Source organism: Opisthocomus hoazin, chromosome 12 (genome assembly GCF_030867145.1).
Source record: "Opisthocomus hoazin isolate bOpiHoa1 chromosome 12, bOpiHoa1.hap1, whole genome shotgun sequence".
Taxonomy (NCBI): domain Eukaryota; kingdom Metazoa; phylum Chordata; class Aves; order Opisthocomiformes; family Opisthocomidae; genus Opisthocomus; species Opisthocomus hoazin.
In genome coordinates this window covers 5477322-5986252 of record NC_134425.1, presented here as the reverse complement: position 1 = coordinate 5986252, position 508931 = coordinate 5477322, and the positions used below count along the sequence as shown (strand labels likewise).

At 44.6% G+C, this 508931-nt stretch overlaps 5 protein-coding genes, 2 long non-coding RNA genes and 1 other non-coding gene across 14 annotated transcripts; 4 read left to right on the top strand and 4 right to left on the bottom strand.

The window, feature by feature from the left end:
- Nucleotides 1–3005: 3005 nt before the first annotated feature.
- On the top strand, nucleotides 3006–3079 carry TRNAT-AGU (transfer RNA threonine (anticodon AGU)). Its single transcript has one exon. It is a non-coding gene; the product is annotated as a tRNA-Thr (tRNA).
- A 27955-nt stretch (nucleotides 3080–31034) lies between these two features.
- On the top strand, nucleotides 31035–62180 carry LRP3 (LDL receptor related protein 3). Of its 3 annotated transcripts, XM_075433472.1 has the most exons (8): nucleotides 31035–31152; nucleotides 36215–36262; nucleotides 43949–44087; nucleotides 45791–45910; nucleotides 54029–54237; nucleotides 54524–55610; nucleotides 56802–56934; nucleotides 57856–62180. In XM_075433472.1, the coding sequence occupies exons 1-8, from the start codon at nucleotides 31086–31088 to the stop codon at nucleotides 58666–58668; spliced, it is 2616 nt and encodes an 871-aa protein (XP_075289587.1). In that variant the 5' UTR covers nucleotides 31035–31085; the 3' UTR covers nucleotides 58669–62180. The 3 variants fall into 3 exon arrangements, with proteins under 3 accessions (XP_075289587.1, XP_075289588.1, XP_075289589.1); XM_075433473.1 differs by lacking the exon at nucleotides 45791–45910; XM_075433474.1 differs by lacking the exons at nucleotides 31035–31152; nucleotides 36215–36262; nucleotides 43949–44087 and having other exon boundaries at nucleotides 45850–45928.
- Nucleotides 62181–67438: 5258 nt separating this feature from the next.
- Nucleotides 67439–112765, bottom strand: SLC7A10 (solute carrier family 7 member 10). 2 transcript variants are annotated; one of them, XM_075433504.1, is made up of 11 exons: nucleotides 112668–112765; nucleotides 83723–83927; nucleotides 77816–77967; nucleotides 76907–77032; nucleotides 75702–75855; nucleotides 74004–74127; nucleotides 73805–73908; nucleotides 72606–72702; nucleotides 69194–69343; nucleotides 68666–68843; nucleotides 67439–67682 (listed from the first exon to the last, which is right to left on the bottom strand). In XM_075433504.1, the coding sequence occupies exons 1-11, from the start codon at nucleotides 112753–112755 to the stop codon at nucleotides 67552–67554; spliced, it is 1509 nt and encodes a 502-aa protein (XP_075289619.1). In that variant the 5' UTR covers nucleotides 112756–112765; the 3' UTR covers nucleotides 67439–67551. The 2 variants fall into 2 exon arrangements, with proteins under 2 accessions (XP_075289619.1, XP_075289618.1); XM_075433503.1 differs by lacking the exon at nucleotides 67439–67682 and having other exon boundaries at nucleotides 68227–68843.
- A 120-nt stretch (nucleotides 112766–112885) lies between these two features.
- LOC142362791 (uncharacterized) lies at nucleotides 112886–278487 on the top strand. Its single transcript, XR_012765291.1, has 3 exons — nucleotides 112886–112972; nucleotides 113487–113549; nucleotides 278399–278487. It is a non-coding gene; the product is annotated as an uncharacterized LOC142362791 (long non-coding RNA).
- Nucleotides 275523–306501, bottom strand: LOC142362790 (uncharacterized). Of its 3 annotated transcripts, none has more exons than XR_012765288.1 (4): nucleotides 305348–306501; nucleotides 302934–303063; nucleotides 291469–291645; nucleotides 275523–285824 (listed from the first exon to the last, which is right to left on the bottom strand). It is a non-coding gene; the product is annotated as an uncharacterized LOC142362790 (long non-coding RNA). The 3 variants fall into 3 exon arrangements; XR_012765290.1 differs by having other exon boundaries at nucleotides 275523–281821; XR_012765289.1 differs by lacking the exons at nucleotides 302934–303063; nucleotides 305348–306501 and adding an exon at nucleotides 293331–293716.
- Nucleotides 306502–307275: 774 nt separating this feature from the next.
- Nucleotides 307276–309274, bottom strand: CEBPA (CCAAT enhancer binding protein alpha). The gene has a single exon (XM_075434103.1). It carries the CDS (start codon nucleotides 309095–309097, stop codon nucleotides 308114–308116), a length of 984 nt encoding a protein of 327 aa, XP_075290218.1. The 5' UTR covers nucleotides 309098–309274; the 3' UTR covers nucleotides 307276–308113.
- A 17931-nt stretch (nucleotides 309275–327205) lies between these two features.
- CEBPG (CCAAT enhancer binding protein gamma) lies at nucleotides 327206–333903 on the top strand. The gene is made up of 2 exons (XM_075433869.1): nucleotides 327206–327337; nucleotides 331712–333903. Exon 2 carries the CDS (start codon nucleotides 331822–331824, stop codon nucleotides 332272–332274), a length of 453 nt encoding a protein of 150 aa, XP_075289984.1. The 5' UTR covers nucleotides 327206–327337; nucleotides 331712–331821; the 3' UTR covers nucleotides 332275–333903.
- Nucleotides 333904–337366: 3463 nt separating this feature from the next.
- Nucleotides 337367–476911, bottom strand: PEPD (peptidase D). Of its 2 annotated transcripts, XM_075434164.1 has the most exons (15): nucleotides 476828–476911; nucleotides 471407–471590; nucleotides 470043–470170; nucleotides 454731–454794; nucleotides 452610–452657; nucleotides 450869–450930; nucleotides 444076–444120; nucleotides 437036–437111; nucleotides 435569–435615; nucleotides 399831–399899; nucleotides 393079–393156; nucleotides 374646–374794; nucleotides 355935–356119; nucleotides 346086–346277; nucleotides 337367–338055 (listed from the first exon to the last, which is right to left on the bottom strand). In XM_075434164.1, the coding sequence occupies exons 1-15, from the start codon at nucleotides 476842–476844 to the stop codon at nucleotides 337906–337908; spliced, it is 1494 nt and encodes a 497-aa protein (XP_075290279.1). In that variant the 5' UTR covers nucleotides 476845–476911; the 3' UTR covers nucleotides 337367–337905. The 2 variants fall into 2 exon arrangements, with proteins under 2 accessions (XP_075290279.1, XP_075290280.1); XM_075434165.1 differs by lacking the exons at nucleotides 435569–435615; nucleotides 437036–437111.
- Nucleotides 476912–508931: the final 32020 nt, after the last annotated feature.

Below are 508931 nucleotides of genomic sequence, written 5' to 3'. Positions count from 1 at the left end.
AGCATCTTTGCTGTCAGTGGACATCAGAAAGAGTTTTGTGTAAAACCACGAGTAAGACCATGAATTTTTTTCTGGCTTGTTGCCATACCCCTTACAAAAATTTTGTAAAGAAGCTTTCAGGCATTGAGAGTAAGTTGTAGTTGATGTCTGACATGATGCAGCACAAATTAATTCTGTGTAATAAAGGCTCCCTCCAACAAGGAATGTGATATTTTTTCCACCCTTTCTTAGGAGCAACCCTGAGAGAATTGTATCTATTCAGTGTATGTGAGAATGTCAATTAATAAAAGATTCATTGTTTGAAAATGTTTGGGAGCCTTATTCCTAAAAACAGTGTTTTCAACCTTTTCAGCATTTCTTTCTAAAAGGAACTTAAATTGGGGAAAATAGTTGGTACTGGGCATGTGACAGCTTGGAATACAGTTAAGCTGTGGCGTACAAAGAAATATAAGTAGGTAGATTTTTTTTTTTTCCCTTGTTTAAATTATGTGATTTGTGGGGCGGCAATTACGCTTGAAACCAAGACTAAATGAAAACTATTTCTAGAGAATATGTGCAGATTTATGACTTTGAATAAGTATTAGGTGATAAATTGTGTCATTTTCTGGCATTCTTTTCGCCTCTTTACTCCTTAATTAAATATTATTGTTTTGTTACAGAGGCTGAAAGAAAATGCTGTGTCTATGCTTTTTTTTTTTAAATCCATAAAATGTGCAGATCTTATACCTGAATTAATTTGGCTTTAATGTAGTTAGTAATACTTAGTAATACTGAACTAATTTCTGTATGTTAGAAAGGATTAGTCGTAGAATAATTAATGTTATATTGGAATTGAAAGTGTTCTTTGTTTCTTTACCCTTTTCAGCTGGAAAAATCGAAGTTCAATTTTTTTCTGCTGAAACAGGAAAAAAAGCAGTTGCTGTATAGAGGCCTGGTTCATTTTGCATTAGTAATGTGAAGAGATTGGAAATTTTCTTTCAATTAATCCTCTTTCTATTCCCTAAAATGAGAAAAATAAGGAAAAATGAGTTCTTACATTCTGGTTTTAATAAAAACAGTAAGTTTTATTACTTATTTCGGTTTTCTGTCTGTTACCACCACCTGATTAGTGCTTGGGTGCCACTGAGTCACCTTATCCTCAGCCCTGAACTGATCTCACCTGCAGCAGTGGACTTGTGTTTGTGTGCAGCATAGGTTTTGTGGAGAATGTGATGGTGATGAACAATTCGTAAACTGGAAATTCATCTGGATTTTTTCTGGCTCTTGCACCCTGTCATTTGACTAATTCACTCAGTCCCCATTCTTCCCTAATGAGGAAGTTGTGCGACTTTTTCATAGAATCACAGAATCACAGAATGGTCGGGGTTGGAAGGGGCCTCTGTGGGTCATCTAGTCCAACCCTCCTGCCGAAGCAGGGTCACCTACAGCAGGCTGCACAGGACCTTGTCCAGGTGGGTCTTGAATATCTCCAGAGAAGGAGACTCCACAACCTCCCTGGGCAGCCTGGGCCAGGGCTCCGTCACCCTCAGAGGGAAGAAGTTCTTCCTCATGTTCAGATGGAACTTCCTGTGCCTCAGTTTGTGCCCATTGCCCCTTGTCCTGTCACTGGGCACCACTGAAAAGAGTCTGGCCCCATCCTCGTGACATCCACCCTTGAGATATTTATAAACATTTCTAAGGTCTCCTCTCAGCCTTCTCTTCTTCAGGCTAAACAAGCCCAGCTTCCTCAGCCTTTCCTTGTAGGAGAGATGCTCCAGTCCCCTCATCATCCTCATAGCCCTCCGCTGGACTCTTTCCAGTAGCTCCTCATGTTTCTTGAACTGGGGAGCCCAGTTTCAGATGAAGTCAGTGTGGTTGCCCTCCTGTGGGAGTTACTTGAGGAATGACATCTGTAATTTGGCTGTGAATATGTCTTTAATGCCTGTTAAATTGCCAAAGCAATCTCTGTGCTTTGCAGATTCTGATTACGCTCCAGGCGTGCAGTGAGGTCTGTTCATGGAGATGATCCGTTCCTGGTGATCTGGGGCTGTGGGCCAGGCTCCGTGTTCATTCGTGGCTCCTTCCTGAGCGGTGACACCCTCCGTTTCCTGCCCTGTGTGGGGACCAGGCCGGGGGGCTGGGGCCCTGCGGGAAGGCGCGGTGCTGGTGGCAGCGTCCGTTCTGTGTGACGAGGTCCGGTTAGCTCTGTGGAGAATCATAGAAAGTTTTGGGTTGGAAGGGACCCCTAGAGGTCATCTAGTCCAACCCCCCTGCAGCGAGCAGGGACACCGCTAACTAGATCAGGTTGCTCAGAGCCCTGTCCAACCTGGTCTGGAATGTTTCCAGGGATGGGGCCTCCACCACCTCTCTGGGCAACCCGTTCCAGTGTTTCACCACCCTCATTGTAAAGAATTTCTTCCTTATATCTAGCCTAAACCTACCCTGTTTTAGTTTAAAACCATTACCCCTCATCCTGTCACTGCTGTCTCTACTAAAAAGATTGTCCCCATTTTTCCTATAGGCATGTGCGTGTTTGGTCACGCACTCTGGTGTTAGGTGTGTGCACAGCCCATTAAGCACATAAGCAGTGTGTGCATATGCATATCGTGGTTTAATTTTTGCATCGTTGTAGATGATGGCGGTGTGTAGTCGAGGCCCCGTTTTCCCTTGGTGTCTTCTGCTGCGAGCCGTGGGCGATGGAGACGCGGTGGGGTAGGGCAGGGCTGGAGCCTGGCCGCCAGCACTCTCGCCTGCCTGCCTTTGGCAGCGCTGACGAGGGGGTGTTTGCTCCGGTCTTTACGTGCGTTGGGCCAGGTCCAGCGCTGACGGCTGCGCCGCCGCTGCTGTCGGAGCCTCGGCGGGCGCCGAGCCGGCGGAGGGACGGGGCGCGCTGCCTGGCCCGCCGGCCTGCGGGGCCCCGCCGGTGGCGGCGGCGGAGCGGGCGGGGCGCTGGGCTGGGCCGCGTGGGGGCGGCGGGCCGCTGCCGCCGATGGATTGGGGCTGCGCGGAGGCTGAGGCCACCGGCTGGCGCCGTGGCTTAGTTGGTTAAAGCGCCTGTCTAGTAAACAGGAGATCCTGGGTTCGAATCCCAGCGGTGCCTACGCGGGGCAGCGCTCGCATTTTGCTGGCGGGCATGGGCCTGCGGCGCTGCGGCGGGGCCGCACGAGGGGGAAGAGAGACCCGTTGTCTGTCTGTCTGTCTGTGTGCTGCCTGCCGCGTCCCGGCCCAGAGCACGCCTCATGAGTTTCTTTATTTCTTGGCTCCAAATCGCCAGTAGTCTCTCAGTGCGGTGAATGAAGCTGTTCGTCTCTTTTTATTCCTCTGACAGTGCGTGTTGGGTAGGTGCGTGGTGCTGAGGCTTTTGTTACCCAGCGGCACCGAGACCTGCCTGTCACCTCTGCTCGCGTGCTCGTGTTACGCGAAGCCTGGCTTTTCCGAGCAGAAGTTGTGACAAGTGCTCTGTGCTGTCCGCCGTGGAATCGGTGACACAGCAGAGGGGCAGAAGGTTTTCCTAGACATCTTTAAAAATCAAAGCCCAAACCCTGCCCTGTTTGGCTTCTGCATTAGGTTCAGTGAAATTATTCCAACTTTGTGTTACGGTAAACGAGGGCAGACTCCGTCCTCAGAGCTAAACACAAGAGGCTTAAAAGCCATCAGTGCAGGTCCCAACCTAGCAGCCGTATCCTTGGGCATTTTTCTGGGGCTCAGACAGCAGTGATGGGAGTAAATGGATTCACAGGCATATTTGCAGGGTCAGGTTTTCAGGACTCAGATCTGTGGCCAAATCACAGCTGCCAGTAGGCCCAGCTGCAATGTGTAAGTCCAGGATGAGCATCTTTGGTTATAATCCTGGAGGAATCTTTCTTTGAGTAGTATTTACTGTAAAAATGCAACATAGATGGTATTTGATATGTGATAAATATAAAAAAAACACAATTGGAAGTTGCAATAGTTGTTTTAAAAATAAAGAGTGTCTTGGGATTAACCTCCGATAGATTGGCATTGTCAAAAGAAAACAAAAAGAACTAGAGTTTAAGATAACTGGAAAGTGTAAATTAAAGAAGATTTGGGGAAAAGCAGCAGCAGTGAATGCCAGCCGGGTCCCCTGCTGTTCCTTGACCAGCAGCAGTTTGGATCCTGCAGGAAACAAGAATTTTGAAAACAAAGATCTAGTGAGGATGCTTATGTTCCTCTGAGCTTTGTAGCTGATACAAAATCATGTGGCTTCTCAGCGCTGATTTTGAGCCACAGATGAGATGCAGAGTCCGTGGACTTGTGACATTTTAGTATCAAGAAATCCCAGCAGCTTTGTGTCAGAGAAATCCTGCAGTGGTGAACAGTGACAGCATGGGGCCAAACTCCCCTCTGGAGCAAGGGGGGGCTGGGGTGCCTGGGGCTGCGCTGGTGGTGTGGAGGGAGATGCCATGTCCGTGCCCTCCCTGCTCCGCACACAGACCCCACATCCTCTCTGGATTGGGCTGCTGCGACGGTGCTTGTTGGACACTGCTTTCTTTCCTGTTAGGGCCCTGCTTCCTCCGCTTGGCAGCTTTTTTGTGCATTTGGAGAACAGTGCCTGAGATGGAGAACAAGAAGACAAATACTCTGCTAGTTTTTGCACACGTTGTTTGTAACCAAACGGACTTGCGCTCAGCTCTTGCACAGTAGAGAGGGATGACTTAGGGGTTCTTTATTCTGGGTATTTGTATGTGCTGTTACTCTGCTAGTTTCCATCTAGTTTCTGTTCTTTAGCTTGTAGATCAGAACCACCAATGTTAAGGAGTATCCAGGTGTTTGTATCAAAATCGCTGGCACTCTTTTTTGATGCATCAGCAGGAATGGCACGATGAGCCGGCAAGGATGGCACCAGAGCGGGCTGGTCACTGTGTACTTCAGCATGGGCTGAAAGAAGCCTCAAAACATTTGAGGAAGGAGGACAAAATCGGAATCTGGATTGGTTCATGAGCACAGACCCAGTTTATCTGGATTCTGTAAGAGCAACTCTGTATTTTTATATATTAGTCACAGACATGGAGCCCTGGCTTCTGTAACAGATTTCTAGGATGATCTGCATACTTACGTGGGAAGTAAAATTTAAACCAATATTTAAGCAAATTGAGTGAACTGTGGCATATTTTTTTTGCATAGATTTAATGATATACAAATACATCATATAGATCGCTTGTTTTGGCTCTTAATTGCATGTTTTAAATATGTATTCAGGAGACCCCTTCATCTAAGCACCGAGCCTTCACTGACTGCCCAGAGGGTATAGGTCTTGAAGGGCTTGCTGTGCTGGACAATTTGCTATATTTCTCATCCAAGTAACAATATTAAGAAGAAATTCAACAACATGGAAGTCACTTAGATGTTCTGTTACTGTTCTGCTGACAGTAACAATATCTCAGTGTTCAGTTATTTCCAAGATTTGCCACCAGCCTTTTCCTTGCAGAGGGGCTTCGGATACTTTCAGACTGTAATATGTCAGCCTAAAAGGGTCCAAGTTCATCTGCTTTCCTCATTAACTTTTTCCAACGTTTTGCACTCCCTTTTGTCCTTTGTATACAATTTCAGGGAGAAAGGGTAAGTGCTGCCTACAGAGTGTGCAAAATGCAAGTGTCTCAAAAAAGATTGAGTGTTTTGAGTGTCCCAAAACAGGAAATATGGGTACTTTCTGGTTCACAAGTGGAAGCGGTGTCTGTGCCTATTGAAATTTGTCTCGGTTTTGGCTGAGCGCTGCATCGCCTCACTCTTTCCTTGCAGTAGTCACCTGGAATATTCAGTCAGTCCAGCCAACGTCAGTGAACTATTCCCATATAAAAGCTTTTGCAGGATGAAGGCCTTTAGCTGTTCTTCTTCTGTTAGAGGTAATATTTAGTTCCTAAGTTGAGAGCTAGAGCGAGAAACCCAAGAAACATGCTCATCAGTGGGATTGTGTGAAGTGTTTTAATGCATGTGATAAAAAACCAAACCTCTGTTAAAATGTCAGAATACTGGTCACGCCAAAAAGATTCTGTATGATTTATCAGACGAGATTCTACAAAGATAGGTTTCAAAGGTAGTTTAAAACTACTGAACAAATGCTAACACAAAGTTAAATGTGCACGTTGATTGTGTATGGGGTTTTTTTTGTTTTCTCTTTCACATTTACGTGTGGGAATAGGCCAGATGAAGGCCACTTAAATCTAAAGTAAGATTGTAGTTCCAGATTTGTCAGTAGTGTTGAAACTGCACTAAAGCTTATACATGGTTTGCCAGGTAGCAGGTAGTAACAGCTGTCTTTGCATAAATATTTGCATTTTTATTTTTAATGTGATCTGAATAAGCTTCCTTTTCCCACTCCTTACGCAAATGTTACGCTGTCCCATCAATAACTAGTGAAGTAAAGCAGTTGTAGTCTGTATATAATGATGTCATCACCTGCTCTAAAATACAGCAAGTGGTGCTCATGGACTCCCTGGCCCTTACGTATGCTACTGGTATTTGCAATTTTGTATTTGAAAATACACATATAATCAAGCGTGATCTGTTTAATTCCCAACAAGCCAGAGAGAGCCTGGCCATGCTGGCCTTGTGCATCAGGAGACCTGCCCTTTGCTCCTCAGCTGCCTTTTGGCTCTGGACACACTGCTCTTAACTTTTGATCTCTTCTGGCATCTGCAAAATTATAATAATACTTACTGATCTCACAGAGTTGCTGGGAGAGTTAATTAATGTTGTATGAAGCACTTTGAGCTTTTGGATAAAATCGATGTTATTAAAGCCATGTTTTTATTTTTCTTCTCAGTACGTTCAGTCTTGCTGCAGTTAGGTCATGCTGGTATTAAGCCTCTTCAGTAATGCTGGCAGCATTCACAGATGCATTTGGACTGTTTCTGGGAAAAGGGGCCTGACTGACTTCACCTTATTGATGGGGTAGAAAATCAACTTGCAAATAAAACTTTTGAAGGGTTTAAGTAAAGGTGCTCCTTGAAAATTTAGTATGTAGGACTGTTTTAGTCTTTTTGTTGAAGGTGCTTCCTAGCTACTCAGATTATTTTATGCTTACCTACAGAAATATATGTAATACATGTTTTTACAGGCCAGTGTTTTTCTGTCAGGGTACTCGTCCTTTTTTAATCTCTCAAAATGCTGCAACATTTTACATGAAGGCATGTGATTATTATGTCAATATATGATTGCTACTGCCTGAGAAGAGGGAAGTGTAATAGGAAGGTTACGAGAAGTATTTAGAAAATACCCTTAAATCTTTCTAATAGTAAAAAATGCTATTTTTTGATGACAAACCCAACCAAATGGCCGCAATCTGTAAGAAAGAAGGATGCATACCATATTTCTTATGACACGTTCCCATAAGGACTGCCAACCTCAAATGGAACAAATTAACACCTGGTAAAGACAGAGAATCCGTGCCAGTTGACTATGACAAGCTGTAACCTTTTGTAAAAGCATATTATAGGAGCTCACGTACGACTCTGACCAATTCGTGTGATAGAAATCCCTAGAATTAACTGTGCTCTGGTCCGTTTATGCATGGAGCATACAGTGTTGAACATCTTTAGAGCTGTAATGGATCTCTGAAATCATATTAAGGTGGAACCAAAGAATAATTTAATTGCCAATCGCAAGTATACTGTTTTATTGTTTAAGCTGAAAGAGCAAATCCACCTACCTTTGAAAATTCGGGATGAAGTAAACAGTATAAGTTCTTGAGCAGTAACTGGGTCTGCTCTGTGGACATTACACACAGGTTTATCACATTTAACCTTGGGTTTCTCTAATGGTTCCTAAAATGCACTGTGTCTTCTTAATCATTACTCATGCTTACCTTAATTTTCTAGCTTGTGTGGGCAAAGACAAAATAGGTGAGACGTGGATTCACGAACAGGTTGGGAGGCTCTGGATTGTTCACGTGTAGTATGCAACCAAAGCCCCATGTAAGTAGTACAGTGCAGTCTCAATCTTGGCAAAAAGATTTTCAGTTTAGAAAGGCAGATTTTTTATAATTAAATATGTTGCCTCTGTATATTTAGTGGCTGTTTATATGACACCTGCCTTTGACTTGCTCTTGTATGGTTTAAATACTAAACATGCAAAATACATGCCAAAAGAACTTGGTCAGGAGCTCTGTCTTGAACCTGCTGAGTGGTTTTCATGTGACATTCTCATGTGTTACGAGTTGAAAGTGAAGCCTTGTCTTGAATTAGTCTAATAAAATACTTTGCATGTGGAATAGAAAAGACGTAGTTCTGGGCTTTTATCAAAGCCTTAGAAATTAACTTTGGATACATAAATGAAATATCTTTTTTTGTGTGTAATTGGAAGATAATTTTGTGTTCTAGCAGCTTTTCATGCTTTATCCCAGCGGTGGCAAATTTAATAAGGTGAAAAGAGAGAAACAAGGAAACTGGCTGCCTGTATATTCACAAGTAAAGTATGTTTCCTTTTGCTTCCTAACAGCAGCTGTGTCACTGGAAAATGTGCTGTAATGAGAATATTTATGTTTTAAATAGGAGACTAAACTATTGAAATAACACTGCTTTACAGAACTCTGGATTGGGCCAAGAGACTTTTAAAGCCCAGGAGCTACGTTTTGAGAGGTGTCAGCTTAGCTTCTAGCTTTGTTCTCAGATGCTGCTGCTGCAGGTGTCCCTTTTGGTGTCTAACTGACATAATTTGAGCACTTAATATTTGACTTGCACGTGTAAGGTGTACGCTGGTGGTGGAAACAGGTGATAGATTGTCATACTGTATTTGACTGAAGTACAGCATGTGCAGTACCTCCAAGGAGCTGTAGGGTAATAAATTTAAGTTATCCTAGTAAGTATATTTTTAATAATCTTTTACCTTACACAGTTGGCAAAACCTCCATAATTTGTACCCATTAGTGATTTACAGCTGAATTAGGAGCACAAAACTAACCTGTTTTTGAGAATCAGCTGCTGAGATTCTGTCAAGGTGCTATGGAAGAATAACACGTGAAGTAATATCTCAACAGCTTAGCATTTATGTAAAAATAATGTGAAATGGTGAAATAAAAAGCCAGTGTCTGACATTTTAAAGAATTCTCAAAGTGGCAGGAACTGCCCCAGAAGATCTTTAACTCCTGTGCTCTTGTAACTAGTAATTTTCCTGGGAGTTTCATAACCAGCTTGTTCTGTGAAGTTGTATCCAGAACTTGGCACAGTCATGGTGACTCCATGCTATGGACTCAATGAAGTTGAGTATGTTAAGTATCACCTAACATAAGGAAATAACTATACTCAAATTGAAGCAGACCAAAGGTGCATCTAGCCCTGTGTCCTCGCTAAAACTATGGCCAATAGCACGTGTCTAGGGCTGTGTCCTCGCTAAAACTGTGGCCAATAGCACATGTCTAGGGCAGAACATAAGCACAGGGCAAACACACAGCGATGTTTTGCCAGAATACCTTAGCAGCCTCTGGTGATTTCCAGCTCAGTGTCTTGAACTCTCACATACAGACGTGATCAAATTTAATTTTTCATTTCTCCATGTCTGTGAATAGGAAAAAACAAAGTGACTTTTGCAGGCAGATGTGCATATTGGAGACATCTTTATCATAGGGACAGTTGCCTAAAGAAGGAAGATAGTAGACGCAGTCAAATGCTTAGTGGCTGTTTATTGCGGCAGTGACTGTAGGCTTAGGGGAAGGTATTTTCCAGCTTGCCTGTCAGCTGGCATGGCCTGCACATTATGCACAAAGATTTGGGCAAAAATGTTTGATGAAAACATCGAGTGAAGCCACATTGCCCATTAACCCCTGTTTGTAGGACTGCCCTTTCGTATTTCCTGACACGCTGTTCTGTGATGTGTCATGGCCAGTTACAGGGTGTCACGCCTGTATGATGTGATGTGATGTATGTGTCATGAAAGGATTTGCCAGAGTGTAGTATGTCAGCTCTGAACTTTGGACACACACACAGGACTGCTGGGGATACTGTAGTCTGCATATTGGAAAAGAAAGGCATTTTCCAGTTATTGCTTTGCTGCTTGTAGAAAGTATTAGGATGGATGGTTTAATTTGTAAGTAATTTGCAGAAATGATACTTGTTACTTATATGCTTGTTGTAAGGTTTTCATTGCCCGTTCTTATGAAATAAGACACTTTAATGTCATTGCTTATTGAGAAGAAAGTGACCTGAGCCCATCACCCAGCAATCCCTCATGTATTCTGCTGTTGGTATTTACAGTCCAGACCTTCATGGAGGTAAAACTGGCCTGTGAACGTAGAGACAGCTATCCCATAGAGTGTCACTTAAAAGGGGGAAACACAACAAAGGAGAGCATCAGAGAGAGTAAGAGACAGGCACTAGAGCAATGTAGATTCTTCCCCTTTAGGACCTGTATTGCTCCATTCTCCAGTCAACCCAGCTCATAAGTGTATCTGAATAGAAGAAAAAATTTAAAAAATTTTTTTTAAAAGCTTGGCTGCATTTTGGTTCAGAGTCAAAACCAAGATTCTTCAAGCAGGGAGAAAGGTTAGCTAGAAAATTGCAAGTTGTGTGCCTTCCGGCAGCAAAGCGGAGCATTTTTCATCCAAAAGGCTGAAATCCATGGCCACAAAATGTGGGATTCTGTGGGACTGGTGGGAGAAGTGAGGCAGTTTTGGAGATGTTCTTTGACCACTCTGAAAAATGTTATTTTATAATCTACGCTTGACTCACGTTCAGAAGTTTACTTTCATGAAGGTGTTTTCACTTCTCATGTTTTAAATGAACATTGCCTATCTTGAAAATTTGGATTTGTTTTATTACATGGTGAAGCCATTACAATTCAGCTTATTTTCAGCTTAACCTTCTATTTCTATTCCAGTAGGATATAAATAGATTAACAAATGTGTATACATCAGAATTAGTTTTTATATCTTGTTTTTGTGTAGGAGTAGTATAGATTTGAAAGCTATACAGCCTGACATCAGAGAAGACCTATGCCCTAAGTGTGATCCAGGTGGTGTGAAGATGGACTTTGGAGTAAGAAGTACATGCCTGCAAAAATGTTGCCTAAAACTCTTTTACATGTATATAGCCTTGTTGTTCATTTCAAGAACTACTTTAAAAACAATTACCTTGAGCAAGTGCAAGGTGTTAGCACCTATGAAATAAAACCTACAAAGTTAAGACCTCCTACCTGTAACATTCCTTTTTGGCCAGAGAGGCATTCAATCCTCAAAAGAGTTAAAATTTAGTATATTGTGAAGGTATTTGTTAATGGCTGTGATCTCTGCTCAGTCTCTGTCCATCTCTTTCGTTATGGTTAAAGTAGTGAGGTGCAGACATTGCAGGTGGACCTGTGGAACCTGCAGTGTGATCCCTGCAGGCGAGTGCTTCGCTCTGGGTTCATCTGCATGAGCCTTGTTCCAGGACATTGCCTTCCTAATCTGGAGATGTAAGATTGCACAGAGTGCATGGGCACACGTATACTACTAATGTGGCTGTGGGAACTTCTGTTTCATGCACTGGAAGAGCCAGCACGCAAGTTATAATGCATTCAGCAACAACAGAAAAGCCAGCCACTTACCTCTGTCTGAAGTCATCTGAAAGAGAACGCCTGAGGTATTATGATACAGGGAAGCACCTGTCTTTCTTTTTTGCAACAGGTCTTTTTTCTTTCCTTCAAAAAACTGTAGTTAAGCTATGAGTAAGGTTTAAATATACAAGGATATTTTTAGTATTAGTTGGTGAGATAATCAAGAATTGACCTCACTGACGTCAATGGCAGAACTCCCACTAACTGTGCTGTAGTCAGGTTTTCATTCAATAAAAAGATAATCAAGACTCTGATTCATAGTGAAAAGAGGAAAAGATGAATCAGCCCAAGCTGTGTGGGTAGTTTTTCCTGTGTTATTAACTGTGCAGTGCCATCAAAACAACAAGGTCTGTCCTTATCTGCTGTAGTATTTATGATTATTCTTTACTTACATATGACTAAACACACTCAGCCTTCACGCTATTCCTGCCAAAGCGTGTGTTGAGCTCTTGTTGTTGTCAATGGACACTGTTCAGTGCTGAGTTTTTCTGAAAATCTCTTGATAACATTTTAATGCAAGGAGCATTTTGAAATTGTCATGTGAATTACAGCTCTTTCATGACATAAAGGTTGATCAGGTATTGTGTCTGGATGATTTTTTTAAACAAATGTCCTTTTTAGCATGTATACTAGATACATTAAAAATATTTCTCTCTTTTTCTCCTGTGATAGCAAAATGTAATGGTCGAAACTATTGTACCAGCAGATAATATGACCATTTATATGTATAATTTCATTTTATGTATCTCACTGAATGAATATACTAGAATGTCATAGCCCAGTAATATTTTATTACAGTGTCCCTAATTATTATGTATTTGGGTTAATATTTGGAAAAATGAAGGATACAAACTATTCAGTTAGCTTTGTGTGTTTATTTCTGATGAATTGAATTATATATAGTGCTTTTCTGTTACAATAAGTATTTACTGTCAGTAACAGAAATTGTCAAATAACATGTTAAGTCAGTTCTGTTTGGCCAGCCCTAAGTGGCTATAATTTTCAGTACTAGACTTTTTTTTTAAATTAACATTTTAATTTGCATGTCATTTTCAGGTATAACAGAATCACTCCGTTTTTTTCTCTGGTATGGGTTATGGTCTTTTATTCAGTGCTTCTCATGACCATTTGGGTGTTCTTTATGTAGTAAATATGCATTGATGCATTATCTTAATTGAGCAGGGTACCAATACCCTATTATTTCCCTACCTTTAAAGCAACCCAAATCCAATCCTTGCACAGTATTACCTATATTAGCTGAGTTCTAAAGTTTGTTCTTTTGTTTTATAATAGAATGTCCTTTAAAGTGTAAGAGTTGTGTGTCCTTAATCACTGTAACTGTGCGCACGTGATGAGAATTGGGATTATGCAGACTTTTGCCTGAGAAAATGTACCCGGGGTATTTCTAGGAAATTCCTTAAAAGAAACTAGAGTATGTAAGGCTTGATACTGAATTAAAAAAAAACCCTCAATATTTTTACTTCTCAGCTCATCGTCTGAAAAGATATACAGGTCTCTTGTGTCCTGCAGTTCTTTGACTACCCAGAAAAAGAGACCATTCAGTGAATAGCTAACTTGGGGCAATTGGTCAACATGAGTTCGCTGCCATGACCAAAATCTGCCCCTGTTCTAAGACAGCAAGAACAGGGTGAACTTCATGTGCTCCTTTCATATTTTTTCCTGAGAAGGCAATTGCCATTTCTTCTGGCAGTCTCTCTGGCTGCGGTCTGTGGAAACAGAACCTGGGAGATTAGGGGAGATATGATGAATTGGTAGCTGCAAACACAAATTTGGAATTATTAGAGGCCAAGGCTGCTATGAGTTAGCCCGTCTCTTAAAAAGGTGCTAGTAAGACCCATAACACTGTAGTTTAGATGCAGTGGTCCAAATTCGGCGTTGCATGACTAGAAAGAAGAGAGGGCTTTAGTCACTTCTTTTGATACTATCTTGTTGAATCTCTGACTTAATAATTTCCAAATTATTTCACATAAATTGATTATGCAGCTGCTGCTGGTTTCTGTATTTCAGCAACTCTGAGCACAGGCCCTCAGGAGAGCATAAAAATAGATTTGGGGCTGCCTTGGCACCACTGGCTTGGGGCCTGCCTGACACTGATCATACTAATTTGGCTCCAGAGCTCTTGGTTGGTACTGTACAATCCGAAACGGATCCAGATCTTTGCTCTGTGCCTGTGCTTCCCTGTGAAGAACTTCAGGAAGAATATTCAGTAATGACCATTGGAGTGAAAATAATCCATAAGGAAGAGAGCATACTTTATTCAGTAAATATTTCTGAAACAAAGTTCTATTCTGGTAATATTAAAATCGTGAATTCTTGCACATCAAGATTTCTGTATTGCTAATGTTTTTTGCATTAACTGTTTGTCCCCTGAACTCTGGATGTTACAGAGCTTTGCAGAAATCCTAATGAGCCCTTGTGTGCTGGAATGCAGCCAGTAAATTGCCCACAGACACAGCTAGATTTGCGCCGAGCTAAATGTGGGCACTGCAGTGAGTAATTGTAATTGTTTCCAACTGGGATTACTGTGCTTTCAATAAATCTATAGACATGGGATGAAATATTTAAAATTGCTTGGCAGTTAAATATTTATTTTGCTAAATAGGAAACCTTTGTGATTCATACCTCTGTATCATAGCAGTCAATGGGCACTTCTTTGCCATCCAGTTCAGTGAGTGTAGGATTGAGAACAAATGAACTAAGCAGAGTACAAAAGTTCTTTGCAGTAGGGCAGACAAGAAGAACTGAATCTGTGATGGCTACACCTGTGGCTGCGGAAATGAATCAATGCCATGTTGGCTACTGAAACAATAGTATTAAACATTATCTCTTTGGATCACTGGGGTTTTTTCAAGCTAGTACAATGCCATTTTTATGGACATAACTACCACTATTTTTTTGTAGTTAAAGCAGAAGAACATTGCATAAGTAAGATAAAAAATGAGAATTATAATTACTTTCACTTGTGAAAGTTGACAAGTAACCATAGAGAATAATGTTTTAAAATGCATAGGTTTTCCTAAGTTGCATGAATATTATCTGTGAGCTGCCATATTTTTAGTACTCAACAACATGAATGCATTAAAATATTTTCGTTCCTTTGTTCCAAGATGGTCTGTGAATGATGATAGATTCATAAGAGCTAATTACAGTGAACTCCCAAAGCAACTGGTTGGTTGAGTTAGTAAATGAAAAATCAGTAGAACCCATCTATAAATGATTCTGACAAAGTGAATACAAATTTAAGTATAAATAAATACTTATTCTTTTATTCAAATAGGTTTTAAAACTGGTTTAAACTTCACAGCACCTCCCCAGCCAGGGACAAACCAAAGAATATACTACCATGGGAAAAAGTGCTATAATGAAGGATATTTGAACACCGATAGCTGTAAATGCATATGCCAGTCTGGGTATCATGGGAATTTCTGCGGTATGTATATTGCATTACCCTGAACTCCTCTCTGATCTGTACAAGATCAAAGTACTTTTCTGCTAGCTACTATTAATTTAAAATTTGTGACCCTGCTGGTTCTGTCTACCAGCTTGACTCTGTTCTGTTTAAGAGAATTCATAAGCATGTAATGCAGAAATATAGAGAAACCCATGTATAAATTGGTTTTTGTTATTGTTGCCTGTTGCAGTATCCTCCTGTCCTCCCCCCTCCTTTGGAACATCTGTTTACTTTTGAGATTTCCCAAACTGAGAACTCTGTACAGAAATAATATGTTTAAGAAAGGTAAAATTACCTTCACATAATTCTGATTTTATCTAGGTATCATTTTGTAACATTCCCGCTCATCTGCTCGCTACCCCAGACGCCAGTGGTGGGTATAATCCTAAGTTGTTATATTGCAACTTTTTTCAATTTTATTTCTCTATTTCTGTTAAAATAATATTTTTCATTAATTTAGTTGGCATCTCTGCCTGGCACCTTCATCTCCCACTCAATTAAGGGAATAACTGGAATGTTTTGACAGCCACGTAAATATTCTGGGAAGGGATGACATCTTGGGGCAGTAGCGCATGCGACCACGCATGTTGCCCTCAAGGATAAATAAACAAATGTCAGCTCAGGGGAGTACCACTGATCACGTATGAGAGGTTGATGCATATGAAAGAGGATCTTGGATGACTCTATCTTCAGAAAAAAAGGAATTGCAAGGGCAGGAATTTTCTCACATTTTTCTTGACTTTGTCTTTCAATTTTTGACAAATATTTTACTGCCTCTGTTTGGCATCATATTTACATATAACGTTGTATTATAATAGTGTGTACACTTACATAGTCCAGGTCTTAAACTGTGTGAAGGATTTCTCAAAAATATCTTGAAAGCTTTGTGAAAACAAGTACCTATGCTCTCTTAAAACAGTTTTGATCCTCTAAATCACAAAGTATCTTCGTACTCTTGACTTTTTTTTAAATTTTTTTTTTGTCCTCTCCAGACACACTTACAGACTATGTGTGTATGAATCCACAGTGTTGCTGTCTTGTTCATTCGGCTACTTTCTTATGATGCGGTTCTTATACAGTTGTTGGAATGATTTTCCCTTCACATTCTTCAGCCCATTTACCACAGGCTCCTTTTTATTTACATGCTTTGGTCAGAATGTACAGCTGGCATCCATAGCTCTGCTGCACAGACTGAGTTATAGTTAAAGGGTATATTGGATTATGGGGTTTTCTTTATGCAAAAGAAAATCTGACTTTTCATGGTTTTAAGCTCCACTGAAGATTGAAGCAGCCTTGATTCGTCTGCAAATCTCTAACATTAGTTTTATTCCATGGTTTATGCTTATTCTCTTTTTTTGTTTTTTTTTGTTTCTCTTTCAGTTATGTTGTCTGAATTAGCATGCTCACTTGTCAGAATGTTACTCAGTTTGATATTAATCAGATAGAGTTCACTTGCATACTTCAGATGGCTTTTACTTTTTAGAGATTTTGTACACTGTTCAATACTAAAAAATAGCCTAAGCAGCAAGGAACAGAGATGAAATCATTGCACATTCAGGGCAGCTGTGATTTCCTGTCTGTAGCTGCTAGCCCACCATCCGTGATGACATGCTTCCAGTTTTTGCTTGGGACGCTGCGTGCTTGTACAGTAAATACCTGTTCTTGCTCTTGCTGCTAACAGTTGGTAGAACCAGTGAGGTGTGCCAGAGAGACAGTGTTTGTTTATTCAGTGTGACACAGCAAAGAGAGCAGAGCATTTTGTGTCGTGGAAACATACCTCATGACTTAGCAGTGATGGACTCGACATGTCCTGTAGCCCTTTCAAGGTAAGTATTGGCAGACTGTCTGCAGGGCGATCTGACATTCACAGGTGAGCACATGTTGGTGTTTCTGTTTCCTGGTGCGTTAAAGTTGCTTTGACTTTTCGTGAAATTAGCTGAAAAGATTATTGTCCTGATGAGCCAATACACTGTCATCCTCATGTCCTCATTAACGCAGTACTGTGCGTCTCGCTGTATTGTCCCTGTGAAAAATTGGGAGGATTTTCTAGGTGAGCTGATGCGTTCCTTTCCATCCCTTCTCATTCTTCCTGTGGAACAGCCTCACTGACGCATAGTTCCAAATTTTTGCTGAGTTTTCTGTGTGTGCATGTTAAGAAGAGCTTTGCAATCATTTGGGAAATAAGCTATAATTCGCTCTTTTATGAACCCAAAAATGAACACTGTGCTATGAATATGTATTGAGAACTTAGAGGAAAAAATGTGGAAGAATTGTTAGTAATAATTATTTTAGCTGATTCCAAGGACACTCAGACTGTAAAATCATTAGGACTTTTAAAACTGTGTGTGGTATTGCAGGGAATAAGAAGTGCAATGCTTTGTGCAGAATGGGTGTACCAGAAATTTATACTCAAAATCATGCCACTGGACCTTTATAACTATATTAGACAAATAAGGGAAATGAAGCCATAAAGCTGTGTGAGCGACAACCCCTGGCAGGGTGTGACACAAGTTACATTCTCTAGGACCAAATAAAGCCTCTGAGGAAGTGTCTGGGCCAAATTTTAGTGAAAAAGAGTAGCCATAGCAGCTACCTTTTAGGTATTAGTAACACAGTGAGTAGTGATAGAGAGGATTGTAAGAAATGTGAAACTACAACAAAAAGGCCTTAATATTCTCTAGTTTTTAGTAGTCTTTAGTATTGTAACTTGTATTTCTGCATGCATAGTGATCTAACAATATAACTGTTACACTAATCCCTGTTTTCTCATTAAGGAATGTAGTGGAAGGACATGGGCACAAGCTATCACTTAGTCGTTAGACAAAATAATTAAGTGAAACAAAAGTGGTCTTGATTTTCAGCAAATAATTGGGATAATTGTGGGATAAAAGAGACTCCTAAATAACTCTACTCCAGACAGCTCAGCCTTGGGAGGGCAAATGCGCTAAGCTACAGAGATAAGGAGGCACCAAGAGAGCAACAAGACTGGAGCAAAACAACCTGAAGGACATGATATACGTAATGCTAGAACTGAGTTTGCGCAGAAAACAAATGTCAATCAGTGAACAGCGTGATGAAGAGGATGGGCCTTCATCTTGGGACCCCCGAAGACCACCCAAAGATACTAGCAGACATGCGTGAAAGATATTTACATATGCTAATTAGTTCCTAGAAATATAATGAATAATTACCTGTGTGATTGTATTTAACCTGAAACAACAGGGTGTCTGGCGCGCACGTTTGGAGGAGAAATCCCCCGTGTGCCCGGCGCCGCAATAAAGAATACCTGCTTAACAGTATACATTGTACTGTTAGGTTTTTCTTACCGGATCTTCGAATCAATTTGGCACCCCAGATGGGACTCACTCTGTTCGGCTGCGGGACCCGGTAAGAACAGGACCCCCTTGGGCCCTCGGGAGCCTTTTCCCGAAGGGGCTCCTCGCCTTATCTGGATCACCGCGGGAACAGACAAGGACCATCCATGAGTAAAGGTATTCTTTTACTACTTTTTACTAAGCAACGGGGTTCGAGTCCCCTAAGTCGTAATTTAATTACGCAGGGAGAGTATACCGGGCTGCTAGCACCTTAGAGGTATATAGGGGTTTGAGTCCCCACTGTGGGGGGTTTGAGTCCCCACTGTAGGGGTTTGAGTCCCCACTGGACACGGTCTTGACTGATACATGGATCATTATTCTGGAAATTGACTACGGTTCTGGCAAACGGTTCGGATTGCAGTAACTCCGGGTGAAAATTGTGTGACTGTGTGTGAGGCCTCTGTGTGAATGAGACATAGAAACAAGGGTGAGTGTGGAGTTTTGACCTGCGGTTCTGTTCTCCCGCGAGGGAAGCGACCGGTAAAGAACAAAGCGTAAGAAAACAGTGAATGTTTATTTTAAAGTAATTATCCCATTGTTGTTATCGACGGAATACTACTAGTGATAATTGTAATAGTTGTTTTAAGTGTCGTATAACGTTCTGGTGTAAAATCGCGGTTCAGTAACTATTTCTCTTAGCTTAAAGTATAGAATTTTGGTTAAGTAATTAGAGCTATCGGCGTTAGAAGGATTTGTTTAGGTTTGTTTGTTAGGGTTTGCTGTACATTGATTGGGGAACAAAGAGGTGGATGTGCTGCATAATGGGAACTTCACAGAGCAAAGAGATTCTGAAGAAGAGCCCCTTGGGCTGTATTTTGCAACACTGGAAGGAGATAGGGGGACCCCCAGGAGGTATTGTGAATAAAAGGACGTTAGTTAAGTATTGTAATCAATGGTGGCCGTTGTACAAGTTAAATGAGGAGGCAAAGTGGCCTGAGAATGGGACCCTGGATTATAATACTTTGCTACAGCTAATGTTGTTCTTGAGAAGAGAAGGAAAATGGGATGAGGTCTCATATGCCGATATGTTTTTCACTTTGCGAAATCACCCCGAGTGGCAAAAAGAAAGTGGTATAAATCTAGCCCCGCAGGATCCCCTTGTGTTGGCATTGGAAAGGGATAGAAAGAAAGAGCCGGGAAGACTTTAGCGGTGTTGTTCTGCGTGCAGCATAGGGCAAAGGTGTCTAAAAACAAAAGGGAATCGGAAGAAATTAGAAGAGCGTATGGAGGATTTTGTGTCACCCCCCCTCTCCCTGATGCTGGGTCGGCTGCGGGAACCCCCGCCCGCGCAGACGGGGACGAGGCCTCTGATGAGGGCGGAGCGCCACCTAGCGGGTCAAGTCCCATCACTGCTCGGACTCGTAGTAAGGTGGGACCCATCATCCAAGCCCCTTTAAGACAGGCGATGGGGCCGGGGGGGCCAACCCTGATAAGAACACCCTTCCAGATGGAAGATATAGACAAATGGAGAGAAACTGTAAGGGAATACAGGGAAGATCCTAGCAGGGTAGCCAAGAAATTTGAATGGATAGTTAAGAATTTGAATCCGGATTGGAAAGATGTGGATTTGATGTTAGAGGCAATGACAGAGACTGAGAAAGGAATTGTGTTAAAAACAGCAAGGGATCATGTGAGGGCACAAATTACTGCAGGTACTTTACAAGGGACCGAGGAACAACATGTTCCACTTAGAGACCCGGGGTGGGACCCTAATGATCAAACCCAGTATCGACTGTTACAGCAATACCGTATTTGGATTCAGTATGGGCTGGAACACGGGATCCCGAAAGCAGTAAACTGGTCAGCCTTATATGAAGTAAAACAAGGTCCGACAGAAACTCTGACAGAATTCTTAGATAGATTACGAACAGCAGTGCGGAAATACACTGCCATGGATCCAGCATCAGATGCAGCTAGACAGCAGCTAATATCTCTATTTATAGGACAGGCTGCTAACGATATTAGAAAGAAGCTGCAGAGACTTAAAGAACCAGATGTAAGGAATTTAGAGAAACTAGTGGAAGAGGCGTGGCGAGTGTATCGTAACAGGGATGAGAACAGTAAGAGGAATTACGATTAAAGGAGACTAAAAAGCAATCAGTGTGCTCGTTGTAAAGGATTCGGACATTGGCAGAGGGAATGTCCACAGAAGAAAAAAGGCACCCTGCCCCAGAATAGTTGCTGACCTACAGGATACTGAATGACGGGAACCTGGGGAATCCACCCTAGCGGATCCACTGGTTAACATAAAGCTAGGGAAACAGAATGTGGAATTTTTGGTAGACACTGGTGCGTCGTTTTCTGTTTTAAATCAACAACTGATGCCTTTGGATAAGGATTTTATAACCGTTGTGGGTGCTACAGGCCAATCGGAAAAGGCATATTTTCTAAAACCATTAAAGTACAAATTAGGTAAACACATTGGAATACACAGATTTTTGTACCTGCCTGGGGCCCCTAAGTCCCTTCTAGGACGAGACCTATTGGAGCTCGACCAGTTAAGATCAAACAATACCCCCTTAAGCTAGAGGACCGAAGAGGAATTAAGAAAATAATTGATAGTTTTATAAATTTTGGATTGTTAATAGAATGTGAATCTGAATACAACACCCCCATTTTGCCAGTGAAAAAGTCGAATGGGAAAAGTTACAGGTTAGTACAAGATTTGAGGGCAATTAATAAAATCGTGGAAGATCTCTACCCAGTAATAGCTAATCCCTATACCTTGTTGAATAAACTGGAAGATAGCCAGGGATGGTTTACTGTACTGGATTTAAAAGATGCCTTTTTCTGTTTACCTCTGGCCTCAAACAGTCAGAACCTATTCGCTTTTGAATGGGAAAATCCAGATTCTGGACGAAAAACCCAGTTAACCTGGACAGTGTTACCCCAAGGTTTCAAAAATAGCCCTACCATCTTTGGAAATCAGCTAGCTCGGGATCTCGAAAAGTGGAATCCTCCGACACAAAAGGGGACTTGGTTACAATCTGTCGATGATCTCCTCATCGCTGCAGAAACAGAGGGGGATTGCAGAAAATGGACAGTGAGTCTTCTTAATTTTCTGGGACTTAATGGTTATCGAGTTTCTCAACAGAAAGCTCAGATGATTCAACAACAAGTGACTTACCTCGGACTCAAAATCTCAAGAGGACAACGAGAACTGGGAAGAGAGAGGAAAGAAGCAATCTGCCGGACTCCAGAACCACAAACGGTAAAAGAATTAAGAACCTTTTTAGGAATGACAGGATGGTGTAGACTATGGATATATAATTATGGACTAATGGTAAAGCCCTTATATGAACTGTTGAAAAATAATGCCAGATACCTAATTTGGACCGGAGATGCAAAAAGGGCTTTTGAACAGTTAAAAAAGGAACTTGTGAGAGCCCCGGCTCTTGGACTTCCAAATGTTCTAAAACCCTTTTGGCTGTTTTCTCACGAGAGACAAGGCATTGCCCTGGGAGTGCTCGCTCAACAGCTGGGGCCGCACAAGAGAGCAGTGGCATATTTCTCCAAACAATTGCATGAGGTAAGCAAAGGATGGCCTGGGTGTCTGCGAGCTGTGGCAGCAGTTGTCCTTAACATTCAACAAGCTCGTAAGTTCACTATGGGCCAGAAAATGACAGTCATAGTCTCACACACAGTTTCTGCAGTATTGGAACAAAAAGAGGACCATTGGCTCTCACCATCCCGATTCCTAAAGTACCAGGCTATTTTGGTGGAACAAGATGATGTTAATATTGTGACAGCTAACATTGTAAATCCAGCATCTTTTCTTAGTAAAGATTCCGCCACTATGGAACCCCTAACGCACGACTGCTTGGAGACTATTGAAACAGTCTATTCCAGCAGACCTGATTTAAAGGAGGAACCGTTGGAAAGCACAGAGGACTCCTGGTTCACCGATGGAAGCAGCTTCATAAAAGACGGAACTCGTAAAGCAGGGTATGCAGTAACCACCGCACACAAGGTAATCGAGGCAGAACCTTTACCTGCAGGTACGTCTGCTCAAAAGGCAGAGATAATCACTTTAACCAGAGCCTTAGAATTGGCGAAAGGAAAGAAAATAAATATTTGGACAGACTCCAAATACGCCTTCGGGGTCGTCCATGCTCATGGAGCATTGTGGAAAGAACGAGGACTGCTCACAGCTCAAGGTAAACAGATCAAACATGCAAAAGAAATCTTACAGCTTTTGGATGCTATAAATCTACCAGAACAAGTGGCAATAATGCATTGCAGAGGACATCAAAAAGGTAACACTGAACAGGAACTGGGAAATAAACTAGCAGATCAAGAGGCTAAAAGGGCAGCAGAAAGAAGTTTTGTAAAAACCTTGGCACTGGTACCAGACGGTAAACTCGTAGATACAGAAATGGAATTTAAATATTCAAAAGAAGATATGAAATTAATAAAAGATTTGGGAGCAAGTGAACAAGGTAAGATTTATTTAACACCAGAATATTACACGAAGTAGTTAAAGATGATACTTCCTACGGATTTGAGGAAATGTGGAATAAACTCACCTCATGGCTACCAAATTTATCCTGGTTAAAGAACCTATTTTTCCTAGCTCTTGTGATAGTAGGTGTATGTGTTTTGGCCTGCATAATGATTCAGTGCTGCAAGTGCTGTAATCAATTATGCTGGCAATGTAAGAATAGACTGATCTAATGATTACTAAGACTTTTTGATCTAAAAGAAGCAAAAGTCTTAAAAGAAAAGGGGGGAATGATAGAGAGGATTGTAAGAAATGTGAAACTACAACAAAAAGGCCTTAATATTCTCTAGTTTTTAGTAGTCTTTAGTATTGTAACTTGTATTTCTGCATGCATAGTGATCTAACAATATAACTGTTACACTAATCCCTGTTTTCTCATTAAGGAATGTAGTGGAAGGACATGGGCACAAGCTATCACTTAGTCGTTAGACAAAATAATTAAGTGAAACAAAAGTGGTCTTGATTTTCAGCAAATAATTGGGATAATTGTGGGATAAAAGAGACTCCTAAATAACTCTACTCCAGACAGCTCAGCCTTGGGAGGGCAAATGCGCTAAGCTACAGAGATAAGGAGGCACCAAGAGAGCAACAAGACTGGAGCAAAACAACCTGAAGGACATGATATACGTAATGCTAGAACTGAGTTTGCGCAGAAAACAAATGTCAATCAGTGAACAGCGTGATGAAGAGGATGGGCCTTCATCTTGGGACCCCCGAAGACCACCCAAAGATACTAGCAGACATGCGTGAAAGATATTTACATATGCTAATTAGTTCCTAGAAATATAATGAATAATTACCTGTGTGATTGTATTTAACCTGAAGCAACAGGGTGTCTGGCGCGCACGTTTGGAGGAGAAATCCCCCGTGTGCCCGGCGCCGCAATAAAGAATACCTGCTTAACAGTATACATTGTACTGTTAGGTTTTTCTTACCGGATCTTCGAATCAGTAGTAGGAAAAAAAAATATGCAAAATTATTTGTCAGTGAAACATGAGAACCCTGGTTATCCTTACCCTGTGTTGTGCTTTTCCTGCTGAACTGGTAATTGGATGCAAGTAAAATGGCAGTCTGTAATAAGTATACTGGATAGTAAAGACTATAACTATGTTTGGTTTACAGTGGAATTGCTGCAGTGCTCAGAGTCCAGCTCAGAACTGTGCTGTGGGTGTTGCGGTGGTTTTTACCCCAGTGCTTGCCGGTGGCGCTGGCAGAGCACCAGCTCTGGGCTACTTGCCGCACCATTCCTCAAACGTCAGCTTGCCAAACGTCATGCTCTGGCTAATTTGTTTCAGTCTTAAGTCTTTGCACAAGTTTCCCAGTCATGAGAATGGATGGAAGACAGCTCTAAAAATTATTAGTGTTCCCAAGCAATGGGTAACGCTATACCAGAAAGCATTTTCTATGCTGATAGTGGGAACACCACAGGGTAGCGTGACAGGGGAGCTGCTCTGCAGCCTCTCCATCCGCGTTGCAGCTGTGGCCAGCCCTTCTCCACACAGTACAAAAGCCAGTCACTGAACTCATTTGAAGGTGCCAGTTCAGTCCTAACTGTTTGTTTTGCTTTTCCATGCACGCTCAATTTGAGATAGGCCTGATTGCATACAACACCTTATTTAATTTCTTTTTTTTTTTTTAAGCAGACTTGGAGGCTGGAAGCACATTGCTGAGCAACCTTGTGGCTATTTTCACGTGCTCTGATAACAATATGCATACTGAGCATAGAAAGTATTTGTTCTCTCCCTAGGAGGTAGTTTTTATGCACATTCACTGTGTTAATTCTGTGACTTAGAGAAGCTTTCATGTTTCTAATTCCAATCTGTTCGATCTCTTAAATTCTAAAGTAAATCTGTAGTAATTCATGCAGCTAGTGTATGTTTGGCTACGAATGTATTGATAGGTTGTTTCATCTTCCTCTGTAGGAAAGAAGTAAAGTAATAAAGAGAACTTCAGGCCTTACTGAGCCCATTATTTCCCTGAATTTCTGTATGTGAAGGGGAATCTGAAATCACATTCATACACCCGAAATGTGATTCAGCCTTGTTTTGGCATTGCTCTTCTATCATTTACAAGCAGAAGAGACTCACTTCTGAGTTACTTCAGCCCTTGTTTACCAAAGATTTTGTATGTCAAGGAGAACAGTAAATCTTCTAATGTTTCCAGTTACCAGAGAAAGCCCCTAACATAACCAAAGCATAAAAGGATTTATCATAAACTAAATTAAATGGTCCAAACCCAGTTCATCAATAGATATGAAGGAACAGGCAGAAAAGAGAAATCAATTTAGCATCTTAGTAGATCAGAGGACTCACTATTCTCTTGCAGTGCTTTTCCAGTACGCGGATAATGAAAACTAGCATCACCGCAGTTTAAATCAATCCAAATAGAGTTATTAAATGATAAAGTCACCGGGAGGTTGGAGATGTGGTGTTGAAATAGCCTTTTACTGTGGAGTCACAAGTGAAATAAATTTGTAGGAACTCATTGTACGTATGAGAGCTGCAGAAGCACTGTGCAATGTAGCGGGACTGGGAAGGTGCTCAGCGGATCCCGGGGAGCAGAGCTGGGGAGCCTGCTGCAGGCGACGAGGGGTGCGTGTTGGCAGCTGACAGACGAGAGCCTCGCGAAACAGCTGACACAATTGCTGGCATGAAACAGTGCCATGAGATTGTACTTCCAAAACTGAATCACGCTGAAAATATTTAAGGGCAAAAAGAAGAGAGAAGTGAAACGGTACTGGTCTTGGCCTGGCTTTTTTTCTTTCAGGTGTCCAGAACAACTTGCTGTCCAGTGGAGCTTAGGGATAAAGTGCAGCTTAACAATTTTGATAAGGAACCCTGGTAAACTGCCTCAAATTATGTCTGTAAGGATTAGAAAGACAATTCTAATCCTCTTCTGTAATTATGCTGCACGTTCCAAAACACTGATCTCAATAACACTTAAATACAAATGAGACCTAATTTACTTAATGGAGTGGGTTATGTAGACCTTCAGTTTTGTTAAGAGAGCTAAGTTATAAGTATAAAAAAAATTAAGACACAATTAATGCTGCCTTGATAGTAGCTACAAACACAACTGAACCCTTTCAAGAGAGAATGATTTTATTTTATTTTTCAAGCAATTACCCTAATGTAATTGCTACTCATAATCTGGTCTGCTTGATACAAATTCAGAATTTCATTGAACATTCAGAGTGTCACAAAGGAGTATCACAGTTCTGCACTCTTTTTGGAAAAATGCCTATACATTGATGATCTTCTTACAGTATTTCTCCATCAAACAATTTGGATTCGCTTTCCTGTAATACCAAGTTGCTTATATTTATTCCCATCACATTCTATAAAATGAATGTGAATTACAAAGGGGTTTTTTTCCAGCTCTTCGTAGAATACGTGAATAACAAATTCCTAAAAAAGAGTATGGAAAATAGTTCACTGTGAAGTTTAGTAATGATCTATAATGCATCAAGACAAGAGCAGCATTAAAGTCAGTGCAGCAAAGTACCCTTGAGAATGTTCTTCTCTTGCAGGGAGAGTGTAGTTGTCACTAAATGTAAAACTTATTCAGTCCACCCAGATAGTGTTGTATGGTGGTGCAGTATGAACCCTTGTAAAAATAAAAGTAGTGGCAAACTATGTGAGATTGAGACAAATAATGCGTGTTACCACACCTAATGTTTTCTCACCAATTATTCCTTAATGCCAGGTTTCAAAAGAGAACAGCGTAGGCTTGCTTATCTACACAACTCTGTACGTGCTACCTTTGCATTGAAACCGATTTATTTATGGTGAAAAAGAGACAAATGCATAGAAAGAACTTGTGGAACAGGTAAAATTATAGCCTTCGTTTAAAGAAATCTCAACCAAATTAATCCAAGGAAAGACATGCTTATGAAAGAAGCATAAGCTTTAATGAGTTACAAAAATTAGATACAGAGGGAACTGATGTGGAAAATGTTGTAAAATTACATGTAGTCAAACTAAGACAGATTACACACATGGACAGGATAAGGTTCCAAGTTATTTTAACGTTTTTAGTACTAATATTGATGAAACCCATGATCTCTTTCTCAACATTGCTGTATCATTTTATGATGTCTTCATCTTTTCACTGCATATTTTAAAAAATAACTCGTAATATCCTTTGATTACACTTGGTAAAACTTTATCAGAACTTTATTTTGGCTGACTTTTTTCTGATCCAATTCTGTCAAAAGCATTAAAATGAATGAACGTGCCCATAGCGCCAGCATACATCATGTATAGCGTCTAGTAATGAAATTTCCTAGAGCCATCTCCATACCACATGTTCTGAAATGGGATATGAAGGCTTGACACGATGGTTTAGGTTGATGCAACTCTTTTAAATTAATTTCAAAATGATCTGCAAATCATCCTGAAGTAGAGCACCTAGAATGGGTGCTGCTGGTTATGTTTTCAAGGTGTTTGGATGTTGTAATATGATCATGAATTCCCCTGTGCCAGTAGATGCTGGAGCATATGTGTATGTAATTTCATATGTAATCTTCTAATTTGTATATATATTTCTGTGAACATAAAAGCATGCGACTGAAAATCGTGTCTCTGAATTTGAAGTTAGTCTTACATGAACACTGAAGCATAAGCATAATTCTTAAACTGAGTGGGTTTTATGTTAACAACAAGTTAGTGGCATGGATAGCGTCTGCTAAAAAAGAATGTGCGTATGTCGCTTTGCTTTCAGTCCTATATAGTCTATGGTTTCAGTGAGATGCAACGGAAATTAGAGATGCACTTGTAATTATCATAAAAAGGGTTAATGCGGAATGTAGAGGTAACCAGATAGATTATTTTATTGCACTAATAGACTCACAGAGGAAAAACTCTTTTATGACACATTCCATTATTGCTGTTACAGACCCATAATTTGAAGATTGCTGCTCAAAAACCCAGACAAAATGATTTTACAATCATGGGCCCATTAAAGGTTTAAGAATTGTCTGGTTAGATTAGGAAGAATTTAGTTGTGGAAAATGTAGTGTGATTTATGCTGCTACTTAAAAAGCGCGCAGACACGTGCGCTTGTAGAGCAGGCAGCATCTGCAGAACAGCCAGGTCTCCTCCCTGCTGTGTGCGGGGCCGTCTCACCTACAGGTAAACTTTGTTTGTATTGATCTGCTTATTATTCCTGCATCTTTAGCATAGTAGATGTATTTATTTTAACATGCAGTTCTCTCATCCCAAGTAGACAAGATGTGATACTATTGATCCTCAGACCAATAATCTATTAGGCATCCATTAAGATCCAGACTGATAGACAAATGTGAGTTACAATTATTAATTCCATCGAAGGGCTGCTAAGATAAGGCACAAGTCTGTAGCTCTGTGAGGATAAGGATCACCTGAACCCCCAAGATATCACTGTAGCCACACTTTATGCTGTTGAAATAAAAAGGCCTAAAGCAGTATCTCAGTGTGCTGAGAGATGTCCTTTGGTGAACTGCAGTGCTTCCGGGCATTAAAGCCCTTAGCCTTCCGTTTCACCACTCTGCCAGAGTTTTTCACTATCAAGTAAGAATCAGCAAAAGGAAACCTCAGTCCGTGCTTTGACTTTAATGTGCTTTCTACATCCAACATGATCTTCCCGTAGACGCTCCAGAAAGCATCTGTCATTGCCCTTACAGTAGTTTCAGCCTGGCCTGGCATTTTCTCATCCATTTCTGCCTTTTCTTTCTCATCTGGAGTTTCCTTCCACATGTTATAATTTGGTCTTTTTGTCTATTTCCCTGGCCAAATCTGACTCTGAAACTTTCTGCTGAGTGGATTAATTTTAAACAAGATACGGTGCCAGGAGAGTAGCTCTGTGGAACGGCTTTATTGTAGGCATGCTTGAAAGTATTTGTTTAACTGGGCTGTGTGTTTAAAATTACAGTCAGGAGCTTATGGGCAAATGAGGATCATAGTTCTAATATTTTCAAACTGCATGGCACCACAGGTAAATCAAGTATGCTTTTCTCTCATATTTTAACCATATAAACAGACGTTTAGAATTGCGCAGCTGTTTTCCTTGATGGGGCACGCACAATTAACAAATACATGAAACGCCCTGTCCGAATGTGTTCTGGGGTCTGCATCAAACGGCCCTTTGGTGTGAGAGACCTGACAATGCACAGAGCCAGGCAAGTCACCTGTCATGGGCTCGGGAAACCCGGCTCCCCCGCAGCCACGTGCTTGCCTCCCCACAGCCACTTTTTTTATTACACAAGGTTACTAGCATTTTTGTGCGGGCTTATTTTTAACCTGTTTTTGGGCAGCACTTGATCTAAACGTGACTTTTAAGATGACAAGTCAGGAGTCTGAAACAGCACAAAGCTTTCATATAGCATAGCAACTGTAGTTTATGTTGTTGCATCTCTCTAGTGAGAATCCTACGGTGTGCGCGCTGCTAAAAGCTGATACTCACTGTTAGCAAACACCTCGGCTGTACCAGTTCCTCTTACTACTGTCTCCTGCTCTTCTTCCCCAGGAATGTTGCCGCCTCGATACGATCACCCCACCAGGTCTAGTTAGAGCAAAGAGCGGAACCCGGGCCTGTCGATGACAGAATAACTGAGTCGCTGTTGCTGTAACTGAATTGCCCCTACCGCAACTCGCCCTGGAGTGCAAGCCCGCCCGCCCCGGGAGTTCCTCTGTGTGTCGTTAGCACAGCTAGACCTTAATGTTGGATGGAAATCCCTTAAATAGGAGTTTTACTTGGGAACCGCATCCCTTTCTGGGAAGCTGGGTACAGCAACGTATGTTATTGATTGCTTTGTGATGTTGATTTTACCAGTCGATATTTAATTTAGCGATCGGATCATTTCTGTTGTAAATACCCACAGACTGCGCGTCTGGCACCTCTCTTGTGCTACAGCCACAGAATGCAAAGATGCAATTTTTTTAACGCATGCAGGGAAATTTTTCGGTGTTAATAGTGAAAGGCAGCAAGACCTCGCTTTGCCCTGGAGGATTAAACCGTGCCCGGCAGCACAGCCCTCGTTTCTGCAGTCTAAGAACTGGTGCCGTCGCGGAGCTGTTTGCTGTCGGCGGTGCCTGCTGCTGCGCGGCCGGAGCGGCAGCGCTGGGGGGGCTTTGCCCCCCGGGAGAGCGAAGCTGTGCCCCCCGCAGAGCAGCGGGTGCTGGTTTGCCGGGGGAGGAGGTGAGCACCTGCAGGCGGGAGAGCAGGGAGGAGAAGCCCAGGTGAGGCAGAGCCGGTCCATTCCAGTCACCCGGACAAGGGCGTCTGGCATCCTTCGCCGCTCTGCTCGCCGGGCTCCCGGGTGACTGTGTCGTCTTGGACGCGTGGCGCTTGGTCCGTTTCGGGCCGAACAGGGTGGGCTGAGGTCGCGCACGCTGACCCGGGCCGCGCTGACCGGCTCTGGCCACGAACGACACGTCGGTACGGCCGGAGCAGCAGGGCTTCGCGCGGCCTGCTCGGGTCGGGGCCCGTCCCTTCGGACGAGCGGCGTGCGGGAAGGGAGCGGCGAGCTGCGGGGGAGGCTCTTCGCCCGGGGCGCGTAACAGACCGCATCTGATCCGACACCGGCGACGCCTCCACTTCCGCCAGCCACGGCGGCCCCGCCAGCCCCTGCCCGCGGCCCCGCCGCACGGCGTCAGAGGGAGCGCTGGCAGCAAGGGCCGCACCGGCGCGTCCGGGCTCAGGCAGCTCCCCCGCGCCGCGGGGCCGCTTCCCCGGCACCGGGTGGCCCGCGGGGCGCCGCACCGCTGCCCCCGGCCCGGCCATGGCGGAGCGGCGCGCCCCGTGCCTAACAGGAAGCCCGGCGGCGCAGCGCGGGCGGGCTCGGCCCCCGCCTTCCCTTCCGCCCCGGGCCGGGCTCCGCCCGCGCCGGCTGGCGGCGGCCCCTCAGGTGTGCGCGGCGCGGCGGAGCGGGGCGGCGCTGCCCCGCGCTCCCCTCCCCTCGCCCCTCCGGCCCGGCCGCCGCAGCTGCACGGCGGGCCCGTCACGTGGGGCGGCGGCGCTGCGGTCCGTCCTCCTCCACCTGCCCCGGAGCGGGGAGCGCCGGCCGGCCATGGGGCTGCGGCGGCGGCCGGCGCCACTCCCGGCCCCCCGGCCTGCGGGGGCACCGCGGGCGGGCCGCGCCGCCGGCTCCCGCGGCTCGGCGTAGAGGCGAGGCGGGCGCGGCGCGGCCGCGGTTCCCCCTCCCGCGCTGAAGGGCGGGCGGCGGCGGCGACCCGCCATGGAGAAGGCGGCGGCCGCGGAGCTCCGGCAGGGCGCGCTGGCGCCGCTCACCGCCATCTGCCTGGGTGAGTGCCGGCCCGGCGCGGGGCGCGTCCGGGCGGGGGGGCGCGGGCACCTGCGGCGGGGCTGCCGGGGCCCCGAGCCCGCTGCGGGATGGTACGGGGGCGGGCGGGAGCGGAGCGGGGCGACGGCACGCCAGGCCGGGCCGACGGATCCCCCTCCCCTCCAGCTCTCTGACGGGGCGGGGGCGTCGCGGGCGCGGGTCCCTCGGGGCGCCCGGACGGGTCGCCGAGCCGGGCCGCTCCCCGGCGGCGGGGGGGCCGAGCGGAGTTCTGCCCGGTCCCGCGGGAGCCGGCCTCCTGCCCTTGGCTTTGAAAGCGCTGCGGTAACCCCGCATAGCGCCTGGGGGGGGAAGCAAAGTTTAGTTTAGACGCCGTGGGTGCCCTCTGCGGAGCTTTCGGCCTCGGGGGCGCGGTGCGGGCAGCGGCTGCCGGCAGTCACGGGGCGGCCCGCGGTGCCCCTCGCCCGCCTGTCAATGCCCGCAGGGGCCGGGCCGAAAAGCGCTTCCCGGGCCGTTCCTCCGCCGCGTCCCGCTCTCCTCCCGCCCCGCCCCTCGAAGCGCTTTGCTCTCGCTCGGCTTCGCAGCGGGTGTGAAGTTACGGCAAGGTGATGGAGCGTGTTGCCGGTTCCCAGTCTGTCAGCCCTTCCTGCCAGGGGAGGTGGTTTTTGTTAGGGAGAAGCGTTGATGCCTGTGACTGGAAGGAGCGAGCGAAAGGCCCCGCGCATTTAACAGGGCTGCGCAGAAACTGGGGAGTTATTAAAGCTGAGGGCTGCGTTGCGTGCGATGCCGGTGCAGCGGCGTTGTTGGAAGCGCTGCCGGGGCTGCGCTGGGCTCTCCTGACGGTCAGTTGTCAGCTGTCACATCTCCTCCGACTAGTGTGCGCTGAAACCACGGCTGCTTGCTAATCAAGTGGATTAGAGGTCATTTTTAATAATCCCACATGACAGTTAGTGTTCGTTACATAAATGATCAGAAATGGGTATATGCGTGGCCAGACTGCTCGTTCTATTTTTGTAAAAGTTTTTTTTTTAACATCAGTGTTTGCCTAGAAAAATGTAGGAAGTTAAAAAGCTCCTCTGGTTACTTCAAATGTATCTGTTTTAATTAACGGAAGTGCAAAGCTATCGAAACTACAAGACAGTTTGAACATCCGTTCTAGCTAGTACAACTGCTTTTTGCAGGGACTTAAAGGGATGTCGGAGATGTGCACAGCACGAGGATATCATCTGCTGCGTTGTTTGCTTAAAGTTAGAGAAAGATACAAGTTTCTGCCATATCTCTGAATTTCTTGGATTTTTTTGTTTGTTTTTTATGGCCTGGTCAGATCTTTGTTAAAGCTTTTGTTATTTAACTTAAATAGCATGGTAATTATTAAAACGGCTAGTAAGATAATAAAAGATTATGTAAATTCCAAAGTTTCTAAGTGAGAACACTTCTTGTATTTAACTGTGGGTAATGCCAGGTTGAAAGTTTAGTAGATTTCTGCTTTCTATGACTTCTAGAATTTCACTGTCTGGCTCTTCTTTTCAGCTGGAATGTTTTATTCCTATTCCTTGCACAACTGACAGTAGTGGAAGTTGAGAAACACGAGAGGTGGGAAGCTTGTAAGGTATTCTGCTTCAGTGAACCCCTAAGAATATAATGCTGCTGCTTTAACTATTTTTGTACCTTACTTCCTGCTTGTCTGTCCTTTCCTTTCGTCTTTATTTTTGGTTCTTGCTTCTTGCCATTCTCTTCTTTTACTTTTTGTTTCCCGTAGGCTGTATGTGCTGTTTGGTGTCTGTATCAATGCACTGCCACTGACCATTGGTGTATGTGACCTCGTCTGTAAACTGCTGCTCCAAAGACTGGAACTGGGTTTGTTGCAACTGTTCTTTCATGAGGCCGTTTTGCTTCTCATTCTCGAGAAATTCTGGAGGACATAGAAAGTTATCAGATAGGAAATAATGAAACCAACAAAGCTGATGTCTGTCCTTCTGGCTGTGGGAAAACCCTGGTAGCTGTCATTCGGTTTGGAGGTGCCGAGATGTAAATTTCCCTTTTGATCCAAATAACCTCTTTCCCAGCTGAAAACCTCACCCTGAGAATTATTTAGCAATCCAGACGAATGGCACAGTAAGTTTCCTATGTGGAGTTCAAGCCAACTGAAGCACTTCTGTTTTTTCTGGCTTTCCCGGAACTCTGCCCAACAGTTAAGAAAGAGAGCATCTCGAAAACTTTCTAATACACCCTCAGTCTCTCACTGGTTTTTATTTTGACAAGATTGTGTTTTGACAAGAGACAAGAAGACCAGCAGGGAATGGCTGTTCTTTCTTTTGGGCCTCTGACATTTTGGAGAGCTGAGTAGTACAGAAAATGTTGGTTTGCAGCGCTCTTGTGGTTTGATTTGATGGTCTTGAGTGAGACCAAGAGTGAGGAAAACAGATACTGGAAACTGTAAGCTTACTCAGTCACTGTGGAAAGTACCTTAGACTTTATTTTAAAGAACTGTTCTTGACTGCTGACTTCTTAGTCTGAAAGAGTTTGAAAACAAGAGCAAAGAACTTGCAATGGCAGCCAATGTATGTTTTGCAGAGATAAAAGAGCATTTTGAGGGTTGTCTTCCTTAGGTGTCTGCCAGGCCTGGCATGCAAATCTGCCTGTAACTGTCCTGGTAGCAAACTAGGGCTGTCTGTTTAACAGTCCTCGGAAGAAAGTAACCTGGCTCTGAGTCAGCTAATTCCACTCCATCATGCCCCTTGTCTTCATGCTACTTATTTCCATTTAGAGGCCATAGTGTCCCCTCATCAGCCATGCCAGGGAACCTCTGCTTGGGAGCTCGTGTTCTGCTATAGCCATCGGGAAAATTTGGGTAGGAAACATGAAAAGAGATTGTAGAATAGTACTACAGACCCAGATGTTTCCATACAATGCATCTTCAAACACTCCTTTCAGTTGTGGTAATAATAGTTATGCAGAGATTATTCATGTACTTTCTTTGGAGCAAAACAAAAATATTTTAATTTTCATGAAATTAAATTTGTGACTTAATCACTGGTTGATTTCTTCTCAGTCTTTATGACTATATTACTGTGGTTACAGGAATAGCGGCGCTTTAATACCATGTGAGAAAATGTGTCGCTGTTGTTGCTGTGATCCAAGGTTTGTCACAAACGGGCGTGCTGCTCTGTCACAGAGCAAGAGCTGACAGAGCCGAGCTGTTTCCTGGTACAGGATGGTAGTGTTGCTCCAAGGTACGCTTACTGACCTATCGGAGCAAGCTGGCGCCGCGAAACAAAGGAAATAATTACATGGCACACGTTATTATTGAATAAGAAATGTTACTGTACATTAATTATGTAATAAAATCAGTGCTGTTAAGGTCATTTGAACACTGTGTTAGTGCTTATTAACACAAATCCGCAGCTCAGGCCTGTTTCTTCTCGAGCCACAGCATACGTATGCTGCCGTTTAGTTGCCCTGCTTCCCTTGTGCGTTACTGAAAGCTCAATCCTGCAGCCTCTTGGAAGGAGTGAGACGTCTCTGCCCTTGCCCTTGTGGCAGTCCCCTGGTGCGCTCTGCACCAGGTGACAACACTGGGAGCGGTCATCCTTGCAGGTGTGGGGTCCATCGCGGTCCGTGTGCCTGCTGAAATTGCTGCCCACGTCCAGCTCCTGGAGCTCTGGCTTCAGGAAGGAGAATCCAAACTGTGGGCATGCAGACAGAATCGGGGAAGGACTGCTGTAGGCACCTGGGCTCCTGCAATTTGGTGGTAGTTCAGGTCCACCACTGACTGAAAACTGTGACTGGGCTCGAACCGGTGAGCTAAGGGATGGTCTTTCGCTTTTCTGTTTCTGCCCCTGTAGTGTTAGGTACTTTTTTCCTCTGGTGCTGGTTTAAGTTATACCAGAAGGTGGTCAAGGCGAGGGTCAATGTTTTGTGATGTGTTTGGATGGTGTTGAAAACAATGGGGGCCCGCGCTTGTGCATGCTACGCAGAGACATAAATAGTGTTAATTGTCAGCAGCTTCCTACGTGGCTGTTGGGAACAGGGACGGTTTCTCTTCCTCCCTGCTATTGTTCATTTTTTAATGATGTTTTTTACTAAATGCTGGCTAACAGATCGACTATAAAAAGATTTAGGACTTAACACATGCAAAATAAAGCCAAAATGAGCGTTTGGACTGGAATGTTGTAAATTAAGTTTTGGTAACCTTTTAAACCTTTCTAACGCTTTTAAACACTTGTCATTTTATTAATAGGCTGTCTTTGTAGGTTATAGAATACTGCTAAAATGAGAGCAGTTAATGAAATATGCTGTAATTGTTAGAGAAGTGCTTTAAAGAATGTAGGGGGAAACTGGTATGAAACTACGTGTTAACACTGACTGACTTCTGGAGCAACAATGACACAGAAGAAATTTTTTGGGGCAATAACTACTCTTACCAGATCACTCTAATAGTGTATAGTCTGAGAGGAGACTTCTGAGAAAGTGACGAGTATCTGTAAACTAATTTGCAAGTCAGATGTGTGTTGCAAGCACCACCTCATCCTGTTTTGGTTTTACCAGTGGACCTTTCTGAAAACTTCATAGCCTTTGATTAGTTAAGGTAATCATTTTGGCTCTAGCAGTTTATCTTCAAGGTGACATTTACCTGAGTGGAGGCAACTTTACTTTATTCAGAGGAGAGGTATTTAAAGATAGTAATCTCATTAGTTATTTTCCAGCATTTAAGCAGGTAAAGTGACTAGCTGTGACGATGAGTGTTTTAGTGTAATTGTTCTTCTGTCTTCCCCAATTAAAAAAAAATCCTGCAGAAGACAACTTAGACTAGATTGGCAGTTGTTTCTTTTGGTAGCTTATTTGACAGATAGCAAACTAACACTGTGTGTCGACTTTTTTTATAGCTACTGTGAAGGATAATAGTGGATTACCTGACTTGCCTGTGTAAATAAGCAAAGTTCTTGTTGGAAGACTGCAATGCATTTATATTAACACCCCAGCAAACATCTAGAAATGGTTAACTGCTGACTGCCACGCTGTGACACTGCAACCTGTCTGAACATTATTTTTCTGTCTTTACACAGTGAATCTGTTCCTGACTGGAAAAATAGAAAGTGCTGTTACCTCATTAGGTAAGACATACTTTTCTTATTTCTATTTACTGTTATTTTGAGTTGTTACTGTTTCTTCCCTGCACAAAGAGATCTTTTAATAAAACAGTTTGACCTTTGTTTGAGAGAGAGAATAACAATGACGTTTTAGGAAGTTTAGGACTTTTAAGTCTTGCTGGGGTTATAGACTCCATCAGTGTCACTGTGCTAGAAAAAAATCACAAGCTTGAGGTTAAGGTCATAGTATGTGCTGATATGTTCAGGGGAAAACTCGATGTTTAGGAAATGTGCCTGGGAATATCAAGCCAGGGACGGTGGCCCATTCCCAGGGGAGCTAAAACAAGAATGTTAAAAATGTCTCATGAATGTCAAAGTGGAAATTCAACCAGAATCGAAGCACTTTGTGTAATTTCCTGCTCTGTAGCAGTACTGTGACTTACTGACATTATGATTGCAATCAGGGTCCTCTTGGTGATAAGGGCCCTCTTGTGCCTGTCAATCCACAGTCACTTTGATAGGCATACTTTATGCCCAGAGAGGTTGCAACTTAAGTTAAAACAGAGAAACCAAATAAGGGAAATGGGAGGAAAGGATATGGGAAAATAAGAAAATAGTTCTGAGACAGTGGGTTGATGTGGGAGCTTGAGTGTTCAAGTCAACGTAGGGATTTGAAAGAAGGTTTAAATCAAGAAAAGGTAGTAACTTTGTCATTAGGCACGTTCCTTAAATTTAGCGTAGCGGAATTGTGGATGAACCATGTAGGACATGTGTTGTTTGCAACACAGTGTTTCCGTTCTTTCACTGGAAAAACATCCACAATGTCATCTATGTGCTAGTCTGTTCTGCCTGGATGGCTCTTTGGCTTTTGATGGAGTTTGGCTTCCATTGACTGTATGGTATACAAGTTTATAAAGTGTACAACAAGTAATTATACAGTGTCTGACCTAGGCTGGTGATACTGCCTCAGCCTGAAATATATAATGCTTCATTCAGTTGGCTCTGCTGCTATCTAATGCTGTTACTTTGCTAGAAACAGCGAATTGTAACATTTGGCTTTTATTCTTTCAAGTGTGCTGAAAAACTCAGAGTACTGCAGCCTTTGTATTTTCTTGTCTTAATACAGTTTTGAGTTACTTTGTTTCCTGACAGTGTAGCTGCAGCGAGGGAGAAAAATGATCGTAAAAGGTCATTGCAGAAGTGTGATCATAGAATAGTTTGGGTTGGAAGGGACCTTTAAAGGCCATCTAATCCAACCCCTCTGCAATGAGCAGGGACATCTTCAACCAGATCAGGAGATCAGGTTGCTCAGAGGCCTGTCCAACCTGACCCTGAATCTTTCCGGGGGGGTCTCCACTACACCTCTGGGCAACCTGTGCCAGGGTTACACCACTCTCATTGTAAGAAAAGTTCTTCCTTGTATCCAGTCTAAATCTCCCCTCTTTTAGTTTAAAACTGTTACCCCTTGTCTTATGACAACAGGCCCTGCTAAAAAGTTTGTTCCCATCTTTCTCACAAGCCCCCTTTAAGCACTGGAAGGCCGCAATCAGGTCTCCCTGGAGCCTTCTCTTCCCCAGGCTGAACAGCCCCAGCTCTCCCAGCCTTTCCTCCCAGCAGAGGGGTTCCAGCCCTCGGATCATTGCTGGGGCCTCCTCTGGCCCCGCTCCCACAGCTCCAGGTCTGTCCTGTGCTGAGGGCTCCAGAGCTGGATGCAGGACTCCCGGGGGGTCTCAGCAGAGTGGGGCAGAGGGGCAGAATCCCCCCTTGTCCTGCTGCCCACGCTGCTGGGGATGCAGCCCAGGGGATGGTTGGCCTGCTGGGCTGCCAGCGCACACTTCCGGGTCATGTCCAGCTTTTCATCCATCAGTTCCCCCAAGTCCTCCTGAGCAGGGCTGTTCTCAATTCCTCAATCCCTCAGCCTGTATTAATATTGGGGGTTGCCCGGACCCAGGTGCAGGACCTTGCCCTTGGCCTTGTTGAACCTCATGTGTAGCTTCTCTTAGCTGCGTGTTGGAGGATAACAGGTTAGGATAGTGCAATCGTAAGGCAGATGACCCTGCCAGGAATCATCTCACAGGAGACGTTCCTTAGGAGCCCTGATAAAAGTTGGGAGGAATGCTTGCTGTCCTAAACACGTCCTAACAAAGCAGCTTATTACAGAGTTGATCTCTGTGATAAGGTACAGAGTGGTTTCTTTTCAGAAAGCAAGTAATAGCAGAAATAATTTAAGCAACTGATGTCATCTACCTGGACTTGAGCAAACCATTTGACACTGTCCCACATGACATCCTTGTCTCAAAATTGGAGAGACAGGGATTTGATGGATGGATCACTCGGTGGATAAGGAATTGGCTGGATGGTCGCACTCAGAGAGTTGTGGTCAATAGCTTGATGTCCAAGTGGAGACCAGCGATGAGTGGCGTTCCTCAGGGATTGGTATTGGGACTGGCGCTGTTTGACATCTTTGCTGGCGACATGGACAGTGGGACTGAGTGCACCCTCAGCAAGTTTGCCAACGACATCAAGCTGTGTGGTGTGGTTGACATGCCGAAGGGAAGGGATGCCATCTGGAGGGACCTGGATGGGCTTGAGAGGTGAGCCTGTGTAAACCTCATGAAGTTCAACAATGCCAAGTGCAAGGTCCTGCACATGGGTCAGGGCAATCCCAAGCACACATATAGACTAGGCAGGGAATGGATTGAGAACAGCCCTGCTCAGGAGGACTTGGGGGAACTGATGGATGAAAAGCTGGACATGACCCGGAAGTGTGCGCTGGCAGCCCAGAAGGCCAACTGTGCCCTGGGCTGCATCCCCAGCAGCGTGGGCAGCAGGACAAGGGGGGATTCTGCCCCTCTGCCCCACTCTGCTGAGACCCCCCGGGAGTCCTGCATCCAGCTCTGGAGCCCTCAGCACAGGACAGACCTGGAGCTGTGGGAGCGGGGCCAGAGGAGGCCCCAGCAATGATCCGAGGGCTGGAACCCCTCAGCTGGGAGGAGAGGCTGGGAGAGCTGGGGCTGTTCAGCCTGGGGAAGAGAAGGCTGTGGGGAGACCTTAGAGCAGCTGCCAGTGCCTGGAGGGGCCTACAAGAAAGCTGGAGAGGCACTTTTGACAGGGGCATGGAGTGACAGAAGAAGGGGTAAAGGCTTTAAGCTGAAAGAAGGTGGATTTAGATTGGATATGAGAAAGAAATTCTTTACTCTGAAGGTGGTGTAACCCTGGCACAGGTTTCCCAGAGGAGCTGTGGCTGCCCCCTCCCTGGCAGTGTTCAAGGCCAGGTTGGATGGGGCTTGGAGCACCCTGGGCTGGTGGACGGGGTCCCTACCCACGGCAGGGGTGTTGGAACTAAATGATCTACAAGGTCCCTTCCAACCTAGATAATTCTATGACAATGAGTTCTGGAGAATGCAGGGCGAGCCACCATCTTGGATATGTTTGTGTAATGACTTTAAGCCATAAAAGCTGCTGCTGCTGACAGGGAGCAGTTCTCCCACTGAGCCCTGCTTCCCCGGGCTCACGGTAAGCCAAGTCAGCCTGTTGATCCAGCGGAGCACGAGCTCAGATTTTGGAAGATCAGCGTGTTGAACCCTTGGGCTGTGCCTTTGCTGCTTCTGATATCGGGGGCAGAAGCAGCCTGCTGGAGACTGGATGGAGTGAAGGGGAGCCTGAAGTCTTTTTTCCTCCACATGCGTAAGGGGTCTGCATTAAGCAATGTCTGCAAGCTCTCCTTGAAGGGGGCATTTGGAGAACTTGGGGAGAGTTTCCTTCTGACCCTGACATAGCTACTGAGGAAGTGTATGTTGCCACGCATTTGGTTTTGACAGAGGGTTCCTTGTGGCAGGTACAAACCATCCTTTATCCTGGAGCAGATGGTTGGGGATGTGTCCCCTGGGACTGGGACAGACCCTGGGGCATCACAGAAGGGTGTGAAATTGCAAGATTTATTTTCTGCTGGGATTATCTGGAAATTTATCCCTGCACAGCTTAGTGCCCCCAGCGCTGTCCTCTGGTGGAGGTCGAAGTCTGTTCTGTTGCAGTCGCTTTTGCAAAGATAGGAGTAATATTGTTCATGTAAAGTTCTGGAAACTTTCTTGCAAGTACTTGTGGCATATTTAACTGGCAGGGGAAATCTGCTGCTGTTTACAGTAGAAGAAATCCATTTGATTGTTACAGAAAGAGCCTCATTAAAATTTATGCCTGCTTGACAGAAACCTTCTCAACTCAAACCTCTTCTGGAATTTGTTTAAAGTTTTCTTTTTTTAAATCTATAAAAGATAAATTGTTGTCTGTCTTCAGAATTTATTTCTTTTTAAAGCACCATTGCAGTAAGATTTTTGTGGGGTTGGTTGGCCAATCCAGGGGTTGGTATTCTCTTAAGTTTCTTCAATAATCCTAAATGTGGAAAATGTGAGCCGTTGGAGGCTTTTAGTACACTGGGTTTTCAATAACCTTCTGGGTTTGTGCAGAAAGGTTGCGGAAAAAGTGTTACAGAACAACTGCTGAAAAAAAGTTATCACTGCTCGTCCTTGCGTGTGTCGCTGATGATAAGGCCCTCAGAATCCAGGACTGTACCTTTCTATTTAGAGACTTCCATTTCCTTTAGATGTTTTGGCAATTTGGAAAGGCTTTTGTTTGTTTTCCTTAAGGAATCACGCTGTCACGCCAAAGCCCAGCTGAATACCCCAGTGCTTAACGCCTGTATGTGATTCTGTGAGCTTCCCGGCGGAGCTGAGGACGGGTGTGGGGCCCCCTGATTGACACTGAAACCCCAACAGCACGAAATTGTGCCCTCGTGTGGTGAGCACTGTTTTGTTGCCAGCACTGAAGGCTTTGTTTAGTGCAGGTTTTTCTTTCAAAATTTCTGTAGGTGAAAGGACAGCTGCTGAAAGCAGTGCTCAGATACTTCACCTTGTCTGCCACACAGCAGCCAGTGCACAAGGAGTAGAGAGGCAGACAACTGGTTAGGAAGGAGATCTATTGATTTATTGCAAGTACCGTAGTAATGAGCAGTGTTGGGAAATGAAAGGCATCAGAAGCATAAGGCAATTACGTGAGGTTTGGGTAGACGCAACAGTAGTTCTTTGGGAGGCGGTGGGGTGGTGTCCAGTTTGTCCCAATAAGAGACTGTGGATATATCCTTAAAATATTGTAATTATGTTTTGGCAATGAGAATTCAGATTAGTGGTCTATTCAAATCAGGAGCCTTTGTAAGAGCAAAGCAGTTGTCCTTTTAATTTTGAATAGGACAAGTCTGAAATGCTGGTTGTGTGTCAGAGGGGTAAAGCCATGGGCAGGTATTGGGCAGCAATGACCATTGCCAGATGAACTGCCCAAAACGGCATATAGTGTCAGTGCAGCCCTTACCTTGCTTATGTCCTTAGATTTTCACAGCTACAGTTCTTCTGTTACAGCAGAAAATCTTTTTCTTTTGTCTGTTATTTCCATGTCCCATGTTCGTAGCAGATGTGCAGTGTTAATAAGAAAAAGCATTTCTCACTGAGAACCTGGGCAGTTGTGTTACATCAGGTCCACCGCTTACAAATTAGGGGACTGTACGCTATCGCAAAAGAGGAATACTAGTGATGTTACTCAAAAAAGGCTGGGATACTTCAAATAACTATTGCTCAGGATCTTTGTCAATACTTCACAAAACCAAGAAACAACTATTTGGGAGAATAATAGCTCTGTTTAACTGCACTGATGAATGTGCAAGTGGAAGTGCTCGTGTGGAGTCACCAGCCTGTCAATGGGACTTCCTCAGAACGGAAACTGAAATAAGCTTTGTGAAATTATGATTCTGTCCTCTGTTCTAATGCATATACTGTGAATAAGGGATATTAATCCAGAACAGTATTTGGTACACGCGGAACAGAAATATTTGCAGAGCTGTTGCTGGAAGCCTCTGGGCGGTGCTGTCTGGTGTATTTGCTCTTTCTGCTTTGTGCATTCTATTTACTTCCCATTGAGAAGTTTTAGTAATTTGGCAGTTCCGAAATGCAGATTTCCAGTTCCTTTTATGTGGTTGCTAGCTCTAGGTCCTATTACGCTGCTGTGATAAGTTGATGCAGTGACAAGTGTGTGGAGGCACACATTTAAAGACATAAACAAACTGAGAACTGGGGTTGAAAAGTCCTGTGGATCTTACATTTGCTTTTATAATCCTATAATTGCATCTGCTTCTTGGTATTTTGCCAGCATCTAGTGTACAGCCTCTCTGTTTTTTTGAAATGTGATGACAAAAGTGTTGTTGTTTTTCATAACTGCTTTACTGCAAAATACTTGCGTGGAAAATAGGTATTTTTCTAGTGTTTATGTAATCTGTATGCTTTTGTGGCCTTTGAAACTAGTAGGAATTACATGCATGTGTTTCAGTGGAATGCCCTGCTTGGAGAGTAAAAATACTGGCTTTTTATATGTTTTGCCTCAGGTAAGTTACTCGCCTCATGCTTTCTATATTCTTGTGGCTCTTGCTTCGAAAGTGCTTACTGTGAACAAACGGAATAGTGCCAGGCACAGGCTTACTGGTGGGGGGATACTGCAGCCTGGCCCTGGCCCCAGCCAGAGCTCCGCAGGCAGCCCTGCCGCCTGACCTGATGGCAGCTGGGCAGCTTTGCTGGCGCTTCGTCACCCCATCCCTCCAGCGCAGCTCAATCCGAGCCTGACTGTGAATTGGAAAGGATGTGTTCATGTGGCTGAATTTCAAGCAATACTGTAAATCTGTGATTTCTGGTGCAATGTAGTTGGATGCGTATGTGTATAAGGAAACGAGGTATAGAAAACCTTTTTTTTTCCTTGCCACCTTTTTAAGCTGCGAGACAGTAAACTTCTGTCAAAAATTAGAATATTCAGCAGCAATCCACCAATCATGGTCTAGATATTAATTTGTTTTAAAAATGGTTTCAAAAATATTTTTGGAGAATATTCGGAACAGCTATTGCATTACACAGAATTTCCCCTCTCATAGTCCGCTGAGAGTACGTTTTCGCATCAGAACAGCTTTCCCACTTGTCCTTGGAACATTTAACTTTCATTTTTGAATTGCTTAATTACAAATTATGAGTACTTGATGTAGCCTTAATTGGCCTACTGTTTTCCATAGGAAGAACTGGAAGTGCTTTGAAAATACTGAGCTTTATTTAGCCCTGTTTGCTCCCTTCCCTGTCTGGAAAATTTCTCCTATATATGGGAGTTCAGAAGGAATTTAGAGTACTTAGTAATGTTCAGTGAAGACATTTGACGTTGGAGTCCAGTTTACTTTTTTGTTGGGGATTTTTTTTAACCATTACAAACTTTTCAGGTCTGTCATAAGGTTAGGAGAATAAGAACATGTCCAGGAACATGTACTAGGTACTTTACACTTAATATGCATCTTCTTCAGTTGCTGTGTGACATACCCAGGCTTAGGGAAGCTGGTAAGAAGGATTTTTATATTATGTCCTCTTGGCAGATCCATGCAGTAATATTGATTGTAGCCTTTGGTAGATTCATACGAGGTTATTGATTTATCCTGCATTGAAATGCAGGTTATGCTTACCTACACTTAGAGTGGGTGTCTTAATTAAAAAACGAGGCAGGGAAGAAAGCAGTAAGAGGACAGAACTGTTGATTTTCATTTGTCTGCAATCCCCAGAAACTGATGAAAGCTCTTGTAGCTAATGTGAATTGTTGATTAGGCAAAGCATTAACGATAATATTTTTCCCCCTTATTAACAGCTGCTTGCAGTGGAGGACTGGAACAGCACACAGAGAGACGGGGAGTCATCTATAGTCCTTCTTGGCCGTTGAACTATCCTCCAGCTGTAAACTGCAGCTGGTACATTAAAGGAGATCGTGGAGATATGATAACAATTAGGTATGGTTTGATATTCCGTGGAGATAAAGAATTGCTTTGCTGAAATTCAACAAAATGTGAGTTCTTATCTGATATAGCAGTATGAGGCTGTTTGTCAGAGCTACGAGATGATCGAAGGAAGCTGAAGCTGGTTACACTGGAGCACGGTAGCAGGTTGGGCACCTCTCTCGTTTTAGAAATGTTCCACTGTGTCTTGTTTCTGTAGGCTATTTCTGACATCCGTTATTACATATGCAAGATACTTGTAGTCTTTTAATGTATTTATCTTCACAATACCTGTGTGAGATTTCATCCACCTCTGATAGATGAGGAGGTAGGAAAGAGTGATATATTTACTCACATTAAATAGTCCCCTTCCTCTTCATTGCTTATGAATAGGAATAGGTGAAGGCTGTAAAACCTGGAACAGCCTCAATGGGGTACGTAAAACTCTTAGAGAAAAAATGGCTTTTTCTGTCATGTCTTGGAATGGTGCTATGTTTAATTGACAGTTGAAGATAATCATTGCTTATTGTTACTTGTTAACCAAAGGACACATGCTTTTCTGCTTAATATTTATTTCCAACAGAATTAAATAATAAATGGCATTTGTGGCACAATTTCAGCTGATTCTATAAAAAGACTGTTCAGAAAAGACAAGAATATATTACAGATGGTTTGTTAATAATGTTTAGGCTATAATATCAGCATACTGCAAATTTGCTTCATTTCTCTGGGCTAATCATAGTATCCTTCTCAAACCAAGAATTTCTTATTTAAAAAATGAAAAAAAAAAAGCAAACCAAGGAAAGGGTTTTTTGTTTGGTTTTTAGTACTGTTGTATTTGACACCATCTGCTCATTCTTTGCTCAGCTGCTTAAAAGGACTGCAAACCTCTTCAGCTGCAGATGCTCAGCAATTAAGAACAAATCTGCTACAGATGGAGTAATAGGAGGGCTCCACCATCCGTAGTTCAAAATAGGAACTACTTGTCAAAAGTAAGGAAGTAGATACCTGCCAGCATTTGAGATCCATAAATAGAAACATGCTTTTAGACCCCATTAAATTGTATTGAACTTGGGGAATTTGTTTCAAGGCAAAGATTGTTGCAAACTCTGAGGAAGCATGCAAATGAGAGACAGGACTTGGCTCTGGAGAATAGCACTGCAGTTTATGCTATGAAAACATCTCAGAACTCCCAGTTAGAATTAGGGTTCTCTTCTGCAAGTATGAGAGTAACAGAGGCTAAAGAAGTAAAGGAAAGTGAGATGAAGAGACTGCTAATAATGTGTGTATACAGTTTAGGTGTGTGCACAGCAATAAGATTCAAAAGATTTCATCTTAATGGGATTGTTTTCTATCCCTGGATACACAGCCATATCCTGCCCTCCTATGCACATGCAAACAACGGGAACTATGTGTTTACATCCTAGGAGCAGTGTTGTGGTGTTACATTTCTGACTATAAATGTATTTGGAATGACTCACGCCGGTGGGTGAAATGCAAAATGTTACAGCATCTGAGGATTTCTTTAGGAGGTTGTAGCCCTCGTAATGCCAAGGACGTAAAAGAAGCAGCTGACTTGCCTAGGCTAGCATGTTAGAGGCAAACTGGGAAAGAGGGTTCAAATACAAACAGCTTTACCTCTTAACAGTTGGGTGTGCTTCTTCTCCTAACAGTGTGCGGAGAAGGGCATAAAAGAGTAGCATTTTTATTTTTCTTAGGAAAATCAAACACAGTTCTTGTGATACCATCTGGATTTTGAAAGGTTTAAAAAATACCCCACCTCCTTCGTGTGATGTTACACTGAATGCTTTTCCTTTGATCTTGATTTCTCATGGACGGTAAGACAGCAACGTTATGTAAGTATCATATTTGAGATACAGCAGGCATCATGAAGGGATAAAAATGCAACTGAAAGTAGTTTTAATCTCTGAAACATTTGCAGTTGGTGGTCGTTTTTTATAAACCTATTATTCAGCAGCTTTCAATAGAACAGTGCCCAGATCTACATGTGGATGTAAGATGCTGGCTGCTGCGGGCACGTCCTTTAGAAGCTTTGTCTTAATACCTACTTTTCATGTGTGTGTGTTGATTTTCTTCATATCCGCACATTTCCATGCTTACTGTTTTGCTTTATAGTTTACTTTTTTAGAAATCCTTGGGGGAGACTTCACAAGAACAGGGAAATATATGTTCTTTCTGCTTATACCTCTTTGTTAATTATGCACATTTCAATACTTTCTTCCAAGTTTGTGTGGTTGGTGGAATGGTGCTGTTGAGACCTGGGAACAAGTATGTAGCTACTCTTTATCAGGACTATATTGTGTCACTTTAGATTCAAGTAATCAGTCTGTTAGTTATTGTTTTGGAAACTACTTGATTTTTCCTCCCATTTTCTCTGTTTTTATGCCTGTTTTTACAGAGGACTACATAAAAATCCTGTAAGACCAGATAAAGATGTCATATGCAGTAACTATCTTAGTACTGTCCTTTACAGGCTTTGTATGTGTATGTTTCCTCATATCAGAGAAAAAGCTCAAAATAATTTTTGTTTAGCAGTTGCAGTTACCTGGTGGTTGAACTAACCCGACGAGGACAGAGTATGAATTAATTGCGTTTTATTATAAGAATTTATGGGGCTGACAGTAAAACGTTCTCCATGTTCAGAGTTCAAGATAAGAGTGTTGAAAAGTGATCTAATTAGCGACCTGATCAAGCTGTCTCCTATTAATTGAGGCAAGGGAGGGAGGATCACCTTCATTGGCTTTCACTTCAGTGACTGATGTCACTGGCTTTGAAAAAAGAAATTTTTGGATACCATCGGAGTTTCAATTTCTGAGTAAAACTGAGGCCTGTTCGTGTAAAGGCTTGCTGGTCTGTAATTGTACGAAGGATTAAAGGGACTGCTTCATATTATATTTACAAAACTCGCAGTGTTTCAGAACTTGACATTAATTGGAAAAAACTCATAATAGCCATTTATTTAATTGTTGCGTGTGCTCAGCTTCTGAAAACACAGCCCCTGTGCCTCTTGCCTGAGGTTACACAGTTAGCTGGTGCTTGGGAGCTGGGAGTAGACTGGAGCTTTCCTGACTTCCAGGTCCTTGTTCTTCAGTGGTTAAGCAGAAGTTTTTAATGAGCCAATTAAGTCATCAGTTGTTCACAGTCTGCACTTGCTGTGAGAGGTTGGCAAATAGAAGTAACTTTTCTTGCTTAATTGGCTGGTCTGTTTTATTTTTGGACTGTGGTCTACTGATCTACCCGTAATATTTATTCTCCAATTTTTTAATGAGTTTATAGGGCCAAATTGGACATGTATTTTTTTATTTATTTAATAATTACTTTCATTCAGGTTTTACATCTGCTGGGCCTCCAACAGTTTACCCTTTTTTGTTTGTTTTACTGATAATCCCATGTTTGTCCTTTTCCAGTTATTAAGAATGGGGGTTTTTTTGCTTTAATTTGTAGTTGCTCATGCTTAAATTACTGAAAGGGTTGTAGGGAATTCCCGACATTATTTATGGAAGTACTTTTTTTATTTTTTCCTAGCTGCTACTGCTCCTTTCAGGGCAGAAGGCAAAAAGCTTAGCTCTGCTAAGCAGCAGTTTTGCAGGTAGCACTTTTTTTTTTTAATTTTCAGGGTATAAATGAGTATTTATGATAAACTGGTTTAAAGAAGTTCTTTCTAGCAACGTAAAAATACTTGACAGTTAATAGGAAAATATAATTGTAGGCTACTGTTGCTTCACTTGAGTAATTTTACAGGGAAGATCTGATATATGTTGATCCTGTAATTTTCTGTAAGCTCCTGGAGTCCTGCTCAGTGTTGGAGGTAACCTTGTTTCAGTATCATACCACTGAAAGAAAAATCAGATGATTTTTCCTATTTCTGCAGAATTCTGTAAAAACAGATTTAGTGCTGCATTTTTCAGTTCACATTGAGTTCTTCTGATCCTCAGAGTTTGAATGCTTCCAGTGCTTGATAGACTATTCTTGTACTAAATTAGGGGATTTTTTTTTTTTTTAATAAGAAATTAGCTGCGGAAGAAGCGTTCCAAAAGCAAGATAACTGGAGTTACTGCTTTTGAATAGCATCTTTCAGAAGAAACGAAACCTGCAAAATTTGGTCCGATAACTTTGATCTTTTGCACCAGTCTCCTCCTCTATTCTTGTATTGTGTTGGAGATCACAGGTAACAGTGACAACAGCCTAAGGGACAAAGCATTTTAAGGGATGTTCTGCGTGTTAGTGATGGGTTCTGTACTTTGTTAACATTGCAGTTCTAAGTGCTGGAAACACCAGCGTCTGGCTCCTACAGTATTGTGCCTGAATGCTCCTCCTCTCCCTGCCCTCTGAATTAGGGCTGTTTGCTCTGGTCGTGGAGAGAAATAAAAGCCTGGAGGAAAGCTGGGTTCTCCTTCCCTTCATCATCGAGCACTGAGATGCCAGAGCGGAGGAGTATTGCCCTATAAGCAAAGCATCCCATGGAGCAGATGCGGTGCCGTGGGGAGGGCTGTAGTTGAGGGCGCAAGGACCGGAGTTTAGTGCCACTGTGCACTGCAGCTTGCATCCTTGGTAGGATGGATCTCTGGATCCACATCCCACTCCTTGAGACACATGTTTTGCTGGAGGGGGTTAGTGACTGAACTGACCCTGCTTTTGCTTTTCCACCCAAACTCTGTGCTTCCCTGCCCAAGATGTTTAAAAATACCACAGTACTGTCTGGTGCTGTGTGAGATATGGATGACATTATCCATTAGTACTCTCGGTTTCGGTACCACTTGATTCTGTTTCTTGTTTTAGTCACAGAAAGTGACATGGGTTTTGGATACAGAGGCCCTGAGACCTCTCTCAAGAACCGTAGCTACAGAATTCATTGAGTAGTTTTCCAAAGACTGTAAGATGTTTGTACAGTCCGACAAAACAGTAGGAGCACAAGACTTTGTCCCTTATTTCCACTGCATACCCTCAGTCATTCAACCACTGGGCAAATTCTTTTGCATTCTAGTTTGAGAAAGTTCAGTGGAATAAGTAAATATCCCTGCGCTGTATTTTGTGGGTAGCAGGATTAAATTGTTCTTCAGAAGACTGTAACAACAGCAGCGCTAGATCTAATTACAGATGATGAAAGAAGCGAAGTAGCGGAGGCTGAACGCACTGTTCAGGATTCTTAGGTAAAACAGATCAGTGGGCTATTTTATGCCAGATTAGCCTGGCGGAAACTTCTTACACAAAACCTTGTTGTTCCAAATGCATTATAAAATGAAAACCAATTTTATATATATATATATATATATGTACGTGCACACATACATATGCATCTTGTTTTGTGTTTCTTTACAAAGGAGTATTCTTTGTGGTACGGTTGGTTGATGGCTCATTCAAGTATGTCATGCTTTTGGTCTTGAGTGAAAATTGCGATCAGTTTAAATGGGGCAAAATTTGATTCTGTTGGAGATGGTAAAACTGGAAAGGGTGCTGGAGTGGAATGACAATGCATTAACTGAAGCAAAACTTGTTCAAAATATGTCTGTTGATCAGTTTGCATGAGGTAGAACACAATTGCTTTGATTTTGCTTTTGCCCTTGGAAGAATAAATTTTGTAACTGCTATGGTATCTATTATATATAAAACCTTACATCAGAACTAGAACATCTGTATTTCAGAAAAGTTGTGTTTATTCAATGGTGTTTGAAACTTCTAGGCACCTGTGGGATTTTTTAAAAAGAGTTCATTCTTGTGAATATTCTGTATTACCCTTTTTTTGAATACTAAGGCATTTGTTTCGGTAGCTCCTGCATCCCTGAGAGGCATGGTGTTTTCAGGGTGGCTGTTAAATATGATACTTCCTTGCAAGTCTGTTCTGCCTCATCACACTTGTACTCAGTCATTCCTGTGGCTAAAGCTTGGATTCCGTAGTGGAGAAGTGTGGGATTCTGCTCTGCATCTATTTCAGATCCACAGCTGACACTCAGGAAAATCATTTATCCTCTGTATGCCTGTGCTTCCACTTTGGAAGGTGAGACTAAAGCTTCTTCCTCCTCCACACCCTTTATAATAAACCAAAAAACTGCTCTTTATTAGCAGTGTATGATACTACATTCAGAAGGTGCAAGTAGAAGGTATTGTTCATTATACCCAGTGTGGGCTTTCCAGAGGTATTGCTGTCATCTGCAGAGAAGTTTGTAAATAAGCCGTGTGCGTGTAGCTGACTTTTCTGTACTTTTCCTTTGTGTGAATCTTAAAAGTATTAAACCTTTTCTTTATAATGAAATGCATTTTCATGTAAGGTGCAGACAACTTATTACATAGGCAAATTCTCCCCTGCGTACGTGCAGTCTGTGTAACAACACTACAGGTGAATTATTTACCTGATAGACAAAAACAGCTCTTTTCAGCAAAATGGGGAAAAAAGGGTGGCTGTGGGACTTGGCTGGAGTGCTAGGAGCTGGGTAGGATAGCAGAACAAATTGTTTAGCTCTTTAAGGTTGGTCCTGGTACATCTAAAATAACTACAGAAGTAAGAGGAAAACTGGAAAAAGGGAAACATTGTGCCCCTTTTCAGAAAGGGTGGAAAGGAGGACCCTGGAACTACCAACCTGTCAGCCTCACCTCTGTGCCTGGGAAGATCATGGAACAGATCCTCCTAGAAGATATGCTAAGGCACATGGAGGCCAGGGAGGTGATTTGAGACAGGCAGCATGGCTTCACCAAGGGCAAGTCCTGCCTGACCAACCTAGTGGCTTTCTATGATGGTGTAACAACAAGGGTGGACAAGGGAAAACCAATGGACGTCATCTATCTGGATTTTTGTAAAGCCTTTGACGTGGTCCCCTACAACATCCTTCTCTCCAAATTGGAGAGCCATGGATTTCATGGGTGGACTGTTCGGTGGATAAGGAATTGGTTGGATGGTCGCAGCCAAAGGGTAGTGGTCAACGGCTCAATGTCCAGATGGAGACCAGTGATGAGTGGAGTCCCTCAGGGGTCCATACTGGGACCGGTGCTGTTCAATATATTTATCAATGACATGGACAGCGACATCGAGTGTACCCTCAGCAAGTTTGCAGATGACACCAAGCTGAGTGGTACGGTTGAGACACCAGAAGGACGGGATGCCATCCAGAGGGACCTGGACAAGCTGGAGAGGTGGGCCCATGTGAACATCATGAGGTTCAACAAGGCCAAGTGCAAGGTCCTACACCTGGGTCGGGGTAATCCCCGGTATCAATACAGTCTGGGGGATGAAAGGATCGAGAGCAGCTCTGCTGAGAGGGACTTGGGGGTACAAAAGGCTGGACATGAGCCGGCAATGTGCACTGGCAGCCCAGAGGGCCAACCGTGTCCTGGGCTGCATCAAGAGAAGCGTGGCCAGCAGGTCAAGAGAGGTGATTCTGCCCCTCTACTCTGCTCTGGTGAGACTTCACCTGGAGTACTGCGTTCAGCTCTGGAGCCCTCAGCACAAGAAGGACATGGAACTGTTGGAGCGGGTCCAAAGGAGGGCTACAAAAATGATCCAAGGGCTGGAGCACCTCTCCTATGAGGGCAGGCTGAGAGAGTTGGGCTTGTTCAGCCTGGAGAAGAGAAGGCTGTGGGGAGACCTGATTGCAGCCTTTCAGTACTTAAAGGGAGCCTGTAGGAAAGATGGGGACAATCTTTTTAGTAGAGACAGCAGTGCCAGGACGAGGGGTAATGGTTTTAAACTAAAACAGGGTAGGTTTAGGCTAGATATAAGGAAGAAATTCTTTACAATGAGGGTGGTGAAACACTGGAACGGGTTGCCCAGAGAGGTGGTGGAGGCCTCATCCCTGGAAACATTCCAGACCAGGTTGGACAGGGCTCTGAGCAACCTGATCTAGTTAGCGGTGTCCCTGCTCGCTGCAGGGGGGTTGGACTAGATGACCTCTAGGGGTCCATTCTGACCCAAAACTTTCTATGATTCTATGATTCTAAGAGATCAAAAGATTTAGTAATTTGTTTGTCATTCCACGCCACCCGTTCCCAGTTCCGAGTTTCCATTTCTTGATTTAGTGACTGTTCTTTTTTTCTTAAAAATTTTTGTTGTTGGACAGATAGGTATTTCTAATACTTATCCAAAAAGTCTTTATGATAAGAAATCCCTGCAGACAAGCCTTCAAGTAGATGATAGAAACCCTTGTTGATACCTGGTGCCAAAATGAGTTAGAGAGCAAAACCAAGGTGGTAGCTCAGTAATGCTGTCTCACGTCTCTTGCAGCATTGATGTGGGTGCCCGTAGTTTCACTTATGCTTTGTACAATTCCTTTTCATGCTGTAGTGCCTGTTCATACATTTTCTTGGTCATTAAAGTTTTTTGCAGAACACCTGGGACAGATACTCTTCAGTTTACCTTTGCATGGCTGAATACTTAAATATTTTCATTCTGACTGCACAGTCATGTGAAATTCCTTGCAAAATATACTGGTTCCAGAAGCTTGATGAGACTGCTTATAGCAAAAAATTAGGTGCTGTGGGAGTATTTCTTCCCAACTGGGAAGACACACAGAGCCGGGTGAGACAAAAAGAGTTCGAAAAGCGGAAGGACATACTGCTGTTTGGATTGTCCTTGCTTGCACATACATTGTTGGACATCTGTTAATTTCTATTTTAACTTCACACTTTCAGTGCTCTCTTACTTCTCATTCTCTTGCTGGTAATTTTTTTTGAGAGTAACTAAGCTGATATGTTTGGCAGAACCTACAGGTGTGTGTAGGCTGGATCTCCTGCTTAAATGAATTGGCTAGTTTTTGTAGTTATTGTTCTTTCCCTTTCAACTTCAAACAGCAAGATCTGGCAGGCATTGACAGCCTTTGGTAAATATACAGCGATAGCAGAAAATTATCTTTCTGCCTGTATTTTTCAAAGAATTAATCTTTTGTGTTTGTGAAAAGTCCTTTGTGGAAGGAGGTTTGTATTTTGTAGCAGCTTTTCAGCTTTTCTGAAACTTCTGTCATTAGGTATTTGCACAGCATATGCGCAAACTTCTACCAAGCTAATTTTGTGTTGTTGAGTTATATGAAAGAGGACCAAAATTAATTTGGAGTATTCTGAACAATGTGCCCTTTCCTAAGGAGTGTGCTTCTCTATACAATGCGATTGTCATTGCAGATTACTGAATGCTAATGTAATCTGTTTCATCAGACAACAAATACCCTCTATGGTTCCTGAGCTACAGGTTAGGGCATATTATCTGGTGGTGTTCAGCATTCTGCAAACAACTGGGGCACCTCTTTGCACAAGGTAAGCTACTATTGAATGATCACTGGGCTTGGGTCAGCGGAAGGCCTGGAGGTTCGACTGTAAAAGATTGCAGACTTGTTTGCATTACCAGAAAGGGAATATTTTAGTCTTTGAATTAAAAAAAACATAGCATTAGACTTTAGGTTCCATTTCCGACCCTTGCAGTCCTGTTCTCTTCTTGCCTTCTACCTGCCTATCCATAGCTTGAAGAGTTGATTTTTGTCTGTTGTATTTATCCCTTTAGGGTTCTTTGTACTGCTGCCTATTGTTCTTTTTTCCAGGACAGTAGTGTCTCCTCTCATCCCATAGTTTGATAGGTTTTAAGGTTGGAAAAGGCTGCTGAAATTAATCTACCTTCTGTATGATGTATTCTGGAATTGTGCTTTCACTCATATCTGTATTTTAGTAAGCAGTTTCGTTTAAGGACTCTAGGTAGAAGAGGAATCCTTTCAGCTTTTGGAGCTACTTGGCGTGCTGTTTACGCCTGTGAGATGGGTGCTTTTCCAAAATGGGGGAATTTGAGTGCTCTGTTTATATGTACTGAAGATACTATAGGTGTTTCATTATCTTTGAATGGGATCTCTTTATGTCAGCACTGCTTGGTGCAGAAAGTCAGCCGTTACAGTCTGGTTTTCCTCTGCTTGGCTTTGTTCCAGATACACGTCCTCTTTGTAACTTGTGTTTTATTTTGTTCCTAACAGTTTTAAGAACTTTGATTTGGAAGACTCTCAGAAGTGCGCAGTAGACTGGTTGATGATTGGCCCGTCTTCCAAGAGGGAGGAGTACAAAGTGTGTGGATCTTCCATACCTCCGTCTTTCATCTCTGCCAGGGACCATGTCTGGATATTTTTTCACTCAGATCCATCAAGCTCAGGACAGGCTCAGGGGTTTCGCCTTTCTTACATTAGAGGTAAAACCTTACAGTTTTGTTGGCTTCACTGATACTCTCTCTGGCAAAGCTTCAGAATGGTAGTATTTTTGTTTGTTGACAGGAGTCTTGGGCCAGTCTTGATGACTGTAAGGTATTAACATGGTAACAGTGGTATTATTTCCACTTGGCTGTTTAAGAGTATTCCTGAAGTGTACTGGCCTGACCAACTGACTTGTGACATGCAGGGTAGTAGACATTAAATAGTGACATCAGATGGTTCAAGAAGTTTTGATACTGACTCTTTTCCCCTTGCCCTCTTTCACAGGAAAGATAGGTCAGGCTGTATGCCAGTCAGATGAATTCCGTTGTGCAAATGGAAAGTGTATTCCTAGTACATGGAAGTGTAATTCCATGGATGAGTGTGGTGATAAGTCGGACGAGAGAAACTGCACTGTCCCTCCCACAGAGCCTCCGTCCAGCATCTGTCCCTCAGGAATGTTCCAGTGCAGTGCAGCCCACTCCACCAAGTGCTTGATGAACGAGCTGAGATGTAATTCAGTTAAGGACTGCAGTGATGGTTCAGACGAAGATAATTGTCCTGATCTTTCCTGTGGCAAAAAGCTGGGTAATTTTTATGGATCTTTTGCTTCCCCAGACTTATTCCGTGCCGATCACAGCAGATCAGACCTTCGCTGCACATGGTACGTGGATACACAAGATAATCGACATGTTCTGTTGCAGCTTGATTTGCAGTTAGGCTACAATGACTACGTAAAGGTGTATGATGGCATTGGAGAGAGAGGTGATAAATTAATGCAAACATTTTCTTACCACAACAATAGACGTTCGGTGAGTGTGGAGTCATCAAAGGGCCAGCTCACTGTGTCATATCATGCCCGCTCCAAGAGCACTGGCCATGGGTTCAATGCAACCTATCAGGTGAAAGGCTATTGCCTTCCTTGGGAACACCCTTGTGGGAGCGATGAGGAGTGTTTCACAGATAAGCAGCATTGTGATGGCTGGTGGCACTGCCCAAATGGCAAGGACGAGGAGAACTGTCCTGCTTGCCAGAAGAACGAATACCCATGTGAAGGAAACAGTGGGATTTGTTACTCAATACTTGACCGCTGTAATAACCAAAAGAACTGTCCAGATGGCTCGGATGAAAAAAACTGCTTCACTTGCCAGCCAGGAAACTTCCATTGTGGTACAAATCTGTGTATCTTTGAGACTTGGCGCTGTGACGGCCAAGAAGACTGCCAGGATGGAAGTGATGAACATAACTGCTTGGTGATCGTTCCTAGGAAGGTCATCACAGCTGCTCTGATCGGGAGTCTCGTGTGTGGCTTGCTGCTGGTGATAGCACTGGGTTGTGCATTTAAATTATATTCTCTGAGGACCAGGGAATACAGGTAAGCATCTTGTTTTTATGATGCTTGACTAGCTGTGGAGTTTTTTTCCTTTTTGTTTAAAGGAATAGAAGTTGATTGTTAACCAGAGAATTTGTAAAATACTGTGAAATCAATCAAAGGAATTGATGACAATTAAATAGCAGTCACAGCATTAGGCTTAGAGGAGAGTAGTTAAGTTTTTCGGAGGCATTGAGGGGAGTGTCACTCTTCTGTGATCTATGAGAAATATACATTTATTGTGCAGCCTGGAAGAACCTGTATCTAGCTTAAATCAAAATTATTTTGAGCAGTTTCCTCTTCCACCTCCTCCTCGTGCAACCCCTTGCACTGCCAAAAATTGAATGCTGAACTGTTACAGTGAAGTCTTTGCTGAATCTGAGCTGAGTAACTCTCCTCCTGCCCAAATACTCAGGTTCTCGGTTCTACTAAAAGCAGTGTCCTGCAATGGTGGGGCCTGTTCTGAGCAGGAGTTGTTGACCTCCACTGTTTCCGTCAGTGTGAGCTGTGCCCCTTTCCCCTGGTCCTGTGTGCCTTGCTGTGTGGATAGCGTGTGTCTTTCCGTGCCTGTGTTCGTGCAAGCCTGGTTCTGCCTTTCGGAAAAGAGTCATAAGGGACTTTCTGGAGCCCATCTCTTGTCGAGTGCACCAGCTCTGTGCCGTGCTGCTGACACCGTTTGTGTTTTCAGCACAGTGTGCTTTACATTCTCTGCTGATCAAATCTGCATGATTAAGGAGCTGGAAGCCAGCCACTGTGCTATATTGGGAACCTCGTTGTCTCAGTTCTGGTAGGACAGCCAAAGTGCTCTGCAGCTGCGAGCTGCCCCTGTTGTTTGATTGTTTCCAGTTCTTAATGTTGTCTTTTCCAAAAATAACCTTTGGGCCCTAGCTGAATAAGTTACCACTGTTGTTAGTGTATGCTGGCTGACTGAAAAAACTTTAGTTGCCACAAAGTCCAACCTGGGATTGCACCAAAGCATCTACTGATTTGACTCGCTGATGCTTATGCGCTCTACTCTTACTCCTTCTATTTTTTGTAACATCCTGATAAGATTTTCACAGAGCCTAGCTGAGAGTTTGGGGGTTTGCTGCTAGCGTAAAGCCCTTTGTACTGCTTTTATACATCAGTGTGAGGGAGGCAGGACAAACTGGCTGTTACTTCTCTTCCATGTTTTCCCTCTGGTTCTGTTTCCAGAGCATTTGAGACCCAGATGACGCGACTTGAGGCTGAGTTTGTGCGGCGGGAAGCCCCACCTTCCTACGGGCAGCTGATTGCACAAGGACTTATACCCCCCGTCGAAGACTTCCCTGTGTACAATGCATCACAAGTATGGAGACAGGGGTGCCAATGAACCTATCAGCAGCCAAACTATTATAAATTAGATAGAATCAGTCTGGAACTGTATTCTTTTGGTAGCTTGCTAATTATGTGGCAGTCATGTAAAATGTGTATGTTTTACTTGGAGCCAAAGAACCACAGTTAACGCATCTTGGTGCTGCTGGTAATTTTGAACACATTAAATGTGTTTGCTGGGGAACAGCAGTGAGACAAGCCCGTGCTGTTTTGCCGCGCATCAAGATAGAATGAACAGAGACAGAGAGGAAGGTCAGAAAGTAAAGAGAAAAAATGCTGTTTAAGCTGAAGCTGTAAATGTGCCTGAAACGATAAGAAAGTAAGGTATCTAGCAGTATTTTTTGGAAATTCTGGGATTAGTTTTCGTTTACAAATACATTACACTGGGAAGCCGTTAAGTCATTCTTCTGTTTCATTGCTGAGTTCTCAAAAATCTCCTGTGCCCCGTCAAAAGTGTCCAGCCGTGAAACAGTTCCTGGTGTGATAAAGCTCTTGTGGTTTGTTACTCAAGTGGAGAAGTAGTTTGCCTTGGCCTTTCTTCTCTGCTGTTGTCATCAGCTTTTGAGGGTCCTCTGCTGTTGCTGATGATAGAGGACTCGGTGGTCTGCAGTCTGTTTCTTTAGTGGAGACCTGATTGCACGAGTGGAGCATCTTCCTGGCAGACAAGTAGAGCTTAAACTCATAAAGGAAACACTTTCAGGGACAGTCTTTTGGTACAGGCAGAAATGTCTTTGGTATTCTTAAGTAGTTTGTTAGAAAATGCACATTTAACAAGGAAGTGTAGGGATCAAGCCTGAGAATTCTGGTGAAATGGAGATACTAGTGGAAAGAATAGGGTTTAGGAGAAGTCTTTTGAGTATGTGTGAAATCATAGTTTGTTACATCTGTGTTGCAGGCTTCTGTGCTGCAGAACATTCGAACCGCTATGAGGAGGCAGATGAGACGACACTCATCAAGACGCAGCTCGTCTCGGCGGCGCTTGGGCAGGCTCTGGAACAGACTCTTCCACAGACCTCGGGTGAGAGGCCAGATCCCGCTCCTGACGCCTGCCCGCACTTCACAGACTACACTGGGTGATGGAATCATCAACCCTGCTGAGGGGGCTATTCGCAGTCCTCCACCTTCTCCCGAAGGACCTAGTTCAGAGGCAGATGCCCATGGCCAAGCCAGGGGCCTACAAGAAGCTGGATGTAGCAGCTTGCAGCCAGAGATGGAAATCATAGAGCCATCACCTTCAAATGTCTTACCGAATACTTGCACAGCTGCACACCCAGAGCCTGAGGCTGGACACACTGATAAATCTTTAGGTGCTGAGACTTCTGGCAGTGAGCTTAAACAGTCCAGTAAAGTGGATTCAGGAAAGGCTTTCAGGGATCCTTTGTCTGAAGGTGTTACAGAAGCGATCCATGGAGGGTCAGCATCCAGGAGGACTCTCCCAGAGGGCAGTAGTTTAAGTAGCAGTCATCCGCTGAGGGAAGAGCCATGTAGGTTACCCTTGAAAAAGTGGGAGTCTGCTTATTCAGACAGTTCTGTGAATGTTCATATCCAAGTGGATGGACAAAACCGATGTTGCCCTAACTCATACCGGGAGGAGCCTTTGGGTGTTCATGCGGCTTGTTGCCATTCTGTGGAAGTGCCAATGTTAGAGTCATCTACGTCCCTCTCTGAAATCAATACCAGTGATGATGAATCCTTACTTGTTTGCTAATAAAAGGTTTTGGTTTGGCCCTGTACATTTTGTACCTTCATTGTTTATACGACAGTGCACTTTGATGATAGGTGGTATGTCTGTGCTCTCAACTTTGTCTCTTAAAACCAGTGTGCTTTAGTCCCCTGGGGAGTACAGTACAAGACTAAATGGGACAAGTTTTTGTCTTCATTGCTATTCGTGAAACTCCAGTGGGGCCGAAGTAGGCCAGTATGCAATGTCAGGGGCTAGGAGAGCAAGAATGTGTCAACTGCAGTTTGGAGCCATCTCCATCCTCTGGTATTTCTTCTGTGCATTTATTTACTCTGCATTCAGGGAATTGGTGTTTCCTTGCTTTTCAAGTGGTCTTACTGAAACTAGAGAGAACTGTTGGAACCTGGGGCAGGCACCAGTCATTGTAACTATGAGTACTAAACTAGAAATAACGTTGTCTTTTCAGACGTCATAATTTAATTAAAATTTAGTGATTTTAATAACAAATACTTGGAAGGAAATAAAATCCTTTCTAGCTTTCTCTTCATAGAAATTGTTCACTTCTTTTGCTTCTTTCAGAAATGTGTTGATGGTCATATGTACCGTGAGGCACCCACTAAAACCAAAGTTTCTTTATAGATTACTCGGAACGATACCAGGTGTCTTACCTGCTACAGCTTTGTGGTAAGAGATTGGCAGTGTTCAGTGTAAGCAGAGTGCAGTGAACCCCAGCTGCAGCAGTATTGCTTTTTTCTGTTGTCATATGTTACATTCTCTTCATAGTGGTGGTGTTAAGGTTGAAGATTTGTTTGCTTTCTCCCTCTCCTCTCTTTCCCCTCCTCCCTTCTGTTTCAGGAACTTTTATGATTATGCCCCTTTGGGTGTGCCCTGAAGGACACTGAGGCTTCGCAGCTCCCTTTGGCTGCAATAGAAAGCACTGAGCCCTTAGCAGCTGTCAGGATCATACTTCTATTTTATTTTGAAATACTTCTATTTTATTTTGAAATGAAATCTGCCTCACAAGTTTGCTTGTAAATCTGCTACCTAGGTGCAGATGTATAAATATTTTTTTATTTTTAGACATTTTTGTTTGCTTTTTTATTTGAATAACTGAAACAGATCAGTACCATTTTCAAAGCTGACACTGTGTGGATTGTACAACACGTAAACATAAACTGGTGCCTTTCTGTTTTTTAGAATGTAATTAAAAGCAAGCAATTTACTTACCTAGAAGAAGGGTGGCATTGCTTAACAAGGAGTGACTTGGTGCAGAATGACAGAACATTGCTGTGTGATAGCTTGGCCCTGTTGTGGTGGATGGGGTGTTGACCAGGCTCCCCCATGCTCTAACAAGAGCTCTGCTGCAGTGCCCCCGTGACAGTGCGACAAACTCAACTGCTTTATGTAGGAATGAACAAGGAAGTTGATGCTGCTGCTCTGTAAATACCCAAGTGCTCTGAAGCCTGTTTATTGCTTTAGGAATTCAAGTTGCCCAAAGTTATTAACTGAACTTGTACAACTGAGGTGGACCTGGGCTCTGCTGTCTGCTGGACGCTGCTGGCTGTAAAGGCAAACAGGCTTTTGCAGTGAACAGTTAAGTTTACATCAAAATGTCGTAGACTTTTCTCCTTTAAATGGGCTATATTTTGCCCTGGATCTTTTACTAGGACTCCCTTTGGGGGAGTGCCTTAAGAAGAACAAGGAATAGTACTTTGGTTTTAATGAAATTTAACATGGAAGGACTGAAGTAATTTTTTTCTCTTGAGTTGCATACTGGTTTCATACTATGCATTCCAGAGGCAGAAGATGCAAACTCGTTAAGGGCATTAATAGCAGGAAGGGCTTGTCGCAAAATGCAAGGAAATGTAGTTTTGAAAGATATCTTGCTTTCATAGCATTTGTAAACGTTTTGGGTACATTCCACCTTTGCAAGGCCATGTACTGTAGTCATTACACTGTCAGGGTTGTTATTTGCATCTAAGGCTACAAATTTTAGTGTCATCTTTTTTTTTTTTTGTCTAAATGTAATTTAAAATACATAGAATTGTATGTGTAAAGTAGTTAATTATAATTGGGAGGAAGATCATATTTTGAGGTTATTACTGTGCAGATATGAAGGATCTTAGAAATAAGTGTATATTTAATTCTGTTAGAAATGTATTTCTGTAATAAAGTAATGTTGATCATGCTATGCCTTAAACTAGCACCGCTGTAAGGCGCTTAAAGTTGAAATACATGTACTTCAGAATATTGCTATATTTTTGGGAACAACCCTGAACAGCTAACACTGTGTTTTATTTTAAGATGTGTAACTTCACGTAATTTCTTACGTATATCATATGTATTTTGTGTACTGAGCCGTCTGGTAACTCAATGAAATTTCCACCGAGAAGGTTTTATTTTTAGAAACTTTAAAAAATCCAGGTTAATGAAAATCTGATGCTTGAAGTGTACAGAAATGATCGAGCCCTCACTACTGGAATCTGTAGCCTTGCATTGAGAGATACAAGCCTGGTGCTCTTTCTAAGCACCTAACTTTTGTATTCTGCGAGACAGCATTCTCTCCCGGCTCCACTAGCTCATTTCTTGGAGGGAAGAGTCACACATTTACTGTTAATTTTGCAGACAGTGTCTCTCTGTCTGGTGTGAGCACAGACAGGTGTGTTGTGGTGTCCTGGAATACCGATACCGGAAGGAACCGCAAAGCCTGCCTCAGTGTGTGTCTGCCCTCCCTCCTGCTCTTGGGAGCATTTAGCAGTGCATCAACTGTCCTCGAAGAGACCTAAGTTCTGTTTTGTGTAAGCTGCCTCCTTGTATTCAGAGCTTCTTAAAGAGTGAAAAACTGCAGCTCTGCCAGACATGTGCAGGAAGAGCTCATTGTTACATTTCTTTGCTCAGTGGAAAGTATCACACTTTAATGACTATACAACCCAACATTAATCAGCTAATAAACTTCTTAAAATTTTTGTGATTTTAATAATGCTTTTCTGCACACTTTAAAGATTTTCGTAGACAGAAGGGAAAGTGTTTAAGATAGCTTTCTTTTTTTTTTTCTTTTAAGATACAAAACTCCCCTGTCCAAGCAGCCAAAAATCCCTCCCTAAAAAAAAAAATCTCTGAATGGAGAAGAATGCCTACACTGGTTTCAGAAGAATGAAAGCTCACAGGCAGCATTAAGGAAAAGTGATCCCCTTATGTTTTCTCTTACTGCTATTAAAACACGGGGAATGTTCCTGTTTGAAATTGTGGCACCATCCAGCTTGTGTATGACTTTGTAATGTCCCTTAAATGTACTTGTTTTCTTTTTCTGTTCTCTGCTTTGGGTTTTTTTTTTAATTTACATGTTGTATATATTCATTTAGATACGACATTTTACCATAACATATGTACAGGTGTATGGTTCGGGTATGGCATCATGGTTGCCGGTGTCTGCTGGTTCCTGGACAATGATACTAAGCAAGTAAGACACTGGATCCCATCATACTTTGCTCATGCTTTGGATCTCTTATTTTTTAATAAAATTTCACGTGCCCAGAGAATGTGGGTTTCTGACTGTCACTCACCTGAATTGTACTCCCACAGCTTTTGTTTGACTCGGACTCTGCCTGTGCCAACCCATGGCTCAGTGTGTTGATATGAATATGTCACATAGGAGTTTTTTGTTTTGCTTTTGGTTTGGGTGGTTTTGGTTGTTTGGTTTTTTTATTGTTACTTGCTTTTTCTGGTAGCTGAAGCTGTGGAGGTGCATCACTTTTTTACATGGTACATGTGATTTCTTACCCCTAGCAATTCACTTGTACACAGCTGCCTTTAAAATGCATGTGTGCATGTAGCCCAAATAACCAAAAGAAGCCCTGAAGTGTATGACCCTCTAAGTGGTTTAAAAAAAAAATAAATTTCTGAAGTACAGCCTCTTATTTCCATCACTCAGGGCAGTGCTTGTTTTGCTGATGCTTTTCCCTTCCCAGTCTGTGCTTTGGAGGGTACCACTGGCCCTGTCCTGCTGTTTTTCAGCAGAAGGCAGAGGGTTGAGTTATTTTGCGTTGACAGACATTTACTGTACAGACTTGGAAACCTTTATCTGTATTGAAGAGAATTGGACAGACATTATGGTCATCCAGATTGACCCGTAGCCGTGAAGGATGGGAGGACACAGCTTGATGCAGAGGGATGATTCCTCCTAACCTGGCAGAAAGAGTGTTTGCTTTGCTTCACCACGAAGCGCTGACTCAGCTGCAATGACAGTGGCACAAGCAGTAACACTACAAACCATATCCTGACGTTAGCGAGGCTGAAATGAATACAGCACATAAAATGGAAATGGAGTAATAAACGATACCTGTGTGTTTGCAGCAGAGTTTGTTGACAGCCTGTGTAGTGCAATAGATTTGTCTTACGACAAACCAAGGAGCTAACTCAAAAAGCCGTGAGGGAATTACGTATTTTTTAATCAGACCTTTCTCTGAGAGGAAGAAGAGCTGCTTTTGCTTAAGATTTTGGTCTTTGCAGGAAACTGAGTTTTAATGTCCCAGGCAGGCATTAGGATTTAAAATCCAGTACAAGTGGCTGTCTGCCCACGACCTGAACCTCTCGGGCAGCAAACCTCATCTCCTGTCTCTTGTCAGTCTGTTACCCCAGCAGTCTCCGTTCAGCAGGCCATCCTCCCCTTTTCAGGTGCCGGCTCTTGTGTTCTTGGCTGCAGCGACGAAGTGCTGACCAAGGCTGCTGTGAGTGGTAGAGGTTTACATTTTATTCCCTCTTCATTCTTTCTTTCCTGCCTTATGATGCCGTCTAGGTCTCCCTCCCTGCTATTGCTATCTCTTACTTTAGGACTTTGAAACATGTTTCTTTTAGGCCTCTCAGCATCTCTTGGTCACTTTCTAATCCTTTTCCTTGGATTTTCCTTTTTCATTTGTCCAAGTGCAGAGGTTTCTTGTTGAAGTTAGAGCACTGGTGAGAAGTGTCAAGGAATGAAGAGGGGAGGTTTAAAAAGCCAAGGATGCTGTGCCTGTGCACACAACCAGAGTTGGAGGTAGGCATGGGGCATGCCCAGCTGAGCTCTAAAGCTTTAGGAAAAGACAAAACCAACTTCGATATCTTTCACAAGACTCCTCAGCGACTGAATAATTGCTCACTTCTTGTCATTTGGTGCTTGGTACGAAGGGGCTGGAAAGCAAATGTGTTTCGTTTTCAAGGTTTCAAGAACTCACAAGAGAGTGAAACATGAGCAATACCTTGACAAAGGCCTCTGGAAATGAAGCGTGGGACAGCAGGTTTGCTGCAGGTGGGTTGTTTGTTTGTTTGTTTGCTTTCCCTTCAAAGATGAGTCATTTTATTTAGCTTTGGCTCTTCGTCATGGAGAGGCCCATTTGCTTTCACAGCATTAGCTCGTTCACAGAAACGCCATGGCAGCGCGCTCTGTCCTGGGCTTCCTAACCCACCGGAGCTCCTCACCAGGCGACAGGGATGCTCTTCTGGGCCCCCAGCTCTATTCCCATGGTCGAAGGCTGAGTCAGGGTTGTGCTTTCAGAAGTGACTGAGCATGGCTAATGAAATCTTGCCTGCAGATTTTTGGGTGTGTTTTTTTGTAAAGATGCTTCCAACTCAAATGTAGTACTAAATACACAGCGACTCATCAGTCCTTTCTGAGCTGGATGAAAGCTCTGACCGGATACGAGTCTCTTACCTTGACCCTTCTGAGATCATACTCTTCTGATTTATGTACGAGTGTGAACTGAAAACAAGCAGTTGCTTTATCAAGTTGATGAAAATGCTTGAAAGCACCTGGGCCAGCAGCAGCACCTCTGCCTGGTTCTCCCTGGGCTTCCCACCAGTGCCCACCCAGCTCCTATATCCTACTGAATATTGTCCTAGCCAGGAGAGGGACTGTCTGCCCAGCCTCCGTGTTGCACAGCGTGTAGCACAGTGATGTCGTGACCTAGTGCTGCTGCTCTCCACACTGTGATAATGCAGAGAAGAATAATGCAATGCATCTTTTACTGACTTTGCAGGCTGTAAAGCGGACTTACAGGTGATACTCTTGTTAGTACTTGCATTATCTCATTTTCCCTCGGAAATTCTCTGAATGCTGTATTATTGCCAGTGCCAAAAGAATAAACAGCACAGAGTATTTTTCTTCATTATAGCCTCCAATATTTTATGCTACATAAATATAATAGCATATAATATATAGTCTTATATGGTATTTCATTGCTTTTAAAACTTTATTTAAACTCCTTTCGTTTGGAAACAACTTCCTTTTCTGTATCAAGTATCACAATGTTCTTGATGTGCTTGTAGCGTCAGCTGTCCCGGGGTTTTGCTTTCGTTCAGTGGGTTTTACAATACTGGCGATTGTGTCTCCTTTGGGCCTTTAGCTTCATCTTTCGGAAAAATCAGACTTAGACGGGGTTGAGCATGCTGCTAATTTCATTCTGCATATGAGTTTATCTTTCTAGTTCTGTATATTGATTTCTATGGCTAGAAATTGTACACATTAGGAACTAACTTTTGCAAAGTCTTTAATTTATGTGATGTTGGGAGCACAGATGAAGCTGTTCCTAAAAATGAAATAAGACACCATAGAACATCTTTTGGGGATTGGTATGTAATTTGAAGATAAGCTCTACTAAATCATCCTGTTCCAAATTCAGCCTTCTGATTTAAGGCCAAACGCTGATTGTTTTAAAGCATGGCACTATAATCAGGGCAAATGAGAGCCAAACACAGTTAACAACTGTGAGACAGTTGGTCCTTTAATTTTTCTTTTGATTTCCTTAAAGAGTAGCCAAGGAAAGCCTTGGTAGCAGTTACAGCACATGATGATTATAATTACTATTATGATTGTTGTTGTTGTTATTATTATCATCATCGCTACTACTACCTTTCTCATTGCCATACAGACTTGTTGTCTCAAGAGCTGCAAAGTTTCTGTGCTGGCTGATTTCCATACCTTAATTATTTCAACAAACAAAAGTAAAACCACACCAGAACTTAGCAGTTCTGAAAGCAATCATTGTTGCTGGTGCTATAATACATCTAATTTTCCCACTGGATAATGAGGTTATTGAAAAAAATTAATCTGTTGGAAATTATACCACAGAAAGTGAATTTTGAACTATGGAAAATAAGATTTGGCCATGAAAGCCTCTGACAAGGGTTAAGTGCTCAGGTGCTGCTTGGCCAGTAGAAATAGGGGGGTGCATGCTGTGAATTAATAAAAAAAGCAAGCTTAATAAGTATGATTTTCAATAGCAAATTTTATATACTCATAACATTATTTAAAATGTGGAATCTCTCTTTATATGTGTGCATATGTACACACAAAACCACACCTTTTTCTTTAGCTAAATAAATATTTTAATCTCTTATGATTAACAGCTTTATTCAAAGAGACGGCTGTAAGTTGTGTTTCTTTTTAGTGTCCACCATCCCAAAGTTCAGAGAGAGATGGATAGATTTTTAAAAAGAAAAATACTTCTGAGTAATGAATTGTGTTTGGAAAAATACATTCTTTGAACTTGCTCCTTATTTTGAGTCTAGTCTTAAATCTTTGTAGAGTGTGTGGTACTTGACAAACTATGAAATTAATGAATCCTTCATTTTTGTACCAGGGCCTGTAACACATAAAAAGATAATTTAAAAATTAAATTCACATGACTGTTACCAAGGCTACTGAATGTGACAGTCTGTGTTTTCAAAAGTTGCAAAAGAACAGTAGCAATTCAAAATATTGCTCAGAGCTCTTCTCGCGTTTCGCATTTTCAAAGACTCTTTGGTGTGAAAGCAGCCATATTGCTACAGAGGCAAAACTCTATATATTAATTAAATATGTGAACTAGATTTTTTCTAGTGTTTGTCACAAATGAAATATGCAGAACACTTTCTAAAGAGCTTCTGATGTGAGAATGATTTAGGCTTGTTACTTGGCTGAGCGTAGCTGAAATTGGGAATTTGTCTCTGAAGCAACGTGGCATCACCTGACACTTCAGTAAAAATGAGAAAAGCTGGGCTTCGTTCCTGTGTCTCCCTTGAATTCCCACTGCTGAGCCCACTGCAAACCCCTCCACATCTCCGTCCTCCCCTGTGGGCACCTGGATCGTGCTGAGCTTCACGCAGGAGTTCCCGGGTGGTGCCATGGTCTCCATCCCCATCCCGGATACAGGAGCCCAGCTCCGCCTTTGCAAAAATGATTCAGAATTGAGATCCTTGAGCTTTTATCGCTACTTCTGTATGTTTTTTTTCTCTGTGTCACCAAATGACGTCTGAACAGCCAAGCAGACTGTTGGTTTGGCGCCCTTCGCTCTGAGGTGTGCCCAGGCTGGTTAGTGTTCAGCGCTATGACCCTGCCCCGCGCTGCCGCTCGGACAGATGCGCTCTGCTTTTGCAGGTGTGTGGAGGGGTGGTCTTTGGGACTGTAAATTAGACATCTGACGTGTTACATGCAGATTCACCCCACCCAGGGACAGCAACAGGAATTTTCCTGTTCATGTCCCAGGGTCTCCTCGCTTTCTCTGGATTTCTCCACGTTGATTTTGCGTCAGGAGCTGCCCTACTTTTGAAACGCCCAAATTTGTATGTCTCTGATGGATTCTTATGGCTGCTAAAATCAGTATTCCAGAGCTGTATCTGTGCTGCCTTCCCCTGCTGAGCAAGTACGCTGCCAGAAAAAAACAACCAGCGCCTTATTTTATATTTTATTTATTTTCTTTTTTTTCTCTCTCTTTTTTTTCTTTTTTTTTTTTTTTAGGGAAAAAACTAACAGCTACAGATGCCGTAAAGGATGTAGTTCATTTTATGGGCTTCACTATTGGCACTCTAAAAACAATTTTTTTTTTTTCTTTCCAGAAAAACTTTTTGCAAAAATCAGCATGTAAACAAGAAGCCACTTCAGCCTCGGAGGCTGTGTCGTTATTTCCTCACGGCCGTCTCGCTTGCCGGTCGCCGAGAGCGGGCTGAGGGTGCCTCCTCCTCCTCCTCGGCAAATCGCCTCTGAGGGTAGACCACAAAACACAGCTTCTGTCCCCAGCACGTCACGGACTCTGTGAAGAGCAAACGTGCGGGTGGTTAACGGGGATGCTCAGGCTCTTCTAAACAAAAGCGCGATGCTGGGGTGATGCAGTGTGTGAAGAATGCACATCTTCCCAGCCAGGGCTGCTTGACCCTGCAGCACAGCTGATCTCCCCCTCCAACCCTTTTCACCTCCAGCTCAGCCCCAGAACAGTGTTTGCAAAGCAGGGGCAGGTTCCCACCGGGTGGCTTCAGGGATGCCCATCCCTGGCCCCTCGCAGAGCTGCCCGGCGCTGCGCATGGCAGGCTGGCCAGGCCGGCTGCCAGCCCTCCTACCATGGCGTCGGCCCTGCGGCAGCGGTGGGGACCACCGGTCTCAAGGAGATGCTGGCTGTGGAGCCCCACCACAGCCAGTGGAAACCCTCTGGTCAGAGCAAAGGGCTGCAGAGTGCTTGTTTGAACATCCTTGCCTTGGAGCAACACAATGAAAAGCCAAACGCAATTGAAACATAAAAGACTTATGAGAAGTTTTAATTTTACATGAATGATAAAGTCAGTCTTTCCTATCTTTTGAGTATGAAATAATTTGTCATGCCGTGCGGGACTTGGGCAGCAGCACATGTTGGAGGAAAGCAGGGCAAAGGGGAGGCAAAGCTCTGAGCCATTTATTTGTCCTTTTGTGGCAGCTCGTTTAGCCTTTATGTACTTCGTTACACTCCTGTGTATCTGCTCCGGGACAGGCTGCTGTGGGCGAGCTGAGTGGATGGGGAGTTGCACAGGGGCATGAAAGGAGGCAAGCGTGCCCAGGAGCCAGCAAAGCAGTTGCCCAAAGGCAAGCGCTGTCTGGCCACTTTGTGCCTAGGGGCTGCCTGTGCCCGAGAGCGGTAGTCGGGCTTGTGCAGGCAGTTCCCTGGCTGTTTTAGTGCTGATGCAGCAGAGGTTAGGCAGGTCCCTGCAGACCTGAGTGCAACCAGCAGCCCCGGGAGCGCAGCGAGGCACCATGGCGCTGGCTTACCTATTAGCCTATTTACACACTTTGGTTTATTTCTCCAGTAGACTCCAAGAAAAAACACTGGCACTCCAGTTAAAATGATAATGAGTCCAACTCCACAGACAACCGGCTCAGAGTACAAGCTGAAGATCAGCAGAAATGCCCAAAACGCCAGGTAAGTGATGGGGACGAGGAGGTTCACCTGCCAGGAGAGAGCAGAGCAGAGCACAACTGTGCAGAGCAACAGCAGTGGCCGACCGGTGGCGGGGGGCTGCGGGCAGCCCTGTGGCTTCAGGACCCCCGTGGGCTGTGCCTCCCTTCCCTCTGTCATGGTTGTCCTCTCTGCCCATCCCGGCAAGTTCACAAGGGATCTGCCTTTGTATCCTGTTTTTACACTAATGGCAGTTTGTGGCATGGTTTGGGACCTTAAAGCATTATCAGGACATCCAAAAATAAACTGTTTTTCAAAATGGGAGAATGGAGGGCTCGGTGTGCCCGTCCCGCCCTTTGCATCGCTATTGCAGCCAAGAGATTTAGCCTAAACATTGTCACCTTGATAGGTCTGAAGATTTTGGGTTTCTTCCAGCGTAACACGATCAGGCCTATAATTGTCACTCCGTAGCAGAGGTAGTTAATAAATGACACGTAGTTGATTAGCGTGTATGTGTCTCCAACGAGCATGATGATAAGAGTGGCCAAACACTGCAAAGAAAGAAGCGTGATCTTACTTGGGACATTACTAGAAAAGGTAGCTTAAAAACAATGTAACCAAGCAAAAAAAAAAGCCAAAAAAGCAGTTAAACTCTGTTTAACTGTTCTTAAAGCAGTTTTGTTTATGGCCCCCACTGGGCGTCTTGCTCCCTTCTGCACTTCGATGCCTTGTCCCCAAGCTGTGCCTCCAAGGCTGGGGCCAAATGGGGATTCGGGGTTATCTGGAGCATGCCTAAGCCTGCGCCCAGCAGGTCTGTTTATAAACACCCCAGGGTGCTGTCTGAGGTGGCTTTGCTGCCCGTGGCCAGGCAGGCAGAGCTGGGAGGACTGGCAGAGCTCCCCGTGGCCCAAATCACCCGTTTCTGTTGCATGTTTTAAAAGCTATTGAACCCTATGGTGAGGGCTTCTAGGGAAAGGAGTTCTTGCAGACTAACACGTTGCAGACGGTGCACTATGTTGTTGGAGGTGCCCTGTATATTAGAAAGGTCAAGAGCTTTGCACTTTCCCCCTCGCTGCCTTGAGCTGCAGATGTCCGGCATCATTAATCTTTTGACCATTACTCTTGTTCGGAAACTGGCAGATGGCTGGTGGAAGTTTCATGCCTACACTTGCTTGTTTGCACTGTATTTCTGCAAAACTCTGTAAAGCCAGGAGAGCTGGCATGGGGACCAGAGGGCTGGTCCTTGGGCCCCGCACTCCTGCCCGTCGGAACTGCAGGAGCTGAGCTGGGCCCTGCCTGCACCACATACTGGTCCTACAAACGTTGTCTGCTGCTGGCCAGAGCCCGAGGGAAGCTAAATATCCAAATCCCTCTGGAGAGCGCTCAGGCTTTGGGGCTGTGTCACTCCAGCCTCTCTTTTTGCATATGTCCCTTTTTCTTAATTGGCTGTTTCAGTAGCAAAGGCCTCTCGGGAGAGAGGGCTTCAGCACCGCTGGCACCAGGAGTTGTGCTTCACCGCAACCCAGTGACCCTTTGGTCCCTGCATTCCCCTGTTCAGAGCCTTGCAGGCTTGGCGGCGCAGAGGGTTTCAACACATTGAGCAGTCTCACCACAAAATGGATTTCAGATAGGACAGTGTTTTGTGTCGGAACAGAGAGCATGTTCCGTGCTTTCCTCTGGCAGGTGTGTGGTGTTGCACGCGCAGACGACCCTCTCCTGTCACTAGCGCGTTTCGCAGCGACGCCGCTCGGCGCGGCTGCTTGGCGCGGTGAGGTTTCGTGCGTAGGTGACACTGATGTGTCAGACCTGCTGACGGCGTGGGCGCGATCCCCGAGTGATACGAGGCTGCAGAGGGGCGGTGGGTGGGTGAGCCAGCCGATCCCCACGGTCTTGCCAAAAAGCCCCCAGTCTCTTTATTTTACATGTAGCTTGGCCCCTTGATTTTTGAAAGGATTAGTAAAAGTAGTAAAAATACAGGTCTGGCTGGTGACATTAAAAAGGTCTTTCTCCATGTACAAAGAAACCTTTCTCCATGCAAAGAGCTAGGTGTGATTCATTGGAAGAGAAAAAGGAACCTGATGTATTAATTAGGTTTGCCTGAAGTCTGACCCAGTTCGCTGTTGTAGAAATAGAAATATTTTTATATTTCTAATTTTTATATATATATATAATATATTTTTATATTTCTATTTATTTTATATTTCTATTTGTTAAGAAATTATTAATTCCTAGCAACATTTGATACACCCTGAGCTGTGTTAAAAGACCTTCAAATGATGAGGGGATATGCAGTGTTGGTTCTGTGATTCGGTTTGAGCAGAGCAAGGGGCTGGCGGATGCCTGATGGATCAGCCAGCTCAGCTCAGGCAGCCTGCTCGTGTCCGGGCTGTTTCACAGCGAAACAACCTCTGAAACTCAGCATGTTATTTCAGCCAAGGTATTTTTAAGGACAAAGGACTTGTGCTTCCTCGGCACCAGCGGCGGGCAGCTGCCTGGTGGGAGCCAGTGATGGGGCCAGCGCTCTCTGGCTGCCCGGGGCAGGGCAGACTGTGGGCACTTTACCCCGAAACCCTGCATGGGCAACAACCAAGATGTTCGTGGTGGGGCACTAAGCCCTGGGAATACTGTAAAGCCTCAGCTAGATGTGTATTTTGTCATAAAAGTGGAACATGCAGGAGGCTTATTTGGTGAAATTTGGTTTGGATGCATTGTGCCAGAATTGCTGTTAGAGCCGGGAGACCCATAAATGTGCACCTTCCTAGTGCATCTGTGGTTAAATCCTCACTGTTTTGATATCAGTGGCAAATCTGCAGTTGGCAGCAGCTGCTGTAGCAGAGATTTCAAGCAAATGCCCTTCGGGGAATTCCCTTGCTTGAGCCACGTAGCTGTAGATGGCAGCACCAGGAATCATTTCCCTCTATAACATCTTCTACACCACGGTAAAACCCATCACATATCCTAGCTTCGCTACTGGTAAAAGTGTATAAAGCTCTTTGGTTCAAATAGCAACTTCTGGAAGTCATTAGTATCAAGGACATTTATGGGGTGTAAAAAGTTAGAGAAATCTTCTTCCTGCTGGAGCACACTGCCAATCTGACCAGCCCCAGACCCTCCCAACACTCGGCCCATTGGTTTCTGATCTTTGCAGGTGACTTCTTGTCTGCCTGACGTGCCATTCAGCAGATGCTTTATTCAGGGCCACTGTAATCATTGTCCCTACTTAATTGTTTGGCCCACAGAAAAGAAATACCCCTGGTCCTCTGAGCAGTGCCCAGTCATCCCTCACAAGATGTCTTGCTCACTGAGAGTAAGTAACTTCAGGAGCACTTTGTCCTCTCCCTGGGACCCGCCATGTCTCTGGCTTTGATGGTGGGATCTAAACCAGCCCTGCTTGAGTGAGATTAGCAGTGACCACGGGGGGTTTCCAAATGTTTGTGGAAAGCAGGCAAAATTGGTCAAAAGAGCTCATCTTTTCATAAATGAAGTATCTCCATTTCAAAAGCCAGTCTGTATCTCTGCTGTGGGTAGGACAAGTGGTAATGGGCTCAAATTGCAGCTCAAGCCAGGCATGAGGGAAACCCTCCAGGTGTCAAGGGTTGGGCGTAGGATGTATTATTTCTGAGGCTGAAGGCTGCTCCTCTCTGGGGCAATGGGAGCTGCTCAGCCAGCACCCACCAGCAGCACTCCAGGCCGACTCATTTCCCTCCTCTGGGGTAAAATGGGCTCTCAAGGATTTCCCCAGCTCTCCTCTCCATGAGTCAGTATTTCTAAAAGCAGGTTACATGGCGACAGAGTAGGGACAGTAAAACTTACGCAGACGAGCAGCGCGGGGATGGGTGTGCAGTGCTTGACATGGATCATGGCAAGCAAAGTTGGCAAATGGCCTTCTCGGGCGCCGGAGAAACATAACCTGGAAAGAAGACAGCAACGATGAATCCACTGGGTGTACAACAGCCTCTGCAATATCCAGCCATTTCAAGTCTCTCCTCTCAACTGCCTGCATCGGCCTTGGCGCGGAAGGGAACTGCGGCCAGTGGGTGCTGGGGTGCGACTGGGGAGACGGCTGGAGACTACCTGTGTCACCTGGCAAAAGTTATTTCAACTAGCCCCTTCAGTGTAGGCGGCCTTTAATGGCTAATGTCACCTGCGAAACGGACTGCTCTGAGGTGCCAAGTTACCTCTGAGGAGGAGGACTGAAATCTCTCCAGTCCCTGTCTGCTGGCCAGCACTGCCTCTTCCCCCAGGTAGGATGAAAGCTGTGAAGGCTGTGAGGTGGTCAGCCACACATAGCCAAGGCATGAAAAAATCTCATAGATAATATTTCCAGTGTCAGTAGGGTTTTGAATAAGGTTTAACATGCCTTAAGATTTCATTTTTAAATGCCTGACCTGTTACATATGCACTCAGATTTGTTGCATCTCATGGTACGCGTGAAAGTGCTGAGATAAATAACTTTCCCAAGGTACTTCAGACTTGGGTTGTTTCCTCAAAAAAAATTTATAACTTTTTAATAAAGTTCAGACAGGATGATTAATGTAAGTAATCTTTACAGATCCTGGTCCCACTATCAGCAGTGTGCATGCAAAGTATCTTGGCAGAAAGGAGTGTTTTCCAGCACGGGAATGAAAATGCCTGTAACTGGGAACAGCACCAGGTGCTAAAAATCCTCTTTGAGAGGAGCACAGTTTAGCTTGTAGCTACTGGAGCTTTACTGATGTAAAATTACTTTGGTTCCATGCTAAAGCTGTTTTTGACTCTTACTGTGAGTTATTCCACATCTGCAGACACTTTCTGTAGCTTGTAAGGATTATTTTGCAAGAGATTGCACGATTCAATTATGCATTTGTTGATATAAACCAGAACAATTCATAACTGAATGTATACAACATGCCCAACAATGACTTCATACTCTACAACATTCCAAATGTCTAGCTAGCATTTCTTTAGCAAATAAAATTAAAACAGCCCCTCCCCAAATTAGATAACGTTCATAAAATTGTACTCCATCTAACCTTGATGAGGTAAAAAGGTATCCATTTATTCCTCCAAATGTAGATAGGGCCACTGAGACGGGCATAACCCAGGAAAAATAGCCCAGTAACTTTTCACCAAATGTCTAAAGCAACAGAAGGCAGAGAAACTGAAATACACTGCAAAGCACAGCACCGAAATCAACGTGTATTTTAGACATCCAGGGAATGGTTTACTTACTACCGCCACAGCGTTGGAGGACAAGAGCTCTTGGGGTGACATGGCAGTGAAATATGCAATGTTGGTGAACGTATACACAAATGTCACCAATGGGATGGATATGAATATGGCACGAGGTAGATTCCTAATAAAAGAATTAGGAGGGTAGATAAGAAATTAGAGTCATGCACGGCAAGACCACAACAACCGTGTACGGCCCGGGGGAGGTCACCCAGCTGGGTGGGTTCATCGGCTGTTTCTCTGGAGGGGAGCCGTGCTTCCATCGCTCTTTGACCTGCGGCAGACTGGATAAGGCTAAAAGTGCTGTGAAACACCATGTCTGCAGAGGGGAGCTCCCTGGGACAAAACCAACACGTGCTCCCTTTGGGCTGTTGTCTGGGAATGAGGCAGTGTGCTGCTGAAAAACGAAACAGCCATCTCGCAAGAGCCCTAGGTACAGGCACCAGTGGTGGCATCAAATGCCTTGTTTTGCTTTGCCTTCACCTGCTCTGGAAAGGAACGGGATCCAGAGACCTCCTCAGAGACGGACACCTGAGCTGTTCTGTATCTAACGCAAGAACACTTTTTTCTCTGTGTGTCAGATTTAGAAAAGTTTTTTTAAAAAAGTATTTAACCTTTGTGATTTTGAACAGATTTAGTAAAAATGGGAAGCTTTTTTGGTTATCCAATTATTTCTTTATATTTTAGCTTTCCCTCAGAGGCGGCGAAAATAATAAAGAAAAGTCCATCCTGTTTATTTTTCAAGTGAGGCCATACTTGCCTTATTTAAGTCATAACTTTTCATTATTTAGCTGTGAAATTGTGGTGGTCCATTAAAATATTGGTGTTTTACTGAGGGAACACATTACCACGCTTTATTCCTGCCAAGATACCTGGGCATTCACTTTACCGCTCCCCAGAGCGAAGGCGTGTGCAGAGCTGCTCGTGAGGCTCCAGCTTTCGTTCCTTTCCACCCAGGCTGGGTAACAGCTCAGACTTCTCTTTGTTGAATTGCTGTGTGCATTGAATGCCCAGAAAGAACTAACGCTCCGAGAGCTGCTCTTGGCATTCGCCATTCCACTTCATCAGCTCGGAAATGTCGAAAATTTTGAGCTTTGCTTTACTAAACTAAAATTCACTTTCCCTCTAGCTTTGCCAGCCTGCTCATGATAAATAGTTTCCAAGCCCCTTCTCGTGCCCAGGCGCGGCAGCGGCCCGATGTCAGTCGTCCCGGCGGGCAGGTGCCCGCAGCCGCTCCGGGGCAGGGAGCGCTGCCCTCGCCACGCAATGACTTTCTAATCATCTCTTTCAGATGCCTGTGGAAGATCCCCTTTGGGTGAAAAAGCCAAGCGATGACCCGTGTAATTCAGCATTTTTCTAATAGCAGTGATTCTCCCTATGGATTCTTGTGTGGCATCTCATCAATGGCTGATTTTCTGCTATAGAAACACTGTATGATTGGATAGTGCCATAAAGATCGTGCTTTGTCGATAGGCTTGTTTGGTTCAGTTTGCCTTGTGCAGTATGTTCTTAAGGGCACCATTTCTTTAACTTGCCTGCTGTCTGTTCTAAACAAAAAATCTCTCACTCCTTTAGAAAGACTGGTCCCATAGACATGGAATGACATTGCTGCAGCTTATTAAATGAATAACATTACCAGATGGCTCCAATATATCAGCACTTCAAGAAAATGTGGATGGCATGGAAATGGATACTTGCCTGCGGGGATCAACCAGTTCTTCTGTTACATAGTTCAGGAAGTTCCAGCCACTGAACGCAAATGACCCTTGAAGAAAAGCTAACGCTAAATGCCCCACTGACGGAGTCATCCAAAAATTGAACGCGTTACTTGGTGTCAGCTCTTCGTAGTTTCCTGCACAGAAAGTGCAAGCAAGAGGTTAAGGCACCCCACGAGAACTGCTGCCTCCCAGAGACACCAGAAAAGAGGTAAACTTTGGGGTTTTATTCCTTATTTTTATTCTTTATTGGAAACAGGACTTCATGCTCTTCATGTTCTAGAGGTCCGCACAGGCTGGCATTGCACTCGCAGTGCTGCCTGCGGGATGGCGTTCCGGGGAGGCAGCTGGGGCCATAGGCACAGCCAACCCTCGCTGCCCTGTGCACCACCACGCCAGTGCCACCACCATGCTGATGCCACCACCGCAACTCATGGGACCAGCCTACGCGCCCTGAGGGTGGCTCCTTGGCGGGGTCCATTCCTACCTGCTCTTGATGCAGTTTTCTTTTACGAGTTTGGTGGTGTTTAGTAGAAATACTGGAAAGTAAAATGTCTGTGGGGCCGGAAGATTTGTCAAGATTGTGGGACTATTTCCACTGGGAGAAAACAAAACAAAACAAAACAAAACAAAACAAAAAAACCCAAGAAAACAAGTTGTCTTCTCTCTGTAAATGTCATATTTCATCTCCCTTTATATGACTCACCATATACATGATAAAAACATTGTGAGCCTTTTGTGTTTTCTGCTTTCCATTAAGCTGGTGAATCAGTGAGACTTGTTGTGGCTTACTTTTAGTCTTATAGGTGACTTTTTGTAGGAAATTGGACTAGTGCCTGCAATGAAACAGGTGTCTTCCTGCCCTGAGCCCAGCATTGCTTATCCGTTTTACACCCATAGCACTTCAAATTTAAGGAACATGCAACAGATTAAAAAATTTCAGTAGCTATTCCAAAACATCTTCAGCTGCCCTCCTTTATCCTACCAAAATTGAAAAGGCGGGCTGCAAAGGGACTGATTTCTCTGTCGTGCCATCCTTTCCACAGTGGCATGAGTATACAGGCTCGCTTCTTGGCTAAACCCAGTGCCCTTTTGGGTCGGTTTGTAAGGAGGAAACAGTGCAGTAAGTGGGAAAAATCACGTCTATCAACAGTACCATACCCGTGTTAGAGCTGTCTCACAGAGTACCTTTAAAGATCTGTATGAAGCCCACAGTTATGATAAGGGCCAGGGCTAAGAGTTTTCCTGCTGTAAATATATCCTGAATGCGCGTTGCCCATCGAACGCTGGAGCTGTTCACCCAGGTCAGGAGGACTGGAGAGCAAAAGACTGAATTGAGCGAAATGAAATCATGTTTATTTAAGAACATACAGTCAAAACATTGAAAAACACGGAGTGACACGCATGTTCCTGCAGGGAGCTGTGGCGTGGCCAGGAGCGAGGGTGAGGAGTGTTGCCTTGCCCTGGGAGACTCCCAGCTGCAGGGGCATCCCTGGCAGCCAGCAGCATTCCCCCTGGGCGCTGCCGGCAGGGTCTCCACCCAGCTCGGGTAACTGTGCCCGAGTAGTGCTCAATGTGCAGGGATCGCTGCCTCCTCACGGAAATGGTGAACGTCTTCAGTCCCCGTAGCTCTGACTTGCTTTTCCCTCCTCCCCAAGTAAGCAATGCAGAGCCGGTGGCGTGCTGCGCTTCCTACACACTCGCATTTGTGAAAGCAAAAGACGGCTAGGAAGGGCTCGAGTGGTGGTGGGTCACCTGTGCCAGTGGGCACCCCGTGCCGGTGAGTCGCCCATGCTGGGTGCCCACGGCTCTGTGGGGAGCACGGCGCTGCCCCATTCCACCAGCTCACCTGCAGCCACTTTCCCCTGGACCCGCAGGGATTCGGGCACCCTTGCGCCCCGCTCCAGCGCACTGTGCTTGCTGTGGGCAAGTGGGAAGGGACTGAATATCCCATACCGGTCATGGTGCCTGTCCTGGGACCTCCCTGTTTGCCTTTTGGGTTGTGGCCGTGACCCCAGCCTGACTGAAGTGGCCCGTTGAGTGGTCCCATGTAAAACCAAGGCAAGCTTTGTGTGTGCGCAAGAAGCAAATACTCACGTAAACACACCATGGAGAGGATCCTGGTGGCATTATAGGGGGGGATACAGTTAGGGAAGACAGGCTGCAGGACATAGTTTGAGAAGGTCAGCGCAATGACGGCCAGACTGGTCGGGTACATGATAAGCACCGCACTCCAGAGCAGCAGAAACCTGAAAGGACAAGAAAAAACACAAGAAGCAGTGCTGGGCATGTGCTAGAGGAGGTAATGCATGCTTGGCTGTGCTGCGCTTCAGGATGGCTCCCGAGGCATTGGGACCAAGCTCCTTCATCCCGGTCACACCTAATAGTCACCTACTTGTGCCTCTCCTCATCCCTCTTCCTGCATTCCCAGCGCAATCTGCATTTTAAAGTGAACACTTTAAAGCAAATCACAGTTCAGGGATGTATGGAAGAGTGAGGATTACGCCCAGTGGGGACATAAGGATTTAGCTCTTTATGGCAAAGTGAAAGTGTCTCTGCTGCTCCTGGGCTGACGTGTTACCGCAGCAGACAGCCGTCTGTGCATTGCAGGCATTTTCCGTCTGAACATGAGGAAGAACTTCTTCCCTCTGAGGGTGACGGAGCACTGGAACAGGCTGCCCAGAGAGGTTGTGGAGTCTCCTTCTCTGGAGATATTCAAGACCCGCCTGGACAAGGTCCTGTGCAGCCTGCTGTAGGTGACCCTGCTTCGGCAGGGGGGTTGGACTAGATGACCCACAGAGGTCCCTTCCAACCCCTACTATTCTGTGATTCTGTGATCCCTGATGCGTTTCAGCAGGGCCCCCAGCTGCAGGCCAGGGCAGCTGTTGGGGCTGCTACTGGCTCCCCAACCATCACTGGGGGGTTTCTCATCACCATGCAGGTTGGCTCTGTGGCCTGGGCCAGGGCAGCTTAGTGCTGCAGGATTCTGCCATAGCCCAGCCGGGGCTCCAGCTGCAGGGGATTGCACCGAATGAGGTACCTTTGCAAATGCAACGTGTGACCTATTTTGCTTTCTCACTCTGGGAAAAGGAAAAAAGTAACGATCTTATAAAAGCAGCAGTGGATCTGGTTAGGGTTTTTAAATATTTGAGGGATTATTATTTCTGTAGTGAGAAGCAGTCATTGCAAGAAAGTGAAATCCTGCTTGCCATGTACATACACACACAGACACATATATGTTAATTCCTTCACATACACGCACAAATGTAATGCGCAGGGATGCCCAGCACAAACGAGGATTGGAAGTGACATCTCCAGATAAGCTAGTACAATTTCTAGATTACATGGGCTTCTCTTTTAAAGGCTGCTCCCTCCCAGCATGCTGCCTGCTGCCAGCCCCTTAAATCTGGCAGAGGTGGGGAGGTCCCACCTGGGCCTGTTAACTGGGAGGGAGGGAGGGAGCGAGCGAGTGTGCGTGCGTGCGTGCGTGCGTGCGTGCGTTTTCTTCTGTGTTCCTCGGGCTGAGATGGTGAGTACTTGGTTCCATCCTTTACTTTGCCTTGTTGTTTCTGACAAGTATGGGGCAAGTTGGTGCTTTTCTTACTAACTAGCTGAGAGTTAATTTGGTAAACTGGTATTATATAAGAGCTGGTTACTTTCCCAAATGGCACTACTGTTTTTAAAACCCTTGGCTTTTCTTTTTGTCCTTTCTCTTTATTTTGTTGTGTGACTCCCTTTTTCTTTCTATTCTTTTACGTTTTCATTGTGGTTCGGAGCAGTTTTCTTCAGTAACTGCTTTGTGCTGTTTGGTGCTGAGGGTGGCATACCCAGTTTGGGGCAGCTCTGCAAGCAGGAGCCTGAGCGCTGGACAAGTTAAGCCTCCAGCACATGGACCCCTTGGGTTAAATCACTGAAGGCTAAATATGACTTAAAGACTGCAATAATAATTTGCTGACAGGGTTTCAATGCTGGTGGTGCTGAGTGAGGCCAAGTTCAGCCCCCGCTGTGTGAGCCCGCAGGCAGGGGGCTGCTGGGCAGAGGCCACCAGCTCTTCCCACCACGTTTACCTGAGCCCATGTGCTGTCTGTGGGCAGAGAACTGTATTCAGCTAAAAATGTTCAGTGGGGAGAGTGAGTCTGAAAACTGCATTTCAGGCAAAATGGGCCCTTGCTTCTATGCTGCAATGTGGAGCGCATTACAGTTGGTGTTGGGCACAGTGCAGTTTAATGGGAATGTGAATAATTTAATAGATTCCTGACAGTTGATTTGCTTCATGCTGAATTGAAATACCCATAGGACTGGTAACAGCAATTAAAGTAAAAGCAGAATTTTAGCAGGGGGTGACAAAGTTGCACTGTCAAATAGGAAGCTCCAATGTAAGACGACTTTACAACAAGAAAGCAGCTTGCCTAAGATGTAGACCCGCTTCTACCCTGTTCTTCTAGGCAAGTTTTAACTATAGCCTGGTTGTGAGAAAAAGGCACCAGCGCTGGTCACTCAGATCACGTTTGTGTCCCCGAGCATCTGGGGGCTGGGGCTGCACCACTGATCGCTTGCCTTGTCTCGTGGTGCTGTCAGCAGCTGCCCGGGGCAGGGTTGGGACCTGGAGGCCCAGCCGGCTGGGGGATGGCTGCTCTGGAGCCAAATTGCTTGTGGGGAGGTGGCATTAGCTGGGGCTGGAAGGTGGGAATCAATCCTGGTACAATTATTACCCAATACTCCGAGTCTTCTAGGAAGTCTTTGCTTTTGCAGCACAACCTTTTATCATCTGTGGTGTAGGGTAAGTAAAGAGTACAATTTTCTCAGCAAAGAACAACTGTTCCACATTAGCTATGATTAATTGAAGTGGCAAGGGCTGAAATTTCCCGCAGATGTATCTGAGTTTCAGATGTCCTCGCTATCGTGGTGCGCACCATTCGACAAGCCAAGGTGCACGCTGCGGGGCTGGAGGCCGCTTTCTGCCCGGCAGCCAGCGCCAGGAGCACAGGGAACCCAGCCCGACGTGGGGAAGGGTCCTCATGGCAAGCGCGGGGTTGCTTTGCCTGGTTCTTCAAATGGCAGGCGGGGGGGAACTACTGCTCAGAGGGCTGAGCTGTGGCCCTGGGGGAGGCGGGGGCTGCACCCTGCTTGATGAGCTTCCACAGCTACTCGGTAATGTACAGCACTGCAACAACCGGAGACGTTGCATCTTCTCTCGTTTCCAACCAAGCAGCAATCAGACCTTTAGAAAAAGGTGAGAGATAGCTGAATGTAGAGGAAAAAAAAAAAATGCACCTGTGTTTGTGATTTAAAAAAATTTTTTTTTTCTTTTCTGACCATTGGACTTTGTGCGGGAAATCCAAACTCCTGCATGTGCTAATGGCAAAAGGGACAGTGAAATAACCTTACTGACTGAGGTTCTTCTGAGCAACCCGTGGTCATGTGTAATGAGTGTCAATGGCTGCTAGCCAGAAGGCCTCTGCTGTGTTTAATGTTGCCAAGTCTGATCCAAAGTCTGCTGAAGTTAATGGCTGTCCTCCCATCAATGTGCATGTGCGTTAGCTAATGTCTCCAATTAGATTATTTTTCCCCATTTTAGAAACGCTCTGGAAGAAGTGACAATCTGTGGTGGGACATGCTGCATTTGGGAAGGTGTGGCACTTGTGTGGAAGTGCCAGTCATCCCTGGACAAAACCTACATTTTTTGCAGATATCTCTGCATACTAATTTCTTCACCTGTGGAAAGAAATGAACAGCATGGCTTGATCTGGATCTCTATTAGTCTAGTTGACTTGGTGAAACTGGTTCTCAGACATGTATTTGGGATGTGCCTGTACTCCCAAGAGGACTTCACGTTAGATACAAAGGATCACAGAGTCAAAGCAGCCTGTGAAAATACAAAATTAAACTAGAGTGTACCATACTTGTGCATCATTAAGAAAAGAAAACAATTTGAAATAGATGCTGTAGTACAGATCACCTTATCATGGGAAAAGCTGAAGTGGTTTAAGGAAGTTTGAACTCGTTTGAATATGACTAATGCTATCCTACATGGCTGAAAGAAATACCGCCTTTGGAAACTTTAGATTTTTGCAACAAGAACAGCAAAAAGGAAATATAAAAGTGTACTTGAAGCATGTTTTACTTGCAGTTTGGAGTGACACTTATCAAAGCTCTGACTAGGAGCTCTCTGACGATTTCAGTTCTATTGATTTTTAGTAAGGACATCTGTCCAGTCGTCAGTCACTGCTGGTGAAGCAACTACATTAACTGCAATGTTATTGCTGAGCATTCAGAAGTTGTATTTATCAGAAATGCACTAGTGGGGTTTTTGTGAAACTGAATTTATTTATTTTCTTCTGCAAAGATACATATTAAGCCTATTGTTTACTATTTGGGTAATGTTCTTTTTATGACCTGTATAGACATGTTCCCGTGTGCACGCAGATGAGCTGTGCTCAGATGGCTCCAGCAGCATGGGATGTGACGCACTCCCTGCAGTTAACGCGCTCATGCGCAAGTGCTATTTAAAACCAAGATGACTTCTAAATGAGGATGAAGGCGGGAAGTCTGCTCGCTGGTACCAGACCAGAGCCCAGTGTGACAGGGGCCCTCCCTTGCCTCCTCCTTCTGCCCTGGCTGGAGCTGCCTGGAGGCGTCCCTTCTGCGGGGTCATCTCCAGCCGAGTTCTGCCATCACCCCCTGCTTTCAGCAGCATTTTGTGCTCTGGCCTTCAGCTGTACTCAGACGCAGAGCGGCTGCCAGCTCAGGAGATAGCCCTGTCCTGCCTCCCTCTCTGTTATTCCACTCACCTTCTTACATCACACCTAGCAGTGTTACTATATATATATATATATTTTTTTTTTTTTATTTACGCAACCAACTATCAGTACTGCCAGGCACAGAAGCTGGGGCATGTAGTGCTCCAGTGGCCGTTACCATCAAACACTACTTCTTTGTTCCTTATACCTATGCAGGAAAACATAGTAAATGGGGATGATTTTGGGAGCGAGGGACAAGACAACAGAAGTGAAGAGGAAATGTCTGGCTGGGTATGGCATGTGCTCCTCTAATTAACATCTTTGTGTGAATAGACCAAACCATCCGTATTTGCCACTGGGAAAAATCCTTTGGCAGATGCACTAAACCTTTGTGTGCTGAATTTGATATTCTTTGCTGTAGAAGGATTAAATCAGAACGGAGAATTGAAGTTTTGGAGAAGTGGTGTTTCCCTCCTCGGGGGAGGCACGGTGCAGGCTCCCGTCTCAGCTCGGAGCCCCACACGCGAGTTCCAGCAGGGGAATGGGCGCTTCCAAAGTGGAAAACTGGAGGTCCTCGTCAGGGTTTCCCAAAGCTGCAGGCTTTAAGTGGTGGCTCAGCAAAGTGCAGCAGGGTGCAATTCCAGCCCTGCTTTACTGGAAAACCTGACCTTTTTATACCAAAACCTACCTGGAGGCCTCTTGCCTAAGATAACCCTTTGTCATACTTCTGACAGGGTTTATTTTTGTGGGACAAAAGGTAAAGTCTCTTTGCAAAGCAAGAACGGGAGCACTGCTCCCCTTCGGGTGACAAGGTTGGGCTTTTTTGACATGGCTTGTGCATTGCAAGCCTGGACAGCAAGTGAGCTGCTGCCGCAGCCGAGAGCTCCCCGCTTCGGGAGGTGAGACCACGGCTCTGTCTCCAGGTAAGCTCCAGGTAGCGTGGCTTCCCTGGCGCGTGGAGCTCTCAGTGTGAGGTACTGACCACTTCTGGGTGTCATGCAGGAGCGTCACTTGGAGACAGTGTCATTTACAGTGTCATTCTTTCCTTTTATGGACTTCATTGAGTCAGAGAGGGAAGTGAAAGCATCCACAGCTCTGCGCAGGGGTGATCTGGTATTTCTAATGAGAGCAGAAAGAATGACTTTGCAAAAGCATTTTATTGACAAATGTTCCCTGTCTCTTCCAAGTCAGATTATCTTTTCCACACTTAATATAGTTAGTATAAACATATTTTGAAATTACTTTACAGAGATAGGGTACTTACCCAGCTAACCCACCAAAAATCTCTGTGACGTAGGAATAATCCCCTCCTGATTTGGGGATAGTGACTCCCAGTTCAGCGTAACATAGCGAGCCAAGGGCAGCCACCCCACCGCCAAGCACCCAAATAATGAGAGCCAGTCCCACTGAGCCGGTGTGCTCCAGAACTCCTTTTGGCGAAATAAAGATCCCAGAACCAATGATGTTACCTGGAAAGGACAAAAGGTTTTCAGTGAGCTAAAAGAAAGTGAGAAATGCACTTTTATTTTTTTTATTAAAAAAAAAAAAAAAGGCAAACAAACCCACAGCTGCCACCCAACCAAACAAGAACCCCCCACCAAACCCTCTCTTCCAGATTTTGCATGACTTTATTTTATCTGATTACACCCTGGGGAAAGTGTTGCCATTTATCAGCAATCAAGGATGGTAAGGGCATGCTCAGCTCTGCTGAAGCACAGTAAGACTCCAGCGAGCATTCGTGTTTGCAACCGGCTGTTCTGTGGCACAAACTCAGCTTGCACAACTGTCTGCTGTCACCTGCCATGCCCAAGTATTTTACTGAAAGGAGTCAGAAGTGTCTTTGTAATGAAGATTTTCATGTCCTCCTGAAAGGAACCCAAACAAGTTAGGGCCCATCTTTGGGGGGCTGGGATGTCAAAAAAGATTATGTAACATTATCTATAATGTAGAGGCCAAGAGGTGCTCTTGCCACCAGGACAGATTTAATACCGTGCTTGAAAAAGTCATCGCAAAGTCTGAAACACTAGAAATCCATTAATACTTTGTTTTCAATATCTGTGCTGTTTTGTCATTGCCCATAGCTTTTTAAAGGGATATTGTGGGGTGACTGAAATATCAGAAAATGTGGACTTCGTCCTACTAATTTTGTTTAATTAGCGCGTGAGCTGAGGTAGTGCTAGGTGTAGAAAGTGAGTGCTGGATGTCGCAGATGCTCTTTGTTCGTGTGGGGCCAGGGCATGGTTGCCCCCCCAGGCCAGCACAAACTCCTCTGCAAGAGGTGCTTCAGAACTGCTCAGGATCTGGAAGCAGAGATTTATTTTTGTCAGTCTTGGGGAATTTTTGAGCAATACCTGAATAGCGCTCTTTTCCCAAAAGGATCTGAAGACCCTGCTGTTGCAGGATTCTGCTGAGTGCTTTCTTCTTTTATGAGTTAGTGTTGAAATCTCCAATGACAGAGTTGAGTTTCAGCCTATGCTGTTGAACAGCATTTCTTATCAGTGTAGGCATGAAAATAAAATATGCGATACTGGCCGTTAATGAGGTATTGTCACATAAACCAGCTTGACAGCCTTTGAACCTGTGTGGCATCAAACCTAGGCTCTCTTCCTCCCATCTGCTTTATAAATGCTTTTCAGCTTGCAGTGTATAGCAAGCTCCCTAAACATGTCCAGCTATGCCAGATTTTGCTGCACTTGGCTTCCATTCTGTCCTTGTGTTTCTAAATCAGCTTCTGGAATTGCAGCTCATCCAGCCGGTCTGCCCTGGTTGTGCTTGCGTGTAGCCGTGTGTTTGCAGCATGTGTGTTGAAGCAGATACTCTATCTGTGGTTTGAAATGGAATTCAGGTGGAAAATGGACAACGCTGGCAAGAGCGGGAGGGTGGGAGGCCATGGAGGCAGCGCTGCTGCTGCTGCTGGTGAATCTCTGCCGGATTGTCCAGGGGGTTTCAGGCTTCCTGGAGCAAGGGGCTACTTGTGGCACGATGGTCTTGCTACAGGTGAAGCTATTCCCTGAATATTAAAGCGTTAGTACAGCACTGCAATGGCAAACCAGTGAATCTGATAAATAGAATAATTTCATAATGCAATAAAGATACCTTCTTGGGATGGGGTGGTGGGATGTGTGCTGTGCCTTTCCTGTTTGCTGGCATGTCAGCCTGTGAAAGGGCACTGCTGCCTGCGAGGGCTGCATCGGTGTAAAAGATGGCTTTTCAATGTTCTGCTGAACCACGTTATGAAGTGCCCCCAGGCAGCTCAGTCTGTGGTGCGGTGGCTTCAAGGAAGGCTGGCCGAGGGCAACAGTAAGGTGACTAGTACAGATTAAAGAAACTGATGCAGACCTCCCACGAGTTGTGAAATCGGTTTAAAAGGGCATGACACTAGAAAAAAAAATTTCAAGATCTCATTTTAATTTATAAGGTTTGCAGCTGGCCACGTTCCCCTGTGTGAGGGCCCTTTCATGGGCACAGGCAGGCCAGAGCCATGTTGTTTTTAGACATAAGCTGAGAGCCACAGCTGCCTTTTTAGAAAATACACTGAATAGCACCAAAATTTTGATAATGCCTTTAAAGCAACATTATTAAATTTTATATCATCCCTGAAAGCCATGTAAAAAGAAAAAAAGGTTACTAGTGTACTGTTAAAGGGCTCAGCAAGTGACTTCTGTAGCTGGCTGGTCTGGCTCTGTGACAGTGCTCAACGTGCTCTTGTGTGCTCTCCACAGAGGACACATTTTGGAGCAAGAGCCACAGGGTACCTCTGCGCCAGCGATGTGGGGGACCCTCGCTCTATGTCTGGCACCATCCTCTGCGGATGGATGCAGTGCTGGGCAAAGGCAGAGGTCATCTTGACGGGTCTCATGGGAAAAAGTGGCAAAATGCCAGGCAGGGGAGCATTTCTGTTTGGGAGTGAGCAAGGAAACCAATTACAGGTCGACATGAAGGCATGGAGGACAGCCATAAAAATCCCCTTCCTCCACCCCAAAATGGGAGCCAGGGTGCAGGGACACCCCTTTGGCACCATGGCTCACATACGGAGAAACAGGAAGGTGGAAGATGGGTGGGAGCAGGGAGATTAGCAAGGGAAAGCAAACCCAGCCATGCCTGCTCACGCTCTTCCCTCCTTCCCCTCTGGAGCCAGAGGTGGTGGCCAGATTGGGCTCAGCGGCTCCCAGTCCAGAAACTGTAAACTATGATGTGAGGGATCATAGAATCATAGAATAGTTTAGGTTGGAAGGGACATTTAAAGGCCATCTGGTCCAACCCCCAGGCAATGAGCAGGGACATCTTTAACCAGATCAGGAGATCAGGTTGCTCAGAGCCCTGTCCAACCTGATCCTGAATCTTTCCGGGGATGGGGCATCTCCCACCTCTCTGGGCAATCTGTGCCAGGCTTTCACCACCCTCACTGTAAAAAATTTCTTCCCTATAGCTAGTCTGTCTACCCTCTTTTAGTTTAAAACCGTTACCCCTTGTCCTATCATAACAGGCCTTGCTAAAAAGTCTGTCTTTATCTTTCTTACAGGCCTCCTTTAAGTAGTTAGAGTCCACAATGAGGTCTTCCCATAGCCTTCTCTTCTCCAGGCTGAATAGCCCCAGCTCTCCCAGCCTCTCCTCCCAGCAGAGGGGTTCCAGCCCTCAGATCATTGCTGGGGCTTCCTCTGGCCCTGCTCCCACAGCTCCAGGTCTGTCCTGTGCTGAGGGCTCCAGAGCTGGGCGCAGAACTCCTGGGGGGTCTCAGCAGAGTGGGGCAGAATCGCCTCTCTCGCCCTGTGCCCACACTGCTGGGGATGCAGCCCATGGCACAGCTGGCCTTCTGGTCTGAGTGCACACTGCCGGGTCATGTCCAGCTTTTCATCCATCAGTACCCCCAAGTCCTCCTGGGCAGGGCTACTCTCAATCCCTTCATCCCCCAGCCTGTATTGATACTGGGGGTTGCCCCAGCCCAAGTGCAGGACCTTGCCCTTGGCCTTGTTGAACCTCATGAAGTTCACACGGGCCCACTTCTTGAGCTTGCCCAGGTCCTTCTGGATCGCATCCCTTCCCTCAGGTGTGTTGACCACACCACTCAGGCTGGTGTCATCTGCAAACTTGCTGAGGGTGCACTCAATCTTGCTATGTCGCTGATGAAGATATTAAACAGTTCTGGTCCCAGTACTGACCCCTGAGGGACACCACGTGTCACCAGTCTCCATCTGGACATTGAGCTGTTGGCCACTACATTGTGGATGTGACCACCCAGCCAATTTCTCATCCACAGAACAGTCCACCCATTAACTCTGTGTCTCTCCAATTTAGAGAGAAGGATGTTGTGGGGAACCGTGTCAAAGACCATATGGAAGTCCAGATGGGCAATATTCATAGCTCTTCCCTGATCCACTGATGTAGTCACTCCATCATAGAAGACCACTAGGTTGGTGAGGCAGTACGTGCCCTTGGTGAAGCCATGCTGCCTGTCTCAAATCACCTCCCTGTCCTCTATGTGTCTTAGCATAGCTTCTAGGAGGATCTGTTCCATGATCTTCCCAGGCACAGAGGTGAGGCTGACAGGTCGGTAGTTCCCAGGGTCCTCCTTTCCACCCTTTTTAAAAATGGCAGCAATATTTCTCTTCTTCTAGTGACCAGGGACTTCACCTGACTGCTGTGACTTTTCAAATATTGCGGAGAGTGGCTTGGCAACTACATCAGCCAATTCCCTCAGGACTCTGGGATGCATCTCGTCAGGTCCTGTAGACTTATGTATGTTCAGGTTCCTCAGGTGGTCGCAAACCTGATCTTCTCTTACAGTGGGAGGGACTTTGCTCCCCCAGTCCTCATCTTGTGGTCCCTCCACTTGAGAGGTGTGGGAAGAGAGGTTGCCGGTGAAGACTGAGGCAAAACAGTTGTTGAGTACCTCAGCCTTCTCATCTGTTGCTACCAGTCTTCCAGTCTTGCTCATGAGGGTGGTACACTTTCTTTGACCTTCTTCTGGCTGATATGCCTGTAGAAGCCCTCATTATTATTCTTTGCATCCCTTGCCAAGTTCAGCTCCAGCTGCGCCTTGGCCTTCCTGACCCCATCTCCACACAACTGGGCAGCGTCCCTGTGGTCTTCCCAGAATACCTGTCCCTGCTTCCACTGCCTGTGCATTTTCTTCCCCTTTAGTTTGACCAGCAGGTCTTGACACAGCCATGCTGGTCTCTTGCCTTCCTTTCCTGAGTTCTTACACCTGGAAACTGGGAGCTCTTGTGCTCTGTGGAAAGCATCCTTAAAGATCTGCCAGCTCTGTTCTGCTTCCCTGTCCCTGAGGACAGTTTCCCGGTGGGTCCCAGGGGAAGAATGGGGTCTTACTCTGGAGAGGAGCTGTACAAGAGAAGAAAAGTCTGCAAATATACAGACAATATTTGTAAGGAATATGTTTTTGTGTGCATAGGCTGCTTTTTTCAAATGTCTGTGATGCACAGATAAGAGCAAGGCAGAAATAACTGGCTTAAATGTTGATGGAGGAGATTGAGGGCAGAGCTCAGGCAAGTCTTGGCATTGTTGAGGTCTTTAGCCATGAAGCGAATCCCCAGGGAAGACCAAGGTGTCTCCCACCTGCAACCTCCTGCTGCAGGTGGGACAGACAGCCTCCAGGACCAGAAGTGCTTTCTATGCATTTAAAAAAAAAAAAAATTAGATGAGGAATGTAGATGTTAGCAAAACTAGATCATACTAGAATAACAGTAAAATTAAATATAGATATCCCTTAGCTGAACTGGCGCAAGGAGCCCTAAGCACTGCTACAGCATTAATCACGGCAGCTGGTGCTGAAGGAATGGGTTTTGATGCGAATGAGTTGCACAGAATTATTCACAGTGCTAACAGATTTGTTCTGGGACTTCCCTACTGGGAAGCTACATGGCTGGAGTGGTGAAATCTTTCAATAAGATAGATGAGGAGTTAATGTATTGCTAAAGCATACATAATACTTGGTAAAATTTATGAGGCTTTTTGGTCATAGGTTCTCCTGAGCCTGAAGTGTTGCAATATATTTAAAACAAACAAGCTTTTCTAGAAGACTGGTTGTGCCCTATTCAGGAACTGTAACAAATTTTGAATTTAAACTGAAAAAGAAATACCTGCTTTAGGAATTTACAGACTGTCTTGACAAAATCTCTGGCACTGCTGTGTGCTGCAGTTGTAACAGCTACACTCGTGCATAGGGAGGAATGCCTTAAGTTATAAGGGACCTTTAAAAATGATCCTCTACCTGCCAGCATAGGTATCTGTGTGTATCTATTTCACACAGATCAATGCAACTCAAAATACTGCAGTTTTGGGAGAAGCCAGGGGTATTCTGGGGACCATACTGAACTTAGGACATATTGCTTTTCACCACAATAGATCTGTAGGTTTTAATTGCCTCATTACTGTTCTCGCAAACCCAGTACTGAACAAACAGGAATCACCCGAAGACAGAATAACCCATAAATCATAGACTCATAGAATGGGTTGGGTTGGAAGGGACCTTAAAGATCATCTGGTTCCAACCCCTCTGCCATGGGCAGGGACCCCTTCCACCAGCCCAGGGTGCTCCCAGCCCTGTTCAACCCAGCCTTGAGCACTGCCAGGGAGGGGGGAGACACAGCTTCTCTGGGCAGCCTGGGACAGGGCCCCACCACCCTCAGAGTGAAGAATTTCTTTCTTCTGTCTAATCTACATCTACCCTCTGGCTCCTCTCACACCATCTCTTCCTGCTCAGTGCTCTCTTCTAACTTAGCTCAGGTTTGCTGCTATTTCTGGCAGCAAACGCAAATTCCCATCCTTCAGGCAGCTCTTGGCAACAGCTTGCACACCCATACTCTTGTCACCTTTTCATTGTGTCAGTACGCGGAGAATGGATAAAATCCAAATGCAGTGTGGCACCTCACAAACTGGTAATGGTCACAAAACCTAGCAGACCTCTGAGTTGCCACATGGTGTTGCAGCTGGTGCCTCCACACCCTGTGCTGCGTGCGGTTGACCCCCCACGCTGCTGCAGCCTTCATGCAGTCACAGAATCACAGAATGGTCGGGGTTGGAAGGGACCTCTGTGGGTCATCTAGTCCAACCCCCCTGCCGAAGCAGGGTCACCTACAGCAAGCTGCACAGGACCTTGTCCAGGTGGGTCTTGAATATCTCCAGAGAAGGAGACTCCACAACCTCCCTGGGCAGCCTGGGCCAGGGCTCCGTCACCCTCAGAGGGAAGAAGTTCTTCCTCATGTTCAGATGGAACTTCCTCTGCTTCAGTTTATGCCCGTTGGCCCTTGTCCTGTCGCTGGGCACCACTGAAAAGAGCTTGGCCCCATCCTCCTGACACCCACCCTTAAGATATTTATAGGCATTTATAAGGTCCCCTCTCAGCCTTCTCTTCTTCAGGCTGAACAAGCCCAGCTTCCTCGGCCTTTCCTCGTAGGAGAGATGCTCCAGTCCCCTCATCATCCTCGTAGCCCTCCGCTGGACTCTCTCCAGTAGCTCCTCATCTTTCTTGAAGTGGGGAGCCCAGAACTGGACAGAGTACTCCAGATGGGGCCTCACTAGGGCAGAGTAGAGGGGGAGGAGAACCTCCCTTGACCTGCTGGCCACACTCCTCTTAATGCATCCCAGGATCTCATTGGCCTTCTTGGCAGCCAGGGCACACTGCTGGCTCATGGTCAACCTGTTGTCCACCCAGGTCGAGGGGCTGCGAGCCGGCTGCGACGGGCAGATTCATGGCGGGCTGAGGAGGGTGGGCAACAGGGAGACCCATGGCAGCCATGCCGTGGGGAGCAGCATGGTCAGACCGGGCCGCAATGGGCCCGGTGAAGAGAGAGGCACATTGCAGTGCGGCACAACCACAGAGATAAGGTGGCGGCTGTCGTCTGGCACCGTGGTGATAACGTGCAGCCACAATGCATAGACGGAAAGTATATGGTGTGCTTTTTAAACACCTGCATTTGGCTTGTCAAAGCCCTGAATCTCTCTGTGCTTCGTGTTTCTGCTACTAGGAAAGAGCATCGCTCGTCCCCAGCGGCTGGGCAGCGAGGGGCATCGGTCACGGGGCCATTACTCAGACCCAAATTTCTGTGGGGTGGAGGTGCCCGTGGCTTAGGGTGACACCATCCTGGTATAGCAAGACTGCCAAAGCAGTCCTCCTCCTGTGCAAGCCTGTGTTGAGCTGGAAACAGCTAGTACTTCTGTTCTTTAAGGATAATGCTTTCTGGGTGCAGCTATCTGAAGGAGCAGGACAAGAAGGAACAGGCAGCCATCGAGATGGTCCTTACATACAAACATGCACAGGATTTTTTGGTTAAATTAAGTAGATAATAATATTTGAAAAAATCTGATGTACTTCATGAATGAATATATGACAAGGCAAAATCATCTTCCAACCTCATTACGGATTTCCTATTATTTTGCTCCAGCATCATGTGCAAAAGCTGTATCAGCAGGAGTGGAAGTGCTATGCCCCTTCCAACAACAAAATGTTCGTATGGAAACCTGCCGCGAATGTGGTAAATGTGCCTGCGAAATACCTTCGCTTCACTCAGCGTAGGACATGTTTAAAAACAGATATGGTGGAGATGCTGAAATGCTCCAAGAAAATGATACATCAGAAAGTGCCTGATGAGAAGCAGAGTTTTCAGGAGGTTTTATGTTCCTTAGCAGAAGTTCTTAGGCCAGAAGACTTAAGCAGTGACTTTTTGTTCTTAACTCGGAGAAGCTGGCCCATAAAATTGCTCAGAAGCCACTCATTGGTGTGAAAAGATGACCCCGGCAGGACTGCCGGAGCCAGACCTTGGGTGATCTGCTCCCACACTGCTAGTTGCAGACATTCACTAAGGCCCTGGGGCTTTCTTGCTCAGCTGTGCAGCGCTGCTGGGATGTGTTACTTGACTGGTGAGGTGAAAAGACACAGCCATTTCTTCTTTTTTGTTTTTTTGTCTCCTTTCCCATTTTTCTAGGATATGAAAATCACTCTCATTGTCTGAAAAGTCATGACACTGAAGAAGATCTTAAAAGTGGTATATTTCAGGCAGTTTTAGTTGTCTTCTGTGTTTTGTAATTTTTTTTTTAAGGCTTCATGGTTGAGATTTTGCAATTTTTCTGAAAAACTCGTGAGGATTAAGAACATACTCCTTAAACGAAAGCTGAGGGTCTTGTGGAAAAGCACCACTTCAAGAGTTACTGTGCGTGGGGACCGCAACAAACACCTAAAAGATGATAAAATGATGTGCTGTATATGGGAAAGAGTGCATATTGCAGTAACTGGCCATAGGGAGACAAGAAGATACAAATAAAGAAAAATTCCTATGATACAGGAATTTATGCCTTTTTAATTTAATTTTATTTTTTAATATTGAACTAATCTTTTCCCAGCTGCACTCTGTGTGTGGCCCTGTAACCTGCTGCTGGGGGTGGTTCACCCGGGACTGGCACTGAGCCTGTCCCCGTGAGCTGCACTTGCAGCCCCCACGGCCGGGGCAGCTGTGACCCAGGGTGCTGGCTGGTGCCACCGAGCTGCTGGCGGCTGGGCAAACCCAGACCAGACACTGCAACGTGGCAGCGAACTCGCGTGAAGCGAGGCCGGTTCCTGCTGTCAGCCACGCTCCCTCTCCACCCACTTTGTGGAAGTGGGTCCCACACGAGTTTTTTTGCCAAAGAGAATGCCCAAACCCCCGTCCTTTCAAATTTTCAGTCCTGTACCTAGCTACATTTGGGATCTCTTGAGCTTGTAACTCTGACGTCGAGACCTGGCCCTGGGGATGGGTTTCCCAGACCAGTCTCTCGCACATGCAGTGTGCAGTTTTGCTCGTAGGTCAGCATCTCGGGTAGATCTAAACCACAAAGGAAACATAGTGCCAACTTAAAAATTAAGGCGTGGGGCTTTACTGAAAAATCCAGTGTCTTCAGTTGGCCTCTGGCTTTTGAACTATAAGACTGCATTTGGGGTCGGGTTTTGATGTTTTTCAATGCATCTATGGGAGTTGGAACTCATCTTTTAAACAAAAGCTGAATTCTCACTGAAACACTTCAAGAACTGTGCTTTCAAGGAAAAAACTAAGTATCACGGTGCTTGTGAGAAACTAAAGGGACCTGGTAATACTTTGCATACTCACTTAGCATGCAAAGTCCTTAGGGCATCTTTTATTTATCTGCAGCACACAATCCATGCGGACTGTAAAAATAATGGATCTTGCAGCCTGTTGAAAGTATTCAGCAGTTCTTTCGGAACAGCCTTACTGACTGTACTTAGAAACCACACTTCTGATAAAACTAAGCAATTTCCTGTGGGGTTAGCAATGAAAAATAACACGCATGCCTTTTTACTGCTTGTGCATTTTATTAAAGATCTATATTATATATACAAAATTCTGAATGGGTCTGTAAAACAGACTAGAAATTTGTCTAAGCAGCTCTTTCCCCTACAAAGTGAAATATTAACAACAAAGAAATTCTGCACCTTTTTTTTTTTTTGGCTGCGGTCAGGTATATCACTTTGTGACTAGTTGCTCGGTGAGGGGTTACAGCGGGCAACACTCCTGAAAAACTGTGTATGGTTCATCAGCATGAGTCCTGCCAGGCTCCTGCTTTCCTCGAGTGCTGTTGATTGTCCTTGGGAGATGGTACTCCAAAGCTCGAGGCAGTCACCCAGCACTCGGTGGCACGCCGTGGGGAGAGGCGATGCTCAAAGGCAGGCTCTGGCAGAGGGAAAGCCTGCGTTACCTGGGCACCCTGCTTCCTGCAGCATCGCTGCCGAGGTGCGTCCCGCGTTTAGGTGCTGTCCCCCAGTCAGAGTAGGAATTAGGAAGACAGTAGTCAGCACCATCAAGGATTGTATCCCCGGCTGTATACTGGGTGTTTCACTGGTACAGTTGTAACAGATGGTCTAGGTATCTTGGCCGTGAAGGGCAAGGCCAGCATCCTTTCTCAGTGCTCATGTGGGGAATGTAAGCCATTACTCGTTACTTTTGTTATGAAGCTGTAGAAAATGATTTTTTTTTTTTTTTTTTTAATTTAAATGAAATGCTTGAAACTAGCCTCGGTTTAGTTGTAGGCTTTATTTTGATATATTGGCATACTGCATCCTCAACAGTAGACAGAGACAGTTTTCACTGATAGCTGTGAATAGAAGAATAACCAAAAGTCTACCCATCCTCTCGGGACTCCCACATCTAAGTAGACATTGTTCAGGCTAACATGATGACAGTCTGTATCATTGCTTAAAATAGCTCTCTTGTACAAAAGTGCTGAAGCTTTGCATCCTGCCTGAGAGTTAATAAATACATATATCTTATCTGAGTATGAAATATTGTAAAGATCTGAGATGAAGCTTTTTTTTTGTTGTTAAAGAGTGATCAAGAGCAATCGTGCTTTACAAATTGTTTAAATCCAAATTAAATAGGAGGTGGATTACATCAATAATAGCGATGATGGATGTTTATTTATATATTGATTTAGCAGAAAACTGCTAAACTAAGCAGCCTCCAGTCCAGCTAATTGTCAGTTACTAACTCGCTGCCAGGAGTTAAGCACTCCTAACTGAGAATGCTAGTGACCAGTTTTGATTGTCAGTGCCTGTTTGTGAACTCAGGGCATGACACACCTACAAAACCAGCCAAGAAGTAACATGTAGCTCGTAATTTTGGTGCTAACCGGAGATCTCGTGGCAGCACAGGCAGTCCCACCAGCTCTATGTCCAGTACATACTGGCCAAGGCACGGGCACTGCTGGGAGCGTGATGGATGCCGTGCACTGAAGCTGTGCCGCAGCACGTAATGGGATAGACGGTAACGAGGTGCTGCTCCGCCTTTATCCTGCTCCTCTCCAGCTTATTAACAGAAGTGTAGCATTTAATACAAGAGATTTTAAGTACCCACCCACCTTTAAAATACAAAGGGTAAATGAAGCTCTGAACCAAAAAGCTGTCGGGCTTAAAAAATTACTACAACAACAACAACAACAAATATAGGGACTCTGCTAAATTACAACCAGCAAACACTCCAAGTGCGTTTTCTTAACCTCTAGACAAGCATGAATTTAGGCTATGTGGCAGTGTTTTAGATATTTCTTGTAATGTCCCTGAACTTCATTGCTTTTAAAAAGCATTCGGAAAACTCTTATTGAATGGATGAAGAACAAAAGAATCTATAGAGCTTGGCATTAAAGTAACAGCCATTTAACGTCATATGTTGAGTGAAAATATAACTACCGTATTAGTGGAAAATTAATTATCGCTCCTCTGGTGATATGCTTGCTAAAGAAAAACTAAAAAATGACTATAAAAATGACTGTGATAATTTAATGTCTGTGGTGATTGGTATTTAACAAAACTGAATGATCTTAAAATCTGACTTCAGTTCAAATATTTGTTAAAATTCCTAGCAAGTAAGAACATGTCCAGTCATTACAAACTGTAATTCCAGCATTCCAAGCGGATTTTACTGGGTTAAGAATTTATAATCTGATTATGCTACACCAACTTTAAATATTTAAAAAATTCGGCTACTTAAAATATTGACAAGTGTTTTCTTTGACTCGTCATAGATTTATAAAGAAGACTTTTGAGCACTAAAATACAGGTGTAGTCCACAAGGACCTGAAGAACCAGGTTTTTCTACCATTGAAGGCGTGGTAAGAACAGAAAACTGAGTCAAAGGAAGTATTTCAGGCACAACCTCACTAATGATAACTGCTGCAGCCTTACAGTCCGTTCTAGTCCTAGGGTTAGACTTTGCTATTGCATAAGACACTATGGAGATTTGCTAACCATTTTAATACTTCTATATTCAGATGTGTTGTCGCTATATTAAAGTGAGCAGCATCCTCCTCAGCAGGATGCCTGCCATTTATCGTATGGCCTTCTACCGACAGAACATTTAATGTGAGACCCAGTTTCCTGCAGAACTGTTCCACTTCAGAAAAACAAACACCCAAAACTGCCTCAACGAATGTAAAAGCCCAAAGAAATGCGGGTGGACTTTTTCACCCCTTCCACTTTCTCCGGAAAGCGGGGTGCAGCAGCACGGGGGCAGGAAGGGCTGCCAGGCCCCACCCTTCCAGGTCCCTCCCCCAGCCCTGCCCTGCCTGGTCCCCATGGCGGGGACGGCGAGGCCAGGCCAGGCCATGCCATCAGCCGGGACGCGTCAGGGACTGAGCAGCCTGGGCCCCTCGGGGAGCCGCAGCGCGGGTGGGATACCGCTGCTCGCCAGAGCTCCGGGGACTGTTCCTGCGGCTGGCACGTTTGTGGGTGGCTGATTTCCCCAGGGTCACTGTAACCACCCCGTTTGCAGGACGATGTCGTGTCTCCTTCCCTTAAGACAGAAGAACCTCTGTCTTCTCTTTGGTATTTTAAGAAAACATAAGACTGATTAAATTGCAAAGAGCACTGGTGAACAGAAGTAGCAAGTGGATCCTGCTTCTCCACGATGGCTGCATCGTGGTGATTCTGGGGATGTGTTGGGCAGCTGTGTTGCAATTAGATGAAAAATTCACAATCTAGAGAAGAACAATCAAGCAAATTTGTGAGAACTGCTAACCTTGGTCTTCCTGGGACCTTTAATACATCTGGGGCCATTTGAAGAGTTCTTTAAAAGAAGTAAGCTGCACATTTGACACCGGCTTAAGGTGTATAAACTACTTAATAATGACTGTTAGTTTGGAATCACTTTCCACTAGCAGTGGAAGGCAGCCTCAGAGGAAAGCAGTACTTGCAAAACCTGCAAGGTGCATTTATGGGACTGCAGTACTTTGCTGTTCAGCTGAAGCCTGCTCCTTACTGTACGAGGCTGACCGTGCTCAGACTGCTTGTTGCCCGACCTCTGCCAAGGTAGCCAGTAGCTTAAAAAGAGAAAATGTGGCAGCTTAAAATTTCCACCTTTCTGAAAGGGGATGCTCTTTCACCTTCTCTTTGTAAAATTAGTGATAATTTGTCAGTTGCTTGTATTCTACAGAAGAAGGCTAAACAAGAGAAACTACATCAAGAAAGCTTTTAAGCCTGTTTTGGTAACATGATTGTCACAAAAGAATCTGCTGCTTGAATAGCATTCAAAGGAGGTCACACTGGCAGGTGATGACTGTACTAGCAGGAAGGGCACATCTGTACTATAAAGACCTCACTGCAAAAGATATGATGTGGGATATTATCACTACAGTACTTAGAGCCAAATGCAAATGCTCTCTTAACCAAAAACAGCACTGGAAACTCTGATCCCATTCTCTGGCTTGCAAGCATTGTGCTCATCGTGCCCTCCTGAGCATGCACGTGGGCATACACTAGGCGGGACAGATTAATTTACAAATCTGCCTGTTCAAAATTGCAGGGGCCAACTGGGGACCTGGAAGGAGACATGGTTGTCCCCCTCAGTCAGTGCTGGTGTCCACCTGCGTAATGCCTCCCTGCACTGGAGACCAAACATTTAGATGATGGGTGTAGAGGACAGATGAAGTAGATGAATGGTCAGGGCATGCTGGGGATCAGGCCTCTTAGAAGCATGTGAAATAATAAAAGAGAAGACGGATGTCTGCTAGGGCATGTTTTTATTCTGTTTTATTTGAGTAATGCTGCTGCAATGTGTTTATATCAAAGGAGAAGTTAAAGCCTGTATGATAGGATTTGTGGTGTTGTTCTAAATCGAGAAGTCCTTTTATTCTGCTAATCCTTTCACCAGCTGCAGGCTCTGTCTGCTCTTTTCAGGCACACAGTCCACTGCTTTATTTCCTGCTCCTCTGTTCTGACTCTTGTACTTGGTCTGATTTCTCTACTTCCTTAACTTCTGACTTGTTCTCCTCTTCTCTTGCCAGTGTTGGGATATGCGGGCTGCATTTCATTACCACGGAAAGCAAAACTCAGCCTCCCATGCCCTTCTTTCTACACTGCGACGATAAGGCAGAAATATTGGGAAAACCTTCTCCTAGGGACTAGGTGGCATTTTCCTTGGGATATTCTCGAAGGAGTGGCACCAAGCAAGCTCCAGCACGCTGCCGCACTGACAGCAGCCTATGCAGTAGGGCTGTGTGTCCAGGCAGGGATTAGCACCAGCCACTTCTGCTAAGCTGCATGTTGCACCTTCCTTTCCTGCCTTCTTCCCTGAGATCAGGGACCTTGAGCAGGGTTTATGGCAGGGCAGTGCTGCCAGGTGAGGATGAGGCGGTCCCAAGAGAGGTGCGGTCCTTTTTGGTGGTTCCCACTGCATTGCCACTGCCAACGGTGCAGGGGGCTGCGGGGAACAGGGGCTCAAACTACCCCCTTGACTGTGGGACTTCAGCACATAAAGGAGCATTACTGTGACCCTTGAAACCAAGCACTCCTCTGGCGTTAGGGAAGGCTTCAACCCTTCCACTAGATTCCAACGACAAACTGAATGCTAGACCTATGTGGACGCTGTAAGAGGGATATAGATAACACCCCTCTAATGGTTCCTAAAGTCCCTGGGTTGCGCTGGTAAGAAGGTGAGCACTGCGCACTGCTCTCTGTAAACAGTGCAGCGTTATGCTGCATTAGCCCTTGTTATCTATCTGACATCTGTCTTCTGTGCTCTCTGGACCTCAATATCCTCCTGACTTGGAGTGTTACCTGCAAACTGCAGGAACGTCATTAAATCCCCAGATGGAGAAATGGGTGGTTCCTAATGTCCTGCCCTGCATCCATGCTGGACAAGGTGGGGGTTTTCTCTAGGACACTGTGCGACTGACTACTACCAGATAAATCCTGATTTTTAGAAAAGCAACTGATAGTGGAGCAAGGTCCCCCTGCAATGGCTTAAGAAGCAGCCCATGCAGCTGATATAATGTTTGTCCATTGGCTGAGAAATTCCCCAAGTGCCAGCTGCGCCTCTGGGGTGGCTCTCACAGTGCCCTCTGCACCTGCAATGATTTTCAGTATTTATTAAGAAGAAAAGCAATTACAAAATGCTGATCTAAAGCTCCCCAACTTAGCTTTAATAACAGCCAAATTGTTCAGCTGTGTCGGAGTGCTGTGGGTCAGGCAAGGACAGTACGGCAGACACAGCTTTTTGCCAGCTTAGACTCTTCAGCCCTACTCATTCCAAGGGCAGGGACCCTCACACCGTTTTTTAAGCATAATTTGTTTCATGGAAAATGATGTGGGTTTTGGTTTTTGTTTTGTTTCCCCCCCTCTTTTTCTTCTCCTAGCTCTATTCTTCTTTCTCATTGTGACTGAGCACAGTAAATGGATTACTTGAACTGTCTGGAAAATTTATCAGCAACTGCAGCCCACTGTGAAAGCCTCCTCCTGTCCATTCCTGAAAGCCATCAGTCCTCATTGAAGTATCCTAATTTGCCTAATTAGAAAGGTGCAATAAAATGGCTGTATGCAATTTCAAAAGTCACACAGTACACTAATACAAGGTCACAGAAGGATCTTTTTTGTTACGTGAGTCTAGGTTCTAGTGGAAGAAACCAGCCTGGAAGCTGGCACCCTCTCCCCGAGCCCCACGCTGCTCCACAGCCCCAGCAGCACCTCCCTGCTTACCTTGCAGAGCATCACTCTGCAGCTTTTTGCTGGAAAACATGCTCCTCCTTTAATACGTATACATTCAGCAAAGTGAACGCTGAGAATTAAAACTATCTCTGCATGCACTGGGGCCCTTTCCACCCTCAGCTATGGCTACCAAGAACCCACGCATGAACCATGTTTGACCCAGGGCTCCACAGCAGCAAAGGGGCACGGAGGGGCTCACGGGGCAGCATTACAGAAATGAGCAAGTCTGGAGAAAAGACACAGCTTGAATTGGTTTGCTCAACTGTAAATAAGGCAAAACTTAATGCCCACTCTCACCCCTAGTTTTGTCTCAGATTATCAGGTTTTATGCCTTCTGCTCTGACCCCACAGAGATGAGCCCTGCAGAAATGTGCTCAGACTGAGGCCAGTTGGTCGATTTTTGGACTGTGCTTATGTAGCTTCTGCAAACCTGTGACATTATAAACAGATGTGTTAAGAAGAGCACCTCTAAACCAGACATCACTTGATCCTTAATCTCTGAAGGGGTATCATGAAAATTTAAGCATGTTAAGCTTTAAGGTCAAGCTTAGTCTTCAATATTGTCCTGAACAGTAAAGGAGTTAAATGCTGACAGCGCCTTCCTGAATCGAAAGGCAATACGTATTTAAAACGAAGCAATATGAATATAGCAGTAACAAGCCATCCAAACTCACCAACTGTTGTGTTATAGCTTAGGTTACATGATTGGGAAGAAAGACTGATGAATAATCTCCTATGAGCTCTACTGCTACTGCCTGGGATCTTACAGAAAACTTATTTTGGATGCAGATGTAACCCAGACATGAGGTCTTTAGCAAAGCTGCTGCTTTTGCAGGTTTCGCAGCTCCTTGATCAGAAATCATTCAGGCTCTCAAGTTTACATTCTTCTGGCTGTAAATCTGTGTTAGCAAATTCTGGTGTAGTTAGTTCTACCTCTATCAACATGGTATCATTAAATCTCTACATAGCTTTGTCTCCGTTTTAGCAAAGAATACAAAGATACGCTTATGTTTCACTATGGCCAATGATCTGAGGTGGAATTTAAAAGCGAAAAAAGGTATTTACGGTTCCTGGGGTGTGCACAACTATTGCACAATAATATTTGACTTAAATCTCACACCTAATTTTAAGTGCACTTTAATAAGTATCTCAACCTGACTTTAAATGAGATTTACAAATATATATCAGCTTAGTGTACACTTCTACAGGCGTCACTTACAATGCCATGTTGCTGTCCTCATGTATTTAGAAATTGGTGCTGACTTTAATCTTGACTTTATTTTAAAATCTTTTATTTTTTTTAAAGAATACATTTATATAATTTTACCAACAAGAACTAGAAACTTCTTGATTTCTAAAAGAAATGGCAGCTTTTCTTGAAGCTGTTAAATATCTATGATGTGAGAATTTAAGGAAAATGCCAGAGCTGTTGTAATATGATTTCAAGAGCTGGCAATATTACTATGTAATTTTCTTTTGTGCATATGAATCCTGTATTAGCAAATAGCACAACTATCTCTTGATATTAAGTATCTTCAGAATTAGTAGACTTCATGTTGGTCACTGATGGCTTAATATATCAAGATGGTCTAAGCAGGTGATCAGCTGTATAAAAATTTCATCCAACAACAAGTGTCACTCCTTCCCCCGGATGGAAAACCATGTTTATAGAATGTTTTGAGTACACAGAAACATGGAATTAAATTAGCTAATCCTCCAAAATACAGATTAACACAGACCTGAACACCCCTGCCATTGCAATGTATAGGGCCCTGGTTACGATATACTTTCTGTTCTAGTTCTGCCATGGATCAGAGCTGTTTGACTTGCTTTAGGTAACTAGGAAAGAAGAAAAACAAGGCAATACACCTCTACTTGAAGTAGGTTCTTGATAAATGTCACTTTACAGAAGTTTTGTCATTGGTTTGGGTTTTTTTCAGTTCTGGTGCTTTTGAGACGCTAAATCTCAGCCAAGAAGCCAGAAAGCCACAAAGGGAAACGCAGGGATTTCAATGGACGGTGTTTTCAGTGACCTGTCTTCAGGGAGGTCCTGCATGTTGGTGGCTGGGAGTGAATTTACTTCTCTTGGCCTCTGCGTGCCATTTCCCCGTCTCTAAATCAAGACAATGATCCCTACCTGCTGCAAAGGGCAGCTGGGCTGCCTGAGCAGCTTCTGTGCCCTGACCGTGTTTGGTCAACGCCAAGCATTTTTATTATTAGATTTGTGGTAAAAGGAGTGTGCGAGACCTGTCTCCTATAACTTCCATTAACAAGAACAGATTACACTTGTCCCCATTGATGTGCACTGTGCTGTGCAACCCAAACACAGCACAGCCCATTCACACTGGACTTCCCTGTGGTACGACTGCCAGCCTCACTCTGTTTTGTGGATAATAACGGACTAATGTGCTGTGTACCTAGCTGCCTTAATTTAATTTAGGGCCTGATCCTATGAGGCAGTGAAGTCCTTGGGTCTCGTTGACTTCAGCAGGATTTTAGGAACTCAGGACCTGTTAAGAAAACGGTCTTTAATCTTCCGTTGGGAGCCTGAGCGTGCGAAGGAGAGCCATTCCTTCTGCATGCACTCCTAGTATGTGCAGGATTTGGGTACCTTTTGTAATAGTCTGCTTAAATCTTGACACGTTGCTAGGAAACTGGCCATGTCCACAACCAACAAACATGTAGACATTGTGTCCTATTGGTCTCTGGCAGAGTTTACTGTAAGAAATGGCTTTATTGTAACAATATCTACTAGCAGTAGTACAAAAAAGTAGTTAGCTTTTTTTTTTAATTACAAATATTTTAATTCTATCATACAAATAGAAATCCCTTCCCAGCTGAAGGCTAGGTATGTGAGGGCACCACCCAGAATCAAACACTACTTTCTCTTATTCTTTAAAATATTGACTCAGCTATTTTTTAATTTACTTGAGTCTAAGTACAGTGTTTGGAAGCTTAACAAGCTTTGATGCTTTCCATTCTCTTGTACTAACTAATGCTATTACTATTTGCAAGAGAATTATAAAAAGAGCTGATTATTTATGTTTCCAAAGTGTATGGTTTTCAAGTTTTCAGACTGCATTTAAGAATATCGGAAACAATGAAACTTTTGTGTTTATGGAGTCCTAGAATGCCATTTCTGAAATGGTTTCATCTCGCTTTCATGGACATCAGAACTGTCTGCATTGTTTTAAATTAGTGATAAAACAAGGCCTGAAACCCCAACTACCAAAGAAATAAGTCTGCTGTTAAAACAAGGCGAAATCTGGGCAGGAAAAAATCATAGGGAAACGGAAATGAAATACAGTCTGAGATGACCTCCCTAAAAACAAGACAGCAAGCCCTGTTCTGTTAAGCTCCCAGGAGAGCTGCGAAAGAATTTTGAAATAATGCAGAAAAGGAACTCAACCCCTCATTTTCATTCTTCTCGGTTCATTCCTTGCAACTCCCTAAGAAAAACTGATCCCTTGGGTGTTTTGTACAAAAGGATGAATTTTTATGATAAAAAACCACACAGCTTAAAGCTGTAAGTCCTTATATTCCTTGGCAGCCATTACCTTCAGGTTTATGGAGAAGCACATACTGATACTTTCCAAAGCATGGGTTGGCAGGGAGGCAAGGAATGCTCTTCTGGATTCATCAGCCTTCACTGTGGGGCCTGAGCAGGAGCAACCTCACAGCACTACATGGGACTATTAAAAACCCATCATATATGACACGTGCTAATAGCTTTTTCTCCTTGTTTCATGGTGGTTGCATGAGGTAACAGCAAAAAGTCGGAAGACACTTAAGAACTACAAGAGACTAGTCAACTACTGATGCTTTTTCTTGTCGAGACCTGCAGCTTACTATGTCATGCACATGAATTCAAGTACAATGACCTTTCCGCAAAACTGATTAAGTTACACAGAAGGTGTTTCAGTATTCAGAGCTCAACTTCCGTCCTCCACTGTCCGAATGCATCTCTATACTGAGAGCAACTTTTTCTAGCCTGACTGCTCATCCCTGTGTGATTAACAACCCCATGCAACGCTACAGGCTTGGGGAGGAGTGGCTGGAAAGCTGCCTGGCGGAAAAGGACCTTGGGGTGTTGGTCGACAGCCGGCTGAACATGAGCCAGCAGTGTGCCCAGGTGGCCAAGGAGGCCACCAGCATCCTGGCTGATATCAGGAATGGTGTGGCCAGCAGGAGCAGTGAGGTGATTGTGCTCCTGTACTCGGCACTGGTGAGGCCACACCTGGAGTACTGTGTCCAGTTTTGGGCCCCTCACTACAAGAAAGACACTGAGTTGCTGAAGTGTGTCCAGAGAAGGGCAACAAGGCTGGTGAGGGGTCTAGAGAACAAGGCTTCTGAGGAGTGGCTGACGGAGCTGGGGCTGTTTAGTCTGGGGAAGAGGAAGCTGAGAGGGGACCTTATCGCTCTCTACAACTACTTGAAAGGAGGTTGTAGTGAGGCAGGTGTTGGTCTCTTCTCCCAGGCAACTAGTGATAGGATGAGAGGCAATGGCCTCAAGTTACGTCAGGGGACGTTTAGATTAGATTTAGTGGTTGGACATTGGAATAGGCTGCCCAGGGAGGTGGTTGAGTCACCATCCCTGGAGGGGTTCAAAAAATGTGTAGATATGGCACTTCGGGATATAGGCATGGTGGTGTTGGGTGGATGGTTGGACTTGATGATCTTAGAGGTCTTTTCCAACCGATGATTCTAAGCTTATCTGGCCCAGAGTTAATGTAGCATAATTAACACGTCTGTGAGTTGTCCAGTGTCACAGGTTGAGCTAGATGTTTTGTGATGGGCAGCCTTGTGACATTCATTGTCATAGATCCTATAATATTGTGGATTTTAGTTCCCTGAAGCAGTGTATTCAATAGAATGAGATTCTTCCTTACCTTGATTTTTCTTGGCTTTTGTGACTCTAAGATCCTTATATTGTTCAAACATAATTTTTGTGGTATATTAAGATGTTTGCCCTGATCTAGATTATGCTGCTTCATGTAACTGATGAAAGATCTCTTGTTTTTCACAGCAGAAAAACTGCCATTCATCCAGATCACTGACCTATTTCTTGGAGTCAGATGTAATGTTTCTGAAGTTGTACTGATTTTTAACACTATTTACACTATTGATCTTGAAGCCCCATGTTTGAGGGTGATTACACCAGCATTTAAGGATCAGATAAAAAATTCCAACTTAATTTGCTGATGCGGAACTATTTTATTTTTCCTTAAGTTTTGGTACTATTCTAAAGAAAGCATTAAATGAATCGAAGCAATTCAGCCATGGGGGTTATTCCATTATTCAGTGATACAGAAATTCCTCAGGCTTAAACATCACCAGTACATTCCTCTCCACCTTTCTTTCTCTGACATCCAGTGGAATTTGTCTCTGTTTTCTGAAAGAGATCATGAATCTTGTCCAGGAGCAAGAATTTAATCGGCTCACCCTAACACTAGATCGGGCTATTCATTACCCTGAAATCAGAGGAAGAGAATCTACAAGTTCCCGGAGATGGGAACAATTTGTAGACAGCCACCCCTCTAATCTTGCTTTTCAGCCCTGACTGGCAGAGGCCAGTGCCAGAAGAACACATCAGGAGAATAAACTAATACCGCATAAAGAGATTTTGTGGAGGCTGGCATGTGAACAAATGTGTTTACCATTATATATGGCTTTCCTCTGCAGAGGAACAGGGCTAGCATATTCTCTACGCTTTTTCTCTATAGAGCGAGGGATACAGGCCTTTAAAAAGGAATTAGGATGCAGAGATGCTCAGTCCATTCTGGATTGCTGGCTCCCTCCTCTTCATCATGGAACATCTGCTAAAGAACTCTTTGGGAGACTTCTGGGTTTTTCAGGACTAGCAGAAAAAACAACACTGTTAGGATGTTTTATATTTGGGGCACTTTGGTACTGACAAATGCCTTCTAATTTCATCATGCTGCAATCAAGATGACAAAAAAGTGTGGCAACTAGTAGAAACTCCCCTCACAGCCCAACAAAAAACAGGGTCTTGAAAGGGAAAGTTTGGCACAGAAAAAGCTCCAAACACAAAAAAGCTAAACCCCTACCAAACCGTTTCTGCTTGTTGTGAGTCTGCCAAAGCAGAACAGACTTTCTCAACAGAAAAGGCTACATTATGCTAGAAGGAAATGAGCTGCAAGGCACAGGAAAAGGGAACACGAGTGGAGATTTATGGCACTGCTGAAAGCAGGCACTGTACTGCCAGATCAGGAGTAAGATACTACCAAATGATGCTACCTTGGTTTTTTCATCTATCAAGGAAGAAGGAGAGTTTCTGTTGCAGGGTATCTAAACTACTGACGTCCACTGCAGAAAGCCCATCGCTTCAGCCTTCTGCTATGTCCCAATCAGCACTGCCTCCTTTTTTAGAAGGAAAAAAATAAACAACTAGCAAAGCCCACCCAAACCAAAACCACCGGTCAATGAATACCTGGCAGTTAGTAAACTGGCAACAGACTTGTGTTACAAATGTTGCAAGTTTTGATCAAGTATCACTGACTTCATAAAGGTTTTTTGCAAAAGATCTTCATTATGCCCTACTGCTATTCCCGAAGATCATATCGGAAGGATTTGTTCATGTTGGCATTTTTTACTTTTTTTTTTTTCCTGCTGTTTTGGTTCTTGCTCTTCATATTGTACATGAGGGACTTCACATGCTGAATTCTTGTGGATACAGACTGCAGTAGAAAGGCACATCTATGAACAAACAAAACTGTTTTCTACGTCCAGAAAGACTCAATTATGAAAAAGTATGAAGTTAAGGCTTTCGTCTGTTGTTTTTTTTTTTTCTTCCCCCTGCCCCCGCCAGGAATTTCTAGTCAGAGCTCCTTTTCACCTCCCTTTGTAAATTCAGTCTCAGATGTAAGATGCTAGCCCAGAGAAGCTGCAGGATCTCCCTGGAATTTTACCAAGATTTATTTGAACTTTGCCACGGTTTTTACTTGCAAGTGAAACTGCAGCTTGTTTTCAGCTCCCTAAACACAGGTGACAGGCTACCCCAAACGATTCTGACGGATAACTGTATGTTGGAACAGCCTCAAAGAACACAAGAACATGGTATCATGTCTAAAACACATCACACCATAAATGTAACTTGCATGATAAATTTCGAATGGGCATCCACAGAATCACAGAATGGTAGGGCTTGGAAGGGACCTCTGTGGATCATCTGGTCCAATCCCCCTGCCGAAGCAGGGTCACCTACAGCAGGCTGCACAGGACTCTGTCCAGGCGGGTCTTGAATATCTCCAGAGAAGAAGACTCCACCACCTCCCTGGGCAGCCTGTTCCAGTGCTCCGTCACCCTCAGAGGGAAGAAATTCTTCCTCATGTTCAGACGGAACTTCCTCTGCTTCAGTTTGTGCCCATTGCCCCTTGTCCAGTCACTGGGCACCACCGAAAAGAGTTTGGCCCCATCCTCCTGACACCCACCCTTAAGATATTTATAAACATTTATAAGGTCCCCTCTCCTTCTCTTCTTCAAGCCCAGCTCCCTCTGCCTTTTCTCATAGGAGAGATGCTCCAGTCTCCTCATCATCCTCGTAGCCCTCCACTGGACTCTCTCCAGTAGCTCCATCCCTTGGTTTCTTTCTTTCAAAATGTAGGGTCTGATCTTTCTCAGTAGTATGCACCTCTTTTTCATACTGGGTATCATCCCAAATTATGGACATCTATCAGCTTTAATGTACATATGGAACCTGGACATATAATTTTCAGTAGTTTTGAATCTGAGCTTAAGCCTCTGGACTGTATGGAAAAAAATCTTCACAAGTGCCTCGAAAATGTCTTTGTGGTTTCTCACCGGTAATGAAGATGTGCCATTTATCGTGAACAAAACCTGACTGCTGCCTTTATTTAACCATAATTTGCATTTATAAGAGGACAAGATGTTGAATTACATTTTTTTACAGTCCAGAGCTAGACCCTGAACTACTGTCCCCCAAAAAAGTCAGTCATATATGTGTAAATACTTAGTGTGTTATGTCAGCAAGTGCTATGTGGAACCAAATGCTCAAAATATTAGTTAGCAAGGTGTGTAACAGAGATAAGGAAGACTCTTTCTTTTTAGAAACTCAGTTTTTTGAGAGAGAGAACCATTGAAGTAATCTGTATTACTCTCACAAGTCTGCAAACAAAAGTCTGTCCTGAAACTTCAGCTAGCTATAAAAGTGAAATGCCCTCTCACAGATTCAGAGAGGGAGAAGATTCTTGCTGCCACATCACCATTTTACCAGCGTAGGATCACAGAAATCAGAAGAAACCACCTGGAGATGTGGGTGTGTTTCTTCCGTCTTTCTCATACATTGTTTCTTTCTGCTGCAGTCATGCAACTTGGGTACCAAGTCCATAGGGCCTGGCTAGGAATGATCTCCTAACGATTTGATATGTTACTTGATAAAGAGATGGATCTGATGGGTGCCGATTGATTCAATGACCAATAACTAGTCTTCTCAAGCAACGGTGGCGTACAAAATGAGATCGGAGAGGATTCATCAAGTAGCTGACATTAACACCTATTATTTTCACTTAAATTCTTGTATGTTATGAAAAAGACGAGTATGAAGGCTATTTCCATTTCCATGTGTTCTCCTTCCCCAGCATTAAGCCAGCAGCTTGCTGAATCCTCTACTAGGCTTCTGTCTATAAAGACTGTCTGTGGGATTTAGGGCTTGTTAGAATGGCAAGAGACATAGAGGCAAGCAGAGTGCGAATTGACATGCAGGAAGGCTGGTAAATAGTTTTCTGTTAATGGCAAGGAGGAAAAACCACATCTAGTGCAATTATACCTCTGAACTCAGTGCTATCTTGGAGTGCTGCCCTTGGAAGTGATATTTATGCAAATGAAAACTTCCCTGTAGATGCATATGCAATTGCTAGTGAATAACTACAGTGCGAGGCAGATATAATAACAATGAAGGAAACTTATTTGGTCATTGCCTCGATGGATTATCATGATGTGCACAGCACTTTGCACTACATACTAGGACAACCCTGACATAAGGAAGCACCTCCAACCCAAGAGGGCTTTTCAGCTTGTACGCAGTCTGCCGAGACCATCCCTAAGGCGGCTGACTGACATCACCCGTGGAAGAAAGCGAGAGTGTGCTGTTTTCTGGGTGATGTGGACAGATAAATTCCAGAAAGCTACTCCCAGAAGTAGCAATGACTGAACATATTGCTCACTGGCCAGCTGAACACGGTTTCAATATTATCAATGCACTTGAACTGGGAACCAGTTTATAAAGGATCTTATACCAAGCTTGTGTGTGAGTACAATAAGCACTGCAAGCATTTTTTTAAGCACCGCCAAGTCAGCTGATGCAGATAACTTCAGCACTTGCTCAGCAAAATAAGGAGATGTATTTAGTTTTAGCTGGCATATTTTATTGTGGCTCAATTTGTAGGTCTTCTAATGGGTCTTACACAGCCTGACATAAAACCATTCACGTGTATACAGCAGACTTCATCGTAATGTGAGTACAACCCTATGGCCACTTTCATGCAGTTTTACAAGCCACATAAACAAATGCTTTAAGAGATGTTTAACTGTTTTATATAAAGCTACTTGCTCTGTATTAAACAGTCAAACATCTCTTGTTAAATGTCTTATACGTGCAATTTGTGTATACAGTTAAATGTACATTTCTAGTGAATTTTGTTATTCAGACCAAAAGAAACAGGCTAGTATCAGACGTTAATCAGGCTGCTGTTTCTAATTCTTGTACTTTTCTAAAGAACAGTGGAATGTGGTAGAAACTATACAGAGCCAAGCCATGGAGCTTCTTACTTAGTTTTTCATCTACATAGGCAAAACTCTCATTGAAGGCAGTGAATAAGAGTTTCTCTGTATAGCTTATATGCCTGTGCGCATAGAAAAGATGCATGTGAAATAATCTTAATTACACATATAGCTCCACAAAAGAGATATAAAACCAGCTATGTGGAAAGTGCATAAAATAACTGTTGAATTGAATACAGAATAGATTTCTGTGCCTACTAAATAAACACTGTCAGTTTTCAAGCAATTAGATAGTACCTGCAAGTTATTATTTAGTAGACAATAAAGCACATATGTTACTACTTTTTAAGCTGTATCACTTCATTTGAGTACTGGCAAGCTTAATTGCAGTGTAACTGAGTACATCAGAAGATTATTAATAGCTGTAGCCCGTGAGAGATTTGTTTTCACTGTACATAGCCATGTTGAAGAGTGGTTTGGGTATTCCTACAGCAAGTCTCAGGCACTTTCCAAAATTCTGTGGCAGAGATGAATTGCGAGAAAGATTTGTTACTACTACTAAACACTGTGTTCAGTTTTACAGTCATTAAGTATCAGTCTCATTTTAGCATTAAACCAAGAAGTTTTTGTACTTAGTACCTGCATTTACATTAGGATACTCCAAAGAGGTGTCTTCTGCTTCAACAGGAAACAACCTTTGGAAACAGCTTTTTTCTCCAATTAGGCTTGTTTGTATGCAAATTAAAAAATATAAATAATGAAGTAATGAAGGATAGTCTTATGTGATGTGAGAAAGCTAGAAACATTTTGAGAAAACATTTAAAGAAAAATAGAGAGCGTAATTCTCTTTTAGCTCTATACAGAACAAGGAGAGGCTTTTTTCAAAGTGATTTCTTTCTTCATGGTGTTCTCATGCAGTATGACTTTGCCACGGGACACATCAGAGTTTGATGTCTAAACCCTTGAAGGTAAAAGGGTTTCCCTCCCCCACTCAGAAATGGGAAATCCATGATGCTGGCTGACATAAGAGTCCTGGTTTTTAGTCTGTCATGAGTCTGATGATGAGGCTGTCATGTTTTATGTAGTGACATCTACAAATCTATACTATACTCTTACTACATATCACTGTTATTGAAGATTGTGATACATGATGTGATTTCATACACCTGCACACAAACAAATCCAACTCGAAAACAGGATCCCAAGGTTATTTTTCAACTTCTTTTATCAAAATATGGGGAATTTGCAGCAGAATTTTTAGGCTTTATTTGGCAATGCAGATAACCTTTTCTAATACTTGAACTGCTTCACAGTACTAGACTTTATTATAAATGTCAATGTTTTTCCCTACTCAAATGTCTTTGATTAGATGAGAGGCTGTTTCACGAGATTTATTTTGTAGAAGAGCATATTCTGCTTGCAACGTGTTGCAAATGAGTCAGGTTGATGAAAGGTTGACTGGGAAGGGATCTGAGAGAGCAGGGTATCAGTCCTGAGATACAATTATCTAACACCTGAACGAACAAATGACATAGATGCCACAAATTTTCCCTATAGCCAGCAGCAACTCGGGCAATACCTAACCCTGGAAGTGCCGTACTTGCCGGTTACCCAGTGCACAGCACTGTGCCCTGCTGAATACCCACAAGCAGCCCACTCTCACGCAAGGTCATCTGTGCTCCACCAAGATCCAGAAACTAGACTTCCCCCCTTAAATTTGCCAAGAGATTAAATCTAAAGGTATGTCTGTATACCCAGAACACATCTTCCTGCAAACTGCAGTTAGAGCTGACCACTAGATCTCAGTATTTCACAACGGGAATGGAATGAAACATTTTCCTTCTATATAATAGCCTCACTCTCGATGCAAGATTCTGTTCAATGGCATTAAAAATTCTTTCTCTTTATTTTTTTTTGGCAAGACCCTATCCACCTAAATATGGGTCAGAAAGGGATACAGGGCTAACAGCATAAAATCGCACTAGGATAGTGTGACAACCTGTAGGAAGTATGCAGTAAAGTCCTCTTCCTCAAGCTTGGGGACGTCACGCAGACACAGCGGGGCGTCCCAGCCAATTCTGCTACTGCACAGCACATTCCCGCAGGGGCAGCAGCTCCCGTCATGCCCACTGCCATCTCCCCGTGCTGCTACGGACCGTGCCACAACCGCCACTGCAAGTCCTTCCAACAGCCCATGGTGGAGAAGGCAATGGCTGGGTCTTCCCACGGGGTTTTGAGGCTCACTGGGTTTGCACAGGCTGGAAAACTGCTCCTTCCGCAGGCTCACCCCACTTCTCTGGCCCAAAGGCCGTGGGGATAGCGCGTGCCGAGGGAAGGTGCTGAGCACAGCCCGCCCCAGTTTCTCGGGTTAGACCCCTACAGGAGAAGCGCGAGGGGCAGGCCGAGGCCCGCCGGCGGGCAGCTCGGGCACGCAGACCACAAGGTTTTCGGCCGAGGCTCCGAGCGGCAGTGGCTGCGCCGGCGATCAGCGGGCGCGGGAAGAGGGAGAGCGCATCGCTGCCGACGGCCGTGCCGCCAGCTCCCGCACAGCCACCGCGGGTCCCGTCGTGTTCGGTGGCTTTCTGAAAACCCGAGCTGCCGCCTTCACCTTGAAGAACCCGAACCTCACAGAAAAGAACCGACTTTTGGTGCAGCCTTAGAAATGAGAACCGCGTAAGCCTCAGCAGCCATTGGGAACGCACTTTGTAAACCCCACGATCTCGGGTTCGGCGGGGGCAGGGGGTTCCGGCACCTCGACCAGGATCGGGTGTTACAGGCGGCAACGACACGCCGACCCTCCCACCCCGCTCGCCGCTGCCCGGCCGCCCTGCCGGTGCCGGTGGCGAGGGAGCCGGCGTCCCGGCACACCTGCCCGCGGGTGCCGCTGCCCGCCGCGCCGGCCCCGAGCCCCGCGGGTCGGGCTGCGGGGTCGGCCGGCGGCGCTGCCCGCGGGCCCCGGCGCGGCCCTTACCGATGATGATGGCACAGGCGCTGACCAGCCCGATTTCCTTCTTCAGCGCCACCCGCCCGGGGCCGCCGCGCCGCTCCCCGCCGGCCATCGCTGCCCGCCACCGCTCTGCCCCGCCGCGCCGCCGCGCGCATGCGCCGCCCCCCGCCCCGGGGGCCGGGGTCCGAGGCGGCGGCGGGCGCGTGGCGGCGGCGGGCAGGTGGCGGGGTGGGGCCGCCGCCTCTCTGAGGGGAGGGCGGGTGACGGAGCCCGGGAGGGCCGGGGTCGCCTGAGGCGGCGGGCGCCAGAGCCGCCGTGCCCCCGGTCTGGTAAGTGCCGGTCGCTCGTTCTGCCGGCAGCGGGGTCTGCCCCGGCGCCCGGGGCGCCTGGCTGCTCGCGGCTGGCTCTGGACAGGGCTGGCTGCCGCCGCGCTGCCCCCGCCTGAGCCCCTCTCGGCGGTAGTCCGTCTGCCGTCGGGCTTTACTGGTAGTGGCAGTGCAGTGAGTTATAGGAAAAAGCATTTTATGGCTTGTAACCAGTGCTGGCAGCGCGTGGCCAAGCGAGCGTAGTTAAAGCCAACAAGGTTTTCAGCCCAAGTGCCGACTGCTTGCTTTCTGCCTTTACTTGTCCCGCTGGTGTGTGCTGTCCTCCTCCCTGCTGGGTCTCAGGCGCTGAAGCCCCGGGCTGTGCGCGGACCCGCTCCCTGCGCAGCGCTGGGTGCTGGGAGCCCGCGGCTGAGGCATCTGCGGGGCCTGGCTGGGCAGCAGGCCGGCCGTAGGCTGCGGCTGGGGTGGTCTGTTGGCAGGCTTCGGGGAATCGTAAACGTTTGCTTTCCTCACACAGGGGATGGAGCATAAACGTTGGGATACTTCATGGCATCAAGAACAGAGGAATACCAAGGGAGACGTAAGTAAATGATGTCACGTCGTAATTCATAAATCTTTAGCTCTGTGAACAAACTGCCGTTATGAGAGTGTCAATGGACAATGTCTCCTCTGCGCTCAGATGGAATCAGAAAGTTAAATTGTAGCTTGGGAACCTGGGCTCTCCCCTCAAGCTGTACGAGCCAGAGGTTTGTTGATGGAGATGTCTGGTTCATTCGTTGTTTGTAAGTGGAGGTGAACGCCTTCCTGAGAGCAGCTCTGTGTGCAGAGAGGATCCCCACATGGGTGACCTATTCTGAAAGTGCATAGATTATAAAATTTTCAGAAGTTATCTGGTAGCTGGGAGGTGTGGGAAGAAGACAGTGTGCATCACTGGGGCAACCAACGCTGCGGTGGAAATTGGACATAGTATCCATGGGAGGAGGAAGGTCTGGTTCTTCGCCTCAGTGAAGGAAGTTGGGAAGTTTCTGTGGTGACGTCAGTCAGATTTTGTTTGAGCTTAGAATGAAAGGTATGACCTCAAACTCTCTAGTCGTTTGAGGAAGTCGGTGGGCTGTTCTTACAAAGCTGATAATCATAAGTGATTTTACTTTATAAAGCTGCTTTATACTGCTGCTGTTACAGAAAGGCTTATTGATTTTCAGAGGCTGAGACTTGTTTCCTAAATAGATCTATCACTGTGGAATTGTTGTTTCTAAATGAACTGCCTCACTAACTACTTCTAAAATGTTCTTTTGTTGAATTACTATGTGCTTTTTATAAGGAAGCATTTGACAAGAAGAATTACTTTCTGAACTATGCAAACAGTACTACTGTTTTCCTTTCAAAGACAGGGAAATGTGAAGACTCGAAGTTTCAGATGTTCAGAAGTAACCTGATGTTTTAGGTATTTCTTCTGGGTGGTTTAAATGATTGTTTCAGAGCTACGTTTTCTACTAGTAGCAACTCAAGCTATTTCTAGTACCTCTGAAAGTCTCTACATGCTAGTATTATATGGACATTATGATTAACTCCATGAAAGTTGTCTATGACTGTCTATTTCTGTTGTAAGAGCTGAAAAAATAAATTGAACTTCACCCAAAAAGTACAAAAATCAAGAAATATGTGAATGAATGGTGTTGCTAGCTGTGTTGCTGAGTTCTAAGAGCCTAATGAAGTTTAGGATCAATTAACCTTTACAGAACAACCACAGGATCTGTTAAATGAATGACCACTTAGAAGGATAATGCTGCGCTTGGTTTCTTTTGCTGCGGTAGAAGTGTTGGTTTGCTCCAAAATATGTGTATAATCCTTGTGGTATGGTGTGGAAGATAAAAATCCCAGTCAACTCTCTTATACTGATTAGTGAGGAACAGTGCATGCTGGCTGTGGGATGATGCAAATGAATACTAGATTTCTATTAACTCTAATAATCCTCTTCAACTCAACTGTGCAGTAGCTGCAGGACTTTTTTTTTTTTTTCTTTTTTAAACATTCTGGCCAGTTTAGGGGGCTTTGCCAGGGAAAATGCTCAGTATTCATACACGTGTGCACTCTGCCTGCTGATATAAATACTTTGTTCTGTAATTTTCTTGTTGCTGAAAGCCAGGAGGCACAACTGTGTGACTTTACTTACATGTTTTCAAGAATTTTACTGGTGATAAGAAGCAGAAAACCTAACAGAAAAGCACCAGAAAACTTTGCTTAGGAGAGGTAGCCAACAAACCATTAAAAGTGAGAAAAGCAGAGGAACCTTAAGAGTGTTCTGTCTTCCTATCCAGTTCCACATTGGGTGCATTTTGAATGAGGCTAAAAGAACAGAGCTGGCACAAGAGAACCATGGGGTTGAAATCTCAGCTTTGTCCCAAGAAAACCTTTTGCAGCAGGAACGTTAATGAACTGGCACATCTGATTGTGGCTCAGCAAGGCCAGGATGTTGCCTATTACACCTCACAGTTTCAGCAGCAGATCCGTTTTGTGAGTTTCATCCCTGAGGGCAGCGTGTGTGCCCTTAACTTTGCACGGGGCTGTTCCTCGAAGAAACAGGCAGCGTGTGCTCCCTGGGCTGCGGTGGAGGTCTCCGACAGGGGAGACCCAACCCCTCGGCTGCCCACCCAAGCAGGGATTTTACAGGTGTCCCTTTGAAGGGACCTGTACCCTCGCCCTGGGAGATGAAGATAAGGGTATATGATTGTCTTTTTCTCAAGATGCGTAGCACTATCTTGGTAGATGCTTGTTTGTGGTGTCTCTGCTAGAATGTGCTTCCTAGTGCAGGCGATAATTTTGTAAGAAGTTTAGTCTAGTTACCAGGCAGTGTGGGTAATATGCAAGGTGGGCAGACAGGGTTGGGTGCAGCTGTGCTTGGGGGTCAAGGAGGATGGTGGCTGTGCAGCAGCAGCGCAGTCTCTCCCTGCCATGTGGGACTGAGTACATGGCGTATGGGACAATGGTTGTGGGCGAGGCAGAGCAGCCAGGAAATCTGTGCTGGTAACCTAATGTAGGGTTGTAGTCCTGGGCCCCTGTAGGGTACTTCATTTTTCTCATTTGTCCTTGGAAAGAGGATAAATTCTTTACCTAAATCCATATAAAGAACATTGTTTTACTGATTCTTTTCCCAGTGTGTGCATAACAAATGACTTCTCTCCCTTTTTGAAATTATAAGTGTTTACTGTTGCTGAAGGAGCAAGCAGGTGGCTGTTTACAACATGAGCTTTCGATATGCCTGCATCCATAGGAAAACATAGGAGTGTAAAACAGCAGTGGGCCAGCAACCTGTTGGAAAAGGCAGCAGTGACAAAAGTTGTCCACATTTAACTGCCAAAAAATGCTCTTTTTTTTTTTTTTTTGGTCTGAGTGCCTGCCCACTTCACTGTGTTTTTTGCATGAGGCTAAAGAGAGGACTTTTCTCTTTTTGCGGTAGTGTTGGCTGCTTATTTAGGTTGTGTATTCTGTCCTGTTGTTAATATAGTTCCAAAATGAGCAAGTCAGAGGGTATGTACATTCTAATTAGCGGTTATCTGAGGCAGCTCTCAGAGCAAAGATTCTTTTAAATTGTTTTGGATCTGAACATACTGTATCTACTCGAATGATGAAATGTTAGTAAGCAAAAAAGCCAAAGTTCTTTGTAGGAAGGCAATTGCTGCATAGCAACTGCACAGAGAGGATGCAATGAAGCTTGTATGTGTTCTCTTTTGTTGCTATTTTTGTCCTCATTTTCTCCATGTTCTGAAATGTACAGAAATTATTAAAGTTGTTGGAACCAGTTATTTCATTCATTGCTACTTATGGTCTAAAAAAAAAGCAGCAAACAATGCAATTTAGTTTTTATATTTCGGGAAGAAATAGCAAAGGGAATTTAATATGCCATTTACAAAGGGATGCTGTGACTGAGTTTTCAAATGAATATGGTCTTTAATGTGTGAAGTGTATGGGAAGAGCACAAGTTAAAAGAAATACAAAGACTCTTCATGATAGCAGATGTTCTTTCCAGTCTCGCTCCAGTTTTGTATCCTTCTAAACAGATTTCTGTTGCCTTAAAAGATAACCAACCATACAAAACTGAAACATACCCATGTTGTTAAAACATAATTCAAATTTGAATTTAGTGGGGTCACCATAACCAACAGCTGGTAAATAGTTACTTGGAAGGATAAACTGTCTTGTAGTGTACCTTTAAATAAAGCCATGGGCTGACTGGTTTAGCAAAAGGAAATCTGGGGAGTAGTGGGATTGTAAAGTGATTCTTAGTTGCCAATAAACTTGAGTAAGGTTTGTCATGCTGAATAACGTCTGTGGAAAGCCTGTTACATCCATACAAAAAATGTGAGACTCTGGTCTGAACCATCCTTGTGGATATGCCCTGTGCCAAGGCCATGTTAGTGGGATTTGGTCAGCCCCACAGCTGACAGCTGACTGCAGTAGGATTGCCATTATTCTGTGCTTCATCACCTTTCTGAAGTAGTACAGAAACTTACAGGGCATTAGGATTAAGAGCAAGCATACAAGCGGGAAGAAGGCCCATGTACTGGGAGGTGACATCAGTGGGAGGGAACCATATGATGCCTTTCTACTTTAATGTGAATGAGTCCCAACAGGCAACCCTAAATGTAGCCAGGTGCAGGTGGATCAATTATTTGTTGAAAGCATCCCATTCTCCACCAGCTTGCTCTATCTTGTTCAGTCTCTATATGATAAAGCTGGAAAAAATGGTGTTCTGTGTATTTCTAGGAATGTGATATTGTACCTCTGTGTTTTCAGAAAGCTGTAGTAGAGGAAGCTGCATTAGTGTGTGACTCTCCACTACCTAAACAAATAAATGGAGGATGAACATTTTAAAAGGGAAGGCAGAATCTTTTCCTCTAGTCCAATAAAGGAGGAAGTTGTCCAGAGTGGCTTTTTTGGGGGGTAGCTACTCTTCTCTGCAATAATGGCAACAGGAAAGAGATTACTCCAAGTGTAGAACAGTTCTGGAATAGATCAAAGAGGCTAATAAGCTCATGCAAACTAGCTAAGCATCTGAACGAGGTAAAAGTAATTCATATGATTAAATGTAATCCTAATAATTTGTTGCTTATGTTTCTGTCATCCTCCTTTATTAGTACAAATTTAATTCACAACAAATATTATTTCTAAACAATGTCCTTTTACATTTGTACCTTGCCACATGGTAACGCAAGTGCTGAGTAACCAGAACGTGTGAGCTGTTCTCTAGCAACAGGTATGAAGATCCTTCATGCCCTCCACTGACTTGCCTTAGCAAAGCGCTGGTCTCCAGGACAGTTTAAACATGGTGTGTGCCAAGGGGTAAGTGGAGTTCTTCATGGATCCATAAGGGTTAGCGAAGGTGCTGGGAACGCAGGGCGATACATGGAAATCAAGCAGCCATCTTTAACCAAAAATGTCCTGTGGCATGCAGTAAGGCAGAGGGAAGTCTGTGTTTATAACAAAACGTTCGACTGTCTCTTCCTCTTTTTTCAAGTTTTTGGGAAGACTCCCTTTCACATCAGTAAGGGTCAGGGATGTAACCAAGAGCTGGAGTTAGCAAATACATGATCTTGTGGCTTCTGAGTGGGTTGGGCTTTAAGAGTATGTTCCAGGCTTGCTGAATGGGGACCTGGATGAGATAATTGGAAAAGCAGGGTGAGAATCATGCCTTCTGTGAAGTTCTCTGATCTGAGTTACTTCTGACAATGAAGTATATCTTCTGAATTCTGTAATGTATTGCATTTGTTGAGCATTGGGAAAAGCCTTAGTAGGGAAGGGTGACTGTTTGGGCTGACTGATGCCATGCTTTCATGGTCATCTGCAAGATCTGGGAAATTTAATCCCATGATTTAGGAAGCTCAGGAGATTCCTCAGGCAGTATCACTGTGTTTCGAGCTCCTCTAGGAGGAATATGGGTCTTGTACACCGCAGAGGCTTGCTTAGTGCTAATAACTCCCTCCGCAGCCTCTGTAAAGGCAGTATTTTGACAATGTAGGGAAAAGTCAGGGCCAGATACTTCACTGCACTTACAACTCCCTTTGAGCAGCAGGCTTTTATCCATAGATTCTGGTGACCAGAATGTTTGCTGTCTTTTAGGTAAATTATTCATCAAGTATGAACTGTTCAGTACATAGGTATCTGTGTAAAAACTCTAAATTTCTAAAATTCCAGCTGTATGAAGTGGGCCATTGTATGCTCAAATTGTGTCACCCCTTCAAAAATATTTCATGACAGCTCATAAGTAGATGAATGTAAGTAGATTATGTGAAGAGCTATTTGTAGGTTGTTGATGAATGAGGTTTCTAGAGCCAGGGTTATTGAAAGAACCTAGTTTCAGTTAAGCAGTGGTACAACTGGTGTGTTATCAGAGTACGCTGAAATGCCGTGGTGACTGGGACCTGAAAAGCTGATCAATTTCAGAACAAGCATTTGTTTTATGCATTTTTTTTAAAGATCTTTGACAACACTGTAGTATTTCAACATTTCACCACTGTAACAACTAAAAAGCTTCTCTTAAATCACCAATCTGAATTTTGTTGTGATTAGCATAATTCTATCTTTTCTTTCTCAGTGGTCACTGGGAAACTGTCTCTCTTTCTTTCTTTTAGTCCTCTCTTTTATAGATTGCAAAGACTTCTTGATCCCTCCCTTTTCCCTCAAAGGACACGCTCTATAAACCCTGTTCTTATTGCAGGACTGGCTTCAATTTCTGAAGATGATGTCTTAAGCTGGACATAGTACTGAAGCTAATGCATGGCAACTGCTAACTGGGTTGGAATAGTCACCTTCGTTTCTTACAGCTGACATTTCTCCCAGATTGGGACTTTTTTTTGTGTGCCACTGTTGTGTTGGTGACTTAGGTTTTTAGCTTGAGGTTCGCCGTAACCTGTTTCACATCCTTTTCAGAAGGAAAAGTACCAACACGTCCTTTTCTCTCCACATTGCTACCTACCCTGTCCTTCCCTATTCTGCGTCTGCGTGCTAGATCCCTTCTTTCTGCTTGCACCACTTGTTCAGCTGAATATTAGCATCCTGGCTTTACACCATTTCACCAGCCGGCTGAGATCATCCTGATTTTTATTCCTCACTTCTTCATTTGCAATTGCTCTCAGCTTGGTGCACCCATGAATTCTTAGTCTCAGTTTTGTCACTCAAAATTAATAATATCAGTCCCTGGATAGATTCTAGGGGACGCACCTTGAAATTTCTTTTCTGGTTTGTCAATGCATTATGAATAATTACCTTGAGGGATACCGATTTTCTTTTTTTTTAAACCGGTGCACAGACAACATGACAATTGTCACTTGGTTCTTATTTTGTATTATCTTGTTTATGAACATGACACGCTGGGCAGAGTTAAAAGCTCTAGCTTAAAGGAAATTAGTTCATATCTACCACTTCCCCTTTATGTACTGAAACAAGTTCCCTATCGGAAACGAAAGCCACAACTCGAATCATCCCTCCGTTCTGTGAGCTGTTGTCACCCTCTGAGAAGCCCAGCAGATGGCACTCTGGACCTGTAACTCAGCGTTTTGAACTCAGCGTGGTTACGATTGCTTCCTGTGCCGATTATCTCAAGTACTTGTTTCTCAGAGTTTCGCATTTAAGTTTAAGATTAAAATTACTGTAGTAGTAAAAGTCTTGTTGAAGTGGGTTTGGGTTCACGTTGTCATAAAAAAAATAATGCTAATAATCCTTCAGTGTGTATTTGCAAAGCGCAATGTTATATAGTATGCCATTGAGGGAGCCATCTCTGTCAGGGTGGCTGGCACATGTTCCAGCGCTGGCCATGCGACACATTTGTGTATCCATGCCTGATGCACGAAGAAGCAAAGTAGGAAGAGCAGAGGACCAGGTATTGTTATGTTGTGTGTTCTCCCAGTCTGAGTATGGCCCAGTTGTAATTTAGATGAAGTAATGGAGGTTGTTCTCGGATCAGGGCAACCGTTGTCACCGTGATCCATAAATCATAGAAAAGACGTAGTCTGTTTTAAAGACTTCAAGTAACATTAGTTCTGCTAATGACATTAGCTCTGGAATTCTGTTTCTGATTGTGTTTAAGTTGCCTGAAACCATACTTACTGCTTCATTTTCATAGCATCATGTGGCCACATTTGGGATCTGCTGGCTTTGCTCTTGCTGAGTGCTCTGTAGGCTCATGCAGTGGTTTGGGGAGCAGAGCCTGGACCCTGCTTTCTCTGGGGGCCCAAGGTGTGGCTGTGTGGCTGTGTCAGTGTGCTGTGGGCCTGCACTCAAGCTGCTGGCGCAGAGCAGCTCTCTGCTTTTAGCAGGTAAGTCAGCAGCCAGAGGAAATCTCCAGGCTGCTAGTCCAGAGATTTACCACTGAGACACAATGAAGCAGACTGCTGCCTCCAGCGTTTTTGAATACTATCTTCCTGATAATTGATTGTGTCAAGGCAAAATCAGTGGTGCTTAACCTAACCTGTCTTGGGTTTGCATCTGAAGGGACTAATGCTTAGGATGCCGGTTAGCTCCACTCATCCAGGATTTTGGAGCTCCCTCTCAACTCTTTCTGACCTGTGAGTACTTTTAAGCCTTCCAGGACAAAATAAAACAAGTTGGCTGAGCCACCTGGCAGTGGTTTGAGCCGACTTGTTTGACTTTGCCCTAGAACTGACTAGAAGTGCTTACACAGCTAGTTACTGGGTCTCAGCTGGAAGGTATTAACTAACAGCTGAGAAACAGAAAGGAACAGCTTTCAAAATGGCCTGCGAACTGTATGCCCTAGGTGAGAGGCTTTACATTAGCCTGTTGGCTTCCGCTGGGAGAGACATGTGCTCCTATGGCCTGTTCCAGTGGAGGGGTGCTGTAAGAAGCTGTCACGTCTCAGCTGCTAGCTAGTGTCTTTTCCTGCAAAAGTGTGTTCCTGCCTGTGCAGCACAGATGGGATTGCTGTGCCTGAAGGTGTCCAGCGGAGCCACACAATGTGCTTCGCAGGGGTGCTGCAGGTGGCCTGGGGTGGAGACTCCATTGTAGAACCTTATTTTGTTGTGTACTTCAGGGAATGGGGAAGCCAGTTTGGCACACCATGTTGTCTAACAGTCTTTGAAATACCAAAAAAGCTTTTTTTTCCCTTTCCTGTTAGTAAGCTGGCATATCTATTGTATCATGGAGTAGTAAGGAAATGATAATATTTCTTATCTGTACAATATTATCATTTTTGAGAAGAATAATAAAGTTGGAACATGCATCATGCTCTTCACTTAATGTATTGGTGAATTTGCACAGAGAACCACAAATAAAATAGATTATACTGTTATCCGGGTGCTTATCTATATGCAAGGTGAAGAGCTGTCTTACAGACAGAAATGTATATTTGGTTTAAGTGCATTGTGCTTAGAGTTCATACACATCCCCTCCAGTACTTACCTATTAAAAGAGTTCACAGAAACTACACTGTGAACCCGCTGGAATAATTTTTGTGGAATAATTTTCTCTGGTAAACAGGGAAAACAGAGCTGCAAGGAGGTTAAAATCTGGGCTTGGCTTCCCCACTAATGACAAACTCAGGCCCCAAAATTTGCTGAGACAGAGATGACAGGCTCTCGCAAGTACATCGGGTCATCCACCCACCCCTCCTTTCTGGTTGCTGCAGGGTACAGGTGCACTCAGACAGAAAGGACTGGGTTGATTTCGAGCTTTGCTCGCACACAAGGCAGAGCAAGAGGGAGGTGTAGATAGTGTATATACCTGTCCCACTTGAATGCACTAGACCAGCACCACCAAACCTTTATCTCCTCACACTGCTTGAAGAATATGGACTGTAAGACTATTGCAGCACTATTGGTGGCTTTCTTTCAGTTCTACGTGGCCATTTATAACCTGCCAGCCTTGGATGGTTCCCAATCAAAGCAATTTGTATTTAAAGAAAAGCTGCATGGGAGGAGGGATGCTATGGGTAGGTAGGCTTGCTGGTGAGCCCACTCCCATCCGCTGTGTGCCCCAGTCCAGGAAACAGTGAATGATGCTCAGACACAGGCACCCAATGTGATCTTGGACAAATTTCTTACCTCTCTGGACTTGGTTGCCTATCTCTGAAACAGATGTTTCCTTCCCATTGCAATCTGCCTGGAGACTTGTAGTCTTATGTATTGTATTATCCTTTGGTATTATCACTGGTGGGCTTTTCCAGGAGGAGGAGGCACAGAATGCCTTTCCATTATGTTAGGCTTTGACAGTATCATCACAAGGGTAGGGGATTTGCTGCGCAGTGCATCATCCCAAACGTTTTTGATGATAGCATCAGATTTTTCTCTTACTCGCCCTTTTCCCTAGAAAGGGGTTAGGCTCTTTGGGTGTTGCCTGACAAAATTCAGGAGGTGGGTGGGTGCGGTGAGATTTTCTGGCTGCACCTCTCTGTAGGGTTATTGAGAGTGCAAAGGGCCCTCAATCCAAACAGGGAGCAGCCTGCACAAATGCAAGTAGAAGCAGAAGATTCTCCAAGGCAGCATGTTTCTTCTGTCTGGAGCAACTTGCCAATAGAGAAGGAGATTATGTTGGAAAGCAGCTGGGCTATTCTGTGTGTGTGTGCATTTGGCCAGTCATCCTTCATGTGAACAAATCAACCTCTTGGAAAGATGCAGTTTAAGCCAGGTGTTGGTATTCACTTGCTGTCTGCACATCACAATAAGGAAATGCAAGGGGAATTTGTAAGATAGTGAAAAGCTGTGTGTCTAACAGAGAGGAGGATCAGAATCTAGAGCTCATTCTTTGCTTGTAATCTCACTGGTTTCTCTTTCGGTGGTATTCTGTCTGTTCACACAAGAAATGTTGCTGTAGGATGCCTTCATGTCCTGCAGCTTACCCTAACTTCAGTGGCTTCTTTCTGCCTCCCTTCAGAACTCTGCCTAATGTCCTTTCTTCATGCTCTGCATATGTGCTTGTGTGCCTCCTGACCGTCTTCATCCTCCTTGCAAACCTGGAAGATGTGAACAGACAGGCATACCTACAGCATGACTGCAAACCCTCATTTTCTTTGGTAATCTTGCTCAAAAGAGCAAAGTGTCCAACTGCAGCCAGTTCTAAATCACTGAGGTGCAGAAGTCCAGCACTACATGGTGTGTAGTGTTGAAAATAGTGATACTCTAGACCTTGTATCACATGTGGAACTATAGGACAGCGAACTGTTTGGCAAGTCCTCTTTATGAAATGTCCTGAAGTGCTGTGTTGAACTGGAACCACACTCAGTCTGTGGCACATGGAATATTTTCAGCTGAAAAGTCTCAAATTGTTGAGTCTAGTCCTGTAGTGCTTCAGGAATAGCTCAGGGAGCTGCTGACAGCTCAGACAAATTGGTGTTTTTCTACCTGAGCTATTGGCCAATCAAGCTGAGCTCAAAGCAAATCTTTGGGGCTTTGGGGAAGCCAGTGACAAATCAAAGAATCTTGTTTAACTTGACGATGGCTGAATGTTGCTCTTCTTTGTGTGGCTTGGTATACTCCTCTGATTCACAATGTCTGCTTCTCTTCACTGACAATTCCTGAGATGACCTCTTGAAGAAAAGGGAACAAGCATAATTTTCTAAAATGGTGGTGATTCTCAATGGAGCAATTGCAGGTGTGTGCAGAAGGCCAAAGCCAAGTGTGCTGGATGGACACCTGCATGCTGCCATGGCTGAATACACCTGCTGTACCTATTTCTCTTTGCTTACCCAGCACTTATTGCTGATGGCACCATGGGGTGCTCAGCCTCCTGAAGTCTAAAGGGCATGGTTAAATACTCTGCAAGGACTAAGAACCAATGTGTATCTGGGTATTCTTTTTGGTACCTGGTGTTAAGTACTACCAATACTTAGCATCTAAAGGCTAGCGCTTTCACTTCTGCTGTTCCCTAGTCACAGTATTTTCTGTTGTCTTATACACATCTCCTATCTGTTACTCCCATGCCTCATGCACATTTTACCTTATGTGGACAAAGCATACGTGGACCTGGGTAGTAGTTTTGTTTGACTAGGGGCTTCCTGTAAATGGCAATGAGAGGACCTAGCCCACCCCCATGGCACAAGCTTTTAAAGTCCTATTATTGCTCTGAATCACACCTTTGTCTCTACACCCTGAGTCATATATTAAAATAAAACTGTGGGAAATAATAAAACCCAGTTATATGAATGTGTTTTTTATTATAAGAGTTCTTAAATTTTTTTTTATTACTGCTTTGAGGCCAACTCATCGTCTTTTGTTATGTTCATTACAAAAGGCTTTGTTCCAATTCCTGTTAACTTGAAGGGAAAGGAACACAGTGCGCAGGGAGAGGAGCAGTTCCTAGCTGGCATCCATTCCCTTGTCCTCAGCATGCCTCACAGTCTTTACCACAGCTGCTCTACAAGAGCCCTCTGGGGTAGGTGGTGTTACAGGGGAGGTTGACCAGGCAAGTTTGCAGAAGATGACTCACAGAACAGGGGGTCAGATCGAGTTCTCTTGAAGTCTCATACCTAGCACTCTAGCTCATGGCCTCTATTGTTCTAGGTACCCCTGATAGTAGCTACTGTCCTTTGTCAAGCAAATATGAAATAGTTTTCAGCTTCACCAATGTTGTGTTTGCTTTATCCTCAGAAGAGTGAGAAGTCTTTCTCAGTCACAAAGAGGTAGAAGATGAGATGGGGTGGGGGGAAGTAGGAGGCAGAAGACTTGTTTATGTTTCCTAGAAAAAGTAGAAAAGTAGATTATTCCTATTTAAATGGGAACAATCTGCAAGACCATGTTTTTGTTAAGTATTTAGGCTCTGTAGGTTGGGAAATGGGACGAGCCCTTTTCTTCCTGCAGCTTTGTAAATTAAAGTGTTTGCATCTTGACTGGAGCTTGGGAAATTCCTTTTCATCTTCAGTTTTAGATTATACTTGTTGACCACACTGGTATCAGGACTCCTTAGTCAAAAACCAGCACATCATCCATGCCGTTTTCTCTTACCCTAAAAAGTAGCTGAATATACAGAAACTGAGTCCTGGATCAGTGCTCCACTGGAGGCTGGCGTCATACCAGAATAAAATAATTCCTCTGTGCAGAGCTGGCTTCAGTTTCCAAATCCTTTTTTTCTTTCTTTTCATGTGTCTCTGCTTTCTCAGATAGTAGCACAAGCCTTAGCCTGTGCTCTAGGAATAGTCTGATATTCAAGATGTCCCTCTATTGCAGGGCATACTGCTTTCTGCCATTCCTGTCACACACTTTTCTAGGTCATCTGAATTTCTTTTAGCTTTTAGAAGAGCAGGTGCTTCTGAGGCTGTAGTCTGATGGAGCAGGTGAGTCAGAAGCCGGCTTCCTAGTTACTCTGTGGGGAGAGGGTGCTAAAGTCTTCATTATAGATTTGCTGTAGCTTTTTTTTGAAGATTCTTATTGAGGGACTACTCAAAAAGATGTTATTTTATGATGTGGGCTTCTGATCATCTAAAATTCTGCCGCCACCAACCTTGCAGTTCACAGGGCACCTGACAACTGTCTAGTGTTGAGGACTTGTGATGAATGACTTCCCGGTAGTCTTTTTATATATCTACTTCTGTCTGCTTATGGACATGTATTAAATAATTCTCCATCATCGGAAATGGATTAAATGTTCCCTGACTGACCATCCACAAATCATTTAAATAGCATTCTTCTGGTTTATTGAACGTCTTTTGTGACATGTATTATTCTCTGCTTAATAAACCATACAGGATCTAAAATTGTGTCAAGTCCACTTGATCTCTGAGGATAGCATGTATTTTAAAATTATTTTTGCTTGTAGACTCATTAAATCATGAGGCATTTTCTGCTTCACTGCTAAGTAATACATAGAAGTTCCTATCAGGTAATCAAAAACCCAACGGACCAAGAAACTGGCTCTTGAAAGACACAATAGATCAACAGCATAGCCCCGTGTGGACCAAATGCCTGGAAAGTGGGCATCATCTGAAAATAATGTATACAATGGTTGAAACCTCTGGGCAAAGCTGTGGAATCCCTGCAGATATTTTATTCCCTGTTCTTCAGTAATTCAAGTGACTTTTGTAAGGCTAGTTCCTGGAGAGCTCCCATGGAAACCAGAACTAATGACAGATAGAAACGGAGCTGGGGAGAAGCATGTTACAAAGGCTTAACAAAAGCTTCTAATCCATGAGATCTAGCATATACTATTGAGGATACTGAATAATGGTTTTTCTCACTGTACAAATACAAAGCTCATTACAGGCACCTTTCACTAATTGTGGCATTCTGAAACTGTTTATCCAGGCTCTAATGTCCATCCTTTTTGGTATTGAGTTGTTGTACTAGGATATATTATCAAACTGAAATACTGGCTGCTTCACTCTTTCTGTTTCTGTGGTTTGTCAGAGCTTCTGCATTTCTGAAAAGAAGTGTATTTTTAAGGGAAGAAAACGATAGCTTTGAACCTGAGTGTTTCCCCAGGGTAGCTGTTCATAGTCCTTTTGGTTTTGTGAGTAATCGGTCTGGTCCTGGGCACTCAGTATCTAACATTTTGCATACAGTGAGTGGGTGAATGACTTATATCCATGGTAGCGGTGCCTGCAGATAGGTAGAACAACTGGGAAATTCAGTTCTTATAAATCTATAAAAATAGCTAAGAGGTGTAATGTACTGTAAAGTTGTCACATTAACACTCACTGGGCTGTCTTTTCATTGTTTTGCTATGCAGCAACAGTTTTATGGCTGTCTTAGGTGTTATAAAGTTCTGTTTCAACATGGATAATATTTCAAATCCAAATTTTGGTTCAATTTTATGTGGTTTGAGAAAACTAAAATTAACTGGAGTGCATTTGCATTTACCCTGCTTGTCACAATTACAAGGCAGGTGCAGAAATAATGGGAGTTGGTTTCATTTAGGAGCAGAGATTCAGCAATGTTTGTCCTACCCAATTGTCTATTTTGTTTTCCTTGTAAATGAATTGAGAAGCAGAGCTTGAGATGCACAATCACTAGCTTCGGTTGCTTGGCCTTTCTTTGCCTCTCTTTCCCCATGTCTCCACGGGGTCTCTCGGAAGAGCTAGTATAAGTCAACTAATGCGGAGAAGCACACACACAAAGGCATGTTGATCCCCAAAGCAAACTACAGCACACACCTGGCCATCTTGCTCCAAGGTGATGAACACCAGTGCTGCTTTACTTATGAGGCAGCACCCCAAGAAGCATTTGACAGTCAGTGATGTCTGTGCTCTGACTCTGTGTTTGCTGTGCCTTTTCTTCCCTGCAAACAAGCTTTTGGACTACTCCTTCCACCCCCAGGCTGCCTTTCCCTTCCTCCTCTTCCATCTCATTCACTGGAAGGGACTCTAGTTGATTTTGTGACTTACTGTCATTCTTTTCATGCTTTCTATCCTCTTCCTGACGAGGAGAGGAGGAGGAGGAGGTGGAAAAACCATGAGGGGACTGAAGCCGTGATAAACTGAGGTTCAGCGTGAAAGAGATGCATAGCTTTTCCCCTTCTAATGGGCACAGTAGGACAACTGTTGGGGCCTTTCTTGTGTTACTCCGCTATCCTCTTGTAGAGCAACGAGTATTTTTTTGCAACAGTTCCCAGGGAAGAGGTAGCTCAGAACCCAGCAGAGCAGCTCTGTCATGTGACAGGCTCTTACTTGGACCTGGTGCCCATCTGCATGATGCCTAGACTAGAGGGCAAAGGAGCCCTAAAAGGGGGGCAAGAGAAGAACAACACCCACCGTAATAATGACTTAATATACTGTGTTTTCTGTCTGAAAGCTGAAAGAGCTTTGAGTGATAAACTTGCTCCGTGGTGTTCCCCTGACAAAGCATTGTGATCAATCCTCCTGTATGTTTTTTGGCAATGCGTGTGTTCTGCTGTGGTCAGAAGAATTTTCTTGGCAACTTTCTTGGTTTTGTGCTAATTTCATATGAAGTTGCTCAGCATAGGCTGACTTGTTGCCTATCTCCATATTAGCATCTGTCTGCTATCCTCAGCATGTCACAAGTGGTATTACTTGAAGAAATGGGATTTCCAGGGTGGGGCCTCAGTCATTCCCTGAATTTTCAGTTATTTGGTTCACATCAGCAAAGAAGGGTTTTGGTTAATTTTAGTCTCTATAACTGAGAACTGATGAGCAGATACAGCTCATGCTCTTTATGAAGGAGTAGAAGTTCAGGCAGCACAGCTATAAGGAATATTACCAGATAGAATTCTTGCTATCCGTTCCAGAAATATCATACACATATCTTTCCTCGGTGGTTTAGGCTTGTGACTGTCCAGCTGATGCTGGCTGATCCTGTCCTGGGGCTCAGACCTGCAAAGCACTGAACATTCATGTTACCGTTAAGAACTCAGACTCCCTAACATGGAGGTTAAGAAAATAGAGTCTCCAACAGACAGTTGGCTTAACGTTATGTGTATATTTCCTGCCTTCATTTACTCTGTTTATTACCAAACATATTTCTGGTGCTTAAAATAATACTAAGTTTATCTTTCAGGTAGGAAATGCCTCTGATGTACAGTTTTCATATGACTGAGGTTGTATGAGAACCAAATAAATTCAATGTCCAAAGCAAATCATGCTCAGTGTTTTAGTTCCAAAGATGGCAAACGTTTACCTGTATTTAGCCTCTACTTTACCTTGTTAGAGAAATCACAGAATCACAGAATCACAGAATAGTAGGGGTTGGAAGGGACCTCTGTGGGTCATCTAGTCCAACCCCCCTGCCGAAGCAGGGTCACCTACAGCAGGCCGCACAGGACCCCGTCCAGGCGGGTCTTGAATATCTCCAGAGAAGGAGACTCCACAACCTCCCTGGGCAGCCTGGGCCAGTGCTCCGTCACCCTCAGAGGGAAGAAGTTCTTCCTCATGTTCAGACGGAACTTCCTGTGCCTCAGTTTGTGCCCATTGCCCCTTGTCCTGTCACTGGGCACCACTGAAAAGAGCTTGTCCCCATCCTCCTGACACCCACCTTTCAGATATTTGTAGGCATTTATAAGGTCCCCTCGCAGCCTTCTCTTCTTCAGGCTGAACAAGCCCAGTTCCCTCAACCTCTCCTCGTAGGGGAGATGCTCCAGTCTCCTCACCATCCTCGTAGCCCTCCGCTGGACTCTCTCAAGTAGCTCTTCATCTTTCTTGAACTGGGGAGCCCAGAACTGGACAGAGTACTCCAGATGAGGCCTCACCAGGGCAGTGTAGAGGGGAAGGAGAACCTCCCTCCTCCTGCTAGCCACACTCTTCTTGATGCACCCCAGGATCCCATTGGCTTTCTTGGCAGCCAGGGCACACTGCTGGCTCATGGTTAACCTGTCGTCCACCAGGACACCCAGGTCCCTCTCCACAGAGCTGCTCTCCAGCAGGTCCACCCCAAGCCTGTACTGGTGCATGAGGTTGTTCCTCCCCAGGTGCAGGACCCTGCACTTGCCCTTGTTGAACCTCATCAGGTTCCTCTCTGCCCAGCTTTCCAGCCTATCCAGGTCACGCTGAATGGCAGCACAGCCTTCTGGTGTATCTACCACACCTTCCAGTTTGGTGTCGTCAGCAAACTTGCTGAGGGTACATTCTAACTCTTCATCCAGGTCGTTGATGAAGAAGTTAAACAAGACTGGGCCCAGTACTGACCCCTGGGGGACACCACTTGTCACCAGCCTCCAACTAGACTCAGCGTCGCTGATGACAACCCTCTGAGTTCTGCCATTCAGCCAGTTCTCTATCCACTTCACCGACCACTCATCCAGCCCACACTTCCTCAGCTTCCCTAGGAGGATATCATGGGAGACTGTGTCGAAAGCCTTGCTGAAGTCAAGGTAGACAATAAATAAAACTGAGGCGGTTTGGATCTACAAACCAGCGAGTTTGTAGGCTGGCTGTTAAAGGCAATTGCTCTAATGGTAGTAATGGTATTCAGGAACTTTGCCCGATTTCTGTTCGTCATCTTTCTGGTCACTGGAAATCTGCTCAGCTGTCTTTCTTGGCATTAAAATGGGGCTCATACTATGCCCTTCTTTTCTTGTGGGCAATACGACATCTGTGCCAAGGTGATTCTGGAAAGATAGCTGAAAATGAGCAAACCACCTTGGAAATTACCACCTGCAGGTGATGCAGTCAGATGTGATGTCAGTAATGGCTATTTTGTGCATCTGCACTGTAAGAGCTTGTTACAGGAGAAAATATCAAACAAAATACTTCTGGAATTGACAGAGAAGACAGTATAATCTCATACTTTTTAACTATCTCTGCTTTATGTTGGTACAGTGTACATATAGCTGATAATTTTGCTTTTACACTATACCAGCAGACTGCAACTCTGCCTGAGAAGTATCATCAAGACAGTGTTGATGTGGAGATGAGGGGTGGTTTCTGAGCAGAGATTTTAAGTGATGGGCATTAGAAATTAGTTTTACTTTCTTCTACAATATAGTTAGTCCTAATTAATAACTGCATTTCAATTTTAGTGGTAATAACAAATAGATCACCCTGATTATCTTGAGTGATAATGCACAAATAGCCATATTTTGCCAGAACTCTGGAACTGTGAGGACAGGGACCATAAAAGTAATTTTGTAGGGGGACTGAATTTGAGTCTGTGTGCTGGGTTCTGCTCCTTACGATGCTTCCCCCTGGGATGGTGAGAGGAGGGCTGGCCTATTCTTCTCTTCTGGCTGCCTGTACCACAGACTGGGGGAAAACTGGTAGGAGAGGCAGCAGAGACATTGCACACATACACATATTTTTTCCTCTACTCAGAAGAGAGCTAAGGCCAGTGCTTTGCTCTGTGAGACAGCTTGCATTCTTTTCCTGCACACTTCCAAGGATGTCTTTAAGACAAACAAAACCCAAACAAAAAACCAACCCTCCCCTCAAAAAAAAAACCATCCACATTTGCCTAAAGCAAGCATATTTCTGTTTTCTTTGTGTATGAAAACAGTGCTTTTATTGTTGATAATGCAGCTGAATAAAGTCTATGTGAGGGTAATAAAGTATTTATTCCTTCCTGGTAAACCAAAATCCTAGTGGGATTTCATCTGCTTTTGCACCACTCTTCACCAGAATCAGCCTCTCTCCAGTCTTTCCCTTGGAGAGGCGATAATACAGGGAAAGCACATTTAATGTTAGTATTTTCTGTCTTTTTTTCTTCAGACGTTGTTTTTAGTCTGGTTCTTATACAGGAGCATACAGTAGTCAGAAAATCTGCTTTGCTTGGAAGGCAAATGCAGATGAAGTTTGCTTATAGGAAAACCATTTTAAGTCTTCTAGTACTGGCCTACTGCAAGATTAGCAGAGGAGAATATAGGCATTTCAGTGTCTTAATTTTTCAAAGCTTTAGTGTTGTAAATGTTGCAAAAATTATCTGCTCCCATTGTTTGCTTGAATTTACTTTCACTTTGGGGATTTCTCGGTGGAACACATGTACTCATGAAGGTTTTTGGTTTTGGTTTTTGCTTGTCAGCAGTACCTCTGAAGGAAAGTTTAGCATATAAAAGTTTTAAATGCTAGAAGAAACTGCAATAAAGAATTGGTAGGTGAATGTAAACATGATGGAAGAGTTATTGCCAAGGATTTTGAAGTATGAAAAAACCCTCCATATGATTAACTTGAAACTGAGACCAATGAATGCTAGTGAAGGATCTGATTCAGTAAATGGTGCTTAATGCCATGAGATGCTGGCAAACTAAGCATTAAACTCAGTGAGATGTAGTGGAGGACTGGGCACCAAATGTGATTCTCTGGTTTCGTCTTGAGCTGTGCGTGAGTAGGTGTAGGCTGTAAGACAGCAAGGTTGCTGTAGTAATTATTCATTAGCTTTAAATAACAGGGTAATTATGAAGGTAAAATTCATATACCCCAACACACCCTTTTTTTGCTAGCTTTTCAATTTCTGAAGAATGCCTACAGCCCTCTGCTTTGTGTTGTAAAACAGGGCACTGCCTCTAGTTGTATGTGGTTGTTTCTATGCATTTTGCATGCTGCTTACAAGAACGTGAACTGGGGTGAAAAGGTAACATGAATCAGGGACGCAGGCTCTCGTAGAGAATAAAAAGTCAGTTTCTGCTATGCCTCCAAGGATAATGAAGGTCACTCTGGTGCCCATAAACACATGTATACTGCACACAGGACTGGTTTCTCCCTGAAAATTCTTGATTTCTCTGTGTTTTCAATTTCCGTTCACTTCTGGGGCAAAAAGCAGCCAGCAGAACAGAGATGAAGAGGACAAGTAGCAATATTTTGGGAGGACAGGACCCAGTCTGGTAATCTGTATCCTGGATATTTAACTATCAGGTGCTTTTGGGTGGCATGGCACAACCAGTGAACTTGTGTTACATAGGCAGAATAGGCAGAGTTTGAATGCTTCTGGATAAAATTTCAGATGCAGGAATCAGTTTCTCTCACATGCATTGAACCCAATTCATCATATTCAGAGTCTCAGAATTAAGTCTGCAAAAATGATTCTGTCCTTCTACCTGTAAGTGGGGACTATTGCACACGATATGCTGTGGTTATGCTCCACTTGTTCTGCATAGCAGCTCTGATTTATTGCATTCGTGAAGGGCTTCTACAGGGAGCCTGGCGCACTTCAAGGAAGTTGTGCGGTTTTGCTGTCCTTCACCCAGCTGAGTGCTGTAACCATTGGCTAAGGGTTTGTTTTCTGTTTCTTGCACTATGAGCATCATACTGTGAATGCCCAGTGCAATGTAATAGAGCTTATGCCTAGAAAGGCATACATAGTTCTGGCCCTCACACAGGATATGATACATATGCCAGATGTCTTGCATTGCAGGTAAATTCTCAGTGCACTGTGCTGTTGGGATAGAAGGGTCACCAACAGTACCATACTTGTCTTTCTTCAGATGTGCCTTCTTCAAGGTCCGATCTGGTAGGTGTACTCCAGGATCTAAGAGTGAGCTTTCTGAACGAGATCAGCAAGAGGATGCCGAGTTTGTGATCCCAGGTGTTAGACTAAGCCTAATGTGCTCTTGCAAATGAGATGTTTTTTCACCATCTAATAATATTCACAGCTCAGTAGCAGTGGTGAGGAGCAAAGTACTAATAATGAGTAAGTGGTAATAAATTTTGAGCCAGTCACCTGATATGTTAGTCAAGAACAGAAGATCTTGTGTGGAAACTATCATATTTTTTGGTTCTAGTGGAGAGGATGTGAGCAAAGACTGTAGTCTAAAAAGACTCATGTGGACCATGATTCTGGTGTGTTCTGAACTCGAGTGTTGAGACAGTTCTAGTGTGGTAACAGGCTGGTGCAATTTCCATAGCAGTTGAAATGCTGAGGAGACTGGAGAGATGGACAGACTTGTGGTAAGGGAAGAAATAAATTGTCAGAGACTTGAACTTTTGGAAGAAAACTGTCTCTGTCTTGAGGAGTATGGAGTATAGATCTGTGAGACCAGCTGTTTGAAAACAAAATGGTTATTAGAGAGCTAATTCTTGGAATCTAAAGGAGGCTTTTCAACAGTGAGCTGGTTTGTTGCTGTCGTGTCTGGATGCTCTAGGAGCCTGTTTTATTATTCTGAGATATCCTATTATGTTGTGAAATCAGAAAGATTTTAAGAAAAGTTTTTAAGAAAAAGCTGAAAAAGAAAGGGTGATATGTATGCTGTTGGATATCTTTGTGGGCAAAAAATGATCTTCATGTTAAAAAAACAAACAAACAAAAGAAATCCACTACCCCCCCCCACCATCCCAACAAAAAGTCGCTTTGCATTCTCACCAAATTAAAAAATTAACAGTAAGAGTCTAGGCCTGTAAGGAAAGGGAGATCTCCTATCCAAGCAGCTTGGACAGGGTGACTCTTTTTTCAAATCCTGAGCATTTCGTTAGTAGAGCCCTATCTTTGCCTGCTTCTGTACCTGCTCTTGCTCTTTGTCCTCAAAGCAGCACTGTTATTTTTAAACATCCTGGCAGCTTGGGAGAAAATCTTATTAGGCTCTTCTAGTAACTATCCCACTCTGCCCACCTTCTCCACTGTGCCCTCCAGCAGAAACAGAGCATGTTCAGCCATGCAGTGTGATGTGTAGCTGTGTGGAGGGCTGAGCAATGACTCAGTGTTTGATATTACAAGAGTATTTGAGAACTTACTGAAAAAAGATTGGGGTCTCTGTAGAAATACACTAAATAAACAATGCTTTACACAGTAGGAAAATGAAAACTGATACAGAAGTAATTAGTAACAGATAATCTGTGGTGGTGTAGTTGTTTGCATTAGACTAAATATAGTAGCCAAGCTGTACACAAAATGTTATGAAGGAAAATAGAAGGTCAAAACCACATACACCCTTTTATTGCACAATACTGTAAGCTGTATGCATTTGTGAGATATATACATAAAAATATATATACATTGTTTTCTTATGCATATTCCTTGAACTTCACACTGTATCATTTCATAAACAAAATCTGTAAGTGCCTATTGTATTGAGCCTTTGGTTATTTTTATTTCAGAACATGAACATGTGGTGGTTTTTTTTCAGTACTATTCATCTGAGAACATCGGAGAGCTGAGCGGCTCTTTAAGGGAAGTATGTTTACCTGTATGAGTAGAGTACTTAGCCAGTGGCCTCTGGTCCCATTGCAAATTTTGCATCCTAGCATCACAGAAACACGAAATCATTTTGAGAGGCACGTAAACACTTCACACACAACTTTTCAGTCCTAGAGACTGAGGCCTTTACATTTGCAAAGTAAATCTTCAAAATTTGAATGCCTAGCTTTGGATGCTGATGACCGTGGTGGACAATTGCAAATGCAGTCTTCTTCACAGGGGCTATTAGTGCTCAGCATCTCTGAAAGACTGAGAGAGGTTAGGTGTCTAGAGCAGGATACCGTGAACTAACACTTCTGTGGATCTTAGCGTCACAGTGATCAAATTTAGCTCTGATTCTTACAGACTGTTGATGTATCAGGCAGGAACAGCACCTCTTCTTGTTGCCTTCCATTGCTCTGTGTTAACCACAAAGTCATTCTTCTTCTTGTGTTACTCTAACGAAATGGTTGACACGTCAATCCGTTACTTCAGAGGTTAATGGCCACATGGAAAGTAATATAGCAGGCCCTTGTGGCGAAGCAGAAACCCTGTCACACTATTTCCTTTTTGATCCCCTCAGTTTTGACAACTGTCGTGGGGAAAAAAAGAAAAGTTTTTTGTCTCTTGATTTCTCTCAGTGACATTGGTCAGTGAACATTGGATTATTACAGTGGGGTGAATCCAACTTTTTTGTTCCTTTTCTGTTTTCCTTGTCTCTTTGTTTTAAAAAAACAATAATTGTGTGTAAGTTTGAATTATTTTGTAGATGGAAGTCAATAAAAATTGGATTACAGACTCGGAGAAAACTAGGATTGTAAAAGCAGGACTCCAATAAAATGAATGTCTGCTTATTAGACAGGATTAACTCTGTCATACAAGTGTTCAGGTGTAGCAAGCACAAGAAGAAAACAAGCATTTTTCTCACATTTAGTATCCTGTCCTATTCCTTATGGTGTCCTGTACCAGCATAACATTACAGTTTCAGTTAAAAGCTCTACACTTAAAAATAAAAAAATAAACCGTGGCAGCACCCTCCCCCCCCGCCCCGCCTGGTAGGGACTGAACAAAATTGCTAAATATTCTAAACAGGAAAAGCTGCTGCTAGAGTAAAAAAAAGAGGAAGGTTTTATTGCTAAATTAGGAAGTAGAAGTTCGTATGAAAGTAATTTTCCTCAGGAAAAGTTTGGTAAATGTGAGGCAAGGTGATCTGCTATTGCAGTATAGCAGCCCTCAGCACGCTGGCTCTCTGTAACATACAGTTCGTCCAGTATCACGTTTTATCTGTGTACATCATGTACCTGGTACCCAGACAATAATAGCAAATGAGGTTCTACATGATGGTCTGGGTAGTAAGTGAGGATTCTGCAGCAGCTGTGTATTTGGCATTAGTGGCAGCTAAGAATTGTCGGCTCATTTTAGCTCGATGGTTTTTTTTTTTTTTTTGGTCTCCTTAGGGCACCAGGAGTAACATACAGGAATCTGTATCACATTTTGCAGTCAAGATGTGTTCTATGCAGATGATAATTCGTTGTGAATAGATAAGTGGTCATTCAAAATCTTTTTCTGGAACATTTTAGTGGTAAACAGCAATGGTATAAAATCATATAATTTCCTATTCTGCTTCTTTATCATTTCACAGGAGTGACTTAGAGTTATTAAAGCATGTTTCCCCAAATCAGGACTTACATATTTATCACAAAGCTTAACAGCTTGTTGCTACAGTAGTTTGTCATCTGTTTTTTGTACATTAGTTTACTTATTCGTTTCAGAATGCGTGCTAAGGTTTTTCTGTTGATGATGCCAGCTACTCACTTTAATTAATTACAGTTTGCTCAAAACCCACATGAAATAGCTGGTCTCCAACCCAAAAAAACTTAGGAAGAAAGAAAAAACCAAACAGCCTCATGTTTGTGGGTTATATGGGTGAGATCCAGGAGTTCAGATAGCAAATGCTGAAAGACCATTCTTTCTTCTTGGAGGCACGCAACAAAGGGACAAGGTCAGTGGTCACATGTTGCAACACGAGACATTTCGACTAGATTTGAGGATAATCTTTTTTTTTGCCAGGAGGGTGGTCCAACTCTGAAACATGTTGCCCAAAGAGAGCGCAGAGTCTCCATTCCTGGGGATGTTCAAAAGCTGACCTTTCACCAACCTGCTGTAGTTGGGCCTCTGCTGAGCATGGAAGTTGGACTTAGGGGCCTCCAAAGGTCCCTTCCAATCTCAGCTAGTCTGTGATCTATATGTGCTTCTGTATCATTTAGTTCTATAAATGAATTCTTATTGGCCAGATTTTTCAATACTGTGACACAAAAGTAAGAGATGTGTTTTCTGTTCACTAGGGTAGGTAATTTCTCTCTGAAAAAATGGGTGAATTCAGCCTATATGCGTTTAAATGGACTCAATCCTCTGTGCGTTATGTATTTCAATTATTTTAAGCATAATGATTTGTCCTGTCTATTATGATTCCATTGATCTTGTCCTTTTATGGATGGTTACAGATTTATAATCTGCTGTCCTGTTTTCCTTCATATAGGAAGGACCAAGAGTGTAAAACTGTATTTAAACACTCTCAATTTCAGTCATTTGGCCAGTGGGAGCTATGTATGGTATAGGACTATCAAATTTGAATTTTTTGTAAATTGGTAATAGTTTTCTTCCGATTTCCCAAATGTCCACATCTATGTATCAAATTCTTGATGAAAATCAATTACATTTTGAATGACGTTGTTGAACCTGGGGTGTCAGAATTCAGAATGGTTGGTTCTTGTAGATTATTTCTTCTCCTTGACGAACTGCAAATTATTGCTGTCATTATTATGTTTGATAATAATTTTCAAATTATAGATCTGAGGCACTTACAACAAGTTTCACTGTCTGAAAAAAGCTTTTTCCTACATTATAATTATTTAATAAGCTAAGAAAAAAAGACTGAAAAAAATCTGCTCTTTTGCAGATGTTGCCTCTCTTGTAATGTGAAATGTTATTCTAAAGCTTTAGAAAGTGTTTATCTTTTGTCTAAGCAACTATCTGATTGGAACCTTCTTTCTTTTTTATCCCCCACTATCTGTTCTCTTGTCTAGCTTCTTCAGTTTCCCTCCTTCTTTCCTGAGAACTGAATAATAATTAAAAAGAAAAAGTCTCATTAAAATACAGTTAGTTAAATGTGTCTGTTTTAACAATTATTTCTAATGAAGAACTCTACTTGTGATGGCTGCTGCTATTATATGTATTTTGAAATAATTCTAGATTTGGAAAATGCATCTTGTGTGGACACACAAAACCTTTCCCTTCCAGAGGTAATTTCTGTCCTGATGGTGCTTGATTCAACATGCTTAGACTACGTATGAGATGGAGAACTGGGGAATGGAGAAGCGTATGTAGAGCCTGAAGAAAATAGTTATTAAAACAATTTAGCTTGCCATTAAATCTCACAATTTTTGAATATGAATAGGTTGCTCTTCCTCATCAGTCATTTTACTATAGCAGAAAATCTGGTGCTGAACAAAATAGGCAGGGTAGCCTAGCAGTTCAAACAGGACTAGAAGCCAGGATCTTGATTTTTGGTCTGACTCCACCAATGACAAGCTGTATCATCCCGTGCAACCTACCAAACCTCTGAGTCTTGCTTACCACTCTGTAAATGTCATATAACTACATAGTATGCTGGGAGGTTTAATTAGAATTAATTTTAGTCTTTCAAGTACTTTGTGTTTCTCAGATGAAACGTGCTGTGCAAGTGTGAAGGATAATTATTATGTTGCGTCTGTGTTTTTCTGATACATTATTACTATTCTTTTATTAACCATGTTTTGAAAAAAAACCCACTGTACTTACTGGTTTTCAGTTTTGTTTGTATGGTTTAAAGTTAGTCCCTATGAGCACAGTAAGTAATTAAACTAATACTGGCATTGAGATGTGGGTTTTTTAATTTGAGAATGTTAATGGCTATTAGTAGATTGTCACAAAACGTCTGGCTGCTTTGGTACTTTCGGCACCTTGAATCACGCGCTTAAGTGTAAGATGGGTCATACTGCTTTTAAATGTAGTGAAGTAGCTAAGCAATAACAGCCTGCAGAGTTGCTGTTGATAGCTTCCTTGTAGCTGGTCAGGCTTGACCCAGACGACATTACAGAGCAATCATTCAGAAAATTGTCCTAGCAATCAGTGCCTAGTGCCTCCTTGCCAGTCTTGTCAGTAGCTGAGCATACCTTATGCAACAGGCCACCGCCTGTTCCTCTGTTTTTTTTCGACTGAAACACTGAAGTTCAGGGAAAGCCAAGATACCGGGGGATGACACGTAGCACATGGAAGCACGCTGTCTTGTTGGATAGGAGGTAACTGTGTTGTTTCCAGATGGAATTGCTGCTACACGAGAAATAAAAATAACTGATTGTAGCAGAAACTCCGTGTCCCAAGGACTTAATAATTCAGAAAGTGTTGAGTTATAAACTGTGCTTGTACTTTAACATGGATTTGAGCATGTGATTTGGCTTTTCTGGTAGCTGAGTATTCATGAGCATTAAATAGAAAGGCAGTATTACCAAATAAGATCAGATCATTTTCGGATAATGAACTTCTTTCAATAAGGTTATTGTGTTATAGGCAGGTCACACTCTTTTTGTCCTCACTTGCCATGTACTATAAAGTGTGACCATACAATTATTCTAACACATAGGACTCCTGTGTTAATTGGAATGAGATAAATGTGTCTGGAGACACAGTCTTTTCCAGTCAAGGCCGCAGAAGTGATGAAGCTGACTTACCTTGTTGTTAGACATACTGTCTGGAAAACTGCTTGAGCTGCTTTGGTGCCTTCGTATTCTAAAGTAGGTTAGAGCATAAAAATAAAAAGGAGATGAATGCGTTTATGCCATTCTCACACTTTAAAGGTACGGCACGCGGATGATTGTAGGTGTACCATAACGCTACCTAAGCAAAACACAGACCCACCTTATCCACTGAAGCTGCATTTTTGTCCTGCTCTAGTAAAACCACTCTTGAGAAAAGTCCTTAACAGTGGCAGTCGTACTGGAGTAGTTGTCTCCGCTGTCTCTATCCGAAGTATTAGGTACCATTTGATGATCCTGACATATGTGGGATAGGGTTGGCCAGTGTGACCTTTGTCAACTTAATGCAATAGACTTCTTCTCAAGCATAATCCGGATACTAACTTCAAGATTCCAAACTTACACGAAAAGTATTTGTTAAATACTACTCTGGCCCTGATTAAGGTCCATTAACATGGGAACTCAAGGCTGGTCGCACAGTGCTACGCGCTAGTTGGGTGTTCTTTTGCAAGTAGGCGTCTTGTCTGTGGCTTATCTGGCAACTTGTGTGTTTGTAGGGTAGGATGCTAAATAAAAGGGCACACACATTCTGTAAGTCTTGTTAGCTAAAAAATGTTATTTGGCAAACTTTGCTTTGTTGGAAGGAGTGTTGTGGTACTGGGATGTTCTCAGAGCAGAGAATAGGCATAGATGCATTTGGTGACCCCAACAGTTCCTTGTTTCTCCCTTATTCTCTGTGTCAGCCTGTGATGCCTACATTAATGCATAGGATTTGAGGTCTGAAGTGATGTCACAAACTAAACGTTGATTGTGCTGTAATGTCCGATGACCACTCGGATGCCTGAGGTTGGATGGTTCTGGCATGATACTGGGCAGACAGCAGTTTGCTCTCTGGCACATCTCTGTTGCCCTTTGAGAAATAACTGATCATGCATATGAATCTAGCTGAGCCATAAACAAAGAGACTACCAGGTCTATGAAGGGACTGACAGGCTGAAAGGGAATGCAGATGGGTACAACACATTTGCAAGTGTTTATTATTTAAAGTCTGTGACTGGGAAATATATAGAATGAAAGGGTCAGAGAAAGACAGTGTGCCTTGCATGCTTTGCCTTTCAGATTTTAGGATCAAAAAGAAAGAAGGAGGAATATGTCACATTGCAGGTAATTAAGGATTCATCAGGAAATAAGGAACACTTGGTCCCTCTCATAACTTTGAGGACAAAAGGTGAAGAGTATCTGGTATAATATCTTCCATATGTGGCATGCTAATTGGAAGGGTAGAAATGAGGTATCTGGAAAGCTGAATCTAAGCTCTTATAAATGGAAATTGTTTTTGCTTAATGAGTTTGCTGGTAGGCTCAGTGCTTTACACTTGGAAAATAAAAAATGATCTTTGATGATGTGTTTGTAAATTAGGGCTAGCCTACTTGTCAAGTTAGCCCTAAGAGTTAATAACCTATAAGAGAAGAATTGTGTTTTTTCCCTCACTATAAATATTTCGGATTTGAATGATGATTCCTAAGCATTGTAGTATCTTCTCGTTACCAATGCCTGAGAGTTGCTGTAAATATAGTCTAGGCTGTTGGCATTTTAGCCCAAGTCTTTCCAGAGTTTTGAAAACCTCACATTGGGAATGGCATACAGAAATGGTTTGTTTCTCAGACCTTAGGAAAGTGTGGGGCTTATTCTGGTTAGGTGTAGCTTTGTTTTTGAGGACAAAAAGGCATCACCACCACTTGGTTTTGATGAATACCCCCTGGACCATACAAAATGGGTCACTGTGTCTGGGTGAGCCAAGCCAGAACAGACATCTTCTGGGAAGTTATGTCCTGCAAATTTACAAGTTTGTCTGGGACGGAGAAGACAGGCTTTCTCTGTGAAGGGCTGTAACGTGAGACATGTTGAGAGATGGGGTTGCGCGTTATTCCCGCTAGATGGCAATTAAAACACATCGGATAAATATGGCTGGTCAAGCTCGCCAAACTTTCTGCTCTTGTAGCTTACTTCGAAGTGTTAAAAGCTGGGCTTTTGAATAAGACTTTGGGATATCTGTGTTTTCCTTGGAGTAGAGCATGCAATAATTTCCATATGACAAAGGAAATATTGTTAAAGCTGAACCAAATTTTGGATTGCACATTTGGATTCATATACATCTTGGCAGTTTTGGAAAGGATGTATTTGGTTTCTGTGCTGTAGAACCCCCACCTCCTTGGGGAGGGGGAGTAGGAGATTCAGCAGCAAGTAGGAGAGGTCTTGGCAGGGTGGCCTCTTGGAAATTTGCTGCCAGGAAGCCAGAAGAGCCCTAATTAGGCAGGCAAGTAGAGCCTGATCCAAAGCCTGCTGAAGTTAGTGGGAGTATCCTGGGTTTGTGTATTTTTTCCTATTTCCAGGTAAATTTACCAAATGAACCTGTCCTCTTCAGCATTCTGCTTTATATGCGTTACATCATCTACTGCAATTGCTAGCGTACTAGGTATAAATGCATGTCTGTATTATTTGTAATGAAGATACGGCATTCACGTGCTCTATATGAATAACTTACAGGAATACATGTGACTTAATTGAATTGTTTTTTCTGTTTTTTTCCTAATTAGAGTTTGAAACAATATAATTTTCTCACATGTGTGTTGGAGAGTATAATTTGTTTTGAATGAAGGGGAGGAGCACCTTTTATCCTGACTTTTGTCTCAATATATTTCAGTTAAAGTTCTAATTAAATGCAGAATGTCACATGTTGGGCTGCCCTTACATACACCCAGGGACTTTAAGTCCAGAACCGGCTGTTATTACAAAACGTCATAGCTAGCAGAATTCAGGCAAAAGCTACTACAGAGTTAGTCCTGCTTCTCTATTTAAAGTTGCTCCAGTACTGGCAATACTCATCTCTGAGATAACGAATGTAAGATACTGGAAATGACTCTGTGGTCTATAATCAGGAAAAAAATCCCCATAGATTCAATGGGAATTCTGCCTGGGTAAACCCACAGGTATTGTGTGCGTTGTGAGATTGCATGCAAAGGAACATTATCCCTATAAACTAACTTTATGGTCTGATTTAAAAAAAAAAATCTAAATAAAGATTAATGGAAATAACTTCTCTGATTACACCAATACTTTATGCTTATTTGAGCAACTTTAAAAAGATAAGGAAATATGAGTTTCAATCTGTGCCTGGTGCCCCAGAGTAATTGAAACTCCCCTTTGTTGCAGAAGTGCTGGCTGTAACCACTGTAAAGCAGTAAAACATCGTCAGATATTCTTGCAGAGTTCTGGTTTTGTCTGTCAAAGTTTATTCTCCCTATTCACACAATGTTAGTGTAATTTTTATACTTACTTTATTCTCCCTATTCACACAATGTTAGTGTAATTTTTATACTTATTTTAAAAGATACACTTAATCCTCTCATTACAGAAACACAGAATATGAAAAATGGAAGTTTAGCACTTTTGGGGTTTTCATATTGTTAAGTCACAGTTGGATTCAGATAGCTTTACAGTAGGTTTTGTACAGTGCTAAGACATTTGTGAATGCAAAAGGACACTAGTTTCCCAATGGCTGACAATGACTGCTACACATTGTGCATAGAGAAAGGTTTTCATGTTTTTCAGTTTTGTTGAGTTGATGTTGCATCTCTGAAAGGCTCAGTTTACAAGATGTTGCGCTACAACTCTGAGGAAGTAAAGAAGTTCCTTGTTTATATGGCTGGGTGATGTAGCTGTCTTCTACCATAAAGACAGATGAGTTTGTCCGTCCCCATCTCCACTCATCCAACTCTTGATATGCTCCAGGCAGACACGTTCATATTCTAGGCTTGGGCTCCTCCCTTACCCTTTCAGTTCTCTCATCCTAAGATCGAACTGCTGCCGCACCACATTTTTCAGCATAGTGGACAGGATCAAGGAATTGAGCAGTCCAAAAGGGATCATAGCTGGATTAGTTTGGGAGGGAGATGCAAGACTTGGTGTTCATGTGGGTATGTAGTGAGTTAGGGAAAACTGTTGATTTGAGTCCTTTGACAAGAGCTTTCAGACTTGGAGGGTAGATTCAGGCAGGGATGTAGTCTTAGGCCGTGATGGCTTAATGCTCTATGTGGAGCAGTGCAGGACTGTACGGTGGTACCAAGGCAACTGCTGAACAAGCTAGTCTGGATATGGGAAACAGTGTAATTGTGTTGAGTGCGTTGTTCCTGTGGGGCAGCCTGCCATTCTTCTGAAGAGAATAAACCAGCCTAGGCAGAGCGTGAAGTTAACGTATTTATATCATGTCTGGTACCTGAGCTCAGTCACTGAGCTTGTTCCTGTCTCTCCAAGTGGCTTTACACCCTGTCTTGTTAGGGGTATCTATCCTCCAATGTGTGGCCTGTGAAGAGAGCAGCGCCCTGTATCAGCTCCATGTGGACGGTAGTGGGTCTCCAGCGGTGATATGTAGGCGGGTGGTTCAGTGGGCCCGTATAGAGCAGGAGCTGTGGTTTCATAGCATAAACCACCTTCCTGAGGGCTAGGTGCTGGCTCCTGTTCTTTCAAAGAATTAAGTAGAAATAATTTGTTTTAAAAGGTGATTTTACCCACTTTTGTATATAATAGTCCAGGATTTTAATGCGGAAGCCAATCTTCACAGCCTCCTCAGGTAGGAGAGTCTCTAGCCTGTGTCGTCTTCTTCCCAGAAGAGCTGTGTCAGCTGCCTGTAAGAAGTAGTACAAGACTGTATGGGAGAGACTGAGTACAAGGGAGGGAATGAATCTGTCAGTAAAGAATTCACCGGAGATCAGGGTCCAGTCCCAATTCCAAACAGTTCCCAGGTGAGCTCTCTGAGCACCTGGCTAGGGAGGCAGGTTCATGCTGGCTTCTCTCTTTTTTCTGGTCCAGTGAATTCTGAATTCCTTTCTGCACATGAGCACTTCAACAGGGCGTGCATTGCTCTCTGACTGCATTTTGAAAGAGCGGGGTCTTCTGATTGCTGTCAGGCATGGCTGAGACTGTCTGGTAAGTCAAGAGGCTTTGATGGGCAGACACTGAATTCTTGCATCTTGATCGAGGCTAGCAGTCGTATATATGCTGAGCAGAACTCAAGGAACAAGATGATATGGTAAAAATTAAGGGTTCCTCTGGAATTAGGGCCTGTCCAGATGAGGTATCAGGTTTTATATCACAGTTTTGTACTAAGTACCTGCCTTTCTCCTACATGATACTGTAAAATGCCTGCATTTTTCATGAGAGTTAATCTTTGGATCGCTACACGTTTTTATAAATTAAAGTGCCCTGCTATTCGGAACGCTTGTATCTACTGCTTTGATTTATTTCCGTTGTATTAGAATATGAACAGAATACAAAATACCTTATACTTTCAACTTAGTTATTGCAAAGCTTTGAGTGACAGGCTATTGGTAGAGTTGTCCCATGTCAAAAAGGAAGTGTGAAAAAATACAAGATGATGACAGTGCAGTCCCTGAACATTGGCTATCAGAATCCTGAGAGAATCATATGTTTGATTACTGTACATGACAGCATGTTAACTCTGTTCCACTGGTGCTTAAGGATAAATTTTATGGGATTTCTTGTAGTGTCTGAACTGATTTGAGACTCTACAGAACTGAAATATGCAAAGTAAGTTAGTGCGAGACTTCTTTACCCTGAATGAGGTGCTATGACAGATCCTACAAATAAAACAAGGCAGGTTTCATTTTGCTGGCAATGGGAGATCTGAGCAGAGCAAAGGCTTTACAGAATAGTGCAATAACGGCTGGAGAATCCTTGGTCAGAGAGGACCGATGTGCTGATTCATGCTTTGGCACTCGGAGTGGTTGTGCTGTTTGTTGGGAATCACTTCATTGTATCAGTGGAACTGAGGTGGAAAAAGTCTAGGAATTCATTTTGTCTCTTCATTAGACTTCTTGGCTCCTGGCTGTATTTTACATTGTGGTATCTTTCTGCTGCCAGAGAAGGTTTGAAAGAACCATGTGGCAATGTTCCCTGCCACGAGTGAGTCTGATGTTAGATTGCTGGTGGGCTTCTATCCCATCTCCTCAAAAATACAGATGACCTTCAGTTCCCCTTTCTTTAGTGATTCCAGGCAAGTTAATGATTGTTACTGGAGGTTAATTAAAAGGTGGAAAGATGCCCAGAGAATGGAAGGAATGTAGTCTCGGTGAATAAGTCATGGAACAGGAAATGTGAGAAGACCTGGGTTCCAGTACCAGCTCTTCTGCAGTGTTGGTATCTGTTTGCTGTCTGTCTTTTTGCTTGTGTATGAAATAAAGCTAAAAGTTTTGCCTCTGCTTTGGAGTATTTGATGTTTTTGCATGAGAACGTCTACATAGCTGCTAAGCAAATCTTGTAAATTGCTTTTTATTTATTATGGGACCATCACACTTCAGCTATAAGCTCTGAAGGTCCACCAAAAAAATCTTCACTGTTCAGGTGAAATTATTTGGGAATGAGTAGCAGGATTTCAGATGCAATGAAGGTACAACAATATTACAATGCTGTAGTGTTTCAGTTCTTCAATCATTGTACGAAGAGAGAACTTAATTTTGAAAATTGCCAGGGGTTGCTAGACAGCAGAAACAAACAAAAACATTATTACAATTAATGGAGGTAACATTATTAAAAGTAATGGGCAATATGATTGTACAACTAGTACTTATATATTTATCCCAAGTTGTGTCTTTTTTGCTGAGGGGTGATGAGGGAAGGTGTAATGGCTCAGCAGCTAGTTAGAAAGGTGTTTTTCTGAGAGTTTTGTCTGACAGTGGAAGCAAAAGCCACATATAACACCCACAGTGTGAGAGGATGAGTTCCAAGCTGGCCTGCTGTATTGCTGTGGTCCAGCAGCAGTTTTAATGGATATCTGCTATAGTTCTGCTAGGAAAGAGTTCCAGCTCTGCTCAAATTATATACCTAGCATGAAGATGTATTTTAGTAAGTTCATCTTTTGTTTGTTTAAGCACAAAGATACAGGTTACTTTTGCTTGACAGTCAGCTGTTAGCTATCTTATCCTATTTGAGAGGTTTGGGTTTTTTCCATTGTTTAGTTTGTTTAGCTTTAAAATCTTTTATGCTCAAGTTACCTTAAGGAAAGCCTTAAGACAGCAAGTAAATAAATCCCAAATGCTATGAATTCTGTGATGCGTCCTCCAAATCCCAGATAGGAATGTTTTAGGAAGAAAGAGATCAACCATGAGTGTTTGTATATAAGCATTCAAACATACAGAGTCATGTCTCTTTCCTGTTGTCTTTGTTGTCTTCCAGTTCAAGGTTTTTTGGTTAGTATCCTGGAGCAGATAAAGGGCTAAGTATGACAAGGAAAGCAGGCAATTCCTTCTCCACAGCTTGGAGCTGCTGTGTCACATCAGTCCTGTGACTGCTGGTGTCAAGGTGGAGGTTCTTGAGCTCTGGTGCTAGCATGTCCCATACCGTCTGAGCGCTGGTTTATCTTTCCCTCTCTGTAAAGATTTTCCATCACTTCTGACAGGGCACGAACCTGTTGAAGTTCCTGTGGAGAGCCAATGTGAGACAAACATCCTCTGAGAACCACACTACTAGATCCCTGTCGATCGCAACCTCTGCTGCTGATTTTCCTCTGCCCCAATGAAAAGAATCCACACCAAGTCAGTATGGCTTGTCTTGAAAAAGGTTTCCTAGGGCAGCTGCAATTTAGTATTACTTCTTGGCATCCTTCACCTCCAGCTCGTAAGGAGTACGTCTCACTGTTTAGAGATTTTTTTTTTTTTAAGCTTTTCATACTTGCCTAGATTGAAAGGTGATAATAACTGAGTGTTGCTAAGGCAATTTCTATTGTTTTAAATACTCATTTTCTTCTTTCACAGTAAATCCGTGGAAGTTCATCTTGACATTACAATGAAGAAATACATTAAAAATTCAGTAGTTTAATAGTACATGCAATAAATAAAGCCGATATACCTCTGAATTTCTTATGCAAACATTGTGTGACAGTGTACGAACTGGGTACCGTACATATCTTTGTGTACCTGTCTATGCAAGTACCTTTATGGTACCTGTCCCTGCAAGTAATCTTATCCGTATGCAGTATTTGTGTATACCAATTTGTTCTTTTCACAGAAGGCGTTCTTCACTGTCTGGAAATTTTGCCCAGATTGTACTCTCACTTTTAATGTTTTCATTGAAGATTGCAGAATAGTGAAAAGTAAAGAATTGCTCTAGGAATTTGTATTCAGAAAATGCATTAAGACACAGACAAAACTTGAATTTTTGTGGATGTGTTAGGAGAAAAAAAAATCCCAAGTGTGAAAGTCTGAAGGCAAAAGAAGCGTATGCGTTCAGGAGGATAATGCTGGTCTGCTGTGGAAGATACGCATCTAGCCAGCTGGAGAGTGAAACTAGCCAGTGCTAGCAGTGTGAGGACAGGGGACAGACCTCAGCTAGCAGAGCTGTACTGTTGCAACATGTTCAGCGTGTCTGCACCTCCTCCAGTAACACAGCACTTGCCTTTGCTGGCTTCCTTCTCAGTTTATAGGATACCCTCCAGGCCGGTCCCTGACAGGCATACAGCCAGACTGAACTGAACTGGACAGTCAGCTGCAGAAAGCTTCAACAAGAAGGATCTGATTCTACAGAGCAGACAAGAGCAATTGTGATGTTGCAGAAGGTGACCCAGATGTGTTTCATGACTTCTGTGCTCATGAGATTTACCTGCTCTTATTTAAAAATCACTAGTGATAAAATCCCAAAAGGGAGGATGACAAAAATCAGATTAACTGGTGTTCTTGTATGGGTGATGTATGGCCTGATCTGCTTGTTTATATCATGTATTGATTATGCCAGCATGATGACTAATTTCAGTGGTACCAGAAAGAAGGGTTAATGTCACCCTTTGGCAATGGTAGGATTCTTAAATCCCACATAAGGTCCATTTAGAGAATTTCGGTGAGACTTCAGCGTTGTGTAAGACTTGCCAAGAGTTTTTGTGCTGGAGGAGTATGGGTTGGCAGGATCAGCCCTAACATGTTAAGTGCTGTTTATGATATTATTATTGCTTTGTGAATTTGTTTCCCGCAGAGACAGACTGGAGATGCAGTGTTCAGATTCAAACTTCCTCTGTGCTCTGGGGTGTCAGCTCCATGGTTGAGATTTGGGCCTATGTCAAACTTCTAGTTCTTAACAGCAATACTCAGTATTGTGTTTATAGATTATACTCTAAACTGTATGTAGAATGCAAACAGTTGATTTTCATGAAAAGGCTAGGAAGATGTTATTTTCAAGAATAAAGGCAACATAATCACCCTTCATAGGTAAGATATGTTATTTACACTGTGGGGATTCATGTCAGTACATTTTAAGTAAGTTGCTTGGCTGAACTTGTTATCTAGCTGCCAAGAACAGAAGTGAGAGAGAAGAGCCAGTGAGAATTATTGGACTCTACAATCCAAACTTACATCATGTAAACATTTATAACATGACTTTTATTTTCAGCATTGACCATTCTGGTGGGAGCCTCTTTGCTGCGTTATTGCTGGCAGGCTGCTTTTGATGGCACTTTTTGGCTAATTTGTGAGGATGCAGCAAGCCAACAGACCTGGAACTATATGATATTTGCAACATGTACAGTGAAAACTTCTAGTCATCCCTTTCTCTCTCCAGGTTCCCAGCCACAGCCAGCTGCTTGGGTTTAAGCACTTCCTTATGCCCCTGCTGTTAATGCTGACTTGCAGTGACTGATGGTCCCACCCTGCTTTCTCAGCATATAGTGGTGAAATCAATAATCATGCATGAGAGAAAGAGGCTGACTTTTCCATTTCTCCTTCATCTCACAGTTACAAAAAAGAATATGAATTCTAAGTGTGTTGTTTTCCATTGAAGAATAGCAACAGATAACAATTTGCAGTATACCTGGTGACATATACCTGGGGACAGGAAACAGTCTTTCATTATAGTCCAGCCTTCCTGCTGGTATCACTAGTGCTTTTCCATTTCATGGTATCAAGATGTGTTCTTCCCAAATCACTCAAGTTCATGTTGAGAATGAAATGCATAATTCAGACAAATTAATTGTTTCTTTCAGATGCATGTTGTCTGTAAAACAGCACAGAGCAATGCAGAGCAGTGGGGAAGAGAAGAATAATTCGGGTTTCTTCCTTCACTCAGTTTTCAGTTTTCTGATGATGCTAGAAATATCTGACCCAGTGCAATTATGTGGGTGAACATCAGAAGTTTTTCTTAGCATTTGTTGCAGTTCATCAGTTTATACCATTCAGGCTGTAGCCACAGCTCAGTTTGTACATGAGTTTTGTTTGTTGTTGTTCTTTTCAGAGCCCCTTAATGCTCCTCACTGACCCTTTTATAAGCTACAACTTTTGCTAACACTCCATAAGTCAGGGAGTCTTTAGTAAAAGAGCCTATCAAGAAAAAAATCTGGGATGCTTTCCAGGGAAAGGCATGTATAATAGAGAATTCTGGCAGTTTTTCATCTGGCACTAATTTATTATTTCAAGCTGGCTTGCTTTTTAGACTATAATAAACAGTATTTTACATCTAACAAATCACTTTTAATATCTCTGACCTTGACAATGGGTATCTAGTATGGGTTTAAAAGGAAAAACTAACTCAGAAATACAGTGGGTCACAAACTGATGTAATCATGGTTCTTTAAGTTTCAGCATTTCTAGTGAAAAGAAAGACGTGGAAGAATAGGTTGTTTTAGAAGAGATGTCTACTATCTCCAGCTATGCCATATATGCTAAGTTTTGGAGAGTACGGTCTTTATGTTTAGTCTAAAAGGATTTAAGTGACGTAATCATGGAAGAAGATACTGGATTCAGTGAAGTGAAGGCAGCATTTTGCTGAAGTCAGGAGGCTGCTGTTTGTGTACCCTTAATAATTCAAAGAAAGATTGTGTCAACACACTTAAACTGTGTTTAGATGGAAGTTGCATTCATTCTTAAGTTCCTTATTATCTCAGAGAGAAAAGGATTGTTCTTCCTTTTATTAGAAAGCACACATAACCCCCCAAAAGAGAACAATGTCAAAGGGTTCTCTGTGCCACTGGGACGTGCTATCTTTCTGTTTTAAGAAAAGTGGGAGCTAAGGAGTTGCTTGTCAGGTCCCTGGACGGGAGAAAGGATGAGAAGTTGAAATACATCTTGATTAAAGAGTAGCAGAAGGCTGCTTGCTTCATGATCCAAGAAACAGTTTGACACTTCGACTCCTTCCCGTTCCTTACTATTAAGCGTACCCCTCGAATACTTGAAACATGATGCTGGTTTTTCATTTTTTTCTGGTTTACATCATCTGTATTTTAAAGTTCTAAATCCATTAGGGTAAATGTAACACAGGTAGATAATGTGCATAATTTACAAGCAGTTGCTACACATGCACACATACATACACAAAGTGTGTCACTTTACATTGCGATTTGGATTGTCTTAATAACTTCATTGATAAAAGAAAGCTGTAAGCCCTAGCTAGTTATGACCATTCAAGTCATAAAGAAATGACTGCTTATTTGTGTAATACTATTAGTAAACCTGCTCCCAGGAATACTAACCCACTGTTTCTCTTAATAGTCTGCACCTGACTTCAAAGCTCACTGAAATTAAGCTCATTAGTTCTAGTCATGTTGTTATTATGCAGACACCTGTTCAATGATAGTTCTTGTACTCTCTCTCTCTTTTTTTTTTCTTCCTTCCCTTCTCCAACCCTTAAGGTGAAACTTGGCTCTGCTGTGAACTCTTTTTGTTTCAAAAGTTAGGAATTGCTACTTCTGTTTCTATCCTGCACCGCTGGTATTTTTGTAGGGCATGAAGATGGGAAATGGTTCCCAAAATAAATGGTAAATGTTTATTGCAGAATATTAGTCAGCCCTTTCTATGATGCTAAAGCTTTAGTGATTAGATTAGTGTGGTATTGCTTCTCCTTAGCATTTCCTTCTAGCAACTTAAATGTGTGTGTGTGCGTGTGTATTTAAAATAGATGTTTGCAAAGATGTTTTTGCTACAAACCTGGAATGACGTCAGAAGGTATCCTTGGTTTGGTATTCTGGAAGGTAAATAGAGTTTTCTACCAATGTAAATTTAAAGTTGTCTGGATGTGCTGTTACGAGATTTTAAGAAGACAAGAACAGAGAAGTTGCAACACTAGGCTATTACCTAGTGTTTCACAGCTTTCCAACTATTAACCATTTTCTACTTTACCTGTGTAACAAAGGGGAACTAGCTGACCTTTTCAAGCTCTGATCATAGGGGCCCCAAAAGTTTTTCTTCAGTAACTCTGTAGTCGGGGATGTGTGCACAATATGAACAAACTCGAAGAATTTAAAGAGCAATCTATTACAATTTTTTAATGGGGATGTCAGATAAATGCTGTGTGTCTCATTCATGCACACACTCCTTCGAAGCCAGGAGATTGATTGTATGAGCAGAAGTTGGTTTGAATGTATACAAAATATTGTGTAAATTTACAGTGCTAAATAGAGGGATTAGAATAACTGTAGAATATGCAGACATCCAGTCCTGTTTGGTAGCCCCAGTCAGGTCATTGCAGCAAAGAAATTAGTTTTCTGTCTCAGCTGTGGAGCTAAAGTTAGTCAAACACTTGTAGTATGTGAATGCACAGCAAAAAAATAGCTTTTTGAAGAAACAGTTTAGCTAAAAATGTGCCAGATGTTCAGACTAAAATACCAGTTATCCAATTTTCTTGTGAAAAGTTAATCTCCTCTTACATTTAAACCATGCTGTTTTATGTGAGGTTATGCTGGAGTACAATGTGAAGGGATGGAGCATGCCATATTGTCAGCATTACAATGGAATAGCTTATATTTGAATGGAGAAACACATTTTCAGATTTGTTGCCAGGAAGGTTTGCACATTTTATGTTTCATTGGGAAAGTCGACCAGATTTCACAAGCCCTGCTGTTGAAGAACAAATTAACATTGACTGGGGCCAATGCCATAATATCTTTCCTCAAAGTACAGCCTACATATTAATTAACATTTGTAAAGCACTTTGAGGTGTTGGATGAAAGGCAGCATAGAGTACAAAGTTGTTGCTACGATTAATTAGTTATCACATTGGGCATGTGAAATGCTATATTAAGATTGTTGCAGACTATTATTTATTACTGGTTGCTCTTGCCTGTGGCCTTCTTTGTTCCATCCTTTACCTACTGTGTCACTGCCATTACTAATCATGTTCTTTGGGCTGGCAAGGAATACTTTGGCCTGGATGGCAAAGGCCATAGGCCTTCATCAAGCAATACCTGCAGGAAGCCAGTGTCTTCTAGTTAGGTACCAAGACATCTGACCTTGATGTAAAGACTTCAGTACCACATCCCTAACAACTTGGTTAATCACTTGTACTATTAAAAATGCATGGCATGTATTTTGCCTGTCTAAAACTTCTGCTTCCTTTGCGTCCTGTTCTGTGTTTGTCTGTAGTTCTTCTGTAATATCCAGTTTAAATATCAGAAGCAAATTTTCTAGTTTTACAAGTGGGTCTCCGTGTGAATGCACCTGGTCATCAAGGGGGTAATAATCTACTTTGTGGGTATGAGATTGGATCTCATATTGCTAAGAACAGGGAGCATATTTGTTGAAATACAGCCCTTTCCCATGACCTTTGATCTCCACACTAGAAAGCCTCTCAGTAGCTCAGTTCAGCGTGGTTTTTTGGCTTTTCAGGAAACTAGATTATGGATAGAAAAGCCCAGTCTATGCTCCCATTAGGCTTATAGCTTTTCTGAAATGGGCTTTGGCAGAAACCAGATCTAGAGTTTGGCTTGGTGTTTTCAGGGCTTTTGAAGCAAATACTGGTTCTTGTTTTGCCTGGTGTGCCTGGAAGCTGGGAGCAGGTACTTGCTTCTCTTTCTCTTATTTCTGTGGTTGGAACAACAGAAATAGAAAACCTGTATGCACTGTCTAAGATCATTAATCAAAAACAAAAAAAAAATTGGGATGGAAAGGTCCTTTTGTTGCTGTTCCTCCTCCGAGATAACGTCAGATTTGCCTAAAACTTTCAAACAGAGACTTCTGTAAATGGTCTCAAAGGAGCTCCAGTGCCCTCAGGTCACTCTGTTCCCTTGCTACTCTGTGTTAGAGAGGACTATCTAATAGTGAGCTGCAACACTGCTTGATAGGTGTCCAAGCAGAAACCTTTTACATATTTGAAAACTACTTACCTAGTACTTGATTTTTTTGTTAGGAGACAGGTGTAATTCTTCCATTTTGTCTGCACAAATCATGATTTCTAGGTCCCTAAGCGTTCCAGTTGTTGAATTTCCCCCTTGCTCCACATCTGAGCGGAAGCTCTAGCTGAGGCTACCAGTAGCCCAAGAGGAGCAATTAACTTTGTCTTCTATGCGTAATGCTGCTTCTTACTTCTCAACCTGATGACTGCTCACTCTGCAACAGCAGAGCGCTGTTTGGAGTCACCTTCAGCCTGCAGTTCACCAGGCTTGCTCTTCTGTGTCTAACAGTCATTGTCACATCAGCTGTCTTGCCCTTCTGGAGTTCGTGACAATTGCGAAATATTGATTGAAGATACTGTGTGACAGTAAGCCTCTCTTTTGAATAACAGCTTCATTTGCTAATGTTTTTGCCCAGCGCAAACCTAGATAGAAAAAAGTTCCATGTGGTAGTGGGTGCTTGGCAGACTGTGGCAACAAGGGGTGTAAAATCTTAAATTTACACAGTGTTTTTTTGTCTTCAGAAATTCATTATTACTGTATTGGGTCATTTGACTTCTAGATTTATTTGGAGTTAAAAAGAGCAATTTTAACAGTGATATTTTTATAAAAAGATGATCCATAAATGAGATTTTCTGTAAGAATGGCCATCTCGTTGCCTTTGATTATGCCAGTTGCTGACAGTTGACAAAAAAGGCACGGTTTTATTTTTCTTCCATTGAGAAATTAGTATTATCACTTTGCTTGGGAGTTCACAGTAAATATACATTCCTAGTAAACAGATGAGTAAAGACTACTCCTGAGTTCTGTTGTGGACATATTTCATTATAGATACACACTAAAATTAATAATGGCTGAATTATTTGTTCAGTATGGGTTGTTTTTTTTTAATAGTTTACACTTTCAATTTATCTTAAGAATAACTCGTATGCGAAATAATTGTAATACTACCTAGTGTAGCTTGAGCTGAAAAGAGGAAAGCTTAATGAAGTAATGTTAATTTGTATTATTTGAAATAAATTCAATAAAATGAAAACACTGCACAAGCAAAAATCCATTAGTGTCAATGGTATTAAAAAACCTTACATTTTGATAAAGATTTTTATGATGTTGTCACAAAAACTTGTTTCTTGAAAGAAGAGATTTTCTATTTTTTTAAGCTCAGTTAAGGTTAAAATTCCATTGGAAGAAAACAACACAAATTCAGTACTGCAGAAATGCCACTTTCAAATTGTCTAAATGGATTGCAGCTGACAGCCAAAGGAGTCCATGTGCCTACTGTGGCCACTACATCAGTGCCAGATATGAAGTATGTGGGCTGTAGCAAACTTGCCTTTCTGGGTTTTCTTAACTCTTTACCACACTAAGGGCAGGCTTCCATTGCCCAGTTGTTCCTTACCTGTTCCTATCCACTCTTTGGCCCACCAAAGAGACCTTAATGTAATTGAGAAATTATTTATGATTGGTGTCTGATAGGCCTCTATCAATATTTATTCCTTTGAGAAGTGCGTCCTTGATTACGTGTCATGACGTTACATGTCATGTGTGCATACTCAAAACTGAAGGACTGATGGACCTTTAGGACCACTGAGACCCTTCTATACAGACCCCTCACTGTATGATCCTCTTTGTAGAGGTACTGGAGGTCATCAAATCAGTTACCTTTTTTCGCCTTCTCTGATTAGAAGGCTTTTCCAAAGTCTGATTGCTCTGATAATTAGAAACGGTCTTTCAAAATCAAGCTGACGTTATTCCAGGCCAGTTTATGTTCATTTGTCAGTGATCAAACACCGTTTCTGTGTTTAAATGGGTTTTCCTTCTTTAGTGCTTACTCCTGTGGCTGTACTCATAAACAATGATTTGTCCCCTCTTGGCTTTTGCCGACCAAGGCAGCTATTTTGGTTTCCTTTCTGTGAGGCTTTCTCTTTGCCCCTTTTATCCTTGTAACCTTCTTTGCACACACATCCCAGTTTCCAGTGACATATTGAACAAGAGGGACTGGAAACTTTTTTACATGTTTTTTACATGGTACCAATGTTTTCCTAACTGCTGGAAGAGCCTTTTCTGACCCATTCTGGAAGTACAGTTGCCTTTTTAATTTTGGCATTGTGCCATTGCTTCATAATCATTCCATGGGCCAGGGCCTAATGTTTGTTGTTGCAAACTGATGAACTCCTAATTTATTGCAGTTCTTTGTTATTAACCCAGTACCGCACAGCTAGGCCTTTTGTGACTTCTAGGCACAAGATTTTTAGAGTAGCTACTCCGTGAATTGAGAAAGCAAAATGGGAAAATAGAATATACCAACTTTCAAAGAAGAGTTATCTGAGGCATGAACACCATGTCAGTTCTTCTGCTCCGTGTTCATAGAAATGACCATAACACATTACGATGTTGTTGTCTCGCATATGGTAGGCAGTTAATACACTATCCTAGACTGAATATTTCAAAATATTTTCTTTACAAGTAATTTTTTTTGTTTGCAAATTACCATGACCTTTTTTGAATATGTTGCCCTTCATAGGTGAAAGCTGCTTACCCAACCTACAAGTTTTCGACAAGCTATGCCTGTGCTTAGTGTGTGTATAAACCAATGGAAGAGATCCATAAAGAATACAGATTTATATGCAGAGTATCTTTAGAGAGAAAACAAGGTGGAGAGGAGTCGTACAAAGATTTTTACAGGCATCTACTCGAGACCCTTGGTATTACTCACTCTTCACCGTTTATGAGACGGTGTGGCGCTCCCAAGCTCATGCCGATAAAGCAGTCACCTTCCCATAGTATCTGGTAATTACTGTGTCTACACCAGGCATTATATATACAGACAGAGAAGAGAAGAGAAAAAACAATGCAGTGCTAGAAGATTAAACAATGGCATAATTAATTAGTTGCAGTTGATGAATTTGATCATGCCTACAAACACCTCTAATTCCTTAAAAGCTGTTACACAAACAGATGTAAAAGCTCAACCTGTGGAAATGAAGAAAATTCTTGGATTGTCTCACCCTTGCATATATCTTCAAAAGCTATTTCTAATCTTGCACAGGCTGTTAATGTGGAGATAGTAGCAGTTGTGAAACCTGGGCTAGATTCCAGATATGTTGTATCAAAGTGTAGAATGAAAAGGAAATCAATAGTCACTCTTCAAGGAAAGTTATGCGAGAATTGTCCAGTATGGTTCAGATTAATCAAATCCGTAACAGCTTTTTTTCATTAGTAGAACATTAACAAGTAAACAACATTCCTGTTTTGTTATTTAGTTATACTAACCTTTTTCAACAGCTAGGCCTAGTGATAAGTTTGGATTTTCTCTGTTTATAGAAAACTGGTACATCAGCAGATAATAGTACAACTCAGTATTTATGGAGTGCTGGCTTTCTGGAAACGGAGGAAACTGGGAGTTATTACTAGAGGAGTTCATTAAAATGTAAACAGGAGTGAGGAGACAACACTGACAATATTTATATATTTATTTATTTTTGCTATTGTCTGGTTATACAACAATGTCATGGCTATGGTGTGAAAGTGGGAGTTGTTTTGGGCAGAAGCTTTCCTGCTGACCCCCTGAAAGGAGTTGAATGCCAGCAGTGTGTAACATCTCTGATTCAGTGATACATTTGTGTGCTGGTGTGCATAACACATCACAGCGCCTGTTTGAGCAGGACCTGTTTTCTGATTATGGTATATATCTGTATTAAAATTAGAACTGTTCTATTCTTGTGGTATCGTGGCGTTTTAAAGAAGTTATGACAATGGAGAGGCTGAATGATGTGTTTTGTAAATGACTGGGAGAGTTCCTGTCAAGTTGAACACTTTAAGGTTGCTTTGATTTAATTGACCAATAGCTGGTGTTTTCTGAATACCAAATAAAGAGGTATATTTTAGCTGCAATGTAAGCCAAACAATGCATGATGACAAACTACTTGGCCCATAAGAGTGGAGGCGGGGGGGGCAGGGGGAAGGAATAATACTTCTTCTACAGAGTTTATTATCTGGATAAGTGAGAGAGATTTTATTCACAATTACATAGTGAACCATATGTATTTTAGCTATTGTTTTAAGAATTAAGTTCCTCTTCAAGTTGTGTTGCTCAAGGCTTTGTGAGGAAGGATTTGAATGAGCAGAAGATGGCAGAACAGCACAGATAACCAAGAAGAGGGAAAATAAAACTGTTCTTAGCATAAGGAGGCAGCATGAAAGTGGCAAGGCAAAGACTGGAAAAGGTGTGTAGGTCATTTAATTGATTCAGAAGTTTGTGTGTTCTTAAACAGAATTGAAGCATGAAATGTGACGCCTGGCATTCCGTATTAAAACACTCGTAAGATATCTCAAGATTATGTTCTTCCAAGTAAGACAAATGCAAAAGTTTCAGCTTGCTCCATGTTTAAGTAGAGATCCTCTCTGCTTTTGTAAGAATTTCAAAAGTCCTGTGGTGCTTTCCATTTGTCGCAGGGTTTGCCTTGGTGTGAGTGGCCGAGAGCCTTTACCACCATCTGGTCAGTGCTTCCTGGGACAGGGAGTTCTTGTCCCAGGATTCTAGAGCTTGCAGCATTTCTCTGGTATTCTTTGCATACAGCTTTCAAAGTGCTTTTGGATGAAACTTACTATGTAAATAAAAAAGATTAATAATTAAGATTGTATTAATGTGTAGTAATTGTGCATAATGCTGTGCACCACAGCAGTGCCTCTTTTGGGCTGTCTAGCTTGTCTATCTTTTTTATAACGATACAGGTTAATTATGAGATTCATAACCATAACTGTGCAATTATCACAGGATAGGCAATGCTATTGACATGCATAAAAATGATTTAATGAATCACAATGCCTTTTGGCATATTTAACCTATCATGAAAACTCGACACGAATCTCATGTTTCGTAAGTTTGTCCTTCCCATGGGTCACCCTAGGAGTAACATGAATATAGTGTACTACAAAGGGCTCAAACCATTCCTCAGCTGTGTGGTTGTTACTGATGATGCTAATAACGTCCTGTTAGACCACTCTGTGATATGTTTCAAGAGAGGACATTAAAACACATGAAGGATAAACAGCTGAAGAAATCCCAATTTTCTACTGGTGGTGTAAAAGAAGCAGGAGATGATTTAAACCAATACATGAGCTGTATATTTTATATTTGCTATATTCTATACACAACTGACTTGAAGTCCTGAAGACACTATTATGTTTACTTTGCACACAGAAGCTTCACTGTGTTAAAGATGTAAAGATCCATAATGTCACACAGCTGGTCCTCTTGAACTACCTGAGCTGCTCATGTGCACAAGGCTGAACGGGCTTGGGTCCTCAGCATGTTCCTCTGTCCCTTAGTTGAAGAGCTGTTGATTATTAGATAGAGAACTGTACTTGCAGACTGAGAATCATGACTGGCTCGACATAACCTTTGAGTACTTTTCAGGTAAACTAAAGAGTATTAAAAAAAAAAAAATCAAAAGAACTCCTGTAAGTCAGTGTGGCTCAGGATTGAACTACGTTAGAAAGATTAGGCGTGTTTTTTTTAATCCACATTAGGAACTGAAAAAGGGAGCCAAAAAACTGTAAGGAAGATCCTGAAGTTAACCAGCTAAAGTCTTTTCTGAGTATATAGTTCACTGCAAAGTCTCTGAATGGTTTTATTATTACAATTACTTAGACTGAATGATTTTGAACTTACGTATGGATAAAGAATGACGTGAGTGAATGAATGAATGAAATCATGCTTGAATCTCGCTAACTAGTTTTGTTTTATTTTCTGAAAGAGGACTACATGTTTTTATACACACTTGTGAGGGAATAACTGAGCAGTGCTGAAGAACCTGCTTAACCTAAGGGTGTGCTCACAGCTTGAACAGTGTTTATGCAGATATCTTCAGATCTGGTTCAGGATCAAAGCAAACCCTGGTAACCCTAGCGCATTCAGACTGAAATGAGGGAGGGACAGGACAATGTTGCCAAGAGAGAAAAAAATCTGAATTCTGGCAATTCTGAATCGTAAATGTAGGTGGAAGATGGTAGATAAGAAGAAGGCGTGGTAGAAATCCAGTGAGTCCTCCTACTCCTGTAATACAGTGGAAGAAATCATGTGTCATGTACTCTGGATGCCTGTGGTGCCAGAAAGAATAGGGTGGGGTTAGCTCTTCCGCTTTGTATCTTATTTTTCCTTTTTCAGCTTTCTTGCCGTTGATTTTGGCTGCTTTTTGCAGCTTCCCCACTGCTGATGCCCAAATTCTCCTGAAGCTTCCTGTGTCTCACAGCCAAAAGACCACTGTTTCTGTTTCTGGCTCTTTTTTGAATTTGTACAAGAAATCAATTTTTGGCTTGGTCACCAAGCTAAACCATATTGCTACTAATAATAATGATAGTGATGGTGGTAATAATAAAAAAAATTCTTGCAAACCATTAAATTACAATTGTTCTTTACCAAACTGAGAACCACATGAATGCTGTTGGTTGGGTGAAATTCTCCTTTTGTTCCAAACATTTCAAACAGGTTTTTTGTAAGCTTGTTTTATCCAGTTGCCCAGCAGTTAAAGAAGTTGCTCTGGATCGCAGATATTTCGTTCCCATTCTGCCTGAGATAGTTGGAAGCAACATCTGCTGAGAGAACATGCAGCTGCCCTCACTGGGATGTAGTCTGGGCTCCCTTGATTGTTCTCAATCTGTCCTTTGGTCGCTGTTCCACTTTGCAGAAATTCTTAAATACCCACTATTGAGCAACTGCAACCTTTTCATCCATCTTGTCAACAGCCAGGTAATGGAGTAATTTTATCCTTGCTCCTTCATCCTTCACACATGCTGAATAGAAGTATTTCATACAGAGTGAAATAGCATTAACATGAGAGACTGCTCCATCCCTTGCTCCCTCCCTGTGCAGTACACCCCTCTGAATACCCTCGGGCAAAGCACTTCCAGAAATGTTGGTTCAGATGCCATCAGCCAAAAAAGGCAACTGATCCCACACAACCTGAGTGAGCGTGCTGACAGCCAAGCTTTTGGTGATAGGGGATTGACACTACCACTTCCTCAGGCAGTTTTGTGAATCTGCTCCCCTCTGGCCCTGTTAATTCTCTCCAGATGAAACCAGTTGACCACTTAACAGTTTCGGGATGACTAAAGCAGCATTTCCCAGCAAATTCACCCTCCTCCACTCTACTGCTGACCTTGCTCCTTTGTGGCATTCTTGTTTCTTGAGCATGTCTCTTCATTCTTTCTTCCTTCTCTTTACAGTCTCTATTCCTAGCTACGTTCTTCCCCATTTGTGTGTTCTTTTGAGTTGCCTGTCCACCCCTTCTTTCCAGTGTGACTCTCCTGTTTTCTTTGAAGTTTCCGCTTCCATGGCCTAAGTCACAGCTTTTCAGGGTTGGGCCATAATGCTCGAGAGGTCTCCGAATGAACACCTGTTTTGATAGGAAACATTCTGTGTAGGCCACTTAGTGGTTAAATTCACCTGGGAAGAGCATTTTCCTGTCATGACTGTGCTGGTTTGCATCTAGCTAACATCACATCTGACTGGCTTTGTGATGGTAGTGTAGTAATAGTACCGTCAGTGGCTCTACGGTGTACATAGACATGGATTCTGTGTGGAAGATGCAGCTTGACCTCTTAATTCCTTCCATTGTGTTCTCCAGAGTGGTTCATGAGGAATACTGTCAAACAATTTCAGTATATTGATAAGAACAAACCATGGTACCACAAGGTCATCTTCCTTTTCAACACTGGGTGTTCAGGTTGCCCAGACCTATCTCTGCTTCGTGTATTATAGTGAAAAGTGATCCTCATGCAGTGAAAGCAACAGATATGAATACACTCTCCCACAGTAACTACTTCTTAGATTCAGCTTGAGCAGGGAAACAGCTAACACCATAGTCTGAGTTTACTCTGGTGCTGAGCTGTTGCAGCCTCTGGGTTATCTAAGGTCATGCTGGTGTACGCAGAGCATCTTGTGACATTGCAGTGAATAAAGGATGCATGTATTTGGCCTAAAGTAGTTTGAAGGATATGTTCCCTCTTCTCCCTGCTCATTCTCTACACACGCTGAGGTCTAACGCAGCAGTCACTCTGCATTTCAATGTGTTCAGGTGCTGCGCTTGTAAATGACGAGGTACTTAACACCAGTTGGCAATATGAAGTTGGCAAAAAAATATCTGAGACTTCCCAATTCTTTTCTGAATTGTCTTTAAAATGTTGTTTTAATAGTGGTGCTAGATTTGGGTTTGGAGATCAAAGGTAAAACATCTATTTTAAGCTCATAGTTACTATGTGGTTTTGGAAAACAAAACAAAAGCAAAGGATCTGTTTGAAAATGTTCTGCTTTAATCTGTGCCAGCAGTAAGGCATCAAGACCAAGTTGCACCAAGCAGGAAGAACAAATATGTTGCTACTGATGTATATGCTGATCTTGCAGTGATACCCTCCTGTCTGCAGCTCATGTTGTAGATGTTAAAGGCGAACAAGCAGAGCTCCAGTCTGCTACAATTATTCTATCCATTTCATTAAATAACTCCTGTAGGCTGGAATTATTTTTCTCTTGTATTTGAACAGAGCCCAAAACAATAGGGTCTATTTCATAATATGTACTATCAGAATACAGTCATGAATGAATAGAATTAAGAAATTTTTTTACTTTCTTAGCTTTCTAGGTACCCTAACCACCAACCTATTTTAAAGGACATTACCAAGATTGAGGTGAGAATTTTACTGAATAATACAGACTTCCTTTTCTTCCATTGGTGTAAGTGTCTGGGCTTTCTCAGTCTTACAGATTTGAAAGTTTAAGTTTTACTGGCTAGCAGAATACCATTAGATTTAACACATTTTACAGAGCCTCACTTCTATATGGCATTGAGAGGACTAAAATCTTAAAACTGATATATAAATGAGCACAGTTTCTGGGGAAAGCAGATTTGGGATGCTCTTTTGTTCTGGCAAAAGTATGCCTGTCCTCTTTTCACACACACCACACATAAATAATAGATTTATCTTAAATAGGTAAAAAAAGGACATATTTTAAATACAAGAACAAAACACACAGAAGGAGCTTTAGACTTCATGTGCTATTTCCCTTAGTTGTTGCACAACTAAAATAATGACATGAAATTATTTAGCAGTCTGTGATTACTACAAACAATGGAAGGAGATTGTTTATCTGCTTGTTTCTACAATGAAATGTGGATGCTATGCAGCAGTATGATTTTTAACAACTACTGCTGTCCCTGAAGATCCTGCCTCAGCCCCTTTCCTCAGCTCCCTCTTCCCTGTGCCTGTCTCTGTCAACATCCAGAAGCAGATGCTGAGGGAAGAGAGAAAATGCAGGCAAACACAGGTGCCACCCCACAGATCCCCTCCCACCTCCGGCTGTTTGCAGCTCAGCCGTTTCCACCATTCTGCCCCTGGGAGCGATCCTGCAGAATTAGTGATGCACACTGCAATCTCTATCCCTCTCTTTCAACTCAGTCACCTATGAGTTCTGATATATATAAATTGAAAGCCATAACTGGGCAATTTTGACATGTTAGTGACCCCGAAGGAGACAAGTGTAATTTTAATGAGCTTGAGTTTGGTAGCACTCATGGAATTACTCCTGGGATGTTTATACAGTCAACTGATGTGTGTGATACTTCAGAGCGGGAGTTGCAGTCTGGGCAGAAGATGAGGGGAGCTCTTTGTAAGACTGTCTTTGTTACACCCAGATTTTGAGCTGCTGCAGCTGTCAGTGTACGTAGATCTGAGGCACACTGAGGCCCAGAATCTGCACAGAAACTTGTAACTTGCAGATATGATCTTATGTTCACTGCCATGGGATTTGCAAGGGAAGTAGCAGAGGGTGTCTTAGTCTCATCTTGTACTAAGTATGTGCTGCCAAGGGAAGAATGGAAGACAAGCATCTCACTTTTTAAGCCAAGAGATTATGGCCTGTCTATCTGCATTTAATCAAAGTTCAGCATTGCTTGAAATGGAAAAAGACCCTTCTTGCCAGGGTGATGGTGTCACATCGCCTGGTACCTATCTAATCCTACTGCTAGGTCCCTTGGTTTATGTTTCAAATTGTTAATGAAATCAAAGCATATCCTGGGCCTATCCAGGGAGTGGCTTAGTTTGTGTAGCTGAAGAACAATCACAAGACAATTTTCTAAAAACAATAGGAGATGAAAGAGGAAGTTTAAACCACTTCCCAGTTGAGAAAACACAATTCTGCTGATTCACATCTGTGCAGAATGATAGGTTTTTTTCTTTTACCCAGTTGTTCTCAGCTTGCCAAGATTATATTAATATGAGAGTGCAATAGGACGCTTCCAGATGTAAAGCCCAGTAATCAAACACAAATTCTCGAACTATAATTATCTCTTCAAGTTTCATCTTAGGTTTCAGTATTTAGCTTCCCTTCCTGCCATATTCTTTATATAAATACCCTGGTGTTATTCAAGGATGCTTAGACAGAAAAACCACATCTACTGATGTATCACAGATTCTGAAAGGGTGTATCAACAATAGCACGGATACCATTCATAGTTCAGAAATTCACCCTGTGCAGGATATGAATGTTTAACTGAAATAGCCTATTAGCTAGGTAAATTGAACACTGCCACTGTGAACAAGCAGAGAGATGTTACAGCCTTTATGACTTAGCTCTTGAGTCCTTCATAAAAGCAACTGTTGGCCAAGCCTTGCCCTTTTAACCTAGGGAGACAGGTCACAAAAAGAGAGTTCAAGATGTAATGAAAGCAGCACTTTCTGTACAAGATATACCCTCCATAAAAGAGGAACTTCAGACATTTTCCCTGTCCAGCTTCAGAATACTGAAGAAGATGAGAAAAAGAAACTTCAAATACATCTGACCTGTATAAAGGAACTGAGATGGTATATAAGCTTTTAAGCTTATAACATTAATTAATAAATAAAATAAATTAATAAATAAAATAACATTAATTGACCACTTAGGATTCATGTGTATAGCTTGGAAGGAAATGCAATCACACACATTGTGATTTGCCTTCACTGAAATCAAAAGTGAAAATCTTGTTCACTCGAAGGGGTACTGTTATTTAGTTTGAATTAAGCCCTTGCTCAGCTCCTGCTGGGACTGGTGCAGTGCTGAGAAACAACACAGAACAGAAACACATACTGTACGTCCTCTTTGCCAGGAATGGTGAGAGTCTGACAAGGAGTCCTGAGGAGCAGCTGAGTTGCTTCAGCAATGGTGGTTGTCTCCAAGTAGGACAAGGTACCTCTTGGATTTCCTTCGAGTAAGAAACTCTCTTCTTGTACAGACACTCTCTTGATCATCTCCCATGTATTGCACACTCATTTAAGTTGAGGTTAAGTTACTCTTCCATAGCTGACAGAGCAGAAGCTCTCAATAATGGCTGTTATTTTGCACAGGTCTCATAAAGAGAGTCTAGGATTAACGGCATAGTGCAGTTTCCTAAGTCACTGGATAGTCCTTTGACTTTTCCACGATGATTTTTTGAGGTGAGAATGGCCACAGATGTTGGTCCTGTCCTCTCTGTCTCTTTATGTGCTTCTGCAGCAGGACAGGTGCATTTGACTTTCTCTCAGCACAGTGGGAACATGAGAAGAAGAGTGGCAGACGGACTCTTGCTGTGGTGCTCAGGATGACATTAGAGGGATCAGCTTCCAATCGAAAAGACCAGGACACACTAGGCTTACATCCAGACAGGCCAAATGCATAAAGCTTCAAAATGATTACTGACTGTCATTAATATTCTAGCTTTAGCTTAATGATTCACTGTTTCTCACTGAAAGTCAGGGCTGTTTTCACAAATGGATTGTGGCGGTAATCATTTGTTAAAAACCAGTTACTTAGACTTCTCATTCCTTACTGGGAACTCAAGTTTTCAAAAAAAGACAATTTTTCAGAATTTTTCTGGTTTTATTGAAATTTTCAAGTAAATTAAAAGAAATGTTAGGTATTTCTTCATCTACCGCTTCATTATTCTGAAAAAAACAGGTTTTATAGCTTACTACTCTACTATTTCTACAGCTCTTAGCTTTTAAATAGCCCCACATGCAGTGTGCTTGACTTGCACCTCATTGCACGTGCTAACTGTCTGCATGGATGCTAATTAGAAGAAATACAGACTATGACCTATCTATTAAGAACTTTGTTTGCATGTGTGTAGATGCTTCTGCTGTTTTTTTAAAAAGATAGTTGGGAATTAGTTGAAATGGCTTAAAAATGAAAAATTCTTCATGTGAAAACAGGTTCTTTAAAATATGAACTTCCTAATGTCTTACTTTCTGTTTTCTTTTCCCATTATACCATGACTGCAGAGATGTGGAATCAAGAGGGAGTAGCAGGGCTCAGAAATTAAGCAATGGAAAAGCTGGGAATACCAAAGTGATTGGTTTGCTTTAAATATTTAAATTGTAAATAATTCTGTTGTAACTTTAAGTAAAATACTATATTAAAATTATTTAAATTAACTGGGTTTTTTTGGCATTTTTGACAAGTTCTTACTAGTGTGCGTATAGTATTTTAAAAGGATTATTTTAAAATGGTGCTGTTATCAAATTTGACATCTATTTGGATAGCATCATTGAACGTCAGAACATCTCAGCAAATACTGAAAATCGACAGAGACTAAAAGATGGGACTGGAATTGTCCTTTCTAAGAAACAGATTTGCAAGCCATCGTGTTGGTTTCCATGGGGACTAGCAACAAAAATATTGGCAATGAACCTGTCGGGGGAGTTTATGGGAAACGCTTGATATAATGGACATGACTTCCTTTTCTTTTTTAATAATTGCAAAAGCCAAGCATAAAAATACACATTTCATGAGTGAAAAGTAAAAGAAGCAATTTGCATTCATTTTAAGTTATGTTGTTTGACTAAAAAGAATTCAGCAGTCACTGCAGGAACTTCAGAGTTTGTAAAGCTGCTACTTTTTGTAGGCGTTTCTTAGTATAGATGTCACAGCTAATATTGATGTTGAGGGTAAACATGAATCGGACTATACAGCAGAGAATAAAAGTCTTCACTAACTTGCAACATTTCATTCAGAAAGAATTTTTTTTTTTTTTGTTCATATCAATAGGAATTACAGTATATCTCCAAGGTGTGTAATATTACAATCCTGGAACGTTATACAAGCTGGTAAATTCTGACGCCCAATACTCAGCATAAAAGACCAGTTGTATTGTTAGTTACTGCTGTGCACTCAACACGTACTATCTATGTTTAAATGCTGCCAGATTGTACAGTATTGTGACAGAAATAGGGCCAAATTTAAGGTACAGCTTTTACAGAACTAAAATTTGGGAATATTTAATTCCCCAGGAGTTCTGTGGAAGTTGAAGGAGCCAAAATAATTTCTGGCAACTTAGATTCATCCTGACATAGAAATGATGTCATTAGCTTGAGTCCTGGGAAAGGTTCTGTGCTCAATGCTCCACTATTCCTGAGATTCCTTTACAGATACCAGTTGTGCAGAGAGCCAGAAAAACACAGTTTAGAACAACTTGAGTCCTCCTTTTGCCTCAAGATATGCGTCTCTCTGGGGATATATGTACATGTCACAGATGTTAATCAAGATTTTTAATGCAAAAGGCTGTTTGCAGGGACCTTTGAAGGTTTCCAGTATGTGTGTATCTTTCCTGTGTCTCTGTGCTTCGTTATCCAGGCATTATTCTTCCTTTCTTGACTGAATTCCTACATAATGATCAGGGCTTCTGCCAGCACTTGCTGTCCATTTTCTTCCCCAGTGTTTATCAAAGTTAGTGAGTCCTGTGCAGTTTGAGGTGAAAGGTGGGAAGCATTCTAGTGACTCGGTCTCCTGCCACAGCCAAACTTCATTCGGATCCCAGGAGTGAAAATCAACAGTTGTTGATCTTCTCAGGAGGCAGACAATTCTGCAGTTTTTCCTGGGTGAGATGGCTGTTCTGTGTGTGATTCTGTGCTATTTCAAAGAGAGCATGTTTTTGTAACCTATCTCATCTAATATTTGTATTAGCCAACTAATCCCTAACCTAACTACTAATTTGTGTGGCGTTAGGGTAGAATATTTTATTTTATGACAGTCTTTCAATATGGTATCCTGAAAATAGTAACTGAAATGTATTGTGTATTTTATTGTTCATGAAATTTTATGTTGTTGTGTGCTTATTGTAGAAGAAGCTTTTTGGTTTTTTCCCCATAACTAAATAGGAAGATGTAATTTGCCAGTGAAATTCTTTGGGTGGATACCCTGGTTTAAAATAGAATTTTTATTTACTTTTATTAAAAATGCTTGGATATGTCTTGGCTCTTCTGAAGCGTTTCCAGACTGACAGATTTTGAAAGTGGGGCAATGCAGGCGTTGTCCACGACACTACCCATCCCATTTGTACCTCACCCATGTTGGGAAAGGCTGCCAGTCAGTAAAGTACTCTTGCACCCACTGAATCCTCAGAGTAATGGAGTTTATTCAAACTGGCCCCAAAGTCTGTGACTGAATATTGGCTTTGCGAGGGAGATGCTCAGGTGGATCCCAGCTCAGCAACAGAGGTACACAATTTTTTTAAGGAGCTTGTCCTATCTGAGTGATTGAACTAGAGTAACCTTAGCTTGCTTAGTGTTTATGCAGCATCAACACCCCTGGAGACAACTCAGTGTGTATCTGTGAATATCTGTCTACTTATAATAGTAATATAAAGTCCAAAGCTTTTCAGTTTGGATAACAAGGTTGTTTTTGTTACCCAGCTAGTGAGATACAGTAGTGGATAATCTCTCCTATTATGGCATGGATTCCCATGCTTTCTCTAAAACTCTCTGGCAATACTGCTCTTAAAAGGCTCTGACTGGAGTGTCTGAGCTGCAAGGCAGTTGACTCCTCAGTAGAAAGAGCGAGTGTCTTGCAGGAGGTGATTCCAACTTAGAGGAGTTTGAATTATCTGTAGATATGTCTCTTTCTTGTCACCATTTTTTAAACTTTCTCCATTTAGAATGGCCCTTTTTGTAGATAGAGGAGTTGAAAAGTCTGGGCTTTAATCCCAATGGTTTCCTGTTTGGACAAATCACTTGTCCTGTGTGCATTTCATTTTGCTTTTTGGTTTTCTGCCTTGTTTTCTCATTTATAAGTAGTGCATGTTTATCTCTGAAGGGTACTGTTCAAAGTGTGAAGAAATTTCAGTTTCTCAGATGAAAGGTCCTATATAATCTTAAAGGATTGTATTTAGCAGTTAATAAAGTCTACGGTTAGACAGGAAAACAACTTTATTTAAACTTTTGTATATGCAGTTTCGTATCGCTATCGTAAGCCCTACATTTAAAACAAAGGGAACTTCTTAGTTAGTTACTTTGCCATTGATTTTATCTGAATCTGATCAAATCCCAAATGGTAAGCAAGCTACAAACACCTATGTTTTCATTCTTGTCCTAGTTGCATCTCAGCTTTCCAAGCTTCTGTGATCTGCCAACTGAAGCAGTAATTCTCTAAATAGAAGTGCTTTGTGTTCCCATGTGGTCTGGAAACTGTGAAAACTGTCCAATATTTCAACCTTTTTGCAAAGATACTTAGCAAAAACATGGGAAAACCTAGTAAGATTTCTTCTTGTGATCTGCTCTTTGTCTCCACCTCAGCCTTGGTTCTCAAATTCTCAGCTCAGGCAGTGAGTCCTGCTGTCCTTACGTGCGCTCTGTCCAGGCCAGACTCCTACTCACAGCCATGGTCCTTTTGCTTGCACAAGGGCTGAGGGACAAAGTATCAAAGCCATGAGAATTTTCTGGTTTGCAATGACATTTTTGTGGATCCAGGCACTTTGTGACAGCAGGTCACACTGCTTGGGCTCTGCAGATATGTCTTCTGCATCCTACAGCTGTACCGCAATTTAACAAAGGTCGCAGTAACTTTGGCAGTGAGATTGTTGTCGTTGCTTAGGTGATATGCTGTATCTCTCTGCGCATTCGAGTTCTTTAGGAAGCATAGATGCCCCTTGACTGAGGTTCTAGGACTAGGGAGAAAAAGAATAAAAACGCCAAAGAATGCCTGAGCCCTGGTTTAGATCAGTGCAATGTACATTAACTTTCTGGTCTAATCCAGGAGAGGGAGCTAACTTTCAAGCCATCACTACAGGCACACTGCACTGGAGGAGGTTTTTCACAGCTGATATCCCGTGTCTGACTGATTATTCACATATGTTGTCCCTGAAGGAGAGTCATCTTGGGAGTGCAAAACCACCCTCTCAAAACATTGGTTACCTCTTTTCAGTGCAGTAAATATAATTACATGACATATTCTTGACAGGGGAGTATTTATTGTTAATGTACTTTTCTATAATTTAAACACTGTTACATATTGTTTGCTCTCTTCCCCCACTCTTCTGCCTTTTGCCTATTAAGGAATATTAACAGGATCTGCATTTAATAGTTTCTCCACTGCAGTAAATGCTGCTCCCTGTTGCACTGCGGGAAGACAGGGCAGTAACGCTCTGCAGCATGGCAGCGGGCGTGTTTGCAAACCCCTATGCTTGTAGCTTGCTGCCAGCCTCGGTTAGTGTCCCAGGCACAGGTGAAATGTGTGTGAAGCAAAGTGTGCTCACACCAGCCCCCTTCCAGCAAAGGATGCTGGAAAGCAGCTTGTGGAGTCCAGCTAAAAGAGCGTGTCCACACTGCTAGGCGCTCCTGCCCTGCGCCGCTTCGCAAACTCCTCCCTGCAAAGCTTCTCACTTGGTCGACTGTCACTGTAGTGCCCGGACTGGGCTTACACGGGACAAAAAACAGAAAATCCCGATTTGTTGACATAAGTTAATGAGTTAAGAGAGGAGCACAAAAGAAGAAGGGAGATAGGCTGGGGTGTTTTATGGGCCCAAAGGGGGGGACATGTGCAGGCAATTGTGCAGAACATCTGCCTGTGGACTGTCCTGGGGAGCTGTTGGCCCCAGGCGTGTGCCTTGTGCCCATGCACCTCCCACAGCCACATGTCCCCAAAAAATGGGAAAGCATGAGGCTGAAATTGCTGCCTGGGTGTGCCGGGACACTCTGGCAGGTGCTGGCCCAGGCACCCATCTCTGGCCTTGGTACCCCAGTTCCCTCCTGGACAAGGAATACCTGCTGGGTCAGCAATCCCATGGCTGTCTTTTTCCCCTATTCCTCTTTCCCTCTTTTTCTCTCATGCGAGTTTTAAGCTGTGATTGTTAAGCAGGAGACTTTGAAAACCTGGTGTGTGTATGACAGAAAAGTTGAGACCCTAGAAAGAAAATGGAAAGAAAACTAAAGCACTTGGGCTTTTTTGTGTTTGATTAATAATAATTAGTTTTATTCTAACCTTGTGGTTTTGTGTGCTTGAGGTTGGAGAAAATTTGGACTGGGAAGAATAGCTCTGAAGCACTCTATTTGCTCACGGCACAGAGCCCAGCATCTCTGAAGGCATAAACAACTGAGTGCAGAGCAGATGGAATCATTTTTCTCTGTTAGTTATTTTAATACAAAGGAACATGGGGAAATTAATATGGAAAATAAAAAATCAGTTTACCACATATTTGAAATGAACAGAACGTGAAAGTTTGAGAGAAAGGGAAAGAACTTTTTAAGCCTTTGAACATTTTTCATGTTTGTTTCACAATAGGCTGATGTTAGTAAACAAGTAAAACCAAAGGCGAGAAAAATTCTTCATGTCATGTTATCTAGTGAGAAATTTTGTTCCAGTGTAATGAGGAGTAAGTAAACACGGTGGACTTGAGTGTAGTGGGGTGGTATATTATCAAGGAGGTGTGTATAAGTTAAGTTGATAACGTAACCTTGAGCTATCTGCAGTGAGGAAATAATATGGGAAGCCATCAGTGCTCTCAACATCTTGAAATGGTCTGGCTTGTGACAGTAGTCAGCTCAAAAACACATCTCACGTCACTGGAAAATACTCAGTAATACTTTAATAGTCCTCTTGAAAACTGTATCCGTGAAGAATGGCCCTTTAAAGCTTAGTGGAGTTAATTGCAGCAAACAGTTTATTGAGCTAATTAGACCACTTTTTCTGTTAATTATCCATGAATATGGAGCATTTTGCTGCATTATTTATTTGGAATTATTTGATGAATAGAGCATGCAAGCGTATTTCAACCTTGAGAACTATCTGCCATGGCTATTACTTCAGAATTCACTGTTCGCACTCTGTAATTAGCTAGATAAGTCATGGGGGTTTGTTTTGCTGCGATTGGGCGTCTTCCAAATTTATAGTTTTCAAGAAAACTGGGCATATACTGAAGTGAATAGATTTTGCTGGAGAGATCATTCAAATTCCAGAGAGTAACACACATTTAGATCAGAAGAGCAGAACAAAGAAACAAGCCTATAATGTTTACTGTCATAATGCTTTGTGCACAGCTATAGATAGGGGATGTCCACTGACCGCTGTTGCTGGTATCCTTCGTTGTACAGACAGAACAATTCCTCCCCCAATTAGAATGTTGCACTTTGCCATTATTTTATCACATGCATCTGTTTCATGAAGTCAGCATTGTCACTCGAGTAATTGTTTGTCACGTTATGCTGGAGTTTGTGATAGATGTCCTTTGCTGTGGAGCTTTTTTCCAAGTGAGGAACAGCAACAAAACCTGTTTGTTATGAGAATGTGACTGTAAGAACTGTCTAATACTGGAAGTCTGTGGCCACCGGTGCCATTGCAAGCCTGCTGCTGGCACGTAATCCCGGTTGGTTTGAGCAAGGTAGCAGAGCCTGGCCCAGGTTCGTTGGTCTGTGCCACCGCGCCCCATGCGGCACTGGGGGTACGCTTTCGTACCTGTTTGGAAAATCTGCACCTTAGTGCTTAGCAGCGGGTGCTGACCAAAATTTACCAGATTTCACTGGCAGTGTCACTATCTCGGTATTGTGCCCACCACATCAGAGCTGTGAGGCTCAATGGATATTTTCTCAGTTGTTCACAGTCGCATAACTGGCCCTTTAAATTAGGCAATAGAATTCCAGACACCAGCTATGGCAAAAACGCGCGATGTTCATCTCCATTATCTCTGTTATTTAAGGCTTTCAGAAAACCACTAACCTTAACTCCTACACTCAAACAAGCACACACTAGCACACAGAGTTAAGCCAACTTTTTAACTCCCAGTCATTAAGGATGTCAAAACATTCTGATATATGATATAAACTCATTATGACTGGATTTTGTTTTTATTAATGTAAGGGTTAGGTTGTGAAGAACAGAAGATTTTTTTAAGCCTCTTACTCCTTAGAGACAATATGATTTGGTGGTTTAACATTGTAACATTTTAAAAGGCTTGTTAAGCCCTAATCAGAGCACATTAAGCTCTAACATTTTTAAAGTGCATAATAAGACCTAAACATTTTAATAGCATATTAACTTGTAACATAAACCAAACACAGTCACAGTGTTGTCTTTTTCCTAGTGTTTTTCCTATAACAAGTTCAAACAAGTAACCGATACTTTTAACAGCTATTAGAAAGTTGAGGTTTTTTTGGTTGTTCTTCCAGGTTGTTTGTTTTTTAAAAACAAAAGCTAGGAAATTCTGTATAAAAAAATTTTTTTGGAGTGAAATTTTTAAATTAATGCAGAAAAATTTGCTTTGAGAGTTTCTATTGCTAAATGTTAACAAATAGAGTATGCTGGTCGAGAAAAGGATTGTTTTCAGTGAAATGACGTTTTGTTGTGGGAAAATGGTTTTGTCTGAGAAGTTTTATTCAGATCTGATAACTGATAATTTTGAGGTCATCTGTGAACAAGAACTGTGGAATGGGCTCTTGCCACTGATAAAGCCTGGAAAATCTGTGGGGGATTTTTTTTTTTCCCCTCCAATATAATCTCCTGCGTGTGACTCCAGAAAAAATGTACGAGTTCATTGATACTGTGGCCCAGCAATTTCCTTTGAGGAAAAAAATAAAAGGAAAGTACAATGTAGCCTGTGAGCGTCTCTTCTTAATTGGTTTGGAACCTCTTGATGAGTGATTGCAGGCGCACCTTCCCTCCAGGGAGCTGAGCACACCACCTCTGCAACTATCCCAGCCCCTCCCAGGTTATGGCAAGGCAGCGGAGCCACCTTTAGGACCTTCTTCCCCGTGGTAATGCGAGGGGAAGTTGTGGCTCAGTCATTTCAGCTCAGGTTCGATTGCAGCAGCTCCTGCTTTCCTGTAGTGGCTGTGACCCCAATGCCTTCCATGGTGGTGGCAGGAGGAGGATGACAGTGCCTTTGGAAAGCAGTTTATGAAACGAGTTTGGAAACAGCTGGGCAAAGCTGACTCAGAGCTGTCTGTGTAGTACTCGACCGATAGTGGGCTACAGCCTGCCTTGTTGTGGATGGTCACAATGATGTGGAAATACACTTGTGGATTTGGTCCGTAAGCTGTTGTATCCATGTAATTGCCTCTGCATTACTGTCCTGTTACCATGAGAGGACAAGGCACCTGACTTGGTGGCCTGCAGATGAACACCTCTTCAGAGCCGTGCGTTGCTCCTGCTGTCACTCCAGCGCAGGCAGTGCCTCTCGGTGGCTCCCTGTCCGGCAGGCAGGAAGACTTGGAGCGTCTCTCAGCAGGACGTTCTGAAACCTCGGCATAGCTTTGGCAAAGGCAGATCAGCTCCAGTCTAGGGGTGGACAGGTAAAAAGTCCCACAGTAGCCCCATCTTGAGAGCTGGAATATGTTTGCTCTTGATAGAAAATGCTCGATTTATTGTAACTCTGACAGGGCAGCTTCTGGACTACGGTATTTTGTGATGTGAGGAGGGCTGCTGAGGGGTAAAAAGGCCCTCCAAGGTGAGAACAGGGCCCCGCTGCGTGTGCACAGCAGGGCCTTGACTCCTGGGGGATTTTTCTCTGGCAGCTGGGGAAGAGCTGTGCAATGCAACAGCAGCAAGGGACTCGTCTGCAATGGAACCGTGTTCAGGTCGAATCTAGTGTGTGAAGAAACTGAGAGCACTGTGGATCTTGCCTCGTGTCTGGGCCCTGTTACTCTGATACAAGAATGCCTTTTTATTTGTTTGTCTGTTTGTTTATTTATCCCATGTAGTAGCTGGAAGCAGTTAAAACATAAAACCCCATCCTTATTCTGGAAGAAGAGTGACCACAGGGAGGAAGAAGTAATTCTAGTATAACTACAGAGGTTTAACTACGGCAGTGCAATTGTACCATGTAACTGGGAAAGTGTTCCTGTGGAGACAAGCTCCAGTCAGAGAGAGGCAAAGTCTGAAAACGCTGTAGACGCCATCCATAGAAATAACTGTTTGTAATCTCAGACTAATGATTCTTTATTTTTAGTAAATAACTTGAGTCAGTAAAAGGAAGGGGCTTCATGTTTGCATGAACCATATTCTGGCATTAACATGACTGATGTCCTGCAAAATGTGGGACATCTGAGGGGGATGAACCAGGGCTGAGGATGTGTTGCTGTACTGATGCTATTCTAGCCCATGATTTGGGGAGTGATGAAGAGGATGTTCTTTGGGCCTTTAGATCTTTGGCAAACAGAAGAACAGAGGTGGAAAAACAGTGCAAGGAAGTCTGCCCAGAGAGAGAGCTTCAGTTACACCTTGAACTACACCTAGGAAGGTGTGGCTCTCAATTCTGTTTCTTCCCAAATCCTTGCCTCAAACCTGTCCATTTTGTCAAAAAAAAAAAAAAAAAAAAAAGAGAGAGAGATGTGATTCTTGGTTTGGCTGTGGCCCCCTTGTGAGATTTGAATTTTGCAGTTTAGATTAATCTGGTGGGGCACTACCAGCCTAGGGCCTCTTGGTGCAAGGTAGATCTTTCTTGGGACTGATCAGCCTGTGTATCTGTTCTGCTGCTCCTGCTGTCCTGCCAGGGGAGGAGGAAGAGGAGGTGGCGTGCTGTAACGGACTCTGCTCTGCACTGACTCTTGTTTGGCAGAGGGTCACCTATGTTAATGCCAGCACAGGAAAGCACCAGACTGGCAACTTGAGTCATCAAGCATCAGCACAGACTGATGGCTAAAGGGAATTGATAAAGCACTGACAAGAGAGTGGCATGCTGATTTCCTAAGTGCCACTTCTAAAATGTGATAAAATCTGCACTGCATGTTCATCCTTCTTATTTGTCACTTTATGCTCTGAAGTAGTGCCAGTGTGGAGCAGTGGATATTGTCTTCGTGTCTCTGGAAAAGAGCCATGTCATTCCAGAATCACAGAATGGTTCCAGTGGGAAGGCACCTGTAGAGGTCACCTTATACAAACCCTCTACTCAAGCAAGGTCACCTAGAGTAGGTTTCCCAGGGCCATGTGCAGACATCTTTTGAATATCTCCAAGGATGGAGATTCCAGAACCTCTCTGGGCAGTCTGTTACCTTTTATGAAAAAGATCTGACCGTACCCTGTCCTCTGGCAGCAGCTTAGCGCACAATGGGTTGTTACACCAGCAGCCACAGTTCATCTCATTGCTGTGACCTGGTGGCTAGAAGGATGGCACTCTTCATATCAATATTAACCAATGGCAGCATTACCTTGCTGCTGCTCAGCTTTCTCCATATGAGCAGTTTTTTTAAAGCAGGTGTGTTTTTCCCAATTATGTTTTGGTTTTTGAGGGAAATATCTGACCTATGCTAGGATGGAATTTGTAGACTCATTCTGGAGATCATCAAATACTTGTAGATCATCTCTGTGTGACTGTAGGCCTGCTTTGGTGACTTACTCTGTAGCCAAAACCTTAAAGGATGAAGCACACAGGTTCCAGATTCTCTGGCATCTTGATTCAGCAGGTTACACATGTGAATGCCAAGCAATTTACCACACTTCATGGTTCCTGAGAAACTGCCTTTTCAGTTTAGAAGAAGATTTGGGATAGACTATGCAAAGACTATAATCTATAGACTATGTGAAGTGTATTTCTTTTAAAGGTGGGAGATGTGGCTGTCTGAGATGGGGGAGACTCAGTTGTGAAGAAGTGTTTGTGAGTTCCTGGGAAAGAATGCTTAAGAAGGGAGGGTGTGAAAGATTAGGAGAACCTGTTTGAAAACCCAGCTGCTTTCTATGTGGTGTATGTCACACCGAGCTCATAAAATTTCTAAGCTGCTAAGTTGAGTGGAGTCCCTGGAGCACTTTCAAAATCTGTAAATGCCATCTAAGAAAATGCTTTGAGTGAACTCTGTAGCGACTGTGGAATAGCACTGCACATGGTGCGTGTACCTGGATTAACTGTACTCCTGAGGATGAGCCAATCTTACATGCTCGTAGCCCTTCTTATTTCAGTAGGAGTATTTGTGGATGCTGAATGTTCAGTCTGTGTTTTGACAGGTATTGCCTCTATCTCATTGCATAGTTGCCTGCAGGTTACAGGTACTGTTTTTGTAGAATGCAATGGATATGTCTACCAGAGAAGAAAGGCTGACATGCTCTTCTGCTTGTACACTGAGCTGGCTGGATGCGAGTACAAACACATTAGCACAAGTACTGAGCCCAAGCTAGTATACCTGCCTCATTAGCAAGGCTTATCAACTCAGATTCAGGACGCTGCTGAAGTCTATGTGACTTATAATGTTCAGATAATGTCTGGCCAGCAAGGAGAACTGGCAGAAAATTCTTATGCCTGTTAATCTGTGAAGACATCTCCTGTGCATAAAACACATTAGGAGACTGGAGTAGTGTTATTGAGACAATATTTGGGAGGCATTTTTGTTTAAACTCTGATTGTTTTTTTAAAAATATAATATGTTTTAGGGAATGTGATCAACTTGACTGCAAGAACTCATCACAGAATCACAGAATGTCAGGGGTTGGAAGGGACCTCTGTGGATCATCTAGTCCAACCCCCCTGCCGAAGCAGGGTCACCTACAGCAAGCTGCACAGGACCTTGTCTAAGCAGGTCTTGAATATCTCCAGAGAGGGAGACTCCACAACCTCCCTGGGCAACCTGTTCCAGGGCTCCGTCACCCTCAGAGGGAAGAAGTTCTTCCTCATGTTCAGACGGAACTTCCTCTGCTTCAGTTTGTGCCCATTGCCCCTTGTCCTGTCACTGGGCACCACTGAAAAGAGTCTGGCCCCATCCTCCTGACACCCACCCTTCAGATATTTATAAGCATTTATACGATCCCCTCTCAGCCTTCTCTTCTTCAGGCTAAACAAGCCCAGCTCCCTCAACCTTTTCTCGTAGGAGAGATGCTCCAGTCTCCTCATCATCCTCATAGCCCTCCACTGGACTCCCTCCAGTAGCTCCTCATCTTTCTTGAAGTGGGGAGCCCAGAACTGGACAGAGTACTGCAGATAGGGTCTCACTAGGGCAGAGTAGAGGGGGAGGAGAACCTCCCTTGACCTGCTGGCCACACTCCTCTTGATGCATCCCAGGATCCCATTGGCCTTCTTGGCAGCCAGGGCACACTGCTGGCTCATGGTCAACCTGTCGTCTACCAGGACACCCAGGTCCCTCTCCACAGAGCTGCTCTCCAGCACGTCCGCCCCAAGCCTGTACTGGTGCATGGGGTTGTTCCTCCCCAGGTGCAGGACCCTGTACTTGCCCTTGTTGAACTTCATCAGGTTCCTCTCTGCCTAACTCTCCAGCCTGTTCAGGTCTTGCTGAATAGCAGCACAGCCTGCGAGTGTATCCACCACTCCCAGTTTAGTATCATCAGCCAGCTTGCTGAGGGTGCACTCTAACTCTTCATCCAGGTCATTGATGGAGAAGTTGAAAAGGAAAAACATGCGGGGGGGAGACATAATAACAAAAGGTTTGCCAGATATTTGTAAATTCTAAATTTTGAAAAGACCTATGTAATTGTCTTGCATAAATATCTTCAGGTACTCAGTAGTTTTACCTAGCTTGGCACAGACTTGAAAGCTTTCAGTGGTGGAAATGAAATTGAGATATGATTACTTTTTAACAACATGTATGTTTTCAATTTATTAGTGTAGACAACAATGACCCTTGGATAGTTATTCAGTTTGGCAGGTGAATCTAACTTTCATAGGCATCATTTACAGAGATGAAAGTATGCGGTCCAGGGTAAAAAGTGAGAAGAGTGTGGCATGATATTAAATGCCGAAACTGATACAATAACTTAGAAGCACATTTCGCACCAGGTTGAAGGGCAGGTTTGAATCTCTTCCAGTACGCTTAAATATGTAAAGCCTTTTGACAGAAAGAGCTGATGGGTACAGATGGAAGAGCATGGTAACTCCTAATTTGTGTCAATAGGTTGCTGCTTTTATAAAACAGGAGGAGTTTAGGTGAAGCATGCTCCTTTTCAGGCAGCATGTAGAATTGTAACAGATTTTAAATAGAGTGCAAGTTCTCTTTTTTTCTTGGAGCAAAAATGTTGATGTGAAATTGAAAACTCCTTTCAGATGCCTGCTGGGCTGGCAGGGTGTCAAGTTGTTTGGCTTGACTGTCTCTTTCACTCCCTTCACATTGTTTACAGACAACATACTCAACTCCAACTGGCTGTATTTAAATATCAACTAATTATATGCAAGAGGATTTAGAAAAGGGCACCACGCTAAAGAGTCTGCGTGTCTTAGACTGGTCAGGAATAGACTTTCCTGCAGGCAAATCACAAAGTACTGTCCTAAGCAAAGTGCGTGGGATAGAGAGAGAAAAGAGGTAGGAAGAGACAAAAAGTGCTTTCAGCCAGTGCTTTCTGGCATCCAGCTTTTGCCTCAGCTTGTATATGCTGATGTGAAAGGTCTTCTAGATGTGCCATGTTTGCCAGACTTGGAGAGGAGGGGGCACTTCCCACAAGGTGCATTTTAGCCAGAGTACATCAATACTGCACTCCCAGCCTGATTCTTAGCTGGATTCGTGACTTAGTCCCTTTGGTATCCATACAAGAGTTTCTTGATTTAAGTATTGAGGTGGTTTAAGCACAAATTTTGCTGAAGTGTGTGGCTATCTTAGCCCAGGTTTGCCTGTAATGTGGACTGGAACTTGTGCATCTTAGAGTGAGATTAAATCATTCAAGGCCTGTTAGTGGTGCAATGCCTTTGCCATGGTGTTTTTGGAAGACAGGCAAGTTCTCCTGCAGCTGGGCCAGCTGTCTGGAAAGGAGTCCTAAAGCATCTGAGCCCAAAGTGCTGTAAGAGACGACCTCAGACACAGGTAACTGTGGAATCAAAAGGGTAAAGTGTATGCAGTTTTGGAGAGAACGGGCTCACATCTAGGCTAAGTAGTGTTGTTCACATAAATACCTGGGTAGGTCAGCCATGGAAGTGATGGTGCATGGAAGCTCGTGGGAGATTCTTGGCCACTTACAGGTGAAGATATTGTGTCAACTATGGTGGTGCAGCTGCTATGGAGGCTAACCCATGCAGAGGCTTTTTTTTTTCTGTCAGCCAAAGAACTCTTGATATTCCTAAAATTTTATAGTATATAAAGCTTTCTCTTATTTAAAGCATTCTCTTTCTTTTGGTTATATATCCTCTCTTGTCAAATTTGGTTGAAATAAGTAATGTGATACAAAAGGTAAGTGGCTGGGAGTCTGTCAGGCTTTTATCTTCTCTTATCTATGTGATGTGGAGTTTTGCATATACAAAGATCATTAGTGACCGAGTGTGACCCGGATTTTAATTCTTTATCCAGAAAATTCACTCAGCCTTGCACAGATTCATATCAGATTCTGCAACTGTTTGAAAAAAACCCCATTAAAAATCTATGCTCAATAGTTCATCTGCTTAAAAAAAATACGTGAATAGGGGAGGGCAAATAGGAGAGTTGGATCCTGTTATGACTAAGGAAATTTTCTTCGGGAGCCTTATTTACCAGATGTGCTTATCTGTTCTCAGGAATTACAATGTGGTTAGTTTACAGTCTATTATGCAAAGTTGCATGCAATGTGTTAATGATATTGGTAATTTAGTAACTATGTTCTGCACTAATTAGTAAAGCTGAATATTGTATTGCTCATCCTGGATCACTTTCAATGCTGCTGCATATTTTTTCAGTGTGTTTTAACTCCTGTCATTAAAGCATGTATGTACAAGCCAACATACCTTGTGAACTTTGGAAACAAACTCAAAGCCCCCAGTGTTTTATTATGTCTGTCACATTAAGCAAGAAAACAATCTGGTGGTTTGATAAAGAGATTATTGTAGAAGGACAGCTTCGGTGGTTTAGGGAATAGAACTGACTAGAATCCTTTTCCATCACCTGTGTGAAATGTAGGGTAAAGGACAATGCTCTGTATTGGGAATATAGCTGAGAGAGAAGGTTTTGACACAGTGAATCTAATTATACCCTCACAATTAAATGTTTTGGTCAGAGGTAGGTAAGATTAAAGGTTACATACTGTAAGATCTCGGTCATGTTTATTCCTGTTAAAAGGTTTTGTTCTGGTGTTATCGTCTGCAAAAATTTTTAAAAATTAAGCACACCTGTCTTTTGTGAAGTGACTGAGTGGGAAAGTATGGAAAAGGGTTGGTATAACTGTAAGAAAATCGGTTGTTTGGAAATGGTCTTACCTCAATATTAGATATACAAACTACTGTCAAATTTGTTATGTGCTGGGTTCTCTCAAGACCATTGTGAAATGCAGATGTGTTAGCAGTTAACCATCTTTTGGGAGATGGATGGATGCTTCACTGAAAGAGCTAAGAAGGGGCCTGTTGCCTGTTCCAACAGCTTGAATACTAATCTAGACCCCCCAGCCTTTTATAAAGTACCTAGGACAATCTAGTGTGAGGACTGAACAGCCCTCTGGGAGGAACCCTAGAAGCTGAGAAGAGACTTGAATTGACATTTCACATTAACAAACCAAACTGGATCACACAGAGACTTTGAAATACTTACAATATCTGATGCCAGATCTTCATGTGATGCATACTGTACTACAGTATACTAGCAGAGCCTTTTTGACCTCAGCGTGTAGCAATATGCATAGGAAAACCACATCAACTTCGTTGGTTCTGAACTAGTTACTAGCACTCGGGTAGAGATTTGGAGGTTTTATTAACTAATTCTGTAACAATGCCAGCTTCAGGGTTCAGGAGCAGTTAAAAAAGTAAATGAAATATTCAAATTTAGTAGAGAGGAATAGCGAACACATCGGAATATACTGTTATGTCACTGTGTAAATCCTTGGTACATGCACATTTTGAACACTGTGGAGTGTTCACTCTCATCTCAGGAAGGACAGAAGAGCTGCAGGCAACCAAAGGCAGAGAACGGTTTCCATACACAGGAGAATCAAAGTGGCTAGGAATTAGCAGCCTGGTTGAGTGAGAGGCACTCAAGGTCCGGAGTAGCCTGTAGAGGTGATTAGGAGATCCTGGTCAGTGTTACAGAATGTGACATGAAATTAATTATCAAGGAGCTTGTTCAACGCAAACAGAAAGGGGTTTAGCACAACGTGAAACCCATTGATACGAATTGTGGTGGGTGTAAAAGGCTGACAGGTTTAAAAAGTGTGAGAGAAATTTATGGAGGGAAAAGTCCATCAAAGACTATGAAGTTGAAGCATACTGCTTATGCTCAGGAATCTGGAGCAGTTTCTGTAGGCTGGAAGGCTGTACTGGGGAGGTACCACTGTGTGTTACTCCTCACTGCTGGAGCCTGGATACAGGACCTTGGTTGGATCCTGTAATGTTTTTCTTATGTCTCTAATGAAATCACCAGTTCCAGATTAGCCTCCAATTTGTTCATCCTGAACCAGCCAATGGTACGGTGCAGACAGGGAGCATTGACGAGACTGTATCGATATCTAAGCTCAGTGGAAGCAGTTACTGCTTAAAAAAAATCGTATAGAAACTAAACACCCTTGCTGTCAAATGCTAGACTGTAGTCTTTCCTGCAATATTATAAACAAAGAATATTTGTCTGGATTGGAGATGCATTTTTCAAGAGCAAATGTCAGGTGTTAATTTGATGTACTTAAAAAAAAAAAAAAGGGAAAAAAAAAAGATTGCAGCTAAACAGGAAGGTGACTTGGTCAGCACAAGTTGATATGCTGCCTGGGAGCACTGACCGATAAGCTTGTCTGTATTCTTCAGTATTTGTTGGGTAACCAGTTGTATGAATTTCTCAAATATCTTTGTGTTAGAAGATATATTTTTTTTCTTTCTACAGAACTTTGTCTGTGTTGTTTGGCCTCTTCCATGACACTGTTCATTTCCATGATGTTCAAAGAAATCAGGTGTCTGGAAAAACAGAGATCGTACTTCTTTTATCTCTCATTACATCTGCTGCTTTCAGTGGAGAAAACCTGAAAATAGTTTCCCCCTAAACAATTACTAATGCACACCAGCTGTGTTTCTTGACATTCACAGAACTGGTGTAGCACTTGAGAACTTCAGTACTATTAGGATCAAATTCAAACTCCACTAGAGCCAGAGAAATGTGTTTTGCATTTGACCATCTTTTTCCTGAGCATAAATACAATAAAATTGTAAAAAATTTAAAAAATTTATAACCCAAATACAAAACTCTGGTACAAGGGAATTCAGTGTGAAACGGTGTCACACAAAATGACTACTGCTGGTGTATGGCCCAAGGTTAAGCAGTTGTTTAATTTTATCTTGTGCAATAAGTTACCAGATAGCAGTTAATAATTAAAGAGAATCCCGTATTTCATAGCAAAAGGCTTCTATATTTAAGAAAAGAAGAAAAAAGTAGAGATAACTTTGGGAAAATTAGTGCATCTTTTTCTTTCAACTGTTAGTACATAAAACCATGAGCTTTTTATTCCATGTCTATAAAATCTGTGGAACAGTTAAGAGACCCATCAGGAAAGGGAAATAATGAACAGAATAATGCAATAGAGTATGCTGTGTGACTGAGCCCTAAGCAAGGCGGTGCAGTGGGAACTTCAGCGAGGGAAGGCTAGGCTGGTCCCTGCTGAAATCCATGTAGGTTTGTCAGGCAGTTTTGTAATTCCCTCCCCCACAAAACTGGTATAACTCAGTTATGTTTCACACTTGCTGAACAGAATAGCGGGCACCTTCATTGGAACTGATGCAGTTTTTCACAGCAGCCTTCTCCATGAGTTTTCATGGTACAAAAATAGGAGTGGGACCATAATCAGCAGGCTCAACCTCTGCCCTGAAAATAACAGGATCTAGCTGTTGTCTGGGGCATGAGGGCTCTGGGTGAACTCGCCAGCTGAAGTGCTTGGCACCCGCATCTGAAAAGCCCTTGACCTACCTCCCAGTGCCCAGCTGGTACTGCCCTTCAAGGAGTTGGCAGAAAAGGGAGGAGATACGATTTACCCTTTACCCTGCTCGCCATGCCTCAGGGATGCTCAAGGGAGGCTCCGTATGTATCCTCCTTGCTCCTACAGTGACTTTTCCATGACTGGAAGAGTGCTGAGATGGTCTATATTCTGTTGAAACCTTTGGCACCATCTCTTCCTTTGTCCTCCTGCTCTTGCTGCTGCTCAGTAAGTGCTGCAGAGCACTCGGAAATGTGCAGTGGATGTATTTCTGTTTGACAAATCCCATTCCCCTGCTGCAGAACAGGCCTGTCTTGTATTTGCTAATGGGGTCCTTCAAAGAGGGTTAGCATCAGTTTTTTACTCTTTTTCAAAATGGATGAATAAACCCAGATTCTGGCAGATTCTGAATATTGAAAAGTGATTTTTCATATTAGGGTTGTTCCTGAATTTTGGACTTTTTTTTTGTCTTCACACAAATGTATCTGTTCCAGTAAAAATGTCATCAGATCCAGGGTGGGGTAAAGCAAGAGGAAGAGCTCCACCCAAGCTTAGTGGTTAGGACACTCATTCGACATGTGGGAGATGCGGATTCAAGTCAGTGTTTTCCTGGTTCAGTGTAGGGACTGGAACCTGAGACTCCCACAGATCAATGAATGCTCCTACTGCTGACTGTTGAGTTGGGGATGCAGGGCTTGGTCTCCCAGGATATCTGAGAGTTTTGGGGTTTATTTTGTATTGTGTTGAAAACAAATTTCAAACACTGAAATTATTTTGCGTGAAATGGAATAGCTATTTTCCAGCCAGCCCTAATTCCCTACATGGCAAACTCGGCCAGTGGTCTGAGAAGCAAATTTTTGCCATGGCTTTGGAAATGCACATGTGGAAGCAGAGCCATAATTGAGCCATTGTACGTTAGAAGAATGTACTTTGGACTGTGCGGATGGATGTCCAAGCGAAAGCAGTCAGCTGCTTGCCTGCTACATATGGACATCACTCCAACCAAATGCCAAATGTTCATGGACCAGAGGTTGCCCCAGAGCACTTAGCGTGTGGACAAACAGAACTTGGGCAGTTCTTCTATACTGCAAATAATATGAAGATACTATTTCTTGTAGCTTCCTGCCCCTATCCTCTTTCTCTGCATTGATTTCATTCACAGAGATGGAAAACATCTGCAGCACTTTGAGACACAAGCGTACTTCAGTGGCCATTTAAGTAGCTTTGCTTGAACCTTTCAGGCTAGCCAACAAATAATGTAGGGAGCTGAGTAAGAGGTTAGCTGTGTATGGAAGCTAAAATCAAGCTAATTGAACAAATACATATACTGCCATTTCTGTGAAAATTTGATCTTTGACTAAGTCTACTTAATGTCTGACAATGTGGTTCATTCTTTAAAAAAAATGACCAAACCTGTTTCATCCTGGTGTTTCCAGTCATTTTCGTATATCAGGGCAACCTCTCATCACTTCAGACAAGCTTTCTTACAACATGTGACTACTGATTTTTTTGCACAATGAAGGAAAATTCTACATTACCCTTACTGAAAAACAAACTTGCATGAGCCTGTAATTACACCTGGAGTGTTTTCTAAGGAAAAACCTTCTACTTTGGAACTAAGTTAGATTTTGCTGAGCTAACACTTCACAGTTTAATGTATGTATTTTCAGTACTTGGTTAGTGTTTAGTAAGAGAAACTGTTGGTTTCTGAAAAATTGTAAGAGATTCCAGGTAAAGAGAAAAGAAATTGTAAAGTGATGAGAGACATTGAGAAAGCACGTATGACTTTGTTTGTAAAGCTGAATTACAGAAACTGAGTGACTACTTACGTAATAGATCCAGACTCAGCTGGGGAATGGTAATCCATGCCTGTTTATCTTGAAGATCTATCACTTTTAATGAAGGATAATAGCACTCACAACAGCTACATACATGCCTGGAAAAAGCCCATGTGTGTAGGTGCAAAAATTTGCCTTGCCTCGGGCAAATACACTTGAAAATTTGAATGCTGTGGTTATAGGTTGGTTTTGGCAGAATCACGTAGGAAAAAAAACCACCAAACAATATAAATATCTTGTCAATTATGATGCTGTATGTCTTTAACCCTTTGATTTGTTTTTTCCTAATTTTTTTATTGGGCATGCCACGGTCATTTTCTGAGTGACATATTGAAATTAGAGCAAATTTGAGTAACTAAAACCATCTCCTGGTACTGTGTCATTTTTGTGGTGCTAAACTTGAGTCTATGCTCGTGCCAGAAGCTGTTTATCATTTGCACTGTTGGAGGCAGCCCCTGAAACCCTGCTGTGCCAGGGGCTGGGCAGAGGTTGTGCAAAAGGTCTGTGGCAGGACGTGAGTCTGACTGGATGGCTGTCCTGCCTTGCTGAGAGCACTGGCACTAAGCCTTGCGATGGCTGGAGCAAGCAGCCTTGAGGAAAGAAAAGGAGAGACAGACACCTGTCAGCAGCAACCAACCTAAGGAGTCTCTGGCGAGAGGCACCTCCCAGACTGGTTCCACACCACCTCATCAGCATCATGTGATCGTGAGGCCTCTGAGCACATCTGCAGCTGTTCAGTCCCTCCATTGGTAGCAGAGTGGCTATGAGTGTACCTGTCTGGTGAGATGCTAAAACGTGAATAGAGAGGGAAGACTGATGGTGAGCATGAGACTATGGCTTTACCTCAAATGGCAGTCAGACCAACTCCCGAAACCTCCAGCAGTGCGGCTTAGCAAGGCGATGCGGCCAGGTCATTTTCTTCATCACACCTATTTGCGTAGCTGAAAGGAGACAAGGGAGAGCTGGCTGCTCCGTGCCTTCAAACTCTCTGAGCCTGTGCTTGCAAAGAGACTGTTTCTTTTCCTGACTCCGATGGCAGTCAAGTCATTGCAGATCTCCCTGTAGGACTGGCATCCTAGTTGATGCTGGCAAGCAGAGCTACCCAAAATAACCACTGTTACTGACTCTGTGGGTTTAGCAGGGTGGTGTTCTAGCACAGGGATCACACTTCCTGAAGTTGCTGCCAGTTTTGCTGCGGATTTTAACTGGAGTGCCTGCCACCTCAGTTTTCTGCGTTGACTGTCTGTTACTGGTTAATTCTTGATTCAGACCAGAGAGGTGTCTCATGTGGCGAACAAGGTGAAGTGAATGTCCATCCTGCACTAGGCCTGTCTCCCACTCATTGCAGTGATCTCGATCCATCAGTCCGCGTGCAAGATGCAGCATGTGGGCTGCTCTGCGAGCCAGTGACCAGCTGCACCTGAGCTCCAAGGCCACAGCAGTGAGCGTGGCCACTGCACTGTGCAGCGGTGGTGATGCGGCCCTGGGGGGTGGGCACCTGCAAGATTCTCTCTTGTCCTACATGAATCTCCATGGTCACATAACATAGCACAGAAGTCCTGCTGCTGTGGCCAGAAGACATTTAAGTGCTTAAGGTTTGGTTGCCTTGTATGTGTCCGTTTTCTTTCACAGGGATTTCCTCTGGCTGTAGCTAGATTGACACTAATATCCAGAATGGCTTTTTTTTCTGAAGCTGCCCTGTTGTATACGCATCTGAAAAGTAAGTGGGTTTTTTGCCTCCTAAACCCAAAAAACTGCTAAAGCCCCTGATCAAGCCTGAGCATTTTAACAACATGAATTGAGAAGCAGGCTCCTGTGAACCTGTTTGCCTCAACAGTGTCCCCAGCTGGGCTATTTCACATCTGATACACTGCTCCAAAAGTTTCCTGGGACAAAATTTTCATCTGTGCTGGGAGGACAGACAGACACGTGATGGGACATGTAGCCTATCCAGGACATTTGCCTACATTTGTGACATGTTTCAAGCAGTTTCCAGATCAAGTTTCTCATTTTCAGTTGAATATATTCTTCTTTTTGTCTCAGTCACTGTACTTTTCTATGGAAAAATCAAGTATAGAGATCGTACTTGTTCTTAATATATACCCTTTTCAGGACAAAAAAAATACCATTTTTTGAGGATTACTTCTCATTTCTTCTGTTAGAGGCATCTCTGAAAGCATCTATACTTTTCCTTTCAGTAAGGACAGCTCATCTGATGATCAGTCCGAAATGCTGCCTGTGACAATGGCAGGTGAAGGACAGCTCCGTTCTTGGTTTTCTTTTTTTGCACGTATATATTTAAGACAGCTAATAATTAATTATCTGCATCTAAGAAAGCTACTAGCTAATAATTTTTGGAGAGCAATGTGAGAACAAAACACAACATTTGTTAGTATGTGTCTTTAGAGGGAAGAATTTCTTTTGTGTGTGCTTCTTCTATAAGCCAGAGCAGTAGAAAGCTTTTCCACTCAAGAGCCTCTGTAAGTACATTGTATTTAAGAAGTTTTTGTTTTTTGTAAGATGGTTAATTATTTTTATTTAAAAAATACATAAACAATTTAGCTGGGTTATTTAAAATCCATTTGCTTTCATTATAGTAGAAATTTAGTTGCTTGCCATTTACAGTGTATTTCTCAAAATTGTTTTCTCCTTTCTATCTCCTTGCCAGCTGGATCTTTATTCTACCATTGCTAACTGCCTTTTTTTCCTGCCAAAATCTGAAACATTTTAAAATTACATTAAAATAGTTTAAAATTAGACTATATAAGTATAATTTGGAAAATGTGTTAGATTGACTCAGCCTAATGAGTCAGGCCTATTTTTTAGATACATTTGGTATATCGTAATATTTTATGTAACTGTCAGTAACTCAATAAAGTAAAGAAAAGGGAGATGAAAACAAAAAATGGTCCAGTGGAGCAGAAAAAAAATGAGAATAGTGTAAGTATGGGAACAATTAGGAGCTAATTCTGCATTATTTTTTGCACCTAATTTCCCCTTTATTTTGCAAAGATTTTTCTACATACAGCTTTACCTTGGTAACATTCTCCTTTCAAGCTAAAGAAACCTAAGTTTATTCACTAGGATTTCAACTCAGAGTGGAGATTTCCATTCGTAACACACACCAAGGAGCTATGCTCCTGCGTTCAGAACTGTTTACAAAAATGGACTAATAGGAGAAAACAGCTTTATCATTGTGGTTTTCCTTGTGGTCAGCATCTGCACGAGAGAAGGAAGGGTAGTCACATTTCAACAAAAAGACAACAGAGCCGATCCTGCTCTGTTAGGTGGGTGTAAGCCCGTAGCTAACTGCCGATTTGAAATGAGTAGCTATAGAATCATACTGCTGTATACAGAAAAGAGGATTTGGCACTATATCAATAAAGTTATTCCAGGGAGGTGGGAAAAAAAGCAACGTATTGTTTCTGCTTGCAGATTTAATCTGCTCTTGCAAAGCATGTCCTGCAAGAGACAATCTTGTGGATAAATCCTCCTACGCGACTTTCTTTAAGCCCACTGAAGCAAGATTTACACCTCTGTAGCTGATCCAAGGCTTGTGATCCAACCGCCAAGCCCTGAGCAACCTCCTCGTTCTTTTGCAGCATGGGTTTGTGCACCAGTTTGCCATTAACTTGAGCTAACGTTATCCGATGCATGTTGCTCTGGATAACCTGAATCATGACACATGTGAATAGCAGTGACCTAGGATCATACAACTGCTACTCTGGCCCCTCAAAGGCTCCTTGGATCAAAAGGTCAGGAACTAAATGTAAAAGTCAAGAACAAGACAACTCTGTGGCCCTTGCAGTATCAACTGTACAGGGTCCCACCCACTTCTAGTAGAGGACACCACAGCAGCTCTCTGTCTTCAATGCAGTCATGCACTGAGCTGAAGTCACCTCTGTGAACCAGAGTCTGGTGGTTCCAGGGATGCTTGGATGGCAGGTGTTGGTGCGAAGTGAGGCCCTTTGCAAGCTCCTGTTCGGATGTGTCTGTGCGCGAGTAGAGCTCCGGGGTGCTTAGAGGGGCAGCTAGCTGGTGCTGCTGCCTCACGTCACCCGCAGCACGGTGTGCTCGTGTCACCGGGCCGGGATCAGCATGCAGCAGCTCCTTCCTGAGTTTGGTGGAGGCAGGTTGCATGGGTCGTGCTCTTCCCTTGTGTGCGCTGTGATGGGCTGCCATGATCAATAAAGAAGTATTGATACATGTGAAATGCCTGCCATTGCAAAACATTACATTGCATGATACTAGGTCTTTTGGATAAATAATTTGCAATATTCTTTCACCCAAAGGGCCCTGCCTTGGGCTCTTTTACCTACCTTAGATTCCCCCTGACATTGAAATAAGAGTTGAGGCAACTGTGTTTGGAAAGTTTACAAAGAAAACATATGTATCCAGTTTGCTCAACATGGGTGTCTGAAGAAATGTTAAAAGGTGTCCAAGATGCAAGTATTTGTTTATGAAACACTCAGGAGAATTTCACAACGGCGTGTAAGAGCAACCTAATTTTCCATTTGAACCCTTGTACATCAGATGTGTGGTGTGGATGTCCCCTCAGCACCTGTCCTGTCATCTCGTTCCCACTGACTGCTGCTTCACAAGGTTAGTGTGACAGCAAAGCCTCTTAGCCTGCAGGATTATGACTGGCTTGTGCTAATCCAGGTGTGGGTTACTCCTGACAAAGGTGTCTCGCTGGCTGTCCTGCCCCAGCTGTGCTCAGCATCAGTGCTTATGGAGCCGTGTGGAGAACACAGGCTAGCTGATACATTGGGTTGATTTTCATGCGGATCAGTTCCCAGGTCTGGCTCCCTGTGCAGTCACACGAGGATTAGTGCTTTTACAAGGGAAGAGATAACGTGGTCAGACCTACCTCTTGCAGGAGCAGCCCTCACTTAGCGCAGCTTGAAGCTACTGTGATGTTGGCTTAGTGCCAGTGCAGGTAACAACTCAATACAAATGCGTGGAACTAGGTTTTAGCACTGTGAGTGCATGCAGGCTTCCGAAGGTATGAATATGTGGTTTCCACTCTAATGATGGGAACTTTATCAGTGTAACTTCCTACAAAGTGTCTAAAGAGGACACAATGGCTTTCTCGCTCCACCCTGATTTTTCCCCATTACTAGGCCCAGGGTGATGACTGAGAGGCTGGGAAGCAGCAGTCTGCAAACTTCATATAAATTCTCGTAGTTCTTTGCCGTGTTGTGGGAGAACTATTTCTTAGTTTATCTCAGTTCTTTTCTGGAATGTGAATCTAATTGCAAAACTATGATACTGCACTTCTGCATGTATTGCAGAGTTTCCGGGATCACGTGTAGCTGCAAACTTTCACTTCATGCCAATGTACTGCACTAATGGGTGAACTTTCTAAACTCAATGTTCTGAAAGCATAGAGGTATTTTGAAATAAAGCCTCAGTGGATAAAAATAATCCTCTAGTATTTTACTCCCAGTTAACCTTTTGATGACAGAGGGTATAGAGGTGAGCAGTAAAGCTGAAAGTCCAGTTAGTCTTAGCGGGGCTATTCATGGAATAGCTCCTCTTCTGTGTTAATGAAGCAGAATCTGTCCCTGAGTAAATAATCTCTATGTTCAACATCCGTGAACAGGGAATATGCAGAAAAGAGCCATAAATACTACACAGTCATAGGTCAAGGCAAGTAGACATTTTTGTGGTGGTGCACTTGATAATTATTGAACTGTAGCTAAAGGCCTAAGCTTGTGGATACAGCCAAGGCAGGAGTTCACGTATTCTGTAGGCCACCTCATTTTTTAGATTTAGGCTGAGAAATAGTCTCTCTCCCTGTCCCATCCTCTCTTTCTGGCTCAGTCGCTGTTTAGTGATTCAAGGCAAAGTTGAACAGTGGCTCCCAACAGAGCTGAGAAAGCTCTTCCTCCAATGCCTGTGGGATAGCAGGTATCTCCCTCAATGACAGAACCGAATTAAACCTGTTTCCCTTACACACTGCCATTAGGAGTGAATGCTCTAGCCACTGAGCTGTTGCTGAAGGTGGGGGATGAAATCAATAGTCTCATAAGAGGAAGGTGACCATGTTCGGTGGGGAGACCGCTCTGTTTGCAGGAAGAACTCAGTTTACTTACTTGGTTGAGTAGTGTAGCAAGATGCAGGCAGTTCCTGCAAGTCTGCTGCACAGAGCTGGGTCTTGCCTGTGCCCACACCAGGCATGTTAGCGTGGGGCATTCGGACAAAAAGCAGCTGGAACTTTAATGCTTACAGCCTTTTGTGTCTCCAGACAGTGAGTTCCATCAAACATATCATTAGAGTAAGATCTGCTGGATTAAGCAGAGAATTTCCTGACCCTAATAAGATGAAAAGAATGAAAACATTAAATTCAATCCTGGTTTGGCTCCTAATTGAATAGATTTATCACCAGCTTACTCTGCAAATGTACATCTCGAATAGTGGCAAAACTGTGTGAACATCTGAGAAATTGGTACAAACAGTGGAATTTGTAGATCCCCTTGTAGGCAGAAGGCTAAATTCTCTTCTTTTTGACCTGATTAATGTTTGCTAATAACAGTTTAGAGGCTTGGCAGTGTTTCAGTATCATTTGAAAATTCATTTGTATTTTTAAAAATCTTATATGATATGTCAAAGGTGCTCTTCTAGGGATGTTCTACCACGTCACGGAATCACAGAATCGTAGGGGTTGGAAGGGACCTCTGTGGATCATCTAGCCCATCCCCCCTGCCAAAGCAGGGTCACCCAGAGCAGGCTTCACAGGACCTCGTCCAGGCGGGTCTGGAATATCTCCAGAGAAGGAGACTCCACAGCCTCCCTGGGCAGCCTGTTCCAGTGCTCCGTCACCCTCAGAGTGAACAAGTTCTTCCTTGTGTTCAGATAGAACTTCCTCTGCTTCAGTTTGTGCCCATTGCCCCTTGTCCTGTCTCTGGGCACCACTGAAAAGAGTCTGGCCCCATCTCCTTGACACCCACACTTCAGATATTTATAAGCATTTATACGATCCCCTCTCAGCCTTCTCTTCGTGAGGCTAAACAAAAGAATGTCACTGACTTGAGCAGGAGTTTGTACATGAATACACTTTGGAAGGACCAGAGCCTGAGCTGGCATGTATTTGCAGGTAGATGTTGAACCCCACTGTTTCATTAAGCTTGTCAGTGCTTATCCAGTGTGACCTCCAGTGAACTGGGAATTGGGGTGGGAATCTCCCAAGAACGGGTTTTACTGGGAGCACTTCTGGCCTTTTGGATTCCAGTGGAGTCTGAAAATGTTAGAAGCAGAGCTGATCCTCTTGTCCTGGGACAATTCAGGGGTTTGTTTTGGTAAGCTGGCAGTAGGAGGTGAACAGGAAAAAAGAATTACAAGTGACATGGTAAGAAACTAGTTCTGTAAAGGTGGATGAGCCCTTTTTTCTCCATCAGTTTTCTGGCGCTGCTATTTGTATCATTTAATGCACAATCTTCCTGACAAGTCTTCTGTTTGGTGGAGAAGGCAGGATCATGGAAGTGCTTTGCTGGGCTCCTAATTTCCCTAGCTGTGCTGGTGTTGATACGACACCAGATGCACCAGAGCAGCATGACAGTTAAGATCAGCGTTCACCAGCAGATAATACCAGTAAAGATTTTATTTCCTATTCTAATCAAATGTGGTATCACTGATATATGATGACAATTGCTGTCTTTTTAATAATGCCCGCTGTGGAAAGCCTCGAATACTCAGTTGCATTCCTGGAGTCATTTATTCTCTGCGTAGAGGTGCAGTAAGATGTTTGCTCCAGTTGAGCCAAGACTGTACTGTGCCCCAGGGAGTCAACCAGCCAGCTACTGAATCTTTACCAAACTGACACGGATGGCCCTCATCTCTGGTAGGGAGATTGAATACCCCTCACAGGAACACGACATTCCTTCAGCCTTTCAGCATCACAGTGTAGACTGGAGCATACATTGGCTTGCTGGCTGGGCGTGAAGGGAGGGAAGTCTGAAGCCCATTACCGCTGTGGCTGTGAGAGTGTGCTGCAGGTTCCAGGGAGTGTGGGGATGTATTTGGACAGCTGCAGAATATGAGCAAGGGGAAGAAAAAAGGCTGTCTCCAGGCAAACATGTTCTGATTTATAACGAAACTATATTTATGTTAGTCGTAACCACATTATTGAATGTAATTGGTGTCAAGAATTGAACAAGTCTAAAAGAATGCACAAAATAGTTTCAAAATTCCTATTATAAAGACCTGGGTTAGAGGTTTTGTGAGAACTCCAGAAGTTGGAAGGGTAGCAAAACCCCAGTGTTTCCCAAAAGATAATGTCAGAAAAACCACATGAAAATTCTTTTCATTAGAGACTGACTGCTTTCAGTTTATTTTTTATTTTTTGGTGCTTGTCAGTGTCTCTTGCTGCCTTCACTGTCATTTTATTTTACGCTATTTCTGTGCAAGCTAACCAGTTCAGTATTGGTGCATTGTAATACCAGTCAAGTGCAAGGACTTGCTGTTCGTAGTTGCCAGCAGTGAATTTCCCTCCCTTCACCATGCCCCAAGGTATTAGCAGTTGTCAGTCAAACGAAGCGATGGCAGTACCCTCCAGTCTTGTGCTGTGTTTATTAGATTTTCATCTGGGAAATGCATGCATTTCCTCCCGGCTGCATTTTGGAAGGCTGGCCCCTGGGCTGAGGCACTAAGGTTCTGATCTGCTTTACACTTATGTGCTACCCAAGGGCAATATTTGTCTGAAGACTTTCTACTATTTGCCTGATTTTTTTCCATCTTGCTTCTTTGCTTATGCCCTGTCTGGTATGATAATACTGAGTCCATAGAGAAAGTTATGCCTGGGAACAAGTTTTGAGACCTGAATTTTACTGAGTTTAGCTCTGTCTGAAAGGATATTTCCCCCATCAACAAGAACTCTCCTGACTATTGCTTCTTTTCATAGTTTTCAAGCGAATATGAAGTCTCCCCGTTTCCCCAGGTCTTCTCTTTCCACCCGCTGCTGTCGTCTTCTTCCATGGTGATGTGAAGAAACATTGACAAATAGTTCTCTGCGATTGACTTTTTATGGCTGTGTTGCCATAATCAGAGTTGTCCTCATTTTGACAAAAAAAATCAGAATGTGGCTTGTAAGCTATAGTAATGCCGACATTTTCTATTACAGTTAACCTTTGCTCTTCAGTTAAAGCTGTATCTCAGACCTAAGCCAAGGGTCATAGATAAAACATGCCTATTTTTTTTTCCACCTCCTAAACTGAGTTGCATCAGTGAACCATTAACTTAGTAGATTATTTACTATTACCTTTATGGAAGAAATGCATACTGTACTTTTTCCTGCATTGCTGAGGTTTGATTTATGTATGGTCTCAGTTCTATAGGTTCCTCACTGAGGCACGGCCTTCATACCGTAGCAACGTAAACAGGCAGCTGAAACTTGCCTGAACAGTAGTCAAAACTTACAGTAATTCACATACGTTTGTCCTCATACCTTTTCGATTTAACATGCAGCACTAACAGTCCTGGTTTGCACTGGTGAAAAACTAGTCACAGCAACATTAGATAAGTGTTAGCCTCAAGTTAAACTGCAAAGGCCAGGATCTGAGCTGTGCCCAGATCCTACGGGGAGCTGTAGCCGATTAATTTATAGCTCCCTGATCTGAGGACGGGTTACAAGCTGGCCCCAGCACTGATTAGAGCAATACTGGAGAAGAGATTACAGCATCTTGGGGGCTGCTCTAATCAGGACCAGCTGCTGGTCGCCTTTGGGGCCTGCCAGAGCACAGCTTGTGTTGGACTACACCCCTCCGTGCCCTTGTGGTGGCCTTGCAGAGGGCTGCAGGAACCGGTTGCACCAACCCTCTGGCAGGATAAAATATCCGGGCTGAAAACGAGTCAGTTCTTTCAAAGGTTCTGTCATCCTCCCATTGGGCAGCTCAGCAGGAAGAGATAACAGAACAGGAGACATCCGCCGGCAGTGACCAGCTTTTCTGCCCTCTGACTAGCAAATGGAGCCTTACTGGCATGATGATTTTCCACTTCCTCCTGTCTCACCAGCCTATCTTTGAGAGTCAGATTTTACAGTAATTTTTGGGAGGTGGACTTCCCTATTTCTTCTCCTGCACGCTCCTCTTTGCTGTTGCCAAACGTTATCTCCTCTCCCAGCATGTTGGAGCTCCCCAAACCAAAGGGAGTGGAGTGTGAGGAAACCAAGGGATTTGTCTGACTCAGCTTCATTTGGTGTTTCAATCAATTGAGAAACAAATGTGATACCCCCTCCACTCCATATCAGCTGGTCCTGTGGGTGTAGGTCAGGATTTTCCAGTGGTTAGGAAAGAGCTTAATCCTTAAAAGGAGATTTGTAGGGAGGTGCAGAATACAAGGGATAGGTTACAGTGAGAGCCAGGAGAGAGGTGATTCACTCAGCCCTGCTAGTAGCCTTCTACAAAGACCTTTTAAAGGAGGCCAGAGCTCCTAGAGAAGGGCAGTACAAGCCAGCTGTGGATGCTTTCATGCTGTTTGCATTGACTTCAGCTCATTTCTTGAGAAAGCAGGGCTTACTGCTACTTTTATTCTGTGTTGTGGAGAACGATAGGCTTAATCTATTTTGACAAGCAAGTTTAGTTCTGCACAGCATTGCTGCTCTGCTGATGGGGATAGCTGGATCTGACGCTGGTATTCGGGGTGCAGAGTAGGAGCTTGACTCTGCTGCTCTATAGCACATGGTGTGATGATGCCGCACAGGCTCTGTGTGCTCTGAGCACCCCAAAGGGCTCCAGTCCTGACTGCTTTCAGCAGATTCCCTGTGGCAGTGGACAAGTCTGGGGACAGCACTGCCAGCTGCTATCTTGCTACATCTAGCATGCCAAAAGTGGTACAATTTCTGGGGGCAGAGGGAAAAGAGAGGACAGAGAAAATGTTGGGATTTCACTGTTTTCCTTCCACACACAGCTGCCTGAAGCACATGGCTGCTGTGCCTTGTGGAGCACTGTTCATCTCGAACCTGAGGTGTCCAACTGTGTCAGGGCTGCCAATGCTCTATGTTTTAAGCACCAGATTATACCACAGAGCCCAGAGGTTGGCAATAAGCTAAACTTCGGATGCTTTCCTTCCAACGCCCAAGAGCACACCACTCTCTTGGATACAAGTCCAAGAATTCACATCTCTCAGCTGTGATGTTTTCTTGCCCTCTGGCCTTTGACTAGATGGTGCTGCCTGGACCACTCTGCAGCTGGGTAGTAGCTCGTGCCCTTATGCTCCCCCAAACATTCCAGTAGCCCTTGAGTGGTCAGGACACACGGTACCCCCATGCAGAGACCATCTCCCTCATCCTGCACTGTCAGGACATAAGCACGCACAGGTAGGACGCCCCTTCCCATGTCTTGCAACCTGTGTCAGCTTTTCCAGACCCCCTGCCAGCAGCCCCCATCGTCCCCACGTACTCTGCCATTCCCCATCTGGCACTTGTGATGCTGTCCAAATGCAGTGCAGCCCCAGATGCTCCTTCCAGACAGTTTAAGGAAGCTGAATGGAAGTTTGTAATCTGAGGCTAACTCAGAGTACTGTATACGTTTCCTTTTCCCACTGCCTTCAAATGAGTCTACTAGTATCTGCACCTCGCTGTATGGGAGAAGACAGTGTGCTCTCAAATCCCAGTACCCCTTTGGCCACCCTGAGCTGTGCATGGAGATGTTGTAGTAGGTGAGGCAGAGGAAGCTGGCTGAGAAGGGAAACAAAAGCTCTTCGAGTGCAGGAGACGCTCATTCAATATAGCTCATCCCTAGTCAAACTCAAAAGTCCGGTTTGTTGAATGGATGTAATACCCTTCTCTTTTCTCTTTCCCAGCCTAGATACTCTTCACTCAAAACAGCCCATATCATTGAATCTTAATGTAGTTGGGTGCCACAGTAAATTATGTTAGGTAAATTTTAATTAGCCTTAAAAGCACTCACTGAATCAGCTTTAAACTCATTTTAATTAGAGCAGTGTGTCTTTGTGAGCGGTTGATGCATTTTGGTCCCGGCTGTGCCGTGGTTCTGTGCTTTAGCCCTGGCCTTGCTCTAGCCATGCTTGTTTGTCCCTTTTTAAAGGCTCCTCTAGATGTAGCAGTCTGTGTAATGCAGCATGGCTTGTGGTAAGGTTGTAGAGGAAACAGTTCAGTCCTGTCCTTCATGCTCACAGTGTTGTTCATAATCAGTGTCAAGATAGCGATCTATTACTGTTTTTCCAAAGGAATGGAGCTATAATTTTCCTTTGCATGACTTTAGCTCTGAAGAGGAGTTTGTTTTTCCACTTATTACAGTAGTTGATTGCAAGGTTGAGCAAGATGATGAAAACTTTGAGGTTAAGTAAGGTCAGGAAGAGAAAGCCCATGTGGCCTTGAGTGTGCTTAACAGGTGAATTTTAAGTACCTTTCTCCTTCTCTGGAAGACACAAAGAATTCAGTTCTGCTTTTCCCATAGCTTAAAACTTCACGTTATTCCCATTATTATTGTTTTATATTTTCTTCTATTCTGTGCCTCTGTGTGCATGATTTTTAGCTGTTGGTTGCATTCTCTTCTTGCAAGCGTACAATGGCGTGAAAAAATCTTCAGCTGTAGGACAGGACTGAGAGATGCAGTGAAAGTGACATCTCCAATGCTGGCTGCATTCATAGTGGCACTGTCCTGTGACAGCTCAGTTCCCTGGGGTGCATGTGTAAAAAGTCCTTGAGACTCCAGGGTATATCTTGGGAGAAAGGCAAACTAGTCTTTGGGCCATTCTTCCTGTGCAGGTTTCATGGCATGGCCTAGATTTTTTTTGGAATTTTTCTTCCAGAATATTATAAGGGGACAACATTTTTTTCAGGAAATTAAATGTTTTATGTTGACCACAGAGGACTGGGCTGATCATATTAATTGCATTACTCGGCAGGAAGCAAACTTCAGCTGTGTACCACAAACGAGCAAACTCATGCTCTTTAAAGCTCCTCCTTATTACATTAATTGGTATTCAAAAGAGTGAGCATGTAAATCTGTATAGAAAATACAGAGACTGAAATTCTGAACACAGTGGTTTTCATCTGTGGGTTTAGATCTACACTCATTCCTAACCTAGCAGTTCCAATGAAGTCAGCAGATTTTATGCTGTGGGAGAAAACGCACAGAGATTCAGAATTTGTGCAGAATTCAGTCCTCTGTACTTTTTGCTTTAGGGACCATAGTGATCTCTCTCCATGTCAAAGCCAGGAGCAGTGCACATCACCCTTCAAACACCTGCTCTTCTAAAACAAACGTTGTTCTTCCTCTTGAAGGCCAGTGGGTACTGGTGGTTCTAAGCTCTCCTCCTCCGCTGCAAATTCTGTAGGTTTTCCTCTGTGAAAACTTCATCGTTTCTAAGCTCACCATTTCTCTCAGTCACTTACTGTCTGTTTTTAAAAATAGTTTCACTTATGCATTGCTCAATCAATGCTATTCTTATATTCTTCTATTTTTGGAGCTGGAATTTTAGACCTGTAAGATGGCTCTGAATAGTGGCCATTGCTAAGAACCAGTGAGCTCCAAGATCCTTGGAAATGAGAGCGAGTGGGGTGGCTCCTCTTCTTTTTGCTCTGCCTGCCAGACCTTGCAATGAGCAAGCTCCCTTGTGCCCCAAAAGCAGGCTTAGGTCCGGTGGTAAAGGCTGAGCACCAGCACTGGAGCCGTACCAAGTCACCTGAAAATGTTGGCCTGGATTTTTTTGATGCATAGGTGTGTTTTTCTGTTAGCTTCCTTTTTTCCTAGGCTTAGAACTGGAAATAGTAACTGAATGTAAACAGGATGGTGGGAAGCCTCAGACTGTTGGTGTAAAGGGCACCCAGCTTGTCTGTGCCTGCTGTGAGAGGCATCTGTGCAGGCTGACGACTTGAAGGCTGACGTCCTTTTGCGTGCGTGCGCAGTGTTTGGTCAGTATGCAGGATGATCATGAATGAAGTGCATGCACTTGTGTGCATGCCTACTGGTGCTCCTAGTCCCAGGGGTCGCATCATTTAAAGTTTAAAATGGTTAATAATGTTTTCTATTTTATTTTGGTATAAATAAGGAAGTGCAGTGCGCAGCCATCTTTACAGTCAGCCATTTTCAGTTCCTCTTTTATTCTGATCTGCCCTTGGACACGAGAACTCCTGCGAGCGCATGCATCTCAGAGGCAATCCATGGTCACTTCAGGAGTCAGATGAGTCATTTAGTTGACCAGATTTTACTGGAAGACACTGTTCTGATTTCAGTAACAGAAGTATGAAAATAATGGAAATAATACAGATCTGAAATGTTCACTTTTTTATTTGATTAACAGCAGGATCCATTTTTTTCTATTGCTTTCACACAATACTTTCAAGTAACTCTTTGCAGTTCCTTAATTTTCACATTTCACTGCAAATTTGTTGCTATAGCTCTGATACGATTACATCTGAAATCACCATGTTAGTGGTAGGATTACATCAATTATATTAGAGAAAATCATAACTTTAGATGCAGTGATAAAGGGTAGAGTGGGAAATAGTCCTGAAAGATAAGCTGCACCACAGCTAGTGCAGCAAGACAAGTGCTCAATTACAGAACAGTTGAAAATAATGGTTAGGAAAGATGTGTTCAGTGATTGAATCTCACTCACTGCTTGTGTGGTTTTAGGGCTAAAGTAATAGACCCCTGTATGTGGAATGCTTTTACACAGGATAAGCTGTGCTCCGTTTTAGTGAGATCCACATGACAGGTGTTTATCCTATGCTGCTGATGCTGGAGAGCAACCTGCCCTTAGGACACAGGCCAGTGACCCTCCATTTAAAGTCAAAGGTCCCAGGCAGGAGAAGGGGAAGTGAGGTCATGAAAAATGACCAATGCTTGACTTGAATTCTGGTGAATTCAGCTGCATTAGCATAATGCTTCCTTTGAGGGAAAGTATGTAACATCTTTGCAATATGTTGGACTTTCCAGTGTTATCCAGTTGCACAAGATGAGATCTACTGCTTACCTCCTAGTAGCATTACTGTATTGCTAATAGCATGACTCCTTCAGTTCATTTACCAGAGGGCCAGATTTTTTAAGCTAAAAATCAGGGATTCAAACCCAGTGAGGAAACCGTCTGTTCTTTCTGTGAGAGACCGCATCAATAATCAGTGATGTTAATCATGTGAACAGATGCTGAGGGATTTGACTGTGTTGCTGCGGCAGTAGAAAGATTCTTTATTAGCATGGAAAAGTGGTTTTATAATGCCTTTGTCAGCTCTCAGAATGATATGAGTCGTTCTTCCTATGCATGGTGAGCCTACCTGCCTATGGAGTCTGCCTCAGTACTGTGCCTATTGAACATCCCATTGACTTTCGCGTGTTAATGTGTGTGCATGGTAGTTGTGGTGTTTCTCAGATTCTGGTAATTCAGGGCTAACTTCACTAGGGTTGAGCTAAATTGCATCCTGGCCATATTTCTCTCTGTATGTGTTGTAATACTCTTCCTCCTCCTTTTGCCCATCATGCCTCCTCGCAGGCTGCGGCTGCTGGCCTCGGCTGCTCTAGAGCCCATTTATCGCAGTTTTGCAGCTCGCTGGAAGGCTGGGTGCAGCAGCAGGCTGAGAAAACACGGCAAAACTGAGAAGAGAGAAACCAGGTTTATTTGAGAAGTTTCTAACTTTAATATATTTAAGACTAAATATAGTTATGAAAACCCAAGCTATTGGCAGGACGATCGTGCAGAAGATACTCTTGTCACCAAAATAATGTGCCAGGTTCTGGTCTTTTTTTAGTAGCAAAAAAAGATCTGTCAGCTTCTGACTAAACTGGCAATAATCAACAAATAACACAAGGGCTCAGTGTGGCTGTATGGTGTCTTTCGCAAAGATGGAAAGGACGGTTTTGCTTAAAAATGTTTTTATTTTGTTTTTAACATTTTACATGCATTTTCTTCATCAGTCTGGGTCCAGAATTCTCTCTTAAGAGGTCCAAATGAATGGTGCATCTGAAAAAGGCACTTGTTAACTTTTACCGGGGTGTAATAATATTCTCAAAGGAGTAGCCACTGATAAGCAATAGCTACACAAATGAAGTATAGACTAGTGTTTAAAGCCGCACTGGTTATGTTTCCATGGATTATGCAGTCCATTCAAATCCATAGAAGATCTGCATTCATTAGCAATTGCTGTCTGAAGTCAAACAACAACAGTAGCCCAAAATTCAGATGCCAGAAGTCAAACCACAGGCAGACTTAAGAACAGAAAGTACAATACATAGAGAGGGATTTTGAAATGCTCTTTTAGTGAACTTTTCATAGCAGTGAAAATGATGTAACCATTTTAGGAGTTTGAGGTACAGTATGTCAGTTGCTGAAATGCTTAAAAATAAACCACAGCACACTTGTTTTCACAGACTGGGAAATCGAAGTGCAGCAGAGTGAAATGACTTGGCTGGGGAAGCGCAGTAGCCTCTAGCAGGTCAGGACCGTATCCCAGTTGTCCAAGGCCCAGTGCTGGTGTTAATCAGTAAGGCCTGCTGCTTTCTGTGCAGCATTATGGCTTGTATAATAATTGCAGTCTGTTGTCATTTTGCTGCTTTTTCTCAACTGGGAGGGCTGTAAGAAAGAGCTGTTTCTCTCGCTAGGTGACAGTTTTCCTTACTTCTCACTAGGAGAGAGGAGTTACCAGAAGTACCCTACAGAGAGAACAGTACTTGTTGCTGGGAAGTTACACGTTCAAGTGTCCAAGCCCAAAACCACAATGTACTATTTGCTTTAGACAGTCATGCGATAACGCGTTTCTTTCTGTTGTAAGCAGTTAAAAATAAAACAAGGATGCAGAAAATAAATGTTAGAACAGAAGGAGCGCCCTGACTTTGCACATAGCTAAAGCAGCAGGGTGGCAGCCCTCAGAGCCAAACAAAAATGTAGTTCAGGGAATGATTTCTTTTTGCTCAGATTTAAAGAAATCATCACACAATTTCCCTACCTTTTTTAAATTAATTTTTAAATCGGCCCTGTTCTGAGTATCATTTGGATGCTGACATGTGACTAGGAGACAGCTATGCAAAATGAAATCTGCTTGGCTCATGTCTCCTGTTTACCACCTAACTTTTGGTCAGGTTGCAGGCTGAGCTTGCAGTGGGTGCTGTACCACTGGGCTTAATCTGCAAGTTCTTCAGGGCAGGGCTACTGAGCGCGTTATAATTCAAGTGAAGTAGGGTGGTTAAGGGCAACTGATGATGAGCCGCGTCTTCGTCTGTATTATGACATGCTTTATGTGATAGTTACCATCCTGGATAATTACATGCTGAAAGCACTGATTTCTTCAGCTAAAGTTTGGTGATCCAGGCAGCCGCTGTGAAAGACTTCTGCCATCTGCGTGCTTCAAATAGGGAAGGAGAAATGGGCAGCGGGAAGGGACATAAAAGGTGTATTTTTCCCAGGATTAAAACAGCTTGTCTTTGGGTATTGTAAGATAAATCATCTCTAGTGCTAGTTTCCAATAAGAACATAATACAGTGAATGGTTGTCAGTAATTTGAAATAGGAATGATTGTCACTAATTAGACAGGGGTCTCCTCAGGATAACAGCTGTACGCTGTAGGTGCTGCTTGTTTTGCGTATTGGAAGTACACTTCCAGAAGCAGGCAGGTTACCTCCTCTTCGCGGGGCTTATATGAACACGTTTCCTAGGCAAGTGACTGAAAAGCATCTAGCTCCAAAGCAGGCTCTTAAAAGGTTTCACGCTGTCTGAGCAGATGGAAACCGCCACTGCTACCACTTCTGCTCTGTGGGACAGAGCGTGTCGATCTGCGCAGGGACAGAAATGACTATCTCTTATCACCATAACTTACATGTGACCAAGAGGGCGGATGCTGCAGCCCAGCAGGTGCAGAAGATTCCACGATGTGTTATCTCTAGCCACGGACTGTCCTGTTTCCAGGAACACTCTTTTGATGGAGGAGATAAGAGCCTGCCAGTAACTTCTCTTATATGAAGGAGTCAGCAAAAGTGTCCTCATCAAAATGGCTTCCTAATTGCATTAGTTTCTAAGAAGCACAGGAGGAAATACAGATACAGCTGCATGTCATATCCTAATTTTTTACATATTCTTGTTAGGTAATTGTATCATATTTGCTATGTAGCTGATAAATTAAATGTACTCTGAAATGGTACACAAATAAATGAGTCCTGCAAATGCAAATGACCAAACCTGCCAAATCCCGTGAGATACTACCAGCTGTGAGGATGGTCACTTTTTCTCAGGACTGAAAGGATCAGCTACCAACATTTCAATTCGTGCATGATTTGAATCTTTTTTTTGGAACAGGATGGATGGAAGGTATCTTAAGGTGTATAGCAATTAGCGTGCATTAGGAATTCCCCCATAATCCAACCCAGATCACCACAAATGTACAGAAAGATGCATTTATACTTAAAATAACTGGAAATGAAGAAAGTTTTCAGACTTTCTGTCCTGAATTTCAAGTCCCTCTCTTTTGCAGTTAGCTCTCAGTCTCTGGCATCTTTCCAGGCTGGAGCTGAATGAACACTTTGGGGTTTTGCAAGCAGGCAAGTGTGGAAACCTAGGGATAAGGGCCTGATCCAAAGGCCATTTTTGCCGGTTGGCCTGGAACATTTCCATTAGACCAAAGTAATTAAGGCAATCCTACCACCCTGCAATGTCCAAGCAATGCTGAGATCTTGCAGCATGTAACTAAGTGCGTTCAGCTCTTCACAACAAAGTTGTGAAGACTAACCCTGTGTTAGTCCCCTGGAAAACACTTTCACTGCTTTTGTCATTATCTACAGTATCCTTCTGGAGACTATGGTGCAGGCAGGCATAAAATGAGAAAAAGAGAAGAAACATGATTTCCGGAAGAGCTGGGATCCATGCAAGTGAACAGAAGGTCATTGCTTCTAGACCACACTCCTGAGCTCCTTTGAAGCAGGCTGTGTTTGAGGTTTCTGGGGTTCTGTGGTAAATGAGGCAGGTGATGTGCTGGTATGTGAGGACAGGCAGTTGTGGGCATTGTAGTGCCCTCAGAAAAATTCCAACAGGGGGTTAGTGTTGCAAATTGGTGTTTAGGCTGCCTCAAGTCTACTGCTGGTTATCACTCCTTATCCCCCTCTTCCTGTCTCAGATTTAACTTCTGGTATTCCCTCTGGAGTGCATCTCCTAGAGACGGAGTCTGCCCATCACTTTGGCCTCTGGCTGGAGTGGGAATTTGCTACCCCCATTTGTGCTCCACACCGTGAGTCAGGCTCTGCACTGCTTCTGCTGCTCTTGAAAGCAGAAATTAATCTTCATTCTGGAAATATTGCACTCCTGGGCCAGCTCTTGCAGGGGATTCTTGCTGTCATGTGGAGTAATGGGAAGGGTTGGAGAAATAGCCAGAGGTCTGAAATACACAGCCATGAGACTTGCCAAAATGCCTGACTGCTCCAGTCTTTCGATGGCTGACATGTCCTGAATGCCCAGACATTCACCCCATCCCAGAGCTGCTGGAGGAGACCCTACTGTTGCCACAGCCCTGACAATCAGCTGGTTCTGTGGAGGACAGCCATAACCCCCAGATCCTGTTCAGGCCACATACAAAAGCTCTGTGTGTTGCAAGAGGACTACAGACCACCCTTGGGAACCCCTGATGGAGAGCTTCCCGGCCTCCTGGCCCCACAGCATCACCCTGAACTCATCATTTCTGCTGGGCCAGAGGCCTTCCATGAGTTAGCCTGAAACGTGAATGCTTGTTTTCCTCTTGCACTGAATAAGAGACTGACAATACCTAATTGTCAATACCCCTCCCTTGAGAGACATGCAACAGCATTGCTCCTCAGGCCATATTCCCCACTGCTGTATTTAGAACAGTTTGAAAAGACTGAATTCAAAAAATAATAATCTTTCCAAAAACTCCCCACCCACCAGCACTCCTCTGCCAAATTTCAGTTTGAAGAAAATGAAAAAGGACAAGTTTATACACTCTGATGAACAGGAGTTCAAAATGGAACCTGAGCATCATAATTCTTGCAAATGTACGCTGATAATGGAAAGTAGTGGTGATGATGGCATCGTGCCCAGAGGGGCCTTTTGTTGTAGATGCTTGTGGTCTTGCTTCTTTTTGCAGTTTATATTAAAGGTGAAAACATTTGTTTTCTTCAGTGTTTAAGACTACTTTCCTCCTCAGCTTATCAATGGAAATTTTAAATAAAGCTACACATCAGTAAGTCTGCAATATTGTTAACTGCAAGTCACTTGCACAGTGAGTTTAGCTATTTTTCTGTGCATGAAACTCCCACTTTCTGCAGATGTTATGTCTTAGAGTTATTTGTGAACATTTGCCACAAAAGACCAAGTGGACAGTTGTCAGACTTTTTCTGCTTCTATTAAGTATTTGTAAAGGAAGGGTCACCTAAATAGACGGCATCATCTCTGTTCCTGGATTTCATAGACACTATTTGTCCTGTGTGTACTACGTCTAAAGTGAACGATAATATGAAATAATTTTATTGGTTTACAAACACTTGATTTAGAAAATCAGAAGAGGCTGAAATGTCATGATTGGATGTTTCTTTAAAACTTGTATGAGCAAAGCTCTTTTGTGCAAATTGTCTCAGACTCCAGGTAGGGGCCTTGAAATTGGGTGTAATAAGAATGGCTTTGAATTAGTAAAAAAGAGGGCTGGATGCTGGGTTGCACAGTACTTGCACTGATCAAATTGAGTGATGTGAATTTTGCAGCTTGGAATCAGTAGTCTTTGTGCAAACTCCGCTGTGGTACTGTAAGACTTCTTCAGCTCAGGTCCAGGCAGTCATTTCTAAAAGTTGTAGACTATGTTTGTGCCACTACGATTTGACATCAAGTAATAGATATTTTGCCTAATGTCATGGCTAAACCATAAGTGTAGATGAATTCTGATGTCATCGAATCTTCTGCAGCACCAGTGAAATCTATGTAATTAAAGGCAGAATTTAATCTTTAGATTTTACAAGGATATGACAATTACCTTTCACCCATGCACATGAAATACTGCATCAGGCAAATCTATAATTAGTTAAAACTGAAACAAAGTGCATTTCTATTATTAAAAAAATTGCATAAAACTCTCAGTGCCATAGCTGAAAAATCAAAGCCAAGTAACAGTTCAGAGACAGTTGCTGCTGTAAAACTTTTGACCTTAGTTACCGAATGTACACACAAACAAATAAACTAACCAGACAGCGAGAGTCCCCTAGGAGCAATCACGATTTGCAAAATTTCAGGGGCTTTTAGCCAACCTGTAAAGTTGATGGAATAAAAAGTTTGCCTGTGTATGCCAGCTCATTAATCGGTGCCCTTTTTCACTAGCTGAAAGGCTGGTTTGTAGATTTGCTTCTACCCAAGGCATCCATTTTTGCATCCTTTCCAGTAAATGTTGCTGACTCGAAGGCTCCAGGAGTCAGGAAATGTTTTGCTGAAACATCATGGACAGCACTGCTTATCTTGCGGTGATAGCTCTGTGGAAGGCCGTAAGTCCAGTCTTGCCAGTTGTGTTCTTTAGATACCGCTGTCCGCTTGGATACCTATTGCTTCATGTTGGCTTAAAATGTTGCTACGCTGTATTGTCAAATCTTGGACCCCTTGGATAACAGGTTCCAAATAAATTTCTTCAGTAATGTTAGAGGTCTTTGAGGCTAAGCGTTGCTTGTTCAATGAGTCTCAAGTATGCCAAGTTAGTTCTCAGTATTCCTGTGTGATTCTTCTGCTTGTTGTTAGCCTCTGGCCTTGGCACATCTCACTTGGCGTCCTGAGGATTACCTCAGTGAGGGTTTGTAGTGGTCTCCGTCATTCAAGTCTTCTTGCAGTCAGCTGCAATCATGCTCCAGTGATCAGCAGAAGTGGTTATTATTGAACCTTACATGTATTTTTTTCATCGTCAGCAAAAATTTTGCTGTGACAGCATGCTCATCCTCAAGACCCCTTAAAGTCCCCTTCGAAACACATATCAGAGGCTTAAACTTACTGTCCTCCTTCTACGTACTGGGGACAGTTCAGGGTAGAGTTTTAGAAAGTGAAAACTCCTTCTTAGTGTCTATGAGGACACATAGGACATGCTAAGCTGGTTTTCCAGAGTTTTATTCCCAGCTAGTATTGCCTACCAGCTCTGAAAACAGGGCTTTGTATCTGTTAGCCTGAGCACCCTAAGCTAGGGCAGAATCAAAAGTAAGAACCTCAGTTATCTGCCATGCAGCATCTACGTGGTGCAGCCGAAATCAGAGCTGTGGTGCCTCTGACATCTCTCTTCAGGACATCTGTTGGAGTATGTGTTTGAATAGCTACATAACATGCTGATCTTATCCCATTTCAACACACACCTACTCAAAGAATATTGCAATTGGCTTACATAAGAACTAGACAAAACATTGCCGTTTAAAACTCGTTCGCGCTGTTAAAGCATGAAGAGAACGATCCCTTTATTCACATTTTGGTTCAGATGCTGTGTCATGGTGAGGCACAGGCAGTAGAATAGACAAGCGGATGTTAGGAAACCAGCCTAGCAAAAACTTATCTAGAAGTTTACAGAAGGTCTTCCTGTACTCAGGTGTATGGAGGATGGTGTGAGGATGCAGAGTGTGAGGCTGCCTCTGGCTCTAGACCCTAATCACTGGGAGTGGAAGGGAAGAAACATAATGAGAAGTGGGGTGACTGTGGATACCCACTGTGAGCCACAGAAAGGCGCTGGGATGTAGCTGTAGCCCAAAATGAGCTGCCAGCAGCAGAAAGGTAACACAACAGAAGAAAGCATACTGCAGCTTTTTCTTTCTTTCTTCCTTTTTAAGTAGAAGGGCACTATCTCTCTGTGTTTTGGGGCAAATCTTATTGTTCCCTTTGCCCAGCCCCTGGGACTACTCTTGGGAGAATAAAGAGCTTAGAAGGCTTGGGAAAGTAGTCCCACATCCTTGCAGCTAGTTACTAAGTCCTGTAGGCAGAGCTGGAGTAACACAGGCTTTGTTCTGGAGCAAGAGCAAAGGGCCATCTTTTGCTCTTTACCCAGTAATGTTTATTTCCTGAGTGCTAATCTGAATTAAGTCTTTTCACAAGCTATTTTTGAAGCAAATCACCTCACGAAGTCTGGATATGGGAGTCCTGTGAGCTAGGCTTTGAAACAGCAGATTGGTATAACAGAAGGTTAAAGTGTCACACAGGAAAATGACCTTTTGCCTTCAGAAAAAGGCCACACAAAGCAACCTACATGTTGTCCACTGAATAAGATACACATGGAGCTTACATCAATAAGCCTTTAATCGTATGTGTGTCTTCGCTAGCTGTGCTGCGACTTGTTTGGGCTGTATAAACTCTTCAGAGCCCTGTCCTTGTATATTTGTGTGAAATGTCTTGCACACCTACAGAGATGTATATAAAAAATAAATCCTAATCCTCATCAATAATCAAAGAAAGGAGCAGCTGCAAGCTGTACTTTGGCTGACCCTGGCCCAAGTGAGCTAAGGCGAGGAGAATGAAAACCCTCTATATGGCACTGTGAAGCAGTAGACAAGTGTCTTGGCTCCTGTTTGAAGTGATCTGCTTACCTGCAACGCTGCAAAAACATGAAGGATTTTTCTTCCCATCAGTAAAAGGGTGTTGCACTAAGTGCCTCCCTGGTTCCGCAGATCCTTGCGGGCCCTATCCTGGTTTTGGCTGCGATAGAGTTAATTTTTCTTTCAGTAGCTGCTGTGTTTTGGATTTAGTAGGAGAAGGATGTTGATAACACTGATGTTTTCAGTCATTGCTATGAAATCAAGGACTTTTTCCAGTTTCTCATGTTCAGCTAATGAGCGGGTGTGCAGGAGCTGGGGGGGAGCACAGACAGACAGACAGCCAAGCTGGGCAATGGAAATATTCCATACCGTGGACATCATGCTCAGTTTATGAATGGGGCTGGCCAGGGGGCAGGGAGATCTTTCTCGTTTCTGTGAGTTTGAATCCTCTCTTGTCCAGGAGTTCGAACTTTTCTGGGAGTTGGGTCTGTTTTGGGAGTTATGTGAAATTTGTGAGCTTGGCAAAATCCACAAAATTCATGAGCTCCGGGAAACCCACGGGTTCTGCCATCACTGCTTGGGGACTGGCTGCAAATTGGTCATCGGGTGGTGAGAAAATTGTATTGCATACAGTTTGTTTTGCATATTCATTGTTAGTATTAGTATTTCTTTTGTTGCCTTATTGAACTGTCTTTTACTCTCAACCTGTGAGCTTCCCCCTCTTTCCAGTGCTCCTCCCCATCCCACTGGGGAGGAAGGGCAGGGCCGAGCGAGCGGCTGTCGGGCCCTAGTTGCTGGCTTCCAGCTTAAACCACGACAGGTCCACACAGCCTGCGAAGGGCTGCGGCAAAGCACGTGCGTGGGTAGGCCCGAGGCCAGGCACTGGGACTGTCCCTGGCCCGGGAGGGGCAGAGGCAGGCTGACTCCGGGAGCACACCTGCAGCCTGGCACAGCTCCGAGGATGCGAGTGTCACTTCTTTCATACGGGCATCCTTTTGTGGAAGCCAAACTTCCCATACGGCCATTTCCACAGGCTACTCTGTGTGATGCTGGAGTTCTGGGGACGACACAAGGTGTGAATATGCTCTACTTTGTCTTTGCTGCCTGGCAGTCTTTGGCTGTTTTCAGTCCTCGCAGGGATAGTGGACATGCACAATTTCACATGTTCCACTGCAGCTGAATTTTCCATACAAATCCCCACTTTACAGCTCTCCTGTGCTCTCAAAGATGAGAAATTATGTTCTTGCCAGTTTAACCCGTGTAAACTTCATCAGAATCTGAGTTTAGGAGAGAATTAATAAATCCCAGTGCATGTTTCCTGGGAAGGAGTTCTGGTCTGTTTTCAAGGTGATGATGCAATCTCATTGATGGAGTGAGAATAGCTTTTCCTTCAGTCCGCACCTTGGGTTGCACATTAGTTACATAGAATAAGTAAAGTATTCCCAAGAACACCAACAGAAGGGCAGTAATTTTCTTTCTCTCCTTTTCCCACCATTCTTAAATCTTCCCTGTTCTCTCTTTCAGCGTTTAAAACAACACGTACTGCTTAATTTTAAAACTTAAATCCTTCCATCAGCCCTCTTCTGCTGGCTACATGCCTGTCTTCCTTCCGCTCACTACACTAAAAATAAAGCTGTGATCATGCCAGCGACAGTTGATGGGGGACCAGCTTACAGGACTGGCTGAATCGGCAGTACGGGGAGCACCAAAGGAGCATGGTTACATTGCTGCCTGAGAAATGATGCAAACTTCTAGCTCTTTTATTTTAAAAACTTTGCTTTCTCTCTAAACAAGTGCACAGTTAACATCTGTCCTGCAGAATAGCCTTTCTAGCAAGAAGTAGTTACACTTGTAGAGAGTTTCAAAGTTTACCAAGTTTTCTTTTCCCTTCTCTTTGCCATATCTTTCCCAGTGCCCTTGTTTTCCTTTTTCTCTAGATAGGAAGTAATTCAGCATTGATCCCTTAAGGTTGCATCCAAAATGCCACAGATCTTTCAGTATCCATGGACAATCCATTTTCAGACAAACTAATTTTTTTTGTAAATGGAAATATTAATTCTTCTGGAGCTGCTTCTCAAAGACTTAAGGCAGTGGTTATATGAGAAAGTAGGTAACTTTTAGTCACTTTGGTTAGGAAAGCAGTTCGCCAGTAGTGTTTGCGCTATTTTGAGTTCTTTTGTGGTCTGACCTTGCTTGTTAAACTGCTGTAATTCACTATTAACGCTAGAAAACTATTTCATAAATGCATAAGCACTGCATGACATCTCTTCCTATGTGTTGTGGGTTGTTGTTAGTGCCTTTGTTGGACGGCTTTTGTTTTCTTTACTGTTTCTTAGTCTGATCTGTGGACTAGCTCTCACTTTGGGATAAATCTGAATGGCAGTTTTAAAATAGAGAATTCAGTTCTGTGTCTTACTTGTTTGGCTTATTTGTTTGTTGTGAAGGAGTTAGTACCTCGCTCATATTGTAAGCATTGTACTTTATTAAAATCTATATCGAATAATATACAGTTTAACTACTTTGAGATCAATATTCACCCACTGGTCTGTCCCTGCTGCCTAGTGGTCTTCAATTGTTGTTCACTAACTAAAACCCCACTGGTCTTACTTGCTGTTTTGTTTTTCTTATGTAATGTCCCGGGTATGCAGGTGATCAGTGAAAGACAGCATGAAGCCAAGTCTAGCAGAAGACTTCTCTGGCCCCAAGAGAATCTTCAGATCTTCGCTGTCATTTTTCTAGAGTGGTGAAGGCTATATGGCCAATTTACAATTTAGCTTTTAGAGGGGCAAGAAGTCAGATTCACTTTATCTATGAAATACTGGAATTTTGTGAAAAAAAGTGGAAAATAAAGAATTCACAGTTGAAACTGATTTGAAAATGAAGCGTGACTTTATTGTTAATTTTGTGTAAAATGCTGGCTGCATCATCTTTTGAAGCAGAGTCTGCTGGAGCTAGCTGAAATCAACTAATAGGTCTAATCAAAATCGTAGAATCATAGAATGCTTGGGGTTGGAAGGGACCTTTAGAGGCCATCTAGCCCAACCCCCCTGCAGTGAGCAGGGTCATCTTCAGCTAGACCAGGTTGCTCAGAGCCTTGTCCAACCTGGCCTTGAATGTTTCCAGGGATGGGGCCTCCACTACCTCTCTGGTTCCAGTGTTTCACCACCCTCATGGTAAAAAATTTCTTCCTTATGGAATGGGCCTCAGCTAAGGCACAAATTCAGCTTTTAAATCAAAGCTTTCACTGGTTTAACTGAGCGGGTACAAGTTTTTGTGTAGATGAATACGGAGTAGAAGTACAAGACAGGATGTCTACTACTGCTATATGCATGCCATCACTGGTAGTTTAGATTGCATGAGAACAGATTTTTAAAAGCATGTCTGATTTTTACTTTCAATCTTCATATATATTGCTTCTTCCCTTTACATGCCCATCCAAGCTAATAACCTTAAGAGGAAAAATAAAAGGCCTCTGCATGAAGTAACAAAGCTGGACAGCCAGCATGCCTTGGAGAGGCCACTGGGTTGCACCATGTAGCTTGTTAGAGTTCAAATAAGAAGAAATGAATTGAAATGGAAAATACATTCCAAAATGCTGAGAAGGAAGGAGTTATTTGTACTGAGTTATGGGGACAGCTTCATCTGGTGGGTGAGTGCTACTAATAAAAATGCTTACAGCATATAGTTCTACTGGGAAGAAATTCATGTTGTTTGTACCCTTCCTGTCATTGCATTGTATGATTAGGCTAGTGAATAAGTGTATTTTCTTGGCATTAAAGCCCATGAAAACCATAAATGAATGTTTGGTGATTTGATGGAAGTAGGTTTCAAAGTGAGTGAAATTAAAATTAGGGTGACAATGGGACTTTGAATCTCACATTGTGCGTCTCACTTTGGATAGGCCCCTGGGAATGTATAGTGCAAAATGCATCAATGACAGATCAGCACTAAATAATGAAATTAATTTGCCCAACCTCTAAAAGCTGAAATCTGCAAATCTAATTTCCTGTAGAGGCTTTCACTATTGTTTACAGCTGTACTGTAAAGCATATATGGATGTACAACAGGAGAGTCATCTGGCCTTAAATGCAGTTGATTGTTTGGCTCAGGAGTGTAATAAAAATGTCAGCCAAACTCTGCCATTGAACACTGAGTTATCTATACTTGTGACAGGAGCTTGTCGGTGACTTCCAGTAAAAACTTCTGGAGGCCTAATAATTGTAAAATGCTGAAAGAGAATTTTCACCCTCATTGAGAGTCAGAAATGGGTTGTGTATTAGTGGGCTACAGTCAAACTACACACTCTTGGACTGCACAGAGCTGCCTCTGCTGTGCATACTGCTTGCCTTGCTTTCCCATCCCATCCCATCCCATCCCATCCCATCCCATCCCATCCCATCCCATCCCATCCCATCCCATCCCATCCCATCCATCTGTAGTGCATGATCCACCCTTGGCACCACCATCCCACTGCTGTTTCAGCCGGGAGGGTGTATTGGGAGTGGTAAGTATCCTTATTTTAGCTATCAGAGGCGGGAGCTGTAGTGAGTCCCCCAGTCTTGCTGTGTTACCCGGCACAGGCACGCTGGCATTTCTGATGAAGCTCTCAGCTGAAGGGACACCCCAGAGGAAGGGGGAGGATGAGCTGGCTCTGCAGGCTCCGGCAGCATCTCTTCTGGAGCATGTGCACCACACTCAAGGCGGCTGGTGCGGCTCCTGAGCTCACAGCAGGCTCCTCGGGTTCCCTCAGTTACCTGGCAAGTGGATGGTGGGTGCCCCCGCAGGGACAGCTCTCAGACAAGTGCTGTAACCACTGAGCTAGTGAAGGGAAAAACAGATGCTGCCCCTGCCAGATTTGGGAGAAAGGGCTGGTGTCGTTACAGTACCAACTTGCAGGCAAGGATGTGGGTAGTGGGCACTGTGTCTTTGCAGTCCAGAGGAAAGCATGCAACATGATTAGGGTCAAAGATACATATTTCTTCGTGGCATTGACTATAGGCTAATTCAGATGGTTGGTTTCCCTGCACACTTGTCCCTCCTTGGTGTCTGTGTCTCTAGAGGCATTGTACAGGGAGCTGTACTCAGGGTTGCAGGTTCTGCTGGGTAGTTGAACTCTTAAAAGTCAGCGTTACAATGGTGTTTTGTGGATCTAATCCTTGAGAGTGTGAGTCTAGTTTGTAAAAGTGATTTAAGTGATGAAGTGCCTAAGAGTGCTACAAACCACCAGAAGAAACACTTCTTGCCCTGAGCAGTTATGAGTACCTGTAGCAAATTTTGATCGGGAGAGGTAAGAGTATTCCCTATGCCATAGAGTTTAGTCCCAGCAAAGCAGACAACCGGTACGCAAGAGATCAGAGAGGACAATCTGAATTTGGTTTATTTTTTTGTCTTTATTTTCTTTTTGCCTACATCTGAGTGCATCACAAAAATTTAAGGGCATTATTTAGAAATATATCAGTGGTAGAGGTACCAGTACAGTCATTGCTGTTTTCAAATGTTTCTTAATTAATCCTCAAAACTCCCTCCGTACTATTCATTCAGCCTCTGAAAATAAGATTTTAAACTTGACCGAAGAGTTTATGACAGAAGCAATAGAGGCTGAGCCCTGGAAGTGTCAGCTTTGATTTGTTAGGGTTGTAGAGGCTCATAATCAAGCTGATGAGGATAGGGAAAGTTCCATAACAGCAACAGTACTACAATGAATCTGGAAGAGTTGTCATCATTGTTTGAAAGAGACACAACCCCTAAGCAGATCACGATTATTTTCTAGACTTGTTGCAGTGCTGGAGGCATTGTGGGCTCACAAAGCCCCTCAGCCACCTCTTTCCCTTCAATTTCTCCATCATTGTGGAATTTAAGTAGCTTGTTCCTCTCAGACAATAGATTTGTCTTTCTTCCACCAATACTTTTATTTATTATAGATGACATTTCTGCTTAAACAGCAGGGTCTTGATTCAAAAAGGGCAGTAGTCAAGTTTTCTTTACCAGACAAAGCAGAATTCCTTTAAAGAATTAAACTGAGTAGATTTCAGATATTTGCAGAACAGCCAGACTTGTGTTCAGAGGAAATTCCGTAATTTCAGGAACAAATTAGTTTAAATTTAATTGCTGCTCATCTATCTATCTATCTATCGATCTATCCATTTGTCTGTCTATCTATCTATTTATTTATTTTAATTACAAAGGATTTTCTAAACAAAGCAGGATGGCCACAGCCTTTATGTGTATCTTTGGCTGCAGGAACAAGGCACAAAGTTTAGTGGTGGGCTGATAAAGACCGTACTTCTCCATCTGGAAGTGTTAAATCTTACTTGAGATACACTGGTGAGTCTGCTAGGAGCTACTCAAAGTTTTTTTAAAGTGCTAATTGCATATATTATCTTGATATTGTTTCCAGCAAGGAAACAGTTGGGAATCTTTTGTGGAGTTAGGCATTGTGTTGAATTGAGTTAAAGTCAAGATAGTGTTTCAATATCTCTGTGCTTATGTGTGTTGGCTAATGCACAGGGGTGGGGAAATGGCAGTATGTGCTTTACAGCCAGCAGTCTGTGGTTTACGCCCCATAAGCTGTAGATCACCCACGTTTCTGTTCGAGGCAAGCCTCAGCAAATTCAGGCTTGTAGGATTTCTTTGTATGGTTTGCAGTTCCAACCTGCTGAGTCCTGTTTGGGTGTTCAGGCTCATGTGAACTAGGAAGTGTCCAAGTGGTGTCAAAAGAAAACAAAAATAATTCATTTGGAATCTGATCCAAAGTTTACTGAAGCCAGTGCTAGAGCCTCATGACTTCAAACAGTCTTTTGGTCAGACACGTCTTCTGTAATGTAACCAATGGTGTTCCCCTCCCCTGTGTGCCTGTCTAAATGCACTTCCCTCACCTAAGGTGAGTAGGGAAGATCTTCCCAAGGCAATCTCCTGAGCTGCAAAGGACTGCAGTAAGTTTCCCTTTTCTGTTAATTTTGTGGTGACCAGCATCCTAGAGGAACACACCAGAAGCACCCTGTTAAAACATAGGCTGAGGGCACCTGAGCACAGTGCTAGCTGGAAGAGTGAGTTGAGAGCGAGACCCCGAAGTCTCCAGGGCTGGTAGCAAAATGCTACCTGGACACAGGGCAAACAGAACAGGAACTGGCGCTTTCACTGACAAGCACAGAGTGAAGGTGCTGGCTCAAGCTATTCATCGTGAACTGGGGCAATCGATATGCGTGACAATACGGAGGAGTGTTTGAAGAGGGCCTTAACGCTGCTCCAAGGTAGCAGGAGTAAAGGTTTAGGTACTTCTGACTAATCCCTCATTTCTTAAAGCTTTTACTTGTAAGCATGCTGTTGGTGACTGCTCTGAATTCACTCCTGGTAGGTTAGTTTGGGAGAGGTCAGTGTCTGTCCCACCTCCCCCTCCAACAGCGCAGCTCTGCACCGGCACGCTGCAGGCCTGTGGTTAAGTGCTGCAATCTGGTCCTGTATGAAATACTCGACTCTGTAGGTTTGTGGTACAGTAACTTGAGCAATCCCAGCTATGTGTGCCTTGTCATATGGCACTATAAAATAGGAACGCACTTTCCTACAGTTAATAATTTTCTCCTGCAACATAAAAAATATGCTAGATCTGCCACTAGAGTTCAGTGTTTTCAGGCTCCCTGATGCTGAGGGGCAATTCTTGAGGGGCAAATGCATTAGATGAGGAAAAGCTTTTTGTCTCCAGCAATATTTCAAAGACAATTTTCATGTATTCAACATGCTGCCAGGATACATAGGAAATACATACCAAATGGAGGAGTCGTCTCTAGAAAGGAGATTTTTCTCTACCGCCTTCTTTAGTTTCTCTCTAGATAGAATTACTTTTTTTGTCTGTGTGTCTACTTTTGAGAGAGACCGATCATACGGCACTGGAGAGGCGATCTGAGTGAAGCAGTGTATATTGATTTGCTCTTTGCTGTTTAAAATTACAGATTATTTCAACTAAATATGATTAGAAGAGAGGAGTGAATATTTCTGTATAATCTTTGTCAGTTGAATATGAAGCGTTAATGTTTGTTGGCTTGCTTCTCTCTGATCTGCAAAGAAGAAGGTTAGGAAATATCTTTGGTCTCATCTTTCCTGTTATGATAAATAACTGATCTGTGGTCAGAGCTGTAAAGTTCATAACCTACCCAGAAAAAACTTAGGAACAAACCACTGCTGCTGCAACATTATGTAAAGTGGAAAACCTATTTTCCTGGGGAGGGGTGCTGCTTAAAGATGATTTCACAAAAGAGGAAGCCCTTGCTGTTTATCCTGCTTGATCCAAATGTGCAACATTTCCTGTGGCCAGATCTGCAGTAAAATCAAAGGGGGTAGCCATTTTCTGTGGTCTATTGCTTCCTATAGCATGCCCATATGAGAGAGGAAGAAAATTACCATTTGTTATAAAACTACCCCTAGCCTTCCTTATCTGATTAATCAATTAAAAACAATGATGCATTGGTAATAACCCCACAATGTCCAACTGATAATCTGTTTTTCACATCTGTCTGGCAGAACCACTGTCTATTTTAAGGTGACAGAAAGCAGTTTTACATGTTCTGCAAGATGGAAATTATCCTTAAGACTTTGCAAACACAGAGGATGGACAGCTGATAAAATCTTTGCTTGCAGGAGGTCATCAAGTGTTTGATTGTGCAAAATAGCTAAATCTTGGGTTTTAGAAAATCAACATGACTATTTAGAGCAATCTAGAAATTAAGACCCTTGTTAATAATCAACATGTATGACCAAATCTTGCAATCCTGACACAGGCATAATCACTACTGAACTTGGGAATTTTGCATGTTCAGGTACTGTATTATCTTAATTTCTGTACATTTCAAATGTCCTGGAAGGTGCTTAGAGTCTCTGTGGATAGGCAGCTTTATAAAAAGAGTATGGACAGAAAGACAGCCAGCCAGACTTCAGGCCTCCCGTCAAATGCAGACAGACACAAATGCCAGCAAGCCACAGGCAGAAGTTGTGTCATTCGAGTCCAAGGGTTAGTGCATTGACTAACAGCAAGAACAGTCGCAGTCCTGAGAGTACACACATTCCTCATCCAGACTACTGGAGGGACTTCATTTAGCTGTATGCAGATACTTGCCAGTTACTTACAGAAAATCTGTAGCAGATGAAGAAGGCTATACAGTCTTTCAGGAGTGCATGTCGTGCTACCACACACACGCAGAATTATATTAAGAGAAAATTATTTAGGTTACAAGGTCAAACACAGAGCAGATAGCAAATGCCATAGTTAAGATTACCAGCACAAATTTGTTTGAAGTCCCAAATGTATCCGGATAAAATTACGGTCTTTAATTAAACCCTGTGCATTTTATCTGTGATGGCTCCTACCTGGGCTAAGCAATATTTGACAAGTCTGGAAAACGTAGAGTGCTCTCTAAATGGACTTATTGGAATACCTCTATGGATTTACCATGGAAACAAGCCATTCTCAGTGCAGTAGAGGGCTGGCTTTCTGCTTTGTTTAGGACTGAAGTTGTAGTCTGGTAAGGAGGAGTTTCTTTAAAAAGTCTACGTGTGTGCACAGTTACCCATAGCCACGCGCAGGGAATGCAGTTCTTCCTGTTCTCTTAAGCACTGAGGTGACTATGCCCCCTGGATCCTGCAGTCTGGTGACTGGCACCCCCTAAATACTGAAATGATTGATGGAATCCATTGCCAGCTAGAGTCCTGGGTGGGTAACGCAGAGACAGAGGCAGGATTCCTGGATTCCACTTGTGTCTGACTCAGTGTTAGATCTTCAACAGCAAATATAAGTCAAATCAAGGCATGCTCTGATCTGTCACAGAAGGCATTTATGGGATTAATGAATGTTTGTCAAAGCTAGTTTAGTCAATATGGCAAAACAGAGGCACAAGTAGCTCTTGGATGTTGGGTCCCATTTTGTCAGGGACAGGCTGACAGAATTAACGAGGATGCTGCAGTGCAAGGCACTACTATTGTTAGTCTGCTGAGAATAGATGTTCCTTCTCAGGACGGTTTTGAACCAATACTCAGTATTGGCTTGCGATGGTGCTTTCTGCCCTTCCTTTCACTTGGTTGGCCACCACCATCCACAGTTGCCTGAATTTATTCACTGAACCCACATACCAATTCAGCTGCATCCTCCAGAGTTCCTCCCTCTTTGCATTGAGTCTGCATCCCTGCTCCACATCCCTCACAGCAAAGGATGGATCCAAATAATCTAAAGACAGAAATATATGCACATGCACCAGCTACTTTGCACTAAGTCCAGTTCTTTTGGGACAGGTCACATTTACTTTTCATGCTCTGAACAGCTTACAGAACTCACACCACATTTTTAACATTTCCCTGAGGCATCAGACTGACTGCCGCTGTGCAGAACAATGGGGTAATCAATGTAGGCACAGTGGGGCTGTCTAATTCGCCTGGAGTTGGGACAAAATCCATGGGAAGAATTGGGCCAAAACACACATTCCCAGAGCGAGTGTCTACAACATGCAGCCGGTCTGATTCTTTGGGAGAGCAGCAGGCAGACTTTCAGAGCAGCCCAGCACAGGGAGCTGCCTCAGAGCTCCATCAATGCTCCCACAGCAGACTGGGGAAGGTAGCAGGGCTGTTTTCCTCCTTGGATCCTCAACAGTTCCAAGGAAGAAAAATAGAGGAAAATGCTCATTATTGGATACTGCCTACCCAGTGGTACTGGGAAGAGTCTGAAAGGCAGAATTTAGTAATGAAGTGAGTGTGTGGAGCATCCCACAGTTGGCTTCTGTGTATCATTTGCCTCTAAAATCCAGGTGCCAGCCTCCTGCCCAGAAATCAATATTCTCATTCTGAAAATACCAAAATGCTGAAAGCAAGTGTCCCAAATCTGAGACATCCTAAATGTGGATATGGGTTTCATTTAGATATTAACCTTTTATATATTAAAATATTTCTTATATAACTTTTTTCTCCCCTTGGTAAAGCATTTTCAAATGAAAATGAAACATTTAATTCCAAAAATGTTAGCATGGAGTTTTTGAAATATTAAAACATTGAAATGTATTAGGAGTCATGAAAAATGATGTAAAGTGTTCCTATAATCAAAACTAGTCCAGAACTTAGTCTGGTATCCATACGAATCACGGTAAAACTGAGTTGTTTCTGTATGCTGTTTCCCTGTCTTTCTCACTCATTGCTTTTGCTGAAAAGAAGTGCATCAAGATGATTTTGTGTTACCTATTTTACAGTAGTTAACTCCTCAGTTGAAAGTCAGTCAGAGATTAGGAAACATTCTGAAGTTATCAAAAAACTGGCATGTTAGGATGAAATCAGTTAATCTTTAGCCTCACAGGATAGAAAGAGGAAATGTAATTGCAACACTGAACTGTGTTTTACAGTCATTATCACTTAGAAAGCCCCTCAGATAATTCTATAATTAGCATGGGACATGTGGGAAAAATACCTGACACAAGAGGAACTTAGTGAATGTTTTCATTCACAAGTGGGATTTAGCTGCCACAATGGTGCAGTCTGCTGAAACAAAGCTCTTTGAGTAACAAGTCATAGTTTATGATGTCTTAGGGCAGCAGACACCTGGACCTTGACTGAGTGGCGTGGCTCAAGCAGCTGCTTGTGCTGATCGCTAAATAGCACACGTGGTCGGTCAGGAGCAAACTGTAGTCCCCAAATGGTAAGCAAGACTTCTTCCAGTCAGGCAACTTGACTGTGTTTGTCTGATTCTCAAAATACCTTTCAGCACAATTACTGCTTCAGTCAGGTCACTGAATTAAAACCAACTCAGTTTATCACACATGTTAATGTTTATATAGTACCTGTCATCACTCACTTAAATGGATAAGAATATGGATAGAGATTAATTCCTGCTCTGTATTTTGTCTTGAAATATAAACAGTGTTTTTAACTACTAATTCCTGAAGTGTGACGCTTTGTAAAAGATCTACCTAAATCTTAACAATAGTTACTGGTGATTAGTTTGGGATTGATTTGCACTGGTGTTGTTTATACAATGAACAGAGCGTTTCAGTGATTTCGTCTCTGCTGAGGAAACTCCGTTAAGTTTTCAAGTGTTCAAAATCCAGGTTCTAAGCTGAATTGTGTAAATAAAAGATGGCAAATGAACAAATGGGTTCGTGATTCTTTTAACAAGGTAAGAAAACCACATTTGATTTCTTCTGTCACTTAATAACAGTTCTTCAGAAATTGCCTGCCTATGGTTTTTAAGTGGAAAACTGCTGTTCAGTTCAACTGTTGTGGGAAAAATTCTGTCTGTAGAAAATGTATTTGGTACTGGGGAGAAAAGAGAAAAGTCTGTAAATGGAAAGTAATTATTTTGTCTAAATAAAATAATTTTCAACATTACTACTCATAATATGAACTTGGGCTAAAGGACATGCTCATGGATATGAGCTGAAGGCTGAGCAGCTCTGGGAAGGGGACAGTTTAGTGGCACCACCAGAAGCAGTGGATGATACATGGAGTTGTATCATACCAATGTAGGGGCCTGTATTTCCAGAGTCAGACACCGTAATAAAGGCTTATGATCCCTAGGCTGTGAAGAACGTGTGTAAATGCCCACTTCAGACTCCAGATCGTCACCCTAAACTCAACAGATCTGGGATTCAGCGCTGCAGTTGTAGTCAGGCAGCCAGAAAGCTAGAACCATCCTTCTGAGCCATGTCTGGGCAGTGCCTCTGTTTTCCATCTCCTGTAGGATATATTGGTGGGAAAACTCTTCAAGCCTAGTTTCCAGTGTCTGCAGGCAACTCTGTCTTCTAAACCTACTCACATCTGAAACAAACATTTTCTTCCCCCTCCTCTGACTAGAGTCCTGTTCTGGTTCTCATGCTTTCATGACCACAAGCTTTCCTTCAGTTTCTAGCCCAAATATATTATTCATGGATATTTTATACCTATTTTCCTTTAGTTGTCTTTTAGTTTCAACAGCTCTTGTAGTATTTCTCCCCAAAGTACATTCAGCTTTAATTTAGCTGGGGGGGGGAAGAGCCAAACCGTGCTCAGAAAAGAGACTATAATTCAAAATCGGGCCTTTTTCTCCTCCTCACCACCAAGCCTCAGTCATTTTGCAAAGTGCTGTCAGCTCTGCTAGCCGCAGCATCTCCTGCTCTCTGGCAGCAGTGGGGATCCAGGTTGGCTGAGGAGGTGATATTTCCTGCTTGTGAAACATTCCAGTGTAAGGAGGGGGCACTCTCTCTTTAGTGAGTTATATCAATAAATTCCAGCCGGAAAATGCCAACTGCATACCATTATGACCGCAATTGCTCCAGCTAGAATGCTTCACATGCTGCCAGAGCTATCAGTGGAAAGGCAGTGCTCTCCGCTGCTCCATCAGCTGTCCTTCCAGAGCCATTCACCAGCATATCCTCTCATTCAAACACTGATGAGGCGTGTTTCAAACATAACAGAAACCAGATGTTATGTATTCATTGTATAATTGCACAGCTGAAAAGAGGTTACAAAGTGGCCAGATAGCACTAAGCTGTAACCGCGGGAAAGTATTTTGTGAGATCTCTGTGGACCAGGTTGGACGTAGCCATTTGGTGCCGTGGATTTAGATGTTTGGGAGAGGTTAACCCTCATTTTGACTCACCTGTAAATCTCTTGAGTGATCCATAGAGTATGCCCCTACGAGACGTGGCTTGACTCTGCAGGTGAGCTGCAGAGGTCCCACACCTATGGGCTCAGCTGACTGACCACGGCTGGCATAGCGCCCGTGCAGCATGTGAGCACCCATGGTGGGCTGCGCGCATTGCACGGCGCATCAAGCTACCAGCTGTGGGCATGACTCGTTCTGCAGAGCAAACCCCTCCAAGTGTTCTGGTCACATCTAATCTCTGTATTTGTGTTTTCAGTTCATGCATTCATGTGTGTATTCAGTGGGCCAAATTTTGTAAACAGACAAATGATTGCAGCGCTTATATCAGATGCATTTGGATGCGTATGACTGTTCTGCCAAAATAATAGGTTGTCACCATTAGCAATTGCTGACAGTATCATTAGTAATCTAACGTTATTGGGTAAACAGGATTTTTGATTACAGGATTTTTTTTCTCCCAAAGATTAGAATTTCAAGAATAGAAGTAGTTATTCAGCATTTGATATCCAGCCAGCCCAGTTGAATTTTCACTAAAAGAAATAAATCCAGCTAACGCTAAGCAGTGATACTTTGTAAACTTAGCCAGATAACTCAAAACCTTGACCGGTCCCAAAGCGCAGATAATTTATGATTTGAAACCTCATGCTATCACCACAGGACCGAGGGAAGAAGTTCAAGGGATGCAACATATTTATTGTTAGAAGCAGTTTAAAATGACTCTCTCCACTGATGACGTTCTGATGTTTGTTACCCTTCCAGATAATTCCATGAAATCTTTGCTTGAACTTGTTGACAAAGTTGCTTCAATATCTTCCTGTATTACTAATTGGACAAAGTCAGGGCTTATGCTAGTGAATGGTCTTTGTTCACTGCTGGTAATTAACTAATTCTTAACTGGAAGCCTTAGGGTTTCACACCCTCAAGGTATGTGCTCAGTGCAACTTCTAAATTTCGGGGTTAGATTTGCCAGAATTATCAGGGAAGTGTCAGCAGACTGCTTTCCTTTAAATTTATCTTGGTGGGGGAGACTGGCAGCTAATAAGATTATGATTGTTCCAAAAAACAATTACGTATTGAACATGCTGCCAGTTGCTATAAATCCTGGAACTTTTCAAGAGATGGCTCCATTATTAGCAATGTTTTTGTGGAAAAATGAGAACCACAACATTGGCATTAGGAAAATCCTGGAAATTGATAAAAGCAAGCTTTTGTTTGGAGGCAGAGTATCGTTTTGGTTCTCACCTCCTGAAACTGAAAGAGGCCCTGTGTGGTTTTACCCAGAGGAAGCTCAAGCCCAGCCTTGTTTATTAAAAATTCGAGCTATAATGTTATCTCCCCTGAAGAATCAGGTTCCACGCTGGCATGATTCACCCCAGCTGGAGCCAAAGGGCTTGCTTCTGGCCTGACTGGGTGTAACTCTGTTTTTGATGACACAGGCAGGGAGTGAATCTGCCCCACTCTTCCAGAGCTGCACGTCCATAAGGGCATAACGTGTAGAAAATACGTCCTGATCGCAGTGCAGTCTCAGCTGCCGGCAGCAGCTCTGGAATCAGACCTGAATCTCAGAGGTGTCCCGTGGGCACAAAGGGGTGGGGGGCTGAGCAAAGGGCAGAGACCAACTGTGGGTCTTGCGCCTCCCTCCCCCTACTCTTCTGCTGTCAAGAAGCCCTTCTTCATTCCTGTGGTAGCTGCAGAAGTGCTTTCTAGAAAGGTATTTTTGGGGACATCTAGTAATAGTAATTAGAGAAAAATGGATTATGCTTCAAGACCACATGAACTGCATTCCCAGTCCCTGAAAGTGCCCGTGATACGACAGAGTCTTTGAAGCTGACGAGCTATGAGAAGACTCTGCAGTATACTGCATTTTCCCATTATGTCATATGCACAGCATTGATTCTAAGCACGTCCTCTCACAGGTGAAAATTGCATTTTACTTCCATGTGTATAAGAATGCTCAGAATATAGGAAAATGAAAAGTAATAAATATACTAACAATTCTCTTAGAACCATGCAAAAAAAAAATCTAAAGTAGCAGTAGTTATTCTATAAAATTCCTGGCATCTTTGGGGTGACCTCATGCTTTTGTTGTGCTGGAATGACCTGCATCACTCGCTTCTGGTTGTGTCTCTCAGGGTAACCTGGTTTTCTCAAAACCAGCTCCAGATCAGAGAAGAATCCTGACCCCATTGAAGTGAATGGGAATTTTGCTACACATAGAATCTTATCCCCAGACTTTCAAACACGAGGAGATGAAAATTTGGCTCCTAACTCTCCCTTGGGATTCTTGAATTAGTGGTTCAACTTCCAAAAGCTCTGACACCCACTGATTTCAATAGGAGCTGCTGGAGCTCTGTGAGAAAAGGTTGTTCATTTCCAACACTAAATATGGATGGTGAAATCTTAAAATTAGGCTCATATTTTTGAAAATCTTGGCCCAGACCTTTATTAATACCACACTACCATGTGTCCTGCATCTATTAGCAAACATAACAGCATTCAGATCCACATCTGCTGTATTCTCTAAACGTGGGAAACAAAATGGTCTTTTAATCAGATTTAGATGAAAAGCTCTCTCTGAAATAATGATAGCCTGTTATGGATAGTCCATAATTTGCTATTAGTTAAAATATTCCCAAACAGCAGAAGGCAAGTGGTATGTGTGTATACTGTTCCCAGAGAGCTCTGGTAATTGGAGTAATTTCAGCAATTTCCAATTTTAGAGGAAGTAACTGATCCCAAGTTGTTACCTAAAGTAATTCTTACTGACAGTATTATAGGCTAGAAACATTTTTTGCTATGCCAATACCACAAACTAGCTGTGCAATTACAAATGTATTTGTCACTTCTGTATCTATGTTTTTAACACTGGTAGTTTGAAAAAATGTGTTACTTAGGACAGTCTCTGCCTCTGTTCCCCGCCCCCCCAAAAAAAGAGGGTTTGATATGTTATTAAAATCAGCATTTAGTCAGATCTCCTCTGATATAATCTTGCCAGAATTAACGAGCTAAACAGGGCTGGCTCTGATCTGAATTTGAGTGGGAAACCTCTTGGTGTAATGTAAACGCTGGGGGAAGTGGTATTGCTAGTTCTGTAGGTGGCTTGTGTTAGTAGCCCCACATTGCTTTTATATTGCATTGGGCTGTTGAGGGCACTGACTGTGTTTTTAATAAAAATTCTATGGGACATTTTGCATAAGAATTATTGCAGATGTTTTAACTGGATTTCAATTTGGCTGTCCCCTGCTTATCTCTCTAGAAACAGTGAGAGTTAGGGTTGCAAAGTATTTTCCATTACAGTCCTTGCTTTTAGCAGGCTCCTAATTTCCTGAACTGTGTAATTCTGTTTGCTGAAACTTCTGGAGTTCAGCTTCTGTTGTGCAGTGGGGTACAGCACACTCTGTGCTACGGTTGAGCAAGATCTCTCCAGCCACTTCTGCGTGTGGGAGAGGAGCTTTTTACACATTCCCCAGCGTAAACTGAACCACCTTGTTGTGAACAGAGCTCTGGTAAAAATCTCGCTCCCCCCAAATGGCTGAAGTGTGAAGTTTAAAACCAGGCACAAACAAGACAATTGTGGCTAAATGATGACTAGAGCCAGATCTTTATACCTCTCATTTTACTTGTGCATGAGCAGCAACCCCGTGGACATCACAGGACCTGTTGGTAATACTGTTGGGTACTGCCGACTGTGACAGGGCTGTTAGGACCTGGCTCTGGCCAAAGGAGGCAGGGCCTGCCTTCAGTTTCTGCTGCCTTGAAAACAGGTCCCCTGAACAGTAATATTGCAAAGCAGTAGCAGGACACTGTCTCCTACATCCCCTAGGAAGCAAGAGACAGGGGTAGTGAGAAGGAAACCACACAAAAGCCTTGTGAAATTGCTACATCAGCTTTCTGCCTTTTTGTTACTGGAGACAGGGTCTGACTCCTCATCTGCTTTTCATCAAGGCTGAACCCTGTGCTACCCTTGTATGTTTGGGCCGTTTGAGGCTACCGTAATGAAAACAATAATAAATAACAAATAAGCAACTGGCATCTAAAGCCGTAGGATGAACTCCTTCGAGGTCCTTATGAAGTGAGTGGTAAAGTCTCGGTGGACCAGGAGAGCCCCAGCTGCTAGTCCAAAAGGCCAGAGGTGTCTGCAGGACTCTGTCACGGCACACACCGAAGCACACCGTACTGCTGTGTGGCTCATGCTCAGCAACAGTGGCTCAGAGCAGGATCAGACCATTGCTCAAAGCCAGCTGCCCCGCCACATCATGTGCCCCCACTTCCTACCCATAACTTTGGCCCACACATTTCAGGAGATCCTGTCTTGAACTTTCTTTCTTAAGACTCCAACCTCTTTTATCTTCTACCTTGTGCCTGGCTTGCAGGGAACTCCCAGTGTTGCTGAGGGCATCCCTTTGTACGATAATGTATATGCCTCAGTGGCTCCTAAATATTTCCGACATTTTATTGTTGTGATGTGATGCAGAGAGGAAGCATTTACCACTGAACCTGTATTTCCTTTCAGGGCACTGAATTTCCCTGCTGTTTTGCAGTGAAATGCATTTCAGAGCACAGTGGGGCACTGTGTTTGAAGATGACTGTGACAACAGTCTTTGTATTGAGGTGTTGGATTTGTCTTTCTTTTGGGAATGAAGATCACTTCAGCTCAAAGGCTGTTTTCACCAGTGCTGTAGCAGGGAGCACCCAGGTGTGGTCCAGCTCTTGCTCCGGGGCTGTGTTAGCCTGCCAAGCTGTGCTAGCCAGAGCTACAAGTGACCCAAATGAAAACAAGACCTGAAGGGTACCTGACAGGCTTTTGCCTTGCTGCTCACCAGTGGTCAACAGTGTGTAGCCTCCAAAATCTAGAAGGTATTTGACAGGTTGAAAAACTGAAAACCAGAGGCCACTCCTTTAATGCCAGTTTAGAAACGTGTATAAAGCATCTGGTTACCCCCGACTGGGAAGCTAATCTGCAGAGAGCTGAAAGGATCTGGCAAAGAAACACATTTTGCCTTGGGCTTGATTTGGGGAGGGAAAAAAAAAGTAATATTTCCAGTTTTTTAATTGGTCTTTGGCAGCCATGGAGCACTGCCTTACAGGATTACTATGATTATAGGCTACAGCGTGCACTGCAAATGAGGACTTTTGAATACCTGCTTAATGCCTGGTTGATGTGGGGCTAGTGAAGATGAGCACTGTGCTGAGCTTGGGCAGAAGTGAGGGCCACATTTGTCTCCTATTTTTTTCAGCTGTAAAACATAGACACGTTGACATTACTTCAGTATGTGCCATAGCAATGCGCTATCCGTTACGTTACGTCGTATTTTAGATCCTGTTAACAAACTTCTCACGGGTAATAGCAAGAGTGAATTAAGAAAATGAGGGATTTTTAATATATCCAGATGGTAAATAGATGTGGCCTGTGTGAAAGATGGCTTTTAAATTTCTTCCTACTTTACCAAGACCAATTCCTTTTCTCACCTTTTTCCTTTTTAGAAGTCTGTTAGTACTGGATTTTTGCTGATAGACTATCAGTGTATTTTCAGGGATTCTGTTAGGATTCAGTTGCTTATGAACAGTTTCACGCACCCTTTTAAAATTAATTATTTAGTATTGTACAAAGATTATCTTTTTTTAGGGTTTCTGAGAAGCCAAAGGCAGGACCTTAGCTCTCAACAACTAGCTTTCGAAAGGAGCCTGCTGTTGACACAACCCAAGCTGGTTTGTATGTTCTGGCTGTATAATCCCTATAAAGAAATCTGGGAGGCTGGGCAGGCATTCTCACAGGGCTTTGAACTGGTTCCCTATTGAAAAGAAATTGGGCACCCAGATCCCATTGGTGTCCTGAACACGGTCCCGCTAACATGCACTCAATGAACAGGCCATATTAATGAAGGGCCCGGTTTTCTGCTGCCCACATCGGCATCTCCGAGGGACTCCCAAGGGGAACTTATGCAGGGGAAGATGCAAGTGAGTACGATGACTCTGACATGTAAAACCAGAAAAGGTTATGAAACATAGTTTAGGGCCTCTGAAAGGTTTCCTCACAGAGAAACACAAAAGCGGCTCAGCACGGTAGCGTAATCGTAACAGTTGATTGGCCATAAGCCACAGCCCCGTGCTGTTGCAATGTGTATTTTCTGCTGTTGAGACACGGCATGATAGGAAGCTCTGACATAGTCACCAAGTAACAGCAGCAGACCTGTATCAGGGTCCTTCCTATTTTTCAATGTTGGGTAAAAATGGCTGGGGACAGAACTGTGAAGCAGAATTGCCATAAAATACAGAAGAACAGGGGCCCAGGATGAGAGGGATCATGGCTTAGCAGAAGAGGTCTTCCTGCTGAAAGGAATAATAATGGACTAAGAGTAAGATTCGCCTCACAGACACACAGAGTGTCCACAAGGCACTCGCTGATGAAGCACTTACTCGTGTGCCACATGCCCAATTCATCGTTATTTCAAAGCCGTTTCACCATTGTTTCTATTATAGCCCATTGTAATAGGCTTAGACGAGAATGATGTATGGCATATTCATTCTTAAAATGACCTGGGGAAAGAAGAGCTTTGACATATTACAGTGAGGGTATAAGAAGTGCTACGAACTCCAGGTGAGGTGGATGGCAATACAGTTTCCTCTTGCAATGGCTAAGCCCAACACAGGTAGAGGCAGTGTCAAATCTTATTTTTAGTTATTTTTTCTGCGAGGATGATTGCTAAAGTTAGCATCCCATGGAGGTAGGCAGCATATTCTGCTTGATGTATTAGCACTCAGGAATTATTACTTCCTACTATTTGTAGGCTGTAGTACCATGTGTTGATGGTTGCACTCAGCCTTTGATGAAGGTGTCAAAATGTTTTAAAAATACAGTTAACTTTTAGCTCACCCATGCTATTATTCCACTTTGTGCAAAAGCCTAATTAAATACCATTAGTTTATATCAGGAAAGATATTAGAGCTCGAATTTTCAGCCTAGACTTGCAGCCTAGACTTAGCCAGACTTCCATTTTGTGGTCATCCCAAATCCTAGGCCCAAAAGCTTTGCAGCTAAAATGGAGATTAGTGTCAGTAAAGTTACTGTAAAGATGCAGAAATGAATAATCTCATCTCTAGAAATAAGGACTGAAGCGTATTTAGGAACAATGCCTCTGTATGCCTTCTACATATTTGGTGAACACTGGGCTACCAGATTGTTCATCAGGGATGGTTCTGGAGCCATTGATTTACTAAAAGCATCATGACACTTACTAATGCAATGCAGATCTCTTTTAAGGCATGTGATGTTTTCCAGAGCTGTTGAGCTGCTGTAATTTCTCAATGAAATCAGAGAGATGCAGGGACCTAGCAGTAATTTCCAGCACTATATAGATGTATCTTAATACAGGGTTTAATTAATGTTCAAATTAATTACCAAGTACTTTGTTTTTCATTAACCCGTATGTATTAAATGTGGATAGTCAGCCGGGAAGTGTTCTATTCTGTTTCTCGGCAGTACTGTGTATGCAGCTTTTATTGTCCATGATAGAAGCAGATCAGCCTCATTATTATCCCAGGATTTGGGTGACAGTAGGGAATGCATCACAGCAAAGCTAAAGCGTAGCTGAGAGCAATTTTACTATTACAGGCACAATTACCGTCCGTTACAAATTCTAGGAATGAGCACAACTGTAACTTTAATAGGTGACTGTGTTGCAGCAGCGTAAAAAGAAAAATGGCATCCCTCCCTCAGCTCAGAAGAACAAAGAAATAAATAAAAGACTTTTGGTTGCATGTTCTGTATTAAGCCCTGGCAGTCCTGAAGGCATTTGGCTCTTCAGTTGAAAGCAGCCCTGGCTCCTCTGTCTGTTGCAGTTTCACTTGACTAAGAAGACTGTTCAAGGCCCTCGTCCTGCACAGTTAGAAAGAGGCACCTGTGCAGAATGCTGTTGGCTTCAGTCAGTCTGCTTGGGATCTCTGGGACCTGTTCTCCACAGAAGTGCCCGTTTGCCAGGCTTGTGTCTGACCCTTTGCAGCCACTCTTCTCCTCCCAGAGGAAGGACAGGCATTTGTGTGAAGACTTGGACAGTTCTAGGCCCAGAGCATAACTGAAGTTGAAAGGGATTTTCTTTTGTTGCTGTTTAAAAACCAGCAGCTGAAGCTTAACTGAAGTTGTTTGCATTTACTTCATTTCCACAGTTCAATTATTACTGCTTTAAAGAAAGCATTTTTTCACTAGAAGTGAAACTTGGACCAGGACCCCATTTCAGGAGAGCACTTCCCTATCCAGATAGAACTGAAGTAAATTCCTGGTTTTAAGCAGCCCTTCAAATGCCGTTGACTTTCCATCTCTTACGAGAATTGTTTAGGCCGGTGGATGAAACAGGTCAGAAACAAATATGAAGCTGAAAAAAATCAGTCAATTTACATTGGCTGTAACAAGAGAACAGCATAAATGCTAACTAAGGAAGAGAGCAAGTGTTGAAAGTTAAACTGATTTTTTTTTCAGGAAAACTCTTTAATTTAAATAATCTCAAAGTTACAATTAGTGTAAGAAGTATGGACATGATACTGTTCATGTTCCTTTATGAATATCTCCTCATATCACACTTGTGTGCATAAAGAGTACTGAGAGTGAGTTATGCAGTGAAGACTCTGAAGTCTCTAATACCTTATTTGATAAGGGTTTTAATTTTCTTGCAACTTCGGTAATTAATCCAGCTATTGTATGAAAAGGGAAACTGTCTGTACAGGTTATAGACAACACAATTTCCATGACTTTTTGCATTCTTGAAGTAAAAAATATTAACATAAATTGTTGCAGAGATTTAATCATGTATGTGACACCGTAGCTACCCAGACATTTGTATTTGAATAACTGTAAGAGGTTACTCATTAGAGCAGGATCTCCAAATATAACAGCCTGGTTTTCCGTCCCAGACGTCTGTCCTCCTGTCCTCGTGTAGCCTTTTGTGATTGTTCGACAGCGTACTGAATTTATGGAATTATGACCATATGAAATGCAACAGCATTTCTGAAGGAATAATGGAGAAATTGCCTTCTGTGCCTGATTTTCAATAGGGGGCCGGCAGCTCAAACATGCCTTTTTTTCCCTAAGGCGTTGTGGCTGCGAGTGACCCTGGGCAGGGGTTGAGTGTGCAGCCTGGATGGGCTCAGGCAGGCAGTTGTGCCAGGGCATGAAGCACTTCGTGCTTCGCACAAAGCTATGCTCCGTCCAGATGTTACTGTAGACTTCTGGCCTTAGAAGTCAAGTCCATGGCCACCAAATACCTTTCGTGAACAATACAAGAGCAGAAAGTTGATGGTTGAGACTCCTTATCACTGCCACTGCCTTAGGCGTGGTTCTGGCCAAGCGACCTGGCTTTGTACAGCTCCATTTGTGTAGCGGGGGTGACTGCAGCACCAAGGGTGGTACTGAGCTCGGCTGAGGTCTGGTCATGTGCTGACATTAGAGAACGCCATGTATAACGCGGGGAAAAAAAAGTGCAATTGTGTGGGGTCATTGCAGTAGGCTTTCTCTGAGTAAATGACACAGAAACGTAAGTGGTGAATTTGGATTTGTTTTTAATTTGAAGTACACCTATTCAATGAATTTTGCACGAATGCATTTGAAAGCACTCTGGCTGTTGTCAGCATTTACATCTGTAAATGTGAAAGTCCAAGGAACGATTCAGTGGTGTGAATTCTTATTTCACTTCATGGGAAAAAGAAACAGAACAAGGAGTTAAGTGCCTTTTTTGTTTGTTTGGGTTTTTTTGCTGTGTCAATAATCTAACCAGATTAAATGTATATTTATTCTATGTTTGAAGTAATGCGAACTATTCAGAATGCTATGAGAGCTATGAAAAACACAGGGCTTGGAAAACTGGCAGTTTTTGTGGTTTTGGGGTTTTGAGTGAAGTTTCACAACCAATCAGCCCAGAATAATGTCCAGTAAAGCCATTTCTGCTTGTTAGTCTATTTATTTATTTACTTTGGCATTGTGAGCCAAGGCAAGACACACTTGGAGGAAGGTCAGTGAAAATACTCCAGATCTGTCAAAGGGTCTGATCCTGCAAAGGGCTGAAGACCCGCTGTCGTCGGGGCGGTGCTCAGCACCCCTCAGAGGCAGCGGTGCTCGCTCAGGAGCAGGCCAGAGCACAACCTGCTTCCTCAGGCAGCACGGGCGCTCGCAGCCTTCCCGAGGAACTTGCGCAGAAAGTGGAATCAATGTTGGGTCCATCTGACGCTTTACTTTGGCAGCCACTGGCTTCTGCGTGTCTCCTTCTCTGCTGGTGGCCCCGACCTCCTCTGCCTCGCTGCAGATCTGCCCTTTGCTTGATGCTGTGTGTCTGGCAGCAGCCCTCCCACCCCGGTGCCCGGCCTGCCGCAGCCGCGACGCCGGAGCCACTGACCCAGCGCTGGCGGGGACTCCGCAGGGAGAGGATGCAGCCTGCGGGTCCCTGCTCCTGGGCTTCGTCCCCAGGATATTAGAATGACTCGAGTTCAGGGGGGGAAATAGGTTTGCTCAGTGGTTTGCTCAGCTCATTCTGGGAATTTCCAGCGGGAGAGGCTCCCACTGCTCGGCCGTCACCAGGGGCTGCCCAGGGAGGGCTGGAGGATGGCTCCAACAGGACTTAGGTGTTCTCCGGGGAGCACAGGTAGTTCTGGGGCTCGGGGTTAGCTGTCCCCCTGTGCTTCACCCGCTGTTGTCCATGGCGGTGCCGAGACCCCAGCACCACAGGGAGCTGAACGGCCGTGGGGCCGGCAGAGCCCGCTGAGAGCCTCCCTGTGCAGGCTGGGCCTCGGCGTGCGGGGCCGGGGGCCTGGTGTGCAGGGGGGCCACATCAGGGAGCTTCGCTCCGCGGCCTTCGTTTGTGTCCGTGCGTGTGACAGAGATTGTGCAGTATCTGCCACCAGCTACTCGTGTCCCTGTGTGTGAGACATGCATTGCAATATCTGCCACCGGTTACTCGTGTCCCCACGTGTGACAGATGCGTTGCAGTGTCTGCCACTGGTTACTCGTGTCCCTGCGTGCGAGGCATGCGTTGCAGTGTCTGCCACCGGTTACTCGTGTCCCTGAGCTGCAGTGCCTGCCACCAGCTACTCGTGTCCCCGTGTGACAGGCGCGTTGCAGTACCTGCCACCCGGAGGTCCCTGCAGAGGAACAGACAGCTCGGAAAAGCAAGGGCTGCTTCCCGGCCCCGCTCAGCCGCCCAGCCCGGCCCCGCGGCCCGGGTCCCCGCAGCCGCACCCCGGCGCAGAGCCGCCGTTCCCCTGCGCCAGCCGTGCGCAGGGACCGGGCCGGGCCTGGCCGGGCCGTGGCGGGCACCCGGCTCCGGCCGGTCCCGGCGAGGAGCTGCGGCCGCTCCCCGTGCGTGCTGCCACCTCGCGTCGGCCCGTCCCGCGTCCCGGCGGGGCTGCGGGCTGCGCTGCGGAGAGGCGGCTCAGGGCCCGCGGCGGCTGCGGGAGCGGGGCCCGCGCGGTGCGAGGGCGGCGGAGCAGAGCGACCGCTTCCCCCCGGCCCCGGCCCCGGGCCGGCCGCAGCACCGGGGGGGGGGGGTCTGGACAGCAGCAGGAGCCTGGGCGGCTGTCGGCAGTCCCGTCTGGCAGCCGGCGGCTCGGCGCTGCATGGGAGGAGAGGCCGCAGGAGTTTCGTGTTGGTTTGTTTTCCTGTTCCAACCTGAGAGGTCGACTCTGGTTCTCCCCATCCTTCCCCCGATGCCCAGATTGTTCGGAGCTGCGTGCTTCCATCCAGCGCGCTCTGCACTACATTAGTTTAATGGCACTGTCGCTGTGAATTGCAAACTTTCTCAGCTCCCCCCTGTGCTGGTGAAACATGGCAGCATAAGGAACATCTGTTCTCCTACCCTGCGCTGGAAATGGGAAACATCAGACTGCATATTTGTTATTAGCCTTACTTGGATGCCAGTGGTTTTGTTTCTAAACACATCAAGGCAGCTGAATAACCTTAATTGAGTACTACAGAAAAAGCATGGTTTCATGCAAATACAGCTGCCAGCATAATTATTAGGACAATACTGAACTTCTATTCCTGAGATCGGTTCCAGTTCCTTGGTTTTTATATTGCTCCCTTGCTGCCGAATTTCATTATAAACATCTCCACACAAACCGATCTATAGTTAGGCAGTAAACAAGTCCTTAATTTTTTACATTAAAAACCCAAACAAACCTAATGATTACAATGTGCATTTGAGCCTTTATTTGTACACAGAATTAATTAACTAATCTTCACTATGAATACCTACCACAGGTAAATCTCTGTCTTACGTGACTTCAAACAGTCCCCAAGATTTCTAGTGCAATTTCATTAAAGACAGCAGATTCCCGCAGCTCCTATGGAGGATGACAGTATGTGTAAATTGAATCAATTAATAATTCCCAGATTTAATTATAATGGATTCGTTGTTATTGCATGATCAGCCACAGCATGCAACGGGCAATTAAGCAGAGCACATATATGCAATTCTCTAGTCCACCCATTGTATAGAATCGCTTCATTATTAAGCTTGAGGGCAAGTCAGAAACCAAGAATACAGCAAGGGCACAAGAAGTGGGAGAATCTGTTCCAGAAATTTTGTCACTGTCTGTCTGCACTGCGAGATACACGCATCCTACATGATGGGCACCCTTTTAATGAGCCCTCATGAAAATGTTTCACTTTTATCTTACCTCCTTTAAGAGCTTACTGGAGCATTCCAGAAAACTGTTAGCCAGGTGTGGCTTGTTCAGTTTTTGGTTGGTTTGCCTAAATTTGGTGAGGTCTTTGGTGAAGCCTGAAAATCAGGCCTCCGGTGGGAATGGTGGGGAGGCTTTTTACCCTGCAGATTTAATTAGGTTTTATTTTGTTTTAGACCCACAGCAGAATTCAAGGCTGCTTTGGATCGCCCATGAAGTATGTTTGGTCTAATTCCTAGGAGAGATGTGCTCATTGTCACAGAACAATTGGATCTGGTGTCACATTAGTAACAGTTTCTCTTTAAGAAAGGCAGACTGTAAGACCAGCAGAGGTTTTGCAGGTCAGGATTGTGTTGTATCAGCAGAACTTTTGTGGGGAAGCTTGCACAGCACGTGCCTGCCCTGTCTGGCTCAGTCCGTGGTCTTCACAACTAATAACATTTGCTCCAAATTTAAAGAGGCACAAAGGTCAGCAAGCCAAATTTATTCTGGGGGTGTCTTTCCTGAAGTCAATAGAGCTGATAAACTTGGCCTGATATTTGCTGTTGGAAGAGCGAATATGAGAACAATTCTTCAAATGTTTATTTTCATTTTTACAATTACAGAACAAGGCAATTTGTAGCAAAACATTGCATATGCAACTCTACTCTCAGAGCAGAAGTCACAAAGGATGCCAGACTCAGGTTTTGGTTTAATTAATACTAGAAGTTTCTGCCAGGTTTGTGCTCATTAGTGTCTCCCCCAGTACCTCCTCTCTGAGAAACAGACTCCCTGGATACTATAACTGGTCTGGTCGGATTTGAAGTGGGCAGTCTGTACTGGTGTTATATACCATGGTAGTGGTGGTATGTACTTAGTTTTTGCTTTGTAAAACTCATATTGCCCTAAAGCTTTATCATATCCCCTGGTATTATTGCACAGGTCTCGCAATTAGTGTAGTGTAATTCTCAGTTAATCAATTAAACACATACCTGGACCCCAATTCAGTCTTGCCTGTGCTTCTAGCAATTAAAACAAAGACAAAACAACCTGTGAATTTTTGGATGAGTTGATATTAACCAGAATAAATGTTGTGCGTGCAACTGAAAAGAGCTAAAGACTGTGAAAATGAAGAATGACTGCCGTCCTGTCGAGGGAAGATGGGTACGGCAGAGTTTGTTCAGTGCCTTGGTTGACCTATTGCATTCTATTTTAACAGATCTGCATTAGTAATTTTGCAGGGGTTTGCAGTTTGAGTACAGTGTGTGCTGTGCTGTGCTATGCTATATTTGTGATGTGTTATTAGTAAACAGTCCCAAATGCAGTATTTGTGGAGCCTGAGCTGAGCGTTCATTTTCCATGCGGTGCAGCATGGTCTGTTCCCATCGTCACATTTGAAGCTCTGGAGAACACAGACCCAAGCCCTCTTGGAGTTAAAGAGCATGGCCATCTGTTTTGTGAATCAAAGAGGGAAACTTTAATGCAGGCAAAGCACCCCAGTGTCCTAGGACACCAAGTTGTTGGAGAATCCCCGTCTTTCAAATCTTTCCAAGAAGATTCATGTCTGGGGGATGGGTCCGAGACCCTTGCTCTGCTCTGACCAAGCCAGTTCCTGGGAGTTTGCCTGGGCAGGGACTCGTGTGCTTCCAGGCCAGTGTCACCGCTTGCTGTACATGGCGTCGGGGGCACCCCGACTTCCCAGGCCCCACAGGGGTGACAGGAGCCTCACGGAGCAGCTCCCTCGCTGTGGCAGGGCGGCCCGGGCACCACGAAGCTCCTCTCCCCTGTGTCTCCCGGGCAGGGGTGCCGGGCCGAGGCACCGAGTGCCTGGGCTAGGGTCGCTGGCACAGCCGGTGCGAGTCGCTCCATGGCGGCGGGGCAGGGCAGGAAACAAGCTGTGACTCACGGTCCGCACTCTCCCCACTCGCTTTTGAGGCGGCAGAGCCACACGCAGCCCCTCGCTTGGAGCAGGCTGCTCGGGCACAGGCTAGTCCTCGGTGAAATGCATCGCATCTGGTGCTGTTCATTTCCTTTCAGTTTTTATCTAGTCTTTCTGGGCTTCCTGTTAGCACCTAACGCCAGTCGGGATAGCACGGTGCCTGCTGTGTGCTGGGAGTGTGCTCTGCAGAAACCAGTAGGAGATAGTGCTTACAGCAAGGGGCTGTGATTCAGTTGTCATGGGTTTTGGTGCATCCTCCCTGTGCTTTTCCACGTTCTTGCTCTCCCGGGAGGTGCGGTGCCGGGGACGAAGAGGAGCTGGGGCACTGAGGGACAGCAGTTAACTCTGTGAAATGGATCCTGTGTTTCTGCCGGAAGGGGCTGTGGGAAGCAAGCAGCAAAGACAAGAAAGTCATCTGTAAAATGTGGATTCTAGTTTTTCTTCTCACTTGTCTCCCCCTTTGACTATCTTTTACTCGTGCCGATACATCTGTTCGCTTGAATATTTTCAGCTTTTCTCAGGCCTGTGAACTTCTGTTTTTATAGGGTGAGCTTGTTTGCCAGGCAGGTTTTCCTCAAACTCTCCCGGTGCCAGTAATTAAGGGATTATCGTAATTACCTCACTGGTGCAGATATTGAGTATTAGCACTTAGGCTGAATGTGCCCACTTTGATTTCTCTGCAGTGACGCTAGGTAGGCTGTGGCTGAACTCTGCTCTAAATGAGTGCAGTGTCATTAATGACAGCACTCCTACAATGGGCACTTTTGTGCTTAAGAGTCTTTCTATACCTTAATCCAACCTGATGCAAGCTACACATGCAAATGTATTAGAGGTACAATTTACTTCATGGCATTAGCAAAACATAAAAAGAGATTCAGACTGCACTGTGAAGTATTTAATGAGCTGTGGGTCAGATCCTTGGAGCTGGCTGAACTCCACCGGCTGCAAGTCAGGGCGTCATGCTTTCCTTTGCCTGTCCTGTGCCCGGCACTAGCCTGAATGCTCTGCTCCTCCCAGGCTTGAGAGTTCTTCTCATTTACACTGACCTTCAGGGGTCACAAGGAGTTGAAAAATATTGTAGGTGCTTTGTGGGTCCCTCTTCTCCACGCAGCTGCCGCAGGGGTGGCATGGCATGCTGCTGACTGCCACCGCGCTGTGGTCCAGGTGCAGGGGAGGCCACAGCCGAAGCACACGCATCTGCCGCCCTGCGTGGACACCACAGACTGGTGAACGTGCTCCTGGGACTCCTGAGCAGCAGCCTCACCTCATCCCGAGTGCTGGGACACTGCTGAAACTGCTGCGCTTGTGCTTCAGTGCATCCAGCACGCCTGCCTTTCCAGGCCTGTTCTCTGGGACTGCTGTGCCTTCCCGCATCTGGTTCTTTCATGTCTGGCCTGAAATGGCCTTTCTCCTAATGGCAGCTTTGCCGTTGCATGCAGGCTCCGGAGGTGATGATAACGTTATGTTTCCCTGCAAGCTGTGTATGAGAAACCATGTCTTGTTTTGCATTTCGTCTGCTATAATTAAACTGGCGAGGAAACCATTCAGGACCTGAATACCCTTGCGCTGTGGTCAATACAAAACTCTGACATTCATGGGAATGAAGTCTGATCCTCAAGTTCTCTTGCAGATCATTATTCTTCATTCTGCACTTTGCCCTGCTCCCTTTCTAAAGCAGCTATAAAACCATTTGTGCTGTAAGACAAACCATGCCTCGTCTGCACCAGGAGAGAGCCCACGCTCTGTGTGCTTGCTCCTCATTCACACATGATCAGCCTGAAGCAATAACGATGCCCATAGAGAAATAATGTCTACCATTTCTACAGCCTTTAATTTTTGTCTTTCTGCCATAGAGGCTGTATGTTCTGTATGCCATCTCCGCTTGCTTCCTGTTCCCAGCCAGCTGTGGATTGATGATAGCATCTTCAAGTTGTTGGACTTCCTCTTCTTGTCTCTAATCTCTTTTGGTTTCAAAATGGCCCCCCACATTTACAGTTACCAACCACAGCAGGCAGATAGCAGCAGCTGGTAGCCAAGCAGACAATGCTGAGTACATTTTAAAAACAAAGAGAGATCTGTTCTTTAGGTTATATAAGAGGATTTAGTGCTAAGATTTAGTGAAACTCGGAGTAATTTCTTAAATGTTTGGCAGTTAGTATCTTAAATGTGCTTATTCTTGACATTTTCAAATTCACATTGGTTAGAATTTGACTCGGCTGTATCCGTAGGAATAATGATAGCCAGTAACACATTTGTGCTGCGTAGTATGTAAATTCAAAATGTAACAGCTTAAAGAGATTTTTATACTCTATGAACTTACTTGACTTGCTTGCAATAGACTCCTTCCTGTCAGACCATGCATTCCTTGCCCTAAATCTATAGGCTGCAGATCAGAAAAGCAACGCATTTTATTTAGTTAACACCTGTGCTCAAAGCCAGGCTAAACCAAGCCTAATGCAACCATCCAGTTCTTCAGAAGCAAAGCCACAGGTGATTTTGCTTCCTCTTCCTTTCCTTCTTCATTAAAATCTGGTTTCACAGGGCACAGAGCTTGACTGAGGTGCACAGCAGATGTTTTGAAAAAGTCCTGGCCAGAAGCCACTTTGTGTCTGTTTCTAGTTGGTTTTGTTTTAAGATAGAGAGGGAATATTATATATAGGTGTTTATTCCAAGATGTATCTCAAGTAAGAACAAGTCAAGAAATGCAGAGTTTCTTCAGTCAGGTGCTACAGATCTCCCCAGCTGGGAGTACAGCCAATGTACAACTTGCATAGCTGGAGCATCCACGTGTGTCAAGTTCATGAAGATAGCAGGAACTGATCGGTTTGCTGTCAGTATGCACTATTAATTACAAGCTGTTTCTTAAACTGATTTTTATGCTACAGTCATGTGATTCTGCAGTTATAATTTTACATCATTAGTATCAGAGCCTAAACCTGGGGTGGTAGTAGAAATTTTTGCTTTTGAGATTTCTTCAACCATTACCTATCAGTGTGCCTTCAAGACTCCAAGTTCTTGCTTTTCTCGCTACAGTCACAATCCCAGACTGCAAGCCGATTTACTTCGGTGTTTTATTGTAATGGTTTTATTTAAGGCTGTTCTTATCTGCTCAGCGTTTCCTTGGGAGGGAAGTTGTGTTTATCATTTGGGAATCACGGCCACAACCAGGAGATCTATATTCAGTTCATGATGTCTCCCCAGATACTTTACCTTAGGCCTGAACTCTGCAGGGTCTGAGTGCCTTGAGTTGGAGGTTGGTATGATACGTATCAAGGACTGGTGGAGGACAGTAGAGGGTTTATCTTTTCTAATCTGTTATCTCCTCTTATCTCTTGCTTCATTTATAAAATGAGGACTGTGTTGTAAAAGTGCCTTTATCAGCTTGGCTCTAGGGTTGTTTGAGCAGCTTTGGTCCCAACCATCTTCTGCTGAAATCCTCGTACCTTCTGGGCTTGATCCAAAATCCAATCAGGACAAATCAGGCCAGACTCTCTCAGGCTTTGGGGAGAGGCTGGGAAAGATTATGCTATGCAAGTCTGATGGCCAAGATGTCCTCAGATTGCCCCAGAGCTAAGCGGCAGCTATAGATGGACCTCCTGCCCCAGTGTGCCTGCAGCATAGCGAGGCTCCCAGGCTGAGGATATGAGATTCATCCTGTGCAACTCTCACCTATCTCCTCTTTTTTGACTACAAGAGCTAGATTTTACATCCTACACCACATTTTGCATCAGTAGGTGCCTCCTGTCTGATGCTGCCTTCTGACAAAATAGCTGCTGCGTCCATTTCAGCCGGTCTGGCAGAGCAGCCCACCCGGCAGGGAGGACCCCCAGCCAGGCCGGCGTGCGCGGCCAGCCCACGCCGCTCACCTGAAGCAAGGTTGGCCTCCCCAGCGCCGTGCACCAAATGGCACCCACCTCCGCAGCAGGTTGCCGAGCGGCCTGTACTGCTGTGGCCTCTGTCCTTACACCTTGTGTAGAGTCTGTGCATCACGACAGTGATCCAGGAGGTGAGAGGCCAGTGCCTGAGCTGCTGTGCCCTGCAGTAGCAGCGAGGAGATTGATGCAGTGTTGTTAGCATGGATGTCACAGCCACTATGTCATCTGTTTAGCCTTTGGTAAACACCCTGTGTGACACACAGTCATTTCGTCCCCTGGCTTTACAGAATCCCCTGACTGTCCAGGAAGCACCACAGCTGCCAGCCAGGAGTTGCCTTTGAGTACATCTGGGTTCTGTTTTTCAAAGGGTTACTTCCCCCCCACGCCCCCAAACTCAGGACAGGGAGATGCCAACTGAAGGAGAGGGAAACAGTGGACAGAGAGCTCGGCCTTGTCTCATTGGGCTGATACATGCACTCCCTCTGCCCCCACCTGATCTCTGTGACCTGCTGATGCAGAAATCGAGTTGTCATTGGCAACAACCCGTGTTGGCCTGAAAGCCACAGATTAGCTTCTGAGAAAGCCTGACGTAACTTTTCATGCTCATTACTAAGTCTAGAGAGAAGACACCCCCCATACGCCTCCTCCCTCCCCTTGGTTCAAGGATTTCAGTTTCCATGTAGTAGATGGTGGTGGTGGACATGATACACGTGCTTGAAAGGACACGTTGAGATGTGAGCCAGGGAAGAGCTGGTCTCCTCTCCAGGATGCCTCATGCTTATTCCCTGTTGAGATTGTGCATATGCACAGTACTGACTTTTGAGAGATGCTAAACCAATGGGAGCTGTAAAATCTCAGCTTGCATTTCAGCCCATATGTACTTTGGTTGCCACTGAATATTGCATCAGAAAAATATTTAATGGTAGGGAAAGAAAGAATACCACTTCTCTGATATGAGCAATGTGTTCTCAAGGGCTCAAATCTGCTACCTATGTTTAAGCTAAACAGCACTGACGTGATGCGATGCTATGTTATGTTATATTATGTTATATTACGTTATGTTATCAAAGGCTGAATACTGATTTTTGCCAAACTAATTTAAGTCCAGCCTTTCTCTGCTGGCTTCAGGGAAGGCAATCTGGGTTTATCCCATTGATTGAGAGTTTCAAAGCAATCGTGGCTTCACACTTCCAAAGCCATTACATTTAATCTTATCAATATGAAATGAACATGCAACCAACATAGGAACAATAACAAATGGGGAAAGTCTGCCCTGAAAGCCCAGCAAGACCTGCACTTATCAGCCCAGGAAATATAAATCACTTTCTTTTCCAGCTCATTTAACCTTGGCCAGTGGCTTTATGCCTCAGTTTGCTCTGTTTCCAAAAATGTGTCCAGTTCCTCTCTTGATGCATGGCTAAGGCTCTCTTCTATCGCTGACTCTGTCGACTGGGTAGTATCCCAGCCCCTCCTAATTGTGTAATTCTGCCTCAGTTTAAATATATTATTCCCCTTTTGCTTTCGAATGAGTTACCTCAGAAACAGCACTGGCACCGTGAGGTCTCTTTAGCTTTCTAGTTTGTGTGTGCCTTTCCTCGAGCTCTAACTTTTTGCTGATTTATATCTCCCTTACACTCCCCACCATCACATATGCGGCTGCTGTTAAGAGTCCACAAGGCACAATGCAAGAGGGAAGGAGAGACCCAGTTGCGCTTTAATGTGAAAAACTCGGAGCTCAGTTCAGTGAGTGGTGCCAGCACTGCGAGAAGCTGCAGAGATGCCTATGGCTCAGCCTCACGCGTTGGTGTGTGGTGTGGGTGCAGGGCACCCGTGGGCTCCTGCAGCTCATACCCCTGCTGTGGTTGAGGTTTGGGATTGAAATGTGGCAGAAGCCCTGCCATTGCTGTCATGTCTTTTTTTTGCTGCCAGCTGAGAGCTCCGAGCTAGAGCTGACAACTGTCTGAAGTACATTTGATGGGAACAGCAGGAGGGTGAGCGACCGGAGAAAAGGGTCTGCGACCAAAGGGACTTCTGAGGCAAGCTGCTGGCACTGACACGGTGACAACAGCTCATCTGAGCTAGGCTGGTCTAGGGGTGTGAATGTTTCAGTATACAGCTTTTAAAGGGACTAATTGCCATTAAACCAGACAGATTGTTGAAAATTAAATCCATGCGCTGTGTATAGTGATGTTACCTCCATAAGGAGATAACCTATGTCACGCTGAGTCTCAGGTCTGCTGTGAGTGGGACACGATGCTGCTGTATAGTCTCCGCATGGGGGGAGAGGGGGGAGGGCAGAGCAATGCGTTCCTGGTGTTTACTCTTGCATAGGAAGTGTGAGAAGATGCTGTGATTAGTACTAATGTGTTTCAAATGAAGCCCAGCATACCTTAGGTGATCAGTGCACATACTCCAGCACAGTGGGCTGTACGGAGTAGATGGCATCATGCAGAGTGCAATTATGCAGATGTGTAGTGTTTCCATAACATATTGCTGTTCTAGAAGACGTTGTATAAATCACTGGGTTTGTTGCAAAAATGTCCATTTTTGCTGTCACTGCCAGCTTGCCAGACTCTTTTGTCGTCTGCTCAAAGCTTGTTAGGGCTTTGGAGTGCTGTGCAGGAAAATCTCTCGGTGAGATGCATGTTGTGAATTACAGCCCTGACAACTATCAGAGGGTGCATGCTGAGGTGTAGCATTAATATTTATTTGAGAACAGATGTCTTGGCTATTAGCCAGGACACAACCTTGTTGTGTTAGATGTTGGGGTGAAAAACATGTGGTCCCTGCCCCTAAGAACTCACAGTCTCTATATAGCAAAATATTTAATATAATTTTGAACACATGAATGATACAAAGGAATAGGTAGAAGAAAAGTGTGGGTGGAGGGTAATGCTGTAGTAACATTTTTCCTCTGAACCAAGTGAAACATTTCCAACAAATGGCTGATTTACATATTTACATTTAGCTGGGTTTTAAATACGCTTTTTTACTCCAACTTTTTACACAGATAAACCTTAACTATAAACAGTCTTATTTTGCTTATACACTGATAAAGATGTTAAGTAAGAATTCTTAAAACATTTTCCTGCTTTGTAGAGGCATGGGGATGTAGCAACACCGTATTTAAAAATATTCTTTCCTGGCAAGATTTCTAATTCCGGTGGAGCATGACGACATCTCCTTCTGCTTTGATAATGTCATGCATGCATGTGCCTGCTGTTAGTTGCAGGACAATGACTTCACACCAGACACAAATGGGCAACAACTGGCAAAGCCAAAATAAGACTCTGTTTATGTCGTCAATAGCTTTTCTCTGTGCCTTGTGTGCTTCTTCTAGTGGAGGAGCTAATTCCAGCTTTGGACCAGTTTGCAGCTGGTCATGTGCTCGGGATCACTTTTGAAGTCCTGGTGTGCCGCGGGGGTAGACTATGTACAGATTCTCCCAGTGCCATTTGCAGAGGTGAGCAACAGCTCACTTGGCAGAGGTTTGACACCCCAGAAGTGCTGTGATGGCCCCTTGTGCCAAGTCCTCGTGATGAGCACCCAAGGGTTAAGCTACATACTTTTCTACAACCTCTCTTTTGTGCGTGCAGCAAGATGAAGCTTGCCTCGCTATTTGCTTTTCTAAATTGAGGTATCTTCTGGCAGGGCACCACTTGGGAGCTGGCAAGAACACCACATGAAATGATATACATTCACGGGCTGTGAGAAGCCAGAGGCTGATGGGCATTAAAACATGCTCCCTGCAGATGTGTGTAGACATGGTGTCTACACTTAGTGTCAGCACAGGAGAATGTGGGGATGCTTACAGGAACCCTGCCCAGAGTGTACCATTTCTGTGAACAACGGACTTTAACCTTCAGAATTACAAGCCAGACAAGAAAGTAACTCTTTATAATGAGTATCTGTGGAGTTTGTGGATGGGGAAATAATTTGCCCAGAGCCCATGAGGGTCAATCCTTCAGTCTGGTGATTACTGATGAGGAAAGAGTGAGAAAAATCATACGACCTTCCCTGACCTCCTCCCTTTCCACCAGGAATGAGGGGTGAGAGGAATAACAGCCTTCCTTTGATTCATCAGAGTAGTTCGTCTTCCCCAGAAGAAGAAAGGTGCCATTTTGAAGCTTGTAGCCCTAGTAAGGAAGCTATGGTAGTTCTTTCCCCAGGCAGAGTAGCGGTGGGCTCTGTGTGTCAACACTGACGACAATCAAGCAGAAAGCATAGAGAGCAGAAGCTTGACTCATCGCCATGGGTGCAAGAGCTGTTCTTTGAACCCACTGCACTCATGGGAACAGCTTTCTTGGAGAGGTGATTCATCAGTGGGGAAGTGCAGGATGAAGTATGGACACTGTCTTCTCAAAGAGGACAGCTGTGATTTCTTACACGGACTCCTCCTCTGACTGTCGTAGCACTGAAAATAACTTGCTGCTTCTGGGAATCAGCCACGTGGTGCAAATCTCGGGGACTTGTCTGCTCACTGTCAATTCTGAATTACTAAGACTGGGCTACTACTTATAGTGTCCCCTCACAATAGGGTCTTTGCCAGTGAGGGCTTGCAGACAGTTTAATGGGTCTTTCTCAGGAGCCAAAAAAGATTGCGTGGGGATTTATGGAAAGACCTAAGGCTTTTGTCTTTTTCACACTTTGCAGAAGTCTGATGTACATTTAATCCACCTAGTTCAGGAGTGTCACACACTCCAAGGCCTAACCTTGGTTACACAAGGTGACAGCACCAGAAAATTGGTCCATCACTTCTCATGAACAGTTCTGCTACAAAGAAGCCAAAAAAATTTGCAGAAATTCTGATAATCCACAGAGATTTGGGGAGGGAGCACAACTAAAGCTCAGAGAGGGGCACCAGCCCTGGACAGAGAACTGCAAAAATGAAGGGTCAGAAAGAACCAGTGAGGGTGAGGAAACATGGGACAAAATGTGTATCCTGGGACCAAAAAATTTTGAGAGTTTGTAGCGTGGAAGAATTAACTTTCAAGTGACGGACAGTCCCAGTAGGTGACTTTGAGCTTTAGGCATCTTCTTCATCAGTTGTGGTGAAGCTTGTAGGCCAGGGAAGAAAGGAGGATCATGTAAGACTGAGGGTGGAAAATTCAGGTGAATGGTATGGAGGGGCATACATCCATCATGAAGAGGGTGAAGAGTATCTGGAGGGCAAATAAATGAGAGACCAGAAAGAATAAGTCTTAGGAGAGGACAAGGATTACGGGAAGCACAAGGACTGCTGAAGGATGCAACCCAGGGCAGCTAACAGGGCTCAAAGTACATAGAAACATACTTGGCTCCAGAAATTTCTGATCTGGAGACGGTTGGCAGCTGGGAGAGCACTCAGGGGAAATATTGTATGTGCTTACTCTGTGCTCATACTTTTCCCCAGGCATTTTGCTTTTGCCCACTGTTGGAGACAAGAGCTAGATGGACCTTTGGCCTGGCCCAGTGTGGCTGCTCTTATATTCTTCTGCTCTGGCATTGTGAAAGAGTTGGAGTCCTTGTGGTAAGTCTTGCGTTCTTTAGCACAAGCCGCTGGACAAACCGCGCTTATCACAGCGCCATTGCTGAGTCAGGCACAGAAGGGATCTTGCTGACATTCCTCATTGCTTGGCGCACGACATGCTGAAAATATTGTGCGGAGAAGACTGTGTTTCCCAAAAACAGCTGGGCTCTTCACTCAGATGACTCCTGCGTAGGTACAGCAAATTGCTACGAGTGTTCCTGTCTCCTGCAGCCAGGCTGCGGAAGGGTGGCAGCAGCAGCTTTCTGTCTAACAGCTTTTGTTGCCATTTTGATTTAGTGACCAGACCATTGGGTCGCTGGGGCTGCCGGGGGAGCCTCTCCTGGGGCATTCCCCTCACCTCTGGCCCACTGCGGCCCGGTAGCCTCCATGCTTCAGGCTGTTGCTGGCAGTGTCCTTCTGAAGCTGCTTTTGTTCCCTGAGGGGCTGGAGGAGTTGGTGGATCATGTTGTTCCTCTCTCTTTGCTAGCATCTCAGCAGCTGGTGACAGGAGAGCTTTCTGAGCGTTCTCTCCCGACCTTTTGGCTGCCTCCCTCTTCCCCCACTTACTTGGCTTGGTACTCTCAACTCTCTTGAGGTTGTAATTATCTCCCATGAGTAGTGCTATCCTCTTTTGTCTATCAGGGCTGGCATTACCAGGAGGGGTCTCCATTTTTCCAAGAACACTGTGGCACTTTTTAAAAAGAAGTTATCTCCCAAGGAGGTGGAGATGCTGTAGAATCTCCCGATAGCTGCACTCATTTTTTCTTTCTGCTTTTCCTTTTTTATTCATTCTGATGGTGAGAATGGCAACATTTCTATCTATTAACAGGTCGGAAGAAGGGGACCCTGCTTGCAGACTAAATGGAAGGACAAGGAGGGTCAGAGGGTCAGAGCAATGTTTATACACATATACAGTAATTTCTCGCTCAGTGTATGCAGACATATGTTGATATGCATGTGAACTATGTATATCAACAGTACATTTTTTTCTAAGGTCATTGTTTTTTTCTGCAAAGCCCAGCCCCACTTAGGCGAGAATCAAGCCTTGCTAATAACTGGATTCAATTTATAAGAAACTAGGTGGAAATAATGATGAGGAAATGAGAAAAATAAGCTTTTGATGAAATAATTAATGACTAGTGGTGACACAATCTCACAGCAGCAATCCAAGGCTCAGGGAGATCAGAGGAGCCCATCCGCTGCCAGACAATGCTTACCATGCAAAGCCAAGTAGCCTCCTGTTTGCAATTTAAAATCATAACCATATACATGAACTGCAGTTGGTGGCGGCTTGTTTGTGTTAAGTTCTCTCCTAACAAAGTAACAGCGGTCCCTTCACGTTGCATCTGAAGGAGGACCAGGCCAGCGGGTTCCAAGCAGTTATGTAGCGTGTAAGACAGGTCAAGCTCTAAAGCAGCTAAAGCCAGGAAATGAATGTTTCAACATGTGTGAATTATTCTCCTGCCACCAAGCTGAACAGAGCTCTGCTGCTCACAGATCTGGTCCAGAAGACGGAAATTCTTAGCTGGGGATGTCTGGGGAAGGCAGGGACTTCTGAAGACTCTGCAAAAGGTGCAAAGGAAAAGCAAACCTTTTGTCAGCAGGCTTGCATTTGCTCTCACCGACTCCTCAACCTCATTGGCGATATTTTTCTGAATGCACAAGTGGACAAAGTTGAAAAACACTTGGCCCAAAATATTTTTTGCAGAAGGCTCAATTCTGCCCTCGGAGCTGACGTTCCTGACATCCAGAGGGCAGAGCTGCACGTGAGCCTGTGGCAGTGGGTTGGTTCAGCTCAGGAGTCACTTCTGAACGAAATCTCCTTGTTTTCCCCACTCACCCCATTCTGCTCGCACTGCAGCGGGATCTCAGCTCTGCAAACTGGATTGCTCTGCCTGAACGCAGACAGGCGAGGCGCTCCGGGAGTGCACCAAACGGGCTCCAGTTGCTTGTGGGGATGTTCAGTCCACAGAGCGAGGCTGCAGCTGGTCTGAACCCCTTGAAATCGCTGCGATACAGGCACAAGGATGGCCGCACCATGTGTGTCACAGCACAGTCTGCTTCTTTGCAAGGTGTGACCTGTCAGTGCCGGCAGAGCCACTGCCACCACCCTGCGCTCTGCTCCTGAGTCGAAGGCAGGCTGACTGGAGGTGCAGAGCCACGGCCTCCCTGCTCGGCTCTGGGGTTAGCTGCTTTCACTGGGCTGCTCTGCACATCGACCGTCCCAAGCAGATGGGGAAGGAAGGCACGGTGGGAGACAGCCCACTCCTAATCGCTTCCAGAGGTCCTGTTTCCAGCTTGGTCAAGGCATTACTAAGTCATTTTCATGCAGAATGAGTTATGTCTGTGTTTAAAACCTCTTTATTACCCTTCAGTAATCCAGAGCTCAATCTTGCATTTTTAATATTGCTCTTCTAAAGGGCAGATTTATATGTAAAACACTTTACACTTTGGTTTCCTCCTAAACAATAACTAACGTTGTTCTTCTGAGTGCTTTATGACATTAACTAACTAGTCCTGACAACACCCTGTTCCATATGCACAGCAGAAAGCTTGGATGAGCTTCTTAAGTCTGGTGTTTTCAATTCTCATGATTTTATTGTGAGTCTGGGGTGGGCTTTTTCTTCAAGTCTCAGCTCCTGGAAGCACAGGATCACATGACTCTCACTTTTCATTTTTTTTAACAATAAATTTCTAATTCTTCCAGTTGCAGGGAAAAGCCTGAAAATGTGATCCAAATGCACTGCAAGGCTCAGAAACCAGATGCCAAAGAACAAGAAGCCAAAATGTATGGCCGTTTTCAAATTTCTGAAGTTTTAAGGCAGTCTAAGCATGCTCTGCGTCTTCACCCATGTTTTCTGCGTGTGGAGGGGCTTGGCAGTAAATAAAGCTTCACATTATAAAGAGGCAAAGGCAAATAAAAGTCTTCAGGGATGCTAATATTCTCCATCTCTCCTCTCTTTCGTGCTTGTTTCTGATTCTTGTCCTGCGTGTGCTTTGCTTTCCACATTGTGAGTAGTCACGTTCCTCACAGTGGTAAAGAAAAGCGCACAAATAAATCTTTGCTGGAAAAGAGCCAATTTAAAATCAAATAAGAATTTTACAAATTAATAAGATCAAGGTTTTAAACTCTTCCATCTGTTATTGTGTGCTTGTAAAGTGCAGTGTGCAGCAGGCCAGGGCATACAGTTCGTGACTCTCAAGGCTACTGTGACACAGCAACCATTACTGCTGCCGATGCTACTACTACTACTAATAAAATAGATTTGTTAATTGTTAAGTAGAGTTTTTAGTTGTGACCATCTGCTCAGAAAGGTGCAAGAAAGCATGCAGTAGGCTTTTCTTGCACTGTGGCACTGCAAAACAGCTATTACACATTGTAAAAGGAGCTGGACAGCATAAAAGGGATCAATCTATTGATTTTGTGTCACAGATTTTGTGTTTCCTCTACTTCCTCATTGGTTTTATACTGACCCATTTGATTTCTCCCATTATTTCCTGCTGCCACAGTTGCAGATCATAGGCTGCAGCTGGCTGACTATGGGACAGCAGGTTAGATTTGTCTCACTAGGTTTTTAGTCCTGTATAATACTTGCTGCTCTAAAAGTGCTATTGCTATTTCATTTATACATTCTGCATGGGAATCTAATACTATTTTAACTACTCTATGCATTTATTTATTCTTTAGCTATTAGAAAATCTTTGTTTGACTTTAAAGTCCAGAGCTTTCCTGAAGGAAATATTTCCCAGCCTACTAGATCTCAGTGATACAAGATCGTCCTGATGTTTATTATGAAGCATACTTTTATTCATTTTCTGCCATGGCTTCCAGACAAATATTTCTGTGGCTCCCTGAACAAATCCCTTGTCCTGCCGAGTTGGATGGTTGCCTCCCTCACTTCTGCTCAGCCGAACAATATATTCTTCTCCTTTAGCATTTTGATCATGCTTGATGCTTTTTAAACTGTTCTCCCTGTTTACTCACATGTTTACATGCTGAGTAGGAAAAAAGTATTCCAGGTAGAATCAAAAGAAGCAGCGGTTTCCATCTTGCGGTGTGCAGTTAATGTATTACTGCACCTTCACATGTCAGGCTGCCAGCAGAAGCCACGGAGGAGCTCTCTCTGCCAGCTGCGTGGAGCTCTGCCGTAATCGCTTCGTTGTAAGAGCTGATGGGAGGGCCAACTGCTTGTTTGAAGTGTTGGCCACAAACTCATTTAGACAGGTTTTGTCTAGGAATCTAGGGATTCCTGTATTGCTATCTTCCTGGGTCCAATTCTCTGCCCATTTCCCTTAGAATAAATCTGCCTGAGTAAGGTTGCTTTAATCTTGCAAATCTTTGTTTTTATTTCAATTTGGAGTCTTCAAAGGCAAACAACCCTGGTTTATGTTTGCCCTTGTCAAAGGCAGTCTATGCTATGGGCAGAGCAGAGTGAGACCAACACAGAGTGCTTCTGACAGTCCCCTTCAGAAATACTACCAGAGAGCAAAAACCTAAGAGAGCAACCACAGCATCTAAAGGGAGCTTTTCCAAACACAGGAGCAGAGGTAAAAATTAAGGAATGATTCTAAAATGGCCTTAGGGAAATTTTACACTGAGGAAAATGACCAAGACTCCAGCTGATGAATTTGCTGGTGCCAGATAGGTGAATTGCTATCAAGCACGTGAGAACTAGGAAGGGGTCCATCCCAGCAGGGAGCTGACTCCCTGCTAGACCCTTTCCTCTCCACTTCTGACAGTAACAGCTCTCCTTTTGAGAGGGGAAGAGTTGCTGTTGAGCTGAGCTGTGGCGTCGGCGCGGTTACCTGGTGGCAGTGGGACCGCGTGCCTTGGCCTTGGCAAAGTCAGCCTCCAAGCAGGAAGCAGGCTAGCATGCTTCTTGGACAATACAAGGCAAGCAGGGAGTAAAGTTGTGTAGGAGTCATTTGACATTAAAATTAAGTATCCAGTCGGGTGGGCATTTTTTTTACATGCGTTCTAGCATAGAAGAAAAGATGGGATATTAAGTCAATAGGCTAGGGTTACATTATGTGGGCTGATAACAAATTTATGAACTGACAGATACAGGTTGATATGCATCAGATGACTGATTGCTCATGTATGTTCGGTAAGGGGTATGCAGATTGAAAGACAAGTGAATGGAAATGTTCTTCTCCAGACCCAGACAAGCGTTCAGTCTTTCAAGAAGGAAATACAAAGGGGAAGGCTCATCTGGAGACAGGGCTGGTGTTTAGCTACCTATATTTTGGCATCTTCCTAACTTTAGGCCTCAGTTGCCTATATAAAATGAGGGATAATTGCACTTTTGTACCTCACAGGGCTGCTGAAGTGAATTACATTAAGCGGTATGAGGTGCATGGGCAGTCTAGTAAGGGAGGTGGTTTGTATATAGAAAGTAAATGGCTAACTCAAGAGGGTAATGATTCCAGAAAGTATCTTGCCGAACTGAGGCATGGGAGAGGGACAGATACAGTACTGATTCAGCTGGCTGCACTCCTCTGTGTCACTTCTTGATGGATTTACCATGCAATTTTGGTTTCTTCTGTCCTCTCCAGTCCTTCGGAGAGTGATTCCTGTTGTGATGATTTAACACACACCTTACAGTATAGCAACTCAAGATAATGGATTGAAAGATTCATGTTGCTGATTCTGCAACAAATGCATCAAGTGCCAGATGTGCTTTCAGTAACTTCCTGCGTTATGCTGAGATGGTTGGTCAGAGGCATCGTAGTGAAAGACAAGGACAGCTCAGAGTCATACCTGGGCAGGAGTTTGATCCAGGGCATTTCATGCACTTCTATTTACTGCAGAGGCAGTTGGTTTCACTCACAGCTTTACTCCTCCTACAACTATTGAAGCAGTTTAAATAAGCTGCACTCCAGTATTTGGACATTGACCTGCTTTTTACTTGTTTGTTTAGTGAAACTGCCGCGTAACTGACCCAGCAGAGTCAGGAGTTATAAACAAACTTTGACTGCAGAGTGTGTGTTTAGTTCAGCTTTCACCTTGACACAAAGCCTTTGCTTTCTGGAGGAGGAGACACTCTCCACATCAGCACAGTACACACCACCTCCCCTCCAGTAAAACACCACTAGAAAAAGGCAGCAAAAAGCACCATGACATGCCGGCTTTTTTTTAGCAAAGCGTGTGATTAACTTAAAATCTATTTATGTTAATTCATTTCAGTATTAGATTTCTTCATACCTCTGTGATATATAAAGCTGCTGCGAACAGATTGGCCTATGATCTCATTTATGTCACTGTAAATCCAAAGTAATTAACTTGAAAACAGCACTTACAGTAGGTCTCCATCAGCATTGCTAATAATTAATTTCTCCTAGGTTTTTGTTCTTTGCGCATGAAAGTGCAAGTCATCTTGTTTGTAATGTGTGGTTTTTTTTTTTTGAAGCAGAATTATTTGCTAAGGCTGTAAATATCTAAATCCAGCTAAATACTCTTGAATATAAATTCTGTTCTATTGATGATTTTAATCTGAACAGACAGCACCTACCTTGAAAGTGTAATATAAAGCTTATAATCTCTAGTTTAAACTATTCAAAGGAATCCAACGAAAGCTGGACAAGAAAATAGTTGTGATATCAATTCTGTGCTCTGTGGCAAATCAGTGGCTGTAACTGAATAACTAATACCCATAGCAGGAAATGACCACCATCAACTGTACAAAGTTAGCAATGCCTTTCGGAAATCAGTCTTTCAGGAACTTGTGGAGGCTTCTGGGGATTGGAGGAGCTTTCAGCGCTGAGGTATCTGCTTGAACAAACAGACAAATCTTTAAAACTGTACGTTTGCACCAGTAAATTAATTCAGAGACATTTTTCCTAAAGGGATTCTCTGCAGGGGAGCTATTATACATGTCCTAGCCTGAAACTTGAGCTGGCCAGAGAATGGAAATTGTGTTTCACAGATGATTTTGAGATTTTGAAATTTGTTTTCGTTCCAGTTCAGAACAAAACCTCAAAATGTTGAAATTCTCCACAAAGGAAAATTCCACAAAAATAAGTAGTTTTGGCTTATTAAGATCATTATAACTTTTAAAAATGCACATATTATATAAAATTAAAAATCTAAATGTTTTATTCCAAAAATTGTTGGGATTTTGCTCCTCAAAAAAAAAGTTGTTAAAAATCATAGTTTCACAAAGCGTTTTGATTGTGACAGAATGACATTTTTGAAGGAAACCTACTCCATGAAATAGTTTTCCATCTGAAGTTCATTAGAGTTCCTGTTGCCAGACCTTTTGCTGGAATGCAAATACTCTACAAATAGTCTAGCACCAGAGCCATGATCTATAGTACTGCTGCCTGTGGGCTTCATACTGCATGTTTGTGCTATGGCAAGACCTAGAAGGTCTGCACAGATGTCTCTTTCTCCTTGGCAAGATGGGGGCAGGAAAAAAAGAGCACTCTTTCTGAAGAGAGCTCTCGAGGTGTGAGAGAATTGACTTGAAGTTGCTCTTACTGCCACCAAGCCCCCCGACACAACAAATCCTCTCACTGGCAGGGGAGCAAGCAAACAAACCAGCAATCGCCATCAACACTGGCTCCTTCCATTGAAAGGAAATAACCCACACAAGGAAATGTGCTGCTTCTCCATCACTAATGGGCAAGGTCCATGGTGAACAGATTCTAGAACACTTTAACAATCATCAGTGTCAATAGCCTGTATCCCAGCGCTCAGAAGAGACACCGGTGATGTGTTTTTAATGCCTCTGCTGAATTTTGGAAGGCTTTTGCTGTTCCAGGGTTATCTGAACAGAAGGGAGTTTTATTCTTCATCCATGTCCAAGTATGAACTGTTTGACAGCACTGACAGATGGAGGATGTATCTCTAACTGAAGACTGCCCAAAGAGGAACTTTAGATAATACGATAAACATTGGCCATGCTGCATTGCATCAGTACACCAGTAAGGGAGAGGGAAGCAACGGGGATTGCACTGTATTCAGTGCAAAGGCAGTGAAGGCAAATATCCACCTGCACTGGCTGCCCTCCCACCCCTTCTTAGGGCCCTGGACAAAATGGATGGAGCTAAAAGACTTTACAGGTGCTGCTGCCTCTTTGCTTCTGATAAGCAAAACATATTTGATGTGTGTCACGGGCAATCACAGTGGCAGGTGATGAGGTTATTGGATGACAAACCTGGTCACGCAGGTCTAGTGAGATTCTTGCCCTGTGTGCTGTACCCAGCGAGGAGGAGCAGAGTTTGGGTCCCTATTATATGTGCACAAAGCCAGTATGTTGTCTGCAAGTGGGACGTTTGGGCTTGGAGTGTAATTCTGGAATATGTTTTTCTCCTTGGGATATTTCTGAACTGCAGTCAGCGTGCTCCCCACTAGAAAGTGACATGTAGGAGCCACCCTCTCTTGTTGAAAACTTGGTAGAAGGTCTGTACAATATTATGGTCACCAAACTATGTCTAAACCTAATTGGTTGCATGTGGGGTTGATTGCTTTAATATAAAGAACTGAATGCACTGAAGACCTGCCAGAGGTTGTGGAAAAGATCAAAGAAGGTCAGATAGAAGACCAAATGTAGCTTTAGTGAGAGCAATTGCAATTGCAGCACTTCAGTGGAAGGGCTCTTGCCAGCTCCAGGCTGTGGCTGTGATCTTTCCTTGGGTGCATGGAGATAGGCCTCGACAGGGCCCGCACGTGACAGCCATGCCCATCCTCTCATGGAAACATTATGGTCCAGGCAGCTGCATGGTTTCATCTTCAGCTGGAGCCGATAATTCAGTGTAAAGAGCTCAAAATATTTCAGTCCTCTGGGAAGTAAGAATCTCTTTTGGGAAACTTACAAATTAAATGTCTTAAACAATTCTCAGAAACTCCATAGAAGCATCAGGAAAAAGCCACCGACATTCCTGGCAGCGCTGCCACCCTCCCGTTTGGCCAAAGACCGTAAGAACTGCAGAGCTGTTACCAGCAGGTCGCGTCCCCACACAACAGCCCCGCTTGAAGGCCGGGAATTCACTGCATTGCAAAGAGAAACCATCACAGTTCAGCAACCAGCCTCGAAGGTACGGAGCCCTCAGGGCCTTGCGCAGGACCTCGCTTACCTTCGGAGCCTGCTAGCACGCAGCTGCACAGCACAGCTCCACGGTGCTGCTCCCTCAGGTGTGGATCCCTGTGGGGAACAGACAGAACGTTTGCATTAATGTGAGGAAGGTTTCTAGGCCAAAAAAATGCCATGAAGTTATTTTTTGATCAGCTAATTGTATCAGCTGTTCTTTGTTGATTGTCTGCCATCTCAAAGCACGTAAAACAGCTCTGCTCGGTGTTCAAAAGCAGTGAGTGTCGCTGAGTCTGGAGCAAGGATGGTTTCAGTGCAGAACTTCAGCAAACATCACGAAGGAAGAGCAAAACCTTGGGTCCTGCGGGGGGCACAGCTGGGAGAAGCTGCGCTCTCTGCAGGGCTGCACATTACCTGGCACAGGGCTAATACAAGATCCAGTAAGCAAGCTTCTATGAAGCTTAATCTGTGCGATGAGAGACGGAAGACAGAGCTTATTAGACAACACAAGATGTTGCCATTAGGCACACACAAGGCAAAGAATTGACTTCCACGCTTGGGCTTGGTCTCCATTTAAATTTTTGCAGCCATCGCTACGACGGTCGGGAAAGAGAAAGGTAGCACATCTCTAAGCCGAGTCCCCTCCTTTGTGTTGTGCACCCCACCAGCAGACTGGGGACGGTCACACAGGAGCTCTCCCCAGCATGGCTGGCCAAGCCTGTCCTTTCCAGATTGACACCTTCAGGCTTCCCAGGGTGTCCCTAGCTGCGGCAAGGCAAGGAAGAGGGGCTACACTGAGAACTGGAGTGGCACTGGGCACCCTCGTGAGGGAGCCTGCCTGCACCTCTGCTCCTGCCCCGTCAACAATCACCATGGAGGCTGCAAAGAGGCAAGGGCAAGGGGCAAAAGCAGAGTCTCGCCAGACGTCACTGCTTGATCTGCACCAGATTTCCAAACGCTTTTGGGGCCCTTCCCATCTGTACAAACGGCTCTGTGCCTGGCCCCGGACAGTTTCAGGCTGGTCTTGCCTGATGGGCTCTGGATGAATTATCCTCTTCTATCACATGTACAAGGAACTCTTGAGATATGCCTAAACACAAGCCCTGTAATTATGGTGCATGTGTTAGCAAATTAGACCAAACTGAGCCAAAGGGCCGTACCAAGGTATTAGATGACACTGCTTTGCATGCTTGCTTTCTGCAGCTGCCTGGTCAGAGAGGACACTGCGACAAAGTGAAAAGCTTGGCAGTGTGCGGGGAGGGCAGCTGGCTGGTCGCAGTCTCTATAGCCCTGCCCAAAGCCCCTCGAGCTCTAGAGACATAAAGGTTGGATGGACTAAGGTCATTCAAACACGAGCACCCCGACTGAATTCATGAGCACATTTTAAAGCCTTTTATTTCCTCAAATAACAGTATGTATTTATACACCTGTAAAAGGGCTGTGCCCACTTGGCACTCACCAGCCTGCCACAGGTTATTAAGAGCCTGCCTGGACTCCCAGCAGAGGCTGGGGCTGGTGCCGAGCACTCCAGAAATTCCTCTCTAGCTCCAATTCTGTTTGTTTTATCATCTTTGAAGAGCAAGCCACCTAAAAGCTGCCTTCTGAAGGGCCCCATATTAAAAAACACCAAACACTCCGTGGCGCTAAGTGGTGACTCAAAGCGGTGTTGTTTTTCCCCTATGAAGCGCCTGGGGAAGCTGAGGCAGCGTGGCTGGAGTGTCCCTGTGACCTGTGCTTGTGACATTGAATGGCTTTCACTCCTCAGCACAGGGCAGAGACGCCAGTGCCTCCAAAGTGCTGAGAGAGAAGTCCATTATGAACAAAAGTCATGAATTAGTTGGCCCTTTTTTTAATTAGCGTTTCGTTAGTTAGTACTAATTTAGCAAATGAGTGCCATGATTAGCTTGACCAGGACTAGAATGGAGGGAAGATGTGGGATATTGAGGGGTCTGCTCCGGTTGAAGTGGGTTTGGGGAGATACTCTCCTGCAAGGAAGGAAGATGCAACTCCGTGGCTCCACGTGGCTGGCCAGGACGGGTGGGCAAGCTGCTGCTGTCTCTGCAGAAAGCAGCCACTCTCATCGTGTCCCCAAGGGCAGTGTATTTCAGACTGCCAGCCCTTTGCTGCAAGCGGGGAGGTCATGGTGGATCGGTGTTCGTATAAAGCATGTTGAAGAGGCTGGAGAGCAGGAGACTTGCTTTTTATGGTGAAGCTAGGGGAGCCTGAGCCACTGTCATGGAGCTTTCGACTGTGGTGTCCCCTTGCAAACGAGCAGTGTGCAAGACAGCCGCCTTCAGAGACTGTCATGGCAGCTTCAGGGTGTCCCGGTGACATTCCTCATCCCCAGCTTCTGCCTGCTGCCATCAGATCCCTGCAGCCAGCCTGTATGGGCCCTTGATGCAAACACCAGGATCCCCTCTAACTCCCAGGGTAGAAATCCAAGTACAATCAGCAATTTTGCAATGGCCTCTTCTCGCTGTGGTGCTGCCTGATTAGAAAAGAGGGCAAAATCTCTGCGTGGGAGCTTGGACACATCCCCTCCCAAATTCAGCTGTGGAAACCTGCGTCTGCGGCTGGGGTGCTCCAGGCACCAAGCGAGGGAGCTGAACGCTGAGCTGGCGCCCTGGTACTGCTGCCCGTAGGGTGGCCCAGGCCCCTCCAAGAGATACAGCTCCTCCACTGCCACTGAACCAGGTCAGCTCCCCTTGAGCAAATTTTCCTGTTTTCATCACAAAATATCATCGCAACTAAGAGCTGTTCACTTGATGCTGCACGTATTGAGGAAGAACTTCTTCACTCTGAGGGTGACGGAGCCCTGGCACAGGCTGCCCAGGGAGACTGTGGATTCTCCTTCTCTGGAGATATTCAAGACCCGCCTGGATGCAGTCTTGTGCAGCCTGCTGTAGGAGGTGACCCTGCTTCGGCAGGGGGGTTGGACCGGATGATCCAGAGGTCCCTTCCAACCCCGAACATTCTGTGATTCTGTATCTCGTGGACTGCTGCAAAGTCCAGTTAAACTAAGAAATTGCTGGCTGAAGTATTGGTCCAGAGGAAGCAGCAATTATGTATCTATTGTCTGATTGCTGCTTTTTTGTAGCAGGGATGACTCCTTGACAGTAGGCCTATGGAGTCTGCCCGTTAATAGTAGTTTTAAATGGTCAAGAGGTTACAGCAGTAAGGAATGTTTAGTAAAAAAATGTCTCTGTGGAGTTTGAACAACCAGTATTTTAGGCAGGGCTTGGTGGGTTACTGTCCCTGCACAAACAACTAGAATGTGAGAGTCTGGGCTGGGAAATACTTAAACTGTTTGGAAAAACTTGTTTTGTGCAGCTTGAGAGTGTCCCTGGAGGCTGTGGCCCAATGCCATGACTCCTGGTAAAGGCTGGGCTGCAGTAACAATGAAGCTTTTATGGGGAAGCTGGAGTGCAATCAGAAACTTTTCGGTCCCCAGGGATTATGGGGAGGGGAGTTCCTGGGTTCAAGATGTCTGGCACATTATGCACATTTCCACCAGGATTTGGGGGTGTTCTATGGCATGCAAGGTATGCAAATTGCTAAATGTGTTTTCCATTTTGCTGTGTTGTGCTGTCTTTGTTGGGTGATCATTTTCTCTTCAGTGTAGCCAGAAGACAAGATGGGTTCATAGCACGAGAGGAAGAGCATAGCTGTCTCACAAGCAGTATTGACCTACAAAGAGCTTGTCTTTTTGGTTCTCCAGCATGCTCTTAACTGGGTGGCTGCAGATTATTCACGGATTAAACTTCCTCTAGTAAGAAGTGTCCTGAACGGAAGCGCATCTGTGATGGACCACTCCTCACCAAAGTGATCAGAAGTGTGCGCATAGAAACTCCCTTGTTCCTTGTTGCTATTACTTAACCTTAATCATTTGCATGTTGGATGTAGCAGATGTCAGCAAGAGGTCTAGCAAGTCACCAAAGTATCCACTCAGTCAGTGTTATAGCATCAATTCAGATTTACTTCGAAGGCATCACGCTGCTGCTAACTAATTTGAGGGCTTTGTTACAGGAGAGAAGGCATTTCCTATTAGACTTAGACTTCCATTGCTCATGATGTTAACTGCTAGAAAAAAGAGGGCAGGATGGGCCCTACAAACCAAAGAAGAAGCTAGGGGGCCGTTTCTGAGGGCTGAACTAGCACTGCCACCATACATCTGTTCCAGCGTCTGCTTTGGGAACGTTAAATCTGATCCAGTGCCCACTGAAACCAGTGAAGAGGTTCCTGCAGATTTTCGTAGGCTGTGGAAGGGACCGTCGAGAGGCTGAGGGGCAGCTAACCCAGCATCGCATGTGTGGTTAGCTCCTGGTCAGCCTGCAGCGTGGGATGGCAGCCAGACCCTGCGCCCTGCACACGTGCCACACACGCCGGGCAGTGCAGGGCTGGCCAAACCCCAGGTCGCCTGGCGAGGGAAACAGGCCTCACACAAACAGAGCCTGGAGAGGACAGGTGGGAAGTAAGTGGGTGCTTATTGCTGCTGTCTTCCCTGTCTCTGGACTCTCAAGGAAGCAAACCAGTGACAAGGGGACTGGCTTGCTGATGGGGTTCCCCTGCCAAGGCCTGCTTGTCCCCCATTTTCTGTGTCTTCCGCCTTCATTTGCTGAGGTTGAACCTCGGGTCTGCCTCCAGTTTGGAAATGCTGAATGGCCCTTCGTGACAGCAGCACAAACAAAATGCTATAAAGGCAGGATCTGTGATTTACTTGGGGTTAAGTACCACAACAAACGTGTATTCACTTCTCTAATAAATCCTTAAGACAGGAACAAGTACTAGCTTGACCAGATTCATCCTGTGCATATATTTTTCTTGTAGCTGTTTTAGCAAATCTGTATATGCAGGATAGAAGGAGACAAAATATGTCCCATCACTTCATCAGTAACTCATGAGCTGTGTGCTTTTCTGCCTGTAATGGCATAAGCATTTACTTCGGATCTGATCATGACTTTTGCTGTCTTGTCTTTTTTTTAAAGGAAATGAGTGGATCATAAATGCATATTAACTACAGCAGTGTGATCTATTACTCTGACACCATCACAGGAGGATGTGAGCTCTGCATTTGTCTCTGCTAAATGAATAGGACCTGATCATTATATTCCTGAGGTTAAAAACCTGCAGTGAGAGGTGCTGGTGCGTGTGCAGGCCCTGCGGTGGGAAGCTGTGTTTCTGTAAGGGTCCTAAGAAGTCCATCGTTTGCTTAGATGTTACTGATGATGGCAGGTTCAAGATTCACACCATCAAATAGAATGAATAGCTTGGTTTCATCTATCTGATTTACAGAAGAGGTAACTGATGTAGAGAAGTGACCGGTGGCTTTGGGAGCCTCTGGTTTTAGGTGATGGATCACTTAAATGACGTTATGGCGACCAGTATTATTAAACACTGCCCCCAGTTCAGTTGCATTCTGATATACACAGTCTGCAAAAAGGTTTTCTTCAGCTGTTGGTTCAGCTTAGCTTTAGCCATCTTCTAGTTTTGCAGTGGGTACACGTGTGTAAGGTTGACTGCAGTGTCCCTGATTTGCTAGAAAAGTGTTTGCAATGGCTCAGCGCTGCACCAGATGGGACCCCCCTGCCGTTCCTTAGGAATTTGTATCAGACAGAACATTTCGTACAATGCAGAAGATTTTGTCACCTTGATGCGAAGGAAGTTGTTTGTGTTAATGCTTAAAGGTAATGTGAGACAAAGCAAGCTCTTTACTTTAGAACACACGTTGTGCCATTGATGTACGCAGTACAGTAAATACAGCAAACAAAGAGTCCACTGTGGTATTTACACTCACTGCAAATGCATTTGCAATGCAGTAAAATAGTACTGCATTTAGGCAGAAACCCTGTGTGTTCAGTGAAGTGCGCTCCTCAACTTCTCTTACCATTTATCAACCCAACACATTCCTCCCCATTTTTTTTTAATGCCTTCCATTAATAGTTAAGAAAAACCTAGGGAAAACAAACACTCTATTCCTGATTGTTTATTCACCAGTCTCTTAGGAACCATAATTACGTCTCCCAGGAATTGTGTGTTTTATCATACTGTATATCTTAAAGAGCCACTTTAGGTAAAATAACAAGGAGTGCCTTATAAAGGAAAATTGGATTCATTTTAAGACTTTTTTAACCCTCCAAAGAATGGCTCTTTGTTTACTTCTTTAGTGCATGTGGCAGCTTGCCCAAGTAAATACTATGCTGCATAAATACCAGAGATTGGTATTTATGATATTACATAAACATACTCTGAATAATGACTCATTGTTGCAGTGAAGAAGAGCACGGGCAATATACATTGCAGTCAATGCATTATTTCTTGTCACATTATGAAGTGGTATTGAAGCATTATAGTATGAAATGATACTGAGATTGGAGAGGAGAAGTCCTATAGCGTTGTTTAGCACATCTGAGTTTACTAAACAAAACAGAAAACAGCCAAAACAGGAATGTGATGAGGATAAGAAACACAGCAGGTAGTCATCAATATGCAGGGGCAAGGAATCGGTGGTTAGGTATATTTTGGGGTTGATTGGCAAAAGGTTTATTGCTCTTTACACTAAAAACTCATCCAGTACATTCATACTGCTGTTACAACAAGCAGCTGAGCCCTCAGGGTTCATACTCCTGCCCTGCAGTGATAGTCTGGTCCACTTACGGCAATAGGATGTTGATACCAGTTGTTCACTCATGGAGCCATGCTTTCAAGTGACTTTATTTCTCAGAGACTTGATTTTATCCAGCTGGAGTTTCATGAAACATTTACCTGCATTTCAGCAAAATTCTGTGTGTGCAAGTATTTGTATGAACAAAAATGTCACCGTGCCATGCTTTCCATTACTGCCAAATGATGGCTCCCCTGCTGCATGGGGTTCGGATCTGAGAAATCACAATCCCAAAGTGAAGATGTTATGCCAAACCTTCTCTTTCAAAGCCAGTGGCTATTAGCAAACTTTATTTTTCAAAGCCATGGTTGTAGCCTGTCTCATCCAAACAGCAAAAATAAAACACACTCAAATCCTCAAAGGGCCACTGAACCACCCCTTTGAGAAGGGTGATGAAAATTGTCACCCGTAATAATGGATTAGCCTAAAAGTGTGATTTTTTTACATTGTCCTTTTTCCCTGAAGCAGCCACAGCCCCTCAGGAACAGCAGAGAAATCCCAAAGGCAGAGCTTGTCCTCAAAGCGGGTGGTTGATCCTCCTAAAATGCAGAAGTTTGAGGGTGCTCTGTGCTGGGTGCACCCTACTTCATGAATGCACGTTTGCACATTGTGACAGAGGAGTGACTTCTTGTGTTTGCTGTGGTTAATCATCAGCAGAAGACATTTCCTCCCTAGGTGTGAATAAAGGGATGAATTGAGCAGTACACGTTCTTTCCTTCTGCTCTCTCACCTGAGAAGATAGCACTGGATGTTCCCAGCAGCCTCACAAAGTTCAGGGGTTTATGGAAACCACTGCACTACCACATGGTTAGTAGCTGTTTATTGTGGTTATTAAACTGTACCTTATTCCTCTAATTTTTACTAGTTCCTGGTTTTACTTCTTCAGTCAAAACCCACCCTGTTTAAGCAGAGCTATGTTTTTATGTTGTCCTGGGTGCCCTGTGCTATTCCCTCTCGTATGCAAGGTCTTACTGGATACATGGAACACTCGTTGACTTTTTCTGCATTGCACTTCATGTTTTTTGTGCAGAATAGAAGGGAACACAGATGATGGGAGGATACAAGCCTGCTGGTCTGCAAGGAGCAATGCTTAGAGGATGTGTCCTGGGCTGGGACCCAAATGCGTGGCAATAGTTTGCTGAGGCTCTGCTAGCAAGCCTGGGAACGGCTGTGATGCCCTCTGTGCCGTTCTGGATGACGGAGGATTTATGCCCCGGCCACTTGCAGACAGCTACCTAAAGTGCTGCAGTCCAGGTAGAAAGCTGCACCTGCAAAGTTTGTCCGTATTTCCTATTTTCCCAGGAAAAAAAATGGAGCAGTAATCTACATCAGCAAAGTTGAGAGAACAAGCAATATGGTCAAATTTCAAAATGAATCACAATTCTTTATTTTTTGTTATTAAATCAGCGGCACTGCCCAAAGCCTCCAGTTTTATAGTGTTTGTTGCTCCTCACACACACGGTAGGGTATCGTGCTGAGACATCACTCCTTTGCTTGGGTTTTGAAGCCGTGCCTCACTCGCAGTTATCTCAAAACACATATTGAAACCAGTCCCAGGCAGCTTTAACCTGAATTCTTTCCTCAGGTTGTCTGGGTCTGCCATTCTCTCTTGCTGGGAGCCTGGGAGACGACATGGCAGACTAAGGTCAGCACCAAAGCTTGATAACAAGCAAGCGCCATCCGAGCCCCACAGAAGTCAGTGGGAAAGCTTTGGTGGACAGCTGTGGTTTTGACTCAGGCCCAGAGATACTAGAAAATAACAAAGGGGACAGAAGGAAATAGTTTGGTCAGCTTTGGGGGTTATTCCTCCTGTCTTTTAAAAGGAATAAATATACGGGTTTTGTTAATGAATTTCTCTGAGAAGTTGTTTGTGCTCCCAGTCAACCGTGTGATAGCAATGTGCCTGTGTGATGAAGGCAGAGCAATTTTGAGCTTACAGGTTTAAGCCTCCTTTTTCAGCATAGTTCATTGCAAGGAACTGTGAGTCACCAGTCTTCTCTCTAACATGCTGGTCTGCGCTGCATAAAGGCGTTCATACGCTTTGCATAAGCACGAGGATCACACTGACAAAGAATGATAGCACTGTTTAAGTAGTTAAGTTGGTTATTTATTCATTTAAATGTATGTGGATCAAGACAGTTTTCTGTGATCTAAAGCGGCTGCCAAACCTCTGATTAGTTTGTAACTCTTGCAGTGTCTCGTCTCATTCTTTTGTTTCACACAAAAGGATGCAGACACAATTTCACTGACGATTGCTTTGGAAACGGCAGCCTTCTGTAGCACCTCCCAAAGGAGAAAACAAAGAGACTGCATTTCATTACTTTATTTCTGCGTAAGTAAGCTGCACACCCATGATCCCAGCACTCACTGGGGCTGTAGAAATGCACAAGAAAAATACGATTCTAGGCAAAATGTAGGTATGTGGGCCTAGTCCACAGGCAGCACTTACAAATCAGGTTATGTTTTTTGCTTTTCAGAAGTTCAGCTGTCTAAGCAAGGCAATTACGTTTTGGCTTCTTCTCCCCCACTATTGCTGCACAAGTGAGTACCCACGTGACTGCAGAAGGTAGAGAAGGATGGGGCAAACCCAGCAAGTAGCATTTGTTGAAATGGCTTAGAAGAGGATCGATGAACTTGCAGATGATAGCACAGCCATTCCGTGGTGCTGCTTCCTTCTGCCACTCCCCACATACGCAAAGAAAGCAAATTCTATCTCCTGATTCACTTATTGTTGTTGGTACAACGATCGGCATTTTCCAGACATCTTTTCTATTATTTTTCAAAGACTTTTTCTATTATTTTTGTTAATCAGAAAGCAAAAAGAGAACTAAATCCACAAACCAGACAAGGTCAAGTGTTAATTAAAGTTGTCTGACAGGCTGGAAGCTGACATCCAGTTACCAAAGCAAGAGTCTCGTTTCTTTTCTTGGCCAGTTCAGTGTCAGATTTCTTGGGGTCCTGAAAAATATAACTGCCGTGTGGAAGAAGAGATGTCTCCCCTGCATCTCAGCTATCCTGAGGGGTAAGAATGGTTCAGAATAACGATTCTCTACTCCACAGATAATGTTTTTTGTAAAATGTTTTAAGATTCTCAAATCAAAGGGATGTATGGACCACATCCACAAATAGGAGTGCACATAGCTATAGAAGTCTGTAGACAGGAAAAATATGCAAAATTATTTCATTGAACTTTGTACAGTTCTGCACAGTGTTAAACCTCATTAACATTCAAAATTGCCATTTAATTGCACAGTTCAGTAAATCACCAGCAAAGCACACTCTGCCAGCACTGTAGTGTTGCCAGAGGAGCGGAGTATTATCCCAAGCAGAAAGTGGTGGCTGCAGTGGAAGTGCTGGTAAGTCAGATAGCACTGAGACTGGAAAGCGTGTACATGTGGCAATGGGCCCCGACAGGATCCTTCCCGGACACGTGGGGATGACATCCTTGCTGCTGCCTCAGAAGTCATCACCATTCCTTCTACCCACTGTCTGGGAGCAAGGAGGGGCAGGGACGGCACAGGGCAACATTCCCGTTTTATAGTGGCATTACCCAGTTGTCACCTGCCCTATTCCAGCTGGGACAGGAGCCACTGAACCACAAGCACTTCCACGCTGAGCATACCACTGTTCTAGCTGGACCCCTCCATCCAGCAGTCCGAGGTGCCCCATCCATCTCGTCCCCCACAGCTCACTGAGAACACTTGGCCTTGGCTTCGCCTCTTTGTGGTCTCTTGGCTCCTTTTCTTTCAGCCAGATGTCTGCTTGGATGTAGGGATCAAAGTGTCTTAGACTGACTGTAGGTGAAAGAAAAACGCACAAGGGAAGCTACCTGAGAAAAGGCAGACTGATGACTGTTGTCTGTTGTATATACATATATATATATAGCTTTTCCTGGCATTCCTTCTAACTGCTGGGTTGTGATAGGATTGTGCTCTTGAATCTGGAAATAGAAATATACTCAAAAAATTGCTTTTTCACCCAGTGCTGTGCAGCCTGTTATTTCTGATGCAGATGTCCATGAAATGACTTATGTACGTTTTAGCATAAGACCAGATAAAGGTGCGTGATTGTGTGCTTTCACATTCCACAGAAGCTTCTGTTGCTCTGCACCATTCAGGATTTGCCTCATCTCTCTGATGCCGCTCACCTGTCCAACTTCAGTCTATGACAGGAAATTTACTGGAGAGTATCTGAAGAAAAGCTTAGTACTGGTGCGAAAGGTACAGCATAGCTCTGTAAGAGGTGTGGTGTCAGGGATGTCTGAGGGCAGCCACAGCTGGATGATAAACTACAACAGTGGCCTGGGTTCCCTTTCAGCTGATACAGCTGATACTGCTGAAAACGGCAGAACCTGCAGCCTTCGGACAGCCGCATGCGCTGGTTGGAGGCCACATCATGCAATGCCACAAGTATCAGTGGATTGAAGGATAACATATTTAGTGTGCTTAGGTGTGTTATCCACGGAATATTTGCTTTAAAATCAATAGTATAGAAGAGTTTATCTTAGAAAAAAAAATTCTTAATATTCTTGTCAGATACCTCCAAGTGAAGCACTAGTCATTCCTGCTCACTGAAGAAGTCAACCAATTTTTTTTTCCTGTCTGCAAATGCTCTAAACTCAGCTTGTGATCTGAAGAAAACAGACAGTGTGCTTTCTTTTGTTTGCATCAGTTTGTTAATAATGATTCTGCAATCGGATGTTGTCTGACAATATGATTAATTGCATTGCTGCACAAGTGCAAGTGGAATTCAGGTCCATGTCCCATCCCTACATTTGGCTCACCATGTAGTAAAGGGATTTGGGGTTATTTAAAAAAAAAAAAAGCTTGGCTTCTGTCAAACGTGCACCTTTGACTTGAAACTGAGTCTGTTGATCAAGTTCCCTTTTTTACCACTTTACTCCTGTAAGCTTAACTACCTTTTTTTAAGAAAACTGAGATCAGCCTCATTGATGATATTACATGAGTCAGAGATGTGTCAGAGACTACAAGTGTGATAGCTGCTCTCCTGCAACCACAGGCATCCAGCTAGTATTATCTGTGTACCATCGGCAACGGGACATGCTCAGACTTGAAGGACTAGTGCTGACCTTCCCTTGCTAATCATTTATACACTCCTTGTTTTCAGTGCTCCACCTTAAGGTTTCTCATGACTCACTTTCTCTCTGGAGTGAACAAATAAATCCTGAAGGACTCTGTACACTTCCAAGTGTGCAACCTGCCCCCTTATACTCGCCTTGTTCTCAGCAACAGAAGCTCTCCAGGTAGTAGTGATACTTATTGTGGTGTGACCTCAGAGCCATAGGACTTAGAGAGCTGAGAGGATGGTGGTGTTCAGGTTCTTTTGGCTTCTCCTGCTGAATGTCAGCCCAATGCTCTCACAGGTGCTACGAGAAAAGGGATGAAGCTCCCGTGCTCTCTGGGACAGGGAAGTTGGACTTTACAGTTCGCCCTCCAAACAGGGAACCTCAAATATTTAGACAGATACCTTGACCATAGTCAAAGGCTTACTGAAGCAAAGTGAAGCCTGATTATACCTCATAGGGATGTGTCTATATTATAATATATAGCATGTATGATATATATAATATCTACAATATAATATACATTATTTTATGTCTTTGCATTTCTACCTTAGGTACACATTATACATTGCACAGGTATATATGTATGTGTACCCATATATAGGTATGTATAGCCATATATACATGTGCATATGTATGTATATACATATATGTGTGTGTATTTATAAACACGCATACATTTTTTAAACCATTTTTGCTCATTGTACATGGCTGAGAGCTCTTCAGGTGACCAACTGGATGGGCACTTGCAGACACTTTTTTTATCTGAAGGGACCAGTAAATCGAGGAGACCTGTTTCTGGGTTGTTCAGACCACAAGACCTCATGCTGGACACTCACATGGTGAGGCTGCTGCCGCCGATAACATTTATACTCTCTGTATTGACTGGTCCGTCTGCTAAGTGGAGCTGCTAGTGCTGACATCCCCACTTCCCTTGCACTGCTTTGGGGAGAAATAAGCAGTAAATAGCTGCAAATGCTTTGGACATACAGCAATTGCACGAGGGTGAATGTTAAGAATAGTACAAATATTGTGGAATATAGCAATAATGGAAAAGCACCAATACTGTCATTAATGAGACATGCAGCAGTTCACGAGCAAGGCGATGAGCTTGTGAAGCTCTTAGCGGAAGCAGAGATGAGAGGTACAAGTGGGTGCAAGGAAATACTATCTTGCCTTCATCCTTTCCTTGTGTAGCTCTTCCCCACGAGGCGTTAAGGGAGGTGGGGTGGGTGGGAAAGACCTCCCCACTGAAGGCTGGCAGGGAGCTTTTCAGAAAGCTAGTCTGCCTGGGGCAGGATTGGCTTGGCTGTGGGGTCAGAGATGGAGGGAAGGGAAGAACATCTCTTGGCTCATGTTCAACAGAGGCTGTGGGCCTGGAGCTTATTTGTAGGGGCTTGGGATAGGCCAGCAAGGGTGGGGGACACATCCAAATGTCATCGGAAAGAAGGAAGGAGCCTTGATGTAGCATGCAAAGAGCATTGCTGTCGTAGTGGTCCCTGGTTGAGACACATCTAATGGGATGGAGCTTCACCACAGCAGTCACAGGGGAGCAGTGTTAGAGTTAGGACACTGTGGCCTGGTCCAGTGTGAGGGAGTAACTTAAACTGCAGGGCTATGATGCGGAGAAGGATGTGGTTCTTTTAATTCCTTCCCCTTGTCCCATTGTTTCCTTCCCAGGCACACACAAAATCTTCCTCTGCCCCTCCCTCCCAGCTCAGCTTTTCTCCTCTCTTTGGTTTTTTTGTCCTTTCCTTGTTTGTAGAGCCAGGCTCACCAGTATATACCCGCGCCCAGTGCAACAGAGACTTTCCCACATTGAGTTAAATTTGCCTTCTTTTGGCTCTTGCTCCCTATCTGGGACCCATATGTGAAGCAAAACAATTGCAAATGGGGTTAGTTCATAACTTTGGCATGGAGCGGCAGGAGGCAGGACCAGGAATGGGTTCTTCAGAAAAGGTTGTATTTCTCAGCTGTGCCCATTAGCTGAGTTCATTTTCCTGAATTTACAGAGCCCGGTCACACCACAAAGCTGTCCATGGGAGCCCAGGTTATGAGTCTCCTCCCGATCAGCCAGGAAGATGCTGGGAAGGTCTGGGAGTCATGGCCACGCAGGCAGGTCTTGCCTGCCAGGACGTAAAGGACGCGACCTGTCCTGCCGTTAGCTTTGAGAGCGAAACGCTCCCTGGCTTCAGAGGACGCTTCATATGTGTGTAAGGAACTGCATCAAGGTCAGGGCTAGATTGCTTCACATCACCAAAACATGTATTCATACATTTCATCCTAGAGCAAGGCTTGTGCAACAAGACAAAGTGGAATAACATAAAAGCTGGGAGCCACAGCGCGCTGCAGCACCACTGGAGAAAATACCCCAGCAGCGCCACAGGAAGGCAACGCTGCAGCTGCTGTGGGATTAACCAGGGATTTTTCTTCGCACCACAGACATGACCTGAGAGCTGTCCTTTGCATGCTAAAGATGCCGCCTGTGACGCTGAGAGGGGCAGCGCAGTAGAACTACAGCTTTTAAGGGAAGTTCCCAGGCGACATGCCAGTACTCTGCGAACAGATAAATTTATGGTCTTTCAGGTACAAACAGGCATGATTTGTGATCCAGAGGAGGATGCGGTTCTTTCCATTCCTTCTCCCTGTCTAAGCCTTCCAAAGCACACGTGAACATGGCCCAGCGATGTAATCTTCCCAGGGCTGGTAAACGATATTCCTATTCTAAATTACTTGGGTAACTTCACCAAAAATTAGTGAAATCCCCACAAGAACAGGCTATTAATCTGCAATATACCAGCCGAGCTTCACTGCTATAACTCAAGAAGTCCAGACACTGTAAGGCTTATGCAAATCTGAATCTGCTGAATCTGTGCTCTTTTGTTACTGACTCCCATTTAAAACTTTGTAAACATTCAACAGTTTGTAAACTTGGAAAAATTCCTCGCTCCAAATTTGAACTATATTTTCCCATACTGATCTTGCACCAAGATAAGCCGTGTTCACACTGGAAAAGGACCTGATTCTAAGTTCTTGTGCTGTGCTGAAAAAATACATCTCTCCAGACAGGTGCAGACAGCCCTGAACTTGCTCTGCTCGCGCTCTGTGATGTTTGGATGCGTGCCGGCCCCACAGCAGCCGTGTTACACAGCACAGCGCCCGAGCCTTGCCGTGCGCACTCAGTAAGGCCAGGCAGCTGGAGAAGACCATTTTTTAGAAACCTCCATGGTCTGACAGTGAAGAGCATGACTGCTCTGTGGTCCTGTGGTACGTGTGACACTATGACCGTGCTCACGGGTGCAAAGCCAGCTGCCATCCGGGTTGCAATATTGAAAAAATAAAAAAATTAAAGGCACATTATGTCCAGCAACAGCCCCAAGGTGTGCTGGAACAGGTGTGCCAAACACAGTGATTTATAACGAAGCAGCAATTTATAGCCCCGTTCTTTTGACTGTTTTCTGTCAGCTAGCTCAGAGAGAAGTATTTGTAGCATTCTCGTTTGGCCCACAGTTCATGGCATTATTTCTCCGGGACTGTGAGCAGGGGAGTGCTTTTCATATGAGTTTGGCTACTATCTACTGTAATAATAACATAAAACCTCTCTGTATCAGGGAGGGAGAGAGGGAGATGAAGAAACTGCTGTGTGCACAGTAATATTTATGAAGTCTTGTGCTTAGCTATTTCTCTGCTTGCCTGGTAATATACGGTATGATTTTGTTTGCTTCCTCCACTCAAGGATTTTACAATGCCTTGTAGACCGAATTTGTGGGGAGCGGTAGTATTTTTACTAGATCAACTGGTAAACGAACAACTGAGAGATAAATAAACAAACTGTTTTGGGGCACGAAGGCCTGTTGCCATTCTAAAGTAATCTTCAACAGAAGCAGCAATTTTCAATGATAAATACAGGCTAAGCAGTGCTGTGAGCTCAGGTGCTCGGCGCAACGTCCTTTGGTTCTCCCAGGCTGCCGGGGAGGCAGCCGCCGTCTCATTGCTGCTACAGCGAGGCCGACTGAGGCACTGAGCAGTGGCCTGGCTTTCTCAAGGCGATGTGCCAGTCTGGGGAGAATGAGAAGTCCTGATCCAGGACTCCCAGTCTTTACCAAGTCCGTAAAAACAAATTCTATCCTCTTGTGGCTAGTGTTATCTCAGCAATATTTTTGATTGCTCTCATATACAGCCCTTTTTTCCCTGGGATGTTAATGTTGGCATATAGGTGTTTTCTGTCAACCTTCTCCAGAAAATATAAGTTGTTCTGAAAAGGGAATTAAGTAAGGAAAATTTACTGCAGTTTAAAAAAGCCAGCACTTCAATGCACATCCCCAAAGGAATGCTTTGTGATCCACAGTATCATTGCCTATCATTGCATTGGCAATTCTTCCTTAGTCAAAGCCTTTCCATGTTACTTCCTAGGGTGTTAAAATGGATTCAATCATCAGTTAAAACATCTATCGAGATAAAACTTGATTCTAAAAACGGGTTGAGTAGAAGGGACATCAAGTTATTTATCTAACCTTTTTAGTTGTATTTTTTGAGCATTGATAATTACGCAGATTATTGGTTTTGTGTCCCCTCCAATAACAAGGACAAAATTTGGAAGTGCTTCACATTGGTCTTGGGAGAACAAGAAGAGGATATCTTGTTCCCTGTGTGAGGTTCATTCTAAATTAGTTGTTATTTCCAGGTAACCTTTTCAGCTGCCTGTTTGTCCTGCTGTCTCCCTGGATGTATGTTGTTAACCTAAAGATCATTTGAGATAGTTGCAAGGTGCCTCAAACTTCACCATCGTAAAGCTGAGCTAATGGAAGTAAATAACACGTTTTCCAGCTTTCTCAACAGAGTGCCACGTGCTGTTACCATGGTTGGCTGCGCCCTTCAACCACAAACCAAAACATTTTGAGAGTCTGGTGTCACCTCCAGCGCCAAGGCTGTGATGGCCAGGGCCATTGCTTGGTGGTCCCAAGCTGATGAAAAGCCAACAGTCATTATCCCGCTGCACAGATGCACCAGAAGTCAGCCATGAACATGGGTGGCTGTCTCTGTGAGCCCGGCGAGAAACGTGAGTGGGTTTTGTGCAGGCGCGTGCCTTGGAAGCAGTCACACATCAGAGGCCCGCGGCCCCCTTCCTAGCAGGGCGTGGTGTGCCCTCGAAATTCAGGAGACATCCTGAAATCCCGGCCGAGATGAGGCTTTCGACTGGCAGATGTATTTTAGAAATATTGGTTTCAAATGATTGGTTATCCCAAACTTACTGCCTACCCTGGACAGTCCTGAAGGGTTGGTAGAGCCTCCCCTGTCACTGCACTCTCTGAGACCACAGAGCATTCACCTGGCCGGAGCAAGCCTGGGGCGCGCACGGCACTGCCACCGTCACAGCGTCCGAAGCTCTCCCAGGCGGTGGAGCCGGGCTGCTCTGCCCAAGCTTGCACTGGAGCTGTGGAGCAGGGTGAGCCCAAACGTCATCTCAAGGGACATTTTTATTTCTAAGTGACATGCTGTGGCTGTTACTTGCAAAGCAAGCTTTTTCTGCGCTGGGTTTGTGTTTTCTTTCTTTATAGTTCAGTTGAAGTAATTGTGGATGCAAGTGTACAGCCGGCGTCTGCACAAGAACAAAACACGCGGTGTCTGGTGCAAGCAGGAGGCTGCCCTGTCAGCGCTGCTGCCCCGTGCAGCCGGGGCTGGCTCGTCCCCATCCTCTGCCTTGCAGCAGTGGAGCCGTCCAGAGTGCCCTGTGCCACCCCAACTCCCTCCAGCCGCTGCCAAAACCCTGGCGGGCCCGGCGTTGCCCTGGTGTCCTGGCAGGAGCCCTCGGGGAGGTGGTCTCGCAGCTCCCAGTGAGCATCCCCTCCACGGCAGCATCCCCGGGCCGAGGTGACTGAGGGGCCCGGAGCCCCGCGAGGAGCTGGCACAGGCCTGCGCTGAGCAGTGCCCATGGCCGCCTGCCTCTGCCCGGCTCACCCGTCCTGCCGCCTGTCCCCCGGGGTCCCAACTCCTGACTTTCTTGCTCTATAAATGTAATAACAATAATTATTCTCTCGTTGGACACATAGCCATCTTCTTTGTTTGCAGGCTGAGATAAATAGCATTCAAATCATGGAGTCTGATTCGTGAGTCAGGACGATGGCAGCCCTCCAAAACCTCCTTGCCCATGGAGAGTGTGTTTGTGTGAGAGATAGAGAGTTTCACTCTATGGAGAGTAAGAAACTGGAAGCCAAGTGAGTTAAATAGAAAGCAGATAATTATGTGTAGTTCATTTACTGACTAATGATTGCACCTGGTACGGAGGTTTATGAATTCATTTGATGCTGCATAGGTTCTCAGAAACAATCTCCCTGCTACAAGATAAAAACTAGGCTGGCATTTCTTAACAGGCCAGTGTTTACATTAGTGTTATTCTAAAATTCTGCCTTTTTGGCTCATTTCTTATTTTTTCTCGTGATGTTTCACTTTTCATTGGTTCATCTGGTGTCTCTTGGACAGTGACAGTTGCTCAATGCTGGTCGAGGTTTGGCGTCCCTGCAGAATGAAGCCATCACCTTGCTCCTGAAAGCCAGGCAGTGAATTAAACGTGGTTCTTATCTCCCATCTGCTGCAGCCAAACCTGGCCGCAGAGACTGCACCTTTGGCAGGGGAGCAGCAGGTCACGGCCCTCCTGTCACCGGCAAATTGGTGTCGCCCAGTTGTCACCGCAGCCTGATGCCCTCAGCGGCTGCCAGCTGAATGCCAGCAGACGGTACCCACCTTCCCCTGCTGATGCCTGCCTTGATTTCAGGTTGGAGACCCAAAGATGAAGCCTTGAATGGGGTGAAGAAGCTTGTGCTGTGAAATGCAGCGAATCCCAGCAGCGACGTCTCAGGGTTGACGTCAGCCTGCGTGACGCTGCTCGTGCCTGGTGCTCTCAGCCCCCGAGGCCTGGGCGAGCTGCACTTGGGCACCCTGTCTGCAGGTCTGGAGGGGGGTCTGGGCTGTGTCCAGCAAAGCGGCGTGCCCGAGGCCTCGCTCAGTGCTGGCAGCAGCAGAGATGCTCCCCGAGGTGATGCTCTAGCCAGGTGGTGGAAACAAAAGAGCTCTTCCAGTTGTGTTCCCCATGCACTCGTCAGGTGTAAGCTGGGCCCCTCTCCCAGCCTGTTGACACGCTGAAGGCAGCTCGCCTTAATCACCCCCTCCACCCCACCAAATAAAACTATACACGCAGTTAATTGCTCAGGTCCTCTGTGATGGTGGTTCGTCAAATTTGGCCGTGTTTCCTGCTGAGATGGGACCATGTTATAACTGGGATGCGTTTCTGTATTAGTCAGTTTAAGCACAAGGTACAGGAGAGGTAAATGTACAGCATTTGCACGGGGGGAGAGGGCTACGTCTGCAGGCACTGGGTGAATGCAGAGTTCTATGAGATGCCCTTTCAGACTGACTTTGGGAAAGGAACAAACCAAGACTGACATACAAGGGAAATTTTTGGCAGTTTGAATAGGCGCTATTTAATAAATCATGAGATGATCACAGCGAAGGAAGAAAACCCAATAAGCTGACGGCATTTACGTACACTTTCTGGCATTATTTGCCATGGAGTGTTTGCTGAGGTCTAACACGGTGAAGCTGAGCTCCTGGCTGCCAGTAAAACAGCTGTAGTGTCTGATGTAACTCCCATTGCCGCAAGAACACGCGCTCGGAGGTGTCTCCTTGGAGCTGCCACCAGCCTCAGTGCGTGGTGACGGGAGAGAGCGAACCTGAATGCACTGCGCTCCCGGCAGTCCCTCCACACGCGCCTCTCTGTGGGGTGCCGGCCCCGGGCCTCGCAGCCCTGTGGGCAGGCGGCGGAGGAGATGCTTTCTGCATCTGTGGCAGCACGTAATGAAAACATCAGCAGCAAAAAAAAGGAACCCTGTGCTCTGCTAATTTTGATTGAGCGATTTGTAATTAGAAAAGCCAAAACCAGCTCACCTTGTTCAGGAGTATTCCCATTGACTAAATGCAGTCAGCATGCGCTTTAATTTTGAACCTATGCAATCCTTTTCCGATGAAGATCTGGCAAGCCAGAACAGATTGCAGGCTGCAAGATACTTGCAGGATGATAGTGTTTTACCTGTAGGTGGATCCTCATTTTAGATAGTGAGGTGCAGAGCCAATGAGCCTGATTCATTTCCACGTTACTCCAGTTTTTCAGTGGAATAACATCACTGAATCATCAGCAAAGTCAAATTAACAAATGCTAAAATGTTCTGTGTCTAAGTTTGCAGCATGTGTGGGGAAATAACTAGCTCCTTCTTGCAGGACCATTAACCTGTATGGATTTTTTTCAGTTCAAGATGTATCGAGAATATGTCAGTGTCTACGCTCAAGTTTTACATGTCAAAAAGCCAGTTAAACCCCAATATAACAGCTAGTGTACGTTGATGTGGTGATTAAATTTTTTTTTTGTATTTAGAAAAGGAGAATTTTTGAGAAAAGAAAAAGATGCAATTTTTGATGCCGTTCATTTCTGTGCACCAGATGGGCACTGTGTAAAGCTTAGAAATAGGGTAAGTTAAAAACCTAGTCCTGTTTTCTTTCCAATTTATGAAAATACTCACCAAGCAATTGAAAAGAACTGAGTAATTGCAATCTTTTTGCTAGTAATGCTCTGGAAAAGCCAACTAAAGGCAGTAAGCAAGCTTGCAATTAGTAGTTCTAATTATAAAGTGTATACATAAAACAATGTAGCATCGTAACTAAAGGCCAGATTCAAATGATGCAACAGGAACAGCAGAACATCATATGAAGATGGACAAATGATCCAGCAAGACAAATACTTCTAAATTATCCATTTTTTTGCAATAATAGCAACAAAAAAAGGTAAAATAATAGCAGTGCTTTGTTCTATTTTATGTAACTTTTACAGTAACCCTGTCTCAGTGCCACCTGATGCTCATTGCTTCTGTAGACCGGAGTCTTCCTTGGCTGACGTCCAGCCACAGTGTCAGACTCGGTAATGAGAGAGCGTCACAAGCACGAGCTGCTGTGGGAGCCTGTGTCTCAAGCAGCAGGCTCAGATCATCTATGTCACTTGTCTTTAGCAGGGGACTGCTTCGTGGCTCGCTTCCATTTCCATCACTGAGAGCAGCTATCAAATGCCACACGATTTCTTTTCTTTTTTTTTTCTTTTTTGAGCTTCAGCCCGTGCGCTTTCTAGGTAAGCCAGATTTGTGTCACATGCAAGGCTGTGGAGCCTGAACAAAGACTCCCTTGAGTACAACGCCGGGGCCTGTGCTCAACAGTCTGTGGTGCGTTTAGGTATGAGCACACCCTAAGCTCCACCAAACTACGACAACGCTTTACGTGCTACACGGGAAACGTGAGGCTCCAACGCTACAGAGCAGCATCACTGTGGCTCTCCTCTAGCGAGGCATGTGCAGTAGCAGGGCAGGAATCCGAGCTGCGCTCCTCACAGAACCGCTCTCCAAGGCCTGGATGCAACTAGAGCAGGTGAAGAGACATAATACCTCAGGCAAATGTTTTTATTTATTCTCCCTGGTGCATACATGGCAATCATCCATGCAGTGTGATCCAGGATGCTGAAAACCATTTCATTATGTTCTATAAATAAAGGACTGATGTGGTTCAATTGTATCAATTATGCAACTCTTCTAAGTGGTGTAGTCAAGGGTAAACGCAGGCAAAGGGCACTCCCTTTGTACCCACTTCTACTCTGGGCACTTCTAGTATTTACCTACTCCTTATATACCACAGACCGATGAATCTACCCACTTTTATTTACCGCTCTACCACTGACTCCTCTTTGGTCAAGAGCTTTTCCTATGCACAGATGACGCAACAAAATAGAAAATGGAAGTCCAGACACTGCTATGTGTCTGTTGTGCAAGATGTAAGTGTGGCTGTACAGTAATTTCGAGCAAAGCATCAGTTTTAAACAATGTTTAAACTGAAACCATTATTATGCAATATAATTAATTATGGCTAGAAGGGCATTTGAGGTTAGTTGGCGCTACCTTTGTCCATTTTGTAATTATACCAAGAAGAGGATGACTAAGTTGTGCCTAAGCTAATTGTATCCATTTGGTTTTATCCCTCCTCTTCACCATTGTAAGTCACTTGCTTTCTGAACTGGAAGTTTTTTGGAGGGGTTTGGGTGCGTTTGTGCTGAATACAATGGAGCTCAGTGCTGACTGGGCAGCCTCAGGTAATACTGCAATAGTAGCACTAAGAATAGCAATAACAATTACAGCTCGTCAAAGTGGTTAAGTACAAAACAAATGTCACTTTTTTCTTGCCACTGTTACAGTTACCTACAAAAGATTTATCCTTATCTGCTCCTGCTCTCTGTGTTCTAGGATGCGTTCGTGCAGCTAGAAGATGAAGCTTCACAGCATGACGCGATGTCCTCCAGATGTGCAGCAGACACCTCCAGAGAGCAGCTGAGGACAGCGACAGACGGACACAGCACCGCGCGGCTCCTGCCGAGTGCGCAGAGGAGGGTCAGTATTCGAGGGCCGCACCGTGCGCCTTGGCAGCCCAGGCGGAGGAGCCGGGCACCCCAAGCAGCAGGCAGCCTCCCATGGAGCCCGCTTGGCGCTTTCTGCAGGGCAACTGCCAGCCGTCCCCAGCCCGGGCTGGCGGCCACAGCGCAGACGCGGCACTGTGCGAGGGCTGCTCCTCTGGGCCAGCTGTGTGTGGCCGGTGTCCGAGCCGTGGCGTGACGGCGGGTTACGCGGGCTCTGGAGCCAGGCTGGCTGCCGCAGCCACCCAGCCGCAGCCGCAGAGTGCCGTGGCTGAGTGCAGGAGCTGCGCTGGACCTGAGCTGGCAGGCCCTCGCGCACCGGCCAGACAAGCTGCCCAGAGGTATCTCTCTTTTGAATGTTACCTGGCCACGCAGGATTAAAAGCAAATCAACAATCAAAAAACAATACCAAAAAATCAAAACCCTAATGACAATAGATTTACCCCAGAAAGGAATTTGCTAACACCATGGTCTTGTTTGGCTACGACAAACTTCAGTTGATAGCTGGAAACTGGACTGCACTTGTGTAAAATAGAACTGCCCGCAAGGGTTGAATGCCATAATTAACAGGCAGTTTTAGAAATTATTGGCTAATGCCATTTAATAGAAATACTGCCAACTATTGTTGTAAAAACTTGTTTTGTTGCTTTGGTGGTAATATAAAATGACTCAACACGGCTTCACTGGGGAGAGATACCTTTGTCTGTTACATATCATTACCTACATTTTTAGAGTGGTTTAATATGACAGTACGAATTTTGAAATTTGAATATATTTCCCAAAACTAACTAGAGGGGCAACTGCCTCCTGAGTAACCACAATATCAGTGATATAGCCTGGCCTGTCTACCATAACATGGCATTACTGACCCAGTCCCACTCCCACAGCAGCCAAGGTAGCTTTGCTGACAGTGTTTCAGCAGTAGTAAGTTTAAATGTTTCTGTAACAGGCAAATATGTTCATGTAAGCCTGAGCAACTCCATCTGGAGCATTTCCCTTGCAGTGTGTTAAGTATCACTCAGAGAATTAATCCACATTTTTGGTAACAAACTGCCTGGACCATACAGGAGAATACAGGTAGCTCTGACATAACGTGCTCTGCTCACGTGATGCAGCCGTTGTGTCACCTCAGAACATGTTCACAATGCTGCAATAGTGACTGAAAGGTTATTTCTCAAACCATGTCACCCAGAAGGTAGCAGCTGAAAAGTTTCTGTTTGGTTGCTAAAGAGTGGAAAGCAACAGATGGATATTGGCAAATCTCCGATGAGGCATGATGTGGATGTTGCACACCTCAGCCTAATGCCCACCTTCACTTCAGGGACAGGAGAAACCAGACCTGCAGACACGCTCATCGCCTCCTGGTTTGAGAGTTCCCACTCGTCTTGTTTGGAAATGAACTGCAGAACCTCCCTGCTTTCTGTTTACTGCACGGAGGGCCTGCAGTCCCTCAGTGCATCCGAAGAGTCAGTACTTGCACCCCTGTTACAGCATTTGATGATGCCTTTTAGTGTATAGATTTAAAAGAAAAGGCAACCCCTGCGGAGACTGGCCTTCCTGGTACAAGAAGGGGAGGTAAAGCCCTCTCTCTAAGCAGCCCAAAGGCGAGGCACCGCTTGTGTTGGGGAGGGCTGGACAGCGTGCGTGTCTGGCGCACCAAGCCCGGGTCACCTCACCGCAGCTGCACTGGGCTCTCGAGGGCCGGGCGCAGGCAGCCAGAGGCTGTCAGACGGAACCAGAGCTCCCAAAGGCTGGCCTCTGGCTGCAGCCATCGGCGAGCACGATCACCCAGACGCTTGGCTCGGCGCTGAGCCAAGGGGAGGCTACAGCTGGTCCTGATGAGGTGTTCGGGAGCATCCCCAGTGGGGATGGGCTCCACGCAGCCTGCACCAGGAGATGGCTGGACTCCCCAGGGGACCCCTGGTTCCACCCAGAGGGCTCCCGCGGGCCTTCCTGCAGACTGTGTCACGGCCGGAGCCCCCGGCTGAGCAGCTGAAGGTGCCCTAGAGCCCCTCGCCTTGCTCCTCCCGCCCAGGGAGAGCCCTGCACGCTGGGGGCTGGGGCTTCTGTTAAAAGTTTTCCACTTTGCACCAACAGCCTCCTGCGCAGATGGAGGACACTGAGCAAACAGAAAGCTCCGTGTGAGACGCTGGTGCAAAAGAGGTTCCAAAAGGTGCAGGGAGGAAAAGTTACCTAGTGCTGGTACTATAATGGCTGGGCACCAATGCCATAAATTAAAAGGAAGTGTGTTGGACCTTTTATTTTGCTTGTGTGGTAAACTGTACAGTTAGAGTCTTGAATAAACCTCTTTTGTCAATTTTATTGCCTTTCTGATATAAAAATAAATAAACTTAAACAAAGAAGGAGTGGAGACCTGCCAAGCCAGCCTGGTTCAATAAGAACTGCACTGACAAGGGAATAATTTTGTCCTAAAGCTGAGGGGATAAAACGATAAGCTTTCAGGAGGGCAAAGTCCCTCCAGAAGGAGCTGTGTTTTACACAAGGGGATCTAGAATAAAAGAATTGTAAAAAGAGGACTCTTCCAAAAGCAAAGGAAGAAACAAAAATGCTGTAAAACTTGTGCTATCAGAACTGCTTTCTAGTTTGAAATAGGAGCGTGGCAGGGTAATAGCAATTAGCAGCATTTTAATGATCATTAATGATCATTTAAAAAAATCACAAGTAAATTATACCATCTATTAATTTTTACTAGGCTGAATATAAAATAGACATCAAGAAATCATGCTTTTACTTTGCAATTAATCTTAGCAGTGAGGTCTAGGCTTACCACTCCGATGCCAACATGGGAGCGTGCAGTCAGCAGCAACACATGGTTACTGCTGGGCAGAGGTGAATCAGCTGCTTTCTGTCGTGGGGCCAAGAGGAGACCCTCAGGCCATCTGCCAGAGGCGGGCGGGGAGGCGAAGGAGAGTGTCGCTTCCCTGCTAGGCTCCCATCAGGGCACCACACCTTGCGATAGTGTCTCAGTAACAAGCAAACAACTTTCAATGACATGGTGTTGCTGCAGGAGGGTGACCCGGCAAACCAGCTTTCACTGACGCACGTGGGACTGCGGCGCACAGGTACTCGCACTCACCTTGGGACCCTGGAAACCTCAGCCTGCCGTGCAGAGGAATCCAAACTCAGAGACTGTGTCTCCTTCATTAGAGATGCACGTGGCTCCACAGCAGCGCTGTCGCTACACGAATGTCCCGTTTGCTTTTCTGTGCATCACTGTTAAAAGTCTTCCCGTGTGCTAGTAAGGACATTACAAATGCAAGTCCATCATAGAAACACAATCACACTAGTATGGGTACAACACAAGATGACAGCATTATGTATGTTTCTTCTAATTAGCAAGACATGCCCAAGTGTTCCTACAGAGCCGTTACCTCCTGCCACTGCGCCTGGCTCAGCTGCAATTACGCGGTCCGGTTGCAGTTCCAGGGGATGTGTCTGCTCTGCCAAGCCTTTCCAGCCATGGAGGCCCCGGAGAATCCCACAAGGCCCTCCATGAGGCCAGCCCATCCTGACCAGCACTTCCAGGAGTTTTGTTTTCCACAGATATGGAGTGATTTGGGGGATGTCGCAGGCATCTCCCTGGCTGGGAGCAGGTGGCGTGGCTGCAGCCAGGCCCTTGTAGCAGGAATGAGCCTCAAGCCACCCAAGGGTGTGCCAGCTTGGCCAAGCAGCATTCGTACTGCACTGGCCCCACAGTCAGACCTGGTGGCTTTCCAACCATTTTGTTTCTTACGTTCTGTAGTAGTACTTACCTCGGTATTCTACTGCAGACCTCAGTGAACCAAAGTTATACCCAGTGAAACTCAGCCATTTTCTGTGAATCCAAACTACTACAGGCCCTTGTGCAAATGAGTACATTACCCTTTCTTCTTCCTGGTTTTTCCCTTTCACTCAGACTAGTTGAATCCTTACCAGGTGCCAGGATCTGACACTACCATACTCTACTGGCCATTGGCCTGGTAGCCTCATTCCTCCTCTTGTCCCTTTTCCTACCCTTAGGGCACCTGCCCTGATGTAACACAAAGGCCATGGCAACAACAGCAAGATTGTCCTTGGAGGCAAGGCTGGGAAGAAAGGGATTCCGAACAGAGGAGAAATAGGTGTCTCCTGGTTAGGTTGCGTCTGAGTTTGACCCACTCAGCCACTCCAGACCAAAATTGCCTCAGTCAACACTGCAGACTCATGCTGAAGGTCTCACAAACTCAACAGGCTTCTTCTGAAAGGGATTAACCAAAGCATTAGCAAAGATGAAGATGTCTTATGTAAGATATCAGCACATTTTTCCTGGGAATGTTATGGAGCAAGTCCACACAGAAGCCACGTCCAGATACAAGAAGGCAGCTAGGAACAGCCCACACAGATCTACCACAGACAAATTGTGCCCAGCCAAGGTGGCTGTCATTTGTGCTGGAATGACAGGCTGGATGGGTGAGGTGGGGAACCAGTGGATGTCACTTGCCTTTCACGTGGCCTTTGACATTGTCTCCCATATGGGCCAAACTGGGGTGGTATTGCTTGAACGGATGGACCACAGCCTGGCTTAAAAAAGATCATGGCTGGGCCACAAAGCTCAAAAAATAATAATGGTCAACAACTAGATATTTAATTGGCACTAACAGATGGCATTCTCAAGTGACAACGCTAGGGCCAGTCTTCACCAGCAACCTAGCAACCTGGATGTCAGAGCACAATGGTTCCTCAGCAAGTCTGTGCATGACATTGAACTGAGGTTGTAGGTCATCATGCTGGAGGACAAGGCAGCCTTTCAGGTGATCTTTGGCAACCTGGAAGACAAGCCTGAAAGAAATCTTCTGAAATTCAGCAAGGACAAATGTAAAGTCTGCACCTGACACAGAATAAACCTGTGCAACAGCACAGGCTGAGAACCAAGCAGCTAAAAAGCAGCTTTGCTAAAAAAAAGGACCTGGAATCCTGGTGGACAAAAAGCTAAAGAGGAGTCAGCAGCGTGCGTTTGCAGCGATGATGGCAAATCACACCCTGTCTGAGTGAGAACAGAGCCAGGATCTCCACAGAGGTGCATGGCACAAGAGCAATGACTGCGAGTTGTGGCGAGAGAAATTCCACAGAACATCATAGAAATTTTTCAAAATAAGAGCAGTTAAACTGGAGCAGGTGTCCAGAGAGGTTTGTGAAATCCCCATCCTTGGAGATTTCAAAAACTTAAAGGACAAAGCCCTGAGCAACCTAAGCTAATGTTGAAGAGTGCAGCCCTCCGGATGTCCCCCTTCCGACCAGTATTATTTTGTGGGTTGTTTTGTTGGTTTGGGTTTTTTTTATAGCTGTTGATCAGGGAGACCTTGGATGGAGTTAATGATTCCTCAAAAAGAATCGAAGCTGTTATCCCCATAGCATCACCTGCCAATTATTTATTTATAATACGAATGAACTCTGAGTACGCATCACAAGTCCAGACAGTCAAGAGACTTCACTTCAGAGATGCTGTGTTTAAGGATCAAAGAACTGAACTTTCTCTCTCAGATCTTCAAACTGAGCAGAAAAGAGGTCCTGCCATTAACGCACAGGGCTCAAATTCACAAAAAACTCCTCAGTTCAGAGCTATCATGAGAAAGACTGTTTCTCGGCTTTGTTTTGGATATCTGCAGCTCTCACGCATTCTTGTGGTGGCAACTTAACATGTTGAGAGGCTTTCTGATGAAACCATTGTTTTGGTCTGAAATGTTGTGAAAGCAATGCCTAAGATCCGGCCTCCAAACCCAACTCCTGCCTCAGTATTTGCCTCCCACCAGGATCTGCTTGGTTCAGATAGAGAACCATGGTCCGTCTCTGGTCCCAGATCTACCCTGGCATGGAGGTATGAAGCAGCCCATGTACTTGGGCATGCAGGGGACAACCGTACGGGATCTGACACGATGCTGGGGGGGTGGAACTCTGCTGACCAGGTCAGATAAACAGGGTGTACGTGTGCAGTGCGACCCTACAGCACACATGAGTTGCTGCAGTGGATGTGGCTGAGTCCCACCAACTCGCTATGCTGTGCACTGTTTATGCGCGGCTGTGTCTCCTGCAGCCCAGGCTGCCAAAAGTTCAGAAAAATAGCTAGCTGCCATGAAAAAAAATATTGAAGCTGGTTGCTGAGTCTCAGCAGAACCACACTGCAAATGTGGGGCGGGGATGCATGGGACCATGCCTCCAAACGGTGCTGGCTGCAGTGCCAGGTGTGTCGGAACAGCAGGAGAAGCAAAGGACATGGCACTCTCCAAGAGGGGCCAGGGTGCTGCTACCTGCCAGTCTGTGGAGAGACACCGGTCACTCCTGCGAGTCACAGCCCCACGTGCCTCCCAGCCCCAGAGACCCAGGCAACTCAGCCCTTCTGCAGGCTGTGTCTCATCAGAACAACAAATGCTCAGAAAAGGCACCAGATTTGTCCCCTAGCTCTGCATCAGTTAGGTTCTGTGACACCAAAACCTGGGGCAAGAAGGTAAAAATCAACAAATAAAAGTGAAAACCCAAACATATTTGAAAGTATGTTCAGAAACAAACAAGCAAAACCTCTTATCCAAACAAATCATAGTTAGATCTTGGGTGAGACTGTGTTTATGAAGGTTTCGCCAAGAAGCTTGCTTGGAGATACTTCTCCAGCCTTAACACAACCAGCCTGGACAAGTGCTACTAGAAAACATCTCATTAAAATGCTGTTGTGGTATTTATTTATAGATAGCAATTTACATCACACCCATCACACACACCGATCTGGCAGCTATGATCGCCAACTCGGACTGCTGCTCCCACAGCACTGCCTGCCCCAAATCCACTCCCCGATGCCCCCCGCTCCCTTACCAATACCACGGCTTCCCACTGGATGAATGGGATGTACGCAGCCTGACAGCAGCGTCGCTCTTAATAAGCCTCTCTCTGTCGGCAGTCACCCAGCCCTGCAGCACTCTCCAAATATGCAGGTGGGTATCAGAGATGCAACAGCCCCATCAAGAGCCAGACACACATCTGTGGTGCTTTGTAGCTAGCTGTTCTTGGGTACAGTCACCAGCCACCACAGAGCTCATCCCTGGAGTGGACAGGCAGCTGGAGTCTGCATTTGCTGGAGACTCCAAGGGTCCAGGTGGCTTTGGAATGCATCAAGGATAATACCAGTGAAGCTCATCTGCAAGTCATAGACACCAGTGCAACAGCCAGAGTGATAAAACACCTTACAAGAAAGCGTAGGGTGCGTCTTCAGTGAAGGAAAAAAGTAAAAAAGACTGGAAAAAAAAAAAAGAGGTTAGATGAGGTAGCTGGGACTGCCGGGGGCAAACTGAAATCAGTTTACATTAGAGCAGGTTGCTCTTGATTTCGCTACAGCAGTTGTCACGCTTGGTAAGAATAACAAGCTATTCATACGGCAGCCACCATTGTGCAGCTCAGCACATGCAGCCTAGTGGAAACAAATCCAAGCAAATGCAGTGGCTAGGATGGGACTTCTTTTTTTTAAAAAAGCACATTAAATGGTTATGTAAATAAGTTTCCACTTCAGGCATCTGTGAGAACAATTGTTTCCCTGCAAGAGGATTTTGTTACTGGAGTACCTGATGTTTTACCCTAAATCTGCACTTTAGATTGAATTGCTGGCCTATAAACCCACTGCAGCTCCTAGGTCCTTCCCACTATCTGGCCCCTTCAATCTCCAGCTTCTTTTAATACTTTCAAGCTCATCAGCTATCTAGAGTTCCACCTTCATGCATGCCCAGAACTGCCCCAGTCCTGACAGGGCCAAGCGGCTCAGCCCAATTCACACCTAAGTCTGATCAGGATCCAGAAACTGGGCGTTGCTTTGCCTAAATCCCCTGAGGGCTTTGATCAGGGATTATACGTTACCTGGTGACTGTTTCATGTAAAATGCATAAACAGTCCTGGGAGCAGAGTCCAGAATCTCAAACTCCCATGTGAACCAGTAGGTAGGACAGCCATGCTCCCCTACGTGCACTTGCTTTTCCAGCCCAATGATTCAACAGCACGTTGCACTACAGCAGCAGCTCCTCAGCAGAGAGTGGGCTGGGAGAGCCCAGCGCCCGCCCTGCCCCATAGTTTGGGTGCTCTGCTAGAGGTGGCAGATGGGAACAAAGAGCCCGCGGAGAACAGTGGCCCTGTCTGTCACCTCCTGGCTCCTGGTCATCCAGATTTCAGGTTAGACATCTCTGCTGTGCCAGAAAGGCTGTCTGTGCTCACCTTCCAGAGGAACTGCTGGGCTGGGTCACTGCTGGGTCACCAAGTTTTTACCACTAATGCCACCGCTCATCTTTGGATTCCCATGGCGTTTGCCATCGTGGGCAACATTACAGACTCTCCAGCTAAAAGCAGGGGCAGCTACCAACCGAGCTGTAAGGCATTACAGCTGCTGCTCCAAGACACGTGTCCCCTCCACAGCTCAGCACAAAGCAGCAGCAGGAACACAGTCACTGGTGGGTCCAAGACCACCGCAAGCTACAGAGGGCTGTGGCTGCCGCAGGGCACAGACAAAAGGCTAACACTCATTGCCGTGAAGGTTGGTCGGAATTTTTACTGTGTCGCATGTGTATGCATTGGTCAAATTGTACGGGCCAAACAGGACAGCAGACAAGGAGCAGTCTTCGCGCTTGACCCCTAAAATAGCATAGCACTGTGATCTTGGGCTACTCCTGAAGCATAGCCAGATACCCGACTATCTCTAAATGTATGCAAATATGGCTGTTTATGAGCAAGACCTCTACTAGAAGGGCTGTACAAACTATACAGAAGGCGGCTGGTGGGTAAACAGAGGGTCTCACCTCTGCCACAGGCTGAGGTGCAGCAAGGCACAGTGTTTATGGGCAAACAGAAGAATTTTCTCTGAGGCTGACAATCGCCAGGTGCATGAAGCTCCGAGGTACGAGTTGAGGGAGCATGTCACCATGATATTTTCCGTCAGTGAGGCTTGCTTGGTCCAGCAACAGCAGTGCAGATCTCTGATTCACAGCGCTGTTTGCAGGGCACTAGTATGCCACCCTGTGCAAATCAGTGATGGCTTCAGGGGAAAATTAACAGATGGTCACAGGGCAAAACTCCCGAGGGTTTTTTCCCCTCTCCTCTGTGATAATAGGCTACTTACGATTTTCTGAAACCACCTGCATATTTTCCCAGGCATCCTGGCTACCGGTTAGAACAGAGCGTATGTCTCTGCAGCGGTGCTTGCAGCACTCGGCTTGCTTTTCATTAAATGCCTCTCATTTGTGTGCAAAAGACTGTACAGTCCAGAAGTTCACTGTCACGATGCCACTCGGGAGTGACATGGTGGTGATGACTAAAGCTCAGGCTTGGGTTCAGGGAATACTTAACATTTTCTAGCTAATCTCACCGCTTCAGGAGAGTCACCTGACATCCTGGTACCCCAGCCTTCCCGTTGCTGTAAGGGGAAGAAGTAAATCCTCACTGCTCTTTAGAGCAAGAGTGCAGTGCATCAGTGTTGTTAAAGCCTCCCGCAACTCACTAGGCAACTCAGAAACAACAGATGTTACCCAGAACAAAGCACAGCAAGAGGAAATAGCACAACATCCAGGGACAGGAGCAGAAAGCTCCACCACCCTGGGTGTATACTACTGCAGGAAGGCGGGGATGGGCAGTAAATGTGTATCTCATGAGTAATGAATGCACACATTTTCCATGTGGCATCACCATTCTGCCAGGGCTGCCAGCTAGTAACACTTACTGCTCTCCCTGCCGCGACGTGTGATGTGTGGCACGGCCACGTGCTCCTTCAGTGCAGCGTGGCAGCGCGGGATCTAGGACTGTATGCTGCCATCCTCTTAGCCTTGCTTAAGCTACAAGATATTTGCCCAGATCCCCAGCTCAGTCCGATTTCATAAAAGTGAGCATCAGTTCCGCTGTACTCCCTGCTGCCCACACCCAGGGTTCTGCAATGAACATCCTGCACACACCAGATCAGTTCAAGGCTCTCTGTGAGCTGCGCCATTTGCCAGCCACCCATCTGCAGCCCATCATGCAGGTTACAGACACAGAGGGCAGCACCAGCCATGGCTTCTTCCCCAGGACACGGCATGTCCTCCCCTCGGCTCCTGCCCACCCCTCCGCCTCTGCTCTTGTGTCAATGACACAGAACAGCCAGGCAAACACAGGGATCCAGGGCATCCGAAATACCCCCTTCCCGGCAGCTAGGAGTGACTGGTGCTGGCTTCTGGGGTGTGTGAGCACTCAGTTGCACGAATCCTCTTTCCCTCCCACTACAAACACCCTACCACAGCTCCCAAGTGTTCTTCCCGGTATGCTCTACTGTTCCCTAACATCAGCGTCTGCTGCTCAGCCTCGCTGTCTTCTGCTGGGTGCCAGAAGGGCAGCTCTGTGGAAAGCCATTCCCCCCTTCCCTGCTTGCGTGGCCCTGCCCTGGATGGAGGCCAGCCCTGGTGCCCTCTAGGACTACGGATCTCAGGAAGACTCTTTGCTAGGGCTCTGGCACTGGAGACACGCTCTGAGCTCACAGCCAAACGTCACCTGCTCTGCAGGGAAAGTCTTTCCTCACCAACAACTTCCTTCCCTCCCGCTGGGCTAACAGGCAGTTGGGACTGCCAGAGCAGGGGCTGTTGATTTGTTAAAGCATCGCTGCCTTTCAATTGCATTTCAGGAAGCTAGGAATTGTAGTTTGCAATCTCCATGGTTTCTGTTTCCAAAGGTGACCTCATGCATGTGTGCATGCGTGCATGCCCCTGCTACCTTCCTTCAAGAAATAGCATTCAGAAGGCAAAGCACCCTCGCAAACCGGTGTTGCGGGTGCATGCCAACAGTGCCGTGCTGTCTGCGCTTTGCATGTGTCTGCTCTAGCACCGTGTACATCACATTCCCTACTTTGAGGACTCGATGTGTGCCTCAGGCCAGTACAGTTGAAGGACATGAACACCAAGGATTACAAATGAGAAGCTGTGGTTAGCTGCCAGACAATAAAAGTATTGCTTTTTTGATAAGCACTTTAAGAGGTCTATTAACGGCAAAACCTTTTCTAGTGAATCCTACCTGCAGCCAGTAGGTGAACCCCACAGGACAGACTCCAGCCCTTTTCCAGAATACTGCTCAGTGATTAAAGACAACTGTTGCTTGGAAAATGATTTTTTTTTTTTTTTTTGCAAAAGACAAGGACAGGGCAGGGATTGCAATGCATAAGGTGCACATATGCTCAGTCACTTGGAAGGAGGATGTTCTCTAGCACCCATGTTTGAATTTTAACTGTTAACTGTGAGCCAGGTTCAGAGATGACATAGGTGGTTTCGTAAGCTACATCAGTAACTTAGTGGGGTGGCTGTAAGCAGCCCAGCTACACCACAGCTCTTGACTGGAACAGTTCCATAGGGAAGATGCACAGGTCTGAGCCTAAAGGAGAACTTCCTAGGAGATGAATAATGCCCTATCTGATATTTCAACCTTGGTTGCTTACAGGGTCCTGAGACAAACACTGACAAAAATATGGAAAGGGGTTTTTTTGTTGTTGCTGTTGATGTTGTTCCCCAGTTACAAATCCTCTCCATGGATTTGGAGATGTTGAAAATAATCTATGCAAATGTGGATTATTTTTGAATTGGCATTTTAGTCCAGAACTGGATTGGAAATAATGGCGATGGAAGAAAAGCTAAGCCAGGCTGATTTGTTACAGTAAAGCTGTGTTGTACTTTAGATTACTTATTAACAAACAGCAAATGGGCCTCTGCCTTGACCTTTTTTCATTTGAGCAAATATACTCTTCCTGCCCCCTGTAAACAGCAGTTACTGGTAACTGAGTCACGTACCCCCTCACATCACCAGACTTAGTTTTTTTCATCTGTGGCAAAGATTTTAGTCAAATTGAATTTTGCCAGGCTCACTAAGGTTGTTAGCAGTATTATTAGTCTTAATAATACCAACAGTAATAATAATACTCTGGATCACCGTAAACCTGAAAACATCTACGTACTTCACAAATATTAATTAACAAAACTCAATAGGAGGTCTGAGAAACCAGAAAAAATTGTCAGCCTTGCTTCAGAGGTGAATAGCTGAAAACAGAGCCACAGCAAGCAGAAGTGGCTGTTTACTTGATGAGTTTCAATTAATGGCTCTTCCTTTGGTGTTGTGAAATGCCAGGTGCCCAGCGCCTCTGGCAACACCACCAGGTTAAAAACAGCAGCCCACAGCACGTACCTGGAGCAGCAGAAGCCAGGACTAGGTTTGGGAACTGCAGTCAAAAGGATAGGTTCTTTCCACTGAAAGCCGGGCTTTCAGTAGCTGCGTTGTCAGAATGAGACTATATCTGAGGTGCCCCAGGTGTCTTGTGCATTGGGATCCATGACCACTGGTTCCTTGGGCACTCTGGAAAATCCCACTCCTGCTGATCTTCAGTGAAGCTGAAGACTAAGAACATGCCTAGAACCTGCACAAGTCCCAACAAACCATGGATACCCACTCCTTTGCCAGCCTTTATATTAAACCTTATTGAGTGGAGGAGGCAAACTCTGACAATCACAAGGAACCCCTCTGCAATAGCTGATGACTACTTTTCCTACCTAATTATTTCCCTGACTTCTCTCTACTGGCATTACAGCTCCAGTGGTGGCCAAATCATAACAATGGCACCAAGGAGTTTGCAGTATTCATCTTGGTTGTAAGTTAATTTATCCTGCAGATATCACCCCAATCCATTCTGAATCACCAACGTCGGGCACTCAGTAAACAAGCTGAAAGTTTCATCTAGATTCTTAACCACTGATGTCTAAGAGTCTTTGCAGCAAAGGGGAATTACTTGTGTTAACTGCAGACTCCTCTAAGGTACATTATGCCACAGCGTACAGAGGACTGGACATATAAATTGGAGGAGTGACTTTTTTGTTTCTTTGATTTGTTCAAAAGACTTACCATTTGCAGGCATAGAAAGGACACAGGCAAAGCTGATCTGGATACGTTTTTTGCAGTCAGGAGGACCTGGCGCCAAAAGCAACAGCCTCACAACTGAGAGATCCAGGTGCAGTTTCTCACTCTGACACAGACTGCTCATGTGATCTGGAGCATGTCACGTAACCTGTCTGTCTCCATCTGTAAAATTAGGATAACAGTAGCTAGTTCATGTTAAAGCCTGAAAGATGTCAAAACAGTAAGAAAAAGGGGGTCTATCTACACTGAGCCTTCATCCATCAGTGTCTTCTAAGAGTTACACAAAGCACCACGACCTGACTGGCTCTATTTCCCCATCTATGATGCAATCACTGCGCAACCGTTCACTCTGTGACTGTGCTCACTCCTTATGCACCATGCCTCGTGAAGATGTTCTCTGAGAACCTCTTCTCTTCTCTGGAAAGATGGAGGGCAACCAGATGCTCTAACTTCACAGTCATATTCACCCAACTTACTCCACTCCATCAAGTTCTTTACAGAGTTAGGTTACATAATCTCCAACTTTGCAGTGACCTTGAAGACTCTCATTTGCTGACAATAAATCCCTTTCTCACATGTTCCTGTGATACCCACTATAATTGCTCCTTACAAAAGAGACACAAGCCCTACAGCTGAAATTTCATGAGGTGTTGCTTTTGAGGGCATGGTGGAGCTCATTTTCCTCCACTTCCCTTTGTCTCGGCAGCCCCAGCACCAGCTATTCCTCTGCAGAAACACACTGGTGCCACAGAAGTTTTCAGTCATGTGATGCCTAGTAACTTCAATGGGAGTCCCATAGCTGCCATCCCACACAGCGCTTTGAAGATCCGGGCTCTGTGTTTCATCCCAGATAGACAGTCTATAAAAGTCTCACAAACAATTCAGGCAGAGTCTCTGGCTTGGCCAGCTCTCACCACTGACATGCTATCCTACAGCGGAAGCAGCCCCTGGGCTTACATTTGGGCAGGAATGGAAGTGATGCCACGTCTCTCTGGGAGCCCTCCTAGCCAGCAGATCCTAGAATACACAACACAAGCGAAACAAGGCAGGGGTCCTCTGCGCAGCCCTCTGGTGTTGCACTCTCTGGGCATAACATTTGGCAAACATCAAAGAGGGGCAGGAAGAATCCCCCCCCACCAGCTCAGCAGGAGTTTTGGGGGTTTCTGTGGGGTAAGACATGCTCCATCCAGGCATACACCCTTGGCCTGCAGTCGTTCAGAGACCCACGGAATTATACAGTGCTTTCTGAAGAGCTTTTGTGACTGTGATATAGAAAAAAAAATAATCAAGATCAGGATGAAGGGAAGGCTGCTTGAGTCTGTTGAGAGCCTGAGAAGACACCTTTGCACGGGAGAACTTCCCGCCCACAGGCTGGGGACAGTTGTGTGTAACCTCCGCTTGCCACAGGCACAGCCACTCCGGATTTGTGCAGCCCCCCCTGTCTCCTAACTCTGTCTCACCCAGCTGTGAGGTCTGTGCTCTAGAGACACGGCAGTCTCTGCTGTGGGTCCCGTGCCCTCGCACAGCAGAGAAACAGGACCTGCAATCAGGGACAATCCTACAAGCAGGGAACAGGACCACAGTGCGCGACTACGGTAAGGAAATCAGTACCCTGATGGGTTGCTGAGGTCCCAGGCTCATGGTCACATGGATCCAGTGCAGGTACAAAAGAGCAGGATCACGTCACCACAGCTTGCTGCATCCCTCTTCCTCGCTCCATGCATCCATCAGCTGCCAAGAGCACCTGCCCGGTGGGGCAGGCCTGCTCCACACAGTCCATGGGTGCAGGGGCTGCTCTGCACCTGCAGTGGTGCAACAGCTCGTGTCCTCACCCAACCCTTCCTTACCTTTATCTCAGAAACCAGGCTTGTCGGCAGCTGTCTCCCTGACTGCAGAGCACACCCAGGCGTGCTGTCAGGTGAGCAGGGACAAGCGGAACAGTGTCCCACTGTCACCCTGCTCTCTGTCTCTTGCACAGCTGCAGCAGAGGGTGTAGGATGACCATCACTGGGACTAGCTCAGTGTCCAGCACCTCAGCCCTCTCCTTCTCCGTGGCTCCTCCGTGGAGGTCGCCCTCAGCAGTGCAAAGGGAACAGGAAGGATCTGGAAAGCTCTGTGGCTCTGTGCTGTTTTCATGTCTGTTTACACACGTTCCTCTCTGAATGGGCAGAGGTCTGTGAAACTGCTGATTCATGAACATCTTTGCCATCTGTGGCCTCTGCAAATGAGAGTTCACACTGACCCAAGGATGATTTACTTTTCTTGGCTGTTCATCTCAGACTGATGCTGTCTCCAGTCCCTCAGACTTCGAGGGATTTGGGTAAAAAATAAATATTGTTGAAACTCTTGTGAAGCTGATGAGTTAACTCGGAGCAGTGAAGCATTCAAGTCTCTGACAGAGAAGAGAAAGATGTCAAGAGTTAGTGCTGGGGGATGACATCCTGCCAACTTCATACCCAGCCATCTTCTTTAAATCTACCAGTATCAGCATATTTGCAAAGTCACAGTTTGGAGACCACTGAAGAATGAGCGAGAGCCTCTTACACTCAAGGGCCCTGAGCTGGATCTGAGCGTGGTTTGGAAACAGAGCTTAAGCTGCCAAATACTGCACACATCCATTGCAGACAGGCTACAGCCACCTCCTGTCCTATGACCAGAAAAGCTTTGTTTCCTTCTTCCTCACCCCAGCCATCATCAGCATCTGTTTTTGCAGGTGATTGCAGCTTCAGCCCTACTGCCTTTCCCTCCTTTCTTTTCTCACTGTTCTAACAATCTGTTGTTGCCGATCTACTTTCCCATGAATGGTCACAGTCTCACCAAGTAGGGAAAAGCTGTGGTCAGTGAGATCTCCTGCCAGGGCACGTTATACGACACTCTTGTGGCCAGGCAGCTGCCCCCTTCTTTCCCCCCAGCTACGTCTTCCTACTTGTGAAACCATCCCCTCAGAACCAGAAGAACCCGCTCCAGGGAAAGGTGCCTGAATGGGGCTAGCAAGAATTGGCCCTGAAACTTTGTTATTACAGCTGACACCAGAGTCCAAAAAGGTGCCGCTCAGCTGCACCTCCCACTAACGTCACCAGTGTGGAAGGTGCTTTGCATGCCTCAGTATTAGCCCCGGTGTTATCACAGAAGAAATCATAACCATCACAATAAAATTTTGTAATAACCTCAGTTTAATTAATAGTAAGGAGAAAAAAGTCTTGCCAGGCCAGATGGCAAACTCTTAGTTTCTCACATGATGGCTGTCAAATTACTGTCTCCACAAAAGAACGTCACAGAGCACATTTAATAAACCTGGGAAATGTTTATCAAAGAATCAGTAAAGATCATGGCTGATCCACCAGGATCTGTCCACACGAAGGAGCCAAATGGAGAGCTGAGTTTTAAAGAGTTACAGCCAATAAAGGACTTAAGTGCCCAAAACTAGATGTTAACTGAACTCAGGCACTGAAGCCCCGAGTCACAGAGGTCACTATCTCTCAGCCACCTGCACTCTGTGGTCTCTCCTCAGTTCACATTCAAGTTTTCTGCTTCCGCACCTGCCCAGAACAGCATCTCCACGGAGAGGCACTTAGCGCCATCCTCCACAGGCCTCCAGAGATGAGGCACCCCTTCCCTGAGCGCCCAAAGGCATGGGGTCTTGCAAACCAGCTCCAAGAACACCAAACGCAGCCTGAGGTTCCTCACACCATGAAGCTCTGGTTGCTTCTTTCTAAAACAGAAGCTGCCCACCAGCAGCGGGCAGGGAGAGCAAACATCCCATTAGTGGAAGGCATGGTTTCACTCTGAAGAGCTTCACCCAGAATAGCTGATCGGCCAGCAGTTAGACAGCCTCATGGGAAGTGAGAGATGCGCTCTCTCAGATTGAGGAACGCATTGAACCCAGGTCTCCCACTTCCTCCGCGAATGCTCTAAAATAAAAGACAGTGACTTAGAAGACAGACACCATCCAGAAGGAAGGAGCACTACTCTTGTACTTCCAAGGTATTGCTGGCACTGTCCTCGGGGAGAAGCATGCCATCAGAGTCCTTATAGGACTCAAGCATGAAGTCCTGAGTGAGGTTTCTGTGCTCTGATGGGACGGCAAGGATGTGAGAGTGGAAGAAGATTTCAGAAACACCTGCATTTTCAGTCTGCCCTCTAGATGCCAAACATGCTTTCTGTTTGGGCAAGAGATGTCTCAAAAGTCTAGGTTAGGTCTGGAGGTAGCCCTGATGTGAACAGGGAGAACGAGGGGGAAGGACGGGCTACACCGTCGTACAGCATTCCTGCCCCGGTCCCTGGGAACACACGCTCAGCTGGACTACAGCCTCCTTGGCCGCCCCAGCAGCCTGGCCTGCTGACGCCTCCCCATCGGGGGTGAGGAAGCCATGGCACAGCAGGGCTGCTTTTGGCTCCAGCATCTGGGTCTCACGGCTAGAGGTGGCTGCACCTCCCGTTCGGATAGCTGAGCCCTGTCCTGAGCCTCGCACACCCCGACCCGCAGTCAGTCAGCCCTTCTCTCACGGCTCTGGGGACTGGGGTGCACAAGCGTCTTTCATTTCATCTGCGCTCTCTGGATGAAAGGATGTGGTTCGCTGAAGCTTTATAGGTCTTTCGGCTAGTGAATGGACATGTCCTGTGGGAAACTGTTTTGGCTCTTCTATGTTTTTGCCTTCTGGTGGGACAGGACACTTTGAAAACTGATCTTCCCCCCTTTGTAGAAAATAGGAGAAAAAATGACTTGACACTTTCATACTGCAGTAAAGCACTCTTTAAACTGTACCAAGTAAGTTCTGCCTCATCTGGGTGAAAGTGCATTGTACTTCCATGGCCTTACATGTTATCTTGCAATAACAATAACAACAAGAAAACAAACCTTCTGTATAAAACGAAGCAATAAAAGTGCATCAGTTTCAACTGTTGTCTGGTAATTCCATGCAGGGCATTTTTAGGCCTGTCATGAAAAAAGGCAACGTAACAATTTTTGCAAGCTGTTTCTCTTGGCAGATGGCATTTCCATTTTCAGTGTAACTCACAAGGCTGAAGTGACTGACACCACTCTTCACTTTAGCTAAACCTTACCATAGCTGCTGCAGCCACTGCAGTTCTGCTTTCATGTTGCTGCTAGCACAGGGAGTTTCAGAAGAATTTTGGATTGGCTTGGATACAAGTCTAGCAGGGTGCTACAAATAGAAATAGCAGAAGAAGGTAGCAGAGTAAAAATACACAGTGCTAGATCACGGGTAGAGAAGTAGCGCAGACAGGAAGCCAGCGAAAGGGGTAGGCGCGCTGTTGCTTTCTGCCACTCGTTATGATTTTGAATGCACTCCATTTCCAAATCCCCAGCAAAATTCCCACTTGCATTCACCTCGCCTCCCTCCTTCATATCGACATTGGTAGCCATTCTGGATAAAAAGGCAGCAACGCCAGCAAGGAGAACGGCTGCTTTTAAACCCGCCCTTTCAAAACCGCCCTGTGCATTGCGTAATAGTTCACACGGTCACCACGCTGCAAAGTTTCATCTCACAACAGGTACGGTGGGGCTGAACAACGAACCCTGCGCTTGAACCTTTCTGACCTTTGGGAATACAGGTTTGTAGCCTGGGCTCAACCCATTCATATGGTGGCCCACATCTGACAATCCGGGTGCCTGCAGCCAGGCTGCGTTCATGCACCTAATGGCCTGGCTTGTCTTCCAAGGTGCCAACCACGTCCAGTTCCTACCGACTCCTGCAGGATTCACCAGCCACATTAATTAAGAAATCTGAATATGGATTTAGGAGCCTAACTTTTGGCACTTGGGGTGGAAAACTTTCGCCAATAAGACTGCACAATCCTATTACCATGACAGCTCGGGAATGTGAGAACTCAGCAGTTTGGATGAAGGCGCCACATTAAAAATAGATTAAACTGAAAACAGCCCTTACGGCCTACGGCGCCCAGGACAAGTGTCTGCCAGCTGAAATGCCTTGTAGGTAACCGTTTGCTAGTGAATCAGGTGCTGGCTGAAGGTGCCCACAGTTGCCTCGAGACACAGACAGATTTTTTTTTCCAGAGACACTGTATTATTTTTTTTTTAGCACCACATGAAACTCGGCCGCTCCAGCCCTAAGGGGATCCGTGCAAACCTCCTGCTTGCTCTGGTTCCCATGGCGCTCACATCCACAGAGTTTCACTGTGAATTTCAGCCTCACAAATCTTCAAGCTCAGCCTAGATTTGACCAATTGTGCCAAGCCTGGGCTCCAGCTGTGGAGCAGGACTGTTCCCCTTTCTTTTAACACTACCACATGAAACAATGGAGGAATCAAGTTGCCCTGCTGTGACACAGTACAAATATGATCAGCATCCAGCACAAGGTGGTGGGAGGACTTATTTCCTGGTCCGTTTGCAGCCTGAGGGTGAAACAAAGGGTGAGCTTGTTTCCCTGGCTGGCATCTTCCTGCTAGCCAGGGACAAAAGCCACTTGTCCCTTTGGTTCTCTTGGATCTGCCCAGCAATGACCACAGAGCTTTGCTGACCTGCCAGTGGGCACTTCTGACGGTTGATGGGGTTGCATTTCAGTGGCTCTGCGTTTTCTTCTCCGACAGCTCCCAGAGGACAGTGATGCTTTTATGCTTAATGCATGCTGTCATTTTGTATTATATCTTTTGTCATTTGTATTACATCTTTTCTTTGGAAGTAACTTCACGAACGACCAAAACAAAACACAATCCCAAACCCCAAAATCCAAACACTAAAGAAAGCTGAGGAGTGCTGCAGACATCACAGATGAATTAGTGCTCCTCCAGCTGACACAGAGTCAAAACAGGCCACAGCCCTGCCTGCTTTACAAGAGCGATCTGCCATAGAGTGGTGGTTACTGGTCACTAGCACAACTTCCCTGGATTTCTGCTCTTTTTCTTCTCCAGTCCCATGATGTGGTGAGGCCCTTGATAGAGGCTTTTGCTGCTGTATCAGCATTTGTGGCATAAAAAAAAATGTGACAATAGAGCAAAACTTCGGATTCCACAGCTGGGTTGCTTAAAAACATAAATGACCAAGCACAACCCAAGCACCTAACTGTGCTCTTCCTCTTCAGCCTGTCCTCCCACGCCTGATTCATGCAGCAGTCACAGAGTGACAGCAAGGGTTACAGTTTTGCATAAAGAACTGACAAATGACTTGCTCAAAGCAGACTGGATGTATTCGCACGTAATGGCTCAATGTGCTGGAATAATATTACAAGCACACTCTGACCAATTTCGTCTTTAGCTGAGTATAGTAACTCACTGAATACTGCAATACACTTGACAGATTAAGAAACCTTTTAATTTTATCAGGTTTAATTCCCTGCACATTTCTCTTTTCCCTGCAGGATTGTCTGGGAATACCTTACAGGAACAGGATCAAGAAAAAAATAGTATAGGCCAGGTATGTGAGTGACTAACTCTGCCCCGTGATACAAACAACGCCAAAACTTTGGGGGCATTTCAGAGTAACTATTTCTGTAGATACAGGTTGTCTGAAAACATCACTGATAGGTTCTGGTGGAATAAATAAAAACAGATAAATAATGGAGCTGTGTCTCGCCCCAGCCCTGGCTTTTTCAAAGATGTCCCCTACTCCCTGCACTCTACACACAATCTATACGTTTCAAGATCCAGAAGGCACCTTTTTTCATACGTAACTTAAAAAATTACACTAGGATTTATAATCCTAAAATACCTCTGTGGCACAAAGCCACATATAAAATACGTGGGTGGAAAAGCTGTCAGCATAGCGGAAAAAGTATTCTGCTGAAACTCAAAACTTTGCAGAAACAGCTGAGTCACTCTTTCGCAGTTAAGGTAGTCTGGGCTTGTTACCCTCTTCCATGCCTCTGGACGGTGTCTGGCACACAGCCCCGGCCTCTGGCTGCCAGTGACTCCAGCACACCTCCAAATGAGAATGTCCTTGGAAGAATCGGGCTGACTTTCCTCACGCAGGTGTATCTTGTCGTCCACGCACACAAACTGAATGCTGACCGTCCGGCAGACTCAAAGCCCTCGGGTACATACAGCAGTGCAGGCAGATTTGCACGGGCCAATTCATGTACATCCACTCTGGTATGCAAGACGATACTCAGCAATATTGCCAACTTACGATTTGATCACAGTTCTCAAGGCAAACAACGATTTCCCGACCTCCTGAGAATCAACGCTTTTTTTAAAAAAAGCAGGAACATAGTGAAAGTTTGAAAACCTAGTCAACTAAGCTAAAGGAGTGAGAGAAACAACTGAAAAAAATCTCCCCATTTACCGTTCTCTTTTTTTCGTTTCTTTTCCTTCTCTTTTTTTTTTTCCAAGTCTCCTGATTCTTCAGTCAGCATTATTGTTTTGGCTGGGATGAGGGAGCTGCCGATGAGCCATTTATTAGCACATAAAATTACTGAAATTGCAAAGGTCCAGAAGTCATAACTGCTAACAGATTATAGACTCTACTAATGCAGTCACACACGAAATCTATAAAGCTCATTTTAAAAGGAACTCCAGCACAGCATATATATTTTGATCCCCAGAAAATATAATTTGGCTTGAAAATCTTTTGATCTTTAGGCCTGCATTTAATCAGAATGCACGATTTTCCTGAAAACTTCTATCTATGAGTTCAAATCAGGGAAGTCTACATACACATAAACAACAGCTTAATTTGTATGTGCAACAATGTGCCAGATTTTCAGCACGTAAGAATAATTTTCATATGAACTGCAGCAACAATATGTACTAATTAGCTGCACTGTACACACACAGCCATGCAAATGCTATCACTGGGATTCACAGTTGCTGATGGGACAAATTTCCCACCATAAGATGGCAACATCAGAAGATAACTTTTGCATTATAAGGCCTATGATGACAAGCACGCTCCAACTGACAATTCTTCCATAAAAGCTCATTTCCCAGTTTTGTGTTACATGCTAATATGACAGCTGCTAGCCAGTTTAACTTGTATCTGCATGTCTCCTCCTCCAGTGGGAGGACGTATTCCACAGTGTACATCATAAAAGGGTGCCAGGATGTACACATACCCCAACCTTGAATTGTTTCCTTACTCTGCTCTCCCATCACACTGGAATTATGGGTGGAACAATTGTGATGGAAGAAATGCAGGGAAGGATTCCCCTCTGTTTCAAAATTTTCTGAAACTTCTCTCGTTCTCATATTTCACGAAACCCAGCAGTCCTTCAGCAAGAGCACTTTGCTTGTCATGGGAAATGACTCTGAGTGGGGCAAAAATATGCTTTTCTAAGTAAACAGATTATATTATATAGCATGAAAGCTAAAAAAATAAAGTAGCCTCAGCATGCCTACACCCTGCTGCCATCACCAAGCACACACACATGCCCAGGCTTTGTCTGAATACCATTTCAAGCACTAGGCCCTCCAAGAGCAGTGTCATACACGTTGTTCTCTCTCGGGCCCTCTCTCTCCTCTTCCTGGATTCCTCTTCTTGAACATTTGCTCCCAGTCCAGTGAAACTCCATGCGAATCTTGCCACCGGCAGAATCAAACTCTAAATATCCTCACTTCTACATCCTAACTGCAGCCTTTTTTCTTCTCTCTTCTCTAACTTTCGCCCAGTATCATGTCGTCTTCTCCCTGTCTCCAATGGCCTGGTTAATGCATCTGCTCACCAGTGGCTGCCCGCAGCTGGCCTGCAACGACCTGTGCTGTGGCACCATGCTGATGAAGGGAAACCTGCTCTCTCGTTCACATATGTTTTACACACATGGCAGCACTGGACACGGCATTGCTACACTCCTGTTAGAGTCCTGCTGTGCTCGTTTGCTCAGCCCTGTTTCCTCAGCTAGTCCAGAGCGCAGTGCCTGCTGCAGCGTGAACGAGCAGAGCCAGGAGCTTCAGCAGCTGCGTGATTTGCAAAGGGAAGAGCAGCCGCATCAATACGTAAACTTTCTCTCTATTAGCAGCATACCCAAGGAAGAAAAGGTAGGCACAACTCAGTGTCCTTCTAGGAAGCTTCCTCCAAGTCAGCCAGCAATGCCCAGCAAGAGCAATGAACTGACACCCGTAATCCACGCCGGGCGTGGAGCAGGTATCTCACAAAGAAGCATGCAAGCCTTTGAAAACCATTGCTCAGTTATAAGCACGAAACACAAACACCAAAACATATACCGTTCAGCTGAGCTCTAAAATGTTTGCATTACTTGAATTCTTCTCCTGTCAGCTACTGCAAGGAGAAGAGCATATTTCACTTGACTAAATGAATACACGAAAAGTCTCTCTCTCCCAGCCAGTTGCTCATGAGCTCATGGCAGGGATAATCCAGGTCATGGATGTAACACTGAGGAATGCATCCAGCTACTGAACAAAAGTCACAATGAACACCAGTCACGTCAAGAAACATCTGTCACTTTAAAACTCTAAGGAAATCATCCATATACAAATTAGCTAATAAAAATTACAGTTATATCACTGATAGCTAAAAAATCAGATTTCCTACACCACTAGGTAACCAAATCACAAAATCAATTACATGAGCCAAATTAAAAATGTGAATTACATTCTTCACATATTATATAATGACCTATATATTGTCATGGGCCTCATGAAACATCCACTTGGAATTTGCCTTAGCAAAGGCCACCTTTAAATTGGTTTTATCAACTCAGAATTCTCGATGTGATATTTGCAAATGTTGTTGCTCACAATGCAAACATAAAGCAGTATACCTAGAGCTTTATTTATTTACATTAGCTACATGTTCACTTAAAATCAGAACCTCATGCTTTCATGTGGTAATCATATATTGACTTTTTCAAACAAATGTTGCCAATAGAGTTATTATATACATTCCTCACTTAGCGAGCCAAACAATACAGTGCTATTCTTAAAACTGCAGTCCAGGGAATCAAATCCTACTTCTACTGCAGTCAATAGCAACCCCCCTCGCCTCCAGAAACAATTGGAATAAGGCAACTCTGTAACCAATTGTAAGATAGGTCAAGAAATTTTTGGTATGAAAACTCTGGCAATCCCGTTCTTTTGATATTTAGCATGAGTTCCAGTAAACACAGGAGGGTTGCTGACTGGAATGAAGCAAGCAGCACTGGCACATAATCTTCCAAATTTTATATTATTTTTTGAGAAGTCTAAATGCTAATTTGCACAATTATGAATCAACAACAGACACTCATTTCAGGCTGACTTTGTCATCAGGGTTTTAACCGGGCTGGCATGCCAATAAAAATGTGAAAATGACTTTTTAAAAGTTAGTGAACACACATTCCCAGTCCACCAAACTGAGCTTGGTTCCACCAAAGCAAATTAAACCCTAATGTACAGATGACAACGTAATGAAAGTAAAATGTATCTGTGACAGAGATGACTGCAAGTTTGTATATAAAAGCTAGGATACATGACACGTGGCGACCAAGAGCAGGTTTGGCATTCAGCCCTGATCTCTCGCTTGCTGGTTCAGGTGTACTTACCGGTATTCGCTTGCATCGTCTCCTTTCCCTGAGGGACCTCAGGACAAACCACATGGTGGACCCAATGCGTAACAGCAGCCCAAGATTTGTTTGGTTCTGGAGGTTGGTCTACAGTGATATGCATTAGAAGCTGCAGAGGGAAAACCCAGAGTGAGAAAACCGAGGTACAAAAGTCTGCCGGTATTCAGAAAAGTTCTGAAATATTTTGAGACATTTATTCAGCCAAGACTTTCCCTGACTCCAGTGAGATTTTGCCAGAGAAAGTCGTTTGAATGCCTAAGGTGGGGTTAATTCCTAAATGCGGTTCTTTATTTTAAATGTAAATAATTAGAACTCACCAAACCCTGCTCAGAAAAGGTGCTGTAGAGACAGTCACTTGCTACTAACTCTCAATACAGCTGCACTCCGAAAAGCATCCGTTCCTGCCTCCTACTGAGCACCCTCACGTTTTGAAGGAGATGTCAAGTCATCAAACTAATAAAGGAAGGAGTAACGCCTAAAACTAGGGGAGGTCTCGAATCTCTCTGTTGACTAGGAACTGTTGTTAAAAATACAAGTTGCCCTGATGCACAGAAAATACAGTCAGTGCAGGTAACTGGAGCCAGCTTCCACTGCACGGGCCCAATCCTGCTCCCACTGCAGTTGGTGGCAGAACTCCAACCTGTTTAATGGGAACGGCAACAAGCTTTCTATCTACTTAATATAAATGAAGATACACATCTCCTCTTTGACATGTCTTTGGCTCAAAGCCATTGGCTGACACTTGTTTGGTTCTCTGCATGTAGGTGACTCATGGGATAATAGAATGCCTGATTTCCATTCTGCCAGACCTGTCTTTCTCCGTGGTTAACTATTAATTTCAGGGGCAAGATGCAATACTGCAGTAAAACAAGATGGTGTTAAACTAAGAAAATTGCACTTAAATATTTAGAGTAAATGAACCGGATTCCCTTTCATGAGGTTTCCCTTCCAATTAAAGAGGTGTACCCACATAGTCCTCAAGAACCAGCCCATTGCTCCTGCACAGAGAAGGAGTTCGTGGAAGTCTCTAGCAAAGTACTCGGCAGGCAAGGCAGTGCAAACACACTGCCTTTACCCCACCAGGAGGGCTTGAGGAGAAACCTGATAATGGAAATGACATTAAAAATCTGTACTCCAAATAGCTGATTTTTGTTTCAGGCTACCTGCATGGAACTGGGTTACTCTGGATATACAGATGCTCGATAAACTATGAGCACATGCTGATTTACCACAAAAGCTGTAAGCTCCTTGGGATAAGGGCCGACTTTCTCTCTTTGGATCCACAGCCTAAGTTTGAAATACTAAGTAGTATCATAGGAAAAAAAAAAAAAAGACTTGGAAGGAATTATCTGAACAGATATTTACAATTCTTCTGAAGTTTCTTGTGATACGCTTATTATTACTAAGTGTTGTCTCAGCTTTAAAATGGAGTTACCTCAGATACAGCGAATCACACTGAAACACAGATATTGCTGTGCAAGGTGGGTGTGTGTGATTTCACTTGTATGAACACAGATTTCATTACAGGGGAAGCAAGAGATGCCCAGAACCAGGGATGTTGATGTAATAAACACTATTTTTTTACTTAATCCGTTCTACCAAGAGAGGCCACTGGGTCTGTTCTTCCACCCTTTACTCAGTTAGACGTTTGCCATTCTTTTCACTGCTGAATTTTGGTCAAACCCAATTCAACCAGTAAATTCAAACCAGTAAGCGCAAAGCGCTCAGAAGCACCTGCTTCCTCCTAACAGCAAAGCATCTTCAACTGCTCCCTTCAGTGTGGACATGCATGTGGAGCACTCCAAAAACTGTTCCTACCCTCCAAGCCCCCGAAGCAGCCGGATGAGGCAAGCTCCTCAGGGGCAATTCGCCTGTCGCAGCAGAAAAAAAAAATCACTGCGAAATCTTGACATTCCTCCGCCACTCCCAACCTGCTGCAGGACTTTGCTATGATCATGAGCAATCTCTCAACTCTGTACACAGCGCTGGCAGACAACTACTCCCTTCCTCCCCAGCATGTGATCACTCGCTCGGCCTCTCCGTCACTGCCCACCCCCACGTCTCACCCCCCGCCGTGTCCCAGGCCCTGTGTCTGGGACTGGCGAGGGTGAGGGGTGGGGAAGGAAGGACTGCACGGCCACGCTTCTGTGGCAGGACAGGCAGAGGCTGGCAGTATCGCAGCAGTGCTGTGTGTGAACGGAACGGGCCCGGTGGGAAACTTCCAAAAAGCCACCCCGCGGTTGTGAGACAAATGCCGCCGAGTACAAACACACCCACAGCACTCTGCCCAGCACGGGAGCTGCCCAAGCCCTTGCCCAGGCCGGGATAAACAGTCTTGGTGCGGGGAGATGAGTGGGAATGCCAGCCCCTGCCCACGGTCCTGCCACACTTACCGGCTGCATCCATGGCACGCCGCAGCAGCGCAGCCTCCGCCTGCCATCCTCCCCTGCGGCAGCGTGGACGGGCAGCTGTTTTCACGTGAGCCTGCTGGGCTGGGCGATCCCGAGGTCCCCTCCAGCTCCAACTGTCCTGTGATATCTGAAGGCGGCAGTGCATAAAATCCCTTCCACCACCCAGCATTTATAATGCCTGCCTAAATACTGCTGAAACAGGCAAGGCATGGGGTCACACGTGAGACTGGAGCGCTGCAGGACTGCTCGCTTTGACCCTGGCGTTAAGGCAAACATCCCTGAATACGCTGCTGTAAGAACTTTATCATCTGGGCAATGACTTAAGAGACTTCTTGAAGGCTCAGCCATGTGCTGGGGTAAGGGTTCAGGTTGAGAGGCAGAGAAAACGCAGAGCTGCAGCTGGGGAGGGCTGAGAAGGGGCTGCCAAAGCAAAACACGGGCTGCAAAGAACACAAAGAGGCTGCGAAGAGCACTGTGCTGCGAGAACTTTTTTGTCTAGGCCACAGCTGGGGGGCCTTGTCGAAGGCTCAGCCTACAGTTAGGGTTAGGATTAGGGAATGCTGCTCGCTTTGGCACTGTGTTTAAGGCAAGTGTCTCTAAACACTTTTCTGCTATCAGTAATTTACCCTTCGTAATATTCCAGGGCAGGCTGTGTTTATATAACCACTGAAACGCCTGTGTGGTAGATAGGTGATCTTAATTTTGAATCACAGAATGGTTGATTCTTCTGCCACTGAAGACCTGTTTAATCTACAGCTCATTTAAATTAATGGAAAAATCGGCTTTGTCTGAGGCCATAAATGATTTGCTGAAACCACACACACACACACACACACACACACACACAGTGAGTCACGGTTCAGAGCACAGCTTGAACGATCGGGACCATATTCCCATGCTCTAACCACCAGATCACAGCCCCTCCCACGTCTACCCTGCAATAATCTCTGCTCGAACGACAGCAGCCTTTCCCCACGCCACACGTCGGACGGCATTGCTCGGCGAGGCGCATCGCACCCCAAGGCAGCACAGCTCTACAGGGCTGGGGGAGGGAGGAAGCACAAGTAAAAGTCATTACTTCCACCCGCCGCCACTGGACCTTGCCTCTCCCCGTGGAAAAACCGCCAGCTCCGACCCCCTCGATGCGCACCCAACCGACGACCAAGATCCCCAACCCCAGCCCGCGCTTGGCCTTCCCCCGCCCCGCCGGCGGCACGATCACCACCCCCCCCCCGCCTCGAGGAGCGCAGCCCCTCGCCCCGCAGCGCTGCGGGCTTCAACCCGGGGCCCCGCACGGCTGCGGCGGGCCGCGTGCTGCCTCACGGCCCCCAGCTGCCTCGCACCCCCGGGCCCGGCCCGCCCCCTCCGGGGCGCTTCCACCGCCCTCCCCGCCACCGGGCGCACACGGGCGCTCCCGACGGGGGCGGGAGCGGGGCAGCCTTCCCGCACCGGGCAGCTCCAGGCAGGCGGGGCGGGGCGGGGCGGGGCGGGGGGGTCCCGCCGGCTTCCCCTCCCCACACGACGCCGGGAGCCGCGTGCGGCCTCACTTCAGCGCCGGCCCCGCCCACCCCCCCTTGGCGGCCGCCCCTTCCCGCCTCGCGTCCCTATGGCCGCGGGGCCTCGCGCCGCCTCCCCTCCGCGCGCCACCGCCCCCGGGCAGCGCGGGGCGGGGCTGACGGGCGGGGCGGGGCCCTGCGGCCCAGCCGGAGACCCGCGGCGGCCCCGGGGCCGGGCGGAGGGGTCGGCCGGTGCCCGTGGCTGGGGCGGACGGGGCCGGCCCCGAGTCCTCCCGCCGCCGGGCTGCGCGTCCGCGGCTCCCGGGCGCCCTCCCCGCCGCTCCGCGCGCCGGGCGGGGGGCGGGGCCGCGTCCGCGCGCGCGGAGGAAGGACAGGTCACGCGGCGGGCAGGATAGATGCTGTTTATTCGGGACGGCAGCCAGCGCTTCCGACACCCCCCCCCCCCCCGCAGCCAACTGCCGCCGGACGGGGAACGGGCACGGCCGCAGAGACCGCGGGGAAAGCGGAGCGGGGGAGGCGCGGGGGGCCCGCACGCTGCGACTCAGCGACACGCGCCGGGAGCCCGCGGCGAGCCCCGCGCCTGCTGCGACGCGTCGCGACATGGGGGCGCGACACGCCTGCTGCGCGTCTTCGGCGGAGGGAGCTCAGCGCACCCCGCGACAGCCGCTGCTCCGCCGGACCCGCGCTGTCCGTCCGTCCATCGGTCCTGGGCTGTCCGTCTGCCCGTCCATCCCGGGCTGTCTGTCCGTCCGTCCCGGGCTGTCCGTCCGTCGCGGACTGTTCGTCCGTCGGCCCCGCTGCCCGCCGCGACAGGGCCCAGGGCCGGGGCGGCCCCGGGAGTATCCCCCGCCTGCCCCGGTGGTCGGAGGGTCCCGTTTTCCTCGCGGGGGGTGGACGGGGCAGGAGGCGCCTGAGCTCCTGCAGCCTGTCAGGCTTTTAAGGCACATCTGGATTGCTACGCGCGCATTATTACTATTATTCTGACTATTAATGTCATTTACCCTGTGCAGGCGCGTGGGCTTCCGAGCTCCTTCCCTTGCCTTCCTCCTCGCGAAACCCACCGCGCTCTCAGCTTATCCGTGCGTCACCCCTAAGGCACAAACCTTTCGGTACTACAGCTGCCTGGCTTCTCGTGTTGGTCGTCAACCGTTAAAAAACAAACAAACAAATAAACAAAACAAAACGAACGCCCCCCCATCCCCCCCCGCGCCGGCCCCGCACCGGCCCCGCGCTAGGCGCAGCTGCCCATGGCCTTCACCAGCGAGCTCTCGGGCAGCTGCCGGAAGATGCCCCGCAGAGTCTCCAGCTCCCGGGTGAGCTGCTCCACCCGCTTGCGCAGCCGCTCGTTGTCGGTGGTGAGCTCCAGCACCTTCTGCTGCGTCTCCACGTTGCGCTGCTTGGCCTTGTCCCGGCTCTTGCGCACCGCGATGTTGTTGCGCTCCCGCCGCACCCGGTACTCGTTGCTGTTCTTGTCCACTGTCTTTTTGGATTTGCTCCGGTGGTCGGCGGGCATCATCTTGAGGGCGCCGGGGGCGGGCAGCCCGCCGGGGGGGTGCGGGTGGTGGTGCGGGTGGTGGTGCGGGCTGGGCACGGGCGTGGGGGGCGGCGTGGGGTGCCCGGGCTGGAGGTGCACGGCGGTCTGGGCGCAGTGGGCGATCTGGTACTGCAGGTGGGAGGGGGGCTGCTGCGGAGCGTGGTGCGGGTAGAGGGCGGGCAGGGCCGCCGCCTTGGCCTCCTCCTCCTCGCGGGGCTCCTGCTTGATGACCAGCGGCCGCAGCCCCGGCGCCGCGATGCGCTCGTACAGCGGGTCCAGCTTGCCGTCCAGGTAGCCGGCCACGCACCCGAAGAGCGGCTGCGGGTGGTGCTGCGGGGGGTGCCCCGGCGCCGAGGCGGCCGCGCCGGCCCCGTGCATGGCGTGGAAGTCGAAGTCCCCGGCCAGGACGGCCTTGGCTTTCTCCTGCTGCTTGCTGTGCTGGAAGAGGTCGGCCAGGAACTCGTCGTTGAAGGCGGCGGGGTCGATGTAGGCGCTGATGTCGATGGAGTTCTCGTTCTCGCAGATGTCGCCGAGCTCCGCGCCGCCCGCAGCAGGTGCCGCCGCCGAGGGAGCCTCTCTGTAGCCGTAGGCGCTGCCGGGCAGGGGAGTCTGGAGCTGGTGGTGCTGCCCGCTGCTCATCGGGGGCCGCGAGTCGACCTCGTAGAAGTTGGCTTGCTCCATGAAGCACCTACAGTCTGCCGGGCATGGTGAGGGGCTCCTGCAATCCAGCTTTCGGACGGGGCGGCGGCGGCGGCGTCTCTACCCAGCCCGCGGCACCCCGGCGGCGAACGGCAGCGCGACCGGGCACAGCGCGACCGGGCACAGCGCGACCGGGCACAGCGCGACCGGGCACTGCTCGGCTCGGCGCGGCCGCAGCCCGTCCCCGCCGCAGCCGCCCGCCCCGCTCGCCGCCCGCCCGCCCCGCGGTAGTGGGTCGCCGCGGTGCCGTGCGCCGTTTATATACGCGGCGGCGGCGGCGGGGCCGGGGATCGCCCTCTAGTGTCCGACCTCCCGCCGGGCGCCGCGGCCCCGGGCCCCCCCTCGCGCCCCGCCGCCGCCCCCGGGACCCGCCGCGGGACAGCGGCCCCGCGCCCGGCCTCGCCGCCGCCCCCGGCTGCCGGGGAGGCTCGACGCGGGACGGGGACGCGGGACGGGGACGCGGGCTGCCCCGGGGCCGAGCGGCGCGGCGGAGTGCCCGGTACGTGCCCGCCGCCCGCTCCCGGCTCTGGCCCGGCGCTCCGAGCCGGCGGCCGCCGGGAGGGCCTCGAAGCCGGCGAACGGGCGGGCTGCCCCGCACCCGCGGCACGGCGGGACCCGCGGGGCTCTGCCGGGCACTGCGGGGCCCGGCCCCGAGCGGCGCTGGGACCCGTCCGGGGCTGGCTGGCGGCGGGGGGTCCCGGCTCACCTCTGCTCGGCGGCGGTGGGCCCGCCCCCGCTGCGGCCCGGGCCGGCGGAGCTGCCCTCCCGGGGCGGAACAGCCCCGCTGGGCCCGGTGTCCTGCGCTGCCGCAGCCCCGCGGGTCCCGCCGTGCGCGGACAGGGTGCGGTGGACGCGCGGCTCTTCCCCCTCCCCGCTCCGGCGCGGATCGAGCGGGTGAACCGCGCTGCCGATTCCCCGCACCGCACGCCCGGCCTCTGCCCGGCGCCGCCGGGACCCCGCTCGCCGTCCCAGCCCCGGTCCCGGCGGCCTCGGAGGCGGCGATCGATGCTCCGCAGCGTGGGACCGGCACCTCGACCCCCCCCCCCCGGGGCAGCGGGGCAGCTCCCGCAGCGCTCCCGCAGCCCCGGCCGCGGGGTGCCGCTCGGCGGGGCGAGGTGAGGGCGGTTTCCCCCCGCAGGCTGCGGACCGCTCCTCGGGACCCCGCGGCCCCCCGGGAGAGCGGCGCAGAGAAGGGGCCGGTCCCGGCGCGGGGACGGGTGCGGGCCCAGGGCTGCGGGCTGCTGCGGGAGGGTTTGCAGGGAAAGGGTTCAAACGCAGCAATGGCGGGAGAAAAAGTTGCAGTTCCACGTTCTGGACGTTCTAGTAAGACAGCGACCTGTGACAGAGAATTCCTTGCTCAGAAGGGGTCTGACAGATCCCTTGCGATTAAAAATAACTAACAAAGTCTCCAACAGGAGACAGAACTACGGTGTGCCAGGCACCCATGTGTTTGTATTGCACGATTCGCGCGTGAACCTCAGTTTCATGAGCAAAAGCAAGGCCGGTGGAGTCAGTTGGCTTTTGCATGCTAGTGTCCTCTCAGGAGAATGGATTCTGTAGTTACGGGAGGGAAACACTTGAATTTAAAGGCTATGGAATATACTTTTCACCTTTCACCATCAACAGGGGAAAAAAAAAATCAATCCTAAATTCTTTGTCTGTCCAGTCAGTCTCTCCTAAATGGGTTGGTGCTGGCGTCAGCGCGGCGGCAGGGCCTCGCAGGGTGCTCTGTGGTCCGCGGGGAGCTGCGGCACCGCCTCGAGAACAGCTCTGAACCAAGTCGTGATCCGGGGGAAAAGCCTCCAGCCGGTGACAGGAGTGAGTTCTGGATGCTTCCGAGTGGAGAGTGAGATGTCACCGAGGGCACCTGGCTGTCCAAGTTCTGCTTGCTCTACCCAAGGGAACCCATTCCCAGAAAAGGGACAAACCCAGAGCTGGACGTTTTGCCTGCAGGGAGGAATACCGTCTGGAACAGCAGCTGGCAAGCAGTTTAAACTTGGAGTTTTCGACGGGCCTTACCCGACTCCGAAGTCGGCAGAACCAGGAACACGCCATGGACATTGAAAATAGAAGGTCAGTGCTGCATGAAGCAGCAGAAGTGTGTAACCAAGTCTGTCATTTAATAACAATACCTACGCCTCTGTAGTCTTAAAATGCTCTCACGTTTTATAATCATTCTGAAATTAAGGCCTAACCACATATTAAAAGAAATTCAAAGTAAATCAGAAAGTTTAGGATCAGATTCCATTCCTAATTACTGTAATTAAGGAACAAGTCCCCACAATTTAAGGACTGGTTTGCTCAGTATTTTTTTTTTTTTACATAGACCCTTTTTATCTAAGTTAAGAACTTTTATATAATCTCTTTTTACACGAAAACATAAATTCCTGCTCAAATTGTTTTAATATGGTACAAAACCAGGTTCCCAGACTTAGACTGGTAAGGCAATTCTTTGTCTTTTTATTGTCCCTCCTTCTCTGAAGGCAAATAAAATGTTTAGAAGCTTATCAACCCTCAGCCAAGCACAAATGCACGTGGCCGCATCCGTGTCGACAGTGACTGCTACCAAATACTGCAAACCCAACGCCAAGAGAAAACTTTGGTTCTCGTTGCTTCGGTCAGGCGTGTCAGGGAGCTGAGTTCACTAAAAGAGGAAGGATGTGTCTGCTGCGTGCCGCGGATCCCTGGAGTGGCGTGGCTGTCAACTCTTGAGGGTGCTGTTCTTCCGTCTCAGCGCAGGTCTTGCTGGCTGGGAGCTGGGGGAGGACGGGAGAAGCGCTCCACAAGCCAGGACAGCACCCAAAGTCATTGCTGCAGAGCCAGCCGTGCTGGTTTCTGCTGGTCGGGAAGGAAACTGAGCAGGAAAGCACAGTCGTGGAGGAATGTAAATATCTGCTGCGTATTAGTGAATTTTGTGCCTGTTGAGGAGTTTTTAATTGCACCGGAACGCTGAAGTCTCCCCATTTCACCGGCGCTCAGCTCCCGCGCTGTTCTCGGGCCGTGGCTCCCCTGGGCTGCAGAACGGCTCCTGGCTGTCTTCACGGGCTGCCTGGGCAGCGCGGCACGCTGCTTCCCGACACGACGGATCCGAAGTACGCACAGAACATGGCGTGTGGGCAGCCCCGTTAAGAATCGGAGTGCTATTACACGCTTATTTTACTGCCTTGTTAAACTAGAATGTTTCATTGCTGCCGACAGAGCGCCGGAGTGTCCTGCCTGCACACGGAGCTCGCCGGGGTGAATGCCAGCGCGGCCCGACAGCTCCTCTCTCCCGCTGCAGAAGGGTCAGGGCCAGAGGCAGGTTTGGCTGGGGCAGGGATGGGCCCCGTGGAGCAGGGAGGACAGTGCGGCTGCCCTGGAAGGGACGAGGAGACGCTGTCCTTGCTGGGCGCAGTGCTGTGCCCTGGGCGCACCAGGGGAGCAGGCAGGGATGGGGCAGCAGTAGTTTCCAACGCGGATAAAGAGCGGGCAGTCTACCATCTTACTTCTTGTGGTGTCATGAACAAGCTTCTCCCCTTGCCTGTGTTTTCTGCCCCAGGGAGGGGAAGCACGATGCCGCACATAAAAGCTGCCACACGTGACCATTTTCAAAGGAAAAGGCTTTATGTGCCAAAGCCTCGGAGGCTGGCAGATCCCTGCGCAGCACAGTGTGACAAGTCAACCAGAGCCTTCCCTTCAGCTGAGCAAGGCAGCCAGTGACTGGTTACCAGTTTCAATGTGCCGGTTGGTCCAAGGACAGACTACTTAATTACTGATCATTACAGCTTTTCTCCTTTGGAGAAACACTGTTTACACCTCAAATGTGAACCATCTCAGATCCATGCTCCCCTCCTCTTCCCTTTTCGTATCATTCCCCTTGTCTTCAGGGTCTCTGTGACCATATCCTCAACCCCTGCTGTCCTCGTGCTCTACTGGCTTCTGGCTCCTCTCCCAGGAGCTCAGTCCTTTGCAATTACCAGGTTAGCTGACCGGCAGCATCTTTTCACTTGCCTGATTACTGCTCACCTCCATTCAAATGGTGCTCATAACCCGGTTGGTTTCCAGCTTGCCACTGTAATCATGTACAATCAGTCTGTGAAGTGGTACGTGGTTTATCTGTTCACAATTTTTGCATGGTTAATGAGCCATTACATACATAGTTCCTCTTTTATAGTCGGGACCATATTTCACTGACCGTATTCACGGTGCTCAGAATATTCCAAATGCTTCTCAGACACAGGATTAAGTTCTGTTCCAAAGAACATACAGTTGAAATACCACAAAAAAGGATGTGACAGTAATGATCCTCACCTCTCACCACACTGTTTTCTCCTGCAGCATTAGGCCATCACCTTTGCCTCAAGATTTCCCCAAGTCATGTTTACAGTTCTCCTACTGGTATGCATCAGTTATCCCTTTGCTCAGTATTTGGCCTATCCACGAATGATCCATTCTCTCTCTAGTCTTTTACCTCAGACTAAACAATAACCTCCCTTCTTTCACACCTGAATTTACCTTCCAGTCTTCTGTCTACCTTACAAACTTCAGTGGTTTCTCTCATCATGAATAGCTCATAATACTGAATTCATTCATGCTTACATCTCCCTGGGAGGTGGAGCGGTGTTGTTACTCTCTATTTCACAGCTAGAGAGCCAGGAGACGGAATGACTTGCCAAGGCCACACAAGAAATAAGTAGCAAAGCTGAGAATTTCATCTCTCCTCTGTCCTGAGTTCATATCACAACAAATGAGCCTGCAAAAGTTTGACTACTGCCTCCCTACAAATGAAACATGATTTTTCATATATTTCCTTGCTATTTTAATTTTTTTTTTTCATGGAAAAGATAAATTAACTTTTATCTTGAAATAAATTTATTTCTGAAGTGAACTGCCATGAAAATCTTGTTCTTTTCTTTTCGATTTTTGCCATTGTGTCCTTAAGGGAGCACACAGGAAATAAAGCTTTTATTTTTTTCCTAGACCCTACCCTAGCCTATTGAATTGAAGACTCTCATTGACCTGAGCAGGAACTGGTGCAGCCCCTTAGCTGGCATACAAATTAGGCAGCAGAATAGTAACAGGGTAGTGATGATATTCCAGACTCAGTTCCCAAATCTGCTTTTGGGGACAGAGTACTCTCAAAATACTCTCTGAAGATTATAACTCTAAGAATATGGCTGGCTACTTCTCATGGCATCATCCAGGATGTAATCTAAAACCAGAGATTTAACCTCCTTGTAAACCCAGAAAACTGGAACATAGCTTGTACCTGTGTTCGCACCAGGTGACACCTACTTCAGGCGTTTAATTTAGATGCTCTCAAAGTGCCTACATGAGCTATGGAGGAAACTTAGACTCACAAATTTCAGTGCCCTGAACTGCACATAAAACTAGATACTGAAATAACAGGGTCTCGATAGTCTTGTCATGCGCAAGGTCAGCTGGGCTGCACACCTGGGTTAGCATCACTATTTGACAAAATCCTGTTAGTTAGAGCAAGAGTATCATCTCCTCACTTGTGTGAGTAATTCACTCTGATACCCAAAGCATGTTATGATTATCAGCTCCTCCTAAAAATATTCATTTGCAACACTGACTAAAGTAGCAGCTAAGGCTAAGCACGTATATTGGTAACTGTTCCAGAGCGCACCTGTGGGAACACTGCAACGTAGCACTGAATCACACAAGAAGAAAATAGCCTGGTTTATCTATTATACATGTGTTCTGCCTTTGCCTTAATCCTTTAAAAATACTCATGTAGAGATCCTGTAACATTATTCACACCTGTTCTTTTAAGGCAAAAGGTAGTTTACTGGGGTAACCATAACGTTGGCAATGTGTAAGGAGACTACGTACAGTCAATCCCAAATCCTCTGGTTTTCAGAAGGCTCATTTAGAAAGATGGGCCAATACATTTTAAGAAGGCTACTGAAGTAATGAGAAACCTTGCCACTGACTTAGATGTTACTTTTTGCTGACCTCAGAAGACTTTCAAAAAGATGGTACAGTGTGGCTCAGGCTTCATCACTCTTTCGAAGCAGTTCTTGTTTGCACTGTGGACATTGTTCTGGGAGTACCTGCAAAAATAAAATAAAAATATTTATATTATGGAAATACCAAAACGTGTTAGGCACTTTCCAGAAGTATAAAAAGAGAGCCTTCGCAACACAAAGAATTTACAATCAGAAGAACAAGATACAAAAAATGAGAGCCATGGGACTGGAAAGGAAGAGCAACACCAACTTATAAAAAGAGAGTCAAGCCATTTCTTAATTATGTACTTCAGTACATGACACATCCAGTCACAAAATGTAGTCCCTGACATAGACTAAGTTCTATGTTCTCATCCCCTCTAAATCAACTTTACTCCTCTTTAGGGGAGATTGTTACAAGGATCAAAATTAACTAAAGAGTAAAAATTTGGTTAAAAGTTACATTCTGTGGTATAGTACAGATATGAAAGCCTCACGCTGTGGCTCCACAGACGAACACATTGCTGAACCCGTGGCAGGCTTCAGTGGGATGAGAACCGCACGAGGCCTCTCAGAGCGCTCGAGGGTCTGGTGGGCTCTTTCTTTCCACTCTTCTTACATTGAAGCTGTTGTGTGATTCACAAGTCAGACAATGGCACAGCCTCACTACCTACCCAGCAGCTTTTGATTCCCAGCCTGCAAATATTCGATGCTCGAAGTATCTATAGAATTAAGGACTAAGGGTGCAACCCTCCTTTTATTAATGTCACAAAGCATTTGACTTCAGTGGCAGAAAAGTTTGGGGCCTCACTTGACTCATGTTTTAAAATGTCAGGTTTTATAAGTATTGACTCTGTACTAACAGAAAGCACTTTTACTGCTCAGTGTGGATGCTGTCTTGTATCTGAAAATTTGACCTCCCTGTTGAGCTAAATTCAGCTTTCTCCAATTATCCCACTGCCAGCCCAGGGATTACTGGCATGAGTAATCTAAGCAGGAGTTGGCCTACTAAATGAAAAATGGCAAAGGCAGTGAGAGGGAAGGGAGTCACAAGGAAGCTCTGCAAAGTTCTTCGAGTCACTTGGTGACATCATCAATGAATCCAAACCGCAATCAAAGCAACTGCCAGCACCGGGGAACAACAGACACACAGAGGAAGGAAGCAAGTCAGAGGCAACCTCAGCTTGAAAATGATCGGTTTTGTTATTGGTTTCAAGCTAATAACAGCAATACTTCTGGCATCCGAATTTCCCTGACTCTCCCGAGAACAGCCACTGCTCAAAGGTGAGCCTTGAGAGGCAGCTTACACTCGCGAGCTGGCACACGGCACTGAAGTGCCCACCTGCAGCACGCTGACCCCGCCATGGAGTGACTTCACCTCAGGACTGACCACGCAGCAGGCTGATGGGCAGCACCGGCTCTCCTGCAGCCGCTGGCGGGTGACGTGAGAAACAGCCCTTCGTTCCCTGCAAGGATTCCAAAGGCCGCTGGAAAACACCCAGCGAAAGGACCTGGCACTCCTGCCTGCTGAGGTGACACCCATTCTGCCTTCTGCGCCTTCACGGGAGGAGACGTCGCCCACACCAACATTCCGCATGCCAGCCTCACACGTGAAAATAAGGAGACATCACTCACCACCACATGAGTTCCGCAAGATGTTTGCATTTACATTTTTCTTTTCAAACTGCAATCTTCTGCTTCAGGTAAAACAAATCTCTGTCCTAAGTGCAATAAGAGTTAATCACAAACCAGGGAAGTCTAACGATCAGGAGACTTTTCCTGAAAGAATCACAGTCCCATAAAAATCCAGAAGCTGAAGCTGGGAGGTTACAAGAACATTCCAAAGTGTTAGAGGAAAACAGGGCTCACTACCTCAAATTATGATGCTTGGAACAAAACATTTCTTCCGCTTAGTTTTTAAAGGCAGCTGACAGCTGAGCTACTGAGTGCTTTAAACAAACATTATCAGAATTCATATGAATAAAACCAGAAGACTGCTTTTGATGGAAGCCATCATCTTTTTCATTCATTTGATGGGAGCACAACAATGATATTTTGTTTGCACTAATATTTCAGAAAGTAAAAAGTCAGTGACAGTGCTAGTCTGTTTACAAGATATTTTCGCACCTAAATCCTCGTAAAGAAATGATGAAAAGGCACTGCCCTTCAACTAGGAGGTGGCAACAACATCATGTGACTTACCTGGTCATATACTTATTAGTGGAGCTAAATATGATCAAAGCTAATTGTTCAACAAGAGCCCAGGGCTGTGAGGCTTCTGATTCCAGACAGTAAGTCCTTGAAACCTACTTGCGTTTCTAAGGGAAAAATGAATCAGCTATGCAATTGGGTTCCCATACTGCAAAAACATCTATTTTTTCCCTTCTACTGCTGTAATTAAAGATAGGAAATGGGAATAAGTTTTTGGAGTCTAAATTATTCACTCTGAATAATTCTTTCAGGACTAAACAATTAAGCTAGATGCTAATTTTATCCAAGCTACAGGTAATATACTAATATCAGCATTACATTCCTTAATGAACCCCAACATTCTATTAATGGGGAATATGAGCAGTACAAACTGCTCACATATATGACATAAACATGGTAAATATAACATAAAGTGAAAGATAACATGGCGAAGTAAAATTTAATTTTAGAAAAATAACTTCTATATTCTTTAAAAGCAGGCAAAATTCCAGATTTTTAATTACACTAGTTGCACGGTTCTAAAAAGAATTCATGCAACGTACTTCAGTGTTGGGTGCCACAGTAATGGATTTTATTTTATAAAATGCACAATTTTAAAAGGAAGATGATGATTTAAAAACCCGCGTGCCACAGAACCCATAGCATGGGGAGGATAAATCCTTTTAAATACCACGTAGGAAAGGATGCGTGCGTGTTGTCTGCAGTCTGACACTCAGCTGCCAAAAGAGGACAGAGAAGTGTAATGTGGCACAGAACCCTGTTGCTCCCTGTCAGGGAAACAATTGCTGACAGTTACCACAGCCAGCACAGCTGGTATTTAGGTTGGATAGGACAGTACAGTTCATGGTGGGTTGGTATTTTCCACAAAAAAGGGGCTGTTCCAGCCAGCATGAATGTTCTGGGGCCTTTTAGAAAGGCTTAGTAGATTGAATTATTTCTGTAACTAAGTGCAGGACTTAGGGATCATTTACGTTTAAATTAAGTCATCAAGAGATCATTTGCCTCTATGGTAGGGTCTATGGTAGGGTCTAGACCCCTCACCACATGGCAATGACTATTCTCCTTTATTGATAAACTGCACGGAACACCACTCACCCAGCTCAGCATCTCACTGATAAAAGTTTCAGGCTCCTGTTTCCTTCTCTTTTATGGAAGCGCAAGACACTGTGGGTTTCCTAACTATAGTTGCCGCTTGCACATAGCTGTGCAAGCTCAGCTGCTGATTCCAGTGGATATGCAAAAACTGGTCCCTAAATTTTATGGAAGGCAATCAAACTCCAAGTATCTGTGTTAGTGTTGTGAGAAAAGGCTAGATGTTCAAAGTGTGGGAAACGCTGCAGGTAGAGCTCAGACCTTCCGACACAACAACTGCAAACTCAGCCTTTAGGAAGCCAGACTTGGCCCCAGTGCTGCTTGCCTGTTTGTTTCAGTGGGCTCAGAGCTATCTAGTCAAATCAAATCTCCCTCGCAGCACTGAAATACTTCTAAGTCCTTGTATCTACATATATCAGTCACGGCTAAAAAAAGTCCATCTGGTGGTAGAGTATTAGAACATGTGGTGTATCAAATTTTAAGCCTACTCAAAATCTTTCCAGAAATCTGTTTAAAAATGCTTAGAAAGAAAGTAAAAGCATGGAGGCTCTTCAGCTTCAGGTAGCACAGGGAGTGTGCCTTCACATCAGGAAAGCCAAAGACACAGAGACTGTTTCAGAATACGCTGCAGCATTCTCTCCTGACGCCATACACTAGTGCTGAATAAATGTCCCTACCTTGAGACAGTGTTCACACAAATGAAATGTTTTGTTATAAACTTTTTGTGCTTAAAGCATTGTCATTTTTGCCCAACATTTTCCAGTTAGTTTCGGCAACAACGTAGCACACTGTCCCCCATTAGCTTGTTAGCTGCAAGGTAGTCTCCCCTAGCTGGATTTCTCTGGGACCGGCTGCCTACGCGTGTATTCCTGCTAGGAGTACACGCACGCCTCTGTGCACTCATCCTGTCTTCGTTTGGTTTGCAGGAATGACAAGACCAGCACTCCTCAGTCCTGTCCCACCTGCTGAGTCCCTTAATGTCACAGGGCTTTACACAAGTGGAAAAATGGCCTCAAGTTGCGTCAGGGGAGGTTTAGATTTGATATTAGGAAAAATTTCTTTACTGAAAGAGTGGTCAGGCATTGGAACAGGCTGCCCAAGGAGGTGGTGGAGTCACCATCCCTGGAGGGGTTCAAACAATGTGTGGATATTGCACTTCGGGACGTGGTTTAGCAGGCATGGTGGGGTTGGGTTGATGGTTGTACTTGATGATCTTAGAGGCCTTTTCCAACCTTCATAATTCTACAATTCTGTGAAAAAGAGGACAGGAGATGAAGGTACACAGAAACAATGTACCCCGAAGAACTTGATTTCCTGGTAAGCAAAGTCCTTTTCTCCAGCTGCCAAACCACATCTCCACTGGGACTGTGGGTGACTTCAAAGCAATGGCTGTACTCCCTGGAGCAGGGTCTCAAAAACTTGGACAAACGATTGTGGGTTTTACCACAGTCATCGTGTGCTTTGCAGGTTTCTACAATTGTGTGCACCTTGGTAAAGCCCTCTTTGGAATGTGCACGTTCAGCAAACATTGGGTATGCAGAGAAACAGTCTTCAGGGAAGCCACCATGCTTGAGCAGTGTAAGTCTCAGTCCCTGCCAAGCGGTGCTGGCAAATACATGGCCCACCAGTGCACATGCACCGCTGGGAGTCTACGAGAGCAGGCCAGTGTGTCTTAAAGCACTCTGTGTCCTCATCAGCTTTTCCTTTGCATGTTACTCTAATTTTGTCTGAAAGAGAGGAGATTTAGATGAGATTTATGGAAGGAATTCTTCACCGTGATGGCGGTGAGGCCCTGTCCCAGGCTGCCCAGAGAAGCTGTGGCTGCCCCCTCCCTGGCAGTGCTCAAGGCCGGGTTGGACGGGGCTGGGAGCACCCTGGGCTGGTGGAAAGGGTCCCTGCCCACGGCAGGGGGGGTGGAACTGGATGGTCTGTAAGGTCCCTTCCAACCCAAACTATTCTATGATTCTATGATTTTCACAGACAGGCTGTTCCCCTCTAAGTCACTAACATCAACTTCGTTGCAATATTGCTGATCCTGAATTCTTTCCTTGGGCAAAATTCACAATAATTTCAGTTGGTGTTTTAATTATGTAGGAACTTCTGACAAAATAAATCATGCCTGATGCATGAAAACCCTACACGGTGGCTAAACAACTCAGAACGAGGAGAGTTTCCTCTGTACAGAGATTTGCTGAGCTGTTTTTTAAGGCCAGTAAGATGCAGAAACATGACCTCAAAGGACATGCTAGCGGTGGAGGGAGCATAAAGCTTCTCCTGACTATCAGAAGAAAATCTGATCTAGTTACTGCTGAGAGGAGAGAAAATCAGATGAGCCCTTCTCCAGTGACACTGTTGTCCCTGGGATGTGCTACCAAAATGGCTTTTTCAACAACTTTGGCTGCAGTGTTCATATTCAGTAGAAACTTGTCACTAGATTGTGCCTGGTAATTCACTGTGACAGAGATATTCAGGTGTCTGCAAGTGTAAGTGTAACTGCTTTGTTCTGGGAGTCTGTAGTATGTTAGAAGGTAGGCAGAGCCAAAGGAGGGAGAGTTGTGCCCCACTGTTTCTTTGCAATTTTCTCCCACTTCAGGAGGCCGAAAACGAAAAACCAGTTAACTCACAGAATGCAGAGAGTCAGCTTCCTGGGAGGAAGATGGCACTGTCGAGGTAAGTGCTGCTTTTCTGTTGGGGACAAGAGATAGGCTCTACTTGCCTGACAAAGTACCACTGTCACTGATTATCTAGCACAAAATTCTCCTAGACGGTAGCAGCAGGAGGTCAATGACAGACACACTGCAATTGCCAGGACGCTTTCTCAAATTGTCCTCCCACTTATTCTGTGTGATCCAGGCATAAATAACTCATTTTCTGTTCACTTCTATGAACAGAAGTGAGGCAGAGTAAGCAAGCGGATGGACTATCCCCTACCAGGTGACAAGCTCTCAGTTTCTTTTTTCAAGTGGCTGTTCATTGAGCTTTTCATGGTATTTCAGAGGTCATATAAGTTGCAGGGAATAATAAAGCCATTGATAAGAAAGAAGTTTGTGTCCTTGTTCTCCCAGCACCATGAGGCTGAAGAAGAAACAGAGCTACGTCTCTTCAATTCCATTGCTTTTCTGGAAGGGTATTTATTTCAGGCTTCTGTTCTGAAGAACCATTTTGAAGTCTGGATAAAATTCATCCCCCAAACTATTTACTCTTCTTGATATCATACAAATAAGGTGAAGTTCTTCACTAGGGTATACCCCGTGACAAATAATGCCCTAGTAATTATGGGTGGGGATTTTCATGCGGTGACTGATGATGCCTTGGAAAAGAGCCATGGCACGGTGCATTCAGAAGCTAAGCTATCTAAATCCTTGCAGACCTCATTTATGCTTTTGGGAATATAGGACAGGTGTGGCAGTTACTAAACCTGGATACTTGAGAATTCACCTCTTATTCCCAGGTGTGGGCCATTAATTCTCGCTCAGACTTGTTCAGTCCTAACAAGTCTCTTTTGAACCAGATTTTATATGTGCACATACATACACACGATACATAGCATTTTCCTTTCAATCCATTTATCTACTTTGTTTTCACTCATTTTTAGCTATGTGGCCTCACCTTACCTGAGATTTTACATACACATGGCAGCAAACCCCCATATTGATCAGCAGCAGTCTACAAATCCCTGTCACGTTCTGTAGACACAAGAAGACTTGCAGTTTGCATTGTTTAGTACAATTACTGGAGAAGTTCAGGTAAAACTCCAGCCAGGCCCCAGTGAAATTCACAACAATGGCTATCTCATGGTTTAAAGCAGGGCATCAATAAACTGATGGCTATATCAGTTTTAATTGGCTTGCTAGACATCAGAGCACAGCTAGAGAACACTCATACACAAACAGAGGTTGATAAAAACTGTAAAATCCCGTAAAATAATGTAAAGGAAGGTGGCGCTCCTTCTTTTTGTATAGATGCTTGTGCAGAAATCTGAACACTTTGGGGTAATGCGACACACCTAGAGCCTCCTCCCAGACCAGGCATTCTTCAGGGACATGCTTGATGTTCAGACTCAAATACCTACGAGAAAGCTTCTAATTCCATATTCTGATATTTCTATAGAAGGTCACAGTAACCCCAGCTGCTTCACCCACTTTGAAGAGACTTGTGGCTACTGAACCCTAATGAATATCTGGTCATCTTTACTTACTTAAAATATGTTGGTCATATTCTAGGCAGTCTTCTGGAATACTGTGAAGAGAGGGGATGATACATGTTAAATCTTGAAAAAGAACACATTTTTGTTTTTAAGTGCAGAGAATTGTCACATGAACACAAAGGATTACTCAGGGTAACGAGACGGCCTTCTACCTCCAAATCCCTCCAGAGGCCACTGCTGTAGTGGCACACTTCTCGGATCAAAGTACCATCTCGTGAAATCAAACGTCGGCGTTGGAGGACCTGAGCTGGTTTGGCTTGAAGCACAAATTCCTGACAGCAGGAGGGATAAGCATAGGCTGGGTAAGAGTTTCACTAAAAACCAAATTTATTATCAAAAAGTATTTTGTAGCTACGAAGGACAGGCCTCTGATGTGTGGCTGTTACAGAACCCGGCCAACCAACCAGAAAAACATACAAAAAAGTGAAACTTGCAAAAATGTGCACATGTTTGCCTATGCAGCTGGCTAATTCTAAAAGTTTCTGATTAAAAAGTTTAACTTCCTGATAATGGCATGAAGGGAAAATACAGCAATTAAGGAATTACTCTCTGGGCAAAAGTAACGCAGATCCTGCCCAGATGAAACCAGCCCGTCGGGCGTGAGGCACCAGTCCCCCACTTGGAGCTGCAGAGGCAGCGGGAGCAGCCGTGGCTGGAGGGAAGCGTGCGGCGTCGCGCCTGCGAAAGCGACAGCTTGGCTTTCTAGCAAAAGGGATCACCGATACGTTCGCCTGCTCAGACCCTGGGAGATTTCTGAGCTAGCCGGATCCACTTTGCCGAAGCTGTGGGGGAAGGAACAGCTATTTTTTTTTTTTTGTCCTCCTCCATTTGAGCAACATTCCCTTTATTCTGCCCGTGTAATTGAGTTAATCTCTTTTCAGAAACCGGCATGAGTAACTCTAGATAGCTGGATAACTTTAATCTTTTGATAACTGCAAATAAAGGAACCGGTACTGGAAGATGCAGAACTAGAAACTGGGAGCACTTAGTTGCGAGACTTCTTAGCTGCCCAGAGAGAAAGAACAAAGGCATTGGATTTTTCCTGTAAATGAACTCCAGGCAGCGTTACAATAAAATGGATGTTTGCTATTAGAACAGAATGGCTCCCCTCTTTGCTTAGTATTTTCTAGAACAAAAGCACTGTAACTTTCCAAGGCTACAGTGAGTCAGTGCTAGAATTAGAAGTACAATCCCGAAATAGCGGTCACCAGTAAGCAATGCTTCCTCTCCTTTCTCTTCACCTATTAAAAAGGCTACCTCTGACGAATCATTTATTAATAGACAAGCGTCTATCATTTAAATTATTAAACCGGATTGAAAAACCACTCAGAAATTCTGTGCTTAACAAGTGTAAGCTTTTTCAAACAAATAGGCAGAGGTATTCATAATGCTTTTTCTTTCCGAATTTTATTTTTCTGAAATACAGCCAGATTCCTGATAAACGAAACTCGGCGATCCTCCTGCTTTCTGAAGCTTTTATAACGTCAGCTCTGCAAAACTTAGATTTCTAACAATAGGATTTTGATCTTGGTGCAGGTCAGCCCTGAATATGAAAAATAATTCCTGTAATACCTAAATGCAAGGGCTACTAAGAGAAGGGAGGTTTGCAATAATAAGATTTGGGAAAACCTCTATTACAGGCTTTGTATTTCTGGAATATTCCTGAGAGAATGTCATCTACTTGGTGATCGTAAGGAATGCAATCATATTCGAGAGAGTCTTTCCGATCAGTTTGGAATAAGTCTAGGTTGAGAGATTAGGAGCAGCAGTTACCAAGAAAAGCTTTTATTTTGTTATAATTCAGTGCATTTGCCCTCCAATACATGAACACACTTCACATCACAGCCTGGAATGATGTGTTTTTACCTAAGGGGCCTATTTATTTCCACTTGTAAAATATATGTACACATTTATTTTCCTCTCTTCTGAATTACTGGAAATGAAATGACCAGCTTCTCATCTAGAAGAATTCAAAGGCACGGATGTCAGACCAGAAGGAAAAACCACACAGTAGCATCACATGTGAAAAGTAAACCTTTAACAGAAACGTGCAAGTCTGAAGTAAAAAAAAAAAAATCCAGTGAAGGCTTATCCATGAGGGAAATTGAGGCAAAGAATAGAATGCTTACAGAAAAACGTATTTTTTTAGAGTGCAGATTGTAGTCCAGTGTGTTTGCACGGTTTTTTATTTTAGGACAAAGAAATAATAGCCCATGAAGACAGAGGTAACAAGCACAAACACTGGGATCAGACACAATAGAAATGATTCAAACAGCAACAACATAGTTTTCACACTGTAGGTGGAAGGCTGCAGAGGACTTCTTCAACATTTTTGTGAATGTTAAGGGAACACACTGAGTGGGTAATAAACAGGGGCATTTACCAACAGCATGCTCTCCCCTTGACTCCTTCTGCCTCCGATTCCTACAGACTCTATTGCCTCAACAGCCTTTCTGCCTCTAACCGTGATTTGCTGTGGATTACTTGAAGATGCTGAATACCTGTGTAATTTTTTTCAGGGATGAAAGTCTTTAAAGAATCATGAGACTGGATTATGCACGTGAAAATGCGATACTATTACAGTATTATCCGTAGTCGCATAGGTAGAGTGTTGCTATAGGAACACGTCCAGAACCAGAGGGAGAAGGACGTCATCCCAGCAGGGACCAGTCTGCTTGCGACGCGCGATTCCGGAGCCGCTGCACAGCTCGTGTAACTGGTAAATAACCAGGTAAGGTGTGCATTTCAACGCCACATCTCAAGAGCAGTTGCCCATCTATTTCTGTGATTACTTTTTAGATCACTTCCATCGTATACTATTTTTACTGTAATGCTGCAGGAAAAAGAAAAATATCCTGCAAACACTAAGGTACACTGTGTGATGGTTTTCCTGTAATGGGATACAGTGCTAACCAAGCACTGGAATGCCTTACATGCGTGGAATTACGTATGGGCTTTCATGTTTAAATTAATCAAACTCTATGAGAATAAGGTAGTCTACGTTTTATTTTCTTCAGCTTTCTTCGAAGGGGATTAATGAATGAATGGTCATAAAGTGCTCTAAAATCCTAGGAAAGCACCCTAAGAGCACACACTTACTTAACTATTGTGAGCAGAGGATAATGTTTAATGCTTACCTGGAATTTCACTCTAGCTGTAGATGGATGAGTCATTGTCACAGAAAATGTTACAGTTTCGACTGAGAAACAGAAAAATATCAGAGATGTTAAAGCAAACACTTCATGACTGAAGAGGAAACAGTATCTTCATGGTAATGAGCTGAGCAAAAACTGTCTACCCAGACTAATTCTCAGAATTCGTCTGCAAATATGGTTTGTTTTCCATGGGCCTTTACAAAAAAAACAACAAAAAACCCACACAACACTCGACAGCCACAAAAACGGCCAATGCAATCTACACTACCGAGCTCTGCAACTACGTTTCAGATTCTTCCCACTCCTTTTGCAGACATAAACCATTGCCCAAGCAGGTCTACGGGCTAAACTGGAGCAGCATACAGATTGGCACTTTTTCTCCCTGCATTTAAAAGAAAAATACTTTTCCCACTCTATTGTTCTCACTGTCTGCACTCCTAAACTTGCTCAAACCTTCCTTGCCTTACACACCGACGACTTCCAGAACCGTCCACTGCCAACACGCGCACCAACGTCCCAGGGCGCGTGCTTCCCTTTCCAGGAACACGTCCCGCGTGTGCACGGCGCAGAGACGCCAGCATCCGCGCGGGCAGAACTGTGGCGAGGCGAAACCAAGGCGCCTGGGAAACATCAAGGGCCAAAAAAATTCCTCTCTACCAGAAACGCTTCACAGCGACAAACACGTGCCAGGGAACCAGCACAGAGCCTCCCTGCGGTGCTTCGCTCTATGATGCAGATGTTTCCTAATCAGCTGGTGTTTAGCTTTTTTTTTTTAAAATGCATTTGAAAAGGAAAATTAATAATCTAAGAAATTTAGGCATTTGCCGTAGTTTCTGTCGTGAACATTTAAAACTTTTATTTGATGTCTTCGGTATTCCTCCTGCCGTGCCTCCCCAACATGCCGCACCGGCAAACCAGGCAGCGGCCAGATTTGAGATGGAAACACGCTGCCGGGCGTTCATTAACCGCCCAGGTGCAATTAAGAGATGCCAATCAGCACGGCACGTCCCTACGAGGGACGGCCCGGCCTGGTCCCTTCCCCACGCGTGGCCCCGGGCGGGCTCCCCTCGAGGCGATGCGATGCGAGGCGGCCGCGGACAGGCGGGCTGAGCTGGGCTGAGCTCCTTCCCCTCAGGCCGCGGCAGGAGCGCAGCGCGGGGCAGCCCAGAGGCCTCTCGACGCCTCCTCCAGCCCCCGCCACCCCCGCTGGAGAGGGGAAGATGGCGCCCGCCTGGGGGGTGGGGTGCACAGCCTGAGGCGCCCCCCAGGGTCTCGCGGCGCGAAGGGGGCGGGGCCGGCACCGCCCCGCGCAGGCGCTGCCCGCGGGACACGCGCCGTTCCCTCGGGAAAAAAAAAACCAGCCGCACCACAACACGGCCTCGCCCTTTAAGAGCGTCGGCGGTCTGATTGGCCGCGCCAGCTGCCGATCCGGGCGCCTATTGCATCACCCCGTGGCCTCCCGGCCGCCGATTGGCAGGAGGGCGTGGGGGGGGCGGGGAGGAGCGGGCGGGTGTCGCAATCGCCGCTCGCCCGCGCGCCGCACCGTGAAGAAGGAGGCTCGGGCCCGGCCCGGCCCCTCCCGCCGCCGCGCGCTCCGCCGCCTCAGGTAAGCGCGGCCGCGGGTGGGCGGGGGGCGGCGGACCGGGGCGCGGGGGGCCTGGCGGGGCCGCGCCCGCCTCCTTCCCTCCCTGCCGGCGGGCTCCGCGCGCGGGAGCGGATGATGCAATCGGCGGGCGGCCCCGGCCCCGCGCCGCTCCCGCCCCCCCCCGGTGAAGTCACGGCTTGGCAGCGGCGGGCACCGCCGCGCGCGCGGGGGAGGCCGCGGCCCCGCGGGGAGGGGGAGGGGGGGGAGGGCGGTGGCGCGGCCGCCTCAGGCCCGCGGGGGAGGAGCGGGGCGGACCCGGCCCCGCCGAGCCTCCCCGCGCCGCGGCCGGGGGAGGTTCGGCGGGGCCGGGCGGAAGGCCGCGCCCTGCCCCGGCAGCCGCCGCCGCCCCGGTCCCCAGCGCGGCCCGGAGCGGGAAGCTTCACCCCTGGTCTCGGAGCGCTCCCGGGACCGCCCGCCGCGTTGCGAGCCGCCGGGGCGCGGAGAAAATGGAGGTTGTGAGAAAAAGGCGGGAAAGGGATGTCGCCTGTCGCGGTAGCAGGTGGTGACAGGCGTGAGCTGGCCGGCCCGGAGCCGGTGGCTGCTCAGCCTGCGGTCCGCGGGCTGCCCTCGGCTCTGGCTGGCCTGCCCTGGGAGCTGCGGCAGGCCCTCGGTCCTCGGCGGACGCACGCCGCCGGCTCTCTGTACAGGGTCATCTGGACGCTGAGGCAGGTCCTGCCGGGGCATTCCCGCTGCTGTCCCGGTTGGGACTGGTTTGGCATCGGACGGCACACGGAGGGGGTCTGTGTGACACAGTCGTGCTGACCGACCATCAAAACCAGCGCAGTCGCATCTCACAGAGGGAGCAGGGAGGCGCTTTGTATTTCTTGCTGCTAAGTAAAAAAAAAGCCACTGATTTAATTAACAACTTGAAAACAAGTATTTTTGTTTTTTGCCGAAACAAACATTTGGAAGTTTAATTTTTTGAAATTTTTTGGTTTTTTGTGAAAGCTAACATAATAAAGGCCTTGATTTGCTCGGGAGTCTCTGTGGTCCCTGTGGAGTGCTGCCAGACGGGGAGAAGCATCTCTCCGCCTCAGAGAATGCCTCTGCGTTACCAGCTCTTACACTTCAGTGGGTGGCCAGTCGGTGTCCTGGGTGGCCAGTCGTGGCCTGAGGAGAGAACAAGGCAATTCTGACATGGAAACACCGCCATGTGCTGGGAGGAACCAGCCCAGGGCTGTCGCCGAGCTCCAGCTAATGAGCAGCTAATGAGCTCGGCTGGCTCTCGGAGCAGGACCTGTCTCCTGCTGTGCCGGGGCTGTCACCCTTCACAGCAAGCCAGCCTGTCTGCGGAGAGGAGCAGAGCAGCTGCGCTGGTGTGGCACGGTGTCTGAGAAATGGGCTCCCGGACCCATCTGCCTCCCCACCCCGTGGCCTCTTCCAGACACCGCGCCCTGTCCCTCACCCTTTTCCAGAGCCCCTTCCCCACGTCTGGTAGCTGCTGCCTCTCAGTCTCCTCGCAGCAGTCCCTGAAGGATGCTCCACAGTGCCTGTCGCTGCCCGGGGATGTCCTTCCCTCTTGTCGTTCTGCTGAAGAACTGGCAACTGGTAATAGGGATCCAGCCTCCAAATAACTCGGGGGAAAAATCATTGTCAAGCCTCAGCTGTTACCACTCCTGGGTTATCTGTGATGCGGTGCAGTTAGTGCTACTTGCTTTGTGTAAATATTAGTTGGAGGACAGGAATCCAGGTGTCATCTCTCCCAGGTGAGAGTTCTGATCATCAAGCCAGATAAGAACGTGTCTTACGCAAGGAACAGCTACTTGGTACAGAATGGATCCGTTCCAGTGGGAAGGCATCGAGGGAGATCTATTCTAGCAGGGCTAGACCGCTCGCTCGAGAGGTGCTGCCCTAGTTCATCTTCTCTGCTCATAGCCATGGACTGCCCAACTGAAATCTTCCATTAAAACTCAGTTTAATGGAACAAGTAATTTTTCCAGCACATGGAACCTGGTGATGTGAAGAAACTTGTTATGCGTGGGGTGAGGTGCCTTCGGGGGTAGGAGCCAGCCCTTCCGCTGCAGCACCTCACGAGGCACAAGCAGCGGATGGTGAAGGTGGCATGGGTGGCTCAGCTGGGCTGTCCAGCGGCGTTAGCAGGCGCTGTCATGTGTTGAAATCGAGGGGACAGGACAGCTTTCTGTCCGGCTTTGAAAAGATGCTAGAAATTAGTGGAAAAACACATTTGTCAGAGGTGATCTAACAGAGCTAGGTACTCTTCGAGGGCTACAGAAATCCTGTATTGAAAAATAAAGCTGAGACAAAGCCAGCATACACTCTGAGAGGAGCACTCGGATCTTGACTAAGAACGTCTGCGTGGTCACACAGGCGCAGCGACTGCCAGCCGGCGACGTGTGCGGTGACATCTTGTTAGCTGTTACGCTCACTTAGCTGCTGAACCAAACTGCCTGTTCGGTCAGAATCAGAGACTTCATGTGGTTCGCAGAAGTTGCTTTAAGACTTTAAATCAGGGAAGTACTAAAGTTAGGCATGTGGGTATATAGATTTAGCTATAAAAAGTTGATGGTCTCTTTCTGCCTTGAAATATGGAAACGAAAGGATTTCTTGATAGGAGGGGTGTGGGTGTACTCCCACGTCTTCTACACTTGTTTTAAGTGAGAAGGCTTCTCAGTGACAGAGAATGTGAATTTTGAGTAGTATTCAAGCCAAACTTATTAGGCTTTTCCATTAATTTTACTGAAGCATGCTCTGCAGCTGCATCTTGTTCTGGCTTCCTCATTATGGAAGAAAATTTGCAATTGATCTAGACAGTAGAACTTTAACTTTTTCAATGATACCCTAGCAGAAGGTAAAACAGCAATCTCGGACTGCTGAGACAAACAAGCAAACAAGAACAGTGAACAGCTGATGAGCCTGTGAGTCTAGAATGACCAGTGACACAGAGCAGCTCGTTTGCAGGTGTCTCACCGCGGCTGTTCGTCAGCGCGACAGGCAGCGCAGTCATCCCTTGTGCGCCGTCCCGGGGCTGGGCGCTGCTGGAAACGGCGCCTGGCACTGTCCGCCGCTCACCGCGACGGCTTGGCTCAGCCGTCCCGGTGCGGCCTTCGGGGACGGGCGAGGAGGATGTCGAACGCCGGTCGTGTGACGCTGCGCGTGACAGAGCGTCGGGCTGCTCTGCTGCGGCGCAGTCCACTCTTGGAGTAGGGCTGTTTTGTGCCAGTTTGGTGCTTTTCCATAACGCGACAAGAAATCAACACTTGTCTGACTGCTCCCTGAGCACTCTTCATTAGAGCCACAGGCAGGCATTTCAGGAACGCGGAACAGCTGTGTTGCCCTTCCCCTCTTGTCTCCCAGAGGTTCAGGAGGTCACCCCATGAGACGGGAAGGTGCTGGCCTTGCCAGGGCCGCGGAGTCCTCCTGGTGCCAGCAGCAGGCTGACCTTGGTAGCAGGAGAGCACGTCCTCTCTCCAGGCCTGCTGGTCTGCCGGGATGACGACAGTGCAGGAGCTGCAGCAGGGGAACGTGTTGTGCGGACGCTTCGGCGGTGGCTGCTGCCTGCCTGCGGGCGCAATGCTCTCCTGCCTTCGCTGCGTGGTGACTGTTGCGTTGCCGTCACCCTGTGGTCCTGTCCCACGGGCTCGTTACAGGACCGGTGCGGGCTCAGCCTGTCTTACCTTGCTTGTGGCGGAAGGGGTTCCTTTAGCGTTGCTCACTCACGGCCTGCGCAGTGCACTACCTTTTTCCATTGGGTGTTTTTTTCCACTCAGTGCTAGTGAGGCCTTAAAACAGTCACCAGTTTGGGCATCATCTTCAAAAGCAAGTGCTGTAAGGTGACTGAGGAAAGGTGGACAGTCTGAGCACCCTCACTCCAGAGGAGAGATACCAGGGAGAAATTCGGCTGTGCGTACACCCAGGGGGATGGTCTGGAGAGGACAAGGATCGAGTACTCCTGTTGGTCAAGAGTCAGGCTGTTAATAGGTTCAAGTTGCAGAAGGAAAACTCCAGTCTGAAAATTAAGCAAATTATATAATTGGAGGAAAAGTGAGACAGTGGAACCTGTTGCCAAGACAGAGGTTGTGAAACTGGAGATATTCGAGGCTAGGCTAGACACCCGTCCATCAGGGATGGCTTTGGAATAACTGAGTAGAGCCATGAACAACGCAAGCAGCTTGACTAGATGACCCAGTAACAGTCCCTTCCAATCCAAATACATCCGAGAGGCTTCTGAAATGCAGTTGGCAGCTTGTCCGCTTCCAGCACATTGTGATGTGCTACTGCCAGATGTGCCATCAGTACCTTATGCTAAAGCCAGGGATGTCCAAGATTATAGCTGAACCCAGCACCTTTAATAGCATTTCTTTTTTTCCCTTCTAGGTTCACCTTGCCCTTAATTCATGTGAAGACCTGCTGGAAACACCTTCTAGAAACCCAACAGTTTTCTGTCTCCTAATAAATCCTGTTGTGTCCAAGAAGAGCCTGTCCAAATGAGCAAGACATCCCAGCAGAACACTGTTACAGATGCGAACGGCGTGAGCGTGATTCACACCCAGGCACACACCAGTGGTTTGCAGCAGGTTCCCCAGCTGGTGCCCGTCAGCCCCGGTGGCGGAGGCAAAGCTGTGCCTCCGAGCAAACAAGGAAAGAAAAATTCCTTTCTGGATAGAAACAGTGATGAGTATCGGCAGCGCAGAGAGCGAAACAACATGGCAGTGAAAAAGAGCCGGTTAAAAAGCAAGCAGAAAGCGCAAGACACGCTCCAAAGGGTCAACCAGCTCAAAGAGGAAAATGAACGTTTAGAGGCAAAAATTAAGCTCCTGACCAAGGAGCTGAGCGTACTGAAAGACTTGTTCCTCGAGCACGCGCACAATCTTGCAGACAATGTGCAACCTGTTGGCACTGAAACCACCACAACAAACCCGGAAGACAGTGGACAGTAGACACTGCTGCAGCTTTACGAAACGAACTCTGGAGACTCAGCCTGTCTGCAGCGCCCATGCAGTAACCAAGCAAAAACTCTCTTCTTCTAACCATCATTTTGTGCAGATTTTTTTCTTCTAACCATCATTTTGTGCAGATTTTCTTCTTTTTCAGGTTTAACACTGAAGATTTGATAAAACAAACCAGAAGCCGCTTAGGGTATTTGTTTTAACTGTTTTTCTCCTCTGAAAGATGTACCTAATAAATGCAGCTCTAAATTCATAGTCAGCGAGGAGCTTAGAATTAGGGACATAGCATTTTCACAGAAATGTTCGCTTACCTTCTGATAGTTTGCCTAATGGGAGGAATCCAGCAGGATGGTTCACTGTAGTATCAGAAACTCGTAGTTGGATAGAGTGACTTTTAAGTACCTTTTAGTGTATTTAAGCCCTTTGTTTTCTCCCTCACGTACTACAGAACTGCAAAGGCTGTGGAGGGTGTTTGCTTTCCTGTTTGGTGGGCTACTTAAAATCTGTAGAACAAGTCCCATAAAGCACCACTTAGGTCTTTCCTGTCCAGTTATAGTTAATGGGGAGTGTGTAGTAATAGTGAGCTATAGGGATGCTTACTGACGTTTTCTAGAGAAGTTGCAGTATGCTATGGTGATACGTACAGGCAGTTGGCTTCCGCATGGCAAATGAGCCCGAAGCATCATGTGCAAGAGGTAAAGCAGCACGCTGACAGAGCTTTTCAAGCCTTGTTCACGTTGCTCACATAGTGACTGGGGCCTCAGGAGAACAAGGTTCTGGTTTTCAGAAAACGTCAACATGCTACCAAAAGCTGTGCTCTGCAAAATTGCATTCTTGCTGGGGTGCAGGTATCGGGGAGAACAAAATGTGCAGCTTGGCTAAGCAGTGAAAGGGGTAAGACAGCATCTGTTCAGCCAGAATGTACAGATCACTGCTCGTTGACACTCATCTCCATTTTCACAGCTCTTCAGATTTGCCACCATGATCTTACAGAAATTCACAGTGATTTTTAGAAGTAAGCGGCCCTAGTTTGAGTAACGGATTCAGTGGAATTTCTATAGCCATCATACAGTTGTGTGAAGGAGTATCTTTGGTCTTGTTTTATTTTCAGCAAAGTTTTTCTACAGCAACGTTATTAATGCTAGTGCTAAGCCTTTGCCATGATCTATAACGCGGTGGTATGTACTATACTGAGGATTTAAACAACAAAAGTAAAGCAGGAACTTTGATGTAACCTTAATTTATTTTCATTTTTAAGTATTTCATTGGTGGTATGGTTGTGTTACATTTACCCTGTGTGTCTGGCTAGTGGATTATCACACTGTCTTAATTTCCCTCCTTAATTACCCCTTTTCCATAGATTATTTTGTAGGATCCTTGTTTGCCTTGTATCTGTACTTAGGAAGAGAACTTGGATATTATCTCTGTGAAGATGCTGTTAGAAAATGAAACCTTGAAAAGTTCTTTTTGAATTTAAACTTTTAATACATGTGGAAAACTTTCATGGATTGTTTTGGATTATGGTAGTCTTTTTACAACGATACGTTTTTTGGTTCTAGCTGCAGCTTAAGTAGGTAGGGTTGAAATATCAGAAGCTAATAAAAACCTTTTGCTTCTAGTGCTGGCCTCCTTTCTCCTGTCCCTTTTCTGTTTCCCTCAAAGGCAGAAGTGCCCACCTCAAGCAGCTGTCTCTGAGAAATCAGTGCAACGGTCTCCATTCCCGTCTTCCACTATGGTTTTTACTCAATGGAAAGAAACAGAAACTCATTACAGTTTTGGCTGAATTCCAGATTTAACAAAAAAAAGAAAAATAAATTTAAGGCTGAAAATGTACTGCCATTAAAGGGGGGGGGGAAGGGGGAAGGGGAGGCGGAGGAACAGACCACCAGGAACTGCACGGAGAAGGGTGCCCTGCAAGCATCTCCTTCGCTAGCCCTGCGCTCCCGCTGGCGCTGCAGGCAGGGGCTCGGCTGCTCTGCGGCCCTGCTGTCCTGCCGCGGGTCCGCCCCAGTCACCGGAACAGGGGCGCAAAATCTCTGGCACTTGTTTCTGATTTTGATGAAAATGATCTTTCAAATCTCTTTGAGTGGGAGCAATACTCTTTCTGATGCTCTGGATGGTGACTTATCTGCCTGTTACTCCTGACAGGTCTGATTCCACTTCCTCCTTGTTTCACACAAAACCACCGAGTGATGAAAGTCATTTGTCCTGGCTTGGCAGTCTGCACTTGCGCTGCTCGCCCAGGGAAGCGCTGGCTGTGTGCAGCACACCGCTCGTGTATGCGAAGCCACGCACACAGGATTGTAACAAATTCGTATTTTAAATCTACCCTCAGTGAGAGTTTGGTTGCAGGAACGGTGTTAGTCTATTCTTCTAGCCCCCCCTGCCAAAACAGCCTCTTGGACCCCGAGGGGCAGAGGCAGGGGCACGGCTCCTTCGCATTGCGCCGAGGTGGAGCAGCCCCGGCTGTGTGGACAGCAGAACGCCTCAGCCCTACCCCTCCACTGCAAGGCTCAGGAGAACGCCCACACCCAGGTGACTGGGGCGAGCTGCTCTCCTGCCTGAAGAAAGGCTGGAATAAATGCACATCTACCCAGAAAATGTCAGTGTAGGCCTGCAGAAGTTAAGGTTTTCCTTTTGACCCATTTTTCATGACAACACCTACAGCCTGTGCCAGAGCGCTGCGTGCCGCTACAAGAACGAGCGTTACAGCGCTGTATGTACCACCAGGAAACCTTATTCCCATTTTCTCTGTGTGCCACCAAGAGAACGGGTCTACTCCAGGCTCCACCAGCACGAGGAGGCTCTACCACCTTAGCTACGCCCCACAGCTGCAGCAGCGCCTTGGCCTGGCAGACAAATCCCCAGGGAGCGGAGGCAATTTAAACATTTCGGTTCAGAAGTGCTCGGACCCTTCTGAGGACACAAACCTGCTCAGCGTAACACACTCTCTCTGTTATTTTGGTGCCACTCTGTTCAAGTCTGTTTGCACCAAGGGGAAAAGGCATTTGGGAAAACATGATAGCTGACAGCCTGAAATATCCTGATGTAGTCATAAAGTTTGCCGTAACCTGTATTCCCCCCTCCCCCCCTGCAAATTTAGAAAAAAGATCTAATTCACTTTTTGCTTAAGTGGGTAAAAAGAAGTACCGTCATTATAGAACAGATTTCTGGAAGGAAGGATGAAGCCTGTAGTCACCAACTTCATGGGCCTGATGGTGAAGGACAATGGGAGACAGTGCCCCATCCCAGACCGAAACGCACCCACGTCCCAGGCACGCGCAGCAGCAAAGGGGCCGGTGACGTGCGCCAGTGCTTCCCCGGAGCTCGGCAGGGCCTGCTCGCTGGTACGTGTCGCAGCAGAGCCAGCCCTGCCTCCCGCAGCACGCCAGACTGCTCGACCTGTTCTGCAGCGGCAGCAGAGCCCGCGACTTGCCAAGATTAATCACAGGCAAGGAACGGCCTACTGACTAGACGGGGGTTACAGCTTAGTCGAAGCAACTCCAAAACTCTCTTTTTTTTAAAAATCTGTAAAGTGTTACTTGTAACCGCTGTTGAACCCAAGCGACAGCAGGTTTCGGAGAGCCCAAAGCAGCGAGCCACCCCATGGCATGCTCAGAGCATGCCGCAGGACGGCACCTGGACGTGGGGGGAGCAAGGCTGAGGCCACGAGCACTGTCTCGTGCTGGAAAAACCTCCCGCGTCTCACAGGGAGACGAGCCCGGAGTGGTGCCAGCGCAGTTTCTGTGTTCTCGTTCCTGCAACGCTACCGAAGCAGAGCTGATGCCCTCCGCCCAAGTACCGCATTTCAGAGGTACGAGACTTGCCGTCACCACGGGAGGAAGCACGAGCTGCCCGTACAAGCTGCTCACCTCACACCTTCCCCTCCTCGCCCCTGCCCCTTCGCAGCTGAGACCCCCTGCACTTACCTCTTACAAAGCAACCTTTAAAAAAACGTAATCAGGCTTATTTGTTAATGAAGTGGCATTAGCATAAGGAGCGAAGCCCCCCGATCATTTCACAATGTGTTTCTTTAGTCTCCGACACGCAGCTTCCTCTTCAGATGGGTCACCGAGCTGCTATGAGTAACGAGCAGGTTCTCCCCGCGCAGTCAACCCAATGAGCAAAAGGAGCTCTCCAGAGCACCACACCGGACAGTGTTTAAGGACACGATTTCAGGCCTAAATCCAGTCCCAGGAGCAGGCACAAAGACAGCAGCGCAGCGGTTTTTGACGGCACCCACGCCCCGTTGGGTTGCACGCTGTGTGCAGGACAGGTGCCTGCAGGCACCCGGCAGCTCGCAGCCAGTCCCGCCGCCTGCGTGCCAGCTCCGGGATGTGAGCAACAGAACGGCGACACCGGGATGATGGAGGCAGCCGATCCCTGCACCGTGGGGGCAAGCGGTGAGACCCAGCAAGGCCCCGACATCCTGCTGGCACCTCAGGTCCCCGGGCACGGCGGAGGGATGTTGTGCAGCGGCTTTGCAGTCAAACTGAAGCAGAGCCTGAAGACCAGACAGGAGTTCTGATGTGTTCATAAAGTGAGCGAGATTATTTTTATGTAGTTACAGCAATGAATGCTATTGTATGGTGCAAGAAATGTACTTATTCTCCTGCAGGCTGATGAACACCTACAGTAAAGAAAGGCTTCCCTGGGTCATTTAAATCTTGCATGAATGGAAAATCATTTTGTGATCATTATTAACATGGTTGTGGTGTGTCCAAATAAAATATACGTGATTTCATTCTGAACCGGCTAACACTGGACAGTTAAAAATCACATTCTCATTCCGCACAGCATGTGCTGCTGAATGACCCTGAGCCCTGCAGCAAAGATACTCCCTTCTTGCAGTGCCTAAGGCTTGTGGACACCACAGCAATCTGCGTTTTTAAGGAACAAATAGATGGACAAATCTAATAAGCACCAGGCTGCATGTGAAGGATCAGTACAGCCACTACCCAGAGCAGAAACATCTAGCTAATGCACGGTCAGAGTTTCCAGAGCACAAATTGACAGAAAAGTCAGATGCAGAACCAGGAGCGGGAGCAGAAGAGCATAATGATCACAAAGTTGTGAGCATAAATGATGCCAAGGATGAACTTTAATAAAAATTTGATTCTGCTTACTCCATTGACACTGAAAGAAGATCCGTAAGAAAAATACAGGTGTCATTATGGCCACTGAGAACAGCTGATTTTTCTTCTATGCTTTTCGCAGTACTTGTGATGAAGCTTAAAAAAGGACTTAGATTGTTATAACTGCTGACAGCATTCAGATAATCCGTTTGGTATTTCAGAGTCCCAGTCATCAAAATTCAGATTTAATTGCAAGATATGTCTGAGCTGAGATCTGACGGAAGTGTGAGCCCCACTGACAATGCAGCGGGGTCACTCCGGTGGCACTTGGTAACGTAAACTGCTGCCTGCAAGCCGCAGCACTGGAGTTACCTGGGTATCAAGTGCTGGAGCCTTCTACCTTCATTTTTAAAGAGTGAATCATTCCACCTAATAGCCTGCCTGCCTCTCTGGCTATCAAGAGTTGGATGCATTTTATTTTATATGCTGTGGCATGAAATCAGAACGATGACTGATTAGCGTGGGACAGTAAGTATCACCCTGAAGTTTACTGGTTTTGGCTGGAGAGGCAGTCAAATGACTTGGCGCCATGTTGGCCTTCTGCCATGAAAGCCTCTATTTCTTCGACCGTACGCGGCACGCACGTCAGCAGCTCCATTCCACTGGCTGTCACCGCGATGTCGTCCTCGATCCGGACCTGTTACAGAGAACACGCGGTTACCAAGGCGTTCTAGAAGCAACGTCAGGCAGCGACAGCAGCGAGAGCAACACCCTGCAAGCACCGGGACTGCCGTCACTGGTACCGCGGCACGGAGCTCCGCAGGGGCCAGCCTGTCTTGGGCCACTGGCCCCTGCCACCCCCTGGGACGGCGCAGGCTCCACCGTGACCCCCAGCAGAGCCACCCGCAGGGGTGGTGGTGGCCTGGTGGGTGACCCCGGCCCCGTGGGGGGCGGTGGCCCATCAGGGGTCCCAGGGTGCCTCTGCTGCGGTGGGTACACTGGGGATGGGCCGAGCGAGAGGGTGTGCCGGGAGCTGGCACAGGGCTGGTCACCGCGGAGGCCGGTACCAGGAGCAGCAGAAGGAGCGCTCCGCAGAGCCTGCCTCCGGCCCGGTAGCGCAGGGGCTGCCGGGGACGGGCTCCGCAGCAACGCCTCCGGCCGCGCACGTGCCTGCTCCCGACGCCGTCCTGGCGCTGCGCCGTGGTTAGCTGCTCCTTGCAACTGAACATCACGCTCTTTTCTCTAAATGCAATAAACTTTCAAAGCAGGAACTGCGACATGAAACTGCTTGTAGCTGACACTCAAAACATTGAATTTTGAGCCGATGAGGAAACTCCTAAGCAGGTCAGACATTCCTTTTAAAATACAATCATTATATTTCAAATCATGCAAGGAAAAAGCAGATCCTCTCAGTCTTCCAGCTCTTGTTCTGTTAAAATGAAAAGTATGCTCCATTTCTGTTTGACTCTAATCTCTTCTTACCAGTAAATCTGCCTACACAGTCATTTCCCATTATCTTATCAGAAAAATGTTAGTAAGTCGCTGAGCTGCAATAAAAGCAATTTTAGTAAGGTGTAAATCCAAGAGAACACAAACTTGAGGGACTCCCACCTTACAGCTGCTTTAATTGTTTCTGACCTCTTGACATTTTCAACTAAAAATAAAGCTGGTTAACATTTGTACTTCTGATTGCAAAATAATCCATTTGTTCAAACAAAATGAGTCATCCGGTCCTTATTAAACTGTTTAATGATGCCTTTTCCAGATTATTTCTTTTCCGTGGTATCAAGTTAAGTGTATTATAAAGCAAAATTAAATAAACAGACTCGACTGCATTCACACATTTGATTTGGACAGCTGTAAATTTGAGAGCCGCGAGGCTCTTTGCACTCGGTGTGCCTGACGGCCAGTGCTTTGCTGCAGAAGAGCAAACCAGCGGCACACGGAATGACTCTGTGCGCTTCAACAGATTTTACCAGGGTGGGTTTTTGAATTCATCGCTTCAAACTGGGCCAGCTAGCCAGAAATAACCCAACGATGCAGCAAGATGGCTGCACTGCATCTAAAGGCGAGCCTCGCAGCAGCCCCCAGCATCTGTCCCGCCAGGTCCTGGGCCTGGGCACAGCCCCTGCCAAAAACCTGCTGGCACCAGGTGAGCCCTGCCAGGGGCCGGAGCCCAGGGCACGTACCTGCTGATGTGGTAAGAGCCAATGTGTCACGCTGGCAAGCGCGCCAGTGCCAACGGAGCTGGGCACAGCGCTGGTGCGGAAAGTAAAACTGTCAGTGCAAAAGTCAGTCAGAGAGCCGAGGCGAGGCCAGCCAGGGCTCGAGCCGACCGCCTACGGAGAGAGCCGCTTCCTGAGCACCGCCGGCGGCACAATCTTCACCCACTGCCACTGCCATCCCCCAGCGTATCCACTACAGAGAAATGCCAGCCACAATCCGTCTGCTTAACCAGTAAGATGAGCAAAAAAACAAAAAGAAAAAAATTGTTGGGTGTTTTCCAGTTCAGCGTTTCATGCCTTCACCAATACCTTGGCACTGTCTGAGGTCATGGACTGACTCGAAAGCAGAGCAGATGAAAGCCAGACTAAGAGGGAGGGGGAAGAACAAGTGAGAGAAGGTGTCTGTCAGTGCTGTGCCCTATCTAGGCCACCAGAGAAAATCAAGATGGGGAAGGAGCTGGAAAATGGAGGTAGAGTGATGAAATGAGCCGGGGGAAGGAAGATAGAGTGAGGTGAGACAGGACTGACAAATAACAAAGAGGGACGGGGCTGGCAGAGGAGTCCAGGAAGGGGGATGCTGGTGGAGGCGAGAAGCGGGAGGACCCGCACGAGGGGAGCATGGGGGCTGCCGGAGCCGCCCGAGCTGGGGAATGGGGCAGGACGGGGAAACCCATCGGCTGGGAGTGCCGCGCACAGCGACTCGTCATAGGGAGAAGCACCCACAGCTGCGGACTGCTGCGGAGAGCGGGAGAGCCAGCACGGCCGCAGCAGCCCGCTCCCCATCGGCGACTCCCCACGGCACTGGGACGGAGCTGGAGGTGCGCAGACCCACCACTCCCATGGGGCAGAGCTCCAGCTCCTTCTCCAAAGTCCAGCCACCTCTCTGCCTGGATAAATTTCACCCGAAATGGGCGCTTGCCGTAACAAAGAAGACAGGCCTCTCGCTCTCAGCGCACATTTTGCCTTTGCCTAAAAGCAACACAAGTGCAGAGGAACACAGGTTCTCAAGGGGGAGGAAATTTTTGCATTTTCTCTTTTCCTTCAGACCTTCCGTGCTTCACCCTGAGCTTAAACTCGGCCACAGCCAGAAGAGGCTTCAGAGGACCTGCAAAACCTTCCCTACAGGAGAGCCCGGCATTTGGTCTTGTCCTCTGTCCAAATGGACAAAAGACGCTGGATCTGCCTGGCGAGGCTCGCTGGCTGGGGACGGCCTCTCCCGGGGGGCCAGCGGTTATGAAACTCTGGTTATGCTCTCGGAGCTGCCCCTGTCTGCAGGCTCTCTGTTGAGCACTGCTGCCTGTGTCAGGGCTGCAGAGCGGCTTAAAGGAACAGCAAACCGAGGTGCGAGGTTCGCTGCACCGGCAGCTTTCAGGGCGCTCTCTAAAGACCCCAGGGGAGGCTTTGCTTTTTCAGTGCGAAACAGCATGCTTCAAACAGCACTCCTGCAAAGGTGAGGGGGCCAGGAGTGCCAGGACTGTCCCTAAAATGTCTTTTTCTTATCAAGGGTAGTGGCATGATCTGTCTAGATAGACCTGATTGCACAACTGCCGAACGCCAGCAACAGACCATCATGTGGCTCGACTCAACAGACCCAGCTCTGTCCCAGAGCAGGGCTGTGCGGGCATGGCCAAGGACAGCCCAGCAGTTAAATACCAGGGCTGCTCCCAGCTATATATACAGCCTCGCACTTTGTCCTCACTTACTGATACAGTCATGCTCCCCAGAGCCTCCTCTGTTATCTTCCAAGGGAAGGGGGTTGTAGCACTCATTCATTTCTTTTGGATGATAATATATATATAAAAAATGCTTTTGAGAGTCAAGAAACATTTTTGTCCAATTAAATAGACCAGATTTTCATGATGACAGATCCCAGATGTGATTAAAAAAGACCACTGGTGAGATGTCTCCTTTTTTTTCAATCTATTGAGCATCTGCTTGCATATGGCTGTGGAAGGCAGCAATGCTATTGCTGCAAGGTCTCAGAGTGGGAGAGTCACCTGGGAAACGATGAAAGGACGTGGGCCATGCATGCTACCCCGCAAAGTAAAAGAGCACATGTGCTTCCACCTGGCTGAAGGATCCACACTCCTGTTTTTGTAGCTGGTGTCCTACGGAGGCAGATGCGTGTAGCCAAGGGGACTGACTTTGACTCGGGCATCGACAGAGCAAGCTTAGTACGAGCAGGGTTCGACTCCTGTATTTCAGGAGGGCTGGCCAGGAGACAGCTGCCCGTACGCCAAAGCCCGGGCCGGGCGGGTACGGCGCAGGGCTTGGGAAGGCGCTCCCTGCCTCCACGGTACGCACGGCAGCAAGGCTACGGTGCCTTCCACAGAGGCTGGCAGGCTCTGGCTACGCAGCGACCCGCTCTCGCCCCATGCTGCCAGCCTTCCCTCTGCTCACGCACAAGCAAGTCCTCCTGCCAGGCACACTTTGTTTTAAAGGTCCACATATGAACATTTCATAAAAATCAAGATGAGTAGGGTGAGGCCTTTTGCTTCATTAGATCAACTGATATGGCTGGAAAAAGGAGCTTCAGGCACACAGTCCCTTCATCCACACTCAGAAAGGGGCAATAAACTGTAAGCTAAACATGGGTTAGAAACAACCGCTCTTACTTTCACCTAATTATGTTAATTAGCTTAAGAGAAAAGGGTTAAAAAAGGTTTATAAGCAAGGTCGCTGTTTTGGGGTTGCTTACAACTATTGCTTCTCTTACAAGAACTTTAAAGAAAGCTACATGTTTCATTATGGCAGCTGCTCTTCTATGAAAACTTTTCCAAAAAATGCTGTGTAGCGTTATTACTGCTGCATAGTATGGAATGTTAAAAAGCAGATGAGCATAACGTTTATTGCCTAGTACACCATTTCATTCCACAACACACATCCACCATAAACCCAGAAACAGAGCTCAACCTTCCAAAAAATAAAAATCAGGACAGAGACAGCTCCATGGCTCTGTGAACCAAAGGCAGAGGCAATCAAATACCCTGCTTTTTATTTGGTTTAACATTTGTTCCTGGGTAAGGAAAGTACTATTGTTTTGAAAAATACTGTAATATTAGCAGTTTTCAAGGTACTGCGCTTTGTAAATCTGTTTAACTTTGAAATGAGAAAAATCTGCAAATGAAAGAAAAAGTTAAAAGTATTTAACATTTAGCTGTCTTTCAGCGTCTCCTCTAAGTTGCACAGAGTTTTCACACAATATGTCTGGTGCTACTTCTACAAATCCTAGGAAAAAATAAAGCCTGAACAGGGACTGAATACTTCAGGCCAAAAACCCAGATTGAACGGTTTTACTGGGTCTTTGAGAAAACATTGTATGAACTGCACAAATCAGTCATCAGCTTATGAAGAATGGAAATGTCAAACCCTAAAGGGCGGCATTTGGAGCTGGTATTTCCCCTTCCCCGCAGAACCGGCAGCTTTTCCGGAGCAGCACGTACAGCCACACACACCCCTCTGTCGGCACATCGCTGTTTGTCCGCGGGAGCGGCGCGGGCAGAGCAGGGGGGCCCTGGGACGCGCCCCGTGCCAGCCCTCGCCCCGCAGAACGCCTGACCTCGGTACACCGACCAACCGTGGTTTCGCAGAGGAGAGCTGACGTTCACGTGGCCGAGGGACGTCCCGGAACTGGCCAAGGGAGCTTGGGAAGGATGGAACGCAACGGCCCCCACCCAGAAGCAGGTCCCCTAGCAAACCTCCTTGCCTCCCTCCAGAGCAGTCTGCACTCGACCCAGAACCGCTCTTGCTTGGTAGCAGCCCCGACGACGAGGTCCCGCAGCCAGCTGTCGGTGTCACCGGGAGGCAGGCCGGCCGGCCGCGCTGCCGACGGACGCGTTCTGAGCGGGCGCAGGAGCTGCGCCGGTGCTGCCAGCACGGCCGGCAGCAATGCGGAGCCGGCGAAGGAAAACCTGGCGTCGTCCCTCGCTCCCTCCTGCTTCTGCAGCTTTATGGCTAATACCAGGCAGTGTGAATTACAATAAATGGCGACAGCCTTGCCCTTTCTGGCACAGCAGAAGAGCTTCTCTTCTCAGTGCAGAGACTTGCCACAGTGAAGAAAATTATCCAAAGCCCAAAAAAGACATGAATTCAAGGTGAATTCATTAAAATCCACAAATTCTCTGTGCGGACAGTCTTACTCAGAATTACAGTGGTGTTACCTTGGTTAACGTAAGTTAATTTCTGAAGTGAATTAAACTAAACCGAATTAAGAGCATTTTAATTAGTGCTGAGCTCTGCAGAGGGAAATGGACTACTGATTTCTTTTTGTAGCATGTATTTTTCTTTTAAACTTTAAGGGAGATTGGACCGGCTGTAGTGAGCTTTAGCTAGAACTGACACCAGTGCTAACCTCTATACTATTAATAGTTGTTAGTAAAAACACTGGGCTTCACAAGATCTTTTTTAATCACGTAGAGAGACAGTTTTCAGAGAAATACTCATTCTGGATAAACTAGAATGAACCAGCATGTAGATAACTAAGCACACTACATGGCACAAATCGCACCGTCTGTTTACGCAGAATCAAGTCAGAATTCTTAAGATGGAAAAACTCACTTTGACTGCAATATAATTCAGCTTTTGTGCAGAATTCAGAAAGAGTCGGATGTTACTTTAGTCTCAGATTTTATTTCCATTCTTCTCCTGGACAGAATCAAGTGACAACATCTGGCTCGGGGTATGTGTGTATTATTATTATTTTTTTCTCTCTAAGTAAAATGTATTGTTCACAGGGGGATCAGAGATTTAGCTTTTTGCTCAATCGTTTTTGGGCAGCTCCCCCTTTTAGCAGTTTGTTGGCTAGCTCTCCTTACAAGTCATCATTACAGGAAGCTAAGCAAAAAACAGGGGAGAAAGTTAGACTTTGCTTGAAATTTCCGGAACAAAAGTGCCTGATCCAGACACCTATTACCACGGCAGAGATCCTGTGCTGTCAGTCCTGTTCCATGCACAGGCAGGCAGCAGGTGAGCCAGGCGCACGCCTCCAGCTGCGGAGCCGGAGCGGGCGTTCACAGCACATCACGGAAAAACCTGGGCTTTGCCGAGCACTTCCAGAGAAAGTTCACCAGGAACCAATTCGACTGCCGAAAAACTCCCACAGAGTGTTTACAAGGAAAGCGAAGACAGTCAAACCCGCTTGCGGTGCGGTGTCCAGCTACATCCAGCTACACAAGCGCATCACAGCGTTCCTGCGAAACAGGCTCCCACGTGCGGTGCCGTACATGACGTGCTCAGTTAGACAACGCAGCGTTCGCTGCCTTTCGCTCCCAGGATCTCAGCTGGCTGGCTGGCAAGTCTCGACAAAGAAACAACGCAGCGACAGGTAACGCCCCGACCTCCGCAGTGAGCTACGCACCAGCGAGGGGGAAGCCCCGCGCCTGGCGGCGAGGCCGCACACACGTCACATGGGGACCCTCCGTGCTCGGGGCTCGTGCGGCTGGTGATGGCACGCACCGCTCTCCTGCCGGGGTCGGCGGGGCAAAGCCAGCGCACACCAGGAGTGTTGCAGCAATTACCCTCTCATGGCTGGCATACAGTGATAAATTAGTCGATGGCAGCCGCAGACAATTCCAAACGAGTGAGTTTTCATACCAGAAAGTCACCGCCGTTGCCAGTGATTGTTAGCTGTGTTGAGACTTAGCAGAAAAGCCATGAGGAGGACGGGGCACTGCAGCTGCCTGCTCTATCTTCTCTGGGCGCGAACACGGAAGCTCGGAGAACAATGCGGCACCCTTCAAATGCTCGCCCCGCTAAAACGAAAACCCACTGGAAGCCACTGCTAACCACTCTGCGAGGGCGGTGGCTTTGAACGGGGAACGTGCCCTGGAGAGCACGGAGAAACAAGGCCCCTCCACTTGCACAGCAGCTGCCGGCACGGCCACCACCGCCCAGACCACGGCTACCTGCCGAGCCAGCCAAGCTGCCCACGCGCACGCTGCTGCCCGGCCCGCACCGCAACACCTCCAGCATGGGGCTCAGGAGGGCCATCGGCCCTTCCCTTGGAAAACAGGGCCGGCTCGATATTCACAAGTTTTGTGCCATTCTGGCAATACTCCAGTAAGAGCAATTATCACTGTTTTTCTCTACTCTCTCCTCCCTGACTTCAACAGCATCCCTGGGAGGGAGCACCAGACCGTGCTGCTGCCAGGAAGCTAACTCTGGAACACGGATCTCGGTCTCCCATGTGATAACACACACGTTTCACACATCAGACAGAACACCTAGCTGGCAAGTCACTGTACAGTGCTGACAGAAGGTACTGCAATCAATGGAAAATTATGGGCCTATCGTTAATCACATATCACAGGTATAAAACTGCATTTAAAACCAACAAACCCCTCCCCCAGTTCGTCTACAGGGTCAAACGGCCCAAGGTGCTGCTTCAGGAACAGCCCTGTGCGCAATATGTCACAACTTGCCAAAGACTTCTTCTCAAGTGTGTGATAAAGACAAACAAACAGCAAACCAATTTCGGAAAACCATCCGGTTAAGAATTACTCACCCCACCAAACCCTCTGAAGCGCCGCAGGAGATCATTGTTGATGAAGCAGGACTGGGCAGGATCCTGGAGGGCTTGGTCCAAGAGGTGGTCGATGAAGTAGATGCCCGGCTCGATGGTGAGCACCATGCCCGGCTCCAGGCTGCGGGCAGTGCGCAGGCTCCGGAGCCCCGGCAGGTCGATGCGCTCCACTCCCTGCGGAGAAACATCAGTGCTGACAGACGGACAGGCAGGCAACCCACGCCAGCTCTCCACCAACACCCTCCTACCCTGACCCAAAGTGCAAAAACCAGCCGGAAAGCACGGACTGCAGCCATGCTGTGCAGTGACCTCTCCACCAGCCCCTCACCCAGCTTTCACGCGCAGCGATGACCAGCTTTCCACTCAACATCCACGCTGGTTTCTGCACCACAGAAATCCCGGCTTTGGACAGGCTTGGTACTGCCACTCTCCACCTCGGGATAAGTACTGCACTATGGAGACAAAGTAGTTGCTTGCACGATTTCTTTCCATACCGTCCCTTGCAAAGCACAGTATCTTAAGCGACGTGCAAATCTTGAAATGCCCCCTCCACGTCATGGCTGAAATAGCTCAACTATGCGGCAGAGAACAATTTCTCCTAGGATATGCAAATAATTCTTCTCACTGAATGTTATTAAAGTCACACATTTATGATCTTGATTCAGGAGCAATGAGTCTACACATGACCTCATAAAAGCAGCCCATTTAAAACCAAACTTTTATGAGATTTAGACTTTCAGGCAACATGGTGCTGACTGATATTATTTAAAACTAAGTCAAAACAAGTCCTGACTAGCAAAACATTCTCTTCTTCCCAAAAGCTGGTAAAGTAAAATGATATATGAGGACGTGCTTAGTCAAGGAATTAGAAACACTGCAAAGACTAGTTCAGGATATTAATTTTCTTCCCCCAAATGTGCCAGGTATTGCAACATCGGAATAAATATCTCAATCCCATTAGCTTTTTGAAAATTCTTTGCAACTGTAGCAAAATTTCATCCCCAAAATATCATGATGACCAGTAAACAGCTCACAGGCCCACGAGCTTGCAGACACGCGCACATGCTTTGCTTACGCGAACTCTTCCGCTTCAGCCGGCAAGTCAGTGGTTAAGAGGTCTGCAAGACCACGGCGTTATTTATCTGTCTCTAGGTAGCACTCCCAAATCTTGCTTCTGGCCAAAGTCATGGTGATTTTCCTTGCCAGCAGAAGGGGCGACTGCTCTCGGGATCGCTGGCAGCATGACCGGCGTCACGAGGATGCAACATCCCCCTTCTCCCGGCCAAAGCGCAGCCCCTGGTCCGGCAGCTGGGCAGCACGTCCCGTCCCGGCTGTGCTCCGCGTCCCTGCCGCACCGGCGCTGGGGCAGGGGGAGGCAGGAGCACGCCCCGCACATCAGCCCCATTTCCATCTCACTGAACCACTCGCTCTTCCCAGCGCGCACAGCCCCACAGCACTGCGCGCTCCCGTGCTCCGCTTTCAGCTCAGCGAAAGCCCGTTTCACCGAAATCCCGCTCGCAGCAGCCGCGCAGCGGGGTTTGGTTCATCCTCACTGGTCACCCAAGCGATACTGTGGCTGCTTTTCGCCCTTTGCGGAGCGTCTGTTCTGGCGCACGGCATCCCACAGCAGCCAACGTGTTCAGAGCTCACCGGCCTGCGCATCCGCAGGGAGCTCTGCCCGTTTTTCAGAGATGCGGAGCATTCGCTTGCCCTCGCGAGCCAGCAGGCGCATCCTGACCATTTGCACTGTGTATTCCAGACACTTTATTTCTTATGTTTGATCTGAATTTTGCAGAGCATTATATAACACTAAAATAGAAAAGCACAATTTTGTTTTAGTGAGGCTAGGAAACAAGAATACTCTGGTATTAAGCAAGGCACTTTGCATTTATATTCTTATCAAAACCCAAAGAGAATCAATATATTTCTAAACTTGAAACAATAACTGCACTGAAATGGAGCCATTTTTCTTCCGGCTGCTGCCCCATGGGGTTTGGCACCTCACGCATTCATTGTAATGCGTAAAGGAAACGAGGGCATCCAGTCTTGTGGATTCCTCTCTCCATGAGCTGTAAACAATTAAATTAGCGTCTGGACCTTCTGGTGCCTTGCCAGCTATCTATGGGCTGCTTTACAACAACCAACCCGTATTGGGCTTTTAAGTACACTACTCTTCAACTCTACTTGTAAATGCCTCTTCCGAGGCAGTCAATCCAAGACAGATGCTAGAAAGCTGAATGCGCAGCGAGGAAAACAATGGCCAGCATCCTCTGAGGGCAGCCCAGGCACGGTGGCTGCATTTTTTTGCCTTTTCTTAAAACAGATGAGGTTTACTACCAGGTGTGACGATCAAGCCTTGATGCCCTCTGCAGATATCTCTGTACAGCTGTTAAAGTAATGCGTAGTTATTTTGTCTGGACTGCTTGCAGTCTGATTCTGCTTTTAGCACTCCCTCTGAGTAGCTAATAACACAACCACAAGCCAGGAGCATGACCCAGGTGTTCACATTTGGGAACTGCCTTCAGCAGCACAGGCTCCCCGGGCTGTCAGCAACGAGGGGCCGGCACCTGAATACTCCTGCTCTCCCACAAGTAAAATTTTAACTTAGAATCATAAGGTTGGAAAAGACCTCTAAGACCATCAAGTCCAACCATCAACTTCTCCAGAAGGAACTCACAAACTCTTTTTGATATTCCCTCCATCCCATCTCAGGTCTAGGTTGTGTTGGCTCTTGGTTTCACCTCCAGATCTTTGGATTTTGCAGGCGCTGAAGTCACCGTGTAAAAGGCAGCGGCTACGTCTCTTCCACAGAAGGATCTCTAACGGGCCTTTGGAGAAATGCTAACACTGCTCAGCTTTTCAAAGACAGCAAGCGGGACACCGGTGGGTGGACTTGTGGCAAGCAAGACCTACGCCCCCTTTTAATGGAGCAAGGTGCTCACCAAGAGATGCATGGAACGGATCAAGAGAGAGATAGGTTCTGGCTGTCAGGTGTCTGTGGCCATGCATACCCTGAGCAGAGGACAGCCCCGTCTGACTTGCTGCAAGGCTGCAGGACAACATGAGCTGGAACAGAGAACGAGCAGAGTGGGGAACAGGGACAGTGACCAAGCAGAGCAGATGACAAAATCCCTCCTTTTGAGAACACCACTGGATAAGCAACTACATCAAGTGATGGCTTCAGCATCCCAAATGACATCACATCTCTGGGCACTCGTGACCAACTTGTTAGCCACCATGGCCATCAGGTCCAGCAGCTGACAGTTCTCCACTTTCAGTCTGCTTCTGTTTATGAAAACTAGAACAAACTGAGGGTTTTTCAATGACTGAATGTCCTCCCTACCCCCTCCCCCAGCCAGAAGGTGACAGGTCTGAAACAAGGACATTGCCATTTTCCACCGAGTCAAACCCTGTTGGGAGCAAAGCCTCGCACTGTTATCCGTCGGTATGAATCTTCTGCCGTTAGCGGAATTTCTTCTTTGTGAGGAGGAAACTTCTCTATATTTTTTAGCTAAACAACTAATGTATTGTTTTCAACAATAACCATGATGTTGTTTTGTAGCTAGGTGAAATGAAGAGTAAAAAATATGAATGCTAGTGCAGCAGCTATGTGGATATTTGTTTCTATCTGTGTTATGTCCTGGAGGCCTGGCCATGGAGCAGGACCCTGTCGCACCCAGTGCTGTACAACTGTAAAGCGTGAGCTGTTGATTTGCCTCAAAAAAAGCATACAGAATAATCTAGAAAGTGTGAACACCTAGGCATTTAAAAAGAGACTCCCAGTGATATTCTGGGAAAATTACTCTTTGAAGACCTGTTTATTTTCCTATATATTGCAACAACAGACTATATCCGAAATTGTTTTATAACACTGATCTTATTTGGAGGTTCTGCTCACATTTTAAAATTGAGACACTCCCCCCACAGCAAGCACAGATGTACGACACTGTCCTTTGCGACTGTACTCCTGCCAGGAACATCAGATTCCAATTAATGGTTCATGTAAGGTAACAAAACCCAGCATGTCTAGGCAATAAGGGCTGTCAAGGGAACAAGAGAATTATTATGTAAACTGATTTCATTACTACGTAAGCAAAATAAAAGTTCAAATTAAGTGTGCAGTAATATAAAATATAGATCTATTTTTGGAATAAGCAGGGATTTAGGAAGTACATAAATGTGCCTATCCACCCGAAAAGTGGCAGTGGAAGATGAGAAGCTGTGATATCCCCAGAACACCTCAGGACAAGGATGAATTGCTGCCTGCTCCTAAGCAGCTCTCTGGTTAGTGGGGGTATATGTTGCTTTTTCCGTGGCAGAGCTGCCGTGTGCATCATGCTGGATCTCGTCCCACAGACACGGGCTGCCAGGCAGAGCGTTGGGAAACAGCAGCAGCTCCCGGCCCGCGTGGGTGAGCCTGATCCTGGGTCCATCTTGGGGTCCGGAGGGAAACAGACCACAGGTGATGTCTCTGTGCTGGCCAGTCGCTGCCAAAGGGCCATGGCACAAGGGAGGGATGCAGATGTGCGGAGATGCAGGGACACCGTCCCTCCGGCAACCCAGGGCTCAGCGCTTTGCTGGCGTCGCCCAGAAGGTTTCTCCAGCTCAACGGCAGCGACACACAGCCACAGCAGAGAACACCTGAACTGCTCGTCACCGCACATACTGAACCTCAGTAAAAGACTTGTGCAGTGACACAAACCAGTTTCTGGTACTTTTTTCCAGCTAAATCATCACAGAACTTTTTTGAGCCTGACAAAATGACTGTCCCACTTGGACCACAACCAATACAGCAAAGTCCTAACGATTTTACCAAGCTAAGTGCAATCAAGGATTTAAGTTAGTCAGAATCCTAACACTGTATTTAGATTATAAGCAATCAATGCTGAAGTGAAATCTCACCTCTTTCACTCTTCCCTATTCTCCCACTGCGTATACCCAACTCCTAATTAGCTCCTTTATTGTAAAAAGAACAGAGCCCTGCGCAGCTAATAAAATAAAAGCCTTGAACTGCATTTCTCGTCTCCTGGTCCCTTTCCTCTAAGCCCCTGCTCTTCTTGCTGAGTGCTACTAACGAAGATTAGTTTATTCAACCCATCCCGTTTTCCCCAGCAGCCTGAGCTGCCTAGAGTCACTGGAGGAACTGCTCCTCAGCCTTGCCTTGGCAATCAGCAGAGGTTACAGGAGAACATGCCCCGAGCATCACACACCACTTCTGGCATCTGCAAGTCAAAGCTTCCACTTCTGCAGGAGAATCTCATTACTAGCTGGAGCTTTTGGGACACAGCTCAAGTTAATATTGGGGGAATGGAGGGCACACAGCTATTTTTATTTGAAACATTTTTGTCTTTTCCTAGGTATTAACTGTGGTGTCAGGTTTAAGCTGCCTAATAACTTCTCTGTTATTGCAGGGAATGAAGAAGAATCCCCTGCTGCTCATCCGAGGCACCGCTACCTGCTCTGAGTTAGACAGAGCTGACTCTCAATCCACCGCTACAGCGTGGTTCTGAGCATAACTTCCCATCTCATTTTTGCTTCCTGATCCTCCGATGTCACCAAGCTCCACTGCTATCATAATGGAAATAATACAATGCACAGATTTTATTTTTTTCTTAAAACCCAACTGTGAGAAAAATGAGAAATAGCACATAGCAAAAATCACCAAGTTGACAACTGCAACGTAAACCTGGAAGATGCGGAGAATATTCAGATACAGAATTTGTAAGACATGAGATAAAGAACTGCAAAATCTACCAGCAGCAGTTTTAACATGAGATCAATGACAAGCACCATTTAAATCTAATGGATGGGTCTTCTTGTGACCCACAGAAAGCACACACAGGCAATGGCCTTAAATGAAAGGGCTTCTCCTTTTGCAATCTTTTGATACTAATATTGGTGGAAATTGCATAGAAAAACCCCTAAGGCATACCTATGATACTTTTTATACCTTATTTTTACATATAACTGAAAACAGAACCGTTCTACTTTGTTTTTTCTCTCCTCCTGCGCCCAGAATGAATTGTTCAAAAAGACACCAGCTCTGTCAGTCTCTGCTAAAATTTCAGAAAGATTTGGACAATAAATATTCAGCTAAAAATAAAAACTCTCTTAGCACACAAACTCTTGTAACAAACTTCAACAAGTAAAACAATCATAAGCAAGTCTGTCCTTCAAAAAAAAGGAACCAGAACCAATGAAATCCACGACCACACGACCCTTTCTTTCCGAGCGGAGGGGGAACCCCGTGGCAGGAGAGGGCACGGTCTGTACCACGGCACTGCCCGACGCAGCGCCTGAGCCTTCCTCCTCTGCTGCCTCTGCTCACGCCCCGAGCTCCCACAAACACCCAGACTCCAGCCTCTGTCCTCGCAGCGAGAAGCCGCTGGGAACCGGTCACAGCTTTTCTGAACACAGGTAAGATGCTGCAGCAGGGAAAGCAGATCTATTACCCTAAGGAGGGGTTTAAAACCCCACGGGAGAATCTTACGCCGCAGAAACCCTCCTGGTTGGTGTCCGGCCCAACAGGTAACAGTGAGCACCAGGGACTTCAGTGCTGCTCTGCATGGCAACGCTGCAGAACCGAAGGTCGTCCTCAGTCTGTCTCTCGCCTGCGCTCTGCCTGCTCAGCGGCCACACAACCACCCGCCTCTGCTGTGCAGGGATGCAAGGAATCAGAAAGGGATTCAAGTGGCCCCACGAAGAAGACGCAGCAGGTTTTTTCTCCCATTCTTTTCTCAAGCTGCACAATTGCTTACAAGAACAAAACCTAGAGCTGAAACTGGTGAAAGGGCCTTTTAACTCTTTGCTCATTTAAGTGCCTACCACGCAGGTTGTTTCTTGCTCGCAGGTCTTGGGTACGCACAGCTAGAGCACGGCTTTGCGAGGCTGTGACCAAGTGAAGCAATCTGCGTCACTGGGGCTCTACATAACAGCTTTAGGGTTCTTAGTACATTCACCTCATCCCCTGCTTCTTAAAGGAAAAAACATGCATGCATAATTTGCAATGCTAACCACAAAAAAATGAAATCTTCTCCTTCAGCATAAAGCAGGATACATAAGGAAAATAATTTTTGCTAGAACAAGAAAGGGAACAAGATTATTCCTGTATTCTCTAGTAAGTCGGGTGACCTAAACCCCCAGACAGTCACCTGGGATCTGGGAGCACGCTTTGTGCTAGAGCCAGACGCAGCTTGCAGACCTCTCTACATAGCAGAGATGTTCCCCAAGCATGGACAGTAATGGAAGGACACGGGTAACTCCAGGATCAAAACGAACCTCTAACCTTAATTTGCTGATGCAGAACAGCAATGAAAGAACCAGCTTTTCATGAGAATAGAGAACTGAATTAAAACTTTAAACTAAGGTAAATCTAGTAATTTTAAAAGACAAAACAAAATGAAACTCTTAATTCACGAGATGTTAAAATCACAGTAGTTATTAACCTAACTTAAATTAACTGGCTTATTATTATAGAAAGTCATCAAATGTACTTAGCATTCTTTAGAGCCTTACAGTCAATTAATGTAACACGAAATTGAATCAACTCAAGCATCTGGAGACACAGAACCTAGATTTAAATGAAAACTTCAGCCCCATCTACCTCAGGGTCTGAAAATTTAGGATCACCTACCACATTTTCTCCATTGCAACAGGCAGAAACCCTCATTTATATCCCGTATCGAATTTACCCTGAAACAAATGAAAGAGTGTGGGAACACCATCTCCATGATTAAATTTTACAGCTAATGCTAAGCCCAGTGGAGTTTTCGCCCTTTGAAGCTGGCTCTGTCTGACTGAGGGCCAGATTTTCTGAAGTGATTAGCACCACTGGGGCCGAATTTTCAGCACTGCTCAAGCTGTAGTTAGACCCTTGAAAGAAGCAGCCAGATTTTCAAAGCAGTGTTTGACGCTCGGTTTCCCCACGAGGAATACCACGGTACGCTGCAGGAGACCCGATTCCCAAAGGAGCTCTTGACTGCTGAGTACTTCTGAAAATCAGGACATTTACTTACGTGGTTCAGTGGGAAACACTGGTGGTTACAGTCTTTCAAAAACCTTGTCCTAAACGCAGCTGCTAAGCCACACTTACTGCTGGCCAAAACCAATTATTCTTTATCACGACAAAAAAAAGGAAGGGAAATGTTATATTTTTCTAATATTCCAGAGTATCCTTTAGAGAAAATGTGTCAGTTTTTTCACAGTGCTTGTCAAAGAGGAAGAAAGTGTTTGTTCAACGCTGCATGTGAAAGAGCTTACTGGAAAAGATGAAAACTTATTATTGCCAATTTTGAAAAAAGAAATCTTTGGCTACTAGTGAATAACTAATCTAACCTAACAATGTCTGGAAATAGTTTTTTTGGAACGCATCAAACTTTGTGACGGATAAAAATTAAGAAATTAAAGCTTATTGTATTATTCCAAATGTAACTGTTTACACTTGAGGAAAAATAATGGAATAATATCCACTTGGAAAGTTTTTATTTTTAAAAAATCCTTTGTAACACTACCAGAAATTCCCTCGGCCAAAAGCAAATAACTTGCTTCTTAACCAGCTAGAAAAAAGAGCACGATACAACAGGCATGGGCTCAGTGTACAATAAACACACCAATGGCTTTATGAAATTCCTTGTAAAAATCTTGCTAGCTGGTAAACATTTAAAACGCACCGCAAATCACTCCACAGCATACTAGATGTCTTCAAAATGCGTTTTCTCATGAATCAACGAGGCACCGATAAAACACCTCCTCCCAATTAACAGACACACGTATCACACACGCACGAGTGGTGCCCGACTGCTCGCGTCTGGATTTACCTGGGGCAAACCAGGTCCCCAAGGGCTCGCTGCTTAAACCTTACCTAAAAAGTTCTTAGCTTCTTTTTCAGTTTCTTGTAAAAGAACATGTTACATGAGAGAAGGCAAATGATCCATTTTCACACTGTATTACTGAAAACCCTTAAAGACTTAGTCTCAAATAACCAAAACATAACACACAGAAAATCCCTCTGAAATCTTTCTGAAGCTGCTGTAAACTTCCTTTCTTTATTCAAGTCTTAAATTCAAGTTCAATTCCCCTTAGAGATTTTGGTTTTTTAGTATCATTGCAAACATCTTATCATTCACTGGTTATAGAATTTTACCCATTGCGCTTACACACCACAGTCATGAACCATCATGTTAATTCCTTGAAAAAGGTAATCACTCTGTGTTTTCTGCAGAAACTCAGAACACAAGAGCTTATGCTTTCACATTTGCAAAGACTGGAAGACTTGATGATGGATTTTTTTCTTTCTGTTCTCATTCCAGGACAATACCTCTACACCGGTGCTCCTGTTGACACTGGAGATCAAAGTCTGAGATAGGAAAATGAGCCAGCTTGTTTCCATGTGACACAGCCACCACTAGCCCAGGTGAGCAGTGGGCTCCCACAGCTGCCTCACATCTGGAATGGAGCAAGTGAGCCTTCCCACCAAGTCTCAGGCAGACCGAGGTGCTCTTTGCCATAGCACAGGGTATGCTTGAGTGATGTACGTTACAGCGGTGACTCATGGAGGAACACCACAATGTGTGGTACGGAGAAATCGAACAGATTAAGAATTCCCGAAGGGCTGCGTCAGTTGACTTGTCCTCGTAAGCAAGTTCTCGTTTAAAAAACTACTAGATTCCCTTAAAGTAAACCATATAAAATACCACATCCAGAAAAAGAAACACTTCAGTGCACATCTGCTCCACCTCTGAGAAGATGCAACCGGCTAATCATACATAAACTAAGAGCAATGCTGATGGAGGGGTTAATCTGCAAGGCAGTTGAGACTGGACTAACACTAACCTCTGGGTAGCCTCCAACGTCGTGCACATCGATTCCAAGGAGATGTCCAAGTCCGTGTGGCATAAATATTGCACCCAGATGAACCTTCACCATGTCATCTACATTGCCTTTCAGAATGCCAATTTTAGTCAACTCCTCCAGATGGACTCTGTCAGCCAGACGGTGCATATCAGGCCAGGCGACCCCTTGGAGAGCAGAAACAAGCAGCTGAGTTAACAATTGCTAACAGTTTTTAAAGACGCCTTTCGAAAAGCAGATATAACACGTGCCCTTTGTTTATATAAAAAAACAAAGGTGGAAAAAGCAACTACATTAGCAGAAAAATACTTTAAACAAGACAAAATTATCTTAACATGCATGCGAAGCACAGAAAACTACAAACAGGAGAAAGAGCAGCACCTTATAATCCAGTTCCACATGAAAAAATGTTAAGACACTGTATCTAAGCATGTCTATGTAGCTGAAAATGTATTAGTGAGTTTTCTAAAAGAATGTCAACTGTAAAATGCAGAGCATAAAATATTGCTATCCTATCATTTTCTGTAATGACCATACCCATTTAGCACATTTGAGATGGACACGACTTCTCTACGTACGTAGAAGATTTAAAGCCCACATCTTTTTGGCAAAGATGCTCTCCAGAAATTAATGATTCCCTTGTGTTAATGGGCTGTGTAAAACACAAGTCCTCTAATACACGTACCAAAACAGCATTACAAAATACTGTTGGTTGACTAGAGACAGAGTGCCAGGATACATTAGATTTCTGTTATTTTGGTATAGGTTACAATTTTGTTTGACAAACTGCTGGGGGGAGGAGGGAGGAAGAAAGTAGCTCTTTTGTTAGTAATACAGGACTGTCTTAATTAGTTCACCATGGCTTTGAGTCATCATCGACAGAGCAGTTGCAGAGTCAAGACAACTAGGGCTAAGGTACAGTAGAAGAATATTTTCCTTGTTCAATTTTGGCATGATTAAACAAATAAAATACGAGCAATTTTTAAGGCTAAAACCCCATCAAGTTCCCTTTGCTTTAATCCAGTTAAACAGGGCAGCTCTAGGGCCTTGTGAACATGAATGTCATATCACAATCACATTAGCACTTTTTGCTGACAGTACTGAGGCTTCAAAGGCTGAAATAAAATCATCCTATGGGAGCGCTCAAATAAAATTCAGTTGTCTTATATGGCTCCGATATAAAGGTCAGAAACCAACCGAAGAGCAAGCGGCGCCATCCACACAGAAACCAAGGCACCTCCACGCTCCCACTGACACCGCCCGGGAAGCAGCTCAGCAGGGACGTTAGCTAACGGGCAGTCTCCTCCTCCCCACCAGATTACTCGGAGATCAAACTTCTTCGCAAACCGTCCATGCAGCTGAAGCATCGTGGTCCGTGCCCGAGGAAGATCACAAGCCAGAGGTGTGCAGCGCATTCCGCTGGAGACACTCTCGGTTGCTGTTTTCTCACAAAAGCCAACAGCACCCAAGTGAGCGACGCTCACCCACAAAGTGTGTGCAGCCTTCCTGCTCAGAATGTGTTGGGTTTGTGTTTTCCCTCCTTTAAAAAGGAATTTAGATTTTTCCTTCACTAAGAATTAACACAGCTATAATCAGTTGTTCTTTGACAACTGTGTTCAACATAATTATATTTTGCAATAATTTATCTTTTTATCTTTTTGAACATTGATTGTATTGCAATTTTCACTTCTCTGGATTCATCTATATTTCACAGCTATCTCACAATAGGCTCCAGTCTATTGCAGCATAAACTGAAATCATCACAATCTATCGCATCAATATTACAGATATCAAACCGGACGTATTACTGAATCACAGTTGCTTTCCTGCTTATTTTGTAGTTGCAGGAATACAGAATTCCTGTGTGTAACTCCCAGTTCACCTTCTGCACTTTGCAGTCAACACTAACTGCTCTAAAAGTCAGTGCTGTTTCTGGGGATCTTAGATGTTCTTCTGAGATCTCTCCCATGATTTCTTAGCTGACTATTACTACAAGTCTTCTGTTTTCACCCCCATGACTGCAAAGCCACACGCAGCATCTGACCCTGGTCAACTACCTGAAGCCTCATCCTCTCTTGATACAAACGAAGGCCAGAGCTCCCGTTGCTGTCAGACGAAACACAGCCACATCCCCGACGCCCCGCATCTGCCCAAGATGTGGTGCCTGTGGTGTGCAGCACAGCTTCCCTCCGCAGCTCTGCTGGTACTACGTGCCTCCGTGCAAACCCCCAGGCTCCACCAAAGGAGGTACAGCGACCTGTACCCAACTAAGCAGGAGATACAACTAACAAGAGATACCACGGTTAAACTGCTCAGAAATAAAAACACATATCTGTTTGTCTGCAGAAGTTTAAACAGAGCAAATGAATGACTCTACTGCCCTAACTGAAAAGACTGCTGTGGTCGTAAATCCGGAGTATTTCTGGGCACTGAGCAAATCCATTAGAGCCCGTTCTCCCCTCACCTCTACTTTTTTCTTTTTCCCTCATTGAGAAAAAGCATGACTATTTCCCCTTTCCTCCTCATGCCCAGAGCTCTGTGTTCTCCATTTGTTCTGGTTTTTATTCATCTTACCTATTTCATAATAGGACAAGGGGCAACGGGCACAAACCGAAGCATAGGAAGTTCCGTCTGAACACGAGGAAGAAATTCTTCCCTCTGAGGGTGACGGAGTCCTGGAACAGGCTGCCCAGGGAGGTTGTGGAGTCTCCTTCTCTGGAGATATTCAAGACCCGCCTGGACAAAGTCCTGGGCAGCCTGCTCTGGGTGACCCTGCTTTGGCAGGAGGGTTGGACTGGATGACCCACAGAGGTCCCTGTCAACCCCTACCGTTCTGTGTGATTCTGTGATTCTGTGATAAGAGACTGAGGACAACAAAACGCTCCACTGCGACACAAATCATGAGGCTGGATGGAAAATCTGCAGCTTTGGGTTCTCTCTTGGAACCAGGGCAGTGCTTCGGACAGAGCCCACCAAAATGACTCCGGACCACTCTTCAATCATCTAGCCAGTGCCATCAGTTCTGCTGGAGCTGGGCAGACGTCAGCTCCAGCTCTCTCACGCACGCTGCAGAAGCCACAGAAAGCACGGGGACAGCTCTGGCTGGAGGGAAATCAAGCTACTGCTCAAGGCGCCCTGCTGAATAGTACAAATCTTGTTTTACAAGTAAATAGGTGTTCCAATACTCTCAATTTTTTTTTAAAAAAGTGCTTATAGATAGAGTGCATTTTCTGTTTTATTGTCTGGCTTCACATTTTATTCTCCTGTGACTACAATGTGGTGGTATTTAGCACTATTAGGCCACCTCCCTCCAAACCACTTAACCTACAAGCTTTGTATAATGCGGTCATACAAACACAGACTATTACCAGTGTGCTACAAGAAAATACGAGGATATTTTTGAGTTGACTAGAGACAATGAACTAAGTGGAGTGACCTTACAGTAACTTTGTTAAGAGAAAGAACTACTTTACAGTAATAAAGCAATTACTTAAAAGTACAGAACATGACCTGATGAAGAAAGCAAGCCACCCTAATTCAAGAAAGATCTCTTAGTCCATTTTATACATGGTGTATATTCATATGTTGTATACATTTAATACGCAGTAAACAGAAATCTGTAACTCTTCAAATTTATTTTAAACCTCAAATTGTCTTAAGTTTATCTGGCAATTGGAATCTTTAGAATACAATGGCCTGTGCAAGCCCAGCTGTCTCTGGGACTGGCTGGCATGTCTGGACTCAGCTGTCATTTAAGTTAACTAGTAAGTACACTTCAAGAGCAAAAGTCCTCAAATTCTACTAATATAATTTTCCTATGTACATACTGAACTTCCAATAATTGCAAAAAGCAGAGAAGGGAGAAAAAAATTAAATATCACAGCTAGCTTGACTAGGAAAGCCATAAACAGAATATTTAGGTACTCTCACATGATGTGCAACTCCACAATCTGGAGGTGCCAGCAGGACCTGCAATGAGGATATGTGAATCCCTGTGTTAAAGCACAGAGGTATCTACATTCTGTTCAGATGTCTGTGCACACATCTACATGTGGGTAGCTTTAGCATGTTAAAACAGAGCAAACGATAATAAAGAAGCCTCTGTGCAGGGAGCCAGGGAACAATCTGCCCAACAGGACAGCACTTGCAGACGTGAACTAAAAAACTGAACAATGCTGAAGCAACAAGGTTTTGTACAGAGACTCCTTAATTCATGGAGGTTACTTTATGTTCAGGCACTTCAGTTTTTTGGATTAACGGTGGTCCGGTGGAGAGCTCTGTCGAGCCGCAAGCTGACGCAGCAGAAGTCAAACACCATATTGGCATTCTTGTAGTGAGAAAAAGCAGTTAAAACACAACCGAAAACCACAACAAAACAACTTCCACACAAGTGGCTCTAGCATCAGTTACACAAATTACTGCAACGGCTGCCTGTTTTGCAACCCCAGCCTGCACTAACCTCCCACCACCAATCACCCACTGGGATGTTTTACTCGTCTATTATTCAGGACTATTATTTTTAAGCTTCGGTAAAGTTTATCATAGTTGTAGACATGCCTTTTGTGTAAAAAGGTTAGTTCCGTTACTATCTTTAAGCCAATTTATAAACCAATTACAGTCCACAGACAGAGGAGGTTTAGAAAGCTAGATTGGAGGGTCCTTGGACTTTGAGAGCTTGTACCAAAATGAGCCTGCACTCAGGAAAATCTGCTGATGCCGCGTCTACTCCGTTCTCCATTCCCTGCCAACGCAGATACTGGGTAACACAGGTCACCGACCAGCCACTGGCTCCCCACATGTGCTCGGTTACCAAGGCTCGTTAGGCTGCGATTCGTTACCTGCCATGCGTGTGCTTGGCCAGGACAAAAAGCACCTTTTACAGCAGCCAAAGCATTTGAACTCCCTTGAGACACAGACTGATGAACTACACAGCAACGACCAGACAGTGGCTATGTCCCACACCCAAACGTGACAGATCACAGATTAATTACACAATATTCAACAACGGAGGCTATCAGTTTTCAGATACCATGCTAACAGTATAGCAGAAGTTTGCTACAAGGGTTTTTTAAAAATTTATTCCCATCAATCTGAATGTTATCTGATATTCTCAGATACTAGTGTGACAGAAAAGAAAAAGATAAAATAGGCATTGTCTTACTTCCTTGAAAATATTTCCCCTCTGTTTGCCAAAACCACCAAATTTCAGACAAAACACCGTGTTTTAGGGAGTCACAAACACCACATGAGGATCTCAGCGATAATCTGTGATCTCTCTGATCACACTGTTGATAGGGAAGATTTTTGTTCCAAAAAACGAGAAAGAAATGCTTCTAGCGAAACCAGAAATCCAAAGCATCTCTATCTTTTACCGAACATACCGTAACTTTTTAAACAGTAGAATTAAAAAGATGAGTTGTAGTAACACATCACACTATAAACTGTCCCTCTGTTGCTGTTAACTCACTGGTATTCTCATTCCAGTGATTATATTCTGGTGTTTTATCAGAAGCTATTCGAGAACATAAAGTAGAAACAGCATACAAAAGTAATTTTGAATGACTGCATGGTATTTAGCCACTTTGGTCGGAAAGTGCTCTGAAAAGGCCTGACAGGGTTTTTTTGGCTGCTACTTCGGGTACTTTGTGGTTGTAATGTGACAATGATTAAACCACAAATGATTTAGCACGGTTTTTTTGTTGCTGTGGGGTGGGTTTTTTTGCCAGCACAGATGTCACAATCTTACTAAAAAAAAGAGTATGGCAAGGTTGTAGTAACTTCTCCCCAAATTGTGCTAAGGTTAAACTACATTTGATTTCTGAGTGTCCACAGACAAGGGCAAAAAACCCACTGTCCCCTGGCAGTGCCACTGAAATGCAGACAGAACATGCAATCCCTGTCCGGCCAGTTACCCACTGGAACAGACTAAAATCTGCCAACACACAGCGACCAGATCAGACATAAAACAATAGGTCCTTCAAGATCCCAACCAAACCCAGTTTAAAAAACAAACCAAAACATCACTGAAATACTAAAACTAGTTATTTCTTTCCTCTTCACTTGTGTGACAGAGAAGCATTTGTTGTATTTCTGACTTTCATGCCTTCCCTTTGGCCGGCTAGACGAAACACTCACCAGCCGCCCAGTTCTCGAGCTTGGTTTCTTGCAGCACCAGGTAAGGCACCTCCGCGATGGGGCAAGGCATCGGAGAGAGAGACACCAACATGCTGTACTCAAACCCTGGCAACATTTGGGCAACAGGGAAGCTGCTCAGAGCGTCATGTGCTGCGTAGATAACGACCTGTGAGCCCCACAGCGGCAGCATCAGATGGCTACATGGGTGCCTACTTCAGGGGTGCAACTTCAGGCTGCCTTTTACAGCGGTGGCACGGCTGCAGCTGGCTGCCATACGATGAAAAGAACCTGCTAACTTTCTCATCCCAAAAAGGTGATGGGAACTATACTGAACTTGATGCTGTCATACCTGCGGAGACCTGAAGCACTGACTGCAGGGATTACGAGACTTCAGCCTGCTCCGTGCCACAAGTCCCTGTGTCACAGCTCCAAACCAGGATGGCCTCCTCTAAAATCCACCCCCAGCCCGATGCACCCGCCTGATGGGAGCAGGAGTTACCGCAGCGGAACGGAGATGACTCCCCACCGCCTCCCGAGTTCGGGCCTCTTCTATGCAAGGCTGGATCGTATCACGCTGTTCAGCTGTACTGCGGTATGTATTTGCATCAGTGTGATGGGGGTTTGAAGTTGGAAACCCTTCCTCCCCATTATACACCCTGCACGTGATGGTCTGTAACACACCAGAGGCAACATCAAGAGAACAGTCTGCTATGCTGAAGCCTTCAGAAAAGCCATTTGAATAGACGCAGACACGGAGCAAGAGGAAGGATTTTTTCCATGTCTGGAAAGATGCAGCACTGGACCAGGCAGCACTGGCAGACACCATGAATTTTACTGCACGTTCCTTCCAAATAGGTGTACGTTTGAAAAGAAGAGGAGAAGGACTGAGGGGAAGGAGAGAAGTGCTTGGAAGGAGCGATCGTGGTGTGGAAACTTATCAAGCCCTGAAGCTCAGAAAAGACTCTGTTTAGATAAGATCCAGGGCAAACAGCATAATCTATATCTAGCAGGTTTGCACTCTGACAGCTACAGCTGATGCAGTGTCAAGATTGAAGGACTCACGAACTTTGGACTTCAACTCAAATTACAATGTATAATGAGTGCACTTCCTGAATGCTGAACTGGGAGAAAATCAGTGCAGATTAGACCATGTAAAAGAAGCTTATTTGCCTCAAAGTCACTGTTAAAATCAGAATTGTACAATGTTACAATATTACAACCTGTTACAATTAGGAAAAAAAAAAATTAAAAAACTAGCCTTACATCAAAAAACATTCACTAGAGACAGGCTAAAAAACCTGCAGCCAATTTAGGCTTTAAGTCTGTAAAGACTTCTAAATGCATTTGCTTTGTACAAGCAGCACCTTTGAAGAACGGCTGGAAGCAGTGGAGAAACCCAGGCGTGCAGGTTTGCCCTGGGACCACGGCTGCTCCCAGACCTCCACAGCAGAGGGACTTCGGGGCAGCGAGGCCCAACTGTTCCAAAGTGTCTGGTTTTGCACTCTCGGAAACCCCTCGGTGCTGCTCCAGCCCTCCTGGCGCTGCAGTGGTCACCGCAGGCACGGGTCAGCCCTGGTGCGCCCATCTCCAGCGGGGAAGAGCAGCTCCCGAAGGTCTGCAGTCAGACACGCTGCGTTTCAGCTGACTGCTGCCTGCACAGAGGGACTGCGGGATCTGCTCAGGCGGACAGAAAATGCTCCCTTTTTCCTCCACCTCTTGCCGCAGGTTACTGCTGCTCTGGGCCAGGTTAGGTGACACCAAGCTGGGTGGGAGTGTCGATCTGCTGGAGGGCAGGAAGGCTCTGCAGAGGGATCTGGACAGGCTGGATCGATGGGCTGAGGCCAACTGTATGAGGTTCAGCAAGGCCAAATGCCGGGTCCTGCGCTTCAGTCACAACAACCCCACCCAATGCTACAGGCTTGAGGAGGAGTGGCTGGAAAGCTGCCTGGTGGAAAAGGACCTTGGGGTGTTGGTCAACAGCCGGCTGAACATGAGCCAGCAGTGTGCCCAGGTGGCCAAGAAGGCCAATGCCATCCTGGCTTGTATCAGGAATGGTGTGGCCAGCAGGAGTAGGGAGGTGATGGTGAGGCCACACCTCCAGTGCTGTGCTCAGCTTTGGGCCCCTCACTAAAAGGAGGACATTGAGGGGCTGGAGTGTGTCCAGAGAAGGGCAACGAGGCTGGTGAGGGGTCTGGAGAACAAGTCTGATGGGGAGCGGCTGAGGGAGCTGGAGCTGTTTAGTCTGGAGAAGAGGAGGCTGAAGGGGGGACCTTCTCGCTCTCTACAACTACCTGAAAGGAGGTTGTAGTGAGGCGGGAATTGATCTCTTCTCCCAGGCAACTAGTGATAGGATGAGAGGCAGTGGCCTCAAGTTGTGTCAGGGGAGGTTTAGATTGGATATCAGGAAAAATTTCTTTACTGAAAGAGTGGTCAGGCATTGGACCAGGCTACCCAGGGAGGTGGTGGAGTCACCATCCCTGGAGGGGTTCAAAAAGCATGTAGATGTGGCACTTCGGGACATGGTTTAGTAGGCATGGTGGTGTTGGGCAGATGGTTGGACTTGATGATCTTTGAGGTCTTTTCCAACCTATGATTCTACGGTTCTAGGTTACGTGTCCAACACCTAGAGCTCCAGTAATCAGAGACACTGTTTTTATTTAATAGTATCTTGCAAGGATCAAGGATTGCAACTTGACTGCTGGTATTGCCTGTGCATCCTTAAGTTCCTTCAGCTGTTTTTTCCTAAGTGGTGGCGGATGCTTTATCCATTTATACTGACAAAAACGGAATTACCTTCATTAACACAGAAAGCTATACTACCTTTTCTGGGTCAATCTCAGAGACTTAGTATTCAAAGAGAAGCTTATTTACAGACATTAATGCTAGCAAGAAAAATACAGCCAACTCCATTCAATAGAGAAGAGAGAGATCAGACTACAAACAGCTTTTTAAAACATATATTGACAAGATTTACTTTCCAATCTGTCTTTAACACAGTAACACATTCGGAACTGCAAGGGGAGAAAAAACAATACCGCGGTGTCATTCAGCAGGATTTGTGACTATCAAGTGCTGGTTACAACACGCCCTGAAAGCATTTCTTCTTCAGAGGAACTGGTATAAAATCTTCAACTTCTGCCATTAATGTTTCATTTCTGAGAAAAACTATTTTGCTTCAGATATTAAAGCAGATTAACAATGATTGGTAGTACTTTGCCTAAAAATATGACAATCTGAATTGGAATAATTCATATGGGCATTTTGAAATGATACGAACTGTAAACCAGATTGTGCTTCCACACCCTTCCCTGTTGTGCTGTTGTCAAAAGGTCCAGTTCATGGTCCAATTTCTTTCTAAAAATTCATCAAAATTAGCTCCTGTTTTTATACAGCAAAACAGACAAGCGTGCCCACACCGCGTTCTAGTAAGTACGACTCTGGACTACATAAAAAAACCCCTCAGATGACTTGCATGCAAAAAACGCCTACTGCATGTGAGAACCTCGTACCTAACTTGGAAGGAATAAATATTAATAACAGTTACAATTATTTTCTTTAGGTATAATAAATTTTAATCCTAGTTGAATACAGTAACAATTACTCTAAAGCCGTATTCAAAATGGTAGCAAACAAAAATAAACCTGAATTCTAAAGAAGTTACAGAACTGTCATTGACAAAAAATAGTCATCTGTGAAGCTGCAAATTTCGAATTTGAATATGTTCCTAAGCACAACTCTGCCCAACTTAATAAGAACAACAACTGCCAGTAATACGATCTGCTATGTCAAATACCCTAGCTATTATTTTCCAATTAAACAGCTCCTTAATTATTAGGGTTATTCCAGTCCCTGGTCTTAGTACTATCCTACCTGAGCTAAATTCTCCACTGTTCTTTTTTTGTTAGAGACATGTTATTAGAACATAGAACAGGGAATCATATTGCTACTTTGAATTCAAACCACAGCATTTTCTGTTGTATAAAATAGGTTATTTATGAAACTGGTACTTGCTCACTGAACCTACCTCCTCCTGACAGTCTCAGTGAAAGAATCATGCCTCAGTATTTAGACACCAAAATGTTTTCAGGAGTATGCACCTTCCAAAGTTTACATTCCACTGCACAAAAATACAGACCATTCACCCTCTAAAGTTCCCGGGCTTAGATTGACGTCCACGAGCTTTGCTGCTTGAATCCTTCAGCAGCAGGCATACAGGGAGGAGGCAAACTACTGGAAAATAAAGCAGCTGCTTCGGTTTGTCCTTGCAATAAGCAACATTCCTTGGAAGGACGTACATGGGGAAACGAGCTGAGGCAGGCCCCTCCATCGCAAAGTGGTTAGGAAGCCACATCAATGCATGAAAGCTGAAGAAACAAGGAGAAAGGCACAAAGAGCGGGCACAGGGTTTCACACAGCAGCTCAACGCTTGTGCAGTTACAGCTGCCCAGAAGCCAAAGACCAGGACCAGGTGGGATTTACTTTGTTCAGCATCTTGCACCTACAAACACACACGGCTTTGCTCTGTCCTCCGTCACTACGGGGAAACTGGAAAGAAGAGTGGCCAACACTCAAACCCTAAGCACGACCACGGCAGCAACATAAATATTGACATGCTGAGCCTGGTTTTAAGGATGTGTATGGCAGGTGGCACTCATGGGAGCTGTCACGTTTCATCCTAGTGAACTCCCAAGGACCTTTTCTCCTGGTCTTTAAAGGAAAGCCTCAGAGTTAGACCTACAGAAGAGTTTAACGCCTTTCTCTGAATCGTTCTGCACCTCATATAGTTTGGCCCTAGACCTACTGAACACAACAAAGAAATGACGGAGTGGAAGAGTTACTGCTAATGTGAGAGAAACAACTTCAGACACCTATTCTCAACTGCAAAATGCAAGACTCGACCTGGTGAAGCAGCTGGAGCATGCGCAGAGAAGGGACCATCAGCTACAGAGACATTTCTGTAGTCCAAGCCAGACAGCTTGCTGGCCTGCGCTCACTGGCTCTTTGCTCCAACCCTCTCGCCTCGGCCTCTTTAGCTCAAAAGACCTTCGTCTTCCGGGAGCTACTTCCTTCTTTGCCTACATTCATTACCTTCAGCAAAAGGGCACCCATTCCTGGTAGGCTCTAAGGATCAGCTGATATCTACACGATTAACAAAAGGATGCTTTATTTGCTTGACACGTGGGTTTACTTCTTTGCCTGAAATGTTTTCAACTGTACTTGGTTTTGAAGTGTACTTGACTGTACTTTCCTGCTCAAAGATTATATGGCAATGCTGGCATCAGTGAAATCTGCAATGGCTGATCTTTGATCCTGGAAGAAAGGATTTAAGAGCTTAAAGACCCCAGGTCTTTGTGTGAAACTTGAGTTCTGGGAGAGCTACAAACAGGCAAGGAATCTTCTGGCCCTAACATGGAGAAATCTCCATCTTCCATTATCAGAGAAGTTCGTCCTCGGATGGAGATCTCTTTCAAGACGTTCCTCAACAGCATTTTTCAGAAAACCAAAGTCTGAACGCCAGAGGTGACACGATATTCACTCTCTTGGACAGCAAAATGCAGGACATGGGGATAAGCATATACCCCTGAGCATGGGCTCCAACTTGAAAAAATGCAGAGATACAAATCCTACAGGGAGACCCTACAGCAATGCCAGGGTCCCGAGGAGGAAAGCTTTCACACTGCACATAAGCTGACTTGGTGAACAACAACTTCTGTGCGTATTTGGAACTATTTTTTATTTTTCATTTTATTGAAACAAACAAACATCAATCAGCAAATATTCCCAGCTGCACAGCTAATGTCTGAATGCAATTTCAGTTCAATGGGGACTTTGAATGTACAAGCTTTTTAAATCATATAAATGTAGAGATAGGGAATTGAGTGGCTGCCAACGTGGCCTTACTCAACTGTTCCTTGGGAGCAGTTTGCTAGACAAAGAGATCTTTTTTTTTTTTTTTTTAACTGGAATTTAGGACAGTAGACCTCACTGATCGAGGTGTTTTAATTCTTTCTCCGTCTCCCCCCAAATACTAACATGTACAACTTAGAGACTGAAGAGTTTTTTCTGTTCGTTGTTTTTCAAACATCCACAAGTTTTGCAGTAATCCGAGGAATGCTAAGCTCAACAAGCTCCCTTCCCTACCCTTCTCCTGTGACTTTCCATTACCCTACAGAGAAGACATGGAGGAATGTTCAGAAGTCCCAGTGTGCAATTGCCAAGGGATGAAGATGAAAAGTATGTCATTGCTCCAATATTTAGCTCTTTAATCTGTTTATGGTCTACTACATCGATCCAATATAGCTTTAACTGAAAAGCTTAAAGATGAGCATACTTCCTTTTCATTTCTTCTCAACACAGTAACAGATTTAATATATTTGAGAAACTTCAATGTTTCTAAAAAATAGAAACTGTATATAGAAACTTTCTATATGTAGAAGCCATACTGTCCTCATCAACTAGGAATTAAATTTATAGAACTCTAATTATTAATATTCTCTAAATGCTCAGTATAATAATCCAAATAATAAACAGCAGAAATCACTTGAGAGGCTGGACATGGTATAAATACACAGTCATTTCCTAAGAACAAAAAAGCAGCTACTCCACAGTAACTTCCCGAACGCTACTGGACTTGTTTGTACCACTGACAGTAAAGCATTGATATGAGAATGTGATACTCAAAGCTGGCTTAAGTATGACTGCGCTTCATACACAGAAACTGAAGCACATCACAGTCTGTTGGCTTGCAAAGTCCTACTGTTAAGAGCTAGAGTTGACACAGGCACTGACTCTCATCAACATCTCTTCTTACATCACTGACATTTTCATTTGCATGTTTCAGAATATATTTAGAGTCATGGAGTGATTTAGGTTAGGAGGGATGCCAAGAGAGTATGTGGTCCAAACCCTGGCTCAGAGTAGGGCTAACTTCAAAGCTAGATCATGTTTCTTCAACAAGTTGTTTTCTGTAAGTTCCACAGAGTTTCAGCAAAACCAATTATTTTACACTTTTCTTCAAACAGATGCATATTAATGACAAAGAGCAAACAATACTGGTCTCCCAGGTGCAACTTGTGACAAAACATAGTTAATAAAGCTACAACATTGACATTGGCTCTAAGTCATGTGACTGGGATAAAGACTGGAGTGAGACAGGGTTTGGGAACAATGCACACGTGCCCTTTCAAGTTCTTCAGATCTTTCTGCTACCAACAGACACGTCAAACTTGCTCACAGCAGTGTCTAAGCTACCCCCGCAGCTCTGGCTTTCAGCTACCACCACGACAGCCGGCCACAGGAGGGGGTACAGCCACTGCAGCTGAGACCTCACACCCTGCCATCAACCACCACACTGCACAGCCTTATGCCCACTGATGGACTGTGCTACACAGTACTTTTTTTTTCACATTTTGCTTTTTTAGGTCTGGGCCATTACAGGAGTGGGGAAGAGCTACACTAAAAGCATTACTTTTATGATTACTGCACCAAGGACTCTGGAGTTTGGCAGCATTAAGTGACGCTGTCTGTGGGAGCTTTGCTTGGACCCTCGGTGCCAATGTGTTATGGTCCAGTCCTTTAGTTACAGGACCACCGACTCCTTCAGATGGCATTTCAATAGTAGCAAGGCCTTTTTGATGCTGCTGCCTTCTTTGAGTCCTACAGTAAAACTTTTAAGACCTTTTGGAGCTTTCAATGATATTCACCAGAGGAATAAACCCAGTGCTACGTTTTGTAATGTGGGCAGCCAGCTGAAAGACAGGCGGCCTGATGCAAACAAAACTGCCACATCCGTTCATGCGTTGCTACAGACAGGAGAACTCACGTGGAGGAGAGCCTCAGAAATACCTCGGCCCAGAGCAAAAGCTTTCACCAGATCAACCAAAGCTTCCTACCAACCACAACATGCAAATCCACAGGAAGCCCCAAGTTCGTTTAGTTCTAGGGCTACCTTATTTCCAGAAGACTTTAACTCCAAGGCAAGCACAGCTCCCACCAGACCACTGCAGATATCTGTTCTTCATATAACTCCTCTTCCATATGTTGCAAAAGCTGAAAGTGCGCAGGAAAAGAAACAAGAGACTTCACAAAAAAGCAAGCATGGCAAATGCACCTGAGTGCGGCCACTGGGAATGGGCAACCATTCTCACCTCAGGCTCAGACTCCCAGCAGGATGCTGGCAACTTGCTTCAAACACAATTTTTCATTTTTGTTTATTTATTTTACATTTGTTCATTAATAATTTTCTTTCATTTTACCAGAGTCTGGCTTGACAACCTGGAGCCTGGTTTGCAGAATGGCTGGGCGCTCACAGCTGTAACAGAGGTCAAAACAGCTGGGGCTTGAGCAAGAGCAATGTTCAACTCCCTTAAAAAAAATCTGGAGTCTGATGAGTTTCAATCTTGGAATCCCAAATAGGTCAATGGCTTTTACCCCAGCTTCCCCAGCCTGTCTGCCACTGCCTGCAGAAGGGGAACTGCTGCACGCTTCCACATCACTAAGATGAAGTGCAAGTGAACTTACTGCCTGTCCAGCACCTGTGTACTGTTGTGATGAGCACTCTGAAAAACTGGGGAGAACGTCAGTAATTCTGGATTCAGAGCAGGTTTTGAACAGTAGGCAATAAACAGCTCTGGGCCATGCATGGAACAGAAGACTAAATACATTACTGAAGAGGTGCTCATTAGCTCAGTTCCTTCTGTTGAATCATAGAACCATAGGTTGGAAAAGACCTCTAAGATCATCAAGTCCAACCGCCTGCCCAACACCACCATCCCTGCTAAACCACATCCCGAAGTGCCACATCTACATGTTTTTTGAACCCCTCCAGGGATGGGGACTCCACCACTGCCCCGGGCAGTTGTATGCATTGCATGAAGATAGCAGAGGGAGAAACAATGGATGTACCTACAAGATTTTAATTCCAATCATCCTTGGAGGCAAAATCTCTTGGATGTCCCTATGTACTGTGTTTTGGTTTACATACTGGAGTTTTGAAGTGCACCAGTTGAATTCATTTCAGATGAAAGTAAGCTGGGAAATGTGCTCCAGGAGTGCACCTACTGTGCCGCAACCTATTTAGTAAATCTAATGAGATTAAAAAACAATGCAGAAGACAGACAAATTAGGACACTAACTTCTGAAATACTCTAAGTCTGGGATACTTGGCTTTACAATTTCAACCTTTTTTAACAATTCCTTTTATGTAGTATATCTATGTAACTAAAATTACTGTTCTGAGTAAGAAGTAGATGATGCCTCAGCCACTGAAGTGAATGAAGTGTCAATATTCTGCACATCCGCCCCTGTATTTTAGCTCTGTGGAAGCGTAAATTTAACCCAGATGGACTTGACGCATTAAGAATATCCCCTAAGTAGAAACGCAACGCTCCCCTCTGACATTTTGGATCACAAGCCTGACTTTGTAGGAAACAGACAGTTATCCCTCTGCCTCACAGCCATGCCTTTTTGACTCCTTCACTCCAGCGACAAGCATCGCTGTCTTCATACGAGATCCATGTTCAGTAGTTTCAAAACTGCTGCTTATGCAAGCCTATGTCTTTCTTCCCTTTTATTTTAAACAGATTTGGTTTGTGGCAGCAGTTGTGATGACTGCACTGAACTTGGGCTACAACACCATAGAGAGCGTTTCTTAACTTTCAGAATATATTATCTGGCTCGTAGAACAAATTCTGTTCTTTCAGCTGGAAGGTAGGGAGACCCATATACGCGATTTGAGCTGTTCGCACGTTTGTACCATGCACACGATGTAGTCAGATGAACGCTTTTACACAATAAAATACAATGCTTTGGAGTATTTTTAAAGTTATGACAACTGTTTGTATATAGAAGTATAAACAAAATGTATGAGGAGGTCTATTATCGCTCAGAAGGTAACTTCACTTCGGAGTCAGTTAGGTTCATACGGGAGCCACACTGAGCACAGACATGCAAACCCCTGAGCCACACTCACGTACACTAAACGCCCGAGCCTCCCAGCCTCCCCACGCGCACTTATGTCACCCAGCCTCTGGTCAGCCACTCTCCCCAAAGCACTCGCTCCCGACCTCGCAACCAGAACGGCTGCGGGAATCATTAACCTTCTGAAGACAACAACTCCAAGTCCCCCGTGACCCGGGGCCACAAGCCGTGATGAAGGCCCCCGTTGTGCACCTGGAGAGGAACACCATTTTCTGGAGCTGCGGACCCCGCTGCACAGGCTCTCTCTGCGCAGGCTGCCCCACGAAGGGTTGCTGCTGTGTGAGCCGAGCCACCTGACTGTCTTTGGTCTTAGGAACCCTGGGAAATGACGATAAACAAAAATACGGGCAAACCAAACAAAGGCTCCGTAATTCAGAAAATCTGACTAAAACATGATGGGGCTGGGTTTTACATCTAGTGCCTCTAAACCCGCAAGCTTTTCTGCCTCCTTTTTTTGAGACCTAAAGTATTCACTTTCTGTCAGAGAGGGAGAGGAGATGCTTGCGAGCTGAATTCACATTACGCCTTCCTGCTCCGCCAGCAACAGTACCCGGCTCCCCCAGGAGCCATCCTGGAGCTTCAGTCAACGAGCGAACAAATGAGGTTTGTTCAGCGGGAGGAAGGAGGCTGCAGCCTCTGGCACAGAAACGTCCTTCTCTGGGCAGCAGCAGCAACTTGTCCTGCTTGCGCCCACCCCTCCGAGGGGCTCCGGCGTTTCTCAGCTTCTGGCAAGTCTGTGACACTAACCACGCTATGAAGGCCAGTGGTCCTGTTCCTTCTTTTTCTACAGCGGAATATCCGCCTTCCAGGAGAGCCAGCACCACTTTCAACTCGCAGTCCAACAGTACATGACACGGCAGTTTTTCTGTCTGTCGCAGTGTTTTTGAGAGCTCATCAGAGGAAAATACAATAATATTGTCAGATTTTTTGCCTCAGTGGACAGCTGGTTTAAAAGCTGCAAAAAGAACTAGGGTACAAACCATAGGGACCTACCAAGCAGACTTTTCCAGATGGTGAAAATTTTTGCACATTGCAGGACTCTACCCAGATCTGTAATTCATCAGAGTGGGAATGGTCCAGGCTGCATTTCACTACACAGAGGTACCAAACAAACGAAACCAATGAGCCAGTCCACAGAATGCATGTTTAACCTGCTTTCTGTAGCCAGAAAATTCATGATTACTAGTATCATAAACAGCATAAATGCATTTGCAGCATTCTTCCAAACAGGCAAGACAACTAAAGCCCTGTGAGAACAGCAAGTTCATTCCCATCTCCTGCCAGCCATTAAGAATGATTTCTCTGTCTATGAATCTCAAACTCCCAAGGCTAGTGAAGGATCCTTGCAACTACTGTTCAGAAATACTTAACTTCGGATGTCCTTATTTTCTGACACTGTAAATAAAGTGGTAAGTAGACACAGGAATTCTCTACAGCATCCCGAGTACAGCATCATATTAGCTCTCCAGTTCCGAAGATAGCCCACAACTTTTTATCCTGAAATACTGCCAAAAATGTTACATGAAAATAAAGGTGGCACTGAAATGCAAAGCAAACTATGAAGAGGATCAGGAACAAGATTCTTCAGGGGAGAAACAGCAGATGATGGAGAATGCACATTGTTATTAAAATGGCAAAACATCTCGTCTCATTTTGCAGATAAGCTTCAAGTGTTATTGCTCCCTTCCAAGCTGCTCAAGTGAACAGTGCTGGTGCCGGCTTGTATTACAGGAAAAATACATATGTTCTGACTGGCAATCCAGAAAGCCCATGCACTCAAGGGCCAATGATTGAAAGCCAATATGGTAAATTTAAAGGATAAGTGCGCTTTGTGCATTGAGTACATTTTTCTCAAAGCTGTTCTATTAGTAGTACTGAGAAATGCTCAAGTACCTTCACCAGTGAAATACTCAAAATCACCGCAGCAGTTAGCTCTAAAAGCATTTACTTGCTGCCCTGAAAGCAGAATCGGAGAAAAATCAGGATTTCATCAGGCCAGGCAGTCACTTCAACTCTGAAAATGCACAGTTGATGAACTGGCTTGCCTGCAATTTAAAGGCATGCAGTGAAGCACCCAACAGCCAGTGCTTTCTAACACTTTTTAAGGCTAATTGATGTCCTTCCCAAAGATGCACACTCCATCTTCTTTTTCAACAGACAATTTCTATTGAGCTTACAGGTAAAATACAGAAAATGCTTGAAACAAACCAAAGCATGACACACATGTTCACTCAAATTCTGACTTCAGTCTTTGGCATAAGCTTCCTGAAAAGATGCCTGCCAGTGTAAACACACACCAGAGTAACAACTGTCACCACTAGCTTAAAGGAATTAAAAAAAAAGAAGGCGATTAGTAAGACTAAAATAATAATTGATGATGTGTTATTTCTTTAAAAATGTTGTATGGAAAATGTTGTGTGTCCTACCTCTGTTCTCCATTAGGAGCTGTTTAGACAAGGCAATTAATTTTGTCCTCTTGTTTCTTTCCAGTACCTTCTAAAATCCAAACATAATTGCCTTGACAGCCCGAATGCTGCCATCAAGATTGGCAACTCCTGCTGATGTGTACCCATCTCCTACCTGGCTTGACTGCTTCCATCACAGCCCGTGATGACTTCAGCACCGCTTCGTAGATAGCCCTCTGGTCAGGAGTGAACTTCCCATTTGCAGGGAAGGTGCAGGTGATGTCGGAGCCGTAGCAGTAATACTCTCCTCCCATGTCGAACAGGCTAAAAAACAAACCAAGAGGGGAAGAAATGAAAATTTAATTCCAAAGAAATAGTAGAACAGACATTTCTCTTGCTCCGCACTTAAAAGTCATCTGCACCTTGTCAGTTGGCCATATAATCACCACTTGAATGCTGCTCCTAAGTAAAATGAGGCAACAGTCCCTTGGAATTTGTGTGTTAGACCACACAAAGGGTCTAACCTCAAAACTTAACGAGAAACATTAATTAAATTACAGCCTTTGTATCTAAGTGTCAAAACGCATCTGATGGTTTAAATAAAACGTCCCCAATCAAGGCTGACTGCCACTGCTCATAATATGAACTTTCCTTTAAGACAAACTTGCCTGACAGGGATTAAAGAAACAAGAATTATGGGAAGATCCAAACAGAAAAGACCATTTAGCACAGTTTTCTGCATCAGAGGTAGAAGGAAAAAAATATTTAAGTACATTCTTTTATGGGGACAAAACACCTGGTTTACCTCTTGAGAGGCATATTTATTCTATACATGCATCAATGATTCACCACTGATTGCTCAGCTACCAGAAATCAATCTACAAGAATAGCAAGCGGGTCTCTACACCCTTGTGAGAACCAGGATAGACATCTGCAATACTGTGCGCCTAGAGCCTACCTGATAAGGCACTGCACTGGTTTCAGCAGGCTCAAAAACCAGCTAATAAACAAATAAGCATTTGGACCAAACAATACTTGAGCAAATAACCCCCCTAGTTCATCATATATTGATTACAAAAAGGTGTATTTTACATAGACGACTTTGGTCTTGACACACAGTATTTGTGTGACCTCCTGGTTTCTTAGGTAATGACTCAGAGTTGAAATCTGCTAATTTAAGTCATCCTCCAACCATCTCAAACAACTGTACAAGACTTCTTATTGGAAGAAATGTAATTTTCCTTCACTGTGTTTGAAAACTCCGGAGTCCTCTTCCTCTTGCTCCTGCTGCACAGCAGGGTCAGTCAGACAACAAGCAGAAGGAAGGACACTCCACCGGGCACCCTCACAGAATCACAGAATGTTTGGGGTTGGAAGGGACCTCTGTGGGTCACCCAGCACAACCCCCCTGCCGAAGCAGGGTCACCTACAGCAGGCTGCACAGGACCTTGTCCAGGCGGGTCTGGAATATCTCCAGAGGAGGAGACTCCACAACCTCCCTGGGCAGCCTGGGCCAGGGCTCCGTCACCCTCAGAGGGAAGAAGTTCTTCCTCATGTTCAGACGGAACTTCCTCTGCTTCAGTTTGTGCCTGTTGCCCCTTGTCCTCTCTGCCATCAAGTCCCAGTTACAGCAGGAATCAGGAAAACCGTGCCATGTAGCTCTGTCCCCAGCCAGCATACGTGACAAAGTAAAGACAAGTACAAGCTGCCACAAAAAGTGCTGCAGCACTCGGCTGTAAATGTTCACCATTTCCAACCCAACTGCCACTGAAAGCAATGGACACCAAGTACACAAAGGCAATAATGACAAAGCTGAAAAATGGTTCAGCAGGGTTGGCACTCTTCTTGCTGCATTGCATACACAGACACATACTCATGAAGATTTAGTCCAAGAAATTTTAAAATCCACCCTACGATTTCCTCCGTGAACAAATCTTTGCATGAGTGCAAGCCGTGCTGAAGTCATCGCCAGGCTCCCCGGCCTGGGCAAGGTTCACCTGCAGTGAGACTTGCAGGACTGGAACTTCAGGAACAAACCCGACCGCTTACAGACGCGGAACTGCACAAGGCTTAAAGCCACAGGAGCAAACTCCTCAGGAGAACGCTACAGAGGAAACTGCAAAGATACGTATGCACACACAGAGCTAATACAAACACCATATACAGTCACTTAAATATGAAATATGGTATATTAAAACCAAAAGTTGCTAATTGAAAAAAGACACACAAGAGACAGCAAGTGTCAGACCCACAGGGTAAAGGAACCACGACTGGACACCAGCATAGCAACTGTTAACCAGCCTAGCCAAACCTCAGCACCAGAAGCCCCATCAACACTGCCTAAGTTTCGATTTTATGGTCAGACTCGCTTCTAAAAATATCTAATGATACACACAGAAAATCTAAGGATGCAGAAAACTAGCTGCAGCAACTAAGAATCATGTAAGAAGCTGCTATGTTCCCTGATGTGCCAACAAGATACAGATTTCAGGTTAGTTCTAAACCTTTCAACCTACCCAGACTGAACTCTTTCAAAATCACACACCAAGTTTCATGGTGCTTTGAGGGATTTGCAGCAGTTTTGGGGCCTAACTCTGTCGCATTTACAAGTGTAAGTGTCCATTCGGCATGGTGACAGTAAAGCTGTGACCAACAACTTCCAAACTCCCCGTGCACTTCTGTTGGAAGTTGCTATGCTTTCTGTATTTTATCTGGAGAACAGGTATTCTGAACTTACCACAGGCAAAATTTTAGCCGTGTCTTTAAGCTTACAATTACCTGCATTTTCTCAAACCCACTCATCACTCAGTGGTTCTTAGTTTTTTAAGTTAAGGGAGCATTGAGTAATGGAAAACAAAAAAATCCATAGCTGATGGTACACCAGAACAAGGCTCACGAGCTAGGGAGCACCATTTGTTCAGGTTTCTTGGCTTCCAGACAAGAGGAGACATGAAGGAAGATGATCTCTCAAATTCCACCTCCGAGTACAAAACACCATCCAGCGTGTACGCTTCAGTGAACAAGCATCCAAACCAAACTGTACGTCTGGGAGATATTTTGGCTCTTCTTGGGAATTCTCTTCCATTTCATTTCAGTTGGGAACATATCCATTAGTTAAATTGTTGCCCAAGACATGGAAATAGCCCATATATTGTAGTTATCCTGAGGAAATAATGGGAGCCTGAGAAGATCGTTGTTTCACATCTTTGCTTGCCAGCCAAAATAAGTGATGAAGCACATTTACGTCAAATAAAATGCATGTGAGCTACTATCTTCTCCTGTTAACTAACTGGAAAAAGTTTCTAAAAGCAAGTTCCTTAAATCCTGTTTCCTTAGAAAAAATACATTTATTTTACCCTGAAATTAGATGGTAACTGCTAGTAAAAGAGATACTAATGTATTTTAGCACATTCTCAATTGCATGTACAGAATTACCTGCCTGATAATGCAGTCTTACAAGGGTCATGTACAGAAACAACTGCTTAATGTTATTTGGACTGTTATCAAATGTACCAGCAATCCAACCAAATTAAATGCACAAATGAGAACAGGCCTTCCAGGCATCTTGATCTATGGCTTACCTTTTAAGAACTGTTTAATGTAGAGTAATGTATGCAATAATACAACAAAGTATCTCTAAACTCTACCTATCTAAAAGGGAAATGTAAGTGCTACATGTCTAGCAGACTATGTTGTCTATTACAAAACTTCACTGTGAATTCAGCATTCATTCCAGAACAGCCCTTTCCCCACTCCGTTTTCAGCACGGATGCGGGCGTTCATTGCTGATGTCAGTGAGCGCAGAGATGGTGTGTCTGAGGCTGTCGGGTTTCCGAGGCGTCTGGGACGGGAAGGTGGCTACAAGACTGACGCTGATCACAGAGAAGTGCGTGGTTCGATCTCAAAGTGCTCCCTGATTTAGCTTGAAGCTGATGAACTCTTTTATTGCACAGCTCAATCTCTTTCAAAACCTTCCGAGAGAGAAGCTAATCCTGCTTTGCATCACTTTGTTGGGAGCAAAACCAACGAAAACGTACCTGGCTTCATTTCAGGGTGAGAAGCGCGTGGTGTATAAAGCAGATTTAACAGTCAGAAGACCTGAGCACTCTCTCAAAATTCCATGTTACTGTTTCAAATTGTTTTCTAGAATTAATAAGAAGCTATACCACAAGTAAAAGATGCATGGTGAAAATACTCCAAACTCCTTCTTGGAAGCACGGGAACAGCTCTCCTAAGGGAGGCTTCAGTTCTGTGTATATGTATAATCTCTCCTCCCAAACATATTGCAAAATACCGTAAACATCATTAACTAAAATTGAACAATGCAAAGTATGAGAAAGATCAGATAACCTGTCAGTTGCTCCACTGACAGAATGACTTGCTTACGTATCATTAACACAACGTTAGCCAACAGCATCCCCCCCAAAAAAACACATTGCCTTCTGCGTCTGGTTTAGAAGTCACCTTTGAAAACGACTAAAAGCACTTCATTCCTTCCGCAGGGAAAAGCTCTGACAGCACGACTTCGAATCATTTTGTACATACAACGGTACCACGCCAGAACGCAGCAGAAACCTGCGTTGCACCGTGGCCGTGCCAAAGGACCGGCTGGAGGTGCCCCTCCTGGCAGGAGCTCCCCAGCCCTGCCCCAGCAGCTGGCAGCAGCCCCCTCCGCACCCCACCGAGCCGGGACTCTGCTCTCTGAGCACGAGCCCAGGACTGGCGCTTCGAGAAAGTATTTCCCGTCCTGTTGATTTTGAAGGGAACACAGGCCTGTAAGTCAGTACTGTAACTGAAACGCTACACGGCACTATGCACAAAAGCTTTTCCCCTCCTGTTCCTCTGAAACAGTACGGACGAGTAAGATGTGGCTGTGTTACTTCCACAGAATACTGGCACCGCAAAATGTAAATTTATAGCTGCATTTTTGGCTTTCAAGCCCAGAAAAATAACACGCATTTTGATATCGATTTTAGCTTGCTTAACCTCTGACTGTGAAGCAGCACAAAGCACGTTGCGTAACGCTTTAGATTTGAAAACTGTGGACTATGAAGAGCCACGGTTCTTCTCTTCATACAGTTGCTGTATACCGTTTTTTTACAAATAAAGTATCATCTTCCTCTAAGCATGTGTTTTACTTTTACAGGCTTGCTGACACTTTTATTGTCAAATAATTTGAAACTGCCAGGCAATGAAGCAAATTATGGCCAATATCACGACGGGAAGCAATACTTTATTTGGGATATCTGAGCCATGTGTATGAGTCGTTACGATCCAGCCACCAACCCAACCCAAAGACAAGCTCTCACAGGCATTTCTTGGGAAGCCTACAGCTACTCCCACGAGCTAACACGTAAAGCTGCCACCCTCCTGCTCCACAGATCTGCTTGGTCTGTACACTCAGAGCTGCATCTCCTCACGACAGTTATAAAAGCAAATTATTCTTCTGCAGTTGTTAACGCCGCAGAGCAATGACTACGGTGAAATCTCGGTGAATCTCCTCCTGGTGCGATGCACTCTGGCATGGGGTTGTACTGAGCATCACCTGCCTGCAGCCCCCGTCCTCCCCAGCTTGTGTTCTCTGGCCAAAACCTTCCCTTCCCCTGAGTGGGTCTGCCCGACTAGCAACTAAAGAACTGGTATAGCCGTATCTCACCGTGCCCTCCTCGTACCTCAGGTTAAAGGTGAACAGGTACGAACGCTGACGTGCTTTAATCAGTGGCGTTTACTGAGGTTTTAGGGGTCTGAGCCATTATTAACCAACACATCTACAAGCAACCACACAGATGAACTGGTGCCAGCGCAGTCCTAGGACAGCAGGAATACAGGTACACACAACCTTTTCCTCCTCTTACTGCAATGAGAGCAAGTCATCCCCAGCTGGAGATTTTATTCTGTGCGATCTCACCGCACTCTGCTCCAAGTTCACAGAACGTGCTCCATGATTTACACTTCACACAGCAACTACAGGTTTAAGCATTCATGCACTAACAAAATCCGACCATTTTTATGGTTAAACACTTCTAAGGCAATTTCAGGCTTAAGAGAACTAGGCATCAGCATTTATATCAGATACATCTTTGAAAACACGCCAAGCGATTTGGAAATAGGGTGGTTTAACAGCAGACCACAAGAATGAATTACAGCAAATGATATCCCAAGCAAGAAAATGGAGAGTGAAGCGAAGCACACTTTTTCATCCACTTGCATCCTGACTAGCCAAGAGTTATCAATTAAAAAAGCAACACTGAGTAAGATAACATCGCAAACCCCATCAGCGAACCGGAACAGTATAAAGTCCTACCATGCTCAGGAAGGCTTTTTTTTAAGAGGTGCCCGCCTGTGACCAGCTTCCATCTGACATGGTACAGAGCTGGCACTGGCTCCGTCTCAAAGCCAGGCTTGGCTCACTGATTTAAGGCCAGCTTTTTGTTGTCAGCACCCCTGGAGTCAAGGGTAACCTTAGAAAAATGCTAGAGGATACTTTTTGCATAGGAAATGGGGTTCTGGGTACTCACAAGAAAACCTCCAATTTTTGTTTAAGTCTCCTGTTCAAAAGAAGATCCCGTTGCCCAGGTAAGGGACTTCCAGAGATATAAGACGGCTACGTGACTATTCTCCATCTAGCTGTGATTTACATAACCACGTAGCCCTGTACGTTTTGCGTTTGTCCTTAACTGTGTCTTTTCATCTTGTCTACCCTCTCCATGACCTTCCCATCTTTGCTCCTCTTGCAGCACTGTCTCACTAAAGGCTTTCCCAGACTATTATTGCTCTGCTGCTGGGACAAAAGGGCTTCCTCAACCAGCAAGTGCGTGGGATTGTCCTCTCCCACAGTCATTTAAGCCAAGCAGAACTTCAGATCCATTTATCTCACTGGATACAAAATCTCAGTCTCACTGAATTCACTGGATGAGCTGGACATAAGAGTTGGTTCAGTAAACACGCAGGTATTCTATTCAGATTTCAGGTGTTATTTTCACACACAGGTTAAGAAGGAGTCCCTTGCTTACAGCATTTATTTCTGGAAGAAATCTAAGACAACCGCCTTAAGCTTCCGCATTACATAAACCATTTTCCACGATCAAGTATCACCCCTCTTCCACCCCCATGCAGTTTGCATTAATGCCTTACTAAAAATGTTAAGTTTGCCGGAGCAAAAAGCCAAATGACTGCTGATTAGCTTGTTCACAGCTCAATGTGCCTGACTGCCATCTCCCAGTGCTCCTGCTAAGCAGAGGGATGTCTCCAATACAAAGTGCTGCATACAGACACAGAACTGGGAACCCCAAGCTCATACTGCTGGGTGAGGAGGCGGCGGCGGCAGCGACGGAGACTTCACAAGGCCCAGAAGGTGAAGTGTCAGTGGTGCCTGCTTAACCCCTCTGCTAGACCCACGCAGGCCATGCGCCAGAGATCAGAGAAAGGCTCAGGTGAAGTTCTGACAGAAGGATTACCTGTTTGACTTGTCTTTTCGCTGAATGGGTGATTTTTTTTCTGGCTTTATTATCCTAATTATTATCCTTTTTTAATTGGCGTATTTAATAAGCAACAGTACTCTCTTTAGCAGAGACAATTCTTTGCTGAAAAGTCAACCTCACCGAGATGGCAGCAAACCTGAAGTCTTAGCCCGTTTCCACCCGTCAGGAGCTCCCCATTGGAAAGGCGGGATCGGGGGCATGCACGGCTCCGGCTGGCTTGCTTGAACAAGGAGCAAGGATGTCAGAGCTGCAGGGAAGAGAAGGGAGCGTGCAAGGAGAAACCTGGATCGGCAGCTGAGTACTTCCCAATCAAATCATGGAGAGCAAATCTCATGAGCTTCTCACCAGAATGCGAGCCACCAGCACAGGGTAAAACCCCCACAGCTACATTTTCAAGCTATTAAAATTCTGCAATTATCTATCTATAACAGTCCATTTCCAGATGTCTGGAATAATATGCAAATTATTTATCTATAACAGTCCATTTCCAGATGTCTGCTGAGAAGTGGAAGGCACCTACTAAAGGTGAATTGTAGAACTGATACTTCTAATGCTGGCCACCATGCTTAGGTGCTAGCATTTGCACTTAAGAGCCTTAGGTTTCAGCAGCTGTTTCTGGAGACGCTGACCTGTGTCCCCCAACCTGGACAACCAACCACCGGAGGTCACAGGAGTGAGTGAAGTGTCAGACCTTTACTTACTGATTTTTACTGTAAATACTGTCAAGGTTTCTTACATGTGTATGCGCACGCTCACACACACGTGTGTCCATGTAAGTTAAAGGTTAACGCTTCCAATTTTTTTCCATGATGAAAACCAGGCCAGCGTCCAACAGTATGGGTTTGTTTAGTTTTTCAGTCATCCTGTAGTTGTTGCTGGGGTTGTTCAAGCAACCTCCAAATCATCAGTTCTCAAATTGAATCCACCAGACAGGGGTTTCAGAGTACTCTACTGAAGATGACAGCTGAATGCAGAAAAAGACAAGACAGTTGCTAGCCTTTCCACGGACAGGTCCAAATGTTCGAGCCAAGTGCGGAGCGATGAAGGCAGCAGTTAGTATTTCAGAAGAGGATGCTGCTCATGCCCTAGCCAAGCATGCGATTTTGCGAGTAAGAACATTGTTTTCCTACTTGGAAAAAATACCGGCTCTTCATGGCAGCACCTCAAGCTGAAAGTACAGTACTGCAATGTACAACTGAAATCAGAAATATTCTTGCCTTAAAGACCTGCTTAAAGCTGCATTACGCCAGGAGGACTGCTCCCAAGGCCCCGGCTCTGCGAGGCTGTGCCTCCACCAGGGGGTAACAAGCAGTCCTCTGAAGAGACACGAGAGAAGACCCAACGCTGCGCTGAGCACTGGGACTGGGAATTACACCTGGCGCAGGGGGGATATGCAAAGGGTGCATCAGAGACTTAACTACCTCCCCTCTGAGCCATACACTGGTTTAAAGCTGTATTTTGAGCTATACAACTGAAGTTCCCACACCGAGAGCAAGGAGACTTTGCTACTGAAATCCATCCAAGATAAGCACCATCCGTCAAGAGGAGTACTAACATACTTTATGTGCATCTGTATTAACAAAGACCACCATAAAAAGTGGATTACACTAAAGGGCATTAATAAATGACCAATATTAAATGAACAGCTATTTAAAAACACCCCAGGTTTTAAACTGCTTGTTTCAGTTATGAACACCCCAATCACATCAGTCCAACAGCAGCCAAAGCAATTTCACGCTCTCAGGTTTTTTCAGACTACGCTGGGAATGCTGATCTAAAACTATGACAGATAAAACTCATCTATAGGTGACATTAAAAAGACATTTCATTTACACTATCATGTATGGAGAGCATAAAATTAAAAGGCAGACCATAACACAGCACTTACAGGAAAGATAAAATTTGTTACAGCAAACATGCTACTAAATACTTAGAGACCTCTGCTTTGGCTAAAAGGCTTACACATTTCTAATAGCAGGCAATCTCATAGTCTGAATTAACCAGTACTAGCAGAATACATATTCAATCAGAGCAAAATTATTGTTAATTCTAGCAAATATATTTTTGTATTTTTTAATCAAATTCATTTTTTCTTGATTACCATAAAATTAATACAGTCTACAGGTACAACAAAAGGAAAAAATACCTACACACTCGACGAAAACAGTAAATAGTAATCAAACCAGAGGAATCAAGCCATGGAATTATTTCAGAAATGGATAGCCAGTTAATTTTGCAATCAACCAGTACGTAGTAGCAATGTACTTCATATTATTATTAGAAACAAAACCATAACTAACAACAAGTTATTTCAAAATTGCAGACTGAAAGGTTAAACTAACCATAATTTTTGCATATTATTACAGCACCAAACTTCAAAATGCATAAAGAAACGCACGAGGCCAAATGAAAATACTAGTCTCACCCACATAAAATAGTTGCGCTTTTACATCTGACACATTAATATCCTGGGATCTTAAAAGCAGTGCTTTCAAGAAGTAATAAATACAATATTTTGTTCCGTAGGATAAACTGTTTTAATAGCAGACAATGAAGGGCTTGGGGTGGAAAAGGGAGGACTTCTACTACCCGATGCAAAGACTGTTCAGTCCCTGCTTTTTAATACAACATTGCCCCCACCTGGACAAATGAATTTTGGTCTATAGGTTGGCACCAGGATCACGAAACTTGGTAAAACACAGTGTAAATTCCAAAAGAAGAGTTTGGGAAAAAGCTCATAGCTACCATCTTTTGTAGTATACTTTCTGCAAGCTCACCTAAGCATTTTAGTCGACTTATTGAAAGTATTCTCAGTATTTTCCTGAAATAAATTGATAGCTGCTCAGTACTCATAACAAGTCCTTTTATACAACACACTTCCTCATTCCTGCAAAAAAGGGAATAGTGCATTTTCTACAAATATATACTGTATAATATTAAGATAAATATGCTGATATAGCATCAATGCAGTATGTATACCACATATGCATATTGTCTGTATGTATACAAGATAAATGCACGTAGCTTATACAGAAAATGGTAATTCGTTCGATTGCAGAAAACCATATACTATGCTTTTAGACCAAAGAACTGAAATTAGTATTTTACGTAGCAGAAGGCTTAGCCTTCATGAATAACCATGAACAACTCAATCTGACCAGTTCTTGCAACAACTAACTTTCTTTTGCAATATTCTTCACTCACCTCAGAGTGAACAACAACTCTGGGAAGTCTGAAAACTGTCCTATGACTCTTTTGAGTAATTAAAAAACAAAAAGCCCTGAAAACTTAGTACCTTCCCTCTCTGTTTCATCCAGAATAACCTTTCGCAACTACCTGTACTTGCAGTCAAGAAAAATTCCGTGATGAACAAAGCTTCTGAAATGACAAGAGGAGGAGCACTAGAAGTTAAACAGGACCTTCTGACAGCACCAGAAGTTATAAACATAAAAAAACTATTACAAGGTACATACAAGCACCAAATGGAAGGAAATAAACCCAAGTTCAACATAACTTGAGTGGCAGGCACCTTCTAAAGGTAAGGGCAGTGCTCCTGGAAGGACGCTGTGCCTTTGCGCTGGCCGGTACGACACAGCACCAGTACCAAACCCTGGGACAGCCACCATCCCCATCCAGAGAGTGCTTCTGCCAGTGCCCGCTGCTGGCAGCACTACCGTGATGCCTCAGGTCTGCTTTGGGACATTCAGGAAAGAACTAGGAACAAAAATATTCCTCAGAGTTAAACTATTCTGGCTTTTTGCAACACTGGACTGCTTCCCATATCCCCAACGCAAGTAACACCACCTGCCAATGCAGCCAAGACACATGTAAACCATTTCCCACAGATGCACTATGCTAAGGTCGTACTTTCCCACGACAGGATGCGTTTGATTTTGTGACACTAACAAAACTGCCCTAGTGCTTAAATGCTGGGACCTGGGTGCAGGAAAACCATTTGCAGGTGACGGCCGTCCTGCTGCCGTCACCAGCGGGGCGCAGCAACCGCAGTCAGCTTTCGCAGCACGTCGCGGCCGGCTTCACCGAGCGTACGGCGCTCTCCCCAGCACTTTCACTGAAATCGGGACGCTTAAACCCGAAAGCATTAAAAGAAACAGTCAAATCGAATGAAGGACACCATCGGATGACCCAGCCTGCTTCCATCTGAACTTCCACGGTTGGTTTTACAAATAACAGACGGGCCCACTGTGCGTACAAGGTCAATGGTCTCTCTCCCGGAGCCCGCTGCGCTCACAAGCAGTTGATGCTGCGCTCCCCTCACCCACGCTCCCAGCCAGGCCCTGGTAACGAGCTGCGCGCTGGCCCTCGCAGCCCCGCTCGTTCCCGGCGGTGGGCACACCGCAGTGCTGTCTCCCCAGAGTCACCTTTGGGGACACGGGCACCTCGGGCATAGTCCAAAATGTTAACAATGCGGAGTGCTTCAGTAGAACAGACAATTATTTTCCGTATTTTGCACAGCCAGAATGGACCAACTAACCCTCCCAGACATCATCAAGTGCTTGAAGGTCAGCGAGCTTGCCAGTAAAAGCTGCTCACTAAGTGCTGAATTTTCACTGAGACGTGTTTGTCAGATGCCATAAAAAGATGACGACCTGCAACTTGTGACACCCGCAGAAAACTGTCTCAGGTAATAGCCGTATCCATTTCAGTGACATCTGGGGTCAGGCTTATTTTCTCACGTTTCTATTATTTAAGCGTAAGCCTCGTCATGAAGAATGAATCTTTATTTTAAGATCACAGAAGCATTTTCTATTTGTCAGAGGTTGCAGGAGCCCTGCTGCTCAGCTGCAACACAACGATCAACTCCCTATGTGCCTTGGGTGTGCGGCAATGCCAGGAACCCACAAGGCCAGGCTGCACCAACGGCCAGGCAGCAATAAACTATCATTTTCCTGAATACCTTCTCAAAATAAAAATGTAAAGCATACACTCCAGGTCGAGCACCTTCAACGGCTCCCACAGCAAACCACCGCACCACAACGGCAAGGAGAGACTTCTCCCTTGCTGCAGGCCTCCTCCGCTGCATGCTCGCTGTTCCGATGGCCAGTCTTCTCCTGCCCGACAGCCATGGCGTGGCTCCTCGCCGCAGCACTGGTGGGGCAGGGGCAGAGGACAGAACCGAGGGCCCAAGGCACTTTGCTTTCTTTGTTTTTAAAAAATCAGATGCTTTCATTTTTCAGAAGGCAGATGCTGATGTGTTGAGACCAACACTTTTTGCAGAAAAACACTGGCTTTGAACTTCTCACGGCTGCTATTTCCCAGGGCCAAGTCATAACTTCCCGCCAAAGTCAAAGATCAGTCTGAGGAGGGCTGACACTCGAGGTTTCCGTCTCCCACGAGGGCTCTCTAACCACTGGACCACCCTCTTTCCCCCGTGTGAACACAAGCAAAACAGCTGCAAAAGGAGAGATCCTGAGACACTTGCCCAGGAGGACGAGTACCACTGGGGATGCCATTCGACGGAAGGGACCCCAGGGGCGCGTTTGCTCCTGATCCGTGCATTGCGGGAAGTCAGTTTCTGCTCCTTGAATTTATTTGGGTTTTTTCTTCTTGAGTAGCAACTTTTAACTTCATTCTACTCCCCATCAAACTTTGAAAGACCTTTGGTTATCCAACCTGGACTGGGGGGAGTTGGGAGGGTGGCTCACAAACCCCTGGAAAATTTGGTTCGATTACTTTCTGGCTCTGGCCTTGACGGAGGCCTCTCGTGTACAGGGCAGGAGATTGAAAACTACAACAAGCACTTTTGCTTATGATTCCACCACCTTCCACGTTACAGACTATAGTTACAGCCTCACTACAGAAACGGCAGGCGTCTTGGCACACGACGAGTAATGCCAGAGCTTGAGACGATGCAGTAAACATCAGTCCAGGGCTCAGTTTCAACCCAAGCTGTCTCAGGCTTAAGGCGACAGAAGAAAATCAGTATTTGTATGCTAGCCTGGCTGTACGTCGTCACTGCAGGTGGTGATTTGCAACATTCCGAGTAGAACATTTTATTTCAAGGTCATATCAAGTGAAAGGGCCGAGTGCCTACAATTGTGATTCACAAGGGTGGTCAGCCTCCCCATTTATCTGCACGACCTTTTTGACCATGGAGACAACGGACACTTGCTTAGGAAAAGTGTCTGGTTTAGACCATATTGATCATACAATATAAATGTTTATCACATTGATGTTATAGTGCATGAATTATTTATATAAATCACTGACTTGCTGTTATTGCAATATTTACTTTTTATATCGATATCTGTTGAGTGCACGTATCTACTGAATACCTAAATTTCCCTAAAAATATTGATTTCTTTCTGTGTCTATCATAATGTTTTGTGTTAGTTAGCTATTCTGTTTTTAACATTTAATAGACTGAAAATGACAGCTCTTCTTAGCAAGACAGTCCATATTAACACGAAGTGTCAGAAATTCTCTTTGTAGTCCTTGTCTCGCACTCAGACCTTTTAGCACAGAACCTGTGCAGGATATGGAGAAGGCTGAGGTACTCAACGACTTTTTTGCCTCAGATGTCACTGACAAGTGCTTCAGCCACACCACCCAAGTCGCAGACGGCAAAGGCAGGGACTGCGAGAATGAAGAACGAGAATGAAGAACGACCCACTCTAGCTCAGGTTCGAGACCATCTAAGGAACCTGAGGGTTCACAAGTCCATGGGACCTGACGAAGTCCATCCACAGGTCCTGAGGGAACTGGCGGATGAAGTTGCTAGGCCACTATCCATCGTACTTGAGAAGTCGTGACAGTCCAGTGAAGTTCCTACTGACTACAAAAGGGGAAACATAACCCCCATTTTTAAAATGGTAAAAAGGAATAACCAAGGAACTACACACCAGTCAGTCTCACCTCTGTGCCCAGCAAGGTCATGGAGCAGATCCTCCTGGAAACTATGCTAAAGCACGTGGAAAGTAAGGAGGCTACCGGTGATAGCCAACATGGCTTCACCAAGGGCAAAACATGTCTGACATATTTGGTGGCCTACTACACCACGGTTACAGCATCAGTGGATAAGGGAAGAGCAACTGACATCATCTATCTGGACTTGTGCAAAGCATTTGACACTGTCTCGTATGACATCCTTGTCTCTGTATCAGAGACATGTGGATTTGACTGATGGACCACTTGGTGGATAAGGAATTGGCTGGATGGTCGCACTCAAAGAGTTGTGGTCAATAGCTCGATGTCCAAGTGGAGACCAGCGATGAGTGGCGTTCCTCAGAGGTTGGTATTGGGACTGGCGCTGTTTGACATCTTTGCTGGCGACATGGACACTGGCATTGAGTGCACCCTCAGCAAGTTTGCTGATGACACCAAGCTTTGTGGTGTGGTCAACACGCTGGAGGGACGGGACACCATGCAGAGGGACCTGGACAAGCTTGAAAGATGGGCCTGTGTGAACCTCATGAAGTTCAACAAGGCCAACTGCAAGGTCCTGCACATGGGTCGGGGCAATCCCAAGCACAACCAGGCTGGGCAGAGAATGGATTGACAGCAGCGCTGAGGAGAAGGACTTGGGGGTGCTGGGTGATGACAAGCTCAACAACACCCAGCAGTGTGCGCTGGCAGCCCCGAAGGCCAACCGTGCCCTGGGCTGCATCCCCAGCAGCGTGGGCACAGGACAAGGGGGGGGGATTCTGCCCCGCTCTGCTGAGACCCCCTGGGAGTCCTGCGCCCAGCTCTGGAGCCCTCAGCACAGGACAGAGCTGGAGCTGTGGGAGCGGGGCCAGAGGAGGCCCCAGCAATGATGCGAGGGCTGGAACCCCTCTGCTGGGAGGAGAGGCTGGGAGAGCTGGGGCTGTTCAGCCTGGGGAAGAGAAGGCTGCGGGGGGACCTTAGAGCAGCTGCCAGTGCCTGGAGGGGCCTACTACAGAGCTGGAGAGGAACTTTTTAGCAGGGCCTGTTGTAATAGGACTCAGGGTAATGGCTTCAAACTGAAAGAGGGCAGATTTAAACTGAATGTAAGAATGAAATTCTTCACCATGAGGGTGGTGAGGCCCTGGCCCAGACTGGCCAGAGAAGCTGTGGTTGCCCCCTCCCTGGCACGGTTCAAGGCTGGGTTGGTTGGCGCTTTGAGCACCCTGGGCTGGTGGAAGGGGTCCCTGCCCATGGCAGGGGGAGTGGAACTGGGTGGTCTATAACATCCCTTCCAACTCAGACCATCCTACAATTCCATGTATCTGTAAAAATGCAGAGTACGATGCAATATAGAGATGTAATTCCATGCCAGTTTCTCACAGAAGCCATAAACCCATTTGATGTAGATTAATGTTTAAAAATGAACATCATAAAACCAGGCTGTTCTAAACCTGCCACAGTTTTTGAAGAAGTCAGAATAACAGCCTTAATGAAAAAAAAAATATTAAAAATGCAATGGCGCAAGTATTTTTGCCGATGATCTCCGTTGATACCACCAAATCCTTGTAACTTATATTTTTAAAAGAGCAAACAATGCATGCACTTGAGTGTTTCAAAGAAGCAAAGCATTAGTCTTCCAAATGTATTTTCTCTAATATTCAGGTGCTTTGTTGACTTATTTACTGACACTTACTGCACTGCCTCATGCATAAAAACCTGAGCAGCACATTTCTGCAAAACTCATGAATGTTCTTCATATCCACTAAATAATGTTTAGAAGAAATGAAAATCTACTGAATAATTTAATAGAAATCATACCAAGTACCCAATCTTCCGATTCTGTTAGATACAAGTACAGGAATCGTTAAATTAGATTCATACCAAAATACTGGCAGAAGCAGAAATAACCCTTAAAACACTTCTCTCTCTTTTTCACCAGAAGTAAAGCCATTTTTTCCCCGCGTTAGGGCTTCCTGTGGTTATCCAACAGAGGGCTCCCAGTAGCTATTAAAAAGCTTTACCGAGAGCCAGATACACAAACGCAGACACCCAAACCAGCATACTGTCATTTCAATAACCTGTTCCATATGCACGTGCACACGTGCCTACATCCACCGTCGAAATCTGTAAAAGCATACAGCAAAGCCACGCAGGGAGTGCCTCGTCGCAGTCTGCATGCTGCTGAAGTACGCCAGCTCCAGATTTTTTCCAAAACACTATTTGTAACTGTGGAAAATGAGGGTGTTTTTAAATCATCTTTACACAAATAAAATTTCCTTTACTTATGATTTCTTTATTCTCACTTGAGAAAAATACTAAGAAAACGGCGTGGAGCAGAGTCTGCCTACTCCATGCATGTCAGCCAGCAGGAGCGGCAAGGGCAGAGATGGGCGCCCGGGCGGGTGCTCACTCACACGCAGCACTTGATCACTAAAGCCAGCCTACACCTGACAAACGTCATCCCTTCACAACAACGACACAACCAGACCGTTCCAGCAGGAGGGTGTTTCCAACTAGCTTAGACCTCGTTCCCTTTGTCAAGATGGTCACAAAGTGGGGCTGCAGTACAGTAGTCTTGAAAGGCTTAAGTGATCAATGTACTTGGCAGATTATGCTCTTCTGACATTCAGATCTCTGAGGCTAACAAAACCCAAACATTTCTTAAAGATTTTGCCAATACAGCAGGAAATCTGAGTTTGCGGAGAGTGGTGGTACATGCTCTCGGCGTTTAGGAAGGACTTTGGCCATCCACTAAACTGTCCACTGGGACCGTAAGTAGCAGGGTCCTAATACACCCTTCACCCCAAGGTCTCCCAGTAACACTATTCCCCTCACCATCTAAAGGCCTTAATTTTAAATACAGGACATCATAATGCCTTGTGGCGCCTCTTCTCTCAGTAACATACGCTCAGATCTCCTATAGGCTACCCACTTTTTTTTGAGAATTTAATCGACTGTCACAGTCAATACAATATCATGTTGGTGTGTCCTGCCCAATCAAAAAAACCTCACAGCATATTATCTACTCAAAAAAAGAGTGATCACAAGTCAAAGCTATTGTTCTGCAACAAATAAACGTTACTACTTGTTGGGTTTAGTAGCGTATTCACCACAGATGAAGATAATATATTAACCACTGCACAAGAAGCTTTTAAAAAAGTTTTTACCGTATTAAAAAGAAATTACCTATCTGTAATTCAGTAAGTTCATTCTGCAGTACCTGCAGCTGTGCCCGGAACATTAGCCCACACGGCATTATTTTTTTACTTCTGTGATTCAATTTGTTTTCCATAATAACTTTTGAGCTTATCTACGATAATACTAATTTGCTTTCCTCCACACCTTTACATTTAACTGTGAAAATACATACCTGCACCTTTTTGGCACGCACTATAAAAGTAATCTAATACACACCCTCCCCCGAATGTCAGTGATTAAATCCTCCAAAACTAGTCCTGCACTTTTATAAATGCAGCCTTTTTGACCATAGTCTTAGGAGGTGAAGTACAAAAGCTATATTCTGCTGTGTTACACACCACACCGTTCAGTTTGTCTTTCAATTTATCGTGATGTATTTGGTGCTTTCATCGCCCTGCAGTGATGCCGCACAGCACGTGGGTGTGTAATGCAAATAGAGAAAAACTTACGGTATTTGCAACTGTCTTACGGCAATGCTAAACTCCAAGCAAAATCTTTTTGGAAATTTTTGGCACAATATAGAACTAGAAGTATCCCGCCCTAACCTGAACTGAGATGAGTTTGACCTCCTCACACATTCAGAGGTCTGCCTGCAGGCCAGGGTGTGTGGGTGCCCATAAGTCTTTGGAAGATCCAATCCATGCTGCAATGTGATGCAATTCTTTAAAAGCAGCCAACGTTCTCTTGACCCTTCACCCCACCATCAGAGCTGCAGTTCGGATCCAAGGTTCAAGAGCAAGCTCAGACGCCTATTTTTCAACTGCCCTTGAACTTAGAATACAGCTATTCTTTAAATTCTCAGTGCCTTTGGCACAGCAGTGTTTGAAAACAATCCCTCTTTTCCCTTTCAGCTGGAGACGCAGATATACAGGACCTTTGGAAGAAACCAGACTGGTCTGGCATGCAAAATTACATGCTATTTTAAAGACTTCGACTTTCACCATTAAGCAGCCACCATTTTAAGTCCAAGAGTACATATAATGCCTATATGGAAACAGCAGTAGTGTAACAAAAATTTCAAGTGAACGCTATCCCTTTACTTACCATAAGTCTCCATCTTCAATAGTCTTATCATTCGGGGCTCCGGCATGGCCGTAGTGCAGAACAGATGAGTTCTCCCCACTGACAGGCAAAAAGAAAATTCAGCACAATTAATGGAAGAAGAAACATTAACACACACAATCTGAGAAGGAACACTGTAACCATGTGATATTGTAAACATCAGTCTATTCATACATCAAGCACAAAATTTTGCAGTCTGTGAGAGCTGCCCTGGCACGGGCTGCAATAGCTCACCCCGCAGCTCGCTTGGCAGAAACAGGTATGGAACAGGCATTCTGCTGTCCTGGCTGCAAGGTAAGACCTTTCCGCAGAGGGAACTTGGCATGGTTCATACAGATATTTCCTACGTCCATTACAGTGTTAAGCAAGCAATTATGCAAGAGTCATTTTTCAGCATATACCCATTTATTGCCTTCTGGATTTTTCTTTTCCAATTACTAAGTGATACATTTCCCTATCTGAGGTTAAACATTCTGAGACATAAAAGCCTAACTTCCACCTGAGTAAAATCCAACATGTTTGAAATGCTCTAGGAGTCACTGGGACTGGAAAAATTCAGCTGTCCAAGTAAACAGCTCCAGTTCACCTCTGGCACGGCTATGTGTGATCTCTGCTGGAGCAGACGCAGTGCATGCTGCTCAGGGAGCATCCGCAGCATACAGTGTCAGCAGCAGTAACAGCCACGAGAACTGTCACTCTGTTCTTACCTTGTATTAAAAAAATCACATTACAAAGAAAAGATTTTTCTTCCTGGAAACCTTTCAGACCAAAGTGCTGATTCACAGGAATAAAACCCCTCCAGAGAAGGACAGACCCTTGTGCTGTGCCTCTGAAGTTCCACGATCCATCTGGTGACCTATATTTGGCCTTGGTGTCCTCTCTTGTCTACTGATATTCCCCCAGGTCTATCAAACATCACTTAAAAGGCTGCTAAATATCTCAAGCTCTACCTATTTTTCTTTTACTGTTCTCCTCAGATAGAAGCTCTCTTTTTCTCTTCAAAAAGCTAGAAGAATTATATCACATCGAAAAATACACGTGTTGGGACAGGGTTACTGCGGCATCTCCCTGACCCCTCCAGCTGACTTGCCAGTCTGTACCTCACCTTTTGTCAAAAGCGTACTGGTCGTCCCAAATTTTATTATTTCAAGTTGTGATGGTGGAACAGCTTCATACCTTAGGTGAAAGGAATCTGAGACTCAATTTCAATGAATCTTTTGTTGTATCTGGAGTAAATGTGCCATCTGACACACTTCTCATATTAAACTTCTGATATGTGCAATTACAAAAACAGTAAACAAGCACTGTATCCAGAAAGAGACTGCCTTCAAGATACATTAATCACTTGTCATCAGTTAGGTATTTAATAGATCATTGGTCACTTGGATATAGTAACTCCAAAAGCAATGATTAGGGAGGAGAAAGTAGATGCCGTCTTAAATTTCTGAAGGCTCTCAATCTGAAAGGCTGGATCATGTTAATGATTTGAAAGCAATAAGTTTTTATTGTTGAGTATTTTTTAGCATGTAAGAATCCCTGTGTAATAAGGCAGCGCAGGACATTGTTTCAGAATCACAGCAATGATATTCTGATACAAAGTGTACTTCTTAAAACTATACACACTCCAAAACGAAAAATTAAAGTTGCTAAATAAAGAGTTTAAAAACCTCACAGAATTAAGGCTGCCACAGATTTGTGATGCTGGCCCAATGGTTTAAGCACAGTTTTACAACCAGCTGGCTGCTTTTTACTTCCCAGATGCTGACTTGGGAACCTAGGCTGCTGTGCAGATAAACAGCCCCAAAAAGCTTGCGCACGAGAGGAAGACGGACGTGAGCTTCCTTCTGAGACATCCTATCTCCTGGGCACTAGTGGAATAGTTCCTCCTGGCCACAATTCCACTTTTCCAGGCCAGGACACTTTCAAACTTCGTCTGCCCCATCTGACAACCAGATCCATAACTGGGCAATGGCCTGCGATCCAAAGACTGGGTGGTGTGCATGGCGGGAGCGGTGCTCCCAGCCTCAGCTGTCCCCTCCACGGAGACCGCTGCCGCCTCGCGCTGCACAGCCGGGAGGGCTGGGATCCGGAGTGGCACCTGGAAGCGACCGGTGTGGCCTCGGTGCGAGGCATGACACTGTCTGTGAACGCACGTGCTTTGCCTTCAAGGAAGAACACAAAAATAATTTAAAAACCCCAACACCTGGCATGCACACACACGCTCCACAGCAGTTCGTCAGGATTTTAGCTGCCGATACTATTCCTTATCTCCCTCCAAAAATGGAGATAAAGCAGGAGAAGCAAATAGCACATGCATATATTTATGATCAACTTTTAAAAAAATTAGCATGAAGCTTAAGGGCACGAGTCCATGCTAATGCATTTGCAGATCGCTTGTTTACTTATCATCATCTGCTAGCACCCTCGGTGCCATATACCACACCAGCTGCATAAACAAGCCATACATTCAAGCACAAGCACTGCACAAATGCTTTCAACAACAGACACTGCAAACACAAAGACCGGGGATTTCTTTTGCACATTTTAATGTAAAGGTTTTAGTTTATGAAATATTTCCGTAAGGTTTGGCACCAACTGTTACGGAAGATGCATGAAAAAAATCTGTTTTTCAGCACCGTTAGCAAAGCGTTAAGCAGCACAGAATCTTTCTTGGCATTTGAGACTCCATATCTGTCACGCACATCTCAGCTCTGCCGCGTACACGGGCTCGTACCCCAGGGAGCACAGTTGGTGCTGAACACCAGACACGCACACCAGACGCATTTCAGGGGTTTTGCCTATTTGAAGGGACTGGGGCGACGAGGTTTGCTCGCTTGGGACTGGCTCTGGGCAGGTCTCCTGGGCTGAACGCCCATTAGCAACTATGGCACAGCAGACCTGCTCCTGGAAGCTCTCCCATCTGTTTTCCACCCTGAGGAAATCCAGCCCGTGCACTCCAGGACTGGTTCCTGGCTCTAAGCAAAGCCCGCAGCTGGCAACGAGCGGGAGATCGTGCTTCAGAAATGCACTGCCGGCCCCCACTGAAACACTGATGTGGACACACCACCAGCCCACTCCTGCCAGGAGGTGCCGGTCCAGCCTTCCGCACGGGACATGTCTCTGCCGCTGTCCCCAGACGCAGGCAGGAGAGATGCTTTAGGAGCAATGCTACAGAAGTGATGCGTACCCGCAAGGTAGATGCTACAGCTAGCTAGAAACTGTTCATAATGATTCGGTTAGACTTTCTAAACAATTTAAACAAAACCCCCAGCCACTGGCAGAGCAAACAAGCCTTCCTGTAGGAGCTATTTCTTCTCTTCCCAAGGAGCAGCGGTTGAAAGGTCTGGCACACAGTGCCGAAGTCGGGTTTAAAATGAAGTGCTGCGGGGAGGTGCGGAACCCCAGCAGCTCCGCTGCCTTCCTGGAGGTCAGCACCTCTGAAAGCCACCAGACGTGGGGATGCCCACGTCCGCCTTCAGGCAGCCAACCTGAAAAACTCTCCAAGATTCCTGTGTATCTATTTTTATTCCTTAAATAATTTGCCTCTAACTGGTGCCAAAGACGTGTTTGTTACAGAAAGGATTGTGTGAAGCAGCGGAAAAGCTGCAAATTAACACCACTGAGAATGCAAACAGTAGAAAGAGATTCAGATTACTAGGAACAGGAATAAGGGCCCCAAAATATGTTTTAGATCAGAAAACACCCTGAAAACAAATGATTAGAAGAAAGAGGAGGAATGTCAGCAATGTTTCAAGAACAGGACCAAACCGAGCATCAAGCATTATAAAAAGTGAGCTATTAGCTCTATATTAAAAGCATCTCAAGAAAAACCATCAGACCATGAACTAAACCAGCAAACTATTTCCATCATGACTTAAATAATAAGATCAATCCTGAAGGAAGCACTAACAGCCTTCTCTCCACTTTTTCATCTAAGATATGAAATCTTGAAAAGCTGTATTGAAAAGAAAGCAAGAAAACCAGATTCAGTAAGTATCCTAATCATACCCAACAAGCTTTACTCACGGGGATCCTCAGAGGGAGGAAGGTATTTTACTGCACTACGTTATTCTTAACCACTGGTTTCCTCTGCTGAGCTGTCATCTGCCTGGAGACACCTGGCAAGAAGATCTGAACCTCAGCTGGAGATGCTGCAGCACCGAGCAGCAGCTGCCCACGGCTGCTGTGGTGGCTGCAGAGATGCTGGTGCCTGCACCTCCACCTAACCACAGCCGGAGACTGCGTCCGGCTGCCCGGCTGTCCAGGGTCACCGGGACACACGTAACTCACCCGCTGGCTTCCCCTCTGTAAGAACAGTTACTCGGTTTGCTAAGACACTGCAATGAGTAATGCATTACCACTTGAACACTACTCGCAGACAACAATTTTTACATTAGTGCTAAATGTATCCAGGTATGTTTACCAAACACTACCCTTCCCATTTAACTGCACTTACGTGCTGCCTGTTTGCGCTTCACACCACTTACTAGTTGACAGTGTTTGAAATTATTGCTAACCATGGGACTAACTATGTGATCACCTGTAATACTAACATTTGAGTGCTGTTATTCTCAACTGAATGGAAAGCGAATGCACACAAGTGAACACATAAAGCATATCTCGTCGCACCAAATATTCATTTACCATCTCCTGAAGACTAACACCCGACAGGGACAGCAACAAACGTGTGCACTCAACGTGCGCCAAGTGCTTTATTTCTGTATGGAAATATAGTATTGATTACTCTTAATTTCCAGCTCAGTGAGCATCTTCTCTAAAATCTGAGTAACAAACTTGTGCTTCATTTAAAAGCATAATTCTTTTCTGCGGATATTATTATCAGGCCTGTAATCTAAAAAGGAAACATTCTGTCAAAATATGACATTTTTAAGTGTCAGGAAAATAACAAAACTGAGCATGACTAGAATAAAATATAACTGTTAAAAAATCCTAATTGCAAAAGCTATTTTTAGTTCTAAATATATTGAAGTGTAATATTTACAATGCATGATATTTTCATGGTAATAAAAAATGTGTATTTTTTTTTTGCCATTATTATGTTAATTGAATCCATCAACTAGATCTACTTACACTCATTTTATTAGGACTTAGCTTAAAACTGTTAATATTATTCATTCTTACTTCACCACTCATGGTCAGAATATAGCAATTTACGGACAAAGGCTTTTGTATGTTACCTTTTGTAATTTTCCTTTTTTTAGTATTGTTTGTCTGCACTTTTAATTGCAGTGGTACGACACAAGGCCAGCTCCCAGCTACACCAGTGAGCCATGACGTAGTTAGGCTCCTGCATGTCAAAGGCAGCCCTTCTCCACCCGTGAAATCCGGCAGTGGGTCAGAGGCAGCTCCAGCACCACTCCCACGCCTTGCAGAGCCTCTCCAGCGTCGCGGGATGCGGCACCCAGGAAGCTCCTGTCCTCACCCACCCCAGAGCTCCTGCTGGGGCCTTCCTCCTCCTGGGCTCCCCACGTCACATAACACAAGTCCTGGGCTTTTCAGCCCTGTGATGAGTTTCGTCTGTCCCCACAGGGTCACAAGGACCCACTACACAAGCATATGGCAGATGTTTCCACAGGTTTAGCAAAGCCATCGATGCTCTCTAGCACCCAAACCAGACCCTGCAGCACAGGTCCTGATTTACTGTAAGCAAATGTGAAGTCTGCATGGCTGCAAAAAACCATACAGAGCAACAACTCGATTTTACCGTCACAGCCTGTCACAATACCATGGAGATGGAGTCTCATTTCTATGGGATGTTAATTCTCAAGTTATACGATGGTACTTAAAACAGGAAACTCCTCAGACAATTTAGATGCACAATTTGCCATTACACTGCTCATGCTCCTACTGCAATTATGCATATAAATTGGAAAATTGCATTTACAAATAAGCAATGAGTAAACAGCAGAAAGAAGCAAAGATGCTAATTGTCCTTATTACCTCCAAAGCAATATAACATTGTTGTCATTAACATAAAAATTGTTTTTTGTAAGTGTATGTGACTTCAGTGTAGGGAAACGTTTGTAAGCAGCAGCAGATCTGCAAGTGGAACATATATACCAACATACATGCCTCATCTAGCTGTCATGTATCTCTGATTAGATTAATTCCACTGACTAAATAAGATTATTCTCTGCACAAAGCACAGCTGTCCTTCAACATGTATCCTACACAGAACGCTCTTCAAATTCTGCAAATTAAAACCGTGCATTTCTACAACTGCAAGGACAACTTTCATAATACTGTCCCATACACAATACCTTCAACACCAGCTGTTCATCAAGAGAGATCAGAAAATTCCCAAATGCCAAAATCAGTAGTTTAATTGCATCTTCACCTTTTGAGAATGATATGAAATACTTCAGGTGTACACTTCGAAGGGAGTATTTTTGAGCAACAGAGAATAGCTCTGAAGCCCTTCTCCATAACGCTATTCAATAAAAAGGCCAACTGCAGCACAGATGTGAACATAAACCTGATCTCGGCAGTAGCAGCAGCCACTGGGGAATCTCCCGCGTGCAGCAGAATCTGTAACAGTTCTTTCTTTAAGACACAGCGCTAGCCAACTTTGGCTTTTCTGGAGGAAACAGTTCGAAACTCACTCTGGTGGCACCTGCAAACACACCCTGTGCCTAAAAGGAGCAATTTTACAAATCTCCAGTGGGAAACAGACCGTCAGGACTGCAACAGCTCGGTTTAAACCGTCGACTTACCTGCCACAGATGCAAGTGTAGGAAGTGTGGCGCATGCCACCTCGAGTGTAGCAGTAGTGCTGGAACAGGCTGCAAAGAAAGAAAGGTGGTAATTAATAATATATTCAAAACCACCACAGAATGGGGAGAAAAGTCAGCCTTGCTCGCGTGCAGCTGCGTTGGTGGAAACCCGAGGCTCTCTGCCCATCTCTGCCACGCTGAGCAACCCGGCCCAGCCCCGCGGAGCCCAGGCCAGGCCCACAGAGCCCAGCGAGCAGCCCTGCTGTGGGCAGCTGGGCTCCAGCGCCGCTCCAGAACCGCCAGCGGCAGACTGCTCCGCTTGACACCTCAACACAGAGAGGGACATCACTGCCGGCAGCGGGCCATTCAGCTGACCACAGCACACATGGGAGGGAACAGTTAAACGCTGAAGCTGGCCAAACCCTCCCGAGTGGGGCTGAGAAAACCCCTTCTTGCTGCATTTCAGCTGCACAATCGCACCCACGCTCCGTGCCGTCAGCCCTGCTGCCTTCAGTCTGCGGTGTGCAGCCTCAGCAGCGGTCAAGTCCAGCCAGCCCTTCATGGGGAAGGAGCCTGCCAGACAGGGCAAAGCTCCTCTTCAAAATAATTTCAGCTGAAGCTCTCTCATGTTTACCACCTCACCGACAGCCTCTGCTGAGAGCTGAGCTAAATATCCCTATGTATGTGCGAAGCCTGAATGGCGTCTGACCATGCCGCAGGCCCTCCTCTAGATACACCAGCAGAGCTCTCCCATTATGGCAAGCCTTTCTGCTAGCGTCACAGGCCATGCCGGAAGGGATGGTCTCGGGTTCTCTTGTCTGCAGCACAACAGGCACAGAGAAAACACAAGAATACTCAATTTCGGACTGTGGTACCGAAATGCCTCTATGATCTCCCCCCGCCCAAACATGGAAAAAAAACCTGACACAGACTCAATCCCAACAGCAAGAAGGCAATGTGATAACATTAGGCTGAGTCCTCCACAACCTATAAAGAACATTACAACACATCAGTGCCTGCTCTTGTGTGTGGGAGGGGAGGGAAGGGCAGCCCTGTGCCCTCCAACAGCTCTGTTCTTGCACTGCCACCCTGCTGAAGGAGATGTTTGGCCTCAAAGCACTAAAACATTTCCAACTTCACTGCCAAAGTCCCCTTCACACGAGGGCAGATGTGCCCAAAGCACAATTAATATAGGATTAGGTGCTTTAAGAGCTAAGCACATATCATGCATCCTTTTATTCTTTTTGAAATATGCTCTAATTACAATCCAATTCCCTTTAATACTGAATGAATTTCAAAAACTCGTTTGTTGTAATACTGCAATCACTTCATTAACACGGAGTGATAATGGTGCTGTTCAATGAATAGAGATGTTGTGATTCTGTCCTGCAGCAGCAGCAATCCACAGAACACAATTCAAATTCTTTGAAGGATATTGAACACATTACATGCTGTAAATCCAAACCAGGTTTTAAAATTACACAAAATGACAGTATTTAAAGAGAAACAAAAGAAAATACACAAATTAATCACACAAGGAAAGAAGAAAAGCCTACATTAGAGACTTAGTAGGGAGACCCAGTTTACTAGATCTCTTTTCTGATCAAAATGCTGTGGTTTTACCAGGTAGAAATACTAGTTTTGTACTGCCCCAGAAACCAGTAATGGGAAAGAGTAGGCCAAATGAGAGAGAAGCTAAGCAGAAACTCTGACATGGCGAGAGCAAAGCTATCACCAAACTGAGCTAATAAAATTTGTCAGCTGAGCTGCCATTTGCTCTGATGCAGACGTTTTTCCACCGAATGCATATTTCCTATGGAAACAAAGCTACAGACCTGCTCTCCCTTAGGGTGCTGGCAGGCAAGGTTTACTCCGTAAGACACCACGCCACACACAAACATTGTGCACAACAACATATTATACTGTTATATATGTATAGTTACATTTCAGGAAGCAACTTTTAGTGTATTTTATAGACCCTTCACCTTAAACGACTGAATAAACTATCTCCTCTAGACAGCAACTTTCAGTAACCTTCTAAGCGCTTTAAAAATGAAATAATGAAGGCTGTAAACATCTTCCCATCATCAGTGATGCAGGGATAGCAGGGTTTATTTTGCCATACAACTGATCACATATTCATGGTTACAATTTACATGAAACTGTGCAGCCGAGAAATAGTATTCACCTTTTGCAGTACTCCCCGATTAGCAGCAAAAAGTGGTAAATAAATTAAGACATGCTTTGTATAATCCAGCTGTTGCCTGAACTTTGCTTCTGTGTTCTAAAAAAGGAACCCGACTGTTTCATCAAACATGATGGGCCTTCTTTTAAGAGTAAGTAAGAAGTGATTGTTTATGTGACTGAGCTGAAGTCAGTACAACTTTGCCAGGTAATGAGCTTTCTGCTAGCAAAACTACTCACTTCACTTTTTTGAATTTGCTTTTTTGGGCTATGACTCATTAGAAACAAGTTCATGCATTTGGAAAAAAAATCCAACACTTCTATCAGAGACAGCCAACATCCTTGTACAACATGTCTTATCTAAGTGAAGGATTGCATATCCCTTTGATGGCAAACGCTGGCTTTTCAAAGCTGAAAAATGTATATATAGAATTAGAGAAGCTGCCAGTACTTTGTAGTTAAAATTCTGGTTCCGCTGAAGTTAATGCAGATTCTGCCACCAGACTGCTTCACACCAGGATTTCACTGTCTACACACTGCAAGAATCTTTATCCAAAAGTGAGACACAAAATTATAAAGTCTGAAATAGCTGGATGGAATGTAATTAAATCTGGCACTTCACACATACCGCAAATATCACATCTTGCACTCTGCCCAGTCTTTTTGATTGGAGGACATGTGTGTTTAGGCAGTTTCACATTGGTGCTGGATGCTTTGCTGTGAGCTTTTAACGCAATCAACAGACACAAAACAGTGAAGCACCTCTTTCTCTTCTTCTTTCATGGGTTTCAAAGCTGCCTGTGGTATTGCCCTGGAGGGTGTGTGTGCCACTCGCCATGCAGGTACTGCCATGGTGGTGCAGACAGACCAGCCACCGGTGTGTTCGCATGCCAGATGTCGCCTTTTAAATGCACGCAGCTTTGCTTGCACTGGCATGGGCTTTGCATTGCTTTTGAAACAACTTTTTTTTTTTTTAAAATGTAGAGGTACGTCCTGGGTTTGGTGCATTTTCTTTTTGCCAACAACATCTGCTTCTTTAACTGATTGACTATATGTGGAGATTGAAGGTAATTGTCAAAACCTCACTGTTTTTTCCATTAACTTACAAAAGAGCAAGTATTAGCCACCGTCAACTCAAGTAAATCTGACATGAGTGCACTTCCTCCCACCCTTGCAAATTTGCTGAGGCACAGGACAGTGTTATGCCCACCACGTTGCCGAGTCTGGACTACCTTACTGACTATACTGACTTCAAAGAGAAGAAAACTCTGCTTTCAGAAATATCGGGTTCTTCTGCATTAGAAATAACAGAAAAAGTATATACTTGCTATTTGTGATATCTTATGGAGTATTGTATACATCAAAACAAAGCTCCAGAATGCTTAAAAAGCCATTAAAGTAAAACCTGCTATGGATAGTGTTTCTGACAAATTACAAGCACCACTCTGACGATGCTGCTTGTGTCTTCCCCTCCTCTTTGGTCCAGTTTCTACTGCTATCTAACACATGCTGACAATTACAATCAGATCTGTGCTATGAATGTAAATTCAATCAAAGTAGTTTAATGCCAACAGTTTTCCTGACTTCAGCGGATTTATGGAATAAAGGCACTTAACACAGGAGGGATAGAAGCTATCTGTAATGACTTCCCTCACACTTTCTGCTTATTTTCAGATCTTCCTCATCACTAGAATACAACACATCCACACATGCTCAGCAGAGTGTGATTTTTGTTTCCCAAAACAAGAAACCTCTCATTTGAATTCTTGTCATCAGTTCTTCTTGAGTTATAAGAAATGTTCACAAGAAAACCACATTTTATACTTCTCAGCTATTCACTCTGGAAACCAAGACACTTCTAGATCAAAAAGGTTCAATTTCTAAATAAAAATCCAATTGAGTATTTCGGCCTGTGTCTTACTAAACAGGTAAAAACAGTAATTACAGAAAATGCAGTAAGTACGGAGAAAAGACAGACAGAGAGGGAACAAAATGTGGCAAGGATATCTGACAAAAAATCCCCATTCAAAACTTCAGCCAAGTTTCTCTAACACTGCCCAGTACATTCCCCAGTGGCCTCTTCTGCTGGTCCCTCTCCCCCAGTCCCCCAGCCCCAGTCACCAACGAGACATGCACATCACTCTGGGATGGAGGAACAATTACCCCCGCCAAGGTTGCTGACGAAGGAGACCAAAGCCACTGAGTAACCCTGCCCCTTATCTCCAGAGGCTGGAGGCATGGCAGGAACACCTTCAGGAACCAGATTTTTAGGCTGTGTACCAGAGAGATCTGCAACTTGCCTTGTGAAGCATACAATGTATGGAAGAGTCACAGACACTCCTGGGTCAATATCTCATTAAGGTGTTTATAATGAAAATATATTTATATAGAAATTTTTTCACACTGGATCACTCACTGGTTTGAGGACGTTTCAGATCCACAGTAATTTCCTCAGTGCACCTTCAAGAAAGTTGCCTCCTAATAAAACGACACCTTTACACACTTCAAAATATTCTTTGAACGTGGCCCTTGAGACTTGCCTTGAAACGCAAACAGGTTTTGAACTACAAACTGGAAACCACAGCAGCTTAAGGGAATACTCCACAGAACTTGGAGGATTTTCTGTGGGTTCCTCTTTTTATTATGAGTACAGTTGGAAGACACAGGTGAATATCTATTAGTTATCTGTGCACCGAATTACTTTTGAATTACAGCTAGAACATGCCCTTATGCTTTTGTACTGTGTAAATATCAAGCGTAGCGATGAGACAGCCTAAACCCCAAAGCTTTTTTAAAGAATTCACAAAAGGCCAAATTTTCCAAAGCTGATCTCTCTATTTATATCAGGACTGAAAGCCACTGTTCAGATCATTGAGACACATGAATATCTTCACACGAGAAACCTACAAAGCCCAAATAACACAAAACTGTTAAGTTACAGTAAATATAATTTATCCACGGTATCTGAAGCATTTATATTTTGCACCAAACCATGCTGGAAGAGCTGCGCACGCAGGGGAGAGGCGGCAGCGACAACCCATGAGTGGGTGCACGCGCAAGGCGAGCCGCGCTTCCTTTAACCCCACGCTAGACACCGTCGGGTTCTTAAGCACAGGGCATGCTCCTTTGCTAACCAAGTGACTCTGGGATTGCCGTTTATTTTCCATGGGCAACTAGATGCTTTAAGGCTTAGCTGATCTAATCTTACTTTCATCTATTTCACAACACAACACTGCAGTATTGCAAAACATATCTGAGGTTGTTTTAATACCAAAAAAATCAGTGCTTCATTGTGAAAGTGTAAAGAAGGAGAGGGGAGAAGAGTAGGCGAAATAATCCAGTTTACTACTAATGAACAAACAGTGGATTACAAACTCCACCAGAACAAGAAAATTAGCACTATGAGCAGATAAGCAAAGGTTTCTTCTACACCTGGGAGACAATATCATTAAAGATTTACTAAAGCAATGTTCTTATTTCAGTGGTCTACATGACTGGAAACTGTTTAGAACTTACTGCTCCATGAACAGGAACCAAACCCACTTCTGTGCACTGACTTCTTAAACCTAACTGCTTCTGCTGACGAAAATTTTAGAGATTCAGACGATTGCCTGGATTATTTTGCACACTAGTGGAGTAGAGCTGCTAAAGCTTACCATCATCCAGAAATACCAAAAAGTAGCTATACTTCGAAGCATCTCGATTTAAAATTGTCCTAATATGTATCACGCACAAGCAGAAATAATGTGCTGTTTTTTTAAAAATATTGATACTTCTGAATTCCAACATCTAGATTCGGTTCTCATTTATGGTGTGTTTTCTTTAATTAAGCTATTTTTATTAGTTGTTATTATTATTTGTAATTATTGTCATTTATTATGTGTCCCTGCCCACGGCAGGGGGGTTGGAACTAGATGGTCTTTAAGGTCCCTTCCAACCCAAACCACTCTATGATTCTATTTCTATACAGCAAACTCCAGATAATATCAGGTCCTTGGAAGAGAAAAAGGTCATTTGAGCTCCGCAGGGATGGAAGAACTACACCTTTAGCAAGCAGGTATGACACATAAAACTGGCAGCACATCAATGTAGCCACAGCGCAGAACATCTACTACGAAATAAGAAAGAGCTGCGTGGAAGCAGCATAGAAGCGAACGGTCTCACCTTTGTAATCAAAAATTCATGTTGGTATTTCTAATTGTGCTACTTCCCTTTTCTGAAATGGGTGACAAGCCAGAGCTCAGGGTATGAACAGAGGCTAAGATTACCCCAAAACGCAGATACATGTTAAGAATACAAAACAACACAGACCGACAGGAACGTCATTCCTTCGGGAAGCAAAGTCCACCAAGGCAAAGCCGCTCCACCAGCCATTAACGCTACCTGGAAACCAGAGGCACATTAAGCAGAAAGTTCATAAATAATACAAAACTCGGCACTGTCACATATGCCACATATGATTTGCAATGATTGAAGGTAATTGATAATCTCAGTTCAAGAACAGAGAGTTTAGGTGAGGAGTAATTAGCATTTTAATTGCATAATTGGGAAATATAAATTACCTCTCATATGTAAAGAATAACTGAAGAGATTATACGACATTAGCTGATGTTTCATCTTTTGGGCTAAACCACACGTGTTGGTGAATGTAGGGAATTTGGAACCGCGTTTTCCTCACACACACATACATACATTTCCTTTTTGTTTTTTAATTTCATAGCTGACCTTTTATTACCACAGTTAACTATTCCATATGAAGCAAGTTTTCTCCCCATCATTTTGGAAACCTAACATTTTTGAATTGTTTTTGGGACAAAGAACAAAGAAACATGACTCTGTGACACCACAGTAGTTTAAGAATGCCTGGGGAATTCTCTGCCGTTCTCCCTCCCATCCCTGTCGGTACGCTGCTCCGTGCCCCCGCCTGCCCACCAGCCTGGAGCTCCCCATCTGCGGTGCTCAGGTAGCTGGCATGGCAGCGGGACCTCCTCGGGCTCTGCGTCCTGCATAGCAACGTGGAAGCTGTAAAACCTCAAATCCAGGAATTATCTTCATCCATTTTCCATAGCAGTAGGATTTCAAAATGAGTTTTCAATCTGCACCAAATGCATAAATGGAAAACAGATCCCACTGCCACACTACAAAGCAACGGTCATTAAGAAGGGTCTCTGCTTTATTTCTTCACCATTTCTAAAGTCTGCTTGGAGTCACACCCATCTGTAACAAGGCAGAACTAAGTTCTGCACTGGTCTAACTGTCATACTTAATCTAATATTATGGAAAGAGATGGCATGAATTTTTCTTAGACTTATTGCTCCATTTCCAGCTCTAACAATTCTAGATCTCAACTGGCATATTTTAAATTAAATTTTCTGTAGTTTAAACCTATTTATCAACAGCTAATTAATGAGGTCTAAATCCTTTGATGACAGAATGATTAAGCTGCGTTTTAACTAATCCATCTTTAATTAAAATGCTGCCAGCAAACCATTTCTGGATGTGTAAAAAGGACACATTTATAGATGCTCACTCTTTAACTATGCATTATGTAAAGCCAATAATTAGAAGAACTCATGATTTCAATTATATTTTAATTACTGTTACTTATAAAACATGCTTTAATAGATGTAATGCAATACATTTTCTTTCTTTACAACCCACTAATCATTCCTATTGGGGTGACAACCAAATAAAAGGAAGTTTAATATGTGCACTAGTCCAGGAATCTTGTTCTAGCTTTGAGCCAATTCTCTCTCCATTTCTTCTTTGCAGCAGAAAGGTACTTAATTATCTCCAAACCTAAACCACAAATGAGTCCCTATAAATCCCTGTTACAACTCCAAAAGGAGATTAGCGGTAACTGACCATAATAAAGAGAAATACTTTATCCTTATTATTACACTTGCATGCCTTCCGAGGCTACTGAAAAACCTGCTAGTTAAGGAAAAAATATAAAGTGACACCTGTACCGATTTTCCTGCTTCTTTCCTTTACAATGTTAGGAACCAACACGAGCCAAGAGATGCTTTCATTATTGCAGGAGCCATCCATTTTCTTTTATTTCGGTTATCCCTTTCCTCTGGCTGGGAGGGGAGGGTGGTAGATGAACCGAATACGATGACTGCAGCCAGCTCCTCGTTATCTGCATTAATGGGAGGCTGAGACTTATCAATATGAAAATGACGGAAGTTTAACTGTTCTTTACCTTGGCTAAGTCAGTTTTTAATGTGAATACAGAACAAATTATTTCTTTCTGAAGCACAGAAAGTACAGATAGCTGGTCAGGAATACCCAATAACCTGCAGCAACCCAACCTTTAAAATTGCATGTTATTACAATAGGTAGTTGTTGCTGAGACAACCTAAAATTTGATAAACTACAGTTATCAAACATGTTTCTAAACTCTGCGTGTTCCAAGTAGTTGTGTAACACAGAAAATTCAGTCTTAGGGTTTCGCTGCTTTCACTGATCCGAATCTGGCATGAGGAAACTAATAAGCTTATGGCAGAAGCCTGCTTAATTTACCCATTAAATTGTACTTTACAAATTTTCAAAAAGGTGTATTATGTTACTTCTACTGACTCAGATACATTAAATTTAATTTTCATAAGCTGATTTCTACTGTTTGGATATTAATGAAATTGCTGACATTTCAGTTTATTTCAAGTTTTCTCTGAAAAATATTTAGCATTTAACCAACTCTGATACTAAGATGTTTTCACATCACAGGCACCTACAATGAAATCACTGAACATATGGATATCAAAATACCCAGACAAGACGACTTAGGCTGCTGCATAGTTTGACTGATATAAATCCCCTCCTCTCATCTACCCGTTTGTCTATTCCTGCTTATAGAGCAAACTCTTGGAGGCAGAGAATATATTTTACTACTTTATAAAGTACACTGCCCGTTTATATTCTGATTAAATAACAACAACTTACTATGAAGAGTATATGAACTCTATCTCCTCAAGCGAAAGCGTATCTGGAAAGGTTATTTTGAATATTTAAGTATTCATACTTAACAGATGTCAAGAATAAATGCTGATGTGGCAACGTGCTTCCTCTAGGTTTATTGAAAAGACTCCTTACTTTTTAAAAGATTACAGTAAATCTACCTTGGGGGGGGAGGGGGAACAACAACCCACACTCTTAAATTTATTGCATATGGCATCCAATTGCTGTTCCACTGTGCCAGGAGTCTGGAGTCCAGTAGTGCCAACACAGGTGACAAGCAGACATGAGATTGTAACTCCTCGTATCACCCAGCCTCCCAACCAGGTCACTGTTCTTACTGTCTCCTACGGTGCCTCCCAGTATGGGGCCAAGGACAAATATGTTTAAGGACTGCAGGTACAGTAATATTAAATAATAATAAATATTTTAGCTGTTAGAAGCACTAGGGAAGGACAGTAATAAGGCCGATACCAGAAATAACATTACAATAGAAGCTAATCAGATATATGTGGATGAAAGCAACAGCTTGTCTTACTTTCAGCTTCATTTCCTGATGTCTTTAAACGCTAACGAAAGTAACCGCTTGTGTTTTAAAACAGCACTCTGGCCACTAAGTGCCACGACTTCCTCCTCTGTCTACAGAGGCTCTCCACTGCAGCAAGGACAGGGAATGCCAGCCACCCGCCTGCTTCCACGCCGAGCGAGCCTCGCACAGCGGAGCGATGCGGGAGCGGAGAGGGGGCTGACACTCACTCAGGGGGGTACCTTTTGTGGGGAGCTCGTGCCAGACGATTTTGCTTCCCAGAAGGCAGAAGTCTGCAACCCTGCCTGGACCTCCCACATGCTTTCTGGAGTAACGCAGCGCATTGCTGCTTCCCCAGCAGAGGATATGCACATCAATACTGAAAACCCGGTCAAGTGTTTCAGAATCACCTAGCTAACTCCAGAACACTACCCAAACTTTTCTCAAAATTGCATTTTCCCTGCCCTCAGCAGGCTACTAAGATGGTGTGTTTGGCTGGGTCTGCTCCCAGATACTGTATTGTCAAAAGAAAAGAAAAGTTCTCCTGGCTTGTGCAGATAAACAACAGATCAGAGATGTCCTTCTCTAATCTTTCTGGCCATGTTTCAAGGGTCTTGGTCATATAAAATGAGTGAATAGCTGCCCAGAGGACTACACCATTTACCACAAATTACTTCTTTATGGAAGAATCAATTTTATAGTCTCCTGAATTTCAAACACTAGCCTCTTCAATTCAGTAGAATTACTCTTTTGAGAGCCAAGCCTGAGACAGATGACTCCAAGGATCTACTCTTGGGGCTATGAACTATCTGTTATAAAAATCTAGAGAGGGCTTATAAGTCTTTGAAAAAGACCCCGCGTAAAGAAAACATGTATCAACACTTTAACATTATACGGCTAAAAGTGTCAAGATTCATCTGTTGAGTCTCCAACGATCTTCTGTCCCAACAGACCAGAATGCCAAGTTCCAGTCAATCTAATACAACAGAACTAGAAAGTATCTTCAAGAGACAGAGCAGGCTACGCTCTGCTGCATGCTGTCCTGGAAACCCCAACATATGTGTTTTTCTCTTGCGGGGAGAATTTTGCAAAGCTGAACTCATGAAAATAAAGCTTTAAAAACGTATTAACTAATTCCAACTCCTAAGAACACAATACGTAGCTTTCAAAACAAATACCACTGCAAGACATGGAGAAAAACCAAAACGTGTTCAGCAGAGATGATTCCAACAGCTCTCAGGCTCTTGCAGTCTCAAGAAGAAATCTCTATGGCTAATCGTGGTTCCCTTAGCCCACGTCGCAGAGTACGAACCATCATTCAGCTGAAAGCGAAGGAAAGTACACCCTCAACAGAACTTTCAACAATTCAAGCTGTCACACAAGGCTTGACAAATCCACTTGCCTGCTCCCCAGCGACACACAGAAAATTGCCCAGCCCAGTGCTCATCGGTTTCTGCAGATCTACTGCTTTTACTAGAAAGAATTAAAACTGTAAGGACTAGAAAGATGACATTAACCAACTACAAATGAGCCTAACATATCTCTGCATGCCCAAAACTCTGAGGATGTTTTGTCTACTCCACTCCTGGCACTGCAGAGCCTTCGCTAGCAGCAAATAAACCAAAATTACAGTAGCTGGCCAACAGCAGACTTTTTGGACCTGTCAAAAAAATGAAAGAAAAAGTTTTGTCCTGATGCTGCATGTGTACTTAGGGCTCGCAACTGCTTGTGCCAAGACGTGAAACTGCATAGCAAAGCAACATCTGCTGAGAGGCACAGTACTGCTCTTGCACCAGAACAGCATCATCTGCTCTCTCCATATAGAGGATTTGTTACCCACCAACCATGGCTCCTTCGCCTTAACAGGAAGATGAAGGCACAGAAGAAACCAGGGTAAGATGCAGAGGCAGCACGTGCAGGACAAGAGCCCCCAGACTAACCCCACAAGGTCTGCGGTGCTTCCTGCTGACGCAGATGAACGAGCCATCACATCCCCAGAGACCGTGGAAAAAGACCTACATAGCCACGCTGCCTTAAAGCATGCCTGGCCTGGTTTTGGCTGGCACAGAGTTAATTTCCCTCCCAGCAGCTGCCATGTTTTGGATGTAGTACAAGAGGAATGTTGATAATGCTGATGTTTTCAGTCATTGCTAGGAAATCAAGGGCTTTTCCCAGTATCTCATGTTCAGCTAATGAGCGGGTGTGCAGGAGCTGTGAGGGAGCACAGACAGACAGACAGCCAAGCTGGGCAATGGAAACGTTGCGTACCATGGACGTCATGCTCAGTTTATGAATGGGGATTGGCCAGGGGACAGGAATCTGCTCTTCTTGTTTCCGTGACTTTGAATTCTCTTGTTTCCGTGAGTTCCAACTTCTCCGGGAGTTTGGGGTTTTTTTTGAGTTCTGAGAAATTTGCAAAATTTGCCACTTCGGGGTTCTGCGACCACTGCTTGAAGACTGGCTGCGAATTGGTCATCAGGTGGTGAGAAAAATGTATTGTATATACTTTCTTTTGCATATTCATTATTATCACCCTGGTTAGTAATAATAGAGATATTAGTATTATTAGTAGTATTTCCTTTGTTGTCTTACTAAACTGCCTGTATCTCAACCCATGAGTTTCCCACTTTGTCCATTTCTCCTCCCCATCACGCTGGGAGGAAGGAGAGGGATGAGCAAGCGGCTGTCTAGTGCGTAGTTGCTGGCTGCTGGGTTAAACCATGACAATGCCCCAGGGTTTAATGCCACACCCTATGAGCAGTAGGTTGATCTACAAAATTCTCAACACTTCTTTCTTGTCTTACCCTTCTCTGCAACAGGGATGTAAGCGGCTCCAACAGACAGTCCAAGATGCCTACAAGCTGTAGGACCTAGCTCTGCCAGGAATACAAAACGTGTTTTAAATACTTCTTGATTCAGTTGGCAATTCTCTTTTCACTACTACATTCTACTTTTCATTTCCCTCTGGAGGTGCCTACACACCAGCAAACTTATGAGATACAAACAGAAATAGGGACTTTATCTGCCATTCCTTACTGACAAAGCGAGTATCAGATGGAGGTCAGTGCTGAAACCCTACACGCAAGCTACAGGAGCAGCCACTCTTACCATCAGATTTGACAAACCTCCACAAGTACGAGGCAAAAAGATCTGGCTCATGCACTGAGTGCCATACAGAGGACCAAGACCAGGGCATGTTGTTGAAGACCATGGCACATCAGGGAGTGGTGAGAATACTCTGAATTCCGGGTAAAGTTTAGGAAACATTGACCATTGGTTTGCTCAGACATATGCATTTTTACACTCAACTATCCCAAGTCTTTACTTAGAAAAGTCTTTGCCAAAATAAGCTAGTCTTCCACTTAAAAGGTCCTGATTTTGTAAACAGGTAGAATTCACTAATTCACTTGTTTACGGTTTCTATCTTGCCCATGTACCTCAGTTTCTATTTGAGTTTGTCTGGCTTCACCATACAGCTACTAAAGACGGGGGTCTTTTTGTTTATGTGCCCAAGTAGCCCCCAATAGTACCTGTACACGCTTCAAAGGATTGCCTGTATTTACCAAAATGACTATTCTTGGATAATTCAGTGTGTAGGCACTCTTATTTCTCCAGGAAAAAGTGTTCCTTGCCATCACCTTCAAAATGGAGCTGACGTTAGAAGACATTAGCTGTGACTTTCTACACAGACATCAGACATAGAAGCACTATAGAGAGAGATTTAAAAAACATTACCTTGGACTAGATTCATTCCCCCTGAGGTAATTAAGTCTTTGTTCTGATGTACATATAAAAATCTCATTAGCTGTTTCTGAGAGAGCTTGACTACATAGAGGACATGTTCAGTTGTTTGCAAACTCTCATGTCTAAATTATTTCCAGATCACAGGTCCAGTATTCTCCAACTTTCATCTAAATTTTTTTATTCTTAAACTTATGACCTCTCTCTTGTCTACGCTAAAAAATTTTGCATTAATAAGCTCAGCTGATCAAATGATCCAGATCTTACTGCTCAATCTTCCCATTATTTTGATGACCTACTAACTTGCAAAGGTCTACATCCATATGATTTATTGGGATCTAGAAATTACCTCTGAGAAGTCAAATACCATCAGATTTAATACCAACTCCTTTGTAACCTCACTTGTGAAAAAAGAACAAGTGTTAGAAGACGACTCGTTCCTGACAACTACTTCTGTCAGCCAGGTTTTAATACATTTAATGTGTACCTTATTAATATGGTATACAACTAATCAGAATGTTGTGTGTTAATATGTCAAATGCATTACTGAAGGCTAATTATATTACAGGCATGGAGTTAAGTTTATCAATTAAATGTAATCTAATCTAAAAAATTAAATCCAGGTTTCTTTAACACAACGTCCTTCATAACACCACATTAACTCAAATTAATCAAATAGTTGTCCTCCACTACTGGAGCCTTGTCTCAGCACTGTCACAGTTGCCAAATAAGCTTCTCTCACCAGGAATTGAACCTGGCATCTCCCATAACCCCAGTGTGTACCCACTGGCTGTTCCCCTTCCCCTGCCCCAAGCGTAAATCAGAACCAGATGACCTGCTAAAATTTAAACCACTTTTTAGATCTTCTATACCGCATACATAGAGCAATCTTGAAATAGTTAGGAAACAGTAACAGCAAACAAAGATCATTCATTTTCTCATGAAATTAATATGCACATTTTCTTTTTTAATTTTAATACTACATCCACTGGAGAAGAAATGGAAGTGTTAAATGAGATCTCTCTACATCATGGATTCACTTAATAAAGTTAATCATGAAATGATTTTTATATTCAAGAACATAAATGTGATATATTAAAGCAATTGATAGCTAAAAACCTAATTTTAATTCTTCATTTTTCAAGCATATTTTAAACTGTATTTTTTAAAGGACTACTTATTTAACTACAGATGTCAGTTGGCTGGTAATTCCACTAAACAAATGGCTTTTCCCCTTCATTTCTGAGTTCAGTTACTTTTATTTGTCCCCAGGTATTCAGCAGAAATCAGTTACATCAATAAAAAAATGTCAATTTTGATCTGCCTCATGAGATGCCGCAGCTCCAGATAGATTTTCAGTCACAAGACAGGGTGACTAGAACAGCCATTATTAACAGCCATTAGACAGAGTGGCAGGACCAGAAGACAGCTCCCTAGATTTAGGCCGGATTAAGTGGATACTGTACACAGACAGACCTTCCAGCACTGTAAATAGCTTTGAAACTCTGCATTGTGGTTGAACTCTCTCTGCTGTCAGAATTGGTTAGGTCACATCATATGAGACGGTTTAAAGCAAAGTGACAAGCACTTTGCTAAACGGCAAACTGTATATGGCTTATCATAATAAATTAAAATTACTTAATACAGGTACTTGAGCAAACATCTACACCAATGAGTGAGGTAAAGGAGATTGTTTGACATAGAACTAATCAGAAAATCACTATAGGAAAGGAGAAAATACAGCAGCTTTGCTAGAGATGTCACTGGCTTTTAAATAACATTTTCTGCTTCTCCCCTGTGCTATCAAATCAGGCTTTGGTTTTATGCCATCTGTACTTAAAATGGACTAGTCAAACAGAAATAATTTTTAAGCAGGCAGATGCCAAAGTTTCATGAGAGATAAAGCATCATGGGTAAATACCAAGTTTTCATGAGCCAAAGACAGGACATCAGTATTATTCATCTTAAGAAAGGAATCAAAGCAAACCTTTGAGACTGAGATGTTACACGGCAGTTCCTGATTTTGTTTAACACAATGTTTAGAGATCATGACAGCAATTTAACTTTCCTTTTCTTTTCACACTTGTTTCACCTTGTTTCTGAAACATTTGCCACCATCCATCTCAAAAAACACCCCAAACAAACCCCCAATAAAATACAGAGCAATATAAAACTGAAAAGGACTCCAAACCCAAATAAACTTAACCCAAACAGCTGTTGGATAAGGACTCAAGTGATCACAGAAATGCTGCCATTTCTTTATTATTGATACGTTCAAAATCTCCCTTATTGCCCTCTGAAGCTCCAGGTTCGTATTCTGTAGCACTGCAGCATTCACAATAGGACAAATGATGGGAAAATTACTTTTACTGAAGTATTTCATGCTTTTATGACAACTACCTCTACAAACTTCAAGAGAGACCCCCTCACGCAGCATTCTCCTGGTGCCAGTATCCTGCTCAGGACAAGAGGCGGAAGCGGTTCTCCCTGGGGACCTGCCCTTGCCCCCGAGCTGCCCCATGCTCACCCCACCAAACCGGTGACCTGTGTGGCGAACCCACGCTGCTGCTCACCCCTTTCTTTAAGGCGGTACCGGGGATGAGGAGAGCAAGCAGACTGCACAGACTTCTGCCCTCCCTTTTCGACAGGAGCATCTCTTTATGTCCCTCATGGATTATTAGCAAGGCTTTTAAACTGAGACTAGCTGAGAAGGTACAAGGTCATTTCAGAAAGCATCTAAATATATTGGAAATTTAAGCCCACATCCCCAAAATACTAAAGCGCTGATTCATACTCTATCCAAAAACATACATTCACCTTTAAAAATCCAGCCTTTAAAAGCCTGAATTCTGCTGAAAAGGCACTATGGAAGCGGGACTACAGCACTTTTCAAAATTGAAACCAAGGTCTTTCCTTACATTAGCAGCAGCTCCTTCGACAATCTAAGCTGAAAGGAATCCAATACATTTTTCGCTCTCTAGCCTTATTTTTAATTCCCTGTTAGCCTGGATAACGAAAACAGATGAACCCATTTACCAGGTGAGCTGGCCAGCCCCAGCACCGCCCGAGCCTGCCATCGGGAGAGCACAGCTCCTCCAGGCTTCCGCAGGCAAGCCAACTGATTACTGCTGCCAGCCTTATCGGAAAAAACGGGAAAGGGGGGGCTTCAGGATAACATACCACAATCGCAGTGACTCTGTGGGAAGAACACAGGTTTTCAATTTATCTCTTTGAATTTCTAATAATTGCAACTGAGAATGGACACTTCTTAAAATGCACAGAATATGGAAATAAACTGCAGTTCTCCAAACTATTTTGTTTACTTTCCTACAAAACAATCAGTGCAGTAAAAGCTATTTAAATTGCTAAAAGTCATTTTTTCCAAGTGCACAATCATTCAGATTTTCATCTTGATCACAGCCAGTCAAAACAAGACCAAGATATACAAAGCTCACCCACAGCTGGGAAAGAAGAAAAAAAAAAAAGGGTGGTATTTCTTCTTTGTACTACTGTTTTTATAATACATTTAATCATGTATCTCTTGAGTGAGTTTTCTACATACCCTTGCAGAACTCCTTTACAAATACTCCAAGCTTTTGGGGGAGAATAAAGAAGTTTCACCTATCTATTCCAGCTGCTTTCCATACTTGCAGCCATTACCGCGCTGGGGTGAGCTGCAATGCAGAGACTACCCAGACTCATGTTCCCACTCCATCATTTACCAGCAGTTTAATTTTGTTCTCTGTATATTCACTAACCATATTAAGAATCTTTAAAAACAAGTCTAGGGCTCCTTTAATCAGTAATTTCCCGAGTTGTATTCTGCTTTTATTTCACCTCTTAATGACTAACAACAACTTTAATTTGTAACAGATGCAAATCTGATTAGTTTAACACAAAGCTGGAATTCAACCTCAATATACTGAACGAGCCTAACTGCGGAAGCTGTATATTGCATTTGAAAGAGGAGTGGGCCTTATGGGCGGTTTTTGGTGCACATTTCATATTATCAGAGCAGCAAGAGGTTGGCCATTGGCTGTTACAGGCACTGTACGGAGAATGGAGCTTCTGCTCTGTCTCCACCGAGAAGAGAAATAACGGCAGGAAAACCATGAGGTGGTCAAAGAGGCTTTTTCAGCAGCTCATGGCAGAGCCCTGCATGGAAACACACTTTCAACTTCTGGTCCAAGCCCTAGCCTGGATACGCCGATCCTTGGCAGTGTCTCAGCCGGCAGCTTTCTTGACTTCTGTTATTGGATGAGCATTTATTCTAATTCCAGTTTTCTGTTCTGTTCTTATATGACAACTGTTGTATAAGGGAAGTTCATCTAACCCCATTAATAAATCACCTGTATTAACATTACTAAAAACCCAAGTATTTTCACACCACAGGACAAACAGGGAGAAATAAAAAGCCTGTATAAGGCTATGCATTGTCACACTGGCACTTAGTGATGCTTCGATGCACTCACACCAGAAAACAGCAATCTTTAGCCTGAGAGAAAATCAGCCATTTAGGCCAGTATGCAATACATTTACTAAGGCTTCTCTTGTGCAGTAAATCCTTAAATAGGGAATACCACTAGGTTTCACAGAACGTCAATCTGATACAGTTTCCTAGTTGGAAAAAGACAAAGTATATAATATTCTACAAACTATCTGTTTTTATTCAGAATACAGGTAACACACATTACGTAAGCCATATACAGTTTCTGAGTTTGCTATCTACAACTACCAAACTATTACCGCTCTTTGAATCTTCTTTGAATCAAAGGGAGGAATAAATAAACAGATTGTCCTTACTTTATGCTTTTAGAAAGACAAAATTTTGAGTGGGAACAAACAGAAGATCAGGCTGACAACAGGCAGAATTCCGAGCTCAGGTATTTTTAATTTCTATGCTATTCTCAATTTTTCTCAGCTTCTCGACTACAAAAATAATAACTCCTTTCACCATTATTTTCTGAGCTATACTCTCTCAGGTTCATTATTGCCTATTATAATCTGTCCACAGCATTTCTATGAAATGTACATCCCATACATCCCAAATAGCAGGACAGATACTGCGAGACACCTTTCCTTGTTTTAGTACATTGCATGGGGATGAAGAGAGACTAAAAAAGACTGAAAGGTACAAATGAAGAGGGAAGGAAGCAGCAGGAAATAAGGATGCTTGCACACTTGCTCTCTGCTGCAATTTAAACAGCAAAAAAGGAAAGGAGAGTAAAAAATAAAATTATAAGAATAAATACCAGTTATTAGGCTGGTTCTTCTAAAATAGCATGTCTCCACAGGCATTTCAGAAATGGCTGCCAGCCAAGTATTTTTTAACAATTTCAAAGAAACAAGAAATGAAAACCGAAATGTTAAAATTAAGCTGGAAAATCTGAGTTGATGTCTAATGCCATTCTAAGTCTGGAAAGCAAGAGAAGCTATAGTTTCAGCTGTGATTCTTTGCTGATACACATGTACAGGAGCCTCACCAGAGCTCTGCTCTCTGCTTCAGACTCCATGTCAGCAGCTGGAAACACAACCCTGGTTGGTACAGAATTTCCATGTTACCTTTTCTATACATCCTTTTCAGATAAAAAGCAGCATGCAGCACGCCCACAAAAAGCCGTATTTTGAATTTTGAGCAACATATATTCAGCCCAGCATGCAGTATGATTGAACTTGTAGTTTTAGAGGAATATCTTGCATGAAAACAGTTTGAAGTGTTCAAGGAAATGTGATTCCTGTCAACAGTCGTACTCTTTGGACAGTCACATCAGACCACTCTTTCACAGCAAGAGGTAGTGTGAGAGTCTGAAGGCCGACATTTTTTGCTGAGTCTTCTGCATAGTATTGGTAAAAAGACAGCTTCCCCCCCCCCCCTTCTTAGTGGTTTTCTTCTTTTTATTATTCCTTAAAAATGTTCCTCAGCATAGATTGAAAGCTCATGTTGTTCAGACTCAGACCTGCATTACCACACAGGGTTTATAAGTATATCTCAGAGAGGCACACTTCCAGGGAGTTTAACAGACACTTTGTTATAACAATACAAATCAGCAAGACTAGGGCCTTTAAAAAAGTATTCTTGTTAGCAATATGCTGTGTGAACATTACTTTTATCAAAACCATGTGTCAACTCATCCTACAAATAAATTGCAACCTCATAAAATTGTCAGAATTATATCCCTTAGGAACAACAGAAGTTTGATTCACATGCACTTTCTGCATTATAAAATATTTCATATTTTGTTTCTCCTATGTAAAGTGTAATAGGCTACGTAATTTGATTTACACTCTGGGGATCCGGTACAGCTATTAACTATATAAAAGACAGTGTACCAAATATTTCACAGTTTACGCTCCCAGTTTCAAATATTACTGATACTGAAATAACGAATGAGTGCAGGCAAGAAAGCACTGGGGGGAAAAACCCAAAAACCCAGCATCAAAACAGAATTGTATGCTGACTACTGCCAGCCTAAATCATTATAGAGTAAAGCAGGAGCCAGACTGGGGAAACATGAAGAGCTGTAAAAAAGATAGGAGCTTCCTAATGAAGCAGTAGCTTTCCAGTATTGGGGTGGGGAAACCTTTTTATACATGCCTATACCATCTTTTAAATTGAAATTAATATTCCTATGTGAACTCAGAAAAATTATTTTATTATTAATAAAATATAATCAATTAAGTTGAAATACTAAGAGGAAATAACGCTAGATAAATTGGTACTGTGAATGAAAACCTTATCTCAGTTCGCAAATTACTAATTTTGGAAATGAAGATCATATATGCAAGTTAGTAGCCACTTTTGAAAAAAATCCCCGACAAATCCGTATTAAAAGTCACAGCAGAGGAGTCTCTTACACACACGAAAGCCCCCTGACCTTATGTGAGCATTAATATAGGAACAATGACATTGACAGCACTCTGTGCACGTGACAAGAGTTAAGCCTGTACTTTTAAACAATTCTCTCCGTTTTTCAGATGATGAAAATACAAGTTTTACGGACTTTAACAGTAAATAAATTGTTCTGAATAGTGGAAACAACTGCTATAATACACCTACCAAAACTCTGAGATCAGAAAGATCTGCTCTTCATTACGCCTAAGTTTTACTAATGTACAAAATAAGCCTGTGTGTGTGAACAGTAAACTCCCAGGTCCCCAGACAATAATATTGCCCCCCCGGCTATAAAAATGACAAACTACATCCACAGTTGCCGTACACCCAAACTCCGTAGCAGATTAGATTTAAAAATTGAGCAATGCACCAAGGCAGCTATTAGTCTTTCAACTCAAGTGTCAACTTCAAACAAATTAATGACCGAGCAGTCTCAACCAAATGGTGTCCTGACAATTACAAACTGCATTTCTAAATCCAAATTCCAGCGCAATATTCCTGAGTAAGTCTTCTGAATTGTAGTGATTTACTTGAGTAAAAAAATACTGCCGCACCTCCTTCTGAAATAGTCTGCAAGGTATCACATCCACTTCACCACCCAATTCTGTAACGAAAGACACATACTGGAGATGAAAGAAAAGGAGATCAGAGCAGGAATTTGATATACAAGAGCTGCAAGTTAGATCACACATGCTACCCTTGTCAAATTCCTCCAACTACACCCGTCTACACGTAATCTATAGCGAAGATGAAACTGAATATTCTCCAAGAACCAGCATGATGCAAACTGTATCTCAGCTTGAATCTACAAAGGAACTGGCCGATAGCCGAGATTTTTGCACGCTATCATCCCTTTTCAGCACACACTCGGAATTAGAGAAGACAATAAGCAGACAGTAACAACTAATTGTATGGCCCTTCCCTTTCCCTTAGAGGTTCATTTTTTTCTCTTCAAAGCTTTATAGATTGATTGTAAAGCCATGCTGTAAATCAACAGCAAGCCACTACTCATTACCTAGTTAGAATTTCCTGGGCTCTTACCATGAAGCTATTTCTCTGCTGTCTGATCTCCAGGCCACCGGCAATGTCCACGAGTGCATTCCCTATCCTGGCAGCTGATACACATTTTTTCGCAGCTCCCTTTTCAGCAGCTTGATGAATTTCCACCTGCTTCCAGTTCTAAAGAGAACCACTACGATAAATGATTCATAGATTCAAACTACTTGTTCAGGTCAAAAAAAAAGAGAAAAATCTATGTAAAACCAGCTAGCAGTGACTCAAAGAAAATGGAGTGCATGGTCTACTGGTGCAGACCAACATGCCAAGCTGTGATAGCCTACACTCCACCTGAAAAATAAAGGAAGTTCTGCTATTTTTTTTTCCTTCAGAAAATGAAGATTTAAAACCACTGTTGCCACTGTAAAAGTTACTTCCCAGCAAGAAAAAATACATAAAAAGACATATGCTTCCTGCTCATCCCTATCAGCTTCTTAATATCTTCCTGATGTATGACAGATGTCGGGAAGTTTCATTTTCTGGTTTTTTTTTTCCATCTCTGAAACACCTGGAAAGATCAAGTCTCTTCTTTCCAATGTTGGTGGGGGGCACTGCTCAAACAATTCACTCCTCTCTTCCAGCCCTTCAGCAGGCAACAGCACTCAGCTTCACTCGGGTTCTTTCCAGATAAAAGCAAATACTCCGAGAGAAGTTTTCGTCGCTGCCAGCTTTGAGCAGCCCCGTGCCTCACACGCTGGTGCCCACAGTGTGTGTGGCTGTGAGGGGCAGGCGCTGGCAGCAGCCCAGCCGTGCTGCGCAAGCCCTTGGCTGCAAGAGCAGGTACCTGAGCGTATCCCAGGGGTCTGGGGGCTTGCGTCAGGGGGGACACGGGATGCTGGGAGCGGGCTCATTAGCAGGCGAGGAAGCAGTGAAGGCAGGCGAATGGCACTTGGTAAGGATCTGGCATTTCTCTGGTGTGGCAACAGTGAGGGCTGCAATTTGCCGTTATTTGGAGCTGTCAGCCTGGAATCCTGCAGCCCGTTCCAGTGCTGAGGGCCAGCGCAAGGCCACCAGCAGACTGTCGGGATGGACTCGGTGCGTTGGGCCAGCTGGCATGCAGGCACAGGACCCTGCACTCGAACCGGTCCCACGAGCACCCCACGCTCCCCGCTCAGCCCCACCGGCCTCGGCCACGCAACCCGGCACAGTACAGAGCTGTACAGCACAATCTTTGCTCAGACTTTCAAAAGTAAAACACTCAGGCAGTCTTCACCTACACATGCTTACACCCGTTGGTGTTTCCAAGCTGTCTTTAAAGGTCAAAGCAGTGGCAAAGGCACAGCCCTTCCCTTCCCCTCCGTGCCACCGAACGGGAGCAGACCATGGAGTGAGATGAGAGGTATAGACTGAACCTCGAAGGAATGAGCACACCCGGCAAACATCAAAGTTGTTTAGCTACAAATAACACCCAGGGATCACTCCGGCCAGCACAGGCGCAGCCAGGGTGCCTGCGGAGAAGCCGCACACTTTGTGTAGAGCCAGCGGGATATCCTACACAGGCTGTGGAGCTCCACCGAGAACCAGCCACCTCATCTGAGCTCCGTAACGTGGTACACGGCCTCCACGCAGCGCACTTCCCCACAGCATTTTGGAATAAACTTCTAGGTGCTTGTCACAATATTTTGGAATAAACTTCTGAACTGCTGGAAGGCCTCACAAAATCTTTCAAAATTACTTCTTCATACAATTATGCACGTTAAGCATAACTGAACCAAAACATAACATACCGTTCCTCAAAAAAAACCCTGACAAATTTCACTGGAAGCTCTACACAACAGCTAAAAGATATCACTTGTGGCTGCCCACGCAAATGAATCTGCATCCTTTAGCATGAGCCCAACAGGAAAAAAATACCCATTTTTACTCGCAAGGTCCTCTCTCCGTTTCTCAAAACCAGCAGCTCTTCACATTGCCTGAGACTATTTTGAGTATCATCAACATTTTAAATTTAGAAAAGTACCAAATGATGTAATGAATACAAATCACCAACTGAAAAAAAAAACTACAAACGAAGGTGACTCTTCCTGCCCTAGGGTTGGTATATTTAGGACCAGTTTGTCTTTATGCCCCAGTGCAATACTATGGTGAGTGAAAGGTGCTTCTGGCAAGCTCAGGCTTGAACTTCAGAGACAGGTAGCACAACGTCCCTCTTCACATCTCGTGACTACTTTCACTTCGCAAAAGCCTTTGAACACAAGATGCAAGTTCTATCCATTTCATCACAGGTTTATTCACAGTTAACGACCAAACTGTGCTCACCACCAAAGAAGATACATGAGAAAACAGAGGGGTGAGGGCAGGGTTTGGATCTGCTATTTTAAGTATCAGACAAATACTATTTTAATCTCTGCTAGGAATAATGCACATGCTTTGACTGATAAGACTTAAACAAACACAGGCCAGAATTAAGCAAGTGAAAATGCACACGTTGCATCTCTTCAGAAGGAAGCAGATTGCCCTGAAGGCAAGCACCAGCTCCTGGGATTTTACCCCAGATGCTACCCACTGCCTTCCGCAGACCGACGGCTGGAAGATGAACAGATTCCTCTTGTTCACCAAAACATCTCACTCATGCATACTGAGTATAAGATGGTCAGCCGTGTTGCTCAGCAAGCCCACGCTCACTCCATGTTCTCCCCCCTCTGCCACCGGTAGACGAGAGGTTTTAATCGTCAATTCACACTGCACCCAACGTGCAAGGATCCCATCACGTTAAGCAGCATCAGCCCCTGTTTCGTCTTCACCAAGGCATCCAGAGTGTAACTAAAAGACAGCATTGTTACTTCTGAGTTGTTTATAAAGACAAGTTTTGAAAAAAAATCCTGGCCTAAATATAAAATGCTTGCAAACACAAGCTAAAAATTTATATTCTTGCCAGCAGGTATGGAAACATTCTTTTAGAGGTACTGAGGGTTAAACTTTTTTCTGACATTTATAATATTCAGTGCTGGAAAAAAATCTCTGCAAAGAATAATTGCTCCCACAGGGACCAATCCTTAGGTCACAGTTTTTTGCACTTGATGGCAACAGAGCCTTGAATGAGATTTTCTGTAAAACCTAGACTTAAGCTTGCAGCATAATCACAATGTTTGCCCTAGCTCTAGAAGCTAAACTAAAGCACCACTTCTGCAGTGTAATTATTCCACATATGTTCCAAAAACCCATGGGGAAATTTTATTATTCAGAAGAATAAATAGGGTAAAAATAAATGGTTTTTAATTTTAGCCAATTTTTGCACTCCTTATGAATTTTCATTTTTCTTATGCAAGTTTAAGTCCATGGGAGAGAGGATTTGCCTTGAAGAAATAATTAAACTTTCATCTTCAGTTATGCTTCTTAGCAAATACACAGCCACCCACACAGCACATAACACACGAGTGCTATTCAGTGACACAGAACGCCAACATAATCACCAGTGCTTCATAATCTTCCTTACAGATTCAAATTGAATATCTGAAGTTTGAACTTCTGTTCAACACCACAGAGTAAGCAGAAGCGCAGTAAGGACTTAGGTCAGGAGGAGGCTGGGGTCCCAATATAGAGCTTAATTTGCCCTTGATACTTCTTTGAATACTTGGACTATTCTTAGGGAATAATACAGTAATTTGTCATATGGGATAAGTAAACCTACTGCCTCAAGGATAACAAAAGATTGTACCCCTCAATTTGTGATGACTGTGTCTGAACCCGACTTAGCCAGCTGCAGAAGCCAGAATTTTTCCGGGAAGGGACGCTGAGGAAGCAGGACTCCGTCTGGTTCAGCAAGAGACACAGGCATGCTTTGCGACTCAGTCTACCCACGATGTCTTCTCCAGTCCCTGGAACATTTCAGCCTTCCTTTCCCCCTTTCGCAGGGGCCAACGGAGCGATGCCACAGGCACTCGCAGGCAGGTCCCCAAACTTGCAGGACCCCAGCCTCACCTGCAGCCAAGCCACAACGCTGTTCGCAGGGCCCCGCTGACCCATGCACTGGCCTCGAGCACCCACGTGCCATCTGCAAGCACGGTTCCTCTCCCCGGAGCTCAGGCTGCTCTCCAGCTCCCAAGCTGGCTGAAGCGAAGGGCACAAAGACCAAGCACCAGCAATGGAAATCGGAGGTTAATGCAGACTGAGGGAATGAACTATAAGAACAGATTAATTTACAGTGCTTATCCTACACTGCAGTAGGGGCCCAGAGAGCAGCAGTTCAGTGGTCTTCCTAAAGATGCCAAATCTGGCTTCAAGGGCCTGTCGTACCTGGTAAAACCACTACACCGATCTCAAGTGCTAGGACCAAGATGGAAATGTAGCACAAAGTAACACAAGAAGCCACCAGAAAGAAGTTACAACACCCATTCAAGAACTCTTTCAAGTAACAGAGCCCTCTTTTCCCCACCGGTCCCAAATAAACAGCAACTTCACCTGACCCAAACAAATTCTAGACACCCAGGAAGGTCTTCTGGACTTAAGCCTCTTTGACCTGCAGCAACAACAGAAACAGTGTTGGCCAGGGCCTTCCTCAGTTAAATGGTTTCTTGTCATACGATATCAAATTCCTGTCACAAAGACAGAATTTCTGGCCAAAACCAGTAACTCCTCCCTCAACACAAACATCTCTCAGATCTCCCCAAATCTTGCAGGATTGGGAAGCCAACTCCAGAATGCTGTTGCCATTTTCAACCCAAACAACACATTAGTCACGGACACGATGAACAACGTCAAACACACAATAAAGAAAAAAATTGATCCTGAAGAGTTGACCCAATCTGATGTATCCCACCTGGAGTCAAACCTTCCATTACAGAGCAAATCTAGAGATCAGACAGGCAAAAGACTATTAATAAATCACATCTAACATCCTAAACTTCACACAATCCCAACATTTACAACTTACAGGTACACCTTGCACCCAAACAACTTCATACAATTTTTACAAATGATCTGCTAACCAGAGACATAAGAATGCCTGCCCACCTCTGGCATTCAGCGCTGACCGAGAGCACATAGCAATGCAACAAGAAAGCAGCAGAAATCCAGTCCAATGCTTCTGAAAGATATGACATTTCAACAAGATGATTACACTGAGCAAGAAGTGATGGCAACTGTGCCTTACACTAACAGATTAACTTGTGGAGCCTTCAAACATCACATATCTCACTGGCTCTTTTAAATATACACGTTTCAGTAGATGAATCGGAAGACACAGAGTCAGTTGTCAGCAAAGCTCTTTGTACCCCAGACTTCCCAAGACTGCCTCAAGGCTCAATTTGGTCTACTCAGGAAGAGCTGTTGAAAGCAAAATCCAATCAACCCAGAAATAATGTTGGGTTTTGAGGAGTTATCAACAGGGGCACATTCCTTTTAGCAGAAACATCACCTCTACTGTCTAACATGATTCAGGTTCCTCCACAATCCTATGTTCCACCTAGAGTTCATTCTCCATCACTTCTGCCTGGCAATTCAGCTCTGTTCTGCCCTGCTGTACGATTCAGCCTGAGTTACACGTGCTGTCTGCTCGGGTGGCAGAAATGGAGCATAGATGGGCACAAACACTTCAGCACTAAGCAAACTCTTGCACTCTTGCATCTCTCACCACAGGCAGCCACCTGCAGCTTTGTCCTTTGCTGCCCTCATTGACTTCCCATACTTAGATTTTTTTAATTATTGTTTGTATTGTTTAACTTCTTCATCAACGACCTGGATGAAGAGTTAGAATGTACCCTCAGCAAGTTTGCTGACGACACCAAACTGGGAGGTGTGGTAGATACACCGGAAGGCTGTGCTGCCATTCAGCGTGACCTGGATAGGCTGGAGAGCTGGGCAGAGAGGAACCTGATGAGGTTCAACAAGGGCAAGTGCAGGGTCCTGCACCTGGGGAGGAACAACCTCATGCACCAGTACAGGCTTGGGGTGGACCCGCTGGAGAGCAGCTCTGCGGAGAGGGACCTGGGTGTCCTGGTGGACGACAGGTTAACTATGAGCCAGCAGTGTGCCCTGGCTGCCAAGAAGGCCAATGGGATCCTGGGGTGCATCAAGAAGAGTGTGGCCAGCAGGACAAGGGAGGTTCTCCTTCCCCTCTACACTACCCTGGTGAGGCCTCATCTGGAGTACTGTGTCCAGTTCTGGGCTCCCCAGTTCAAGAAGGATGAAGAGCTACTGGAGAGAGTCCAGCGGAGGGCTACAAGGATGGTGAGGGGACTGGAGCATCTCCACTACGAGGAGAGGTTGAGGGAACTGGGCTTGTTCAGCCTGAAGAAGAGAAGGCTGCGAGGGGACCTTATAAATGCTTACAAATATCTGAAGGGTGGGTGTCAGGAGGATGGGGCCAAGCTCTTTTCAGTGGTGCCCAGTGACAGGACAAGGGGTAATGGGCACAAACTGAGGCACAGGAAGTTCCGTCTGAACATGAGGAGGAACTTCTTCTCTCTGAGGGTGACGGAGCACTGGAACAGGCTGCCCAGGGAGGTTGTGGAGTCTCCTTCTCTGGAGATATTCCAGACCCGCCTGGACAAGGTCCTGTGCAGCCTGCTGTAGGTGACCCTGCTTCGGCGGGGGGGTTGGACTAGATGACCCACAGAGGTCCCTTCCAACCCCTACTATTCTGTGATTCTGTGATTCTGTAATCTCAGACTAATAATAGCTTAATAGGCTTCAAGTGACCTAAGCCCACTGTCACCGAACAACACTTCAAATCCCACAACCAAGACCCAGGTCAAGAAAATCACACCACTTGAGAGCAACAGAACATTCTGCAACTGAGACCAAGCTCATCTGCATGGAGAATGACACTAAAAATACTATCATTTAGCATTCTGTAATTATAATCCTGACCTTGTGTTTTTCAATACTGCTGATAATGGGTACACTAAAAAAAACCCTACCACCTGCCAAAATAGTACACAGTTCTGCACAATTCTTCTCCTAGATGATGCAACCACAGAAAACCAAACAAAAATCAAATAAATAAAAGAACCATCAGGATAGATGTTAGAAATGCTGCTTAATAAGCTAGAAGGCAGCACTTGCTCACTACAGTGATGAGGATGCTCTAAGAACCAATTTGGCAAAGGATTTATGCAGGGAACAAGAATCTGCTAGTTTTCTTTTCATCTGTCTAAAATGGTTGTGATTTTCAGAGGTCAGTGTGCGACATGATGTTATTAATGGACAGTCTTGATATTCTACTCATTTCCTTCAAGCTGGGCTTCCCGTCTCCAAACATGATCACGTAGCAATTCTGGTTATCAAAAGATGAGGGCCAAGAAACACAAAATTCTGATCTCTCTGCTTTGACAATAATTAGCAAAAATTATTGAACTTAAGCTCACAATGCAGATAAATCCTCACATATGGTAGAATCTTTACTCTTGACTTGTCTGAACAAGCATGAACAAAATCCATGGCAAATAATAATCAGTTCAGCCTGCTGTCTTTCACGAGTTCCATTTCACATATCTCCAATCTCAGCTTGTCATTAGTAATGCTAATTAGTTCACTATCACAATGCCACACTAGATTCAGTAAAAACTGAGATCATTGCTAATTTGAGAAAGCTTGTTCTTTCCTTAATACAAGTAAGAGCAATAGTCACTAGAAAATACCCACAGACATTAATATTGCTTGTAATTTTCAATCAGATTCAAAATGTAAATAAACATTGTGACTACCTTCCGATTTCCAAAAAGATAATAAAAGAGTAATTATGAATTATCAAAGCACTAACCAGTTTAACAACCCTGTAAGGACATACAATGACACAGCATTTAAAGTCAGGTTATATCTTACTATCCAAGCAATCCCAGCTCTGTATGCACACACGTTGCATACATCCTTCCACAGCTCTCCTTCTGAAGGGAACCATTTTGTAATAGCAGCACGGTAATCGTTCTTCGGTATCTGTGGGCTGATAGACAGTGTTATTTTCAGGTTCTCACATGGTCCGATTCTACAATTTTTTTGTAGAAGATAAAACCCAATTATGTGGAACTTCAATCACAAGTCACAAAAGAGACCTGTGCAATTAAACAGCACTCTTCTACACAAAGAGCTAATTAAAATGACATCCAGGAGGTGAACCAAGCTGTCCTCTACTGAAAGTGAGAACCTGCGAGCTTGCCATGGGACCTCCTGCAAAGGGAGAATGCCGAGAGGTTACTGGGAACATACTGGAACTGCTCTGCTCCTTCCCAGCAGCTAGCGGGGCCCACCATCAACCACACTGACCAGCAGCTCAGGCAAACCCGGTCTCAGAGGTTCCGGTGCCCCCGCATTCCCCTCCCCAGGAGGTTTCTGCCCCGAATTTTCTCCTCTCAGCTAGGGAGCGGGGGAGAACAGGGCAAATGGGCATGGGTATGTGTTTGCCACAGCTGGGGCAGCTGGAACCTCTCCGAGCAGATCTACCACGGAGCAGTGCTTCTCCTCAAGCAGAAGAGGTGCTCAGTCAGGAGGGCTCCATGTTCCGGAGGTTAATCCTCACCCCGACGACTGCCAAGCCGAGCGTGTGTGCATATGGGTTTCTGCCTCTCTGCCCCAGCACAGGAACAATGCTCAGGGCGCTTCTAAACCAATTTTTTAATTCTGATTTTAGGACTATTTGTAACCTTAATTCAGATGGATTAGAAAATTAGTGAAGACAGCTGTACCTGGGGGAAGGTGGGCCAGAGGGGAGGGCTGCAGGGAGTTCCCTGCATCCAGCTGCTCTCCCCAGCAAGGACATCGCACCCGCCTTCCCTCTGGGCACCAGGCACCTGACGAGAGCCAGCGGCTCACTCGGCCCCAGCGCCCAGCAGCTACCCGAGACGTGCTGTCAGCGGCCCTGGGCCATGGCTGGTCGCTCTGTGCCGCTGATCCGAGGACGTTTGGGGGGCCCCGAGCTGCTGCGTCCCCCAGGCGCTCCCACGGTGCAGTGTGACAGCACCAGCTTGGGCCCCTGCCCCGTACGACCCCACCGAGCAGGGGCTCCTGGGCTGCTGTGCCGCGCAGACACGCTGCCGAAACCAGAAACCGCTGCGGATCCCTTGCTTCCTGCGACCCTTCCGCTAGAAGGCAAATAATTGGGTACAGGACTGTCTTAGCCCCAAAACGCCACCCAGACAGCTGACACCCCCCCCCCCAGTCCTATCACACAGCTGGGCACAAACAAAGTAAAAACAAGCGAATTTCTTTTTTTAAAATGTGGGGAAAGGCCACCTCTCCTCCTTTCAGATGTTTTTAATGTATTTTCAACTTTTAAATGCAACCTTTTGATAGCAGTAACCTACATTTAAAAACCCATCACCTCTCATTGTGAGGCAGCTTTGGGAAACCAGGCAGGCAAGCCATTTTCAGGCTACACAATGCTACCAACTGTTTAAAAAACAAATTAAAGGAAACGAAAATCAGTAACTGAGCAGACTGACGTGCTGCTTGAGATTAATGGAGTCCTGGTCTCTTGGTTAATAGAAATAAATCCTATACACAAATACCAGTGAGGGTCATGGCACAATTCAGCACCATTCCCATGTCAAAAAGCAACTATGAGGAACTCACTGGTGTATTTTGGTCAGCTGCAATGAGCATTCCTGTTTACCATCCACACACACTTAGGCGAAGGCTATGCCTGGGCTGAAATTCTAAACACAGAAACTGGAACATGAAAAAAATAGCAACATTTTTAAAGATTATTTGCTGCAGAAGTCAGTGACTTTCACAAGAACATTCAATAGCAAAATCTGTCAGGAGATGGTAAGTGGCAAATCCTGATTAGCTAAAATAATCAGCATTTCACTAAAAGGAAATACCCAAAGGAAAATAAAACTATTCAGGAGATTTTCTCTTTTCTGGTGAAAAAACACATATGTTTTATTTTCAGTTTGTTCCACCAGAGCAGAGGAGAGAGAGAAATAGATAAATGAAAGATGAGAGCCATAATCCATAGGAGCACTCGCAGACTTCCACAGATAGTGAAATTTAACATTGACAGATACGACAGCAACTCATCTCAGACTCTAAGCTTCGCTTTGGAATTGGGGACAGCGCTAAAAAGAATAGGGATAAAGAACTTGTATCAGCCTCTGCTGGTGAGAGGCAAGGTGTAAAAATAGCCTGTAAGCACTGTAAACCAAGAAGGAAAAACCTCTGTAGCCACCTTCTTGCCATTTTATTCTTTAAATTGTTGCTGTTACAGCAGAGTGGACTTTAAGTTTAGTGCAAACTACAAAATCTCCACAATCACCTGGACGGTTGTACAGACCGAGGAAATCCACTGCACTACGTACAGAGGGGGACCAGTGCAGCTGGGCAACGAGCTCCGAATACACTCCAACTCCCCCTGCTACAACTGCATTGGAGAACCGGTGTCACAGCCAGGGACCCCTCCAGCTCACCGCTGGTCACCCGCTGCTGCCAGGTCCCACGGGACACACGCTGCCCGCCATCACAACCGGTGTCACAGCCAGGGACCCCTCCAGGTCACTGCCAGTCACCCACTGCTGCCAGGTCCCACCGGACACACATGCCCGCCATCACTTGGACCAACCTCAGCACCAAAGCATTTAGAGTCACAAGAGGGAAACGCCAGCAAACCCTGCAGAGGGGAAAGCAGACATGCGGCGATGAAGGGGCTTCCCCTAGCAAGCCACTAATAACGCCAGCAGCGCCTGAGCAGTGCCTGAGCGCTACAAGATCACGCATCCTCTGCACAGCTACGTCAGATCCTTCTTACCTTGCTGCTTTTACTGATGGAAACAACCTGCAAAGCACTGCTGCCCACCTCTAACACCGCACATCAACTACCTGCCTTTTACACCAGCTAACTGCTTCTTTGTTTTAAACGGGCCCACTCTTCAGGATCAGGATCCAAGCTTCTGGAGCCTCGGTACTGGATCACTGTTATTCGCACCACAACACCAAGGCACTCCTGGGTTCAGTGGCTGCAGAGGGCTCAGGGACAGTCAAATAACCTAGGGAGACCCGGGACAAAGGAATGAGCATTCAGGCCTGGCTTAGTGCTGCGCCGCATCATCACGGCAAGGATGACTACATCATCATTTAACGAATTCAGGACGGTGCACACACTCCTACCACGGGGCCTTCGGCGCTACTAAGAACAGGATAAAACCCCACAAAAGCGGGCAACGCATACAACAGTGGTGTACGTAGCAAGCTCCTCTTCTGCTGCTACAGCATACACTTTGGCATCATTCCCCAGTCAAATCAACAACTCCAAGCAGCCATCCCAATCTTAAAATTGTTCTCTTCAATAAAAAAGGGAACAAACGAGAAAATGCATAGAAGATTTCCAACTTAATTTTGTAAACACTAAGCAGATGAATAGGCAAGACTCCAGAAATTTATAAACACTGATCTAGAGAAGGTATCCCCAGTACTTTAGAGCATCCTGAAACAGATGATTGTAGGTCCTAATTAGTACTTTCAATGTGTATGTATGTATCTATATATATACACCAAACATTGTTGTTTATATATACACACTTAAAACAATTTAGCTGAAATCACAGATTTTTTCACATACTTCTTGAGCTGAAGAGATTTCTTTTATCATTTTGCTGTATTTTAACAATATATTCACTACAGAGCAGATTCATAATTAAAAGCCTTTAATTAAAGAAGATTAATTAAACATGAGATAAGCACAAATACTAAACAAACTACTTCAGAGAAAATCCAGAGTCTGACCTACCAAAATGACTTTATATGCAATTACACATGCTGTGAATTACTGTTTGTAGATAATTGACTTGGCTGTCTTCTTCAAGTCAGCCGACCACATACTAAAGTTAAATAACATCAAACCAAAAAAAGAAGTTAGGGCTGATTAGACTTGCAGTTAAATGCGTTCAGTTTTTATATATTTCAGCATTAACAGATTACTGATTCAAAATCCTTTACCAGTGGACCCTTATTATAAAGAATACTTCCAGCATATTTCTGAAGCTAGCTTTCAACCTTCAAAATAAAAGATACTACCTTATCTAGAGATTTCTCCACAATTTACCTAATTTCCTTAAAACTACTTCTCAGAGAATGATCCCACTCCTAGAAATATAACTAGCTTTATGTATTGTTGACTCTTAGATACATTTCCTAGAGTATTTTAATATGTTCTTGCTGTACGATACCATAGAAGTAAAATGACTCATTTTTTGAGGAAAGGCTGCTTAACCGACTGAGCAAAGAAAAGGCAACGCATAGGTCCTACACGTAGTGAGGGAAAATTTTAATTGCTTTTGAGATCTCTGGCATGATTCTACCCAGTAGACAGGGTCAGACCAGCTTTGCACCCAAACACACACACACTATACTCCACAATGTCAAAGAATGAAGTAAAGCAATATGAGGGGGGCTTACTGGCGACATTTCAAGAGATATCTACATTCATTTCCAAACACATTCACAGTTTCACAGCCATCAGTGGGAACTGCAAGTGCACCCAGGGAAGAGGGTCACACAATTCAGAAAGCTTTCACAAAGGGAGTGGAAGCCCTGGAAACATCAGAAAATGAAAAACTTCATTAACTTCTAATTGATCTCTTAAATTCAAGTGTGAATACTTTTGATAAACCTACACGGACTAAGAATTTTGGTTCTCTGCAACCTTAGATTTCAGATGTAACAAAGCTGTCAAACGCAAGCCATCTAGCTTGTTGGAGGGGGGAAAAAGAAAAATCAAAAACCTCTACTACTTCAGTGAAAATTGTCTGGGTTTGGATGTTTGCCAGAAAGGTGTGGAAATGACAGGTTTACATTTTTAGCATCCTTTTCCCCTAAGCAATAAGCGAACAGAAACCAGAGCAGGGATGAATTCCACCAGCAACAGAAACTGAAGTTCTAATTATAGTCTCCAAGGCAGACGCTACTCAGAGGTAGTCTGCCAAGACTTCTTTCATTAGTGAAATAACCTCAAACTCTTTCAAGAAGTGTAATCTATAAAGACATATGGAAGAACAGAAGGCAGTTTTAAATAGCTTTAATAGACAGTTGTCTAATTTATTTATTTTTTTAAATGAAAGACACAAATAATCTTTTCAGAAGGTTGATGTTCATGGAAGAAGCAAGCCAGAGAAGAATGAAAGTCCTGGAGTGAAACTGCAATATACCTCATCGGCTTACAGAAGAGTGCATACACATGTATTTGCCGCATGACATTTAAACCAAACTGCCAGGATGATGACATTTAAAAGCACTTGAGACCAAACTCTGCTCCATCGAAATTTTTGATTGCTATTGACTTCCAGAGCCAAAATTTCACCATCAGCACGTACAGCATGGGCACTGAGTAAAATGAACACAAACACAAGGTTCATTAATAAAGTCAATGGGGGAATGTATACAACATTGGTTTTTCCCCTGTTACCTGGTCGTGTATGTAACTTCAATTTGAAGCACGGTCAAATTATAGGCATGAGCCTATAAAGTCTGTAGAAATCTAAACTGCTTAAATGTGACATTAGTTCTTCCAAATTGTGTATGTTCTAAGGGCATTATTTGGTTTTTGAGCTACTTTGAAATCCTGATGACAAGTATTGAGGACACTTTATTTCCCCCTCACTGAGTGCTGAATTAGCCTGCTTACTAACGTTTGAAAAATTACTGTCAAGAAACAACAGTAACTGAGATATGACTGCTATTTTCTATTTCTTCTTTATGCAAATATTTTCAAAATTGAAAATACTGCATGTGAGCTAAAAATAAATTGACTTGGTGATCAAAACCGTGCTTTATAAGATAGGCTGCTGATGATCTAATGTAAATATTCATTTAAAAGAGGAGGAAATGTTTTCCTTGTGTCTAGACACATCACTACTGGATCAGTTAGGAGCGTCCATCCCTTCCTGTATATGCCTGTACAGCATGTTTTCTTCAATGTAAAGAGATATATGCTGTATTCTTACTGACTTCTTAACAGCTGTAGTAACATCAATTATATTTGTGAGAAGAGATCCTTGTACAGGCCAAGCAAGTATGGGTAATGCTGACTCGTAATTGCAGGCAAAATGTAAATGAACACAGCCTCGTATCAGGTTCTTAAACACTCCTACATGCAGTCTTCTAAGCATAACAAGCATGAGGGCAAAGTTTATCCATAAACACCATTTTACTGGATGGCTTCAAAGAATAATAACAGCTATTTTGTAAAGCTTGTGTAAATTACTAAAACTCCAGGAAGAAAAATATGCTACACTAAATCATCGCCAAAAAATAATCACCCATCATCAAATACATGTTTGAAACTGATGAAGTACCACCTCCAAGTAATAAAATAATGCTTACAACAGTCTGCAAACAGCAATGAGCTCTCAGTCTCAGGTGAGTCAATGCCACTGCTTTGCCTCAGCTATTGCTTCTACCCCTAGTACAGAGAAACTTTCTCCTTTTTATTACAATTATTGAAAGAACTCTTACCTCTCCATCTCGTATTCTTTCATACCTGCTTTTACTGCCTTCATTACCTGTAAGATACATATTAACATGGGACATTCATGGCAGGAGAGAATCTCATATTTAATAAATTTACGACTCATGACTGAATATCTCCAGAGGAACCTATATTACAAAAATATCATCTGCACTTCATTTAAATTTACATCAGCAGATGCATCTTAAAACTACATTAGAAATCAAACTCAATTTAATCTTTATAAATGCTTGCAGTCTCCAGCAGTTTAATTGCCAAACTACTATATCCTAATGAAGTACAGCTCATCAAAATACCAACACTTAATTCTGAAAGCTCTGGTGAACTTGGCAGCAAGTCCTTTTGTTTTACTTCTATGAAACATCAGCAAAATGAAACTGTGAACTGGAATATACTACAAAGGGAGATTCTCTTTTATCCTTTGCAATCTGAAAACTACTAGAGTTACGCTGTTTTACAACCCATAAATCTGATTTTTGTTCTCAGATGTGCTGGCAATGTGCACCAGTTTTATTCCTTTGCCTGTTTCTGTATTACTAAAGTTCTGGGCAGCTGCTCTGTGGAAGAAATTCTCTCAGATGTGGAAAGATTATTCAAGGATGATGAAAGATCAAGGAGAATAAATGCAAATGACTACCCCTAAACTTTGCAATTACACCACATTCACTCCAAAGCATCTTTACACTTCACAGTGCAGAAATCCGAGGAGCAGGAGCAAAGACAACGGTTGAGTCCGTAACCTCATCAGCTGCTTTTACCTAAACTCCCTCTGGTCATCGCTCAGAACTCATGGCATCTCTGCATCGCTGTGGGGAGTACAGGACTGACACCCGAGTTAATTCTGCCATCAGTACCAGCAGAGCAACACGACTGCACTGGTACAGTGCTGGGCTCAACCTGAGTAGCCTTGCTGAGAGCCTGGATTTCTCTTTGCCACAGTGCTATGCCAAACGAATAGCACCGTGAAGCACTGTGCAGGGGGACATGCCCATCTCCGAGAAGCAGCCTCAGGAATCCTTGCACTATCCTCTACTGTGCATGGAAACACTCCTGCAGTTTGTAAGGATCTGGAGAGAGTAACCTGCTAGTTAAACTTCTCACAGCTGTGCATGCTGATGTGGGCCAGAATAATAATCTTCTTGATCTCTTGTTTCTCCATCACTATACAGGTACTTGTGCACACAGGACTGAGATTGCAAGCAGGTCACCTTCTGCTGAGGCTCCAGCTCTTATCCAAAACCACACTTGATTTCTCACACATCACAAATGCACCAGTGAGTTCAAGGACAATACAAGGTATATTACTGGGCTGTAATAGGAGGGATATTATCCTCTTATTTCTATCCAGCCTTTCCATTATTTTATTACTAAGCAATTTAGGGTTGCTGGGAACATTTTCTGAGTACCACTGCTACACTAAGAGCAAAAATTATTAACAGTAAAGGATCCATTACCTCTTTATGAGCTTCACTGGAGATTTTATTGGTGTAGCGCAGAACTTCCAACTCCATGTCTGTCTTAATCACACGACTTAAAGAAAAGTAGAACAGATACCAGGTTAGGTTGCAACTTCACAGCTTAAGAATACCAAATAAAAAGAAAAAGAAAATTATATGCATCACCTATGGTAAAATTGATCAAGTACACCTCACGAGCTATTACACCAAAAGAGCTATTACAGTATTCATGACAGCAAAGTTTTGTTGGCATTGATTCACCATTAGCAAAACAATCTTAGAAAGGGAAGTCACAAGCATTTCAAACATCAGCCTGCATTATTTTACTACTAATAAACAAGTGGTCCAACCAACATTTTTTCAACTCATTCTACAACACATTAGGAACAAAAGCAATGTATTTCTGCATTTGCCATGGCTCAAACACTACTTCAAACGGAACATTTCTGCAAGAATACTTCATTTACTTTTTAAGCACAATTTGAAACTAGTTTACATAATGAAATTCCCAGAGCTCCAGAACTTCTCTTCAGCACAATCCCAACTCCCATCTATTTGCAATACCTCAAAAGGTGGAGGGAAGGGGGGTGTGAAGAAATGCTAATTCTGTTTGGTATTAAAAAACCCAAATCATGAAATTCAGAAAACACAGCAGCAGTAGTTACAGTCACAATGTCCATTCTCTTTCACATGCTGCTGGAGGAAAAAATCTAAAGCAAACAACCCCCTCCCCCAAAACCCACCCTGTTCGTCATGTCTTACAAGATGCTGAGTTTCTGTCTGTTTATAAGCCTTGATACTCTGTTCTGAACTCATCTCACAAATTTACTATTAAACTCTTATCTACTTACACTGCTTTCTACCATGTATTTCAAATAAAAGCAGCTATTTAGTGTAACATGAACAGGGAAGCAGAGATAGTTCCATACCTTCTATTAAAAATCACCTACACTTTCAACTGCTACACATACTGATTTCCTAATATTTCTCACACTCATCTCAAAGGCAGCCATGAAGTACATACTTACTGTTTACAAAGAAAAAAACTACATCTATTGAATTGCAGGAAAATATTTAGAGTGTATTTTCCAGCTCCTTTCCAGAGCTTGCAGTAGTTACAAAATACTGTAACTGTTCTATTTTGAAACGGCCACCAAGACTCCCTGTTTTTATTATAACATGCTCCTACCCACACTGCTGTAGAAAACTATTTTCTGTATTTCAGCTCCTGTAGTTTGCTTTAGTGAGTCCAGAAACAGGTTTCTCAGCCATGGGTGCCTCTGATGTGCGATAAGAGCACCTCCCACAGACAGCGCCTGCATCGCTATGCGGCACAGCCACTCCCCTTCAAACATAACTTTTCTGGCAAGTGCAAAGGTACCTCTGTAAAAATGCTGATCTCAATCAAGACACTCTTACAGACAGGAACACAGCAGAGGGGAATGGATCGACATTCTTAGTCAACTGGAATATGACACAAAGTAATCATTATGCACATTGAGAATAAGAAGGTTTTATAATGCACACCAAGGTGAAAAAGATTACCCTGGGATGGCATAATCTGCTCACCATGGGTGAAGAAGTGAAATTCTTTTTCTGCCTTTCAGCCAAGACATAAAGAACAGTAGCTCAAATACATTCATGTTAGAATGAGGTAGCAAAGGCTTATAGATTTTTTTTTAAGCCTGTTCTTTGGAAGACTGCATGCGCTAGCAGGATAATTTAATACTTGTTTGATGTGCCTTTATATTACTTTCAATATACAGTACATATCCCTGATCTGCAAGTGCCTGCAAAATAGGTTGTTTCATAATTCAGTTGTCCAATCTCTTTATTGGGATCTGCTAATAACACAAGTCAGTAACTGCTCAACAGCAAGTGCAAACAGTACTAGAACCTATTTTACTTGACTAGGTCATAAGGCTTCAGGGTCAAGGTATTTATTTCAGACCACAACTTCTCAGGGTTTTTTGCGTATAAAAACTCATGCTCCGCCTCAGACAGACTTTTTATGCACTACATCACTTTCATTTACACAAGGCCGAGCACTAAAACATTTTACAGAAAATATTTAGCCGTTCTGAGATCAACAAAAAACACCACTCAAGCATTAGTAGGGAAGAGAGGGAGGACATACAGTTGTGCAGAGAGCACGATCAACTTCACCCTCCACCAGGTATTGAAATGTAAAAGTCACCAGGCTCTGACGCTGCCTGCAGCAGTGCTGCTGATGGAGCTCCCCCAGCACACCTGGGCAGCAGAAAGGCGGGTATTTCACCACCTTCTCACTGTTTCGATGGCACAAAGCACAACGCTCTCCCAAGCCTGGTTTAAAGCGTGATGAGTGGTCTGCAGTTCTCACAATGTTCTCCTCCCACGTCTGAGATGAGGCTAGGAAGGAAGTCCCACCTTCGTTCATGAATGTGAACTTCAACGTTCTATTAAAAACAGCTCCTGGATCAGTTACACACTTTGCATACATTCATAAATATATTAATAGGAACAAATAATTTCCAGGCTCCACCTAATACAATCGCTAAAATGTACAGATTCAGCATGCAATGCAGCTCTTGGATTAACAGGCAAGCCACTCAACCCAACCAAGTTAAAATAGAAGCACAAATCCCCTACTGTCAGGATTGACCTATAACTTTTACAAAACTTTTTTTTTTTTCTATTTTACCAGTGTAAAAACATTTCTTCTTTCTCAGTCTCCTCGTTTACATACACTTTCTGCTTTTATTTGCACTTGCCGCAAGAGCAGGTAGCCTTTTTGTGTGTATCAGTCATCCAACAGAAGAGAGAAGCTTTAATACAAACAAGTATCATTTCAGTTCTGAAATGAAGTTCGGGCATTTTAAGTGGCTGGATACCAAATTTCATGAACAATCTATTTTCCATTAAACAAGTGGTCAAGAGCACACAGAATTCGAGGCAATTATGAGACTGAAACTTGCATAACTCAGCTACGTTTTCCTAAACCAGTGCCTTCCTCAAAGTCACACAAACGCTTGCTTCTCTGTGTGCATTCCCCACTCCGGATCACACCGCCAGCAGTATCTGTTCCCAGTTATCAGGTCAGTGTTTATCAGCTGCCTTGTTTTGTTCATTTTAGTACACGCATGCAGCCTCAGTGGCAGCTTTCTGTGACATGCATGGAGAGCATCTGGGGACATCCACTCCTCCTTGACCTTCCAGAAACATTCTGCCTACAGACCGCCTAGGAAGTACGGATGCTGCCCATGCAGACAGACTCCATAGCCCTGCCTCATCCTCACCTTTTTTCACCTCTGCTGTTACCTTTCCACATTTTATTTACAGAAATTTCTCTACCATAGTTGACGTATTTATGCTCTTCTGCAAGCTCTCACATAAAAACTTGCTAACTGAATTAGCACCAAAGCCAGTAATCACAGTAATGCAGTACGCAAAGGAGAAGCACTACAGTACAATTCTGAAAGAGTTGCAAGAACACCAAACACAGGAGTTCATCCTGAAACAGTTCAACAAGATGTTAAGAGGTTTACAACATAAACAAAAAACCCTCTGAAAACACAAAAAGCATATGCCCAGCTTTAAGACATTAACATACACATCACTTTCCCTGAAGAAACAATCATGGCTTTCCATCAAAGTAATGCAAAATACAGAATATACGAAATCTTCCACACACAAATATCAAATCCCATTTTCACTAGGGTTACAGGAAAATACAGTACATACAGGCACAAAGCGAGCTGTACATTGCTAAATGTTTATCTTCCAGCACCATCACAACTACGGTACACAGACACTGGTAAACTACAGTAACCAAAGGCCATTTTGATGAATGCTAGCGTAGAAAAATTTCCTTCTGACTACTAGTGAGATAATTTGGACAAGTTTGGAGTTTGTCTTCAGTTAGATGACATTTTCTTCTCCAAAGAGTGAAATCAGTACTTAGTGTATACATTCAGTATCAAATTTGAAATGAGAGCCCTGACATTTAAAATCAACGCGTTTAAATGTGTTTGAAAACACATTCATTCAATTAAAAAAAATAGTGAAAACACCCATCTGCAAACTGCTGAATTCTAGTCCAAGGTGAAATTCTTTTATGGTTTATCCTTAAGTTTCATAGCAAGTCAGAAAAGGATGAGTAAGCAAGGGGGGTAACAGAACCTTAATGACAAATGCTTTGCCCCTTGTCAGTACTGCAGCGTTCTCCCTGCATTTTATTAGAAGACTGTTTAATACCAGATGCCTTCTGTAGCCTACAGTTCTCTCCGGCTAGTTCAGAAAGCTCAGCCATTTCACCTTTTGCTGGCAGTTTTGACAGCATCATATGGATCAGAGTTTTTCTGACAAGCATCACGTAAAACAGCATAGTTCAGAGCCTGCTGAATTTGAAACTATATGCTTCCATGCAAGCATACGACTCAGTTAAACAACTTCCTACCTGAGAATACAACCCCTAAAAATCCATCTTCCTAAAAGAAAAATATTCTTAATTCTAAACATGTTATTGCTTTCCAAAGGAAGTTTCTTCGACAGTAACTTCCCATTCTAAGGAAATTTCTGCTTTAGGAAGATTTAATACACATAGCCTGTCATTCACATATTGATTTCACCAGACACTTAAATCCTAACAATGGTCCTTAACATACTTCTGACTTAAAATGAAAGCCACCAAACTTGATACAACCTTTTAAGACACTTTTGAATGCAAATCTGAGCTTTGGCTTCTCTTAGAATTTCTCCTCCTTGAAAGCCGGGTGAAGGGAAGGTGCATACCAAGCACCTCTCCGCCGTGAGACCGCAGGGAGCCAAAAACAGAATTCTGGGCCAGCACTCCCAGTTCACAGAAGAGATTCTCCCTACACCCAAACAAACAGCTCCAAGCGCTGCCTTTCCACTGCTCCAACACTCCATCCAGCTCAGCACAACCTCAGGGCACAGACCTCATGTTTCCCCATCCCTGAGCTTCCCAAAGAAGACTTAACCCCCCATTAACCCAAACCACAGAGGAGAAACTCATCAGGCGTCACCTTGGTAAGGTGGATGGAACCAGAACTAAAGCTATCTCGGGAACAGGCTTGTAGCCCTAGTCCAAAGCCTTCTGCAGCTAAAATTGTCATCTCTCTCCCTGTAGTGCTCTTGTACCCACAGATCAAAGCTTGGAAGTTAGACCAGGCGCCTCTGCAGGTCCCCTTTCTTGTCGCTTGTCTTTCTCTGCTAACGAGAGTACAGAAAGCTGGGCAAACACGAGGAGCACAAAAATGGCACCACCAGGTTAAAGAGGTAGCTCCTTCCTCCGCTCTTCAAACCGTGTGTCAGGTCACTTAGAGTCCTCCTCTGGCTGCTGGGCACAGGATAATGAAGTGTCAGGGGCTGAAAGTTCCCAAGGTCTTAAATAACAAAAAAATCCCACACCCAACACCCATCCAACCAACTAGAACTCAGCAGCAGCCACCTCTGCAGGAAGTAAGACTTTATGAAGAACTTCTAACCTGACTTACCCTTCCTATTATTTTTGAAAGCAATGTAACAGGGAATCTGGGGTCTCAGAGCATTCGTGAACATTTCTAGCTCTTCCCTATCACTATCTGTAATGACAGGAGCTTGACTAATTGAAGACTAATGAGATTTCTAAAAGAAAATAGGTTTCACTAAGCTCCTTCTTTACCAAGTTTTCCTAACTGTGTTTAATTTGTACATCTTTACACCTTAATTTCTGAACTCGTGTTCTGTCTACATTACTCAGGACTCTGCACCTCAAAGGCTGTCCAACTCCTAAATTCAGAAATCAATCCTATAAGGTAACTTCATTATTTTGGAAAAGAAATGGTCCAAATTCGAGAAGGACAGAATAGGCAAGATTTAAAAATTGGTACCCTGAGCAATTTTCTGTGTTACAAAGCACCCACATTCCCCCTTGCACTCATCAGCAGGAGTTGCAAGCCATGAGTCCCACCACTATGCATCTCCAGGTCCACCTGTGACTCAGTGATGCAGAAATGTCTAGGCAAATTTTCCCTGCTTCCCACTTCCCTTTTACAACTTCTTTTACGTCATGCCAAGCAATGAAAAATGGCTGTAACAACAGAAATGTGACCTACTAAAATTGTACATGTTCTGAAATTGCACTGATGTTCAAAAAACATCTACCCAGCTACAAGCTGGCAACTAGACGTGGATGAAGAGAGCAGAAGATTGTTTTCAGCATATAAGCTAATAATAAATATTAAAAATAATAATATGCATTATAATATACATTCCCCTGTTTGTATTTTAAGATTCTGAGCTTATCTGTCTTAACTAAGGATTCGCTTCCTCATTTCTAGACTAATACACTCAAAAAGCTTAGATAAAAACCTAATTCATTAACAAAAATCCACTATGCTGTTTCTTCAGTTAATTTCCTAAATGGAAATCTAGAAAGCCCTACTTATGGAGCAATACTGAGGACAAAGTCAGCAACGCTGACCAAAAGAGGAAAACTGGTAAAATGCAGTAGCTTTGCAAGCTGCTAATACACGTAGCCATACTCTCCGATTTTGTCTATTCTGGATAGGCTACAGCCGAATTCCCCTGGAATAACAAAGTATAGTTATATGAATAATAATTCAACAAAATTAATGCTGTTAAAATAAATCCTAGAGCAGTAGTAACACCTTATTAAATATTACCTGTTCAGACACAGTTTTCATTTAACCTTGATTTTCGCTGCTAGAATATGAATTATCCTCAGTTCTTTTCTTATTCATCCAAACTCACATTTACACAAATGTGACTAAACTCCAAACACATTCTATAAAAATGTATATGCAGACACAAGGCTTAAAAAATGTTACCTAAACTCTTGACTTTTCAATGCTCTTCCCTGGCCCTGGTTTTACTTTTGTACATTATTTCCACCCCACAACATGAAATCAGCTTAAAACTAAAACTCATATAGTGAGCTATGAGGCTTCTGCTGAGGGAATCTCTCTGAAGCAATGGTACAGAATATAAGCACATTCAACAGTACTCGAAGAGAAAGACTTTATGCTACTCACCATTCTGCAATTTCAGGATGAAGGATTTTGTTGTTAATATTAAATCTACAAAAAACAAACAAACAAACAAAAATACAACTGTTAAAACCAGCCAAATACACAACAGCAGAGACTGCATATTTACTTTTTTCTTTCTTTTTCAATATGTCTTCTCTGAGGATGTGAAAACCTGCAAAGGCAAATATTGCACTGGAATTCAGTATAGATCCCAGTGAGCAGGATGCACATGCTCATCTTCACTGTGCAGGTATTTCATGTTGAAATACACGAGACTGAATTGGATACGTAATTTTAAAAATGTGCAGAAGCCAGAGTAACAGTATGTTAAAGACGTATTTAAAAATCTTCTTTAGACAAAGATAAAATATTAAGTTATCAATTCACTGCTATGAGTGTGGGTTGGACCAGATCAACCTCCAGAGCTCCCTTCCCACCAAAACTGCTCTGTGATTTTAACTTTGCTCCTCAAACACCCTTCAGTGAAATGAAACACAGTGAATTGCTAATTTCACCCTTTGTTTTACACCTCCCCATTTCTGTGTGCACAGAACGTGGCATGTGATAAACAAGCTTGCTCAGAGGACTGTGAAAAGGAAAACAATCTCTCCATTTCTGATCTAGAGAAGAGGTAAAGCAGAAGCTTCCATCTCACCTTGACCTCAGACACTTCACTACTTTTCTGTTTATTTTCTACATTAGCAATTCATGTATTCCTGGAACTATTTTGAGGCCCTCTAAACAATAGCATTACAGTGGCCAATAGAGCAAGAAGCTGAGTAATTAAGTGGAACGTAAATGGATTTTCAAGCATTGTTCAAGGGGGTTTTTTTTGCTTACAATTTAAATGCCTAAGGAGCGTTCTGCATCAAAGATATTTTTGTCTGACTCAGGACTGCTGGCTCTTCAGTTAGGGCATTTAAGGGAATTAAAACGCTCCAGGGCTCCCAACAGATCTTCAGAAGAATGTTGTAAGGCAACAATCCATTTTCCCACATTTTTGAAAGAAAAATTAAATCTATTCCAGATTATTAACCATTCTTTATACCTCAGAAGGGATGAACTAAAGCACAAATCCAATTAAAAAAAATCATTTGGAAGTCACTTCTGATTGTACCACGGTCTTCCTGCATCCTCAGATAGCAGAAAAAACCCCTATGCCGCTCTTTTTCAGGAACATACGCTCATCAACCTATAAAATCCTAACAAGGTGAAGCTTAATAGCTTTGTGTTCCTACTCCAAGATAGAAAACAACAACTTATCACAACACTGAACAGGGACAAGCTGCATGCTATTCAGTAACATGGGCATTAACTAGAAACCACTGCAAAAGCAACAACACAGAAAGCCACAAGTCACAGAATGCTGCATCATTATAGAAGAAAGTTGATACCTGGAAACAAGAAAGTCTTGTAAAACCAGAGAAAAAGAGCACTTTTTCAATTTAATCATCGCCATCCCAACAACTACTACCTATGCAGGCCAATGCAGACATAATTCTGGAACGGAAGAGCCAGTTAAACACAAATTTATACAGAAGAAAATATACGAATGAGATAGTAAAATCAATCTATAAAAATGCTAAAAAACCAAAAGCCTGAGCTCCCTGTTTGGTGGGAAAGCATACCAACTGACACCACCGCAGCAACCCAAGACGCAGAACTAAGCTGTGCCTGTAACAGCAGATACAAGGACTTTCAGTAATTGTCATCATTATGTTGGAAAACAGATCAATGGAGGCAAGCGCAAGGAGACACTGCAGAAAGCTCCAACACCAGCTCCATGCAAAACAGACAAGTATAAACTATGGTTATCATGAAGTAACAGAAGAAAATATCAGGCAAGGAAGGGCAGGTACAGAAGGCAGCTGACTCTGAAAATACACATCTTTTCTGTCAAGAACCTGACACATGCACTTTAACCACAAGCACAAACGGATGAAACCAAAGGAAAAGCAAACAAGACAAACAGTAAAACTATGAACCTCACAACAGAAGACTGTACCTCATCTGAGCATCTGATCTATTAAAATAAAAAAAGGTAGGGGAGGGCTGTACCCAGGCATAGGCTTACAACAGTTCAAATAATGCTCTTTTAGAAAACAAATTTCACCTGAGAGATGTGCCATCTCTGTTACAGTCCCTGGTTTTTACCTATCCCAGCCCTACAGGCTCTGCTTGAGCTGTCTTTGTGCTGCCATATATGCAAGTTCTACTTACTGGGTGGGATCACCTGAAATGTGGCAGCTCCTTAAAATTCTCGCTGCTGTCCATTAGGGAAGCTAACTGAACACACAGAAAGGCAGCAGGATTAAAACAGGGGGTGCTGGGAGGTGGAGAAGAGGCAGGAGGTAATCAGCAGAACAGCAGTTTTCTCTCCCACCTGGAAGACAGAGTTTCTGATATAATGTCAAGCATAAAACAAGATCTTAGACCTCCGGGACACAGCATCAATTCAGATTTGGAAGAGAATCCAATCTGCTGTACGTAGTTTTTTTTGAGGAAGCCAACAATTAAGGATTGAACTGTCTCAGCTCTGCTTAGGTCTTGACAGCTCTGGGTCCTGTGCGAGTGGCCACAAGGCCACCTGCTTATGACAGTGAGACTTCTAACGCTAACAGCTCCAATTATGCTTCACTTCTGTTACCAGCAAGGCCGCTAAACAAACTGCATCCTAAAAGTTACAGGTTAAATAACAAGCTCAAGGGGAAGAAGTTGTCATCACTAACAGAAGAACATAAATAGTGTTCAAAACAAATAATTCACACAGTTTATGCACAAAGTCCTACAAAATAACCCTACCTTATCCATCCAGCAATTTTTTTATCCTGCTAGACAATAAACAACCTACCCTTAAAAACCATGTACTGCCCTAACGTTAAGAGGATCATGTAGAACAATCCAATGCTACATTTTCCTGCAATTTGCAAATTGACAATACTTAGATGATGAGATATGTGGTCCTGAGGAAGAAAACAAATTGGTATTTTGCTAGTGTTGCAATCTGTAACGTGTTAATGCTCCCATTTAATCAACAGAGAACTACAAAATACTACACTAAAAGGCACGTCCAAATTGATTTCACGCTCAGTTGTCCTTTAACATGCAAGACAATTTCATTAGTTTAAAAAAAAAAAAGCCAGAAATCTACACCTCCTTTATAATAACACTGTATAATGAGACCATTTTTTGTCAGTTTAACAAATGCCTTTTGTGTGTGTGTGGTGATAAAAATCTAAAACATTCATATACAATGTTAGAATTTTCTACTCTTCTTCAATGCAGAGAGTCCTGTCCTAATGCCTGACTTCACTACGCAACAGCGAAGAGGCCATGTAGACAGTCTTCACTGTCCTACTCAGCAAGCGCAGTTCTGAGGCAAAGGAATCCACCAAAAGATTTTAAACATTAGCTACAATTGCTTAAAGTGTCTATCATTTACATCAATCAATTCTCAGGATGAAAAAAGCCCCCAACACAGCCAGCAAAGATTTATCAACGGTGTTTTTAAGTATGTGGCATATTACTGTTTATCCACACAGGTTCAAAATCCATTTTCTGTATGGTGAATCACATAATCTCAAAGCATTTTTACAGGTGCTCCATAACCGCTACGTGATTAGATTTAACAAATTCCAGCACATTTTCCAGTCTGAAAAATGGGTCCATGAAATAGGGAAAAAAACCCTGGAACTAGCCTTTATTAGCAAACAGAAATCCGTATTTCTAGAAAACAATGCGTTAGAACTACTTTAGCAATCTGCCTTCTACACTTCAGCCAGCTGAAGCAAGCGAGAGCAAGTCGTTTCTGTAGGATTCGTACGAGCTGTAGACAAAGGCAACTCAAGGGGCGTCAGCAGGCACAGCATCAGCAAAGGGTCCCAGGTCTTCCACGTCCCTGTCCCAGACCGCTCTCTCCTCTGAACCACGGCACTGCCCATCGCCAAGCAGGGAGACTTCCCACAGCCGTTCTCCACTGCTACAGACTGCAGCAACGTATAAGCTTTTTTTAGTATCATACACTTTGCTGTATGAGAGAACTATACATAAACTAATGGAAACTATGATATGATTCACTACTATGGGCTCTACTAACAGCATAAAATGAAGTTTAATCATTGCTAGCAGGACAAAAATAACTTAGGGGTGATCTTCAGGGTAAGCACAGAAATAACCCCTGACCACAGCAGTCATTGTGTCTCAAATGACTATTTATTACAGCCGAAAAATTCATCAAACGGTTTAGGTAATTATGTTCCAGAAGAAGTTCAAAAGGTTCACAAAGTAAGGCAGGGAAGCAACATCATTAGGGCAAGAAAAAGGCAGCATCTGACAAGAGCAGATGAACAGCCTGCAAAGAGAGCAAGATTCAGCTTTTTCAGGAAATCATACATTATTTCTACTATTACCCATCACCAAAAAAAAAACCCCAAACACCCGCACCAGGGCACACAGTCAGTCTAAGAGAAAAAAGACAAATGGGAGCAGGAGGAACACAAAAAGGCCCCAGCAAGCGAATACATCTTGGCCACGCGGCCAGAAAATGGAAACAAACCCAGGCATAAAACACAGCGGCAGAGCCAGGGCAGGGCCCGGCCGAGCGGAGGACAGGGGAGCCACCCTACGAGGCGCAGTCACCGGCACACGGGAGGGAGGGCGGTTTGAAGGAGCACATTGCTTGGTACAAAAATCCATGGGTTTAGCCCTCTCAGAAGAAATCAATACACCCGAAATATATGTGTTTCTATAAAGTAAGCATTTGATACAGGAGAGGTGGAGAAGCAGGAATGCTGAAATTGGTTTGGGTCTGTGTCGAAAACAAATATACAACGGGCTGATTTACACGCAGTTACAAAAATCCAAGGAGAGCAGCGTTTAAGAGGAAGCTCTCCCCCTCCCTCGCGCCCTCCATCAGCAGCGTTCTCTCTCCGTGTGCCCACCGCCGGCACGCAGACCCAGCACGCTCCCACCACCGACGTGACAGCCCCGGAGCAGACAGGCAGAAGCTCGGGAGATCGAGGCAAGGCTGGAGTGACCAGCAGCTTGAGGGCACAGCATCTGTCAGCAGAGGGGAGTGGGTCTTCAGCGCAAAAAATCCCCAAATCAATGCATGCTCTTCCATTCCGGAAGACACAAGCCAGGTTTGCCAAAGGCAGCAAAATTAACAACTTCGTGTCTAGGGGCAGAGAGGGATGAGCATACATCCCGAGTCTCAAAAGAGACGTATCTGCTACACAGCTGTAAATCGCCCCTAAAGAATGGAGCAGCGCTCCTCCCAGAGCATGTTTACCCCGCAAACCAGAACGCCAGCGACAAAATGTCATTAATGCCTTTAAGTGCTGTAGGAGACATACTGTTAAAAGCTCAAATGAAGTGCTAAATGGAGTGGCTTCCTACCTTAATGTTGACTGGTAACAGAATGAGTTACTAATTAAACTCCAGTGTTTAGTGGCATTCAGGGGAAAAGAAGGGCTTTTTGGTACTTCAAACAGACCTCTGCACACCATTCCCGTAACAAATTACTGCTGGAGTTGGTAACTGTTTATATTTCATATGGAGGTGTCTCAGATAAAACTGGAGGTATCGCTCCACACAGATTTTGGAGTCCACCTGTACCTGGAGAGCGTAAGATAACTGAGTATCTACCTGGTCAAAGCAACAGAACATCATACTGCTGTAGCAGCTGAGAGCACACAAAACACTCCTTAAAAGCAGCTTGCTTATATTCTGGAATAGTTTATACTTAACTCACTGGGCAGCAGAAGATGTCTAAATGTCTGCCACCTTGGTTGCCAATATCCCTGACAGAATCATTAAGTTTCCATTTGGGCTGTAGAGGGGAGGACAAAGTAATTACGGAATCGGATTCCAGATTTCAGTTCACATGACACAAGAGGAAAGACGATCCCAGCAGAAGGCATACTCTTGGACTAGACAAATGAGTGCCCAGGCTTGCAGCACACTCTCTGCATTATGATCATCACCGCATAATTAACATGCTGTCAACAGAGGTGGATGGAGAAAAATACAGCGGGGTGACTGGGAAAAAAGGCCATCTACTCAACATCTCCGCATGCATGTTTATTTTAACAGGCTTTTCAATGGGAGGCTTTGTGTTTTTTTTGCCATACACTTGAGCTAAAATGGAAAATGATCTCATTTTAGGATATAACAAAATAGACAGTTGTATTTCATTCAAAATTGAGGCCATCATCCTTACATCCCAGAGCAGGCTGTGATGCATTTTTATTTACTGCCTTTTCAAAATATTGCATGCAGGAGGACATTTTCACCCCACTAGTAGCCAAACTTAGTAAAAAGACAACACCAAGGGACCTTGAAAGATCACATCTAGGCAGAAAGGCGACCTTTTATTTTATACCTGTAATGCAGCATCTTTTCAGAAGATTGTCCATACCAGAATCCCTAATATCCACCTTAATACTGTACAAGGAAGTGACTGAGAGAAAGAAGCTACTCTTTAACCTCCATTTTTCTGAAATCTGAAAACCAAATATTCCAATCCCAAAAGTAGAAATGGAGGTAAGGGGATGGGTCTGTTTGGTTTTAGATACTTAAGATGACCTTAGATGCAAAAAAGATTTCCAAATATACCACCACTGTATTTCAAGTCATTAGAAACTTGTCAAATATTCTACTTCCAAAGAAATACTGATACATTTGATCTGCCATTCAGCATCCTGTCATTAGGAAAACACATCATTTAAAGTGAAACATAAAATTAATTCAACATAACCATGCAACAATCAATGTCTAAAAAAGCATTGTCACTTACTGGCTGATTCCCTCAAACGAAGCTTCTTTGGAGACATTTCCGCTATCAGTATTAACACCACGCTGGGAGGGAAAAGATTAAAAGGACCATGATTCTGAGCCAAACACAAGTATTTAAAACTTAAATCACAGGGAGCACCTGATTGCAGTAAGTCTTTAGGAAAACTTACACATAAGTTTACCTGAACCACTATAAATAAAAACCCCAGACTGTTCAAATGTGGATCAATATATGAAATTATTTGTTTCATAAGAGACGAGTGTAGAACTCAGGTTAGCATGTGCTGCTTAGGAAAATGGCAAGCTCTCATTTCCAATTCCCTTCTGTCTTGAGAGGGAGCTAAGAGACCTACATAACGACAAAGCGCAAGAGAATAACAAACAGGCAAGGTTTCTTCTAAAGTAATTTCAATTAAAAATAAATTATTACACACTGCCTTGGCAATGCTTACTATTTAAATTTGCATGCCACTCCCCTACAGCTTTCCATTCAAGCAAGTAGCATAAGCAAGAGTATTTTGGCTGCTACACAGCAGATGAACACTCCTGACACGTGCCTTGGAAACCCTGAGGAGCAGCATTACAGCTCTGCATCTGGAACAAGACCACAGGAGGAGAGGACCAAGCTTCCACTCAGCCAGCAGAAAGAGAAGTGCTCTTCCCTCCTCTGTGTACTTCTCCATGGCAGTGAGAGGAATGTGAAAGCGTCACTCTCCCATCCTTTCAGACACGAATTAGGTGAAAAATCACGATTACAACAGGATGCTCACAGAGTGACAACTAATCAACAACTCCATGTGCAGAAATGAACTGTAAGAAGCACAAGACGGTCAAATATTCCCTTTCCCACTCATTTCTGTTAAAGAACATGAAAAAAAGCTATAGGGTCATCTTTTATATGTGTGTGCGTGTGTATATACAAACATAAGCAGAGGAAAGACTGAAAACTATTTAGGGCCTCTGCTCTTAGTGGATAAAGGAATCAGATCTCATGCTATGTGACTGCCTAAGGAGGGATTTTCTGTAAGACTTCTGCCTGGCAACTATCATGGGAAAACAAGAAATCCAGGAGCTGCCACTGCATTTGATGTAAGGGAAAGCTCAGAGTTAGCAAATCATTTCTTATGTAGATTGCAGACAAGAAATCAGATACTCTTAATAGTGCGAGGTTTACAAAACATCTGTCAAGGAAAGAAGCTGGGGGAGAGGTGATGGGGAAGAAGAAACTTTCAGGCTTTACATCCATTCATTTATCCTTCTTCCAGAGAAATAAGCAAGCACTATTCAAAACACTTGGCAGGCATTCAATATCCCTCCCTCCTCCCAGAAGTTGTTCTTACTGTCCCCCTCAATGAAGAACAAGTATTCCCTGAATCCCTGCAGGATTCCTACAGTAAGGCCCAAACCTGCTCATGATGCCACCAGAGCAGCAGAAGAGAAAACTGGAGTTTGGAGTCACTGTACACAGGCTGGAGGATAGCACGGTTGACCTTAGACAGGCTTGTCATGTTTTACCAGAAAACAGATAAAGCTTTTGGCAGAGAGAATACAGACTGGAGGGTCAGAGCTTACAAATCCTGAGATCATGGAAGAGCCAGAAGACTAGATGACTAGATACAGGTAGCTTCAAATTTGGCAAAGATGCAGAGGAAAAGATAGGGAATGACAGTGCAAAGAAATACTGAATAAACCGATCTCCTTACTGAAGGAAACAGGTGGTTATTCAGAATAGTATGACTCACCAAAGTAAGAAGCACAGCAGGTTTCTTCGAAGCCAAGACACTGGATATCTAAAAAGAAGTTTTAGATTGCTGTTATTGTTCTTTTTTCTTCCTTTTAATAGCATTGATACAAAGCAACATTTGCTGTACACAAAGTAAACGAGCTGGAAAGACAAAAAATGCTCCTCCTCTCTTTCAGGTATTGTAGTATTACATGACACTTGCAACAAGAGTCAGTAGATCACAAAATATTTAGACAGAAACGCAGTGCTTAAGTTGGTGTTGTCCTTTAAAAACATAAATACCAACTATAACTTAAGATTGTCTATTGTCATCACTTGGAAGACAGAAGAAATGTGAGCCAAAAAGCTGTAATGTCACACAGAAGTACGGAGTAACAGGGCATGCTGTATCCTCAACGCACTACTGCATACAAAACACACGCATTAATATAGTTATGCTACAACGTGCTACATACTTAGTGATGAATGTTTACTGTTATTCTCACTGGGTCATCTTTCACTGACCAATACTTCTAATAGGCTCCTTCAGTATCTTTCAAACATTTACAAACTGGGAATGAAATCAGTCGGCTTGCAGGGAACCGGGCTTTCAGAGCAGCTGCAGAAAGGTGGGCACTGAAATACACCCTCCTTGAGGCAATGAACAGACGATGTAGTTCTATGGAGCACAGTTCTACCAACTTTACACCAGCTTAATAGCACGCTAATAATATTAACAGAAGAAAGCATATGGCAGTGAGGTATAGAAACACCAATTCCACATTTTATTTGTATATATTAAAAAATATTTTTTTCTCCCCATGAAACATCAGGATTACACACTCACACAGATTGGTTATTTATCTAGACATAAAACTATCCCGTAAATAAGGTCTCTAGTGTCCTGATGCTGGGAAACCAATTCCATGGCAAACCAGGCAAAAGTTAGAGACACAGCCTTTGAAAGCTGAACAGTTTCACTGCAGGCTTCAACAGCTTCTACCTTTGATCCATCTAGTCCACATGGAAAACAGCCTTTATGCTGGGACTATTTACTGGTCCACACAAAGAGCTTTTTCCCATCAATGAGTTTTTTTACACATTAAGGAAGCAGGGAACAGAACCACAAATGAAGGCACTTGTTGCTGGGAAGTGACCCAAAACAACAAAGGTGACCTAAAATCTACGTGATTTTTAAAAACACAACATGTATTTTCCACTTGCAGTTTTCACCGTCTGACAAATGAGCACTGGAGCGCCCGCACTCTACACGACTCCAACTCACCCATGTCAAAAAGCAACCTCTCCACAGCTTTCTCCAGCCCCAGCTACTGAAATACAGTCTCAAACTTCACTTCATAGCTGGACTCATTATGAAAATGAAATGAAACATTCTCACAGCTGATCAGAGCAAAATTTTTGGTCTAGTGAGTCAGAATTAGAGCTCTGCAGGGACAGAAGTATCAGAATCTTCCCTTTCAAGCTGCTCTCCATGAATATTACCCACAGAGCTTGGCAGGAATACTGCCCTCACCCTGCTGAGCCCTCCTACCAAAGAAAAGATAACTGGCCAGGTGCATAAGCATACAAACATCTGCTCAGAAATGAAATGAGAAACCTAACTAAGCAAGTCACACTTGCATTTAAAAATATGAATATATTTGCTTATTCAAATATTAGAATGATTCAACATAAACTAAGAGTAAGGCAGGCGGCCTTTCCTCACAGTTCTCTGGAGGCATAAAATAAATGTAGGCTCTCAAGACAGAGCCAGGACATGCAACCTCTCTGACAGCAATCTCCTCAAATCTCCAAGGCACTGCTAAACAAAATTTATTTAGCAACATGCTTCTGTTGGATAAGGACACAGACTGACAGGTCTCATGATGCACAGAACACGCTTATGAGACTGTCTTTGGATTAAGACCTTCATATTCTGCTCAAAATTGCAGCCTTAAAAAAAATTAAAAAACCCAAGTGCTTTATAAGAACAAAGGACACTTTCCAGTAAGTGGGGGTGAAAAAAGGTCCCACCAAGTCAAGAGACATCCAGTACGTAGAGGACAAAAATTAAGCAAAATCATTGCCATATATCAATTTTGTATTTACAGAAAAATATTCAGAGACACAGACAACTCACCTCATTCACATAGTGGACTTCATCCACAGCATATTTTTTCTTGAAGAATTCAGGGGGATGAATCCTTTGGAAAACAACAAAAGAAACATTTGGTTTTAGCTCTACTGTTAGATTTAATAAGGCCACAGACAAAGAAATAATGTCCTCTACTATCACAACCACAGAATCAGATATGAGGAATGTTTTAATAATCTTATTCTTAACTCCATTTCTTAAAATAGTAGATTACACAGAAGGTTGCCACGGCTACAAAAATCAGTATGCTTTAATCCAGTCCATGCTTCATACTTAGATTTCATGATCTTGTTCTGAATTAAAGGGGGTTTTTTTCCCACCACTCACCCTACAAAAGACAGTTTTGTTAAAAGATCTTTGCCATGCCATTTGTGTACAACTTTCCAACTCAGTAGATGCTGGAAAGACGTGGAAATAGCAAAAGACCGGTTTGCCCTGTGTTCTATTCAAAGAATGAAGAAAACATTTTCTACCCTGGTAACTCCTCTGACGTGACCATGAAGTGGACTGAGGGCTATGAAGACGTGAGCTCTGCCACGTCGATTCTTCAGGACACCAGAGATCCACTCCTCCAACCCAACAGGATGCGCAACTTTACAGGTCCATGTCCGAAATTACAGCCCTTCTGCTGTCTTCTCCCCCGACACCCAATCAGAGACTTAATGCTACACGTGAGAGGAATGTGGGAGCCCTGTGAAAGATCCACTTGCAGTCAGGGCGGATGCCGGTGTGGATCAGCCCTCCGGGGCTCCCCCGCTGCCCTGGTACCAGTGGTTGTACCATTCCTTCACTTCACGGTAGCAGCCAGTTATTCGCGAGACTTTAGTCTCTCATCACAGTCTCTATCCCTCCCAAACTGAAATAAATACAATCAGTGTAATTCTGAAAATGTAATCTCAGAATAAAAAAAGAAAACCCACCCAGCTTACATCCTTCCGCAGAGCAAAGAAAACAGGAGAAAAAGATGTGGCTGGAAGAGTTGGCGTTTGGAGGATCCTGCGCATTTTGCTTCCTAAGAGATGGCAGGAAAGCAAGAGGTGTGCACAGGGCTGAACCTTCAGCTGTTCAAACGTCAGACTACAAGAGCACGAGACCAACCGGGAAAAGGGTAAATCAGGCTGGAGACCCAAGAGCATTTCTAACCCTTGCAGTGACGAACAGCAGACGTGGTGGGACAGACGGTCCCGCATTAGGTGCTCCCTAACCAAGGCACACGCCGCAGCTGCCCGCAGGACCAGGTGGCTAGAGAGCCCTGATTTACATCACTTTATCAGTCTTGTGCACTCATTTTTCATTTTACATTCCTTTATGCTCCAAACAGTATGGGGCTGAGACATGAACGACAACATGAAAACGTGTATAGTGTTCTCAAGCCGTAAATCACAGATTTAAAATTTATCTGTGAAAGTCCTACTCCAAAAGTAACACAAAAATATCTCATTATATGTTCACTTTTGCAATGCTCCTTGTGTGGACTGTTCCCATCACTGCTGGAAACTTCAAAGCAATTATCATTTATCTTCTCTCCCTGTGTAATTTCACATACAATTTTTTAAAAATCGCTATATCCTTTTATCTTTCTATACCCTGTATCTTATCGTTCCCTTACCTCCAGCTCCTGCATACTTTGTTTCTCCTACAAACATCTCCTCTTCCCCTCCTTCATCCCTCACACATTCAAGTGCTTTAATATTCGACAAACATCACAAACAGATTTTGCACTTTCCATTTTTGTTCTCTTTTACAGTTTCAGCCACTTTGTCTGGCATTAGAAGAATCCCAACTGTAAAACCAGCTAATTTATGGCCAATGGTAATTTATGGTAATATATGCTCTTTAGAGCAGTAACTCCAAAGCACCATTTACAATTAGCTGCATTGTTTGAATCCAAGAACTGCTTTTTGTAAAGTAAATATTTCTTAAAAGTACGCCCACAAGTTTGCTGGATTTTATTCACTTCATTTAATGCAGTTTAAGTAAGAGTAGGCCCCATTTTCCAACATGTCAGTAAGAAAACTTCTGTCTTTTCACAAACCGTTTCTCAACTCTTTTTTTTTTTGTTAGTTGCCTCCTATCATCGTGTGGTCTACAGCACACCGCTGCTAATTTAATTCTTTGGTTATAGTTAAAATTAATCCATTATTGATTCCATTCCTGCTATAAGCCCTCTGATATCTCTTTTTACAGACACTGTTACTATCTTGAGGAACACAAGTAGCTCACGGTCCTTTCAAGGCTGAGGATTTTTCCTCTGCTTCGAGAGAAAGAAAACAGCATCTTCCCACACCCCTCCATCGTCTCTCAGCTGCTGACCGCGGTCACCTCCCAGGCACTCGAGTCCCTCGCACCTCGGGACGAGCTGCCGCGTTTCCCAGACGTGTACCTCCGCGTTGCTCTGCTTCTTGCCACCTTGCTCAGAGCTCGGCAAGACTTCTCATAGGAAGAAGAGTGCCAGACTTCTCAGCTCCGCCCTGAAGCATTCCAGGCTCTTCTCCTCTTCGACCATTTAGCACCTCTTACTCGATGGTAAAATAAATTCACGTACACTTCCCAGAAACTGCCACTCCCTACCCATCCCACAGCAGCCACACTGCTCCAGTGATGAAGCCACCTCTCCCCTGGGAAGATCTCTGCAAAGGCCTACCCGACTGCAGAGCCGTACTGGTGGCAGGAAAAAGGGCACGTGGAAGTCTACGTTGAAGTGGAAAAATTCTGTGCTGTCAGAAGGCAAAACAAAAGCTCAGGGAGAAAGAGAAGCCAAGATGATCCTCACCGAGACCTTTCATATTCTCTCCAGTCTCTTCATTTTTTTCCCCACTTTAGCAGGAATTTATGAAAGATTATCAGGCACCAACATCGTAGTTACTTTAAAAAAAAGTACTAGTGCAGAGTTTCTTAGCAGACAGGGATCAGCATTCATTTTTATCCAATTCAAATGCAAAACAGGCTAAAGCCTAGCACTAACCATCACTGTCACAGGGAACGGTATCTTCCACAGAACGCGCACCGGCGTCATGAAAATCAGAAGTCACATTCAGTTATGGTAATTTCCAGTACATCTGATACTTCACAGAGATGAGCAGTACTTCTCTCTGCAAATGACTCTCCAGCAGGTAGAGTAAGTTAATTGGTTACAATTTTTAGATTTGGCTTTGTCTTTTGTAACACTGCTATGGGCTGCCAGTCTCAAAATTTTGATTAATCACTGCAGGGACTACATGCAAAAAAACTCATAGCAAGTCATAAATTAGTTAGAAGGATTACCCAAGTGGAAGATATGATCCCAGATATTGAATCATGTCTCTCCTTACCTATCAAAAAACCTCTATCCTTTTGTAAACAGATGTGAACGTAAGCAACGGCCTGATTTTTACAGGCTTGGGGGAAGGGGGGGAGGGATGGGACAACACAACAGACACTGTGCAAAAATTTTCAGATTCCTTGGCAACATAAATTAGCGAAAACTTACAGAGAGTAACGCACTTCAGACCTAAAAAGCCTCAATATCCTTTCGCTATAATTTTACAACTCCAGCCAAGCAAATACCAGTGCTTGTTAGAAAGGTCAATAGCTAGCTTCCAGAATAGCAGGAGTCATAATTTTATCTTATAATGGAAATAAGCAACTCCAAACTCCTGGAACTGCATCGTGCCCAAGCATGCACGCCCAGGTGGCTAGGCAAAACTCTGGCACCCATAGTTTACTGCCCTCAGAAATAAAACGTAAAAGTCCAGCACTTCTATTTGTTTACAAGAATACAGTTCTCATTTTTTGTCACCAAAGGATCCCTTAAACAAGAGACTGTCTGTAGTTCACCACTTACAATTCATCACAACTTCTAGACCAGTGAAAAAGCTTGAGCTATTTTGGGTTAAACAAACCTGATTACATCCTGCTGATGCTTCCTACGTAACTCTTCCCTCTTCCACGTTCTTCTACCCAATCTAGTTCACCTACTTGGTTTCTTACACTCCAGGTTTTCACAGCAATTGGGAAAGGCTGAAGATGGCCTAAAGATGTGAAGCCACATTTTTAAGAGAAGACTCGAATTCTGATGCACTGTCTCATTTTAACAGCTAAGGTTTTATTAAAGCAGCAAATATTGAAGATTCACCTTTCAATCACAAGTGACAATTTTATTAGAAACAAAAATCTACTGAGGCAGCAATGGGAAAAAGAAGAGGAGGAGGTGCAGCAATACTTTCACTACAAAAATACAGTGCAAAACATTAAGTCAGACAGTAAAGTAACACCCACATTAGCTATACCTCATTTCTCTTACACATTGATCAAACACGGAAAACACCACCAAAAGAGTAAAGGAGTGAGTGTTAAAAACTAGTAACCAGGAATCCCAGTCAGTTGATCATCTTAGTGAAAACTTCCAAGTTTATTCCAAACTTTTCCATCTGCTTTACCTAAATTCACAGTGGTACATCATGACATGTTTAAAAACCAAGATGCTTTATGAAATCACAACCTAATCACCCCAGTACAGATTCCACCACCAACTTTGACAGACCATAGTATTACGACTGGCTCCACTTCACTGTGATCCTTCGAACAGGAATGCAATACTCCTCTGTTTATCCATCAGGAAGATGAACAACTCTGACAGCCTATGTATAAATACACCAGAAAGTCTATTTTGAAGCTCTTGTATAGTTCGACAAAATTAAAACCTCAAATTTTTTTTTCAGTATTTTATTAACCATGTTGTGTTTCCACTTTAAGCTTAATAAAAACTTGGTCTCATTGCCTAAAACCATTTGAAAGTGGTTGTTCATTACACACTGTGCAAGAATTCGTAAAAGCAAATCTTAAGAGAATTGTACAAATTTGACATTACTGTAAGAATTCCATTAAGCAACATTTCTTTGTATTCTAAAGGACTCTGGAGCAAAAGCCTCGTAATATCAACATGAGAAAAGAGTGGTCTAGTTTTCAGAACTGCATTCAGAGGAGAGGTACAAATGAGATGGATCTAAATCACAAATGCCAAAGAAAAACTGTGAACAGAATTTGTAACAGCTCATAACTATTCCATACATGTATATGTTTTCATTTGCATCTAGATGTTCTTCCAGACAATCTTCAATATATATAACAACTTTTTCCTACTGGTTGCCTTGCATTTGCATTTTTTAATGCTTCTAGGACAGATTTTCAGTTTCTAGTTTTTACAGTGGATCAGCTCTAAAATGAAATTCAGCTTTTCCTGAAGTAGTCTACATTTTGTTACTAAACGACTACAGACACACATTCAGAGATATGTGCTCAGAAATTACCTGAGCACCGTTAGCAGAGCAAGTCAACTGCAGGAGGTCCCAAGCTTCCTGAAGCATGCCACGTTGACTGCATTGTCTCCTCTACAAGTTGCACAGGGTTCCTCCGTCCCCCCAACACAGATTAATCAAAAAGCTTTCTGCACCCTGTCGACACCAAGAAGCCGCATTGGTCACTGCATTAGCTGGTTCTGCATCAGTCCACTAACAGACGTTCAGTCTGGGAAAAAATCCACTGAATTGCAAGGTCCCTCCACAGGGCTGTCTTCACGTTAGCGCTACTTCTATATACCTTACTTTTCCTAGCCTATCTGCAAGCGATTCACAGACTATAAAAGCCAGGAGAGATCAGAATAAGCACATGTACTTCATTTTTAGTTTGATTTCCAGACACCTGATGTTGTTCTATGTCCTGCTGTTAGATTTTCCTAACAGCATCCTCTCTCTCTTCCCTACTGAAATTCTTAGAGCAGCCTGGAGAAGCCCTTGGCCAGCTCTTCTAAAATATTTGGATAAAAACATGACCTTTAGGAGCTACTTAACTTTCTCTAGGTTTACTGCTGGAATAGAAACTAGTTCATTGCCATCAATTTGTGATGCTTCACATATGTTTTCTCTCAAACACAGAATGAAAATACTTTCTAGAAGATCTACCTCAATAACAATGCAGAAATGGCAGCTGCACCCTTTCCATCCACTAGCAGAAGCTGTTTGAATTGTAACTGCCAGTCTTGCTTTCTCTTTCGTGTTGTACTAATTCTTTGCCTTAAGCTTGTCCAGTCATCTACTCGGGATCGTTCAGAATTCCCTGTTAGCTAAGTCCTCTCGTGATCAGCTTGTCACAATAGGCAGACACATGAGAACCATCAGCACGCTTGTAAGTATTGCAGTTTTCATGTTCACCTATACATCACAAAAACCGGTTCATTTCTGTTGCTTTACACCCACACAATTTATAACAAACTTTTAACATTAAGATTTGAATGGTTTTACAGAATTGCTGAAGTCTTCACATCTGGCCTTGTTTGCATTCTAAAGCTATTTGAAAGAAGGGTGCCTTACTGCGCTGTTATGTATAAGTGAAAGCAATAGGTGTATCCTAACATAAGCTCCAATGTGAGGTAATCGTTCCCCTGCAAAAGGCAATACTAAGTTAACATCACATGGCACAGGCAACAAAGCAGTGTTCCAGGCTGTCTGACCACACATGCTGTCATTGAACATGTATCAGGGCCAAATAACGAGAACCACCTGCAATTTCTAAGCACCGAATCTGGCTTTAACCAAAAAACACCGGCATTCATTTAATGTATTTTTAAAAAGGATCAGTAGGAATCTCTAAATGAAAGTCAACAACCATTCTGAGGATCTCTTAGTACGCCAGAGAGGAAGACAGAAAGTACTGACACAAAGCAAGACATGCCACACTAAAGCCTATCCCCTGCAATTAAAATACAGATCCGCACATCTTCTCCACTACTTATTGTCTTTCAGATCCACAGCTCCTGGCAGTAACCAGCAAGTGATGTTCTTACAAGCAGTAATTAGAAGTAAGAATTAACATAGTCGGAACAATAACAGAATAGGTAAATATCAAAGCCACTATTCATTACACAGGCTAAAGCAAAAGGGTTGCTACACAATAACGTTCAGGGTACAGTGCTCTCTTAAAAGGTCCTACAAGTATCATTGCCTAAAATGCATGAAAAACTGTCCAAGCTCGTATCACACAATGAGAAGAGGAAGACTCTTGATGCAGTGAGACAGAAAAGCTAAACTAGCAAACTTCGCGGTAAAGCTTTCTGCTTTACAGGGATACGACTCTACTGCTTCCTCCACTCCACCCTAACTTTCCCATTCAGAGTAACAGCTACAACACACCACCTGATGGCAAATTCACTTTGTCTTGAGCAAATAGCCTCTACCAAGCAAAGTAAATGCCTATATTAGCTTGCACACAGTCCCTGTACGTGGCACCGCGGCATGCACACATTCACTGCAAGTCATTGCACGAGTTACACTGCCCTACTGCTCACTTACATGAGAGGAAACACACACACAAGCAATAAATCGGGCAAGCCGAGTCTTCAGCAACTGAAGGCCATTCAACAACTCAGTTCTCAGGCCTTGCTACAATGAGCTTAAAGCAGAGGAAAAGTTTCAGTCAGACTGGATACAAAGAACAAGAACCTTGGCAAAAATTAAACCAGATGAATAGAAATACATCAGCAAAGCATGTAGAGCTGGAGGATGGAAAGCTATACAAAAGCAGTGTTTTAATACTGTCAGAGATGCACCAATAAACTCCCTCCTCATTACAATCTCATCAAGTTAACAGATGGCAAAGCATTAACCAAACAAGGGGGTGTCGAGAACTGCAAGAAAGAACAACACAGGAGGCTTTCCAAGACACCAACAGATGTTCCTGACTTTGTCCAAAAAAATGCAATCACCTATATATCCAAAATGAACTTCACTATCTCAGACAAGAAGATCAGAAGGCACCAAGCTAGATTTATACCAAAACAGTACTAACAGGCTCCCTGGTATCACAGGCAGCCGCCAGCAACGTTTTGACTACCTTAACGTTACTCCCCTTCCACATTTCTCCAGATCTCTGTTTTATCCTTTGAAAGACAGAAGTACCTGCATACACATGAACTCAGACTCCTTGCTCCTTTTGATACAGTCCAGAGCAAGATGGATTTTGAGACAGTAACAGAATTCAAAAGAAACTCAACTCAAGATGAAGACTCAAACTGATGCGACTGGAAAAAGGTAACCAGGGCTCTACCTGAAGCCATGTCTAGCAGAGGGACAGAACGGTAGCATCCACATGCACGATGCTGGACACAGGATGCTTGGTATGTGAGAGTGGACTTCCCAGTGCTACACATAGATTGTGCAGAAGCAAAATAAACACAGACCGTTGAACTTAGGAAATCAGAAATAAACTGTTGAGGAGATTCTCACGGTTCTTCCTAATAAAAGCCAAGCTCTGAACTACCTATTTCCTCTGTTTCAAGTATACAGTCTCACTGCTCCTGCTCAGCTATTCCCACCACAAGCATTCCCACAAGATGAAAAGTTTTTTAGATTTTCTACAAATTCTACCTCAAGAGACAGTGCCTTGATTAGACATTTAAGAGATACAACCAAGAGCTACCCAAAAAACCAAAACCAGAACACTTGCAATTTGTAACCTCCACTCTACTTCTTTCTGCAAGTAAATTCATCCTTGGAGCGTAACACTGGTACTATACTTCCTTGTAGCACAACACTGTCAACAAATGCTCATTAGAAAGCTCTCCTCCCAAAAAAGGGCACAAAAAGAATTACAGTGGTTAAGAGGGTAAGTGTAATTTCTAGGTCACTATACAGTAACAGTGTTCCACTCAACCACTGATCTCAGTTCATGTTTCCTAACTGAGAAAGTTAAATGCTGAATCCACCAGTAGCAGATGTGCTGCTTTTACTTTGGAAAAATGCCTGTATTAGGGGGGGAAACAAGCAATGTTTTATGTCCCACACATAAAGGCACTACAGCAAGCTCTGGAACGCGTGCAGCATGTCCCGCAGCTCCTGTATTATTTGGCAATAGCATGGAAGGATTCAGCAGCATTGAGATGACCTGAACAGTTTTAAGAAGGAGACGATAGTATCCCCATCTTGTAACTTGTAAAGAAAACTAAACCCCAGCGAAACTAAAGGCACTTGCCACAACAACTCACTGGGCACAAAGAAAAGGTGGAACGTACCTGTGCAAACAGTGCCTGATCGCCCATGCCACGTTGCCCTTGCAAGGCAAAGCAGTGCCTGGCACCCCAGGAGCAGGGCCGAGGCCAAGCACTGATACGCAGAGCTCCAGCAGTGCACAGGCAAAGGGGAACACGGCCACGAACACACAATCTGCCTCTTCTTCACTCACATTTAGCTCTCAAGAAGCATTAATATTGATTATACTTCTCCCTGTCCTATTTTAACACAACTGTTGGGTTTGTTTTTCCTTCTTTGTACAGTTCTCGACACAGCCAGCACTGTTTCAGAGAGTTCTTCCCCAGCGTACAGACACAGAACAGGTCGCAGGGAACAAAAAACCTGAAGAAAACAGTTCACATCAAGAGCTGAGAGCATGGAATTTCAGAAGCGCAATAACAGAAGCACCACTGCAGATATTCCACTTGAGAGTTTTTTTCGCTGAAGTGCCTTCTCAAACCCAGGCCGACAAGAAACAGAGCGCTCTGAAGCCAAACCGGGCCGCGGTGCGGCAGAAGGCAGCGCGGAGGTGCAGAGCCTTCTCTGAGCACTGCTGGCAAATCCCCACGGGCGTTGCTTCTGCCACAGCTTACCTTCCAGCAGCAGCAGCCGGGTCCGTGGGGGAAGAAAACACGGCACGCCTGATCAAAAGAAAGCTTGGATTCTCTGATGTTTCAAAGTGTTATCAGGAGTTTGTATCACTGAACTTGATACTCCTGCTAGCACATTAAATAAAGAATAAAATAAGAAACGCCTGGTGAGCGTTATCAACATTCCCACTCGTACCACAGGCATAGGCAAGATGTCACTTTCCCATGCTGTGGTTTCAAGCCACAGCAGGATATTAAAAAACTCTGGTGCAGCATTGTCAAGCAGATTTACTTAGTGCTGGTTGTGTTTCTCAATACGCCCAAATCAAAAAGAAGAGAGAAAACACTAGCACTTGAACACTTACTACATCTCCAAATTGTGCATCCAGTTAAAGGTGTACGCTGACAGAGACTGCAAATTCAATTGACTGATATAAGCAGCTAGAAAGCAAAGATTTATAAAAATAGTTACTGAAGTGATAGAAACAATACACATTCATCCTGTACCAGCAAGACTCGTGGACAATTAGAACACTGGGACTAGGATGAAACTGATTATTAGGGAAGTCAGAGCATTCAAGTAGCACTGTTTAGAGAAAAACAATCATCAGTAAAGTGGCAAGAGCAATCCAGATACTAATTATTCTGTAATTTTTATCCACAGAGAAATACTGTAATAAATGAACGGGAGACAAGAAATGGAAATCACTGTACTATGGAGAGAACCGGAATCATGGAAAATAAGCAGTATGGGGAATTGCATGAGTAGGTCTCGTCAATCAAAAGCATCCAGCTTCATTGTACGGTTTTGAAAGGACTGGATGAAGGGTAAAGCAACAGATGTACTATCTGAATAATAGTAAAATATTTGATAAAAAAATCTCTCTCAAGACTTTTACTCCCCAAAATCAATTCAAATTGGTTTGGACAGAACACTACAATGTGACCTGAAACCCAATGACTAGTCATAACAAAAAAGTCAAGGGCCTAAACCAGAAAATAAAAATAAATAAACAGATAAAAAGATGAGCTTTTCAAGGGCTGGGAAACCCTCCAACTGCCACACTGAAAAGCGCTGTATCATTTTAGACTGATGTTCTCAGAAGTTAAAGCGATAAACAGCAATGGACTGCAAGTCTTGATTAGTGGGATACTGCAAAGACTGAAATTAGTTCTGGTGCTATTCAGAAACAGAAGCAGGACTGAACATGCTCATGAGATCCACAGATGGCACTTGCAGGTGGTAACAAACTTTGCAGATAAATTGGAATTGCCAGTTGGTACAAAACAGTAATAAGATGACCTAAAGTAATTAAAAACTGGAGTTTTTTTAAAACAGCAAAATAAAGATTTGGTGCGTAGCAGGGAGGGACAAAAGGTGGGAAGAGGTCAAACTGGTAGACATGGAAAAAAAAAGAAAACATTAAACATATTTCATTTTAGAGAAAAAAATACAAGAAAAAATACCAGAAGATGATACGGCAGATCAGTTTAGAAGGTAAAACCAAAGACCTTTCCAGGGCATGCTATCTGAATACACAGCTCCAGAGGAGATGACCTGCATGTACATCATCAGTAAAGCTCATCTAGAAACTATCCTTCATTCCTGAAAAATCTGCATCAAGAAGAGCAGTTAAGGTGATTTAGAGTTTGTCTCCTCCAGCACCCACATACATCCCACTACCTTTGCCAAGAGTTGTTGTCTCAACTTCCAGCTTGCACAGAATGGGCTTGCTACAGACCTTGCCTTCTTCTAGCCAAACCTAGAGCTAATTAATGCACCAGTCTTGGCCACCATGATACAGTCAGATAAACATATCATGCCCCACACCATTTAATATGCATAATTATTCAAAATACGAATGCCACAAAATTTCACTTATCCCCACTAAGAAAAAGGCAAGTAATTTCCTAGCTTCTAATTTTCATGGTCACATACAGCCATGGCGGGGGGGGGGGGCTAAAAGCTTAAGTAGCCTGAAAAACTTCTTTTTACAAAAGCATTTTGGGGGAAAAAGGCAAACAAACAAAAAACACAACCACATGCTTCTGCACTTTTTTCCAAAGGCAGTAAAACTTCTCAGCTTTGCTGAAGTCAGTCAAGTTTAATCACTAAAACCACAGCCTGATTTTGGTTGTAACCTGCTTAGGAAATTATGACAGTATTTAAGCTTCCTCATCAGGTCACTGAGAAATTACTAACATTTGTAAAGCATTCCATTGTGCTTTATTATGGCTCCAAAGCGCCACACCAAGGTTCAACTTTGCAAATACCAATAGCTTCCAAACAACTTCATGGCAACATGTTACTTGCAGTGGATGGAACGCTAGATCCATGTTGTTATACTTCCCAATCAGCCAGCAGGGCTTTGAAGAAAACACAGGAAATTGCATATAAATATTGCTCTGTCCCATTTAATGTGTAGTTCTAAAGTTAGAGCATGAAAGCGTTAAATATTTTTGTCTTCCACTAAAAACACTCTTTACATGGCAAGGCAATTAAGTTATTTTGGCATCCGCTCCACACAAAACAGCTGCTGTACAGTATGTTTTACTTTATAAAATATCTTTAATCAGCACACTGACTAGTTCTGTCATTTATAATTAAGGAGGTAAACGGCAGGTGCAGCATTAATTAGTGAAATTGAAGTCTCTGTGCAAGACATGCAGTCATACCAACTTAATGCTTCCTAGGAATAGAAATGATTGCTACAGCTACGCAACACAAATCTGACTAGGTAAGAAGACCACACTGACAAAGAGGGGCATTTACGAGAAATCTGGTAATAGAAGATTGTCAACCCTTGTGAAGCCTTGACAATCTCCTACTACCAGATTCATTTCCTAAACTCCTCCTCCAAAAGTAAGAACAGAAAAATACTTCGGGAGTGCAAAAGCCTACCGTCTAAGCCATCCTGTGAGAGCCTTTGTTTCTGCCTTACAAACACCAGAGGGGCAGGGGCAGAGGTACAGATCAAGAGACAGGCAACGTGGTTCTCTCAGTTGCAAAGATTTTCCCAGCCAACAGCTAAGAAATGGGCTAGCCTGACATCTGGGGAAAAGCCCACACTCCTAATTTAAAAACAGATCAACTGTTGTTGCAATCCTTTCTCAACATGAAAGTAGGACCACCAGTCCTACAATCACCCTCATAACAATTCTACGACTGCCACCTTAAGAGGTTGTGGGTGTTTTGGAAAGCATTCATAGCCTGTGAGCTAAATTAAATCTCTCCTCCCTTTTAAAACTGCAGAGGTTATTCTGGCTTGAAGGACTTCTAAAAGGCAGCCTTCTAGCTATTTACGAATCTTCAGAGCGTACACATTCAACAAGAAGTCCTACAAGATGATTAGCACTTCCAAAGACGTGTCAGCCACCCTCAGCACCGGTGCGACATAGTGCTGGGTTCATGGCAGAGCACGGCCCAGGGTGCTGCATCCATCACCTCCGTGCTCACCTGCTCTTCAGAGTCCCCAGGCACCACCCCAGCAGGCAAAACTGTTCATAAAAACGAGTGCAGTTGGTGAGACTAAAATAATTACAGCGCTCATGGTCTCCTTTGTAAACTAGCAGTCTGCTCATCTCCGAGCAAATCCTCTCAGACACTTCCTTGGTTTTGGCCAAACTAAGACTACAATTCGAAAGAAGCCAACAAGTCCCACTTTTGCATTACTTCAAGGCAAAAAGGTTAACCCTTCTGACTGCCACATTACCTAAGCTACGTTTCAAAACCAACCCAAATACCTGTCCTTCAGAAGTGAAAGCACAACAATACATCAAACAATACATTTAGTACTACAGTAGTAGCAAAGTAGTAGTAAAGAGCCTTCCGCATTAATTTTAAGAGAATCTATGCATTTCTGCCTAAACTCACACAGCAGCTTCCCACATCTGCCTTAAATAGAAAGCAGTACGAACACCAGGCAAAGCAACCACACCCTGTGCGATGAGCTAGAAGACCAGCTGCAGACTGATGTGAAATGCCAACCCTGCAAATATCGTCCAAGGCACTGAACTGAGTTGTGCTTCGTGGATGGTAAATGAGTGTTTCTTCAGTGGGTAGGCAGTGCCTTCCACATGCACAGAAACCAGCACTTCCAAGGCAAACTACAGTAGATAAACAGCTGTGGGTGGAAGGCAAACTTATTTGTGTTTTTCTTTCAGTGCTAATTTTGACTTAAAACTGAGTCTTCTGGGAAGGAACGCGAGCCCTAGCTGTGTGCAGTACCCCCTGCCAACCAACTTATGAACCAGAACTGCTACTGACTCACAAGCGAGTTATTCATCCAGCCTCCTCCTGACAGGCAGAAAAAACACGACCACAGCCGACAGAAGAGAAAATAAAGATTCACACACAGGGATTCGGAAAGGGCAAGGAGGCGAATTTAGAAAACAAGGATGCTGTGATAAAGACAATTTGTTATACTCTGCAAGAAGACATGACAACAATAAACCACTTTTATCCAAACTTGTCATTCTCTAAACGAACCAATAACGAGTGCTGCACAAATCAATCAAAAGGCCATCACTTATAAACACCACAACGGTTTGTTCGAAAATGCAAAATGAGATGGTGGAATTTCAACAGTATTTTTAAACCTTTTCAGATTAGGCAAATCATCTTGGGCACGAAACAGCTGATTTGAACGAGCAGGAGGTAACTCAGGGGGAGGAAAAAGCTTTGTCTATGAATGGAAGCAAGCACCACCAGGGAACCGGCTTTACAGAGTACACGTGGGGGTTAAACGGAACCGACCCTCCCAGACAGGTGCAGCTCTCAGCTGAATTATTTCAGATAGCAGTATTCACATTTTTATGCTATCACAAACAATTTCAGTTCCCAGGCAGGTCTAAGACAGTGATATTCATATAAACCCCCTGAGAAGATAGCAGCCATGCCCTACCATATGGTCTGGCACAGTTCAGCATATGGGATTGGTTCTGACTGTTTTCCTTTTCCCAAAATTAGCATTAAAATATAAGTGATAGCTTCAATTAGAAGGGAAGCAACCTGAGCTCAAAATATTAAATTAGAAGTAATGCAATGTTCTGAGAAAACGCAGACAAATTTACAGTTTGTTAGAGGATATAAATACAATTAAGACTGAGCAAAGAAATAAACACATAAATAAATCAATTCCTCCACTATTATGGCACTGAGCAACATTTACTACCAGTGTGGATAGAAAGAGAGATGTTCATGGTATACTCACAGAATGGAATTAAAATTACATTCCTCAGTCTGTCAGTTCATATCAAAAAAAGTATCAAAGAGGCCAAACTACCTTATGCCATTCAAAGAACTTCATTAGCTAACGCGGCTGAACTGGTAAAGCAATTTGAAAAAGCCTGCTTTACTATTCAACCTGTTCTGTATTAACACAAGACCTCTACTTTTCTTTACAATTCAGCTTCCTTTCACGGATACCATGAGATCCACGGGTTGCGATTCTAAACGTGTTCTCTACCAAACGGTGGTGGATCATTTCACATCACATAATCAATAGCAATTGATCACATTTTGTATCACTGTATGTACGTATCACTACAACGCACACCAACTGATCTGGTGGAATCTGATCAAAATGAGACAGCATTCCAGCTCTACAGTTACGTCACATGAAGTACCCAGATATATTGGAACACAGTTAAAAGATAAGTCTTACTTTCCCATCCAAACTGCATAGCTTTCAGGGAGTTGTGGAACAAAAAGTATGGATCTTCCAGTATCAACATCTACTGCTCCAAAGCAGCCTGCTTCAGTTACTCCAAAAGTCCAGTGAAAGTAAGATTCCTAGGTTAAGACAAAATATATTCTTAAAAGAGAACCCTCACTTCTATCAGCTCTAAAAAGAAGCTACAGCACATACTAATTCCTGCTTCCACGTATCTGAAAGAGATCTCTCTTGCTTTTGTAAGTGGGAAGTAGTTTAGGTCTAAAGTGTTTCAGACTGATTGGTTTTAGGTTACAGTAATACAAATCCTGCTGTTGGCAACTAGAAAGGATCAGAGATTAATAAACTACCGTAAGAAATAAACGGGTCAATTCAGCACAATAAATCTACACCACACAATAGAATACATTATTCCAATAGAGGATTAGGGAATGCAGAATCAGGAAGAAACAATCATGTCACGTGAGACAAGGCAAAAGCAGAGTGCAGATCCACGGTGTTTTGGTGGCAGAGCGCTGGAGACCCAGTCTCCCCCAGAGAAGAAGCAGCTGCACGAGGAACAGCCCTTAGCCTACAGTTAGTTTCAGAACAAGCAAGCAAACAACAAAACAATTAACAATACAGAAATTAATTTTGGTAAGGGCAGACATATGCTCTGATACCCTGAAAGTTGCATCTCCACCAAAACCAGACCAATGACTACATTAAGATATGCGCTATCTAGATTAGAATTTGCTGGTTTTGTTTCTTCATAACACACAATAGCTCAGTTAAACTCACAAAACAAAGCACCGCAGCCATGCAAAGCACACAGCTTTGCAGGGGTATGCATAATTAGAATTCTGTTATGCCAACTCTGACAGAGAATATACAGGTACTTAAGGAAGAATCTAATTTGAGAAGACACACATTGTAAATTTTAACATACATCCTGCTTTGTAGAATACACTTATTTATAAAAGCTTGAACTACGCTTTTCTATGAATTAATTCACTTTAGTCCACTGTAACATATTTCGCTACAGAAAGAAGGTTATTTTCTGGGTCATAGACAAGACTGAAAAAACTAAGAAATATTCTGTTGCTGTCTTTAATGTTACATTAACCACTGACAGGCAGTAGCACCCTGAACAGGATTAGGCCCTTTACACCAGATAATGAGTCTGAATACTAAAGAACTGAAAGAGAGAGTAACTCAGAGTTGAAAAGGCAACACTATAAAGAAGCCAATTTATTTAAGAGAAGCAAGGCAATGCACACGAGAGATAAAGGGAAATAACTAAAAATCGTTTAAAAAATCATGCAGTTGAAGAGACAGTTTCTTAATTTGATTTGAAGTTTTGATTCAGCTCTTACCTGGCGAAACACAATACCAGTATCGGTACAGTATCTCTGGGTTTCTTCTCCACCCTGCAACAGAACAACCGAATTCTTCTGTAGATCCTTATTCTGTCTCAGGCGATCACACAGTCGTCTTCTATTCAAGGCAAACAGCGCTACAGGCACTTTCAAGGTCTCATTCCCCAGCCAAAAGGAGGGTCTAGAAAAGATGTTTTTTTAAATTGACAATTAATGGAAGACAAAGACAGTGGTTAGCACAATTCAGACGCACAATGTTCGTTAATTTAGTCTAGAACAGAAGTTTGGTTCAACTCTACAAAGAAGATGCTAATCGCTCAAGGCGGAGAGACGCTGCGTACAAGCATTGCTCTTGAGCGATAATCACATATTGCTCATACGAGTACCAAAGCAAAAAGATGGCAACAGGAGACAGGGCTGGCTGCAGCTATGGCCCACAACGTGTCACTTGTTACGCTCCTTTAGGTAAAGCAACGCAAAAAGTACATACAGAAAGCAGCAACAGCATAGATCAGCTGAGTAAAGGCAAAACAGGAGTGAAGAAAATGAGTTCTCAGTTACTGAGAACAGAAACGGAAGGTTACACTAAGCCTGGCAAACTTCAGCAAGTCCTTCTGGGAAGTGTTCAGCAGCTGAACCAGGGACCGGAGAGAAAAGATGACAGACAGCAGACGCAGGACAACAGCATTCCACCTACTCACGCAGTATCTGCAAATTTATTTTCTGTGTACGTACGTTTACTCTCACATGCATACAAGTAGCTTCAGCAAGTGACTGAACTCAGGCAGGCGGCTGCTGGAGCATGTGCCGGGTGCCAGTGACCTCTTGCCACACATCACCACCTGCCCCTAAGGCAGCACAAACCTGCCAAGGCAGCCCGGAAAGTTTCTGAAAGACCATACTCAAGAGCCGCAAGAGCTCTCTCTTAAAATAAACTGGTTATTAAGTAATTTAAAGTATTTAAAGTACTGCCAGAATATATCGCCAATTCATTCACATCCGTTACAGGTCCATACCTGCACTTTTTGAAGCTTTACCAGTAGAAGCAAAGTAGCTTGTCCTAGGATTTTTATTTTTTTTTTAAATCAGATGAGAAGAGAAGAATCTAAGAGCATTCCCTTTTTTATGTTTAATATAGGAAAGCTGTGCTTTGGAGTTTCAGCATTACAGATGAACACTGTTTTATCAAAAAAAATCTTATGATTTAAGTCCAGTTTATGCCTCTACTTCAGCCTGTCTCAGCTTATTGAAGACTGACTGGCTGGATGGTCATCTTCTCTGATATGCTGCTAGAGGAGATGACAGAAAGGTGGGGTTAAATTGTTACTACGTTAAAGTGACAAGAAATTAACCACCGAGGGACTTAACCTTAGAGAAGCAGACCTCCATATCTTAATTATTATATAGTTCTCACGGGCAATCTGAAAGGTAACCTTTGATTTATAGCTGCATAAGGTAACCTCCTGAAGACTTTTATTAGCATCAGAAATGTAAACCCTATAATTTCTTACTGCAGACACAGCATAAAAGAGCTAATAAAGTATTTTATTTTACTTGTTTATAACTACTTGATATACTGGTGTAAGTAATTTTCAAAGGTGAAAGACTGCTCTTGCTAATCCATTTTTCAGACTATCCACCTAGGAGTTCAGCTGATGATGCACAAAACCCAAATGTGTTTATTGTTATTACTTGCCCCACACACCTGATAACCCAGCACCACGGCAGGTGATCATTACAAGGGCTGCAGACTACCTATTGTGGCACATTAGCATAGGGTGGAAGCACAGCACAAGCTTTTTTCTTTAGGGGTACCCATGCCCGTAGGAAGAATGAAGGAAGTTCATACAATTCTAGCAAAAGCTACTGAAAGTTTTACATCAGGTAGCGAACCTTAAATTACATACAGGAGAGGCTTTCTGGGTGCAAAGCAACTCAGCAACGCACAAGAGACTGAACGCATAAGTCTTATGAAGAGCAGCTGAGGGAGCTGGGGTTGTTCAGTCTGGAGGAGGCTGAGGGGAGACCTTACTGCTCTCTACAGCCACCTGAAAGCAGGGTGTAGTGAGGCAGGTGTTGGTCTCTTCTCCCATGTAACTAGCAATAGGATGACAGGCAATGGCCTCAAGTTGCATCAGGGGAGGTTTAGATTGGATATTAGGAAAAATATCTTCACTGAGTGGTCAGACATTGGACCAGGCTGCCCAGGGAGGTGGTAGAGTCCCCATCCCTGGAGGGGTTCAAAAAACGTGTAGACATGGCACTTCAGGACATGGTTTAGCAGGCATGGTGGGGTTGGGTTGACGGTTGGACTGGATGATCTTAGAGGCCTTTTCCAACCTTAACGATTCTGTGATAACGCTGTCATCCAAGCAAGATCACTCCCTGGAGTAACTCCATGCAGGGGCCTGGAAATCATATGCTCACCTTACTGTCAGTGTAAAAGGGAAGAGAGAACATCATCAGATACCTTTATGCCATAAGTTGCTCTCAAGATCTTTGTATCTGCTGATAAAAAAAAGAACCAAAAAAAGGCAGAGGTTGTAGCACAACCTATCTCACGTTTTGCTTCAAAGTATGGAAAAAAGCCACCTTCGTTGTAATCTTACCCTCTTCACAAGCTTTTATTTATTTTCTGTGATTTAAAGAAAAAAAAAATGACTGACCTCTCTCCTTCCTATACCTTATTCCTACACCCCGGAGCTCACAGGAAGCTGCTACAAAGGCACATTTTCACCTCCATTAAGTTTACTATTAATGCTTTGATTGCACTTAAAACCTTTGACAACCAAAATGAGATTCAAGGAAAATAATGACGTCAGGCAGCAATTCCTACTGGTAGGCTTACTAAGCACTTTAAGAGTGTCTTTTAACAGGCTCTGAACACTTGACCTGAAATGCACTCTAATGCAAATGATGGATCTTCCGCACATTTTATCTAAGCCCATGGCAAAACTGTGTTCTTCCTTCTTTGTAACAGATCCCACTTTCCCTGTTTGAATTCAATGCCACAGTACTCATCAATAGCAGAATTTGTCCCTGTACAGTTGTTTTAGACTTGCACGCCTTTTTCACAGGCACTGCCTTGGTGTCTATTTGAGGCTGCTGTAGCAGCCACAGCAGCTGAGCACGCTGGACCCCCAGCAAGGGCTGCAGGACACAGGCAGGCTGGGCTGAGTGCTGTTGTGAATATTGCTCTGTTCCTCAGGTTCTCTGCTGAGCATCCGTATGTTAATTCATGCCTTGGACCGTAGGAGCTTGCCAGGCAACAGACCTACTTTCACAACTGAAATTCTGCAGAGAAAACCAGCTAGGTTTCAGAGACGACTCAACTTAGAGAGGTTTGCTTCCTCCACTGCCTTTGTTCTCTCCTCCCTCCTGCAAGCACTTGGATACCAAACCAACAGCACCTGCACGGATGGACTAACACCATGGCAAGGCACCCGGAGGCACTGATTTGCCTGCAGCAGCCGGGTCACTCTGCACGCAGGAGCCCAGCGCGACCTCCCCACAACTTCTGTAGAGAGCTCTTTTCAGACACCAGCACTGACAGAGGAATTTAAGTCTCCCCCCCAAAAAAGGAGTATGGCTGTACACCTGGCTTTCCACTGCAAATAATGATTTGGCAAGAGAACTCTCACAGCACTCGAGATCACAAGCCTTGACACACAGGGCAGGTCAGCACATTATGACTGACCTGGTCTTTTTTCCCCGTATTCCTTCCAGCCCAACTGCTGCAAACCCCTGGCACGGTGCAGTACTGTCCATGCCGTCGCTATTATTTAGCACTTTTTCAGTTTCAAATATAAGAAGTCATCGCTATGCCACTTGTGGTAACGTGGTACATGTATATAACTGCCCCACATGTGTATCAACCCTGCAAACACACATGCAATTACAGCTTTACCAGTGTAAAACTCTCTGTTATTTGCCACCTAATAATACTACCACAAAGTTCTTTCTAGAGAGGAAATTACAAGCTTTCAGTTTTGGTCTGTGGTCTCTAATCACTCGGTTTATATTACACAAGACACACAAATACCAGAATTTAATCAGTGCAAGATATTGGCTGGTCCTTCAAGGTCTGTTTCTTCTGTTAGTGCAAGGACTCTGGCGTCTCCAGCCACAAACTCAACTCGAAACTCTCACGTAGTTACACATCTGACAATGAAGAGTATTTAATGCAAGCACTGCTTTGTGGCGCACACTATGCAACCTCCTGCAAATAAGCATTAGTCAGCATCAGAAACGGCTACTTGCAAGACCAGGACAGGACAAGCAAAGCTCAGCTGCCTCATTTTCTCTAGACCAGCACCAGAACTCAGCCGTGGCTCAGCCTGGGAAAGGCCTCCCACAGTAGCTGGCTGTTTCCCTGCTGGCTGTCACACATAATTTTTGTGATCCCTTAGGCCTAAGCCCACATAAGAGTGCTTTTATTTTCTTATGCTAGAAGTTCAATATGGCTAGGAACATTACACTACATCTGTTTATTTAAAGAATACTTTTGCCTGGAACTGTTGATTTTCAATGTTTATTTCATAAGTTTTATATTTTCACAAGGCTTACATTTTGTTACTCTATGATCCATCTAACATTTTGGATTTGCTTTCATGCAACCACTAGAACACTAAAAATCCTATTTTGTTTCTGGCTTTCCCACCAATTTTTTGCTAACCTTTTGTACTTCCATTTTTTGCAGAAGAAAATTCACAGACTGCCACGTCTGTCCTGCTGCGGTCACACTGACCGGATTCAGATCCCAGCGAAGCTGAAAAACCACCAGAATGACTCTTCCAGAATTCAGCATTTGTCGACCGGACATCATTTGTTCATTTGTTTTGAGCAACGGGGCCACCAGCACCGGCGCGAAGCCCGGCCAGCGCGCAGCGAGCCTCCGCCGCGGGCCCGGCCCGGGGAGCCACGCACGGGCAGCGGCAGGAGCGCGGGCACCCGCGCTGCTCTGGGCACGGCCGGCTCGGGGCCGCTCCCACGCCGCCCGCCCGGCGCAGGGCAACCAGCGGCCGCCGAGGAGCCCCGGGCCGGGCCGCGGAGCGCGGTTCCCAGACCCCACGGCCCTGGCGGGCCCGCCACGGCCCGGCCGACCCGGCGGTAACGAAGGGGCCGCCTGCCCGCCGTCCCAGCCCAAACCCGCTTTCGTTCCAGGGTCTCCCGCCCCGGCACAGGCAGCCCAGCCTCCCCTGCGGGCAGCACGGCGACAGCCCGCCTCCGGTGCCTCACCGGGCCGCCGCCGCCCGCCGGCACCCCCGACCCACCCGGCCCCTCGACGACAGTCCGCCAGCCTCGCAGAGCCGGGCCGCGGCCGGGCAGCACGGGGTGGGGGGGAGCCGGGAGGGCGCGCAGCCTCGCCGCAGGGCCCGGGAGGAGCGGGCAGCGCCACGGCCGGGGATCGATGCTTACCCCGCCGCCGCCGCCATGTTGCCTCGCCGGACTTCGCCCGTCACGTGGCGGAGGGGCGGGGCCGGGCCGGTCTTCCCACTGCCCCGTGAGGGGAGCGGGGCGGGGCCGGGCGGGGCGGGGCCGGTCCTCCAGCCGCGCCGTGAGGGGAGCGGGGCGGGGCCGAGCGGGGCGGGGCCGGGCGGGGCGGGTCCTCCCGCCGCTCCGTGAGGGGAGAGGGGCGGGGCGGAGAGGGACGGGGCGGGCCGGGCCGGTTCTCCCGCCGCCCCATGAGGGGAGTGGGGCGGGACAGGGTCGATCCTCCCTCCGCCCCGTGAGGGGAGCGGGGCCGGCGCCCGCGGCGGGTCCCCGGGAAGCCCCGCGGCCATGCGGTCCCCGCAGGCCGCCTTTCTCCGCCCGCGTTCCGAGGTGGCTGCGGCGGGGGGAGGGCCCCGGCTGGGTCCCGTGTCACCGGGGGCGGTTCGTGGGGAGGGTTCGGCACCGCGTCCGACACGGGGCGGCGGGTCTGTGGCCGCCCCTCGCCTGCGGGCTGCTCGCCCAAGAAACAGTCGGAGGCCTCGCCGCGAAGAGCTGAGCGGGGAACTCCAGCCTTGCGCAGGAACGGCTGCCCGTTACCGCCCAACTCCCGCCGGCGAGCGGTTGCTCGGGGCCCCGCTCACCGGGCCGGGCTGCGGTGGCCCCTGCCAGCTCCGCGCCCCGCTCACGGAGATGGAGACGGTGTCCAACAGCGGCCTTCAGGTGCGGTGCCGGCAGCCTGCTCACCCGTTGTCGCCTCAGGATCACACACTACCCGAAGGAACCAACAGCTCGTGGGCCAGGGCTCACGGGCCGGTAACTGCCAAAACACAACAAGTGAGCATGGCCCGTGGACAAGGAACAAGCCCGTGGACGAGGAACGATGCTTACTTTTGGCTGCAGACTAATGGACAACGCCCCATTTTAGACATTACCATTGATAAGCTGATGAATTTCAAGGAGCTGCTTTCACTTTATGCAGACTGCAAAAGTTTTTTGATGTAAACTGGAGCAGAATATTTCACCATTTTCAGTTCCCTGATGGTGCTCCCTCCTGCCGAGACTGTGGCCACATCAGTGGGAGGAAGGCAGGGGAGCCCACTGTGCCTCTCCTTCTCCCGTCAGGAGCAGAGAGAAAAGACTGAGGCCTTCGAGGAACTCCTCCAAACACTGTCATTAGTGGCTTCGGGCATTCATCCTCCCCAGCCCCTAGTTGCCTACCCGTACACTCGCCCTCCTTATAGAAAAGGTCTCCTGCATTGTAGGATCTGCTCTCTCAAGTGGGTTTTCTGGGTCTCTTTGCCTGTTTATTCTAATTTTCCCATCTATTCCCCTTGGTCATTTTACCTGCCTTCCAAAAACAATCACTGAGATTTAGAAAAGTTACCTGCAGTGTATTAAATCTCAGCAGAAAACAAGATTCCATTCCTTAGCAAAAAAAAACCCAAAACAAACATGTTTTATGTTGTTTGTTACCTAAAATGTCCTGTTCTCCTGTCTCAGGATTTGAAAGAATGAAACCTCTGCACTGTGCACAAATCAAACTCGTTTGCAAGGTGGCTATACTGGCAGCCTGTCGAAATGCCAGCCACGGGAATGATACTGGCAGCCAGACTGGGAGCAAGACCAGCTTTATTGCAGACCGATAATTCTGATTCTCTCCGCACTGCATTTGACTCTGCAACTGGGGCGATGCAGGGGTAGACCTTAATATCTGAAAGACTAGTTGAGAGCACTCCCCTCTACAACAAGGCTCGACTGACCGTTCCTGTTACTTATCTCTCAGTAGGACTTCTGTCTGTGCTCAAGGACATCCTCTCTCATGTTGCAGGCTAGGTTTTGCACTTTTGGCATCCTCAAAATCCCCACTGTAGCAGTCTGGGCATACGAGAGATGCAACACTGCAATGCGTGATGTGATTCTGCACTGGCCGGATTCTCGGTCAAAAAGCTGATTTAAATCTGCCATGTGAGCACACCAGAAGCGTGGTAAGGGCTCTCAATCTTTAACCATTATCCAAACACTGCATAGAACAATGTGCTGCTTAAAGAGGAAAAATTCAGATCTGCGGAATGAGACAAAGCAAAACAAGAAAGCACTTGAACACAAGCGTCCCCTGGCCTGTTCTGTCCTTGCATTGGGGAGGGGGGAGTAACGGCAGTCATGCAGTCTTGCTCTGAATCAGCCAGTGTCTTGCTGAATTACATCCAGCAGTGGACAGTCCCTGAGGGTCCCCAGGAAAATTTCCTCTCCGTCACCTCTGAGACTCAGCTGTGTATCTCTGCCCAGCTCCTACGCAGTTTGTACTCCTGCTGCTCGTAGGACCTGCTGTCTCTCCTCAGGCTATGTACTAGGTAGCCAAAAGTAACTAAACTGCCTAAGAAGCTCTTTTTATTCTTATCATAAAAATTTAAAACAACTCAAATTTTCTGACACAGGCAGAAAATTTCACCTGGCAGAAAAGACTTTGAAAATATTAACAGAAAAGTTACTGTAACAATTGGTCACTTTAAACCTAGACAAGGAACGAGCATTGATAAATTGGTGCCAGTATTTTGCTATTGCTGTTCGTCCCTCCGTATTTTAAGTGCTTATACTGCTGTCCAGGCAGGATCTTAGAGTTCAACACCGTCAGTAAGTGCATTTACAGCTTCTGGTATCCTAGCTGAAAAGAAATAATGTTAGGTTAATAAACCTTCCTTTTATTATATGAAAATTACATAACCATTGTGAATACAGGTCAAGCTATTTTCCCCTGATTTTACAGTACAATAGGTGAAAATCCAAAGTTAGCAGGGGCAGATGCACTCCAACTACAAACAGAGGGAAAAGGAAGGATGCTGCGGCTGCGATGACGCGTGTGCTAGGAGAGCTTCCCCCCTCCCTTCTGCCCTCTGGCCCAGGCTGGGTGCCAGAGGGAGAGCTAGATGATCTCTGACTGCTGTGCGGAGCTTGAGCTGCTCTCCTGCTTTGGGAAGGTGCAGCTGGTGAGAGACCTGATCACCCAGGGATGCCACGAGGGATCACAGAGCCACACCGAGAACACGGTACCACCGTAAGAGATCTTGAGCTGCCAGCGTCATGACGTGAAGTGGGGAACAGGGTCTAATGCTGAGTGACTAAGGTCACCATAGGCCCTCCTTAGTAAATCCTTAGCTGGATATGTGATTTCACTACAAGTTTCAGCTGATTTCCTAAATATCTGGAAAGCTTCTGTATTATACGTGCCATCACAAAACCAGAAATAACAGGAAATGCTGGTTTATCAGCACAGAAATTTTTCTGAGTTCAGCTTGGTCTGTTTTTCTGCTGATCGTTCCCCAAAATTTTTGGAAGGTAGAACAGCACTGGCTGAGATGCTCTGTGACCTTCTTCACTTGGATGGGAGAGCACTGGCTAGGCAAAGAACAACAGACAGAGTTTGTCGGCATTTGAGTGAAAGCATTTTATACATTGTAGAATCAGCTGTTAGTCCAAAGTAATTATACAGTTTCCTACATTAAAATGTGTTGATACTTTTTTTTTTTCATTGAGTTACTGCTATACATAGATCCCTAGCATTTCATCACTGAAAGATACATTTGCTGCCTTTGTTTCATACGATGGCCACAAGTCTTTAACTTGGAATTAAGATTACAAGGCCCCTTCAAAGTAACAGATTGAACAAAAGCATCTGCCTTTGGCATTTTCATCAAGAAACAATTTTGAGTAAATTTTCCCTCAAGCGCTAAATGCATATTGCTGTATTGATCTTTTGGATCTTGAAATAAAAGTGTGATTTTCCCAAAGCCTGCTTGAACTAAATTATTATAAAAGACAAGAAAGGTAAAGCATTACATTGCCTCATTGCTTTCCCCATTGACTTTCACTTCAGAGGAAGAGAACCTAGCACAGTCAAAGTGTGCCCGTCAAGGATCAGACAGCCTAAGGTAGCTTCTCCAGCTACTCACTGGTCTTTACAAAATTTTACAATTGTATTTTTTGGGGTGTTCTTTTGCAGTTCCTTAGTGTAGACTGTCATTGTTCCATTTAAATCAATCTTCCCATCTGTATTTGTAAGTTGCTGCCACAGGAACTATTATCTCATAAAAATGTATTAAAACAGCACTATCAAAACTGCTTGGAAGACTTCTTTTTAGTGGGGATTTCGGTTTTTTAACAAGATGATCTCTGTAATGTTTTTCTCATATCTCCAGCAGCTTGAAAGAATCAATTCTTGTATATTGCAACATACTGTTTTGCTTCAGTAAAAAGAGACTTCTCAATGATTTTCAGTCTGTTTGCTCATAGACTGTTTTTTTTGCTAACCCATGGCCACGAAGGCACCATTTACACCTGGCTGTGTGTGCTTTGCATAGTGCCCAGCACCGTGAATCTTTTTTTGTTTTTCTAAGAGTTGTGAGCCCTTGTACTACACAAAAAATGTGCTGTGTGGTGTTAGCATAGTTCAGTCACGGCTAATTGCCAGGTAAAGAGACAAGCCACTATCCTGTATTTTCTTTTTTATAACTATTACTAATTAAACGGACATTTTGTTTATTCTAAGTAAGTTTTACAGAAAGTGCTGTAGTGAAACTTTACAACACTGGGTTTTGGACAGGAACATAGTAAGTATTACGGCAGCCATTACACCAACAGCATTACCGGCGTTACTGTCGACACATCTGAGAGCAACATTCCTTCGCATTACTCATGATTTATTTCCTCAGCACCTCTCATTTTCAAATGCACAGCCTTTTTCTACAAAGAGGAGTGGCACACTGGCTGTATTTTGAAGGGCAAAACCAAGGTGCTTTGCACCATCTTCAAGAGCAGAAGTGTGGGAAGAAGCTGATGAAGTTGCTGTGCTGTGCGGCAGAAAATTCCATCCAGCCTGCATGTATGAGCGTACGGCCAGTTGCACAATGGGAAAGTGTCACTTCTCGTGCGAGTTCCCCATCGTACCATAAATTTACCTGAACCCTTGCAATATATTGTACAGTTGTAATATAGAACATGTTTACAAGTCCTAATTTTTCTTTCATTACTGCCTGCATAATAACCCAGTGCATAACAAATCCCCAAACAAGCTTATAATATGCTTATGTAAATATTTTCTCAAAAGATTAATGCCTTCAGGTTTTTGCAGATTATGATTCATATCTTCACACTGATTTAAAGCCAGATTTCCCACTTTTTTGGTAAGAAAATCCTCTTTAATTATTTACTGGTTATGTGGAAAGTATTTTCCACTCCGAGATCTTGCATTAAAACTTTAAGCCACTGGTTTATCAAGATCTGCATTTTGTTGATGATGAAGAAATTGCTTTCTCTTACACAGACATATCAGAGTTATCTGAAATAAGTTTTTTCATGCTTTGCATGGGCAACATTTCCTTTTTCTGCTTGAATCAGTCCTGCCCTCCTTGCCAGGAACGAAAGACCTGCTTCTTCTGACACTGCCCTCTAATGATAGACACCACTGCTTCTTCAGCATTTCCTTCCTTGTGCGGCGACAGTCGGTCTACAAGGGCCGAGCGACAGTCAGGTTGCCATGGAGCCATCTCTACCACCACCATGAAGTTGGTGGTGTGGCCGCTCCTGGCCGAAAGCCATCGGTGTTTGTGCCCCAGAGCTGCTCCTGGGGCTAGCCCTCCATGCCTGCCGCAGAAGATGAGACACATGACTTCCTCATACAAACCGCTCATCTAATCTCCTTCGCACCTGGTGGGAAATTTAACCCAGCTGGCTCCTGGCTTCACTGTAAAACCAGAGGGATAAGCAGCCGGCCATCAGATCATCTCATCAGAGCTGACATCCCATAGCTGCAGCACTGTTTCGGTCTGGTCAGACTGCTTACGCGACCCAGTGTCCGAAGCCCACTCCCCCGAGCAAGCTCTAACCCAGAGCTTAGCAAAGAGCAGAGGGGATTGTGCAATAACAGGCTAGAGGACAGAGAAGATAAAAACCAAGAGCTTGTGAATCAGGGAATTCAATTATCTTTTGAACTGTAAAAAATGGCTATTTTATACAATTGCTTTCTCCCCAAAAGACAAAATACAGCCTTTCTCCCAGGCAGTGGAAGCTGTGCCAAAAGTACAAAGTGCACTAAGCATGTTATACGCCTCTTCGCCTTCTAATGAATCAACCAAGTAACACTTATTTTAAAAATGGGTCATATTTGCAGGCATTTTTTAAGGACTACCAGTTTGACAAGAGCAAGACTCGGTCATTGCAGAGACACTCAGCCCTCGTCTCCGGAGTGTGTCCTGGCCGCTCTGTGCACGGCTGCCTCATGCTGGCAGCCTCCCTGCGGAAGTTACGCCGGGTGCAGGTATCTGCACAGTGACGTGGATTCACACGTAAAATTAGGCTCAGTGAGATTTAACTTGGGCAACAAAATAATATCCACAGTCACCATCCTGTGCTGCCCAGCCTCTAAATTCAAATATCATTGCCTGTTTTTGACTTCACAGTCATGAATGTAGACCTGATTTCTAAGAAATAGTTATTTGCCGTCTCAAAAACTCTGTTTTGCTAAACTACCCTTTAATTCTGTACAAGTTTAAACTATTGTGAGGACAGCTTCACTTGGCTTCCATCAGCATTAGCAGTATTAATGTAATTTGTGCTAAGGAGATTCAGAAAGGCAGTTCAAAGAACGTGTGTGGTTTAATTGTGTGTGGTATTTCCAAGCATCCTGTGTTTCAGGTGGCATCTGTCTGCATCCTGGAAAACAAAAAGGCTCATACAATTTCACTAATGTGGTGCTACAGCTGTGCCATTCCCCCCCCCCAAGCCCTGACAGGCGTCTTTGTGCGCAGGGCTCTGTCCGAACTGCTGCCTGGTGTCCTTGCTTTGTGTGCTGGCAGGAGAGGTGATTGTTTTGCTTTGGTTTGGTTTCGTTTTCAGAAGATGCGGTAACTTTTTTGCTACCATTACTGCTGACAGCAACAACTCTTCTAGTCCAGACTGGCATCATATGATGGCCAGAGATAAAGAATTCAGCTTCAGAAAATAACGCGGGTTCTTACTGAGTTCCAGAACTGGGGAGATGCCACGCAGCAGCAGCATCGCCCCAGGACGCCGTCCAGTTGTAGCAGGCAGCCTGCTCTCCTCCAGCCCCAGCTCCCTCCCCAGTGAAGCTATCTGAGGGTTCACACTGAGTATCAGGAGGTATAAGCAGGTATAAAGCAGAACAGTTGCAGTATTAAACATGGCACGGCCGTGCTAATTTAGCACCTGACTTTGTGTGTTGTTCTACTTCCTACTAATTGCATGTTTTAATTGTGTAGCACCCCTTTCGTGATACGACCCTTCCCCTTCTGCATTGTGTGGAGTAGGGGCGGAAAAGCAGTAACATTTGCCGCTTTCCCGAGACTGAAAAGAGGCAATTTTCAGTTGTTTCCAAAGATACAAACAAGAGTAAAGGAGAAACCTCTCCAGGCTCAGGCTGCTTTCTGCAATCCCATCTCACGGTATTTCGGTCCTGTCCACCCGCCCGCCCGGGGCTTGGGGCTGCGCGCAGCTCCCTCCCTCGCTGCGTGAGGCTGAGGTTTTCCCAGTTTCACTTTTCTGCAGCAAGTACGGGAAAGCAAATCTCTGAGTCACACCGCAAAGCGGGCCCGATGACAGGCTGAGTAATGGTGCTTTGACAACATCCAATAGATTTTACAGAGATTAAGGTCTCGTCAGAAATTTGTCAGCAGTAGTTTAGGAAATACTTACTGAAGATTTGCAGAGTTAACAACTCTGTGGGTGTTTGCTGTCTGGCTATCCACATAAACAAACAGCTGGCACAGCTGGAATAAAATCAGCAAAGTTGTTACTAAATTAGACTCTTTGGGCACGTCTCTGCTCCAGGCACAGAAGCGGCTGTGCTGGAGTGTACTGGTACCCCAGCTATTTTTAAACCACCTAGCTTGGTACCGGAGGAAGCCAGCTACAGCAGCAAAGAGCTCATCATGGATTCATTTACCCGGATTTTTGGCTCGAATATCAGTGCCAACAGGATTAGCTAAACCCTTTTAATATCAGAAAAAGGAGCTACAAAGGACTTGATTCAGCAATAGTCTGATTACAAGAGGAAACTCACAGTTGCTCACTCTAGGAGCTGTGAGAGGCTACACAGACGAAGACAAGAAGCTTGAATTTGCTGTGGTGGACAACAGGGAGGCAGGGAGCCAGTAAACGCCGTGGCTGCTGTGGGGAACGGTCTGGCCTTCACTGTGAATCCTTTATTTTAGTGCACATGGAAAATGGCACGTGGAGAAGAAGGAGACCACTATTAACAAAGAGTCACTGGGGCAATGTGCAGTAGAAGAGGAGGAGGGATTGTGTCTGGACTCGTTTGTCTGCAAAGAGCTTTATGTGCTGCAAGAGCCCTGACTTACTGCTGCTGGAAGACTTTTCTAACTTCAGTGTCAAAGTTCAGGGACCTTTCCCACATCCCTGGCGCTAGCTGGCAGAACTACCCCTTTGTTTGTAATAACTCCTTGTCAACAGTGACTTGTTTTGTGCATGTGACTCTTGCTCGTTAGGGGCTGGTCAGACAAGCGGGACAGGCAATTGCCCAAGGCAGTCAAATGCTTACCGCCTCATAACTTCTGGCTGAGAGGAAGGACATAGTCCCACTTACCTAATAACCTATTGACCTATCCCTAATCTTAGATTTATTCTTCTCACTAGCTTGAGAGTCAGCCAGATTAAAAAGTGCAATAAACAATAATGAAAAATATAAAATGAAAACATCCAGTAAACTTCAAACCTCCACCACGAGCCGCCCTGCTTGCTGAGATCGCAATCTGGTGGAACAAGACTTGCCGAGAAAAGCAGTTTCTTGCAAAAGACTGACTTCTGCTTCAGAATATTTAGGGCCACGGCTAAGGCTAGGTCCTCAGAAAATGAAAGTGAAGACTAAAGAGCTGTACATTAAGAAGTCTCCTAAAGCTACGCCAGCTGAGCCCAAAGGGGACAGCAGCAGAAAATGTACCCAGCTACTAACTGGAGAGCAGCACAGTGCCTACAGTGCGCTGAAGAAAGCGAGGAACTCCGTCGCACGGCGCGAGCCTGCCAGGCTCTAATGAGACAGGCTGACTGACGGGGGAAGGATGTGGGAGATGTTCAGCGGGAGCAGGCCTCGACCTTGGAACTGAGCCCGAATTCTGCAGCAGAGAGTAATAATGAGAAAGGCAAGATCAAAGGAGACAGCTCCAACAAAGAGGCGAAAGGGATAGGTAAAGACAGGCGAGCACTTACTAAGTACTTGGCTTCTCCGTCCTTTGCCTTGGGCTTGACCTCGTGTTCTGCCGACTCTCTCCTGTCTTCTTTGCAAGCCCGAGCCCGTGCGCAGGGACGTCGTAGCTGAGCTGGTGCGGCACGCTGTATACGGCACGCCTGCTTGAAACCTCCACAGCCATTATGCATGGGTAATTTTTATTATCCAGGGGCATTTCTCTTTTACATATCCCTAGCTACAATTTTACTGAAATAATTTTCTTTTTTATTGGCCTCTTACATTGTTAGAGTGCCCGTGATTTCCCCAAGGTTAGATGATGAATGACAACACATCATACAAAGACAAAATACAGGCATTTGCCAACTATAAAACGGATTTTTTTCATTTGATATGTTTCCTTTTCTTGTGCAACAATGATAAGCAACCTTGATGAGATGAACAGTACAAATAGAAGTTTAACAAGCTCTGTTCTGAACCCAGGATCACACAAAAATAGATTTAGTAAAGATACTAGATTTCTACTAACATGAGGGACCTTCAGACAATGGATTAACCGTTTTAAAGATGATTTCAAATATAATCCAAAAGATACTAGTTTTCCGCTAACATGATGGACCTTCAGAAAATGGCTTAACCATTTCAAAGACAATTTCAAATATAATCAGCTGGGTTCAATCCTGCAATTAGTTGTGCCTGGGCAGCCGGCTGGGTCCTTGAGAGGTTCCAGTGACTTCAGCAAAACCAGTGGGAATGTAGAGAGACGTTACCTTTAATCTATAGACTATCAAGCACAGGCTCAACTCCTCAGCAGCTTCGGGGTCTCCTTCGCCCCTTCCCTTTGCCCATCTCTCTCGCTCCGAGCAGGCAGCGCAGAACCCTGCCAGTCACCCACGAGCCGGCAGCTTGCCTCTTTCCCTCCTGCCCTCCCCGCTCCTTGCAAGCATCTGATAGCAGCAATAGCTGCCGGCCAACCCCACGCGGCAGGCAGCTTTTGTACAGACAGTATTTTCTGTTCAAACAGGCATTCCCAGCTGCTCCCGGGGAACAGAACATGAATATCACTGCTTTTCTGGCTGAAGCTATGTGATCTTAGCCAAGCTTCAATCTGACCAATAGGTCTTTCCTTAAAAAGCCAGGGAAGAAGTGGCAAGCAACGTGTGGGTGTCCGCAGGCAGGTGCCTGGTGTGAGAGTGCTGCCGTACCTGTGGATGAAAGGGGCTCGGGGACGTTCCACGGAAAGACAGTATTGATCCAAATGTGCGAGCAGACGTTTCGTCTCAAACGTGTGCAGGTTCTACAGGCAGCAGTGAGCTGGCCTTGAAAAAGGAAACTTCAATTCAGATTAGAAAAATAAAGTAAAAGAGAGGTGATCGAGACTATTTTAATACATTCAATACTTCCAAAAAATCCAATTACCAAAATCTCCAAGTGAACATTAGGCTCACTGGCCTGAAGGTGAATATTTTGGTGGCAGAATGGTAGGATATAGGAATACCAAGTGCCCCAAACACTACAGAAACACTTCAGATCAAATACTGTACATCCACCTATCCACACTGCGCTGGAGGGAGAGCAGGTAGCCCATTTTATCTTGCTTTCCACAGTCTCAGCTTGTTGCCCGAACAGGCATGCTGAGGGTGAGGAGATGCCACCTCAGGTATTTCTGTCCCCCTTTTTCAGGACCTGATGCAAAACTCTGTGACGTTCATTGAAAGACTCCAACTGACCCAAGGCTGTGGTTGACCCTTGTGCCCTAATTTCTTCTGTTACCAGGATGGAAGAAAAGAGATTCAGTTGTTAAAAAAAAAAAAAAAATTAACAGAAGAGAAAAGAACAGCAGAATAGAATTTCAAAGCATCAAATGTAACTACCAGGGTTTTAAAGAGAGGGACTAAGCAGAAAGCGTAAATAACAGGTAACCCAAAAAGATCTTAGAAACGTGTTACGTGCCTGAACTTTTGAACTCAATCTTTCCACTGTACTGTCACATATAGAAATGACAAGACTGATGGAATTGAAAGCTACATTTCAAATTTTGCAGATGAGATTAAATTAGAGAAAACATCCAAACCATTTCCAATACAATGGAGGTGTTAGATTGATTATACTCTTGGATTAACAGATGGTAATTGCAGATGCATGAAGACTTTTAAGTCTTCAAGCAAAGAACCTGCAGAAGAAATAGCTATTATTTGGAAAGGCACTGGAGCAATCTAGCTCACAAAATAGATAAAACTTACAGTGTAATATTGTTAAGGTTTTCAGCCGATGTACATATGAAATGAAAAATAGAGAATCAGATTTCTTAAGGAATAATGGAGAGATAAAAGGACGGACAGTTTTATTGTGTGAGGCACTGGTTAGACGTCACAGAGACTTCAATCACCGAAATGAAAAAATATTTTCACTATACAAGTAGCGAGCAGAGAAAGAGTAACGTAATTAAGGGTCTACTCAGACAGGCAGCGTCAAATCTCTGCTCTCACCAGTAAGAGCCGGCAGCAAACCAGGCTATTCCACACAGGGCATCGAGGCCAAGGCGCACGACTCCCCGCGTACGGGCAGCTCGAAGAGAACATGTGCCCAGCACAGCTCCCTCGCCAAGGAGCGGGAACGCGGGGCTCTGCGCCCGTCTCCCAAATGCGGGACGCGGGACTGTGCCTCTCCCAGCATTTGTGCTCTGCGTGAAGACTGTGGGTGGTATCAGGTTAGCACAACACGCAGAGCAGAGCGTGCAAATGCTGTGTAACTCTTGCTAAGTTTTTTTAGACAAGTTGCAAATGGGAATCCCCAGCGCTTCAGCATTAGGTGGCAAGCGAAAAGGATCCAAGCGTAGCAGCTATAAAATCTCACGACTGATCTAATGTTTCTGCGCTTGAAGCAGGCTTTTATATCCAAAGTTCTGCCAATCACGTATGAATTGCAACAAAACTATGAAAATCAAAACTAAGGGTTTAAAAACGCAGAGTTTTTCCTGAGCAATCATAATATTGATAAACAGATGGGCTGGGTGATACAAACGCACAAGCTCCCCATACCAGGTGCAAGATTTCTGTTCTCGCCTACACGTACATAACCATGGTTGACTCTCTCACCCATGCTTCTTCGATTAAAATTGCTTATCTGGGATTTTCTAAAGTCTTCATAAAAGCAGTGTATACGCTGTGGAGAAGTAAAATGATCAAAGTATTTGCAACAGCTACCACCTTGCGTAGTCCTGGAACAATCCATATTGGTCATAGTATGATCCAGCGCTACTGTGGCAGACCTACGATGTGAAAACTCACAGAAAGGCAACGTTAGATCAGTTCCCAGAGACAACAAGGAACAAATGCCACTCACCAGATTTTTTTACTCTACAAAATAGTGTCCTTTTGTTCACATACAGCAATGATAACGAAGTATTAAATTTTGATGTGTTTGTCACAAAAATGCCATGTGACTTCCAAAGCCTTCCCTACCTCTGGCATATGCAAAAAAAGGAAAGTTTCCTGCTATTCAACAGCTTCCACTTAAACTGGGAATCTCCGTGACAAACTGGTGGCACAGTGGTGCAGGAGCACACACCAAGGGTTTGTGTGGACGTAAAAGCAGATTCTCTCCCTCTTGAAAAATTTGGGAGTTTGAATTTGAGCACGGCACTTATTAGTTCATATGCGGACAAACATGGAACCTGCTGAGAGAAAGCTAATGGGAAAATACCAGCTTAGAATACGATTCAAATCTTATATGCCTCAGATGAACCTCTTGAACATGGGAGGTATGAGTTCAAACCCGTTTGGGGTGAAGAAATGCCTTGACTCCTGGGCAATGCCACTGCATAAGAAGACAACTCGAGTGGACGATGGTGTTTTCCTGGGGACTGCCTGGAGTAGCAGGGGAGACCCGTGCAGACCTCGCCTCCTGCTCTGTGCCTTGCCTGTCTCTGCAGTGAGGAACTGGGCCCGGCACCGAGACAGTCTGCCTTCAGACTAGCCGACGGAGCGACATGCACACACGGCTTTGCTTTACTGGTGTCCAAGGTGCCATCGCCGCAGCTCAGTGGGGCCCTCTCCAGAAGAGAGAGCTCCAGATCACCCCTGCAAGGGTCCGAGAGCTGTCGGCCTCGGGGGACACAGAGCCAGCACCATCGCAGCCTCATGGGGAGCTCCTGCTCCGCCCCAAGCTGAGCCCACCATCATGACGATCGTCGGGACGTACTGCTCAGAGCTGTGACAAGAGCAATGAGAGGACCTCCCGCTCCAAATAAAACATCTCAGTTCACTCCGGGTCCTGAAAACACTTCGGAGATGGAGCTGGAAAAACCAGAGCTTGTTTTTACAAAACCTACAAATATTTAGTCCTAGCAGATTTGCCACAAAGTCTTATAACAAAAACAAAAAAACCCCTAAATCTTAGTTGATCGAAAATGATGTTTATTTTCAATGCTGTCTTCCTGCTAAGTTTCTGTTTAAATGTAGGCTTAATACAACTTTCCCCCATAAAACAAACCCACAGTCTGGAAAATAGGGAACCTCCTCATCCTGCTTTATTGCTTAAACCAGACCTTCTGGAGTCAGTTCTTACTTTGCAAGTAAAACCATGTTAACAGTGACAAATAAGACTGAGATCAATGTTTTATTAAGGTCAGACTCCTGTTACAACCTGCACAGATTATTTTAAATCATAGCCTGTGTGTCTAAATTAAAATTTTCATTTGAATAGTATCTTTGGATAGGGAAAGGGATTTATTCTCAGTGCTTGGAATCCCTGTCGGAATATCAAAAATATAGCAGGAGCTGTCGAGAAAGTACGCATTCTTATATTAAAGCTATTATTCTGACCAGAGCTCACATATGCGGCACAGTACATATACTTGCAGCTATCTTTATTTCCATTTAGATATGTTCTGCAGCAAAAGCAGCTTTGTCCTTGTAGCCACTGCAGCAGCACTGAAGATCTTTTAAAACAGGAGCAGACAGAAAGGATTTAATTATTCTTACCTGGGCTGCATGTTCGCACGTTTCTCTCTTCAGAAAACAAAAATTCTGCACATATAGTTGTTTGCAAACAATGCTTTAGATACATTTCTGAGTAGAAGTTAATTTGCTCGTACATTTACAGTAAATTTATAGCCAAACCCAATTTTGGGTGTCTCTGAACAAAGCAGGATGTCTGACATACCTCCCTCTGAAATGACAGCAAATACTGGATTATGGCACTTGTGCTGTATCGGAGGGCAAGCTGTTATGGCAGCCTGCTCCGTAGGAAGCCATGTAAGATAACGCGGTACCGAAAAGCAGCATAGATTTCAGAGTGTAAAACCAATAGTTATGTACTTTTTGACTTATTTATAAAATGCATCTAGATCACATCTAAAACACTGAGCGTAATCAGCTGTTCACACAGTTGCCAACATCGAGCCTCTGCTCTCCTGATGCATTACTTGCCTAGATGGGACGGCTGAAGGAGAACTGCCGGCAGATCAGTGCACTGTTTATTTTGGGAGATGGACAAAAAATGGGCTCTACAAAAAATCCATCATCATCGGAGACAGAACACTTCATTTTGTGTGTCGTACTGCTGCACAGGTACCAAAGCAACGGCAAAGGCACAAAGAAGGGAGACAAAGGGACCTGTGGCGTTTGGGGATGGCTGCTTTGCAGTGAAACTGGGGCACTTTCATGGGGGTGTGTAGGGCCATGAATCCTTCCTCGGCTGCAGCAGGACGGTGTTGGAGCTGATGACCAACCTGGAGCATCTCCTGGGCTGAACTCCTCCTTCCACCAGTGACACAAGATGACTTCTGCTCGAAACACACAGCAAATGCTGGGGAGCAAGGCCGTAGGCGGCCATTTGCTCCGAGCGTGCACCATGCGGCCCTGCCATCCTGCTGAATAGCTTATCACATGCACAAAACCTGATTTGATCTTGGAGGTGCCGAAACATCACTTCAGATTTTAATTTTAAAAGCTTGGTTGAGAATTCTATCAGAATATGGAAATTACATGCATAAACTTAGTTTCTCTGCAAAAGTGACACATGTTCCAAAAGCCTCCTATTGACATGTTTTCTGTGCCGAATTCTCTCTTGAACTTGGAAAAATTAGAGCTCCCAACTACAAGCTTCTGACTTCCATTCTGCTATACATACTATATTTGTGCAGATTATCATAAAAGACATTAACATTTTCATAAACCAGAAAGATTGTATTAAGGTCATGCAATGGGTATTTATAGTCTTCTTACTCTTTAGTCCTGGTAAATAACTATGGTATAGCAACCACCAAAAATAATCACTTCATGTGACGTTATGGCACTCCTACTAGTTACAGTGCAGAAAGTGAATAACAACACAGTTAAAATTTTCTCTGTGGAAGCTCTGAAGAGAGGCCAGAAGGAAGCCAGGGGAGGATGATGAAACATAGATCTGGAAGCACAGCACATCCCGCCGTCCCCCTGCCTGAAGATTAGTGGCCCACTACGCCCCGGCAGAATTGCTTTGAGGTTTTACACTGCACTAGCAGGAAGAGAGCAAAGAAAATGAGGAAAGTGCCATTTGGATTTGTATAGCAGTAAATAACACACCTCAAAAAGTTCGTGAATTCAGGCTATAATTCTGCCTTAGATTACGATTGTGCGAATAAACCGTTCCTCCTGGTCGCTGAGGGATTTGAGACGCCTCCAGCCAGCCTCTCCGAGGAACGAGATGCTCGCTGTGGGCAGTGAGGGGGTGCTTCCAGCGCTGTGAGCTGCGTTCCTCACGAGCTGCTGCTCCTTCCTCCCACAGCACACCCCCCAGCTTCTCTCCTCCTTTGCACATACGCACGCAAGGCGACAAACTTCTTCATCCTCCCTCCACAATACCGCATCGTTTCGCTACTGATGTGGAAAGACAGAGCCAAGAGGCCAAAAGTTTAGCTCCATTCCACAGCAGAGAGATGGGGGGAAACGACAAATTTATGGCAAATCACGAAGCGTTATCCTACAAACCGAAGAAGGTGCAAAGCAGAGCCATCTGGCAGCCTCTCCTTCCTCCCTCCCCCTGAGGCGCTGTCGCATTTCAAGATCAGCCTGCGTTTTCCATCAAAAATTGGGAACCCATAGGCCACGGGCTGGGAAATATCTATGGAGTAGGTGGAGCGGGGGGGGCAGGAAGATTGAATCCTTACTTGACACTTTATTTTGTGTTGATTTACTTCCAGCCTGCTGCTTCCACTGCTCCTCGAGGGAGAAGAGCTGGCAGCCGGCGGGCAGGCAGTTGGTCAGGCCTTTGGCCACAACCACAAGTGCCGGAGCGGCGGGAGGCAAGATCGAACCCCAGAATTTCCTGAGGGTCTTTCGCTTCTCCAAGGCCACGAGAGCAGTGCAGTCAGTCTGCTTCAGAAGACCTCTCCTCTGGGGAAAAAGCATCCCTTCCCCCCCTGCAATCGAGAGCTGCAGCTATGCTGACATTTGGCTCCGTATTACTGCGTTTGAGTAAACAAGCTTCTGCAGAGAGCTGGAGAGGAGCATGAGCACAAATTCAGCTCTTCTGCTGAAAAGAGGATTTTTCTCTGTGTGATTGTTTAGGCTCCATCTGAGCAGAGTTCATGGATAAGCACGAGTACCCATGACAACACGGCGCACAGGAGCCTGGATATTCTGCGTGGGGATGGGTGGGTTAGGACACCCACAATGAGGAGGATCTTCCAGATGAGAGATGACAGCAAATCACTTCCATCTGTGATGTAAAAGAAAACCTTGCCATTTCATTGTACATACATGATCCCCTCTAAGTACCTTCCCATTTGTCCTATAAATAAATAATAGTTTTACTTTGAGTATGCTGTTCTCGCAGGTAAGTGGAAAAGGCTTGTTGCCTTACCAAGCAGGAATAACGAGTTGGCTATAGGAATGTCCGTGCAGCAACACTCGTACAGCCCAAAAAACGCTGGGAAAGAACAAAAAACGGAGAAGGGATACAGAGAGGGGCTCCAAGTTTACCTTGTTTGCTGTTCTTATTCTGTCTGTTCATTTCTGTTACCAATCCAATATTCTTGAAACTTCAGGGGTAAAATACTGGCTTAACGAGAGAAGAAAAACTACACTGTAATCACAGTCCTACCCCAATTATTTCACTCTGCTTGGCAATCATTCCCTTCCGCAGGCGAGGACAGCAATGTAAAGCAGTAGTCTGGAGTGAAAAAACTGCACGAGGACAGGATTATGCCTTCTTTTTTTTTTTTCCCCCCTTTTCCTGTACATGCAACCACCAGAAGAACTGTTGTGATACGTCCTTCGGACAGGTCCTTGTGAAGATACAGTACCTGGAGGCATGCACTTCCACACGTTTGCTTGTGTCACAGAGGACTTCACTTTATATCTTAGGTCCGTATCTCTTCCACAGAAGGACCACTTTTTTTTTTTAAAACAAGCCATAAATTCTTGATCCAAGCACTATACGTAAGTGGGACTTGCTCCCATGTCAGAGACTGCATCATGACATAAAAAGACAGAACGTGTCCTTCAAATGTTATGGAAGTATTGCCCCTTACAAAGGTGCACAAAATGCTACAGAATACACTTCTGTCTCTTTTACTGCTACCGAGATCTTTGAATAGTTCTACTATTACCATTTAATTGAGGCAGTATTTACTGCAACATATTCATGCTAATTTTCAGGCAACTGCCTCAGTCCGATTTATGATGCAAGTTGTTTCTTTTTAAGCCATCCACGCAGGCTTTTCATTAAAGTAGAAGAGAATCTATAATGGATTCAGTATGTAATGCAAAGATTAGCTTTGAAAAGAGACTTATTTCTGCCTAAGTCATCAAATATTACATGTACATGAGTAAGTTCTGAGAAAGCCAAATGAAATAAGAAGCTGCCTCTGAAGATGATACTGTGGGTGCTGGGCATTAGAGAGATTTTCTGTTTGTTCCAAGTCCCATTTCTTCTTCTGTCCTCAGATCCGTATATCCTCCTTTTCCACACCTTGCAGCCTCTTTGCCGCCTCTGAGACCCCCCGGTATCTCTTCCTTTTGGCAATCTGGTGTCCTCCCATCATGCTTGTCTAAGGCGTGGGAGACACGATGTATGGCCTTCCAATATTTCTGCAGCATCCAAACTGGTAGCTAGCCAAACCCTACCACACTCGTTCGGCAAAGCTTCCACTGGAGCTAACAGTTAAAGAGTCAGTGAGTGGTTTTGCCTGATTTGGCCTTATACGTTGTGTATATTAAAATGGAAAGGTAAGCAAGCAGATGCTGTCAGTTAGCATCCCAGTATTTGGGTACAAAAAGAAGAATGAAAGTCTTTTCTCAAATTAGAGCAGACATGAACTCTTAAGAATAGGGCAGAACCTATCGGCAAAACATACAGATGAGTTCTGAAAAGCTATTTCTACTAATAATGCGCCACCAGTCCATCTGGACAAAATTTTTAAGTTCTCAGGGACATTTACAGGCTAATAACTAAATCAAACTGGGTAACAAGGAGATGAAGGAACAGAAATCTTCAAGGCATCAGCTACAGTAAATGGAAGCAAATGGGAAGATAGTCACAGAAATCATTTTTCAGCAGTTTGCTGTGAAGGATCTGCCAAGGGCATAAGGTAAAATTGAATGCTTCAGGAGTAAACCCAGCGACATACATCTATTTGGATGTCTAGCAATATGTAGCCAAAATGAGCAAACAAATTCATGAAGAATCTGAGCAGCTTAATCGTTTGGCCTATAGTATTTCGAGGCCAAGACAACATAAACTGGTGAGCCAAGCTAACACTGATCAAGAGTAGTTCTCTGACATACTACTACAGAGGACCAAAAAACCGCTCAGTTCATGTTTGACAAATAATTGATCTGACAACTTTTTTTTATTTATTTGGAATAAGGTGTGTAATGATTCACCTTCCTGCTTCCTGTCTTTATTTTCAGCTTATAGAGCTGCATAAACGACTAGTGAACACATCCATCGACCATTTTATTGGATCGATTTTTCAGAAACGCTTACAGACATCCAATGTTTTTTCCTTTTCATTTTCTTGCTCATGTCACGCCACTGCACAGAGAGTTACGGATGGCCAGGAGCACAGGAATCGGAGCCTCGGGGAGCCCTCAGTCTGCCTGGTTACAAACAGCAGCAGCGAGCACCTCTTCGTTTGCAGCTAGGAGAGGACTCACAACACACCGGTGGCAACCCTGACTCCATCCATTAGGACCATTCCCCTTTTTCCCTAGGAAAACCACTGCCATAGTCTTGCAAACAAGAGAAAGTACATTTGCATACTGCCAGAGCCTGAAGTATTCCAGCGACTGAAATTTTAGGATGCTTAACGCTTTGCATGTATTTTTAATGTTACTCTGTGTGAAATCAGAACCATTCAAATTCTTTCTGTAAAGATATTCCAGTAAAAGCTTTGCTGGTAAGATGGTAAGATGCCTGTTGTTTAATCCCTCACATCTTTGCTGTATTTTTCCTGCTGTTCTTGTTGCATTTGGTTCCTTCGCTACTGGCGCAGCAAAGCAGAGCATCACACTAGTAGCTGTTTAAATATATTTGGGGGAAAACAGCAAACCCCCTATGAAACCCTGACAGGACTGCTGCAAGCCCCGAGGAGCTGCAGCATTGCCTCTGTGTGTAGGTGGCCTGAGCAAACAGCAGGCACAGCAAAGCACCAGAAACCTAAATACTACCGCAGAGTTGAGGATCAAACTCAGTCTGAGTGTAAGCAAGTGTAACTACATCCAAAGCGGTAGCTGCGCCTGCTTTTCGCAGAACGGTTTTCCGCCAGACGCGAGTACCAGCAGCACGTCCCCGCAGCGCAGGCTGGCCAGCCTTCCAGAAGGCTCTGCTGGCCAACAAGGAGGGACCGCGCTGGAAAGCTCGGTTAGCCAAAACCTGCTGTTTCACAGGCATTATGGTTTAGCATTACCATTACTGTTTCTGTTCATCGTGAGCTAGGAGGTCTGTGCTGCCTGGGAAAAGCTCAGAATGATGAATTCCTACGCAAGTGACGTGTTTGCATGACATGCTCGCATGTCACCTTTCCTCTGCAGGGAGTGAGGCGAGGCCCAGATCAGAAGCTGGAACTTCAGTAATAGGCAGGGTCCCCCGAGATTCCCCTCTGAAGCCCCAGCACAGCAGGTACTACATGCGGAAGATTGCAAGACACAGAAAATCAAGCGGCAGCACAAACCTTATCAAAGCCCAGCTCAAAATTTATGAAGATCATGCCACGCTCTTTTTTTAAAGTCTTCTGTTCTGCATGGCCGAGATTACAGTGACATTGGGTCAAATCCTGAAGCGGCTCAAAGCTCAGAGCGACTGTTCTCACACATAGACCCTATTTCAAATAGAGAAATCAGAGAAGGGGAACAAGTTATAAAATGTACTGCAAATGCCAAAATTCATCCCCCAGCTACCGCTGAGCCAGAAGCAGAAATTAGCTTGCCATGACACGCAGGGAGCCATGACACAGAGGGACGATGATGTTCAGCATCACCAGAACAAGCAATTCAACTTCAGCATTTGATATTGCTTAATCATAATGAAAGATGTTTGGCCTGTCTACCACGTGTCCCCCAGTCAGAGATTCTTCACACTTTTACAGCAGGCCTACTCATCTTTCCTCCTAAAACAAATAATCGCTCAGTCTCATTGTAAACCACCAGCGACACTTAGTATTCTGATCACTCCGCGCGAGTCCACCTGGTATATAGAGTTTTAAATCCAAGCGCTGTTATGGCTATGCATTTTCACTAGCTCCAAGGTACAACACAATAGCCCTATTCAGTAAGAAGTAAATCTAAATTCCAATCCTCGACTGATGAGGTTTGTATAGGTGGTTTCTGGTTTGTTTTGGGGTTTGTTTTTTTTTTCCTTCACTTTTGTGCATCTTGAAACCATATCTGTCAAAACATGTTAACTAAACAATGGGATACTTGAAGCTCACTGCAATATCAAGAAGCTTTTTCTTCCTCCCATTTCACTGGTTACAAACCTTTTTGATCTTAAATGGTGACAAAGGATCATTGAAAAGTCCCCGCTGTCTGGTAATGTCTGAAAAACACTGTTTATCCCAGGCAGTTTATCAACATGTCATTTAGCTCAAGAAGATTATAAAAAGGGATGAAACACAGCAGCTCTAGAGGGACTTTCAGAAATCCCAACACCACCCCCACTTGGCTCCTGGCTTGCCTGCCCCCACATCCCTGCAAAAAAGGATCCTACCAAGATTTTCGCTGCACTGCTGTACAGATGGAGCTAGGCAACACGTCCTTTCGCTTGGCAGGGGGTGAAATCCCTGACCCCACTTCCACAGAGCGTGAGCTGTGATCCCAGACCAAGAGGGATCACAAAGCGCACGGCACTTAACAGCCAAGGGAAGCAAAATCCAGGGTCTGCCCCAAGGACCACCAACGTCACCTGGAGCTTCTGCGGGGCCCTCGAGTCCTTTGTGAACATTTTTGCTGTCATATAAGCTGAAGTCAATTGATAAAAGCAGAAGGATAGATGTGAGCCTAAGTCTGCCTAAGCTGCCAGGCCTAAATGGTGTGTTGATAAAGCGATAATAATTCCCTGTAATCCTGGAGGCTCTCCTTATGCCTAACTTGTCTCATTTACCACTGTCCCACTTTCCCAGCTGTAGGTACTGCCCATACTTCCCCATTAGCCTCTCTAGCAAAGAGCAAACTTCTGTGTCACAACTCCTTGGTGTGATTTATAAAGCTATCTAACTTGTTTTCTTTCTAGCATATCTCGTGTAACCCATTTGTCTTGTTATCACAGCATCTTATCTGCCCCTTATTTGCTGTAGCTATTTATCAAAGAGTTCCAATAATACCTATTCCTCTAGCGTTATTGACACGGGTGCCTCCGCAGCCGAAACCTCGGCTTCGTCGTGGGCTGGCCGCAGTGCTGCCGTGCTGACAGAGCACCCCAACCAGCACTCCCACGGGGCAGCTTCACACACCTCCGCCTTGCCGGCTGGCACCCGCACGCCTCGCGCAATGTGCCCCCGCAGCACCGGCCATGGGGAGATGCCCTGCTGTGCCCCCGGAGATCTGCAAACACCCACCACCAGCCGTCTGCCGCTGCTGGCGAGGGTTCGCTTTGACGTTTGGAGACTGACTCACGCTCTCTACCTTAGCTTGTCTATTGTGAACGAGTTAGACTGGTATTTTGCTGCGTGACAGCAGATTTACAAGGTTTACATCATTCAGCATGTAAAGCCCTCTAGAGATGTGCTTAGCTTTATTACTCTATTGCCAATGCTATCGCTGCGATAGTTGTGGTTGTTTCCAATCAAATACCATGCTGTTCTGCATCAGCCAGGGACAGATCTTTGTGGCTGGTTTGGGGTCCAATTTGCTAGTTAACATCAGCTTTAAAGAGGTAATAAAAAGCAAAATAGTGACAAAAATTTTGATTTTTAATATTCAAATGAGATAATAGCAAATGCTTCTTAGACTGCACATATATTTGTACAGGTGTGCACACATCTGGGGGTGGAGAGCTGTTTCAAGGCGTGTGGCCAGTAAAGCATCTTCCAGGTATTAGCTCTCCCAGACAGCAGGGCTTTGTGCTGTGTGCTGGGAACGCAAACCACAAACTCCTTCAGAGCCTTATCCCGTGTATTCAGTACGGGAAGTTGTACAAAACTAAAATCCATCTAGCTGTGTGTCTGATTAAGAGATCTCTTAAAGCTTCTCTGAAATAGAGAGATGCCAGTGTTACTGTCCTGAAGAAAGCCAAGGGGCACGTGTGGCCAGGCTGCCCACGGTTCCCCATCGCCTTCCCCGGCCCGGGGTGCTCTGGGGGTGCCCCAGGTGCCGAGACCTGCTGCAGCCAGAGCCACGGTCCCTCGGCAGCGCCTGCCACCGCACGCTGGCCAGCCGGGTCTTCTACAGCAAAGCTCTCCCTGCCAGCGGCTGCTCCACGGTCCAAAGCCAGGGGGTTATTTCTAAATGCACAGATGCACATTTATAAACATACCTTACACATACCTCTTACAAATGTCTTCTATCTATTAAAATCTTCTCTAATGACACAAATCACCATTAGCCATATAAATCAATGCTTCACTCCTTTTCCCATAAACTTCACTTGATACCCAAATATACCCAATATGAGTATCAACATACTATATGTTGATACCCCAAAGCAGCGAATTCCATGTACTCCTGACGTATCATAACAAAAAATTACTAGGTTTTACACTGTTGTCTTTCAATGCAATTTAATGTTTCCATGTGCTTTTATTTCTTAAAACAGCAAATAGGAATTTTACTTCAAATTCTGATTTATACATTAACTCCTACTAGTTTTCTTCAGAAGTAGTTAGTCTTGACCTTTTAACCCTGTCTTGACACAGAAATTTATCTGATTATTAGCAATCCAATTCTCATTTACCAGATGTACCAGGTGCAGAAAGGTCTTAAAATGGGCAAGTGACAAGCATGAGAGGAGTAATAAGAAAGAAAATGAGGTGGAGGGGTTATAAGTAAAGAAAGATACAACAGAGGTACAGGGAGAAAAAAGCACAGTGTGAGAGTAGCAGCACTTTATTAGTTGTAAAGGCTTTATTAGTTTTTTCCAGCTCAGGCATCGAGTAGCAGAAATGAGGCAGTGAAAGTACAATTTAAAAAAAAAAAAAAAACACCACAAGATTTGGGAATGGGTCCTGGTCAGAAGAGCTGGGAAGTCCAGAGGAGGAAGAAGACAATATTTCCTAAAGAGCAGAGACCATGTTGTACCCCAGAGAAGACTCCCGCCCAGCTGCAAGGCAGATAGAGGTCCCACCAAGGCCACAGCCACTCCAGGCAAGTGCTCCCAGAGGAGGCTGCACTTGGCAGGGGCAACATAAGCATTCAAACCACCTCCTCTCCCTCCAGCCCACACATCAGGAGTCACTTATGCCCTCATGCTGGGCCCTGGGTCATCCCACCAAGAGAAGGGTGCCTATAGGATGAATATCACTGGATCTCGATGGTGAATGCATGTTGACTCAATGGCCTAACACAGGCAGAGAGATTCCAGAGCCTTTGCCAAGGCCCAGGGACTCTCTGATATGTGTAAGGAAAGTAGTACAAATAAAAATCCCCACATCCCCCCATTACTTCCCATTCTGTGCCTATAACCCCTCAATGGCCAAAGGATCATTGCAATCTTGGGATACAACAGGACCAACTCCTGTGGGAACTTGCTGCAATGCTGAGGGTGGCCGAGATCCCCAGTGCTGTCAGCCAGCTGGGGAAGCTAGGGACAGGGCCATCGTTAGCACGCATGCCTTTGGGGATCGTTCTTTCCCCATGCAGAGGGCAAGAGGACTCTCAGGGCAGATTTGTTGGAAGGAAGATGGACCAGACTGAACTGGGATGCTGGAGGAAGGACCCTGCTGCAGCCCAGAGACGCCAAGGACTGACACTAGCAGGGGACGTCAGGACCTGTGAGATTGTCTCCTTTAAATCTTCCACAAAGGCTTCCCCATGCACCGGCTGAGCCTGCAGAAATTGAGATGTCAGAGAGATGCGGATGGTATGGGGAGAGGATAGGTGAGGCTGGAACAAGGGGAGACAAAAGGCACTATTTTATCTGCAGCAGAAAAGCTGCGGGATGCTTCAGGTACCAAGTGACCTGACCGGAGAATACAATAAGCATGATGAAGTCTGCAGTAAGGAGGGAGAATAATTTCTTCTTTTCAAAATCAAATTCAAGTGGAAGCAGCCTTAGCAAAAGCCACTTTATATAAATTAACACAACTCTGCCATACAGCACAAGGACCAGTCGGGCCAGAGGACTTTCATTGTCTGCAGCTTCCTCCCAGCTGCGGTCCCTTGGCTCCGTGCACGGCAGAGACGCAACAGAGCGGCTCAGCACGAGGACAAGGGCTGTCTGTGACGCTCACCAGTCGCCTTCTGCCTCCGAGACGGCGAAACGGGGGCCAGATCATCCAATTAGCCAATGCTGACTTTGCGCAGATCGAGAACAAGGGCTGGAAGTGACTGTGCAGCCGCCAAGGAGGGGTGCTGGCAGCAGACCCCCGGCGTGCCCCACCGCAGGGTCTCCCCTCTGCGCGATGGGGCCGCAAAGTGGCCAGCCCTACCAGCGTGGGCATGAACAAACTGCAGAGCGGGCTGGAACACGGTCAGTGAAATCACAAAACGTGGCACGACTAAGAGATTCGCTAAGTAGTGGAATAATTGGAGGAAAACCAGGAGCGTCACATTACTGCTCAGCGGCAGCGAATGCTGATGATTTTGAGGCTTTCTTCTCAGCAATAATCTCCATCAAAAGGTCAACAGCATGTAGATGATCAACAGTTAAAGACCTATGATGGAAGTAACTATCACCATCTCTGTTAAGCGAAAGAAAAAAAAATACCCAACCCAAACTTAAGGGTACCTGCGTAAGTTAGGTCCTTCCGATTGCTTCGGCCAGTTAGTTCCCAAGGGAAACAGCCTGCGGGTTGTTAGGTGGAACCGGGGTCATCATCAGGCACTCACCTTGGAGAAGTCAGAAGAGGCACAGGACAACGGGAAAATGACAATGCCTGTGCTAACCACGGGGGAGGATGGCCGGGGGGGGGGGATGAAGGGGCAGTCGAGAATGCCAGAACAAATAAAGACGTGATTTGTAAGGCCATGGAGGATGTGAAGGAGATGAACAGTACTGCGCATGAATCTGTCACGTAAAAAATAATGTCAAAACAGGATCCTTTCATTCTGCAGCGAGGTAGCAGACCTTGTGGCAAAGGGAGAAGAGTAAATGTCATACTTCACCTAGTAAGTCTCTGATGCAGTTTCCCATATTTTTATACAAGCTGTGGATGCACAATGTAGATTAAACTGCCGTAGGTGGACGCAAGAAAGACAGGGTGACTTCAGCTGGGGAGGAGTTATTGATTGTTTACTGTCAAAATGGAAGGATGCACAAACCAAAGGTATTCCTCAGGGATTTGTCCTGAGCCAGCTCTGTTCAATGCCGTGTTACAGCGACCTGCAAGGTAGGACACGCAGTACATTCGCAAATGACCCCAGCCAGGAGGGACTGCAAATGTGAGGGAGGATGGGATCAGAATTGCAAATGGTCCCAACGAGCTGGGGAACCAACACAAACAAGAGGGTGCATTTCAATTAGGGCATGCAAAAATACTCCACTGCAGAAATACAGGGCGGAGGAGAATGGATTAGTTGGAAGCTCTTTAGAAAAGGATCTAGCAATTATATTGAATTACACTGAGTGAGAATCAAGAACGCCACAATTTTGAAAGAGACACACAGGCATGCATAACTAGGGGGATGGTCTGCAAGTCGTGCCGAGTAACAAGGCTTTTGTTGGGAAAGCTTAGCCAGCGCGGGGCATTGCCTCTAGGGAGAGACCTGGGCCACTCCATGAGAGTCCGAAGGAGAGCACTGGGGTAGGTCAAAGCCCGGGAAACAGCCCTACATGGAAACTGTGACTGAGTGTTTTTTTTTAGCCTAACGTTCTGCTGCAAAGACACAAGGACTCAAATGCTTTCTTTGTCCACAGCTGACAGAATAGGAAGCAGTGGGAACCCAGCATCCCCAGCCTCGCACAGAGAGAGGTGACGGAGCTGGTTAATACAGACACTGCAGGGAGGGTCTTGTATTAGAAGAAGAAAAAAAATCCAAAACAAAACACCCAAACCCAATCAGGTAATCTGAAACCAGTTTAGCAGGTACTCACACAACTACTTCAGACTTCAAATAATCAATCCTATGATGAGAACGGCATAGCCAAGATCAGCATGCAATGATCAGCGAGTGTTAACTACCGAGTAGTTGAGTTCAAGGTGTGCCAGTCAATCCAGGGGGAAAAAATAATGAAAAACGTATCCTATGTCAAGGATAAAAAAAAGCGCCATGATTTGTACATTCAGGTGATTGCAATATTATCAGAGTTGATCACATTGAATATTCATAGATTGCCCTAGGCAAGGGCTTAAAGTGGCCAGAGAAGTCTCTGACTGCCCAGCAATAAAATTTTATTTGTTCTTAATCAAGTTTTAGGATCAGACAAGCTTATGTAATTGCACTTAAAACGCTCCCTTGCTGGACATCTATCCCGTTTGACCTCGCCTCTTATTGCCTAGCCTTGTTTCCTGGGGATTGCTTTTGCCTTAGCTGCGCAGAGCCTACTCTGAAGCCTACAAAAACCAGCTTCTTAACACAGGCAAGGAGCCCTACATCGCCATTCCAAAGCCCTCACATTCCTGCAAGCCATGGAAAAGGTCAAGCACTTAAGCGAGCCGAGGCTCTTTCGCACACCAGCACGCCGTGGCAGCGGCCTGGACCCAGAGAGACGCAGCCGGACCCCTCGGCCCCTGGACCAGCATTGCCGGTCTGGGGCAGCACCCAACCGTCTGGCACAACCATAAATGCATCAAACTCATTTCCAGCAAAAACCCCACAAAGCCCCACTCACAGCCGCCTTGCTTTTCACCGCTTATAGCCATAATGATAATGTTCACCCTGAGAAACTCCCACATCTTCTTCTGACAGTAACGCACAGCACTGTACCATTAATGAATTAGCAGTAGGAGAAAACTACTCATTTGGAAGAGGGCTTCTGGAGCAATATAAAGCTGCAGGAAACCTGCCTGATTTGTCTTTTGGCAGGTACAGCTACCAGCTTTAAATTAACACTGCAAGTGTTATCAGCTGATTCTCTATAGGAACTGGCCGAGTCAACCTCAGCACACCTGTAATTGCATGTTACAGTTACATGGACCTCAGTTTTCTGTCTTAGAACAAATCAGGTTTAGTTTTAGATTTTTGTCTCCACCTGAATCCAAAGCTACAGCCACAGTACTGTAAGGTTAAACCCACAAAGGTCAAAATCAGAAGAAAGTTATTGCAGCAGCCCTTATGAAGGGAAACATGTGTTTTACAGAGCTCTGATGGCAATGTTTTGTTCTGCTTCTCTGTTCTTCCACGATTCTCTGTGCAAAGAGACTATTTTGACATTGTATTCTGTGAGTGCTGGCTAGGAACAACTTCTCCAGCTTACACAAGCTTTTCAAAACTGAGATTTTTTTATTTTTTTTTTTTAATATGGTCTTCAGCCATCCCATGTCAACTCAGAAGCGCTTGTGAAAGGCTAACTGGGTTCTTTGGATTTTCCTTACATCTTGAGTGTAACAACAGGGAACTATTTGTTTTCCCAGATGAGAGTGGTTTAAGAAAGATCGTAAGAGCTAAGGAAATTTAAAAATTATTACAGCTTCTATATACTTAGTAATATATGATGAACCGAAGGAAACTTAGAAGCATGGCAAAAGCTTCTGGAAATCTGAGAACTTTTAAAACTAAAGCTAATAACTCATCCGACATGCTTGCTACCATTGCCACAAGCAACCTGGAAGTCAAAGTTAACAAAAACTCTCACTCCAAGTTATCCATGTCTCAGTCACTGTCAAAACCTCTAAAGTATATCAGATCTTCCAGTCAGCTCTAATTAAGAGTATTTTGGAGACAGAGGCAGAATTTTATTCCTCCTAATTTTGTGAGCACAGAACCTGCATTTTCTCTCAGCTTTTTTTTTTTTTTTACGCTTCAAGCTTTGCTGTTTCACCTACCAGCTTCGCGGTCCCCCTTCACTAGCCCTGCTCCCCTTCGTGGTACTCTCCTGGAGGCCGGCATCCACCCGAGATATTCCGAGCAGCCTTTGGGCCACCCCCGCTCCCACCAAGAGACCCACCAGGTACTCACACAGCAGAACCTCGGGCAGCCGTGTAGGTCGTTTTGGCAGCGTCTCCATTAGCCAGCAACGTGGCCCAGCTGGAGAGGGTGCAGGAGACCGAAGCTGCAGGTGCTGGGACCCTTCACATCACCAGCATGTGTGAATTGTGGGCTTCATTTGGATTAGATTTAACTTGATCACCTAGAACAAACCTTCCACTTGCTCAGGTAATCAGAGCTTTCTGAGGAGAAAGAGCATTAGGTACACTCTCAAATAATCTTACGGTCCGCAGCGCAGTCCCAGTGTCCCATTTAATGCTAGAGGTCACCAGACAGCTCCCCTCAAAGCACGCTGCTGCCTCTGCCCCAGCCACCACGCTGAAGTCCTGCCGGCCTCCCTTCTCCTCCACCCCAAATTGCTGGAAAGTTTCTTAGGGTAGTTGGGAGGAATGTTGCAGATGCCTTGAAAACCATGAAATTTAATGATCTTTGTTATGAAGTGCCTTAATTATGCACCACTGTTCTGCATCGCATAGGTCTAACTCACATTTGCAATGCATTCAGCCCCCAGCACAAGCATTAGATTCAGTCGCCGTAAGATTTTTAAGAAGTGGTAACACTCCCAGTTAGCAGAAGTCTACCCGAGCTACTTCAGCCAGTTTTGATTACAGCACTGGTGCGCGTTTCCCTTCTCTGGGCATTAAAAACTTCATCTGCTTCCTCTCAGTTACCAAGGTGAGATCTGAAAAGGCAAAAACCCTGAAGTTTACATAGAAAACCACCTTGCCTCATAATGTCCAGATATGACGAAGTAAATTTCCCGTGTAGCGAGCTACCCACCCAGCCGCAGTTATTATGTGTAAAAACTCCCGGTGCACCAAGCAGAAAATTTGCCCCTAAGCATTTTAAATTTTTTTTTTCCCCATCCTGCAAACTGCCAGAATACTAAACAGATTTTTAGGAAATTGCTCTCAGTGGTAAAAATTCACCATCTGATCTCCAAACAGAATTATAACCCTCAAACGCAGAGGCCAGACGCAGCCCTCTAATTAGGAGCGGGTAGGGATTTTCTGGCAAAACATGTTTTGTCAGAAAAACATCAGTTAATCAACTTCACCCCACCACCCCCCAGAAACGAGAATTCCTCTCTTTTTTGTTGAAACGTTCCCTGAGGAGAGCCTGGGTGCCAGCACGGACAAAGCAGGCTCCTTTCCCCGCACCCGACTCCCAGCAGAAGCTGGAGCAGGAGGTGCTGGGGCCAGGCTGGGGCTCTCCCGGCCGAGCCCCCCCGGCCTCCCGTCTCCCACGCGTGCGATTGACTGAACGATTACAGGGCCGGTGGCCGCAGGAGCCCATGGGGACAGCCTGGTGGTTCTGCCATCCGTGGGGAGCAGCCCGTTGCAGATGCGTCTCCTGCGCTGCCCAAGCGACCAGCCGTCGAGACTGGGTGCCTAGCGCCGGGGTGCGGGGACGCGGCTCTCGGTGAAATTACTGCGAGGCACCAAGAGCGTTGGCTAAGCACGGAGGGGAGCCTGGGACTATGGCAAGGTATTTAAGGACAGTAAATAATACGGATTTGTCATTTCTTCTGCAAAACGTGGGAGAGGCTATCTGCCAATCTCTCCCCTGCTTGCAGCGCTATCAATATCCCACTCCCTCGACTAGACTTTGGCCAATACATCACCAACTGATGCTCGTGGTTGAAACTCATTAAAAGAGATGTGTCTGGGTTGCTGCTTCTGCAGGAATGAGATTTGCTTCTGCAGACTGAGAGCTGATAAAAATTCCCTTTGTCAATACCAAGGTTGCTTGAAATTTTTCCTTCTAATTTTCCTTTATGAATGCTTTGGGGAATTTTTGTGGGGGATGTCCGTGGGGAGAGTTGCAGAATGCGAAATGGCAGAAATGTGGTGTTTTGTTCTCTCCTGAAGAAGCCCACTTTTTTATGGGAAAGCTGAAAGAATTTTAATTTTCTCCAGTTCTCAACTAAAAAATATTTATTTTTGCAGCTTCTTAAGGCTTCTACGAGAAATCAAAATTTTTATTCCAAAATATAATCATTCTACCAAAGCAGGCCAGTGTCTCCCAAAGGAATGAAGAGCAGCCTGTTCTTCGCAGCTGCGCCTCTCAGCCCTGCTCAGCACATTCTGCACATCAGAAAGGAAGAAAGATGTGAAGAACTATTGATCACTGATGCTTAAATGCACTGAAATTCTGGATTTAACAAAAGCACAGGCCTGACACTGGAAACTTCTGTACGTTCCCAAGACAAGTGCGTTATAAGCATGGCTTGCAGAGACCTCCTCACGGTGCCCCAAGCTTAGTTCTTTTCCCCAGAAACAAACCCACCTCGGCCCTGTTGCAGGTTACAGCCAGGGCCATCCAAGCAGGCTGGCAACTGATGTTCAGCCCGGAATTTTTTTGCCATGTCCATAAAGAATTAGATTGTGGCCACCGCTCTCATATGCCGAATCAAATGGGAATTATATACAGTCAGAGCAAGCCTGAAATAATGCCTTGCTAGTAAACTAGCCACATTCTTTGAATTCTCTCTAAATCTCTGTGCTCATGGAAATCCCAGAAGAGGAAATCTAAATAAACGAATCATAATTATAAATGTTGTTTATGTAATTGGTAAATGATGCAGAGATAAGCGAGCACTGCTTATTCCTGCACAAACACAAATTAAATATGGACACTAAACCAAAGACATGCCCTCTAGCACTCCAAATTTAGCAAGGGTCAAAGATTAAAATCACAGCCCACTCCTGTGACTTGCAGCTCGTTCTGTCACACCAACCCTTCCCATCTAAGCATCCAAATGCACTAAGGGTCCCAGACTGGAACTGTGGATCAGGTATTTTCAAGAAAACAGAAGAAGCACATTTTTCACATTCCAAGTAAAAAAGGAAAGGGCAAGATAATCCGTCAGCAAACTGACCCCTTATCGTGATCATAGGCAGTCCCCTTACTGCTATGACAACTGGCTCAGCTGTGCGCCAAATGCCTGGAAAAGGCCAGCCAAAAATCCATCAGTGAAAGCTCATTTATCACTGCTAAAGGAAAAACCAGTGCCGCCATGCGAGGCCAGCATCCGCGGAGCCGACCAGCCCCTCTCCGCACAGGCCGGGCTCCAGAGCCCCGGTCCGCGCCGCAGGGCGAGCCTGCGGGGCTCCTGACTGGAAACAGCCACATTTCTCCCAAAACAAAG

Bases quoted from the DNA above. Each gene is read 5' to 3' on its own strand.
- LRP3 (XM_075433472.1), top strand. From the start codon at position 31,086: ATGGAGAAGGCGGCGGCCGCGGAGCTCCGGCAGGGCGCGCTGGCGCCG. The intron at 54,238-54,523 runs GTAAAACCTTAC...CCTCTTTCACAG, and splicing joins TCGCCTTTCTTACATTAGAG to GAAAGATAGGTCAGGCTGTA. The intron at 56,935-57,855 runs GTATGGAGACAG...TCTGTGTTGCAG, and splicing joins CTGTGTACAATGCATCACAA to GCTTCTGTGCTGCAGAACAT.
- SLC7A10 (XM_075433503.1), bottom strand. From the start codon at position 112,755: ATGGCCGGCGGGGAGCGGCGCGGCGGCCCCGGGCGGGTGGCGCTGAAG. The intron at 83,928-112,667 runs GTAAGGGCCGCG...TGTCCTTTCCAG, and splicing joins CGCCTGTGCCATCATCATCG to GTAACATCATTGGTTCTGGG. The intron at 74,128-75,701 runs GCAAGTATCCAT...TTCTTTTATTAG, and splicing joins GAACTGGTTGATCCCCGCAG to GAATCTACCTCGTGCCATAT.
- PEPD (XM_075434164.1), bottom strand. The intron at 454,795-470,042 runs GTAAGACTTATC...TGTTTTCCAAAG, and splicing joins TATGCAGTTTGGATGGGAAA to GATTCATCCCCCTGAATTCT. The intron at 437,112-444,075 runs GTGAGTAGCATA...CTTTTCTTTAAG, and splicing joins CATCCTGAAATTGCAGAATG to TCGTGTGATTAAGACAGACA.
- CEBPA (XM_075434103.1), bottom strand. From the start codon at position 309,097: ATGGAGCAAGCCAACTTCTACGAGGTCGACTCGCGGCCCCCGATGAGC.
- CEBPG (XM_075433869.1), top strand. From the start codon at position 331,822: ATGAGCAAGACATCCCAGCAGAACACTGTTACAGATGCGAACGGCGTG.